Consider the following 576,716-nt stretch of genomic DNA (forward strand, 5'->3'; position numbering starts at 1 on the left):
ATTACATCATGCTTATAGGAGTCTTAGTCCGGGGGTAAAAGGTAGGATTATTATCAGAAGTGTTATCAAAGATTGAGATCTGCAGGCAGTTTCTAAAATTCTCAGTGGCAACAATTGTGAGAGGCAGATTGAAAGAGAAGTAGAGTAAAGCAGCCTATTTTTTTATCTCCCCCCACCCCATTTGCAGTTCCAGGGCAACATCTACAAGGCAGTACTGTGCTATTCCAGTCCCCAAACTACTCTGTTCCAGCTCACTCAGACCATGAAATCCAGATGACCCTGATAATCAATGAGCCTCTTCCTCAGCAACCATGGCTCTTTCACAATGAACTAATTGGTATCATTTCTCTCCAACCTGTCTCCTAATCTGTCTGGTTATTTCATAAACTTGGTTCTGTCTGAGTCTCTATGTGATGGAGAAAAACCATTCACAGAAGTTTCAGAGAAGAAAAACATTTACATAAACACAGCAAAACCCCTGTAGCTTGAGGAAATCCTCTAACCAAAAAAAAAAAAAGTACCCTTGATCATAAGAAAAATGTTCTCATGAGGATTCTCAGTTACAAACGACAGAAACTAAACTCAAACTGGTTTAGTCAAAAAAAGGTAATATTTGAGTCTATAGCCAGAAAGGTGAGGTCAATATAGCTGGAGCCAGAGAGCAAATGATGTCAGTAGACATCTTTTTCTTTCTGTCTCTCTTCCAGCTCTGCATTTCCCTCTGAAAATCAGTCTCAGACAGACTCTCCCCAGAGGACGCAAAATGGCTCCCAGTAGCAGCATCATTATGTCTTATCAGCTTAGTAACTCTAGCAGAAAGAAAGGGAGGTTGTCTTTCTCAATAGCTCCAGCAGAATTCCCATGACTGAGTATGATTATTCTGACTGAGATCAAGTGTCCATCTTTGGACCAAAGTGAATGTGATGGGAAATACCGATTGGCCAGACCCAGATCACATGGCCAAGAAATAGGGTCAGCCTCACACTGAGAATTGGGAAGGGCTGTTGTTGCCCAGAGGAAGAGCAAGTTGCTACATTAGGAGAAAGGGAAAATGAGATCTGCCCATTCCAGAAGCTGCAAGTCTTTCTGGTTTTTTTTGTTTTTGTTTTTGTTTTTTTTTTTTTTGGTGGTGCTGGGGATTGAACCCAGGGCGTTGTGCATACCAGGCAAACATTCTACCAACTGAGCTACATCCCCAGCCCCCTTTCTGCTTTTTGGAGGTATTGATTCCCGTGTCTATTTCCTTGGTTGGATATGTTGGCCCTGATTGGTTATCCCACAACAATTAAAGTAGTAGCTCACTCCTGAATTCAGTGCTGATTACTGTGTGCTGTTGACACATTTTTACCCAAATGGATACTGTCATTAGTCATATTTTGTAGATGAGGAAACAGAAGCACAGAGTAGTAGTTTGCCACGGCCACTGACTAGTAAGTGGTGAAGCAAAGGATCAAACCCAGCAGGCTGGCTACAAAATATACACAAATTTCCACCTTGCTAGTCTGACTTTATGAAATCATACTCTGAGTTTCATACAACGACATGTTTGAAGCCTGTTCTCAACAGCAGGGGTGATAACTGAAATATTTTTCTCCTTGGGCTTACGTATGTTAAATGTATAGGAGGCCATTGAGTTGGATTAGGTTCCTACACTGGCCCAACAGACTAAACCAAAATAGAGTTTAATCACAGTGGCCCAGCTTTAGTTAACTGCAAGAGGCCCTGTAACCAATTAATCAAGTAAGCTGTAACCAGTTAAGCTGTCTCTATACTTCAATTCCACTTCCTATAAATGTTATCAGATCATGTTTCTCAGAAGCTGTTCTGGCTCTGAAGGCTGCCTGAGTCACAAATCCTTTTTATTTTGTTTTGCTTTGTTTTTCTGAAGTCAAATACACTCTACTTGACATTGTTGGTCTAAGGATTTTCCCTTTTAATACATAGCATCCTAATCTCAGATTAATGACCCTGTAGTAAGTGATGGTAAATAAGAATTTTAAAGATATTTTCCCATTAATTTTTTTTCATTTGGTCAAAAACAATCCACATGGGAATAGAGGAAGTTTGGAGAATTTGCCTCCTCTGTAAAATCATTTTTCAAACTTCACATATTTATAGACCACTTCCACAAATTTTGTGATATCCATAAGTCACCTCTATTAGTTATCTGGTATTTTAATTTAATTATCTTAAATTGATTCATGTTTTAGTCTGCCCTGCAACCATGGACTTGCTATTCTAATGGTATTTTTCTAAGTGATATTAAAAATAAAACACCTGGGATATGCAAATTAACCATAATGAAAACCCACTCTCATCAACAAATTGATAAAATTAAAGACTGTGCAGGACAACTGAACCTCTCATAAATTGTTAGTGGGAATATAAAGTGATACGACTATTTTAGAAATAATTCTTTTTCTCATGAAATTAAAAAATACAAGTATCCCAAGTATCCTACAGGTAGGAAAAGAAGAAGTCAAATTACCTCTCTTTACTGACTATAATCATATATCTAGAAGACCCAAAGAATTCTACCAGAAGATTACTAGAGAAAGGAATCAGAAAAGCCACCTCTTTTATAATAACCTCAAGGGAGAAACACATTCTGGGAGTTAATCTAATCAAGAAAATGAAAGCTCTTTATAATGAAAACTATGAAACACTGAAGAAAAAAAGAAAATCTCAGAAGATGAAATTAACTAAAACCTCCCATGTTTTTGGATAGGTAGAATTAATATTGTCAAAATGGCCATACTACCAAAAGCAATATACAGATTCAATGCAATCCCCATCAAAACACCAATGACATTCTTCACAGAACTACAGAACCAGTCCTTAAAATCATTTGGAAGAATAAGAAACCCAGAATAACCAAAGCAATTCTGAGCAAGAAAAGTGATGCACAAATTATACTACAGTACTATGGTAACAAAATAGCATGGTGTTGGCATCTAAGTAGACACAATCAATGGAATAGAATAGAAGACACAAATACACACTTACAGCCACATCATACTTGACAAATGTGCCAAAAATATATGTTGAAGAAAAGACAATCTTTTCAACAAATAGTTCTGGGAAAACTGGATACCTATATGTAAAAGAATGAAATTAGATCCCTGTCTCTCACCTTGCAAGAAAATTAAATCAAGATAAATCAGAGGGCTGGGGATGTGGCTCAAGCTTTAGCGCGCTCGTCTGGCATGCGTGCGGCCCGGGTTTGATTCTCAGCACCACATACAAAGATGTTGTGTCCGCCGAAAACTAGAAAATAAATATTGAAAAATTCTCTCTCTCTCTCTCTCTCTCTCTCTCTCTCTCTCTCTCTCTGTCCCACTCTCTCTTTAAAAAAAAAAAAAAAAAAAAAAAAGATAAATCAGTTACTTAGGAATTAGACCAAAAACCTTGCAACTGCTAGGAGAAAACATAAGGTCAACTCTCTGTCATATAGGTGCAGGCACCAACTTCCTCAATGAGACCCCTAAAGGACCAGAAATAAAACAAGAACCAATAAGTGGTATGCCATCAAATTTAAAAGTTTCTGCACAGCAAAGAAAATGATCAAGAGCATGAAGACAAAGCCTACAGAATCAGAAAATATCTTTGTCAACAACTCCTTTGACAAGGGATTAATATATAAAGAACTCAAAAACTCAATGCTGGGTGGGGAAGCAAATAAAACAACCCCCCCCCCAAAAAAAATGGCCCAATCAATAAATGGGCAAAAGAACTAAACAGAAATTTCTCAAAAGAAGAAACACAAATGGCCAACAAATATATGAAAAAATTTTCAACATCTCTAGCAATCAGGGATATTGCAAATCAAAACTATACTAAGATTTCACATTATACCATCAGAGTGGCAATTATCAAGAACAAAATAATAGGGGCTGGGGTTGTAGCTCAGTGGTAGAGCACATGCCTAGAATGTGTGAGGCACTGGGTGCGATTCTTAGCACTGCATATAAATAAATAAAATAAAGGTCCATTGACAACTAAAAAAAAAATTAAAAAAGAACACAATAATAAATGCTGGCAAGGATGTGGGGGAAGGTATACTCTTACCTTGTTGTTGGGACTGAAAAGTAGTATAACCACTCCAGAAGGCAGTATGAGATTCCTCAAAAAACTATGACCCAGCTATACCACTCCCTGATATTTATCCAAAGGAACTAAAATCAGCATACTATAGCAATACAGCCAACACAACATTTATTACAACACAATTCACAATAGCCTAATTATGATATCAGCCCCAGTGCCTGCCAATATGAATGGATCAAGAAAACGTGGTATACACATACAATGGAGTTTTACTCAAGTCATATAGAAGAATGAAATAATGGCATTTACCAGTAACTGGATGGAAATAGAGAATACCAGGCTAAGTGAAATAATTCAGTCCAAGAAAATGAAGGATGGGGTATTTTCTCTCATGTGGAAACTAGAGCGAGATAAGGGAAAGAAGATCATCCAGGGGGGATCAGATATCATAAATAGATAGGGAAGACCAGTAAAATAGAAGGAGGAGAAGAGAGGGAGCCAGAGAGGAAGGAAGGGAAAGGGGAGGAAATATGGAATAAATTTAACAAAATCATTATATATAGGGGCAAGAAGGGGAGGAAAAGGTGGAATGGGGGTTGAAATCAAATGCTTTGCATGTATGATTTTGCCTAAAGGAACCCAACTACTTTGTACAATTATAATGCTCTAATAAAAATAATACTATATATAGATTTTTAGCTGAAAACGTACACATATCCTATGGCCCTACAATTACAATTCTACCTAAAGAATTAAAATGTTCACAGCAGCTCTATTAATAATAGCTTAAAACTAGAAACATATCAGATAATGAAACAAACTGTGCCATATTTACATAATGGACTATTGCTTAGCAATAAAAATGAATGCATTCTGGTGTATAGAACAATAGGGATGGAGAAAGAAATCAGATTGAGTGAAAGAAGACTTACACAACAAAGTGTATGTATTCATTTTGTCAAACTCAGTAAATTTTACTCTGAAATAAAAATTATAAACAAATATCAAACTCTTCATTAACGATCTGCATGCTGACATATTTTGGAGGCATATTATTGTCATCTGCAATTTACCATAAATTGCATTAAAACTAAGACAGACTGACAATTTAATCAAGGGGCAGAGAGGAGATATGATATAATAAAATGTTAATGGTAGGATCTAAACGATTTTATGGGTATTTACTGTAAAATTCTTTCCACTTGACTGTATTTTGAAAATTTTTATAATAAAATATTGGATGAAAAATAAACACTTACCCATTAAGATGAACTGTTCATATGGGCACCACTTGAAAGCTCTGCCCACCACCTGTGGTAGTCCATACTTGCAGCCTGCAGACCAGGCCGTTGCATTTCCTTTCCTTGATGTCTAGAGTTGCAAATGAACATTATCCCAGCTCTGTGCAAGCCCATAAAGCTGAAGGAAAAAAATTATAGTTCCTATCCTTCTCTCAGCTTTTCCTGTCAAAAATTATATATTTCCTCCAATTTGTCTCAATTCCAAGCTTTTTCTGAAACAAAGAAACAACTGACTAGAATTTGTAAATGAGCTCTATTCTTCATCACGAAAGTCGTTCTTTAGGAAAAGAGGGATTTGGCTTCTGGAGGTCTTGGTCACTGAACAAATATGTCTCCAATTTAAGAGCATGGTGGAAAAAAGCTGACAATGTAAAGTTCTGTAGAACTTTGTAAGTTTCCCAAGTGCTGCCACTTATACCATTGCCAAAGACACCAAGTCCAGTAGGAAAGGCTCAGTTGTTTGCAGTTATCATATCTTTAAATCTAGTGACAACTCAAATCGATAGTGATTTGGACCAAAATATTTTTTTCTGTTAAATTAATGACTGCTATTCACGAGATTTAAGCAGTCCTTAATGGGAACAAATTGAGCAATCTAGGAGCAGCAGAGCAAGCCATAGAAAACAAATTAGAATAGGAGATTTGGAGTACAATCTGAATAAACAAAATGAAAAAAAAAATTAGCAATGGCAATTATTGTCTTGACCAAAAACAAAAAATGCCATAAAGACAAATATTCAGCAGTCTGGAAGAGATTGAACAGCTATTATCACAGATTAAATCTGGAAGAAAAGAAAAATGGCACATGGACTTTCTATCTGCTATGTTATCCAAAAATTCAGGGCCTATAAAATGCAGAAATCTCCCTAATTAGGCAAGTATAATGCCTGTTTATTGGAACTCTAATTCAAATGCAAGCTACCATTCTACAAATTATATCATTAAAATTAATAAATTGCTGTTTTAAAAAGATCCTGCAATGTTGTCTGCATATCTGGTACTATGTATAAGCTAACAAAGAGGAGAAATCTGATCTTTGGGTGCTTTTTTGTTTTCTGTCTCAGTTGTTGCTGTTGATGTTACTTTCTTGTAACATCTACATCAGAGTTCTAGTTATTAATTACTTTTCAACAGACAAGTGATTACATTTGAATTTTAAAAAAAGGTCAGTGATTTAAAAAGAAAAAATATCAAGCAAATATTAAGACTAGAGAAATTTTATAAGCCTCCAAAACTACCCCTTAAGGGAATAGGCCTAACCTCTGTGGTTATACCAAACAAAGATTACTTATAGATGGCTTAAGAAAGAAAAACAAAACTACAGAGACACTCCTGCCAAGAAAACCAGAGTGAGCAACAACGTACTTGATCTTGATATCTACTATTTGGCAAAAATGGAAAATCCTTGTTGAACAGTGGGATGAATAGACGCACCACAAACATGGTGAGGGTCATGCATAATGCAGAGTACAGATGCTAACAGACTCACACAAGGACACTGCTATTTATTTTTCATGAGGCTTGGAAATTGATCTCTAAAGTGGTCCCAGATGAATGTCTCCTTGGCCCAACAAATCTCTGAGAGTACTTTGATTTTCTTTACATCCAGAATGAATCTATCCATTGTGGCTAGGCCTTAATTGACAAAATAAAGAGAAGAAAAAGCAGCCAAGTTTCTGATTAAATGAGTGTGCCAGAACTCTGAATTATGGAAGCCCTCTTGCAAACCCCAAATGGATCACATGATTTTTTTAGGACTAGTTGAAAAAAATAAAAGTGAATGCACAATAGGACCAACCCCAACAATCCAGGATGGAAATGAATTGCTATAGGATTTCTTCCTAAGCTCTCCAAGCAGAATCACTTTACTTTCCCTAAATGCATGCCAGAGAACTTGCCCATTATCCTGCATCATTCATCCCTGTCATTTGCTCTGCATTGCGCTCTCCTTCAAGTACTTCTCTCCTTAGAAACTACCTATGTACTTGAAATTACAAAACTTTGAAGCCAATTGGAGTCCAGAGGGGAGAGTATCTAAATCAGTGAGTAAAAGTAAAATGTTGCCCTCACTCCCAGCATACTGAGGAAGTCAGCATCCTACATGACTGGTGGGGGTGGCAGGGATGATGGAGGGTAGAGATTTTAGTATGAATGTCTCCAATGTTGCCTCATAGATGTGAAGTGCACAACTTGGAAATCACTCCATTGACTCCACAAAGGGCCATATTGGCCCTCCTGGAGAAGCTCTTGAAAAGAGTTATTTGACCATAATAATTGCAAATTTCATTTAAGTGAAGATTGGCTAGCACTGAGTTTAGGGTCTGAAACAGAGACTAAAAAAAGAATAAGAAAAGCGATATAAATTATTCCTTCTTTAGAACAGCTGATGGAGAGCAAGACTTTCCTTTACTCCAAAACCTCATTGGAATGACAGAAGAACAGAATTTTAAATATGAATATGTGTGCTGGTGCCGTGCTGTATGCCTGTGATCCCAGCAAGCCTGTGATCTCCTGAGGCAGAAGGATTGCAAGTTCCAGGCCAGCCTCAACAACTTAGCAAGAACCTGTCAAAAAATAAAACAATTAAAAGGACTGGGGATATAGTCCAGTGGCAAAGTGCTCCCGGATCCAATCTCCAAAAAGAAATAAATGAAATAAATAAAATATGAAAACCTGTCTTTCAGGGGATAATTTATAATATTTTCTTTTCTGGAATATTTTAATTTGATGGGCACAGGCAGGGTTCGCACAAACATCAGAAACAGGTTTAACTTCACAGTGTAAACAGGGTTCAAAAGCAATCAGAACCATGCCAATTATATTTAGGCTTTTCCCATCAGAAAAACTGCACAAACGTAAGATGCACAAAATTTGGTTTATGAGCCATTTACATAAAAATAATCGAGGAGTGACCCCGGTCATAGGGGTATTTTAGATTTTCAACTACTCAGTCTACCCACAGTTCTTGCCAAAAGGGCCCATCAAGGTGTCCATGTTCGTATCAGGTACCTTTTTCCCTCTGTCAATGGCTAGTTGGACCAAGAAAACAACCCAATCCAGGGTAATTCAATCCAACAGCTGGACCAAGAGAGTAAAATTGCCTCTTCCCAGGAAGTTGGCATTGGGAAGCTGGGAAAGTGAATGAGCTGCAGCCTGATTCATTTTCTATTCAGTGTGACCTGTAGACAGGCATTATCCATGTCAGCAGGGAGCTTGGTAAAAATGTTGACTTTCCCTGCACATCTGTTGAGCCATGATTTGAATTTTAACAAAATCCTCCAGGTAACTTTGTGGACATTCAAGTTGAAGACACACTAAGCAGGATGGGGATGGGGTTGAGGACATGCAAGATGAAAGGTTGTATGGAGTTTGCAGTAGGTTGGTTTCATGGCATAGTGGAACACAGGCAAACCAATGGTATAAAAAACCCATAAATGTCCTGCATGCAAAGGCGTTTTGCCTAGAGAAGAGGAGGAGCAAGACAGACCTTCAGAGAGAAGCAGAGACAAGATGACTTGGGATGAGGGAAAAAGGGAGTAGCCCCAGCTCCTTAGGATCCTCAGGCTCCTCCTCATCCCCTTGTGGTTCAGGGGTATTTCATTTAACGTCTTGGATGGATGTCTGGTGAACTGTGGTAACTTTATGATCAACACCCTTAGGGCAGCTAGCTCCAGTGGGGTCTTAATGATAATCCCTTATTATTTTTATAAGACATTTCTGTATCATATAGCTTCTACCAAAACCTAAAAAAAAAAAAAAGTAAAAGAGGAAATAATCTGCCTAGTGCTCCCCAGGATTTGGGGCTCCATCTGGAGTCTGGTGCTCAGTTTGAGCTCCTTGCTTTAGAAAGGATGCTGCTATATTGGAGCCAGGCCTCCAAAGAAGGGGCATTGGCCTAGTTTGAAACTATGTCTACAAAGTCTGAAAACATAATGGAAGGATGGGCATCAGAAGTAGTAATAGTTGACATTTAGAAGAGAAAACTTTCTGGAGACATGTCTTGAAATAAGACATTATTTTAAATATTTGAGGAATTAGTCTCCTTGAGGTTAGAGCTAACCCAGCTATGATAGCTCACCATACGAAGAAATTCCTTACAATTTAACAGCATCACAGTTGTCAAGCTCCCTGTGTCTGCAAGGGTTGAGAAACTGAAGCCAGAGATTCTCTTCAGAGAGAGGGGAAAGGACTTTCGTACATATCATCTCTCAGATTCTCCAGTTGCAGGGCCAGGATCACAAAGGCTCTTCTTTCATGTATCATGTGCAATCCCTGAGGTCCAGATTTTTCATTCCTCTTATTCTCTGAGAACTCTGCTGAGTTTTACAACAGTGTTTGAACAAGATGATGGTAACAATTGTGTGGGAATAAAAAGTCATTTGGAATCCAAGAGATGAACTGAAAGAAAACTATGATTTTGAAGTGATAAGGGAGCAAAGCTGGTTCTGAGAGTTATAATATAGTAGCGAATTGAAAAAGTTGTTAGAGGAAGAGAACTTTAAAGCCAGATTGTGGAAGGAAGCTTCTGCTTCCTGCCATTTGTTATCTTGATTTTCTATTTTAATTTCTTAAAAATTATCTTTATCCATTATTTCATAAATACAGGAAGTACAGACAGTTTCATTATAGTTCCTAGCTCAGGACAAACTTATGCATTGCATATGAACCTGCTTCATAATTTAGCAAACATAAAATAGCTTGCACACTGATTCGAAAAGCAGCATTTAAAACTGAAAGGGGAAACTCCAAACAATGGATTGTTGAAGGTCAGCTTAAACTAATAGAAGAAAATCAGAAGATCAGAGCAAAACAAAGCAACAGAGTTTGAATGCTCCTTTGCATCATAATCATGCACATTATTGTTTATTATCCTCAACCAAATAATTTCTTATGAAATTCCCAATGCCAATTTTTAAATTTTTCTGCATTGTCTCTTGGGCTAACACAGCCCTTCTTTCCTCAGATCTTCAATTATCTCATTCTTCTTTATCCCTCTATTTGTCAAGGGGTGTGGCAAATAGCATCTTCTGCCCTCCTTTTGGGCTCTTGTAATGGTAGGGGGAAATTCCCAGCTCAGAAACATGTTAATCCAGCATGTGTGCTCTGTGGCTTCAGGGAGCCAGAGTTCAGCAAACCCAGCCTCAGTGAATGTAAGGAATGTGAATAATTCTGCTTTGGAATCCATGAACTGCTCAATAGAATTCAAGGACAATTTCTTTTGTGCTCTTTCTGCTCTTCTGTTGAAATGTATCATACAAAAGAAGTGAAAATAAATGTATACCAACACTCAACAGAGAAATAATAACACCCACATGCTCAACACTGAGACTTAGAACACAACCAGGCTCAAAGTGCTGGAGTACCCATCACAAAGGCCTTCTTTCCTAGCGCCAAAGACAACTACCCTGATGAATTCTTTGCCAATAATTCACTTGCTTTGCATTGTAATTATACCACTTAAACCTGCATCTATAAACGACATGTTAATTTTTCCTGTTATGAACTTTATAAATGAATTATTTGGTTTGTAAAAGTTGCTTCTTTCTTGTTTTTCTGATTAGCTAATATTAAACACTTTTTTAAAAAAATTGTTCTACTTAGTTATACATGACAGCAGAATGCATTTCAATTCATCGTACACAAATGGAGCACTACATTTCAATTCTCTGGTTGAGAATTACACAATGTAGAGATGCACCAAGCATACAATCATACATGTACCTAGGGTCATGATGTCCATCTCATTCTACCGTCTCTCCTACCCCCATGACACCTCTCCACCCTGCCCTTTGTACAATCCAAACTTCCTCCATTCTTCCCACACATACCCCCACCCCCATCATGGATCAGCCTCCACTAACCAGAGAAAACATTTGGCCTTTATTTTTGGGGGATAGTCTTACTTTGCATAGTATAATATTTTCCAACTCCATCCATTTATCTGCATGCCATAATTTTATTCTCTTTTAATGCTGAGTAATATTCCATTGTGTATATATACCACCATTTCTTTATCCATTTATCTATTGAAGGGCTTCCACAGTTTAGCTATTGTGAATTGAGCCACTATAAACATTGATGTGGCTACATTACTATAGTATGCTGATTTTAAGTCCTTTGGATATAGACCAAGGAATGGAATAGTTGGGTCAAATGGTGGTTCCATTCCAAGTTTTCTGAAGAATCTCCATACTGCTTTCCAAAGTGGCTGCACCAATTTGCAGTCCTGTTTTTCAGATTAATCCATTTTCACATGCACAGCTGTACCTCACTTATTTTAAGTGTTATGCAGTATTCCATAATAAAACCCCATTTTAAAAATCCATGTTATCATTGATGACTTTGTATGGCTTCCATTTGTTTTTCTTTCTTTCTTTTTTTTTTTTTTTTTGGTATCATGAACTCTTCATTTGTATTTTGAGATATACATGTATATGAGTTTCTCTGGGATATCTATCTCAGATAAGAATTGGTAGCTTGTAGGATCTGAACGTGTTAGCCTATAGTGAACAATGTCAAAATGAGTGCATCAACTAACACCCCCACCAGCAGTGTGTGGGAGGATGGAGGATCCACTTTCTTGCTGACTTTAAAATGGTTTGCCCATGACTAGATATGAAATGGTATCTCCTTGTTTCATTTTACATTGTACTGGTTACTGTGATTGATCATCTTTTGCTGTGGCATTTGTGTTTCTTTTATTTTTTTTCCACCTCTACATTGTTTCCACGTTTTTATTGATGCATGATAGTTGTATACTAGGATGCACACATGTAACAATATAATTTGGACCAATATCATTCCCTACCATTCCCCTGTCTTCCCTCTTATGACCATTTTTCTATTGTATTTTTCCTATTGACTATTGGAAGTGTTTATTACTTCTAGATTTACATGCTCCTTTGTCAGTTTTATCTATTAAAAATTTATTTTCAAAGCTTAAGTCTTATACTTTTTACCTTCTTTATGGTCCACTTTTAGGAGTAGAAGTTCTTAATTTTAACAATAACTTATTAATGTTTTCCTTTTCTGGGTCTTACTTAAGAAATTCTTCTTTCCCCTAACATTATTAAAACATGCTCCAATAAATTCTTCTCAAAACTTTATAGTTTTGCCTCCCAAATTTAAATGTATATTCTACCTGAGTTGATATTTACATTCACTGTAAGATAGGAATCTGTATTACTTTGTGAATGGATAATTTATATTATTATATTTTATATTCTTAGCAGTATTTACTAATAGTCCATTTTTATGCACTGATGACATTGCCCACTCAGTCATCTTTTGAGTTTCTCTGTATAGGTCTTTATTTCATTCATCTACTTGTCTGTCCTGCAACAGTACCACATTTCTTAGTTATCATTTGCATTAAAATAATTTCCGATGTCTGATAAATCAAGTCCTCCTATTTAATTCTTCTTTACCAGTAACTTCCAATTTTTCACACAGGGTCTATATATATTTATATTTGCCTAAATATTGACCCTTTCAATTGCTCTTCATTTTTTGCCATATTTACTTGATTCTATTTGGGATCATTTTACTTCTGCCTGAAAACTTCCCTTCAAAATTTGTGTTGGTACAGGTAGGTGTTCTAGTGTCTTTAGGTGTTTGTTCTCTAAAGTCTTGGTTTAGCCTTCACTTTTGAACATTTTTGATGAATGAGGAATTCTAGGTCTTTAAATATCTTAAACATATCCATTTCCCTCTAACTTTCATTATTTCTATTGATCAGTCATCTGTTTTATTATTTTTCATTTGAAAGTAATGTTTCTTATTTCTGAGTGCTTTTAAATTTTGCCTATTTTCTTTGTTCTATTTGTTTTGTTTCTACTTGTTCTGTTTGGTTTTATAGTATTTTTAATCTGGTTTATTATTTTTCATTTTAATTTTTTATTATTTTCATTTTTAGAGTGTTTTCATACATTATCTCTTCAAATATTGCTTTACTTTCATTATCTCTCTTCTTCAGTTATTGTTTTATCATTTTGTATGTTTGTTTTGTTTTATTTTCTGAAGAACTGGAGATTGAACCCAGCCCTCTACCTCTGAGCTCAATCCCCAGCCCATTTTTAAAATTATGAGATAGGGTCTTGCTAAGTTGCTGAAGTTGGCCTCAAACTTGTGATCCTCCTGCCTTAGCCTCCCATGTCTCAGCCAACATGCTTGGATCCAGTTTATAACCTTCACAGATTCAAGTTCTTACTGAAATTCTTTTTCTTATCCTGTGTATTCTCCAATATGTAAACCTAAGTTATTTTACAAACCTTGTCTGATAAATTAAATAACTGATTCTCCCAAAGGTTTGCTTAATTGACTTTTTTTTGGTTTGTTTTATTGTTGTTTTCTTTCCCTTTTGGTTTTTGGCTAATTCTTTCACTTGTCTAGTATTATTATTGGTTTTTCTTTTATTATTGAGGGCAATTTTGTATATAAAAATTTAAAGAAATCAGAGATTCTGAATGTCATTATGTTCCTCCAGAGATGGTCCACTCTTGCTGGCACCAAAATTAAAGATTTCAATCACCTTAATTCTATTTTAGAATAACCTAATTTGAATTTATATCTCTGTGAGGATGGAATTGCTTCAGTTAGCTTTTTATTCAAAGATCTTACATGAAGGCTTTGATTAGTTATAAGGGCTACTGTTTTTCTGCAGATGCTAAATTATGAATTTTGTTTCCTAGCCCCATAAGACTATCACAGCTTTGCTCCATTTTTATAATTCTTTGCATATCCTTTCAGCCTGTTGTTTTCATATTAGCAAATAATTTTTTTAGGTGTTTTAAATTTTATTTTTAATTAACATAGTAATTATACATATTTATGGGATACAGGGTGATTTTTTAAAAATAAATGACAGCAGAATGCATTAAATTCATATTACACATATAGAGCACATTTTAAAATATATTTATCTTTTAGTTATAGTTAGACACAATATCTTAATTTTATTTATTTATTTTTATGTGGTGTTGAGGATTGAACGCAGGGTCTTGCACATACTAGGCGAGCACTCTACCACTGAGCCACAACCCCAGCCTGAGAGCACAATTTTTTATACCTCTGATAATACAACATACATAAAGTATGTTCAGACCAATTCATGTCTTCATACATGTACTTTGGATAATGATGTCCATCATATTCCACCATCATTGTTAACCCCCTGTTCCCTCTCTTCCCCTCCCACCCCTCTGTCCTATCTAGAAAATTCAACTTAAAGTGGATCAAGGACCTAGGAATTAAATCAGAGATTCTGCATCTAATAGAAGAAAAAGCAGGCCCTAACCTTCATCATGTCGGGTTAGGCCCAACTTCCTTAATAAGACGTCTGTAGTACAAGAATTAAAAGTAAGAATCAATAAATGGGATGGATTCAAACTAAAATTTTCTTCTCAGCAAAAAGAAAGAAAGAAAGAAAGAAAGAAAGAAAATCTGTGAGGTGAATAGAAAGCCTGTATCTTGGGAGTAAATTTTATCCCTCACACATTAATCTCTAGGGTATGTAAAGAATTCAAAAAGCTAAATTAAAAAAAAAAAAAAACAATCAATAAATGGGCCAAGGACTTGAACAGACATTTCTCAGAAGAGAATATACAATCAATCAACAAATATATGAAAAAATGTTCATCATCACTAGCAATAAGAGAAATACAAATCAAAACTACTCTAAGATTTCATCTTACTCCTGTCAGAATGGCAGCTATTACGAAGACAAACAACAATAAGTGTCAGCGAGGATGTGGGTAAAAAGTTACACTCATACATTGCTGGTGGGACTGCAAATTGGTGCAGCCAATTTGGAAAGCAGTATGGAGATTCCTTGGAAAACTGGGAACAGAACCACCATTTGACCCAGCTGACCCTCTCCTCAGTCTAGACCCAAAGGACTTAAAAACAGCATACTACGGGGACACAGCCATGTCAATGTTTATATCAGCACAATTCACATTAGCTAAACTGTGGCACCAACCTAGATGCCCTTAGGTAGATGAATGGATAAAAAAAAGTGACATATATACACAATAGAATATTACTCAGCAATAAAAGAGAATAAAATCATGGCATTTGTAAGTAAATGGATGGAATTGGAGAAGATAATGCTAAGTGAAGTTAGCCAATCCCCCCAAAAATAAATGCTGAATGTTTTCTCTGATATAACTGACTGACATATTAGCAAATACTTAAAGAGGAAAAGTAACACTGTCAGGTTCAGCTCTGCAGTCTTCATTTGTTCTCTCCAAGAGCGAAGCCCCTCAAATCTTTATTGCTTAGTAATCGCCTGATGTTTTTGAGTAAATTACTATTTGGATTTTATCTAGTTCTTCTTTTTATTTATTCTATTCTTCTTCACAGCATCCATTTTATTTTTTAACAGTTTTTATAGTTATTTAGCAGAAGGTTCTTGATAAATCTAAACTTACATGACCAGACCTTTCCATATGCATTTTAGAAACAATTTTTCAAGTTTGATTGAAAATAGTAACATTTTTATTAAAGTGTTATTGAGTCTATATCTTTGAGAAGTGACAACTTTATAATATTAAAACTTCCTGGGGTTGGGGTTGTGGCTCTTGTAGCATGTGCAAGGTCCTGGGTTCGATCCTCAGCACCACATAAAAATAAATAAATAAAATAAGGGTATTGTGTCTAACTACAACTAAAAAAAAAAAATATATATATATATATAAATATAATTATATATATATATATATATATATATATATATATATATATATTTTTTTTTAAAAACTTCCTATACATGAACATGGTATGTCTTCTTTTGGGTCATCTTTAAAGTTTTTCGATTTTTAATGTTCTCTGTAATGGAATCAGACACCTAATAGATTTATTCATGGTTACTTCACATTTATATTACTATAATAAACAATATATTTCAGCTACTTTTCTAGTTAGTATTACTAAGGTGTATTGAATTTGTGTTACAACTGGTAATTCAACTATAGATTATTTTGCATTTTCTGTGAAAATAATCAGAATGTAATTTCGTTATGTTCATCTTTTACATATTTTAAACATCTAATCTTACTGTTTTAGTAACATGAAAATTATATGTACTTTGAATATTTCGTTACATTTGTCTGTTTTATCAGTCAGGGTTCAATCAAGGAAGCAAATCATTAGATATTATGTAATGATTATTTATTGTAAAAATTAATTCTTACATAATTGCAAAAGGATCTGGGAAAGTAAGGTCTAGAAGGGATTTGGAATATCGGAGTATAATGACTGATCAGGAATCATAGAACATACAATGGAACCTATGGACAAGCTGGAGTTGGCAAGGAGAGCTATGAAGCCAGGCACTTCCAACTTCCCAAGTGGAGCCGCTGAGAGAAGGCTATGGAATGTGGGTGTATCTGTGTCTGGTGGTGAGTCTGGGATCACTGGTATGCCTTGGGGTCAATAGAAAAGGTAAAGAGATAATACAGAGTAAGGAATAATAAGGAAAATCTGCAGCCCAGCAGCAATCTCCATGAGAAAGAGTGAGCATTCACTGGCAACTGTGCCTCTTTCACTGCATCTAACCACGATGACCAACTAAATCACAAAAATACACAGAAATGAACTCTGGGAAAGTTACATCTTACCTACGTGATAGCACAAGGCTACCAATGTGTAAAGCCTGGTGTTTCTCTTATTCCTAGCCTATAGCTCTAGTTAGAGGAAACTGTCAAGTTCTCAGCAGGAGAGTGTTTGCTTCAGGCAGGCCTAGAGCTGAACTGCACATGAAACAATACAGATAAGGGTTTCTCATTTAAGAACTTAAAAGAAGAAGAAAGAAAACATAAAAGAAACACAGCAAAACATAAAATCTTGCCTGTCACAACTACTTAAATTGACTAGATAGTTTTTATTTCTCCCAGCCTTATTTATGTTTAAGGATTTATTCCTATCACATTTTCAATTGTTATGCAATAATCGTTTATTGGCATAGAAAGGGCATTAGTTAGAAATCAAAGCTAGTAGGTAGAACCAGAACCACATGGATTCAAAAGAACACAGTGTCCTAAGTTTTCATTAGGAGCGCCAAAAGAGGACAGAACGTTCATTTCATATGTAGAAAGTGACATTTAGTCAAATGGAATCTCAATCAGGTATTGTGTACAATGGACCATCAGAGTTAGGCAATAAAAATATTCAGTCTAGAAAAAATCAAATCAAATATCTTAGATAAAAATATTCATGGGGGCTGGGGATATAACTCAGTTGGTAGAGTGTTTGCCTAGCATGCACAAGGCCCTGGGTTTAATCCCCAGCACCACCAAAACAAAAAACCAAAAATATTCATTTTAAAACTTAGGTTATAAATAAAGGAGAATGTTTCTAGTGGAAACATGAGAATGCAAGAAAAGAAGATAAGACATCTCTTCAGGGTGATTCACTGACCAAAGTACACAAAGTACATTTTTTTCCCCCTTAAACTGACCAGATTGCAGAAGGACAGTCTGGTGAAGGACTTAAAATGGTCCCAGTTTCTAAGGTATCAGAGTCATTGAAAGCTAAATGCAAACAGGGATTTTGTGGTTCAAAGATAATGGCATATTATGTGTTAGTATGGTTTCATGTAATTTCTTTGGTTATTCACCAAAATCCTGTATGAAGTACAAAAAGGTAATCCAAACCTTCAAAAATGCTAACTTTTGGAGGAAACAACAACAGCAAGAACATTCAAATAAAGAAAGAAAAACTTGGGGGAAATTATGGCTATTCTTTTTCTGAGGTCAATTAATTCATCAGAAATAAATATGTCTCCTGATCCTCTAGAATATCAGTTATTAATTAAAGCAAAACAAAACACTGACAAAATATTAATTAGCTTGGGGGGGGCTGAGGTTGTGACTCAGAGGTAGAGCGCTCGCCTACCATGCGCAAGGCACTGGGTTTGATTCTCAGCATCATATAAAAATAAAGATGTTGTGTTCACCTATAACTTAAAAAATAAATATTTAAAGAATTAGCTGGGAAGAATGTCATACTGAATAGTTAATTAATACCCATAAACCTTAAGTCATCCTCCCCATCACCAAATCTTTACCAAAATTTCTATAAAATATCCACTTGAAAACACAAGTTTCAATTCTTTTTAATTCTGATTTTCTACTATAACCAAAATCTGGGGTTTTGAAGAGAAATGAAAGACAAAAATAGGCAAAGGTAATATGTAAAACAGTGAATGTGTAACCGATGTGATGCTGCAATCTGTATACGGGGTAAAAATGGGAGTTCATAACCCACTTGAATCAAAGTGTGAAATATGATATGTCAAGAACTATGTAATGTTTTGAACAACCAACAATAAAAATTAAAAAAAGAAATAAGCAAAGGGACTAGTTAATGCATAAACTGGATAATCCAAAGCCCCAAACAATCCAAAATTATTGCATTAGGCAAGTTGTGTTATGTGTAGTAACAATGCAGTTGCTGCAAGGAAAATAGTTAATTAGAATAATATAAAATTTTACTTTAGAAGTCAGAGTTATAGATTCAAACTTAAAAAAAAATTATAATAAGGTTGGCAAATCACTTTGGTTCAACTCTATCACCACCAACAACTATAATTAACTACTTAATCAGGAGTACAGTAAAATGTTTATGTTTTATGGTGATTTTATTTAAATAATTAGAAGAAACTGATTGCCATCCATAATGAAAATGAAAATAAATCATGGAATTTGCTTACAATCTCATATGTGAAAAATAAGACTGTGCAAACACACAAAGGAAGAATTTAACATTTTCATGGGAAAAAATGTTGTAATGCTGTAAGAATAATAATGATTGAGAAATACTGATGTCTTTGGGGAAATGCTTTAAAATTAAATGATTTCATTCAAAGATTTTAAAAATATAAAAATAAGTAATCTCATTCAGCAAAAAATCAAGTTGTAAATTCTTGTACTTTTCATTAATTTATGATAATTCATTCTGCAAAATTACTAGTATGGACCAATAGTTAATAAATTCCTTCAATGTATCTAAACAGTAATTTTATAATATTCCAGTCATTTCATGAAATTGAGTTCAGAATACTATCCAGATCAAAGAAATTACTTTGTAACTGACCAAACCTGCTTTATTCTGAGGGTGCAGGGAAGAAAAAAAATCTATCTGTATTGGCTATTAAATACACCACAGTTCATTAAGCACAATTGTCCCAATTCTCCTGGTCGCTCTTCTTTGAAAATCAGAAATGGGATTGCTTGGAGGAAAACACAAAAGCACAACTACACATCTGCCTCTAGAACCCTGATTAGGTGAGTAACATTGAGATTGTGGAACCAAAATCTTTAGTATTCTACTTTTTGAAAGAAAAATATACTGTCCATCAACATGGTTTGTTCTTGACCTCCCTTTTAACTCCAGTTGTCACTGAGTCAGTTCCATTTGGCATGGTGGATCTTTGTGGTTATAATGACTGGAGAAAGGTGGGGCATCTCAACTTCATAGGAAGGTAGAGGATAGTTTCACTCCATTACCTGGAGACCAGACTTTTTATCACTGGATGGTGGGATCCAGCAGCCTTGCTCTGTGCCTATTCCATGTATATGGGGTTCCTGTCTCCATGGCTGCACTGACCCTATAGAAAAAAAGAAAAAAAGCAAATTAAAAAAAAAGAAATTTAGTATTCAGATTATTCACAATGTCTAACAAAAGAGACCCTTAAAAACTGCGGTTTGAGAATTGGCCTGAAATACAAAAAGAACACATTCTCAAACTATTGTGGACTCAATTTCAAAAATTAAAACTGTCTTGGTTGGTTGAGAAAATCCAAAGAGCTATGCACCTGATATTGCTCTTTGGCTTTTTCTGTGTACTTCCTATCTCCACATCTGGACCATAAATTACTCTGGAACAAACTCAAGTTTTCAGTGCACTTTTATCCCATTCTCTCAGCGTGGTCTTCTGCCCCTAGCAAGTTACTCTGCACTTAACTTGTACCAGTTGATATTGGCTAAGGTCAACAAAAATGACTCTGTGAATCTACCATAAGTACTGTTTTCACGGACTTTCTAAGAACAGAGACGAGATTGGCTCAAAGCCAAAATTGAGCTTTATCTCCTTCCCCAAGCACACTTTCACCCAGGCAGCTGATCGGGGATATATTACTCATATTGGGAGATAGTTAGATGAGTGGCCCCATAAAATGGGTTAAATTGTTTGTAGCAGAGTACAAAAAAAAGTAGACATTCTAAACTATCCCTGACTACACAGCTAACTATAATGAGTCTTTAGTTTTTTTCTGAATGTAACCACATTCTTATCGTAACATTGTGCTGCTGAGTGACTTGAAAAATTATAACATGTACCTCTAAAGTAAATTACCTTCATAAGAAAGAAGTACGTGCTTTTAGGTGCTTAAAAAAAAAGTTCTATGTAACCAAATAGATGCTGTTACTTTCTAGTAGTGCTACGAATAATAACAAAAAACAAGCAGCTTTTCAAAATGCTGAATTTTTAAATTATCCAGGCAACAGTAAAATATATATTACTTATTGTGGTATTTATGGTTTTTATAGTCAAGTCTTAAGTGTAGCTTAACATCCAGGCCTTGTTCAAATTAGGCAATAAGGATTTACTGAGTTTAGTATTTTGGGTTACCTGGAAGCATGTGTACAAGAGAGGTTTTAGAGTGACTTTTTCAGAATAAGAAGCCTATGTTCTCTCTATAAGGAAATCTGAAAAGAAGGTTATGGTAATAAGCATGAAGGGCAAATATCAGAAAATAAAGTAGAACTGATATTTTATTGGCTCATTTTATTAGCAGTGGAACTGTTTTTGTTGGCACAAAGATTCTCTAAGCTTTTTCAAAGGCTTATGACACAAAAGCATGTTCAGTAATGTCCTCCAGGCTGTGAAAAAACAATAATGCTATCTAAGACACAGCCCAAGAGGTTTATCAAAATACAACTCCTGGCAAAAGTGCTATGTCAGAGGATATTTAACTCCATTTCTACATGAAGCAGACTGAGTTCTAGAGCAGTTTGAGAATCTGGGTTGATTTTATTGTCTCTCTGTGGCCTGACTGGACTTCACAGCCAGCCAGGGATCTGGCGGAGGTCTAGCCCCTGATAAGACTTGAATACTCTGAAATCCCCAGATCAACTTACATTCATAGGAATCCTTCCCACCAGAACATAAACACATTATCTTGAAGCCATTTACAATTTCATTGGATCTATACAGACAGCTACCCATACAGATTCCAAACCCAAGAACAACCTTAAAACCCTAATTCAAAATAAGAAGTCACTCATTGAGCCCTTGCTCAAAGTGACCTAGCAGACTGCTATGTGACTAGAGTTTTAATGAACATGGTCATCTCATATAAGACAAAAATACAGTCCAAATTTGTTTCTCTAAAGCTCCATGGTGTTTAACTACAACCCAGATGCTCACATAACTTATACAATTTTACTACTGTTTTTCTGGTTAGATGAGACTTTTCACTGGAAAACATGATCCAGATAAAGATAACCATTCACCAAGCTCCAGGGAGGACAACTGGACAACATCTGCTGCCTGGCCATCCTTGCCAGCAGTAGGCTGACTCCCGTTCCTGATGTCTTGATGTTCCTTTATGACCACAAACTATAGAAAAGAAAAGGAAAAGAGAAGTTAAGGTTATAATTCACAAACCATCCCATCATACATCAAAGCCTATGGCTTTATCATATTCATATACCTTATCCTACATAAGGCAACAGTTAGAAAAAAGAGTCTGTCAAATTTATTTCTCTAGCTCATGAAAGACTCCATTTTAAATTAGAAACTCTATGCTACTTTCTATTAAAGCAAGTGGACACTACCAATATCTGTACTGAAGATTCTATGTTAATTCTGGAATCCCAGTTTTGGGGCATGGATCCCTGTGGGCTAACATTTTACTATAATTAATCCAAGAATCCATAAGTATTCTAAGCATTGTTCATTGGCCAAATAATATCACATACGTTTGTTACAACTTTCCATATACACACAAATTCACTTAAATATAAGTACTAATAACTAATAGTGCAAATATTTTGCAGAGATCCATCAAATGTTTTCTTACGGTTAAACAGACTGGGAAACAGAATTATAAAGGGAGACCCAGAATACAACATTTCTCTTCAGTCAACAAAAATCATCATTCTTTTCATTATTTGGATTGTCTAACACTGATTGGGCACTTGGAATGCAGGCTGAGCAGAGTTCACTGGCTTGCTTGAAGCTAGATAGATTAGATATTAAAATAGATCAATGATAAAAGAAAAAAAAATAAAAGAAAGAAGTGACCCATGCTCTAGGATAAAGGACACAGATGGCTGAAATCCTTCTTTGTCAATCAGTAACCCAGTAGAGGGACTGCCCAAAGTTCTGACTGACCATGCTCCACTGGTTCAGAAATGGGCCTTCTACAGGAAGAAGCCCAGAACCCAGAATCAAGAGAATAGGAATTTGAAATTATAAAAGTATAGGAATGGATGATGAGTGGAGTCAATTAGGGAGAAGAGAGGAGAATATTGGTAACAAAAGGGTAAATCTCATGAACATATGTTCTCATTTTCTTATTTTCCACAACACTAATCACCCTTTGTCTTCTCCTTATTAATGGTCTCTCTGCAGAAACATATTGCAGAACCAATATGGGACCACTGTTTAGGGGCACAGGCCCATTATTTCTGGTTCAAGTCAAAATCCCCCCCTCTACACCACAAATGTTCCAACCATTTGCCTCTCTGCTGGAAGAACACAGGACCCAAATTTCTGGGCTGAGATGGGGAAGGCAGCTGATGGAAACAGATTTGTTTCTTCTGCTTCTTCTTCCAGTTTGGGTACTCAGCTCTCTCCCACTCCCTCTGGTATCTGCAGCAGCAGTTGGTGTGGATGACACTATGACAGCTGGGGAGGACAGAGCTCAGCAGCCCAGGCGTTTCCTAACAGCACTGAGACAACAAGCAAGTGACATGCAGCAAATGTTTCTGAGCTGGGAATGTAGCTCAGAACTTGCCTAGCACATGTGAAGCCCTGGGTTTAATTCAAGCACACACACACAAATTAATAATAATAATAAAATAAATAGGGCTGAGGTTGTGGCTCAGTGGTAGAGCACTTGCCTAGCACATGTGAAGCCCTGGGTTCAATCCTCAGCACCACATAAAAATAAATAAATAAAATAAAGGTATCATGTCCAACTACAACTAAAAAAATTAATATTTTTAAAAAATAATAAATAAAAATAAAGGATTGTGTTTCTCCTTATTTCCCCTGATTTAAATTAGATAAGCTAAACCTGCCATCCAAAACCTAAATGAAATACCACACAGATTGCAAAGCAATGTGGGTACTTCCAAAGTCCACAGTCAGGAGGCTCCAAGAACTGAGCAAATTCTACAGGTAAATCCTCCCAGAATCACATACTGTGGCACTTACAGAGATTTAAGGGATCTGAGAGACCATCTAATCTAAGTCCCTTGTACTGAAGAGGAAGCAAGATCCATAGAGCTTAAGGGACTTGCTGAAGATAGCCAGGTAGTAAGGGAGATCTCACATTTCTTATTTCTATACTCAAATTCTACCAAAAAAAAAAAAAACAAAAAAACAAGTAAACACTGAATGCCTATAACAGTAGGAACACATGATCACTTGTTAGTAAAGAGCTCAATCACAAGAAAGCTACCCTCTGGGATGCATGGTGAGGTCGGGTTGGGGGAGTAGAGATATGTGGAAAGAGCTCCAAACATTGCCTTTCCCCTGCAAAAATTCTTCCTAACAATTCTTCCCTAAGGTTTCAATCCTCCCTGGCCTGCTACATATTCCAAGCTTTTCTGCAACATACACCACAGATACACCAACAGGGCACACTCAATCAGTTCTCTGATTCTGGAAATGGAAATTCCCAGCATCAAGAGTTTAGCTTGTCGCAAGTCTTCCCTCTAGTGGTCTGAAATCAATACTGAAGCAGATGACCTGCCAAGTATCTTGAATTTCTGGATCTACTATGTTTTTTGGAAAACATTCAGGGTTGACAGATAACAGCCAATTGACTAACTCAAATCTGCCTTTGAATTAAACTTGAACTTTCATTATAAGTATGAATTTAAGCATCCTGTATTTTTGTTAATCGTGGAAACTATTTTGCTACTGAAGTCTAGGGACTTAAAATGTGCATGAGGAAAAAAAATGTTAAGAATGCCAGGAGCATAATCTTGAATTTTTAAGATATCCATGTGAAAGGGAACACCTAAAATTTGGGGAAAACTTCACATAACCTAATAATTTAAGTCATAAGAAAAAGATATACAAGGAAAAAAAAATCCCATACAATTTTGTGCCATTAAATTAGGATGATATTTTAACTCAAATTCCTTTATTATAGGACACAGTTCCTCCACCATCCACCCCTAACCCTCCCCAGCTGATGTAGTGTTGGCTAACACAAATACTAGTTGGAAGTTATAACAAATTCCAGTTGCTCCAAACTCAGTAAAGAAGAAGAAAAAGTGAACTGGGATGTATATCGACCCACTTCCTGGCTTCGTCTACTTTGGTCACATTACCCAAGGTTGGGGGCAAGAAGACATTCCAGCCTCTCCTTCAGCAGGCTTGCCCTGGCTCACGTCTCTGCTTGACTCTTCATAGGGATTCTTTGCATTTTTCAATAGCAGCTTCTGAGTCCTGAGATAAAGCCAAAATTTGATATAATCTCAAAACAAACCATTCATCCCACTCACTGATGGCCAGGACAACTATCTTGTCAGAACAGGTCTATCAACAGTGCACATGTGGTCAAGCACATTAATAGCCGGTAAGCAGCCACTCTTATCAGCACAGTTCAGTAAATAACCACAGATCTGTTCCCAGTGAATTTTACAATTCTGGATAGATTTCAGTGAAAAGAAAAAGAAAAGGCCCTGATGAGCCTTCTTTTTGAAGTAACAGCCCTTACCACTTTTGATTTTAGGAATAAGAGCATTGAATCTAAAGACATTCATCTTTGTAAGTAAAGTCTCTGAATTTTTCTGCTCTGCTGCTTAGAATTCCAAGCCAATGGGCTGGGGATGTAGATCAGTGGTAGAGCACTTGCATGGTATATGTGATGCCCCGGTTTCAATCCCCAGAAACACACACACACACACACACACACACAATCAAACAAACAAATCCAGCAATTTGCCTTTAGTTTTCAATCTAGATCTCTGAAAGATGTCAGTATAATGTAAGACATAATAACATCATAATACATCAAACAGAGAAAAATAATTATAGCACACATGAATTTGTTTCTTTTTTCCAACTTTTTCTACATTATTTGTCAAGATCTACCTTTGTTTTGGCATATTGTCCAGTGGAATGACCTATATAGATCATTAAATGTTCTTTTCTAAAACATCTGAGTTTAAATACCAGTTTAAAAAATGCAATTTAGAGCTGGGGTTGTAGCTGGGCTGGGGTTGTGGCTCAGTGGTAGAGCGCCTGCCTAGCATGCATGAGGCACAGGGTTCAATCCCCAGCACCACATAAAAATAAAGGTATTGTGACCATCTAAGACTAAAATATATATATATATATATATATATATATATATATATATATATATATATATATATATATATATATATATTTTAAAGTGCAATGTACTTTAGATTAGACCTAGAGGAGTGAAGGGAGGGAAGCGGGTTTGGGAGTAGGAAGGATAGAAGAATGAATCAGACATTATTACCCTATGTGCATATATGATTACATGACTGGTATGATTTTATATCATGTACAACCAGAAGAATGAAAAGTTATATTCCATTTATGTATGATATATCAAAATGAATTCTACTGTCATGCATAACTAATTAGAACAAAATTTTTAAAAAGTGTAATATTACTAGGTGGACCACTGAATTAAAATTTCAAGTTTGTGCCTGAGAATCTTGTCTCTCAGGAGTTGGCATCAAAGGTCTTAGAGTATCTGAATCTGATTGGGAAGATTATCATTCACAGATAATCACAGTAACAGCATTTATGAAACTCAATATGCCAGGCCTACACTAAACTCTTTACTTTGATTAATTCAATCTCATGATAACCCTTGAGATAAATACTATTTTTGTCCCTATTTTATAGCAGAGGAAATAAATGAATACAGGTATTAAACATGTCTGATGTCCTATTTAGGCACTAACTGGGACTAGAAGCTGTGTGACGTGATTCCAAAACCTATGCTCTTAACCACTACACTAGAATATAGCAGGATCTCAAGGAAGAGTATCTTGGCTCATATATTGAGTTTAAAAAAAAAAAAAGACATGAGTGGTTGTGTAGTGCAAGTGAATGATGTTGGATTTTTATCTTAAGATAGTAGCAGGTATTGGTACATTCTCAAAGAATTGGAACCTATGAGTTAAGTGGGTCTCAGGTTCTTAGCCATAAAATGATATTATTGAACTAGATAATCTCATAAAGTCACCATCAGCCCAAAGTCTTCTAGGTTTTTTTGTTTGTTTGTTTGTTTGTTTATGGTACTGGGGATTGAACCCAGGATCTCACACACACTAGCAAGTGCTGGCTTAGAAATTGCAATCCTCCTACCTCAGTCTCCCAAGTAATAGGGATTAACAGTCATGTGCCACCATGCCCAGCAATGTTCTACTTAAGGAAATGCAAAATGAACAGGGTGATGCCTATTTACACCTTTACTGTAGTGTGATTTTTTAAAAAATGAAAAGTGTGTTATGATTCCTTGGTTTTTAATTTTTAACTTTAAATGAATAAAAAATATAAAATTCAAGGATCAGAAACATCCTTCCAAAGTTAGAGAAGATACTGATTTTCTTTAATAAAAGGTCATATTTTGTGTGAAATTAACTCAGTGAAAGGCAGCCATGAAAAATTATAGTTACATTGGCTGGGAGCAGGGGCATAAAGAGCATGGGATGCTAAAAGAAGAAACTGGAATTCAAAAATGCACACTGCTGGGGCTGAGGCTGTGGCTCAGTGGTAGAGTGCTCACGAAGCACATGTGAGACACTGGGTTCGATTCTCGGCACCACATAAAAATAAATAAATAAAATAAAGGTATACATACATGGGGTATAACTTATTTTTAAAAATGCACATTGCCTGGGAACGTGGCTTAGTGTTAAAGCACTTGTCTAACATGTGCAAGGCCCTGGGCAGGATCCCCAGCACCACAAAAAAAAAGTAAACAGACACCTGAACTATATTTGGACAAAGACTAGAATGGAATAAGAACAATAAATGAATTCACTGATGTTTTAGAGCAGTAAAATCCTGGATTTTAAAAACCTATTACTCCTACTACTACCTATTATTACTACTTATTATTAAAATGTAGTCCATAGATAGATAAGGGGAATCCTGAGGAGGCAGGCATTCCCTTGGGAGGACTTAGAGGTTTGAAGGTACCAATGGGAAGAAAGGGTCACCTGTAGTAGTGAGCACCCCACAGCCCCAGGAGCAGCAGCAGAACCAGCACGATCACACAGACAGCCACCACGGTGATGTTCCGCTGCTGCCCATGGCCAGCATGGCGCAGTTCCCACCATCTCAGGTCTCGGTGTTGACATCGCTCCCCGACATAGCCAATAACACAGCTAGAACAACATACAAACAGAAGTCATCAGAGACCCTGGCCAAGGGCATTTGATAGTCTTCAGACTCAATAGCCAGCCATCTCTCACCTCTGCATTCCCAGACTCATCTCTTTAGAAGCACATGGAAAATCCATCAGGGGTCAGCTGAAAGCACTACGGTTTATAAGTTAATGCCACACAGACTGCCCCTTTTAGTCTGCTTGCCCTGGGATTGATGGAAAATTATTTGCATACTGCCTCTATAAGGTATTACAGAACATTGATTAAAGATCAATTTCTCTTAGGCTAAAATCCTGAGGAGCCACCTTTTAAAACCAACACAAAGCAATTCAGCCCTGAGAGCCAGGGGAGTTTGGGAAACAAATGTTTGGCCAGATTGCAATGAACAAAGGTCAAAGGAAAGAAGAATTTGAAGGCAGATTCCCTCACTTGAAAGCAAACTAAAAGGAAGAACACATTTAGCCCCTGAACAGGAAGCACAACCTAAGGTAGGAAAGAAATTTATTTCCTTTTTAATCACCCCTGGACAATGACCCACGTGATGACACAAAAATTTGCTTATTTTATTAAGGAGAAAATACCTAACAGACGAAAAAAAGGGACATTCACTCACAAATGCCTGTCTCATTAATACAATGTAACTAGAATCATCAGTGATTGATTTATAGTTGAATTTTTCAAAGTAGATGAAACAATGCTGCCATCTAGTGAGAATGCTCATTTCCAGAAACTACTGGGATCTTGGGTAAACAACTGTATTATAATATTTGTTTTAAGAGAATTAACTTTTAAAACATGGCATTACAAATTCCCCAAAGAACTGAAGGGATGAATACACAGATAACTCAAATCAGCTCCTTTGATGGGAAGCAGCAGCCTGGGGAAAAAACACTGAACTAGCTCCAGAAGATCTGTCCATTCCTAGTTCTACCCTTACGTTATCACAGGAGCTTGGCAAGTCACTTTGAGAGAAAGGAGGGAAAGCAACAAGCATTTGTTAAGCCTCTTACGTGTCTGACATCATTACTAGGCACTTCAACACATTTTAGTTTTGATGGCACGTTCTCATTTTACAGGTGAGGAAACTGAAGCTCAAAGAATTAAGTAATTTGTACATGGCTACACAGCTAATGAATGGAAGGTTTGATTCAAGTTACTCTTTAATGTCAAAGCCTGTGTCCTATTATACCACGCTACTTCCAAAAAAGGCTTCAAGCTTTATTTGTAGATGCATAAAAGACCATTAGGTTATTCTAGGCTTTCCTGGGTACTACTTTGATTCTAGCTATCTTTGGTTATAATTATTTACTATCAATGCCTATCAGCCACTTTTAAACTCTTTGATATTAATGAGCCATACCTTTGGACCTCTCAGAGACTTGAGGGTTTTAAGGATGTCCATCACACGACCAAGAATCCTGAGAGCTAAGACAGGTTGCAGTAGCAGAGCCTTTCTGTCTTACAAGGCCCAGAACAGTCCCCAGTTTACGAGGGAGAAGGACACAAATCACGAGTCCTTTAGACTATTAATTGGTTCTTGTGCTAAACCAACAAAAGATTCTCTGGCCAATTAAGTTTGAATTTCTATGGTCAAATAATTTCAAAACATTCTAGATGAAATAAAGGTAAAAAAGACTTGATAGTGTGTTGGTGGTGTGCTATGTATCAAGAATTGAAGGTTGGAATCTGAAATGTTTCTCAAATAGATTTGGTCACACAACCCTGTCTTCAAGAAACACTGCACAGACTGGTGTAGGGGATGTTCATCTAAAGAAGATGTGCAACAGTGTGTTTGGTCAAAGCTAAACCAGAACGAAGGGGGATCTTCTCTGAGCTTAAGAGCTTCGGGGCCTCCTGAGACTCTCCAAGCCAGGAAGGCTTGGAGGAGCTGTGTGGGCACAGACACCTCCAGGGCTCACTTCCTCTGCATTCAGGTCTCTGAGGGGAACTCCCACTATCTCCAGGCAAAGAAGGAAGAGCCGGCCCCTTAAAATCCCTAGAATAAAAACCTGCTCTGTGGCAAAAGATGCGGTGTTTCCAATAAAGCTGGGCTGGAAAGCACTCCCTAGAGTTTTGTTATAGAATTAATAAAATACTAGGTGAGGTCAGCATGGCAAAAGGAGGGAAGGGTTGAATACTTGACTAAACCACATTTTTTTTTTAACTAAATATACAACTCAAAAACAAAGTTATGGTCCAGATTACTATGTATACTGATAATAGTTTTAAATACTGCTTTTGACTAAAGGTACTTAAAGGTGAATGTCATCTAATTTGTCATTTTGAACAAATTCTAGTTTAAAACATTATTAGAGAAATATGATATTTTCATCAGGATTTAATGATAGGAAGAAAAGCACTGTGCTCAAGAACTCATACTAAATGCAATACTGTACCAAATGTAATACAGCAACCTTTTTTTTTTTTTTTGGTCACTGTAATGATTTTTATGACCTGAAGTACCATGGAAGAAAACAAATAAGACCTAATGAATTAGGACACTTGTTTCTGTAATTTCATTACTTGAGGGTATAAGAAATCATGAACAGGTAAAAATTGTTTATTTCTTAATATTAAAGAACATTAATTTCAAGTATACTACTATAATTTGTCAAATTATCATAGGTTTAAAAATTATAGGGGTAAATATAAAAATGAAAGCAGAATTTCATTAGAACTGAGTCATTTTGACTAATATTCATGAACATTTTTCAAATTTTTGCCATGCTGACATTATTTGTAATGCAAGGTCACACACACACATTCTGTCACAGAATATAACTTCCTCCATAAATAATTTAGACTATGTTTCTGTGCATTATTATTGATAAAATCATTAATGTCTTTAAATTTGTAGTATCTGTTCATGAGAATCAGAATATTTTATCACTCCTTCAGGCTCGGAGAAAATTATCAATGAGACAGGGGTCTAAACACAGAATACCTATTTATTTTTCTCTAGTTGGGTCCCTCATATTGCCTGAAAAATGTGAAATTCATTAAAAGTAAGATTTGATGTAGAACTAGCTATTGTGAGCTTGAGTTTTATTAAAGGCTCCACAGGAAAGGTGTTCTGAGTGAGCCCTGTGGGAATACTTCATTGTTTTATGTCTTCCTCAAATCCGCTTTCAGGGCACCATTTTGCCCATGGTGAAACTCTCATGTGGCAAAAAAAGGGAGCAGAAGACAGTACCTGCAGCTCTCAACAACTGTGACTAAATAATAAAAATGTAAGAATCAACCACTAGGAAGTGAAGAAAAATTTATTTTAGTTTTGAAAAGCAAAGGTAAAAAGTCCAATGTGAATATGTACAACATTTTTGTAAATCTAAAAACATATTGTGAATGTTCTCCATTTATTTGACAGAGAATAAATCAAAGTTTTAAGAAATTCTCCACAAACATGTTTTTCAAGCAGAATGAGAAATTTAATTCCTAGACCATATGAGCAATTATTTAAATAAAAGGAAAATCACCAATTACTTTCCTTTATGTTTATCACTGGTGACTGGGAGGAGGTGGTGATATATATGCAAGGAAAGTGCATTGAGGTGTGCACCCACACACCATAATCTATGTATTCATGTTTTCTTAAGGAAAAAAAATCTAATTATGAAAAAATCTCCTACATATAATTCTACAAATTAGTGAAATATTATGGACTAGGATAGCACCTTGGTGCTGTCAGGAAGAACTGGACTTACTTGCACGCATAGCTGTCTACTGCTTCAACATACATACATACTCCACCATGGAGGCAGTACCCATCATGTGACTCAGGACATCCTGGGTAACTATTTCTGACCAGATAGTGGCCATCTTCCCGGAGGGTAGGGGGTGGTGTATAGTCTGGAAGAATCATAGACATCACTTTTATTTTCTGTGATAAAGGTTTTTAAAGTATTAATATCAGGAATTAGTTTCTGTGAACAATTTGTGATACCATGTCTCTCAGTAATGGTAGAGCTATCAGGAGCAACAAGAGTTTCTCCTTACCAAGCAGACTTTATGCCATTCACTATGAAGTTAACTCTTATTTCTTTAGATACTCTGAAGTATATTGGAGGCAAATAAGAAAATGGCCATCCTAAATCCCCATATGGATTACATCACTGATCTCATATAAGAGCAAGTCTGTCATTCAAAAACATATAATAACCAGAAACACAAACTGATTGTGTGAAATGATAACTAGCTTTAAGGTGTCATGGAACAGCTGGTGTCTTTGTTTGTCTTTAAACTATCCCACCAATAAACAGTCCATTACCCACCAAATCCTGGGAGTCTCAAAATTTTCTCCCATACAATATTTTCTTCTAAAAACTATTAAACTTTTAGGGGAACCCTCAGAGAGAAGATTGTGGCAACTTTAGCAGGAAGGAAATGTTACTATAGCAGAGGAATACCCAAATGGTAAGATCTCTTTTTGAATGATTCACTAATCTTTAACCCATTAAATCCCAAGTTTCCAATTCTGCAAATATTTCAATAAAATTGATATAGATGCATTAAAAGAGGTGGTAAATTATAATATAGAGCTTATATACATTATAAGTATTATAATATTATGAGTATATTCTTATTACTTTAACATAATTATATTATATATTATGTACTATATTTAAGTTTTTGTAGGTGTTTCACATCTGGGATGATGGGACAAAATGGATTAAAAGAAAAACATCAGGATGTGTAGCTGACTATATAAAGAAAAGGTTTTCAATATCTTTAAGAAGAACAAATTATCTGAGAAAAATAATCTGCTAAAAAACAGAGCCCAGGCAAGTGCAGAAATTTCTTTTCTGAGGATGTTTTTTGTTTGCAGAGCTGAGAGGCAAGCAGCTAGCAGTGGGAGGAAGGACCCATCCTTCTAGGTTCTAGGTGAAATCAGCTCCCCATTTAGGGTGCTGAGGGTTAAGAAGATACTGCTATTATGGGGAAAAGTTCAGGAAACAAAAGTCCACGTAATGAATGTTTAAAAAGAAAGTGAAGAGAGTTGGAATGCTAATTTTAGATCAAGAAATAATGACTTTTTATAGTAGCATTTTAAAATCCTACCAAGTGATTATTTTCCCTATTCTCCATCCCTGCGCCACTTCACTGAAGTACTGCCAGTGGCTCTGTCACTACAGCTGTGCTGTCCAACATGGCAGCCATTGCAAATCAGGATCATTGAACTCCTGAAATACATCTGGCCTACACCAAAATGTGCTCTAAGTATAAAATACATACCAGATTTGGAAGACTTCTTACCAAAATTGAAAAGAATGTAAAATATCTCATTTTATACTGATTTCATATTAAAATGTTACTATTTGGATATATTAGAATAAATAAAATACGTTATTTAAAATCCAGGCATACTTAAAACCTGCTTTGCCCTGTAAAGTTTTTCCAGGAGCCTCAGGAATCAACATTACAAATCAGGAGATTAGTCACATAGTTAAAGGGAACCACCTGGGTACTCACCTATATTGAACTGCAAGTAATAAAAAAGGATTTATTCCAGATGCTATTAAATTAAGAAGGCCTGGACCATTTCAAGTTTTCAAGCCCAGTATCAACACAAAGAGTAAAGCCAGCTCTCCAGCCTGGTCAAACTGAATGATTTCTAGAATCTCTAATGCAAATATACTGGGGTACAGAATTTCCCTGAACCAAGTCTTTCCCCTTCCATCTAGACCACCCACCAACAACCTACCAGGGCAAGACAGTCCAGGTTCAGACAGGCGGCCAGCACACATGCAGGTATAGCCTCCCTCTGTATTTGTACAGTTGGCATTCTCTCCACAGCTATGAACCCCCAGGTGGCACTCATCAATATCTATCAGAAAAATGGGAATGGGGAAGAGTGTAGTGCAGAGGAAGGAAAGAGTGTTATGCAACTGGAAAGTCCAACATTTTAGAAGGTAGTTATATTCAAATTCATGTTTTCAGAGCCCTACACATTTTTATGGGTTCCATTATGAATGCTGGACAAAGAGATGAACTGAATCCTTGGCTGCATACCCATTCAGGTGCTCTAGGCTCCTGACAGAGGGTTTCTTTCTTCTGCTTGGAAAGAAAGGAGACTTTGCCAAATTGGAATTTGGTAAACTACTTCCAGGCAAACATTTAGAAGTTAAGATCCCAAAATTCATATTTAACTTTTGTAAACAGACATCCAGCCATTGACATAAATGTTATATCAAATTTAACATGTTTGCTTTTTTAACATAAACATGAACCATATAAATAAAGCATCCTTTCTTTCCCAACTACCCCCCCACCCCCCCCCACACACTTTTCTTTCTCAACTGCCACCACCCTAATATTCAGGTAATTTCTGGCTACAACAGTCTCACTATATTTCTGCATTCCATGTCTTCTGCAGGGCACTCCTAAACACCAATGCCAGATAATTCTTCCTAGACCAGGATGATGATAACCCATTACTGCACCTCTTCACTGAAATGCTGCCAGTGGCTCTCTATTCCTACCACTGTGCTGTCTAATATGAAAGCCATTGCAATACAGAAGCACTGAGCTCCTGAAATGCACATCTTCCACACAGATCTGCTGTAAGCATAAAGCACATACCAGATTTGGAAGACACAATGCTAAAATAAAACACAAAAATCCAATAATTTTATGTTGATTACATATTAAAACATTAATATTTTAAATGAATTAGAATAAATAAATAGTTAAAATGAATTCCAACTCTTCCTTTTTGTTTTTTTCATGCGACTACTACAAAATTTAGTATGAAATTTGGCCCAGAGAAAACACGAATGACTGGTCCTTGGGTTCTAATCTTGCACAAATGTAACCCAATCCATCTGTTAGGGACTGAATAGTGTCTCCCCACAAATTCACATGTTGAAGCCTTGACTCCCAATGTATTGTATGTGAAGATAGGGTGTATAAAGATTGAGGTAATTAAGGTTAAATGACATCAAAAGGGTGAGGCCCTAATCCAATAGGACTGGTGTCCTTAAAAGAAGGGGAAGAAGCACCAGAGTTGTTTCTCCTTCTGCACACCACAGAGGAAAAGCTGCGTGAGAATGTGGCAAGAAGGTGGACATCTGCAAGAGGGAAAGATCCTTCACCAGAACCAACCAGCCAGCTTGTTCATCTAGGAATTTCAGCCTCCAAAACTGAGAAAACAAATTTCTGTTGTATAAGCTATAGTCTATGATACTTTAATACTTTGTTATGGCAACACCACCCCACCACCCAACCCCAAACCTATTATCTACTCACCAATAAGGTATATGACTTTTTTGTGCCTAGAATACTTCCTACCTTCACATTTTTGTCTGATTAATATTTACTCATTCCCCACAGTCTCTCTAAAATGACATTCTTCCATGAAAGAGTTCCCAATACCTCAAACGTATTTCTTCCAGTTTTAAACTTCCACTATGATTTTTATATCTCTTATAATGTACATCTTTCTTAACCACTTATCACAGCTGTGTTTCTTGTAGATACTATTCTCCTTGCAAGAAGACTGGCTCCCTCATCCTGGCATTCCTCACAGTTACTAGTACTGTATCTTTGCACCTAATATGAACCAATACAATATCTATCACATTATGTTACTATTCTGAATGGTTCAAATTGACTCTTTTTTTCTAACTGGCCTCAAGTTGTAATGTCAATGAACTATCAACTTGAGACAAAGAGTGAGCTTTTCTGAAAAGCAAAAACAAAAAATGTACCCTTCGCCATGAAACACAACTATTTCCAGTAGTAAGAACAACACTTTCATATAGCACTTATGTGTCAGGCATGGCTGAAAGCAACATATTCACCTATCTACATACAGGCAGAGAGAAGATAAGGACCAAGAGAGAACAGGAGCAAGCACAAGTTTCCATGGAGTCTGAGGACTCCATGCCAACCAGGCAGGTCAGACTATGACATCCATAGCACATTTTAGATGTGGGTTAGTAACAGAGAATCAAGAGTTTAAACATTTGAGAAAGGATACCTTCTTTTCAAAGGAAATTAAATATGAAGTCTGTTTGTGTAAATTATCTGTGAGCCTGCTTAATTAGAATGGTGACATTTTCCTGACTGACAGCCAAATATGTGCTTAAAAGAGCATTTTCAAATGTCTGTGGACTCCACAGAACTAATCTGATAAAGGTTTGGTTTAAACCATCCAGATCCAGAAAACGGATAGTTATGATTGATACTTCTTTTTTAACTTAACATGTGGAAGAAAGCACTATCGTTTGAATTTCTTATCAGGGCATCTGGCATGAAAATATTTTTTATGTTTTCAGAAAAAGAAAACACTGGAAGAAAAATTTTAAAGCCCTATGAAACCTCAGATAACCACTGCAGCAGGAATGGGTGCCTTCAGGCAGGTCTCCACTTGTACAAGATACTATGCCACTGATACCTGTAAAGGTGGAAGACAGTCACAGAGTGAACTCCCAACCCGACAGGCCTCACCCAGACCTTGGCAGAGGATGGTGATTATGAAAGAGGTTTCAATCATTCTTACTTCTATCTAAATGTCAGTAGCTTGAGTCTCCTGCCTATTACACATCAAGAAACCCAAAGATCCCTTTCAGGGAACCACACCCCCTTTTCTCTGAAGTAACTGCCCCAAATCAAATTTGTAGTTCACCACATTCCAGATGCCAAATTCAATGACAAAGAAATGTCCAACTCCCCCATGACGGCTCAAGGCATGGAGCGCTGAGAGACACTGATGTTACTCAAATCCCAGAGAAAGAACAAAAAACAGAGAGGTAAATAGCCTCCAGTGTCAGAAGCTTGACACTGACTAGTGTAGATGTAATACAAAAGTGACTATCAAGGAATGAAATATGTCAGAACAGGTCATGTGACTACGCTTCTAGTCTTGACATGTGTATCACCCCAATTACAACCTGTCTTTTCTTTTTTCTTTTTTTTTTTTACAACCCATCTTTTCTTGGCCCACCACACCCATGATATTTTGTGATTCTCCAAGGCTTTCTTCCACCCTCCTGCGTCAACCACTCTCTTACCAAGACAGTGAATTCCATCTCCTTGGTAACCTTGGGAGCATCCACAGACATAACTACCTTCTGTATTGATGCACTTGGAGGAGACAGGAGGACAAACTGTGCTACCCACCTCACATTCATCTACATCTGTGGGCAAAATTGTGCATTAGATAAATATTTAGGCTTGGTATAAATAGCAACAGTAGGAAAAAATAAACAAACTTGTATTTTATCATACGGCTGTTAACATACTATATGCAAATATCATGCAAATCTGAACTTGTGAATTAATTTCTCCAGAGTTCTTACCTGTGCAAACAGTTAAATATGTGTAAGTAAACCAATTCATACCATAGTTTCAGATCATAAGGACTGATATTTTTTTCAGTAATCACTAACTTATCATTTTGATGCCATTGATATAAAATATTAACCTATCCATGACAATCTATTTATTTGATTAAAACTTTGGCTAAACTTCTGTGGGAGAAAAAAGTTCTGGGGCTGGGGTTGTGGCTCAGCAGTTGAGCACTCGCCTAGCACATGTGAAGACCTGGTTTTGATCCTCGGTACCACATAAAAATAAATAAATAAACAGTAAGTGTTGGCGAGGATGTGGGGGAAAAGGTACACTCATGCATTGCTGGTGGGACTGCAAATTGGTGCAGCCAATATGGAAAGCAGTATGGAGATTCCTTGGAAAACTGAGAATGGAATCACCATTTGACCCAGCTATCCCTCTCCTCGTTCTAGAACCAAAGGATTTAAAAACAGCATAATACAGGGACACAGCCACATCAATGTTGATAGCAGCACAATTCACAATAGCTAAACTGTGGAAACATCCTAGATGCCCTTCAGTAGATGAATGGATTAAAAAAAATGTGGCATATTACTCAGCATTAAAAGAGAATAAAATCATGGCATTTGCAGGTAAATGGATGGTGTTGGAGAAGATAATGCTAAGTGAAGTTAGCCAATCCCAAAAAACCAAATGCCAAATGTTTTCTTTGATATAAAGTGAATAACTCATAATTGGGTAGGGACAGGGAGCATGGGAGAAATAGAGGAACACTAGATAGGGCAGAGGGGTGGGAGGGGAAGGGAGGGGGCAGGGGGTTAGCAAGGATGGTGAAATGTGATGGACATCATTATCCAAAGACACGAATTGGTGTGAACATATTTGATATACAACCAGAGATATGAAAAATTGTGCTCTATATGTGTAATAAGAATTGTAATACATTCTGCTGTCATTTATTTTAGAATATTAATAAAAAAGAGAAAATAAATAAATAAATAAAAATAAAGGTACTATGTCCAACTACAACTAAAAAATAAATATTAAAAAAATCACATAAAAACGTTCTGTTTTCACTGGAATTTGTGAATTTGTAAATTTGACTTGAACTTAAATTCTTGCTTCTGAAGCTCATTATAAATTCTTCCTCTTAATGTCAACTGCATTTACTATATAATTTTAATATAAACTCATTATATGTTAACATTATATGTAAGTATATTTATATGTTTTATGTTTTCTATGTATGTCATCCATATTTTTAGATTAACATCAAATTACTATTTAAATTTGTGATTACATAACTCCTTCTGAAGATTTTGAGTCATTAAGAGCAAAAAGAATGTTTCTAATTCACAAATTTTCAAGTATGTGTATTTAGCCTTTGCTCTTACCAGAACATAGTTTTCCATCCCAGGTAAATCCTTTCAAACACTGACAGGTGGCATTCTCTCCCTCTGAAACACACTGGGCATGGCTGCCACATCCCATGGGGGAACAGTCATCTTCCTCTGCAAACAGCAAGAAACCCAGACAATTATTTCCAGATCTTAAAGGAGAAAATGGACTTTAACGTCCTGGAATCTACAAAGCGTTCTAGCACTTTCTTCCACACTTTCTGGTATAGGCTAATCACCAAATAGAAACATTCTGTTGACCTATAATTTATATCTACAGTAAAGTATCTATAAGCCATATGTTTCTGTTCACATACTCTCAACAAACTTTAGTCTTAAAGAATTATTTGGTATTCAAAGAGCCTTGTGGGAACTTGCTTATATTTTTTAAGAGAATCTGCAAGTTCAAACTATAAAATTGCTAGGAATAAATAGACTGAAATTTCAAAAGGTTTATTACTTATTTAAAAATCCCCAACCATTATGAAATATAAAGGTATCAATCTATTCTTCTCCCCAAAGATAGACAGACTAACATGTACCAAATAGATCTGTTCATCAACACAGTAAAGAGATTAAATCATAGAAAGATTTATTGTCAATTTACTAATATCATGTCTCACATATAATAGAATATGTATGTCACAAGGTGTGTTTATTATCAAGATTTATGCAGTGACTTGCAAACCTCCAGGCACTTCTACAAAGTTATGAACCATACAAGGAAATGGCTGTAAATGGATCATTTCATTTCATATTCTATTTAAGTACAAATGCCCTCAGGGGACAGTTACATGTTCAGCCATAAACATGAGCAAGTTTGTCTTCATTTTTAGCCTTTTTTGCTTTAACTGCTTATGTATATAATCATTCTCCAAATGCCACCACCACCCCCTTTTTTGGAGCTGGAGGATCTGACATGCCACAGTAAAATATAAACTATCATCTGTCTATTCACTGCTAAGTTTGCTCATCTGAGTACAGAAGAGATCAAAGAAGCCCCCCGTGCCCCTATTTCAAAGAAGGTCAAATGATCTAGGCAGGATGGGAGTGCCATGTGATTGTAGGTACAGGGCAATTTCATTTTCTTAGGTACTTGAGCTAGAAGATTTCTCTCATGGGAACACAAGTTTTCATGCTTGCTTAGTCATCTCTAGTCACTCATGATTCCTAGGATGGGTAAGTTCAGGTTAAATGAGTTAATCACTTGAATCAGCATATATTTGGAAGACTTAGCTCCCAAATTAAGGCTGCTCAGAGCATAGAGTGGAGAGTATTCAATTATGCAAGACATTTTAAATCTCTTGCAGAATTATCCTTAAATTAGAATATGATTCAGGGTTTATTTGGTAACTTGCAAACCTCAAGTCAGCTTTGCATAATGAAAAACAAAGAATAATTAGAGAAATGCAAATCAAAACTACTCTAAGATTTCCGCCGCCCCCCTCCCCCAAAAAGAAACTACTCTAAGATTTCATCTCACACTAGTCAGAATGGCAGTTATCAAGAATATAAACAACAATAAGTATTTGTGAGGATGTTGGGGAAAAGGCACACTTATACATTGCTGGTGGGATGCAAATTGGTGCAACCACTTTGGAAAGCAGTATGGAGATTCCTAAGAAAACCTGGAATGGAACCACCATTTGACCCAGGTATCCCACTCCTCAGTCTATATTCAAAGGACTTAAAATCAGCATACTACAGGGACACAGCCACATCAATGTTTATAGCAGGTCAATTCACAATAGCTAAACTATGGAAGCAACCTAGATGCCTTTCAATAGATGAATGGATGAAGAAACTGTGATATATATACACAATGGAATATTACTCAGCATTAAAAGAGAATAAAATTATGGCATTTGCAGATAAATGGATGGAGCTGGAGAATATCATGCTAAGCGAAGTAAGCCAATCCCCAAAACCAAAGGCTGAATGTTCTCTCTGATATGTGGACACTGATCCATAATGGGGAGGGGCGGGGATGGGAAAAATGGAGGAACTTTGGGCAAAGAGTAGGGTGGGGAGGGGTCACAGGGCAGAAAAGATGGTGGAATGTGATGAACATTATTACCCTAGGTACATGTATGACTGCACACATGGTGCAACGCTACATTGTGTACAACCAGAGAAATGAAAAGTTGGGCTGTAATTGTGTACCATGAATCAAAATGCATTCGGCTGTCATATATAAATAATTAAAATAAATAAATAAACAAAGAAAAGCAATGGATATGCAGTTGTGGAAGGGGGAAGCTAGAGCCAAAGTTCCTTCCATTAAAAATTAGTTCTGGACAGAATGCGTACATTCACCTTCTGCTTTAAAATACATGTGGCAATTTCTGCTAGGTCTATTTTTGTGTAAGGACCAGAATAAAAAGAGATATATTTTTAAAAAATCCTCTGAGAATTTAAAAATATTACAAATATTTAAACAAAGATGATAAAGAAGGAGGTTATCATAACAACCTGACAAAAAATTAGCTTTGTCAGGACTGAGGATGTAGTTCAGAGGTAGAGCACGTGCCTAGTGTGTGAGTTCTAGCACCACCAAAAACCAAAAAACCAACCCTCATCACAGTAGAATAGAATCTGGGGCCTGTTAGTAAAAATAAAATTCACTTAAAAGTACCTAGTATGACTCAGATATGAATGTCAAAAGTAGAGTGATAAAAATGTTGACAGGCTAAGTAAAGCAGGAGTATTACAAGTTCAAGGCTAGCTTCTGCAACTTAGTGAGACCCTATCTCAAAATAAATAAAAAAGGTTGGGAATGTGGCTCAGAGGTAAAGTATCCCAGGATTCAATCCCCAGTACCATTTAAAAAAAAAAAATAAGAATACAGGCAAGGTCTCTGCTTTCTTACATAATAATTGAAGTATTAATGTGACAAATGTGATCAAGAACTATACTGTATTCTAAGAGCTAAGAGGCAACCCCACCTGTTCAGACAGGAAGGCTTTCTAAGCAAGAGAATATTAATACTGAGACAATGCAGATAGGACTTGGAGAGGTTAAAAAGAGCACTAAAGGCCCAGGAAACAACAAGGCTATTGTAACTAAGAGGCCCTAGAAAGCTAAGGACAAAGGGCTGGTGACTGAGGACAGCTGAACAGGGCTTGATGGGCCACACTAGGAATTTCAGATTTTGTTCTTGGATTCTAGGGCTAGAATACAAGGCCCTATACTTGGAGTTTTCCTTTTTTTCCCCTAAATTATAGAAAGATACTTTGTTGACTTAAAAACTCTCACTATAAAACATAAGTAAGACCTTTAGCCTAACCCAGATGGAACTAAATTTCACAGAGCAGGACAAAACAGAACACAATCCAAGTATGGAAAGATGAGGTCTTTTCTATCAAGATAATCAATTTGTCTGTTCTGCACTAGGCATTGTGTAATCTTCAGGTACAAAGCCAAACACAGACTATTATATATGTGTACATAGATCTTTTGTCACTTGGTCACTTCCCTATTCCCACCCTATGCCTAATCTACTATCTGTCATTTATTTTCTTTGAGTCCTTCAAACATAAGTCTTTCAAATTATGCTCTATAAACTTCTAGGGATCCCTAGTGACTTTAAAAGGATATATGTCCTGCTAATATTAATTGATATGGTTTTATTCTATTTTATTGCTTATCTCTACATCAGATGTGACCTTGCACACTAGGACTATATTTAGCTCATCTTGGTATCTCTAGCACTTGGCATAGTGTATGCACAATAAGTTGTTAAATAAATAATTTTCCTAATGTGATCAAGTGTTCTAGTAATTCTTACTTTAGCATAAATTAATTATTTGGTCATAATTTCAAAAACCTTGGGTTAAGTCACTAATTAATATTACTTAGTCTCAGTTTTTGCATCTTTGAAATGATGAATTATAGTAAGAACCAAAACAGAGAATATATTTAAAGTACACATCAAATGACAATGCTCTATACAAATTTTAGTTATTATTATTACTAAAAATATGTACCTCTTTATATATTATCAAAAATCACACTGATAAGGTATGGGGCATGAAGTCCTCAGAGCTCTTTATATCTTCTAAGTAGTCTGCAGACCACAAAGTCAGGGAAATCCTTCCTTAAATATCCTAATGTAGAGTTTTCAAATTTTTTCTTTTAAGGCATAGACAGTTTGTTAAAACAAACTGCTATTTAGTAATATAAACAAATAAAATGTTTCAAAGTCAAGGTGAACTACACTGATTGAAAGACAGTAACCTAAAGAGAAGAAGGGGTGGGGTTTGCAGAAGCTCTAGGGCTCAGTGCGAAAACCACTGGCCTCACAAATAAATACAGAACACAAAATACTCAGGTTCCCTAAAGTTGTTACACACAAAACAAATTATTTGACTTTTTTTAAAGAGATAGAGAGAAGAAAGAGAGAAAAAATTTTTTGATATTTATTTTTCAGTTTTCGGTGGACACAACATCTTTATTTTATTTTATGTGATGCTGAGGATCGAACCCAGCGCCCTGAGCATGCCAGGCCAGCGCGTTACTGCTTGAGCCACATCCCCAGCCCATTATTTGACATTTTGATGATAAATGTGCAACACAGAAATAATTCTAACATTTTTTTTGTTTGTTTATGGCTTTCCTCAGGAACTGAAGCAACCGACTTACATTTGCTCATCAATTGCTCTAACTTGATACTAGTGGAAGAACAGCTAGATGATCAAACACCAACAATACTATGTATGGATGGGGATATTTAACTCTATTCTGTTCTAATTTTGGCCTTTGTTTCCAAGTTATATTTCCTCAAAAAACATTCAGCGCAAAGACTTTCAAAATGTACAGTTCATGTCCAGACTAATGCAGATCTGGACAGGCCATTCAGAAGAGGATTTGAATCCAAAGTTTGGATTCATTAGCTTTGTATAGATTTAACTAATGTTAAGCAACAGAGATAAGTCAGAGTTTCTCATTGGTAGAATGGAAATTGTTAGAATAAAGCTGTAGAGAATCCATTATTCATTACCTGACACCATTATTTCTGCCACTAGTGTATGCTGAGATTCTGTGATGTTATCTTCCGATGCTCTAGTCCTAGAGAAGGCATCCAGTGGTGTTACCTGATTACCTAGATCAGCTTCACCACCTGTTGAAGGCCAAAAGATACAATTGATTTAGCTCTTTGAAGGAATATTTAATTTATATTCATGGCTATTCCTTGGTTCCAAGTTCAGACTTGCTCTTTGAGGTAAGAGGATTCAGAAGAAAATGTCCAGGTTTGGTGGCTTAGAAAACCTCACCCACTATCCTACCCTCCCACTTTCCTTCAGTACCCTTGGTGGTTTGGTGGGGGCAGGGAGCCAGTAGAAAAGAAAGACAGGACTCATTGGCAAAAAACAATGAGTAAAATACCAGAATTCTTATGAAAATAATCAGTGCATAACCAAAGACCACCAAAACTAAAGGTAAATTGGAGAGATGATCTCCCTGACTCAACTTCCATAGTCGCCCCTTTTTCCTTTAGCCTGCTTTCATGTTTATATCAGCCTGGTTTTAAAATGTGAAAGGGCATAAAGAAGGGCATATTGAATTCAGTCATGGGATACACACACCCACCCCCTCCCCAAAGTGGCAGAAATGGATTCCCTAAGATAGCAGTTCTCTACAGTGCATTCCACAGGCCCCCGGGTCCCACTGCATGGAATCCATAAGGTCAAATCTGGTTTTAAAATAATACTAGGATATAATTTGCCTCTTCTCACTGTGTTCATACTGGTGCTGATATGGCAAAAGCAATGGTGGGCAAAACTGTTGATTACACAACCTGAATTAAGGTAATGACATCAAATTCCATCAGAAGTTGCACTAACATGCACATTAAAAATTCCTGATACTCAGGAGTCAGATGCAGGAGGATTGCAAGTTTGAAGCCAACGTGGGGAAAATTAGTGAGATCCTATCTCAAAAAATAAAAAGATGTAGTTCAGTGACAAAGCACCGCTGGGTACAACACTGACACCACAAAAAAAAAAAAAAAAAAAAAAAGTTTCACAAGAAGCTCAGGATAAAGCAATAAGAATTGTTAATTTTTAAAACTCTTGACCATTTTTTGCTCTTGAAAGTATGCTCATTTAATTGTTATAAAAAATTACTATACTAGTAGATAAGAGATTTATTGTTATAGTTTTGATAAAGTTGTAAAAAATTTTATTTTAATTTTTAATCACAAATATTAAAAGACATAATTCATACAAAAACTCTTTTGAGATTCTCAAATTTTTTTAAGTGTGTAAGATTATAGGTGTGTGCCACCTATAATCCTGAGACTAAGAGGCATAAAACTGTTGTTTTAAGGCAACAAAATAAGAGAAAATTCTGAAAATCCAAAATATTCAGCTCCAGTCCATGTATAGATAAATTCATTTATTGTCACTATGTCACTAAGTTATGTTTATATTGTACCTAACAGATACATATGAATTCTCTAAGAAATTTTAATACAATTTAAATTATCTTTGGTATATTTTTGGTAGAAAGATATCAAGAAATGACTCCAATATTCCTCGATTGTTTGGGCATTACTGAAGGGAGCCAAGTGAATTACATACCATACTTGGTTTACTCTTCCTTTTTCTTTCTCAAAATCATATTTAGTTTGTAAAAAAGGTGGTCAGGGCTGGGGATGTGGCTCAAGTGGTAGCGTGCTCACCTGGCATGCGCGTGGTGCTGGGTTCCATCCTCAGCACCACATAAAAATAAAATAAAGATGTTGTGTCCACTGAAAACTAAAAAATAAATATTAAAAAAATTCTCTCTCTCTCTCTCTCTCTTTAAAAAAAAAAAAAGGTAGTCACTGGACATGGTGGCACACACCTATAATCTTAGCAACTCAAGAGGCTGAGGCCAGGGACTGGGGATGTGGTTCAAGTGGTAGCTCGCCTGGCATGCATGCGGCCCGGGTTTGATCCTCAGCACCACATACAAACAAAGATGTTGTGTCCACCGAAAACTAAGAAATAAATATTAAAAAATTCTCTCTCTCTCTTTCTCCCCTGTCTCACTCTCTCTTTAAAAAAAAAAAAAAAGAGGCTGAGTCCAGAGAATCACCGGTTTGAGGCCAGCCTTGGGAACTTAGTGAGACCCTGTCTCAAAATAGTTTTTAAAAATGAAAAGGTCTCTGGGTTGGGGGTGTAGCACAGTGGAAGAGTGCTTGCCTAGCATGTGTGAGGCACTGGGTTTGATCCTCAGCACCATATAAAAATAAATAAATAAAATAAAGGTACTGTGTCCACCTACAACTAAAAATTTTTTAAAAATTAAAAGGTCTGGGGATATAGCTCAGTAGTTTAATTCCAAGTGCCACCAAAAGATATATAACAAACAAACAAACAAACAAAAAATAGTAGGTACCAAGCCTTTTCAGGCTAGACTTCCCATACTTATTTAATATTCTGTTATATTTTATAAAGGACTTTGTGGTTTCCTATGATCTGTCATATGATAGGGAGACTGCATATTACTCCTCTAAAATTGAGGACATAAAACTTCTAAACAAAATGTCTCAACATTTTTGTGAGATGATAAAAATGCTGTAAGGTAGGCCCCAAATGGCTGTAGTTAGGCTCCCACCTCTGGGCTTCAGGTGTTTTCTGTGTGTAGTCAAGGTCATCACCACTCTAATTCAAAGTATGTACTCAAGTACACAAACATTTGTTTGTGAGCACTGTCCAAGGTAACCTGTAGGCAGTCTGCCTTCTTTTTTTGGCCTGCATTTAAAAAAGGCCTGAGGAAATGGCTTGGAGGCAAAATGGAACTGACTAGGGGCTAAAGCTGGAGCTGGGAGCTAGGGGTTGAGGGTTATTGCCATCCCTGAATAAAGTATGTCTAGATCCCAACTGTGTCTTGCATCTTCTTCCATCTGCTGGATCCCAAATCTGTTTCTCAGGATCTGAACTTCTGTACAACAAATGCTGACTTTTATTTCCAAGCCTGTGTCCACTCCACAATAAATAGGAAAGAAAGGTGGGGAAAGCAGTTGGAGCTTAAATTTCACAGTGGAAATATTTTTAAATTGAATTTAGTTGTAATAAGGAACTCAAAACTCAACAGGGGTGGTGGGACCCAAACACACTCTTAGCATTCCTAAAAATGGGAGTTTTAATAATATAAAATATTAAAAATCAGCAAAAGCTGCAGAAGGATGGATATACAGCTATATTCCTAGGCCCAGGTAAGAAAATTTAACTATATAATCTACTACATTACCTGCCAATATCTGATGACCCATCAGAGCCAGACATGTTTTCCCATCTGGGGCTTTCTTAAAACCTTCATGACATGAGCACTGAGCGGTTCCAAACCTCTCTTGACAAATATGTTCACAGCCCCCATTCTGATGTAAGCAGGGATCTGCACCTAGTGGAGAAGAGGTTAATTCACAGATGAGTTTGTAAAGGATGCTACTGATAGAAATCACAGTCCACAGCTTTTGGGGAGAGCAGCTCAGTGTATCAATAGTGAGGGAATGTCAAGAGCCATTTCAGAAGAGTTCCCAAAAGGAGCCACTGATTCTAAGGTAAGCTCAGAATGTGATGACCTTGTGAGTATTTACTGAGTACAGCCAGTAATTTTATTCAAAAAGCTCTTTAGTCAGATGTGATTCTTATTTCCTGACTCATAATCTAGTCACACTGACAAAAGACAATTCAGAAAGAAGAGCTACAGTAAGAAGCTAGATGCTTCCTCCATTTGCTTATTCCTCTCCAACATTCACTTACTGGCATGTCAGGGGGTGGGGAAAAGCCCAAGTGTGGGTGGAAGCTTCCACTGCAAGCACCTAAAATGCCTGTCCTTGGTGCCTTTTGCCTGAGGGTCTTTGAAATCTGAAGTAAAAGCTACTGGAGAAAAGATAAGGTTGGTGATATAAAGCCCAGATTACCAACACTACCAAATTAGGGATAAGCTTAAATCACCAAACTTCAAACTGTCTTAATTAAAATGAAGTCAAAATCTTAGAAAATCTTAATATTTATACAGATTAGTGAAAAATGCAAAACCCCCTCTTCCCCACTGTTGGCTATCAATTAGAATAGTTGCAGATTCCAGCCAAGGAAAGACTGCATAACATCTCCAGTGTACCTGGTTTTGCCAATGGATGAACCACAACCAGTGAGGAGGGCTTCAGCATGCTGCCTCGGAGACGTACCCTGTTTTTGCCAGTCCTCTTGTTCACCCTTATTATCGATGGCATAGCCCAATCTGAGAACCACACGTGATCCTCAAACACAGCTACAGCAAATGGATGACCTGAAAGCAATTCAAATTTATTAAATATGCCTTCATGATCTTTTCAGTGAATATCTACAAGAAGACAAATCTTAAAATCTACATGATTCTTACACTAATCAGTTCTTAACTGCAGTTACTCAGCAAGGAGAACCCCCATGATGAGGGAACCACATTTTAGAATGGGAGCCTCGTGGTTGAGGTCCTAGAAAAATCCAGAAATGACTGTCTTAACAGAACCTAGAAGAAAGAGGTCAAGGCAGGCATATTTGATGCTGAACACACCTAACACTCTTTACAAACTAAAGCTATTTTGCTGCTCTTTGCTTCACGTTCCTTGTCTTTTGAATGGCTGTAATAAGCAGTAGGGCAAAATCACAGGTTGCTGGAAGAATTTTTACAACTTTGAGGTAACTGAGTGTTTCTTCAAATTCTGTTTCTACCAACATATCTCCCTGAGTTAGGCCCCCACCTCCTTTCCTCTCTCTCCTCTTACCTAATTCTAGACAGTGACTGTGCTCCTGGTGTCATCCTTCCCATCTTTTATAGGGTCTTATTTCATCAGCAATTACTTCTATCTCCTACACAGTCACTCTCCTCACTCCACCAGCTTCTTTCCCTCAGTCTACTCGTATCCTCTCTTCTGTTTTAATTTCCTCACCTCCCTGAACCCTCTATCTTTTGTCTCTTTCCTAAAGAAGGTTTTTTTTTTGAAAGAGTCATGTATTATCTGATGCCTCCATTTTCATGGCACCTAGTTATTGACCATTTTGTGGGCTTCCTTGACTCCTCCTCAAGCAAACTCACCTCCCATACCATTAAAACTGCTTTCACAAGGGATCCAAGTACAAGAAAAGCATTGGAACATTTTCACAAACTATCTTTAACAGTTAAACATTAAAGCTAAGGAAACCCAAGTTTGGAATCTTGAATCATGTTTATTCACACTTCCCAGGTCAATCTTTTTGCAAATGAGCAAGAGATTCTCTGGATTAGAATAAATGTCTCCCTCTATTGGCAGCACACTCAAATAACTTGTCCTGGCAACAGTGAGTCCACTCATCACTGTTGCCCAAGACGTATAAGATTCACTTCAGTCTCTAGCCCTTTGTCCCAAATTATCAGAAATACAAACAGTAAGGGAATTTTGTTTCATAGCTATAGTTTTTTGTTTTTGTTTTTGTTTTGTTTTGTACCAGGGATCAAACCCAGAGCACTTGGGGTCTTGCTAAGATGCTGAAGCTGGCTTTGCACTTTCGATCTTCCTGCCTCAGCCTCCCAAACTGCTGGGATTATAGGCATGTGCAGCCAGGCTGGGTGCTATAGCTCTTTTTATTATGGCAAAAACACCTTACACAAAATTTACCATTTTAACCATTTCTAAACATACAGTTCAGTTGTATTAAGTATATTAACAAATTGCTGTGGAAACAATCTCCATGACTTTTTCATCTTGTAAAGGTGGAACCTTATACTGATTAAACAACTCTCCATTTCTTTCTCCCTTCTAACCCCTGGTAAATACTTTTCTACTTTCTTTTTTTTTAATATTTATTTTTTAGGTGCAGATGGACACAACACAATGCCTTTATTTTTGTGTGGTGCTGAGGATCGAACCTGGGTCCCGCCCACACTAGGGAAGCGCTCTACCACTGAGTCACAATCCCAGCCCTACTTTTCCACTTTCTGTCTGTATGAATTCAACTACTCTAGATACCTCAAATAAGTGGAACTGTATACAGTATTTCTCTTTGGGGGACTGGTTTATTTCACTTAGCATGATGTCCTCAAGGTATGTCCATCTATGTAGATGCACATATTAGAATTAGCTATAGTGTTTCCACAAATAAGCCATACTAGACATAATCCTTACTTTTTATCAAAGAGCCATAATTAATTGATTTTTTAAAATTAAAAATGAATTCATTCAATCTTTATGTTAAAAATCCTGAATTGGCTGTTGTAAAACCATCAAATAAATACTAGTAGATGGCTTTATAATGATGGGGACAGTTATTTAGATAATTTAATATAAAATTATTTGATAATAGTCTTCAATAGAAAGTCTCACAATATTTTAAAAAAATATTTATTTTTTAGTTATAGGTGGACACAATATCTTTATTTTTATGTGGTGCTGAGGATTGAACCCAGTTTTTTACATTCTAATTAGGAAATTTCAAGTCCCTTTTTACCCTCTATGTCAAAGTCATGATTTTATATTTATTTGGGAAATATTTTAAAAATATTTATGTCTCCTCAACCAGATTCCATGACTTCACAGAAATCCTATTTTTTATTAAGCCCTGTATCTCCACCTTCTATGACAATTGAATAAAAACCTGTTAAGTACATGGGTGGGTAGAGCTAAAACTGTATACAAGTTTATCATTTATTATGAGGTATGTGTTTCGTTTAAAAAAAAAACACCTTAGAAATACCTAAAAAGTTTAAATCATACTTATCTTACCCTATTTCACATATAACAGAAATCTAAAACATGATTGCCTTTAAAACTAAAGAAAACAGGCAAAATAAATGTTTTATACAGATTTATAGTTTGTTAATTTCCTAAATGATAGAGACCTTGTTTTTTTTTTTTTTTTTTTTTTTATCTCTCCAACCAGTTTTCTAAATCTCCAAAACATCTTCAATACTTTCCTGGCTCTCATCTTCTATATCCTACCTGTTATTATATCCTCTCAGTTTTTTTTAAATCCACAATAATTTTTTTTAAAGAGAGAGTGAGAGATTGGGAGAGAGAGAGAGAATTTTTAATATTTATTTTTTTTTTTAGTATTTGGCGGACACAACATCTTTGTCTGTATGTGGTGCTGAGGATCGAACCCGGGCCGCACGCATGCCAGGTGAGCGCACTACCACTTGAGCCACATCCCCAGCCCCCACAATAATTTTTAATTCTCCATTCCACTTTCAAATGACAATGTTTTATACTCAGACTTTCATTAATTGTTGCCTGGAAAACTGATGTAGCCTCCTGTTTTTTTGTTTTTTTTTTTCTACCTAAATTCTAGTCCAACCCCTTACACTGTTATCTAAGTGGTCATCCAGAGATGCCAATCTTGTCTACATCTCCTGCTCAAGAACATTCAAAGCCTTCCTAGTAAATTCAGAATTAAGTTCAGTCACCATGTCCCAGCATTTATAACATACAAAGGCCAATTTTTGCCTTTTGTCACCATCTATTTACTACATGGCCCAGTTCAAAAACTGTCTTTGCAAATTCCCTGAATCATAATGAATCTCACGCTGCTTATATAGTTTCAAAGACATTTATACTTCTATTTTAAATGCTGTAGTGTTTTAAAGATATTTATGACAATAATGATACCCCATACAAAATGTGAAAACACAACAGTGGACAAACTATATTCATTAATATTTGCACATGTTATCAACTGGTATTCATCAGTGTCTGAAAATGATATCATCACTGCTGTGAAATGAAATTTTCTAAAACATGAGAAATGATAATAGATGAACCAAGTTTTTATTCCCAAGTAAGTTCAAAAAAATGGAATATTTTCATGCTGATTTTGAGAAATCTTGGAAAAGAGAAATGATTATACAACACTACCTTTTACAAAACATTTCAATGTTAAAGTGATCCTCATAGCTCATAATTCCCTGAAGAAGTGCCCCTATTCCTTTCTCACTGTATGGTTAAGAGTGTGTGTGTGTGTGTGTATGTGTGTGTAAACATGCTTTACACTGAACACTCAATCAAGATGAAGAAATCACCCACCCAAAGCCTCACCTACATCGTTCTGGGCAAGTCTTTGGCGTTTGGAACCATCCAGACTGGACATTTCAATCACAGACCGCTTGGCATCACACCAATACAATGTGTCCATTACGTAGTCAATGGTTATACCACTGGGCTCTACCAGATCTGAACTGGCTATCACCAGCCGGCCAGAGCCTTGAAGGGAAGAACTTTCAATTCGTGGATTAATCCCCATATCAGTCCAGAATAATCTCCTTTAATCAAGAAAGCACACAATAAATGAAATCTGCTTGAAAAGGTTCTTCTACTTTCTTATCATTGAGAATATCAATAAAAATGATGTTTGGACATACTAAAGTGGTACACTGAAGAATGCAGAGAGAATATAACATGGTCTCTTGAAAACAAATAATTTTCAGAAGCAAAACAAGTATCTGGTCTATGTAAAACATCTTGGACAAGAAATACTGAATTACAGATCAGATCATTAGATTTAAAAAGCAATTAGTTTAAAAATTGTAGTAATATTATCAAAGTGTGCTTGAGTGAATACTCTGAAATTACTGAAAAGTCATGAATCTTGTTAGCCTGTTGAAAGGCAAGTGACTCACCCAAGGCGGAGATTCGACCAAGAGATTTTATTGGGGGGCTGCCCGAAGGGGAAGAAAAAGAGAGGCAGAGAGCAGAGGAGAGGAGGAGGACAGAGAGAAAGAGAACAGAGAGGAATAGAGAAGAAAGAAGTGCGAGGAGAGAAAGAAGAGGAAGAGAGGAAGAGAGGAAGACGGCAGAGGGAAGAGAGCAGAGAGGGTATGCTTATAAGTTTCGGCTTAAGAAGGGTTGACTAGGGGACGTGGCAGGTGCTGATTGGCAGGGTGACTCAGGAACTGGGAGTGGACACTGTCCTGCAGGGATTGGTTGAGAAAACCTTTGAATTTGGCGCTCTTGGACTTGGCACCCTTCTGAGAGAAGGGAGAGGGGTCAGGGATTCTGTGATGTTCTCAGGAGACTAAAACATAACTGCAGCGGGGAGTCTCCCACACACCCAACATCTGTTTTCTGTTATGCATGAGTAAAAGTATAACATAAAAGGAAAAGAATATTTATCTGTTTTCCAGTTTTACAATGCACTGTTTACTCAGCTAATTTTAAGTTCCATAATCAGGTGCTGGACACCTACTTTTTTTTTTTTTTTTTAAGTCAGTATGGTTCAATATATACTTATTGGCCTGTTTAGAGTTGGTTATATTCGCACTGCTTTAATTTGGCTGACTACAAATCAATTCTCAATTACTACAATATATTATCTCCCATGGACCCCTGTGAAATTTCCATCATAAATAAAACTGGGTTGGTTTTTGTCTTTGCTTTTTAACAACCAGGAAGGAATCCTTTATTCTCCTTAATTCTCTAACCTCTAAGCTAAAATGTGATACTAATTCAATAATAAACAGCATAAAATCTTTTAAATTTTCATAATTTATATTTAATCTTGTCTAAATCTAGAAATAGCCTGTCATGTGAAATCATCTTATGGCTTCCCTAAATGAAATTCATAAGTCACACAATCCAAATTCTTTTCTGCTCAATAAATAATCATGTAGATTTTTAAAGAGTAAATTAATGGACTTAAGTCTAATTGGTTAATGATGTACAGCCTATTTTTAAAAAAAGAAATTGAATTTGCTTAAAATAAAAAGGCATGTCAACAAAATTACTACATAAGAACAGAAAATCAAAAGACATTAAAAAGATGAAGAATGCTTGCTAGCCACATCATTTCTGAACATTTATAGATCTCATGGATTTTCTTGGCTTCTGATTCCACTGACCACCTGAAGTCTTAAGATAAATTATGGACCCTGGCATAACAAATATGAACTGTCATATGACCTATGCAGAAAGGTGCCTTATTGTCTTAAATACCTACTTGGCCACTGGATGAACAGCAATTCCTCGGGGCTGAGATAGGTTCTCCTTAATGATTATTTGACGATGTTTTCCATTTAAGTCACTCCCTTCAATGAGAGATTTCCTAAAATATATATAAAATAAAGGGGTTTGTTATTTTCAACTTGATTTTTTAAACGAAAGTTCTCTGCTCCTGGTATGCAAAGATAAACATTCTGAACTATTCCCCCCATCCCCACCCTTTTTTCTCTTTCTCTAACACACACATACACACATACACACACACACACACACACACACAAACACAAAGTTAGCACCAAGAAGCCCACAAATTCTATTGTTTTGAAACATATTCTTAATTAGTATCCCAATATTTATACCAGGAAATTAAAATACAAGGGGACAAGATAAGTAAAAGGGGATTCTCCAAGACAAGAGCCCACCCAGTTTCCAGGATATGAGCTGTCCATCAAGAATCCTAAGAGTAAATTTTAATCTTATGGTAGTTTCTGTTACCCCCATAGAATGAGTAAACACATTTACCTTCTTGGCTCTTTTTTTACAGGGCAATTGGCTTTAGAAATCAGGATTCCTTAATACTAAATAATAGCCAGTGAAATTATTAATTAGTTTCCTTCCTAGGTGTAAGATGTTAATTTGAACATGCCTTTTCCTACACCAGGAGAGACTATAACCATCCCTCTTTGGTTCCCATTTGGCAAAGAGTTACTATGTAATCTAATATCACAGGATTAGAATCTCAGTATTTAAATCCAATTTCTAACTAATATCAAGGTTTTCAAACTATAAACCTCTCATTTGCAGATAAATTAAAGGTTGTCTTTTAGCAGCTGCCTTTAGAGGGGTGAGGACTTAAAAAGGACTAGTTATTACTGAAGTCAATAAAGTAGGGGATTTGAGGTCTTATTCTCCAGGATATGGAGGTTTCTATCTCTTGAAGGCATTGCCTCTGCAGTAGGTACCATGATGCTATTAATCAAACACTGTTAAAATTAGAGGTGACTTGCAAATTTGAGGAAATATGAGAAGACCAAGCATCCTTAGAAAGCCTAAGAGTGGTTGACAACTGTCATCCTGATCAACATTTACTCTTGGGGCTGGGGATGTGGCTCAAGTGGTAGCGCGCTCGCCTGGCATGCGTGCGGCCCGGGTTCAATTCTCAGCACCACATACAAAGATGTTGTGCCTGCCTAAAAACTAAAAAATAAATATTAAAAAATTCTCTCTCTCTCTCCACTCTCTCTTTAAAAAAAAAAAAATTTACTCTTACAAGAACAACTATGTTTGAGTTCTATTATTATGCATAGATGATATTTAAAATTTCTATTCAGTAGTTCAACATGGAGGAGGCTGCTATTATGATTTATAATTTTGATAACTGACTTGAATTTGTTACATGACTCTGGGTGGAGCACATTAATCAACTCTGATTGAAGGAGGCAGAACATCTCCATAATTATTCTGTGGTGCTAGAAATTGAACCATGGGGTAAGTATAATTCAGTGGTAGAGCTTCCTAGGTGTAAGATATTAATTTGAACGTGCCTATTCCTAGGCCAGTAGAGACTATAACAATCCCTCTTTGGCTCCTCTTTGGCAAAGAGTTACTATGTAATTTAATATCACAGGATATTAGTATAGCTCTACCACTGAGCTATAATCCCAGCCCATCTCTTTAATTATTAAGAGGATAAGCTTTAGAGATGGTTATTCTTGCATTCCAATTTCATATCTACTACTTATATGCTCCTTGATCTTGGGAAAGTCATTTTACCTCTTTGACTATTGATTTTCTTAACCTTTAAACTGGAGGTAAGAAAACTTACCTCTTTGGGATTTTATAGTATCATGGGTATAAGGCTCTTAGCCCAGGGTCTAATGCATTATAGTTGTTCAATAAGTAAACATACAAATAATAAAGTAATAAAGGTCTGGTTAAGTGAACAAATGAATAATGAATGTGTAAAAAATAAACTCACCCTGAAAACAGAAGGGCCATTTTATACATAACTTTACACCATACTGTACATGTGGCTTGTTTTGTAGAACCTGTTTCCTATCAGTTATCCAGACCAAATGAGATTTTCTAGGACATGGAAAACCTACACTTAAGCATATAAACCCATTCCCTGGGACTTGGCCATGTAAGAAGTGCTGTCTTCACAGAGGTGAAACACGACTGCATAGTTGCCTGATATCCAGGATGGCTACCGTTTTACTTCATGGCACTCAGTTATTTTGACAAAATATCCTAGAACACACAGCACCCTTCATATTTTCCTGTGAGGGGCTCTGGTTTAAGGTTCCTCTGGCACCATAAGGAATGCAATCCTTCTTATTGACTCTCCTCCACCCCACCCTGTTCTGTTCCCAGGCTCACACAGAGCAGCCCTGAGAGTAGGGTACCCAGAGGACAGAAATACCCCAACTTCACTATGATTCTGTGGTTACCCACCAAAAGGAAAGTGGACCATCCCTCTGTTTCCCTGAAATTTCATCAAAACTCCCTAAGCCCGACTTCATGCTGGCTCAACAGGAACGACATTTATCTCTTGAATGCTGAGAACCCTGGAATAATTCAGACTCTATGAGCTTTACATTCTTCACGTGTAAAAAGAACACACTTAGGCTAGCTGATTTCTGAAACTCCTTCCAGCAATCCCTTGGGGAGTGTACACCCTTCACTGAGCAATTATACAAGGCCTCGACATTTCTTGTACTGATATTTAATCCAAGTACTTAAGGTTTTGCTAAGGAAATATGCCTTACCTCCCCAAATAAACTAAGAGCTGACTGCAAAGACGAACACATCCCATTCTCCTTTGTATTCTCCCATGTTACCTAGGAGAGTGCCTCATCCTCAGCATTACTCAAAGAATGCTTACTAACTGTGTTCAGACAGGCCTTGGGTTTCTCACACACACAATCTGAGGGGCAAAAACAGATGGCTGCTTTCTTGGTCTTTGAAATCCTTCTGTGGATATGGATTCAGTCTTGATGAAGGGAGGAGTATCTTGCTTGATGGTGGGCAGAGGCAGGGAAGTGGACAGCAATAGGGCCTGTCTCCTCCACTGGCTGGATGCCAAGCACCCAGCAATATTTATCTGTGTTCAAAATGGAGGATAAAGCAAGTGGTATATCTCTTTCATTGCTTCCATCTCCTGTGGTTTAAAAGTGAACCAGGAAACATACCCTCTGTCTGTCCAGTAGAATCTGCGGCCAATCCAGTCCACAGCAAGACCTTCTGGCACATCTATTCCTTCCTCAATAAGTCTTTCTCTCTGGGAACCATCCATATTAGCTCTCTCTATCCATTTCAGAGCTGTGTGGGCATAATATATCTGCAATAGAGAAAACAGGTGTTTCTGATTTGTCTTTAAAAACTGAACATGGAACATAGACAAAGGGGATGAGTAAGTCTTCAGGTCACCAAGTGAAATTGTTAAGAGCCCAGTTTAAAAATTAGTTAGACACATCAGCAACTAAACCCCAACTATGCTGCTCCCAGATGTGTGTAACCAAAAGCAAGTTACTTAGTGTCTCAGAGTCTTAGTTTTCTTATTGGTAGAATAGGAATATAATATCAGCCTCATGAGGTCACATGATATGCATACATAAATTCTTAGTTCCTGGCACATAGTCTACTCATTGTTTTTTCATATTTGATCATTGGAGATTGGGGTTATGGCTCAGTGGTAAAGCACTTGCCTGGCATGTGTGAGGCACTGGGTCCAATCCTCAGCACCACATAAAATATGAATAAATAAAATAAAGGTTAAAAGAATATTTGATCATTGGTCAATAATATAGTCTTTGCACTGGAACACATCAGTGGCCTCTACAGCCTGAAAGGGAGCAATGATGTGTAATTTAATGAGGACACTAGGTAAGCTGTATCTTCTGTTCACACAGCACTGCACTTCAGGGTAACTCAAGAGACATAGGTTCCTCTCAGTTTTCTAATTTATTTGCAGGACTGCTTTGGCCAAGTCACTTAACCTCAATTTTCCAGATTACAAAAATGAGGAAGTTAGATATTTCCTAAGGTTCCTTTCATCTCTAAACTTAATATAATTTTATTTTAATTTATCTGTCTTATCCAATTTTATAGGCACAAAGTTCTTTTTCAATCTAGTATGCAGGCTATCAGACATAAGAATTTCATCAGAGTATTAAATTGTCAGATGACAATTTAATGGAATTTGTGGAATTTTAACCGGGAGCTCATGTTTACCTAATAATCTCATCAATTATAGGTTTAGGTAAACATATGTGCTCATGATTAAAATTCCACAAATTCCATTAAATTGTCTTCTGGCTCATACCATTTTTAATAGGCTATTATTTAATGAGTTCCCGTTTTGTGAATGAATTATTATTTGATGAGTTACATTTGTAAAGAAGAGATAATATTTCATAAAGACAAATATGGGTACTTCTCATGAAAAAACTCTACTCGAACTGTGTTTCTCAAACTCAAATTTGTTTATGAATCACCTGGAAATCTTGTTAAAATGTAGATTTGGATTCAGTGGACTGGAGAGGAGCCTACTAGTCTTGTAGTTGTATTTCCAGGTGAGGTTGATGCTAGTTGGGCCAAATACCAGAGTTTGAGTAGTAAAAAAATAAGAACATTAATCATTAAGTTAGTTAATGGAACTATTTTAAAAGTAAATAAACATATTCTGGATATTTAAAAAAAGAAGAAATAAAAGAGGGACTGGTCAGCCTTAATAATATATAAATTCTAAGTTACATAAAAATACTTTTATGTAAAATTGAGTATTATATAAATAATGTTGCAAGACTGCCATTCCCACAACAGTCATAAAACTGTGCTTTCAGATTTTCATAGTTCAAAGGTCATGCAATTCCCTCTCTCAATGACATGTATTAAATGCAAATTACTAATTTATACTTTGGCCCAACCTTAACCCCCTATTCTTCCCACTACTAGCAAATAGTTAAAAAACCTATTTATGGAGCTCCTTTTGCATGAACTTGTGCTAGTCTCCCATCCTCATCTCCAAAGAGGAAACTAACCTGATAATCCTGTACAATCAGCCCCAATAAAATCAGTGAATCCCATCAAGAACCCTGTATAGGGATATGATAACAGGAAAGCCTTATAATTTCCCAAATGATGTTCCACTATCTACATGTAAGTTGTTACAGGTCTAATCATTCTCAGTTTAACAGAAGATTTTCAAGTAGCCAATGTCATCTGTTAGGATAATCTCCTCTGTTCTGTCTTTATAGCACACTCACATCTGTTCAGGCAACAAACTCATACCTTATTTTCCACAGGGTCATGATCTAGTGCAAAAACTGTTCCCATCTGCTTGCTGAGCAGGGTTCCATAATCTGTTCCATCAAAGTGCATATGACGAATATCTTGAGAATTGGCAAACATCAAAAATGGTTGTGGTCCTGTTAATTAAATTTCCAATATGTCTATGTTTAAAGCATGCCTTAAAACACAAAAGGCACTTCTGACTCTTCCCTTTCATTGAACCCTCTTCTTCAATTTCTACAATGTTAGTCTTCTTAGTTTTCCACCAGTGTGATATAGGCAAAGACAGGCAGGAAGCCATTTTGTACCATGAAGTAGCACATTGCCAGAATTTCATCACTAGATTCTTCTTCTCTAGATGTCTGCTTTTAAAATGCAAATTATTTTTAAAAAGCTACACTAAATTACCAAAAGCAAAATTAAATGATGCAAATCTTAGGGCTGTAATCTCCTTGTTTCACACATATTGAATTCATATTAGAATAAATAAACTTCCTTGACCTAGGCTCTTCTGAAAGGGACATGTGATTATTTAAATTTATAATAAGACCCCTTGAGTATTCTCAGTACTCAAATTATACTATACTATTGAGGCCTTGAAAAGTTGAGAGTATTGTGCTCTAAGTCCAGCTATATAGAATCATTATTATGTTATTCCAATTATCAGCATAATTAACATTCAGGAGAGATGAAATGCATTTGGCATAAATCTAAGATTTCCAAAGCTGTTGAAGGACACAAGAGATAAATATCATAAGATGAAAAAATAGCAGAAGCATATAATTTAATATTAAATTTTAACATGAAAAGAACAGAATTTATCAAAGTATTATAATTATTGCATTCACTAGAGAGATGAAAATCAAATCAACTAACAAATATTATTAAACACTTCTTAACTATAAAGTATATAAGTATATACTTAAATACTATAAGGTATTTAAGACTATTCTGGTTATACTTTCTTTTTTTTGGTGATACTGGGGATTGAACCCAGTGCCTTGTGCATGCGAAGCAAGCACTCTACCAACTGAGCTATATCCCCAGCCCCCACAACTTTCTTATCTACTAAAAATACCATATATGACATTATGGCAAATATTTTTGCTGGATGCCAGAAATATTCTTTAAAAACATGATAATTATTTATGTTATAATTAATTATTCATATTCATAAGATTCATTTTCCATTTCCAAAAATAAAAAAATCAGATCTTCTATCAAGAAGCCAAAAGTAATTCAACTTCCCATCTTTCTAAATAAAATACTTTCATGTTATCTTTGGCAGAAACACACTTCCAAACAACCCCAGCACTAACCTGAAGCTGCACAGCTTTTTTGGTCTGGTTGTAGGTCATACCCAGGAAAGCAACTACATTCCCAAGATACTGGGCTGAGAGGAAGACAGAGCTGGCTACAGCCACCGTTATCAGGTGATGAACAGCCTACAAAAAACAGTTGCTTTGTAATGATGTTAAGTCATTCAATATATTATAATTTTCATCAAAGTATGGAATGTACCAATTACATGTTGATTTTGAAAACCACCTCCTCAATCATTCAGACAGCTGCAATCAAGTTTATTTTTCAGAATATCCTAAGTGCCCCTCTTCAGTAAACTCAACATCTTGAATGATAATGCCTCACATTCCAATGGCCCCCATCCTCTTGTTGCAACCCTGAGTTCAAGAACAAGCATGCTGACAACTGGTTGAAGAACACAGTAAGTTTTAATGGGTGTGGTAGCTGGTCTAACTCTTTCTAATGAGTAATGCATTTTTTTCTCTCTTGCATTTTCAGTCTCTTGACTTCTTTTGCATTTCCTAGGTTTTAAAAAATCTTAATTGGCTTTACTTTTAATTCTAAAAAACGGGCACACTTCCAGCAGAATAGAATAGACAATATGATTGATGTATGTACATTTCATGTATGTATTGTATGTCAAAATACATTCTGCTGTCATGTATGACTAAAAAAAATAAAAATAAATCGTATGGTATAAATTAAAAAAATGGGCACACTTCATCCCGTAAAATTAGCATTCTCTTCAATTTTTTTTAATATTTATTTTTTTGGTTTTTTTCGGTAGACACAACATCTTTATTTTTATGTGGTGCTGAGGATCGAACCCAGTGCCCTGCGCATGCCAGGCGAGCGCGCTACCGCTTGAGTCTCATCCCCAGCCCCTCTCTTTTATTTTTTTATTTAAAAATCATAAAGCGGTCCATGACTTTTCTGCTAATCTCGGGTTATATCCAGACTTCTTTAAGCATAAACCTCTATAAAGATAAAAGTAGAGAGTTCCTTATTAGGTGCAATCAACAGACTGAGGACACTCTGCCTCTGCCATCTCATTCAATCCAGGAGGCAAGTCAGTACTGTTACAGATGAGAAAGCAAAGACTAAAAGAGGTCAAGTAACTATTGTCTAAAACACACTGCTGTAACTGTAACTGGTAATACTACCTAAGGACTAACTTCAAAGCCCTTGATCAAAACCACTACACTATGCATTTTTTCTAAAAAGAAATTTAAATCTATATGTTAATCTGTTACATAAATATCTTTCAGTGTGTAATACTGGAAAATCTATTCTCCTTTGGCAATAAGATCAGTTTTGGGGTATCACTTAGAAAATGTTTATATTCAAACAAATAAGAGGCAAATAAACTCACCACTACATGTTTTTCCATCTCTCCCAAGCACTGAGCCTTCAGGACAGAAACACAGGGGCCCATCTGATGTTAGAACACATCCATGGCTGCATTTAGATGCGTTTCGTGGACAGGAAACGAATGCTAATTAATGAAGAACAAAGTTAAGATTAGGTGTTAAATCAGAGTTGTGAAACTTTATTACAATCTGTTGCTAACAAAAAGTGTTCTCCTAAAAAAAAAAAAAAGAAGTTAAAAAAAGAACAAACATTTATGAAATGCCATGGTATTTGGAGGTATAAAGAAAAAATTTCAAATCTGAAAACTGAAAGAGTTCTGATTTTGGAAAATGTATCTAGTTTCCTCTGAATTTCTATTATCTCAAATAAGATTTTTCAAGCTCTTATCAAAATTCTGAGAGTTTTGGAACCTGAAGAAGTGATTCTCAAGTTCACCTGGAAAACAGATTTCATGTACCAAAAAAAAAAAAAAAAAACCTAAGGACATTTTATGAGTGTGGTTAGGTGTAGGAAGAGAAATGAGAGACTCTTAACAGATATTAAAACATATGATAAATTATCATATATGCATAATAATGTGCAATCATTAAAATAGTGGAGAATGGGTGTAGGAATAGACAGAAGATAATACAACAGGACAGAAAGCTCAGATTAGAAAAGATTAAAGTATACATAAGAACATACTGCATGTTATTTTAAAATTAGAGAGCATGTGAAAGATCATCCAATAATGCTATAGAAATAACTGAATAATGATTCGGGAGAGAAACGTAAATCTCTACCCTATAGCAAATATTAAAATAAATTCCAAGCAAGTCAAATATGACATTGCATATGTAACATTAAACTTCTAGAAGGTTTGAGAATCAAGTGAGATTACATTTGCCACACTTGGTACACAGTGGGCCCTATGAGGAATCTATATCCTGTACTTCAGTATATTTGCCAGTGGGCAAAATTTGTGATATTAAGAGAGGGGCAAATTTCATAGACAAGCACAAGCATGCTGGGTAATTTCCAAGAAATTCATTATTGTTAGGTCCTTAGGCCAAAGTAATTCCATTTTGAAAATCAGCACCTGTCATCTTAAGAATCCCACCCAGGCATGACCTTCTCGTTAAGCCATCTCCAAAGAGTCCCTAACTACTGAAACCACAACAAAGATGCCAAGTAACAATCACAGAACCCTGGGTTATTTTGGTTTTTGATATTTTTTAGTTATACATGGACACAATATCTTTATTTTGTTTATTTATTTTTATGTGGTGCTGAGGATTGAACCCAGTGCCTCACATGTAAAAGGCAAGCTCTCTGCCACTGAGCCACAACTCCAGTCCCCTGGGTTATTTTTTAACCACTTCATTGTACATGACTATATAGTTAAATTTTTTCAGCAGGCTGTTGCTCCTTGCAGAAGGGCAGCCTGGCAGATATTCTCTGTAAATAAATCTTTGCTTGACTCAGAGATGTGTCTCTTATGGATATTTGCACCAGCTACCCTAACAATTATCATTCATCTGTTTCAATGTGCCTGCTTTCATAAGCATAGACAATATCTAGACTGGCCTATTCCACCATCTTTGAAGCAGGAATAGATAATAAACATGAGTTTAAACTCTCATTTGTACTTAGCCATACTAGTAGATTCAATAAAAAATTTATCTTAAGGTATCTGCATATTTAATCCTTTTGCACTGGGAATATCCATACACATTTAGAATGTATCTTTTTCTTTTTAATATGTATATTCCCAGCATTGATGCCCCCAAAGACCTAGAAACAATGACATCCTCAGGCACAGATTATATTTTCTATATTTAATTTCTCATTAAAAGGAAATAGTGCTCCTTAAGAAATTGCTGATTCCAGGACTAGAATATGAAATGTACATGATGAGCAGGGAAAACATGTCTTACTATTTTGATAACAAAGACTACTTGGGTCAGGAACTGTTTGAAGTGGCTTCCACTGGCAAAGAGGAAATAATATGCTCATCAATAAGGGTAATGACTCTAACAGGTTTAAAAATCTATGAGTTCATAATAATTTTTTAAAAGAGAACACTGACCATGGGGTATGGTGGAGCAAGCCTATAATCTCAGCAGCTCAGGAGGCTGAGGTAGGAAGATCCTGAGTTCAAAGCCAGTCTGGGCAAAAGCAAGACTCTAAATAGCTTAGTGAGACCCTGTCTCTAAATATAATACAAAATAGGGCTGGGGATATGACTCAGTAGTTGAGTTCATGAGTTCAAACCTTGGTACCAAAACAAAAACAAAAACAAAAAACAAACACTGGCCACTTTTACAAGGTGTCAAGGAAACAACATTCTAAATACTGGCAAATAAAGAAAAAAAGTCCAATATATATATTGATTCTACTATAAAAATTTTATCTTAGGTAAGCAAATAGTTAATGAGAGAAAGTTCTCTTCATAAAGACAGTCCAATTAATAATTTAAAAGAAATAATTAAAGTAGAATATTATCATTTGAAACTCTTGATGAAATAATGGACCTAGGAAATGACTGTTAAAAGACTCCTGAGGAACTCAGTAATGGATGAATGAACACAATGACCAATCTGAGCATAACAAAATGTGTCTCTTTTTTTTTTTAATTCAATTTTTCTTTTTAGTTATACATGACAGTAGAATGTATTTTGACATTATACATACATATGATTTCCCATTTTTGTGGTTGAATATGATGTCGACTTACACTGGTTGTGTATTCTTTAAGAACATAGGAAAGTTATATCTGATTCATTCTACTGTCTTTCCTATTCCCATCTCCCTCCCTTGCCTTCAATCCCCTTGGTCTAATTCAGTGAAGTTCTTTCTATTCGCCCCCCCAATACTTATTGTGTGTTAGTATCTGCATATCAGAGAGAAATTCGGCCTTTAAGAAATATGTGATGTGGTACAAGTATAAACACATCTATGGAGTATCTTTGCCAAAAAATACAAGTTTATAGAAAAGATAAGGACATTACAGAGGTATGAAAAGCAAAATCCAAAAAATGAGAAATTTTACAGGGAAAAAAAAAAGTCAGTTAAGTCAACAAATACCTGCAAGGGGAAAAAGGAAAATCTATATAATAAAGAGATGTATCAAGTGAATGTCTCAACTAATTAAAAAATTTAGGAGGAGAAATATAAAAACTAACTAGATATTTGATGTTATTGAGGAATCATTGATTTTTAAGACATTGATAATAGTATTGTTATGCTTAAAATGATTAAATATTAATGACAGGAAACTACAGTTAACTTTTTAGATATAATAATATATGTTGACTAAGTTTTTTTACTTGCCTACCATTTAGAGGTATAAAATGAAATATAAAGTAGCACAGATAAAGAAACAGAGCAAAAATATGTGTGTGTGTGTGTGTGTGTGTGTGTGTGTATCCCAACCCTGGTAGTTTTTATTTTACATGTCTGTAGTAAAATGTAGTTATCCATGTTTCAAAAAGCAAAACAAAATAAAACTCCAAGGTAATTCTGATGCATCCTGCTAACTGAAGACTATCAACCCATCATAGTTCACTCAAAAACAGTATTGAAAATTAAGAAGAATAATGCAATAAATACTTGTTTTTGTGACTTACGATGGCATCGTTTTCCATCAGAAAGCAGAACAAATCCTGCAGGGCATGTGCAATAATAGGATCCAGGGATGTTCTTACACCCAAGAGTACAGCCATGATTCCAAAAGGCACATTCATTGACATCTACACAATGACAAAAGCAAATCACAATCAAATGGTTGTTTCTGAAAATAAACTGCGATATTACTAATTAGTAAGCACAAAGTAGGGTGGTATATGCTGTAACTGACCACGAGAGGGAAGTTTTTCCAATTCTCAGAAAGAGAAAAAAAAGTCAGTTCGATGATCATGAAAGGCATTTCTACTGTGTTATAGTTTATACAGATTTTTCGGACTAGAATTAACTTTTGATAAACATATAGTACTATATGCCTTGAAACGATACAGCATACCATTCAAGTTAGGAACTATTGGAAATTTCTTAATCAGTTTGGACAATTCCTGTTCTGCTATTTACTTTTCTCAAGACCAAGGGGAGCCCCTCCCCTAAAAGTAGGAACACTCCTTAGCAGCTTTGCTCCAACGGAAGCGCCAGCCTTCCAGCTCACAGCTTCCGACGTCACAGCTTTCCCACTGGTTCCCTGGGCAGGGGACTATAACTAGGTGCCAGATTTACCCGCAACTGATGCCACTTAATGTGTCCTGCAGCCATTGGGTTCTTTTCATCCCTAAATCACAGCACCTTCCAGGAGAAGGGATGCAGACGTCTCGTGGGTTCATTAAATAGGGCTTGGAATTTTGAAACAGGAGGCATCCTAGAGGACGAGCCTGAGCCTCAGTTTGCGTCGTTCCAGATTAGATCTTTATGGAATACGATGTGACAGTCATATGCTCTGAGAATCCGATGGTAGCTATGGAACTGCTCTCTTAAAAAGTGCCTATCTTGAAATTTTGCACAAATTCAAACGCAAAGAGGCTCAGAGATTCCCCTCCCCCTCCTTATCAAAACCCCTGAGCAGCCTCTGTATTTCAGGTAGGAACACAGGATATTGTTTTTAAAAAAGAGACCTCGGAGTATTATAAAGACTTTAAAAAACAGAAGAAAAAAATAAATAAAAGTGCTCTCCTGGGTCAAAGCAAGCTAACTTGAAGTCGATTTCCCGGTGACGCCCTCCTTGCCCCTGAAGACAGTTCTTGACGTCTGACACTCCCCCGCCCTCCGCGGGGCGCGCTTTACCTTCACAGGACTTCCGGTCTCGGCTGAGCGCGAAGCCCTCCGCACATGCGCACAAGCGCGACTTGGAGTCCTGCCCGCACGGTCTGCCGCTGCAGTCAGCTTTCTTTAGTTTGCAAAGTTTCTTTTCTGGAACAGAAGATGGTTTATTAGGAACCTGTGGATATGTGTTTTGACAGAGGACAATGCTCCATCCCTGCACGTTCTTAAACTGGCTCCTCTTGTCGCCTCTGGCCACGGTGGCGCTGCAATCGAGTCAGCTCTAGCTGGGATTCGCCAGCGTTCCAAAGTCCTTATTTCTCTACTTGTCTTACAGTATCAGGATAGGGCGTCCTAACTAGCTGGAGGTGTCATTCCTTGGGTTGCCAATAGTACAATTTATCTGCTTTTTCATTCTAACATAAAAAGCACATAAACAAAATTCTGTTCAAGAAATTAAAAAAAAAAAACAAACTTTAAACTTAAGCACATCTTTTCCTGAGTGTACTATTTACAAGTCAGAGGTAGATGTTATTTAGCTGTTTTTATAATTATTATTTTTTTTAAAATCTTTCAGGCTTAATGTATATTGCCACATGTCTTATCCTCAAATTTCTGAGTTTATTGCTGACACATCCCATATGTTATGAACTATCCCAAGTGAATTGGAGTTTGTTCAATAAAATGGGTGCTTGGGTTGAATTAGCTACAAATTGGGTTGAGTTAGGTGTGTTTCCCTGCTTACGTTATAGTTATAGTTATCTATTTTGGGGCGCTTGAGTTAGATTAACTATACTGAACCAACTTGGTATATGACCAACTTAGTACCTCTGTTTTTCAAAGCCCAAAGTCAAGGGCTACCTAGTAGCATGTATATCCTGTTTCAAGAGGTTAACAAGATTTTTGCATCTTTTGCTTCTTATTTTTTGTCGATTTTAATGACAGAAACTTTGTAAAACGCTATGGGAAATACAGATAAGCTTAAGTGTGGGGACAGATGCCCAGAATGCAGTGATCTGGCAGAAGGTAAAGGTCAAGGAAGAGCACTGGGTCATGGAGCCTGAGGTCTGGCATGGTTAAGATCTACTACAGACTGCATAATGAGAAGAGCACAGGGTCTCAGCCAGGGCTGCGGAGAACACCAGCACTTTTGTGGGAAACACAGAAAACAAATCAGCAAGCACCTCAGTAGTTGCAGCTGGGTCCTGTTCCCCCAAGTGCGTTTATTCTCTGATCTCTTTCTTTACTTCTAGAGATGTCCCCTTCACCTGACTTGACCTATTTCCTTCTATTTCAAATCACTCTTACAAGATAAAATTTCAGCAAATTTGGTTAAATAACCTATAATTGGCTTTTTATTTTCCATCCATGAATCTAGCAGCATTTTATCTGTAAATAGAGGGGTGCTACACTGGGCATGGCAGAACAGTCTGGTTTTGTATGGCAGTTTGAGCAGAAACAAGAAAATGGCCTAATAAAAAAAAAAGTGGACTGGTTAACATCAGGTTATTCCAGGTTCCTTTCCAGGTAAAGGTTAAAACAGGGCAGACTTCCTTATCATGCTGGGGAGAACTGACTGGTTTGGGGATTTATCCATCACCTTTTCCTGATTTCTTAGGAGGTTAGATAAACAACGTGGTTTTGGTTTGGGGATCTCGAACTTCAGTATGAATAACTCCATTATGATTAGGTCTGCTGGGGCCTCATGCAGGAGCTCTGTTCAAGTCAGTGGCCTCTGATAAATTTTACCACTAAAAATGTTCTTGACCAACAGCTGCAGAATTCAATAGAAACATATTTTTGTTGCATTGAGAAAAATCCCAAGTGTACATCATTAACCAGAGAACATGTTCCCCTCTTGGGATTCTAGTTTGTTATGAAGGGAAAGCCTTCATACCAAAATCTATAATCTGCATTTTTAAAGATTCCGGAGTGACTCTGATGCTGGGAATCTTCATGCCAGACTGAGAAACAATGGCCTAATGTTCTGCTGAGACATTCCACCTTGACTGTAGTTACAGGTAACTCCATTTAGTTGGTCCATGTTCTTTCCTTAGTTATTTTAACTTGTATTTTTTTCAGTTTTCTTGACAGAAATAAATGAGAAATTAATCTTGTCAACTTTCTATACAAACTGCAGTATTGCCTACTAAATTTGTTAAGTTCTACATTGAATAGTATTTTGGAAAAAATTTTTCCTTATCTATGCTTTTTATGCCAATTATGTAGGTATATTTACATATTTTTCATGTTTCTGCATGCTACACTTAAGCTATCAAATTTTAATTAAGCAAAATTTAAAATGGCTCAAATTTTAAGTGAATGACAAAAATCAGAAACTTGTAAGATTATTGAGGACAAAATACATGCTCTTCACATTTCTTAAAAAAAAAAAAACAAGTAATTTTTAACTTTGATTTTTTTTCCTTTACAAGTGAACCAACAAAACTCTAGAAAAGTCTATATTAGCTTTTAGTAACACCAAAACACTACACTTTCTTAAGATAACAAAAACTTCACAGATTATGCTTCCTGTAATTGTACCTTATAAAAATCTTTCAAGCCCAGCATAATAGATGATTATAGGAATTAAAAAATCAGGAAAATCGAGTTTTGTATTGTTCTGTATTTCACAGCCAATTGCTTTATCTCCTTGACCTAGGTTTGCTAATCCATGGAATGAAAATATTGAATTAGATATTCTCATTCATATTGTGTCTGTCTCTCTCTCTCTAATTGGCTCTCTCTCTCTCCTACACACATGTACATGCGCTTGCTCTGCCCTCCCCCCTTTTAAAGTGCTGTGGTTCAAAACAATTAAATGTTTGTGGTAAATATTTCTAAATTTATACCTCTAAAGAGTCTCAAACCTTAATACTGCCTACAGCATGGTAACATGGATCAAACTGTCTAATGAAGAAAATGATCAATGACTAGGGTATAGAAAATGACCCAGAGAATCTTCTAGATCCTGTATTGTAACTTTTTTTTGTACCTTTCTACTATCTCTCACACCTGGCCCATGTATGTTCTACTCATCCTCATCATCACCATTATCTCCATCATGATTATGTGTATGTATTCTTTTTCCATTAATAGGTAAGGCACGTACTCTACCCACATATGTAGTCTCAGTAACACCTAGCATGGTGCCTTTCACAATATAGGTACATAGCAAACTTCTGGAATACATGCACAAGGTCCTGTGATCATGTCACCTGCTCCCTCACTTCTTTAATTCTTTTCCCCTTGGATTTCCAGTCACCTCAAACAGATGAGCAGACTGTGTCAGCTTAGAACTCTGTCCACTCTACCATGCTGCCAATGGTTTGAATGATGCTTATTAATCATTATTCTCCTCTGCATGGTTGTGTTGATGATGTGACCTGAATTCAGACACTAAACACTTTAAAAGGTCATTTTAGGAAATGGCCAAACACAGAGGATTGAGTGTTATATTTCAGTTTAATCCTCTTAATCTTCTGCTGTTCTTTAGCTTCAAAATAGGCCAAAGCTAGCACTCAGAATGTTGCTGCTGACCTCAGATAACACCCCTTCTCAGAGCCCAGCAGAGGGGCTTAATTGCCTTTGAGATCAATTAAAGTCCCTAATCGTGGAGTTTAATGTCCATGCCAACTGTGCCTTCAATCATTGCCTGACAAACACACAGGCGCTCCTGAGCTTTCCTGCAGCCCAATAAGTCTACAGATTTTACCCTGGTCCAGTTCTGAAATAGTGCACATGGGATTCCCTAGCCTGCATTTCCCACCCCATCACATAAAATCACATACCTCAGATTCTGTGTAAGACCGTGTCACAAAGCTGTTCTAATCTCTTTCATTCAAACCCATTCACTAATCATTCCTGTAACTGAATATTTGGCATCCCCAGTATTTAGCACATAACAATAAAAATTTGAATAATATATTATAAGCCATCTACATTTTCACATTTAGTTTTCAGAACAAATCCTGGGGTTTTGCAGAGCAATATTGTTTTCCATTTTATAGATTAGGAAATAGTGCCTTGTTAAGGAGCACATAGGTAATAAGGGGTAGAACTGAGGCTCAACCCCAAGCCTTCTATTTGCAGGCTCCACCTCTTTACCATGTATGTATGAGGTGTTACATATGCACATGTGTGTATACGTATATACATGGGCGTGTATGCATACATAAAATATAACTGGGCTTTGTGGAATTTCTGTAAAAACCTACAGTTATATTTTTGTTTCATTTGTTTATTGTCTTTCTCATTAGTGAGTTCTCAATAAAGGATAACCTTAACTTCCTCAAAAAACTTCCCAAAGTATACACTACAGAAGTTTTTTCTTCCCTGTTAAGAGATATACAAGGAAGAAAATACAAGAGTGGCCATTTATGTTCCTGGAATTCATAATTACCATTGGAAAAAAAAACTACCCAGAATTTAACGATTTGGTATTCATACTTACCTGAACCCTTTTAAGAATCAGAAAATAAACAAACCAGGAACCTCTAGGAAGTTAAAAAAAAAAAAACAACAAAAAAAAACTTTTTATTCTTAGAAAAGCCCCTCTGGCCCACTCAGTCTCTTAATACTATATACCTATTTTTGACAAGTTCAACCAGCCCAGAGCATAAAGGTAGAAAACATAGGTGTGGAAGCCTCCACTCCCATTGTGCCCATCCCACCCCACCTGCCTGCTGGATGGTGCATTGGTGACAGGACTCCATGGGCTCTCTTGCTGAGAGACTGAGAGCAACCTCAACCTTGCATTCCCTACACCAGTGTCAATGAGTAGGAGGCAGGAGGTGATGAGGGGAATCTATTGTTCATCTCTCCCACACAGACTAGAGGCCTCTGATCAGGCTCCTCCTGGAGAAAGATGGTTCAATTTGAATATCAAGAGGATAATAACTACCATGAATAGAAACATGTCGACTACTTGTTTAAATTCATGAGTTTATAAAGATGCTTTTGAAAAAAGGTCACCGTTAGAGGATATTGGGAAACTAACCCTTTATTCTGAAAATGGGTAAATTAAGGGATGGGAACAAGCTTTGAATTTGCCTTCCCTAGAAAAGCTCCTCCTCAAGGGAATTGTATATCTGATGTGGAAAGTTTCTTCTTTATATAAGAATTCCAGATAGTAAACGTATAAGCAATGATACAATTAGGGAAAAAAAAATGGCTCCAGGCAGCGGTAATCAATAGCCATTATGAAAAAGGCTGATGGGAAACTATAGTTGATGGACCAGGCTGGCCACCCCTGAACAGCTGATTAATCTTGAACATCACAAAAAGAATGCGAACCAGCCCCTATATGCCTCCTAAGGTGGTACAATAGGAAGCATAAACCCACAAAGCATCCTTGAAAAAATTCTGACTCTGATCAGGTTTCCAGACCTAAGCTATCAGTTTATGGGAAATACAGAAGGTAGAGAAAGATGATATCACCATGGAAATATAATTTGCAAAATTCAGAAAGTGGAAAATTTAACAGGACAAAGAATCTGGTTTCTTTCTTTTCTTTTTTTTCTTCATTTATTGCCTTCAATGTGTTGCTAATTCCACCCCAGATATAATATGTATAAATATTTAATGTGGTGCTGGGGATTAGAACCCAGGGCCTTGTGCATGCAAGCAAGCACTCAACCAACTGAGCTATATCCTTAGCCCAAGAATCTGGTTTCTTAAACAAATAAATGGCAACAGAAATCCTCTAATTAGAAAACAAACCATAGACCTACAGACAGGCATATGGGAATCAGCAAGATGTGAGAGCTGAGAGCAAGGAAGGAGACAAAAAAATGATAGAAAGCAACTCCAAGCATTTAAAAGGCATTTCAAGAGACAGCCATTTGGTGTCAGGGTAAACCTGTGTTATCAACTCAGCTTTGCCAAAACCAGTGCTGAACTTGCCCCAATGGCCTGTATCCTTGAAGATGTAACTCTAGTCACTAAGAAAATGTCAGTAATTTTAAATGATGTGAGGAAAATACTGCAATCTGTATATTACAAACATTTCTATTAAAAAAACAGCTTTGGGTATTTAAACTGATTATTTAAAAATACTCATCTTTCTGCAATGATTCATTTCCAGGGGTTTCCAAATAACCCATGTTTTACCTAAGACTCTCCAGCAGAATGAATCAGAATGAATTAGAGTCGTACCTGGGTGGTTTTAGCTACACTTATCTTCTGGAAGCAGGTACATTTCCAGATGGAGACAATCATCCTTTGTGAACTCACAGGAATAAAGACATTCAACAATATTTTTTACATGAAAAGAAGGAAAAGTCTTTTACATAGTGTTGATGATAGACACCTAGTCCCCAAAGAAATATACTTTTGAAACTCCCTTAGAAGCTTAAAACTGGAATCTACATTTAAAGAATCCAAAAAGAAAAAAAAATGGAACTTCTACAAAATAATATCTGTGAATAGTAAATTGCAAAGTGTCTAGAAGATAAGCTTGATATTTTTCCATTTGTACTAAGAAGTTCCCACATTGACTTGAGAACCTAGGTGTCAGAGCAATCAGAGGGCTGGCTAAGTTTAATCATGCCTAACCAGTGTTATTAAGCCCACAAAAATGTGAGATCAATTCTATTTCTGAGTAGTTGGGGGAGGATGTTTGAATTTCTGAAATTAACAGAAAAGAGAGAGAGAAAGAAATAAGGTTTTGGCTCCAAGGTCTGTGCAAACTGAAACATTTAACCAACGGGAGGCCACAGGTAGACAAGAATGTTCCACATTACAGGCTTTTCCTCAAAACAAATAGGTCAATCTAAGCTATGAGTGAGAGCACAGCTGTGGAGGCAGCACACTAACCACCTGGGTTCAATCCCAGGTCCACCACAGTGTGACCTTGAATGAGCTACTGTGATGAGGTGAGAGGACAAAGGGCAAATTGCTCTTCTTGGCCTAGGTTTACAGCCTGCCAGCCACTAAGAGGTCCCACGTTAACTCATGGTTCCTCAGATTCCTAGTGTGGGTCATTTATCCACCCTCAGACAGTATCAGGGGCATCATTAGAGCCAGAGTGCTTTCTCTTAACTCATCCATTACCACTGGGCACAAATGCTGAAGTGCCCCCACAGGTAGAAGTACACCTAAAGCCAATTAATACTCCTAAACCCCAGACCATTGCTGCAAGCAGACAATAAGACTCCTTTCTTTTGTTCCAGGGAACCATCCTGATGCTTTCTTGTTGGAGCTGTGTCTCCTTTCCCAAGTGGAGGCCCCAATAAAGGCTTTGCCTGTATATTCGTACTCCTGGGACTCATTTTCACTTCTACCATTGAATCAGAGTTCCCAGTGTCCAGCTTCAATGACATCCCTGAACTCCAGATTTCTTAAAACTATAAAATGATACCGATAATCACGCCAAATTCAAAAGATTGTTCTGAAGCTCAGATGACACTATACAGGGCAAACCAAGAGTGGAAAACTCTGTAATTATGGCTATTTCTGTTAGTCAGGAGGGCAATATTCTTAGATATTACATAGCTTTAAAATGGGTTCTTTAAAGTTTAGGATGAGAGTGCAAAGGATATTTTTCAGCTCTTTTTTACTGAAGACCTCTAGGCATTGGGAGTTTGATGGAGAGGTATATTGCCTGTGTTGAAGGACTAAGGAAGTTTAGGGAGACAGACAATTATGGCAAAGCACACTAAGCACCATGGGATAAGGGAAATTGTCCAAGAATATATGTTCCAAGAATACATTCTCTGAGAAGTCAGTGGTGCATCAGCTAGCTTGGGTATGCAGTGGGTAGGGGAAGGTGTTCCTGAAGGAAGTAATATCAGGACTGTTTCCTAGAAAATGAGAAGAGAGCCAGTAAAGGGAGGAAGTGTTTTGCAGGTCTGGAGCAGAGAGAAGACAGAAGCCCTTCCTTGGGGGAGGTAATCTAGTCTTTGAGACTGGCTGTGCTGTAAAGAATGTAACACAAACAATGGTGTGAAATGAAACCTAGAAAAGAGCGGAGGTTTTTGTGAGCCAGCTGAAGAGAGTGCACTTGAGTTACTGACAATTGGGAGCTGTCACAAGGTTTTAACCAAAGAAGGAGATGATTAGGTTCTCATTTTTGATGGCTTATACTCTCTGCACCATGGAAAATGAAGGCAGGGTACCAGTCAGAAGACTTGTGGAGAGGGAGAACTATGTAGAGAGGCACAAGTGGCTAGATTATCGGGGGATAATTGGTAGGATGTGGAGACTGGTTTTATGGAATGAAGGTCAGAAGGAGGGAGGAATGGGCAACTCCTGGATTTCTGCCTTGGGAGGTGGGATGGATAAGGATGCTTCTTACTGATCTAGGGACACTGCAGGGAGAAGAGGTGAGAAGGAAGAAAAGAAAGTAGGTAGATCAGTTATTTCTTTTGAGCTTAAAGTATTTGCAAGAAATCCAAGTAAAAACGTTTAGAAAGTAGATAAGTATCAGAATCTTGATAAAGATATTTTTTACTAACTTGAACTCATGCACCCACTGCAGGACCCTGAACTTGGAGGGTATAGACAGCAAGCAGGTATGACCAAGAAGAAAGACCAGGACCACTTCAGGAGATGATCAGATGGTCAGCAAAACAGCATGGTGGTGAAACTGTAACTCCACCACTTTGACTTGGGGTTCAGCAATCAGCAGTGTGAAACTTCTGGAAAATCAGCCAGTCTGAATCCATGAACCAAGGACAAATCCTTGGAAAGCTCTGGGGCTTTTCTTTGGTCAACTGCACTGGTTAGACAGTCTTCATGGGACTGCCGCTTTTCATGTAGTATGAATAAACCTCCAATGTTTTAAATCAGTTTTTCCTGTAGCTTTGCTCTGCAGCAGATCTTTGCAGCTCAACACTCATTATGCCTCAGAGTCTGATTTTTGTTTTGTTTTTTAATTTAGTCTAGAGTTCAAAAAAGAGGTCTGATCTAGAAATAATTGATTTAAGAGTCCCTTGGGCTGCTGCCTAGGAAGTAAAACAGAAAAGTGCCACAGCCTGAATTGGCCTTAGAGAGTGACATTGCACTTAACCATACGAACGGGTCTGAGAAATCCCACTTGAGAAAAAGCAACCTGTTTAAACAACTTATTGAACTTAGCATATCTAAATCACTTGATCTTCAAAATGTTTCCTTCCAAATAACCTCATTAAATCCCACAGAACTAGAGTTTTGTAGAACATGCTTTGATAAACAATAGTTTAGGTATTTCACAAGGAGAAATAAGTCTTTTGAAACTCTTATTTGTGCAATAATTGTCTTTCATAATTAAAAAAATCCAGATTACAGGACTTTTCTCAGTTACCTCCTTATTAGCAGTAGCTTCACAACTAAATGTCTTGTAAAACTAATTACTGCTGTCTGCCTCACCAGAGCAGCTGCCATTGTAGGCCAAATTCCCAGGTGGTATGTCTTTATTTTTTTGAAGGGTATCAGGCACATGGAGAACCTGATGAAAGGTCTATACTATCTCCCTAGGGGGAACAATGACATATTTTCATCAAACACATGAAATCAAGAAATTCACAGATCTTAAAAGGTAAAGAATTCCTGCTTTCTAAAACACTGAAAGAATTTAAACCTAACTAATCATGACCAAAGTAGCAATGCTCTTAAAATCAAAAGTTATTTCACTTGGAGTATGTTATTGTTTAGATGTGAGGTGTCCCCCAAAAGCTCATGTTTAAATAATGTGAGAAAGTTTAGAGATGAAATGACTAGGTTGAGACAGAATTCAGAATCTGTGTATTAATCCACCTGACTGGATTAACTGGGTGGTAACTATAGGCAAGGAGGGTATGGCTGGAAGAGATAGGTCACTGGGGATTTATATTTTGTCCATGATGAAGGGAGCAGTCTCTCTCTCTTCTATCCAGTTGTCTCGTCCTGAGCAGCTTTCCTCTGCCATACCCTACCTTGATGTTCTACCTCACCATGGGCCCAGAACAATAGAGTCAGCCATCTATGGACTGAGACCTCTGAAACCATTAGCACCAAATAAACTTCTTCTTCTTTGAAATGGTTCTCTTTAGTCTTTTGGTCATACCAACAAAAAGGCTGACTAAAACTGTATATGTGAAGTTCAGCCTTTGATGTAGAACTGAAGTCAATCTCCAATTCCAGCTGACTTCTAGATTCTAGGTTTGTCTTTGGTTCTGCAGCTAACAGTGGCTTCCAGCCAAGTTCTATTATTGGCCACTTCATTGGAGGCTGCTCTTTAGTGAATCATTATAGGTTTTCTTCTGAAATTCTTGCTTTCTTTTTTAAAAATATTTACGTTTAGTTGTAGTTGGACATAATACCTTTCTTTCTTTCCTTCTTTCCTTCCTTCCTTCCTTCCTTCCTTCCTTCCTTCCTTCCTTCCTTCTTTCTTTCTTTCTTTCTTTCTTTCTTTCTTTCTTTCTTTCTTTCTTGTGCTGAGGATCGAACCCAGGGCCTTGCATGTGCATGAGCACTCTACTGCTGAGCTACAACCCCAGCCCAAAATTCTTGCTTTCAATGAGCATATTTAAATTCCCTATCAAAGAAACTGAAGAAAAGTGAGCTCTGAAGAAAGAATGTGTTAATGATAGGTATAAAACATAAACTGAGAGATTGATGGTCAGGAATTTTTTTTCCCCAAAATTCATCACCATCTGTGTAATCCTGGAGAAGTCTCTCCATTTCTTCAGTTTCTCAACTATGAAATAAGTTATGCCTATCCTTACTGTCTCCCAATATTACTTGATGAATCAATAAGATAATGGCCATGAAAACACTTTGGAAACTTCAAGGCCATATATAAAAAAAAGAGAGAAGTTGGTGATGACTGCAGACACCTGTAACTATTATGAACAAGACTAATAACTACCTATTCAAAGTAGCTGTTGTTATGATTTTGTGATGTGTCATCACCACTCACACAATGAGTTGTATTTGAAGTCAGTTTGAGTCAAATCTCCCATAAGAGACATCTGGCAGTACATCCTGTTCATTACCTTTATGTGTGGACTATATTCACCTTCCTAAAGTGATGCTACCTGATTGTTGCAAGTTAATGCAGTACTACAACCCATAGTTCAATTATATTCCCTCAAATTGTGCTTTGTAAACCCAAGTAAATCAATTTTTTAGAATAACTTGTAATGTGTAAATAGATGCTTCATCTATTGGAATTTATTTTATTCTCTGAAGTTTCTTATTACTTGCATTGAAAGTACAGTCATTACTGATTTTAAATGATAGTTTCTAGCTGGGTTTTTTAATAAACCAGATAACAAGCATTGGCATTATTAGTTAACTGCCTAAGGATATAAGAAATAACAAGTTCAATTCCCGTTGACCCCAACCTCCCTTCCACACACTCTTGCCTGTCTTGTTCAGTCTCCAAGCTCTCTTTGGGAGCCATGTCTTGAATAGGTGTGAACAGATTTCTATACTGACTATGGCAGAAACCTTGTGGTCCCTCTAATATTGCCACACTATCACCAAACACTAATGGCCTCCAACAAGAAGCAAGCAGAGGAAACAAACAGTTCCACCTCTCTCTCTCTGTACCTCAGAGGGCTATTTGGAAATAAAATTAAGTAATTTCAAAAGCTTCTTGAAATAAAATTTTTCATAAAAGTCACATATTAGTGTGATATCATTTATGTGGCATATAAGCCATATTGAGCAACCTAACAATCATAAAAGATTTTTATAATCTTAATGATTTTTTAAAAAATTAGATTCTAAAGAATTCAAACAGATGAAACTAGGAAGCAGAAATTTGGGACTGTGACTAGGTTTAGTCTATCATTCATTCATTTGACTACATTTATTGTCCAAAATTTATTTATTTTTGAATAACCACTATACATATGATGGTTAAAGAAAAAAAAACAGGTATGATAGGGTTATAAGTACCTGTATTACACTTATAAAAAGTGGGAGAGAATAAAAAATAAAGCAAATTGATGTATAATTACACCTTGTAGTGAGTTCAGTGAAGGGTACACTGAGGAGAAAGGGCTACTATGATAGCCTGATCAGAGATGGCCTATCAGAAATGAAGAGAAGCTAGGGCCAGAAGAAAAGGGTGACTGCAAAGCCTAACTCCATGAGGAAGCTTAGCATGTATGAGGACCCATTGGACAACTTTGCTTTAGACCCTGTGGAAGAAGAGAGCCCTGAAATAGGTTGGTTAAATATTAACAGGCCTGCTAAAAATGATTTCAATGTAAATGCAAGGAAAGCTTTGAAGGGTTTTAAGCAGGGGTGTGAATAGATCAGCTCTGTTACTTAAAGGCAAGAGGGGAAAACAGAAAGATCAGTTGAGCAGCCATTATAAGGGGTCATGCACAAAGGTTGGTTGTTTTGACGATGGTGGTGGCCGTAGAGGAGAGAAGTGGAACTTCGAGATGTATTTAGGAGGTAGAATGAAATGTATTTGGTGGAAGATTGGAAATTCAGGGTGTGGGAGTAATCAATGAGACCAGAATGTGCCACCAAAAATGAAGGATTTTCTAGGTACAAACAATTAAGAAGAAGCCCAGGCAGGAAAGCACTGTCTTCCCTTTATTTGGTTTAAGCAGGACATAGATTTACAAAGACAAAAGATATCCTGTCTTGCTGTTCTACCAGAGGGAACATAGGTCACCATTGAAAACAACTTTAGATTTGGCCTGGATATGGGAGCAGAGGAATCTACATTAATAAGCTTTACTAACTGGCCTTTATCTGCCATTGATTTGTTGCCATGTTGCCACCAAAGAACTCAAGGTCCTTTCCATTTTTCTTGTCATTTTTCTCTTAAAAATGTACTGTTTGTTGTTGAAGATGCCATATAAACTAGAATTCAAAGATACTTCTTTGAGAGTTACTCATTCCCAGATTCTCCCTTGTATACATGTTAATGGATTTCTATTTGTTTTTCTCTTATCAATCTCTCTTATTACAAGAGTTTATTCCAACTAAGAACTTTTAAAAATTAATTTATTTATTTGTTCTAATATATGACAGCAAAATGCATTTTGATTCATAGTACACAAATGGAGCACAATTTTTCATTTCTCTGTACACAAACTAGAGTCACACCATTCATATCTTCATACATGTACTTAGGGTAATGATGTCCATGTCACCCCCACCATCTTTCCTACTCCCACAGCTCGTCCCCTTCCCTCCCTCCCCTTCGCCCTATCCAAAGTTAAAAATATGGAACACTTCATGAATTTGCATGTCATCCTTGTGCAGGAGCCATGTTAATATTCTCCGTATTGTTCCAATTTAGTATATGCTGCTGAAACAAGCGCCCAACTTATAACTTATAAGGATTGAATAATTTTTTTTTCTTCCCCTAAAATCCCTTGTGTGTGGCTTGAATAAGTAGACAGGTAGTGACTTTGTGCCTGGCCCTGTTTGAGGTCCAAGTTGACTTACCAGAGTCCCGGTCACCATTCTCTGCCTTGGGCTGTACAATTGGATGTACTACTTTAAGTTCACCAGCTGGTACTGATGATGGATTGAAGTGAATTCTAACCATATCCTTCCCGGTGTGTTTGTTGGCTATCCAAATTGTCTTTTTTTTCAATGTTGAATAGAAGATACGGTCAGCAAAAAGAGATATTGCAAACAAATTGTGCCTAAAAAACAACCGGGGGGTGGAGGGAGGTGTAATCATAAAAAATGGCAGAATAGTGGTTTGGATTATTAAAAATTCACCTCATTTCCATTTTTGTCAGAATTTTAATCATCTGCAGTTTCTTATTTCTTATTTAGATTTAGAAAAGTATATTGAATTTAAATTTTTTTGTTTAGTCATCATAATCTGAACTAATAGGAAATAATTTCTTTCTCCAGATTCCTTCTGGATCTGTGATGAAAATAGGGAAGGAAACAAGAACAGGATGCGAGTGAATTTCGGTTTAGTCATCTTTCTGTTTGGCTAATTTCTGCCTCTTTCAATTACTGGAGAGTCTTTCTGGCACCATAGCAAGTCAAATAAAAGATGATGCTTCACAAAATGTATGATATAATAATTCCCAAAAAAGTAACTACGAGCAACATGTGGGAACTTATTATATGCCAGATACTCTGTTATTATTTTTAATCTGTATTTATTTGTTTAATTTTCACAATGTTCCCATATCACAGAAAACTGCAGATAAGAAAAGTTATGTCACTTACCCACCCCAAGTCATTCATCTAATAATTGATAAATCTGTTTCAGACTCCAAAAATTCATGTGCTAAAACTACCACATCTATTTAGCTGACAAAAGATGAATTAATTTTTCACACAAACTTCAGCTAACAATTGTTTTATTTTAAACCATAAGAAAAACCTACCGTGTTGGAGGTTTGATCAGATGGACAGACCTTCCATCATAATCACAGGAATAAATATGAGAATTGCTTCCTTCTCTATTGTCCTGAATCCAAAAGAGGCGTTTATCAAGCACATCCAGTGACATAGCTGTTATTCTCTCTGGTGTCTCTAATAGAGTCTTCACTTTCACCCCACTGAGATCTGCTCTGTGAAGACTGCTGGCCACTTCTGAAGACCAAAATATAAACCTGGGGGCAAACACATTACATAGACCCATAACTGAATGGATAGTCACTGAAATGGCTGATTCTTTCAGTGTTTCAGCAGCCCCTCATTCCTGCACAGGACAATTTTGACTATTTTGAATGAAAATTGAATTCAATAAGTACATGTTAACTATTAAGGAAATTATATGTGATTGATTCAAGTTAGAAGAGTTATGCTTCTCTAGCAGAAAATCATGGTAGTCAACAGTGTTTATGAAAGGAGCCTGCCAAGTTCAAATGCAGGTAGGCCACTGTCCTATTGAAAATGGTGTTAGTGTACTATTAAAGAGGACCTTGGTCTCACGAAGGCCCCTTGGACTTCAAGATGTTATGATTCTAGGAATTTTTATTAGATTTGAAATGTATTTCAATGTCAGCAAAATTTACCTTTCTACTGGATCAACTGCTATATTTGCAGGATATTTTAAGGTGCTTAAAAGAACATGGGAATTGTTTCCTTTCAAATCTGTTACTGTAATGATTCCTTCCTGTCGATTTGACCAAATAATTTCTTCATTTATCCAATTTATTGCCATTCCAGAAACATTTTTCTCTATATTGCACACTTTCTGTAAAATCAAATTTCAAAACTGTTATCAATATTTCCCCATTCACAGAAAAATTGATTTTATTGCTACGTATAAAAGTCTACTCTTTTAAGTACCTTTCATTCCCCAAATTATTTAAATAATAGAATAGTCACATATAAGGTGGCTTTGTTTTGATGTAACAATATTACCCACCTCCAAGTGGATATCTCTAGGCAAAGTATGTATATCATAGCTTTGAAACTGAGAATTATCCTATGCACTATTGAAATTAGCAATCAACCATAATGTAATAATTTCAACAGTAGGATTTTGATGCAGAGTTTATTCAGTTTTACTTGTTAATGGAATGTTCGGATCCTCACCTAAACTTAATTCTAAGCTTTTCCAAACTCTGGCAAGTTCCCCTTGGAGTTTGAGCATAGAACTATTAAAAGGAAGAAGTTCTTGTTAAGGTTTCCATTTTCTTCTGGCCCCTTCTCCTCCATTGGTCCCTTCCTTTCTACAGATCTGGGTGTCTCACACCTTGACCCGTTAGCAGTGCTTGTTCTCATATGCCTTGAGCTATCCTTGCTCTTTCATGATCAAACAACCAAACTGAAACCTAATACCCACCAGTCTCTCAGTTCCAGCTACCTATCATGTGATGTTATTAAACAGAGTTGGGCAGAGGTGGCCTGGCCTCAGAGTCTGAGTTATTCTCCTCTCAAAGCAATTCAACCAACCCATTTTAACGATTACAAATGTATTCATATACTAGGTGTTCCAGGTAAGTTGTTTGCATATTGACAGTTGTCCTTTGTAAACAATGTTTTAACCCCAAAAAGGGACTACAAAAGTAGAATTTTAGGGATCAAGTCAATCCTTTTCTGATGACTTGACATAAATTCACAACTGTTTATGCCTTCTCTTGTTCTGTGACAGAAAGCCCTCCAGATTCTTAGACTCAAGATTTTGAAAACTATTCTACCAGATTGGCTGGAGAATAATGAGTAGCCATAATTGTTAAAAGTGAGATTAGAAAGTATTAGAGATGTGATAAAAACAGATTAATGCCTAATTGAAGCTTTTAGGAATAATTGGAGAGAGAAAGGTTTGGTTAAAAAAGAAAAAGACAGAGAGGACTTTGTACTGGGAATAAATGCTTAAAGTCTTTGTAATCATGTGCTTTTTGCACTCCATCTGCAAAGTATTGCGAGAACTCTCCTCCTGGGACTCATTTACCAGTTTAAAAGAAAGATTAAGGATATTTTGTATGTACTTCAGGTAAAATACTTTAATCTGTTATCTAATTCAGTTGCTTTTTCTAGAATGCACACAGCTTGAAAATAGAGAAGAAGAAAAATTGTCCTTCTAAATCTCAGGTGATTTTCCCTTCGGAAATGACAGAGATTTTGTACAGATACAATAAGGTTGATCAACCTCAGCACTATGGGCATTTAGGGCTGGATAAGTCTTATTATAGGGACTCCCCTAAGTTCAATAGCATCCCTGGCTTCTGCCCACCAGATGCCAGTATCCCTTCCCCCTTTCTCTCTCACCCAGAGTGACATCCCCCAAAATGTTTCCAGACATTGCCAAATATCCCCTGAGAGGTAGAATCCTCCACCCAGCTGAGCACTAGTGAAGTAGAAAATAATCATGCAAATAATCAATTCTAATCATAACTGACCTATAAAGTTAGATATTTTCAAAATTAAATTCATGTCCTCCGTTCTCCTTAGGGAGATTCTGTGAGTTTATTCATAATATAGTATCACAGATGCAGATTAAGTGCCTACATTTGACAGACACATATTTGAATCATAATGTACTTTTGTTTATACATGAAGAATTTAGCATATCATATTTGTCTGTATCTCAATCCCTTTAAATAAATAGCATGGGCAATGATACTTTACCTTTTTTTTTTTTTTTTTTTTGGTTCTAGGATTGAACTCAGGGACATTCAACAACTGAGCCATATCCCCAGCCCTATTTTGTATTTTATTTAGAGATAGGGTCTCATTGAGTTGCTTAGCACCTCCCCATTGCTGAGGCTGGTTTTGAACTCATGACCCTCCTGTCTCAGCCTCCAAGCTGCTGGGATTACAGGCATGCATCACCGCACTCGGTAGTACTTTACCTCTTGTCTTGACCCATTCAGGAAAACTCTTTGCAAAAGTTGTCTTTCTAAATCCACCCAATAGATTCTTTCCTTCTTGTAATGAAAATCCATGATCACCGAAATACCAGCATCTACCACCAGTCGCTCATGGTTTGTGCCTTCTGGGTCAATTCTAAAGATACTGTTTCCATGGGAGAAAATTAAGTAGGGTGCAGGACCTGAGTGGGAAGAAAGAAATCAAACTGTACATTTTCAATGGTATTTAATCTGACCTAGGCAAATTACTTCCCCATGACAACCAACACAAGCAGAATTATTATTTAATTCCTGATTTTATATTTTAAATAAATAAAAACTATTATATGGAGAATAATGAGTTCCTGTAGATGTTCACAATTAATTTTGTATATCATCTTCCTTATAAATAAATTATAAAAATGAGCATTGCCAAATTATGAAATATGAACTATTTAAAGAAAAAGGTATTTATTGTTCTTATTTGTAAAATGCCCTTTTATGTTAAAAAGGGAACCACGTATTGTATCATGTTGTGGAAAGGATCTATGTGAATGTTGATTTTAATTATGTCCTTTGGAAGTAAAATTTCAAATATTTTGGAAATGGGCCCCTTTCCTGTGGCCTAATCTGAGAACTTGGAGTCATTAAAAAAAAAAAAAAAAAAGGAAAGTCTTAAATAGGAGCAGAAAAAACTGAAAAGTCATCCTTTGCAAGTTCAGAAATATTTTCACTGATTGTCATTGTCATATAAAATACAGGCTGCTCAGTTGAATTATAATTGCTTATATAAGCTGAGGATCCCTAATCTGAAATCTATAATCCAAAATGCTCCCAAATCCCAAACTTTTTAAGTGCCCATATGATACCAAGTGGAAATTTCATGCCTGACCTCACGTGATGGATAGAGGTCAAAAAGCAGGCACACTAAAAATATTGTATAAAATTATCTTCAGGCTATGTATATGAAGCATATATGAAACATAGAGGAATTTTGTGTTTAGACTTGGGACCCAGCCCCAAGAGTTCTCATTATGTGTATGAAAATATTCAGGAATCAAAAAAATATGAAATATGAAACATTTCTGCATTTCAGATAATGGACACTCAACTAGAACATTGTGTGGGACTTGTTTATTCGCTAAATCTGGGTGGTAGACCTCGGATTTCTTGGTTTCTACAGGATGTAGCTTTGTACCTATCCCCACATATGGCATCCCGTTCTGGGTAATGTCCACCTACCTGCTCTGACTCCCCTGTTCTCAACAGCTTCATGGACACTAGTCCTTCTTAGAGACTTTGGCACTCATTCCTGGTTGACTTCAAGTAAAGCTTGTCATTGTTGCTCCAAGATTGACTCCAGGGGATGGCTTCAACCCCTGCAGCCAAGCTAGATTCCTTGGTTTCTCCTGACTAAAGGGAAGAAGGCTCTGGGCACTCTGCCTTTAGATACAATGGAACCACTGGGTGAGGGGTTGGAGGAGAATACTAACATATTCTTGCTTCCTTGCTGGGCTTTCTCCATTCTGTTTGAACATTAAACCTTAATACCTTAATGAGTCTTTTTAAAAAAGTATTTATTGTTCTAAGGATTAAACAAAATCCTTTTACACAAGGATCATGTTCTAAAATCAGAAAGCATTAACTCCACTTTAGAGGATATATCAGAATAGAGATATGAGAAGCAGGGAGAACTTTAAGATCGTTAAGAATGTGAAACAGGTGCCACTATATGTGTCTGAGAGAATGAGCTTGAATCCCTTTTCCCATTTCTTTGCATCAACACCACCCCCTCCACAATGGATGAGGTTCATTGCTACTGCAATTGTGGGAGCACAGAGTTATCTTAGAAGAAATGGAAAGGGTGTGTGATGGGGAGCCTGAGGTCTGGCTTCTATTCCTGGCTGACAAGCTTCTCTGAATATCTCACAGGATCTCCCTTGCCTGTATTATTGGAGAAAAAATGAGATTATTGATGTGAAAACATTTGATTAATCATGGAGGACCACATATGTGTAATCTGCTTTGGTTTTTTCCACAGCCAAGGACTCAAGACATAGTTTTGTTCCATTGTATTAATTTGAACCCAGGGACTAGAATGTTGGTATAACTCACTTCCAAGTCATCAATAAATCCTGAAGAAAATAAAGACAATAGGAACAGGCAGTCTGAATGCACAGCTACTAATGTGTGGGCCACAGATGACTGCAGGCTTATAGATCTATTACCAAGCGTTCTCTTTGAAATGTGCATCATGCCTTCTCTGCAAACTGAATTAATGTGTCCAATACATATTATTAATTTTCTAATGCATTGATACATTGGTGAGATTGATAAAACATTGATTTAAAAGTTTTACTACATGGGTAGTTTCCATGAAAAAAGTACTCTGACCATTTTAGTATTCTCTGTCCCAGAACATACTACAATCTTTTGTACATAATAAGTACCCAAAAATCTTTGAATAAAGCCACAAATTAATTAAGAAATAATTGTGTCATGTTTATTTGTCTGAGTTTTTACCAACAAGAACAAAGCAAAAGAGACTGGCAGGCAGATCTATCAAATTTATGAAAGCGGAATCTATCCTGGGGTACATATTTAGAAACAGAGGCAATAATAACAACAACAAATTTTAACATCATCATCTCATTTATCCACCATACATCACTATGGACTATACAGGCCAGATGTTAAAGTCAAATAAATCAAACAGAAATCTGAATACTTAAATCTGAAGAATCCTTAGATCCATACACAAATCATAGCATTAAGACACAAATCATATCATTAATTCTGTAATTTTTCAAAACTCAAATATAGAATAATTCTGAAAATACTGAATCTAGGGCTGGGGTTGTGGCTCAGTGTAGAACACTTGCCTAGCATGAGTGAGGCACTGGGTTCGATCCCTAGCACCAAATAAAAATAAACAAATAAATAAAGGTATTGTATCCATCTACAACTTAAAAAAATGTTGTTAAAAATACTAAATCTAAGAATGAGTGATCAATTTATTTTATCCTCAGATTTTGCTTATCCAGAGATAAATCAGAGCACCCAAAATTTGGCATCTTAGAACTGGCAGCCTCAAGACATTACCTGTTTCAATATTTCCCACCATTGTTCAAAAAAGTCACACTGTATAAGTGTGTGTATGTGAAAGTGTGTGTGTGAGTGTGTGAGTGTGTGAATGTGTGTGCATGGGTGTGATGCAGATTTCTTCCTTTAAGATTCTAATTCTTTCAGCAGAGCTGAGCTCAGGACTAGGAACCTTTTTTGAACAGACTCTGCAGGTGATTCTCATATCTTAGTGAATTTGGAAAACATGAACCTAGTTAAGAGGAGGAAATGTGATGATGCTTCCCAAAGCCATGCCCCTAGTGGGTGATGGAGTTAGAACTGAAAACTGGCACTGCCCTTCCAACCTGGCACCCTCCCTCCATCTTTCCCGCCTGGGTCCAGGTTGTCATATGTCAAGACCTCTCACCTTCATTTCACTTGTGCAGCTGATTCTAATTCCACTTCCCTCAAAACATTGTCCAGCTTCCTTCTACTGTCAGCATCATTTCATGTAAACCAGGACCTGGGCTGAATATTTGTGACATGAAATATGATTTAAAATAAAATTAAATACTTTAAGAATTAGGGGCAGTGGAATGTCATTATTCTGTACAGCCACTGGTAATGCTAAATAAATCAATGTGTTTTTTTTTTTTCAACCCTGTCAAGGACTCTACCAACACCAGTGTGTGGTGCGATATATGGATTTGAATGTCAGCAGAGTGTGTGTGTTTGAACAGCAAAAGCTTTCCCACGACAAAACCTATGGCGTTCATCTTGGGTGCAGTTCAGTAAGAAGGAAATGCATGGAAAATCAAACATCATATCTAAGGAACACAAACCCAAAGACAGCAAACAGGTCACAGCAAATCAGTTGGAACCTCTGGCTTCTCAACCTGGGCATTAGTAGGGGATCTTCATGAATAAGAAATAAAGGAGTCCAGAATGTTTGAAACATATTGGAGACTTTCATAAGTGACTACAAAAACTGAGGCCTCCTTGGCACAGAAGGCCAGTAACAAAAGTCAGGCTTTGATTGAAATAAGCAGGAGAAACAGAATATTGTAGAACAAGAAACTCTCTATCTTCCATGACAGAGGTTGGAGTCTGGGGAACTAGCCCACACAGGTAAGTAAAAAGATTCATTGACTGCCTTCTGCTGGCCTTGGGGGCAAAGGCTCATGGGAGCTATGACAGAAGCACATGAACAAGAAATCCAAGTCTTCTCTCAGGTCCCAAGCTGCCGCCTGCCCTCACCACCACAAGCTTCTTCCCTGAATCTGGAAATAGACTGAAGGGTCATAGAACAAAGAAAGTGAAAAGGAAACATAGAAATTTCCAGATTCAATGACACCATGAGAGAAGAATGTAGCTTTAAACTGATGGACCTGCTGCAAGAAAGCCTGTCAGCTCCTCCCACAGCTGGCTCCCACCTCCCCATTAAGCCCCTGAGAGCAGCCATTTATCACCACTCCTCAGGGAGCTGACCTGAACACTATCTTAGGTTTTATGAAGTGCAGAAAGTTTTATTTCACAACAAAAGACCCTCTCATATCTCTCTCTCTCTCTCTCTCTCTCTCTCTGTCTCTCTCTCCTCTCTCTCCCTTTTCAATTATGTTCCTTAAAAGGGCGCAAACGAATTTACTTTCTTGGACAACCACAACTTTCCTCTCAGTGTATTCGTAAATGTCAAAATTCAAGGCAGGTGAGAATGAATCAAATGACTCAAAGAACACACCCAGCCAGGGTGGCCAGGAAATTTGAATGTAAGGCTAAATTCTATAAAGAACAATGGGGATTGATTTTGATGTTGCTTCCTGAAAAATGTGAATGGGGATTGCCACCCTAGACCTTGAACAGTGGTAGACATGTGTCCTCCAGAGCAAAAAGCAACCCCTGCCCTACTCACAGCTATGTTCCTTCGATCTACAGAGGCATGTACCCAAATTCTCAGCACAGGAATTAAACCTTGCAAGTTCTGCAAAATTGTGTTGTAGGGGATAGACAAGCAGGGCACTGAAGATAGCAGGAAACAGTTTTATTTGGCTGCAGCCAGGTTCAGAGGGTAAGGCTTTTGCTGTAGTCAATTAACTCCCTGAACCCCCAGTTCAGGTAGTTTCAGAACTTTATACCCAGCATGTAAGGGAAGGGGCTTACACATTCACAGTCTTCGGAAGTTCACATAAAAGCAGCTTTTACTTTCACTGTTTTGAGCAAGTTAACCCTTCAAGGACAATACCTGAGAAGGGGAGAACTTCTTCTCCCCTTTCTTTCCTCCCCCTGCCAGCTGTTACCACGGAGCCCAATTGGTAACTTCTCTTATTTTAGAAATATAGACATCTCTGTGAAGCTTCAGCTCAAGGCCAGAGGCCTTTTTAAAGGATCTGTCTTTTTATTATCACATTTTGCATTTGCAAACACACTTTTACAAACTACTATACTGGATAGATGTTTGTAAAAAACTAGTAAAGGGGCGTTCAGCTCTTTTGTAGAGACTCTTTTACTGATAGTCCTAAAATCAATTATGGTAAAGATTTCTGGAGGAGCTTAGTTAAGATTTTCTGTGGAGGAAGAGGTGCCACTACAATTGAACTTGGATTTTTCCCCCCACTATGGGCTTATCAGAGTTTTTACCATGCTGTTACACATTTTAATACTCCAGGAAGGTGGAGTAGGGAGTGAATAGCATTGGAATAGTTAAAGCCCCAATCTGTGTGTTTTCACTGGGGTAACGCATTGGATATCATTTCATTTAATTGGGTGACACTAGGAGGTGAATGCTCTTATCTCCAATTTACAAAAGAAGAAACTAAAGTTCAGAGCAGTTAACTTGCCACAAGTCACAGGGCCAATAAGTATCTTCGAGGAGATATTAAGCTGTGACTTTCTCATCTCAGATCCTGGCTTCTAAGCATTAGGCTCAACTGCTTACCCCAAATTGGATGCACCAGGAACTCTTAGGATTTAGAGTGTTTTAGTTTGATTTTGTTGGGGGAACACACTGCAGCAAATGTTCTTCCAGGCATAGTCACTATCAGGCTGGATTCTCTACCCCTGTGTTCTAGGAACTAATTATAAAGTAGGACCCTTCAAGTAGATTCCTGTAATTACATCGCCTGGATAACTTTATATCTAATTCTGTAATGTATTGCATTCCATATGTAATGCATTCTCTGCATTCCTTGGCTCAGCACTCCTTTCTCCCTCTTCCCAGAGAGCAGTGTAACACTTCCAAATCTTTATCTGTTCCTATCACCTAAGACTCCCTCCTTTGTCATTCTTGCCTCCCTATGTAATCACCCTGGATTATCACTCAACCTCAAGATCACATCTGTAGCATCGCTTATTGTCTTCTAAGGTAACAGCCACAGATTCCAGGAATCAAGACATAGAAATATTTAGGGGCCATTTTTAGCCTCCAACAGCTAATGATGACTAAACAAATATTATGAAGCCATTGTTTTGAACTGAACTCCTTTATTAGGGCCCCAAAAGACCAGACTAAACTGCACCAATATGATGTCAATCATTCTGAATGCCTTATAATCAAACAGCTTTAAAGAAGCAGATAGATTCCCAAACAGTTTTTCCTCAAAGTAGAAGATTCCATTCTACCTGAGTCAGTAGGAGGTCCCTTCTGCTTTAATGCTTACAAAAAATTAAACTGATCCATCTGTTTATTTTTTTCCTTCCTCTTGTTGCAATTTCTTGTCCCTACCTTACAAAACCTACTATTTTGAAGAATGTAGGCTGCTCCAATTAATGACTCTCAAATAGGAGCCAATTAGAACTATAACAATTTTTTTTTTTTTGGTAATTTTTCTTCTGACATGATGTTGAACATCTTTTCCTGGGCTTATTTGCCATCTTTATATCCTTTTTGTTGAAGTTGTGGTCCTTTGTTTATTTTTTAAGTGATTTGTTTTGTTATTGTTGCACTTGAAATGTTAACAAAAATAAATTTTGGATATACATCTTTTGTTAGGTATACGATTACAAATGCTTTTTCCAACATAAGCTTGGCTTTTTATTCTTCTGTCATTGCCTTCGCTAGAATAACCTTGATTTTGATGTACAATTTATCAACTTTTTATTTTATAGATTCTGCCTTGTTATCATATCTCAGAACTCTTTTTTGTTTGTTTGTACTGGGGATTGAATTGAGGGGGCTCTCTCCTTGAATTATATCCCCAGCCCTTTTTATTTTTTATTTTGAGACAGGATCTCACTAAAATTGCCCAGGCTGACCTCAAACTTTCAACCCTCCTGCCTCAGCCTCGAAAGTAGATGGGATTACAGGTGTGCACCGCTGCACCGGGCTCAGAAATTTAATTAACCCCAGGACACAAGATATTTTTTCTGTAAGTTTCTTAGTCTTATATCTTAAAATTAGATCTGTGATGCATTTTGAGTCAATCTTTGTGTCAGGTCCACAGTTCTGGTTGAGATTCATTATTTCGTTTGTAGATGTCTAGGCACATAGACATCTAGATATCTAACTGGCCCAACACTATGTGGTGAAGGTGATCCTTTTCCCACCAAATTACTTTTGCACCTTTGTCAAAGATCAACGGGCATAGTTTTATGAGTCCATTTCTGGATTTTCTATTCTAGTTCATTAGTTAATAAGTCTATCTCTGGGCCAGTACTACAGTCAGTATAATTTTTAAAACTCTTAGAACTGGTGCAGGGAACACTGTTACAATGTTTCTGTGCTGTAGGGAATTCTTCATCTTAAGAAAGCAGTTTAAATATATCTCTGATTTTCAACATAAATTGTACTCACTTTTATTTAAAGACTACCACTGCCATTTTAATGCATTCACCAACATTAAGAATTAGGAGAGTTTTTCATATTCTCTCTCTCTCTCTCTCTCTCTCTCTCTCTCTCTCTCTCTCTCTCTCCCACACACACACACACACACACACACACACACAAACACTTCACAAGGCAAGACTCAGAGATCACTATCCTGATTTATCTACTGAGTTTTGTCCCTATGTTTTCAACTCTCTGGTGTACATCTCCAGTTGGGGATGTCCTTCAACCCCAGAAGTCCCTCTGCATATTAAAAAGTGAGATTATACAACAGTTTCTGATTTGTATTTAGTTTGAATTTGATAAAGAGGTTTAAAAATCTGATTCAATATATTTTTATATTTGGTCTTTAGCAGCTGTCATAGAGGAAAAAAAATATTTTACCATTATATGGAAAGAAAGAAATGCTTCGTTGGCTATATTCACATAATCCCAATCGCAAAATTTATCTTTTCATTATTCCATGAATTATTCACAAACTTAGTTGAGTTACACTTGCAAACTTCTGTTTTCCCAGGTTTTAATCAGTAAATATAAACAAACTAACTAGAAAGGTTGCACCTTGTGTTTTAACAAATGGATCAAAAGGAACAAAAAGTTATTTATCTGGAAGATTTTTTAAAACATTTTTAGAAACCGTTCACAGGTATTTTAAGAATGCAAATATGAGCGATTTTAATAGGTGCCATATTAGAACTGACTCTACAGCAAAATCATGTAACAATGAAAACATTTCCAATGTCTGTTTTCAAACTACTATCTTTTTGTTTAAATTTCTTACAATTAGCAGTCACTTTCTCATTCACTGTTAAGATGTCACCTTCAACTTAGATAAAGTTTTGATATTCTGGTTATTTTTTAAGTACCATATTATTGACATCTGTTTATAATTACAGAAAAAGTTGATAAATTGAAATATTTGGTTTTTTTCTTAAAAAAGAATAATATGTAATATTTGATTGTTCTTCTAAGTGCTTTGATAGTGGTATTTTCATAGTTCCTCCTCATCCAATAAAATGCATTGTAAGAATCTGGCTTAGTCTTATTTTATATGAGTGACTACATCCTTGGCACCCATAGCTCTTCGTGCAATTTCACTTTCAACTTCTTTGCTCCACCAACTTGCTATGAAGGCTGCAGTGGAATTACCAACCATTTTTTCTTTGATGTTCCAGTAAATGCAGTGGCTTTACTGCCACTGGATACACTTTTACTGTTTGTTTTCATAGAACATATTTTAATATGTAAACAAGTCATTTCTGGTTTATGAGAATTTTCACTATGAAGATTTCTTCTCTGATACATCTTTCCTTCACCTGGTTCATGAAAGAGAATCATACTTCTCTCTGCATTTCGTTGTTTAAACAGAGGAATGCACAAATGTGGCTAACTTACTGGCGTTGGAGACAGAACACTCATGTTGATTCTACTGGATCCAATACTATTAACTGAGTGATCTTCAGCTCATTACTTAACCCTCTGTGTCCTTGTTATGTCTTTTAAACAATGGAGGAAATAATACTTCAAGGGATTGTTATCAAGAATAAAAAAAATTAGTTCATTAAGGTGCTTAGAATCTTACCTGACACACAATGAGTTCTTGGTAAATATTAGCTAATATTTTTGAGAAAAAAATAAATAAAATTAAAATAAAGTATAATAAAAATACAAAAATATAATTAATCAATTTTAAATTTATTGTAAGTTTTTTGGTACCTATTTTATCAAATTTCCAGTGATACTTTCTGTGCAGTTTTGAAGTCTTACTGACAAAGGAACACATTCTCATGCATTGCCCTGTGGTTTCCCAAGTATTATTTTAGTGACATTTTACCACCACAGGAAGCAGGAGGAGCAAGTGCTTTGCCAATAGCACGAGGCTTTTCCCTTTTTCTGTAATGTAAGAAAGCTCCAAAGAGTTTTCTGACTTTTTATCAGTAAGCTTAGTAAATGTGGTCTTAAATATTAGAACATGGAACACAACAGTAAAAATTATACAAAGTTGTTTTCAGATTCTGGAAACCCATTTTTAAATATCTCACTTGTCCCGGTAGCTAAATATGACAATTAACTAACTTATTAAGCACATTTTACAATTTTTGTGAGGTACATCACTAAAAACAGCAAGAGTAAAACCATTTTTCAGTCTGTCTCCTTGTTAATTTCCCCATATTTCTTGTTTAATCTAAGAGACTGACATTGCTTTCTGTTCTTAGGTAAGCAACATAGAGCTCATTCCAGAAGTAAAAGAGACAGGGCTGCCTTTCTCTCATTATTCTCTTTGGCTTGCAATATTTGTTTTGTCGACAATCTCCAGTTTCTTTGAAGAAAAGCTTTAAACTACTTGTTGAATTTCTTAAAAGTTAGTTTTAAGAAAATCAAATAGTAATATGTGTAAGTTATTAGCTAAATCGTAGCCCACCCCACCTCTGGCCCCTGGCACTATGGAGTCCAACTGTCAGCCCAAGCACAGAGTTCATGTTGAACAAATATTGTGGCTTGATTTGAATTAATCCAGTGGTATAATGTACATAAAAGAAAATGTCAATCCTATTTTCAAAGTACTTTCAACATAGAGAACTAGTTATAGTAAGATGTGTTCCTTAAGCCAATTTAAAATTGTTAACCAATAAAATCATTTTATTGAAGGCCTTTCAACAATGCATCTTGGAAGGTGTTGTGTGCATTGTGATTTTGCAGAATAAGAATCCTGGACACCAACCTGCAGTCCTAGGAAGACCTTAAGTTGCCTCCTGGCATTTCAGTTTCTCCTCTACAGCAGAAGGTAGGTGGCTGAATGATCCTGAGAGCCCTCTCTAATTTAAATTATTAATATTTAGCAACTTAATTTCTATCCTGCCTGAATTACGAAACTTGGTAGTTTCCATATTTGTGGCATTTCTGTAAAAAGGCTTATGCTTGTGGGAAATTCCTAGATAAATGTTATTCACCTTAACCTCTACTTTCTGTGAAATGTTTCCGTGTGCTTCTCTATACTTCACATACTAAATCAATAATGTCATTAGGAGCTCTACTAAAGAAAATAAAACATAACTCAAAACAACTTCCCCCAAGAGACATTAAATGCTCATACCTTGAAAGAAGTCTAAAACATCCATCAACTGATTAAATGTCTAAAAATTTTATTGGAGGTTCAAAATTTGATTTGGCTCTTATTTTGTCACCAACACAATTACTTTATTCTTTTACTATTTTTAAGTGATGTTCCTGAAATCACAAGTTTAAGCATAAATATTTGCCTACTGATACTACACTCTGAGTGTTCCTGATAAACAAAAGAAAATTTTAAAATGTTGAAGTCTATACATTTTCTGACTCCAATATCACTGTTCTCATTAATCTCACCCAAGTCAGTGCTACGTTCTGGGTTCTAGTTATATGTATAGCTATAAAAACATAGATTAAAAATTGTTTATACAATTTTCTTGAAATGTTGAAGGCAAATGTAATAAATAGCAAGAATAACCATTTAGGAAAAAATAATTAGTTGGGGATTCTGTGCTATACCTAATCATCAAGGATAACAACAAATCAAAAAGAACACCCTGGTTCAAATGATCACTTGGACTTGACTTAACTCAAGAAATCAACTTTAGACTTCTCTAAGCATCATTGAAATTTTGAAAAAAAAAAAAGTGGGTATTAAAAAAATTACACAGGGCTGGGGATGTGGCTCAAGCGGTAGCGCGCTCGCCTGGCATGCGTGCGGCCCTGGTTCGATCCTCAGCACCGCATACAAAACCAAGATGTTGTGCCCGCCAATAACTAAAAAATAAATATTAAAATTCTCTCTCTCTCTCACTCTCTCTTTAAAAAAAAAAAAAAAATTACACAAAGCATAAGTCTCAGAGACTTTGGACTTGGACTTTTGGGCAATGCTAGAAGACTATGGGGACTCTTGGAAGTGGACTAAATATATTTTGTATTGTGAGATGGGCATGAACTTTTGAGGGCTGGGGGCAGAATATTATGATTTAGGTATAAGGTATCCCCCAAAAGCTCATGTGTGACACACTGCAAGAATTTTCAGGGGTAAAATGATTAGATTATGAAAGGTGTTACCTAATGAGTAGATAAAGATAATATGAAGCATAATAATAAGCTAAATATTATCCCCTAATTTCTTTATCTTAAAGTCTTAATTACTCTGATTTGAAATAATTCATACAACATGCTTTTATAGTATTGTTTCTTTAAAACTTATAAGTAAATAAATAATATATTGGGATGTGCTCCATATTAAATGTGGAGAAGTCTCGACACAGTGGATATGAAGTGCAAACATTTAAACTTGACCTCCAGGACTCCATAGGTTTCCCCAGTTTCTCTTTGATGCAAGTTCTTCTCTTTAGAACCTGACCTAAGGTGTGAACAATGTGCCGCCTGATGTCTTTGTACAAGGAACCATTAGTAATGGAAATCTCATGCCTTTGTTCTTACTGTTCCCGTATTCTCCTCCATCACCCTCTTCAGCCTTGTGCACACTTACTAATCCTAACTTCAGCATTTCCTCTAGGAGGCAATTCCTGATCTTACAAACTTCCCTCTGGGAAGAACTCTTCAGTTGTGGCTTACATGCAATTTCTTTCCTCTATAGATGCAGAAGAGCACCTCTAATATTTTCCAGGTTCTTTTGTGCCATTCTTTCTAAATTAAAAAATAAGGAGCCTGTCCAAAGACCTGGCGCCATCTGTGCAGGTGCCTCCCTTCTCAGGGCTGCTGGCCCCACTGCCAGGCTCCAGAGTGACCCTTCAGCAAGGTCAAAGTTGTGCCAGCCAGACTCAACTCGACAAAACTCAACTCAACAAATCTGACTGGCTGGAAGTTGGGCTGATCTTGGGTACCAACAGCTTCCTGTGGTCCTAGCTCATCAAACAACATAATCATATAATGATTATAGAAGACCTTCTGGATTCACCAATCTATTGAGTTTTGAATATCAGAGAAAATTACATGTGAATATATATGAAGTCAGAATTTGTGTTTTGCTTGACTAAATGAAAGAAATGGAAGAGGGAGAAAAGGTCCATGAAGAAAAAAGAAAGAAAGAAAAATTACACAAGGCAAAAAGGTGTTTCTAATGTCTTGGCTGATAGTATTTGGTTAATAATCAGTATTACTGGTAACTCCCTACATATCAATCAAGATTCTAAGCATTTTACATTAATTAATTTCATCTTCATAACAAGTCTATGAGATAGGAACTAGCAGCTCATAGCAGCTATGTAATCAAACTTTATCACTTTAGGAGCTGAGGCCAAACACGCCATGCCAGGTACAATACATTGACAGGGACCAGAGGACTACTTCATCCAAAGTAAGCAAGCCAACAAGCAAGTGTGACACCAGCACCACCTGCCCCAAACTACTCCATTTTGTCCTTTGCAGGACCAATTCACTTCTGGAATGCACCAACAATTCATTCTCCTTAATATGTATCCCACTTTTCAAAAATGGCATTTCATTCCATCTCAGAAACAATAAAACCTAGTAATTTCATATGCATCAACACAGTATTAAAAGAGAGATCCATGGGCTGGGGCTGTGTAGCTCAGTGGTAGAATGCCTGCCTCGCACGTGTGAGGCAGTGAGTTCGATCCTCAGTACCACATAAAAATAAATAAAGATATTGTGTTCATTTACAACTAAAAATTAAAAAAAAAATAATAATGAAAAAAGGGAGATCCAGGCATACAGCACTTCTGTTCAGCTTCACCTCAGAAGATAATGCATCAGTGTTAAAAGGATAGTCACTTATTGTGGGCCTACTTGGTGCTTTTTAAATGCATTGAGATTCTGGATGGAACTTTTCCTTCACATGCTTTATTTTTTCCCCTGATATGAAATCTTGGCTGTGATTCATTAGAAAAATCAGGAGATATAAAAGTTATAGTAGTTTTTCAATTTTATCTTCCAAAATATAATAAAGCTTTTGATCTACTTAGAGCATTTAAAATTCTCAACACTATTGCTTGGAGTCTAAAAGATACAAGTCTCCTGTACTGGGTAGATTAATTTTAATGACAGTAACCTTTGTGATTCCCCTGCACACGAAGGAGAGGCTAATTCCTTTGAGTTGATAATCCTATAGTAAACAATAATATGTGCTTCAGATGGAGGGAGGAAAACACCAGCAGCTCCTTGGTATTTTCTGCCTCTGGGCCTGTTTGTAAAACTCATAAGAGAAGGTGCCCATGTGCACAGGGTTGGTATCAGTGGGCACAGGACAATAGTGAATTTGACTGATATTCCATCTTTGACCTGTGTATACTGGAATAGTGTCTCTGGAAGAAAAACAAACTTCTTCAAGGTCTTGAATTTTTAACCAGAAAAATGTTGAAGTGGATGAAATGAAACACTCTCAATTGACACCGCACCACAATCAAGGCAGCTACCACGATGATACTAGACTCTGTATCCTAGCAAACATCTGCCCAAAGAAAGAACCATCTGAGGAATGGAACCCACTTACAGCTCACCAAACTTGTGCATGGCACACTGACAGGCTGTTCTAAAGGAGGAAAGAAGCGGTGCCTTCCTGTTAAAGACCCTTATTACTGGTAGGGGGCTTTGAAAGTCCATCAGTGCATATCACGACTCACCCTCACCATAGTTAGATGGGTCTCAAAGGCCTTCGCACTCACGGAATTCCTATAGTCTAAGCATCTTAGGACATACTTTGAAAACCCAGACATTGCGAGATGTGAGCATGCTTGGCTAGGCTTGGGAGAATCAGAAAATCAAGGTCGAAAGTAAAAACAAATACACATACCAATTCGAACTCCAGGCTTAGAAAGAAGGTCAAGAGGTGATGGGAGTAGCTCCTGCTCTCTATTTGGCTAAAACAACTGCAGTTTCTATTGATTTTCTAATTTCCAGAATTGAGAGGAAAGCTCTGGAAGACAATGTCAAAGAAAAGAGCAACTCCTAAATACAGACTCATTTATACACATTCTTTCCACCATCGCCCTGGCAGGTCAATAACACTGATCACCTAAGACAAAAAGAGAAATGCGTTTTCAGATACAGTCAGCATTCATGAAGTGTAAAGATCTTTTCTGTTTCATGTTTTTTTCTTCTTTTACACCTAGCAAAAATTTTCTTCATCCTTCCAGGCCCGATCTTAGCCACCTGCTTGTCATGGGCCCCAGCAAATGGTACAGCTGGCAAGGGACTGGAGTGATGATGGTATGGCAAGCCACCTCAGTGTCAGGAAACAACCTCTACAAAATGAGTCTGCATTCTTAGTTCACCTAATATCCAGGTAATATGTCCTTTGTGGAGAGCATTAACATTGTGGATAACAGTGTTGATCTATAGGCAAGAAGTGAACAGACAGTGGGAACAATTTCATTCCAATCATCTTGATGGGGGGGTCTCTAGTTGTGTTTCCTGTCATTCTTATTTCTTCCTCTAAGTTTATTCTAACATTAGAAACCATAGCATATCAAAACTAATATTTTGTTCCCCAATTCTAGGATTGCTCAAATTTGGTGTAAAATTAAACACTGAACTGAACTGCTTCATGGAAATCTGAAAATCTCTTGAAAAAGCTTTAGGAATTCCTTGAAAGAAAATGTATTCTTTCCATTGGTGGCTCTAATGCACAGTCAGCATCGGAAACAAACACGTTAACACAATTCTGACAATAATCCCCAGAAGAGTGTATAATTATCTTTATTTTACAGTAAGTAAAACAAGACACCGAGTTTACAAGCAGCAAGACTGGGATTTGAGCCTTGGCAGGTGATTTGTCTCCAAAATTTATCCTTTTATCAACTAAGCTCTACTACCCTTCAAAATCAAAACCCACTAGATATTTGGGATACCATTCACGTGGTGTACATAATAAATCCTTTTGCAATGTCTCAACAGTTTGATTTTTTTTTAAAAGAAACCTTTTGTATAACTCTGGCTGAAAAAACAAACAAGATTTGGATCTAGGAATTACTCTGGTTTGCACATGACTGGGAAACTGACCAAGCTTGACCCAGTTCTGAAATCAGTGATTTCACTGTTTGCCGTTAAAAGTGATCTGCCCAGCTGGTCAACTTCGTGCCACCCCTGGATTCCCTCCTGCAGCCAGCTCTCTGAGGCTGCACTTCTTCCTTGTCCTTTACCAAGAACATTCATATAAATGATTCAGGTACAGATGTCAGAAAGGAACTGCTGCTCCCTTCTCAACTGACATTTGTCCTCCAGGGCAAATGGGTTTGAAGGTTCAAAATCTACTTGTGAGCCAGAAATTACCACTGTCCTCATCTATTTTGGCTGAACTAGAAGCAAAGAAAGCACTTGATTTATATAAAGGGAGTTGGGAATGGAAAGAAAACCCATTTTTGTGTTGCTATGACTTGGTTTCTCTAGTTAGCAGTCACATGAGTAACAACCTTGCTTTTGTTTACCTGGATCTGGTTAGACCACAAGCATTCTTCTTACTGGGTCTGGTTGGCCTTAGAGGTGGTCTGTTTCAATGTCCAGAGCAAGAGATAAGGCAAGTAGAATATAAATGGGGAGAAAATAGATGATGTCACCGTATCTATTTAAAGAGGAGAAAGAAATACTATCCTCTGAAATGTGTGGGAGTTTGCAGGGTGTGACCCAGGCAGTTATCAACTAACAGGAGACACAGAGTGTAAAGTAGGGGGTTTAAAATAGTGACTTACAAGCAATGTGGGAGCAAATTGGCAGAGTCACAAAGTGATATCCTGACATTCCATCCTCCATGGGGTCTGTCACTACACTTGTTCAAAATAGGGCAACTCATGGTATGACCTGATCAAAGAAATTTAGCTAAGACATAGAGCCCAGAGGACATTTATCAGGCATACTCTGCTAGTCATAAACTAGGTGCATTTCACATGGTATCACTCTCAATCCCGGGGTTTGTACCGAGAGAGAGGGGTATAATTTCCCATTGATAATTCTGAGTTAACTGTTAGGAAGGAACACAGCATAGATTTGAAATGAGGTTTGGTTGCTTCTAAAGCCTGTGTTCTTCCACTTTGATATAGTCTTCCTAACTCACTCTCCTTGTCCTGAGCTTCATGCTCATTTGGTACAACCCGCCTCAGCGAAAGCACTTCTGAGCCATCAGCAAGGGTGGCAAGGGATGAAAGGCATGGGCTCATATGCTAATAGGAGTCCAACTGTTCCCTGAGACCCTAGAGCTGTGCATCAGTGTTTACTTCTGTAATTGTGTCCCTTCCTTGGGTTCCATTTCAGCAATCTGGGTTCTTCTTTCCTAGCCACTGGCTGCCCGTCAGCTCCTGCTGTCATCCCTCATATCTCATGTAGATCAGTCTACTAATGTAACTGTGTTCAAACGTTTTTCACTTCTGTATCTGACATCTGAGCGAGAGGTTCTTGGGGTTGTTTTTGTCTTTTGCCCCCCCTCCCTGGCTTTTCTCTGCAGCACTGGGGATTAAAACTAGGGGTGCTCTACTACTGAGCCACACCCCCAGGCCCTTTTAATTTATTTTGAGACAGGGTCTCACTAGTTGCCAGATTTGCAATGCTCTTATTATAGCCTCTTGAGTTTCTGAGATTACAGACATGTGCCACTGCACCACGCTGTCACCCTCTTTTGGATTCTATTTTCTGGGATAATGTGATTAGCTGATCAAGGAAAGACTCATTCATTCAGCAAGAATTTACTGAGTTCACAGGAAGGAAACAGAAATGTTTTAGGTGCTAGGAACAGAAATAATTAGCATTCAGTTCCTCCTTCAAATACCCTAGTGTTCTTCTCACCTGTTACAGCTGTGCCTGGTGACAGTCCTGGGACTGGGAGCACCTGATTTCCTCATGCATAACTTCCCTAATGCATGAGCCAGGAGAGCAGTCCAGCCTTGGCAGTTTGATTCAGTTCTGTTCTTGTTCTCACGATTTTGTGCTGTCTGGTAGAGCTTTCTTTTTTGGAAATGTTATTGGGTTTTCCTTGATCTATCTCTTTTTGGAAGCCAGATCTCAACTCCAAAGGGCAAATGAGAAGAAAAAAATGACAGGGCAGCTTGTACCCTTGAACAGATAGAACTGGCTGCTTCACCAGAGCCACCAGCTGGAGACCCTCCCAAGGAGTGAAAAAGCATATCAACAGTGAGAGAGAGAATGTTCCTCAGGCAAGGGTCTCAGGCAGGATTGCAATTTGCATTCAGTAAAATTTCCATTCACTCTATGTTAAAAGCCCATTTAACATAGAGTGAATGGGAAAAGCCGTGGCTTAGTTACCGAGTGTCACTTCTCAGCAGTTCTCAGAGCTACAATGCACCTGTTACTAAGAACACTGGCGCTGCGTCAGGGCTTCAGAAACAGCAACAGTGGGGAGCAACAGGAGGAGGCTGAACTTGAAACTTTGGTTAATTTTCCACAATGATAGAATTACCTTTGCTCACTGTTCCCATTGTTTACTGATTTGTAGCAGCTTCTAAATTCTTATATACAGTTATCAAAAGAAGGATTTTTTTCTTTATGGTTGAAATAGAGACAGTTTCAAGAACAACCATTACCATATGTTTCCCCAATTTCTAACATAAATCTGATCAACTAGGTTAATAACGCCTCTTGTCAGAATGAAGACTGAGGTTTACACGGGGAAAAAAAAAAAGTACTTTGCTAGTTTAAAATGAGACACACTCACTGACACACAGAACAAACAGTTGAAAACCATGACATTTTATAGCTGGCAACAGATGAACTCAAACAGTCAGTAAGGAAATAAATGTGTCAGAAAACAAAAATTAAGCAAATATACACACCTAAATGCAAAACAGAAAAAAAAAAAAAAAACCTGTCTAAATATACCAGATGGAGTGAACAGTCATCTGTGGGCAGTGTCCCCAGGGTGTGAGTTTCTTTTAATTGGATTACTTACCGACACAAGTGGAATTCCCATTTCCCAGGGGAGGGCCTTCGGAACAGCTCCAGTACTGTTGTGCTGAGATGCTAACAAAACTAAATTCTAAAACTACTGGCAATAGAAGGAGAAGTAAGAGCAGCATAATCACGATTTTGGACTTAAACTCTCAATCGCCAAGAACTTGACTTTGCTCCAGCACAGCCCAGGCAAAGTGAGTTTGTCTGACCCCCAACTCCACCCCGGTCAGCCTTCTGCCCCGGGGCATCTTTTACTCTTTGGCCAGTTTTTCTTGCTACTGCTCTCCAGCTTCTTCTTCACCTCAAGAGAGCTTCCGAGTGCAGCCTCAGAAGGATCCACGAAAGATTTCTTTATCCAAGTTTTCTTTGGAAGCCAATAAGAAATACCTGACACCCTTATGACAAATTTCACAGAGGCCACTCTCTGGAAGCCTGTGGCTGACTTTGTTGTGACAGGCAGAGCTAGGCAAAAGGCTTAGAGAGAAAAAAAGAAAAGAAAAAGAAAGAAAGAAAGGAAAGAATTGATGGAAAGTTCCAACCACGACCCCGGGATGAGGTTGAAGAAGAAATATGTAGATAGGATTCCTCCCCAAACACGGTTTCTCTTTTTGAAAAGCAGAATGACTCCCTTTTCCTTTTTAAAGCTCGGTTGGCCCCACCTCCTCTCCTTTAGTGACACTTGAGTGAGGCTCTGTTTGCAAATGCGAATGTACGGGACAGGAAAAGCAGCACTGGCTGCCAGAGAGGAGATAACTGCTACTCACCATAAATATTCTGGGCAGACCAGGGAAAAAGCAATTAGGGGGCTGTGGAGGAGCAAATGTTGTCTTGGAGGTAACTGCTGAATACTGGCTGTGTTTGAAAATCTTGAAGGATGGAGACATGATTAAACCGTGCAGTACATATAAATCAATGGTGAACAACACCGCTGATAATTCACATTTATAACAATTGATCATTCTCATGAGCAATACCAAAGATAATTCACCCTCAGCTCATTATTTGAATGAAATGTCAACACCGGCGCACATTCCCGGGGCTTAATCTTTTTTCTCTCTCCTGTATATTTTATAGCGGAATTTGAAAGATTATTCTTTCCAAATCAAAGGGAAATCCCTGAAGCCAAATGAAGAGATATAGTATGCACAGACACCTCTTCTTTCAGCGTGAGCATAATAAAACGTCACGAGGGGCCAGGAGTGCAGGGAGAGGAGCAGACTGTTATTATAGAGTCGTGTTGGAAAAATAAGTTGATAATGTAAAAACTAGGAAGCAATGGAAACCCAGCATGGCTGAATGCAATTCCTTCTCAGATAATTTGTGATCTTTCCACATGTTGGTGATAGAAAGTGAAAGCTTGACTATATCCATTAATTTTCTCCTGCACCACTCTCTACTTGGAGCCACCTTAGTAATTTCTTCAGGCGTACACCCAGGGCCCAGAAATACCCAGCTCAGGCAACTGTTTACACCAGATTTGATGAACAATGGAAATTTCTGCCCCTTTACTCCGTCCTGGAAAACAGACCTTGATTTAAGTTGCCCCAAGGTAGTGTTCCAAATGCTAGTGTAAATGTAGATAAAGCAATAATCATGAAAATAAAAGTCTCAATAGTGGCCCAAGAAAACAGAACAACTCAAAGCCCTTCGCTCATGTATAATTATGTCCTGATTATTTGTCAAGAGTTAAATCATGATTTCTCCAACTTCAACCAGCCTCTGCCAGGCAGCTCTGACCCTATGTAAGGAGAAACGGACCCTGAAGGGGCAACAGAAGTCATGTGGATGGATATACGGAATATTCCATTGCTTTCTGGACTTGCTCAGACTCAAGATTCAAACTGAGAGTCCTACAAACAACCTGCACTGACTATTCAAGTTACTAGCCTTGTTAATAAGCTTCCCGTTCTGCAAAACACATGGCCAGTATCACAGATGATAGCAATTGAAGGGGCTTAGAGGACAGTCCCACATGAAGCAGTGGGAGTGAAGACAATGATATAAACATGGTTATGAAATAATACACAATAATATCCTATTTGGATTTAGACTCTCTCATGTTGTTTTTGGTTATAAAAAGATTTGCTTTCCTGGGGCTGAGGTGACATGTCTTCAGGAGATGGCATCAATGCGGGTATAAGAAATGCTTCAACTAATGCCTGATGTTGAAGATCAATGCAGTTGATTCACAGATAATTTACAGTTGCTCCAATAGCAAAATTATAGAACAGAGCTACCTAACTAGAAAGGACTTTCAGAGACATTTAATAAGTCCATATTCTTTTTCTTAATTAACTTATTTTAATTAGTTATACATGACAGCAGAATGCATTTCGATTCATTGTACACAAACAGAGCACAATTTTTCATGTCTCCAGTAGTATACAAAACATAGTCACACCATTCATGTCTTCATACATGTACCTAGGGTAATAAGGTACATCTCATTCCACCATCTTTTCTACCCCCATGCCCCCTCCCTTCCCCTCCTTCTCCTTTGCCCTATCCAAAGTTCCTTCATTCCTCCCATGTTCCCCCAAAAACCTTCATTATGGATCAGCATCCACTTATCAGAGAAAACATTTGGCCTTTAGTTTTTTGGGATTGGCTTACTTCACTTAGCATAATATTCTCCAACTCCATCCATTTACTTGCAAATACCATGATTTTATTCTCTTTTAAGGCTGAGTAATATTCCATTGTGCATATATACCACAGTTTCTTTACCCATTCATCTGTTGAAGGGCATCTAGGTTGGTTTAGCTATTGTGAATTGTGCTGCTATAAACATTGGTGTGGCTGTATCCCTATAGCATGCTGATTTTAAATCCTTTGGGTAAAGACCTAGGAGTGGGATAGCTGAGTCAAATTCCAAGTTTTCCAAGGAATTTCCATACTGTTTTCCATATTGGTTGCACCAATTTGCAAGAGTGTGTCTTTCCCCCACATCCTAACTAATAGTAGTCCACATTCTTAGATCTAGATAAAACTGAACTTTTCCTGGGCAAACAGATCCTTATTTTAAAGCTGACCGGAAGTCTCTTATAACTTTATGAGTTTAAGCTGCCAAACATGTTTTAGTTTTTGGAATTGAGTCAAAATTAACTAATTAATCAATTAAGTAATTAAATGTGATAGGGCACTGTATGGAGTACAAGAAACAGAAGTAATGAGTTCTCTGAGGTGAATTGTCAACAACAAAGAAGACTATATAAGTATGAGCTAGTGAATGTTCAGTCACCAAATATTTTGGGGGTCTATCAGGAAAGAAAGGGGGAACTATGGATTAGGACATGTAGTAAAGTTTTGTGCAATAATTGGGAAGCCTCAGATGGGCTTGGCGAAGGAAAAAGGCCATGATGAAAACAGAATGTGGAACAAGAATGGACAAAGAAATATATATATACACACACAATGGAGTTCTACTCAGCCATTAAAGAAAATGAAATTATGGCATTTGCCAGTAAGTGAAGGGAAATGGAAACTATCATGCTGAGTGAAATTAGCCAACTTAGAAACTCAAAGGTTGAATGTTTTCTCCCATATGTGGAAGCTTATAGAGTAAAATAAAGGGAAAGGGTAGGGAAGGACAAGATTAAATAAGGAAACACTGGAATCCAAATTAATAGATTGAGCGAAAGGAAGTCTAGTAGAGCAGAGGAAGGAGTGGGATGGAGGACTGGAGGGAAAAGGGGGATCATGAACTGGAATTGATTTCCATGCATGTATGAGGTTGTCGGGAGGAACCCAGCTTCTATGTGTAAACATAAAGCTCTAATAAAAAAAAATGGACAAAGAAAGTAATTACTTATTTATTAGAGCTTTAGACATTCAGGTGACACAGCTGCATAAGAAATCCTATTGGCAGGTCATTAAGAAAATTAAACATCAGTGGCAAGAAAACAGCGCTGAATGCTTTGCAGAGTGAGTGGGCAGCACTGGCTAGAAGAAGGAAGCTACTGGGATTCATGTTTATGTGTGCTGCTCATTATGCTAATGTTTCAAAGAAAAGTTCCCCATCGAAACACAAAGCACCTCATTCTGCCGCGTTATATATTTCCTATATGCAACAGCTCTGATTTGTCATCACCACCACTCACCATCAACAGATTGCTTCCTATGTACCAGGAAACACAAAACATCTGCTTTATTCACATCACCTCTAATCCTCAACACCACCTGGCCAAAGGAATAGATATTATTAATCCCATTTCACAAATGAGGACACTGAAGATCAGAAAGACTGAGTAATTTCCCCAAGATCACACACATCTATGGAGGAGAGAAGCTCTGGAATCCTCATTCTGTCACTGACCATAAGAACAGGCTGGGCACTACCAAAAGGAAGAACAGAACCGACACTGCATGTCTGGTTGCAGGAACCAGGAGTGACAAGGCAGGATGTCTTGGGGGAAAAGGACTCTTAGCATTCACACGCACCCGCAAGAACAGTGCACTGGCTGGTTCATGGATCATCTCTGTCGATGAGTGCCAGTGTATCAGGGAAGCTCCGTCAACAGTCAAAAACATTTTCTTGTTTTTCAGCAATAAGTTGGCATGTGTCTGGCATTCTACATGACTCACTTGTGGCAGGAACTGAAAATATTAAATGGGGGTAAATTTGGAGGGGCACAGGCATAGGAGGTATGAAAAGAAATTTAATATTTTTCTACGTAAGAAAATCAGATGTGAACGTCTTAATAAAAAGAGGGGTAAGTAACTCCTTGACATTTACCCAAATGAGTTGAAAACATGTCCCCCCAAAATCCTGCTTGTGTTTATTGATAATTGCCAAGATTTGGAGGCGACCAAGATGTGGTTTTATTTGGTTTGGTTTATTTTAATTGCTTTTGGTTGGCTTTCTTAACCTGACTTTAAATTCAGATGCATTCATTTTAAAATTTTTATTTAAGTAAAATTTACATAAAGTGAACAGATCTTAAGAGTACAATCAGATCAATTTTTAAAAATTTTAATAAATTTATTAATAATTTTGAAGTGTTGGGGATTGAACTGAGGACCATGCATGCAAAGCAAATGCTCTGCCACTGAGCCACATCCCCAGTAATATGATGAGTTTAGATAAATATACATATGAACTTGACCAACACCTCCATCAATATGTGGATGAATAAACAAACTATGGTACATCTATACAACGAGATACTATTCAGCAATAAAAAGAAATGAGCCATCAAACCATGAAAAGTTCAGGAAGAACTATAAATGCATATTGATCAGTGAAAAAAAACAATGTGTAAAGCTACACACTATGATTCCAACAATAACACATTCTGGAAAAAATAAAATATAGAAAGAATAAAAAAATGAGTGATTTTTCTGAGTTTCACGGGGGAGGAAGGCAGGGATGAACAGATGGAGCACAAGCAATTTTTAAGGCAGTGAATTTGCCATGAATGATACTATAATGGTGGACATATGACATTTATCAAAACTCATAAGTATAATGAGAAGAGTGAACCCTAGGTCTATCCCTAATCATGTAGAAACGTCCTTCAGTCTAAGAGTTTAAAAGCAAGTGTGCAGAAACTGAGTATATAAAAAGAAAGGGTATAACAACCCATAATATAAAAATTTATAATTTTAGCAGGAGCACCAACATTTAAATCTAAGAAAAATAAACAAGTCATTTTAAGTTGTGTTGTATTTATTTTTTGCTATCTCAACCTGCTTCCTTTGTCATTTTCCCAGCTGTTTTAACTTATAGAAATAACAAAGTTTAGAGAAAAAAACTCTGGCTTTTTTTTATCATTCACAAGAAATTCTTTCCCTGACCTTTAATTTTTACTGAATTTATAGGAAGTATAGTAACATTAATTACAAGGCATTTGCAATTCTAAAAACAGTACTGGAGATGCTACTGTGTATGTAAACACTACTTGCTAGAAACTAATGAAAATTCATTGCTTGCAGCTCTTCATTTGGTCTTGGGTTTATAAAACTGAATCAAAATCTTTTCTCCCATCTTCTACCTCCAAAGACAGTAATTATAGGGGTAAAAATAACCATGGTTTGACACTGAAAATTGGAAAGATGAAGAGAAAAAATATTTATTAGAGAATTGTAATTAAACATAGTATTTGGGTTCATTTAGACAAAACATACATGCAAAGATTTTGATTTCAGTCCCCATTCACCTTTCCTCCCCTCCTCTCTCTTCCTATTCTTTCTTTTCTACTCCACACAATTTCCTTTCTTGTACATATACATAAAAGTGAAATGCCCTTTGGTAACTTTATATATGAATATAACATGATTTTGTTAAATTCATTCCATATTTCTTACTCTTTCCCTTCCTTACTCTTATTCTCCTTCCTCTACTCCATTGGTTTTCCATACTTTATATCTTTATGATATCTGCTCCCCTCCCCAACCACCCTCTTTTTCTTATTTTGCTCTAGTTTCCACATATGAGAGAAAACATCTGACCCTTGATTTTCTGAGTCTGGATTATTTAAATTAACATGATATTCCCATTTCAATTCATTTACCTTCCCCCCAAGCCATTATTTCATTCTTCTTTATGGCTGAGTTGAACTCAATTGTGTATATATATACCAATTTTCTTGATATATTCATCTACTGACAGGCATCTGGGTTGATTCCATAATTTGGCTATTGTGAATTGTGCTGCCGTAAACACTGAGGTGGCTGTATCGCTATAGTATGTTGATTTTAGATCTTTTGGATTGGAATAGCTGGGTCATATGGTGGTTCCAGTTGTAGTTTTCTGAGGAATCTCTACACAGTTTACCAGAGTGGTTGTACTAATTTGCATACCCACCAACAATGTAAGAGTGTACCTTTTCCCCCACATCCTTGCCAGTATTTACTATTATTTGTGTTCTTGGGAATCATCATTCTTTGTGAGATGAAATCTTAGTGTAGTTTTGATTTGCATTTTCCTAATTCCTGGAGATAGTGAACATTTTTTCATATATTTGTTGGCCATTTATGTCTCCTCTTCTGAGAAATTTCTGTTTAATTCTTTTGCCCATTTATTGATATGTAATGCTCTACACTCAACAGTTCAAAAACATTGAGAGAAATTAAAGAATACCTCAATATGTCCATAGATAGGGAGAATCAATATGGTTAAGATGTCAGTTCTTCCCAAAGTGGCCTATATATTCAATGGCATCCCAATCAAAACTCATAAAAACTTTTTTTGGTAGAAATTAACACATTAATTCTAAAGTTTATATGGAATTTCAAATAACCAAGAAGAGCCAAAAATAATGAAAAAGAAACCAAAGCTGGAGGATGTACCCTAGCAGATTTTAAGGCTTCTACCAAGCAATGAGAGTCAAGATAATGTGGTATTGATATAAAGGGATATAGACCACTTAAATGGTAAAGTTACCATTTAACTGCATAGATGGTCAAGTGATTTTACAGAAAGAGGGTCAAAACAATTCAAGATTTTAGTAGATATCTCACCAAAGAGGATCCATGAATGATCGATTAACATGTGAAAAGATGATCAACAGCATAGTCATTACAGAAAGGTCTACGAAATTCAGGAGGAAAGAAATGAGATTAAATGGTCAACACCTATAAATATTTTTATGGCTCTGAAATGTGTTACCAAATTGCTTGCTGAAAGGTATATATGAAATGCTATCTGGCTTTTAAACGTCAGACTTATTTTGATATAAGACTGAAAGACCCACCGATTCCCTGTCCAAGAAAGACGCACGAGGCACTGGCTGCAAACGCAAGAGGTTTATTCAGACACAGACGCCTGCGGGTGCTCAGCAAAACCTCAGCCGGAGCTTTGGTGAACTGGCACCCCGGGCTTTGGGGTACAGGTCTTTTATAGGATAATGGGGCAGGTTTCGTGTGCGCGGTAAGCAACAGGTTTCTTATTGGTTATTTTGAACCCAGCATATAGATTACCTAAAGGGCAAAGTTGTTCTTCACTTTATGTTATCAGTTCCTATTTGCCTAAGAATGCCCTGGGACCTGTTTTTTTTTGTTCTTTTCCAACCATCCTGTCCTTTCACAATAGACTACCCTTAACTGATTAACAGATAGACCTCTCCGGTGTTTAGTGGGTTAGCAACACGCCCTGATGGTTTCACAATGGGGCCTGGGGTTTCTGGGCTGGGGTCTTTCAAGACCAATATTGTGTTATATAAAACTAACCACTTATCAGATAGTGAGAAGCAAAATATATCATTTTTTAACTTACCAAATCAGAGTGTAGTCTAGGACTTGGGCCAAAGCCTGTCATGTTGTGAATGGGCCAGGCAGTCACAAACCTCTGTTAAGACTTTGAACCTACCAAACAAACTCTAAACATATGAAATACATAGCAAGGAAGAGAGATAAGGGCCCATGGGCAAAAGCTAATTTTATTTGTCTGGGAGACCAGCAGAAAATTAGAAAATAAAATTGATGAAAGTATTCCATTTATAAAGCATTCAAAAACATAAAATAAAATAAATTTAACAATATCCAAAGTAAAATAAAAAGTGATGGGTTGTTCTTATCAAGCTTTTTCAAACACCAGCCACTTTTCAAGAAAAGTGCATTCAGGACTCACCACCAGGAAGAATTACTCTAAAAAAGTAAGCATTAACCCCAGTTTATGGAAAGTAAATCTGAAATTTGAAAACTTAAACATCTTGCCTCACGTTCTCACAATTATTAAGTGATAGAAAATGACAAATCCAAGTCTATGTGTCTCCAGAACATGTACTTAAACCACATCCCCTGGACTTCTTTTATTTCACTAATAATGCTAAAAGCACATTTCCCCATGCCTGCTCCTGGCACCAGCCTGCCAGCAAGAAAAAGTGGGACTTCCCATCCATTCTTCTGCTTCTTACCAATTCTTTTGCTGTCTTTTCTACATTTCAAATTCTGTATCTAAGGTATCCCTGTCTGCTGGTGAGGACCTAAGTAGTGGTGTTTAACCAATGAAGTAGTCTTCAGTGATCCATAAACATGTGCCAGCAGATAACAAGAGGAAGTCATTAAATTAAATAAATAGATGTCTGGTCTTCAAGGAAGTGTCGGTCAGAATTTGAGACAGGGAAATAAAATGTGAGTGCAAGAAAACAACTCCAAGAATGAATGCAGGTAAGAGTCTTATTTCTAGAATAGCCAGTAATTAGCATTATTTTAAATTCTATACACACACAAAAAAAAATTAAGAATATTAGAGAAAGAGAGGAGAAAGGAATTTAGCCACTTTTGCTTAGACCAAAAGACATCCTGGGGCAGTTTTAAAACACTGGATCCCAGACAAATAAGTAGCACACCTATTTGAAATCTGTGTTATAGAAAGAGTCTGTCCTTTCTGAAATCACCTGAAGCTCCAGTTACTGTGGGCGCACTCACATATCCATCTTTGCCCGTCATGAAATCCATCTTGGTGTAAAGGTGAAATTTTTAAGCTGATTCTAAGCCCAGAGCCTGAGTAAAAGTGTAAAAGATCAGACATTGTGAAGTTTCTAAACTGCAAGGCTTGGGTTGTAAAGTAAAAGACCATTGTTATGTTTATTATTGTTAAATTCCTCTGCTACTCCCGGAGCCTTTGATCTCTGTAGCTGTTAAGACAATACCGGAACTGCCCAGTAAACATTCTCACTGACTCCTCTGGTGGTCTGATAACTTGGGACTTTGAGTAGCCCCGCACTAGGCACCACGGGCCCAGAACCAATCATTTAAATGTTCACCCCGCTTAAAAGTAACCAATCACCCCCGTCCAATCTGTTCCCGCCAGTAAATGTGCTAATCATGACTCAGAGTTGTTGTTCAATTTTCCCGCGGCTCCTGATGATTTGTTCTGATGTATTTAAGCTCAGCTTAACCTCTGCTCTGGGCCCTGGGCTGCTCTTCCTTTTTGTGCGAGCCAGCCTGGGGACTCAGCGCGCTGAACCGGATCCAATAAACTCCTCTTGCATATTGCATAAAGTTCTTCTCTTGGTGGTCTCTTCCTCTGACGCTTCGCTGGACCCTTACATTGGTTCTTCTAAACCAAGAAAAACAGAATAGTGCAACTCTGGTTTTATGCAGATGAGACTTCTTTTAGGTAGAACTATAATCTATATAGAACTATAACCTATATCAGATTCCTATTGCTTTTTAAAAAATATTTATTCTTAAGCTTTAGGTGGACAAGATATCTTTATTTTTTTTACATTTATGTGGTGCTGAGGATCAAACCCAGTGCCTCATGCATGCTAGGCGAGCACTCTACCACTGAGCCACAACCCCAGCCCCCCTATTGCTTTATTATGAGGAAAATTACATTGTTTTCAAGAAGTTAGAACCAGTTGTAATTCTAATTCTTAATGCCCTTAGATGCAGGAGATGATGAAATAAAATGAGGTTCAACATGTGAATGCACAAGTAAAATTATAGCCTCAGCCCTTCTAGATATACACTATGGCTGAAAGATTTGAAATTCTCATACCTAAGGCTTGGGCTACAGCTTGTCCAAAGTGTAAATTCCAAAACAAGACATTTACTTTACAATTATTACCAAAATGAACAGAACAGAGGTTTGTGACTGCCTGGCCCATTCACAACATGACAGGCTTTGGCCCAAGTCCTAGACTATACTCTGATTTGGTAAGTTAAAAAATGATATATTTTGCTTCTCACTATCTGATAAGTGGTTAGTTTTATATAACACAATATTGGTCTTATATCAAAATAAGTCTGACGTTTAAAAGCCAGCTAGCATTTCATATATACCTTTCAGCAAGCAATTTGGTAACACATTTCGGAGCCATAAAAATATTTATAGGTGTTGACCATTTAATCTCATTCCTGGAAATTTCTCTCTAAAGGAATAATCTCTACACTGAAAAAAAAAAAAGAAGTTATAACCATACAAGTATGTATTGTAATATTACTCATGGTAGCTAAAATTAGAAACAGTTTTTATTTACAATTACAGAAATGATTAATAAATTGTTACAAAACGTGATATTGTTACTAAAATGGAAATGTTTGCCACAATATTAATAGAAAATATAAAATCTTGTCTCCCCTGTGGTTATAGTATTTATTATTTATATATATGGCTAAAAACATGGAAAAATTGTAATAGTTTATTTGATTAAATAGATTATAAATTTTTCCTTTTTGATTTTTTTTATTATTTACAGTTGTAATTTTCAACGAGACTTCCTAAACCACCCACTGACCTTCCAGGAAAGAGAATTTTGCTCAGTTCTCTATTAACCTTAATACCCTGCCATCAAGTCTGCTACCCAGGACTGCGTACCTCCTGTCCTCCATTATCTGATTCAGTAGTTCTCAACTTCATCTGACTCAATTTCCTACTGATATCCTTAAATGATATTCACAGATGATTTACTTCTTACCCATATATATATTTAATGTAATTGTTAATTACATTATAAATGAGAAATTATGCAGGAAATAAAAATATTTTTATCAGTATATAAATATTTGGTCATGTTGTAGTAGTAGAGACATATTGAGGGTGTCAAAAACCTACTCACATAGGTGAATCACTGTGAATTAAAAAGTTACCAATAACAGATAAATTGAATTAGTTTCTCAAATACCTTTAAGGTATTGTCATTGTTAAAATCCAGTGGCTGGATTTTCCAAAATGGTGAACAGCTCTTAGAGCAGTTCTAAACAAATCAAAATGCTTTCTTCAACTAACATGGCGTCTCATTAAAAGAGTCATTGGGCATAACAACATGCAAAGAGTTAGGCTCTAGGTTTTAGGGATTGTAAATTATGACTGCATACTGAGACCACCTGGGAACCATTAAAGTTCCTGTTGCCCTGGTCAATAAGTGAAATCCTAGTGTGTGGAGTGAAACCCAGGCACTTGAGTCCTTGCATCACCAGGAACTTGTTAGAAATACAGACTCTCAGGCCCTACTCCAGACATACTAAATTAGAACCTGCATTACATAAAGATTCCTGAGTGATTCATGCACCTATTAAAGTTTAAAGAAGGCAGGTGTAGGTCAGATAATTACAAAGCAAGGGTTCTGTCAGCCTGAATGTCCAGCAGAGTATTCAATGGCTGTGTGAGGTTTGGAAAATTCCCTATAGTGTGTAAGACTTTCTAATACATTAGGACATCTAGCATTTTCTGTCTCCAGCCCAATAAATGCCAGTGTCTTAGTTTTCTGTTACTATAACTGAGTACCACAGACCGGATAATTTATAAAGAAAAGGAATTTCTTACAGTTCTGGAAACTGGGAACTCCATGAGCATAGCACCAGCACCAGGTGTGAGAGCCTTATTGCTGTATTATAATATAGTAGAAGGCATCACATTGAGTCAGAGCAAGTGAGCTAGTTTGGTCACTCTTCCTCTCCTTATAAAGGCACTAATGCTATCATGGAGGTCCCACCTTCATGACCTCATCTGATCCTAAATATCTCCCAAAGGTCCCACCTCCACTTATAGTTCTTATATGGGTTTGGGAATTAAATTTTCAACACATGAAATTTGGGGAGACATTCCAACCCTAGCAGGCAACTATACCTTTTCCAATCTTTTTGATCACTGAGAGCACCTCCAAATTCTCAAAGATACAAGTATTAACCCAGGAAGAATAAACCTATTATTTTAAAAGGTCAAGGTTATTCTCTTTGTTTTCACTCCCAAACTGCCTGATTCTCCCTTAACAGTAAAACCGTCACCTCAGAACTCCATAGTTACAATCTATGACCACTTCACACCCTCTTTAAACTCACAGAGATTCTTAAGACATATTCTTCAATCTATCCTTTATTTACTCAACAAACGTATTGAAAACACTTCATATGTGTTTATAGTTATTGAGTTAATGTCATTCACTCAACAAATATTAATTTGGGCATTTCACTGTTCTAGATAAAAAGATGAGCAAGACCCAGTTCATCAGTGCCTTACCCAGGGGGGAAGAAAACATGCCCCAGAGACTGCGATACAATGAGGTAAGAATGGTAATGAAAATGTATTTTTAAAGTTCTCTGGAAGAGAAGAATGAAAGGATAAAAGAACACTTATAACTACTGACATCTGGTAGCACAGAATTCATGTGTCCGAAATTTTAAGAACTTCCCTTTCTCAAAAAAGAAAAAAAATGATTGTAAGAGATAAATAGGACACGGCAAACTTTTTCATAATAATTGGGCTCAGCATAACTATTCTTCAAAAATAATATAACAGGCTGTCTCTCCTTATGGAAATAATTCATGTTCTCCCTTGAATGTGTATTCTTTGATTTCTCCCAAAAGACATCTCTCCCTTGAGAGGTCTCCCCTGTATTCTTCCTTGAATGTGCATCTGCTTTCCTAAATAAATTTGTCTAAACAAACAAGTGAACAAACATTACAACAGTAAAAACCATTCCAGGTGAGGATATGGGGAAAAGATACACTCATACATTGCTGGTAGGACTGCAAATTGGTGCAGTCAATATGGAAAGCAGTATGGAGATTCCTTGGAAAATTAGGAATGGAACAACTGTTTGACCCAGCTATCCCTCTCCTGGGTCCAAAGGACTTAAAAACAGTATATTACAGAGAAACAGCCACATCAATGTTTATAGCAGGTCAATTCACAATAGCTAAACTGTGGAACCAACCTAGATGCCCTTCAATAGATGAATGGATAAAAAAAATATGTGGCATATATATATACAATGGAATATTACTCAGCAATAAAAGAAAATAAAATTTGCAGGTAAATGGATGGAGTTGGAGAAGATAATGTTAAGTGAAGTTAGCCTAACCCCCCCCCAAAAAAAAAAAAACAAATGCTAAATGTTTTCTCTGATATAAGGAGGCTGATTCATAGTGGGGTTGGAAGGGAGGAGCATGAGAGGAATAGACGAACTCTAGATAGGGCAGAGGGGAAGGGAGGGGGCATGGGGTTATTAATGGTGGTGGAATGTGATGATCGTTATTATCCAAAATACAGGTATGAAGACACGAATTGGTGTATGTATACAACCAGAGATATGAAAAATTGTGCTCTTTATGTGTAATAAGAATTGTAATGCATTCTACTGTCATAAATAAATAAATAAATAAATAAACAAATAAATAAAAATCTTTAAAAAAATAAAAATAGAAGTTCCATTTAAAAAAAAATTCCAGTCAGAGGAAGAGTTTTACAATTTCAATAGAAACCAAACTAATAAAACTTCTTTATTCTAGCTCTTGAGCACTGATGAATAATTTCTCTTTAAATGTCAAATGCTTGGGTATTGGTAATCGTTAGTAGAAAAAAAAATTTAAAAGAAGACTTTTTAAATTATTTACCTGTCTCTAGCAATGTCACACCTACACTACTGAAAATTCCATCTGGAATTCAGGACTTCATAGGTAAGGATGCTATAACCTTGCCCAGTAGTTCAAGTCAAGAACATACACGGTTTAAAAATTGAGATATTAAGATAAATTTATTCTCCAAATGATGCATGGTTAAAAATTTGAAATATTTACTTTGCCCATTTTTGGCAAATTAAGTTTTATCCAACACACCACATATTTTCAGTAGGAAGTGAAACATGGAGCTTCAACTGGACAGTTTTTCTCAGATAATTATTAAGGAAAGAAGACATTTACTTAATATAAAGATTAAAACTAGGCATGTATTAGTGAATACCTTTGCTTAACCTGTTTTACCTGATAACTTTCTATTTCAACCTTACTTAGGTAGTTTCCCTTCAGTCTATTTTCTGAAGTATGTGTGTAGATTTATTCAAGCATTTCCTTCAAAAGTCCTTTCAAGAATATCTGGAGTTGGCTCACTACCATGAGTCGTCAAAATGAGACTTTCATCACTTCCTGTCACACTTGTTTGTTTGATAGCATTACATGTTTCTCTTTTCTTCTAATAAGTGTCCAAGTGATATCATAATGTAATTATGAATTTTTAAACAAGTCTCCATGTGGAATGCTTCATGTGTAGCAAGCATTAGATATATAAAAACACTCTTATCTATATGTGAGTCTTCAACCAGAATAGCCAGAAGAGTCCTCTTGAGTCTCCGTTCTCTGAAGAAAACATAAATGCCTAGAGTTGTAATAGCAATAGAATATGTAGGCCTCAGAGGTTGATCAAGTCTGGGTTATATTAGCATAGGAAGTAAAGGAAGAAGGCAGGGCTTTGGGCTATAAATTAAAGATTTTTACATTTCTGGAGAAAACATTTCAATTTTTCTGTTTAAGTAACACATTAATTGTGTATATTAATGGGACTTCGTGTGATATTCTGATACCTGAATACAGAGTGCACTTATCAAACCCAGCCTGCCTTTTCCAGCCCTCCCTCCCCAGTACCTTACCAACTTTTAATAACCACTATAGTGTATTCAGGTCAACTTTTCCATTTTTTAAACTTTCACATCTGAGAGAGAATAGGTAGTACTTGTCTTTCTGTGTCTGGTTTATTTTACTTAACATAATGGCCAATCCATTTTGCTGCAAATGACAAGATTTGATTTTTCTTCACGACTGAATAATATTTCATTCTGTATATACAAAAAAACATATTTTAATCCCCCATGTTTACTGAGAGTAGTATAGAATTAAGTGAAAAGCTACAAATAATTTTATCACTGATAATTCACATATCTTCTGGATTGATAAAACATTTGAATAGCCTTTGCATTTACCTGAAGGGATTCATATAGTTTGAACTGTTCTTGCAGCACTACGGGAATCAGATTCTAATTCCTGAGCCAGAGAACTTCTTTACTCTCAGGAAAAAATCAACCACATTCATTAACTCATGATCACATAACTGAGAAAGCTTGTGCTAGAAATAGAACCTGAATATTATAAATTTCCTGTTTCCTTTTTTGAGTCCCTAAAATATATTACTGCTTGATGACTGGCTTATTCTTATTTAAAGTTCATTATCTCAGAGGAAGCTTCTCCAAAATGCTCCTACCAGATTCCTAAGTCATATAACCTACCATACATCTTATTTTTTTTTTTTAAAGAAAGAGTGAGAGAGAGGGAGAGAGAGAGAGAATTTTAATATTTATTTTTTAGTATTTGGCGGATACAACATCTTTGTCTGTATGTGGTGCTGAGGATCGAACCCGGGCCGCACGCATGCCAGGCGAGCCCGCTACCGCTTGAGCCACATCCCCAGCCCCCATACATCTTATTAATACAGAGACAATGCCTGGAATGGCCTTCAGCCTATCTTAGCCAAGTAAGTAAATGAATGAATAGGAGGTTCAAGTAAAAACAAGTGGAGGAAAATATCTTGCTCTGTGTGTGTGTACAAACAAAAGTATAAATACTCTCAAAAAATTGACCCACCAGCAAATAGTTTTCAAATACCCCATAATAGCAAAATTCTCCATGAGACTGATGGTAATATAAAATACCTTTACTTCCTGGAAGTCATAGCTCCGATAGAGCATCAATCTAAAGTAAAACCCCAAACTCATATTTGGAAACTATGAGGAATCCCCCAAGGAGAATGGAGATAAATCACTTCTACCCTAGAAGGAAAGGAGGCCAATTGGAAAGGGCAGCGAGAAGCCCTGTGACCCCACATAACCTCTCAGCTGCCCAGGGCAGGAGGCCAAAGTGTGGCTCTCAACCTCAAATGTCACCATGAGAGAGAAAGATTCTAGAGTGTGGCATCTGAGCCCTGGAGCCAGAGATGCACCCTATTTTCAATCACAGCTGTCCACGCTGTTCTTGGATGGGAGGGACAAAGAGGAGGCCAACTGAGAGCAAAGTCAGAGGACTTTGGCTAAGGTCGGAGGAGTGAATTTGGTGGCTGGGCTCACCATCTGAACAGATTGATCTTTACTAGAATTAATTGATTTTAAACTGGAACTTCATTGGATGGGGCCTTGTTCCTATTTTTTTTTTTTTCCAGCATGCCACACAGCTTGGGGCAATTCACACTTAATAATTGGGTACTTAACATTCACCTGGAAGTTACTGATTATAAAGTTACCAAATCGAGAATTAGAGAACACTGAGCTTACCAAAATCCATAACCTACTGTGGCCTATAAATAAACATGTTGTTTTTGAAATGAATAAAGGAAAATTTTAGCACCTTGCAGTCTATTTTCAATGCCTTTTTATGTTCCCAAACATCCGCCTAATTGCATTCCTGAGAAGCGTGACTTTTCTAGGGCACAGAAAGAATGGTATTCACAGCTATTTCTCCAATCACATTTTCTACCTAGTGCCAAGAATGTCCAGTTGATCCACCTGAGATCCCCTTGGGTTGCATGCATTAATTTTATGCCACTAAGCAAAAATTCTGTTGGACATTTAGTCCAGCAACTCTTCAGCAATTTCTAGTTTAACTCTCAGCTTTGAGTAATTCACATGCATGAAAATGAGGAAGCTGTATGCCCACAGTGGCTCTAATGTGGGATATATTGGCTCACAAGTGGGATATGAAGAAGCAGAATGAAAAATGACTGCATCTGTGTTTAATATTTTGTTTTACAAAGTCTTAAAATAGTTACCCATTTTGACTCTGTAAGGAAATAACAATAAAAGGTGATACTTCTAAGGTAAAATAAAAAATTCACTACTGGTAAATTTCTTTGAAACTTTTAATGAGACATCAATTCTTCAATTCTCTTAAATTCATTGTATAGATCCATAAATGTACCTAGAAGTTTGTACAGATTTTATCAATCCAATACCAATGCCCTAGTGGTTTCCTCAGAACAACTGATGATGGACCAGGGAGGGGAGCGTTTTAGATCTGAAATTTAGAAAAACATTAGTTGAATCATGGTTAAATGCTAGCAAATAATATGAGATTTTATTAGGAGGCTCTAAGGGAGTGGTTCTCAGCCTTACTTGGGTACTTTGTAATCACCTGGGGAGCTTTTGAAATTCCAGACAAGCTAGGCCCTGACAAATGAAATCAGACTCTCTGGGGTCTGGCATCAACATTTTAAAAAGCCAGTGAGTCCAACATAACATGCAAGGTTAAGAACTCTGCTTTAGGGGAGAAAACTGTACCTGCAGCCAGTTATCTTATTCTCCCTAACTTTTTTTGTAAATGTATAACATTTCAAGCATGAATACCCTGATCTTTCCATAGTTACAAGAAATATTTTTAAGTTTACAAAATTGAGTTCATTTAGTTCTCCCAAATTTAGCATTATATTGGCCCTCTACTTCACACCATGCATAAATTAAAGTTGCATATACATTAAACATTTCAAGGGAAAAGCAACTATGAAAATCCCAGGACATTTGGAGAATGTATATCCAATTTTGTGATGAGGAGACCTTTTCAAGCACAGAATCATAGACATGAATGTGAACTGGGCTGCCTAAACAATTACTCAAAAACACCATGAATAAATCGAAAAGACAAAGGGAAAAGAAGACCAGAGTATTTTGAGATTATATATATATTGCAGGTGACTAGTTGATACACTTAATAGTTAAATGTTTTTATAAATTAAAAAGGCAAAGATCACCAATCTAATAGAAAAATATGTAAAGCTCAAAAGTAAGCTATTCACAAAAGAAGCATAAACTATTAAGTTACATGAAAAGATGCTTAATCTCAGCAAAAAAAAAAAAAAAAAAAAAAAATTAAAAGGAATGTTGTTTGACCACTGACTGAATTGGCAATTTTTTGTAACGTTCATTTATTTCAATGATATGAGTATACACTATTGGTGTTCAATCTTTCAGATGAGATCAGTTTAGAAATACATATCATAAATTTTGAATAGAGTTTGATTCCACAATTCTGTTTCAGGAAATTTAACCTGTGAAAAAAATTGGAAAAGTTATCAAAGATGTATAAAATGTAATATTCACTGGAGTATTTTTTATAATATAAAAGATAGAGCAACCTCATTATTCATCAGAAGAAATTTGATTAAATTAATGTGGTTTGTCCTTGTTAGAGAAAATTGTGCAGTTATTACAAGGCATGAAGTTGGTTCCTATGCATTGACATGGAACAGTGCCTTCAATATATTGCTAATTTTAAAGCTGGTTTCAAGAACAGAGCCAGTAGCAGGGAAAATCCTCTGGTAATTATCTGCACATTGACACACCAAATAGAAGCTATTCACCCAAAGAATCACCTTCACAAGAGCTAAGAAAACCAGGTAAGAAATCATAGTGCCTGCTTTTAATATAATAAAATGAAAAGACAAAAAGATGTATTGAAGAAGGCAGGAAGGAAAGAGTTGCCTGAGTCACCCCTCCCCAACCCCAAGCAGCCCAGCATGGACACTCAGGAAGGGGAGACAGTCCAGGTCTCAGACTTGAAACCCAGTATCAGGCCAACCATGGTGAAACTCAGTGCTGGGCACAGACCCATGCCATGCCAATCCCTATGGACTTAGCCTTGGACCTGGCATCCAATACTACTCCTTCTCCAACCTCCAATGGCAGGACTCCACCCACTGGGGAGCAGGGCATGCTAGCTAGCACAGGTCTTTGTCTCAGATTACAGTGCCAGGACCACTGCAGGGAGACCCAGCACTTGATAGAAACTAAAGGCCCCATATGAAGGTCAGAGCTCACAAATGAAGGTTCTAAACTGGTTCCAGCATCAGATAGAGTCTTGTTGCTGATGGGACTAACTCAAGTTTCTGCCTGCACTATTACCAATATTGGAGAGAGCTGGGGCCATACCCACCTGTCCAGGGACAGTGTAGGCCCTTGTGGCTATGAGACTCAGATGTAACCCAGTTTAACATTAGCCTTGGGAGCCAAGAGACTGTCACCACCCAGTCCCTCAACATGGGGTAGGCACAGCAATCTCCAGGCAAGTTCTTTCCAGTCTCTAGACTTGCTTGAGCACCAGGCAGACGTCTGTGCTCCTGTGGGACAGACATGTTTCATTCTGCATCGCTGTCAACTGTGGCATAGGCTGCAGTGCACCCCTGAGACTGTGCAGGTCCTCGTGGCTGTGAGAATCTGAGACTCACCTTAGTGTCAAGCCAAGGGGATGATTGCATTCACCAATACCACCCCAACCTTGAGCAGCATAACATGATGCATAGTGTAGCATGGACCTCCTTTGTTGGGAGAAAGACAGGGTAGTAAGCACAATACTTTGCTCTGGAATTGTAGTGCTGGTCTGTAAAATCTAATGGGAAAATCCTAACGGCACCCAGTCCACCTGTAGACTGAGCCTTCAGTGCCAGGGGAAGACATATCACCTCTGCTCAAATCCTATCCCAACTAGCATTGCCTGTGACTGGTTGTCTCAGTCTTGGGCCACAAGACCACTTCAGCATAGAGCAGTGTGGGATTTCGTTCTACCCCAGTGCTGTACTGGTCTTAGCAGACTGTGGTTTCAGGGTGTTAACTTGGCAGCACAACCTGGTCACCACAAGTGTAACATAGGAGTCTGGGACTGATTCATCCATGGTGATCCTGCCCACATCCGGGAAGATTCCTGCAGTGCCTGACCACAGGCTGGTAACTGTGGATGAGGCTTGTGGGGAAAGACTGTTCTTTCTAGGCACTCTTCTGGTTCTTTCCCAACAATACACCAACAGAATATTTGGGACAAACCAGACCCTGGATGGCCCTCTCTTACTGAAACAGTGACAACACACCCACAGAGCAGACTCTTGGCAAATCTGGAACGGGGCACCATCCAGTCCTAAATTAGTGGAAGTGACTATAGGCTCAGAGAAAGAAAATAAGCAGCCTGCTTACAATTTCTGGAAACACAGGCACCAAAAAGGCAGATGAAGAAGACTAGAATAAATAATGAATCCTTCAATGCCCAGATGACATCGCATGTCAACAAGCACCAAGACCTTTCAGAAAACCATGCTCTTACCTAATACTCAAAATAAGTACCAGAAACTGACCAGGTAGTAATCAGTATGAGAAGACTCTCTGAGAATTTTAAACAGCTGTTTTAAGGAAACTCAATGAGCTTGAAGAAAACACAGAGTAACGTTTCAATACTCTAACAGGGAAACTTAACAAAGGAACAATATTTTAAAATCAAATTCTTGAGCTGAAAAAATATGCTCAGCGATATTAAACATGCTATACAAGGCATGAATAGCATAAAATATCAAACAGAAGAAAGAATTACTGATATTGAAGACAGGATATTTGAAAATGCACAGTTGGAGAAGAAGAATGAAGAGGAATTAAGATAGCTTATGGGAACTTTGAGACGGTATTAGAGCAAATATTTGCGTTACAAAGGTGAAAGATAAAGAGAAGTTTCTCAAGGCTGTGAGAGCAAAGAAATAGCTTACAGGGGTGTCTCCATTTGCCTGACAGAAGACTTCTCGGCAAAACCTTCAAAGGCCAGGGGAGAGTGGCATGAAATTTTCACAGTACTGTAGGGGAAAAGCTGTCAAATGGGAATAATGTACTCGGCAAAGCTATACTTTAGAAATGAAGGAGTGATAAAGACATTTCCCAGACAAACAAAAACTGAGAGAATATATCTCCACCAGACCTGTTCTACAAGAAATGTTAAAGGAAGCTCTTCAAACTGAAAGAAAGAGACATTAATGGACGAAAAGAAAACATGGGAAGGTATAAAACTCACTGGTAGAATGATTATATAAACAAATTCAGAATGCTGTAATATTCCAAGTATGGTGTCTCCTATCTTTTGTGTGGAGACTAAAAGAACAAAACAATTAGAAGTAACAACTCCATTAAAATGTTAAGAGACGACACAGAAAGGTGTAAAAAGAGATATCGAAAATTCAAAATGAGGGGAGGAATGGAGTACAAGGGCAGAGTTCTTATTAATGAATTTTCTCGTTCTTTGTTTCTGATCTGATCTTTATGCTCATGTTGAGTTGCCATCATCACAAAATAGCTTGTTATAATAAAATGATTTTGGAAGCCTCATGGTAACCACAAAGCAATGATCTGAACTTGAGAAGCCACAAATAATAAGTAAAATCAAAACACACTACTTCAGTAATTCACTTAACTACAGAGGAAGACTAAGAGGGGGAGAAAGGAAGAAACAACAACAAAACTCAAAAACATGCTCTGTAATGGCTATTGTAAGACATTACCCATTACTAATTTCCTTGAATGTAAATGGATGAAATTCTCTAATTAAAAGACACAGAGGGACTTTATGGATGTTTTAGTCAGCTTTTTCACTGCTGTGACCCAAGGATCTGACAATAACAATTCTAGAGGAAGAAAAGTTAACTTGGGGGCTTGTGGTTTTAGATGTTGCTGTCCATAGTTAGCCAACTCCATTCCTCAGAACCTGAGGTGATGCAGAACATCATGGCAAAGGATGTGGCAGAGGAAATGACTCCAGGAAGCAGAGAGAGAGAAAGAGAGCTCTACTCTTTTATTTTTTTTCAGTTGTCACATTTTATTTTTTGTTAATTTAGTCATTTTAATATTTTTTTAGATGCAAACTATTATTTATTTATTATTTGTTTTAATTAGTTACACATGACAGAACAACGACCTTGACATTTTAATAATATTTTTAAAAATTGCATGATTCCCAATTGAGGATATCAAAATATCTACATTATAGATGTTTAAATATTTTCTATTGAATGTATCTATTAGTGTATTCTTTTTTCTTTTCCTTTTTAAATTTTAATTTGTTATATATGACAGCAGAATGTATTAAAATTCATATTACACATATAGAGGAGAGTTCTACTCTTTAGGGACAAAATATATACCCCAGAGTCATGTTCCCAATAACCCACTTCCTCCAGGCACTCCCTACCTATAATTACTAACTAGTTAATCCCTATTGGGAGATTAATGTAATGATTAGGTTAAGACTCTTATAACCAAATCATTTCATTCTAAGCTTTCTTGCATTGTCTTACACAGGAGCGTTTGTGAAACACCTAGTATCTAAACCATAACAATGGATAAAAGAAAAAAAGACCCAACTATGTATTGCATATAAGAAATCCATTTCACCTCTAAGGACGTTCTTAGACTGAAAGTGAAGGGGTAAAATAAGATATTCCATGCAAACGAAATCCAAAAGAAAGCAGGCATAGCTATATTTACATCATATGAAATAGATTTTAAATCAAAAGCAGTAAAAAGAGATAAGGCAAGTCATTATAAAATGATAAAGGAATCAATTCACCAGTAGCAAATAACAATTCTAAATATATATTCACCCTATATCAGCACATCCAAATATTGAAAGTAAAATTAATAGACTTCAATACAATCATAGTTGGTACTTTATTATTTTTTTTATTGTTTAGTTTTTGGCAGACACAACATCTTTATTTGTCTGTGGTGCTGAGGATCAAACCCAGCACCGCATGCATACCAGGCGAGCGTGCTACTGCTTGAGCCACATCCCCAGCCCCATAGTTGGTACTTTAAAACGCTACTTTCAGCACTGGACAGACCACCCAGTCAGAAAATCAACAAGAAATATCAGAGTTAAATTGCATCTTAGTCCAAATGGACCTAACAGACATATATAGAACATTCCACTAACAGTTACCAAATAAACATTTTTCTCATAGCACATGGAATAGTCTCCAGAATAGATCATATGATAGACCACACAAATTTTTAAAGATTAAAACTTCTGCCCACAGTGCAATATATCTACAAATCAATAACAAAAAATTGTAAAATATACAAATACACAGAAATTTAGTTCCTTGTTTTGAACAATAAGTGGATCAAGAAAGAAAATTTAAAATTTCTTGAAACAAATGAAAATAGAGACACCTACCAAAACCTGTGTGATATGCAAAAGTAGTAGGAAAAGGGAAACTTAGAGCAGTTGGTGCCCACATCAGAGTAGAAAAATCTCAAATAAACAACCTATCATTGCACCTCAAGGAAGTAGAAAAACAAGAACAAACCAAACCCCAAATTAGTGGGAGGAAATAAACAATAAAAATCAGAACAGAAATAAATGAAATGGAGTCTAAAAATACAAAAGATTAACAAAAGTGAACTGTTTTTTAAAGATAAATAAAATTGGCAAACTATTACCTAGACTAATAAAATAAGTGAAAAGGGAGGCATCACAACTAACATCACAGAAATACAAATGATTCTTACAGATTATGTGGCAACCACATTGCAAGAAATTTGATAATCTACAAGAGATAGACAAATTCCTAGACACATACACTTTACTAAAAAATAGAAAAGCTGAGCAGTCCAATAACAAGTAACAAGATTGTATCAGTAATTAAAAAAAATAGTCCCTATCAAAGAAAAGCCCAGTATTAGGTGGATTTACTGCTGAATTCTATGAAACATCCAAACAAAAACTAATACTTATCTTTTTAAATCATTTTTAAAAATAAAAAGGAAAGAGTTCTTCCAAATGCACATTATGAGACAGCTTTATCCTGACCCCAAAACAAGATAAGAACATATACAAAAGGCATGGAAAGCCAGAAGCCAATATCCTTTCTAAAAAAAATAAATTATAGATGGACACAATACTTTATTTTGCTTATTTATTATTTATATGTGGTGCTAAGAATTGAACCCAGTGCCTCACACATGCTAGGCAAGTGCTCTCCCACTGAGCTGCAACCCCAGACCAAGTCAATATCCTTGATGAACAAAAACATAAAAATTCTCAACAAAATACTCAGAAACTAAATCCACTGCACATTAAAAAGATTGCTCATCACGGTCAAGTGGAATTCATCCCAATAATGCAAGTAGTTCAGTAATTCAATAAGTGTAATACATCACACTTATGAAGGGCAAAAACCATATGGTCATCTCAATAGATACAAAAAAAAAAGCATCTGATAAAACTCAACATCACTTCACACTAAACAATTTAAGTAAAGAAGGAACATAATTCAACATAATAAAAATCATTTGTGTTAATCCAACAGCAGCATTATGCCAAATGAGGAAAACCTGAGAGCATTTTGCTAAGATGTGGAACAAGACAAGAATGCCCACTTTTATTTTGCCATTTTTGTTTAAGATAGTTCTGGAAGTCCTAGCCAGAGAAATCAGGCAAGAGAAAGAAATATAGGGTATACAAATTGGAAAAGAAGAAGTCAAATTGTCACTGTTTGTAGTTGAAGAGATCTTGCATATAGAAACCCCCAAAAACTTCACTAAAAAAATTACTAGAACAAATAAATAAAATCAACAAAGTTGCGGGATACAAAATCAACATCAGTAGTATTGCTGTATGCCAGTTGTGAATTCTCTGAAATAGAAATCAAGAAAGCAATTCCATTCACAATAGTTACAAAAAAATTATCTAGAAATAAATTTAACAAAAAAGGTGAAAAATTTCTACATTGAAAATTATAAAACATTGATGAAAGAAAATGAAGAGGACACAAAAAAGTTAAAATATATCCCATGTTCATGGATTAGAAGAATCAATATTGTTAAAATGTTCATACTACCAAAAGTGGTTTATAGATTCAATGCAATCCCTATTGAAATATCAATGATGATCTTTTTTTAAACCACATTTTCAAAATTTAATTCATGTCTGTTCCTGAATGATTTGGGTATATTAAGTGGTTCTATAACTGGAAATGTATGGCCAAAAATAAAAATTAAAAAATAGTGAACAAATGAATGCTACACTGTCAAATATTTAACATAGGAAGTTTTTTTTAAGTTTGTGACTAGTTATTAATAAAATCATTTAATCTAGGGCTGATTTCTAAGGCAGCATCTTGAGTTTCCATAAAAACAGAATCTTCCATCTCAGAAGAAAAGATATCAACAAAACCACCAGATTACTCTGTATCCAAGTGCACTGAATTCTCCTATTCATAGATTAGGTTTGAACTGTCTTTCATCTGAATCTCTTGCTCTTTTAACTCCAAAGGTTTATTGAAGGCTGGAGCTACAACTTCATCTTCATTTTCATGGAGAAAGCTACAAATCATGTTGGGTCTATTGGATAAATAATTGTTCTTCATTTGTAGCCATTCTACTCCACCTGTTTTCTCCTTCCTTCTTTTCTGTCAAAAGAGCTCTGGTCATGCTGAGTTTCTTAATTGCATGCCATGAAATTCTTAATATTGTGTGAGCATTAATCCTTAATTCAGTGTCCCCTGGAGCCAAATTAAAGGTACATTCAGTTTAACATGTAATGAGCTCCTGGTGCATAAAAAGTACTGGCATAGAAGCTTTGGAATAGAGAAAGGATTTGGATTTCAAGGCTGCAAGAGCATAGGATCTATGAGAGTATATAAATGGATCCATCAAATGCATCAAATTGTTATGAGATAAAGAGAACCCGTCCCCATTGAATCCAAGGCATTCAATGATAGTCTTCATGAAACAGAAAAAACAATCCTAAGATTTTTATGAAAATATACACACACAAAGACCTAGAATAACTAAAACCATCTGGAGTAACAACAACTACCTGACTTGAAAATATACTACAAAGCCACAGTAATTAAAACAGCAAGATTACATGTAGTGATCAAACAGCAATGTCATTTCGTGCAATATTATTCACATAAAAACAGATATATAGACCAATGGAACAGAACAGTAAGGTTAGAAGTAAGTCCACGTATCTATAGCCAACTGAGTTCTTACAAAGGTGCCAACAGCATGCATTAGAAAAAGGATGGATTTTTCAAAAATTCTAGAAAAACTGGACACCCACATGAAGAAGAAAAACTAGACCCCTATATCTTTTTAGTTGCAAAAATCAACTCAATATTAAATAAAGACTTACATGTAATACCTGCAACCAAGAAATTACTGGAGGAAAACAAGTGGAAAATGTTTTAGGACATTGGAGTGGGCAAGAATTTTTAAGACAAGATCTTAAAAGCACCAGAAACAAAAGCAAATATAGACAAATGGGATTACATCAAACTAAAAAGCTTTTGTACAGCAAAGGCAACAATAACCACAGTGAAAAGCCAATTTACAGAATGGGAGAACATATTTGCAAACTATCCAGCTGAAAAGGGGTTGATATCCAGAATATAGAAGGAATTTTTAAAAATAGCAGAAAAACAACTGATTGGAAAATGGGCAATAAATCTAGACATTTACCAAAAGAGGACATGAAAGTGGCCAATGGGTATGTGAAAAAGTGCTAATCATCAGGGAAATGCAAATCAAAACCACAATGAGATATCATCTCACCCCAGTAATAATGACTGTTATCAAAAAAGACTAAAGATAATAAGGGCTGGCAAGGCTATGGAGCAAAAGAAACCCTTGTACTATGTTTCCGTAATACTAGTACAACCATTATGGAAAACAACATGGAGGTTGCTCAAAAAAATTAAAAATAGAACCATCATATGACCCAACAATCACATTGCTGGGTATATATCCAAAGGAAATGAAACCAGTAAATTGAAGCAACATCTGCACTCCTACGCTCATTGAAGTACTGTTCACAACAGCCAAGAAATGGAAGCAAATTAAGTGTCCGTTACCTGACGAATGGATAAAGTGGTACATATATACAATAGATACTATTCACCCATAAAAAGAAAGAAACGTTGTTATTTGTAGCAACATGGATGGAACTGGAGTTCATAATGATAAGCAACAGGAAGACATATCACATGCTCTCACTCATACAAGGAATCTAAAAAAGTTGACCTCAGAGAAGTTGAGAGTAGAATGGTGGCTACCAGAGGCTGGCAAGAGAGGAAGAGTTTGTCAATAGGTACTAAGCTGCTGGTAGATAGGAGCAAGAAGTTCTGGTTAATATTGCATGGTATGGTGGCTATGGATAACAATAAGGTACCATCCATTTTAAAAAACTGGAAGAGATGATTTTGAAATTTTTTACCTTAAAGAAATGATAAATGTTTGAGGATATAAATATGTTTAACCTGATTTAAATATATACATATATAGAAACATTACATGGTACCCCATTAATATGTGTCATTTTTATGCTTTTTATGTATCAGTTGAAATAAATTTTAAAATATTTAAGATGGGATAAAATCTGGTTTCAAAATAATATGTTATAATTTCACTTTAATGTAATAAAAGTTGATATTTAAAATTAAAAGTCTGGAAAGCTATATATAATTTGTTAATAGTTATTGTCTTTGAGGAGGCAAATAGACAAGATGATCTTTTATTTTTGACTATAGTATATGCATTTCCAAGTTGCTTGAAAAAAAGTATGCATTACTTTTACAATTATCAAACACAATAAAGTTGTTTCCATTTTTGGGGAAAAAATCTGTAATATTCTAGCCCAAGTGCCTGCTTTTATACACTCCCAACAATCCTTGGGCCCCTTTAAAAGGAAGTGGATACTGCTAATAGCCTCACTGTGGGGCCCACAATTTCAATGACTGAGCCTGACAAAGGTTGTCAAATTTTATGGAATTAAGTCAAACACATACTTTTGAGCCCTTCTCTGTGCTCCTTTGTATTCAATGGTGAATTAATTATAAAACTTATATAATTATTCATTTTTGTACTACAAAGCAAAACTGGTATTTGTGACTGATTTTTAAAAGGAGACCAGCATTATCTGTCTTTCCTTCTGTAACCCACAGTAATGTAAATGATGAATGAACAAACCAAGTTATTCTATCTAATTATTGACTAAAAGAGGCCTTGATTCTCTTGGTGGGGGAAATAACTGATTCATTTTATTCTTTTATTATTCTTTGTAAGACTCTTTCCTGCCATTAAGTAAAAAAGATAATAATTGGCTTATACTAGTTAAATATATTAGTGAATATTTGAGCCACAAATCTGTCGTCTCTGAAAGAGTGTCCTTGGTCATCATAATAATGCATGTCAAACAACCACATGTTGTTTTGGCAAAGTGACAGAGAGGGTCACTTCTTTTGGAGAGTCTGGCCTCTAAAACATGACCACAGTCAATAAGCTTGTAACCATACATTAAGAAATCTATTTGAATCCCAAGAAAGAACTGGAGGACCAATTTATCAAGGAGCAGGCTGTCATAAATGCACACACAGATAAGTACACATATTTTAAGAAGCCAAGAAGTTGGGACACACCCCAGGAGCAATACTTTGAAAATAAAAACCCCAGGTGTCCAATTTTGCAAATGTGCAAATTGTTAGAGTGAAATACGATTCTGCTGAGGGTAAAAGGACATTAGGATTGGCAAGGGTGTGAGGGAGGGATCCAAAGGAGTTCTAAGGAAAGAGAATTCAATGAATTTGAGTTTGTAAGTATTTCCCAGGGCTAAAAAAACTACTCCATTAGTTTTGAAGAAAGAGAACCAGCTGCTATGTTTGGATGTTGACTATTAAATGACATAGATCATGTTTAAACAAATACCAAAAGTGCCTGCCTAAAGGACTCATATTCTTCACATTGTCTTCCCCCACATTAAAGTAGTCATATTCTAATAATATGTATGCCAAGTGGAATTCTATCTAAAGATGCCCTTTCATGCATTAATGTCAAAATCAGTTCTCGATTTTCACTGTTTCTTCTTCAGTGTTAGTCTTTCTTTAACAAGCTGAAGAACCCATCACTTATGTTCATTGAGGTGCCAATGTTTCCACCAGCACACACTGAATATCTGAAAAAGGATCATAAGTACAAGCTTTGCCAGTCTGAGCAAAAGTAGTTTCATAATAGATTTCTGTCTATAATCCATAGATGGGACTTTAGCCACGTTTTCATTTCCCACCTTCATTTTTTAGTTTTTCATCTACTATTTTATATATTATTTTTACTTTTCACACTTGAGAATAATTTTAGACTTACAGAAAGCTGCAAGTGAATTCCAAAATGTCCTTTATACAGATTCACGAGATTTTACTACATTTGCTTCAATAATTTCTCACTGTATATGTACATTTAGAAAATAGGTTGCATGCATCATGATACATCATGCCTATTTGTTTCTTAGAATTATGTGTACATCTCCTAAGAACAGGAACATTGACTTTAGTCTCTTACATAATCTCTGTACATTCTATTAAATTCAAGAAATTGAATATTGATATACTTTTACCTAATCAACTCTCCTTATTTCAATTTTATCAATTATTTTAATACTATCCTGTTTGCATTTTTCTACTCTAGATTGATGGTTTGTTATTTCATCCTTAGTCTCCTTTAATCTGAAACAATTCCCCAGTCTTCCTTTACCTTAAATAACAGATATTTTTGAAGAGTACACTCCAGTCATTTCATAGAATATTCTTCAACTTGCATTTGTCTATTTCCTCCTAATTAAATTCAACTATTCCATCAACAGGCAGAATACTATGAAAGTGATACTGAACCCTTCTCAGAAAATTACATCCAGAGGCACATTGTATCTATTGTCTCTTCATCTGTAATATTGATGCTGCTTTCCCATTAAAAGATTGTTTTGCTTGTCTGTTGTACAGTTGCTATTTTTTTCCTACTGCAATAATGAGCAATCTGGGGAGGTGAGCATTGGAGAAGCATGTAAATATCCTGATCCTCCTCAAACTTATCCCCCTAGATATGTCATCATTGATGGTTCTTGTCCCAACCAATCTTCACCACACTTCAGAAACCATCTCATTGATCTACTGCCATCCATTCCTCCCCCCATTTATCTTTTTACATATCTATTTGCATATTGCCTATTTTCAGTAATGACTCACAGACTCTTATTTTATTCAATGTGTTATAATCTATTGCTGTCTTATCTCTATGCTCAAATTTCCCCAGATTTAGCTAAAGGGAATCCCTTCAAGCTGGTTTCAAGAGGACTTTTGATATTGCCCACTTCACTAAGCACTTCCTTACGTTCTGTCACAACAAGATGTTTCAGGTTTAATTTCTGCCTTTCCTACCACAATCTAGAAATCAGTTATTTCTATAAGGAAAGCATGTTCCTTTTAGTGGAAAATTATATTTAGAAAGCAAAATTTAGGTGCTTGATGTGCTTATGACCATTGGAGTATAATTGCATCTAGCCCTTTCCAAAGTAGAACTAAAAGGGAGAAACACCATAGGTGACAAACAGATGATAGATAATAGAAGGGAAAAAAAAGAGTCATATCCTCAGTTCCAAGTCCCAGTACAATTTCACAGGGCTCTTCCTTGCCTTTTCCTGTCCCATACTTGTACTTCCTTCTTCCTCAGTAAAAATCCTGGTTCTGATAATACCAACACATTTATTCATTTGCTTAACCTTAAGATGGTCAGGAAATAATTTCAGAATTGTGACACGTGTGACAGTCCAAAAAACAAATCAATGAAAAATGTTCAGGATTTATTTGTGTGGTTTGTTGTTTTTGTTGTTGTTCCCTTTAGGCTGAGGGTATATCATTAAAAAAAAAAAAAAGAAGGAGGAGGAGGAGGAGGAGAAGGAGGAGAAAGAAGGAGAAGAAGAAGAAGAAAGAAAGAAAGAAAACTATATTCAAAGTTATTAACTAGTTACTTCTAGCAAGATGGATAAACTTTTTCTTACTCCCATTCAATCAAAGCCTCTGGACTTCATATATAAAATAAACCCAAGAAGAAAAGAAAGCAGAACATCCAGGGGAACTGGAGACCCAAAGAACAACATGATGGTGAGTTCCCTAGGTTTTTCTTTGTGCGGCACATGTTATAGACTCAATGCTGAACAACCCAGGAGTGCCAACATGCACAGACAACAGCAGCAGTGTGCAGGTGTAGATGTGAGGTGTCCCCCAAAACTCCTGTGTTGATGCAGCACTATTTGGAGGGGATGATTAGATTATGAGAGTTGTAACCTGTGTGGTAACTGTACATAGATGGGGCATGGCTGAAGGAGGTGGGCCACTGGGGCATGCCCTGGAAGAGTTCATCTTCCCTGCAGCCTCTTCCACTTTCTGTCTCGGCCTCCTGACCACGAGCTGAGCAGCTTTCCCCCACTGAGCCTTTTGTCCACGATGCTCCACTTCATCTCAGGCCTAAAGCAAGGGAGCAAGCAGAGTGTGGATTGAACCTCTGAAACCCTAATCCAAAATAAACTTTTCTTCCTCTAAGTCATTCTCGTTGGCTATTTTGTTCACAGTAACAAAAAGCTAACTAACACAAACAGCCAGCTTTCCCTAGCAAAGGATAGGAAAAGGGCAGCGTAGCAAGACAGTGCTTGGACAATAAGCACTTTATTCAGTGACATACCACAGAAAAACTGGGGTTCCGCCCTTAACCCAGGCCTGAAAAGTCCAAGCAGGAAGCTGAGATTTCACCCTGGCCAGGCTCTGATGAGATGCCCTAACCCTCCCCAACTAGAGCTTCAAGTGAATCCCAATGATTCTAAAATAATAATTTTCATTAAAAACAAAAACGAATTATTCATATTATTTCTTCCTTTTTCGATTTGATACAGAAATACAACTGGCGTTTATTTGTTTACATTTAGTTTTAGTTTCAATTTTCCCATGCTTGAGGTCTCAATATTAATTTTAAAATATGTAGAACTTATTCTTTTGTTGAGACCATGGGGGAATTCTTTCATATTGCTGGAAAGAATGCAAAATGGTAGGAGAATTTGATAGTATCTAACAAAATTTCATATGTACATAGCCTTTGAACCATCTATCCTACTTCTAGAATTTTACACTAAAAGTAGACCTTGAACAAATTAAAAATACATTAAATTATTTTTTCTAGCATTATTTATCATTACAAATTTTTTGATATTACCTAAATGCTCAATATGGCAAATTAGTTGAATGAAGTATGAGATACAATAGAATATCCTGATACTGAAGGAAGGTGTCCATAAATGATACCGGGTGATTTTTCAGGATATATTGTTATTATTCAGTAATTCTGAAATTTTTGTTTACATTCTGGCTTTCACTTAAAAGTTTGTTTAATGAAAGTTTTTTGTTTTGTTTAAATTTCTTTCTTTTTTTAGTTATTTTTAAAATTTATATGACAGTGGTATGCATTTCAATTCTTATTACACATATAGAGCACAATTTTTCATATCTCTGGTTGTATACAAAGTGTTTTCACACCAGTTCAGGTCTTCATACATGTACTTTGGATAATAATGACCATCACATCCCACCATCATTTCTAACCCCGTGTCCCCTTCCTTCCCCTCCCACCCCTCTGCCCTATCTAGAGTTCGTCAATTCCTCCCATGCTCCTTCTCCCTACCCCCCTATTTCCATGTGGGAGATCTACTTAGTAAATTGAAGATGGCTATACATCGATACATTGTCTACTCTTCTCCTATGGAGAGGTACCTTGAGTAAGTAGGTTAAGTTTGGAGATTGAAACTGAGATGAGGAAACATGGGGTTTGCAAGTGACATAGTGGACTAAGAATTGGTGATTTAAAATCTCTAGACCAACTGGCATTCAGTGAAGAGCCTGGAGCCCACCTAAGCCTAAACCCCATATCCAGGAGTTCCACTTATGGGATTACCTCTCACTAAAAGCAACCCCACCCTGAGGGTGGAGCAAGAATCAAACTATAGCAGACCCCACCTAACACTGCTGAGAAGACAAGCTGAGAATATTTTGAACTCCATCAGAAACAATTCTTTAACTTTTCACTGAATTTTTCTTTTCTCTGTTTAATTTTGACCTTAATGGTTCATGGACATTTATACATATTCATATCTGGCTTCTTTTCTCCCTCATTTTAAGCATTTTTGAAACCAGTTATTTTTCATGGATCAGTCTTTTGATGGATAGGATATTTCCGTTTTGTTTTATATTCTTTTATTTTTATTTTTAATATTTATGTTTTTACTTTATATATATTTTCCTCTCACTTATCAGTTTCTGATGATTCTCTTTCTCTTTTCTTATGATAACAATCTCTGTTGTTCTTTCACTCTTCTTTTTTCTTCTATCTTTTTTCCTCCTCCCTCATAATCATCACATCCTACATCAATTCTGTTCTTTCCCTGTCCACCATTTGAAATTGTAAACACATTTGCAAACTTACTCTTGTAAGCAATAACTGAGCATATCATTTCTGTTAATCGTGACAACTGACATTGTAGATGTCGTAGCAGGAGCTATTTTGTTTAATGTTGTATATTGTTTGCATTGGTTCTTTTTATTATTTTTCTCCCCTTAAATGGTGAGATGCAGGAAACCTTCAGGGACACCATAAGTCTGTAGGGCAGAAACTCTAACCACTTCAGATCCACACTGTTAGATGGGTAGACATGTAAACAGCATGAAAAAACAAGGGAAGAAATTGCTCCAAACAAACCAAGATACTTCAATAATAGAATTTATCAACACTACAGTGGAAGAAATGTCAGAAAAAGATTGTGGAATGTACATAGTTAAACTGATTTTCAAGGCAAAGGATGATGTAAGGAGTGAAATCAGATAGAAAATAAAGGAAGTGAAAGATCACTTCAATAAAGATATAGAGATTCAAGGGAGGAGGAGGAGGAGGAGGAGGAGGAGGTCATCCTCAAAATGAAGGACTAAATAAACCAAATTTAAAATTCAATAGAAAGTATCACCAATAGACTAGACAACCTGGAAGACAGAATTTCAGGCAATGAAGACAAAATATATAATCATGAAAATAAAGTTTACCATGTACAAAAGATGTTAAGAGACCATGAACAGAACTCTTAAGAAATATGGGATAACATGAAAAGACCAAATTTAAGATTTATCAGGCTAGATGAAGGCTTAGAGATACAAACCAAAGGAATGCACACTATTTTCAATGAAAAAATATCAGAAAAATTTTCAAACCTAAAGAATGAAATGGAAAATCAAATACAGAAGGCTTACAAGACCCCAAATATACAAAATTACAACAGACCCACAGTATGGCATATTATCATGAAAACACCTAACAGAGTAAATATAGAATTTTAAAGGCTGCCAGAGAAAATGACAGGTCGGATTTAGAAAGAAACCAATATGGATCTCAATTGACTTCTCAACCCAGACCCCAGACCCTCAAAGCTAAGTCTTGGAATAATATATACCAAGCTGTGAAATTGCACTCCTAAACATCAGTGATAAATCAACTGAAAGAAAAATAAAGAAGATTATCCCATTCGCAATAACCTCAAAAAAATATTTGGGAGTCCTTCTTTTTTTCTTTTTAAATATTTTTTTAACTGCAGATGGACACAATATTTTATTTATTTATTTTTATGTGGTGCTGAGTAACTAACCCAGTATCTCACACAATGGAATATTACTCAGTCTTGAAGAGGAATGAAATTATGGCATTCACCAGTAAATGGATAGAGCTGGAGAATATAATGCTAAGTGAAATAAGCCAATAACAAAAAACTAAAGGCCGAATATATTCTCTGATATGCAGATGCTAACTTACAATAAGGGTGAGGGAGCTAGGGAAGAATAGAGTTACTTTAGGTAGAAGGGAGTGAAAGGAGAGGAAGAGGTATGGGGATAGGAAGAATAGTAGAGTGAATCAGACATTAATACTCAATGTACATATATAACTACACAACGGTGGGATTCTACATCATGTACAACCAGAAAAATGAGAAATTATACTCCATTTATATATGATGTATCAGTGCATTCTACTGTCATGTATAACTAATAAAAAAGAAAGAAAGGCATACTATCATGGTGAGATGGGAATTGGTGGCCTTCTCAGAACGATCTGCTGGGACTGAACTGCATCGGCCGAGAAAGTAAAGTCCTGTGTCCAACAGACCAATTAGGGGAGATAATGAGAATGGGGTTCAGTTGTGAATCTGGGGCAGTCTCACCAATAACAAGGGGAAAGCAGTTTAGAGAGTAAGCAGGACTGGACTCTAAGGACTAGACAAGCAGCAAAGGTTGGTGAAAGCATACCTAGCAAGGGTGAAGTTTGGCTACTCATGGTGACGCTTGTCATTGACCTCAGTGCCGCGTGATCATGAATAGTCTGGAGAAGCCACAATTGGATGTGTAATGTCAGGCCACCTGGAACAATGAAAAGAAGTGAGCATGCTGGGGGCTAGGAAAAATGGTTACATGGGGACATGAAAGGTGGTAGCAGGCAGGGTGTTACTCAAATGCAGAGAAAAGGCCAGCCAGGATGGAACAGAAAGACCCAGAGAACTCAGAACAAGCAGCAAGGTCTGCGACACTGTGTGCACTGGAGATGAGGTCACAGACAAGAGTTTGAGCTTGAAGGTTAGTCCAAATAAGCTGAAGTTTCAAACCTTTTCCATCCTGGATGGCTGCTACACACCATTGAGCCTCCGAGGGTTTCCAGGAGGTACACACCATAGAAATGGTATTTACGCAGGAAGTGGCTACTGGGTAAATACACAGAAAAGGCCTTACCAGGTAGAGATGTAATCAGAGTTGGTGGGAGTCTGTGAGGCCATCCCTGGCACGGGATGGAGATGGATGTTAACAGGGAAGGTGTCTTCCAGAAGGTGGAAAAGTCAGTTTTCAACCTGGGAGGATATGAAGCATTCACCATGCACCTGACAGAGCCGCAGCCCTCGTGACACTGATAGGAGGTGCACAGGCAGCAACTGGTCCCAAGTGTGTCTGTGAGGTGAAGCCATAATAGCTCGTCTGCATGAGCAAATCCTTGCAGACTGGAAAGACTTGAACTGGAGTCAAGGGTTAAATGATTGTTGCAGAAGTCATAGCTTGTTTGGGGGCCTCCCCATGTGCCCCTGTCCTGTGGGGTTGGCAGTTGTATAAACCCACAACAGTTGCCCAGTGTCTCAGTTGCCCTCTCCCTTCTTCGGGTGTAGGTAGCCACTTTCAGCCCTTGATACAGGAGGCTCATGCTAGAGTGTGCTATTCACCAGGCCATGAGCTGCCATCGCAACAACATACAGGAACAGCTTGTGTCTGTTCCCAACTCTGTGCCCAGAGCTCCATCTGATTGTGCTTCGTGGATAAGCTTCACAGGATCTTTACCTAAGGAACTAATCTTACCAACTTTGGAGATAGTTTCTTGGCCTGTGAGCTATAGAATACTTCCTGCCAGGTACGTATGATATCGCCAGGCAACACCGCTGTATCAGGACTTAGAGTGGACTTTGACATTTCCATCCAGGTCAAGAAGCACAGGTCTTTATGGACTTCCATGCTGTCTGGGTCTATTCTTCCTTATCCAAGGCCATTGTGTAGGTGGCAGCTGCTTTCTTAACTATGGGCCAGATGGTGACTGGCAAGGCCAGAAGTATCCCAGCAAACGCAGGTTGTCATTCCACAGCCCTTGAGCCTCTGGATCCACCAGGCAGAGTGACTTGGGCAGGTAGTTCCAAACAGACATCCTAGGGGTTGTCACACGCACTGAGAAGCCACATTGTCTCATGGAGACAGTTTAAGGGGACTGCAGTGATGTGTCTTTTAATGATGTTTTTTTAACTTCACTAATGCTGTTAGTCCAGGGGCATATGGGGATACTCCTCTCATTCTCCCATTGGAGGACAAGCAACAGGCAAACTTTCTGCAGATAAGCTTTACCTTAGCCTTCTTGGTCTGTGGCGTCATGGTGCCATGATCCTTCTGAGTGAGGAGCTGGAACAGGAGACAAACCAGGTGGCCACCAGCACTTCAAGTGGGATGTCTTCCTGCACCGTCGAAGGCTGTCCTCCTCCCTGGGGCAGGGAGACAGAACAGTCTCAAGAATGATTTGGGCAGGCTCTGTCTGGTGACAACCTCCACGAGGTAGGCACAGACAAAATGTAAGGAGAAGAGCATAATAGACAGAAAGCAGAACAGACCCCCAGGCCCTCTGCAGAGCAGTCCTCAGGGGAGCACCCAGTTTCCTGACCAGAGCCAGTCCCCAGTAACCGTCTCCCAATTTTCCCACAGAAATGACTGTCCTTACTCAATCACCTCCTCAAATCCCATCCGCATTGTCAGTTTTCATGTTCAAGGGTCTCGGGTGGTCCTAGTTAGCCAGCTTCCCAGGGGCTGATTTCCCCCCTCAGGCCAATCCAAGTCAAAGATGAGTCTCAGGCACAGTCTGTTGCTCAAGCAATTTATTCCAGCAACACTCCACAAAATGGTCAGCAGGAGCAGGCCAGTGGCATGGGCCAGATACAGTCACGGGGTCAGATGGCAGACTAACTGAGAAGGTTTCTATTCAGATTGTACTCAGAGTGTGGGGGATCCTTTCCCCTTTCTTATAGCTATATTCAATTGGGACCAATTAACATGGGTTTCTTTCATAAAGGGAGTTTCAGCTACTCTTATAAGGGTCAGCTGTGTGCTAAGGTTCATAAAAGTTGCATGTGCACTGAAGTCTCCTGGACTTCCCCAGAGCAAGGGGCATCATACTGCTAAGTGACACACAGTGTCATACTTGCAAGATGCCTGAGTGAGCCTTATGACTTTCATTAATTCATATTAGCCACAATATCTCTCAGGGTATATGCTACATTATGAAAAACTTCTTAAAAAAATAAGTCAGGTACAGTGGAGCCTACCCATGATCACAGAGACTCAGGAGGCTGAGGCAGGAGGATTGCAAGTTTGGGGCCAACCTCAACAACTTAGTGAGACCCTGTGTTAAAAATAAAAAGGAGGTCAAATTGCAAAAGAGAATTACAAAAAAATAAAATAAATAAAATTAAAAGGGCTGGGGATGTGGCTCAGTGATAGAGCACTCCTGGGTTCAATCCCCTGTGCCACACACACACACACACACACACACCAAAAAAAAAGAAAAGCTTAAATCTTATTTATAAAGCCTCTTTCCTAAGTATTTATTAGCTTACTTCAATTTCCCTGATATTTTTAATCTAGGAAAAAATCTACTAAAGCTTCTTTTTCAAAATCCTAAATATCCTTTTGAGATCTAAAAAAGGAATTTCAAGAGATAGTTAATAATTTCAAAGCCCTTCCCTTTATCCAGAGAATCAGAATAAAATGTGGCAAAAGACAGAGTATGGTACTTAGCCTATCTATACATCTTCTGACAAAGCAGAAGTTAAAAAAAAAAAAAAAGGAAGGGAAGAAGAAGGGAAGAGGGGAAAGACAAAGAGAAAATAAAAGCAAATGTCCAAATATTAAACAGACTGCTTTAAATTTAGCACATTATTTTAGAACACCCATATGATCTATCAGCAGATGTGTTAAAATGCAACAGTTATCATTATTTAGAAATGGCTTAATGGTCATGATCCTCTTTTTCCATTTATTTTTTGCTGATACTAATAATTCTAAGCCCAGAGGGACTGTTTTTCACATGAAATATGAACACCTCTACAGTAGTACAGTGCATAATGATAACAACAGAAAGAACCCGCCCTCTTCATTAAGGTGGCTTTAAACCCTAGTTCTTTATGATCCCATGCTCACACACCAACTGGGTAGTGGCCACAAATGTCCACAGCAAATGCCACAAAGCACTTTGTACATGAATGAGCATTAAGGCATAGGTGGTTATACTAATCTATTTTCATTGCTCAAAAAAATTTTAAAAATGCAGAGTTCACTTGTTATAACTATTTTCACATGAATTTAAGAACTAAAACATTACCCTAAAATCATTATTAAGTACCTCCCTAAAAATTATTTCTGTGAACATTCTCCACACAACAAACGTCAATATTATTTGTGTTTTCAGTTCAGAAGTCTCGTAATATGTTTTTGAAAAACACATTGGAAAACACTTCCATTTGGGATATTTTATGTAGTATATGAAAAGCTGTCCAAATGTCACCCAAACAGAGGGTCAACTAAACTACTGGATGCTTTATTTTGTAGCTCACACATGCATGAGCTGCAAAACCTTAACAATAACACTCAGGTTTAGAATTGTCACTTTTAAGAAGTCATCTAAGATTCCACACTTGACCTAGAACACAGCAGCAACTTTTCTGAATCGTCTCTGTGCCTTCTTGTCCAGAGCTCCCCTAGACTTTGAGACCGGGGCGACAGGGTCTCAAATTGGATATAAGTCTCTTTTGCCAAATCATCTTCCCAGAAAGATTCTGACTTGCACTGCAGTTTGCAAACTTTATACAATAAAAAACAAATTAACGGCAAGACAATAACACAGGCAGTACTGGTCACCACAATGAGGAAAGACCATTGCGAATCACCTTCGTCAACATTGTCAGTGGAAAATGTGATGCACTGGTCCTTCTCGGGAGGCACTCCTTTTGGACAGACACATGCCACGTACTGTCTTCCAGGCTCCAAGCCATCTAGGGTTACTTGGTTCTTGCTGGGGTCTGCATTCAACAGCAGCAGATCCTTCTCACCATACTTGGAATATAGCACAGTCAGCCCAGAGCTATGTGTGGTGTTAATGGTGTTCCAGGTTAAGGTCACACTCTCTTTCGTCTCGATGACCACCCTAAGGTCTGCTATTGTGGCATTTGTCTCCAGGGGCATTGCTTGATCCAACAATGCCAGCTCTTCTTTCTTATTGGCACTGGCAGGAGGAAGCTTGCTCCCCCACTTCTCCACCTTTACTTTTCTTTTCCCATCTGGTCTGAGCTGGAGCGACTGCCTGCTGGCTCTGGTGGTGCTTGCTGAAATGCCAGGTGTGGTTGAAACAACGGAGACAGGAGACAAAGAGGAAGAAGCAACAGAGGCAGAAGACAAAGCAGAAGTAGAAAAAGAAGAAGAAGAGGAAGAAGAGGAGGAAGAGAGAGACCAGGGAGATGACAGTGAAGAAGGTGTGGATTTCAGTCTTCCAAATTCCGGCTGCACCTCCTCCTCAGGCTCATCTCCAGTTCTTCTTTCTGAAGTGTCTGATGCTATGGTGGTTGTGACAGTGCCAACCACTGTCACGGTAACCACAGCTTCTGACATACCAGCCAAATTTTTGGCCTTACATTTGTAATCCCCAGCATCCTTGTAAGAAATGCCTGTCAAGCTTATTATGGACCATCTGACTCCTTCCTCTGGAGACTCCTGAATTACTGGAAGAAAACAAACATATGCTCTGAGAAAAAAAGAAAAAGGAAAAATTTGTGCAGTCACGCCAGCTAAGAAGGAAACAACTACCTGTTTTATATCCATCCCTCTCATACAAGCCAAGAAGTAAATGCTACTTTACAAGTCTCTGATGGTGGCTAATGACTCTGCAGATGGTTTTTATGAACTCTAGAACCTGCCAGATGCTGTGAGATCTGTATGGGGAATGATATTTTATTTTTTAATTTAATTAAATTTAATTTTTTTGGTACTGAGGATTGAACCAGGGCTTTGAGCTGGCTAGGCAAACACTCTACCAGAAATTTGAATTTTAGTAAACTTCTGTTTACTAAATAGTATGTAATTTTAGATGTCATTAGTTTCTTTAGACCTATGTTTCTGCATTTGCGACAAAAAGGGGGTAAGATGGTGATCTAAGAGTTCCTTTCCAATTTTAAATGTGATTCTATAAAAGGTTTTTCAAAAGACCTCATTTAAATATTGCTCAACATATTTTTTAATTGTAATAAAATGCATTTATCCACATATCCAGAAGATAGTCCATCATTCAGGGGCATGGAAGAGCTGTCATTTGTATTCTAAATCCTTTATATTTAACTTAGGCAAACCAGTAAGCTATAGATGCTTTTGCTTGCAGAATAATACATAGTTTTTACAAAATTAGAATTTTGCTTTCCTAAACATTAAAATCTAAACATATTTCCATTCTGTTTTGATTTTAGAAGTTTTCTGAAATATATCAAAAGCCCAGAAGTTAGGTCACCAGTATAAACTGTGGGCTCTTTACTAGTTATTTGAGGAATTTGAAGCCTTGACTTTTGTGATCCATCAGGTTTCATTATTTAGACCTCAATTTTAATTCATTTTGAAGAGTTTCAAAATTATATACCTTTAATCATCACTTTTGCCTCATAATAAGGTTTCCATTTAATTTATTGTTTAAATAATCATTCAAAAGGATAGTCTTGTATAAAAATCATTTTTAAAAAAGTTTTGATGAGGGCTGGGGATGTGGCTCAAGTGGTAGCGCGCTCGCCTGGCATGCGTGCGGCCTGGGTTCGATCCTCAGCACCACATACAAACAAAGATGTTGTGTCCGCCAAAAACTGAAAAATAAATATTAAAATTCTCTTTAAAAAAAAAGTTTTGATGATTTACATTTTCAAGTAAGCCATATCCTAAATGATAGAGCAACAACAAGGGCCTTGTGTCCATCTACTGGATTTCTACTTAAGAAAAAAGAGATTAGGTTGTCTAACTTTATCTAGATAAAGATAATCTGAGAATATATTAATCAATAAATAGCACCTTTCAAATCCCTTGCATCCAACAATTCTCATGTGTTTTATTAGAGTTAATCTGCCAATTTCAAATTACACAGGAACATGAGATTAAATTCAGACTTTTGCAAACTCCTGGTTTCATAGGGCTAAATGAAGAAAATACCTGTATAATTAACTGGTGAGCTGTCAGATCTGGTCCACGTGAGCCGTGGGGTGGGGTAGCCAGTGGCATCACACCGCAGCAGAACATTACTTCCCAGAGCCGACATGATTTTGGTGGCCGAAGTCATTACGGATGGCTTCAGACACTGCTCCAACTCAGCCTTCTGAAACAAAATTCCTGTGAGGTGCTCAGGGTCACTACACACCAGTAGTGGGTCAAGAAGCACTATGGTCGGGTCAACAACCTTTGATAACTCAATTATTTTGGAAATGTGACAGTCACAGAACCAAGGGTTGTCCTGCAGACCTAAAACAGAAGGGAGAAAAGGGATAATAAATGTTATTCTGACAAATTCAGATATCACAGCCTCTTGAGAAAGGAGGTGTCTATAGTCTCTCTAATGATAGAAGTGCTTTGAGGGACCAAATACAGTCAACTGTATATCAGTTGTGCCCTACAATTCAGCAACTTTGAAAGAACACATCTTGTCTGTTAGTTCAGATCATTAATTATCATAGCTTATATTTACTGAGCATGGACTCTGTTCTGGGTACTGCTCTAAACACTAACCTGTATTATCTCATTTAATCCCGATAATCCTGACCAAGATAGTATTATTATTCCCATTTTAAAGATTAAGAATCTGAGTCACAAAGAGACCAAATAACTTGGTGGTTGAGGTCATCCCTACATGAGTGGTGATGAAGTGAAGGGAGATGCAGGCCAAAATCCTTGACCAAGATTATTCAGATTAGAGCCAAGATTTGAATCCAAGTATCAGAGAACGCTGTTAATACAGTGATAGAAATACTTCTAGGGTAATGTGAAAGTACTCATAGCACCATATAGGGGAGAGTCATCTAACTCAGCCTGGAATATGTCATGGTTTTGAGTGATTTGAAGACATGTTGAGGTAATCAAGTTTTGTGTAGCAAAACCAAAGTGTGAAATGCAGCCAGTGGTAGGAGATGAGACTGGAAAGGCTGGTAAGGGCAAACATATGACATGGCCTGAGTGTCAAATGGAGACTCTGTGAGGTGTTTGCTCAAATCTCTCTTCAAGAGATGCCGGGGGTGACGAACTACTTGTGTAGATTGATGCAGCAGGAATGAAAGCCATTTATTATAGGATCTGAGCGATGTTTATACATTTTACACAGCTTATCTAATTAGCATAAAATAGATACAGCAGTCAACCAATAAGGAATCTCCACACTTAATGGCTCGCTTTTGTTACTTCACAAACCACTCCCTCTGGCATTTGGCCAGGCGCCATCCAGACTTGTTTACAGACTTTAACATTTCTCTGGCAAAATAACAGGTGCCAATCTGACTTGTTTACAGACCTTAACAAAGAGAGAATCACCTACAAGGAATGCAGTTAGCTGACCATTTCCAATTGCAAACACCTTTGGGATCTGCTTCAGCCTTCAGAACTGCTAGCAGAATTCCTTTGGCCTCCCAAGAACTTGCTACTGAGATCTTAAAGGAAGTGAGGAAGAAGTTACTGGAAACGAGAAGAAAGTGGATCCTTGCTTTGGAGTGGCAAAAAGTGACACGTTTAGCAACACTGTCACCTGTGGTAAGCATGAAAAGCAGAGTACACACTCAATGAGAAGAGTGATGTACCAAAGGATAGTTCCACAAAACATGCTGAAACCGTTGCCTGGTAGCTTCTTGCTGGTAAAATGCAAAGGAAAACCACAGCTAGACAACTGTTAATGAATAAGAACCAAAACTGTTCCCCAATCCCAGCCTCTCCAGAGTACTCAAATTAAGAAATGACTACAGAGCAAAAACCAAATTCAGGGTCAGACTACAAAATTATTTACTAAAATCTGAGAAGGATCTAAGATGTGTTTCAGAGCACTACGGCAGACAAGTCTCTCTGAGGGTCTCAAGGGTGATGTCCTGGAATACCCTCACAGAAATCCCAAGACAGAAAAGGCTGCAGTGCAGAGATTAGTGATTATAACTATTTACTAATGGAATAGAATATAAACAAGAAGACAAACTGTAATTTAAAAATTTCTACCCATGGTGGAAATTTAACTGCTGATTTGTACAGTCTATATTTTTGTTTATGCCTTTTCTTATTATAGTAGCAGTTCATGACTAGATTATTTTTCCGTCAGGATTGGTAAAGGTTTTCTTTTTAAAATCTTCTTTTCTAAAAGTTTGCTTTTCTTCCATGAGCATATAACCTTGAACTTTTTCCTCTTGCAATAAGTCCTGTGAATCAATGACTAATTAATTAATAGTCATTTGAATTCTGTTCTCTTAAGTGTTGATTCTTTCACCCAGTTGCATGCCACAAGCAGACTTTCTAGTTTATTTTTATACTGAATGACTAAGTGTGGCTCTGAAACCTAATGTCTGGACTGAAATCCCAGTTCTAGAAAGTTCCACAATAGTGGAAGGTATCTAACAACCTCTTTCAGTCTCATCTATAAAATATATATAATGGCAGTAATTCTTTCATATAGGTTCATGAAATTTTAATTAATAATTCATGTAGGTTTCTTCAAATGATCATGATAAAAATCTCTGTAAACTTTAACCAATCTTGCTAAACAAAACTTAAAGCCTCATGTTAGTAGAGTTTACATTTCAAATTCTAAATAAGCAGCAAATTTCACACAGAGGAAAACATATTTTTTTACATTCTAGTCCACATTTTCTTGCTGAAAACAAACAGACCCAACTTATGCAATCCACACCTATATTAAAAAACAAAGTGAATACTTCAGTCCTGGTGATGTGACCTGATAGATATGAAGCACCTAGAATAATGAAGTCAGTTAACAGACATTCAAAAGCCCACTTCACATTGTAAAACACTAAAAAAAGAAATTGAAAAAGACCTTAGAAGATGGAAAGACCTTCCTTGTTCTTGGATAGGCAAAATTAATATTGTCAAAATAGCCATAGTACTAAAAGCAATATACAGATTCAATGTAATCCTCATCAAAATACCAATGACACTCTTCATAGAACTAGAAAAATGAACAGTTCATAAATTCATTTGGAAGAATAAGAGACCCAAATTAGCCAAAGCAATTATGAACAAGAAGAGTGATTCAGGGGTTGGGGATGTGGCTCATGCGGTAGCGCGCTCGCCTGGCATGCGTGCAGCTCAGGTTTGATCCTCAGCACCACGTACAAACAAAGATGTTGTGTCCGCCGAAAACTAAAAAAAAAATAAATAGTAAATTTTTTTTTTCTCTCTCTCTCTTTAAAAAAAAAAAAAAAGAGTGATTCAGGAGGCATCACAATATGTGATCTTAAATTGTACAACAGAGCAGTAGTAGAGCAGTAGTAACAAAACCAGCATGGTATTGAGGCAGGAAGCTAGACCATCCATAGACTGACAAGATAAGAGTCTCAGAGAATGGAAAGAAGAAAGGAGACCATGTCATCCTGGAAGGGGACATTGGGCCTAGAGAACATCTTATTGCTGCCGCTGACAGCTTCAACCACAATGGTGCCTTCTTAGCTAGAACACCTGTTACTGTTCCTAACAGCTCCAACTACAATGTCTATTCTTTAACTACCAGGACTCCGAGCCCTAGCAATGGCCAACCACAGAATCTACCCTTACCTTTTTTCAATAGACATGTCCAACCATGAGGTTGGACTCATCTTCTTAATTATGTAAATAAGGGATTGAATTTATGCACTTCTGATTGCCTTATTAAACTCAGACCTTGAAGAGCTTGATTGGTCCATGCTAAGATCCCTCATTAACATGGTCCCCACCAATCACCTACACTGGGCATCAGATATGCCTTTAGAAGCCCCCAGGCAAAGAACAGCTAGTGATACTCTCCCTTGGGATTCCTCTCCTACTGCGCGAACCTTTTTCTGCTTTAAATAAATCTTATTACTATACCTTCTGCTTCTCTGTGGATCTCATTCTTTGAATTCAGGAGATAAAGAACCCATCTGACATCTCCACGTAACAATACTGATATCAAAATAGACATGAAGAACAATGAAATATAAAACACAGAGTCAAACCTACAGACTCACAGCCATCTTTACAAAGATGTCAAAGATGTCAAGGAAACTTTACAAATATGTCAAAAATATAATGTTGGAGAAAAGATAGCCTTTTAAACATATGGTGCTAGGAAAACTTGATATTCATGTGTAAAAGAAGGAAATCAGATCCCTCTCACCCTGCACAAAGGTCAAATCAAAATTGATCAAAATTTAGGAATTAAACAAAAAATATTGCAACTGTTAGAAAAAAATATATATAGGGCCAACACCCCATCATATAGGTACAGGCAACAACTTCCTCAACAAGACCCCTAAAGTCAAGAAATAAAACCAAGAATCAGTAAGTGGGATGCCATCAAATTAAAAAACAAAACAAAAAACTTCTTCACATCAAAGAATTGATTAGGAGCATGAAGAGAGACCTAAAGAATGGGAGAAATCTTTGCCAGCTGCTCCTCTGGCAGGGGATTAATACCATAATATATAAAAAACTCAAAAAACTTTAACATCAGTCAGGTGTGATGGCACATGCCTGTAATCCTAGCAGCTCAGGAGGCTGAGGCCGGAGGATGGTGAGTTCAAAGCCAGCCTCAGCAAAAACAAGGTGAGACCCTGTCTCTAAATAAAATATAAAATAGGGCTTGGGATGTGGCTCAGTGGCCAAGTGTCTCTGAGTTCAATCCCTGGTACCCTCCTCCCCCAAAAGTTTCAAAAGGTTAAAATTTTGAGTTTTCCATCAATTGGTATTGTCAGAATTATGATGTAATTAAATTAGTAAGAAGTCAATGAAATGAAAATATGGTTCCCCTCTCACAACTGATCAGTTCTCAAAGTGAAGATCCAGTCACACACTTGCTCACTGATTTAGGAGAAATAACACTAGTGAGAAGAAGAGCACAGGGGGCAAAATGGCAAGTGCCCTTCAAGCAAAGATGTGCTATCCTTGCACTTAAGAGGATGAAAAGAAATATTTTAAGGTAGATAAAAACAAATCAAAATATTTTAGAACAAAACATGTGTATACCCACCTTAATATAGTAAAAGTTCAGAAATGCAATACAAAAAAATAGTTATATCAAAATAAAAGATGAATTAAACTTTATATGTATATATTTTTGTCAGCCTAAATATAAAATCTATGTTCACCATAGCAATTTCATTATTTGACTTTAATATTAGTTTCTAAATCTGCCAATGAATACATCAAATTTACCCTTTCAAATAAAATTAATAATAATTATGTAGAATAATAGATAATAATTACATAGAATGCCTTAAATTTTCAAGCCACCTGGACTTATTAAGATAGATTTTTTTTTCTTTGATAATACTAACAAGAAGTTAAAAAATATTATTTCCTCTGTGGAAAATATGGCACTTGTCAAGAACTGTAAAGGCTCTAAGAGATTATTTAGGTTCAGGGCTGCCAAACCCACTGCAGTTTGTCTAAGACTTCCCTGATACTAGCACTGAGAGAACCACATTGTGGGAAATCTCTCATAGAAAATAGAAGGTGGCTTGGCCAGAGTTCATAGATCATTCAGTACTGGAAGAAACCATCATCTTAGTAAGCCTGCCAACCCTTTGCTCTGGAGAGAGGCTTAGCTTTGCTTTCCAAGTCTTTTTTTTTTTAACAAAAATCCTTGCAAAGACAGTGCAGAATAAAAGGCAATGTTAGTGTCTACCTCTGCTCACGAGACATGAAACAGTCTAGAAAGACATGGAAAGTTATCTCACAACAGCACTAAACATCTAAGGAAGGCTCTAACTCAGTCCTTACAATTGTATGTTGTAAAGATGAGAAAACCAAGGTTTGGGAAGGTTAAGGAATCTGTCCAAGGTCACACAATTGGCCAACCAGGATTTGAACTTAAGTATTTTGATTTTAAAGCACCTGCCACACAATCTTGCTATGTCTTATGCACCACGTTATTTTGTAGCAACTCAGGGAGCTAGTATTATTCTTTCAATTTCAAAGTCAAAGTAGTGATCTCTTTGCAAAGAACAAAGAGATCACTACTTTGACTTTGTAAGTGGATTAAAGTCTTGAATAACTCCCAGACTTTTTTTAGCCTCCTAATCTAATTCTTCTTATATCATAACCCATCTCTGTCACCTAAAAATATGGGTGGCAGCTGTAAGTGCTATAATCTACAAATAAAAATTATCAAAGCAACAGCACCTGAAATAAAAATGTCTATATAGAGAAAGATTCAAGAGCTATAACATTAATAGTTTCATTCATACTTTGGAACTATTATAAAAATGTGTTAACAGGGCTGGTGATGTAGCACAGTGGTAGAGCACTTGCCTAACATACATGAGGACCTAGGTTCAATTTCCCAGCACTGCAAAAAATAAAAATGGCAAAAGTATGTTAACTATGAAACAAAATTCTTTTAAAAATTAATTAATGTAAGCCAGGTATAAATTTTTTAAATATTTTCAAAAATATAATATGTATATAACTATTTATCCTAATTTTAAAACATCTAAGGTATAATTTTTTAAACCTGAATAAAAAGTTACTCAGGAACTGAACACATTTATCAGTGTTTTTTTTTTTTCTTGTGGGGACAAAGGTACAGAAACTCTCTAAAGTTAAAGTGTTACTTGTTCTGCATTCCTTCAAGGTAGTACTCCAGCTACAATCAAAATAATTTGAATCAATTCATTTATTTCATATAACTGTTCTTGGATGGGACAAGTGAGCTTTGATTTATTCCCTTTCTAAAAGAGTAATTTTTCTTGGATTAAAGTGGTTGGATTGAATATGATGTGTGTGTGTGTGTGTGTGTGTGTGTGTGTGTGTGTGTGTGTTTATAAAAAGTCAGGAATAAATTCTTGTACAGACATAAGTCCTTAAAGGTGAAGACAATGCCTTACTCAGCTTTGTGGAAAGAGTTATGGTTAGCAATTGAATGGGAAAGGAAAATCTTTTCAATAGATGGTGCTGGAATAACTGAGTATCTGTTTGAAAAAATTAATAAACTTCAACTCCAACCTCCCACTAGCTTCAAAAACTATTTTGAGATGGATAATAGTCATAAGTATAATATGAATATTGATTACTAATATAAATGTACAGGTAAAAACTGAATATAAAAGCTAAAACTATAAAGAAAACAGAATATCTTCATCATCTTGAGGTAAGCAAATATTTCTTAGATGGTACACAGAAACCACTAACTGTAAAAGATAAAACTAACAAACTAGATGTCACCAAAACTTAAGACTTTGTAACCAAATGCTCCATGAAAAAGTGCATAGACAAACCAACCTTAGAGAAAATAGTTATATTCCTTTTAACTGAGAAAAGACTTGTCTTCAATAGTAAAGAAAGGTAAATAATCCTAAAAAATTAGACAAAATACATGAACAGGTATTTCATAAAAGAATATATACAGGGGCTGGGGATGTGGCTCAAGCGGTAGCGCGCTCGCCTGGCATGCGTGCGGCCCGGGTTCGATCCTCAGCACCACATACAAACAAAGATGTTGTGTCCGCCGAAAACTGAAAAATAAATATTAAAATTCTCTCTCTCTCTCTCTCTCTCTCTCTCTCTCTCTCTCTCTCTCTCTCTCTCTCTTTCTCTCTCTCTCTCTCTTTAAAAAAAAAAAAGAATATATACAAATAAGCCAGGCACAGTGGTGCACATCTGTAATCCCAGCAACTAAGGAGGCTGAGGCAGGAGGGTTGCTAGTTCAAGGCCAGCCTCAGAAACTGTCACAAAATTAAAAATAAAAAAGGACTTGGGGGGGTTCTGGGGTTGTGACTCAGTGGTAGTGCACTCGTCTGGCATGTGTAAGGCACTGGGTTCGACCCTCAGCACTACATAAAAATAGATAGATAAATAAATAAATACATTTTTTAAAGGCTAGGGTTGTGGTTCAGTGGTAAAGTGCCCCTAGAAATCCCTAGAAATATATATACTTCTAAATATATATATTGCAAACTAAAATCACAATGTGATACTGCTTCCTGAGCAACTTGCTTAGGAATTAGTGATAGAGTAACTAATATGAAAAAGACAACGTGAAGTATTCAGGAGGATATGGATCAATCAGGCTGTCCTAGGGGCTAATGGGATTGTATAAAGTTATGTAACCTTTTTGGAAACCTGGCAGTTCCTTTAAAGTTTATACCTATAGCTGTTCTATTACCCAGAAATTTCAATCTTAGAGATTTATCCAAGAGAAATGAAAACATGCCACAAAAGCCTTTGCACAAGAATGTTAACAGAAGCCTAATTCATAATAGCTCCAAACTAGAAACAGCTCATGTGTCCAACAGGGAGGAAGGCTGAACAATGGATTCATTCTCACAGTAGAATACGATTCTGCAGTAAGGAACAACTGATATGTGCAACAACACAGATGAATCTCAGAAACATGCTGCTGAGAGAAAAGAACCCCGGCCCTGGAGTGCATGCTGTATGATTGCATTTCTGTGGCATCCTAGAGCAGGCAAAATTAACCCATGGTGATGGAAATCAAAATAGTGACTGGGGTGAGAGGAGATTGACAGGGAAGGGGCTCAGGGGAAATTTCCAAGGGGATAACAATATTTTCTATCATAAGGGTGTGGGTAACACAGGGTAAAACATTTACCAGAATTTACCAAATTATACACTTTTGATCTTGCTTTTCACTGTATACAAAGTATATTTCAACCTCTTAATTAAAAATTATAGTTTTAAACATAAGAGCAATGTCTCTGGAGAGGGACTGTGAATTTGGAGCTTGACTCTATGTCCTCACCAGCTATAAAAAGAGGGTGTTGATAATTAAAGACCCACCTTGGGGAGCTCTTCTGAGGGTTCAGCAGATGCATGGGAGGAGAGCACCTAGGAAGGTGGAGACTTAACTATTTGAATTTGTCTTCTGCAGTTCTAGCAAAGATCCTAGCGAAATGCCAGCCATATGGACAGAGAGGGATAAGTGTTGCCTGAAGTAAATTAATGCCATCTTAAAAATTTCTGTGGGAATACTCAGGCTGCCACTGCCCTTCAGGCAAATTCCATCATGAGTAGAAGAAACCCAAGTTTACCACTGACAAATCTGGGCACCAGTAAAAAACACCCAATAAAGTATTTATGCCTTCTCCAAGCGCAGGTTTTTTCCTTCAAGATAAACGGTGGCAGGCCTTACAGAACATCCTTGTGTAAATATTGGCTACAACTTAAGAAAGAGACCATGGAAATTTACTTATATTACAAATCAAAAAATCAAGAATAATAAAAAAAAAGAAGTGTTCATGGTTCATTTAAATGTTTACTTGCAGGACACTCGTTTATGGTTTTTATGGATACATGAAAGAACAATTTTACTAAGTTGATATTTTCACTCATGTTGAAGAGAGCAACTGAAAAGCCTGCCCCTGAGGTTTTTTTGTTTGTTTTGTTTTTAATTAAATAAATACATGATTTAATGAGATCCTTTAAGTGATGTGTTTATGAGGACAATAACTTCAGTATTATTACATACCTTGTATTACAGAGGAGAGGGAATGGGGTGGTCCCTGGGACAGGCAGTGTTCACACCTCAGCTTCCCCACCACATGGTGCGTGAACTTGGTCACGTGGCTTACCTGTGTGCCGTTTGTCTTGATTTATAAAATGAGGAGGAAAGGGTACTTCCCATGGTGTTAATAAGGCCAGAAGAACCTACTTATGTTAAATATTAGAACTAGGCCTGCCCTGAGTAGCTCCCTCAAGACCAGCTATTACTATTATTATTACAAATAGAACCTCCATCTACTAACCATAATAAGGGTAATAAAAAATAAAAGCAGGACATAGCCCACTGGAAATTCCGCAGGGCGCCTGCAAAGATGTAATTGGTACAGGCAAATAGTGAATTCTAGAAAATCTAGAACCAGTTCTTATCACTATATTTCAATAATGCAACTGGAAGACTCAAATATTGTGGAAGTGACAAAAAAGCTAAATAGAGAAAGCTTTCTTTACAGGATCCTTCTACCCCAGTCTCTTCTGTTATGCTAATCTATAAGCATAACCTCAGAGACTGTACACTCCATCTTCCAAAGAACTGTCACATAAAATATCTCATTTCATTCTCATCACAGTCATGCGAGCAAAATGGAGTAAAGTTGAAATCCCCATTTTCCAGGTTAAAAAATGAGGCGTTTGTGTAATTCATACACATCAATTAGTCTTCTCTTGAGAGGTGACACTTCTATTCCCTGTGTAACATAGTAAACATAGCTCCGCATATTTCACATTATTTTGCTATTTATTATCATGATTATTATCATTATAAAAGTAATACACAGGTTGTGGCTCAATGGTAGAGCACTTGCATAGCATGTGCAAGATCCTGGGTTTGGTCCTCAGCATCCCATAATAATAAATAAATAAAATAAAGGTATTGTGTCTATCTACAACTAAAAAAAATTAAAAACTTAACTATATATTTTATTCCAACAAATGTGGAGCATGTGATACTGGTCAGCAAGGCTGCGTGGCACACATCTCATATCTTTGTTGACAAGACACTTCACTGACCCAGAAGTTAAATACAACCACTTCTGCAGTTATGAAGACATAAGCTGGGAATTGACAACTTATTAGGTGAAAAGTATAACAAAATTTTGGCAAATCAAACTGCTCGATCAAGGCTTCAGGCTTATGTCTCAAACAAAAATATAGAAGACTTCATTGCCCCAAAAAATACCCATGAGAAGGGTCTTTGTTCATTGTTCTCAATCAGGCTTTCGCCACGCCAATGAAACAACTGGTGTCTCCACATTTCTGGAAACTATTCTCCATAACTAATTTAAGTACTGGCTCTCTCCCACTCCTAAGAAGCCTGGAGAAGGGTTGAAAAGTTAACAAAGTAGAAGGTTGAGTGATCTCCAAGTTTGGAGATCAGTGTGTTCACAAGAGTCAGGGCAGATGGTAGATTATGCCTCTCAACTTGAAGCCCTCTCTGTTTATGAGGCTCATTCTCCCCATCACTACACACACACACACCCACGCGCCCCCCCACAATGCATCTTGCAGAGGGAAAACAGCCAGATCGAGTTTAGCTAATAGGGAACTATTCTATTAAAACTGTGGAATGGGATAGGAAAACTTAGTGGAATGAAACTGATCTAACTCTCCTATGTATATATATATGAATATATCACAATGATTCTCACCATCACGTACATCCACAAGACACTAATTTAACAAATATTAAGTAAATAGCAGAAAGATCAGTAAAGGGAAGGGAATGGGGTGGGAGGAAGGGAGGGAAAGGGGAAATACTAATTATAACAAGTTATATTTTATGCTTCTATAATTATCCATAGTATATTCTATTGCCATGTGTAACTAAAAAGAACTAATTTTTTAAAAGTGCAAATAAAGGCTGGTGATGTATCTCAGCAGTAGAGCAAGTGTTTTGTATGTATGAGGCCCCAGGGCTCTATCCCCAGTATAACACACACAAATGCAAATACAGACAAAGAAACCAAATCCAGTAGATTCTGGACCACTAAAGGAATGTGTAGCAAGGTATCTATATATGAAAATCCCAGAGACTTATGAGCTCACCAAGAATAATTCTTCTTGGTAAAAAATCTGGGCTTCTAGATGGTGATGTAGCTAAGTGAGACCAGCTCTCCAGGAAATCGGGCGGCAGTGTGGTTAGTCTGTTGCTTGATAAATCCAAGTACGTGAGGTTCTTCAGATACCTGACCGCCTCATTTGGCACACCGGTGATTCTGTTATTGTGCAAATCCAGGGTCCTCAGGTAGGGCATGTCCCGCAGAGACACCCAGGGGAAGTTGGCCAGAGAATTCCCGTCCAGGCGCAACTCATGCAGCTGCTTTAGGTTGTAAAAGCTGCTGGGGTCAATGCTGGCCACAGAATTGTAAGCCAGCCAGAGGTACTGGAGCTCCACCAGGTAATAGAAGGCCTCAGCTGGAATTGTGCGGATGACAGTTTTTTCTATGCGAAGTTTTGAGGTATCCACAGGGAGGTTCATAGGGACTTGGTTCATATCCAGGTCATTACATAGCACCAACCTAGTGTCAAAGAGTAATGCAAGATTACAATCAAAGAATGTTGTCCATGTTGTTCCTGTTTTGTAATTTAGCTATGGTTTAGGGCAATATGTGGACCTTTATTATCATTATTCCATGAATGATAGGAAACGATACTTTGTCTTTTTAGTATATGGTATTTGATTTATACTAATTAGATCTACTGAATCTATTTTCTATATTATTGTATCAATTATGTTACCTATGTCTGTGATGATCAGTTCTTCAGCACTCTGACCAAAATACCTGACTAGATCAACTTAGAAGAGGGAAAGTTTATTTTGGTTTGTTTCAGAGATTTAATCCATGGTGGGCCAACACCATACTCTGGGCCCAAGGTGAGACAAAACATCATGGTGGAAGGACGTGATGAAAAAGTGCTGCTCCAATTGTGACTGCTGGAAGCTGAGAGAGAAAGCGAAAGGGCCTCAAGGAAGGATGAAACACTTCAGGAAATAGCCCAGTGACCCACCTTCTCTAGCCATGCCCCACCTGCTTGCAAAGACCATCCCGTCAGTCCACTCAAACTTGGATGGACTGATTGGGTTACAGCTCTTATGATCTAATCATTTCAGCTCTGCATATTCCTGCATCAACACAGGATCTTTAGGGAGACACCTCATAGCCAAACCATAACAGTATCTACTTGAGATTATTTTCTTAAATTCATTCTCAGTTTTTTTCTACATCATCTTCCACAACTCATTTCTATTGTTTTTTCTATTTTTCCTGTACACTTCTTGTATTTTGACTTTATGAATATTGATGTCATGATAATTGGTACTTAATCATAAATATTACATATTTGTTATTACTTATTTTTTTAAAAATTAATACAAGGAAACCTCAATAATTCCTACTCCAAATGTATCAATTTTTCATTCTCTACTTGGTTTTCACAAAATACATGTTCATTCTGGCAAACCTGTTCATTAACAATGCAATGTCTTCTTCTTATTTACCATTATGACAGCAGCAACTATGTTACATCATATGAAATGACCATTTTTATTGTAAGTAATGATCAAATATCAGCAATTTCATGTGGTCTGACCTGATTTTTAATGGAGTTATTTCCATGCCAGGCCTGTGCAACTCTATTTAACCATCACAACAGCCTGCTCTGGGCTAATCTGGGTTCAATTCTAAGCTCTGTCATCTCCTCTATGGCCAAGGAGAGCCTCTTCATCAGACTCACAGCCTCATTTTTCCATATGGCACTGTTACAATGATTAATTTAAAGAGATCTAAAGGTGTTGAGGGTATAGTTCAGTGGTAGAGCACTTGTCTAGCATATGCAAAACCTTGGGTTTGATTCCCAGCACTGCAAAAACAAACAAACAAACAAACAAACAAATAAATAAATAAATATACAAAATTCTACATCTTCCTGGCATATAATAAGCACTCAGTAGGTATTTCTTTTCTTTTTTGTTCTTTTCTTGACAGGGTCTCACTAAGTTGCAAAGGCTGGTCTCAAATGTGCCATCATCCTGCCTTAACTTCCCGAGTTGCTGGGATAATAGGTGTGAACCACCATGCCTGTGAAGTCTGTGCTCTTAACCACAGTATCTACTACCTGTCTGTCATCAGCCTCTCCTGCCTTGAGCCACAGAGACCCACTCAGCTCACACTTTCTTTGTTGTTCTTTGAGCTCCCTCAATAGATGTTTTCTGCTATTAACGACAATCCAATTTTACATCTAAAATAACAGAGGCCCAACAACATTAGGTGACTTTCCAAGGTCACCCAGCTAGTGGGTTACAGAGCCACCTTTCACACCCACTCTTTCCACCTCCAAAGTGCACGTCTTTAGGAAATGGTCCGTGTTAAAAGAATACCCTGTTAAAATCATAAACTGACCCTATTTGAAAGGATTATTTGTGGGGGGTAGGAAGTGTTTACATAACCTGTGAATGGCTTTCCACCTAAGGAATAAACCAGAAACTGAATTATTCCCTTTGGCACTCTCGAACATAAGTGACCTTGAGCAAGTCACATTGTGGTCTTTTTTATTGGCACAAGTAAAACAGGCATAGAAAAACAAGTCTATCCCATGTGTGAGTTTAAAGTAAGAGGAATTTGAGAACCTAGATTCATTTAAGCCTGAAAATAAAGGCCATTTTTCTTCCATCATATATTCATCTGAGTTAATAATAAATAGCTTTGCAAAATGTCATCTACATTATGATATGCTATATATTTAGTAAGTCAACAATAAAATGGCCACTTAGTAAAACATATTAAATCAGTTCATTGTGAAAGCCAGCCCATAACCTAAACAGAGGTAATAAGAACAAAGCAACAATATCCTGAGCATCCTCTCCCTTCTAAAACCTTAGGAGAATAACTTGTGGAATCGTTAGAATTCTCTAGCGATGCCTGTTACTCATCTCTAGTTTATTTTATCACACATTCCAGTGTTGTTTTATTTCACAATAATAGCAGTCCTACTCAAAGAGTATTTTAGTGTGCCACAATAGAAAAAAGCCTAGACAGGAACCCACAAGGCCTAGCATCTCAATCAATCAGTCTACATCAGCAACCTAGCACAAGTCCTTTCATCTCTGTCAGTTTAATTTCTGTACTTATAAAATGACAGAGGATCTTAATTAGAATAAGTTGTATTCCATGTATGTACAATATGTCAAAATACACTGTCATGTATATCAAAAAAGAACAAATAAAAAATAAAGTAATAAAATGACAAGGGTTGAATTAGATTACTTGTATGTATCTTGCCAAGCATTATTATTATTATTATGTGTTTTTTGTAGAAGCCACTGGTAATGAGGCCATTTTGGGGAAAGAAACATTTCTATGAAAGTTTTCTAGATAGTACTCTGGTCTGATCATTAACTATTGCATATACCTGGGCAAATAGGTCTTTAACTTGTGCTCTTTTCATTGTCTTTAACCACCTTGTAAACATCTCAAAAAGATACCATGAATTAGTTAAGTAAAGCTAATATGTTAACAAGACAAACTACTCACAAATATGGTTTAATTATTCTTCTTCTTCTTTGGTTAAAATGGTGCTGTTTTTTTTCCTTTTTTCTTTCTTTTTTTAAATAGTTATAGATGGACACAATATCTTTATTTTATTTATTTATTTTTATGTGATGCTGAGGATCGAATCCAGTGCCTCACACGTACAAAGCAAACGTTCTACCACTAGGCACAACCCCAGCCCCGGTGCTGGTTTTTTTTTTGTTTTTTGTTTTTAAATAGATTACTTTGTTTAAGAGACTCACTCACTGCTTATTTCAACCACCAAATCACAAATAATCTGATTTTATTATTAAATACCATTTCCAAAACCAAAAAAGACCTACTTCATTTATCTAATAAAATGAGTTCTGTTTTGCGTTTAAGTCATATGTGAAAGTGTTTGTTGTACATAAATTCCTTTTCTTACTGCACAGGTAGATGTTAAAATAACCTTGAGATTAAATAACTTCAGTGAAGTACTATAATCATTACCTTGTCCATTTCATTAGTCAAAATGAAAAATTATAATTATGAACCTCTCTGCCTTCACATTTATGATTATTCTTTCTTTTATCCAGTTGTTGGCATGAAGAATCATCAGAGGAAACAGGGAAAACACCCTGGCAGCCAATGACATGCCCACATCCCACAGGTTTCCCAGGGCAGCCCTCTTCGACTTTCTAGAATCAAGGCCTGAGCTCTCTACACACACTTAAATGTCTCAATCTCCTGAAAGGGACATTTTATGCATACGAGTGTAGTGAATATTTTTGTAACACACTGTGTTTGGAAATTCCAAATCATGTGAGGCTTTTGAGAGTTACACTGCTCAAGATGAAAATAATAAAGCAGTGGGTGATCGGTATTAACACAATTAAACTAAAAGTGTATATAAATGAAACCTTCTCTGATATCTGAAAATAAATTTGCTTTCAAAATAAGCCTGACTTGTTTGGGCTCTTTTCCTGGAATAATTAGAACCTTTAGGAGCAAGGAGAGGAGCATACCTTGAACCTGAGTCATCATCTCTGCCACGAAGATCACAGGTGCACTGAGAAGGACACGGACACCTCACTCCTTCCAAAAAGCTGAGCACAATGCACAGACGTGCAAAAAGAAGCATGGCTTCTTCCAGAGGTAATTTGAACAAAAGGTAAAAACTAAATCCTAAACATTCAGAAACTGGTGTGCCAGGAATGCAAGCCGTCATTTAGTAACAGCAGATTACAAAGGATTAGCTGAGATCCTTAGTTACTTAACCTTCAAGTGAATCTTACAGGGAATCAATAGACCCAGACTTTGAATATAGTTTTAGCAAAACTACACATTCTAAGGAGAATAAAAATTAAACCTGCCAGGACAATTTCAATAGTTACCCATATCTAAATTTGCGAGGAAATACCCATTAAGTGTCTTTCCTATCAATACAATTGTCAGTACAATTTAACACCATTAATGCTGAAAAAAAAAATTCAGTGTTAGGTTGAAGGTATAGCTCAGTGGTACAGTATTTGCCAAGCATGTGCAATGCCCTGAGTTCCACCCCCAGCACTAATAATAATAGTAAATCAATGTCTTAGCAAAGGCTAGAAAATTCTGAGGCTTATTTACATGGGCATTATAAATATTTTTTGCATTTGCTTTTTACCATCATGTATAACATCGTTTTGCAAAATTTAGTTTTAAAGATAGAAGCACATGGCATAAAACTGATTTAAAATAGACATCAATGTTGCCACATACTAATGTTTTTTATCTGCAAAAACAAAGAATAACAAATCTTGGTCATATATATTTTTAGGGAAAGCTCTTCAATCTACCCTGATGTTTCAGGAATGAGTCTCCAGTGAAAGTGTGTCCTGAGATTCTTCCAGATCATCTCAGTGAGCATAAGGTTTCTCCCAGTATGTTTATTTTTAATGAAGGCAATAATCTCTGTTCAAGAACATATTTTATTCCAAGCTAGTTTCCCAAGTTTGGGGCATCAAAATCATATTTGAATATCACTCTTTATGTCTTTTAGTAATATTAAACTCTAGCAGAAAATAAAAATCTCATTTAATTAAAAACTGCATCCATATCCACAAAATGAAAAATCTGCAGGAACAAGCAAGGATTTAATCTTCATATCACAAGGTTCTGTCCATCACCTTTAAAGCAAAAACTTTGAAAAAAATCAATTATACAAAACAAGAATATTGTAGGAAACATTACTGAAAATTTAACTTTCCTATGTACATATAGGGAAGGGAAAGGAAAAGTTCTGGGCCTAAATTAGAACAAGATATATCCCATGCTTCTATAATTATGCCAAAATGGCTTCTACTCTCATGTATAACTAAAAAGAACTAATTAAAGGACTAGGGTTGTGGCTCAGTGGTAGAGTGCTCACCTACCATGGGTGAGGCACTGGGTTTGATCCTCAGCACCACATAAAAATAAATAAAAATAAAAGCATTGTGTCCACCTAAAACTTTATATATATATATATATATATATATATATATATATATATATATATATATATACTTTATATATATAAACATATATATTAATATATATTAAAAATTAAAAAAAGAATTTACATAGAAATAGTAAAGTCTGAAAAACTTTGCTAAATTAAACACTTTCAGATTCTGTACAATTCATTTATTAATCAAATATGACTTCCTATGTACTAAACTAAACTAAGCACTGGCACAAAGATGAGTAAGCATGGTCACTATACATTAAAGAACTCACCTGATTAAGAGAGGCAGAGTAACAAAGAAGCACAAAAGATCACCAAACCCAGCCTTTGCAGGTCAGGCAAGACTTCCTATGGTGGGTGGCACCTGAGCTGCCCTTATATGGTGACACTGAGATATTATGAGAAAATCAGGAAAGAGGCATTGCAAGTAGAGGTAATAGCAGGAGCAAAATGAGGGAAGCAAGAAACAGTATGGTGTCCTCAGAGAACTGCAAGCACTTTCTGTGGCTCAGGCCCAAGATTCTGAAGCAGGAAGTTAAAAATGAGGGAGAAAGATAAAGCTGGAGAGGTAAGACAGGACCCTGGTTATGGAGCAAGGGACTTAGATTCCCTCTGAAAGAGCTTACACTCAGCCTGTAGATAAGGCTTGGGAGTAACACATTAGATCATCATTTTAGGTGGAATTTTATGGCCACCGAGTGGAGGAAAGGTTTTGACAGCAAATGAGAAGGGAGAAGGAGGGTTCAGGTGGACAGCTGTGGTAATGTCCAGGTGAGCAACCATGTGGCTCCAACTTGGACTGCAGTGCCAGTAATGGGACAGAGCAGCTTCAGGAAACCTCAGGAAGAGAGCAATGAGTAGGTGTGGCAAGGAGAAGAGGAAGGATCCAGAGTCAAACCCATAGTGTCCCAGTGCTGGAGACACAGTAATAGTTTTTGAGGACCAAAGGAGAAAGAAATGGTGGTAGGTAGAGCTCTAATTACCAAGTGACCACATGGTTTTTGAGTCATTAATTTCAAGGATGTTATGACCTACATGGAAGCAAAATATGCCCAATTGAGAATGGAAAATCTGTTTAAATATAAAACATCAAATTATAAACTAAGAGGCTAAAGGAACTGTGTAATCAAACCCAGAGCTTCCTCATCTTATATAAGAAAATAAACTGATAGATGTAGTATTAAAATATTATCACATTGTTGAAGTCCTTTATGCTTAAGGCACCATTACTCTTTGCTTATTGCTGGAAATGAATCCAAGGTTTTGCAAATTGGAACTCGGAATCAATTTTCTAAACAAATACTGTCTCGGCTACTTAATGGTTCTGTGACTCTGGACACAGAACCTCATTGGGCTTTCTCTATAAACGGCTCAGCTATAGGAAACAAGCAAAGAACTACTGGCACAAAGCATCCTGAGCTCTCTAAGAACATTAGACATTTTAATTTGGCTATTGGAGAAAGACAAAAAGCTAAAAAGTCTCTTTGGGGCCATGTTGAAGAGGGTCCTGAAAATCTAGCTGAGAGATTTATACTCACATGGAAGCCAATAGAAAATGTTTGAGCTGAATATCTGAGGGATGGAAATTTTTCTTTTGAAAAGATTAGTTATGAAATTAATCTATGGATTGCAGTGGGGAAAGCTGAAGAGTAGGGAGATCAACTATGAGGTTGTTGTTATTTGTCTTTGCTATGCTGGGGATTCAACTCAGGACTTTGTACCTGCTAGGCTTCACTCTACCACTGAGCAACATCCCCAGCCTTTTTCTAAAATTTTATTTTGAGCCAGGATCTTACTGAATTTCCCAGACTTGCTGTCCTTGAATTTGCTGTCCTCCTGCCTCAGGCTCCCAAGTAGCCTGAGATTACAGTGTGTGCCACCACACCTGCCTCATCTAGCAGACTGTCTAGGAAGTTTACTATTCCATATACACAGAGAATTGTATATATAAAACTAATACCACGTTTTACTTAGTATGCAACCAAGGGAGCGAGACAATCTACAAAAAGAAAACCAAATCAAGATAAGAAAATACAATAAGTAAAGCTACACAGCCTCACTAGCACTTAAAGAAAGGTGAAATATAATTAAGTTAGAGTAGATAACCCATAGTTTAAAAATAAAACAATACAGCACCATCAGCATTTGGTGAAAAATGCAGTTACACACTGTCAATGCAGTGTAAATTAATTCTTTTCCAGACAGTAAGCTTGCCACAGTAATATTATTTTATGTTTGTATCCAATAAATCAAGTCTGGAGAAATACTCAAATTAAATCATCTCTGAGAGAAAAAAAGATATTTGTAATAAAATGTTCACAATAGTGCATCCATGAAAGTAAAAACTGGAAGCAATTTAGATGTCCATTATTTAAACAATGGTATATTGTGCTATTATTAATATTCATTTAAAATGACAAATTTTACAAATTCATTCAGCATTCAACAGATATTTATTGAGTGCCTACAGAATGGGTCTACATGCTAAGAATATATCAAAGAACAAATATACAAAAACTCCCACTCAGATTGAACTTAATTCTAACAGCAAACATGGAAACACATATGCAGGAAAATGGTAATTAAAAATTGCAAAATACATAACAAAATGAACAGATATCACATTGCTAGATAAACTATATATTTGCAATGATCAACATGATTTGAATATAAGAGTTTAATGTTTATTTGATTATTTTTGTTAAACAATGTTGTCAATAATTGATTCTAAGTATTTAAGTTTTGAAATGATAAAAACGGTTTCTATTTTAGATTTGAAAGTCCAACCACTCATTTCAGTAATAATTTATTGAGGATTGTAAATTATTATTATTGATTTATTATAATATTAAAAAAGTGGTTAATGGAGAACTAAGGCAAGTTGTAAGTCATCAATCTGGTGTAATGAATGCCATGATAAGAAGAAAGAAAAGAAACAGGATTTTAATCTCATGTATCTACATGCATCAAAGGAGTTGAGGAATGAGTTCACATATAAAGAAATAGAGACACATGCACTATAATCGCCAAGGCACAGACAGAACAATGAGCCAGTCTAACAGGACAATTACTATGTCTGCAGTTGATCCAAATGGGCTTGTATTTAAAATAAAATTGAAGTAGTAAACACACACACACACACACACACACACACACACACACACACAACTACAATGCTTTGCCAGTGTGATTTTCTCTTATTTCAGATTCTTCCAGAAGCCCGTGGGCTTTGAGATACATCCATTGGTAAAATGCTTGTCACAGGCATTGCTTGGTGAGTCTGACATTTGAACATGGCAAACATCGCCCTCCGAAACCTACAATAAGAAAGGGAAATCTGGCTTTATTCTATAGGGACCTGGAACTGCTGAAGCATTTTCAAACACGACTAAGGGGCACTACTGTGAATTGACATTTCCAAATATATTTTCTGCCTACGACTCTAGAATCTACTGTTGGGAGTCTTTATAAATGTATAGAGTATATGGTACAAATAAGATCAATTTTGCACTATTCATTGAAGACACTGAAGAAAAATCAACAATTATGAATATTTAAAATAACACTTCAAATGTCAAGTGCAATGGGTTATTTATTTGAACTAAAGATGTGTGTTTCATGTTCTTGAGCAAAGGCCAGTTGAATTGAGGCAGTGGGGCTTGAGTCGGGGGCTTGAGCTCCAAAAGAACTACCAGCAGATTCTGAATTTAAATGTGCTTTTTATTCTTTTGATGTGGTCTGTTTGGTCTTGACTTTTGTATGTTCTTTGACATACCTGCTGCTGCAGCTGTTCTCCCTAGCATGTGCATTAATACATGTTTTAATAGAAGCAGCACTGTCATCCCAGGATCCAATTACCTGACCTCCACTGAGATTTTCTGGCCAAATTTTTAAGCATAGTAGATTGGTCCATTGTCCAGCACTAACAGGAAATTAAGTAATAAAAACTTCACTGAGGAGTCAAGAAAGGAACTCCTTGCTAAAAGTCTCAAAAAAGGGAGGAAGGAAGAATTCACTATTACCCTTCATAACTATCCACTCCCAACGTCCTTTATGTTAGTACTGGATACTTCTCTTGCATTTGAAAATGTTTTCTGTATAGAAAGTATAAAACCATGCTGTCTACTAAAAATAAGGGCCAACATTGCCTGGTCTATTTTCTGGTACTAGAATCATTCTTTTCTTTGGAGACCACTATTCCATGTATTTGGGGGGTTAACCACCCCAAACCAAGCTGACCAATGACCAACCAGGGACTTTTCTGCCAGGAATCTCTGGGATAAAGCTTGCCTTGGAGGATACCTAGCTGGTAGAATTTGAGTCTGACATTGCCAAGATCATCTCTGCCACCAAGTGGGAAGAGTCTGTTACAAAACTGGAACTCTGGGCATTTAAGGTCATAGATGCTGCTCTGGTTCCATAAGCCAAATAACCTTACACTAGATTCTGTCAACTCTTGAAAAGTTTTAGAATATTTTCAACTGCCTTTTTTTAAATTTTCCTGGTTCTAGAGATAGAATCTAGGGGCAGTCTACAACTGAGCTACATTTCCTGCCCCCTTTTTAAATTTTATTTTGAGATAGGATCTCTCTAGATTTCACAGGCCAGCCTTGAACTTGCAGTCCTCTGGCCTGAGCCTCCTGAGTGTCTGGGATTACAGACGTGGTCACCATGTTTGACTTCCCTACTACCTTTTAAACATTATTTTTGTGTCAATTTTCTTTTATTCATAAACAATTTAGAGCTAACTTACCTTTTATTAGCAGCCACATAAATACAAGGGTTGTAGAATGTAGAAGATTTTGCAAACAATGGAGCTATGATGGCCATTGAAGGAGGAATCTTCTTTGGGTCACCAAAAGAAGCCCATAAGCACACAATGGAGTAAGGAGACCATGCCACCAGAAACATCAATATCATTATCACAGACATCTGAAAAAGAAATAGGTATTTGCTAAACCAAACATCTAAAATATTTAAATAGTTAATATATCTAAAATAGCATAAAAATCTATCTGTTGGAATTGAATAAGTTTATGTTGTTGATGACAAAGGAAATAGCTGAGTATTTGTAATCACTGTTCTTAACAAAGGTGTCTGAAGTCATCTATGATAACTAGAGCCTGAAAAATGGGTATGTTCATCAATATATGGCACTGCCTTTAAGAATGGTACAGGCATGTGAAGGATGCCCCCTTTCTTATGATGTGCTCAGGAGAATACAAAAGATGGCTTTGATGAAAGATGAAAACCCACTCCAACATACTTCAGGTAATTGTGCTATGAGCAAGAAAATGTTTTGTTTTGTTTTGTTTTTTTTTTTAAAGACATTACTTTTTCTTCTTCTCTGTCTCTCTTTTTCTCCCTCCTTGCTGAGAGCCATAGCCAAGTAGGAATGACGCATGGCATTTTGGGGTTGAAAGGTGACCCTGCTCAGGAATTAGGGTGGCTCCGGGTTTAGGGTGGATCCTGCTAGAATATTGCGGCTCCAGGTTTAGGGCGGATCCTGCTGGGATTAGGGCATATCCTGCTGCCTCAGGTGCCCACTCCTTGAGTTCCCGTTGAGTTCTCACGGGGTTCTGAGAGAATTGGTACGCAGAACCCGGTGGAGGGAGTGTATTTTTCCCAGAACGTGCGTGTAGAGTGTCGGTGAGAGTTCGAGAATAAAGAGTTGCTGTTGGAATCTACAAGTTTTTGTGGTGGCTCGGTTATTTTGTGCCCAGCCAGACTGCGGCACCTCCTTCCTTCCTTCCTTCTCTGCTATCAGTTTGGATCTGGAATGTCCCCAGAGGCTTATGTGTTGGAGGCTTGGTTCCCAGCTGGTAGCACTATTGTGAGGTGGTAGAAAACTTTTAGAGTGTAGGGCTTAATTGGAAGAGGTATGTCACTGGGGTGTGCCCTTGAATGTGTATATTTTGTCCCTGGACCCTTCCACCCTCTCTCTCTGTTTTGCTTTCTGGCTACTAAGATGTGACCAGCTCTGCCCACCAGAGGTTCCCTGCCATGATGTTCTGCCTCACCTCAAACCCACAGCAATGAGACCAAGTGACTAGGGACTCACACCTTGGAAACTATGAGCCAAAATAAATCTTTTTTTTTTCTTTATGTTGATTTTTTTTTTCAGACATTCTGTCACAGCAACAGAAGGCTGATGAAAACACTTTCTTACTGTGCTTATCAGCTAATCAAAAAAAAAAAAAAAAAGAAAGAAAGAAAGAAAAGAAACTTTCTAAACTAAATCTGGAAATTAAAAAATAAAGTCCTATCTTGAATTTAGTGGATTTTACCATAGGTCATTTGAATTGAATATATTTTACATACAGTGCAGAAAATTTTGTAAAGAAGCTCCTTTGCATTTTGTTTAAATGAAAAACATTTAATTTTTATATTGCTCCCTCCTGATTGCCTACTACAATAAAGAAACAGATTTTAAAAGACATAAACTTGTCAGGACACAAAATCAGAGATTAGATAATTGTGTGTTTGTTTGTTTGTTTTAATGGAAACAATAACTGTTGGGCATGTGGCAGACTACTTACCAGGCATGAAAATGATTAAAAAATAGGCAAGAAAATGTTGTTGTTTTTTTTAAATAGCAATGAGAGAATTCCAAATACAGACTAATCCATTCTACAGATCTATAGAAGAATTCTAAGGTACCAAAAATCTCTGAATGTAGGGGTGCACATGGAACTCAAAACAAGAGAATTGGGGGGCTGGGGTTGTGCATCAGTAGTAGAGCGCTTGCCTCACATGCATGAGGCACTGGGTTTTATCCTCAGCACTATATAAAAATAAATAAAATAAAGATATTGTGTCCATCTACAACTAAAAAAATATTAAAAAAAAAAAAAAGGAGAATTGGTTGAAATTTGCAAAAAGAAGCAGTTAGACTCCCAGATCTCCTTTGCAGGTCCATTCAGTCCACTCAGTAACTGCCTCTTCCTCTCCCTACAAGAACCCTAGGGGCTCAGCATAAAAATGGCTAATGCAGGAAAGCTCAGGATTCAGGGAGCCCAGACTCAGCTAAGCAATGCAGTACTGTCCTAAAAAGAGGGGTTTGTTTTGTTTTGTTTTTTTGCATGTTGCCTTCTCCCAGCACTGGGCTTGAGAGTACTGACAGACATGAACCTCCTACTCAGGGACATGAAAAAAATCGTCTCTTTGGAAACTGACCAGCCCAGTATGAAAAATTTGGAGGTACAGTCAGAAATCCCCTCTAATGAGCACCCTGAGCTTACTATCAGATTTTTAGTGCATCACTGGCCAGTACTGACCACCAGACAATGAGAAACTCTCACACAGGCAGAGAAAAAAATAACACAGGAATGTAGTATACCACAAAAATATGTAGTGACCAGAAGAAAAGTGTAAATATATATAGAACGTATCATAGAATAAGAGATACACCTAGACAACAAGAGGAGGTTATTAAAAGAGAACAGTGTATAAAATAATTATTTTATCTAGAAAAATTTTGCTTTATGCTATCTATAAAGGTGAGAGTAGAAACATTAAAAAATGTCATAGGAAGGTTGAATAATATTGCCAGCCTCCAGCTGGGATTGTGGCTCAGCGGTAGAGCGCTCACCTAGCATGGGTGGGACCTGGGTTTGATCCTCAGCACCACATAAAAATAAAGGCATTGTGTTGTGTCCATCTACACCTAAAAAATAAATATTTTAAAAAAAGATATTGCCAGCCTGAATTTAGAGAAAGATGGGAGAAGTAGGTTCTATAAGTACAGGTCAGCTATTTATTTAAAATTTTATATTTTGTTCAACATAATTTTTTTATGGTTCATCTTTTCCCATCTTAGAATTTTGGTTTTTTAAATTTTTTTCATTTTGTTTTTTTCCCCACATTTTTATTGTTGCATTATAGTTGATATAATGGTAGGATTTGTTATTACATATTCATATATGCACACAATATAATTGGGTCAATATCATTCTCAGCACTCCCCCCTCCCTCCCCATCTCCCACTCCCAGGATTCTCGTCCTTTACTGATCTCTCTTGAATTTTCATGAGACTTTCTTTTCCTTTTGCCTCTCTAGCTTTCACATATAAGAAAAAAACCATATGGCCATGTTTTGGCTTATTTCACTTCACATATTGGTCTGTAGTTCCATTGATTTTCCTGCAAATGACAAAATTTAATTTTTCTTTATGGCTGAATAAAATTCCATTGTGTATATATACACATTTTCTTTATCCATTCATTTGTTGATGAACACTTAGATTGGTTCTGTAGTTTGGCTATTGTGAATTGTTCAATATAATTTTTACACTAATTTTGATTTTTTAAATTATTGTATTACATTATTTTTTATATTATTTGTTTATTTATTTGATGGGAATTAAACCCAGGGGCACTTTACGACTGAGCTACCTCCCTAGTCCTTTTTATTTTTTGAGATAGGGTCTCACTATGTTGCTGAGATTGGCCTCAAATTTATGATCCTCCTTCATCAGCCTCCTGAGTTGCTGGGATTACAGGTGCACCCCCACACCCAGCACAAACATTTTTTATTATTATTGAGTATTCTGGTACACCTTTAAATTTTGCACTTAAAACTTGGGCTTCATTATTCTCACCCTCATCACAGATCTGAATATGGTTGAGGAAATCTTCAGAAACTAGAAAAAGACACAAATAACAGCTATAAAACAAACAAAACAGAGACGATCTAGCAAAGAAAATCAGAAGATAATTCCAGAAAATTAAATATCTGAATAAATGGATTTCTAGGAAAAGAGAATAAAGAAAAGAGAGAGGCAGGAATACCAAAAAATAATACAAGCAAGCTCCCAAAAGAGGCAGAGTTAAGTCTCCACATGAAAGTACTCATCAGGTACATAGTTCTGCCTGAGTAAAGACCACACCAAGGCACATCAGAATGAAATTCAGAAAACAAGATTCAAAGAGAAGAACCTATGTGCTTCCAGAGAGAACTCACAGATCACTACAAAGAATCAGTCACCAGCATGCTAGTGGCCTTTGCAATAGCAATACAGAAAGCTAGGAGACTCCATAGAGCAAGGCCCTCAAAATTCTTTGGTTTGTATTTTTGCACCTAGAATTCCAGACCAAGCAAATATAGTCCAATACAATAATAGAATAAGACATTTCAGTTATGCAAAGTCTTAGAATTTTTACCTCCCTTGAAACTTCAGCAATCTACTGAAGAATGGGCTCCATCAAAATAAATAACACCACAAAGACAAGCAATCCCCAAAACAGGCCATCTAGCCCCGGAAAAGAGAAAAAACGAAGTCCCAGGTGGTGAGGAAGACAGCGAAAGATGAAGGCTTCCTGAGCAGGGGTCTTAGAGAGCAACCACTCCAGAAAAGAGCAAGGGGCTCAAGGGAACCAGGAAGGATGCCTCCAGGAAGAAGGTGAAGTGAATCTAGTCTGTAATGTGTTTGAACACACTGACAAGAGGGAGAAAGCCTTTTAATTTCACCAAACATTGCTAACATACTGAGAGATAAGGAAAGAGAGAGATGGAGGGGAGGTGTGGAGCAGGTTGGTGGCTTAAGAGAAATAAATCCTCCTCGTCCATAATAGGAATTCCAATGATGATAACCAACAGAAATATCCAAAGAGCCAATGAGCATATCATTTGGGAATATAAAGAAAAAAAAGACCTGGGGAGTAAAATGGGAGGTAGGGGGAAGGAGACTGGGGCAAGTCATGAGACTCAATTTCAACTATGTGTTTGTAAAAGTGTGATTACAAAACAACTTTTTAAGAATGTTGACATCTTACCTTTGTTACATCTACTTGGTCTGACCAGTCTCTGTTTAGGTATGCAGTGCAGTTACTAGCAGCATGGTGTTTAATGGATCGAGTGACGTGATAGTAGCAATAAAACATCACTGTCAAGGGCACAATAAAATTTACTGCAATCACTGTCATCGTGTAAGACACAAAAGATCTGGAAATAGGAAAAGACAATGACAACTCATTTAATATCCTAATGGGAGAAGGGGGAAAGGAGATAACTTATTAGAAATAATAGTGACAGTCATCTTATTGTTAAAAAGTTTAGGAATTATATTTGACTTTCAGTTCACTTAGACCAGGAGTTGGCAAGTTATGGCCTGTGGGTCATGCCAGCTGTTCAACTATCTTTGTACATAAAGTTTTACTGGATCCAGCCATGTACATTCATTTACATACTGTCTATGACTTAATAGTATGATAACAGTTAAACAGTTAAAACAGAAACAATCTGGCCTATAAAGCTGAAATAGTTGTTTTTTGTTTTTGTTTTTGTTTTTACTCTTTTCAGAAAAAGTTGTAGATGGAGATTTAGAAATTTTCTATTTGTTTTTTGGAGTCATCTCTCATTTCTCTCAATGAACTAAATTATCCTTGTTACCCTGGAAAATATGGAGGAGCATCACCGACTCTTAGGCCCTTGTAGTGACTGCACTTTTGCTACAAAGCTCTCAGAATGTGCCTGATCGCCAGATCAACTTGGAAAGACAGCAGGAGGCAGCTTGGGCTTTTGCCAGAGGTGCCTGCTCTAGAGCTTCATTAACACTTTGCTCACAATCCTAACTCTGAGATGAGCAAACATTGGCAGGGTGATTGGTCTCCCCATGAATGCCTTAGAAAAGTACCAAAGAAGGAAGAAAAGGACAGATTGGGGTGCAAGGGGACTAGGTAAACTTAACTTTCAAAGAAACATAATTCATCCTTCTATTTTGACTCTGGCTTGGATCACATCATCATTACCAAAGAAGCACTTTGCCACACTCTGTATGAGAAAAGTGATCTGACCTTAAATCTGGAACTTGTTTATTTTTATTGCAGTGCTAGGGAGCAAACCCAGTGCTTCCTTCATTCATGCTAGCCAAGCACTCTACCACTGAGCTATATTCCCAGCCCAGTATGAGCTTAAATTTGAAGGGTGAGAAAATGTATATAATCAAAGCGTTTGATTATAAAGTATAGACTTGTTTCTTACGTATCATTTTTCCTCCAATTTATGGTACAGGTAGCTCCAGTAGGATCTGGGGCATAACTGGCCCACCCTGTGATGGGCATCATAGCCCAAAACAGGCCATTGATCCAGGCCCCCAGAATCATGCTGACATAAGTGTTGGTAGTCATTCTTCTTCCTATCAATAAGCATAAGAAATGTTAGCATCATGTGCAATGATGGGACTCACTTTGTTTTCACTGAAGATTCAAAATTTATCAAGATTTTTATAGAGCACTTTAGTTCACTCAAAGCTGTTCACATGACTCACATTCTGTGAAACATCACAGATTAGCTGAAACCTGAACAATAAAAAGGATCAGCAGACGATGAGCAAGAAGAGCTTTTCAGGCCAAGGAAAACAGCATATACAAAGACCTCAGAGAGAGAAAGGGCCTGACCAGTATCCCAGGATGAGAGTGGCCCTGGCCACAGCTGGAAAGGTAGCTGGGCTGGATCTTGCTGGGCCTCACAGGCTGTCTTAGCAAATTTGGCTTTTACTTTAAATGTAATAGGAAGACACTGAAACTTGAATACCAGAGAAACAAGAATGACCCTGATTACAACCACTACGTTTATATTTTAAAGGGAACTTAGGTTGAGTGAACATTAGATAATAAATGGCTTCACTGAGAAAGCAGAGAAAAGAAAAGGTTGTGACATACCCACATCCGGGCGACAGATGGTCAGGTATCTATCCACAGCCACCACTGTGAGCAATCCGATGCTTGCCATTCCAAAAAAGATATTCAATCCAGCATAAATCTGAAAATCAAAATGGGAAAGAATCCACCATTCTAACACCCACCCAAGAAACATTTAGATTTTTATCTCATTCTTAGAACATATTTAAAATATATTAAAGCTTTTTCATTTACTGTTTTAAAGTATATCTTCTGTTATCCAATTGTAACTGCTTTAATAAAAGCAGTTATGGAAAGTGTTTGAGATTTCATTAATTATTTCTTTTTTCATTTTAAGACTTAAGGTGAAACATTTACACAACATATTCTATAAACAAAGTGAAAAGCAAGCCATTAATTAGGGTAAAATGCATACAAACAAACAAAAACTTAGCATTCAAAAGGGTAAAACAGGGGTGAAAGGTAAACTCAATGGAAAAATGGCCAAATGAGTGGGCTACTCAAACAAGCTGATTTACATTTGAATATTGATGATATAAGATAGTTTATGCAAAAAATAAAAATTATAAGTTCACATATACAAAAATGATGAAAATTTAAAAGTCTAACAATCCCAAGTGTTGAGGAGAGAAAGAACTTCTTATGACTGGAATGACCATTTTGAAGAGCAATCTGGCCACATCTAATAAAATTGAAGGTATTCCTACAACCTAACCCTTCCTCCCCCAGGCAGGGTGTCTAGAGACACTCTCACATGTTGCAGATGGAAATATGTATAAAAATGTTTTTTGAAGCTTTGTTTGTGAAAGGAAAACATTGGGAACAAATGCTTAGTAGCAGGAAAGTGAAAAAAGTACATTGGGCTATGTTCATATGATGGAATATTGTACAGTAGTTAAAATAAGTGACTTATAGATATATTCATCAACATGGATAATCTCAAAAACATAATAGTAATTAAAGAAAAAAATCGCATAATGCCAGCAATATGATATCATTTACACAAAATTTAAACCATTTGGACAGTATCTGGTTTATGTATACAGTAAGAAATATGCTCATGGGAGAGAAAGGAATAATATTGGGAATGGTATGCAGTGGCCTTCAACAATCTCTCTGAAGTTTTATATCACCAAAAAGAATTACAACTATAAACACAGATCAAAAAGTACTAATATTTGACAAATCTAGTTGGTACATTTGTGGGCATCTAGTATTCTCTATAATTTTATGACTTTCAATAGTAAACTGTTAAAAAATAGAACATATTTCATATTTTTCTACTAACCTAATGCAAATTAATATTAGTTCATTCCTTGTCAGTAAAAATAACAGTAAATATATTTAATAACAATTCTTACAGAGGACTTTTTATAGGAAAAATATCAACATGATAGTATAACTACACTCATTGGATTGTCACCAAATATTTTGTTTCAAATGAAAGTAGAATATTTCCTTTTGAATTTGAAATTTATAAAATTTTATTTGAATATGCAAATTATCACTCCTTCTCCAGTAGAATATTAATTGCTTTGTTAGTTTTCCACTTTGAGTTGGGAGAATTTTTAATATATAATGGTGATGAGTGATTTTATTTCTCCTCTTAAAGAATGTATCTTCAGTCACTTCTGAAGCTGTTTTCCATAAAAGCACTATATCTATTATCCTGTAATTTCTTATTTGATTTAAATTCTTGGGATTTTCAAAAGACATTTAAATTTACATCTCTCTGATCTACTTTATTTTGCTTTTATTCCAAAGATCTCCAAATACCTGACAGCCTGTATATCCAAATTTCCAACTTCCATACAGATCTGAAGCAGCAGACATGGGATAGCCAATACTACTGACCCCTATATCAGTAAAAGCCAGGTTAATAATGATTGCATTCGTAGGTGTCCGAAGTTCCTTGTACTTAATGAAGATGCCCAGAACTATTAGGTTGCTGAGAATACTTATCACACCTGAGAACACAAAAATGGTCATGTTTTTTAATTTGAATGTTTAAAATAAAATCAATATTAAATATGTAAGCCTTTCAAAAAACATAATAAATTCATTTTAGTCATTGATTTCTTAATGTTCTTAAAATTGTCACATCTTCACAGCCCTGCTGAGAAATAGAAATAAGAAAGTGAAGGGCTGGGGATGTGGCTCAAGCGGTAGTGTGCTCGCCTGGCATGCGTGTGGCCCGGATTTGATCATCAGCACCACATACAAACAAAGATGTTGTGTCCGCCGAAAACTAAAATAAATTAAAAAAAAAAAAAGTGAAAACAAAGAATCTGATGATTGCATAACTGAAGGTTGGTTTATTTTTTTTCTCTTTGTAGCAGGGATTGAACCCAGGGGCACTCTACCACTGAGCCACATTCCCAGCCCTTTTTTGTATTTTATTTAGAGTCAGGGTCTCACTGAATTGCTTAGGGACTTGCTAAATTGCTGAGGCTGGCTTTGGACTCAGGATCCTCCTGCCTCAGCCTCCCTAGTCACTGGGATTACAGGCATGTGCAACTGCACCTGGCTGAAGTTTGGTTTTAATACCACCACTCTTGATCACACTGTCCTTGAAACTCTCCCTTTGCTTTCATGACGCCATCCCTGCCGATTTTTAGGATGTGGGTAGTCTTACCACCTCCTTGCTTTTGGCAGTGTAACTCCTCTCCTTTCCTGAAGTTCTTCTTTCTGAAGCCTCCACTATCATTCTATTCTAACAGCACTTTTGTCACTGTTTTCAGTCCTTTCACATTCTTCTGTTTCCACATTTTCTTTTTATTTAAAAATACTCATTAACATTAAACACTTATTAAACATCTACCATGTGTAAGTCATGTGACTTTTTCAAATGTCTTAAAACTCAGCGTGTCCAAATCTGAATTCTTCATCACACACACACACACACACACACACACACACACACACACACCTATAGACTAATGCACACTGCAAGACTTGACTGTCTGGACAGCAAGTGATCCATTGGGATCACTGGTGAAATCACTCTAACCCAGGATTCCATAATCTAAGATCTGAGTCTCAGCCTTGCAGTCTAGAACTCAATTTTTTCAGTACCCCAGAATCAACTGAACTGAGGTAGATTGATGACCAAACTTATTGATCTGAGAGCTGATGCATTCTACAATGAGATATTGTTGGATAGGCTGGATGTGCATGTTAACCTGATCAGCAACACCCATATGCTGCAAGGAATGCATGAGTTTTCCATAAGCACAGGTATGCTGCCCTGGGATATAACAGTGGAGGAGGAGCAGGAGCAGATTTCAGTGGAGAGAAGTTAGAACCATTACCCGACTCTTGGCAACTAAAGGAGGGTTATGCAACAAACAGGAAGAGTTGTTTCCCATGAAGGAAATTACTTGGTAAGCAATCCACAGCTATAACAAGAGCCAGGGAAGGTTCCAAGCACCAACACACAAAAGGATCAGCTAAGTAGGAATTCCAAGTGCATCTTGGCACTGCAGTCAAAACTTCCATCTTCAGCATTATACTCATCTTCCAGATTCCTTTTCTTTTATTGTTCCATGGTGCTGTCAGAATACGCTTGCTATAATAATCATGTCTCTTCTCCTCCTCAAAACTTCCAATAATTCCCACTGCCTGTGGGATAAAAATTCAAACTCCCCAGCATGATCTGACCCTTTGCTAAGGTCTGTTATTATCTCTTTAAGTTCCACACTTGTCAAACAAGCCCTCCATTTTAATTATTTATCAAATGTCATGTTTGTTGAAAATCCTGATTCATACCTTCCCCACTTGAAACACCCTGCTCCTTGCTTTCCCATTTCCAAATGCTAACATCCTTCTAATTTCAGATCAAGTCCAATTCTGCCCTAAAGCTGCTTTCTACCCACAGTACTGTTGTATGTGCTTCCTCCCCAAATCCCCAAAGTACTTATACTTAATCCCAATGTTATATTATCTCTTATGTATTCTGTCTTCTCATGAAGTTATCAAGCCCTTTATGAATTCTATATTCTTTGACTATGTGACATGTAGCAAAACTATTTAATAAAAAGACCACAACTAATAAATGAAGTTTAACTTCAATTATTCCTTTAATTAAGTTTAATTTCTATTGTTCCTTCAAGCTTAATTAACACAGTCAGAGTAAATTCAATAACTCTTTGACCTCATTTTTAGCATCTACTACTGTATCATGCATATAATACTGAGAAAAAAAACAGTGAATCTTTCTGGACTACCTACAAATCTGATGATTTTAAAAGTCACATAAAAAATAGTGTAGTAAATTGTTGCCTAACAAGTACACAATCAAAATAAAGTAACTATATTTTGGGGATAGTCTTAGATATAATGAGTGTATTACGTAAACAATTTGGCCTTCTATCTGTTCTTTCTATAGCTCTCTTAAACACTGTTTTTATTTTCCTAATTGGGAGTGTTTTCTAATAAGTAGGCAGCTGATCACTTCAGTTAGGTCTTGTTAGGGCCCATTTCTCAGTCAGTCTACACTGTAAGCAGCAGTGTAAACTGAGATTGATCATCCTTCCCTCTTGAAACATCCACTTTGGTTTCTGTGGCTTCCCTCCAATCTCACTGGCAGGGCCTTCTTAATCTACTTCCTTTCTTCAGCTCTACCTTATTAAATATGTGTGTACTGTCCAACTTTCTGTCCTAGACTCCTTTCTTTTCTCATTCTACACATTCTTTTGAGTGATTTCTATCCAATATCATCAGTCTCATGCTACTCAAGCTTTTAACTGGGTATCTAACTAAACCCAGGTGTCTCCTCCTGCCCCAAACCTGATCTTCCTCAGTCATGTTCCCATCTGGTGAAAAGTGCCAACATTTATTCAGCAGCCCCCAAACCTAGGAGACATCAGCTCCTGCTCTTTCTTTCCCAATCCCCACGTCTAATCAATTCCAGCTTGAGTAATCTACTTCCTTCTGCCATTAGTAACTCTTCAAAGCACTGCAGTGGTCTCCTATCAGATCATGTAATTCCTGTTTAAAACCCTTCACTGGTACCCCGTCTCCTCACAGTTTATATTCCTTCATTGCCCAGAACACACAGCCTCTGTTTCACCTTTCATTTTACAAATCACCCATAGTAATTTCAGATTCTTAAATTTACCACACCCTTCCTTAATTGGGGGAGAGTGTTCAAGTAATAAACAGAACATTGATAGCAATGAAAACTGGTAAGTTTATAGGACCAAAAATCTAAATGAAAGATTAAAGTTAAATCTAAAGTTAAAAAAAAAAAAAGCCTTGGCTCTTGGTAAAAGTAACAAATGTTTTGCACCATTTTCCTCATAGTTCTGATTTTTGATTGAGGAGTTTAAGTGGGCTTTGTTAAAGGAAGAAAATCAGGGGATCTAAAGAACAATATATGCTTGATACAGAGGCAGAACAAAATCTATTTGTAGAGATTAAATATGCTCCCTTCAGTTCATCTACCAAAAACTTGAACAACATATACTCATGGTAGTCCTTAACCAAAATGACCCTCCTAGTTGTATTTCCATGTAATTCCAATAATGAGATCGTTTTTTTGCAGCAGCAGCAGCAAAAAATTTAAATATATATATATTTTTTTTCCAGGATTTCACACATTAAAAGTATCCAAATTAATGAATTAACATTCCTGAAATTACTAAAAGTAACTAAGGAACTCGCAATTTTTAACACATATAACTCTAATTATGAATTAGAAGGGAAAACTAAACAATTATAAATTAGACAGGAATATTTGTTATGCTTTTCATTCTACTTTGGAACATGCTTGAATTTTTCATAAGTCAATTCAAAAAATAATGAACAGTTACTTCTAAAACTTGCCACTAAAGTTAGAAATTGGTCAGTATGTTACATTAAAAATATATTAAAAAGCCAATATTTAAAAGATAATCAAAGAATTTGCATTGTTATCTTCCCCAACCCTTTGTCTGCAAACAAGCCATTATATTAATCCAGTAAGTGTGTATGTGGAAAGAAACTGTTGTCCCCTCCTAGTGTAGGTGTCATTTAGGTTCACTTACATGTCATTTAATTTTACTTTTCACAATAACCATAGTAATTTATTCTTGTCCTCACTTTACAGATAAGAAAATGGAAGAGCAAAAAGTGAAGGAACATGATCTTGGTTTCATATACTAAAAGATGAATCCAAAACTCAAAAAGAGTTTTCCAGTACAGCATTCTGGAAGGAGTTGAATGTTCAAACCTTGTCCTCAATGACAATACTACCTTCTATTCTTTTCGAGACTTTTTCTTCCAGAACTTTTGTATCTTTAGCTAGATTATACTCAAGATAACTATGTCTAGGAATAGTAAATGATATAAAAATACATTTTTGTCACAGCACACATTCTCCCCCATAAGCTTAATTTGACAATGCAATAACCACATTTAATTGTTGACTTTCATTTAAAAACTATTTTACAGAAAATTTTTCAAAGCCCCACTTCACTGTCTCACATTATTTATCAAATTATCCTGGGGCATTTACTTATATCCTCATCTTTGATTCTTACAGCCAAGAAACAGAGGATAATACTTATAAGCAAGCCAATTCCATCACCTTGTTTTGAAAACTCTACTTTGCTTCCACCCATGGAAAGCAAGGTTAATGGAGAAAATATCCATACCTGCCAGAATCAAGTAAGTTGCAACAATGTTGTGTTCAGTCTGCGAAAAGACAGAGCCATCTTCATTTTTTGAGTCTGAACTGTTATCTAAATTATTCTTTAGCATTTTTGGAAGGAAGATATTGAGACAGCCTTCATAATAAGCCTTCAATAATTATGACTGTTTCAAGGGCCCAGGAGGAAAGATTTTTCAGGACCAATCATTTCCAGTGAGAGACCTCAAAGAAGGACCTTTTCATAGAGGTCTTCCCTTAACAAGTATAATTGGGCTAAAGAGGAAGGGATTTTAATTCCCAAAGCAAGGGAAAAGCTTATTAGCAAAACAAAGAAATACCAAGTACACACATTTTAACCAATTTGGGTATCCGTCTTATATTTAAGCAGATTAGCAAGCACACACATCCTTTTTCAATAATAAACTCAGAAAATCAGTGCAGGAACTGACTTAACTTTTTTGTCTGAAATCTACAAACCAGATTTAGTCCTCTGTAACTGCTCAGATTAAGGACCCTGTTTTCTCGTTGACCCTTTGAGATTTTCCATTTCAGTTCCCTGTTTTCCTTAACAATTTAAATAATCAGAGATAAAAAGTAATCTCCCCCATACTTCCAAATCTCACTCCCCTAAATTTAGCTATCAATATTGTTTGGTGTGCATTCATTCTTAAGCTTTTCTTTGCTTATATAAACATGTTTATATAAAAGAGTCTGAGGTTTCTCACACTTTTTTCCCCTTCTAAACAAAAATGTGATCTATGCATATAAATATATAAACATTGTGTATATATATATGAACACAAACATCATATATAAGTATTATGTAATTTGTTTCCATAAATGCCATATAATAAGTTCAAGGTAATAAACTTATTAATAGATACATATTCATAGCATGGATATACTACACCATCTACCTCTGTTTAATTACCCACTTTGATATGCACATGAGTAATCAATAGTATCTGGATTCAATCATTCATTTTGTAAAGGTTAATTCTAATATTCTGGATTATCATGTTATAATCTGAAAAACAAGTTGCAATATAATATGAACATGTATTGCTAAACAAAAGACAAGGTATCACTACTTTTTTTTGTATTTTATACCACTACAACATTAAAATCTGATTCTTCTTAATAGTGAACTTCAATCAAGAGAAATGCTTAGATACACCAAAATTAATAGTGTAAGTATGTAACAGAACCACTAGAGGGCTATATTTGTCCATTTACTTACTTTAATTTAATGATTAGCATAATCTTCTCACCTCAGTTCTCTCACATGAATATAAACAGAAGAACACAGGTTGATTAATCTGTTCCCAATGATTTAGCTACTAGTACTCAAAATTCTTATAAATGTAAAGTAATACTCTGCAGAGTACCTATAATAGAAAAATTATCTTCAGTATTCCAACATACCAAAATATTTTCAAATAACACTAAAAAGTAAATAATACTATGAAGAACTCTGTTAAAAGCCTGTGATCGTTGGATTTTAAGGTTGTTTCCTTGCTTAGGAAAAAGACTGAAAACCGAAGTTTGAAAATGGTCAATGACCTCAAGATATACATAAGGTAAAAGGTGAAATCTTAAGAGATTGTCTACTGCTGCATACATTACTTTCATTATTGCCATTTTAGGTTTTTTTAAATACTAGAAAGAAAAAAAAAACCTCTTTAGTAATGTAACACTATTACTTGTCCTTCGGTCAATGCTACTGCTCCTCTGGTACTAATACCATTTAAAAATCAAGAGCAAGGGGCTGGGGATGTGGCTCAAGTGGTAGCGCGCTCGCCTGGCATGCGTGCGGCCCGGGTTCGATCCTTAGCACCACATACAAACAAAGATGTTGTGTCCGCCGAGAACTAAAAAATAAATATTAAAAATTCTCTCTCTCTCTCTTTAAAAAAAAAAAAAAAAAAATCAAGAGCAAAATCTCATCCCAAAGACTCTGAATCAAAGAGCCATCTTTCCTGAGCTGTTATGCACAACCACCTCTTTGCATGAAAGAGAAATTTTCAATATATCATTTATGGCCTATCTGTTAATTAATCTTGCTGTAATTCCATTAATTAAAAAGGATAAGTAAAACCCAAAATACTGATAATAAGCAATTACATGGTACTTAAATGAACATTAAAGAGTTAATCATTCATGCTAGAAAACTTAATACAAGTATTTCCTGCTGAGAAACAACAAGTGAGAGAGAAAAAAAAAATCTCAAATGATAGTTGGTGAATGGTCCCATGTCACGGTTTTCTAACTTACTATGGTTATTTCTTGATACTACTATACTAACAACAGTGACTAAAACCAATTTCATCTGTAACATCCCTACCCAAGAATATGAACATGTGAAAGACAATTAAATCATTTATGGTGAATAACATCTTAAACCTTTACAGTCCTCTAAAAAAAAAGGAAAATTTAGAAATTTACAACTGTTAATAATGTTATCTATGTTCAATAAGAAAAGTTCAATAAGAAAAATTAAGCATTTCTTGAGAAATTTCTTTAACTAGTTCTCACTTGAACATAGCTACTCAAATTTAAATAGATTCATAGTAAGATTTTAAAATTATTAACTACAATTAGAGAAACTGCTTTACTCTATGTACTAACATACAAAAAAGGGAAATAAAAGATGCTAATGTTCTCATACACAAAAGGCAAACATTTGGAAAGGGGTACTAATTTATAAATAATCTTAAAGTATTGCTCCAGTAGCACGTTTCTTTAGAATATCAGTAATTTATATAAACAAATCCTGTTTTGTTTTTTTCTATCTGTAATTCACTGGGTTTAAGCTCTAGTTGTTCCTTCAAATTTCAAAAACTAGATTTGGTTCAATAAACACACTAAAGAATTTAAAGGAATAAAACATTTTATTTAAAAAATTCATATATGCTTCAAATGAAAACTCCTTTCCATTTATTAAGCACCCACAGAGTACCAGGCACTATACAAAATATAAAGACTTATTTCTGCTCTTTCAGAGCTAAAATGATGGTTCTGCTGCACTCATTTATGCATAACACTGACACACCAACTCCACTGTCACAAAATGACTACATCTTCCAAGACTTGCTCCAGACATCAGTTTCCAATCCAGAGCAGAAGCAGATCATGCAGTTAAAGCAGAAGTCAACTGATGAGGTCTGTCAGGTGCTACATCTAATGTCCTCTCCCTGGGCAAGAGAAAATTAAAGTGTTACTGGAACAGAAAAGAGATTTTTAATAAAAGTATTAACCAAATCTCAGATTTAAAATCAGCATTAGTCCTATAATTTTAGTAAATTTACCTTACCAAATGTAACTGTCATTCATACTATACCTTTCTTTGATTTTCAAATTAAAAATACAGCAAAATGTTAGAAATACAGGAAAAAATTAAAAAGAGGAAAAAAAAAGGATACAAAATGAAGCCAAAAATTAGTCTAAAGCAAAGAATACCACAATGTTCTATTTACTTGCTAGCAGAGAGAAAATTAAAAGAAGAAAATTGCAGATAGTATCAATCCTAAAAATTCAGTCATTAAAGACATTTTTTTCTCAAACTCACCTCGGAAACCACCACCCCCTCTTCCTCCTCTGAAGCCACCACCTCCTCTTCCACCTCTAAATCCACCTAAAAGGGGAAATTTCATTAAATAACTGTAGCTTCTCACTTGCTGATAAGCCAACAAAGATACAATTCCTATAGTTAAAAAGAATATATGCAGATTCACCTATTTTATCTTACATAAATTTTTTTTCAAAGATAAAAATGGAGAAACTGTAGTAGTTCTCCAATCAGGCAGGAGGGCAAATCCCAGATTACCAACTTTAGACAGGACACCATCTTTATGAATCAGAAAAACTTGTCAAAGTATGATTTAGCACTATTGCTAAATGTATGATTATCTCAACTTTTTTTTAATATTTTTTAACATTTTAAGTTGTTAATGGACTTTATTTATTTATTTTTATGCAATGCTGAGAATTGAACTCAGTGCCTCACACAAGCTAGGCAAGTGCTCTACCACTAAGCTACAACCCCAGTCCTTACCTTAGCTTTTGCTTATGTAAATATTTTTAATTGAACTAAGGATAGTTTGATTAAAACCATTTATTCTAAAAACAAATGGGAGCAGGTATGGGTAGTTTTGCTCTGGGGATACTATAAAAAATATCATGTGGAAGTTTAACCAAGCTGCATATGTATCATAGGTGATGCTCGGGTGCTAATAAACCTTGAAATTTCAATAGATACTGTAGGCGTACTGTGTTGCTAAGCGATGATGTATGGCAGGTTAGGTATACTAAGTGGATTTTCAACTAAATTGTGATGTACAGCAGGTTAGGTATACTAAGTGGATTTTCAACTAAATTGGAAATCTCCAATTTAGGTTGGGTTTATAGGGATGTAACCCCATTACAAGTCAAAGAGCACCAATATTACAAACAGTTCCCAGCATGACATCAAAGCCATGGGTTTTAATTCTGGGTCTGCCAACTGATTATGGCAAATGAACTTCTAAGAGACTCCATTTCCTCATACAAAAAATCAGAACATCATCTACCTCAAAAATCTTTGCTAATTATTGAAAGAATATATGTGGATAATAAGAGTAAGACCAGCTCTCAGCATACAGTCAATATACAATGACAATTATCTAGGAAACTAAACTTCAGTTAAGATAATCTTATACAGTCATATAGTGCACAATGATATTTTGGTCAACAAAGTCCATGTATAAGACAGTGGTCCCAAAAAAATACAATGGAGCTGGAAAATTCCTATTGCCCAGTGACACTGTAAACTGATGCATTATTCACATAATTATGGTGTTAATGATATAAACAAACCTACTGTGCTGCCAGTCATATAAAAGTATAGAACATACAACTTAGTATATACTTGATAATGATTATGAACATCTGTTATTAGCTTATGTGTTTACTATTCTTTTTATTGTAATTTTGTAGTGTACTCCTACTTATAAAAAAGTTTACTGTAAAACAATGCCATCTGATACCAGCATTAGCCCCATACATCTCATGTTTATCATCTCTCAACTGTGTCAAGAAGCCACGTTGGGTGACTGACCTATACTATCTAGATCTGTGTGAGCACACTTCAATATTCACACAACAATGAAACAGCTTGATGAGAAATTTTTCAGAATTTATCTGCCATTAAGTAACAAATGACTGTACTTTATGAAACTCCCTAAGAAAACCAAGAGATAAAATAACCTAAGAGTTAAACATCGCTCAAAAGTGAACTGTTAAGGTTTTTTTCTTTTTAAGTAACTGAAACAAAGCATTATTACTTGGAAAATCTGCCAATACTTGAAAGAAGTTTTACCAAAATAAATAAATACAAGGGAAGTTTGCCTACATACAAAATTAAATTGTACTACATGAATCAGCTGTGGCTATGAAGTCTCATTAGAAATTTTCTCTCATACAAACTTACCACCTCTACCGCCGCCTCTGCCGCCACCTCCTCCCCTTCCTCCTCCTCGGCCTCCCCGGCCACCACCTCGCGGAGGTCCTTTCTCACCCGGAGGTCGAGGTAAAAACCTTTGCAGTGGCAGCAACTTAAATGGGTCTATATAAAACTGGAAATTTAATACAAACAATTTGTAAGATAACCTGGGGGACAGTACAATATAATGAAAACTGCTTAGGTTCAAATCTTATTCTTACCACTTATTACTGTGTGGTTCTGAGCAAGGACTTACTTTTCTAGTACCTTGGTTTTCAGTAAAATGTAGATAATAAGGCATGACTGTGTGAGGATCAAAAAGTAATGTACATAAAGCACCTAAGAAGCATTACACACATGAAATTGAGCATAAAATTTAAAATAAAGCATTGGCGTACCAGCTTTCAAGACTATTACAAGGGATCACATCAATGTTTCCTGAACATATTGAGTAATGAATGATATACAGAAACTAACCCCATCCTTTATCTGGAGTTAAGGACGTTTTGGAGCTGATAAAATTTTAAGGAAGCATGTTCTCTCCTAGGTCTTCTACACAAAACACAATCAGAGGCTTTAAAACTGTAATATATTAGTTATAATAATATCTGTAGCCCTCTCTACATGTCCCTTTGTTACCCTTCTCTTTGTGGCCCATCATCTCAAAACTATTGTCTAGATCTACATTGTGCAGTCTGGCAGCCACTAGCCACATGTTGCTATTTGATGATTAAAATGTGAGAATAAAAATTATGTTCATGAGTCTCGTAAGTCACACTTCAGGTGCTCAATAGCTATGTTGTGGCCAGTGGCTACTGTACTGGGCAGGAACTTCCATCATCACAGAAAGCTCAACTAGGTGGCACTGGTTTCCAGACTTTATCCCAAGTTGGATAAAGAAACCCTAACTTAAAACAGATAACACTGGACTGGAAACCAAAAGAAATATAATGTGCCCAACCTAGTACCTGCGATTTAGGGGAAAACACACACACACACACACACACACACACACACACACACACATATTCGAAATACTAAATCCTCAATTAATAATACTGTAAGAAACAGCAAGGATCTGAATCAATTCAAGTGACTATAACAGGTACTTTTCTTTACCCAGGTTGCTAGATGAGAAGCCTATCTCAGCACAGTTTCTTTCTAGGCTCTTCAGCTCCAGGGACCCCCTAGCAACAAGGCATAGTTTCCATCTCATTTCCTATTTCCAATCTAGCTTCTGGGTCTACCATTCCACTGGCTACTTGAATTCCATGTTGCTAAACCCAAAGAAGACTTTACAGCATTTTGCCAGAGCTGAGCAACTCCTCTCGTAAACACTCCATTCTCCTGGGATACTACTTTTAAACATGCCTGCAGTTTGACTCCCTTTCTGCAGAAAATATTTCTTAATCTCTGCTAGGACATTTACATTTGGGAAGCACCCTAAAGCTCTTCATCCATGTTTTTTCTTCTCATTCTTTTAGACTGTTTTATAAACTGCCTGTACACTGACAACTTCCAAGTTTCATCTCTAGTTCACACCCTTCCTTTAAACTCCTGACCACTGGACTATTTCACAAGTACCTTAAATGCATTATGTCCAAAGCCCACTTCTTATTTCCCCCAATTCTCCCTTTTCCATAGTTGCTCATTTCGGTAAATGGTGCCACCATCTATAAACATGCTTAAGTTTTTTTTTCAACCTCAATAGCTAGTCAGTTACCAAGTCCTATTGATAAGATGACCTACATTTCTCTTAAATCCACCTACTCTTCTGCATTTCAACTGTCTTTCCCTCAGCCAAAAATACCTCTTGTAAGACTACTGTAACAACCTACTAGGCCCCTTCACACAAAGTACTGATTCCTTTCCAATGTGCTTTTCTATTTTTCCATAGTGACTTTTTTAAGAATAAATTTAAATGTTATTATCCTATAATTTAAAAGAAAAAGAAGGTAAAATTAACTTTGTTATTATTCTATAATTTAAAAGGAAAAAAAAAGTTAAAATCTGAACTCTTTGTGATGACCTAGAGTAATCAAGCTCCTTCCAATCTCACAATTTTACTTCACATCTTTCCCTACTCCTCCTAGAGGTTCTATGCCCACACCATAGGTCCATCTCTTTTAAATACTTACGTGGGTTACTGAGATTTTGCAGTTTACTTGGACTGTTCTTCATCCTCTTTGATTGCCCAGTGGTTTCTAAGTGCACTATCTAACTAGATCAAAATTATCCTGGAGCTTGGATCTGACCCCTACTAAGACTACTGGGTCAAATTTGTAGGAATGGAACCTAAAAGGACATCTTAAAACCTCCCCCTTAGATAACTCTTAAGTGCCATCAGTATTGAGACTCATTCCTAGTCAACTTTCAGGTCTCAACTTTGAGACCATTCTAAATCTCGTCCCACTATAAAGATTCTAATGGGAACCTATATATTTCCTGCACAACATTTATCTTGTATGAAAATACTTGTGAAATACTTTTAATATCCATCTTTTTCCAGATATTTTACAATGTAACATTTTACTTAGAATGTTTGCTCATGCAACTTTTCTTGAGGGGTAGGGGGTGGGGGAGGAAGCTGGGGATCAACTGAGGGCCTCACCCATACCAAGCAAGTATTCTACCACTGAGTTACATCCCCAGCCCTTAAACATTTTAATAATTAAAAAAAAAAAATCCTCTGGATTTTTATAGATTTTGCTAATATGAGCAAGGAGTACATTCTGAAAGGATCAGTAAGCTCAATGTTTATAATACAGAACATTTCACTTTAACCCATTTTGTCCCACTGTCCCAGATAGAGAATAGCTATAAAAACTTAAATTAAGCAACAAATATACCACTGATGGTAACTTCAAAGTAAGAGTCAAACATTTATTATGTTTGCAGAATTGAAAACTTGGGACTGATTAGGTTAAGAGCTTCACTAGTGATACAATGGGGGAGACTGAAGTGCATCAAGTAGTACTATCCAAAGGCATGTCATTCCCTTAGAAAACCAAGGATCCTAAGTATTGTAAGCTTGACTCACCTTCTGTAGTTTTTTAAAGGAAGCTGCCTTCATGTTTTCTGACAATTTAACTGAAAAATACTATTGATTTTATTAAGGAATAAAAAATTAAGATGAAGATACTAAACCTTCTGAATTCATTTATCATTCTATAAACAAAGTTACAAGGTACAAACATATATCGAAAAGAGAAAAAATAGATTCCCGGAGGAAATGGAAGTTTTCTTTAAAAAACAAAACATACCATACCATTCCAGCAGCACCATAATATGCAATGCAACCAATTTAACCCTGTAGCTCTTATCTAAAAGTCCATAATTTCTAAATTTTCCAAAAAGAAAGTCATTTTTCTAGGGCTTTATTTCAGGTCATATAAATGAATACTTTTTCCCCTCTTCATTCTCCTTATGATCCAACCTGTTGTAATACTGATTTATTCATGTATGTGTATGTATTTTACTTTGGGGGATTGAACCAAGGGATGCTCTGCCACTAAGCTACATCCCTAGTCCTTTTTTTAAAAAATTTTTGAGACAGTCTCACTAAGATACCTAGGCTGACCTTGAACTTGGGATCCTCCTGCCTCAGCCTCCCAAGATGCTAGGATTACAGGCATGGACCACCACACCTGGAAATGCTATCTTAATTAAGAAGTTAAATTTAATGATTATTTAATTGCATTAATAGGGGGAGGGAGATAATAAATTCATGGACAGTGAAATTACCAGGTTATCCAATTAAAAAGGATACAAAATCTCTAAGTTGTCCAAATATTTCATCCACTTTTCCAATTTGTTCTTTGTTTTCTAAATAAACAGGAGCATTGAAATAAGGCACCTTATTTTCATCTGTGGTACATTTACAAACTATGTCATCTTCACAAGGATGCAGGAACTCGCCTAATACTGAAATAGGACAAGAAAATATGAACATATGAAACTATACCAAAGGATACTGGCCAATGACTCTGGTTTCTTAACTGTCTGAAATTTCACTATATCTGTTCTCTTCTGAGACAGAAGAGCACAGTCATTAACAGTGTGGACATCTTGAGCTGACATGCCCACTCCACAACTTACAGCTAGTAGCCACAGCTACTAGTTAAGGTGACCTAGGGAAAGGTCTTCACTTTCTCTCTGCTTTAGTGTCCTCTTTAATATGGGGATAATATCATATAAGCTGTATCTACACACACGTGATTAATTGGAATAATTAATGTCAAGAGTTTAGAATAGTGCTTGACACACTGAAACCATTCAACTGTAAGTAATCTTATTATAACTATTCCAATTTCATCAAACACTATGCTTTATTTTCCTGATCTTTTCCTCTTTCCCCCAACCCTTAAATGTAAATCAGTCTCCATTCCTGTCTTTTTCCCCCTCCTTTTCTAGAACCCATTCCCACTACCACCTCTTTGCCAATGATTCTTAATCATTTTCAGGCAAGTATACAGCCCCAAAATATCTAACTCTATTTCTAACTATTACCCCAAATAAAACACTCATCACATGCCTGCAAAATTAACTCTCCTTCCCTATCCAAGCGGAAAACTTCATTTCTAGTATCAGTCAAGTTCTACTTACTTTTTTCCCTTCAAATCTTTTCCACCTAACCCTTCCATTTTTTCCTCACTGTTGTCATCCTAAATCAAGATCTCAATGTCTCATGTAAGGATTGTTATAACAGCCTGTGAGGTGGGACCACTGCCTTGAGCTATAGCCCCCCTTAAACCATCTTCACATAGATCCACCCATTCTTAGTCAGGCTCTGTTCACTTAAAACCCTAGCAAAGAAACTTAACTCTGAATTAATTTTCTCATCTGTAAAAAGGAGTAAGCATCCATTACTGCCTAATTAATCTTACCTTTTCAGCCTAAGCTCAAGTTCCATAGCACATTCTCTAATATCTTTTTAACTACAATACCATTTTAAGTCAGTTTCCAGCACCTCCCATCCCAAGCTGCATACTCCTTTTCAGAGCTCCTGGATCTATCCTTCAGCACCCAACTATCACTCAAACTTGCTGATAACAAACCCACAACCAAACCCCACTTCTCCAAACAGGCTAAATAAACTTCGAAGACGACATACAGACTACACGTTCCGGAGGTCCTTGATCTTGGCTTTTATTAAAGCCTCCGCGGCCACCCCCTCGTCCAAATCCTCCTCTGCCGCCGCCTCTGAAGTTGCCGCCTCCTCCACCTCGAAAGTGGTTGTTGCTACTGCCACCACGGTTGAAGCCGCCGCCGCCACCACCACCTCGGTTAAAGCCCCCACGACCTCCGCCTCGAAAAGACATGATCTTTCCTACCTGGTGGAAAAAACAGTAAGTACCTTATGATCACTGTAGTCTACGAATACACGTGATATCCCTGCGCCATAAAAAGGGACACCATAAAAAGGGACAATTATGACAGCATCCCTGACATTTCGCCCACACCGCCAATATTATCTTCCCATGGCCCCAGGAGTGCCGCGCGATCACACACCAGCCTCGCCGCCCGCGGTTACTACCTCCTTCCCAAGTAGGAAGCAAAGTCTTCACGCTGCATTCCCTTTCTTCCTCCCTCCCTCCCGCAGCTGCGTTCTGCTTCCCACATTCTCTGATCCTTTTGCTTCTCTGACCACTCACCGCCGCCACGTGCACCTTTGGCCCGGGCCTTTACGTTCACACCCACCCGCAAGATACTTCCGCCGAGCTCGAACCTCCTCGGCCACCGTACGGCATAGACTTAAAAAAAAAAAAATAGAGGCTCGAATTACTGGTTTGCAAAAAGAGCCAGTCACGGAGAGAGGCAGCGACACTGACGCCTTTCTAAACAAGCCTTCAAAGCCGGAAAAGAAACAACAATATCTAACTCCAACCAGTAGTTTACGACAGTAAGATCAATTTGCTTAGCAAGAGAAAGCGGAAGTAAAGCGAAACGGCATCCATTACGTCAGGACGTTACCGGAAGTATTGCCGTCGTGTTGCCCTAGGAGATAGCGGAGTTAGGGACCCGCCTCCTCTTCCCAGAAGTCGGGCGTTTAAGTGTCAGGTCTTCAGTCTTTGCTCTCTGGTGTGGTTCTCTTCCCACCCTCAGCCTGGGAAACCGGTCTTTAACCTCGTTCATCCGTTGGTCGCCGACTCTAGAAGTGTGGCCATGGTTCCAGGCCGCGCTCTGCCCAGCCATATCAACCTGTCACAGCTGGCGGAAGTGCTTGCATTCTTTCGAGGCTCTTGTTTGTTGCAGATCTTTTGAAATATACGCCCTTGTGGGCTGAACTGTGCCTCTCCATTTGTCCTCTGGTTTCATTAAAGAAAGAAGAGTGTTTATGTTTAAAGAAATTATTATCTGATAGGAAGCCAAACTCCCCTTTTAATCTTTTGTACAGTATAGTTGATTCATTCATCAAGTATGACGTTTTGAGCACAGATGGGATAAACAGAAGTTTCTCCTCATTTTTCCGTAAGCTTTTGGTATCTGACATAATCCCCACATTGACCAAAATTCCCTCACTAGTAAAGGTAGTGATCTCTACCTATTATATTTGGTTGACCTCCTTTTTTATGTTAAACCTCTATGATCTTTCCTTGATATTTGACACAGTCTACTGCCCCTTTGAAAGAAGGTGGAGATTGGTACCCTATTTCAGAGCGTTATTGTAAATGGAATTTTGAAAGACAGTTTGTAAACTTCATTATGGAAATATTGGGAATCCCAGTATGTCTACACTAAATATAGTGGGCACCTAATAGCCCTCAAAAGGAATTTGTTGAGTGTATTTTAATTCAGATTTGATAAATGCACTTTAAATTCTGTACATCTTACAGGTATAGAATTATTCATAATTGCCCTGCCCTGTATATATTTTTTTTCTTTTTGGTACCAGGGTCTGAACTCAGGGGCACTCGACCACTGAACCATATCCCCAGCCCTTTTTTGTATTTTATTTAGAGGCAGGGTCTCCCTGAGTTGGTTAGTGCCTCGCTATTGCTGAGGCTGGTTTTGAACTCTGATCCTCCTTTTTCAGCCTCCTGAGCCACCAGGCCCAGCTTCCCTGCTCTATTTTGTGTTGTGCAATTTAACATAAGTTTAGTGTTTCTATTTCCATTGGTGTCCGGCTATTGTCTCCAACTCCAGTATGATAAAAACTATTGAACTTGTATAAGACCTTTAAGATCACCTGTTACCTAACTACTTTATAAATACTCGACATTCAGAGAAGTGAAATACCTTCATCAGCTAGTAAGAACAACAGACTAGAACTTTGATTCTCACAATCCTCAGTCCTTTATTGTCCCTCCTACCTCCACCCTATCCTCTTCCCAAATTGTTCATCTTTCCATTTCCTATATGTCTTCATGGTAGCATCATACTCTTGGTTTCTAATCTCTGAACTCAGACCTTTGAGCACTCTCCTCCTTGCTTACCATCACTACCACCGTCCCTACCCCAGCCTGGTTGCAATCTCTTTTATCCAAAGCTATCAATTTATTTTCATTTCTTCCAAAATAGCTTTGTATTTGTCAGCAACTGATTATAGGCCTCTTGACACTCATGCTTCCTTGTCTTATTCCTGCCCTGAATAATCCAATACAATTCTACAAGAATTCAAATATTCAGAAATACTAACAGTGAGTAATGGCATCTTCTCACATTATGAACATCTTTGTTATTTTAAATATTTTCAGGCTTAACTTCTTCCTCCCATCTGTACTGCATTTGATGACATATTGAACTTAGTAAGTTTCCTTATACCATTCCCATTTCCTTTAGCAACAAATCTAAGTAAAACCTCTCTATCAATTATGCCTTCTATGTAATTAACTTCCCCCCCCCCCCCCCCGTGCCTTACACCATCCCTTTGTCCCATCAAGCCAGCATTGCTGCCTTTCTTCTCTTTCTCTGTCTTTGTCAATTGCTTCCTTTTTCTAGCTAGCATAAGTTCCATTTCCCATCTACTAGACCAATCTCTATTTTTTCACCCTGGAGGAACTCCTGAAATAATTTTCCTGACTCCAGAGCCACTTCAAAAAAAAAACACCTACACACACACACACACACGTGCACACACGTTACACAAAATAGCATGATAAGCAGTCAGAAACAATGATCAGATAATAATTGTCAATGCTTTTGTTTTAACTGTGGCAAAATACACATAAAATTTACCATCCTCATCATTCTAAAATGTATAGTTCAATGATATTCAGTACATTTACGTTCTTGTACATCTCTGCTCTTTTGAATACAGAATGATGTTTTTCTGTGAATCTGATTTATCTGCCTACTCTATAAGCTAATAAGAATAATAACTCACAAAAAATATTAACTAATGCAAAGTAAATGAGAGATAAAACTTCAGCTTTTTATTTTAATTTGGTAAAAGTTACAATTTTATTTTAATGAATGTTGATTTGTTTTTATAAGCCTGGATATGCACAAGAGTCATTTTAAAATGAAAATGTGTGAAATCTTGTCTTTTGTTGTGTTTACACCCATTCTAAGTTGAACTTGAAATTGGCACATAGATTTCATTTTCAACTGAAATGAGATAGTTTCTGTCTTTACTCATGATGCTCATTCAATAACAACAAAAAAGCTTTCTCATACAAATAAAAAGTTGAAAAGTATGGCAAAATGATCATTCCTTTCCTAATGAACAACCGAATGCTTTTCTTTCACAGAAGAACAGAGTTTAGAGAAGGGAAAATCAGTACATTTCATCTGTTCCACGGTCATAAACTTATAAAGTTCTTCCCTTTCTGTCAAAGTCAGGTGCTCAGGATGATAAGATTCAGGGAAAGGGGCAGTCATCCAGTGAAACAGTGTGTCAAAGGAGAAGGAAAATATTGTTTAACCTGTTCAATTTTGTTCTGCAATCTTCCCAAAGTGGTTTTCAGTAAGAATTGAGACTTCCTCGCTCTCAAATCCAAGCAGCAATGGAAGCATTTCAAGATTTCTATTTGTAATATGACTTTTCCAACAATTTGATTTCCATTTAAACCTAGGAATCTTATCACTGTGAGTCCAAATATTTTCTCTAGAGCTTTGAAAATACTTGTTCAACTAGTTCATTTGATGAAAGGTGTCTGCTAAGTAGCTAGTTTCTGCAGCCATTCTTCATCTTCAAAGCTGACAAAAATCTGGATTACTTTTTTTTTAATGGTACTGGGGATTGAATCCAGAGCCTTGGGCATGTGTGGCAAGCACTCTACCAACTAAGCTATATCCCCAGCCCTCACCTTCTATTTTCTGAAAAGTACTCCTACAATTCATTTTCCAACTCAAGCATCCTGTTAAGAACCAAAATCTGTATTATTACCTTTTCTTTATAATAAATTACCTAACAGTTAATTATTTAAAACAGCAAACATCACTTTGCACAATTTCTGTAGGTCAGAAATTCAGGCCAGGTGTAGTGGCTTATATCTCTGGAGGCTAAGGCAGGAGGATCATAAGTTTGTGGCCAACTTGGACAACTTAGCAAGATCCTGTCTTAGAATAAAAATATAGCTCTTGCTACAAGAAGGATCTGGGATCTGGACTCAGTCGCTGGTACATGGGAGTTGAGGGGCAGTATTTCAGATCCTAGGGGTTTGTTTTGTTGTGTTATGTTGTGGTTCCAGGGACTGAACTCAGGGCCTCTTGTATGCTAAGTATACGCTCTACCTCTGAGCTACAGCTACAGCAAAAAAGGAAATAAATCCAGGAATGTCATTAGCTGGATAGTATTTGTATATTCTCCTTTACTATGATTCGTAATTCTCCTTTACTATGATTTGTAGTTAAGTGCTTTTTCAGTTTTGCTGGAGCCATTGCTGCATTTATTAGTTGGGGGTTCTTCATCACAATTCTATGTTCTTTATCAGAATTACTGAGACTTAGAATTCTCTCCCACTTCGTCCTCACAATTCACCACATTGGAGTGTAAGCATATTTGTAAAACACAGGTGGTAATCAAGTACTGTGAACCTATAAAGCGAGTCAAAGCATACTAAATATGAAAACAGTGTATTCAAGACAATATGAAGATGATCTTCTGGTAGTAATGAATTCTAACAGCATAGCATTTCCATTTCCCCAAATGGAGTCATGTGAGGGATATTGTTTTTTACATATTATTTTTTAAGTACAAAGAAGGAGATTACAGCAAACCATTTATTAAGACTACTTTTATTGACAAGAACAGCACAGGACTTTGGTTGTCGTCCTTGGTAAAAAGTGCAATAAGAAGGAAAAAACTTTTACTAAGGTTATTTGTTACCTCCAGGTGGTCAAAAGTTTGAAGAAACCTGGGATTAGAGTTCTGTAACAAGGCCATACCATCTGCAGCAGAGAATTATACTCCATTTGAGAGTGTAATTGTGCTCTTCTGGTCCCTGATAAATGTCCATGCCCCTCTTCAGCTCACATGAACTGCTTTCTTTATTTTTTTCGTGTGTCCATGTTTTATTAACATAGGTACCATTAAAATACAATATGCCTTCAGGGTCACATTTCTATAATTAAGCATTAAATACTGATCTCTTCTCCACCCAACCGCCCACATCACTCTCCCAAAACCACACACAGCAAACTCCTTTGCAACCTCACTTTAAACCACAAGGGACACTTGCTCCTGGCCCTGCATGGCTTGCACCAGAATGCTACAGGAACTTCTTTATAGAAAATCTGATATAATTTGTGAGGGAGGAATAAAGGGAGCATGGGACACTATGTTACCATGTGGCCAGAACTGCCTTCTGTCAATTGAGTACTTGGGTCCTCACAGATTTACAAAGCATAAGGTTAAGCAGACATAGCAACAATGTATCTTTTATTTTTATGTTTTCCAGTGCTGGAGCTGGACTGAAGGGCCTGGCACATGCTCTGTAAATGCTATACCAATGAGCTACATACCCAGCTGCAAAAATGTATTATGACATCCACAACCAAACACAAACACCACCAGAGGCTACAAACAAGGTACATTTAGCAGGTATCCCAGAACCATTTGGGGAATCATCCAAATGGATGCCCATGCCCCTCCCTTTCAAGTCACACATATGGCTATATAGGGAATCTACTGAAGGAGGAGAGAAAAACCAACTGAAGGAGAGAAAAACTTGAAATTGGTTTATAAGTGGGTTTGCTTAGTATGTAGGTACAAGTCAAAAATAGGCAGCATCTGTATTACAATCACACGGGTACTTTAGAAAGACAGTGGTGAGGAAAAGTCCTCCCTAGAGGCAGAACTTAAGGGCAGCACACTTGATCATCCACTCCAAATGAAAACAAAAGTGGACTGGGGTCAGATTATATATGGAGCCTTAGACAATTGCCTGACCATCTTTGTTTTGTAGAATGAAAAATATTTGAAGATCAAGAACAAAAAGTTCTGGGATTGAAATATGGATGTATACATGGGAGTTAGCAGGAAATCTTTGTAACACATGTTAATGCTCACTGATGCATCTGCTAGAGAAAAAGTCAGTAAATAATTTTGAAAATGCCAGTTTGGTATTAACCATTCTCAGCCATCAGTTCCCCAGTGCTGACATGATGGGTACAAGAATGAAGTGATGATGGAATCAGGGATGGAGGGGACCCATGAAAACTGTAGCATGGACCTCCATGAATCATTGAGCTCTGCCATCAACAAATGCTCCACCCAACAGCAAGAATCCAGTGCTGTGCCCACAAGATGGCACAATTTTATCAAGGAGACCAACTAGCCATTTGGTGGCAAACTAACTACCTATGATCCTTTCAATCTTAGAATGGCCAATGGTGTGTTCTCGCAGGAATAGACATATATTTGAGATGGTGAAAGCAGGAGCTGTCATTAGAACCTCCATTGCAACAATTGTGTGTACAAAGCATCTGATGGGCCAAGCATATGAACAAGCTGGTGAACATCCTGATCCATGATTAGCATCCTGACTGGACAGGGGACACATGATCACTGAGTGTCTCATTCTGATTGGATGGAGAAACTCCTCAAAAGTGAACAGCCAATTGCTTTAAAGGTCTCCTTCAGCAATACCATATAAATCTAGACAGCAGCAACTCAGAGGTAGCCCATTTGGGACCCTGCCTTTATGGGAGCTGCACTTCTTATCTGTTTAAAGAAAAACTAATTTTACACTCCATTGTCCATGGGTCTTACTCAAAGAACTTACACCTTACCACTATGCATCTCAAAGTGGGTGTCCTTTTTCTTCCTGCAGGGGTTCAGTTAGTATCATGGTGACAGAGTATCTAATTTTCCAGCAAGGGATCCCAAGGATCTAAGGAGAGTATATACTTGGTAGCAAAAGAAATGCAAGAATTGGCTTATGACCATGCAATCCACCATCATATCACATATCACACTACCCTAAGTTGGGTTAACATTGGAGTGGCCTCCAGAATGCAAAGCTGGGGCGCTACTTAAAGGCAGTATCCTATAAGAACAGTGTGCTGTCCTATAGGGATATATATAAATTATTTATAGCATTGTATTACCAATAGAACGGATACATGGGTCTAGTAACATATGAGGGATAGAGGTAGGAATGACCATGTTTACCATCATTCCCAAAGACCAACTGGGGGCTCTGTGCTTCCTGACCCCAATAGTATAGACTCTGCAGGGTTAGAGGTATTGATCCCAAAAAAAACCGCACTTTCACCAGGAGCACAGTAAGAATCCTGTTGAACAAATACAACCTAAGGCTTCTGCCTGATGCACATTGGGATCCTTGTGTCTAGAGACTAGCAGGAAAAAAAAGGAGTCACTATATTGATGGGTAATTGACCCTGTTCATTCTGAGGATGAGAGCTACTGTAATTACAATTAGGGCAGGAGGAATACGTGTGAAATCTACCTGCTCTGTCGGGGCATCCCTTGTGACAATAAAGGAATAGTAACAGCAATTTGGTCTGAGAAAAGAATACCACTCAGGGACTTTGACAACTCCTAGAAGAGGTTGTGGATTATACCATCAGGTAAGCCATTAAAACCAGCAAAGGTGGAAACCAGCAAAGGTGAAGGGACTCTGGAATGGATAGGGAGGAGACAGAGGATGAATATCAATGGTAGCCCAATATCAACTGCAAGAGCAGGGCCTATAGTTTTTTTCTACTAATTCCCTCTTCTAAGTTTCCTTTCAGGAAAAGAGGGCCACAGGAATTTTGAAAGAGACACTCATGGAATATGTATGAAAAGTAGATCTAAAAGGTACAAGATTTTCAAAGATACAGAAATTAGTTTCTAGATCCCTCTTCAAAGAAAATCTTGCTACCTGGCTGTGAAGAGTATGGTAGGAATACACCTCCTCCTAGAGATGGGGATGTGGCTTAGTTGTACACCTGATTTCAAGCAAAAAGACACTTCCTAACAGCAAACAATTATCACATCCCTCGGGGTCTTCCTCAGCTACAGAGAACTGCCTCACCTTCAAGTATGCCCTTCCTGGTTCCCACATCAGGTCACCATTATACCCCAAGCAAATCAAGATATAAAGCCCCTTCCATTTCTGCCAGACCCAGGGACACTAACAGATCACACATTTGCTCTACCAGCAGGCCAAAGCTCTTTTGAAGCTGCATAGAAGTTCTTCCTCTGCTTATTATCCCACCCTTTCTTCTACAGGTATTGATCCCTAATAATATTCTTATACACCAAGCTCTGTCTCAAAAGTTTTTCAGTGCTTAGGGAATATAACTTGGTCACAACACAATAAACACATAATAAAAGAGTTGTGTTTTTGAGAATTTTGCTTGTATGTTGCATAGTTTTCAATATGATAAAACTTTTATTTTTACCATCTTCATGTCTTCAACTTTAAGGAAAAAAAAATAAAATTTTTATTTTACAAAAAAAAAAAAAAAAAAAGAAATTTGCTTCCAGTGTAGTTTCTGTCTCCCCAGAAAACAGAAGTGAGGCATTTGTTCTTTAACAAGGTGGGGCAATCACTCCCTTCTGGAGGAGGAAGTTTCTATTGGTCACCTCCTTCAGCTATTTGCTAGGAAGGCCATTTTTGTTTTCAGTTACGGTAAAACTCTGGATTTTAGCCAAATTCTTTCTGGGTTCAAAAGTACAAATCTCTTTAAGAGAATTGCTCTTTTTAAATATTTTTTCAAAGGTTAAAAATTAAATTTCAAAAGACTCTCTGGGATGGACAAGAGTCTTCAGCAGAGACATAGACCCTGGACACCTCCAACATGAAGTTTATTCATGTTGTTTTGTTACTTTTGTGCTTCCACTTAAGTTTTTGCAAGGTAAGTAACTCAGTATTTATATAATTTATTTTAAAGATTATAAAAACCGAGAAAATCTTAAGATCTGATTTGGACTTAAATATTGCATAGCTTGGTTACCAAGAATGCTAGTAGATAGTAACTAGCAAGTATTTTATGCTAATATTTTGTTAAAAATTTTAAGAAAATTATTTTTTATATGCTTGGATAAGCACGTAGACAGTGAACCAAATGAGAATTTTACTAATACAAGGCTATAATTTACTGTCATTATATTAAATCAATAAACATATACTATGCTTCTTCTATATGTTAGGCATAGTGCTAGGAAAATAGTAAGACCAACCTCTGTTCAATAGCCTTTTATCAAAGTTATAGAAAGATATAAATATGTCAACATGAGAATAATAAGAAATCTAAATTATATTTGAATATTCAAGAGAAGGGAATATCATAAGATGGAATATCCTGAATAAGTTACTCCTTACTTATGATGAAGTTAAGTCCTGATTAAACCCATCATAATTTGAAAATATAAGTAAAAAATGCATTTAATACATCTGAACACCATAGTATAACGCAGCCTACCTTAAATGTGCTGGAAACACATTAGCTTGTAGTTGGGCAAGAACATCTAATACAAAGCCTATTTTATAGTAAAGTGTTGAATATTTCATGTAATTTACTGAGTACTGTGCCAAAATGATGGACACTTTATAGACGTGATGATATGCCAAAGCACAATATCCAAAAAACACTGGCAATCCAAAAGAGCATTATGTGCCTTGTGGTTGCTTTGGCTAGCTGAGAGCTGCGGCTCACTGCCAATGCCCAGCACTGCACAAGTGTATTCTACTATATATCACCACCCCAAGGAAGAGTACTGAGTTCTCCTGAATGTGTATGGCTTTTGTAGCATCAGAAAGTCAAAAATTCATAAATTGAACCAAAATTATAAAAGACTTACTGAGAGGACAAATCACAAATGCTAAAGATCAGAAAGAGATTATGGATCATGTGGGATTTGAGTGGAACCTATAGTTCTAGATTAGATTTGATCCTTGGTGAGAAAAAAGTGATGCTTTCCAATCCTTACAGCCAGGAAAAGCACCAGGTCCAACTATAGGAAAGCAGCAAAGTACCAGGTTCTGCTAATCTACCCATCTGATTGGAGGGAAGGCTTTGTTGGCTACTAAGGAAGTTAAAACTGAAATGACATGTTGTGACAGTGTTGGGGAGTTGTCTATTAAGGTTAAAAATGTTAACACTATTTTAAATATCAATTAGTAAATGCTAGCTTTTGTGGTCAAGGCACTTTGAGATAATATTCCAAGAACATTTTTTTCTTAATACCAGCTTGTAGAAGCAACTATTTAAAGAAAACTAGTTAAGAAATCAGAATTATATAGTTTACATTTGTTGTAACTTCCAAAATGTGTTATCATCATTGCAGTGTTTCACAGAACAGAGAAATAAATACTCTTTGATAGAAATTGATTAAAATAATTGTACATCCATAAATAAACCATTATGTATCCATTGAAATGATATATATTTATTAAAATAAAAATCCCTACTACAGTCTTTCTTATTATAGAAAAATGCATACACATACATACATATGCATAGATATATAGACATACACAAGCGGACTTATAACTACTTATATATGACAATAAAAAGTTAATGTATATTATAAAATAGTTAACAGTATCTGTGGGTAACAGAATTGCTGGTGATTTTCTCTTCTAATTTCTATATTTCTAAATTTCAGAATTCAGAAATTTTTATTTATTTTATTAAAATACGTGTATTTATAATTAGAAACTTTATTTTTGAAAATAAAAAGTATTTCAGGTCCCTTTTGGATTTCTGGAACAAAAACAAGTTAAAAATAATAAGTTGTAGTAATATTCACTTAAAGAAAAAGACTTTAATATTATTAAAGAGTCTTCCAAAAATAAATCCTTTAAGAAATACAGTTTAAGAAAGGTATCAAATTTGTGAAAATTTCAGAACTTCTTAAAATATTAATTTATGAAAGAAAGTAAATTTTTTTATACCACCTTCTGGGAAGTAGACATTTTTTTAAAAGAGTGTGTATAAAGACAACCTAAATGTGTTCAAATAGTTTAAAGATATGCCTATGTTTTCAAAATGAAATAAAATCTATACATCGGGGAGAAATTTTTGTTATTCTAAGACTTGGAGGCAGGTTTCTTCCTAGAGGATTAAAAGCACCTCTCCCCTCTTTAAAAATCAAAACACCTTGATAGAGATGGATTACTTCAGTGAGTAGAGTGAACTGGCAGTGAGATAGAATTGAATTGCTCTCATATTAAAGTAAGAATGTCATCCCACCAGGTCCATTTTACCCATTATGCAGTTTGCTGATTACTGAAATAATGATTTTTACAAAAGATGAAGAGTTTACTCACAGGCAGATGAGTGTGGAGATGGAAAAGCAGGTCTCAATCTGCCTCCCTGAAATAATGTTTGGGGATATTTGGGCAAAGACATAGGGAAAGATTACTGAAAGTTAAGAAGTAACTGTTCCCCTCAGGGACTCCCAAATCTTCTCTAGAATATTAGGCTTCATTTCACAGGAGCTCAATTGGAGTGAAATTGGAGCTTACGGCTAGAGGCCACCTCATCTGAAACAAGGCAACTGATGATGCTCATTCCCAAGTTAAATTGGATTCCTGCAAATTTTAGCTAATGTCTTTTTAAGACTGTTAGCCAGTTTCCTGCCACTGTGACAAAATACCTACCGGGAGGAAAGATTTATTCTGCCTCACCAAAGCTTCAGTTCATCATTACACATAAATTTGATAAGTTTGAACATAAAGTATACATCATGATAACATTAGAACAGTATACACCAAAAGCATAGCCATCATCTGAAAGTTTTCTCTCACTCTTTTTATTTATTTGTGTGTGTGTGTGTGTGTGTGTGTGTGTGTGTGTGTATGAGAGAGAGAGAGAGAGAGAGAGAGAGAGAGAGAAGAGGGGATGGACAGAGGCAGAGAAACTCTTGACAAAAGATCTTCCTCTTAGCAAGTTTTCAAGTATACAGTACAGTATTATTAAGGTACTATGCTGTACACATCTCTAAGAATTATTCATCTTGCATAACTGAAACTTTATACCCTTTGACTGGTACTTTCCTGTTTCTCAACCTTTGGCAACCACAATTCTCTGGCTTCTAGGTGTTTGACTATTTAGATTCCTAGTGTAAGTGTTATCATGTAGTATTTATCCTTCTTTGTCTGGCTTATTTCACTTTGATTAATGTCCTCCAGATTTACACATGTTGTTGCAAATGGCAAAATTTCCTTCTTTTTCAAGGCCAGCTAATATCCCATCCTTGTATGTCTGTATCACAGTTTCTTGATTCCTCTAATGATAGACATTTAGGTTGCTTCCATGTCGTGGCTATCGTGATTAAAGCCACAGTGGATGTGCGTTTTCAAGACCTGGTTTCAATTCCTTTGGATATGCCCAGAAGCAGAATCATGAAACCATATAGTAGTTCTGTTTTTAATTTTTTGAGGAACTTTCATGCTGTTTCCCTCTTGTGGCTGTACAACATACATTCTCACAAGTGTACCAGAGTTCCCTATCTTCAGTCTTCATCACTATTTGTGATGTTTGGTTGTTTTGATAATAGCCATCCTACCTGGTGTGGTTTTGATTTTCATGTACTTAATAATTACAGATCATAAGCACCTATATCTCTGTTGGCCACATTTTGTTTTGCCTGTTTTGGAGAAATGTCTATTTAGTTTATTATCCATTTTTTAAAATCAGTTATTTGTTTTTCTTCTATTGAGTTGTATAAATTTCCTATATATTTTGGGTATTAACCCCTTATCAGATGTATGGTTTGCAAATATTTTCTCTCACGTGAAGGAGGTAGTTTTGTTGTTTTTGTTGTTTTGTTTCTGCTGTTTAGATATGTTCTTATGGTACTGGGGATTAAACCCAGGGGCATTCTACTACTGAGCTACACCCCAGCCATTTTTCGTCTTTATTTTGAGATAGGGCTCTCTAAATTGCTGAGACTGGCCTCAAACTTGGACTCCTCCAGCCTCCACATCCTGACCACCACACCAGCTTCCCATCTCGTATGCTGTCTTTCCATTTTGTTGTCTCATTTGCTGTGCAGTAGATTTTTGGTTTGATGTAGTCCCACTTCTCTATTTTGTCTTTCATTGCCTCTGCTTTTTGTTGTCATATTTAAAAAATCACAGCCAAGACCACAGTATTTCTGTGGTTTTTTTTTTTTTTTCTGGATAGTTTCTATTGATATGTCTTTAAATTAGCTAATCTTATATTCTGCGATGTCTAATCGGTTGTTATTTCCCTCCTGTGTATCATTTTAATCTCAGATATTGTAATTTTCATCCCTAAAATTTCAACTGGATATTTCATATCTCCCATGTCTCTATTTAAATTTTTGGACTATGAATATAGTTATAATAATATCATTGCCAGCTAACTCTAAAATCTCTGTTAGAATTTTGGGTATGTTTCAATTTATTGATTTTTTTCCCTTATTATAGGCCATATTTTACAGCTTCTTTGCATTTTTAGTAATTTTAATTAGATATGAGATATGAATTTCATGTTTTTGGTGCTGCATTTGTTTTTGTACCTACAAATACACTAAGCTTCATTCTGGGATGCAGTTTAGTTACTTGGATACAGGTTGATCCTTTCCCCATCTTGCTTTTTGCTTTTTTTAGGTAGCATCAAAACAGTGCTTAATCTAGACCTAATTATTTCTTACTCCTGAGGCAAGATCCCTCTGTGTACTCCTCTTGCCACTCAAATATACTAGGCTTGCCATTTGTCAATAGACAATTTTGACAACTTATATTCCAGACAAAGTTATGGTTTCCTTAATATATAAAGAATTCCTACCAAAAATAAATAAATCCAATTTATACCAACAAAAGATATAGTTAGCATGGGAGAAATAAATAAAAATCTCTTAAAATGTGAGTACTTTCATAGGGAAAAATGCAAATAGAAGTATACTCTAATAACATTTTTACATATCAAATAGGCAAAGATAAAAAAAAGTGCAATAAGGTGTACACTCTGTAGTTAATGGCACAGGAAATAGGCACTCATATATTGATGATGGGAATGTAGATTAAAACAATTTCTGTAGCCAGGTGCGGTGGTACACACCTGTAATCCCAGCTACTTGGGAGGCTGAGGCAGGAGGATCACAACTTCCAGGGCGGCCTGGGCAACTTAGTAAGAATTTGTCTCCAAATAAAATTTTTAAAAGGGCTGTGGATGTAACTCAGTGGTAGAGTACTTGCCTAACATATGCAAGGTCTTGGGTTTAATTTCCCAATACCACACTACAAACAAACATAAAATACCTCTGTAGAGAGAAATTAGGCAATACCTTTCAGTATTAAGATTGTTCATTCCTTTGCTTTAGTAACTTTACTCCCAGTTAAGTATGGGACAGATATACTTATCATATGTGGGAAATTATATGTTTGTATAAGGAAATTCATTACAGCATTATTTATAATTGAAAACAATCTAAATCCCTTTTAGTACGCTGGTACACATTGCACTGGTATTAGTGAGTGGAATTAGAGAGTAAAATATGAACTCACATATACATGACTATCTCTGGAAAGACACAGGAACTGGTAAGTGGTTGCCTCAGGTGGGAATTGATGGGTCAGTGGACAAGGAAAGAAATAAAATATAACTTTTCCAGGAACCTTTTTAAACCTGTCAGAACATTTTCTATATTCCTATTTTAAAAATCAATTAAATGTTATTAAATATAAACAAAGTTTCAGACACTACACATTTATTATGGAAAAAAAAGACCAAGAACTAGGACAATGATTTCCCGAAACAATATTTCCAGTTTTTACAGAGATTAGAGATCAGAGTACAAAAGCCCACCCTGCCTGCCAGCACATGTGTCTGTCTTCCCACAATTTCCAACAACATTCTGATCCTGGGAAAAGAGGGATACTTATTTTATCATTCCAATATAATAATAGTTTTCAAAAGGGACTCCCCTTTTCAACACGTGTGCCTTTCTGAATCTCTATTTCTATATGTTGTACTATCATTCCTCTTATAATTGCCATAGTATTTATCCTAACATTCATTCATTGTTTTACCTTGCATCTCATCTGTGTTCGGTCATTGATTCTATATGTTAAGAACATGTATTAAATACATAGCTGAGAAATAATGTTGGTGAATTAAATATAATGTGTTTATATTTCCTCAGAAAAAATTCACAAAAATAAAGAGATTTTTTTAAAATGTGGAAACATATGCCAAAAAGATAATGAGAGTAGAGACAACCACATATATATTTTAGGGGATGGAAAACATATAGATATATAGTATCTTATTTAACAATCTGGAAAATTGAATCCCTAATCGGTGACAGAAAGGCTAAGAAACAATCTAATTAATACTGAAGAATACCCCTTAAAATTAAAAATTTGTAGTGCCAGTTTTCTGTTGGATGTAAAAGCAAGGTAGACTAAAAAGAGGATGATTAGTTGAAAACTTTTAAGTACAGTTAAAACTATACACTACTTAGCAGGGATAAAATAAAATATAGATAACAACATGTATTGACAAGGATATACATTATATGTAAAAAGATATGCGCACTTTGAAAAATTGATGGGTTCTTAGGAATGCAAGCATAAACCTAGGCAAGAGAAATGGATGTACAGGCCCATACAAAAATTTATACATGAACGTTCATGACAACTTTACTGATAATGGCCAACAACCGGAAATAGCTTAAGTGTCCATCAGTAGTAAAATTGATAAAGTTGTCCCATTTACATAATGGAATACTACTCAGGAATAGAAGTAAAAAAAAATCACTGTAAATGTAACAACTTGGATGAATCGCAAAATCATCATGCTGTAAGAGCAAAGCACAAACTATTACAACTGTGTCCCATTTACATGCATTGCAAAATCACATGTGGTCACTGACTGGGGTAACGACTGAAGGAAGATTTGACAGAAAGGGACCTCAGGAATCTTGGTGGGTGGCATATATATTCTATATGGGTGGAGATTTGGTCATAGGTGACTACGGTCAAAATTCACTAGATGGTGTCCTTTAAATGTGGTTTACTTTATATATAAAAAACAATAAACACAACAAAAGAGCGTTTCTCATTTCTTATGTGGATTGAAATAATGTATTATTAGATATGGAAAGAGAAGCATTCCTTCCCTATTTTTTAATCTGAATGGTTAAGAAGTTGTGGGGGTGTCTTGGAATGGCTTTATATCGGAAGCAAGGCTGCCACACCTGTAATCCCAGCAGCTTGGAAGGCTGAGGCAGGAGGATTGCTAATTCAAAGCCAGCCTGGGCAATTTAACAAGACCCTATCTCAAAATTTAAAAATAAAAATCAAAAGGACTGAGGATGTGGCTCAGTGGTTGAGTGCTTCAAAGAAGAAGGTGGAGGAGGGATGGTGGGAGGAGGAGGAGGGGGAGGAGTAAGGAAAAGAAAGGAGGTAGAGAAATGTTGGGCTACATGCAATCTACCACAATCACCATCATATTAGAATTTATATAGAATCTTAAATATCTGTGCTTTCTCATGTATTTTCCCATTTGATCCTCACAGTAACTCTGTGAGAACATTATCTGTATTTTCCATGTTTTCTAAGAGAGAAAACAGGAACCCCATCAATGTGCCCACCAGTAATCCCAGCAATTTGTGAGGCTGAAGCTGGAGGATTGCAAATTTGAGGCCAGCTTGGGCAATTTAGCAACTGTGTCAAAATAAAATAAAAAGGGCTGGGATGTGGTGGTGTAGCACAGTGGTAAAGCGTTGTCTAGGATGTTCTGTTTCAATCCCCAGTACCTAAAAATAAAGTAACAGGACCAGAAAGGAAAAGACACTTACCCCAAATCACAGCCAGTTAGCAGTAGAACAAACTTTTTAATAACGTTCCTCAAAAAAGGGAAGGTGATGGACTTTGGTCATTGTTGATCATTTTTTCCCCATTGTTTGTAGGTTAAAGGTGAAAAAAGAAAAGGGAAAGTGACAACGACACCTTAGGTAAAGCTAAATAGCTGTACACTGGGGCTGATAAGACCTGGAGCTGGAGATAGTTTTGTTTCTTGTTTGTTTTCTAATGACTAACTATCTAAAATAATTTCACCATACTCCTGCCTAGGGAAAAAAATACAAAGTTCACACACATAAAAAAGCTACTTCATTGCAAGTACCAAAGAAAGAATTGGAAAAAAAAAAAAAAAAAAAAGCCCTCACATATAAAGCATCAGCAATTGAAGGAGATGGAACCAGATGACTAGGCTATAATAATAATTGCTAGAAATTTTTGAGCCTATACTCCCAGTATATATGAACATATTTATTTCTAAATAATAGATGCACTGCTGTACAAATAAATGTGCCTTAAAAACAAAATTTTAAACACACAAATAGTATTTTAATAATTCGACTGTTCATCTTTCGTGGGATAATATTCATCATTCTTTATTATTTTTGAAATTTTTCACTTGATTTTAATGGCATGGATACAATACTACACAAAAAACATCATGCAGAATTCATGGGGAGACATTTATCATTAAGGATATCACTTGTAAATCTAGATTTCTCATAATATTTTTAATACTGCTGATTGGAGAGAAAAGCTGATCTAGCATCAATTATTCAGTCAGCAGCACAGCTCAGGACCTACCTTCAACCCCTACATGGAGCAAAGTATAGAATCCTATTGCTCAAGGAATTTTCTGGATTATTATACACATGTTATTTCTAATTCTTACAATAAACTTTTAAAAATCAGAATTATTGCCCTTATTTACAGAGGAGGAAATTCACTTTTACAACGGTAACTTGCCCAAAGCTATTGTAAGCTCTCTTAACTGGGGCTAGAAATTAGGTTTGTCCCATCCTCATCTGTGCAGTGGGTGATCTGTTTTGTTGTTTTTCTTGACTTCTTCATCTTCAAACAGAAGCCTTTAGTTAGCTGCTTAATTAATGTTTATTTCGTGTTTTATAGCTCACTTCAACCTCAGATGCATCTCAAGAGGATCTGGTGGAGGAAAAGTGCTTACTGAAAAAATACACACATCGCTCCTGCAATAAAGTTTTCTGCCAACCATGGCAGAAGTGCATTGATGGGATCTGTGCTTGTAAACTCCCTTATCAGTGCCCAAAGAATGGCACCTCTGTGTGTTCGACTAATGGGAAAAGCTACCCGACTTACTGTCATCAAAAGAGTTTTGAATGTCTCCATCCAGCGGCAAAGTTTTTAAATAATGGAACATGCAGAGCTGAAGGTTGGAAAAGCCTAGTTGTCAAGTTATTCTGTGATATGAAGGCCACTATATACCCTTCTTTTTATTAGAAAACACTTTCCTGTGAAATATTATGACAACTCAAAATTTTCTAGACCTTCCATAGTAATTGAGGTGACTAATTCAGTAGTACCTGAGCTGCACAGTACTTTAGAGTCATCCCCATTCTTGCTTCTACTTGGTTAAAGGGATTATTCCCAGGGTGGTCCAGTTGGCTCAGAAACCAGTGCAAAACTGACATATAGTCTAGTCAGTCCTCAGCTCCTCCTTTGGACCTTCAGCCTCAATAATTTCTTCTAATATCTGACCCCCAACCCCATCCAGAATCCCACTGGCCCTGATTTTCCAGGGGAGCTTGAGACACGACTGACAAACTTGACAGGTCAGGCCAAGGAGCTTGTCTACACTCCATCAGGGGCCTAGTGCAGTGAGGAGCCTGGACCCCACCATATACAGTTGGAGGAATGTTGAAGATTAGGGCTCTCAATGCAGGTGCAGGTGCAGCAGCTCACACTTGTATTTCAGTGTTTCAGGGGCTGAGGTATGAAGATCATTAAAGTTCAAGGCCAGCCTTGACAACTTAGTAAGATTGTCTCAAAATAAAAATAAAAAGGGCTGAGAATGCAGTTAAGTGGTAGAGTACCCCTGAGTTCAGTCCCCGTTTCCCTGGGGGGGCAGGGATTAAATAAAGAAAAAAGATTAGAGATCTCACAGTTAATCAGATTGAGTTTCAAATTCCTGCAAGCCCCACCTCAGTTATTGACAAGCTGTGTGATCTCTCTGGACCCCAGTTCCCTCACTTGTAAAATGTGAATAACAGAAGTTCCTAAGTCACAAGACTTGTGGAAATTAAATAAAATGATGCATGTAAAGCTAACTCTTCAGACAGTGCTTGGTACATAAAGTGCTCATTAAATTTTAACTATAACAACAAAACTGAGGCTCATTTCCTTCTAATATCAAGTTATTACTGATGTTTCTGAACTTACAAAGGAATTTTAAAATGTTCTTCTTTTTATTTTAAGAGACAGGGTTTCTCTATATTGCCCAGGCTGGCCTTGAACTCTGGGTCTCAAGCAATCCTCCTGCCTCAGCTCCCAATAGGTGACAACAAGTGCATCCACTGCACTGGGCAAAACATTATTTTCAAAGGCACTGTGGTGTGCACCAGCTTACAGTGGCCTATATAATTTTGTGGTGCTGAGTTAAAGATAGTGAGGTACTCTGGAAAAGGAGGAAAATAATTCCCTGCTTGAGCCCATTTCTATTATCCATTGGAGAGGAAGATGGCAAATAGTCAACCATATTTTATCAGTGTCAGATTTTCTTCTCTTGAGGTATTAAATGCTTTAAGTATTTTGAGAATACATAAACCTTTTCTTTACTTTCATTAATTGTCTTCTAAGAGTGTGGACTTCAGAGTAAGAATAGAGCAATTTCTGGGGTACAGCCAATAGCTGTTTCTCTTAGATTTAGGTTCCTCATATAGAAAAATGGGGATAAATATGGGCTTAATCTTGTGTGTGTGTGTGTGTGTGATGCTAGGATACTAGAGATTGAACCCAGAGTCACTTTATCACTAAGCTACATTCACAGCCCTTTTTTAAATTTTTTTATTTTTTATTTTGAAACAAGGACTTACTAAGGTGTCTAGGCTGGCCATAAACTTGCGATCCTCCCACCTCAGTGCCCAGAATAGCAGAGTTTCCAGGTGTGGAATGAAACCCAAACTTGGCTGGGCTTCTTCTTTATAGGGCCAATGTGATGATTTAATGATCTTCTGTATAACTGGGTAGTGCAAGCACTGACACATAATAAGCACTCATAAAGTCATTGCTGATTATTTATTAAAATCTTCATGGTGTCCAAAGTCAATTTGAAATTAGGTATTTTAATATTGTAATGGCTCTTTTTCATTGAAAGGGAAAATGTGGAAGCTTAAATATTGCTCATCCTTTTGTTTTGTTTTTTTATTATAGGAAAATTTAGTATTTCCTTAAATTATGGAAGTACAGATTCAAGGGGAATTGTTGAAGTAAAGCTAATAGACCAAGATGAGAAAATGTTCCTATGTAAAAGCAGCTGGAGCTTAAGAGAAGCCAACGTGGCCTGCCTTGACCTTGGATTTCAGCAGTGAGTATTAGTAGATTTTTCTCAGGGCTGATTTGGTTGTTCCAACTATTTGCTTTTTGATGACCTAATCTTTCTGTGCCTTAGTTTCCTTATTTGTAACCTGAGAAGATTAACTACCCACCTCACCGTGTTGTGGTGAAGATTAAATGTGCTCACATTTGCCTAGCACTTGGCATCCTGCTGTGAGCACAGAGCACCTTTAGACCTACTTATCTGGATTGAACCCTTGGTGAATTTCACAGTCATTACCGCCTAATCTCTGCTCATCTAGAATTATGACCACTTTTTCTCATCCAATATTGTTCAGGTCTTTTCTCTTTCTTCTTTGATCAACTGTCTGTTTGGTCCTTTTGTAAATGGTCTCTCTCGTTTCCTTATTGTCAACTTCATCAATCTTTCCTGTTATCTTTTTTTTTAAGTATTTATTTTTTAGTTGTAGTTGGACACCATACCTTTATTTTATTTATTTTATGTGTGGTGCTGAGGATCAAACCCAGGGCCTTGACTGTGCTGGGCGAGCACTCTACCACTGAGCCATAACCCCAGCCCCCTTTGCTGTTATCTTTGACTTTTGTCCCCTTTATGTTTTTTCTAATTTCTTGAGCTGAATACTTAATTCGATCATTTGTTTTCTTGCTTTCCTAATGTAAACATTTAAGGTACAAATTTATCTCTTAGGTAATGTTTTATCTGTATGCTATAAGCTTTCATAAGTGATATTTATTATTCCGTTCAAAAGAAGTTCAATATATTTTCTTTTTTGACCCATATTCAGTTTAGAAGTTTCTTTCTCTCTCTTTTTTTAACTTTCCAAATATTCATATTAGTTTGCTTTTAGTTAACTTTTTTTTCTTGATTTCCTACTAAATTGCATTGTGGTCAGAGAATATCCCTGTATGATGATAATCTTATGTCAACATTTATTTTTACTTTTATTTTTTAGTTGTAGTTGGACACAACACCTTTATTTTGTTTATTTATTTTTATATGGTGCTGACAATCGAATCCAGGGCCCCGCACATGCTCCTCAAGCGCTCTACTGCTGAGCTATAAACCCCAGCCCCTCAACATTTTTTTTTTTTTTTAAATCTTCCACCTTGCCTCTTGTACTTGGTTTGGTATGCAATCTATTTTTATTTCTTCAGTGGTTAGCTTTGAATTTATACCATAAATCCTTGACTTAGGAATTCCTTACCTTCTTAGGAACCCCATCAAGTTGCCAATATTTAACTCCACCTTATTTTTATATGCACCTGAAATTAATCACCATCATTATACACTAAGAAATTATTATTATTGTTGCTTAGTTGATGCTCACTCAGATTTACTTCATGTTTATACCAATTTTTTTTGGTTTGTTCCATCTTATATCTCACATTTCATTCTGGACTCATTTTTTTTCTTCCTAAACTACACTTGCTAGTTCATTACGGAGAGTCTCTTATACATTGAACCATGGGATACTGCAGATTTGCAACACCTACACCCATTGTACCTACACCTGTGGGTCAACCTAATGGTAAACTCTCTCAACTTTGATTCCTCAGTATTTTGTTCTTTTCATGTTTTGTATAAGTTCATGGATAGACTTCTCTGATTTAAGCTAAGGGGGATTTCCCATACTTCCTTAAGAGCTCATTGAGAGCATTTATTATACTTTTGTAGTATTTTTAGATGTTCTTAGGTTGTGAGGTTTTTCAGGCTTTTCAGATTATTTGCTTATCAAAGTGTTTGAAATGGCTCTTCTTGTCACAGAGCAATTTCATGACTACTATTATCATTAGGGATCTGAAATAATTAAAATAACCCTCCTTGTACACTGTGCCTTTCACTCTAATTAGTCTGATGTTTAAATTGCCATTTCTGTTTTATTTTTTATTCCATTTGTCTACTGCATCTTTGCTCAACTTTTAAATTTGAACCTACTTTCCTCGTTCATTTCTAAAGAGAAGCAAGGAGCAACTGAATGTCTGGAAGAAGAGTTCACTGTAAATCATCTCTAGGATGTTGGGTAACTTAGGCGGCTTCTTCTCTGCATAAATTCTGAACAAATTCAGACATCCCAGCACTGATATATAGGTGACAGAATACCACCATAACACTGCTGAGGCTGAATGAAGATGTAGCTTAATGTAAAAGCAAATGAATCTGCTAGAATTAAACCAACTTAATTTCCAAATCTTAAGCAGTAAGGGAACCAACAAGGTAAGCCTTGCATAATTGTGACAAGCAAAGAATCTCCCAAAAGGAACAGGTGAAAAGCTGAGCTAACCAGGCCTGATTATATTTCTAAAATCCTCCAATCAGAGTACTCTACTTCCTTTCCCACAGAGAAAAATCAAACAAAAGAGAGAGTCTGGGAACAATGCATCTCAAATTGAAAGGAAACATCAGGAGTATTTCTTCCTTTATAAGAAACAGGGAAGAGGAGGCTAATGTTTGCTGAGTGCTTGTCATGTTTTGAACCCTAGCTAATCAGTTTAAATTAATAGTTTAGTTAATTTTTGTAAGACTCGCTGAAGTAGTCATATTCCCTTTCATAGGTAAAGATATTGAGGCTCAGAGAATTTAAGTGTCTTGCCCAGTCTGTAACTCATATGTTAAAAATGAGAGGAAATTACCCTAGGCCCTTATTTCCTAGTATAAGACTATATATAAACATACTAATTGTTCTACCATCCTGTTTTATTTATTCTATTTGCAGAGGTGCTTTAAGTATTGAAGAAAGGTTTTATATTCCTGAAAATCTCCACATAAACTCCACTGAATGTCTGCATGTCCATTGTCATGGATTAGAGACCAGTTTGACTGAATGCACTTTTGCCAAAAGGAAAACCAAGCGTTACCAGGGTCTCGCTGGCGTGGTGTGTTACACACAGAATTCAGGTTGGTGGAGTACTTGCCTGATACTTTACATCAAGATTGTTCATACAATGCCTAAATAAATAAGTCAATGACTGATACCAATCATTGAGGCAAATTATATGGACCGTATCATGTTTGGGGAGAGCCTAAATTGGTGATTTTCTCCTGTCATTCTTATTCCTGTCAAATATTACTTGCCTCCACTTTCCTATATGGGAAGAAAATTGCCGGACACCTCTTTGTTTCCTTGAACGTGTGGATTAAAGTTATGATAGCTATACAAGTCAGTCAAGCAAGAGAAAAAAACAAAATCTCCTTCAAGAATTCCAGCCTACCCATCATTATGTGCAACTATAATGTACCAATAAAACTATGGAAAGAGAAAAAAAATAATTCTGGCTTATATACATTCCTTTAAGATGTTTAAGTGACCATATCACTACCTCAGTTTCCAGACAGTCATTGATGCTTTGCTCCTCCATCCTGACATTGGTATATTTTGGCCATTTATGGTATTAAAAACCAAAGCTGTATCCTTTTCAGTGCTAAATAAATATATATAAATAAATACATATATTATATAAATAAATAATAATACTAAATTTATATTTATATATTTATATAAATATAAATATCCTTCCTCAATAGGGCTCTTGAAGTTCAGGAAATAATACCAAGAATTAACATATGGGATGGCATCAAATTAAAAAGCTTCTTCACAGCAAAGAAAACAATTAGGAATGTGGAGAACTTACAGAGTGGGAGAATTCTACTACAGAATGTCAGCTACACCTCTGACAGGAGATTAATATTTAGAATATATAAAGAACCCCCAAACCAGGGCCAAGATTGTGGCTCAGTGGTGGAGCAGTTGCCTACAGTGTGTAGGGCACTGGATTCCGTCCTTGACACCTCGTAAAATAAATAGATGGAGTGAAGGTGTGGTGTCCATCTACAACTAAAAAAAAAAAAAAAAAAATTAAAAACCTTACCACCAAGAAATCAAATAACCTAATCAATAAATGGGTAAAGGAACCAGACATTTCTCAAAAAGAGAAATACAAATGACCAATAAATATATGAAAAAAAATGTTCTACATCTTTAGCATTCAAGGAAATGCAAATTAAAACTACACTGAGAGTTCATCTCACTCCAGTTAGAATAGCAGTTAAAATACAAGGATGTGGGAGAAAATACTTACACACCATTGGTGGGGTTGTGAGTTAGCATAACCACTATGGAAATTCATATGGAGATTCCTCAAAAGACTGGGAACGGAGCCACTATATGTCCCAGCTATAACACTCCTCAGTATTTATCCAAAAGAATTGAAGTCATCATACTACAGTGATACATGCATACCCATGTTTATAGCAGATCAATTCACAATAGCCAAACTATGGAACCAGCCTAGATGGTTCCGCAGATCAATGGATAAATAAACTGTGATATACATACACAATGGAATTTTATTCAGCCATTAGGAAGAATGAAATTATGTCATTTGCAGAAAATAGATGCAACCTGATAGCATCATGTTAAATGAAATAATCCAGAATTAGAAAGCCATGGGTTGTATGTTTTGTCATATGTGGGAAGCTCAAGAAGAAAAAAAAAAAAAGAAAGGTGGGGGCCATGAAAATAGGAGGGAGGTCAGTAGAGCAGAAGAAGAGGACTGGGGAAGGTGGAGGGATGGGAAACAGGAGATACTGAGGAATTAAATTGACCCCAAATTATTTTGTGTACATGTACAAATATGTAACAATGGTGTCCAAAATTATGTACTGTTATAAGGCACCCATAAAAAATGAGCTAAAAAATGTAAATGGCACTGCCCATGTGTCCTGGGAGTGGAGGTGGGTTAGTGTAGTAGCAGGAGAAAAATGCAGGAGCACCAGCACTTGCCATGTCAGCTAGTGCTCCTACTCCTGAACACCCATCTCAAGACTACAGACTTCCACAGGCAACACTGGTTTTCAGAAAGGGCCACTATAAGCCAGCTTTGGCATTTATTTTCCTTATTGGTCATGTATACTAAGTTGATATTACTAATACATTTTATATCTTATTTTCTTTTTTGAGGTCTGATTTATCTTAACAACTCCATTATCCTAAAAAGGAGATGAGGATGTTATGCCACAACTCCATAACTAAATTTCACAAAAATGAAATTTACAGATTCTCCAACAGATGAGTCCTTTCAGTGTGTGAATGGGAAATACATTCCTCGGCCAAAAGCCTGCAACGGGATTAATGACTGCGGTGATCAAAGCGATGAGCTGTGCTGTAAAGGTAGACATAAATCTAGCTTTTAAATCCTCTGATTCATTCTTCTGGCTAAAAAAGGTAAAAACAATTTTATTCTTGAATTGAAAAATTGACCTCATTCATTTTATTTTTTTCATTTTTCTACATTTGTACTAGGGATCAAAACCAGGGGCACTTTACTACTGAGCTACACCCCAGCCCTTTTTATTTTGTATTTTGAGACCGGGTCTTACTAAATTGCTAAGCTTGGCTTTCAACTTGCAATCCTGCTACCTCAGCCTCCCGAGTTGCTGGAATTATACAGGTATGAACCACCTCATCCAATTTTAAGAAATGAAGGAACCTCTCCAACTTGTGTTTGTATAGGGTGCCGTGGTGACAGTTTCCTTTGTAAGTCGGGTGTTTGCATTCCAAACAAGTATAAATGCAACGGTGAGTTGGACTGCATTACAGGAGAAGATGAAGTCGGTTGTAAAGGTAATTTAGTTTTGTGATAACTTTTCTTTCATTACGGAATCCACAGATTCTGAAATTCTTTTTTAGTAACATGTTAACATTACTAAACAGTAAGAACATTAACTATTAATATTAACATTAATAGTACATCATATCAATTAGCATTATATAATAATTAACATATTAATAACATAATGGTATTTATATATTAATTAATTATATTATATTATAGTGACAATATTAGCATGATTAATTAATAATAAATCATAATAATAAACATGTTAATTAACATATTAATAGTGCATAATTAATAAAAGTAAGAACAATACTGAATGGGCATTTGAAGATCTACCTCATAAATTTCACCTAGTAAATATCTACTTGTCATTTCAGAACATTTTATTATAAAAAAAAAACTCACATACACAATAAGGATGGTCTTAAAATGGCTACCTATGGATGCATCTTTCAGCTGCAACACTGATAGTTTGAAGTCTTATTCATCTGTCTTCCAGCTTTTTGTTTGTTGGAGTATTTTAAGACTTGGTTAGATGAAGGATTTAATATTTTAGGCAAGAATTCTTGATGCCTTTTGTCTTCTTGTCTATCTTCTAGTAATGCTAAAATCAATCCCTGGATAAGTTTGAAGAAAAGCAGGATGATTTTTTTATTTCTTTTTTTTCCCCACAGTTTTTATTGGTCCATTGTAGTTGTACATAATGACGGGATCTGTGGTTATAAATTTGTACATGTACACAATATAACAGTATAATTTGGCCAATATCCCTCCCCAGCACTTCCCCCCTCCCTCCCCACCTCCCACTCCTGTCCCTTTCGTCTACTGATCTCCTTTTGAGTTTCATGAGATAAGCCCCCACCTTTCTTTACCTGTTCCCTCTTTACCTTCCACCTATATATGGAGAAAACATACACCCTTGACCTTCTGAGCTTGACTTATTTTGCTTAACATAATGGTCTCTAGTTCCCTCCATTAAAAAAAAGCAGGATAATTTTTTTTCTATTTTTTATTTGTTGTAATTAATTATACATGATAGTAGAATGCATTTTGATACATCATACATAAATGGAGTATAGCTTCTCATTCTTCTGGTTGTACCTTATGTGGGGTTACACTGGTCATATAATCATATATGCACATAGGATAATAATGTTCAATTCATTCTATTATCATTCCTACACCCATTACCCCTCCCCTACTTTCACTCCCCTCTGTCTAATCCAAAGTACCTCTATTCTTCCCTACCCTCCACTTATTGTGAATTAACATCCACATATCAGAGAAATCATTTAGCCTTTGGTTCTTTGGGATTGGCTTATTTCAAAAAGCAGGATAATTCTTAAATCTCTCCCTTTATTTATCAAGTTTCAAAGTGATGAGTTTGGACAACCTCAGGACAAACTTAGGACAACCTCCAATGATAAAAAGATCATATACTTGTTCTGTATGACGCAAACTGACTTTTATTCCCATCAATGCTTTCAGGAGGAAAAAATCTCTTTAATTGACTATGTTCATTCACTTACTCAGTGATTATTAAGTTCCTACTCTGTGTACCAGGTCCTATTCTAAATATTAGGGTTACAATAGTGAATGACATTTTAGAAATACCTGCCCCTTTATGCATCTTACCTTCCAGTGGGTGAAGCAAGACAATAAATAAGAGAAAAAGTAAAATAAAAAAGTACTAAGAAGAAAAGTAAAGCAAGGAAGGAGGGTAGAAACTATTGGGGGTAAGTTTTGAAATTTAAGGTAAGGTAGCCTGAGAAGGACTCACTGAAGTTACTGTTAGAAACCCATGTGGAGAGGGCTGAGGATATATCTCAGTTGGTAGAGTGCTTGCCTTGCGTGCACAAAGCCCCGGGTTTGAACCCCAGCACCAAAAAAAGAAAACCATGTGGAGGAAATTGTGGAGCAGCCTACAGAAGGATGTTCCAGGCACTGCAACACACAGGACAGTGTTTCCAAGCAGGAACTTTCCTAATGTGCTTGAGGAATAAGCAGCAAGGTGGCTAGTGTGACAGATGGTACAGGTGATGGTAGGGAGACATTAAGAGAGATGCTCTAGGAGAGGTGGAGAGGTGGAGTAGAGGGTATTGAACCGAGGGCTTTGAACAGAGTGAAATGATCTGATTAAATTTTAAATTAAGTTTACTCTGGCTTCTGGCTCTATAAGGAAAAGGGAAGAAATGGGGGGACCCCATTAGGAAATCATTGCAGAGAAGAGATGAGAGTGACCAGGACAGGAGGGTAGGAACAAAAATGATGAGAAGCAGTCAGATTCTGGATATATTTTAAAGATTGAGCCAATAGATTTGCCAGTTGATTGGATGAGGGTTCAAGGTAAATGAGCAGTGGAGGGTGGATGCACCCCATTTATGGAACTTATCCATGCTGTTAATGTTTAACAACTGGCTTCAGAGAAGGAGGGGGAGGGGGAAGGGGAGAGGGGGAGGGAAGAGGGGGAGGAGAGAGGGGGAGGAGAGAGGGGGAAGAGAGAGGGGGAGGGAAGAGGGGGAGGGGAGAGGGGGAGGGGAGAGGGGGAGGGAAGAGGGGGAGGGGAGAGGGGGAGGGGAGAGGGGGAGGGGAGAGGGGGAGGAGAGAGGGGGAGGGAGAGGGGAGCTTTTGTTTCCCTCTCAGTGGTGGAGTGCCTAGTTTTATATAGCTTTTGCCAATTTCTGTGGTATAATTATTCCATTATGAGGGATTTCAAGCTATTGATATGGAACATGAGCCGGGAAACCCTGGCTGGGTACAATGAGTTCTTTAGACTGGTCCAAAGCAGCATCAGCACAACACTGAAGCACTTTCCAGTGTTTCCTTCTCTCTCTCTCTCTCTCTCTTTTTAACAGTAGACATCTTGAAAATAGAATCTATTTTTACATTGCAAATGTCCCAGAACAATTGTCTTACACATAGAAATTAAGTAAATGTTGAAAATAATGTGTAAATAAATGAATTGATATTAATTACATTTGACATTACTTAGTATGCTAGTATGAGACTTACCAAGATTTTGTTTAGTTTTCCATTGAGATCAGCTCTTAAGTGAAAGAATATTCATGACACAGTGGCACAAACCTGTAGTCACAGCAACTGAGGAGGCTGAGGCAGAAGGAATGTAAATTTGAGGCCAGCCTTGGCAATTTAGCAAGATCCTGCGTCAGAATAAAAAATAAAAATATATATATAAATAAATAAAGGGCTGGGGATGTAGCTCAGGGATAGAGTACCTCAGGTTCAATCCCCAGTATTAAAAAAGAAAAGAAATATCCTTTTTAGGATTTCAAATCATATGATTTCTTTTAAAGGATATATAAGCAGTTGGGCAGAAGTGCCTTTTTGTTTGTTAAGTTCAGTTCAATCCTTAATAGAGAGAGGAAGAAAGAAAATTTTTTCAGGTAGGACAGTGAATCATGAGGCTCTACAGTGTCATCTCCCTTCTTTATTGTGAGAGTAGTTTGGGCTTTTTCTTTCTCTCTTTCTCTTCCTTCCCCTCCCCCTCCTTCAATTTAAAATGCTAAACTCTAAAGTCAAGGGACACAGTTTGTTTACTGGGAGGTGGGGGTGGGGGGTGGTGGTGGGTGGGTGGGGGGTGGTGGTGGAAATCCTCCTGCAAGAAAATAACTACAATATAAAGCTTATTGTCATAAAAAGTTCTTGAATCAAAATCAAAACTACACTTGGTCAACTGTCATTGTTAATCCTTCAGTTTATCCTCTGGGATGAGCTGTGCCTTTTGTAGTTCATTAGGGGTCATAATGTTCCCCTCTAAGAAAGAGAAGTTGAGAGCAGAGATATAAAATTAATATACACATTGACTTCCACTTCAAGTGGCCAGGTCATAATTACTAAGTCAAGGGAGGTTTGGATTATATTTTGATAGCACTTATCTTTTAAAAGCCCCTCTTTTATTAATATGTTAAAACAATTACAAATTTTATATTAAATGGTAAGTTTGCTGTCGAGTATGTGTTCAAATGGATCTTAAATTCTAATCTCTTTTTAAAATTCAAGTTAAAATGATTTCCTTGCTGGGTGAAATTGGTGAGTATTTAAATGCAAGATGAAAATTTTGTTATTCATTATTAAAATTCAAAGTAAGATGGCATATATTGTCTGGCTTTTTTTCTTAATTTTTTTATAACTAGGAATTATCAGTTGTTATCCTATTTCTGAAATAATGATTTGAGTATATTTTATTCAAATGAAACTGGTGTCTTCGATATAGTGAGTTTTTTATTTTGCTTTTAAGAGCTGAACATCCTTCAACTCAAGGTAAATCTGTTTTTATAATAGAAAATTTATATTACAGATGAATAATAAGTTGTTCCTTATACATGTTATAATATATAGAGATAGTTATATAATAATATGGTGTGGGGTTTTTTCTCAATTAAAAATTATCCTTTGCTGTGGTAAATATTTTTTATTTTGCTTTTTGTTTTTCTTCAGGCTTTGCACCCAAGGCTCAAGGTAAAAAAAAGTTTATTAAAATTTTGAGATACTAAAAAATTGAAATAAAACTAAGGATCTATTGTATCATGAGTAATCCAACTTTAACATTAGGCTGGCACAGAGGTTTTGTTCGTTTAGTGTTATAAACTTTCAGTCTCATGGACTGCTCATCAGAAAACCATTCACAGTGGACTTTCCCTGCACATTTCTCCTTTGCCAAACACCTTTTTCTCTTACTCTAATTTTTTTCTCAAAACCAAGGTATTTCTGAAGAAATTGACACCAGAGAAGATTTAATATGTTTATTTACATAAGCAGATGTCCCCAAAGCCTCCAGCTCTTTGGGGACACCCTTTTCTTAAGTATTCAGATAAAATGACTCAAGCCCCCAGCCCACATAATGCCAAAAGTTTATGGTCCTCCTCAGAATTTCTTAGGATTCCTGGGAGACAAAGTAGCTCAAGATTACCCATTTCCCTGACTATCTATTCTCAATTAGTTCCTTCTATTACTTCTCACTTTTCATTTACCGGTTTTGAAGCTGCTGTTCTTTTTTCCCCCCTGATTCATTCATTTCCTTCTTCCTCCCCATCCTCCTTTCTTTGCCACTTACCTTCCTAGTTTTGGACTTATGATTTGATGATACTCCTCAGTTCATTGAATATGATCATCATTGGTTCCAGCCAGGCCCTCTTTGGTTTTATCCCTTACTTCCATTCTCCTCCCCACATAGTCAAACATTTTAATGTGACCTAAAGTATATGTCATTTAGTTTGTAGCTTTCTTATCTAATGTGCATTGTTATTATGAGCATAACATCCCCCCCAATTTTTATTGGTGCATTATAGTTGTACACAATGATGGGATTTGTTGTTGCATATTTGCACATGCACACAACATAACAATATAATTTGGCATGAGTATACATTTTTAACTCATATAACGTTGTGTTATGGATCTCATATTTTCTTTCTTTCTTTCATTCATTCTTCCTTTCTTCTTGAAAGCATTACATTTTAGAGATCTTTCCATGATGCTATGTGTTCATTTAATCTCTTGCTCTTAAATCACTGCATAGAATACTCTGCCATGATATTAGTTTGTAAAATGTGTATAATGTTAGTAGGTGTTTTCTGCAAGGAACAATTGAATTACCTTCTGTAAAATACTTCTCATGGTATATGGAATATGAATTTTTAATTTGTTCAATTTGGGGCAAGAACATACTTAGATATGTAATAAGAATTGTCAAAATAAAATAACTGAAAAAAATTCTGACATGTTCATCTTTTACAATCTATTACCCATTTGTCTGATGATTCATGGTGAGATTTGTTGAATAGAGATCCTTGACTTTTATGTTACTAAAGATATAATTATTTTTCTTACATTTTTCCTTTTGAAATTTTGTGCTGCTTTTCTAATACCCTCAGCTACACTGGACTTTCCCTACCTTCCTTTTGAGACTTTTATAATTCATAAGGGTGCTTTTATGAATGCTCCTGAGCAGAGCCTCTCTTTCCCCAGAAAACAACTTAGTTGTGTGGCATAACAGATATATGTATGCCTGACCCAAAGAGAATGTGGACATCTAGGGAAAAGAACTGGGATTGCTGCAGGAAAGTCACATTGCTTTCTTGGGCTGTGCTGTCATGTCCTCATCCAAAGTGGAGTAATGTGTTAGATGGAATCTGCCATCTGATCCTCAGGCCAAGGAAATAATAATCCTGTGCATGGAATGTTCTAGAATGACAGAGTGAAGAGGGAAAAATCCTGAATAACTTCAAGCAAAAGTCTAAGGAAGAAAAGAAATTTTTTTTTTTCCTTTTGACTTCTGCATTCCAGATGCCTAATGCTAGCAATACCTAGTACTAAAACCAATGAGATATATTTGTGTACATTACCCCTGTAAGAAGTGCCTTCTTGCCAGTCACGGTGGCTCACATCTATAATCCCAGCAGCTTGGGAGGCTGAGGCAGAAGAATCTCGAGTTCAAAGCCAGCCTCAGCAGTTTAGTGAGGCCCTAAGCAACTCAGCTAAACCTTATCTCTAAATAAAATATTAAATAAAAGGACTGGAGATGTGGTTCAGTGGTTGAGTGACTCTGGGTTCAATCTCTGTTACCAAAAAAAAAAAAAAAAAAAGCACCTTATTCACAAAAAGAGAGGAATCTTTTTACACAGTCCTTCTTTTAAGGGAGGACAAATTTTAAGATAAAATTATTATAGAAGTTTAAATGATTTTAATGATCTGATTTTCTCTATAAAAATAACTTCAAACAAAAATAACTTTAAAACAAAATTTTTGTTTTATCATAGATGAAATAGAAATTTTGACTGCAGATATGAATGCTGGTAAGTTAACATTTTTTTTTTTTTTTTTTTTTTACTGGTGGTATAGTGGTTTAAGCTTGCAATTTAATGTCAGTTATTAGCTGGATAATCTTAGGTGAGATACTGAACCTCAAATACAATTGGGAATAATAAAATAGTCCCCTGTTTTATGGAGATTTAAAAATGAAATTCATGTAAGACTCAACTTCCAATTGCCAGGCACCAAAATTAATTAACAATATTTTAAACTAACCAATGAGTGAAAGATTTAGATCTCAAAGTCACAAATATCAATCAAGAGGAATTTTCAACAAAGCTCTTTATTTTCTACACATAATAACATTAATTTTCAGATATTTCCCAACCTCACTTCACAGTCCTTAATGGATGAGGTCTCTCTTATTCCAAAAGTCCAAGCAAAAACTTAAGATTTTCACCATCACACTATACCCCCTACCTAGATTTTAGGATCAGTAGGACCAGGTCTAGGCTTGTGGCTCAGAGGTAGAGCACTTGCATGTGCAAGGACTTAGGTTTGAGCTCAACTCTGCAAAAAAGAAAAGGAAAAAAAAAAAAAAAAGATAAGACCAAAAAAAACTATCCACATTCATTTACAACTTGTCTTCCTTGGGGGCCTATCTCCTCTTTGTATGCCCCAAATATTTAAGAGTTGGGGGCTGGGTTTGTGTCTCAGTGGTAGAGCGCTCACCTAGTATGCATGAGGCACTGGGTTCGATCCTTAGCACCACATAAAAATAAAATAAAGGTATTTTGTCCACCTACAACTAATATATATATATATAAAATATATATTATATATCATATATAATATAGATAGATATAGATAGATTTAGATATATATATATCTAAATATATAGATAGATAGATATTTTTTTAAATTTTGTTTTTTGGGAGAATACCGGGTATTGAACTCAGGGGCACTCAATCACTGAGCCACATCCCAGCCCTATTTTGTATTTCATTAGAGACAGGGTCTCACTGAGTTGCTTAGTGCCTTGCTATTGCAAAGACTGGCTTTGAACTCAGGATCCCTCTTGTCTCAGCCTACTGAGCCATTGGGATGATGGGTGTGTGCCATGGCACCTGGCTTAAAAAAATTTTAAAAAGTTTCCTTTCTCATTTGAGGCTAAGAAACAAGTTTACAAAAATTTCACAACATAGTAAATAGAATAAAGAGAGCATCTTTTACTTTCTTTCTTTGTCATGATTCTCTTACAAGCTCATGTCTTAAGCCTTGCTCTACCATGTTTCTTTCTCAGTGACACATGGGGTGTGTCTAATTGCTCACAGAGAGAATAGGGAAACATTGTCCAGTGCCAGATGTGGCCTGCTGTCCAGGGTTCCCCCAGCATATTATCTTTTAGGGTTAATATAATGAGATGAACTATATACAAAGTGCTCAGTATTGGGCCTGGCATCTACAAAGCATTCAATACTAATAATTTTCAATAACATTATATTATTGAAAAGAGTTCTGTATCATCAGCCTCTAGAAACCAAAAGCCACGAGAGTTAAGATGCAGTTCTCCATGTTGTCAGCTTATTCTGATAATTTCAGAACATGACCCCCTCCCAAGCTATCACTCTAGTAATGCCTGAACAAGTGGCATCTCTCATCTGCCAGAGACTGGCATATTTTTAACACCTTGGCCAGCTTCTTTCTACTAAACCTTTAGGAAGAATTTTAGAGAACCAAGCCAATTTTAATATTAAGCCAGAATTTTGAAACAAAGTGAATAGTACAATTTAACATCCAAAATAATCTACTAATGAATCTGCAGTGTTTCTTAATAGATGTGACCTTTCTATTTTTGTGACAGAGACAATAAAGGTAATATCAATCAATATGTCCACAAGGTAATAGATTCAAAATCATAATGATCCAATCTCTTCCTTTCTTGAAGAAAGAAAACGGATAAAGTCATTATTACCTAAACTATCCTGTGGAGTCAAAACAAACATACACACTAGAAGGAAACGAGTGGTTGGAGGAAAGATAGCAAGAATGGTAAATCTGCATAAACAGTTTACTTCCCAGGAACAGCCTGGGGGGAGGGATGGGGAGTGATGTGATTACAATGGACTGGGAATCCTCCAATGGAAATACAGTAGGACAGGACCACCTGTTTGCACCACTATCTGGTAGAATGGCAGTGACCACACAAATGTCTTTTACAGGGAGACTTCCCATGGCAAGTGGCGATTAAAGAAGGCAAAAAAATCAACTGTGGGGGAATTTATATTGGTGGCTGTTGGATTCTGACCGCTGCACATTGTGTCAGGTAAAACAAAGGTCTTCAGTATGTTTTCGATTTCTTGAAACAATGAAAATGAGTAATAGAGATGGTGGTAGATGATAAATAAAAGTATATCAGAGAAATCATGAAGTTTCCTCTATTAACTGTTAAGTGCTTTTTGGTATTTGTGATCAGTACCTCAGAGGTCAATCCCTCAGAACTCACTGTGTTCTCCCCAGATCAAATTGCTGATCCCACCGGCAAGGACAGATCAAGCCGTTACGTACAAAATTACTTTCACTTGGCTCATTGCATGGTGCTAGGTCCAAATCTCTTGAAAGAGTTTATGTCTAAAAGTTTATAAAGGGGTAATACTAACCAGATGTCTTCTCTAGTCTCACCTCAACAAAGATGTTTAAAGAACTAACTTGACTCCTACCAACACACAACATGTGTGAATCCATGTATCCTTAAATATATTTGATGTGTGTTCCTGGCAATAAAGGAACTGTTCGAAGCTCAATGCTAATTATCTCACATACTGCTCCAGCACCAGCTTGCTTGCTCTGTGAGTCTGGATAACTTGTTTACATGGGTCCATGACTCAAAGTTATTTTTGAGGCAAGGCCACTGCACTACTTCACACAGCGGCACCACTCATATTGCATTTTGTTGTTTGGAAGTTCCTTGAGCTGCAGCAGATTCTGACTGATGCATTCTGAGTTACTGAAGACCACCTTCAAGGAGGAGACTTGCTTTCTGAAGAATAAGTTATATTATTTCTCCCTTTGACAGTGTTTTAAAATTCTCAGGTTAGAGAATTGGGGTGGGCATTATGTGAATTCAGAACTGGCATGTGACAATATGTCTCATAACTACCTGCAAATGGGAAACACCAGTTGATGCAGGCCCAAGAAAGCAAGTTATAAACGGCAGTTTGCCAATGCTGCTGTAACAAAATAACATGGAGTAAGTGTCTTCAGAAACAAAGATTTCTTTTCTCACAGTTCTGGGGACTGGAAGTCTAAAATCCATGTGCCAGCAGGGCTAGTGTCTCCTGAGACCTCTGTCCTTAGCTTGCAGGTACCCTCTTCTCATTGTGTCTTTATGTGGTCTTTCCTTTGTGCATTTATATCCCTGGTATGTCTCTGTCTTTTTATAAAGACACCAGTCTTATTGGATTAAGACCCCAGCCTTATGACTTCATTTAACTTAACTTACCTCTTCCAAGACCCTATCTCCAAATAACAGTCATTAGGGCTTAGGACCTCAACATATGAAACAGATACAGTTTAGTCTATAATAATGACTGGATTGCAATACCCAAGAGGTATTGATTAATAAATAAATCAATGTCAATATGGAGAAGGGCAGAGCTCAGGGTTCTTGCCTCAGTTCTGATAGAATGAATAAAATGTTATTTATTGAGCACCTCTTACAGACCAGGTACGAAATCAGGTCCTTTCATATATTTATCTTTTTTAGTATTCTCAACAGTCCCAGAAAGTACATATTATTCTTCCCATTTTATAGATACGTGGACCAAGATTGAGAAGTTATGTAATTGCCTAAAGCTACATGACTAGTCAGTTAGCAAAGCCAGGATAATATCAGGTTCAACATGTTTGACAGTAACTTAGATGAAGGCCTGCTTAGCAAATCCTTAGGTGACCTAAAGTTGGAAGGGGTAACATACATACTGAATGATTAAACGTGCTCAAGGAAGGACCTCATAAAAATCTTCATGGATTGGAACAAATATTCTATCTTCCTTCTTAAAGACCCTTTCTTTCCTCTTGGCGTCTGGGACACAGCACTCTCCTGGGTTTTTTACCAGCTTCTCTGGCCACACTTTCTCTGCTGTCTTCGGCAGTCGCTCCTTCTGTGCTTAAGCATCATTACTCAACTGAAGCACTGAAGTTTCATTTAGCCTGATTTCCTCTCTTCTTTTTACTTCTTCTTCCTAAAGTTATCTATAGTTTAAAATACCACTCTAACCAGGTTCTGTGGCACACACCTGTAATCCCAGTAACTCAGGAGGCTGAGGCAGAAGGATTGCAAGTTTAAGGCCAGCCTGGGCAACATAGAGCAATCCTGTCTCAGTAAATAAATAAATAAATAAAATACCACTCTATACAGACTAAATGATAGCCACAGGTTGGGGCTCTCCTCCAACCACTGACCCTATAGTCACCTGCCTATCCACACTTCTTAGCTACATCAAAAGTATCAAATTCAAAATGTCCAAGACTAGGCTCATGATGTGCCATTTCCCTAAATATGGTCTTAGTAGTCCTAGTGTTTCCTGTCTCAGCAATCAGCACCATTTATCTGGTTACACAGGCAGAGATCTTATTTCATTCCCTCAGCTATACACAGCCCAAGCACAATTTCACCAACTCTAGATGGCATTTTAAATTTTTAATTATTTAATTCTCCAAACTTCTTTCCTTCTCCACATTACCCTGCTTTCACCTCTCATGGATTATAGTCTCCTCCTAATTGACTTTCCTGCACTCATTCTGTTCACCCCCCACCCCCCACCTGTCTGTTCTCTACTACGCAGCAAGGGTAATGTTTCCATACCTGGGTTCAGTCACCTACTACTTAAATTCAGTGAGCCATTGGTTTCCTCGTAGGATAAAAATCTAAACAAATGACAACATGGCCCATTAGGCCCCATGTGATTTGGCTTTGCCAATCTCATATTGCCTGGCAGCACTACCTCCTGCTCTCTGGCCCACCTGCTCTGGACTTCGAGCACTTCAACAGCACTTGCTCCCTCCTACAAAGGGATCTTTGATATATTGTTTGCTGATTTCCCTTGCTCTTTCTACCTAATTACTGCTAGTCTTTACTCAGATCTCAGGTCAACCTTTACTTCCTTGGAAAAACTTCCCTGACTCCCTTCTTCTTGGTAAGTTCCTAAAAGTCCATGTACTGTCTACTTCTCTCACTTTTATAGTAGAGTGCCTAGCTTTATCAGTGTGCTTATCCATTTAATGTTGCATCTTTCCCTAGATGCTGAGCTCCATGAAAGTAGAAATGATTCTGATTTTGTCCATTGCTACATAAAGTGCTTGGCACAGTGATGTTTATACAGTAGATACACCCTAAGTATTTGTTGAGTAAATTGAATGAATAGACAGAGTTAGCCCTTAAGGAATATCCAGGATCTCTTATCCTATAATACAACCAAAATTAACATTGCGGACAGTCTTCTTAGAATACTAGTATAAATAAAAGTTTCCAAACATCTCAGTCTATCCTAGGACACCACTGCTTAACTGTAAGGTGATTACCTGAATCATCATTATAGAAGGATAAATTCTCTTCCGTTTATGCTGTTTGAGAAAGTAGATGACATATACATAATACATTTTAGAAGATTTTCACTAAAATGTTTAAAATAAGTTTTGTTGCTTATGGGAAATTTATTTTATGAACTACTTATTTTATGGGAAACGTGAGAGTATGAGGTCATTATTCAGCACCTTATTTTTAAAAAGTATACCTAAGCTATAATATTTTGCCAAAGTGTTCTCTGTACTCTTCCCTGAGAAAATGATGGTAGGGGACCAGTTTGCTTAACTCATGCATGATTTGATAATTGGTAATGAAAATGGAGTGAGGCATAATAACAATAATTATTAATAATTAGCTCATTCACTATTTCAGGGGAATTTTTAAATAGCTACCATGTTCCAGGTACAATAATAGCCACCAGGGCTACAGTTCATCTCTGATTTCAAGCAACACAGTGTAGCAGGAAGAAAAGTGGATAAAGAGATAAATGCAATGCAATATGAGGATGAAGTCTGTCTGCAGGGTGAGGATGGAAACTACTGCAGAGGTGCCCTCCCTGAGAACCTCTGCGTTGGCAGAGTAATAAGAACCTGCAGTCCAGTTTTCCAGTTCCTCAACCACAGTTCTGACAAGATGCTATCTAATCTCTGTTGAGACCCCTGTAGGGGCACCTACTCCAGTAGCAGATAGTTCAAGTTGTTAGTGAGCTATTTTCCTGGCATTGAGCAGTCGGATGGAATATTCTGCTCTTCATTTGTCATTGACCTAATTCTGCCCTAAGTAAATTTAGTCACAATGCTTCATAATAGCAAGGATATGAGTGGGGGAGGGGAGAGGGAGAGAGGGATGGAGGGAGGGAGGGAGGGGGAGAGAGAGAGAGAGAGAGAGAGAGAGAGAGAGAGAGAGAGAGAGAGAGAATATGAATATATAAAAAGGTCCTTAAGGGCTGGGGTTGTGGCTCAGCTATAGAGTGCTTGACTTAGCATGTGTGAGCCCCTGGGTTTGATCCTCAGCACCACATAAAAAATAAATAAATAAAATCAAAGATATTGTGTCTAACTACAACTAAAAAAATTTTTAAAAATGCTTAAAAGGGAGAATATAAAGTATCAAAATTCCATATTTACATACTTTTTTCAATTTATTTTATTTCCCTTTTCCTTTCTGTTATAGAGCCAATAAAGCTCATCATTACCAAATATGGACAGCATTGCTTAACTGGATAAGACCTAACTACACTGAGTTAGCAGTTGAAAAGGTGGATAAGATTATTATCCATGAAAACTACAATGGAGCCACCTACCAAAATGACATAGCTTTGATCAAAGTGAAAAAACATGATGACCAAAAAGAATGTGAACTGTCTCACTCCATCCCTGCCTGTGTTCCCTGGTCTCCATATCTATTTCAACCTAAAGATAGATGCATCGTTTCTGGCTGGGGTCGAGAAAAAGGTATATGTTGTATGATTAATTAATCAGCATCCAGGGGTGAGAAATGAGTGAGAATAGAATTTCAAAGGAGCTAATTTCCTAGTTTTCAGAAAGAAACAGTATCATAACCAGAAAAGTAAGCATCCAGCTAGAGCTGGCTACATGTGCTTGCCACCTGGCAATTGCCCAGCACCCTGTGCTCAGAAGGTCCCCATGCATGATTTACTGCTCAGCTGTCACCATTGTGAAATTCTTAATAATATTTGAAGGGTCTCAGGAGACTGAGGCAAAAAAAATCGCAATGTCAAGGTCACCCTGAGCAACTTAGCAAGACCCTGTCTCAAAATTAAAATTTTTAAATGGGCTGAGGGTGTAACTCAGTGGTAGAGTGCTTGCCTAGCACGAGCAAGGCCCTGGATTCAATCCCTAATTATTATTATTACTGCAGAATAATAATAACAATAATAATTTTTGAAGGGGCACCATCCCACATTTCCATTTTTCACTAGATCCTGAAAATTATGTAACTAGTCCTTATCCAGATGTCTAAAGGACATATGTACTCTGTGATCCTGAAGTTAACGTGGAGGGGTGAATATAGAGATAGGGAGACACACAGCATGGACTTTTTTGATTTGTTGAAGAGGTGTGGGTAGAAGATAAAAAGGTTTACAAAATTGGAATGAAATATTGGTCCACAGAGACTGGAAGGGACAAGGGAAGAGGGAGGATGGAAAGACGTTCAATAAGGGGCACCAATACGGAGTCTCTTCTGGTTCTTCTTTAGCACATAGGGTGACTATAGGCTAAAACAATCTAGGATATATTTTAAATGACTAAAAGAAGAGTACCAAATTCCCAACACATAAAAATGATAAATGTTTGAAGAGATGGAAATGCTTATTACCTTGATTTCTTATTACACATTATATACATATATTGAATTACCACCATGTACCCCATAAAGATATATGAATATTATGTCTTAAAAAAATTAAAAAGTAGCCGGGCGCCATGGCACACACCTGTAATCCTAGTGGCTTGGGAGGCTGAGGCAGGAGGATCACAAGTTCAAAGCCAGCCTCAGCAAAAGTGAAGTGTTAAGCAACTTGGCAAGACCCTGTCTCTAAATAAAACACAAAATAGAGCTAGGGATGTGGCTCAGTGGTCTAGTGCCCCTAGGTTCAATCCCTGATACCAGAAAATAAATAATAAATAAATAGCCAGACATGGTGGCACACATCTTTAATCCTAGCTACTTAAGAGGCTGCAGCAAGAGCATCACAAATTCAAGGCCAGCCTAGGCAATTTACAGTTAGCAAGTCCTTGTCTCAAAATGAAAAATAAAAAGGGTCGGGGAGGTAGTTCTTCCTTAGCACCCTCAATACTGTGAGGAAGGAAAAAGGTAGCCCATAGATAATAGGAAAACAAAGAAAGATTTGCAAAGAGATAGTCTCCATGTTTTGAATCACTAACAGATCACTACATTCCTCCTGTCTCCTTCCCATTCACCATACCCCACTCCTTTACAAAGAGAAAGAACAGGTGAATTTTATTCTTTGAACTTCTAAGACTTTTGGTGAACACCTCCTATGAATAGGAGATGTGGACACTTGGAAAATAAATATTAGAAGAACTGCTAAATTAGAAGTTAGATGAGATGAGAATTAAACTACCTAACATGTTTCCCATCATCTGGAAGATTTTTTTTTTCATAATATTCTTTTTTTTCTAAATATACTCTATTTTATTTTATTTAAAAAATTTTTAAATTTGTTTTAATTAGTTGTATATGACAGTAGAATGCACTTATGCAGTTTGATATATCATACATAGATGGTATATAATTTCTCATTTTTCTGAGTGTACATGTTGCAGAATCATATTGATCATGCAGTCACATATATACATACAATAACAATGTCTATTTCATTTTCTACCGTCTTTCCTATCCCCACACCCCCTCCCCTACCTTCCCATCACTTCCCTCTACCTAATCTAAGGTAACGCTATTCTTCCCTAAGGCCCCCCTCCCATTGTGAATTAGTATGTGCATATTAGAGAAAACATTTAGCCTTTGGTTTTATGGAATTGAATTATTTCGCTTAGCATGATATCTCCATCTCCAACCATTTACTAGCAGATGCCATAATTTTACTCTTCTTTAAAGCTCAGTAATATTCCATTATATATATAATGGAATATTATATATATATTATATATATGATAATTATATATAATAATTATAATACACACACACACACACACACACACACACATCTCACATTTTCTTTATCCATTCATCTATTGAAGGACATCTAGGTTGGTTCCATAGTCTAGCTATTGTGAATTGAGGAGTGGGATAGCTGGGTCAAATGTTGGTTCCATTCCCAATTTTCTGTGGAATCTCCATACTGCTTTCCATAGTGGTTGACCTTAAAATTTATCTTCCCTTTCACCTTTTAACTCTTTGTTGACAGAAATCCTAAATAACTTCATAGCATTGATTTTATAGTCTCATGTTCTAACACATTCTTTAAATAATTCCCACATTGAAAATTGTAAAATATATGTATAAATTAGGCTGGATTTGTAGTGTGTGTGAATACACAAGACTTATAAAATACTGAATTTTATTAAGGAACTAATTCATCCAGAAGGAACTAATTCATCCTTATATTTGTTCTATTTTTAAATATCCCATTTATTATATACCTTTAAAAATATACACATTAGTAGAAGTTAAAGTATAATACATCCTTATTATTCATCACCGTGTTCCCACAGTTATCAACATTCTGTCATTTTGTTTTTTTGTTTGCCTGTTTGTTTTTGTACTGGAGATTGAACCCTGGGGCACTTTACCACTGAGCTACATCCTAGGTCCTTTCATTTTTTTTATTTTGGAACAGGGTCTTCTTGCTAAGTTGCTGGCTTAGCAAGAGGGTCTTGCTTGAGACGGGCTTTGAACACTTGTAATCCTCTTGCCTCCACCTCACAAATCACTGGGGTTATAGGTGTGCACCACTGCACCTGGCTATTTTATCTCCCAATATCCATCAGGGTGAAAAACAGGAGGGTGATGGGAAAAGATTCACTCCTCACCTTTGAAACATATTATCCTGAGTTCATGTGTTTTTCTGATCTTCCCTAGATATAACCTGGTCCTTCTCCTTCCATAGACCAAAGAAAACTTTCATTTAAATATAAAGGAAATTCTAAATCGGCCTTTCAATCACTTCGGAGATGTATTTCCTCACAGATACACAAAAATGCATATACACTAATAACTCCATATGTATTTTCTTTAAAATTACTCACTCCAACAAGCACTGTAAAGGAAATAGGAAACATGATAAGATAGGACATATTTGTGTGAGAAGACACTGCACTAATTCCTATCCAATTCCCCTACTGAACTCTACAACCAAAGGGGAAGACAGTATCTCATTCATCTTTGGGTATCAGCTTTGTATTAAATGAGTGGGATTTCAGGCTGTATATTCAATAATCCTCCTCCACTATCCATCCAAGTGTAGAAAGAAAGTTGTAGAAACTAGGGATATAAGAAGAGTATATTAAATATGCTAAAGAATTGTCTTCAAAATTTTATATATGTATCTGAGATCACTCATGTTCCTAATGGTTTACTAAGTTGCAAGAGTATTTATTTAGATTTTTTATTTGTGACTTCTGTTTTTTTTCTCACTCTGTTTAGATAACCAAAAGGTCTATTCACTCAAGTGGGGTGAAGTTAACCTAATAGATAACTGCTCTAGATTTTACCCAAATCGCTTCTATGAAAAAGAAATGGAATGTGCAGGTAAGTGCCAAGTGGTTAATCTGAGATACATATCATCTTAGTCTATTGTTTAGTTACTTTAATGAAATACCTGAAGCTGGTTTCTTATAAAGAAAAAAGGTTTATTTAGCTCATGTTTTGAAGGCTCAGGGCATGATGTTGACAGTAGCTCTGCTCTGGTGAGGACTTCATGGGGGAGTGGGCCCCAGAATGGCTGGGGGCATGTTCTGAAGTGATGGAAGGGAGAGATAACACCAAAAATCAGGAAGCCAAAGAGGGGGAGAGCTGGGCTTGCTCCTTTCCTAACAACCCTCTCTGGAGAACTAACTCAGGGTCCCGGGAGAACCCTTCAATCCCTTGGGAGGACACTCCCTTCTGCTCACTGACTTAAGGACCTCCCGTAGGCCCCACCTCTTAGCATCACCTCACTGATCACCAACCTCCCAGCACATGAACCCTTGGGGAACAAACTCAAAACTTATTGAAAACTGTTAGAAATTCACAAGAGTAAGAAGAAAGTGCCCTCCCATTGTGAAACGGGGTTCAGGATTACAGACAAACGGATGAGTCACACAAAATCGACCAGTCCACAGACAAGGGATGAATAGCTACAAGTTTGAAAGATGAAGGCCAAATCTCCAAGGGCTTACCATACTGAGGAGTCATCAGACACAAGGCAAGTGTCACGCTTAAAAAGAGGAGCTCTGGCTGCCTCAAGTCCAGGCTCTGCCACTTGTTTGCTGTGTCACCTTGGACAAGATAGTGACCTCTTCATGTCTTCTTTTTTTCATCTATAAAGTGGAGGAAATAATGATACTAACCATACTTACCCTGTAGGATTGTGTGAGGATTAAAATGATGAATGACTAATACCTATTAAGCAGTCAATAAGCACTAAGTGTTTTGTCACGTTCCTTGCAACAAAAACACTCAGGGTCCCTCCAGGGGAACTGGGCTGCACGAAATAACCACACAAGAGACAGAGATACCTTTTTCTTTGGGGTCCTGTGACGGCTCCTCTGACCTTAAGGGTCCACAGAAAGAGAGAGAGTGTGTGCTGACCCCTTTTATTGAGGAGAAGCCATTCAAATGAGGCAGGGGGTCAGGTTTCAGGGGGTTGAGTGATGTCTGCTGTCAGCAGGGTGACTGACATCTAGGAAGGCCACACCCAAAGGCAGAGCAAGAGAAAGGGACACACAAAGAGCGTTCCCATGGAATATTCTATCCCAAACAGGGCAAAGGGGTAATATCACAAAGGAACAGGCGAGTGTAGCTCAATCCATGGGGTAACCCGCCTATGTCTAAAGATGTGTCCAGGTCACTACAAGATGTAGTGATGGTCAAAGCCTCTCTGCTCTGGGAAGGATAAAGCCAATCATTCAGATTGACTCCAACTCTGCAAGCCCTGCAGGGACCCTTAGGGAGGGAGAATCCCCGTTACCGCCTTTTAGGAAAGCAAAAGAAAACTAGTCATGTCCTTCTCTGGTGATGGAAGTAGAGAAGTCAGATGGTGACCTTGACAAACAGGTGGCAATATGCGCTTTTCTCTTTCCCAGGTACATCCGATGGTTCCATTGATGCCTGTAAAGGAGACTCTGGAGGCCCCTTAATCTGTAAGGATGTCAATAATGTGACTTACGTTTGGGGCATTGTGAGTTGGGGTGAAAACTGTGGAAAACCAGAGTTCCCAGGTGTTTACACCAAAGTGGCTAATTATTTTGACTGGATTAGCTATCACGTAGGAAGATCTTTTATTTCTCAGTACAATATCTGAAATTGTGATCTCCTGCTCTTTTGGTGATCTTTCTGTCCTTATTCTCTGTAGAGTTTTTTTAATTGAAATGAAACTATATAATTATTAGTTCTCTAGGGGAAAATGAAGCAAATGTTATTGGATATTTTTAAAGGTCTTTTTAAAGTTTATGCCATCTTGGAATGTTGCTGTATAATTCTCAAATAAATATTTTGGTCAAGCATACTAGATTGGTTTGTTTGTTCTTTGGTTTCGGGGAATGAACACAGGAATTTGTGTGTGTTCAGCACCATGGAGCTAACTCTTCCCCATAATCCTGCCCCAACCACATGTGAAACGCTTAAAAGGAAGCCTTCCTCCTGGCTGTAGCCCGAATGCTTGGTTCACTGAGGGTGCTCAATGAATAGGCATTAGCTGGTTTTATTCTTCGGTTTTAAAGCACGTCTATCATCATGTTGAACACAAAGGTGTATTTCTCACATAAATATTACCTTTAAGATGACACTGGGTTCCAGTCTTGGATAAAGCCCAAATGTTTTAATAATAGAAATCCTCATTTCTACATATATTCTGGGCAGCTGCTGCTCAGATTTTTTTTCCTTTTTTGAAATTGTGGTAAAAAAGACATCAGGGCTGGGGTTGTGACTCAGTGGTAGAGCACTTGCCTAGCATGTGAGAGGCACTGGGTTCAATTCTCAGCACCACATATAAATAAATAAATAAATGTCCATCGACAACTAAGATAATATCTTTAAAAAATCGTTCTTAATTGTATAAAAACCTAAACCTCTTAGAAAGAAATAAAATAGTCCCTTGCTTTTGCATTTCTACTACCAATGTCAGGAAACTATTTATAAGATACAGTTTCAACCTTTATTAAGGGTTTAGAGACAGGCTTTTTTTTCACTAAAGGAAAGTAAGAAAACTTATTTTGGCGTGTGCAGTAGACCAGGAACCCAAATTATAGTAACACTTGGACATTTGCTCCCATGGACTCTTTAAAAAATTTTAATTAAATCTCAGGTTTAGGACTAGTTTTTCCTGATGCAGCTTGTACTTTTGCATATTTTGATATGATTAGACTTTGTGTAACAACTATTTAGGCCTAAGTGTATAAAAAGCTGGGACTCTGTAAATGATGTAAACGTGTGTTAAAGTCAGTTTAAAATGCATATGAAATTAATTGATTAAAACAAGGAAGAAAATTTAAATAAATAAATAAATAAATAAGACATAACATAAAATAAATAATTTTTATTATTAATTAATTTTAGTTTCTTTTTTAACGCAAATGGAGCACAACTTTTCATTTCTCTGGTTGTACATGATGTAGAGTCACACCATTCATGCAGTCACACCCATACATACAGATCATTCTACCATCTCCAGCCCCTTCTTCTCTCTGCTCAATCCAAAGTTCCTCCATTCTTTTCTTGTCCTCTCCCCTCCCTGCCCCCATTGTGGATCAGCATTCACTTATCAGAGAAAACATTCGGCCTTTGGTTTTTTGGGATTGGTTTACTTCACTTAGCATGATATTCTCCAACTCTGTCCATTTACCAGTAAATGCCATGATTTCATTCTTCTTTAAAGCTGAGTAATATTCCATTGTGTACATGTACCACAGTTTCTTTATCCATTCATCTATTGAAGGGTATCTAGGCTGTTTTAACAGTTCAGCTATTGTGAATTGAGCGGCTACAAACACGAGGTGGCTGTATCACTATAGTATGCTGATTTTAAGTCCTTTGGGTACAGACTGAGGAATGGGATAGCTGGGTCAAATGGTGGTTCCATTCCAAGTTTTCTAAGGAATCTCCAAATTGTTTTCCAAAGTGGTTGTATCATTTTTCAATTCCACCATCATCACCAGCACTTATTGTTGCTTGAATTCTTGATAGTTGCCATTCTGACTGGAATGAGATGAACTCTTAGAGTGGTTTTGATTTGCATTTCTCTAATTGCTAGAGATGTTGAACATTTGTTGATCAATTGTACATCTTTTGTTGAGTGTCTGCTCATTTCTTTAGTTCATTTATTGATTGGGCAAATAAAACCTTTTAAATCATTTTAAGGGTAAAGTTCAGTGGCACTAAATATACTCAACTTGTTATATAATTAACACCACCTGCCACCTATAGAATTTTTTCAACTTTCCAAACTGAAACTTCATACCAATTAAACAGTAACTTCCCACTCTCACCTCCCCAACGCTGCTCAGATTTTAAATTCCTTTGTCTTTGAATGCAGGAGAGTATTTGGCCATCTATTGCCATGTAAGGAGGCCCCTCCAAATGGTGCTTTAAATAAAAATTATTTATTATTTTGCTCATGAGTCTAAGGGTTATCAAGGCTTGCATGGCCAGCTTCCCTTCCAATTCTCATGCACTTGCAGTCAGACAAGGATGGAGCAGTTATTCCAAGGGTTTCTTCACTCACATGTTTGTTTGGACTGGGAGAACTGAGTCAGCTGGGGCTCCTTAGATAGCTCAATGTGGTCTCTCTCCACATGGAGTCCAAAAATGGAGTCCAACTCAGGGATGCCAGACTTCTCACACAGCAGCTGATGAGTGTCCCAAGAGAAAGTGCAGAACATGTATAATTTTTTTCTAACCTATCCTTGGAAGTTTATTTTCATCACTCTACCTAGGTTCAAGATCCCCAGGTTCAAGAGAAGGGGACATAATCCATCTCTTTCTCTTTTTTTTTCTTTAACATATTTTTAGTTGTAGATGGACACAATACCTTTATTCTATTTATTTATTCATTTATTTATATATGGTGCTGAGGATCAAACCCAGTGCCTCACACATGATAGGCAAGTGTTCTACCACGGAGCCACCATCCCAACCCCCAAAATCCATCTCTTGATGGGAGTGGTGTCAGAGTATTAAGGTTTAGATATTAGGGGTCCCCCAAAATTTCATGTATGAGAAAATGCAAGAAAGTTTAGGGATGAAATGATGGGGTTGTGAGAGCCTTAACCTATCAGTACATTAATCCACTGATAGGAATTAACTAGGTGATAGCTCTAGGCAGTAGGGTGTGGCTGGAGGAGATGAGTTACTGGGGGATGTGTCTCTGGGTTTTATATTTTGTCCCTGATGAGCCTAGCTTAGTCTCTCTCTCTGTTTCCTGATGGCCATGTCCTGACTTGCTTTCCTCCACCTCTTTCTTCTACCATGATATCCTGCCTCATTTTGGGCCCGCCTGTGGAGCCAGCCTATGGACTGAGACCTCTGAAACCCTGATCCCTAAATAAGCTTTTCCTCCTCAAAAACTGTTCTTGTCAAGTCTTTTGGTCATGGCAGCAAAAAAGCTGACTGAAGCACAAAGAATTTGAGAATATGTTTTAAAACCATCAAGTCCTGACTCAACAGTTCTGGAACCTTAGAAGATGTCTGTATATGAGACCATTAAAAAGAACTGAAGTCTGTAGACTGGGAAAGCATTGGTATCTTAGCCCCTCAACAGACCAGGTGAGTCTGTACAGGGATAGGAGGGGTGTCAAAGTGTTAAGGTTAAGCCCCCAGTACTGGGGGCTTCAAAGCAGAGTTGACTAAGGTGAGGTCCTAAAGGACAGCTCTCCAAAGTGGCTCCATGTGGCAGATATCAGGTAGAGCAGTACTGGAATGACCTGACTTCAGAGTTTTCCCAGGTTAGAGATCTGACACTCAGAACTCCTCTAATCACAGACTATAGAAGCCAATCTCATTGGTATAGTAAATAATAATAATATAAAGAATAATTTGGGGCTGGGGATATAGCTCAGTTGGTAAAGTGCTTGCCTCGCATGCACAAGGCCCTGGGTTCAATCCCCACCACCAGGAGAATGAATGAATGAATGAATAAATAAATAAATAATTTTTTTCACAAAATATCCTAGACAGCCACAGAATTGGAGTCTATGCATCTAGGAATAATGTTCAAAGACCACAGGAGGTAGCTCCATCAGAGATTTCTACTGCTGCTAAAAGGCCCATTATCCTTGCATACATTGTACTGCAGAGGCTGAGCACTGAAGGATGTTGCTATACCTTTGGCCACTGCTGCATCTCTGAGTTAACTTGGACTTCACTAAAGGTACTCAGAGAGCAGAGCTCACTGGATGTGGCATTCTACCATCACATTATGGTTAACCCTAGTCTTTGAGCTCACCATCTTAGGAGGCAGACAAGACAATAAATTCTGAAGCTGCACTTTGCCAGGAACAATAGCAAGAAAAACTCAAGAGAAATCCGCCTGAAGTGTCAGAGAGGGCCTCTGAGCTTAATCTGAATCGTGGAAGAATTTCCAGGCAGATGCAAATGCAAAGGCTTTTCAGCTTAAAGAGTCAATCACACACAGGAACAGAGAGCAGGTCAGTGTGTCTAGAGCCAAGGGTGCTGGGGAAGAGCTGGAAAAGGAGAAAAGAACATATCAAGGAGGGCAAATGCCAAAGAGTTGGGACTACTGAAGGAAACTGGAAAGTTCCAATTGAAGGCAGTGAGGAAGATGTGTGGGAGACAGGGTTAGAATGAGACGGGAAAGTCAGAAGACAACTGGGGCATCCAAATGAAAACTGATAAAGGTAGAAACTAAAGTAGGGATAGAGGATGACCCTGATTCTAGATGTTAAGGAGTGAAAAGACCACATCTAGGGACAAAGTAGATAGCAGGGTAGTAGGAGAGGGCTTTGAGTCTAGGGTAGTCACTAGATGTCTGCTTAGAGGATGAGGTGATTGGTATTGCCATTGATTGCAGAAATAAAGGGAACAGGGGAAGAGAAAAAGGTACATTTTAAATTTGTGGTGTGTCACAAGGGGACAAAATTGCAACCTATGCAGTCAAGGGGAGAAATAAAGAATGCCCACGTGCTTCTGCCCCTTTCAATACTTTATTCACTCAAATTACTCAATACAATTTCACTCTGTAGATTCTTAATCAAGAAAACGACAATCCTTGATGCTAGGCACTGGAATAAACATAATCAATTCACAGCAAGCAATTCTAGATTAATTAATTCACAGCAAACAAGTCTAGATTAATTCTAAGCATTGCAAAACACACTTAATCATAACAGGCTAATGACAGACATTCCCTCTGCAGGCTAAGTTCAAAAGTCTTAAGCCTTAGGCTTTATGTCCAGTAGATGCACACTCACTCAGACCTCGGTGACCAGTGACATCATTTACCCTGGGGTCAGAAACATATGGTCTGGTGGTCTCTACCCTGATCTTCTGGTAAGGGAGGACAGCCTGCCAGGGGCTTCACTCTGTTTATCAGGGTGAGGGGAAGTAACTTGTTTGAGGCCAACTGGAGGGGTCTGTGGGTGTGCCTGGTGAGACCGCAGGTTTCAAACTGGAGTTTTTAAAAATGGAGTTGCTTAGGCTCAGGCCTTAGGTCATCCTCACAGGTGCCTCTGGGAGCTCAGTGAGAAGATGTAGTTTTCAGTAGAAGAGGAAAAGAATGTAGTTCCATCAATCAGAGAAACTGGGGTATGAGAATTTAATCCCTAAAGAGAATTGAGACACAGAGGACTAAATCTGTGTCCTCACAAGCAGAAGCTGCTCCCCTTCTTTCTTAATGTGTTGAAAGGTACTGTCAAAAAAAAAAAAAAAAAAAAAAAAAAAAAAGATTTTTGTGCATATTGGGAGGCCTTGGTTGGTAAGTGGATATCACATGATTTCTCTTCACCTGGACTTGTTCACTGTTAAAAAAAATAAAAAAGGAGGATAATACCTCCCTGGGCACATTCCTTCCCTTCATCCAGTGTGATATGAGCTGATCACATATCAAAGAACCTGGCTTGGGAGCTGAGTGTGGACAAAAGTCTGACTGATCTTCGCTAACTCTGAGTTTGGGCTAATCTCTAGGTGGGGAAGGACCCCTTTCTTTAACTGGTCAAAGACTGTGTCCTATAAAGCGGGGTTCTAAATATGAGAGATCATGTATGTGAAATGCCCAAATGGCACAGAAGAAGCATTCAACAAAGGTATGTGCTTCATATGAACACTGCACACTGATTACAAGCTTGGAAAACTTGTAGCAAAATGCCAAACTAGAAAGACACACCTCTTCTCAACAATTGCAACATTGCCCTGGATCCTACTATACAGTTCTTGGCAACTGCTGAGATAATAAGAGAATCAGATATTTATAGCTCTGGTAAAAAGTACTGCAATCGTTATTTATGGATCCTGCACCGTGCCTAGGAAAAATACAGAGAAATGTCACTAGAACTATCAAGTTACAAAATACTTTGCCTAGGAAAACCATGGTTTCTTTAAGTTTCATTTTGCTTTACTGTATTTAAGCGTAGGCTACTGAATCTGCCCAAAAGGCAAAAAACAAACACAAAACAAAATAGAACAAAAAAACTTGTGGTTTTTACCGTCAAACCATTTTATTCTTCCAGAAAGTCCAAACCAGCATCTAACTCATCCTGGTTACATTGTTACCCCTGAGGACTTGGATTGACATCCCTAACTAAATTCAGCTTCTCCAATCGAGGGCACAGTGGTCTGGAGGTCGGGGTGAAGACTTGGGAAGACAAAGCCAGGCTTTCCCAGGTGACAACCGCACTCCCCGATACTGAGCTGGACCCTGGCATCACTCTCTGCAAGAGGTTATGGAATTTCATTTCTCTCAAGTTGTCCAGAGCCCCCCAATTTTTTCTTTGGGGGAGGGCAGAGCTGAACCCCGAGAACCCAGGAGAGTCTACGGGGGGTCATTCCCCATAGTGACCACACGGTACAACCACGCGGATGGCTTTTAAAAAGTAGTAGTGTCTATTGCTTCCCAAACCAGGATAATTTGACTACTTTCTGGGGAGAGGCCCGCTCAGGTGGTTCTCACGCCAGCCCGGGCGGAAGGTTTCGGGAGCGCGCTGGCGCTACCACGTGGGCGCAGGAGCCGCCGCCGCGCGCGCTCGCGCCTCTGACGCGCCACGCTGTGGCGCAGGCGCGCACGTGAGCCTTGGGCTCAGAGCTGGCAACTCCGGTCGCGGAGACCGCCTCCTCGCGGCAGCTGTGCGAAGGCGGCAGGAGCCAGCCAGCCAGCCAGCCGGCCGCGAAGGAGGCGTGGGCATGACGCCGGGAGCCGACGAGCCCGGAGCCCGCGCCGTCGCCTAGGGCGCCCCGGGGGCTCCGCGGACGGGTGGGGCTGGGGCTGGACGCGGCCCAGCTCTGCGCGGATGGCCGTGCTTCCGCGGACGGCACTTGTCTTCCTGCTCCTGCTGGCCGCCCCTGTCAGGTGCCAGGAGCAGGATCAGACCACTGACTGGAGGGCCACCCTGAAGACCATCCGGAACGGCATTCACAAGATAGACACGTACCTGAACGCCGCCTTGGACCTCCTGGGAGGCGAGGACGGGCTCTGCCAGTACAAGTGCAGCGACGGTGAGAGGGTACCCAGGCCCGGCGAGCCGCGTGCTTCTAGGGGAATTGGGGTGAGCTGGGTCGTGGAAGTGCCAGAGTGACAGATGCAGGGCAGACCTTGACGGAGTCCTTTGGCTGTGGAAAAGATTACCCACTGCTAGAATCTTGCCATTCTTGTAATTGAGTAACCTGGATACAAGTCCGCACCACTGTTGTTAGGATAGGAAAGAGGTCGCGGGAGTGCGTCCTGTTCCTGTGTACTCTGTTCTTTCATTGCCACTTTTTTTTTTTTTCCTCCTCGTCAATTGCACAGAATTGCCTAAGAACTTACTGACGTATGAATCCTGGGAACTGAGTGGAACAGACTGATTTTAGCTCTGAATTTTGGCGCTGATACATGAGTCAGCTGAACATGCAGGGCTAACTGAGAATTTTAAAATCATGCCCCATTCACTTTTTCTAGAGTTGGTATTAAATGGTTTTTATTTTTTTTTTCTGCAAAACTGCAGAAAATAAATTGCGACCTTTGAACAGATTTCTGGTGTATTCAGTTGTTGAGAGAGAGTTCGGATAACTTCTAGAAAATAGTCTAGTAAAACTTTGACAGCTCTCTTTCTTTGGATATCACTGATCCCTCCTAACTGTTGGTCAATATTAATATAATTTTTCACTAATTTTATTTAAAAAAACTTTATTTAATTCTGTTTGAAACTGAGGACTTGTGGCAGTGTACTAAACTCACTTTAGTCAGAGGTTTTTGGTTTTTATTTTAATCACTTGACTGCTTAAATATTTTAGTAGTTCACGTAAGCATTGGGACTTCTGTTTGGAGATTCAGAATGTTAGGATAGCACAAGAGATGGGTTTTGTTAATGCTGGTATCTGAAAAACAATAGAAAACTTCATCACTTTAATGGTAAAACTAGATTGTATGTATAGGTGAACTTAAAACCTTTATCATGTAAAACTGTGATGCCACCTGCTGCCTGTAATTCTCCAAATAATTTCTAGGTTTATGTTAATAACTAAGATAAAGAATGAGCTACATCTTATATGTGTTAAAGTGCTGAACAGGTACTGAGACATGGTTTTTTTTTGTTGTTGGTGTTGTTTTGTTTTTTAGTTGTAGATGGATACAATACCTTTATTTTATTTATTTATTTTCATGTGATGCTGAAGACTGAACCCCGCACCTCATACTTGTGAGGCAAGCTCTCTCTGCCACTGAGCCACAATCCCAGCCCCTGAGACATGTTTTATTTATTGCTTGTAAAATTTATGCCTAAATGTTACCACCAGTATGTATCAGGAAGATGTTGTAGAGCTTATTGGAATAAGTGAGTGAGTAATTTAAAGATTAAATGATAGCCATTCCTGAGGCAAAAGTTATGATTTTACTTAGTCATTTTTACTCAGTACACAAATTATTAGGGTCCTGACTGTGTCAGGTGTCATTCTACTAATTGTTGTGGTAGGGAGAGACCATCAGAAAACTGATAGGTGAAATGAGCCAGATATGGCCTGTATTATGCCAATGTTTTGAGAACAGTAAGTCTGCGAAGACAGCAGTGGCTGAATTGAGTGCAGTTTGATTTTTAAACAGGATGTTCAGGAAAGCCCCCACTGAGAAGAGAATATTTTAGAAGAAATATGAAAATGGACATGGTAACATTGAGATAATTTGAAGAAAGAGCATTCCAGGCAGAGGGAACAGCACAGAAAGACCAGTCACAGATGACTCTGAAGGTTTTGGCCCCAGCTAAAGGGAGTGTGCGGTTGCCATTTACAGAGATAGGAAAGACTTGGAAAGAGTATCTTCGTAAACTTAGTTAAAAAAATACTTAGTTAATAGTAGAGTAGTAGGGCTGGGGTGGTGGATCAGTGGTAGAGCGCTCACCTAGCATGCATAAGGCCCACTGGGTTCGATCCTCGGCACCATATAAAAACAAAAATAATGTGTCCACCTAAAACTAAAGATACATAAATAAATAAATATTTTAAAAAGAGTAGAGTAGTAGAGTTTAGTTACATTTAAAATATCTCTGAAGTTGAATAGATACTATTTCTATTAAAAGATTGTCTTCATCTTTCCTTTTACCTTTACTGTCTTCATCTTCCACCAGCCTCACAAAATTTGCCATTTGGAGTTTAGAGTAAGGTCCTTTTGTCTCTTAGTAAGTAATGTCTTTTCAGTGGACATGTGATTCAGAGCCAGCATACTGACAGTTCCAACTCAATGAAAACTATTCTTTTAATTGCCGTTACTTGAGAAATCTTCCTGGAACAATTATTCAATTTTTCATAGGTTTGGCACGAGACCAAATCAGATCCAAACAGAAAGACAAATCCCAAAGGTAGGGGAGCATAGGGAATAAGGGATGTTTTTCAGTTGCAATAAAGAGATCAAGGAAGCTTTAAGGAAAAAAAGCAGGAAGAGGGAGTTAGTGGTAGGGGGAGGGCGGTCAGATTAAAGTACACAGACTTGGTGCATTCAGCCCTGCTTGCTTTACCTATGAGACTGGCATTATGAAGACTTGCTCCTTTACTTTTGGCCATCCACCTTTGGGTGGGAAAAAGGCTTTATTGAGAGTAAAGTTATTTAGGGGAACAAATTGGTAGTTACCACCCTTTCTTAATTTTTTTCTCCTTGATACCTGAGAAGATTTGAAGAAGAAAAATTTTTAGTTTCCTTTGGAAAATAGAAAAATTGTTTTCTAAAAAGATTTTAAAATTATGAATGTCATTTTTTTCATTAAGTGAAACACAAACATATACACATATCTTTTGCACTATGAAGGATTGAAGCCAGGGGTCTTGACATCACTGGGTTTCTACCACTGAGCTACATCCCCAGACCTTTTTTTTTTGCTTTGTTTTGTTTTGTTGTTGTTTGTTTTTGAGACAGGGCCTCAGTAGGTTGCCCAGCTGGCCTTGAATTTGGATCCTTTTGCCTCAGTCTCCCCAGGTGCTAGGATTATAGACATGTATATTTTTTGTTTGTTTCATTTTACCCTCCCCTCGGGAATTATTTTAATTTTTTTTACAGATATAATTTTTACTAGTGCATTATAATTATACGTAATAGTGGAATTCATTATGCCATATTTGTATATGCACATAATTCGATCAATCTTATTCCCTAGTACCTTCCTTTTCCCTTTTCTCCTCCCTCCCATATCGGCTTGCTCTACTTTTTTTTTTTTTTTTGGTCTTAATTTTTTTTATTAGAGCATTATAATTATACATAGTATTTGGGTTCATTTTGACAAAATTACATATACAAGGTGTTTGATTTCAAACCCCATCCCCATTCTTCCCTCTGGCTTTTGCTTTGCTCTACTCTCAACTATCTATATTTTAAGAGGATCCCTCTGGCTGTTTTACTGACAATTAAAAGAGTCAAGCAGGGTGGGGACCCACAGTAGAAACTGGTTGATGCCTGCAGGGAGTCTAGATAAAAGGTAGTGGTGGTTTTGTCTTTGTTGGTAGCAACAGAGGCATGAGAAGTGGTTGGATTTTGGATATATTTTGAAGGTAGATTTTGCTGACAGCTTGGAGGTAGGGTGTGAGTAAGGTTTAAAAAAAAAAAAATGATACCACAATTTTTGGCCTGATCAACTAGTACAGAATTGCCATTAGCTGAAATGAAAAGAATGGTTTGGGGCATTAGGAAAGATAATAGGGTATTTGTGGGCTTTGAGAATAATTGAATAGAAAGTAGAAACACTTGAGAGAATCATTACAGTCTAATCTTGGATAAGTGAGAAATATGGGTTTTAGTACATAGAGGGAGTGGCCAAGAACAGATAGCAATTAATAGGATGAAGGTCGAAGATGTGGGTTTTGATGTCAAGTGGGTAGGTGTTCAAGGTCATCCACTGAGATGATGGGAACAGAGATGTTGGAATTTGAGAAAAATAGAGAAGTGAATGGACTAGAAAAACAAAGAGGCATACTGACCCTATGGAGATTAATGATGATGGGTTTAGTTTCCAGTGTTTGTGAATTCGGGTTGGGATTCTACCATTATACTTCCTACAAAACAGTGGTAAGATTTTGTGTGACCCATCTGCCTTCCCCTTCTGCTTCTGATCTGCTTCATATTCTTTCAGGTGCAAAAAGTTGATCTGTTTGGGGGTATTTATGTTAAATCTAGGAAAAAGTATGTAGAAAAGAACTAATGTCTCAGACCATGTAAATATTTAGATTTCAGTTGTCTATACATATGATAAGACATCAAAAAAGGAAATACTGCTTAAGTAAAAAATAAAATTAATGAAGTCTCCCATGACTGGTCTTTCTGTGCTTTGTTTGCTTTTAATTCCTCCCCCATGTCTTCATTTTCTTAGCTTTATGTATGTACTTATAAAGCTTAGGGTATAGTGGCTCCAGTACATTGTGATGTTTGGTTTGATTCTAATTTCCTTTCTTCTGTTATTGAGTTTTTGTTTGCTTTGTTAAAGCTAGCACTAGTAGAAATGCTAAACTTTTAAATGTTCAGCAGCTTAAAACACCACTTACAACAACATTTAAAATTAAATTGATTTATTTATAATTTTGGTGTCTAAATGAATTCTAACAAATAATGAATAATTTATTCAGAAATAATTGTTTCAACATGAAGGTGAATTTAGAACTTTAAAACAATTTAAAATGTTTCAGGAAACTAGCAATTTTGTGTTTTGCTATGGCTAAAGAATATTTTAATTTCAGCAAAGAATATTTCCCATTTTTTTATTAAGTAATTTCTTGGGTGGTCATTAGTGCTAGGAATATTCTAGGTGAGGAAGACAAAGTTCCTGTCCTGTTATTTTAATTTGTTTGATAAATGCCTGAAAGAAAAATAAAGCCAACCCCTGTATGTAAAGTGGATATGAAAGGGAGTGGGTGTTATTTTAAATGGGTGAGCTTTTGGAAGGCCTCTCTGAGGAAGTGAAATTAGCAGGATGCTTCCAAAGAAACCAAACACTAAATACACGTGCCCATTTTGCTTCTTACACTAGGGAACTGGTTTTACCAGCATTTATTTTATAGTGTTAGTGTTAGTGTTAGTCAGCTTTTGTCACCGTGACCAAAATACCTGACAAGAACAACCTTAGAAGAGGAAAAGTTTATTTTGATTTCAGAGGTTCTGTCCATAGTCTGCTGCCTCCATTGTTCTGGGCCCAAGTTGAGACAGACTGTTATGGTGGAAGGGTGTGGTGGTGGCAAGCTGCTCTATTCTTGGCAGCCAGGAAGAACAGGAGAAAATAAGATGTCAGAGACAAAAGATAACTTTCAAAGGCATGTCCCCAGTGACCTGCTTCCTCCAGCCATACCCTACTTGTCTATAGTTACCATCCAGTATAGACATCCTTTTGGTGGATTAATCCACTATTAGTTGTAGCCCTCATAATCTAATCATTTCCCTTCTGCACATTCTTGCATTATCTTACATATGAACTTTGGGGACACCTCATATCCAAATCACAACAGAGTTATTATCTAATGTTTCAAATCAGTAGATATTGAATCTTTATTACCCAGTTTTATCTTTTTTCCTCAGAACAATTATAAACACTCTGCGTTTGAGATAACAATCTCCTAAACTCCTAGCCTCCATGTTTGTTTTCACCAGTTGATACTCTGTATATCTCTGTCACTCTTTATTCCTTTAGAATGGGTGTGTTTATTTGCTTCTGATCATTCTCATATTTAAAATGAGAAATATATACAAAATGAGAACATGTCTATCTGTGTTAATATAACACGTATATGTGTATCACTATCATTACATCTCATTAAAATGTTAATGACTGTTTTTATAGAATTGAAATAGAAGAAAATTGTATGGCTTTAAATAAAATACCACGGGAAGAAAATGTAGAAGTGCTGCTATTGGTGAACGTTGAGGGAAATATCTTCCCAGTAAAAAAGGGAAAAGTAGGCACTTGAGACAGTGCCTTCAAAACTCTAGCCCAGTTTTAGTTGCTGAGGATGATGTCTTGTTTGAACAGAATAAGAAGAGGTGCCAGAAATCTGTAAACTGGTAGGAGGGGGAACTTACCAGGTGTCTGAAAAGTTGAACACATAGGCAAATCAGTATCACTTTCATAAAGTAAGCTCAATCCTTTTTTTTTTTTTTCCTCCAACTTCCAGACACCATTTTAGGGAAAACACTTCTAAATTTGAACCATTAAGTCTAATTGTGAACCTGAGAAATATGAATAGTAAACATCTTATTTTTTCTGTTTCCAGACTTTCTGAACATGCTGGGTGTTTGTTGTACTCTTCAGATTCACAGTGCGACCCATTGCTTAATGTGTATCTCTAGAAAAGTTGCTAAACATTTTGAACAGTTGGTTGTTAAAACCCCTGACAAGAGGGAGCTTTCTGATAATGTTTGAGGAACTGAAAGGATTTCCTAAGAATATGACAGCCTCTCCCTGCTATGATTTGAATGTGGTTTGTCATCTCCAAAACCCATGTTGAAATTTATTTCCCATGATGAGATCCAGTATTAAAAGGTAGAACCTTTAAGAGATGATTAGAGCTCTGCCCTTGTGAATGGGTTAATCTATTTCTGCAGTTAATGGATTAATGGACTAATGAGTTACTTAGGCTCAAAAATTCAATTGCTAAAGGACTGACTCTCTAGCAGTAGATATTAAAAGTTCATTTTAGAAAGAACTAATGTTATTTTTGTTCCTTCTTTTATGCATGTTAGTTCTGAGGCACAGCTGAAACGTGTGCTGTCTTGCTGTCTCAGGCTCTATTAATATGAGTTTTTTTTTCATAATTGTCTCAAAAGGGTAATAGGAAGATGGTGGAAGGAGATGGACATCATTATCCTAAGTACAAGTATAAAGACATGAATGGTGTGAATATACTTTGTATACAACTAGAGATGTGAAAAATTATGTGCTATATGTGTAATATGAATTGTAATGAATTCTGCTATCATATATAACAAATTAGAATAAAAAATTAAGATAAAAAGGGTAATAGAAACTGGTTGCATGGTGCATGCTTCCAACCCCAGATACTGGGAAGGCTAAGGCAGGGAGATGACAAGTTTGAGGCTAGCCTGGACAATTTAGTTTCAAAATAAGGGGAAGGGGTTGCTGGGGATGTAGCTCAGTAATAGAGCATCCCGGGGTTTAATCCTCAGAAATGCAAAATAAATAAATAATAATCCAAGGGGTGTGATAGGCCCAACATAGCTAATGATGTTCAGTTGGGGTGCCACATTTCTTTTGTTGTTGTTAAATATTTTTTAGTTGTTGATGGACCTTTATTTTATTTACTTATTTATATGTGGTGCTGAGAATCTTACCCATTGCCTCGCATTTGCTAGGCAAGTACTCTACTACTGCTGAGCTGTAACTCCGGCCTTCCGGCCTCTTTTAAAAAGATTAGAAGTCACATGTGTTACAAATGATAGTCAGGAAAGGCCTTGCTGAGAATGTAAACGTCTTAGTGTATTTGGGCTACTGTAAGAAAATGCCATCAGCTGTGTGTCTTATGAACAACAGAAATGCATTTCTCACAGTTCTGGATGTTGGAAAGTATAACTTCAAGGTATGAACAGATTCAGGGTCTTGTGTGGGACACCAATTCCTGGTTTTGAAGGATGGAATCTTCTTGCTGTGTCCTGACATGGGTGAAGGAGCAAGGCAGTTCTTGGGCCTTTTGTATAATGGGACTAATTCTATTCATGAGTATTCCTCCCTCATCTTGCGGTGATCCCACTTCCTAAGACCATCACGTTGGTTATTAGTCTTCAACATATACTAGTTTGGCAGGAGCACTACAATTTGAGACTGTAGCAATGAAGGAGCAGATTGCTAATATCAGGAGGAAGAGCATCTTTAACCAGCACTGGCTTCATGAATGAAGGTTCCAAATGTGAGGAATCTCTAGGGAGTTTTGAATTAAAGAGACAAGACTCTAATTATCTTTAGATCAGCTCCAGGACAGCTCCTCCTAGCTCCAGCCTCCTATTGGGGTAGCTAGGTTTACTGAAGAGGTGAGAGAGAGAGAGAGAGAGAGAGAGAGGGAGGGGGAGAGGGGGAGGGAGGGAGAAGGAACACGCCGGGGGAGTGGACTTTTATTGGGGAACAAAAAATTCTGGGGAAAATTCCATCATGAAGATTAAGGGGGGGCAGCGTCCCAAGGTCAGGGGCGACGATTTGGTGTTCAGGGTAGTGGCCAGGCACGCCTCCACACGGACAAGCCCTCGGACCTGAGAAGGGCAGGGAAAGCTCTAAACGCAAGATGTGCCTAAGTCTCTCTTCCCCAGCCAGGGAGGTAACTCAAATCACTTGCGAGGATAGCCTCCCACAAGCATCTGTGTAGGGCAATAGCAGGTTCAGATGTCCCCAGGCAGCAGGAGCAGACCAGGAGTGTCTGTGAAACAGCAAAGGATCAGATGTGATGGAATGGAAAGAGAAAGAGAGAGAAGTAAGGGGATGTGGTCAGAAATCATAGAAGGCCAGATTATATATAGAGTTTTTAAGGTTTTACAGATTTTGGGTTTTATTCTGAATAGGATGAGGAGCCACAGGAGGGATTTTGAGTAGAAGAAAGACTTGATCTATGTATAATTTAGTGAGATCACTCAGATTCAGTGCTAAGATTGGACCATGGTTGGGAGTGGTATGAGATGGGGAAACCAAAGTCGAGTGATTATGGCAATAATCCGTGGTGGTTTGGAGTAGGATGGCATTAGTGGAATTGGTAAGAATTAGTTAGATCATGAACATTTTGAAGGTAGAACCAACAGAGTATGTTGAATTGAATGTGGGATAAAAGAAAATAGAATCAAGCAAGAATGGCTAAGATTTTTTGCTGTAAGCATCGGAAGTATGGAGTTGCAATTAACTGAGAAGAGAGAACTGGATGGAATAGTTTTGTGGTGAATGTCAGAAAGGACATCTTTAGAGGCCCATTAGACATCCAAGTGATTAATATATCCTCTTATGTAAGACCTTTTGAATGGGAAGCCAAATCAGTTTTCTTAGAAATGAAGGTCTAAACTCAGGAGATAAGAGTTGAAGGATCATGACTGAGGTGATAGTCTAAGGCATTTACCTTCAGCTTCTGAGGGCCCTGAAACAACCCCCCTTCTTGAATGGGGCTGTAAAAACTAGAAGCCAGATCTGTCGTCAGACTCCGTTTTCTAGACTTATTTTAATCATTCCCTTTGGTACACATTGTTTCTTCAAAATGGGTAGAACAGGCTGTTGCTTTGTTTCTTTATGAGGTTATACTCTCTTGAAGCTTCTTGTGGTCATCTCAACTTAGCATGAAACTTCTTAGCAACTCAAACCATTTTTCAATCATTACTTTGAGTGAGTTACTTATTTAGATGGTTGAGTACCAAAAGAGTTGTTTTCTTTTCCCTCCTTCCTTTACTTTGGAGGGTAACCTTCTCTTTATTTTAAGTCTTCTAGCAATAAATGCTGCTTGAATGAAAATTAGTGGAATACTTTATGTCTCTCCTAAGTATTCATCTTTGAAGTATGTTGTGCTTTGGGTATGAGGTGTCCCTTGAAAAGGTAATGTTTTAGACAGTGTTCAGAGATGGTATGACCATGAAAGCTGTAATCTCATCAGTGGATTAATCCATTTAGTGGATTTATAATACCAGAAGGCAGAAGAACCAACATGTTAACAACTGGTGCCATTCATAGTGGAGTAGGTTATTTCTTGAGGTAGGAGGTCTGTGGGAAACATTCAAGGAGACAGTTGGCGACTATCTGGTATGTTAAAGTGATTTCTGTATTACATGAAGTATTTCTGTAGTACCCTTCAAAATTTAAGACTGGTTTGATAATGTCATCTTTCTCCTTTTTACTGAGCCATTGGTGCTATTAGGATTATAGCATAGCTAGAGTAATATAATTCCCCAAGTGCCTTCTTGACTTTTTCATTAGCTGTAATATTCATGAAACAGTTGGCTGGAGTGGGGGCAGTCCTGTAATACCTTATAATGGTATTAAAGTTATTAAATGATCATTGAATGACCCTGTCTTCCTTAGCTTTAGGCTCTGCCTGATTAAACCTGTTAGTGGTTATTGAGGTTTGTGTGTAGGGGAGCATTTTCTGAGAATTGAAGAAATTTTTGCCTTACAAGATTTTATCCTAAATAAGTCAAGGGTTGAAATGCATTGGAAAATAGGCTGGCTTTATCTTTTATACATATGGACCCAACCTGGAATGTACCTTTGAAATCTCTAGAAGTCCAGGATAAGTTTTTCTATGTTTTTCACAGCATGGATTTATAAACAGTAATTGAATTTTATAAACTGCTTTATTTGTGTCTGTGTATATATGTGCATCTTTGTATATGTTCCACATTCTTCACCACAGGAGAAATAACAATAATTAGTATTCTTAGTGTTTATCAAAATAAAAACATAATCACTTATGTTGCCATCCAATTAAACACTAAATATTTCCAAGAATTAAGTACATTGCAGACCTTTTAAAGTATATATTTTATTTTTGTTAATATTGAAAATTAATTATGATACCATTTATATTTTATAGGATCTAAGCCTTTTCCACGTTATGGTTATAAACCCTCCCCTCCAAATGGATGTGGCTCTCCGCTGTTTGGTGTTCATGTAAGTATTATTTTTTATTTAAAAGAGTAATACTAGGGGGAAAATATAAATAAAACATGTGTTCTATATAAAAACAAGGCTCAGTGGCAGTTGTTGGGGACACTGGACCTGAGCCCATAATTATGTGAAAAAAATGTTTATGAGAATGATTCCTACACAAAAAAGTTTTGTGAATTATTTAAAATAAATAAGAGTTGTACATTCAAAGTAGTGATGTTTGTGGGGAATGGAGAAAGCTTAGGAAACAACCAATATTTGAGTTCTAGATATTTAAAATTTTCTGAAATTTCACAAAAAGCACATTTTATTTCTTAGGAGATTAAAAAAAAAAAAAAACCACTTTGAAAATACTAAAAAATCAAACTTACCTAGCTTCTGTAGAAATCCCTTAATGTCTTTGACCTTATCTTTTTCTTTTAAAGTTATGTTTTATGTTTTGGACAGTAGGAAGTTGTGTTTGTTGCTGGTGGGAAATTGAGTATTCTAACAGGAAAAATAGAGAGCAGTGAGGCATGCCAAAGACACCATCCCATAGGTGGGTCTGGGTAAAAAGGTTTGTTACATGGGACACACCTGAAGGTAGAAATGGGTTTGTGAGTTTTCTACATAGTAGTCATTGTCATTTACTTCTATAAAGTCTATTTGAATGTAGTACTTTAGGAGAGGATGTTTGCATTTCATTAACAATAATCCACCTAAATGCCTCTTTCAGCTTAACATTGGCATCCCTTCCCTGACAAAGTGCTGCAATCAACACGACAGGTGTTATGAGACCTGTGGCAAGAGCAAAAATGACTGTGACGAGGAATTCCAGTATTGCCTCTCCAAGATCTGCCGAGATGTGCAAAAAACACTAGGATTAACTCAGCATGTTCAGGGTAAGAATGTTCTGGTGGTTTGGGGATGGAAAAAAGTAAAAAGTGCTAGGAAAACTTGGAGGAAGGTGTCTGAGGCAGAAAGAGAGAATTATTCATCCTTGTGCCCTGGAATATGACTCTAATCAAAATTGAAACCCTGAATCCAGTTGTCTTAATCCACTGGGGCTACTAACAAACAAACTTCAATAGACCCAGTAGTGTATAGACAATAGAGATTCGTTTCTCATAATTCTGGAGGCTGAGAAGTACAAGATCAAGGCACTGGCAGATTCATTGTCCTGTAAGGGCCCACTCCCTGGTTCCTAGAGGGCACCTTCTAGCTGTATCATCACATGGTGGAAGGGATTAAGCAGTTCTCTGGGGCCTCTTTTTTAAGGGGAGTTATGCCATTTTGGGGGGATTCACTCTTTTGACCTATTCATCTCCCACAGGCCTCACCACCTAATTCAACATCTTGGAGGTTAGGATTTCAACACAAAAATTTTTAGAGGAACACAAACGTTCAGATGATAGCACTAGTGAATTTGAGAGCATTAGGACACTGATTTTGGAGAAGGATATTCTAGAAGATTTGAGTCTTACCTTCTTTTTTTGTATCCATGTTGGGAGGGTCCCCCAGACCACCCCTAGGTTCAGTGATATACTAGGAGAACTCACAGGTCTCCTCGCATAGTCATGGTCACCACTGTGATTTATTGTGGTGAGGGATGCAATGCAAATCAGCAAAGGGAAAAGGAGCTTTGGTATCCTCATTTATGAAATAAAGAGAATGGTAATACACACTTATCTCAGAGTTGTCATAGGGGAAACCTGAAATATTTATGAAATGTAAATCAGTATTAAAGTAGTAGTTGTAGTGGTAGGTATAAGATTTCTCTAATGTCAAGCTGAAGAATGTGCTGTTCATTGAAATCAGAAGAGAAAGGGCAATGAGAGGGGCAGGAAAGGAAACTAATATTTTTAATCATTTACCTTAAGATACTATGCTGGATAGTATCTTCATGTTTCCATTTGATACAAAAATCCAAAGAGGGAGGGGGTGTTATCCCTGTTTTTCAAGGAAGAAAACTGAAGTTCAGAAAGTTAGACGTTAGACTATCTGACTCTGACACTTGTCCCATAAATAGTCATAGCTTTTATCCCTAAATCCTAATAACTGTACAGGATGAAATCTCTGTACCTGGTGAAGCTTGAATTTGCCACCTCTGTCCCCTTGCATGCTTTTGGCTAAGGTAAACTAGTGCACAGCTGAAGTGTAGAAGATGGATGCATTTCCTGTTCTCTAAGGAGGACATAGGAATGTGGCTAAATAATGAAATCAATTTTCTTTCAATCTCCTTAATAGTCTAGCCTTTGTATTTCCTTGGTTGGTTGTGCTCCTTAATGGTACAATCTTTTGGAGAACTTTAAAAATAAAGTATTATGATTTTAATATAAAGATTCTTCCTTATCATGAATATTTTAAACTGAAAGTCTTTGAACACCAAAGCCATCTTGTGCCACATCTCTGTAAATGTTGAATAATCTCATTTGGATGTTTCAGTTTTCTTAAATAAGAAAAGTAATGGTACTGGGGATTGATTTTAGGAGCATTCTATCACTGAGCTATACTCCCATCCCTTTTATTTTTTTTATTTTGAAAACAGGGTCTTGCTAAGTTGCCCAGGCTGGCCATTATTTTTGTGATCTTTCTGCCTCAGCCTCCCAAATTGCTGGGATTATAGGAATGTGCCACAACATCTGGCTTCCATTACCTTTTTTATAGTTTCCTTTTTTTTTTTTTTTTTCTTAACTTTAAAGAAATTTAAAAATCCTACCAAGGAAGAAACACTTTTGATTCCTGTGTCTACTGACCACTAAGCCAAATTTGGTATTAGTAAAGAAAGAGACTGGGTTCCATTTACTTTAAACATCTTTTGGTTTATTTTGTTGTGATTGTGGTATGGGGGATTGAATCCAGGAGTGCTCTACCACTAAGATACACCCCTGGCCCTTTTTATTTTTAATTTTGAGACAGAGTTTTGCTAAGTTGTCCAGGCTGTCCTCAAATTTATAATCCTCCTGTCTCGGCTTCCTGAGACTGGGATTACAGGTGTACTTTAAGTGTATTAAGTGACGTGTGATTGTTTTTAAGAATCCACTGGCCATAATGACATACTTTGAAGTTTCTGTTTAAACTTTATTTCTTCTGCACCTAATACATCTTTCCAGGGCTAGGGGAAAGATGTATTATAGTTTAGTGGTAGAGTGTATGCTTAGCATGGGTGAGGCCCTGAGTTTGATTCCCAACACTAAAATTAAAAAAAAAAAGAATCTTTTCCTTGAAATGCAAATTTAGGAGTTATCAGAAATCTCTATTAGTGATAGATAAAAAAAAAGTTAACCTTGATTGACTGATCAGTGTTTTAGTAAAGTTCATTACCTGTCTAGTACAAAAAATTGGTTTGAAAGTTAAATGCTCCCAAAAAAAGAAGAAGAAGAAAGATAGAAAAAGACATGGAAAAAAGACTAAAACTGAAAGTCTGCAGATATGTCCTGCCAGTGAGAGAGGGTTGAGGTGACTTTCACCTAAGTTGTTTGGATGCGCACTAGGAATATGAATGGCTTGTGTTTAACAAGTAACAGTTGAAAAAAGTGATGCTTTGCAATTGCCCAACAGTAATCACATTTTCCTCTTTTTCAGCATGTGAAACAACAGTAGAGCTCTTGTTTGACAGTGTAATTCATCTAGGCTGTAAACCATACCTGGACAGCCAGAGAGCTGCATGCTGGTGTCGTTATGAAGAAAAAACTGATCTTTAACTTTAAAGAAGATTCTGACATTTGGAGGCAAATGAGGATGAAAGAATATAACCTTTGCCAAAAAAAACCCTAATATTTTCACAGCATAAGCTGCCTTATTTTTGTGAAAGGGTCAGTTTAAGACCTTACAAGACTATATTATAACCTTAAAACCTCAAAGTAAAAAAAAAAAAAAATGCCTTCTCAAGTGTCTTCCTGGACATTGCTGCCTTATTGGACAAATTCTTGATCAATCTCAAAACCAGGTATGTGTTAAAGGAAAACTTTTTGAAATAAGTATGTAACTCAATTTTTACAGCTACATTTACAAAAAAAAAAAAAAAGATCAAACGTAAAATGAATTATAAGGTCTATTCAACATCATCTTATTTGAAAATATGGAAAAATCTTCATTTAAAGCATCATTTGTCATTTCATTTGTGTGTGTGTGTGTGTGTGTGTGTGTGTGTTGCTGGGGATTGAACCCAGGGATTTGTACATATGAGGCAAGTACTCTACCAACTGAACTATATCCCCAGCCCTATCATGACATTTTAAATACACATTTATTCCCTGGAAGGAACTGACCTTATTCTTTCTCTGTTTTAATTACTGAAGCTCCCTAAGCCTATAAATGAGTCACACAGTTACAAGGACAACATTTCCTTGTCTATTTCCCTTATAAAATTGAAACTATCGTCTGATAAGCTCTTAGGGAGCAAACCTAGAATATCAAAGTATTCTGTGATGCATGTGAGCAAGTTCAGAAGCACAGCCATTTCCATTTAACCAACCACCCTTACAACAAATGTCATCATTTACTATAAACTCTGCCCAAATGGAGAAAAGATGGATTTAATGAAATAAATGAAAAGTTGTTTAGCGTAACACACCAAAGCACTATATGCTGTTGTTTCAATGTTTATTACCTAGTACTTGTTTCTCCTCATAGTAGACTCTTCCATATTTTTAAAGACTATAACTTCCAAATTGTGGTCTTAATAAAAAAAATTATTCTCCATATTGTTTTTTCTTTAATTCTTTAATTGTGGAGTCAAAAGGGGCAGAAAAGGCAAGATGGAAAGAACTGTCTTTTATAGATCTCTTATTTACACTGCAAATTATTAACAGACCTTTAAGAGCAAATCTCAGAAAACTTTGGCTGCTTCTGACAATGTCTAAGAATGTTTTTTGTTGTTTTTATTTTGAGATAGGGTCTCGCTGAGTTGCTGAGGCTCATCTGAAACCTGTGATCCTCCTGCCTCAGGCTCCTAAGTTGCTGGGACTAAGGTGTGGGCCACCATGTCCAGCTATGTCTGTTGAAAACTTTTCAACGCCATGGAATGTTCAGCTGTGTTCCCATACTGGTCTTTGCTTACCACTGACCATTGACTTTCTCTCGCCCAGGACCCCAAGCCATGTATAAATTGCTTAGAAAGAAAAGGGCAGCACAGAGATGTTCCCTTGTAAGTCATTATAGACATAACTGGGCAGAAGGAAAGTTATGTTTATGTTCTGGAGAAAGGGCCACATTACTAACTTTGAATATGTGTTATTGCTGGAAATCTAATGTCTTCCCAAACTTGAGATGGTGGCAGCCATTCTGCTAAATGATATATACCCTGTTAGACAAGTCAGTTATACATCTTGTGGCTAAATGAGCAAACTGGGCTTCAATTTGAGTGCTTAGAACTCTTGATTGATACTTTATTTCAAAGTTTTGTAGAAGGTACAGTTTTGCCATCCATTATCACTTTTTAACTTTTTTTTCCCCTGGTGGTATGGGGATTGAACCCAGGCTTCACACATGCTAGGCAAGTGCAAGGACCAGCAAAGCCTATAAGCTGTTTAGTTTATGGGTCATAAAATATACAAAAAATAATAGAAACAGTTTTTGTATTTTTTAAAAGCAATTTTATCTTGGAATAACTTTGGACTTAAAGAAAAGTTACAAAGATAATTTAAAGAGTCTCTATACCCTTCCCTCAGTTCTGCCTGTTATTAACATTTTCTATAACCAAACATTTGTCAGGACTAAGAAACCAACATTGGTAATTACTGTTAACTATACTTTATTCTTCAGATTTTTTCCATTAATGTAATTTTTCTTTTACAGGTCCAATCTAGGATACCACATTGCATTAGGCACGAGTCATGATGCCAAATTAGCCTCTGGTCTGTGGTGGTTCCTCAGTCTTTTCTTGTTTTGCATAACCCTGACAGTTTTAAGGAATACTGGTCAAGTGTTTGTGGAGTGTCCCTTCCTCTGGGTTTATATGATATTTTCCTCATGATTAGACTGGGGTTATGGATTTTTAGGAAGAATACCACAGAGATAAAGGGTCCTTCACAATACATCCTATCAGGAGTTACATGCTACCAACTTATTGTATTAACTTTGGACATTCAGCTAAGGTCTAGGTAAGAAGTTGGGTTTCTCCAATGTAAGTTACTATTTTCCTCTTTTGATATTTTGTTTTTTGGGAGCCAGTCACCAAGTCCAGTCCTGTGGGCAAGTCCAGTAGCCGGTGGGCAGGGTTATGTTCAACCTCCTAGAAGGGGGACCATCTGAATGTAGTACTTGGAATTCTGTAGGAAGGATTTGTTTCCCCTCCACCTCAATTTGATTACTTATTCAATATGTGTATCAGTATAGACTCATGTATTTATTTTATACTTTGGGTGATATTTTGTTGCTCATTGTTCCATCTTGATTATTGGGAATTGTGTTAGGTTGGCTGCTTTGTCCCTTTGACAAATCCTCTTGATCTTTTAGCACTGCCTTATTCTCTGGCACTACAAGATGCCCTGAGCTCATCTTTTATATTCCTTGCCTCAGCCCTAGAATCAGCCCTTCTCTAAGGAACCTACTTCCTTTTGTTAGTACTTCAAAACCAATATCTGGGCCTACGATCTAACATGCTGACTACACCTGATCTTGCTAGCTAAACAGAATTAGATGTGGTTAGTACTGGATGAAGAAACCAAAATCTGGACACTGGAAGTGCTTCTTATTATTGGGAGATCACTACCTCTTGACATCCCAGTAGACAAAGCTAGAAAAATGTATGTATATTAATCCATGTATATGTACGTGTCTATAATTATTTGTGTGTGTGTATTAAGCTCAACACAAATTTGTGCTATATTCAACTTGAATCTAGGGCATATATTTAGATTTCAGTGTTGCTATTTTTCCTGTTCACTGACTAAATTCATAAAAAGATAAGCAAAAAAAAAAAAAAAATCAAAACCCCAACCAAATTTTAGCAGCTCTTTGCAAAAAATATAATATTGATATGTTTAAGTAATGAAACATATTGCCTCCAAATAATGTCTGTGACTTTAAAATATTTATATACACTTTTCCCAAGGACAAATAAAACATTAATTTCATAGATTGAAAAAAACGGAGCATAGAGAAGCTGCAGTGAAGACAGAATTAAGATAAATAAGGGCAAGAGCAAATTAAACACATGCAAATGGCTTTTTTTTTTTTTTTTTGGTGGTGGTGGGTCCTGGGGATTGAACCCAGGTGTGCTTAACCACTAAGCCACATTCCCAGCCTTTTTAAAAAGTATTTTATTTAGATGGACTGGGGTTGTGGCTCAGTGGTAAAGTGCTCGCCTAGCACATGTGAGGCTCTGGGTTCGATCCTTGGCACCACATAAAAATAACATAAAGGTCATTGTGTACACCTACAACTATAATAAGTTTCTTACTGAGTTGCTTAGAGACTGGCTTTGAACTTGGGATCCTCCTGTCTCAGCCTCCCAAGATGCTGGGATTACAGGAGTGTGCCACTGTACCAGTCATCAGGCATCCTTTAAAGAGGGATTTGTCTATAGACTAGTAATACTAATAAAAATTATTTGTTTTGGGGCTGGGGTTGTGACCCAAGTGGTAGAGTGCTTGCCTTGCACACATGAGGCACTGGGTTCAATCCTCGGCACCACATAAAAATAAATGAATAGTTAAAACAAAGGTATTGTGTCCATGTTAAAAAAATTATTTGTTTTATTAACTAATAACTAATTCTCCCTAAATTGAAAATATGGCTGTTTCTGCCAGTATTTATTGAAATAAGAGATTATCAGAGGTTTGATGCAAAATGATAATTTTATCCTGGTACAAAACAGATAATGTCCTAACAGTGAAGATGATGGAATCTTTGTATAAAAACAATTGTTTAGTGAACTGACTTCAGTAACTTTTTTTTTTTTTTTTTTTGATACCAGAGATTGAATCCAGGGGCGCCTAACCACCGAGCTCTATCCCCAGCCCTTTTAAAAATACTTAATTTAGAGACAGGGTCTCGCTAAATTGCTTAGGGCCTAAGTTGCCAAGGCTGGCTTTGAACTCATGATCCTCCTGCCTCAGCCTCCCAGCCCATTGGGATTACGGTCATACACAACCTCCTGTCTTCACTTGAGTAATTTTTTGAGATTCGAATGAAAATCCTTCCATATATACTATGATGCATTGTTAAGAGTTCACAGAAGGGCTGGGGATGTGGCTCAAGCGGTAGCGCGCTTGCCTGGCATGCGTGCGGCCCGGGTTCAGCACCACATACAAACAAAGATGTTGTGTCTACCAAAAGCTAAAAATAAAAATATTAAAAAGAAAAATTCTCTCTCTCTCTTTCTCAAAAAAAAAAAAAAAAAAGTTCACAGAAATTACCCACAATGTATTCATTCAAGTCTTGTAAAACAACTGGGGCTATAATTGAAGAAACACTTTTAGTTTTCTGTTTTTCCTCACTATTTAATCCTACAAACCCATTGTGGAAGAGCAAGAATGAGTTAGTGCAACAAGTATATTTTTTAAAAGTAGATAGTAACATTAACAGCATTAATAAACTAAAAACCAGTAGTGTTATCTTTGTATATTTGCCATAGTCATATTATACTTCTTGCTTCAGACTTTTTTCCCCCAGACTAGGGATTGAACTCAGGCTTCAAAATGCTTGGCAAGCACTCTGAGCTAAACCGCCAGCCCTTCAAATTTACTTATTTAATATCCATAATATCCTTCAAAATCTCCTTGCAGACAACTTTACAAACATTTCTTTGTTGCTTTCACATTTTCTTAAGTTTAGGAATCAGAATCAGAATTTTTTATGATTTATATAAGAAAAAAATTAGAATGTTAGTGAACACTAAAAACACCAAAATTTAAATTTTAGAATTATCTCAACTTAATTTTACTCCGTATATTCCCTTCCTAGGATGAATGACAAGCTCTTCAGTTTTGCTAAATTCATTAAATAATAAATAAATTCAATAAAATGTGGATATAGGAAAAATCAAGTTATCATTTAGCTTTTGGTTCTTAATCTGAATTATTTTAATAAAATGGATTTGAGTTTTTTGGGAGGGGTTCTTTTTTTAGTTTCTTTTTGTTGTCTTCTTTGATAAGGATGACAGAGCTTGGTAAGATTCTAGGCTAGTTGATTCTCAAACATGAGTATATCAGAATCACTGAAGGGCTTGCTAAAAAAACATTGCTGGCCCTCATCCCCAGTTTCTGATGCTATAGGTCTAAGGTGGACCCAGGAATGTGCATTTCTGACAAGTTCCCAGGTGATGTTAATACTGCTGGTTCAGAGGTCACAGTATGAGAAGTGGTCTAAGTACTTTTCAGTAGCTAAAAGTAACTAGCATACTGAAAACTCACTGTTGGCTAGGTGTATTAGGAGTTTGACATTTACCTTCTTAAAAACTCTTTGGAGTAGACTGGGTCTCCATTTTGCAGAGAAGAATTTGAAGCCGTGAGAGGTTAAATGTCTCAGTTAATAACATGGAGCCAGGATTAGAACCCAGTGCAGCTTGCTTTCTCATCCTAAGCACTTAACCAATTACTGTGGTTGGCTCTTGCTTTAAAAATCTAAAATCATATATTTATAATTCTGAAATAAGTACTGCTATAGTTTGGATCTTGAGTGTGCCCTAAAGGCCCCTATATTGAAGGCTTGGTCCCCAGTCCATGTCATTATTGGTATGTAATGAAGAAACAAAAAAAAAAAAACAAACAAAAAACCCAACCAACCTTCTTTCAGTGAGTATAAGGATATGGTGATACAACAATAACCTCTATTCATGAGCTTTCTACATGGTTAATACTGTTCTGAGTATTTTGCAGCCATTGAATCCAAACATCACAACCACTGTAGGAGGGAAATACTGATATCCATGTCTTCATTGTATTAGGACAATAACTTATGGAACCTAAGTTTCTTTACTACACACTCCAAACGAGCCCAATGAATCAAGGAAAAGTTGTTGGGACAAGGAAAAAAATTATTCAGTAAGCCAGTAACAAGATGAACTAACATCCTGAAAGACCATCTTGACACAAGTTTTAAACTCCTTTTACCTTTAGGAGGAAATGATTTGAAGAAACATGGTAGCTAGTAATCCGTTGATTTGCATCAGTCTTGAAATGGTAGGAGATAACTTAGAGCAATTTGGGGTGAAGCAACCTGGTGCTGCTGGTTCAAATGATTAATGAGGGCTTCCTACTCAAGGATACATTGGCTTTTCCAGCAAAGAACAACCCAAACACCACTATATGACCTCTGAAATAGTTTATGTACACAATGAAATGAACAGGAAATGACTTAGTTTGAATAAAAACCTTTCTTTATTTTCACACTCTTAAGTGCCCAAGACTTTTGAAACAAGTATGTATAGGGCAAGTTGTCATCACATTAGATTTAATTTCTCTCCCTCAAAATAGAATAACATGAGATGGATCCCTTATACTTAAGCATCCTATATGTTCATTAAATGTATAAGAAATGGTGACTTAACACATTTTAATCCCCTCCTATCTTAAATTGGTTACTTTTTAAATGACAAGGTCCACAGGAATTGCAAAACAATGAGGCCATCTTTTCATCTCACATGAAAGAATTGTTAGTTGAAGTAACTTACACAATAGCTGGCCAACCACGCAAGGAGGAGCTAAATTAAATTTGTTCTATTTACATGCCACAATATGCACATTGTTTCAATAGCACTTAATTTGTGAGGACACATACTCTGCCTTCAAATTCTGCATAGCTCTAGCCATGAAAGCCAGACTTGAAAATGTAGTTGCCTTAGTTATACTACAGAGCTACAGTAACAAAAATGGCATGCTACTAGCATTAAAACAGACATATAGAACAAGGGTACAGAAGACAGATAAACCTATGATCCTTGAAAAAGGGACCAGAAACATACACTGAAGAAAAAACAGCCTTAACGAATGGTGCTGGGAAAATTGTTTTGTCCACATGTAGAAAAGTGAAACTAGACCCTTATCTCTCATCTGGCACAAAAATCAACTCAAAATGGAACAAAGACCTAGGAATTAGACCAGAAAATTTAGAATAGAAACTATGTAGGGTCAACACTCCAGCATACAGGCATACGCAACGACTTTCTCAATAGGATCCCTGAAGCTCAGGAAATAATGCTAAGGTTCATAAATGGGATGGCATCAATTAAGTTTCTGCACAGCAAAGGAAACAATTAGGAATGTGAAGAGAGAACCCACAGAATGGGAGGAAATTTTTACTAACTTCTGACAGAAGATTAATACAATAATATTATATATTAATAAAAATATATAAAGAACTCAAGCATCACCATCAAAAGAGGGGGGGGGGGGGAAGCCCAAGCAACCCAATTAATAAGCGGGGAAATGAATTAAACAGACATGTTTCAAAAGAAGAAATACAAATGACCAACAAATATATGAAAAATATTCAAACATCACTGGTAATAAGGGAAATGCAAATCAAAATTATACTGAGATTTCATCTCCAATTAGAATGGCAGTCATCAAGAATACAAACAACAATAAATGCTGGATAGCATGTGGAGAAAAAGGAACATTTTTACTTTGTTGGTGGAATTGTGAATTAGAACAATCACTATAGAAATCAGTATGGAGGTTCCACAAAAGACTAGGCATGAAACCACCATATGACCCAGCTATACTACTCCTTGGTATCTATCCTGAATAATTAAAGTCACCGTACTGTCGCGATACACGCATACCTGTGTTTATAGCAGCACAACTCATACTAGCAAACAAAGCTTAGGCGTCCATCAATAGATGAGGGGTAAAGAAAATGTGGCATATATATACACACTGGAGTTTTATTCACCCATAAAGAAAAATGAATTCTGTCATTTATAGGAAAATGGATGATACGTGAAGACTTCATGTTAAGCGAAATAAGTCAAATTCATAAAGTCAAGAGTCATTCCACTCTTGTGGAAGCTAGAGAGGAAAAAAAGAAAAGAAAGGTTTGTTGGGGGCGGAGATCATGAAAACCAACGAGAGATCAGTAGAACAGAGGAAAGCGGGCAGGGGGAGTTCTGGGGAGTGATTTTGGCCAAATAATGTTATATGGGGTACAGGTACGAATATGTAACAACAAACGCCATCGCTATGTACAACCACGATGCACCAGTAGAAAAAAAAGTGGGCCCTCCAGAGTTGCCTCTGGTCCTATTTATCCACGTCCACTGGACAAACGACAAGCGTTAAATTGCTTATTACCAGCCCTGCACAGTCAGGCTCCGGGAAGGGCTGCTGTGTGAACGAGCGCAGAGGCCGCCCTCTACCGGGAGGGAGCCGGGGAGAGCGGTCGCTGGAGGCTGGGGGAGGGCGGGCTGAGCTCCCCGAGGTGATCTGCGGAGGCCTGGGCCTTGGCCCCCGGGGCCGTCGTGGGTCCTCAGGGTGGCAACGGGGATTTCCGCAGGGCGAGGTTCATCTCCCGCCTTAGAAGCTGGTCAGAATCTGTGGCTCACAGTTCCCCGCCCCACAGCCCCAGGAGCTCGGGACCGACGGGAAGTGGCCAGAGGGCGCTTCAACTCCGAGGGAAGCGCGGGGGGCGGCGGAGGCGGGGCCGGGCCGGGGCGGGCGAGGCGGGGCCGGCGCCGCGGCCCGGGGCTCCAGGAAGCGCGACGCTCGGCCGTCTGGCAGCGCGCTGGGCGCTATGAGCTCGCCTCTGGGGTCTTGGGGTCCCAGCCCAGCAGGTAGGTGGGGGGCGCCGAGGGGCTCCGGGTAGGTGGGGGCGCGTGTGCAGACCCGAGGGCGCACGGGCTTCTCCGGTTTTGCTGGACGGCCTCCCGTAATTGCGGGTGTGGGGGCCAAGCGCTCGGGTGCGGTGGGGCCCGCTTTGCCTTTTAGCCCAGGGAACCCCCTGGGGTCCGGGCACCGCCTTCTTGAAGCCTCTGTAGCGGCGCCCGGAGCTGGGCGTGTTGCTGCCGCCTTTGTCCTCCGCCGGGATCGCTCTCCAGGCGTCGGGGCCATTTAAACTTTAAAAGGCTGCGACCCGCACACCCGACGCCTGGCCTTGTGAAAAGTTAACTTTACAGGTCAACTTTTGATACTTGTTTGTTCACTTTGAAGTAAAAAGAAGTGGTCTTACAGGTATTGCGGGAGCACAGTTAGCCGGCGGGTGCCCGGGCAGAGGCCCCTGGGGTTGCCTGGGCTTAACCCGTGGCATCCTCCCGGTCTCCTGCTTCCAGGAAACCTGCTACTGTTGGACGGTTTGGATGGAAACCACAATTATTATTATTATTATTATTATTATTATTATTATTATTATTATTTTACAAAGTAGTCAGCTGCAAATCGTGCTTCAGGACGTTCTTCTGTCACTCATTTTATTTCTGGTAAAGTTTAGAAACTTCAAGCCTGGCCATCGTTTTTAAAAAGGTGAAAACGCTCACAGCCGGTTGCAGAGCATCCTTTTTTCGGAGCTTTCTTTGCTGCATAAAGGAAGCTTTACTCCAGGGGCAAGTTGTAAAAGTCACCGTGGTTGTGGGGTTAGTGACCTTGGACTGGTCGGACCAGCTTTTGAACGGAGGGAAGGAGCCAGGAGCTGAGTGGGAAGCCAGTAGGGGTCCAGGATGTCTGGGCTCTAGTCACTGCCACCCTTCCCCCAATCCTTTTCTTCGGATTTCTCACCTGCTTCCTTTCTCCACCCCTGCTTTTCCAGTGAGTTCTAGGCCCAGGGTGGTTTATTTAATGTAGAGTTAGCAAACAGGTGGCTGATGGAGAATATGGGTAGGTTTTTTTAGACGACAGAATGTACATCTAGTTTGGGAAGGTAGTAGTTCCATCTCTGGTGGGAGGGAGCCTGGTGATGTTGTGCAGAGACTTTGGAATCCACCTCCACCTGGCTTTCAATCCTAACTGCAGCGCTCTGACCTTGAGCAGACCAGTTCCACTTTCCCTATTCCTATGGCTATGTAGCTGGGTGAGATAAGGACCAATGGTAGCTGGTAGAATTATCTGAAGCAATTATGAAATTAGGGTGAAGGAAAAAAGGAGTGGTTAATTTGTAAAAAATTAATCTGACTTAAGAAACAAGGAGGTAGGAGTTACATTATGGTGGAACAGAAAAGGAGAAGTGAGAAGGTTTAATGATGGAAACATTTTTGATAAATAGATACAGAATAAATAGAACAGGAATTTATACATCATATAGGGCAACTCATTAAAATTTGTTCTCTTGTCAATAAAGTAATTTATAGTTTTAGGCATTTAAAAAAATTAGTGGGTAGTATAAGGATGTTAAGTGTGCCCTTCTTGGAAGCTTTGATGGCTTGTTCTTATTGCTCAGGGTGGCCAGGATAGTACTCATGATGTATTACGTTCTCTGGAATCTGTGGCTAAAGTTTATCAACTCCAGAAATGTGTTGGAACTTAGATCTTGACATATGTCTCTATGGCTGATTGGCTGCTCACTAGATTGATCATTGGCCCTGGTTATTACTTGGTATTATAGGACAGTGTGCTAATTAAATTAAAGCCATTCAGGATGGTGGCACATGCCTGTAATCCCAGTGGCTGGAGGCTGAGGCAGGATGGCAGGTTCAAAGCCAGCCTCAGCAATTTAGTGAGGCCCTAAGCAATTCAGCAAGACCCTGTCTCTAAAAAAGTACCAAAAATGGCTGGGGATGTGACTCACTCAGTGGTTGGGTACCTCTGCATTCAATTCCCAGTACCAAAAAAAAAAAAAAAAAAACAAATTTAAGCGAAGGTTGAAGTGAACCAGGATTAGAACCAAAGTTTCCAAAGCTGAGTTTCTTTTTACACCTATAGAATTAACAACATCTAATTAACTAACTTACTTTCTTTCACAGTACTGAGGATTGAATCCAGGGGTGCTCAACCACAGATTACAGAGAACATTATTACATCATGATTATTGTCCCAGCCACCTGAGCTATATCACCAGCCCTTTATTATTTATCTATTTTGGAGGTACTAGAGATTGAACTCAGGGGCACTCAACCACTAAGCCACCTCCCCAGACCTATTTTGTTTATTACTGAGTTGCTTAACCTTGCCATCCCAGAGGCTGACTTTGAATTTACAATCCTTTTGTCTCAGTCTATCAAGTCACTGGGATTACAGGGGAGCACCACTGCCCCCAATTTTTTATAATTATAATTATAATTATTATTATTATTATTATTATTATTATTAATTTTGAGATACTGTCTCACTAATTTGCCCAGATTGGTCTCAAACTTGAGATCCTCCTGCATCAGCCTCCTGAGTTGCTGGGTTACAGGTGTGCCCCACTGTACTTGGCCATAAAAAACTTTTAAAAAATCCCTTGCTGAGATTGTTTGATTTGTTAACCTTGAAATCGGATGCCATTTTAAACAGATTTTCTTGAGCACTTAAAACTGACTAGCAGTTCCTAAATCTATAGGTCTTGACTAAAAAGAGGGAAATATTCAAGACAACTGAAACCCACATCTTAAGTTATACCATTTAGGAAGAATTGTGAAGTTCCTTTTTGAAGAATTCTGAAAAAGGAGCTTTAAATAGCCAGTCAAGAATTCATCTCCCGGGCTGGGGTTGTTGCTCAGTGGTAGAGTGCTCACCTAGCATGTGTGAGGCCCTGGGTTCGATCCTCAGCACCACATAAAAATAAATAAAATAAAGATATTGTGCCCAGCTAAAGAATAAATATTAAAAAAAAAAACAACAATTCATCTTTAGAACTTTCACTCTCAGGGACTTGGGTTAGTTGATGACTGGCCATTTGGCATAGCTTCCTTCAGGTACACTTTGAGCTACCTTAGAGTCAGCACTCAGTGGCTACTTGGGCAGATGAGCTACAGGGTCTGCCACCTCCTCCACCAACACTGAGACTGGGTACTTTCCAAGCTGTGCAGAATTCTTGGGGGTGAGAAAGATGGTTGACTTTCTAACATGAATTTCATTCGCTTAGTTGATAGTGATTCAATTGAGTCTTTTTTCTTTTAATATCTTTATTTTATTTATTTTTTTTATGTAGTGCTGAGGATCGAATCCAGGGCCTCGCACATACTAGGCAAGCGCTCTACTGCTGAGCCACAACTCCAGCCCTCAATTGAGTCTTCATAGTGTAAAAGATAAGAGGTGAAGTTATCTAAAGAAAATAGGTGCAAGACAGCTTTTGAATGTGGGAGAAACAAAGTCCTATATTATTTCCACAGAGCAGTACATGGAGTAGAAAGTACCTGATTCCCTATGGTGAGATCAGATTGAAAAGCTATTTTATCTGTGGGAAACCGCTCTGAAGGACACCTTGGAAGGGTGGAGATGATAAGGTGAGGCTGCTTTTAGCTCTCTGGTGTAAAACTCACCTTGTTACAAATGCAGATTGTCATTCCATGCCTCCAAGATCCTGATTCTACAAATTCGGGTTTGGACCCAGAAACCTGCAAGTTAACATCCACACCAGGAACTCTGAGGCAGGTTGAAAAATCTGACTTAGGGACAGGGGAATGAATGCCTTTGTGAGGTCTCCTTTGGGTCTGATTACTTGGGTTAATTCCAGGAGGGATAGGCCAAAGGGAACTTGAGCCAAGTTCCCCAACTTTCACTCTCAGGGTGTTTCTTCAGGGAAAAGTGAGGTTAGTACAATTAGGTGTTGGTGAGACCCTCTAGGATGGAGGGTAGGAGGGTAGGATCTTGGGTAGGAGTCCATGCCTTAGGGTCATTCTGCTGCAGCCAAAAGGTGTGTCTTTCTACATGATAATATTTTTTGCAAATTTATTCTCTCATTATTGTAGAAGGTACTACACTTATTGTATTGAAGCCACTGCCCACAAGTGGCTATTTATATTTAAATTAATTGAGAGCTGGGTGGTTGGTGCAAGCCTGTAGTACCTACATTCTCAGCTGCTCCAGGCTGAGGTAGGTGGTTTCCTAGAGCCTGGGAGTTCCCTGCTAGTCTGGGTAACACAATGAGTCCCTGAGAAAAATACGTTTAATTTAATTGAGAGTGTTGAGTTCTTCAGTTGCAATAGCTGCATTTCACATGCTTAATAGCCACTTGTGGCCAGTGGCTACCACATGGGTCATTGCAGATGCAAAACAGTTCCATCAACAGAGAAAGTTCTATCACATAGCACTGCTCTAGTGAGCAGGAAGTAGGAAAGGATGCAGTGAAAAGCTGCCCACAGGTGGGGAAGTGGCATCAGGAGTGGAGAGGGGAGTGTGCTTGTATCCCATTTTATCAGTGCTGATGTTCATTCAGGAGAGCCAGGATCTGAGCCTTTACAGGCCTTACCTTTCCTTTCTTCCACCCAAACTTTTGCCTCTTCCACCTAGAAGGGTAATCAGCGTTGACCACAACCTGGATTTTCGTTCTCTGGTAGGATTCAGTTTGTTTCAGAAAATATTTGTAAAAACATTTTCTACACAACAAAGCAATTACATATTTCATTTGAGTCCCATCATCACAGAACTGTATGACTTTAGGCATATTTTGTGGTGCATGCATCTGGGAAAAGTTTTCTCCATTTCTATCTGTAAGATGATTGGCTATTTTGCAGGTAAGAGTTTGTGAGAAAGCATTGCACTGTTTTAGCTCCTTTGTTTATTACTAAGCAGTTTTTCTTCCCTTCTAAAGGTCTTAAAGTTTATAAGTTAGAAAGGGGATAGCAGTTCCTGCTGTGCTTTTCTGCCATAAATCAAAAAGTATAAGTAAAATAATTAACAAAAATAAACTTTTTTTTTTTTTTTAACAGGTGGGGAACAAAACATGACAGAAATAGATGCCTACTATAAAAGGTAAAAGTGTGTTCTTCTCAAATAAAGGTCTTGTTACTGGCAGCCAAGCCAAGGAATCCTGTGTGGATCCGAGTTGGCTGGATTCAACCACTTGCATAATAAATAGGCAAAGGATGGAAGAGGAAAAATGAATTTTATGCAGTTTGATCAAACTGGGGAGAAACAGTAACATTGTTTTTCTGCAGTCCCACAGAAACAGTTACGATTTATAGAAACAGGTGATATATATACTTGTCAAAGTAAGTAGGCTATGTTAATCAGAGAACATGTCAGTCTTAAATTTCCTTGGCCTCTGTCCTCAGCATGAGGAAGTTCAGAAGTTAAAACAATTTGGAGCTTTTAATTTCAAAGGGGGTCTGTTTCATTCTCTTTCTTTGTTAGTCATGGTCATCCTGCAGAGTAAAAGCAAGAATGGATTCTGGGAGCTAGAGCATACATAGAGCTGAGTATATTAAAAGTGTTAGTCTTTGAGGAGTTGATTTATAGATCTGAGGGTTAGTTGCTGCCCCTGGTTGTTAGAGGACCTTGAGTGATGTTCAAAATATTTAATAACTTATATGAGCCTAGTGTTAGAGCTTGGCCTTGAACCAGACTATTGTCCTTGGTGGCTAAAGGTGGGGGTGGGTGGGGGGAGGACATCCAAGCCAAGTGGTTGGGGTGGGTGTTCAGGATGACACATGGCTGTGGCCTACTGATGGGTCTAGAAGTAGTTCAGCACTTTTCTTGCCAGTCCAGCCTTCTTCAGGGGACACCAGTGGAATTTCAGCCTGGCAGGTGGAAGCAGCAGATATCTATCTACACATTGACCTTGGCCTTAGAAGGGCTTACGATTTGATATGACTTGAAGTGATTGCTTTCTAAATTTTTCATTAACAGTGAAATGTTTGATCCATCAGAGAAGTACAAAATGGACCACAAGAGGAGAGGACTTGCTCTAATCTTCAATCACGAGAGATTCTACTGGCAGTTGATGCTGCCAGAGAGGCGAGGCACCAGTGCAGACAGAGAGAACCTTACTCGCAGGTAGTTTGCTGTGTGTGTCCAGATGACACAATTCAATTAAGTGATAACGGAAATTGTTACCATAACTCATGAGCATTGATAACAAATCAGAGGCCTTACTTGGCCACAGTTCATGAAGCAGGAAACAAATCCCTCCCAAAAGAATACTTTCCTAAAGCGCTTGCCTGAGTTATCTTCCTTCTCCTGTTCTATTAAATGTTAGCAGACTTTGCATTGTTACCAACATTCTTGCATGGCAGGTAGCAATATTTAAAATTGAATTGGCTGTCATTATGTAAAGCCTTTGTGATAGTGGATGATCAAGGACGACCATCATTATTATTTTTTTCTTTTCCCCTTAAGAAAAGTTGATTTGCATGTCATAAAAAAATGTGTATAGACTCCTCAGAAGAAAGGGTATTTTGACAACTGAAAAATGCTCATAAGCTAATATTCAATTTAATATATCACCAGGTTTTCAGATCTAGGATTTGAAGTGAAATGCTTTAATGATCTTAAAGCAGAAGAACTGATGCTCAGAATTCAGGAGGGTAGGTAGTTTTGTTATAAAATAGCTCACCTTCCTCTGATGGGACTTTATACTATCTGTAAAGACAAATATAAATTACTGTGTGGCAAAAAAGTGCTAATAATTTAGTATCGATTATGGTATTTGGTTATGCCCCTCTATATCACCCACTAAGTCCAGACACCTTACAAATCACTTTGCCTCTGAAGCTTATATTTAGCATATCACTAGTTACAGTTTATTGTTCTAGAAATGAATGAACTCTAAATTCAGTGGTGAAAGTCTAAAATGCAAATTCTACAGATACTGGTGCTTCAGAAGGTTCATTTTTAACTGATTCCTTTCATACCCCAGATTTTCACTGCCTATGAAATATTTGCAATATGTGTTGATTTGCAAATATTATATCTCAACATCATTATTCATTGGGTATTGTAATATAACTTATAACCATCTGTATGTCATGGGTTTTCAACTTACTTGCTAGTGGGCTATTAGAATATTTGTATTATAATTATTTCAAACTTTCTTCAGACTTGTAATTAAATTGCAAATCACTTTACTGGCTGCTTACTAGGTTTTCTTTTTGCTCATTGACTCACATCTTAATTCTTCTGGAAGCCCTCAGTGGTACAGACAGAGCATGCCTGTGTTGGAGGTGCAGCCACATGTGGGCAGTTGTTGAGAGGTAGTTTCTGGATCTTTCCAGTCTGCTCTAGGAAGGTTTCTGCTGACTCAAAAAAACTTTTAATTTATTATCAGAACAATTTCAATCTTAAAGGAAGAGATGTCACCATCATTTCTTTACGTTTTATGCATCATTATTCTGTGTTTAAGAAAAGCTAATGAAATTTGGTCAATCTCTTTGAACTTCAGTAATTCACATTTTTTTTTTTTTTTTAGAGAGAGAGAGAGGAGAGAGAGATAATTTTAATATTTATTTTTTAGTTTTTGGTGGACACAACATCTTGTTTGTATGTGGTGCTGAGGATCGAACCCGGGCCGCACGCATGCCAGGCGAGCGCGCCACCGCTTGAGCCAAACACCCAGCCCAGTAATTCACATTTTTAAAATACAATTTGGTATAAATTATCCCATTTAAGTAAAGATTAAAATAAATTATTTCATTACAGATTCTTTACATTTATTAAAGAATACCAGGCTGGGCACAGTGGCACATGCTTATAATTCCAGCAACTCAGGAGGCTGAGACAGAAGAGTGGCAAGTTCAAAGTGAGCCTCAGCAATTTAGCAAAACCCTAAGCAACTTAGTGAGACCCTGTCTCAAAATATAAAAAGGGCTAAAGTTGTAGCTCTGTGGAAAGTGCCCCTGGGGTTCAATTTTTAGTATCAAAAAAAAAAAAAAAAAAGAATACCAAGTCCCCCTCATCATGACTATCTTTCTTCTACTATTGAATTTTTATGTGTAGACAACAAATATCTTGTGCTCAATTCTATATGCATTTTTGGGGTCCTGCACAGTGTCAACTTCCAGCCATGTAGATGCCGATTGCTTTTTATGTGTCTTCCTAAGCCACGGCGAAGGCAATCACATTTATGCACGTGATGACAAAATTGATATTCAGACACTGACTGGCTTGTTCAAAGGAGACAAGTGTAAGAGCCTGGTTGGAAAACCCAAGATATTTATCATTCAGGTAAGACTAATTATATTATCCTCTTAATTATAAATCTATGGTTCAGTACATGTGATTGTAAAAAAGCCAATTTTGAAAGTATCTTTCTCTGGTAATTGGTCAGTCAGAATTGCACTTTGAGCTATGATATTTCTTTCTTAATATGGTCGGTGTCTTCATTACAAATGAAATGGTATTTGGATCAACATTTGAAATGATATAAAATATACGCTCCTCTCTGGCCAAGCTTGGTATAGAGGGAGCATTGCTGGAAAAGGATCTGCTCTTTGACATGACCAGGCAAAGCAGCCTGATCAGACTCAACTTGGTCCGCAGGAGCTGGAGAGCACATAAGACAGTGGGGAGAATATGAGAATAGAGAGTGTCAGTCTAGCCTGCCTTGATCTTTTCCTATTTCCCCTAAATCCAGGATTTTTTTTTTTTTGAACTCAGGGGCACTCAATCACTGAGCCACATCTCCATCCCTATTTTGTATTTTATTTAGAGACAGTATCTCACTGTGTTGCTTAGTACCTTGTTTTTGCTGAGGTTGGCTTTGAATTCTCGATCTTCCTGAGCCACTGGGATTACAGGCATGCACCACTGTGCCCACTAAATCCAGGATTATTTCCTTCTTGCCAAATTGGATTTAAGGATAAAAATATTTGGGGGCATGAATAATATCATTTGGCACATCAGTAATTTTGAAGGAAAAAAAAGGAAACCATCCAGGTTGATGGCCCCACCTGTAATCTCAGCAACTCAGGAGGTTGAGGCAGGAGGATCACAAGTTCGAGATCAGCATCAGCAATTTAGCAAGGCCCTAAGTAACTTAGCAAGTCCCTGTCTCAAAATAAAAAATAAACAATAGAAAGGGCTGGGGCTGTAGCTTAGTGATTAAGTGTCCCTGGTTTCCATCCCCAGTATTTAAAAAAAAAAAAAAAAAAAAAAGGCAGGACTTGGGGTGATAGGATATGGAAACCTGATGGTCCAGTGCTACAATTCTGTATTTTCATGAATGGCCTAGAGGGCATGGAATCAAGTGATACTACATGTTGCCCTAAAGCCTTGAAGATGGAGGTGGCTATAAGAAAAGCTAAGGATGGTTTGGACAGTGCACTGGAGTGTGTGTCTGTCACAGAGTGGAGGACACAAGTTTAGAACCTAGAACCTAGGCAAGTGGCCTGGGCTGCAGAAGTAAACTTGGGAGTAATCAGGAAATGGTTGGTAACAGAAATCATGGAAGTAGGTGAGTTTACCAATGTTGAATGTAGCCTGGAAAATGAATGTAAAACTTGAAGGATACTGGTGGGTAATGAGCTGAGGAGGATGGCCCTGAACAGAAAAATGAAGAGAAAAAATGACTGATGAAAAGGGGAGTGGCCAACTCTAAACGAAACAGAACTGGAAATAAATAACGAGCTACTAGAGGAGGAGAGCCCTCCCACAGAAGATTTGTTTTTGTTCTTTGGGACTGGGTCTCACTATGCTGCAGTCTGGCCTTAAACTTGGCACGTGATTTCATCAAGTTATTGGTATTTAATACTACAATTTATCTCTGTAAAAATAGAATGTTAGGGATATCTTCTGTTTATCTGCCAACTCTGAAATCACTCAGGACTGTTTCTTTTGATGATTGTGGTTGTTTAGCCATTTCAAAATTAATTGATGCACTTTAAATGGTACGACAGAATCTTGTTAGGTCACTATCTAGTTTATAGGGCTGTCGTAACTAAGCACCACAGACTTTGTGGCTTAAACAACTGAACTTTTCCTTCCTGTTCTGGAGACTAGAAGACTGAGATCAAGGAGTTGGCAGGGTCGGTTTCTCCTGAGCCTTTCCCCTTGACTCATACATGGCCATCTTTTCCCTGTGTCTTCACGTGAGCTTCCTTCTGTGTGTGTCTGTATCCTCATCTCTTCTCAAAGGATGCCAATCATACTGGACTAGGGCCCCCATATAACTTCATTCTAAATCACCCCTTAAAGGCCCTGTCTCCAAATACAGGCACATTTTGAGGTACTGGGGCCAGGAATTCAGCATATGAATTTGGGGGAGTGGGACACAAGTAAGCCTATAATACTTCAGAGTAGAATTTAAGGTTAGCTTCTGAGTGAGTCAGAATTAGTAGAGGCAGATTTGTAACCTCACTTAAAAGTGAGAACAAAAGAAAGGTATGATGACAGGCTCTTCTTAGGTCAGGGGGCATCATTTTGACTACTGACAAGTTATGATGGCTGCCAACCAATAGGAAAACACCATCTGGAAATATATAACCTGATTTAAAAATTAGGTAAATATTATAACATTTAATAGAATGTGACTCTTGGTGCTATGGATGTGGTTAATGTGTAAGAAATTTTAAAACTGTAACATGCATTTTCCTTCTCTACAGTGTATACCTTTCAACAGTTTGGTGTGTACTTGGGGATACTAATTACTTTTAAAACGTCAGTTAAAGGACATGTAAGGGGAACTAAACTTGGTCAGCTTTAGTTCCCTTGGTCCCCTCTAAACCCAAATGCACAGTTTTTCAGCCATTCATAGTGTGGTTTCAGTTACAGATATGAGAGGTGCTGATTTATATACATTTGCTCTAAATGTTAAGTCCTGGGAAGGAAACAGTTGATAAAGAAGGTGGTTTCTTTCTCTGCTTTGTAGGCGTGTCGGGGAAACCAGCATGATGTGCCAGTAACTCCTTTGGATGTGGTGGATCATCAGACGGACAAACTCGACAATGTAACTGAGGTGGATGCTGCCTCCATGTACACGCTGCCTGCTGGAGCAGACTTCCTTATGTGCTACTCTGTTGCAGAAGGTGAGTGGGTGTTTTACAACATAGAGTTGGCTGTCCTAAGTCTCAGATTGGAGTTGGATCAGGGCTTTGAGGTTCAACCACCATGTCCAACAAAGACATAGAAGTGATCTAACACATGGCATAGAGTAGAAAACGAGTGAGTAAAATACTTTATAGAAGAATTGTTCCTGAGTGCTATGGCGAGCAAAACAAGTCTAATCATACCAAATACTAGCAGCCTGATCTCATTGATTGATGGTGCTAATGCCATTGTGGTAATATCCATGGAAAGCATTGCTGAAAATGTTTTATAGCAGTTCTTCTTTGCTACTATAGTTACTGATTTTAATGTCTTATTTTGCACCTTAAGATCACTAGCTACCATGTTGAGTTTTGGGTCTTTTTTTTTTTTAAGCTAATGGAGAAAATCATATAGAAATAACCTCATTTATATAAAACTAGAATTATCTGGGCCTGGTGGTACATGTCTGTCTCATAGACTGAGGCAGGAGGGTGGTAAGTTCCAGGAGAACTGGGAAAGTTAGCAAGACCCTGCCTCAAAATAAAAGGGGCAGAGGATGTACCTCTTATAGAGTGCTTACCTAGCATGTGTAAGATCTTGGGATCAATCCTCAGTACTACAAAAATGAAATAACAATAAAATAGAAATATAGAAATAATATATTTTCTTACATGAGAATAGTCAACAGAAAAAATTTCAAAACATTATCATGGACATGACTTAGTCTTTTCCAAGGATTTGGAACACACGCTTCTGTACCATTAATCATAAAAGTGCTTTTATTTTTTCCCCCCAGTACTGGGGATTAGATTCAATGGTGTTCACCACTGAGCTGCATTTGATATAGAATCTCACTAAGTTGCTCAGGCTGGTCTTGAACTTGTGATTCTCCTGCGTGGCCTTCCGAGTCTCTGGGATTATAGGTGTGCATCCAACTACAAAAGTGGGTAGTTTTCAATCACTTCAAGTTGAAAGAGAGAAAACTACAGTGTCCTTTTTCTTCATTTTTTTTTTTAAATTTTTAAAAATTTTTTTTAGGATATTATTCTCATCGAGAAACTGTGAATGGCTCATGGTACATTCAAGATCTGTGTGAGATGCTGGGAAAATATGGCTCCTCCTTAGAGTTCACGGAACTCCTCACTCTGGTGAATAGGAAGGTTTCTCAGCGCCGAGTGGACTTTTGCAAAGATCCAAATGCAATTGGCAAGAAGCAGGTTCCCTGCTTTGCCTCCATGCTAACTAAAAAGCTGCATTTCTCTCCAAAATCTAGTAAGTAGGAGCCACTTTGACTTACTATATGTATTCTGTATATATTTCCCTTTTTACATAAAATAGCATCACTAAATTGGAGAAGTTTAAAATGTTTCCAGGCTTAATGCCCAGTAGAGAACTGCCTTTTAAAATTTTTTTTAAAAATCATGTTGCACATGGTGAAAGGGTTTGAGAAGAAATCCTCAGGAATTTATTATACATAAAAAAAATATTTTTTCTTTCTTATTTTAGTAAACTGCAAGGTTACCAATAATATTTAGCTGATTTAACTTGTATTTTGTGACTTTTTTATAAAGGCTCATTGCATAATATTTTTGAAACCTAAGAATTAGGTAAATTGGTTTTCCTTGATAAGATACTTGAAATTTATGTTTTATTAAATTTTTCTGAGTCATATTCTTATTTGTGCAATTGTAGTGGACTTGTTTTTCTTGGTTATATATGTTTACTGTCTCATCTAAATAGGAATAACCACATTTTTAAATATGACTTTAACTCCCATTTAAAAAAAAAAAACCTTCAAGAACTAGTTTATGAACTTATGAGGGTGAATACAGTTCACAGTAATTCTTGGGCATGGTAGGATAAACACCTGCAAAACATGATTTGGCAGCATCTTCCACTTCCAATTACATTGTTCAACCATCACCAGACTCATTCACTGACTGTCACATTAACAGAATAACATATTACTTTTAAGGCTTAGTTCTTATTAACATATAAAATTTGAATAATACTGTTCTGATAGTAACTTGTTGGGATGAAGAAGATTAAATGTTTGGGCTTTGAGAACTGGGACATGTGAGCTGCTAGTTCAAAAGCAATACTTAGCTTCTATTTCAGTTGCAGTTCAGAAAATACCAAATGCAATTAGAGACAAAACATACCTTTTTGATAAAGGTCTTCTAATTACTGAGTGTGAAAAAAAGGAGTTAATGACAAATCAATTTCAAACAAAGCCTGAGATTGAAAGTGGATGCCAAGCACACAGACTACTTTGCCTCCACAAAGGGATGGACACAGGTCAGGGTGGTGAGGATTTTTAGCCGACTGCAGCAGCTGCTGCTTGGAAGAGGCAGACAGGCCGTCTACAATAACAAGTCACGAACATCTACACACCAAGAATGTCAAGTGAAAACTTCTACAAATACTTCTGTTTTACATGAATTTATTAACTAAAAAGATTAGACAGTAAAATTAAAATGAACTATGAGACTCAAAAACATCCAGTTTGGAAATTACAAAATCAATACAAAATGGAAAATCCAATGGTGTTTAAAAATGTGAGATTAATTCTTTTCACTGAGTTCTTCTACTTGGCATCCTCAAGTAGAGAGAATGGCGCACACGTTTCAGGGCTTCTTTAGCCTGTCATGGGAAAAAGCAGAAGCACAAGATCAGAGAAGAAGAGAAACCCGCATTAATGCCTGGAATTCTATATAGTGAATGTCTTCTTTGGGGAATGAGTATTTAAACTGTTAGCACAAATGCCATAGTTATTTCAATTTTATATGAATCCTTTTTAAAAAGATGATTTTATGGTTTCTACTTCATCCATATGCTTTAAAATATTAGTTCATTTCCCTTTGAAATGTTTTTTCCAGTTCATATTCTAAAAAAATAAACTCTTGTGACCTATAAGTTTCCCCTTTTCTCTTCACTTTATTACCTAAAAATAATAAATACTTTACAAGTATATCTTAAATGCTGTGTCCCATAAACTAGCTGGAAGAAGATTCCTTAGCCTTGGATTGTTTAAATGTTAGGGAAACTACAAAATGAAAAAAAAATTATTATATTTTCCTATATAATGATAATATGAAATATTTTTTAAAGTTTCTTTAATTTTGGCTTACAAATTCTAGTAATTTTTTTCTTTAATTTCAAGAGTGGATAGTTTAAAAGACACAGATAAAACAAAAGACAGGGAGGATATTTTTACCAAGACTTTGTTAAAAAAAATTACTAAGGAAAGTGAAAAATCCAGTTATGTGCTGAGAAGTGCATCCGAATAAAGTTAGTACATTGGGAGGCCAGAGATAAAAGCTGCCTAAGGAACAGATGGTGAAAAAAACACTTAAGAACTGACAGGCTTGAAGTTTGATAGGCTCACTTGCCCTTCTAGAAGTGTACACTTGGGTAAGTAACTTTAAGGCCCGTTTCTCCATCTGAAAGAGGGGAAGGGGTGAGAGGAGGAATACTATAATTCTTCTACTTGAAGGGAAATAAACATAAATAAATGCCTTTAGAGTTTAAAATTCTCATCAGTGTTTATCTTTCTACAGTTCTACTTTCTATTTGCTTAGAAACAGATTTCTAGTGAAAACTTTATTTTTTCTATTTCAAACTCATAAGACATTTTCACATACATTTAAAACTATCCCCATGTATAGTACAGAAGAATAAAGCTAGAATGTGAAGTTAATATCAGATATGTCAATCATTTTGTGGACCAGTCCTGCTATACACAGAAATCTCTCCAGATACTAGCCTGTGAGGAGGACCCAACAATTGCATTTCCCTCCCTCAGTCCTGGGTCCCCAACATAACCAGCCGTGAGATGTATTTTATACCGTAGCAAGGTCGTCTTTTAACTTGTTGTATTGTTCCACATCAAAATGCTGTTGCTCTGATTTCTTATGGAAGAACTGAAGCAATTGCCTTCTGCTAATCAATGTGTAAGTATAATTCTAAAGAAAAGAAAACAGCATGTGTTGAATGAACATACTGCCTCTTGAGGAAAGATATTTGACTTAGCAACACCAAAGCAAGGGGAAGGCAGAAGAATGAAAAAAAATATTTGCAGTGGCTACTAGAGCAAACATAAGCCAACACAACTAGAACATTTAGTCTTGTTTAACATCAGCTGCTCCTTTCACAAGCAAGCAAGTTGGTAAGAGAAATTAAGAATAGGAAAAAAATGCGAAGGGAGATTTTTGGCAAAACTACCATGAATTATTTGGTATTTTGCAATGCAACTTCAATTTTATTTTATGAATGAAGTCATGAAGAACACAAATAGGACAGTTATCCCAATGGAGGAATTTGTGTTATTCATTCGAGATTTTATATAGTTTATTTGTGCTGTAATTCTCCATCTAGTCTGGTGAAAATAACAAAAATTCACCAGCTCATGAAGACCCAGATAGCAGTACTCAGTAAAGGTTTTATTGCTTGGCTTGGGTAAGAAATTCCTTGCAAAATATTTGAACTTACTTCCTAACTACTCACCTGTCGAGTTAGTATAAAGTATGCAAAATAGATCATGGAATTTGTAAATGTGAGGAAGTATGTGACTGGTTCCATGATATCCCAGGAGTACACCCACCAGGTGAACCAGGCCAGTGCCCCACCCTGAACTGACAGCAGAGCTAATCCAGCCCATAGGAGTCCTCTGGTTTTGGCCTCAGAGCGAGCTTCAATTCTAGCTTTCACCTAGAAGGCATGGGCAGGGGGAAGACCATTAATTCAGTTTATAGGTGCATCAGCTTAAGGGGAAAAAGCAAGAGCAATATTTGAACCAGTGCTTGCCTGCATTACTTTATAAAGAGATCAGGTATATGGAGAGATACTTTATAAAACATCATATTAATTACTCATTTCCACATCAGTTCATTAATAGTTCTCTTTTAAATTATAAAGGTAATAAACAAAACCAAAACCCTAGTATAAAAGGGCATATGATGGAAAACCCAGAAGTCATCCTTTGAAACCTAATTAAAATTATAGGCCCATTTTCTTTGACCTAGCAACTCTGCTTCTAGGAATTCATCCAGAGGCACACTTGTACACGAGACTCAGTGCAGATTCATTTTATATCTTTAAAAAGCAAAAAATAAAAATGTGCATAAGCAATCCAGAAAAATAAAATGAAAGTTCCTCTCTCTGGCATCCTCTAAATACCCTTAAACACTATTAAACATTATATCTCAAGAAACTTTATTTGTGGACAAGATACACATATACCCTCCCATTTAAAAAAAAAATAAAAACGAGATTTTTATCCCCTGAAACAAATTGCTTCACCCTACTCTGCAAATAAGTCAGTTATTCTTTTTTTTCATCACAGATTAACCTCAAATGTCAGGAAGCCATTGCTAACTTCCCAGGCTCAATTCTGATAAGCAGAACAAGAGCCTGTGAGGTAACACTCCCAAGTAGTGCATCCTAGCTCATATACTACTTATTTACAGGGCTGATCCTCTCCAGGCAGCTCAGTGGTCAGACTGCCCAAGTTCATGTTCACACTGGACTATATACTAGTTGTCTATCGCTATTGTCCGGTTTCTTCATCTGCATATAAGGAAGAAAACTAAACTGAGACTCATGAGAATTAAAAGGAGGAAACTGAGCATATGTAAAGTATTCAGAAAAATGCTCACATGAGGGACACTTAATAATGCACAATAATGTCAGTCTGGTGTTCAAATACAGGCTATGAAGCTTCCTGACCTGCTCAAGGGGCTGCAGCTGTTCCTTCAGGTGGTCAATTTTCTCCAACAAGTGTTGTTCTCTTTTCTTCTGAGCGTCTTCTAAATGTAGGACTGTGAACAGTCTGTGAACCAAGGATTTCACACTTTCCATCTCAGTCATGTGCACATAGCTTGATTTTTCTGGGGGCGGGGGGGGGGGAGGAAATATGATGGAAGTCACTACACTATTTCCTTCTGTGTGAGTCCAAGGAGCCAATCTGAGTCCCAGTGCCTGGCTATCTGCATACCACACCTCCTAGGGAGGCATCTGGTGTTGGTCTGTTCTATTTTAGATAATTTGATTAGTCGATCCTAATAAGGCAATCTATAATGATAAATTATAAGACAGTTGATTTAAATTCATTATGTTTGTCTTTTGTAACATGACTTTTGCTATTGCTTTAAAAATATACATACAGGAAGTGTAAGATGACTACCTCACCTTTATGGGTTTATGGAGTCACGGGCTCACTTTTATACCTGAGCTCAACTTCACATCCCATATCCCACTCTCTGTCCCCATCTTTCCAATAGTTACGTCAGAATCCACAGGGGAAGGAAGCTAGGGTACAGCCAAGTAAACAAAGGTAAAAAGCAGTTCAAGTGTAAGTTCTTTTCAGCAAATGGAGTCATAATAAATGTAGAACTGAAAGGCAATTCATATATGCATTTGGGGGGGGGAAATGAGTGTAGGAGATCAAAATTAGGCCGTCCCCCAAATGTGCCACTTTGCCTTAAGGATTATTTTAAGCTGAAGGCATGTAACGAGCAGACACAATAAAAGCTCTCTGGTCTCCCTCTAAAATCAAAAGCAACTTCTTCAAACTGAGAATAAAAACTACCTCCTGCCCTGGCTTTCTGTCCCATACTCTGTGTTCTCTTAATAAAAGCTTTTCTTGACCTAGAGTTCTTTGAAGATGGTGATTTGAAACAAACAAAAAAAAGTTCCCTCTGTCTTCCTGCAAAGCTGGCTTTGAATGAAGCCCATTTTCCTGCCAACTTGACCCTTGAGTGTCTGTGGAATGGCAGCAGTAGAGCCCTGCCTCTTGCCCCTTGTACAGTAACAGTTCCTCAGGGGGACACCTCTGCCTGCCAAAATACAGGCCACAGATTTACAAAGGTCTCCCCTCCCCACTCCACCAGGCAGAACAAAGGTGGGTCACTAAAGACAAATGTAGACCCTTTTCAGCCCAGAGATGGCACTGGAGCGATCTCCCTGACAAATCTTACTAGATTTTATCTACCATTAACTAGCTTACTAGCGTTCCAAGAGACTCAGGGTCCTTTTCATTTGTCTTGGCACTTTTCTAAAACATGTTGTTCTTTGTTAAAGATGTTATATAGGCAGGAATGCTGAGCCACCTCTCTGAGAATCACTGTGTGTATGAAATGTACACATTAATAAACTACTATTTGTTTTTCCTAATCTGCCTCTTGTTACAAGGGTCTATTTTCAGATACGAAGAGAAGAGGCAAAATTATTTTTTTCAACCCCCACAGGAGTCCCAGTTTCAGAGTTTTTAACATAGTGCTCTTTTGATTATGGATTTCACATCTTTCCTCCTCTGTGGTTTTATAAATTCACATAAAATTAGGCTGTGATGATACCTTTCTGTTCACCAATGCTACTAAGAGGGAGAGCAGACAGACCTGCTACTAAGAGGGAGAGCAGACAGAGGGAGAGCGGCCAGGCAGCAGGAAACAGCTGCACATGGAGAGACAGGTGGTCCCACAATCAGTATCAGTGGCTGGTTTTCCATCATGCCAATAGTTGTGGAGTTATTTTTCTTCCATTGCCACCTAGTTCTTCAAGTTTTGATGTGTTTTTTAATTTCTTCCATGTTCCAGGCTAAAGTTGTCACAGAGGGGTGCAAACTAGCTTGTAGCCTTCTGAAATCCACACAAGACTCAAAAGTTCTTTACCATGAAAAACATTGACAATTAAAAGGTCTGAATGCAAAAGGAAGATACAGACAGGCACAATTTTGTTCAAAGCCACGGAGTATAATAAAGACCAACAGAACTGGATATTAATGAAGTAAAGATACATTTATTAACTTTTGTACTGTTGGGGATTGAACCCAGGGCCTTGCACATTTTAGGCAAGCACTCTACCACTGAGCTACATCCCCAGAAAAGATTTTTATTAAAAACTACTACAATAGGGATGGGGGCCCAGCATGAAGTGAACTGAACCCGACTTCAATTTATATAGAGGTTGCTAGATGTTTTAAAAGAAGAATAAAAGAATAGGGAGGGAGATTAGCAGGGGTCTGAGCAGTCAGGAAAGTGGAAATTTATCAAAAGAGGATGGGAGTCAATATGACTAGGCATGGGGTTTGTTCATTGCACCTATTCAGAGGAGAAACAAATTACATCTTCCTGACAGGAGGGCCTGGAGCAAATCAGAGCCAGGGCAAGAATTAAGTCCCAGAATACCTGCATTTCAAAGAAAGCTCTCAGGTCCTGAGAAGACAGGTCCAGGTGGTAGATGTACACTTCTAAGGGGCAGAGAAGGGTTTAAAACTGCAAACATCTAAAGTAACTGCTCTAAGAGGGCTTCAGGGGCCTATTGGCCTATCACCAGGTTTTGGTGGGAACAAACCAAATTCTCTTGACAGTGTTGAGCTCTTCCAACTAGGCATTTTAAGGGGGCTGGAGTTATTCTAGAGATGAAACTGTGAACTGTCAGAAACTGTGCAATGTTTGTTGAAGTCTTAGTGTAAGAGGGAGGGAATGCAGACATGTATATGTGCATCATATCATTTGTGCTGAGAATCTGCAGCAGTTTATATAGACTAAGACTAAAGCCTAATTAAACAAAGGGCTTGAAAGGGCCTGACTGGAGTTTGGTCAAGGTGTCTTTAAAATGCTTTTCTAAATAGAAAGAATAATGCAATGATTCAAAAGAAAACAAAAAATGCTTTTCTGAGTTTATGACAAGTGCCTTTGGCCCTGCTTTTCCACAGGGCCAAAGGCACTTGTTTATATGTTAAAACACCAACCTAAGCTAGTGTAACATTGTGGCATCACCTTATAAAGATCAAATATGATCCCAGCAGCTTGGGAGGCTAAGGCAGGAGGATCATGAGTTGGAGGCCAGCCTCAGCAACTTAACGAGGCCCTAAGAAACTTAGACCCTGTCTCAAAATAAAAAATAAATAATGGCTGGGGATGTGTGTATCGCTGGTTAAGTACCCCTGAGTACAATCCCCAGTACCAAAACAAAACAAAATAAAGGTCAAAAGAGATAATTATTATTTTTCTTCATGGCTGTTTATTCCTTTTATAAGTGTCTTTCATGTGGATTTCATTTTCATTTTCTGAATTTTCAAATCCAAATTTGCCAATATTTTAGGGAAAAAATCATTTAAATAATTTTTGAATTTCAAATTTATTTTATAAATTTAATTTTCAATTAATCTGGTATAATTCCTCTGTCATTTTCCTTCCAACCATGTCTGTGTTCCCATTAATTCACCCTGTGAGATGGGTCAAGTCTCTTGGTTAGTGTTAGGTGGAGCATCTTGTACATGAGAACGCTTAGACAGGGGCTCACTGGCCTCTGGGGCTCATTCCAACACACAGCAGGGAGAAGGGTCTTCTAATGAGCAGGGAGGAACTGGAGGCTGTGGATTAGCCACCTGGACTCAAGCTTATATTTCATGTTGGGATTTGGGGAAGGGGAAGGTCACAGCACAGATTTTTTGAATTATCAGATTAGCATATTAAAAAACTGTGATTAATATGTGAAGTCTCTAATGGAAAAAGAGGACAACATGCAAAAACACAAGGGATATAAATGGAGAGGTGTCAACTCTAAGAAAGAACCAAAAGGAATTGCTAGAAATAAAAACCAATATGACAAAAATGTCTTTGACAGGTATTATGAGCCATCCATGGGCTGTGTGTGAGAGCTATGCGCATTTCAGCAGTATGAGGGGACTGGTCTGACACTGCTGCTTGACTGGGCTGTGCGATGTATGTGTGCCTTTCCTCTCGCTCTGCCCCTGAGATGGGCATAACTTGCCAAGATGTCAATCAACCTGCTGACCACAAGACAACACCAAGCAAGACTCCACCCTTCGAAACCCAATCCCTTGCCTTATTTGGGTGGAACTTTCTATTGAATGTCCTTTCCCCCCAAAATAGAGGGGTTCCGGGTGTGCTTGCTCTCTTGCTTGCCTCTCTTGCCCCCTACCCCTCTTTCCAGCGTGGGAGCTGATCTTTGAGGTCGTAGAGCTGTCCCTGACCCCAGCAATTGAGAAAAAGGTATTTTCATGTTTGTGTGGTTTCTTTTGACGTTTTCTTAGTTATTAATACAGCCAGATCCTTGAACCTGGCCCATCTCGTCAGCCTGGCTAGCTGGCGACAGATAAGCTCATCTGTAGACGACATGGTGAGGAGCAAAGAACCAGTGAGCCTGACCATATATCAACAGAAAGGCCCACAGAAACTTCCCAAACTGAAAATTAAAGAGAAAAAAATGGGCAGGGGGACCTACATAGCTAAGACCTATAGAACAATTTCTAAAGGTATAAATATGCACAATGAGAATAGTACATGGAGAAGAAAGGAACAGAAGCAGTATTTGAAGTAATGATAACTGAAAAATTTCCAAAAGTATATTGCTAATGGCTACAATAATTCAGAATGACTGTCCCCTATCCAAAATGCTTGGGACGGATGACTCAAGATGGTGGATTAGAGGAAGGTTTCATTCCCAGCTGCTCTGTGGCTCAGGATTCAGGCAGCAGGAGTACTGCTTCTCCATGAGGTGGGCAGAAGAGGAATTTAACTAAAATTCAATAGTGAATAGTTAGAACTTCTTAAGAGACTAGAAATCTGGGTACATTAAACGCAAGAAGAAAGACTACATTGGAGCCAAGCCATTTGTGGCAGTGGGATCTGTTCTGGTTCACCCTGGGGTGGGAGGTGTTTGGCACACACACAAAACACAACAGACAGATTTGGTATAGAAAAACCAGATCAGAAAAGCAGACTGAACTTGGTTGGTCCAGAGGGTACACTGCGAAACGGTGTTTTTAAAGTGCTCCCTGATTCTCTGGTACTCAACTGGGCACAGAGAGCTGAGGTGGAGCCAACTTGAGATGGCCATGCTGCAGGTACTGCTGCAAAGCTGGGAAATCACAGCAGTCACTGCCCTGTCTCAGCCAGCACTCACTGTGTGGCCTAGGTTCTGCCTACCAAAATGTGAGTGAAAGGAGCACAGAAAAGATTGTACCCAGGGAGATTCAAGTCAGAAAAACAAAGGGGAGCCCAATTCACTTCTCCTTTGAGTCTGGAGTTCACATGACCAGTTGAAGTTGGTTGGGACTCTGAACAGGTGGGTGTGAGTACACCTAGGGACTAGGCCTGGGAAGGCTGTGTTCCTGGCAGCAGAGTGTGTGGAGGATTGGCTTCCCTGCTCCTTGAGCAGAATTCTTGGGGGCTCCTGAGATCCAGGCCTCCAACAGAGATAAGCACCTACCTGGTCTGGAGGTGTCTTGATCTTATCTTTCTAAGCAGAGACCACCCCAAAACAAACAAACAAACAAACAAACAAACAAACAAAAACTCCAGCATTGGGAACTCCTCCCACAGAACTCTTCATCAGCCCCACCCACTCCATCCCATCTTATACTGGTAAGAAGAGAAGTTGAGGGGTTGCGGCTTGGTGGTATAGAATTCACCTAGCATGCATGAGGCACTGGGTTTGATCCTCAACATCACATAAAAATGAAATTAAGATTAAAAAAAAAAAGAAGAAGAAGGGGATAACAACCCCAGTCATTGCTCTCTTTCTCTCAATACATAGCCCGAAAAGAAATGGGAAAGACAGTTGGGCACAGGCAGTGAACATTCATTTTCACCCACTATTTTGACCACCTCAGTGGAGAGGAATTCTTCATTTTTCATTAAGAATCCTTTTTTTTTTTTTTTGTGTGTGTGTGTGTGTGTGTGTTTGTGTGTGTGTTGGTGTTCTTGCTGTGCCGATTGGTTCATGGACATGTATACAAATATATATATTTTCTCATTTATAGCACTTTTAAAATGTTATTTTTCCTTGCTTTATATCTTTTGAGGGTTAGGGTTTGAGGTTTATTTATTTTTGTTTTCATTTGTTTCACTTTTTCTTATTTCTCTCTTTTCTTCTGCCACTAATAGCCAAATTCTCTTGTTTTCTCTATTTTGCTCCTTTTTATTTGTTTTTCCTATTTTTCCTCCTCCTTTTTAACCATCACCTACTATATATCTTCTGCATTATCTGTTAACTTTTGAAATTGTAAACTCTTTTCTACCTTCCTATCACATTTTCTTTTCTCTTAATGAACTGTATTTTTATCATCTTTTAGAATTAATTAGATTACAAAACTCCTGCCCCCACCACTCATGCTATTTCAATTATTACTGCTGTGGATGACACAGTTGACACCTGTAGTTTGCTTCTATGCCAGATCTAGTTCATGGTTACTTGGCAATCTCTGACCACAACATTCCTATTTTTTGTGGTAATTAACACTATAGATGAAATAGGAGGAAGCTGGCAATTATTTTAATGCTGTGTGTGGTTTGCATTGGTTGTTGCTAATTGTTTGTTTCCCCCTATTCTGTGAGATGCTAGGAAGCAACTGGGACACTACAAGTTCAGAGGGTGGAAACTACTACTCAGCCAAAAGACAGCACACCTTGCTCCACAAATTGACAACACTCAAACTTAAGCAATACTTTAATACAAACAATAGAAAAGACAAAAACCCAAACTAATTCCATAAGTAGAAATTGCTAGGGATGGGCCTTCAGGTCCCACTCATGTATAATCCACTGTTATAGCAAAAACAGAGAGCATCAACATAAAGGCTGTGGATACCATACCTACACAAGAATCTCAACATAGATCACTCTAGGACACTTTGGTAACTGAAGGTCGTACCCTTAAGAGGCCCACACTTACAGTGGAAGAGAAATACATTCTAATAGATGCATAAAACCCAACACAGGAATACAAGAAACATGAATAGACAAGATAACATGACACCTCCTAAAGTTCATAATTTACCAGTAAATTACCCCCAAATAAGTGGCAGATAAAGAATTCAAAAGAGGGGCTGGGGATGTGGCTCAAGCAGTAGCGCGCTCGCCTGGCATGCGTGCGGCCCGGGTTCGATCCTCAGCACCACATACAAACAAAGATGTTGTGTCCACCGAAAAACTAAAAAATAAATATTAAAAAAATTCTCTCTCTAAAAAAAAAAAAGAATTCAAAAGAATGATTATAAAAATTATAAAAATGATTAACAAATTCCAAGAAAACAGAAAAACAATTGAATGAATTAAGGAATTCAGAACAGGACATGAATTAAAAATTTAATAAGGAAACAGAGATATTGAAAACAAAATCTTGGAAATAAAACACAATAAATCAAATAGAGGGTTCAATTTAAAGTCTCTCTAATAGAGTAGAAAATGCTGAAGACAGAATCTTACAGCTTGAAGACAAAGTGGCCAGCCAAGAACATTCAGACAGGATTAAAGAAAAAAAAATAAGTAACCATGATCAGAATATACAAGAACTCTGGGACATTAAGAGACTAAACTTAAGAATCATTAAAACTGAGGAGGGTTGTGAGGGGCAGGCTAATGGATTGGACAATGTGTATTCAGAGAAATGATAACAGAAAAATTTCCAAACCTTCAGAATGAAATGGACATCCAGATACAGGAATTATTCAGAACCCCAAATAGACAAGATCAAAAATGAAACTCTCCATGACATATGCCTAACATACAGAATAAAGATAGAATTTTAAAAGCCTCAGAAAACATCAGATCATATTTAGAGATAAGCCAATAAATATCATTGTTTCTCAGCACAAACTCTAAATGCCAGGAGGGCTTGGAATGATCTGCTTCAAGTCCTAAAAGAAAATAACTGTCAATCAAGATTGCTATATCAAGCAAAGCTATCCTTTAAAATTGAAAAGAAAATAAAAGCCTTCCAAGATAAGTAGAAAGTAAAAGAATTCATGACTACTAAGCCAGCACTATAGAACTTACTTAGAGAAATACTTCACATAGAAGAAATAAAATACTAAGGTAACTCATATAGGTAAAGAGAACACTACATAGAGAAGAGATAACAATAATAAATATTTATGCCCCAAATATGGGGTGTAACAAATTACATAAAAGAGACACTACTCAAACTGAAGCCTCAGATAGACCCCAGTACAATAATACTGGGTGATTTTAGGATACCTCTCTCATCATTAAGATAGGTCATCCAGACACAAAGAGTCAATAAAGACTCTTTGGACCTGAAAAAAATATTATCAATCAAACGGACTAAAAAGACATGCATAGAATATTTTTTAAAAATATTTATTTATTTTTTTAGTTATCGGCAGACACAACATCTTTGTTGGTATGTGGTGCTGAGGATCGAACCCGGGCCGCACACATGCCAGACGAGCGCACTACCGCTTGAGCCACATCCCCAGCCCCATGCATAGAATATTTCATCTAACATCAGGTGAATCCAATTTCTTCTCAGCAGCTCATGGAAGCTTCTCCAACAGAGACCATATTATATAGTCCACAAAGCAACTTTTAGCAAACAAAGAAAAGTGATTCCTTCCATCTTATCAGATTATAATGAAGTAAAATTAGAAATCAACACAATAAAATCCTACAGAAACTACACAACCAAATGGAGATGCAACAATACACTTCTGCATGATGAGTGGATGATAAAAGAAATCAGAGAGAAATTTAAAAATTCTTAATACTCAAATGAAAATATTGATACAACATACCAGAACCTCTGGAATACTATGAAGGAAACTCTAAGGGACAAGTTTATAGCTATGAGTGCTTACATAAGAAAATCAGACATATACCAAAAAGACAACTTAATGATGCATCTCAAGGCCCTAGAAAAAGAACAAACCAATTTCAAAATTAGTAGAAGGAAGATTTTTTTAAATAATTAAGAACAGAGCTGAAATCAATGAAATGGAGAGTAAAAAATATATAAAGGATCAATGAAATGGTTCTTTGAAAAGACAGACAAGATTGATAAGTCCTTAGCCAAACTAATCAAAAGAAAAAGAGAGAAGACCCAAATTAATAAAATTAAGAGACATAAAAGGAGAAATCACTACAGGCATCACAGAAATCCAGTGGATTAGTAGGGACCAATCTGAAAACTTAACTCCAATAAATTGGAAAATGTAGAAGAAATAGATAGATTTCTAGACAAAATATGATCCACCAAAATTCCATCAAGAAGATATACAAAAGCTAAACAGACTAATAATTTGTGATGACATAGAAGGAGTAATAAAAAGTCTATACTTAAAGAATAATTAATGTAATATTCCTCAAGCTATTCCTGATATAGAAAGGGATGGAACACATCCAAGTTCATTTTTTGAATGTATCAAACACCAAAACCAGAGAAGAACACAGCAAAGAAAGACAACTCTAGTCCAATATCCCTGAGGAACTCAAATGCAAAAATTCTTTACTTTAAACCAATGTATAAACTTTACCTGATCTTGAACAAATACAGAGACCATAATTGGGGAAATTTGACCACTGACTAATTTTTTCAATGTATTAAGGACATTGATTTATATATAGATGCTTAGGATTGAACTCAGGGCCTTGGGTACACTAAACATGTGTTCTACCACTGACCTATCAGATATGAAAATTCTTAATTAAATGTTAGCAGTATACAAATTAAAAATACCAGTGATATTCTTCAAAGAACTACAAAAAACAGTCCTAAAATTCATTTGGAAGAGCCCAGAATAGCCAAAGCAATTCTAAGCCAAACCCATCCCCTTCCAAAATACTGGAAGCATCAAAAAACCTGACTTCAAATTATATTACAGAACTATAGTGTTAAAAACTGCATAGTATTAGCATAAAAATAGACACATAGACCAGTGTACAGAAGATAGAAACACAAACTCACAAAGATATAGTCATCTGATCCTTGGAAAAGGTGCCAAAAACATACATTGGAGAAAAAGACAGCCTTTTTAACAAATGGTGCTGGGAAAACTGGTTGTCCATATGTAGAAAAATGACACTAGACCCTTGTCTCTCACAAAAATCAACTCAAAACAGATCAAGGACCTAGGAAACAGATCAGAAAATATGCAATTCCTAGAAAAAAATGTAGATCCAACACTCCAACATATGGGTACAGGAAGTGACTTTCTCAATGGGACCTCTAAAGTTCAGGAAATATTGCCAACAATTCATAAATGGGATGGTATCAAATTAAAAAGCTTCCACACAGCAAAACAAACAAACAAACAAACAAAAAACCAAAAAAAAAAAAAAAACCAATTAGGAATATGAAAAGAAAACTCACAGAATGGGAGAAAACCTTTGCTAACTACTCTTCTGACCGAGGATTATACCCAGAATATAAAAAGAACTAAAAAACAAACACACACCAAAACCCTAAATTTCCCAATTAATAAATGGGCATGTGAATTAAATGGACACTGCTCAAAGAAAAATACAAACAGCTAAAAAGAAATATGAAAAAAATGTTCAAATCCTTTCCCGCATTTATTATTGTTTGTATTCTTGATGGCTTCCATTCTAATTGGAGTTACATGAAATCTCAGTATAGTTTTGATTTATATTTCCATAATTACTAATGATGTCGGACATTTTTACACTGTTGTTGGGATTGTAAATCAGTACAACAAATATGGAAATAAACAGGATCCTCAAAAGACTAGGCATGGAACTACCATATAATGTGTCTATACCACTCCTCAGTATTTATTCTAAAGAATTAAAGTTATCATACTATAGTGATACATGCATGTTTCTGACAGCACAACAGCTAAATTATGGACCATTCTACATGTCCATCAACAGATGAATGAATAAAGAAAATATGGCATTTACATACAATTGAGTTGTATTCAGCCATTAAGAAAAATGAAATTATGTCATCTGCAAGAAAATGGATGGAACTTGAAGCAAAATAAGCCAAATTCAGAAGGTCAAGGGTCATTTGTTTTCTCTCATATGTGGAAGCTAGAGAGGAAAACAGGAAAACAAAGGTCAGGGAGCAGAGATCTCATGAAATCAAAGGGAGATCAGTAAAGGACCAGGAGTTGGGAAGCAGGGAGGGAGAGGAGAACTACTGGGGAGTGATATTGGCCAAATAATATTGTACTATTGTATGCATGTATGAATATGTAAAAACAAATCCCATCACTATGTTTAACCATAATGTACCAATAAAATAATGTGGAAAGAGAAAAAAATGCTTGGGACTAAAATTATTATAAATTTGGGGTTATTTTTAAATTTTAGAATATTCACATAGATGTAATAAGATATCTTGGGTATTGGGTCCAAATTAAAATATAAAATTTTTTTCATATACACCTTATACATGGATGGAAGGTAATTTTATACTACATATGCACATACACGTGCATGTATATATGTACACACATATATATGTGTGTGTACACACACACACACACACACACACACACACTTTCTCTTTTTTAAATAGTGCTGGGGATTGAACCCAGGACCTTTAACATGCTAGGCAAGTGATTCTACCACTGAGTTACACCCCTGGCCCCTACATGGTATTTTTAGTGCACCTGCATTTTGACTACAACCTTTAGCAGGAGGTCAAGTGTGGAATTTTCAATATATGTCATATTAACCCTCAAAGTTTTACATTTTGGAAGGTTTCATATTTTCATATTAGAGATGTTCAACCTGTTGTGAGAAATGAAGAGAAAATCTCTCTTTAAAAAATTAAGACTTCCAGCTGGGCACAGTGGCACACACCTTTAATCCCAGTGATAAGGCCAAGGCAGGAAGATTATAAATTCAAGGCCAGCCTCAGCAATTTAGGGAGGTTCTGAAGGATTATGAAAAAATAATATTCCTATAAAACAGCCCTGGGGGCAAAACAGAAAGACAGTGTGGCTTGGAAGGAGGGAGGGAAATTAGCCAAACTTTAAACCTCGCCCAATAAATTCTTTCCCACTAACAATCTTCACCCCCCAGGGAAAACGCAAACTTTCATCCCTTCCTGGGTTCATCTTCAGCATCCCCACCAAAAGCAAATATTCATCCCTTCCCAGTCACAATGGGTCCTGAAGGGAAGAGGCAGATATTGACACACGGCCCTGGACTTTTACCCTTTCCCATTGCAGATGAATCCTGGAAGGAGAAAAGCAAATAGAAGCAGTGAAAAAAGTTCTGAGCTTTTCCCAATGACGATGAGTTCTGGACTTCTTACAACTTCTTTGCTGACTATCCAAACCAACATGTCTGAAGTTGCCAATGATTAAACCACTCTCATTGTAAACTATAAAACTCAGATTCCTTCTGTAACTGGCAGGCCATTTTTGTATCCAGAAAATGAGCCCCTTTTAGTACCTGATTGACTCTGCTGTGGAATAAAGGGAAGCTGCTGATATGTTTGAGGTTTTCCATCCTGGTTATTTGTATTTTCATAATGGTGCCGAAACCGTGTTGGTTATTTTTGCTTACAGATCCTATCTTAAAATAAAAAATAAAACATATGGGATGCGGTTCAGTGGTAAAGAACCCCTGGGCTCAAAAATCCATACCAAAGGGGGGAAAAATCTGTAAGGCTTCCAATTTCCAAACTGGCATTTATAGGAGCTTGAGAGTCCTCACTCCATTGTAACAGTAAATAAAAACAAATGAAAATCAACAACTCTTCTTAGATCTGTAAGAGTTACTCTGGACACCATTTGACCCAGCTATCCCACTCCTTGGTCTATAACCAAAGGACTTAAAAACAGCAGACACTCAATGTTTATAGCAGCTCAATTCACAATTGCTAACCTGTGGAAAAGCAACTTCAGTAGATGAATGGATAAAGAAACTGTGGTATATTTACACAATGGAATATTACTCAGCATTAAAAGAGAATAAAATTATGGTATTTGCAGGTAAATGGATGGAGCTAGAGAACACCATGCTAAGCTAAGTAATCTAATCCCAAAAAAATCAAAGGCTGAATATTCTCTCTGATAAGTGGATACTGATTCATAATGGGGGGCTAGGATATGGGATGAGTGGAAGAACTTTGGATGGGGTGAGCGGGGAAGGGGTAAGGAGGTAGGAAAAATGGTGGAATGAGACAGACATCATTACCCTAGGTAAATGTATGATTGCACAAATGGTATGTCTCTACTTCATATGCAACCAGAGAAGCAAAACATTCTGCTCCTTTTGTGTACAATGAATCTACTATCATGTATAACTGATTAGAACTAATTTTAAAAAAATTTTTAATTTTAAAGTTATTCTGGAGATCTGAGGAGAGAGTATCACAACTTCAATGCTTCAGTAACTCAACAAGACCCTGTCTCAAAAAATAAAAAGGGGAGGGATATGGCTCATTGGTAGAGTTCCCCTGTGTTCGATCCCCAGCACCCCGTGCCACACACTCACACAAAACTGAGAACTGAGGTTGCAAGACAAACCACTGTCCCCCAAATTGAGAAGAGAGGTAGATACAGAGAATCACAGCACGGGAGAACAGAAACTCATGAGCAGAAACCTGCAAAGAACTGATGCCAGAGTAGAAACACCTGACTGTAACTGAAAAACTTCTGGAGCCTCAGTGTAACCAACTCTTTTGAGATTTAAAAACTCAACAGGCCCAGTCTTGGAGGTCATGCCCACATTTTTGTGAATTTTACCTGTTGGAGCGTTACCAGATTCTCACAGTAAGACATCAGAGAAAAACTATGCAGCTTAAGGCAAGAGAAAAGTCACCACTGTGGAATACCTCAGGGAATTCTGGGTTTTGTTTGTTTATTTGCAGTCCTGGGGATTGAACCTGGGGCCCATGCCTGTTAGGCAAGCACTTTACCTCTGAGCTATATCACTAGCAAGAATTCTGTCTTTAACAAGTTCTGCTAAGTACCCTGTAAAAGTCAAGGCTAAAGGGAAAAGTTTAGGTAGCTGGAGAACTGTGTTTCTTACCTTTCTGAGGACACTGTACATCATATTCTGTCTTGTTAATGACTAGCTTAAAATCTTTCATTAGCAAAACATCCATCAAAGTTGAGGCTGGGATCTCATTGCCATCTGAAAGGGAAGGCATAACGCTATAAAAATAAGTTTTTGTTTTAGAACAACAAGAACCATTTCCAACACACAAAAAACAACCTGCTCAGGTTTTTACAATATAGTAGTGGACATCTGCCTTTTGGATGACACCCCTAAACTCACACTATTTTCACTGAGGGAACTTCTCCTTTGCTTCAGCTCTCATTTTATAGAACCAAAAGAAACAGGCAGGAGCTCTTCTCCCACTGTACCAGCTGGATTGGAGCCCAGGTTAATGTCCTTGGTTGAAACTGTCTCAGCAAATTCATGCAAAGATCCAGGGGAGGTTGGAACTCTCAGCAGGGCTGGGGAGGTAGAAGAGGCAATATCTAATGGGTGGGTACGGATTCAGCTTGATCTCCCTGTGGCCACCTTGAGATACAGCCTCCAGTTTGCTCCTGGGCAATATTGGTCTGTTTTCCCCACACTGTTTCCCACATGCTATAAATAGACAAAACCACTGGGTGTGGTGGCTCTTGACTATATTCCCAGCTACCTGGGAAGCTAAGACAGGAGGATGGCAAATTTGAGGCCAGCCTTAGCAGTTTAGCAAGACAGCATCTCAAAATGAAAACTAAAAAGGGCTGGGGACGTGACTCAGAGCACTCCTAGGGTTGGAGGAGCTGTTAACAGCAGCAGGTGAAACCAATGAAAGATTTTCATATTCTTGAACATATACTAAAACCTTGATTTAAATCCTATTACTGTTGAAAACCTACAACAACCACATATTATCCTACTCCCTTTTCTACAGTCAATGTTGGTACAACTTAAACAACTTAAACTTCCTTCTCCAAATTTTTATTATAAAAATATTCTTAGTTCCAGGCTCAGCAGACACTTTTCCAACCACTCTCTTAGCTTTATTGCTGGTACTTACAGAAATCTATCCTAGGATCTGGTCCTTTTTTCTGGCAAGCATCTGCATCAACTTAATAAACACTTTTATTTTAGAAATCTCTTGGTCTCAAAAGTTTTTAGTTTAGCACTAGCGACATTTCAGAAAAAAATATCTTGGAAATTTTTAACCTCAATGTGCTTTTGCACAGCTTCTCATATAGCCAATCTTTATTTTATTTTATTTATTTTTTAACTAAGCTTTAGTGCAACTCAGGCGTTAAGAAAGCAAATTCATTGAGCAATAAGCAGAAAAGTGGTGCTGGGTAGAGGCTTCTCTTTCTAGCATTTTTTTCCTACAGAACAGTTCACATATACTACATTACATAAAATAAAGTCCAGGAAAATGCTGGATGGATATTTTATCCTGGCCAGATGTTGGCTTGACTGCATTCAACCACAGCTATTTCAGCAACATTAATATGTGTAGCAGCACAAACGCTGCTAGTAAAATCAGGAGGAACCTGATTGCCTGCCTTCTATCTGACTCTCTGTGGTTCTTTTGTTCTATAAGGCAGCATGTCAAGTCTACACCTGGGTCTGTTTCTAGAATTTGGCTGTCTGGGTTCCTGTTTATCAGTTGGAGTGAGATCATTTTCATAAGAATTGCCAAATAATGCAGCCCACACAATGGGCAAAACTGTGACAGGCTCAGAACACTCTTTTCAAGCCCAAATTAAACACAAGCAAATTCCACCCACAGAGTCTCTTAAAAAAAAAAAAAAAAGTAACACACTAATTGTTTTATCTGACTTTCCAAGTGTCATTTAAAAATTTATATCTAAATTTTACATTTAAACCAGTTTCTGAAAATATTACTATAAAAAGAAATCAACTGAATATGGTTTCTCAGATGAGATACTACATTATCCTTTATGCAAATGTAAGACAGCACAAGATTGACAAGAAAGGTTTTCAAGAAGCTAATGACAGGATTGAATTTTTCATGTATTCTTGGGCACTATCCACTTAAATCTCCAATAATGTGTTTTCTCTAGATCCAAAGAGCCCCCTTTTCCTCAATCTCTTAGAGAAAAGTCTTTAAAAATTTCTGTTTTCAAAGGTATTCAAATTAATTTCTGGAACAAATCAGGGTAAACATGGTTCATTATTTTTACCTCTCATTTCATTCATTTAACAAATACTTATCAAGTACCTATCACCAGGTAAGCTGCTCAGAGCCAACCCCATCTGAATTTTAGGTGTATATCTGCCTGTCCCTGGAAGCTCAGGAAGGCAAGCCTACCCTGCAGGGAAAACACGGGGACACCCAGGGCTGGGGCTGGGTGGTTGGGGGAGTGGGTCTGTCAATATAGGAATGAAGTTCTGAGAAGTTCACTGTGGCCACAAGGCTAAAAAACTTACTTTCTGATCCATGTTCTAGCAGGCAGAAAGCTCCCCATCCACTTAAATCTAAAATCCTTACAACAACTGACAAGCCTTTCCCAACCCTTCTCCTTCCACCCAGCTCCCTCCTTAGAGCCATGGAGGAGTCTGCTCCTACCTCAAGGTCTCCCCTTCAGAACTCTCCACTCATCTGCAAGGGTCCTCATCTGCCAGTCTTCACTCAGATGTGACCTTGTGAGAGCCCCACCCTCCTGCATTCCCACCCCTTACTTTTCTCTCTCCATTACAATTATTTAGTATAATATATAATTTATTGATTTATGTTATTTCTTTCTTCTCAAATGCAAGCTCCAAAGGGCAGGAGTTTTTAATTCTCTTGTTTTCTATCTCTAACATCCAGAACAGTGCCTGGCCAACAAATATTTGTTAAATGAATAAATTCTTTAATCTCTATTTTTTTTAACTTCTGTATCTATCCTTTAATTGGTTCTAAACTTAGATAAGAAAAATGTTCATTTTCTTTTAAAAACTGCAACAGTAATCTAATTTTTAAATAAGTTTACACTAAGCATTTAATATTATAATAAAACAGCTGCAAGCTAGGAGCAGTGGTTGCATGCCTATTATCCCAGTTGCTCATGAGGCTGAGGCAGGAGGGTATTGAGTTCAAAGCCAGCCTCAGCAAAAGCAAGGCTCTAAGCAACTCAGTGAGACCCTGTCTCTAAACAAAACACAAAATAGGGCTGGGGATGTGTCTTAGAGTGCCCCTGAATTCAAGCTCTGGTAAGCCACCCCAAAATAAGTAAATAAAATAAAATAGCTGCAGATTAATTAACTCATCTATATCTATACCTCTCAAAGTTGGACAGGGCAAATTATTCTTTATTTTAGGCAGCTGGTCTAAGACCATTTCACACCATGAGAACATAACAGCCATAGCCGAAATTTAAAAAGTCTAAATAACAAATCACTTCTCCTAGTATTAGAATATATATGAATAGTTTTTTCCTCAGAATGAATTTTATCAAAAAAACATACTACGGGGCTGTGGCTGTGGCTCAGTGGTAGAGTACTCACTTCAAATATGTGAAGTACCGGGTTAGATCCTCAGCACCACATAAAGATAAATAAATAAAATAAAAGTATTCTTTCCATCTACAACAACAACAACAAATGAGGCTAAACTGGGATGTGGTAGTGCATACCTGTAATCCCAGCAACCTGGAGGCTGAGATATGAGGATCACAAGCAGGTGAATCACAAGTTCAAGGCTAGCTAACAACTTAGGGAGACCTTGTTTCAAAAAAAAGGCGGGGGGCTAAGGATGTAGGGAACTATTAAAGCATCTCTGGGTTCAATCTCAGTTCCTGAAAACAATAAAACCCCCAAACAAAACAAATACTAGGCTAAAATTGTTTTATAACAAAGATAAATATGCTATTTGTGTATTTTTTATTCACTAGCTATTTTAATCACTAAAGCTACATTTCATCCTAATTGTTCAAATTTTACTGAAAATTTGAAATTTAAAATACTAGAATTTTTTCAAGAGAAAAAAATTTCAGATTAAGTTTATGAAGTAACTAAATTTACATGAAACTTATTCCATGATTTTTTTTACATTCACTGAAGTTACATTTTAAAATAGTAAGGATATGTAACAATAAAGGACTCAGTAAACGCTAACCACCTATCATATAATGAATTAAAGAATGGAATTCTGTCTAGAAAAGTAAAGAACCAAAACAAAGCCTCAGAAGAATAGAGAGAAGCCTTTGGACAAAGCTGCAAAACAAACATGTATCTACCTGCTGTGAAGACAGCTGCAGTTTTGACACCTTTGTCTTCATTTTGTATGTCCTGAAGGAACGAACCAACTGTTGACAACATCGGCCTGACTACAAATTGACAGCGCTCTCTTCTGGACGGCAAAGTCAGTGTTATCAAGGGAAGACCGTGTCTATAATGAACTGTAATTTCTGTTGAGGAAAAAAAAAGATAGAAATAGAGGAATTGATGAAATAGACTTAAAAAGAACTTTAAAATACAAGAATTCTAAAGAGAATCCTTAAATATATAATTTGTAAGTCTCTGAATTTGGGCTGGGGATGGTGCTGAGTGGTAAGGCACTTGCTTAGCAAGTGTGAGACCCTGAGTTCCATCCCCAGTTAGGGGGTGGGTGGGTGTGGGTGTTGGGTAGAGTGGGAGAGATAAAAAATGAAAGGAAGATGGAAGAAAGTCTCTGAATTCCCATAAAATTGTGCCTTGCTGGGATAGCACCTTCAATGTCCTACAGTCTACACAGGCCCCACCATTCTGTAACACTTCGCAGTATCTTGTACCACACTGGACTGTAATGATCTGCTTAGTGTCTTCACATTACACAGGCAGAGTTAAGTTTTCAAGAGCAGAAACTTTCCCACTCATCTGTAACTCCTGATTGCTGGGGTGTCAGTCTGCCAAAAGACATCACTGGAGACATTATGGGAACAGAAAAGAGAAAAACTGAACCTAGTGGTAGTGGGACAGGTGCAGGAAAAGTCCATTTTGCTCAAACCTCTCCACTCCCACTTTATTTAAAGGAATGGAAATCAGTTAATAAATCAGAGAATGAGAGGAAAGCTTACCATCAGGTGGCTCTGCTGTGCTATAAAGGCACCATGGGTAGGAGTTCAGATTTTCATGCAGCTTCACACACAAAACCTGTAAGAAAGATTATTTTCTTTTTTGAAAAGTTGGAAAGCTGAAATAAGTGTCTTTACTAGGAAATTATTTTAATCTTATATGATAAGCACAACAAAGAATTCAATTTCGTAAATATGCCCAGGTAAAACTATTGAGAAAGCTGGGTATGGTGCACATGCCTGTAATTCCAAAGGCTCAGGAGGCTTGAGGCAGGATCACAAGTTCAAAACCAGCCTAACAACTAAGTGAGGTCCTAAGCAACTTAAAAAGGCAGTGTCTCATAATAAAAAATTAAAAAGCTGGGGCAGAGCTCAATGATAAAGCACTCTGGGTTCAATTCCTGGTACCAAAACAACAACAACAACAACAAAAACAAAAAACCTTAGAACCAAGCTCACTGCTATGGTTTAGGCAAGTACTCCCCAGAGGCCCGCGCATCCACCTAGTACCACCAGGGGGCAGTGGGACTTTAAGAGGTGAGCCCTAGTGAGAGAGGTCTTAGGCCATCAGAGGTACACCCAGGAAGGAAGGGCATTGTGGGGTCTGTCTCTTCCTCTTTCAAATCCTGGCCATAAGGTGAGCAGCTGGCTCCCCCAGACTCCTGCCATAATGTACTGTGCTCCCACAGACCCAAAAGCAACAGGTCCAACCTACAATAGACCGAAACCTCCAAACTATGAACCAAAATAAACATTTCTCCTGATAAATTTCCTTATTTTGTTACAGTAACAGAAAGCTACACTCACTAAATCTTTCTGGCATTTGTAATGCTTGCTAGTGTGTATGCTGTAGTAGGAATGCATCACAAAGGGTTCTCAAACTGGGGTGTGAGCAACCCTAAAAAATCCTAGAATTCCTAGCAATTCTTAGAAATTTGGAGTTTCCTTTTAGGTGATAATCTACAAATAAGTACAACCATATGCATTCCAGCTACCTAATTCTCAAAGTATAGTTCCATACCAGAAGCATCAGCATGCCCTTGGAACTGATTAGAAATGCATAAGAATCTTGGGACTCAATCCAGATTTAGGGAATTAGAATCTGCATTTCAACAAGATCCCTAGGCTATTCCCATGCATTTCAGGGTATGATAAATATTGCTCTAGCTTTGCTTGTCCAATACTGTATCTACAAGTCATCACATCTAGCCACATTAAATTACACTTTACATTAAAAAAAATTCAGTTCCTGGGTGACCTCTGCCACATTTCAAATGCTCAATAGCTTCATTTGCCTCCTGGCTCCCCAGTAAGCAGAGAAACAGAGCATTTCCTTCATCATAGAAAGATCTACTGGACAGCATTGATGAATCTACATCTGAATGGCCACCCTTACTATGGCACCTATATTTAGGGTTTGCACTGGTTTTTGTGTTTACAACTGTACTGGTGTTCAATGAAGGCCAACTGACATCATGGTGCACTATGTGAACAAAGACACTGTGGCAGTAGGAAGAGCACTGAAGAATTGATTCATAGGCATTTGGAACTCAAAAGAATTTAGGCCAGAGGAATTAGTGTAGTTACAACCTGGTGGCTATTTCATATCAATTCATTTTTAAAAAATGCATTGCCTTCTAATAGTTTATAAGCAGTAAACTTGTAAGAATTATGTAATAAATAATTATTTTATTAATTATATTTCTCAAATTTTCAGGATTTGAGAGTTCATTATTAAGATAATAAACCAATGGTCAGGGTATGTTATTGTTTTGATATAAGGTGTCCCCTAAAAGCTCATGTGTGAGACAATGCAAGAAGGTTTAGAGGAGAAATAATTGGGTTATGACAGCCTTAACCTACTCAGTACATTAACCTACTGATATGGATTAACTGGGTGGTAACTGTACTCAGGCAGGTTTGGCTGGAGGAGGCTGGTCATTGGGGATGTGCCTCTGGGGTGTATTTTTTGACTCAGGAGAGTAGAATACCCTATTTCCTGGTGGCCATGCCTAAGCTGCTTTCTTCTTCCACCACAATGTTCTGCCTCACCTTGGGCCCAGAGCAATAGAGCTGGCCATCTATGGACTGAGACCTCTGAAACCATGATTGTAAAATAACCTTTTTCTCCTCTAAAACTGTTTTTTCAAGTCTTTTGATCACAGCAGAAAAAAAATTTGACTAAAAACAGGGTATATACACTATTAACAAAAACAAAAAAGATAATGATACTGACTCAAATGATGTTTCATTATGTTCAAAATCAAGAGTCTGATTAGTACATCAAACAAAACATTCAAATACATATTTCTAGTATTAAACACATCATAGGCAATTAGTTGCAGCAAAACATCATCTGTCACATTAATTTAAGACTGTTCATTTGAATTTTATTTCTAAAATTATAACTCACTACCAAGATGAGAAAGAAAAAAGCTGATTACTTCTTAAAATAGATGCAGCTCCCAATAAATAAACATACATAAGAAGTCTCCAAGTTTGGATTATGAATATTGTGATAATCTTACTTTTAGTGAAACCACATAAAACAGAGAAATGTAGCTATTGAAACATATCAGATTTAATTACTGAGATTAAAAAAGTTTAATTATATAAATGATTATGCATGTATAAAAGTCAAATACAGAAACATTGGGGGGTGGTATAAAATTAAAGCCCCTCCCTTTACTTCTCCACAATCCCACAGCTTTTTCCCCAGAGGTAGTCACTTTTAGTTAGTGGTTTGTACATATCCTTTCAGACTTCTTTCTGTACATTACCACCTTTACATGTATTAAATCCTATGCTAGAGTCTGAATGATGCTAAAGACAGTGTGTATCATGTTCTTGGATGCTAATGATCTCTCTCTCCTAATCACAGTAGTACTCAGCTTTTACTGTGCTAGTGATGTTTCTTGGTTACTATTGAGGAAGTCATTTTAAAAGGCTCTACCTGACAACCAGAAAATGATGAAAGAAGGCAGAGTGGCCAGAAAAAATAGCAGGGCTTTCTCAAGCTTTTACAAGTCTTAAGAATCACATGGAGGTCTTGTTGAAGAAACAGATTCCTAGGACCCAATCTCAGGGATTTTTTTTTTCCTCTAATAGGTCTGATGTAGAGATGTGAATATCTGCAATTTTAAAAATAAGCTCCAAGGTTATACTGAAGTTTCAAGTGTAAGAACCACACTTTGAGTAGCTGGGCTGTGGTAGACCCTCCACACCCTTCAGGGCACTAAATTTCTGCGTGGATTAGAATTTTGAATTCCAGATTGCAGTGCCTGGTCAACAGCTGCTGCCTTCAAACGGTATCCAGATATCAGAGCCAAAGATGACTCAGCTTCTCTTTTATCATATATCTTTGCTAAATAAAATTCTAATCATTTCACAGTGGAACTTAAAACCCCTTAGCCTTCTTTCTACTTACATAAAGTAGAAAGAACTGTGATGTTAGAATTGACATGGCAGGTTCTAAACTCAATTCAGTCACTAAACTTATGGGAGGTCACAGATAAGTCATTTGACCTCTTTGTGATTCTGTTTTCTCAAGGCTTGAATGGGTGTTTCAGTCTATGTAGCCTACTATTTTATCATAGCATGTCATAAACTGGGTGGCTCACGTGAAACAAAAATTTATTTCTCACTGTCCTGGAGAATGGGAAGGCAAAGATCAAGATCAAGGTACTGGCAGATTCAGTGTCTGGTAAGGGCCTCTTTTCAGTTCACAGATGGTGCCTTCTGTGTCCTCCCATGGTGGAAGGCACTTGGAAACTCTCTGGGGTTCTTTTATAAGGGCCCTAATCTCATTCACAAGGGCTATGACTTCATGACCCAATCAACTCCCAAAAGTCTCAACTCCTAAGGCCACCAGTTTCACATATGAATTTTGGGGAATCAAAGATTCAGATAGCAATGGAAATAATAGTGTCTGTCTTGATGAAGATAAAATGAAACAAAGTACTAAGTATCAAGTATCAAGTACAGTTTATGAGTCCAGCAGGTACATCATGGGTCAATTACCTCCAAACCTTTGTCTGTGTCCTCAAAGGCACTTAGTGCAGGAACCTGGGCCCCAGCCAAATGAACTACTTATCCATTGACTTGTTAAAGTGACTCTCTGTCTAATCCTGCCTAACAAAATCCTGTCTTTCTTTCAAAATACAACTTTAATGTCATTTCTTCCTTCTGTATTTGATGATGGTCCTTGTAAAGAACATAGGTTTTGCAGTCAGAACCATGCTGGAATCCCGACTTCAAGATACCCCAGTGGCAGTGATCCTTGATAGGCAGAGGTGGGCTCAGGAAGATATGGGTTGTAAGAAAAAGAAGAGAATAGGTTTGGCAATGCAAAAGTGAGCCAGGGCTATCATTAGAAGAAGGTGGAAAGGAAAATATTAATGTGGAAAAAAATCTCTTTGAGCTTCACTGTAAAGGAAGACAGGTGTGAGAATTTTCAGTACCAAGTCATTTATGTCAACTCCAAACAAAATGGAGCCAGAGGCCAGGAAGGGTCGCCACACACATATGCCTATGATGAAAACTGTGTAAGGAACTCCTTGAAACTGCAGAATCCCACATGAGCTACTTTGACAAGGACACTTGCCTGACAATGGCCGTCTCTATCAATGAGCTGACCCTGATTCTTGCAACAAGCCCCTGCAACTAAAGGTCTTTGTTTCAAAATGGCCTGTGCATATTTCTCCTTTTTGTCTTTAAGAGTGCCCTTTTTGCCCCAACTCCTTTGGTCTGCCACAGCATGTGTATCCTGGATTGCCATGCCTTGCGATCCCAAATACTCTTTGCTTTGGAGAGTCAGTTGGTCTGTCATTCATTTTAGGCTGACAGAGGCATTAGTAGAGAGATGTATAATGGTCACATGTTGGGGCCAATGAATAAGATTTTGATTGGATTCTAGATCTATATCATATTCTTAAAATTTATTTATTTATGTATTTTGGGGAATGAATAAATAAATAAATAAATTTTATACTGGGGAATTGAACTCAAGGGCACTTTACCAACTATCTCCCCAGCCCTTTCTACGTTTTATTTTGAGATAGGGTCTCACTAAGTTGCCAAGGCTGGTCTCAAACTTGTTGTCCTTCTGCCTCAGCCTCCTGAGTCACCAGGAGTACAGGCATGCACCACCATGCTCTGCTCTACATTGTATTTTATATCAGACGTCTTCATTATTAATTAAAGATGCGATTTCCACTCAAGATGGTGGGTAGGTACACACATAAGAGCCTCCTCTTCTCCATGCTCTGAAAAGACATTAATGTGACCTCAAGGCCAAAAGCAAAAGAGAAGCACAATGGAAAGCAAAGGTTCAGTTGGGTTCTGGTTTCTACAGAAAAATATGTTTCAATGGAAAATTCTGCATTGTCCACAGCACAGCTTTCCAGGTTTTCAAATCCCACCCTTCTTTATTAGTTTGGAGCCATTTTGCAACTATTTGTAAACTACAGGTAACTGATAAGTTCGTAAATCCTAGACAGTCTGGTAGTGATGTAATTGACTTTCCTTCTGTGGAAACACCAATTTTATCTCTATTTGCAGTTCTCTTAACATTCCTATCTCCATATGAATTTCTATTGTTTTTAATTTTTCCTTTTAACCAGACAGATTATCTATCTGGTTTCTTCATATCATAATTGTAGAATAAATTCTTTAATCCATGTTCATTTTTATATTACTGGCATAATAAGAAATAAATATCTGATGCCTGAAATCCCAGTTACTCAGGAGTATGAGGCAGGAGGATTCCAAGTTCAAGGCCAGCGTGGGCAACTTCATGAGACCCTGTCTCGAAATAAAAAATAAAAAGGGCTGTGAAGTTCAGTGGTAGTAGTGCCCCTAGTGCATTCCTCAGTACCAGAGATAAAATAAATTTACCTTGTCCTCAGTTCCTGGCAAAGAGTCTGTAAGATGCTTGTAATTTCCTCGGTGCTTGGAGCCTCTTGTGTTCTAATAAGGCAACTCTCACTGGGATCCTAGATAGCTTTCAGGATGGGGGCTGATTGCCAGAAAAACCAAGCCTTGATTAGAAACCTCAAACTTTCAGTTCCACTCCCCCAACTTTTAAAAGGGAAAGAGGTTGGAAATTGAGTCAATATATCTCTAATACCTTTGTGACAAAACCCACATAAAAGCCCCTTAGATATCAAGGGTGAGAGGACTTCTGGGTTGAACACTCCATGTGCTAGGGAGTGGGTACCTTGCCTCACAGCACAGAGACTCCTGGGCTCGGGCCCTTCTGGACTTCATCTTAACTACCTCTTCATCTGGCTGTTCATTTGTAATTCTTCATAATATCCTTTATGACAAACCAAAAAATGTATGAGAAGTATTTTTCTGTGTCCTGTGAACTGCTGTAGCAAATGATTGAGCCTAAGAAGAGACACATGGTTCACAGCCATGGTTCTGGAGTATAAGAGACCCAGGACTTGGGATTGGCTTCTGAAATGGGGACAGCTTTGTGGCACTGAGTCTTCATCTGTGGGATCTGATGCCAGTGCCAGGACTGAATTGTAGGATCCCCAGCCACAGGCTGGGGAGCTGGGGAATTGGTTGTTGGTGTGATGGAAAACCCCACACACATCAGAAATGTTCTACAGATAGAAACAGATCATAGTCACCCCTATGGGGATTGTGATATTTCCAAAAATTATCTTTTAATCTCACAGAATAGGAGTAATAGTTTGACTCTTTGGAGACAGCAGAAACCAAAAGTGGTCCACGATGAAACCAAGCCAAACTTTCCAGCAATTCTATGGCTTGATCTGTGACATCTCCAGTCACATCGATGCAAGATCCCAGGACAGGGACCACAGGCTGTCGATCTAAGAAGTTTTTCTGCCCTCAGACCATATGGGTCCAGCTGAAGCAACATAAAATTATTGGCCAGGAACGGACAAATAGAGAATGAAAGACCAACTTACTAAAAGTCTGCAGTCCAGAATTTTAAAATATGTAATTAAATGCTAAGAAAAAACAACATATTATTTTTAAGGCCAATTCACTTTAACTAAAACAAAAATAAGAGTTATACAAAACTGGCTTTAACAAATTATATATAGGGCTTTCACAAAGATAAAAGGGAGAATTGGTTTTAAAAATGAGTGACTCTGATCAACTAAGCAGGATTTCTAGAAATGAAAAATATAAAAAAACCTGCATAAGTACTAGATAAATTCTAGACAGGATTAAGTAAGCAGAAAAGAAAACTAATATTTCAAACTAATATTTCAAAACTAATATTTCACCAGGGACAGAGAGCACAGAAGTTTGTAGCAGGAAGTTTGAGAATACAAAAAGCAACAAATTCTTTTACATTGATGGGGAAAATATAAAACGGTACAAGCATTCTGGAAAAGGTTTGGCACTTTCTCATAAATTAAACATACAGTTAGATGTGACCTAGCAGTTCTACTCCTGGGTGTTGACCCCTGAGAAATCAGCAAAAATGCTACTTCATTTCCTGCCACTAGAGTGCATGCTTCCCGGGCGCAGTCTGGGAAGCTGGAACCAAGTCGGTTAAAGAAGGAGCTCAGTAACTATACATTGAAGGAAGTAGCAAATCTTCCCTAGGAGATGCTAAGGAAAATTACTTAAGGCTGAAGGAGATGAAAGAACTTTTAGATATGCAAGATCATAGCTTCTTTCCCACAGATCTTTAGCTAATAAACTTTGTGGTTAGAAGGAAACTAAACCCAGATGTTAGCAGAATGCAAGATGACACTGTTAGGGGCCAAAGTGTGCCCTCTCCTAATTCATACAAATTTCTAAACCCCTAGTACCCGATAATATAACTGTATTTTAAGGAGGTTATTAAGTGAAGGGCAATGGTAAGGTCCCTAATGAAACATGAATGTGTTGCTCATAAGGGGTTTTGGACACAGACATGTGTATCCAAAGAGGAAGGACCATGTGCTGACAAAGGGAGAAGGCAGCCATCGATAAGCCACAAAGAGGTTCTGTGACACCTGGATCCTTGACTTCTAGTGTCTAGAACTATAAGAAAATTAATTTCTCTTGTTAAGCCACCTGGTCTGTGGTATTTTGCTAAGGCACATACAAAGTTGTAAAATATGTTGGTAAACTATATACTGTAAGAAATTTTAAATAAAATTTCTGTGTTAAAATGAAGAGTTGGGATGTAGCACAGTGGGAAGATGCTTGCCTAGCATATGTTAAGGCCTAGGTTTGATCCCCAGCATCACATTAAAAAAAAGAGGAGAGAATTAAATAAGATTTGGTATGTTATATCCAGTGGATCCCCAGAACATGTGAAGGTTCTTGCCATGTTTAGGAGAAGGGCAAAGATAATGAAAACTTGAGACTATGAAAAAAAAATTATAATTAAGTTCGTGTGTATGTTAGTATAGTATAGTATATGTATAGTTTCTAGTAGGATAGAGAAAATTAGAAGAACAAATATTTTCAAGGAAAGAAGAAAAAAAGGAGAAAAACATATGCAGCAAAAATCATTTTGGAAAACAGAGAAAATATGTATCCACAATTCCACCAGTCCCTGACTTTTTATGCCAACTTTCTACAGATGGCTAGGCTCACAGAGTCATATGGTCAAAGGAGAGCTGATCATTACATTTGGTAAGTATCTATTCACCTTGTTAAAAACTTTTCATAAAATAATAGCTCTTTCAACTCTTATTCTATGCACGTAACAGCAGTTACTGTTTACCTGTTGGACATTTCCATTACTACTCCTAACTTCACTATTTTCCTCATCAGAAAGGAATACATGCTCATTTGAGAGCATTTGTGAAAAAGACAACAAAAATGATTGACACCATCATCTAGAATTATTCATTAGCACTGATGGATATCTTCCAGTTTATTTTCTATTCATTTTATTAATTTTTTTTTTACCATTACAACAAAATTCTAACATCTTTGCATATAAATGCTTGTTTACATTTTTATCATTTTAGGTTAGATCATAGAATGATTAATAGGTCTAGAACCCTAATAATGTATCAAACTTTTTGGAGGCCAAGTGTGGTGGAGCATGCCTATAATCCTAGCAGCTCAGGAGGCTGAGGCAGGCGAACTGAAAGTTCAAAGCCAGCCTCAGCAACTTAGCAACACCCAGTCTCAAAAAATAAGGGGGGATGGGGTGGAGATGTGGCCCAGTGGTTACATGCCCCTAGGTTCAATCACTGCTACCAAAACAAAATAACTACACTTATTTTGGGAATATTTCCTTTATTTTCATGTTGTTTTTCTCAATCCTATGCCAGGTTAGTAGTAGTCTGAATTCAAACAAACAAATCTTCATAAAGTTAAAAGTCCAAAATCAAACAGTAACACACACTTGAGCATCTTTGGAGATACAAGCCTCCCTCTTGGTGCCGCCTGCCCAGACAGACCCACCAGCTGTTTCACTGGACAGTTGAAGATTCTCAACAAACACCTCCTGAACCGACTTGCTTTTCCCTCCATAGACATGATCCTCCCTTATGTCTTTGCTTGATGAACTGGAACCACTGACTGCCACTGTTATAGTAGTCTATAGAGTTGAGGATCTGATAGTTGAGATAAATTTATGTCTATCTATCTATTCAATCAGATAAAACCTATCTTTCTGGTGGTATCTATCTAGAGATTGTGAGGCCAGAGAGAATGTATTCAAGAGATTTTATTTTTAAGCGCCTTATTTTTTAGAGCAGTTTTCAGTTCACAGAAAAACTAAGCAGAAAGTACTAAGAGTTTCTATATATCACACCCCTACACTGTCCTAGCTTCAAGTACCATCAACACTCTGAACCCAAGTGGCACATTTATTACACTCAACAAACCTACATTGGGACACCATTATCACTCCAAGTCCACCGTTTATGTTAAGGTTGACCCTTGGGGTACCCATGTGTCCTTGGTGTAGTACATTTTACAGGTTTGGACAAATGTATAATGGCATGTATCCATCACTATAATATCATACAGAATAGTTTCACTGCCCTAAAAATCCTCTGTGTTCTGCCTGTTCATTCCTGCCTCTCCTGTAACCCCTGGCAACCAGTGATCTTTTTATCATTGCCATAGGTTTGCCTTTTCCAGAATGTCATATCGTTGGAATCATAAAGTGGGTAGCCTTTTCAGATTGGCATAACTTGGCAATGTACAATCGATGTTTCTTCCTTTCTTTTTTTAAAATTTTATTTGTTCTTTTTAGTTTTACATGACAGTATATTTTGACATTTTATACAAACATGAAGTATATCTTATTCTACTTAGGATCTTGTGATTGTATAGGATGTGGAGATTCGTATTCATATATATACACAGAAAAGTTATGTCAGCTTCATTCCACTGTTATTTCCTATCCCTATCCCTTCTCTCTTCCCTTTATTCCCCCTTGTCTAATCCAATGAACTTCTATTCTTCCTTCTCCTGTCCTTATTATGTGTTAGTATCCACATATCAGAGAGAATATTCGATCTGTGTTTTTGGGGATTGGTTATTTAGCTTTTAACATGATAGTCTTCAGATCCATCCATTCCCTGACAAATGTCAAAGTCATTCTTCTTCATGGCTGAGTAATATTCCACTGTGTATACACACCAAATTTTCTTTATCCATTCATCTATTGAAGGGCACCTAGGTTGCTTCCATAGCTTAGCTATTGTGAATTGAGCTGTTATAAACATTGATGTGGCTGTGTCATTGTAGTATGCTGATTTTAACACCCTTGGATATATTCCAAGTCAAATGGTGATTCAATTCCTAGTTTTTTTTTTCCAATTCCTAGTTTTTTGAGTAATCTCCATACTGCTTTCCATAGTGGCTGTACCAATTTGCAGTTCCAGCAGCAATTTATGAGTGTACTTTTTTCCTTACATCCTCACCAACATTTGTTGTTGCTTATATTCTTGATAATTGCCATTCTGACTGGAGTGAGATGAAATCTCAAGTGTAGTTTTTAATTTGCATTTCTCCAATTGATAGAGATGGTGAACATTTTTTCATATATTTGTTGACCATTCATATTTATTCTGTGAGATGCCTGTTCAGTTCCTTTGCTCATTTATTGACTGGGTTATTTGTTTTTTTGGTGTTAAGTTTTTTGAGTTCTTTCTATATCCTGGTGATTAATACTCTGAGGTGTACGTGGTAAAGATTTTCTCCCATTCTGTAGGCTCTCTCTTCATGCTCTTGGTTCCTTTGTTGTGAAGAAGCTTTTTAGTTTGAGACCATCCTATTATTGATTCTTGATTTTACTTCTTATGCTTCATGTTGGCTTAGGAATTGACTTCCTCAACAAGACTCCTCCAATTCTTTTCATTATTTGATAGCTCATTTCTTTGTAATGCTCAATAACATTCCATTGTCTGAACATACCACAATTTATTTAGCCATTCACTTACTAAAGGTATTTTGGTGGCTTCCAAGATGGCAATGGTGCATAAAGCTGCGTCCACATGCATCTTATCTCCTGTATCTTCACTGCTGGAGTACAGGAACACTGGGAGATTAATCTGATGTCTCACAGTATAAGTGGTCACAGTCAGGTACTATAGTGAGGAGCCCACACCCTTTTAACTATTCCATTGTATTGCCACCCCACAGTAAAGAGATGCAGATCTATACCTGGCCAGGTTATCTACTGTGCACCTACCCCAGTGGAGCAGTGGGATCTATAAGTCCAGGATCCTAGGTCAATAGAAATAGTAGCTTTAAAACCAGCTTCCACTCTTTCTGGAGAAAGAAAATGGTATGAAAGATGTATATAAAGAAAGGAAAAGCACTGGTGAGGCAATAAGTAAAGGCAAAATAATAAAATAAAATAAAACCAGTTAAAAACCACGTAAAAGGTAGCTTCCAGGCACAAGTGATGTGGCCCAGAGGACAAAGTACTAACTACATTTATTACAAACAGTTCTTTTTCTTTTTTTTTAACATTTATTTTTTAGTTGTGGGTACACACAATACCTTTATTTTATTTTATGAGGATCCGACCCAGTGCCTCACACATGCTAGGCAAGCGCTCTACCTCTGAGCCACAACCCCAGCCCCTACAAACAATTCTTAAGAAACCATACTGATGTAATATTGAAGCCAATTTATTAATGGTTTACTCTAACATTTCAAAATGTATTCTGGAAGGCCACAGCAGGACACGAAAATCAGTTTGCATTCTTCTCCCTTTCTCTATAATCCTTCGTTCATTTTTTTTAAAGAGAGAGAGAGAATTTTAATATTTATTTTTTAGTTTTCGGCAGACACAACATCTTTGTATGTGGTGCTGAGGATCGAACCCGGGCCGCACACATGCCAGGCGAGCACGCTACCGCTTGAGCCACATCCCCAGCCCCTGAATCACTCTTCTTGTTCAGAATTGCTTTGGCTATTTTGGGTCTCTTATTCTTCTGAATGAATTTATGGACTGTTCATTTTTCTAGTTCTATGAAGAGTGTCATTGGTATTTTGATGGGGATTACATTGAATCTGTATATTGCTTTTAGTACTATGGCGAGCGCGCTACCCCTTGAGCCACATCCCCAGCCCTATAATCCTTCATTCTTTGTGCTCAGAAATATGTCCCTGTTGAAAAGAAGGAAGGGAGGGCAGATGACATATTTATACATGAATATAATTTTGGGGGTCCTGCCAAGGTCGGTCTGAAGGAATGACCAACTTAAATGCACAGGGCTTATCGGGAGGGCTATGACAGGGGCCTGGCTGAGACGAAGTGGGCTCGACCTCTGGGGTCATTATTGGTTACCAGCAGGGTGCTGCTGTCTGCATCCCTTGTTTCTGTTCGGCTTCAATCATGTCACGGATGAACTACTATTCTTGGGCTGCCAGACCGAAAAGAGAAATTTGTTTCCACTGTGATGATTCATATGGTACCTTAAAGAGATTAAAGTATTAGTTAAGATAACTGCTTAGTGTATGCTACAAAATGCAGATTTTGTCAGGCACATTGAAAATATAAATCTGCAGGCAAGTGAGAACGGTTTATCAAGAGAGAGCTGCTCTATAGCTGTTTGATTTGTTTTTCCCTTTCTTTTGAATAGTGGAGCAAAAAGAAATCATGAAAGCTTGGAGCTTGCTGTGCAGTTCTGCAAAAAATCATGATACACCACAGGGTAGAAAATTAATGAACCCAAGGCCAAGCTCCAAAGCAGAACAATTATCTACCAAGGAGTTGACAAAGCAGATGAGTCCAAAATCTCTGCTTGGTTTGCTTCCTATATCCCACTGAAGCACTAACAGTAAGTGGCACATAAAACAGGGTTCTAAATGATTCTTATTCATTTCATGTGTATATTTTACCAGTTTCTTTGTTCGGTATTTTTTCTGTATTCTCTTTCCTCTAGGTTACCATTTTGTTCACTATGGCTATGCAAAGTGGCTGTGGATGCCTTCAACAAGAACCTGTGTCACAGTCAACAGTTTTGTTCTTTTAACTGTTGAGTATCATTGATCTGTTTACATTTATTGTGATATCAGATAAACTTGGGTATCTACCTCCTTATTTTGTGCTTTATATCCTGATTTTTCTTTCTTCTTTTCTTTCTCCTTTCTTGGCTTCCAAAAATTTGTCTTTTTCACTTGCCTTTCTATAGGTTTGCATATTTTCCTATATCATTTTAGAACTTGCCTATTAAGTTCTGAGACATTCTTGCTTGGCTTTAGAATATAAAGTTAACTTCTCTATTCTGCTGTTGAACAATTAGGATTTTAGAATGTATCAGTCAAATTTAAGAAGAAATTCTTTCTTTTTTTTTTTTTTTTAGAACTTCCAAATTGTCATCATGACTACTGATTTACATAATGACTGTTTCTTAAATTCACTTGGAAGTTTTCTAACTCTTTTGCTCTCCGTTCTTCTGACATCTTGCTTTTAATGTGTTAAAAAAGAACACATTAGGGGCTAGGGTTGTGGCTCAGTTGGTAGAGTGCTTGTCTCACAAGTGTGAGGCCCTGGGTTCCATTCTTAGCACCTCATATAAACAAATAAATAAAATAAAGGTATTGTGTCTGTCTACAACTAAAAAATATATTTTAAAAAAACATTAAGATCTTTCAGTAAGGACACTTTAGTCTCCTAGTCTTTGTTTTGCTGTAACTGACAGTTTATCTGGATAAATAATTCCAGGCTGTTATCTTCCCTCAGACCTTCGAAGATATTCCTTTGCTTTTGGCTTCTAGTAATTCATCTTCTCTATCTCTACTTGGTTTCCATTTTTATCTGGATAAATAATTCCAGGCTGATTGCTATTTTCCCTCAGACCTTTGAAGACATTCCTTTGCTTCTGGCTTCTAGTAATTCATCTTCTCTATATCTACTTGGTTTCCCGTTGCAGGCAAGTGCTCTTTGCCTTTGGGAATTTTGAGAATGCTTACTTCTGGGTTCTGCAGTTTTATCACAATGTGGCAGGTACAGATCTAACTTAGGATTTATTGTACATCTTAAATCTAAGGCTTCATTCTAAGAAGGACACTCACAGCAGGGGCTGGGCAGCTGATGAGGGCATTCTGTACCCAAGTATGGTGTGGAGGGTGTCCACCAGAGCAGCCAGCCTGGGGTTGGAGCCTATGCATGCAGAGGGTGATCCACATAGTGGAAGGGCAATTAATGTAGGCTGGAAAAGCCTAAAGGAGATAAGGAGGGCATCTGCACGGGAGACAGGCTAGAAACGGGATGTTGGGAGTCAGAGAGGGTGAGAAAATAGGGGAAGAATGGTGGCAGAGATGAGGGATGGCCACATATAGGAAAACTGACTAAGCAGATAATGTTAAGAATAAAGGGAGCCTGATTTATCCTGTCAGAGAAGGGGGCTATGCTACGGAAAGAAAGAAAAAGAGAATGAACCTGTGGTACTGGCTTGGCACTGGCAGTACTGATAAGAATTCATGGCTTTTAATACATAAAAATACAAAGAAATTGTTATGGTTTGGATGGGAGGTGTCCCCCAAAAGCTCTTATGTGAGACAATGCAAGACAGCTTATAGAGGAGAAATGATTGAGTTATGACAGTCTTAACCCAAACAGTGAATTAATCCCCTGATCAGATTAACTGAGTGGTAACTGAAGGTGGGTAGGGTGTGGCTGGAGGAGGTGGGGCATGGGGCATAGCTTTTGGATACATATTTGTGTCTGGCAAGTGGAGATCTTTCTCTCTGCTTTCTGATCATCATGTGAACTGCTTCCCTCTACCACACTCTTCTGCTATGATGATCAGCCTCACCTCAGGCCCCAAAGAATGGAGCCAGCTTTCTATAGACTGAGACCTCTGAAACTATGAGCCCCCAAATAATCTTTTCCTCTACAGTTATTCTGGCTGGGTCTTTTAGTCATAGCACCAAAAAGCTTACTAAAACATAAAGAAATGAAAATTAAACTTTTAAAAGAAGCAAATGTTTAATGTATACATGTGTATAAAGGTTTTAAATTTTACATCTTTACAAACGTGTGAGTATTATATATACATGTGTATGCACATTCTTTCTGAGAGGGTCTTTGGGCAGTAATACATCTAGTAATAAGCACATCTATCATCCATATCTTTACACATTTTTTTTTTGGATGCTGGGGATTGAACCCAGTGGTGCTCTACCACTGAGCCACATCCTCTCCCTTTTTATTTTTTAATTTTGAAAAAGGGTCTCACTAAGTTGATGAAGCCAGCATCAAACTTACAGTTCTGCATCAGCCTCCCGAGTTGCTGAGATGAACAGGTGTGCGCCACTCTGCCCTGCTCCCCAGTACATTCTCATTCAAGAGGAACCAGAACTCCTTGGAGAAATGTTAATTCTGGGGCTAAAAGGATGATTTTAGCCTGGAGCATCTTGCTATGTTAGAAAGCAAGGCAGCATTGAGTGAATGATGGGTGACACATCATGAGGATTCAGAAGTCACCTTGAAGGGGGTCTCAATGATGAAATCTGAAATAATTTATAGGATTCAAGTAAATAAATTATATATAATCCAGTGAAGAAAACAGAAAATCATAAATCTATTTTAATGTAACTGAGAGAATAAATTTAAGGTATTTATATAGTTTTAAAATGCCTTCCACAAAAGCACTAATCCCAAAGAAAAGGCAGTAACTTCAGAGGGAAGCTTGGTAGACACCACCTTAACAAGTAATTAAATTAATATCACCAGCAATGGAGCTAACTGAAATAATGCAATGAAAATACATACAACACTTTTTAAATACTCTTGACAGATGTAAAACCTGAATCAAACCACAAGGATATACTAGATAAACCCAACAGAGGCATTCTACAAAATAAGTAATCATTACAAGTCAAATTGTGAAAGTTAAGGAAAGACTGGTATTGGTCCAGGGTGAAGGAGACACGACAACTATACAACTGTGATTCTGAACTTTTTCCAATAAAAATTATCATTGGAAAAATTAGCAAAATTTAAATGGTGCCAAGAATTAGATGGTAGTAATATATCAGTGTTACATTTCAGATGTTGATGGTTGTTCTGTGGTTAAATTGGAGAATGTTCTTGTATTTGAGAGGGACTGGAATCCTGTCAACTTATTTTCAAGTAGTTCAGAAACAAAACATTCTGACTGCATTTACAACTTTTCTTTCAACTATTTCAAAATTCTAGAATATATTTAAACAAACACCAAAAATATCATATACAGAGAGAAGCAATTTATTAACAAGGAATCAAATATTAAATAAACCTTTTTTTTTTTTTGCATACCAGTAGGAAATAATGCTTCCTTAGTGGAACTGGACATAAAAATAACTTTAAAAAGCACAAAAACTCATGTATCCTTTACAAATTCCTATTTAGAAACTCCAAGAATATTGGCATCCCTCAGGTAAATTAGGTTTGCGAGAGAAACTATTACACTTTTCTTTCCTACAGCAATTCTTTTCTAGAGGTATTATTTTAAAGATCCTTCTAGAAATTGTACATGAACTCCCAGGATGTGTGAACCACTTCAAGAGTGACTCACCCAAACTCAGATATTTTCAGGGTATCCCCACCTCAGGACCCATCTTGAGAAATATGTCATTTACTGATCCAGTTAGGGGAATCATATTTCCAGGACAGCATCAGTTATTTATAAAATAAATTAACCTTCTTAGTCAAATTTGAATATTACTGCTCCCTTACACATTAAGAAATTATAAGTTGTTTTCAGTTTGGTTTGTGTGTGGTCCTAGGGACCAGGGCCTTACTCTGAGAGGCAAATGCTCTGCTACTGAGCTTCACCCCTTTGGCCCTATTTTCAGTAGTGTGATCCAACTGGGAGCCTATCAGTAACTCTGTGACATGTAACTGAAAATTTAACTGAAAATAATTTCAGAGAGTGTGATAGAAAAAAATTCATTTTTTTAAAAAAAAATCACTATTTTTATTCCTAAAGAAAGAACACTGGCTTTTCATCATCCAACCTTACTGTCTGGATGCATTAGGAAAACGTCAAATAGAGAGAAATAGTAAGTACAGCCTACAGAGAAGTCCAGCTCAAGCTGAAAATGAAAAGGATGGGGCAGTGTGAGTTTCAAAGAAACAGAACTTTTTCACCTTGGGAGGACAACAGCAGGGTTAAGCATAATTTACATAATGAAGGTAAGTCAGGAAGTTTGTGTTGAAATTTTTAGTTGAAAGGCAAGAGTGATACAGTAATATAGAAAACTAATTTATAAAACAATGTACTTCTAAATACATTCCCTTTTAGGATGACTTTAATTACTCTGCTACAAAAATACCCCATCTGGCACTAGTGTCAGTGTGAAGCTTTCGACAATAACATGGTGCTACAATTTTCCCCTTCTGCCATCCATAAGAACTCCATTATTATTGCTCTTTTCAGGGGTTGCTCAATCGTATTCTCACATATCATTAGATCATATAATTTACTTTAAAACTGAGAAATATTTCATTGAGTATATATACCACATTTTCTTTTTCCATTCATCTATTGAGGGACATCTAAGTTGCTTCCATAGTCTAGCTACTGGGAATTGAGCTGCTATCAACATTGATGTGGCTGTATCACTATAGTATGCTGATTTTCAGTTCTTTGGATATAAACCAAGGAGTGGGATAGCTGGGTCAAATGTTGTTTCCATTCCCAATTTTCTGAGGAATCTCCATACTGCTCTTCATAGTGGTTGCACCAATTTGCAGTCCCACCAGCAAAGAAGAGGTAAAAATTATAGCATTTGCCAGTAAATGGTTGGAGTTGAAGAATATCATGCTAAGTGAAATAAGCCAATCCCAAAAAACCATAGGCCAAATGTTTTCTCTAATATGCACATGCTACTTCACAATAAGGTGAGGTGCACCAGGGAAGAAACAGAATGACCTTAGATTAGGTAAAAGGAAGTAATGAGAGGGAAGTGGAGGGGATATGGGGATAGAAAAGATAGTAGAATGAAACAGACATCATTACTGTATGTATATATGTGACTTTATGACCAATATGATTCTGCAACATGTATACTCAGAAAAATGAGAAATTATATCCCATCTATGTATGATACATCGAAGTGCATAAATATATTCTACTATCATGTATAACTAATTAAAACAATTTAAAAAATCAAAAAAAAATAAGACACAGGTAAAACCAACAAGATTTAGTTTCTATAACATATGGTTGTTCAAAATTATCAAATTCCCCTTGGAAAGGGAATATACAAAATAATATAGCTCAAGGTCTGAAAACAAATCTAAAATGTAGTCGTAATATTTTTCAAGGTACAGTTATTGCATACAATCAAAACAATTATCTATTGTCTCAAACTGAAGAAAATATTAGATATGAACTTACACATATATGTTCAAAGTCTGTACACTAGGATCTAGTGTCTGAATATTATTTGTTTACATATACACATTTATTCAAATCAGTGCCCCTGTTTATAGTCACCACTTTTAAATACTGCAAAACTACTCAAAGACCTGTCCATGACAAAAGTAAGCTTCATAGTGTGAAAGAAATAAGAACTGAATGAAGGTCCCACATCTGGATTTCTTTAGCATCTATGTAATTACAATGTAATTACAATCTATTATGCATGCTGTTGTGGTGGGCTTGGAACATAACAGACCCTTCACTAGAGATCTGAACACACACAGAAATGACAAATGAAACTGCAGTGAATAATGCCTGTAGACATAAAGTCATTCAGTCAATTATTCAACTAATATTCACTAAGCACCTACTATGCTCTGACCAATCCTCAATCTGTTTAAAACTTATGCCATCAAACCAATCATCCTTCTCTGCTTGCTTATTGCTACAATGGAAGAAGTCTGTGCCCAAATCTAATACAGTTCACCTGAGCTTGGGATCCTATCCACCCCGCTAGCCACCCTGGGGACCTGACTTTCAGGATATTTTTCAATTAGACCTTTCCATGAGCAGTAAGCATGCTCAGCCTTCTACTGCCCTCACTTCATGTCCACTCCCATTTTCCTCCTTAGCTGAATGACTTGAAGAGTTGGTCACATTTGCCATCTCTACTCCCTCAGCTTTCATACATCCTTACCCACTGCAATCTGAATTCTGCCCCATCTTTTCACTAAAATTACTCTCAGAAGGCCACTGACTTCTCATCTCTAGATCAAATGGAAAATCACTGACTTTTAATCACTTTTGATCACTCTCCTCCTTGAAACGCTCTTTCTTGGTTGGATCTTGATCACACCTGCTCAGCCTCCTTTATAGATTCCTTTTTTCTTTTTTTAGTCTTTTTTTTTGGGGGGGGGTACGTACTGGTGATTGAACTCAGGGGCACTTGACCACTGAGCCACATCCCCAGCCCTATTTTGTATTTTATTTAGAGACAGGGTCTCACTGAGTTGCTTACTGCCTCACTTTTGGTGAGGCTGGCTTTGAACTCGCAATCCTCCTGCTTCAGCCTCTGGAGCCTCTGGGATTATAGGTGTGCGCTGCCGCAGTCTCTGGCTGGGCACAAATCACGAGTCTCCACACAGCTTGTAGATCCAAACAGCAATTCTTTATTCCCGAACTCACACCGGCCGTCTACAAGCACGTTCTGGGGGAATCCACGTTCTCTGCCCAAATCCACACTCTCCCAAATCCACTCCTCTGCCCAAATCCACACCGCATGGGCTTCTGTCTCCCAAAATATACTGTCTGACCCTAAGCACTCAAGAGGAACTCAGCAGCAGGATACGCCCTATTCTAAAGGGGGAACACCCTAATCTCCTATTATGCTAAACCGCCCTATTCTAAAGGGGGAACACCCTAAACACGGATCCTGCCCTGGTCCTTGAGCAAGGTCACCTTTCAGAAGTCCTTCCACTAGACAGCATGGGAGTAAGCTGGCAAGGAATTTGTCATACCTACTTGGCTGATGGCTCCCAGCAGTGCGCCTGGCTTTTTTTGGTCTTTTAAGTGTTGGTATTTTCCTATTTCACCAAAGGCTCCCTTTCTTGTCCTCCTCTACAGATTCTCCCTGGGTGACATCATCTGGTCACAGAGCTTTGACTATGTGACTTTGCTGATGACATCTAATTTGTGTGTCTGTGGTTGAAGCCTTTCACAGTATTCATCCAGCTCATACAACCCTTTATTTTTTTAAAGGTCTCTACTTTCACTAAGAGGATAACAGCTGTGGGCCCCCCAAAACGATGCCTGCACTATGTGACCTTTACCCCCTCCCTGTAACAGACCAGCCACTTGCTCCCTACTGGACCAATCATATTCCAATCCTAGGAATTTGACTAAGAATCTATGTTCAAACTGGAACTTTTGCACACTGCTGGTGAAAACGTAAACTACCTCTTTGAAAATTGGTAGTGTACTTTAAACACACAAATACCTAGTGACCTAGAAATTCTATTCCTAAGTATAAACCAAGAAAAATAATAGTACGTATCATCAAAAGATAAACATAGGAATGTTCACAGCAGCACTTTTCAGAATAAGCAAACCTGGAAATTACATGAATCTTCAGCATCAATACAATGAATAAATCATGGTATATTTATCAGATGGAACAGTATAACAATGCAACACAGATGTTTGCACAAATATAATAAGCAACAGATGGGACACAAAAGGGCATACTCTATAAGATTCCATTGAGCACACATCTGCAATCCCAGTGACTTGGAACACTAAGGTAGGAGGATCGCAAGTTCAAGGGCCAGCCTCAGCAACTCAGCAAAATCCTGTCTCGACAAATAAATAAATAAATAAATAGGAGTGGAGAGGTAGCTCAGTATGGTAAAGTGCCCCTGGATTCAATCCCCAGAGTGTGTGTGTGTGTGTGTGTGTGTGTGTGTGTGTGTGTGTGATTCCATTTAGATAAATTTCCAAAACAGAGAAAAGTGTGGTGTCAGGAGGATGGTTTATCTCAGGTATAGGCAGTGACTAAGAGGGAGAATGAGGAAGACCCTAGGGTGCTGGTAATATTTTGTTTCTTGCCCTAGGTTCTAATCTTTGTGTGTGTGTGTGTGTGTAGTACTAGGGATTGAACCCAGTAGTATTTTACAACTGAGCTATATCCACAGCCCTTTTTATTTTCTATTTTGAAACAGGGTTTCACTAAGTTGTCCAGGCTGGCCTCAAACTTGCATCCTCCTGCCTCAGCCTCTCAAGTCACATATTTCAAGTGGTTCCACTGCATCTAGCTTGCCCTAGGTTTTAATAATTATGGCAGGCTCATTTTTGGAAAGCTTGTTAAGCTAATGGATCATGCATTTCTTGTATGAATGCTATATTTCAAGAGTTTCAGCTAAATTTGGACTGGACTCTAGAGCTGAGATGTAAATTATTCTTTGTAATAATTGTTTATAGTAATAGGATTAGGACAGTTTAAAATAATTTAGGGAGGTACCTCTCAGCTAAGAACACAGACCAATTTTTTGCTCCTAACTTAAGCTGATCATAAGACTTATCTCAAAGGAAGGAATCAGCACTTTGAGGTCTAGCCAGATGGTGGTATCAAAACTGTCTTCCTTGCTTTGATGCCTGGGTGTCTGAGATGATAGAAGGCTGAGAGTCTCATGGGGAAGCACAGTTGGTAATTCTATTCAAGTCAAGCAAACCAATACATAAAATGCTTTACATTTATTCCATTGCAGGCATATCTAATGATAGTTTCTAAAAACTTCCTTATAAAATATTATATATTATTCATATAAATGTAAAACTAAGACTTCAACTAGAAGCTCGAATTATTTAAACTTTATTTTTTAAATAGGTATTCTTCATTTTGGTCATTTCTAATGTTATGTATTTATAATTTGACATTTCAATTTGGATACCTTCCTAAAATATAATGTACATATTTCTATCTTACTTGTGCCCCTTACATCTATACTTTATAACCTTATATTTTATTGTCTATAATTTGTAATTATATAATATAATTATAATAGCCATTAGTTTGAAGCTTAAGCATGAAGGCATGACATTGTCTTGGCTACCACACCCTGACACTATTAAGATGGTGTGTTTCTACTGTGGTCGCACACTGGCAATTGCAGAAACATAATAAGCAACAGATAATAGGGGCTGACAGCATAGCTCAGAGTGGTAGAGCACTTGCCTAGCATGTGTGAGGTCCTGTTTAATCCCTATCACTACAAAAAAACAACAACAAAAATAGTAATGACAGAAGATATACAGGGAATTAAAAAAATGCTAAAAAATATCAACCCTACTTAGTAACTTCTGAAAATAACTATACAAAAAAAATCTTATGGTAAGATGCTCTTTTAGGTTTACTGATGCCCAATAATTTTCTTGGGGAAAAAAAAGGAAACTGATATAAAAATCTACTTAAGCTTAGAAGAGATTTTTTTAAAGGTGGTTTGCTATCATGCAACCTAATAGCAAGTAATCCAACATATAGTGGCAGAATGAATACATGAGTATTGAGACCACAGTAGGAACACATCCAGAGCAGGACATGTGAGCCCTCAGCCAGCCAAAAAAATAATAAGACCCTGGATGCAAAAAAGATGCTAAGTTGTCTGGGGCAGATTACATATGCAACAGTCATTCAGAGGAGAAACAATTCACTGGACATGTTGAGGTCACTCTGCTGGGCCTTCAAAGTCAGGGGCAAGGTATCAGGTGGAGGATCAAAAGATGGGAAGTGGACATTCCCAACAGGGGTATGCAGAGCCTAGCACTGATGGGTCTGCTGAGGGAAAAGATGACAAAATATTAGAGACAATATGATTGAGTTCAATTTCAACCTATCACAAGGCCAAAAGAGCTCTACTTTTAGCAATATAAACTATTGTCAGTATAATAAAACTTCATTAGATTTAGATGTCATTAATTTTGAATTTAGCAAGATCAGTTTATTTTAATGAAATAAGATCAAAGAGCTTGTAAAGAATGGGAAAAATGAATTTTATTACAAGCTTTTTAATCTACTGAAGAGAAAGATCATGGTGTAGCAGAAAAACCCTGAGGGGCATCAGGTCCCTGAGGCTTTTATCCCATAGGTTCTCATAGACTCTAGCTTTGTTCTCGTGGCAAATCACACACCTTCTTCCAGTAACTGTTCAAGGGTATAATTAGGAGTTGTATAAGGTAAGTGGCTTCAAATTTATTTTTAAGTGTTGTGAAACCCTGGGATGTCCAAATGTATGCCTGTCCAGGAGGAGTACATATTCAGACTCCTAGGAAGCTGCTCTGGAAGGCCACAGCCGCAGTGGCCACCCTTAAACCTCTCTATCCACTCTAACACATTCATTCCCCCAGTATGGAAACCAGAGCTGCTTCCTCAGGAATACAGGCTATCCATCCCTTGACTACAGAATTCCAAAGACTTTTCTAGTTTAAGATTAGGACTTTATCTTATCAGGTGCAATTATGCAGTAGTCAGTTAACAAGGGGAAGCACACTGAGTAACATAAACATACTTTAAACATTTAATTTTAACCCAAAATGTATAGACATTCATTCTTTTGTCAATATCTTGTTGTAGGGCTGAAGTCTTTTCTTTGAGAGGGCATCAACTGATTGGTACTCTGCTATAATCATATCCATAAGGCACCATCTAAAATCTCCAGCCTGTTTCTTTACAGAAAGATCTTTACGACACTTGAACATCACTCTCAGTTCAGAATTCTTCCAGATTTTCAGGATTTGTGTTTCTGGTCTTTTACTGTTGGCTTGCCCACATCTAATGACACATAAATTTAAGTAACTCATATTTAACAAATGGTCTAAGTACTTGACTAACTTTCATAGAGATAACTCTTATATTTCTTTGGTTTATATGTAATACTATTTAATTAAAGTACATAATTATAATAACAAATGCAATTAATATAAATAGACTTGAAAATGAACAGTTGGTTCTTAGTGAACAATTCGACTGATGGGAACAGCCTTGAGAATTCGGCATGCCTGTGTGTTTTCCAGATGGAAAGAGGAGTATTATGTGGAATTCTGTTAAAAGGAATTTCATCAAATGAGTGGTTGAGAACATTTTTACTTTACATAATTCTATCTAACTTAAGCACTTCAGGAACTGCAATCTATAGGCAATTTTGTATAATTATAGGTTGTTTTACTAATCGAATTTCTAAAGCACTAGGCTTCCAAGGGTCTTACTTATCAACACTACCAAGCATCAATGAATACATCACAAAGTTATTATTTGTAAAAACCTTGTGGGTAGTCAGCTTCCAAAACAGTTTCCAATAACTTGTGTTTCCTAATATTCACACTTGTGGGTAACACCCTCCCACACTAAATCATGGCTCATGCATGTGGCCAACATAATTGGAGGAGTGATGGTATGTGACTTCTTTTTTATTTTATTTTATTTTATTTTTAATTAAATATTTATTTTTTGTAGTTGTAGTTGGACACAATAACTTCATTTTATTTATTTATTTATTTTTGTGAGGTGCTGAAAATCCAACCCAGGGCCTTGCACGTGCAAGGCGAGTGCTCTACTGCTGAGCCAACCCCAGCCCCCATACTTGTACACATTTTAAACATCTAGTAAGTATTAACTGAATGAAGTATAAAAATACAGGAATCACACACTGGCAAAGAATAAGGTGATTATTATTTTGAGAATATCAAAATTCAGAAGAGAAGATTAATATGAGTAGCCTACACTCTTAAGTCACCATTCTATTTTCTGTCTCAGTGAATTTTACTACTTTTTTTTTTAATTTTTATTGTTGGTTGTTCAAAACATTACATAGTTCTTGATATATCATATTTCACACTTTGATTCAAGTGGGATATGAACTCCCATTTTTACCCCGTATACAGATTGCAGAATCACATCAGTTACACATCCATTGATTTACATATTGCCATACTAGTGTCTGTTGTATTCTGCTGCCTTTCCTATCCTCTACTATCCCCCCTCCCCCCCTCCCCTCTTCTCTCTCTACCCCCCTAATATCCAGAATATACAAAGAACTCAAAAAATTAGACAATAAGATAACAAATAACCCAATCAACAAATGGGCCAAGGACCTGAACAGACACTTCTCAGAGGAGGACATATAATCAATCAACAAGTACATGAAAAAATGCTCACCATCTCTAGCAGTCAGAGAAATGCAAATCAAAACCACCCTAAGATACCATCTCACTCCAGTAAGATTGGCAGCCATTAGGAAGTCAAACAACAACAAGTGCTGGTGAGGATGTGGGGAAAAAGGTTCACTTGTACATTGCTGGTGGGACTGCAAATTGGTGCAGCCAATTTGGAAAGCAGTATGGAGATTTCTTGGAAAACTGGGAATGGAACCACCATTTGACCCAGCTATTCCCCTTCTCGGTCTATTCCCTAAAGACCTAAAAAGAGCATACTACAGGGACACTGCTACATCCATGTTCATAGCAGCACAATTCACAATAGCAAGACTGTGGAACAAACCTAGATGCCCTTCAATAGACGAATGGATAAAAAAAAAATGTGGCATTTATACACAATGAAGTATTAGTCTACATTAAAAAATGACAAAATCATAGAATTTGGAGGGAAATGGATGGCATTAGAGCAGATTATGCTAAGTGAAGCCAGCCAATCCCTTAAAAACAAATGCCAAATGTCTTCTTTGATATAAGGAGAGTAACTAAGAACAGAGTAGGGACGAAGAGCATGAGAAGAAGATTAACATTAAACAGGGATGAGAGGTGGGAGGGAAAGGGAGAGAGAAGGGAAATTGCATGGAAATGGAAGGAGACCCTCAGGGGTATACAAAATTACATACAAGAGGAAGTGAGGGGAAAGGGAAAAATATATAAGGGGGAGAAGTGACTTCTTTTTTAAAAAAAATTTTTAGTTATAGATGGCCACAACACCAGCATTTTATTTTTATGTGGTGCTGAGAATCGAACCCAGTGCCCCATACATGCGAGGCAAGCAGTCTACCACTGAGCCACAACCCCAGCCCAAAGTATGTTACTTCTGAGGCTCAATCATAGGAGGAATGGTACCTTTGGGAGGTCTCTTGGATCACACTCTCAGGGGGAAGCCAGCAGCCATATATTATTAGGATATTCAAGCAGCCCAGTAAAAAGGCCCACATGAAAAGGAGCTGAGTCTTCCAGTCAACAGCCAGCCACATGGGCCTTCATATGACTGTACTCCTAAGCAGCACCTGCAATCTATGAGACACTGAGCCAGAACCACCCAGCTAATAAGCTGCTCCCAAATTCCTGTACCACAGAATTTTCCTTCCTAAATCCTTTCGGTAAGGACCACTGGGGTTCTGCACTGACTAAAGGGAGGGAAGAGAATCAGACTGGGAAGGAAGTGCCTTCCTGCTGCTGTCACTTCCATGCTCTCCTTTTCCACCTTGGTAAAGCTGCTGCTGTGTCAGCTGGCGAAGGAGAAATGTTCACAGGGTCCAACTCGTATTTCACAAAGCTAGGCAAAGAAATGAAAATTTGAGCTGAGAGATAATAAATTGATAAGTGACACACTTCTGAAACCATACTTCCTCTTTGTTTTCTCATCTATTTTATCCTGCCTTTAAAAAATCACATAAGCACATGTTGCATCCAAAGTGTTGTGTTTTTTTAAAGCATTTTTTTAGTTGTAGGTGGACACAATGCCTTTATTTTTATTTACTTCTTTTTATGTGGTGCTGAGGATCGAACCCAGTGCATACTAGGCGAGTAATCTACCACTGAGCCACAACCTCAGCCCTGTGTTTTGTTTTTTGAATACTGGGGATTGAACCCAGAGACATTCTACCTCTGAGCCATATCCCCAGCCCATTTTTTTTATTTTGAGACAGTCTCACTAAGTTTGAGCTCAGGCTGGCCTCAAATTTGTAATCCTCCTGCCTCAGCCTCCTGAGTAACTGGGATTACATGTGTGGACACCACACCACATCTAGCTCCAAAGCATATTATGATATTCAATACTTACCACTATATTTAGTGTACATGCCACAAAAACTCAATTTCACTCTATTGTGCAATTTATTTTCTGGGTGAAAAACAGCTACAGTGAGTTAAAGGAATCGCACATTCCTAAATAGTTAACCAATATCTGGAGGAGTGAGCATGGGAAGAAGTGTGATAGCTGTGATAGAATAAAAAAACAAAAACAACCCCCCCCCCAAATTTCTAGAGTCCTAAAGCATATGAGTAGGTAATGCCTATAAACTAGAAATGTGTCATTTTTCATCAAAAACTACAGACTCTCCAGGCACAATGGTTCATGCCTGTAATCCTAGTGACTCAAGAGGCTAAGGCAAGGACTGTGAGTTTGAGCCCAGCCTGGGCAATATAGCAAGAATCTATCTCAAAAAAAAAAGGCCACAAATCAAGCACCTGTATGCAATGTGATGGTCAACTTTTCACCAAGAAGCACTATACAGGTCTGGTGTGCACTCAGGTCTTACTGAGCAGAAGTCATTTGCATAACTTGCTTCCTCTGACAGAGCATCCTCTGTGACCATTACACTAGTTCCCGTCGGAGGAGCCACTAACCTCCAAAGAACAAATATCCAGACCACCCCCGACCCAAAAAAATGGTGAAGAAGAGAATAAAATACCTATACAAAGAATTAAAAGGAATTCTATATGCTATGAAGTCTATGAAAAATGATAGTCAGGAACTCTTCACATAACAAGACAGGAGAGTCCAGGAAAGGTGATACGGACAATGCCGGGAATAACATGTGCAGCTGGAAAGTGTATCATTGGACTGAAATAGCTCCAAGAAGAAAATGTTTGGGGCATTCTGATTAAAGAAAAAAAAAAAAAAAAAGAAGCCATGTTTCTCAAATCAAATTTCCAGTGAACAGTCCAGGTTGGATGAAAGCTCTCAAACTCTTTAAAGTACTTACCAGGTGCAGTGTCACACACCCACAATCCCAGCTACTAGGAAGCTGAGGCTGGAAGACGGTAGGTACAATGGCCGCCTGGGCAATTCAGAGAGACCCTACCTGAAGATAAAATTAAAAAGGGCCTGTGGCTCAGTGGTACAATCCCTAGTACCTCTGACACACAAAGTTCTCTGAGATTATAGTAAGTAGCATTAATATGTACAATTAATAAGCGTTAATAATAATAAAAAGTTTCAGGACAGACTGAATTTTAACTTGGGGACATCTAGAAGGAAAGATGATTTTGGTTTCTCTATGACCTTTTATAAACAGGGTCCACAAATAATTTTACCCTAGCAACAAGTCCCAGTGGCTGCTCGAAATATTTCACACCTTGCTGGCTCTCCACCTTTACCCATGTCTCCTTTGCTTTGAATGTCCTTCCTCCTAGGCTCTAGTCCATTTATAATCCCAACCACAGAGTCAAATAGAAAGGGCACAGATTTCAGACTCAGATTGCTTGAATTGAGTCCTCCTCCTACCTGTAGGACCTGGGTCCATGTTTTTAATCTTTCTGAACTTCACTTTCTCTCTGTCTCCTTCAAGAAAATCTCACTTAGCAGAAGGGAAGATATCATTCTCTCCCAAATCAGTCCTTCACCCACTCTTTCACATCTTAGTAAACAGTCCCACCTATCTGATCAAGCCCCAAACCAAGGATCCCTTCTTCATTCCTCTCTTTCTTTTCAAACATACAATCCCTCAGCAAGTGCTCTCAGCTCTGCTTCCAAAATAAACTGCAAACCGTTCAAATTTCTTCCATTTTCACGGATTCCACCCTTATCTAAGTCACCAGTGCTTCTCTCTGGCTACTTTAATGACCTCCTAACTGGTTTCCTGGCTTCCACTCCTGCCCTCTACAATTCATGCACTATATAATAATAGCTAATGTAATCTTCTAAAAGCACACTTCAGATCTTGTTACTCCCTTGCTAAAAACTCAATATCCTACCATTACCACTTAGAATAAACTTCAAATAACTGCCCTGTCTGAACTCTGCTTGCCTCTCTGATTTCATTCTCTATTTTTCTTTCCTTCACTCTGTGCTCTCTAGGCACCCTGCCCTTCTAATGTGTTCCTTATACACGTTCTTAAATAAACCTCATTCCTGCTCAGGAACTCTGCACTCGCCATTTCCTCAGTGTGGAATACCCTTCCATGAAGTCACTGAATCACTAGCTCCTTATCATTCAGGCCTCACTCACATGTGGCCTCCTCAAAAGGGTCTTTCCTGACTACCCCAGCCAGTGCTCTTCCTGCCCCTGTTTTCACGTTTTCCTACTACTTCTTCTTTTTTTTTTTTTGAGAGAGAGAGAGAATTTTTTAATATTTATTTTTTAGTTCTCGGCAGACACAACATCTTTGTTGTATGTGGTGCTGAGGATCGAACCCAGGCCACACACATGCCAGGCAAGCATGCTACCGCTTGAGCCACATCCCCAGCCCACGTTTTCCTACTTCTTATCTCAATCTAAAATTAAATGGATCCTTTCCCTTTTTTATTGGGCTCTCCTCACTAAAGCTTCAAGAGAGCAGAGATTTTTGTCTCCTGTGTTTGCCACTTACCTTCAGTGCCCAGGACCACTCTTGGCACATGGTGGATACTTATCAAAGTTTCTGTTAAGTGAACGAATGACTATTAAATATCTACAATATGAAGTGACAGTTACTCTTAATAAGATTTTGAAAAAGTGCTATGAAAACACATAGAGAAAGTCATTTGTTTCCTAAACTGCTTGGTAGATTTCATGTGAGAAGTAAAGCCTGGATTCTTTAAATTCTCCTAAATCATGCAGCTTGTCATCCATGCTCAAATAATTGAGGTTATTTAATTCTTCCTTGATAAAAAAATATTAAACTACTTCTTTTATCATTCTTTCCAAAATGCTTCTGGACATATGCCAGTAAACACTGTTATCTTCTGTTACAGAATAACTTAAAAGAATTAAGACTGGAGATAAACTTAGTCATTCAGAAAATTTTTTTAAATATCAAAAAACTAAATTTAGAAATAATGGCTAGATTAGAATTGAAAACGTAGTCTTGAGCTACATTAATGTTATTTTAAAAATTACGTTCTCTAGCAAAAGCACATAATGGAAACATTCATCTTTTACTAAAACACTTAACATTAGTTTTTTTTCTTTTTAACATCAATTTCCACAGTTCTTCCTTCCTTTTTCCACTCAACCCTCAATGTTTCACAAATATCCTCAAAATTTGTTTTGTGGTAGAAGAAAAAAAAACAGCCTGTTTTAATCTTAATAAGATGCAGCAAATGCACTTCATCTTGTTCAGTACCATTCTGCAAATTCCTTAAAATAGAATTAAAATAGAATTCTCCTTGGAAACACAAATAATTAAAAATCAAACCTCTAATACTTCTGCAAATTTCCACTAACTGTATTAAAACCCAGTTGTTGTTTTTTTTAAACTTTCAACTGGTGTAGACAATAGTATCCACACTTTATTTTAGCTTACAAATGAAAATGAGTTAGGCAAAGCATTCAGACACCACTTTAAGAGTATAATTAAGTCTGAAAACCTGAACTGATAACTAACTACAAAACTGGTAAGTAACAATGTCACACAGTACAGCTATAATTTAAGAAAATATCAAGTATTAAGGTCGAGGTTTATATTAAAAATAACAAAATGGGGGTTTACCATTTAATGATAGCAGCTAAGTATAGTACAATCATCCCTGTGTATCAATAGAGGACTGGTTCCAGGACCCCTTGTACACATCAAAATGTGAGGTTGTTAAGTCCCTCCTATTGTATAAAATGATGTAGTAATTGCACATAACCTCTACATATTATTCCACATATCTGAGTCATCTCTGGATTACTTACAACATCTAGTACAATATAAATGCTATGTAAATAGCTGTTGTATTGAGGGAATAAGTCTGTAAAATATATCATTATAAATACAGTGTTTTTTCAAATGTTTTCAATCCATAGTTGGACTCCAGATGCAGAACCCAAGGATACAGAGGGCCAGTTGTACAAGCACTTTTCCACAGAAATTTACTATCTACTATTCCTTTCTATTTCAGAGCCTTTCACTTATGTATTCCATATGATTATTTCAAATTGTTTGAAAATTTTGCTGGGTATGTAGCTTAGTGGCGGAATGTTTACCTAGCATTTGCAAGGCCCTGGGTTCAATCTCCAGCACGACGTGCACGCACACACACACATTTGTTGAGAGCCACAGCCGAAGCGGCCCCAGCAAACTTCCAGCTGATTGGCTCACCACGGTCCCAGCAACCAGCTGATTAGCTCCTCTGCAGTGATCTCATTGGGCTGTTTCCCCACCCTTTCAGAACACGGAGCTGCTCATTGGGGGACTCTTTTGGCTCCACCCACGAGACCCAGCCAATTGGCCTCAAGAGCGGGAAGAGATTGGGGGAAGTGCTTGCAGGGAGTGCCTGAGGTGGCAGTTGGGCTCTGAGGGAATTCCTGAAGAGCTGTGTGGTGCGGTGTGTGTGTTCTAAAAATAAAGTTAGTTTCTGCTTTATAAGTGGCTTGTGGATTGTGCCCAGCCAGACTGTGGCATTTGGTGGCCCGGACGGGGAACACCTGAAGCTTGGTGGTAAGTGAAATTGCTCGCCCCTGAGGAAGAGCGAGAGAATGGGTGACCATTTTAAAAAACAATGTGTTCTTGTTTTTATTTATTTTGTTTTTCTTTCAAGTTGCCTGTCCCTAGAACTTTTTCAGGCAAACTGGGGAAACTGGTTGGCTCAGGGTTTGAAGTTGTTCGGCCCTAAGGAAGAGAAAAAGATAGACCACGAAAATACATTTCAAGAAAATTGATACAACGATTCTTTGTTCCATTTTTGTTTCATTCTGTTTCGGTTTTGTTTTGTGTTATCTTGTTGGGTTGTGTTATCTTTATAGTAGATTAGAAATTAGTAAAAAACAAACCGAAAGAGTGTTAAGTAAATTGTTAGAGGTTCAGACTATGGTAGAAAACATGTTAGATCAAGCAAAAGAGAAGGTCTCTCGAGCTAGTCAGACAGAGGAAGAAAATTTAAAGGAGGAAGGACTATCAGGGAAAAAGTTACAACAGGAGGCTGCTATTAACACTGTACTATCACCAGAGGGCGTAAGTGTTCAACCAACTGCTCTGCCTCCATATGCGGATAGATGGGATCCTGAGACAGGACCTCAAAGATTAGCATGCACCATATTTGAGCAGGCAGGAGGGCAGCGAATTCACCATGTTTTAGATTTCAAAACAGTGAAGCAGCTAAAAGAGGGTGTAACAACCTATGGTCCTCAAGCACCCTTCACTGTAAACATGGTCGAATTCAACACCAATTTGAGCATGACGTCAGCAGATTGGACTAGCATGTGTAAATCTGTGCTAAATGGAGGACAATATTTGTTATGGAAGGTTGCCAATCAGGAATTTTGCAAGGAGACGGCTAGGCAAAATGCAGCAGTCGGTTATCCTCAGAGAAATCTAGATATGTTGTTAGGAAAGGGACCTTATGAGGGTCAGCAGCAACAAAGTGCATATGATCCTGCCATATACTCACAAATTGCTGTAGATGCGGTTAGGGCATGGAAGACTTTACAAGGACATGGAGGTTTACAAGGTCAATTATCTAAGGTAATACAAGGAGCTAATGAACCTTATGCTGAATTTGTAGATAGGCTTATTCAAACAGCTACCAGAGTTTTTGGGGATACATAACAAGCAATGCCATTAATAAAACAACTGGCTTATGACCAAGCAAATCGTTGGTGCAAAGAGGTCATTAGACCATGGAAACATGAAGATTTAAACACATACATTAAATGTAGAGACATTAATGAACAAGGGCAAGTCTTGGCAGCTACAGTACAATAGGCTTTAGACGCCAGGCCAAAAACATGCTGCAATTGTGAACAAACAGGACATTTTAAAAGGAATTACCCCATAGAAAGAGGGTTTAACAATACTAGGTATCAAAGGGGTAGAATACTGGTTATTTGCCCACGATGCCATAGAGGAAGACATTGGACTAATGAATGCTGTTCTCAAACCACCATAGAGGGTATCCGTTATCAAAAAACAGACAAGGACCAGGAGTTTACCCACGATATCGTGGAGAAAGGCATCAGGCTCCATTGCCAAAAAACAGATGGGGGGCTCAATGCTCCGGGGCCCACAATCACGAATATACGAGGCACTGGAGGAACCCAGCAATACCATCAGGGTAGTGCCCAGGACACATTATCCATTAGATTCCTCACTAGACAAACCAGAGGAAGTGCAGGATTGGACATCTGCACCTCCGCCAGAACAGTACTAACTCCAGAGATGGGAGTTCAAATCATTCCCACAGGGGTAAAAGGGCTTCTTCCCCAAGGAACAGTAGGCTTATTATTGGGATGCAGTTCTTCTACTCTAAAAGGACATACGATAAGTTCTGGGGTAATTGATCCCGTTTATAAAGGTGAAATAAAAATTATAGCCAGTTCTCCAAAGGGTATATTAGTAATTTCACCAGGAGATAGAACAGCACAGTTATTAATAATACCCAGCCTACATGATAAATTTTCCAGTCGTACTGTGGAAAGAGGTTCCAGGGGATTAGGCTCCACAGGTGTAGATTGGGCTTGCTTTCTTTAAATTTAGATTCTCGCCCCATGCTAAAACTAATATTCAAGGACATGAATTTAATGGGCTACTGGACACAGGTGCAGACCTTAGTATCATCTCTCATCAAGAATGGCCAAAACATGGGGCTGGGGATGTGGCTCAAGCGGCTGCGCATGCCTGGCATGCGTGCGGCCCAGGTTCGATCCTCAGCACCACATACAAACAAAGATGTTGTGTCCACCGAAAACTAAAAAATAAATACTAAAAATTCTCTGTCTCTCTCTCAAAAAAAAAAAAAAAAAAAAAAAGAAAGAAAGAAAGAAAGAAAATGAAAAAAAGAAAGAAAGCAGAAGCAATAAAAAAAAAAAAAAGAATGGCCAAAATATTGGCCGTTACAACAAGCCACTAAAATGCTTCAAGGCCTAGGAGTGGCAACTAATCCCAATAGAAGTGCTATGGTATTAGATTGGAAGGATCCTGAAGGATGTAAGGGAACTATACAGGCATATGTATTGGATCATCTTCCTATAAATTTATGGGGATGAGATGTCCTAGATCAATTAGGACTAACATTAAAAAAATAACATCATTTAAAATGCACCCACTATTATGGCTAGACAAGGTTTTAGGAAAGGAAAAAGATTAGGAGAACAAGAACAAGGTATAGCAGCACCAATACAAATAGATCAAGGAACAGACAGAAATGGATTGGGTTTTCAGGAGGGGTCACTGAGACAATGAAAATTACTTGGAAATCAGAAAGACCAGTATGGGCTCCTCAGTGGCCCCTGACTAAAGAAAAGATACAAATAGCCCATGACCTGGTCAAACAACAATTAGTGGAGAGACATATACAACCTTCCGTATCTCCCCATAATACTCCCATTTTTTGTCATTAAAAAGAAATCTGGTAAATGGAGATTATTGCAAGATTTAAGAGCCATTAATAATGAGATGGTAATAATGGGGATTCCCCAATTGTCTGCTTTGCCAAAAACCTGGTATGTTTTAGTTATAGATATTAAGGATTGTCTTTTTTTTCAATTCCAATTCATCCTGAGGATAGTCCACGTTTTGCATTTACTATCCCTGCACTGAATCATGAAGGTCCTGATCAGAGGTATGAATGGAAAGTACTCCCTCAAGCGATGGCTAACAGCCCAACTATGTGTCAAATTTATGTTAACAAAGTAATCCAGCCACTAAGAAATCAAAATCCTGAACTACCAATATTTCACTATATGAATGATGTATTATTAGCACACAAAGATAAAAACACATTGCTAGAATGTTATGCCACACTTACAAACTTATTAAACAATTATAATCTAGAGATAGCAATAGATAAAGTACAATTAAATTTTCCAATTAATTATTTAGGAGTTCTATTAACCTTAACCATGGTCCGTCCACCAAAAATTCAAATACGAGTAGATCAACTCAAATCACTTAACAACTTTCAAAAGTTATTAGGAGACATAAATTGGATAAGGCCTTATCTGGGCATACCAACAGTAGAGTTGGGACCTTTATTTGATATCCTAAAAGGTCCATCAGATCCAAATTCACCCCGAATGTTAATGCCTGAAGCAAGAAAGACATTAAAAATCATTGAAACATATATAGAAAATATGCATTTGGATAGAATTGATATAAGTTTGCCTTTATTATTTATTGAACTACCAACAAAAAATCTTCCTACAGGAGTATTTTGGCAAGAAGGTCCATTATTATGGATACATTTATCTTATTCTCCTAACACTATTCTTACTACATACCCTGAGGCTGTAGGACAATTAATACTCAAAGGAATAAAAGCAGCAAAGGGAGTGTTTGGAATTTCTCCCAATAAAATTATTACTCCATATACAATGGATCAAATTAATGAGTTAGCTAATGAGTTAAATACTTGGGCAATAATCATGTGTAAATTTAATGTTTCATTTGATAACCACTTACCATCTAATCCTTTGTTATCTTTTTGTTCATCACATCCTGTAATTTTTCCAAAAATGACAAGAAAAACACCCATCATGAATGCTCCAAATATATTCACTGATGAGTCAAATAATGGTACAGCAGCAGTAGTTACACCTGATCAAACTTTTACATTTTTAATACCCAAACAATCAGCTCAAAAGGTAGAGCTTAATGTAGTATTACAAGCTTTTGTGATGTTTAAAGATTCTGTATTTAATTTATTTTCCGATGGTCAGTATATAGTTAATGCTATAGTATTCCTTAAAGATGCTGGTAGGATTTCCCCTTCCTCTACTGTTTTCTCTTTGTTTTCCACTATACAAAGTCTAATTTGGGACAGAAAAGATCCATTCTTTATAGGACATATCAGGGCACATATAGGATTGCCTGGAGCCCTTAGTTTGGGCAATGATTTAGCAGATACAACTACACATGACATACATATTTTCTCTACACTAGAAGAAGCTACAAATTTTCATAAAAGGTTCCATGTCAATGCTAATACTTTACAAAAGCATTTTAAAATAACTAAGGAACAAGCTAGACAAATAATAAAACAATGTCAAAATTGTGTGACCTTTTTACCACATGTTAATCTTGGAGTCAATTCTAGAGGACTGATACCTAACCATATTTGGCAGATGGATGTCAGACACTTGCCAGAATTTGGAAAATTAAAATATTTGCATGTTACAGTTGATACTTCTTCCGGATTTTTGATGGGCTCCCTTCATTCCAGAGAAAAAACTAAAGATATTATAGCTCATTGCTCACAAAATTTTGCCACTGCGGGCGTTCCAAAACAGTTAAAAACAGATAATGGCCCTGGTTACACTTCTACCTCTTTTAAACAATTTTGCTTATCATTTGGCATTACTCATATAACAGGAATCCCATACAATCCACAGGGACAAGGCATAGTTGAAAGAGCTCATCAAACTATTAAAATGTACTTATTAAAGCAAAAAGAGGGAATTGGAAAGGGGTATATATCCTCCAAAGATAAACTTAAAATAACCCTTTTTACTCTAAACTTTTAAAATTTGGATTCATCAGGGCTTAGTGCTGTGGAAAGGTATATGTGTCCAAAAAATGTACATAAGCCCAAGGTACTTTGGAAGGATATTCTAACAGGACAATGGAAAGGTCCTGACCCAGTGATTGTCTGGCGTCGGGGGTCTGTTTGCGTGTTTCCACAGGGAGAACAGCAGCCGATTTGGATTCCAGAGAGATTAACTAAAGCAACTTCTACATACCAAAAAGAAGATGATTTGGCTCAAATCCATAACAACTGATATCCAGAACTCCAGTTTGGCTATCCTTACATCTGTGACAGTGGTTCTCCCACACCTGCAGGCTAATGAAACCAGGATTTTTTTTTCAATATCTATTTTATTATTGCCCTTTCCCACATCATAAAGTTCTATTTTGTTTTTTGAGCTCATACAGACCTAGATTAATGTTTTGTTGATCAGTTCTATTTTTTGACTATGGAGTTTTTAAACATTGCAATGGAGATTTCACCTATAAAATGTTATAAGGCCTTTACTATTATGTTATGTGTTGTATGTATTATATTATGTGTGCACACTTGTGTTTTGTGTTGTATATTTGTATGTGCGTATGTCCATATATCATATATGAGGAGCACTCATGAAAAAATGGATCCAAATTTTTTTTCTTATTCACGTGATTTAAATGTTTTAATTTAAAATGGGTAAACAGCTGTTGAGGATTGTTTTAATATGTAACAAAAAAGGAGGTTAACAGATCTGTTTGTTTACTTTCACCTTTCCTTTTCATTATATTTAATAATTCTGTTCAGGATAATGTAAATTGTTCAGAAAATTGTTTTCTTTTAGTGCCTTCTGGAATGTTACATAATTTTTTCTTTAGCCATTATTGCCAGAATTCCTATCTTCATCCCAGTGCCGGTGAAGACAAAGATAAAACGAAACTACAGCTTCTGCAATAGCTATCACTGAACTGCTTGCAGAACTTGCATCGACTATGTATCACTTATATGCGTTATGAACTATCTGTTGGTGCAGCGACTTGTGGTAGTGCTGGGGTATTTTTGCTGATGGTGTCTTCGGTGGTACAATTTTTCCAAAAGGAGCCATCAATTGGCTTGGTGTATCCTCCTCCCTTCTGCTTGTGATGGTTGTTCAGCTAAAATTTGGGGGCCAACAGAGGTGAGGCAAAGAACCTCACACCCCCACTGGTACAAAGGCCTATCTACAGGTGTGGCTGTATGCTGGACCGGTAGTCAATGACGGGTAAGATCCAATTGCAATGGTACCAACCTAAGACAGGAGTCTCATCCGATGACAGGTAAGGACCATATGTAGTATTGGACAACCTAAGACAGGCACGGTCCCTAAGCCACATGCTTGTTGTTTAATTAAACAGAGAGGGAAAGATGTTGAGAGCCACAGCCGAAGCGGCCCCAGCAAACTTCCAGCTGATTGGCTCACTGCGGCCCCAGCAACCAGCTGATTGGCTCCTCTGCGGTGATGCTCATTGGGCTGTTTCCCCGCCCTTTCAGAACACAGAGATGCTCATTGGGGGTCTCTTTTGGCTCCACCCACGCGACCCAGCCAATTGGCCTCAAGAGCGGGAAGAGATTGGGGGAGGTGCTTGCAGGGAGTGCCCGAGGTAGTAGTTGGGCTCTGAAGGAATTCCTGAAGAGCTCATGTGGTGCGGCACATGTGTTCTAAAAATAAAGTTAGTTTCTGCTTGATAAGTGGCTCGTGTATTGTGCCCAGCCAGACTGTGGCACACATTAAATATGCATATTTGCTGAATGAATAAATGAGTGAACAAATAAATCTAAGTTTTTGCTTTCGACCTTTGAGAGCCAAAGTTTTATAAGTTAAAATAAAAACATATTCCCAAAATACTTCAATGTTATACAAAGAAGATGGAAACTGGGCAGCAGTGCTGTCTACAAGTGATTTCCCAATAGCCCCTCTCTCTGCCTGCCTTTTCAGATGGGCCAGGTTGACTGACCCAAACTGGGCCAAATTCTCCCAGCAATTTGAAAACTTGAAGAAATAAGGAGTGATCAGGGTCACTGAATCATCTTATACTGTTATCCCAGAGAGACACAAGAATCCCTGCTATTCTGGTTCCTGTCCTTCCAGAAGATGGGCATTCTACTTTTTCTTCTAAAAGTTACTTTGGTGTCCTAACAGTAGTTTTCTGGTTTAAGATGCAACAAAGTGAATTTTAATATGGGAGAGGTACAGGAAAATATAAATATGTATGTTGCATGAACCGTAAACACTAGTACTGAAGATCTTTGTAGCAGCACTTCCCTGTTACATGATTTAATTATCCAGTAGATCTCATGAGGTAGATGCTTTTCATGCTAGTTCACCAATAATGCTCCGAAGGATAAGTAGCTTGCAGGGCCCATGTCTGGGGTCCAAGTTTACACCCAGCTCAGTCTGACATGAAAGTCACCAGGCCACCCTGCCTTTGTTTAAAGCCTTTTATCAAAAGACTTTTCATAACTTTGGATATTCACCAGAACTACTCATTTGTGTAGCAACAGAGATGATACCATCTATGTACCAAAGCCAGAATTTCTGAATGTTAAATATTTAAATATTAAATCTACTAAATGTCTTCTCTGAAGCCATTTATACTATTCTTAAAAGTAAGTCAGTTATAATTATTAAAGAAGAAAATAAGAATTTTTCTTATAAATTTTGTTATAAAAATCTTCAAATTTCACTTTTCAGTAAGAATTTCTAGAAAAAATTTTGGATGGGTGAGAATTGTAAAATTGATCAAGAAGGAAGTAATGCTACTCAGAAGAGCACACAACTTAAAACTTATGAATAGCTCGTTTCTGGATTTTTCCCTTTAATATTTTTGGATGACAGTTGACAGCGTGTAACTGAAACTATGGAAAGTAGAACCTCAGATGTCGGGGGGACCACTATAATGTCACAGTTTCAGAATCTAAATTGCTTTGGGGTGTTACCTCAGAAATAGAAACCCTAAGCCAGGGCACTCTTTGTAACTGAAAGAACAATAAGAAAAGGTTAAAACTCAATCCCTAGTGAGTGTTAGTACCAAGGACCAATGCATTCTGGGAGGAGCATTGAGGAAATGACTCAGAGATCCTGAAGATTTTATTGACTATTCCCAAGTGGAAAAACTGAATTCCTCAGAGTGATGAGAGGCCTTACCTCACCCTGCATCCTCCTTCCCTTCCTCCCCATACCATTTATTGAGCACTTACTATATTTGCTGTAGGATGTACCAGACCCTGGAAATGTGCTGGTAGACACAACATAGGCCCTACTCCCTGAGACAAGTTAGTGTATAGAGACATATAGTGAGGATTAAGCACAGGGTGAAATGGGGGTCCCTGAGAGGCAAGAACATGGTTCAGTCTAGAAGTGAACACGTTTCATCAAAATTATAATCTAATTCATTTTTTAAATGACTCAGATAATCAATTTTAAATCATACTGGCATTTCTACTAGAAGTAAAATATCCTTGGAGTCACAGATCACTTTTCAAAATCCCAAAGTTCCTAAGAATCATTTTCAGTAGGCTTTATACTTTTAGTTCCCATCCACTCAAAACTCTTTGCCAACAAATTTTATATTTTATCCCAAATTTCAGAAATATCAGCTTTTATATTAAAATTTTTTGTTTGTCTAAAACAAAAACATATATTACTGGTTACAACAGGGTGTGGGAAGGGAAGGGGGAATATTGAGAAAAGACATATCTTTTACTTTCTAAAACTGTTGTAGTTTTATGGTTTGTTTTTTTCAATAAGCATACAAGCTTTTGTAAATGAGAAACACATATTAATAGTGCTATAAATCCACATATTATTTTATATTTATGTTTTCTATGGATCAATTACAGAGGACTGAGTGCACTAAAATCACTTTTTTAGGGATTTAACTATTGCTGGGTAATAACTCTGCTTGTGACATTACAATTTTGTGACATGACATTACGCAGAAACAAGTGCAAAATGATAATGCTCTATTTAATGTACTCTGCCCCTTATTTTATTACAGTGTGAAATCTTGAGGGATAAAATTGGCTTTATTTCTTCTGTGTGCAGCCACGGTTGAACATTATGTTCCTTTTCTCTCAGGGTATTATAATTCAACACTGCCAACTTAAATTCATGTGCTTTTTCTTCTAAGCATTTCCAAGTTCTATACAGCCTTTGTTTCGGTTATCTTGTAGCATATATATTAAAAATAACTAGGGCAATCACCACCTCTTCTCAAATTTGTAGGATAATCTGCAGAATGAGTAATATAAACTTTTTGTATCACTAAGCAACAGTATAACTGAGAACAGTTTATGGACCCCAATACACTATAATCTCTTCATCTTTCTCTTCATCCATTCTTCGTTTCCAACCAATTCAGCTTATTAATATTCATGTAAAAACAAAGGAAAAAAATCACCTACACTGTTAAAAATTCTCAAAGAAAAAAGGCTTTGTTAATTACAAAGCATCATAAATAAAATGTGTTACGATAAATGTTCTTTACTTGTATGGGTGATTATAATTTGTTACCAGACTGTTTTCTCATTTGCCACTGAAGTAAAGGTAAATCACATATATTTAAGAAGAAGCATAGTTAAAAAAAGAAAAAAAAATCACGATTATTACATGACTCTTAGTTTGGATTTCCAAAAGCAGAGCCGAAGATGAGAATCTGAGTGTAATTTATTTGGGAAGTGATCCTATGAAGCAGGGAAAGAACAGGAGGCACAAGACAGGGAATGAAAAAAAGCCAACAGAAGAGCATTCCTGAGGTCACTGCCATGGAAAAAGGAGACTAATTCTACCAGTACCTATGTGAAACTTTGAGACTATCTCCCAGAGTTCTCCCTCTGAAAGACAGGAGGCTGGAGGCTTATTCAGCCAGTTGAGACATGCCCACCCCTGCAGGGGAAGCTGGGGTGGCCAGTGGAGCAAGGAAGAACAGACTTGAACTCATATTCCTTCCAGGCTGCATTTGCTGCAGGGGCTCAGCAAACTCGCAGTCCTCTGTACTGTGGAGGATGCTGGTGGAGTCGAGTACAGAAAGGCTGGGCGTAGTATGAGTTTGCTGGAACACCAACAGTGGAAGGTGAGCCTGGATTTGCAAGACACTCCATCATCACAGCGACAACTGAAATCAGAAGTGGGCAGCAGGAATCGACGAGTAAAAGGGAGTCTAGCAGTTTAGAGGAAGGAGGAGGGCAAAGGGAGAATTGTGAACTGAAATTGACTTCCTTGCATGTGTAGGTTTATCATGATGAACCCAACTGCTATGTATAAGCATAAAGCTCTAGAAAAAACAAAAAACAAAGAAGTGGGCAGCATGCAAGGACTAAAGGCATCTGCTGTTCATAAAATGCCAAGAAATTACATGTGGAAACAAAAACCTCCCAGGCTTTTCCAAGAAACAACAAGTTATTCATATTCTGATCTTCCCCATTCATTTTGAGAGCATCTTTAACTAAACTATGTGTAACAATAGATCAAAACTAGAAAAAAATAAAATCTTTGTATATTCCTTATTGTGGGCCTAATACTTGATTAGATTATACCTCTACAAAGAGGTAAACGGCAACATTACTTATGACAGCAAAAAACTGGAAGCAATTCAACTGTCCATAATAGTGAAGGGGTTAAATAAATTATGAACCTATAAAATGACTTTATGCATTCACAAACATTATTTTCAAAGATCTTTGGATGTAGCTCAGTGGTAGAGCACTTGCCTAGTATGTGTGAGGTTCTGGGTTCAATTCCCAGCATCACACACAAAAAAGCTGTCTTCAAGAAAATATTAATGATATGAGGAAAGATTCATGATAATGAGACTTTATAGAATTTAGACCCCAAACTCTATACAGTATTATGGTAACTGTGTAAAAATACAAACAAGTAATCTTTCAATTCTTACACTTAAAAAAAAGTGCTTTCATAATCATACACTTTCACTTCTAACCTACTTTTCCATGAAATTTGTACTTCAGTGCATCAGCAAAACAGCTATGGTCTCCTCTCCTGCCTCAGGCAGGGTACAGGTAGAAATGTGTGGAGAGGTGTTTTTGGTTGTCATATTGACTGGTGCGTGCTACAAACGCATAGTACACAAGGCCAGAGATGTTCTGCATTCTGCAATGCACAAAATAGAATGAAAAATATTTCCTATCAAAATACCAACATTACCACAGGTAAAACCAAGTTAAGGAATAAATACTAAGATGCTATGCCAGCCACAGTTCAGTTCTGCAAGCATCTAAGCCAAAAATGAGGCAAATAAGGATTTATTTTGCATATCAGTATTATTTTATAAAACTGAGTGAAGATGGGTAAATTAAAACGCCACGTTTTACAAAGCAGAGATCACAAAAACATGGTTGAAATAAAAGAAACAGATACAAAGGGTGGTGAATATTTAATACAAAGCTGGATGTTTATACCTTGGCCAATAAAAAATTCATATGTTCAGTTATAAATAAAAAATTAAAGTCCATGAATACTGGCAATTAATAAATTATACCTAAAAAGTGAAGTATCACTTGCAATTTTATAACATGTTCCTGCTTTCACAAAGGGAAACAAATCCACATAAAGTTTATTTTATACTTTTGACTTTGGCACATGTTTTCAAGAACATATTTGTACACGTGAACATGCTTGTACAGAGCGAAAAGATTAGAAGGAAAAAAAACATCAAATATCAATATGATGATTTCTAAGTGGCAAAATTTTCAGTTTTTTATTTTCTTCTTTTCCAAAAATTCAGTGCTTTAAAAGAAAGTCAGTTCTCTCCCAAGGCCCCGCAAGGTAGGCTACATCATACATGCTTAAGGTAAGCACAGGGTCCAAACCAAAGCAAGGGAAACCTGGACTGGATGAAAGGGAAAGTAACAAGATTTACAATGGCTATTTCCTCACAGTTGGTTATTCTGCTGAATAATAAATGGCTCAGACCATGGACAATACAGTGGCACTGAATATCTACCAGAAGTGAAGTATTATGAAAAATTCTTTGTAAGACCTTCAAGACCCACAGAAGCCAGATACATTAGAATAGTGCATGTAACATAGACATAAAAGTTGGTCCCACTAACATAAAGCAGAAAAATAACATGTAGAATACTCTATAACTACCTCTGGAGGTAGTTATCATTTAAGCAAAGCTGTTTATGTTAAAGGAAATAAGTTAATTAAAATGCAATTAAGAAATATGCACCAAGAGCAAAAAAAACAAGTATTAAAATATTCATGCATTTATTCACTCCACAAATGTTCAGAGAGAACTGGAAGGCATTACAGATCTATCATTCATCATCTTCCATACCGTATCCTTTCTGGATTTATGGGTTTGGCCTATGCCTTCTCTATGGTCACCTGTTTTCTGAACTACTACTTATCATGCTGGAAGTACTTTCTTTTCTTGTCCTAAGTGGAATAGTGCACAGTTGATGACACCTGTCACTCACTTGTCACCATGAAATGGTCACCCATTCTGTCGCCTTCCCTCAGGGGCGAGCAATTTTACTCACCTCCAAGCTTCAGGCGCTCCCCGTACGGGCCACCAGTTGCCGAAGTCTGGCTGGGCACAAGATCACGAGCCACTCAAACAGGAACAAACTTTATTTGAAAAAACCGCCAATACCACGTCCGTGCCCGGGAAGCTTCCCGATCCACCCACGCGGCGTTCCGCCGGGTCCTTCCCGGAACTCCAGCGCAAGCGCCTCCCCCGGAATTCCCTCCTACTGCACTTTCCCAACCAATGGGAACTCTCCAGGAGTCCCGCAGCAGGAGTCCGGTATCCATATGAATGTAATTTTTAACATAATCATATCATCTCAATGGCTAGCTGGCATCACCTTTCAATCAAAAATGTCATGCATCATATTAATTGGCTGTGGCTCCCAGCACTTGTCCTAAGTGGAATAGTGCACAGTTGATGACACCTGTCACTCACTTGTCACCAGCACTGTTAGTACTGAAGGTGTTGCTGGTTAAGAGTCCCCTTTCCCTCAGCACTACATATGGTGACCCTTCCCAGATATGCTCTTGGAAGGAAAAGAGTCTTTCACAACAAAGGAAGATTATTTTTCTCTAAGGAGTGTACTGGTCCTAAAATCACCTTTAAATTACCTGTTTGTTTTAACTTGTTGAGACCTAACAAATAAATTCATAGCTATGACAATAATATTGTTCATCTCTTCTTTTGGGTTGGCCAGAATCCCCATAAGAGGCCTCCTATTCTGCTTGGAGGATAAAAACCTGGGGACTGGCATCTACAACATGGATAAATAAAGTCTCAGCTTCACTAGTTAACCTTCACTCTCTTCTGTTTCCCACAGAATATGCCAGTTATCAGCTGTGCCTGATGTCCCAAATCCAAAGAAATAAAATATTGGGATTCGTTCCAGCTAAACAGAAGGTACTTGTCCAGCAGTATAGAGTAAAGAGTTTGAATTCTAAAAGCTTCTTAAACAGATTTTCAACCAGTCCTCATGTTGATAACCTACAATTCACTCCATCTTTCTGGAGGTATTTATTCTATAGAATCCAAAGGTTTAATGGTATAAATTGATCAATTCTTGGCTTTTCTCACTAGTACCTAGGATTAGCTTTCTACACTATGTATCAGTTGGGTTCAACCAGAGAATCAAACTACTCTGTGTGTGTTTGTGTTTGTGTGTGTGTGTGTGTGTGTGTGTGTACTTAGAGAGACAGACAGAGAGACACACACAAAGATTATAGAGGACTGGCCTTGTGCAACTGTAGGAGCTGGCTACATAGTCTCTATGAGGCTGGTATCTTCATGTCTGATGCTGGACCTGAAGTCCACAGGAGAGGCAGGCAGGAAAGGAAGATGGATACACACCAAGCAAGATGGGAAAACCACAAGCACAACCTAGAGCTGTGAGGGTGTGTTGGGGCAGATCACTTGTCTCTTTAGTTTCACATACTGTCTAAATATGGGCTGTTAAAACAGAATACTATAGACAAGGTAGCCGATAAATACAAATTTCTCACAATTAGGGAGGTTTGGAAGTCAACATGGTGCCCATGTGGTTGGGTTTTGATGAGGGCTCTCCTCTAGGTTTGCAGATGGCCATCTCTCACTATGTCCTGAGACAGCAGAGAGGGAAAGGTAGAGAAATCTCTCCTTTCTTTTTATTAGGACACTAATTCAATCATGAAGGCTCTACCCTTATGACCCAAATACCTCTCAAAGGCTCTATCTCCAAATACCATCTCATTGAGGATTAGGGTTTCAACATATGAATTCTGTAGAGACATAAATAATCGGTCCATAGCACAAGACTGCAGATGAAAAGGGACTATACTCAAGGTGCTGTATGCAAGGCCTGGACCAGATTTGGATGACACAATGCTGGACTCTGAGCTGATACTGTAATGGGATGCACACTGGAGGGAAGTGAATCATTGGGCAGACTGCTATATATGGCTTTCAAATGGTCCTCTAAATGAAGGCTCCTTGATTGTGGTAGTGGATACAGGAACCTACACATGTGATAAAACTGTACAGAAGTAAACACACAAAAGTTAAGTAAAATTTGAAAACATCGATAATGTTGATGGATTATATCAATGTCAATATCAAAATCCTGGTTGTGATGCTATACTACAATTTGCAAAATATTACCTTCAGGGAAAATGAACAAAGTGTACATATTTGTGTTATTTCTTATATGCTGCCTATGAATCTGCAATTATTGCAATTAATATTTCAATTTAAAAAACAAAAGAATGGCTCTCCCCATTCTTGTATTCCTTCCCCTTGAGCATGGGCAGGACCCAATAATTTGCTTCTAACAAATGGGATAAGGAAAAAGTGATGTCATTTGCATGGTTTGGTAAGAAATGACTGAGTTTTGATGAACTTGCTCTGTTGTCTCAGCCCACATACTTTGGTGATGTGAGCTGCCATGTTGGGGAGGACCACATGGAAAGAAACACACAGGGCAACATCAGGCCAACAGCCAGAGAAAGGAGGCCCATGCCCATTCCCCTCTGAGGAACTGAGTCCTACCAACAACCATAGAGGACTTGGAGGCCTTGCGAGGATTATAGCTCCAGCCGACACCATGATTTCAGCCTGAGAAAACCTCAGCATGCCTGAATCCCTAGCCCACAGAAACTGTAAAATAATAAATGTGCGTTTATTTAAAGCCACTAAATTTGAATATGTTTTATTAAAGCAACAATAATGATTAGAGCTTGTTACTTACTATTTGCCTCTCTCTGCTTTCTGTTAGACAAAATGACTGAGCTGAGTGCAAACTTCATGGATCAGCAAAGCCTTTTTCAGTGGTGGAGTCATGCATCTCCTGATGGAAAATGAGCTGCTGGCCAAAGGAGGAATCTGTGTTTATATATGCTACACTGAGAGGTGATTTAATTATTGACGAATGGTGTCAGTTTGGGCACTCAGGAAACAGGCTGTGAGAATTTAAAATTTGTTTTTACTGGGCAATGTTTTTCTTGGGGAAGAATGGAGGGTCTGGGGGTCAGCATTCAGTGCTTATCTCTTTTCCTTCAGGGTCCCATTGTACTGTCACTGGGAAAGGATTTATTTGGGGAAGGATGGAGGCTTTGGCTTCCTCCCAGAGACTGCCATTTTAGGCTTGATGGATATCTCCTTCCCAGGGATTGACTTCATCACTGGGAGGGGATGTACTGGGGAAGGACCAATGTTATCAATGTTTGGCCCTCCTCACTCCCTCTTTCCAGGCCACACAATTTTGAGGTTTGTCATTTTCCATATCTTACATGTTCTACTCTAATATTCTATTGCTGTTCTTTCCCCAATCTCTTTATCTTTGTGGGCTTATATCTTTTATTTCTGTACTGCTGTTTTCTGTTAGGATTCCAAGAAGGAAACAGTGATGCCTTTGTTAAATCTGCCATCTTTTTCTAGAAATCACCTTCATATATTCTGTTATGGATAAAATGTGTTCTCCCTTCATACACAGAAGCTCTAATTCCCAGTGTGATTATATTAGGAAGTCTCTCTTTGAGATATAATTAGGTTTAGATGAGATCACAGGATAGACCCCCCAATGGGTGGATAATGTCATTAAAAGAAGAGGAAGAACTTTCACTCTCACCATGAAATGGTACAACAAGAAGGTAGCCATGCCAAGAAAGGTCTTTAGGGCCCTCACTAAGAATGAAATTGGCCAGCACATTGCCCTTGGACTTCCCAGTGTCCAGAACTGTGAGAAATAAATTTCTATTTTTAGGTCACCCAATCTTAGTACTTTGTTGTAGCAGACTAAGCAGACCAATATAATAAGACCAATGAAACTGAAGAGAGAAAAATATTATGAATGATCTCTTTTTTAAGTGAGTTATTATAAAATTTTCCTATCACAAGTACAGTTAAGGATATCAAGAGAAATTCTTTTACAAAATGTTCTTTCATTTTAATCACTTGATCAATGCAGCATAATCATAGTGCTTCATTTGTTCTTATAGTTTTAGCTAGAAGTAAAATTTAAAATGCTCCAGTTTGCCATCTGTTCCTTTTCACAAGCATGAACCAACCAATAAAAAGTAACAGTCTTCAAATCATCAGGCTCTTTTCAACAGAAAGTATAAGAAATGCAGGCTTAATGTGTGGGCTCTATTTGAATCACAGTGACCCTAATTTTGAGAAATCCTCACATCCTCACTTGTATGATATCAAAGCAATGGAATTACTCTTATAATCTCTATTAATTCACTATATCTATTTATCTAGATCTATATAAATGAATAATAGGGGCTGTCAGAATTGGGTAATATCCACGGTAGATGTGGGAAAATAAAACCTCCCTGGATTTCTCAGTATTCCTGAAAAAGTCCCTGCCTCCTGAGACATGAAATATTTATTATAAAGTAGAGAAGGTAGAGAAACCTTCCTTCACTTCCTCTAGAAGTTCTTACTTTTTGCATACTCTTGAGGATTAGATCCATAGCCAAATGTAATGATAAAACTTCTCTGATCTTTACAAGTTTGCCAAGTGGCTACAGTCTAGAACAGACCCGTAGGCTACTAGATAGGGGCAACTTGGCCTGTACCCTTGACTCATGCCCTTGAAACCTGAGGGCAATACACAAATACAGGGAACAGTGGTGTGAAATTATGTGGTTCCACCCCTAGTCCAGACCGTAGTAATGTTCCTGTATAAATATTAACACACCCATATCAATGGGTTTGGTGACAGCCCACCTTCTCTCCTGAATGTGTATTCTGGGGTTTACCCAATAAGCATCTCTCTTAAGATCCCTGAAATAGGCATCTATTTTCCTAAATAAAACACTTTGTGAAATTGAAAGAGAAAAATATTATGAATGATCTCTTTGTTTTATTTAGGAAAAACAAAGTGACAGACAAGAGCTCCCTCCCTGGTATTTACAGAAGTCCAGACCATGTAGACATCTGGTCCTCATAACCCCTTCTGGCCCTTGGAAAAATGTATTTATGCTCCAGAAGGTTAATAAAAACCCAAAATTCTTTCCATATATCTTAAAAGAACAAAGGTTTTTCTCCCTTCTTTTGATGGCTGCCTCTCTGCTGTGTATAAATGGGCAAAATACATTGTTCTCTGTCTTTTATCTGCACAGAGAAAGTCCATTGATTCTCATCACATTGCCTGTGAATCTAGGTAAGTAAACTGATGTTCATTTTTCTGCAGTACTTATATGCATGTGTACATACATACACACACACACACACACACACACACACACACCCCTCACACAACTTTACAAGTAGGGTAACATCATATCCTTCACAGGTTAAATAAAACAGTAGGGAATAGCAACATCAAACAAGTTAGAGAGGGAGCATCCACTAGGAAGCAAACAAGATTCCTCCAATATATTTACGTCAGCCTTAGAGAAAAGAGGTGAGACACACTTATAGGATTATTACATTAAAAGACAGACTAGAAACAAATCTCCTCCACTTGCCCCATGGCAGGGCTATGGGCCTCTTAATTCCAGCCCATCCTAACTAGATTCTACTCTCAAAGCTAAGCTCAGGAATCAAAGTTTTTCTCAGCTCCCATCAGATCTACTCTACCATTAGCTGACAGGAACCCAGGAATGTCTAATTGTCTAAATCAATCACATTTAAGTCAGTGTGTTTCCCCAGGCTTTCAGATGGCTGACTATGTTAGACAGGTCTTTAAAATGACTTTTAATCCACGAATCTACCATTTACCAAAACAACAAAGAAAAGCACAAAGTGGAAAATGTAGGGTACGCATAGTTTGGAGAGTTGGGGATTTGTTACAAGCATTGAGCATCAATAAGGAAAGAAAATGCTGCATCTGAGGTACAATACTCATGGACCCAGTTCTATCCCTTCTTTCTCAGATGAGGACACCACTGCCCAAAAAAAGTGAAAGAATTACAATGGTGGCACAGGTAATGCTAGAACTAAAATTAGAACTAAGATTTCTATCAATGTCATATACTTCTCTCATTTAATCCCCCAAAATATCCATCTCCTACAATGGAAATGGGTTAATCCTCAGCCTAGATGTCCTACCCACAAGAAATTTTGACTGATTTACATGTCCAAGATACTGCCATCCTAGGAAAGTAAAACCCTGCATATGACATATAACATTTAGGATACAATTCATATTAGCGAGGTGTAAGTCTGGCCAGCACAACTCAGTTTTCACTAGGGCTGAACCATAAAGGGAACTGATAAAACCAAACTTCTAAGTCCTCAAAATCACTGGCAGGATCCAGCAGAGAACATTTTAAGATAGAGTCACATACCAGGACCTTCTGGATAGCCTTCCTCCAACACTACTGCACAGAAAAGCTGTAGATGCTCCAAACCCATCCACTTCAGAGCTAAAAATATTTTTTAAAAGTGTAAAAGCTATTTTACACTTTTAAAAAATATTTTGTTTGAATATTTTGTTTGAATGTTTCACCAAAACTCAAATTAAAATCTAATCTCCATCATGAGGTATTAAAAGGGGGGACCAGGTAGGCCCTTTAAGAAGCACTGAGGTTATGATGGCTCTGCCCTCATCAATGAAACCATGAGTTAAAAGGTCATCTTGAGGGTGGATCTATTATAATAGCCAGTTTGGCTCTGTCTCTGGTATGCGTTCCTCTTGTCATGTGGTGCCCTGAGCCAGCTGGACACTCCACAGAGAGTCCACACCATCAATAAGGCCTCATAGATGCTGTCCCTCGACCTTGGACCTCCCAGCCTCTTCAGTTTTAGCTACAGAAACACACAAAGGCTACAAAGCCATCCCTGGCCATTCTGGTTATTTCCATAACTCCTCAAATGTTTTCAATTATATAAGACCTACAGGCAAAAGAGGTCGAAGAGGAGGAGCAAACAAAGATAGAAGGAATGAGATGGGAGTTTTGAATGGAAACTATGTAAAATGAGTTTCACCTGATTTGACATTCAAACTTAAGCAAAGCTCAGCACTTAATTAAACCAGGCTTCAAATTCCTCTCTGTAAGCCACGATATTTAATTCTGTTTTCATACCACAAAATTTAATTAAATATCATTAAGAATATCTTCTCCACTTTCACCTTTTCCCCCAAATGAAGTGATATTTTTTAAAAAGTATTAAGTATCAAGGACATTCAATAAGTTTTTCATATGAAATTAAAATATAAGTACCCTTCAGAGATGATTAATGCCCAGTCTATTTATCCTGACACAATGCTTGGCTGATACAAAATAGCTGACTTGATTATACTCTGAACAGCTGAATATATTTTGGCCCATTGAAGTAATTTCACAATTATTTCTTTCAATGTCAACTCAGAGAACAAAATAAAATTAAACATTTGACTATGAAAAGAAAAACTGCCTACATGTATTTTAAAAGTAAAGGAACTCATGGGATGCCTGTTTGAGGTTCCTAAACAATCCTTTTAAGCAGGCCTCACTGGCAACATGAAATATCAATGGCTCAGGTCATATTTTGACCTAATTTTCCTGAGATTAAACTCACTCCAAAAGACCCTTTCATATCTACAATTATGGTCCACTTTGTTACTAAGTATCTACTAGAGAGCTGGGGTGGGAAGTTACCAGAGTGATCATGCTTTGTGTCCTGGAGCAACCCCACCACCACCACCCCTGCCTTTGCCCCAACGTGGGAAGCCTGTCCTCCTGGTCTCTCCCTCTTCCATCCACACCTCAGGCTGAGCTGCGTGTCTTCCTTAAGTGTTCTCTCCAGGGATCATTTAGGGGCTGCCTTCCCTTTTTTAATGTAATTTGACAAAAGACTTGGGTACCCCTCATAAACTCTCTTAGAAAGGTTTGGGAATCTCATGCAAATGGCTACTAGGTTCTACTGTGACATTCCTAAAAACATGTGCAAACTGGACCCCACCAAAACCCTCAAAAGAGAGCCACACTTCTCAACAATCCACAGAGACTCTATGAGGCAATTCTTTAGACAGATAATTCTTGAGTACCAAATATCACACATGGTGAGTACGCTCTACTTCAGAAACTCCCAGGGATCTGTTGAATTTAGAAGAGTGACAACCTTCTAGGCAGCAGGCGTCATTAAATATAAATGGAAGCACTGAGCTATACCCAAAGTAAGGTTATAGCTCTTCCCTCAGGCTTTTCTTCTCCTGCGAGACTGAACAACACTTTGCCAATTACTCCTGTCTGGGAACAATTCAAGTTGACAAGAACTTTTAGAGTGCTGACATTATCCTTGGACTACAGCATTCAAAATGCAGAGAGGCAGAACCCCTGAAATTTACCCAGACTTAAATTCTTCCCTCTGATTTTGTATCTCTATAGGGTGCCAGAGAGTAATTGAGCTAAATGATCTGGGAAAAAAATATTTACTATACTATATTACTAAGGATAACAACATAAAAATTAAAAATAGCTAAAACTTTGAATGAGGCATCATTAGCTTATTTTATGACTAGATCCAAAGTAGGAGATATAAGTGTACAGTGCATTGGTAATCTTACAAAGTCAAACTGTCTGAACTATAGAGCCAATTTTCAAATTGGTTTTTAGTCTCTTCGGGAAGAAAAAAAACAGCAATATTCACTTTAGTGTTCTAAATAAATTCTGCTAAAAATAATCATTTCATATTTTGGAATTTTTACCACCTGATTGTCATATATACAGTCACAGAAAGAAGTTGGACACACCTCCCAGGGTACTTGGAGTCACCTGAAATAACCACCCAATGTTGGAATCACTCAGTCTTTTTTTTTTTTTTTAAATATTTTTAGTTGTAGATGAACACAATACCTTTATTTTATTTATTTATTTTCAGTGGTGCTGAGGATCAAACCCAGTGACTCATGTGTGCTAGACAAGCACTGTACCACTGAGCTACAACCCTAGTCCCTGAAATCACTCAGTCTCAGAGATGCCTGAAAGGCCAGAGACTGCACCAAGTGGTCTCCTGAGTTGCTTTTCCTTAGCCGATGGGAATATCAGAGATAAAGGGAAATGAGTATCTTTCCCCATACTTGCTTTACAGCAAACTTTTGGACAACAGTGTTTCTTATTATTCCAATGATTCCTTGAATACTGCCTCTAATCTTCAGGGAAAACTCCTATTTTTTTAATTATGTAGGAAATATTGATAAAAAGATTCCTAAAATACTGTTGGGTATTACAAAAACTTCCCCCTTTCACCACCCACACAAAGAAAAATGTATGTATGCATTTATATTTGTACATTCAGAGAGCCAACTTGCTCTAGTCTTGAAGTGAACATTGACACTCTCAGCAATGAAAGAAACTCTTATTATCTATAAATAAATGAAGAAAAAATAAAACATTAGTGGAGTCTCTCATCCAAATGCATAAAAAGAACAAAACATAGCTTAAAAATGTTTTCTCCTGACTCTCTTATTCTCCTAATATCCATGTACTGTGTATGTCACTACTTTCAAATTCTCCTGCAACTGCTGAGAAAAAACACAAGGGAACTTCCTACTGTAATGAAAATATTTTAGAGGGGTATGTCACACAAGTTAATGTATTTTCAAATTTATGAAAGTGTGCACAGAGGATGTATTATTTCTTTGCATGTAAATTTTATTAAAAATTAATTATATCCCATCTATGTATGATATATCAAAGTATATAAGTGCATTCTACTGTCATGCATAACTAATTAAAACAAATAAAAAATTAATAAAAAGTAATTATAAACAAATATGGAGCTCTCATGGACAGGTCTACTTTTTGCAATGACATGGAATAATGATTTTAAAACTATTTTCTGTGTATTTTGCTGGAACAAATGATCAAATGTATCGAACTCATAGCAGACAGGCTCCTCACTGTTAGAGAAGTCAGTTAAATATATATGGAAATTGGGAAGATGAGAATGTAAGCTTTGATGTTACATTAGAATTGTTGGTTTTAATAAGAACTTCTAGCATGTGTGCATCATATAAAATGTATACGGTGTGTTATAAAATACAAAGAAATAATACTTTAAATATATATTATATATTTAAATAATAATACTTTAAATATATATTATATATTTAAATAATAATAATATACATTATTTCACTTATTTCACGTGGTCTTCTGAGCTATGCTACAACTAGTAGCAAGCTGCACACCTAGCTAGCCAGATGCAAGAAACCATCACAAGAAACCTTGGCTCTTTGGAGGAAAAGCTAATTCTAAGGTTGGGGCTGGAAAAATGAAAAATGAGCTTGAAATATCCAGTTACACCAGAATATAAGGAAGTATTCAAAGAATGATAGGAAGGGGTAGTGGGTAGTTCAGTGGCAGAACAATTCCCTGGCATGTGTGAGGTCCTGAGTTTGATCCCTAGTACTGCAAATAAACAATAAAATAAAAAGTGCACATGAAGACATAAAAAAGATGAAGAGGGGCTGGGGCTGTAGCTCAGTGGCAGAACACTTGCTTCACATTTGTTCGATCCTTAGCACCACATTAAAATAAAGGCATTTAAAAAAAAAAATTCAAGAGTCAAATTGAGGGGTCCTGAGTAGCCAAATCTAGGACACTTTCAGCACCTCAATAAATAATGATAATAAATGATTGGCCATTTAATTAATAATCTGTAAATTGATACTGGCGCTCAATAGTTTAAAGTTTGGAAATGCAGCTGGGCATGGTAGCGCACACCTGTAATCCTAGAGGCTCAGGAGGCTGAGGCAGGAGAATTGTGAGCTCAAAGCCAGCCACAGCAAAAGCAAGGCACTAAGCAACTCAATGAGATCCTGTCTCTAAATAAAAAATACAAAATATGGCTGGGGATGTGGCTCAGAGGACAAGTGCCCCTGAGTTCAATCCCCGGTACAAAAAAAAAAAAAAATTTGGAAATGCAGATTAGGAAAAATGCACCTATATTTCAAAGGGTGTTGGCTGTCAGGTAAACTTCATCTAACTGTATAGTTTACAATAAGCTGTTTCAGTACCACACATCAAACATAAAGGCCGGAGCAACAAGACCAAAAAAAAAAAAAAAAAAAAAAAATCTGGAGTAAGCAAAGGATAAGGAGGCAGAATGAAACCTCTCATTAATGTCTTTAGAGCTAAGACATGGCCTCTATAGAGCAAGAACAAGATTTTTAAAATTTGTGTGTGTGTATAAAATACCTTTTTTTTCTTTTGGGGTGCAGTCTTGCTATGTTGCCCCAGTCTGGTCTTGAATCCTGGGCTGAAATACTCCTCCTTCCTCCATCTCTGAGCAGCTGGGATCACAGGTACACATCACTGCTCCAGGCCTGTGGTTCCCCACTGCCTTCTCAAGCAGGGAAGTCAAAAAATACAAGAGTTTTTGGAAATTAAAGAATTAAATAGCAGAAAGGAGAACTTCAAACAAACATTTAAGAGACTGGGTTAAGAAACTCTTCCAGAAAGTAGAAGGAAAAAACCAAGAAATACAAATTTAAGAGAAAAAAGATTAGGACAATAGAAAAGAAGAAGATGAGCCCTGGAGATCCACTATCCAAATAAAGGGGGTTCTAGGAAGCTCAATTACAGAAAAAAAGAATGGAGAAAATTATCAATTCAACAAAAACCCAAAATTCTCCCACAACTGCCAAGACATGTTTCTAAACTAAAAGGCCCAACCCAGGCCAGCACAATGATGGAGATAACACGCACAAGTTGCATCTTTAAGAACTTTCTGACCATCATGAGTAAAGATGTGACTCTACAAACTTTCAGAAATTAAATAAAAAAAGGCCTCATACTAAGGATCAAAAATCAGAAAGGCACTGGCTTTAAATAATAACAAGGAAGCTAAACTATAATGGAGGAATGCCTCCACAACACTGAGGAAAAGGCTCTCCCATCTCACACTGCGAAGTCTTCAGCATATGCTCACACCCTCTCCACTGGAAGACATGCTCTGCCAGTTTAAATGGTTTAACCAAGAAAGCTGTCTGGCATCGGAACCCAACAAGACAAAAGATGATGGTGAAGGGGTAAGCAAAGTGGCAGCTGAGCAGTGGATAGGAGGCAGGTCAGAGGCTCCAAGAAAAATTCTTAGTTGAACTAATGATGAACTCTTAGAACTTCTGATGAGTTTCAATGTACTTAAAGGAATTTATATAGCTGAAGGAATGCTTGAGATTGAATTACTGAGAAGTATGAAGAAAACTAAGCACACTAGGATATGCTGTGCACACATATCAGCAATTTCTTACTCCAGACAAGACTTACAGTGTACAGAAAAGAAAGGTAATCATTGTTTTCTGTTGCTCACCAGTGAATAGCATTTACATAGTCAAGTCGAAGTAAAGCCTGAACACTGAGCTAAGCTTTTAACACTTTAAAGAGAGAAAGGAGACTAGGCTCATGCAGAAGTGAAGATAGACAAGTCCTTATCTTCCACAGAAGTTAAGAGAAAATGTCTAAAACTGAAATACCAAGTCATAACAAGGGACACACATCATTTAGAGCCATGAAGGTAAACAAAACTTATTAGCTAAGAATAGTAAGTACTTTCTTCTAGGAAGTACATGGAGGCCTACTATTTTTCTTAGTAATTTGGACACATACTTTGGTGCTGAGGATTAAATCCTGGGACACTTTTAACCACTAAGTCACATCCTTAGCCCTTTTTATTTATTTGATACAGGGTCTTGCTAAGTTGTTTGTGGCCTTTTTAAGTTGCTGAGATAGGCCTCAAAGTTGTGATCCTTCTGCCTCATGCTCCCAAGTCATTGGAATTACAAACACATACCACCATGTCTGGCTTGTACACCTCTTTGACTCAGCATATATGCAATGTGAATCCAATAAAATAAACACTAAATTTTTAAATACTTTTTTTTTCCAGTACTGGAGATTGGATCCAGGGCTTTGCACATGCTAGACAAGTGCTCATCTACCACTGAGCTATATCTGTAGCTCAAACCTAAATATTTTTTTAGAACTTTTTTCCTTTACAGGGGTATTCTAATAAAAATGAAACTCAATTTCAAAATCCCATAAAACAGCTAGATAAGATATGGAAATTGCATTATATGTAGTTTTCACTTGTTCTAATCAAATAATATTTTTAAACTGTAGTATAAAAGACTTAAATTATAAGCAAACAAAAGTAAAAGGAAGTCAATTATACAGTAACAACAAATGAAAGCACCTTATTGTTCATTAGACACTTTCAGTGTACCTCAATTTTTCAACATCTCTGAAGGGTTTTTTATTTTTTATTTTTAGGTGGACACAGTATCTTTATTTTATTTTTTATGTGGTGTTGAGGATCGAACGCAGTGCCTCACGTGTGCTAGGCGATCGCTCTGCCACTGAGCCACAACCTCAGTCCCTTATTTTATTTTTTTAATAGGTAAAGAAACTGAGGATTAGAGAGTTACAACTTACTGTTAGAATTAAAACTAAAGACAATGATATTCTTAGCATAATTCTAATAGCCTCCCAAAAGAAAATTAATTTTTAAGAATATACTCTCCTCACAAAGTGATAATAATAAAAAAAACAGATAATCTGTATGAAGTACTCTTAATGGAGTATTTCTCCTTAGTTACAGAAAGAAAGAAAGAGAGAGAGAAAGAGAGAGAGAGAGAGAGAGAGAGAGAGAGAGAGAAAGAGAAAGAGAGCAAGCAAGAAAGAAAAGGGAGCTATGGGACAAAATGATTAATGGTAATTTTTTGGATCTATTTTAATTAGAGGGAAGAAACAAAAAGGCTCCTAACAGCTTATCTAAGATATGATAAGGCAGGTTTTTAAAAATTTTTTTTCCCATACTGGATATTGAACTCAGGGGCACTCGACCACGGAGCCACATCCTCAGCCCTATTTTGTATTTTATTTAGAGACAGGGTCTCACTGAGTTGCTTAGTGTTTCATTTTTGCTGAGGCTGGCTTTGAACTTGCAATCCTTCTGCCTCAGCCTCCCATGCCACTGGGATTACAGGTGTGCACCACCAAGCCCGGCAATAAAGCAGTGTTATAAGGCCATGGTTGAGAAACAAGTGGAAGGATTCCTCTGCAGATGGATAGGAGTCAGGTGATTGGAAATATGCACTGAGCCCCTGCTCTGTGCAGGCCCTGTACCAGACACTGGGGATACAAAAGTAAGCAGGATATAAACCCTGTCCTCATAGATCTTACTGATCAGAAGGTCCAAGAGATAAAAGCATCACATCATGTACAACCATAAGAATGGGAAGTTATACTCCATATATGTATGTCAAATATATTCTACTGTCATGTATAATAAGAAAAAAATTTAAATAAGTTATAGTTCAAAAAATTCCTTTTGAAAAAAAAAAGAAATATGCTAGGTGCAGCAAGCTGCAATTAAACCTCACCTAGGAATTCATGGGAACAACACCAGTAAAGAGACTCAATTTAATAAAACAGTCAGTATTCAGGGCACAGTGATACACACCTGTAATCCCAGCAGTTTGGGAAGCTAAGGCCGGAAGATAAATTCAAAAGGCCAACCTCAGCAACTTGGTGAAACCTTGTCTCAAAATTAAAAATAAAAAAGACTGGGATATAACAGTGGTAGGATGCCCCTGGGTTCAATCCCAGTATCATAAATAAATACATAAGTAAGTAAAAACAGTCCATAGCTGTACCTCAGTTTCCAATCATAATTCAGAAGGTGACTAACATGCAAGTTATTTGTAGGATTCTTCTCAATTGTTGCTAAACCTAAAAGCTTTCTCTACTGCTTTAAAGTAATGCAAGTAGGACGTGAGCCGAGGTATCTGGCACAGGATCCAGATTTATAGAGAGGAAGAACATTTACTATGCCCAAACATGTGCTGGGTTAGGGTGATCAAGTATTTTTCTGCAGACTTCCTTGAAAATTATTGCTGGGGGTGGGGAGTAAAGGCCACAGTGCAGTTAAGGAGCTAAACCAGCTCTGCTCTGCCCTCTGGCAGAGAGAGTTCTTTGGAAACATTCACAGTACTCATTCACACAAGGAGGAACTCCTGGGGCAGGCATAATAACCTTCATCTTGAAGTAAAAGAAGAGGACAAAGACCTTATACTTTAGGTTCTATCTTCCAAAGAAATTTATGAGCACATCAGTAGTTAATCCTTTGAGGACTATCAGAAGAACACCAACATGCTTACACAACTGCAAGAAGCACAATGTATTCATGTTAAAAAAGACTGGCATTTAAGTTCTGGGAATGTCAGTGGGTCTGTTACTCTAATGACAACACATTGCTGTTTTTTTTTTTTTCTCACATGAACAATTTTACCATCAATCAATGGTTTTCAAAGCAAGTTCCAAGAAATCTGCAGAGGGGACCTAAACCTGGTAGGGATTTCCAGAGGAAAAGCTAGACAGACCAGAGTCTGGAACCCCAACACCATTTATCACGGGTGCCTACTTTATGCTTTATGTTTTGGGTTTCATCCTAACACACACCTTGAAAACAAGATTCTACTACTTAAATCTAAAAATCTTTCCTGATGGTTTATCACAGTAAAAAAGTGGGGAGCAAATTGGTAACTACAAATAATTATAAAATGTAGTGTTATAAGTCACTTTGCAAAAAGAACAAACATAGCTGGGCATGATGGTCCACACCTATAAATCCTAGATCCTCTGGAGGCTGAGGTTGAAAGAAAAAATTCCACACCAACCCTGGCAACTTAGTGAGACCCTGTCAACTTAGTGAGACCTTGTCTCAAAATATAAAGTAAAAAGGGCTGGGATGTAGCTCAGTGGTAAAGCTCCCCTGTATTCAATCCCTAGTTCAAAAAAAAAAATGTAGAAAGGCATTTCTCAACCAAATCAGAATATTAAATGTGAAATTCCAAGAAAGAAAAGTATCTAGATCAAGAGAGTATTCTAATTTGATTATCTGAATCAGTTCAGAGTATAGGTTTATAATCTCTAATTTGAAAAACCCCAATGCTCCAAAATGCAAAATTATTTGAACATTCATGTTGGTTTTTCAGATTTGGGGTTTGGGGATTAATCATGCTCAAATGGCAAAAACTGCACAAATATTTCAAAATTCAAAACCTCAAATCTGAAACACTTTTTGTCCCAGGCATTTCAGTTAAGGAATGTTCAATCCATATCACCTTTTAAAAAACATAAATTTACTCAAGAATTTAAAGAATTTTACAGGAGAGCCTGAAATGTAACTGAAAACTATTATCTAAACAATGGTACAGTTGCATTATGAAATATTATGTAACCATGAAAATTATGTTTAGTAGGAGTTTCACAAATATGTTAATAACCACACATACCTTTAAAACTTTATGATGGGACTGCGATTGTAGCTTGGTGATAGAGTGCTTGCCTAGCACGTGGGTTCAATCCTTAGCACCCCATAAAAATAAACAAAATAAGGGCATGCTGTCTATCTACAACTACAAAGAAAACTTAACAACTTTATGATATAATTGGTATAATAAGTTTAATATAAAATTTATCGATTTTATTTTATAGTTCGTAAAGATTGTACTTTCCTATACATTCTTCTAGTAGTTCTAGGTTTTCATATCAAGTTCTTAAATCCATGTGAAATTTTGTGAATGTATGAAAGGAATTTACACTTCTCTATTTCTCCAAATGGATAATCAATTATCCCCAAACCACTGACTCTGTAATCTACCCTTTTCTTACTGATCTGAAATTTCACTTTTATAATATATTACATTCCCATTAATACATAGCTTGTTTCATCCAATTCCTGATCCATCTAGATATTCCTAGATTAATGCTACACTGTTTTAATTGTGTTTGCCTTAGATAACACCTGTAAGAGCAAGTCACTTCTAACATTGTTCCTTTTTCAAAAACTTCTATTTCTTTCCTGATAAATTAGACAATGAAAAATCCTGTTGCAATGATTTTGCAGGTTTGATTATCATTTTTTTTTTAAAAAAGAGGAAATGTTTATTTGGGCTCAGGGTTTCAGAGGTCTCAGTCCATAGCTAACTCCTTAGCTTTGGGCACAAGATGAGGCAGAACAAATAGACAGAAGGGCATGAATGAGAAAAGTAGCTTAGGATATTGCAACCAAGAATTGGATAGGGAGTGCGCTCCCCTCACCAGGGACAAAATATAGACCCCAAAGGCATGCCCCCAATAACCTACCTTCTCCAGACATACCCTACTCTGCCTACAGTTACCATCAGGTTAATCCATATCAGTAAATCAAGCCATTAATTAGGTTACAACTCTCATAATCTAATTATTTTATTTCTGAATATTCTTGCACTGTCTCACTCATGAGATTTCGGAGGGCACCGCATATCCATATCTTAACATTTCACTCCTGGCCCCAAAAGTTCATGCCCATTTTCTAATGCAAAATACATTTACTTCACTTCCAAGAATCCCATAGTCTTAAAAGTTGTAGCATTGACAAAAGTCAAAGGCAAAGTCTCCTGTGAGACTCAAGACAAACTCCCACTGTGAGCCCCTGTAAAAATAAAAAATAAGTTACATATATTCAATATATAATGGCCCAGAGTAAATATTTCTATTCCACAAGGGAGAAACAGGGATAGAAAGAAGGAATGGAACCAAAGCAAGATCAAAATTCAGCTAGGCAAACAAGTTCTGCAGTTCCACATCCAGCATCTGGGACATTTGGTATTGTGATGCTCTCTTCAAAGGGCTTATTTACCTCTGTGCTTATGGCCTTGCTAGTTGTAGCCCACATGGCCTCCCTCTTGGCTTGTATCTGCTTGATTCCTGCAGCTTTCCTCAGCAGATGTTCCAGGTTACCAGCGTCTTTTACTCTGGGGAAGGGGTTTCTCAACTGTAGCTTTGCCTTCCTCCTCAGATCTTCATGCATCACTCTATCAGGGCAGGCTGCAGGGACTCCAACCCTGCTACATTGTGCCTGTAAAATCTTGGAGGAAACCTCCATGACCCACTAACTTTAGCATCCTGTCTTCCTACAGAACCAATATCATGTGGTTGCCACCAAGGTCTTTTATCATCTTGAGCAACAGCCAAGCCTCTTTAACAATGTTTGTAGCAGCATCTGAATTCCTGGGCAGCTGAGCATGGTGGAAAAACTTCTTGGGACCCTCTGTGCAAGTAGGATGCCCCATGGCCTCTTCTCAAAGGAATTTTTACTTGTAAACCCTTGAGTCTGAGATGAGTATTGACTTGCCAACTTCTGAGAGGTCCTCAAGCCAGCTTTACTATTGTTTCTGGCTAAAGTACTTAGCATGTTTTTAGTGGCTATAATCTATTTAACAACCATAGTTTCCTTAGCCCCAGTTTTACTTGCAATTTACTGGCCAAACTTCAAGTTTTTCAAATATTTATTCTTTGCTTTCTGTTCTTGATTATCACAGTAAATTTGGCTAAAAGATGTCAGTAATATCCACCCACCATGTAAATGCTGTGTTGCCTTGAAATTTCCTCCATCAGATTAATCAGTCCATCATCTTTCAATTCAACCATACAGAAAGTCTCAGGACATGAGCAAAATGTAGACAACTTCTTTGCCAGAATGTAAAATGAATGGCCTCGAGTTCAATTTCTAATAGTCCTCCTTTTCTTCTGAAACATCATGGGCCTAGTCTTTACTGTCCACAGTCCTATCAGCATTCTGGTCTTCCCATCAGAATCACCCAATGAGCTCCATTTACAATATTCTAAAGCTTTTCCAGCTTGCATCTCTAAACTTTTCAAAAATTCCTCCACCCACAAAGCAGCCCCAAAGGTTTCTGAACCACGTGAGGTCAGAGTAGACACAGCAGTGACCCCATTTCTCAGTATCACTTTCTGTTTCAGTCAGCTTTTTGTTTCTGTGACCAAAGACTTGACAAAAAAAAAAAAAAAAAAAATCTTGGAGAAGGAAAAGTTTATTTGGTGCTCACATTTTCAGAAGTCTTAATCCATAGCTGGCTGACTCCGTAGCTCTGGGCCCCAGAGGAGGCAGAATATCATGGTGGAAAAGTATGGTGGAAGAAAGCAGCTCAGGACAACAAGAAAGCAGAGAATTCATTCTTCATATCCTACTCAATTCCGACAAAAATCTTGAGTTACAAAATGTGGAGACAACTATTTAAAGCAGGAGTTAAGGTAGGCGCAGTAGCACACATCTGTAATCCCAGCTACTTGGGAGGCTAAGGTAGGAGGGTTGCATGTTCAAGGCCAGACTCAGCAACTTATTGAGGCCCTAAGCAACCAACCTAGACCCTGTCTTGAAATGAAAAACAAAAAGGGCTGGAGATGTAGCTCACTCGTAAAGTGCCTTTGGGTTCAATCCCCAGTACCTAATAAATAAACAGAAACAGGGTTAAAATGCAAAGTCTAGGAACTAGTAGAGTGGGTGGTTGAAAGCTCTCACAGTGACACAGCCCCAGGCGCTTGTCTTTTTGACAGCCATGACAGTAAGGCCAAATGACTTACTTCACACTTACAAGCCAAGAGAAAGATGTTAATGTGTAAGGAGAGAGATTTGTGTCTGTACTGAAACTGACAAATGCAGCCCTTCATAAGAGATAAAAATAGCAGAGGACTCTTCAATGGGAATGGGATCATGGCTGTGCCCAATACCAAACTTTTCCAAAAGCTGATGGTTTTAGCTGAAGAATACAAACATCAAAGTCTCAACAGAAAACACAGAAGTGTCTGTTTGGTTGACACAAAGTAAAATGCACTGACTTTAGTGACAGACATGGTGCTCTTTCTCACTGAAGTCAAAGAAGCTTCTCAGATGCTGCCCAAGGAAATAGTTACCTGCCAATACACATCATCATAGCAAAATGAGAGACAGTTACAGGTTGCAAAATTTCATCCTGACCTCCATATGTCATCTTTTAACAGAAATATTTTTAAATACGAGAAACAGTTGATACCTTTAATATATATATATATATATTTTTGCCAGTTCATCTGCCATTAATTCTACCTTGCCCTTCTGTTAAGACACTAAAATCAAGAGGTCATCAAGAATTTGTAATTTGAATTCTACAGCTGAAAAGGTAAAGCTCCTGCTGAACTAAGCAATTAAAATTAGTCCCTTACACAAATGAACATTTTTATATCTGTTCATTAGATACCAGATGCAGCTCTAAGGTTTCTGTACTTTAGCTCATATTATAGCCATTAACCACTTGGGATTTTGCTTCTAATTATTTCAAATCAAATAAAATAGCTAACAAGTTTTTTATTTTCTTCTGTGAGATTTTTTTTTTCAGTAAAATCAAGGCAGCAAAGTCACCACTTAGGAAATATTAAAAGGTACTTCTGAGTTTAATTTTCTATAAAGCTTCTAGCAGAAGCTTGTATCTGTTTTTATATGGGCCCATTTCTTAGAAAAGGTTAAGCTTTTGATCACAGTAACTATGCAACCCTTCCACAGTGTTATAAAGGAGTCATTAAAAGGATATTTCTCATTTAAAATTTTTTTCTTTGCAGTGCTATGATTTGAACCCAGGACTTCACACATGCTGGGCAAATATTCTATCACTGTGATACACTACAGCCCTAGAATCTTGAAAGAATGTTCTTGGGCCTGGGGATATAGCTCAATGGTACAGTGTATGCTTAGCATGTGTGAGGCCCTGGGATGGAGACCCAGCACCCTGCTGCCAAAAATAAATCATTTCCCATTAACTTTTATTTCAAACTTGTTGTAAAAGTAACTTTTGAAAAAGTTTTATGTTACTTTATAGAGATTTTTCCCTCTCATTTTCACTTAGGCTTTAAGTGTCATTTTTATCTTGATCCATTCTCTGAATAAACTCAAAGTTGACTGTAATACACAAATTTTTTTTTTCTTCTTTGTTTGTTCTGTTTTGTTTGGTACTGGAGATTGAACCCAGGGTGGTTTTACCACTGACTTACGACCAGGTTCTATTTTTTAGTATTTTTTATTTTGAGACAGTATTGTCCAAATATTGAGGGTCCCGATAAATTGACCAGGCTGGCCTCAAGTTTGTGATCCTTCTGCCTTAGCCTCCCAAGTTGCTGGGATTACAGGTGTGTACCACTGTGCCTGGCTACACAAATCTTTCCTATGTGGCAGTGAGCAGAAATTTTACACTCTTATAGGGTATATAGTAAATTCAGAACTCGGTTCTCCTTCTTCAAATACATTAATCATCATTTGCCAGAAAAAGTATTATCATAAATTTACCTATCCACAATGCAAATGCCACCTCTTCCATGAATCACCCTTGAGCAAGTGCAGAACCTGCACAATTCTATGTGGTGGTCCTGATTTGCTTTACATGTTGGGTTTAATCAGGGTTTCAAATAATTATGCTGTGGAAGAAATCCAATTCACACACTTTGGATTTCAAATGCAAAACTATGAATTTTAAAGTACAAAACAAAATATCACATACAGTCCCTGACCTCAGAAAATGTTCAGTCTAAATGAATTAAAAAGTATAAATCACAGAAAAATCAGTGATCTGCATAACATAATCAATGGCAATGAAAACAGTCAAATCAAGTTTTAGATAAAGAGTTATACTGGAGGCTGGACTCTAATGGACAGGATCTGGATATGCAAACAGAAAGAAACTAGGATATGGAAATTCTGGTACCTTCAACTATCGAGATGGGTTTTCTAGTTACTTGTTTCATTCATTTTATCATCTAAGAATTAAGTAGGTTGCCTTCATGGGATTAATCGGGTTTGCCCAAGTCTAGTTTATTTTGGAGCTTTATAAAAGAGAGGAGAAAAATGGGGCAATATAATTTTATTGCCAGTAAAGGATTAATTATGAGAATCTGTATTTAAGCCCTGGCTCCACTACTTATTAATTATGTAAATGTTTTAGCATTCTTAGGTTTCAAATTTGCCCATCTATAAAAGATAAATAACTGTATGACAATGCCATGTGGCAATTGCATGAGACTCTGAGTACAGTGAGTAATTTGTAATAAGTTACTCTTAACAAGTTATCACATTTTCATACATTGGTCAACCATTCAGATTTCAAGAACTACATTACTATAAATTAGTTTATGTGAATTTCAGGGAATAACTTCAAAATGTAAGATGCTGGACTATTTTCCTTGCAGCAGCGAGGGTGGGGGCTGACTGACTGAAAGGAGATAACATCTTGCTACAAATACAATACTAACCCCAATTATTTTGAAGTTCTTTGCCCAATATTCTGATTATTTAAAGTTGCACTTGACATCTGACTTTTTGAAGAATTAAAGTATTTTAATTAATTAAAGTTAATTAATTTCCTTTTCTGTAAAACCAACTGCTTCGTTGTTGTTTCTTTAAACTAAAAAAAGTAAGCTTATTTAAATTACTAAAATAGCTTTTAGAGTCATTTACACATAAGCTGCTTCAATTATTTATCCTGAAAGACATAAAATTACTGGGGTCAGTGAAATATTTAACAAAAATATTTCTCCATATAATATGCTTGTATAAAATAAGCCTTTTCCAAAACTCCTGTTTTATAGAGGATTCTCTATAAAATAAATCAGATTATCTGATTAGTTAGCAACAAATTAAAATAAAGGGTATAGATTTATGAATAGTGACAGTCCTAATGGAAAGAAATTAGACTACTCTCTGCTACCAGTTGTGAGACCCTCAAAGAATAAATGATAAAATTAGTGACTGCCTTTAATACTCTAAAAACAATCTTTTCATTAAAGGCCTGTGGACAAAATAGGTGAGTCCAGAATTATAAGATTTTATAAAAATCAAAGACGTTAAAAGGTTTGAGAAAGCTCATTTAGATGCAAAGTTACAAGTAAAATACTACAGCACTATAAAAATACATCTAACATTCTTCACTTGTGGTAAGTTTACTATCTTTTTGGCTTGAGGCACTCTTTTTTTTCTTTTTTTTATTATTAGTTGTTCAAAACATTACAAAGCTCTTGACATATCATATTTCATACATTTGATTCAAGCAGATTATGAACTCCCATTTTTACCCGGTATACACATTGCAGATTCACATTGGTTCCACATCCACTTTTTTACATACTGCCATACTAGTGTCTGTTGTATTCTGCTGCCCTTCCTATCGTCTACTATCCCCCTTCCCCTTCCCTCCCTTCCCCTCCCATCTTCTCTCTCTACCCCATCTACTGTAATTCATTTCTCTCTCTTGTTTTTTTCCCCTTTCCCCTCACTTCCTCTTATATGTAATTTTGTATAACAATGAGGGTCTCCTTCCTTTACCATGCAATTTCCCTTCTCTCTCTTTCCCTCCCCCCTCTCGACCCTGATTAATGGTGATCTTCTTCTCATGCTCTTCCTCCCTATTCTGTTCTTAGTTGCTCTCCTTATATCAAAGATGACATTTGGCATTTGTTTTTTAGGGATTGGCTAGCTTCACTTAGCATAATCTGCTCTATTGCCATCCATTTCCTTGCAAATTCCATGATTTTGTCATTTTTTAGTGCAGAGTAATACTCCATTGTGTATAAATGCCACATTTTTTGTATCCATTCATCTATTGAAGGGCATCTAGGTTGGTTCCACAGTCTAGCTATTGTGAATTGTGCTGCTATGAACATCGATGTAGCAGTATCCCTATAGTATGCTCTTTTAAGGTCTTCAGGGAATAGTCCGAGAAGGGCAATAGCTGGGTCAAATGGTGGTTCCATTCCCAGCTTTCCCAGGAATCTCCATACCGCTTTCCAAATTGGCCGCACCAATCTGCAGTCCCACCAGCAATGTACAAGTGTACCCTTTTCCTCACATCCTAGCCAGCACTTGTTGCTGTTTGACTTCATAACGGCTGCCAATCAAGAATCAACAAATGGGACTTACTTAAACTAAAAAGTTTTTTCTCAGCAAGAGAAAAGAGAGGTAAATAGGGAGCCTATATCCTGGGAACAAACTTTTACTCCCCACACTTCAGATAGAGCCCTAATATCCAGAGTATACAAAGAACTCAAAAAATTAAACAATAAGATAACAAATAACCCAATCGACAAATGGGCCAAGGACCTGAACAGACACTTCTCAGAGGCGTACATACAATCAATCAACAAGTACATGAAAAAATGCTCACCATCTCTAGCAATCAGAGAAACGCAAATCAAAACCACCCTAAGATACCATCTTGAAGCACTCTTAATAAAATTTATCATGTGAATAGTAAATCTTTAGATTTGTGTCAGAGTGTCACAAAAGGACTTAGACTAAAAAAAAAAATGGACAAACAGAAAATTAAATCCTTCTTCAATAGCCCAGGATGGCTGGTTAACAAACTGTGTGCCAATTTCTGAAACCATATTGCTTATTAAAAAACAATAAGCAAAAATCTAAAAAAAAAAATCTGGTTAAATCTAAAATAACAGTCAAATGAGCAAATATATTAAACCTCATGGTATATAGGCTTTACAAATCCTTGGGAGAATCAAGAATTTCATCTTGAAGACTTTTTCTCTTCTGTTGCATTTTCCACAACTCCTCTCTTCTCTTTCCTCCTCCTCATCCTCCAAAAACAAAAGGGAAATACACACCCAGATGACTTCTCATTACTTTTGTTTCTACAAGCAGAAGCTAACTAGGAAACTCATACCTCAACAGTATAAAAGGAACCATAATGGGAAAGTCTGTGGTTACAATCAGAGAGCTGCCTTACTAATAACAAACATTGAGAAATCTAAGTTAAAAAGCACGGACTGTTCCTTGGAAAGGAGCCTAACTCCTCTCACTGGCACACTGCAGCAATAAAGACAGTCCAGAATCAAAACAGATCCTCTACAGGATGCATATAATTTATTCTCCTAAATACCCTAAACACAGCTCTCAATAGAAACAGAGAAATGATTTTCACAAGTCACAGATAATTAGGTTAAATAAACGATTCATATGATCCATGAACTTCCTTTAAAAAGAAACCAGTTCTTTCAAAAAGTGCTCTGAATTTTGTCTCTGGATACAAAGTATTGAAAAATTCTCAGAACCTGAGACATGATTTTCTCTTCTTTCACCCATTAGAAGCAGATTCCCCTTTCCAGGGCATTTTCTGGTTGCACAGGCAGGACTAAGTAAGAAATTCATCTTCAGAGCCCATCCAGTTTGTCTGGGTCCATGTGATTGTGAGATCTGGGTGTGTTAGAGTTGGTGAACTTGACTTTGAAGAAATCTCTCACTTTTTCTTCAATTTCCTTTAAGCCTAGACTGGTTCCAAGTGTCTCCTCCTCCAATAGGATAGTCAGAACAATGGCCACATCTTTGAAGGTTGCATTTTCATAGTCACAATATTTATAGAAGATCAAAGTAGAGTTTGCAGGCAGCAACTTGAAGCGGTGTACCAATGCGGCTTTCTGGCCATTTCGGAATCCACTGCTCAGCTGCTGATCTACCTCTAGTTTGACAACATTACTGTCTTGAGCAGCTTTGCCTTTCCCATCAATCCAGATGGCACGGGCACCATGGGAGGAAGAATAGGCATCCGCAATTTGTTCACTCAGACACTTAAGCACTTCTTGGGCATCTCAAGCAGCAGTGAGCAGCAAGACAGAAGGCTGATTCCAAGGATAGGAACTATTAAGATGTTTTTCCAGGAACGTTTGGCTCCTTTTCCACAGGTTCTCATTTTGACCTTGGTACTTAGTCATAAGTTGTTGTATCTGGTTTTGGAATTCTTGAATAGCAGTGGTTCCTACCTCAGAAGTATGAAGGAACCAAAATCTCCTGAAGGCGAGATAACTAAAACAGCCACTACCCCCGTTTCCTCTTGACAAAAGATTTGTTTGTTCAGTCATTTGTTGGCTGGCTGGATGTTGATGGAGAGTGGTTTCTAAACGCTGATTTCTGAACACTGTCATTTTGCATCCTAGTCCTCATTCTTACATTTTATTCAATACATTCCTGAGACTTTTTTTTTTATATATATCCTGAGCTCAGAACTGAAGATTGTTTTTCATAAGCTGTGAAGTTTTGACTTTGTGATAATCTCCAAAGTGATTCTGAATGTTGACCAGATGATCTCCAGATTCAAAAGAATCCCTGGATCTGACTTTAATGGAGGTGACATCACTGTAAGAGCTATCTTGATCATCATCTTTGGTTTCTCCTTCTTTGGAGAACTGACCTTCTGTAGGACACTGGCTGTTTCTAATTCACTCATTTTAGTATTTCCGTTGGTTTTGTAAGCTGAATCAGATCTTGGGTTTCTTAGAGGGAGTCTACCTAGGCTAATTACAGGATCTTCACTTGCCACTGCTGGAGACTTTTGTGTTCTCCTGTCAATTTTCTTTGAGACTGTATGGCTTTTAATGGTTTAAGACGGTTCATCCTTTTCAGACAACTGTGAGTCCTGTAACCCTCTCCTGGTCATAATCGGTGACTTGATGGCTATAGCGGAAGCTGTTTTAAGTGCTGCTGCAGAAGGTGGGTAGCTCTTCATCTCTTCATCTTCTTGGCTTCCTGGGGTCGTGGCTGACTCTGCTGTGGAGACTGAAGGTCCAACTGCTTCTTTTGACAGAAAAAGAGTACACGTGGAACTTTATTCAGCAGTTTCTTTAATTACCTGTTTCCTTGGAACCTCTAAAGTAAATTTTAAGAAATTTTATACTTTTATATCTTTAACATGAAACTAGTATGACTAGGTCATCTTTGTGGTATCTTTTAAAATTTAATTGCATAATTCTTATGGAATTCAAGCATTCATTTTCAAATGTGAATCAAGTTTTAGCAACATCTGAAGCTCTTCTTCAACTGAATCAGAATAATCAAAACCTGTAGAGATAATGCTTTGTTTGTTTTCAAAGTAAGAGACATACCTCTACAACAAAGCAGACTAGCTATTGGGGGTTCAGGTCTTACAGGAGACAGGTGGGGTTTGGGCCTTGGTTGCTTCATCAGTTGACAGAAGTACAGCGGTGATACTGGCACTTCCTCCCAGGAAAAGAGCTTTTGACAGTGTATGCATGTGCTGAATATGAGCTATCATTATATATTATTATTAATGAAATGAAGGGGGTGCTGAATTCAATAGCTGGGAATATAATATGCATATATGGGCTTGCTCATTCATTAAGCACTAAAGTCTTAGCCTGGATTCAGAATTTTACAATTTTAGTTCTAATAAATGTTAGAATGTTAATGTTTAAAGGAACGATTAATAATTTCTGAGTATCTGGCTTGGCCCTTGACTCAGGGTTATGGCGCTAACTCCTTCTGGCACCTCTTTCCCCACCTATATCAGTCCCAGGTTACTGCACCATCCCTAATGGTTCTCCTATACCCTCATCTCTGTGAATAATCCTTTGTATGGAAACTCTTTTTTAATTATCCTAATCTGAGTGAGCCATCTGTTTTCTGTAGGGACCATGAATTATGCAATCACTTGACATTCTCCCTAGCACTCTAGAGAGTTTCCATACCATGCTATTCTTTATGCTTTCACTAGTATCCCTCCTTTTTTCCCCAATTTGATAACCACTCCCCCCAAAAGAAAATGTTTTCCTTTGTCTTACTGTTTTTGCAATTTTTTGCTACCAATGAAGCTGATCTTTCTTCATATGTTTATTTATCTTTTTTCTGTTTTTAGAATCACTCATGTCCTTTGCCCACTCTCTACCAAGATCTTAGTTTTTTGTCTAATTACTTCACATATATTTATTATTTGTATCACAGGAATATACATTTACTTAGTTTAAGCAAGAATGGAAATTTACCCAAAGGACATAAGCATGTGTCTCATGGAGCCTAAATAGAAGGATTCAATGAAACCTTGGAAATTGACTGTAATTAGGGACTAGAGGCAAGGGGCAAGGGAGTCCTCTTGATCCACATTTTATTCTCTTCCACTCTGTACATCAGCATTATTCTGCATGCTACTGTGAATTGATTTTCACTGTTCTCTGGTCTGTATGATAGAAAATGGTCACTACCTAACAACTTCAGGTAAGACTCCACTATTCAAAAGGGCAGCTGGTGGAGTTAGGAATCCTAGACTCAATTCCATATTCCTGGGTCAGGTGATAAATTGAATAAAGGTCATGTTGTACTAAGATGGCAAATTCTGCTGAACCATGTAGATAAGAGTAAGGAAGTTCCCAGAAAAGCAAAGTGACGGGTGGAGACCACAAAGCTGTTTTCTAAAGTTTCAAAATCAAGAACATTACTACACAAAACATTATATCAACAATTTTAATGGTCATTATTGCACCTATGAAAGACTTTTTTATAATGCCTAAAGCTTTAAATACATAGCCATAAATATGAAGATATTTCCTCCTAACCCAGTACATTCCATTGGTAAAATTTCTCTCCCAGAAAGATTTGACTTTGATGTTTTCCCACAATTGCAGGCATTACAACCACTGTTGATTACTAGGCTTACTCACTGGCATAAATGCCAACTTCGTTAATTAAATGGCAGTACAATCTCACTAAACAGAATAAACTAATTAAATGAATCTTCTTGGATTCATTATAAAGTGAATTCATATGGAAAGAAGGCCCATAACTTGAGAGCAGAGCAGCCAAGCTTAAGTGGGCAGAGTGCTGACACTGCTTCCAGGCAAAACCTCCCCACACATATTCAAAACCCAAACCTTTCACAGAAATATTAATAATTCTATAAAAATAAAAGCCTAAAACAAAACCATCCCCACTAAGTAGTTACTGCACTGTAACAATCCAAAACTTTTTCTTGATGGGCAACGAAGGTGGCAAAGCAGGAGTGGGAAGTGCAAGGGATGGATGGCATCTGGCTAATTTTTAGCTAGGCATCTCAGTGAATCAATTTCTAAACTTTAGTAGCTTTTGACTTTGTGATGGATATCAAAGCTGGGTACCTACGGGACCTCAGAGTACACGAAAGATGAAAGGAAGTGTAGGGATCAAGATCACCTCACCTCATCTTCTTTTGATGTGGGTCAGTCCTAGGTCCCAATTTCCCTTATTCAAGTCCTCTTCTTGGCTTCTTCCTATTTTTAGCCTACTTTCCTCACACATGTGTAAGTCTCATAATTTTTTCAGATCTCCATGTCTTATGTAATCCATGTTTGATCTGGATTCTAAGTTCCTGGAATAGCCAAGTGATGCTTCCTTGATTTCTGTTCTGGTAAACTATCACTCCAATACTAGTGCCCTGACCATGGTCTAGCCTTGTCTCCTATTTCACCTTGACTTGACCATCTTGGCCATGTTCAGGTACAGCAGTCGCCACCTTCAAGTGTTGCACAGGTGCTGAGGTGCTACCTCACCCCTACAATATCACTGAAGACCATTAATGGTTATCAATGTATTGCCTGCCCGCTTTAAATTAACCCTTTTGACTGCTCTGTGAAAATGGATCTGGGCCTTTAAATACTTTTCCTTTGTGGGCTGGCATTGAAGTCTTGTCAATAGAGGGCACTGGAGGGACTGAAGAAGGAAAGGGATTTCTTCCTGGTTCTGGTGTAATCCCTTAACAGGCTCCAGTGACGCTGGACCCCACCCTCTCCATGGCTTCTGCAGCTCTAGGCTCCCACAGTACTGGTGGGTCCTCCAGTGGTTTCTAGCTTCTGCCTCTGTTCTTCTGGTAACACAGGAGTCCTGTACTTCAAGAAGTAGTCTACTGATCAACAGCCAGAAGGACAACCAGTTCCTTACACCAAGCTGAATTCTGCTGACCTATTCTACCCAATCTTAGAGTGATTTCCTTGCTCTAAAGCAACACAGAACGACTAACTTCAGAGGATACCGTCTCAGACGTCTGAGTACAAATAGCTTACTTTCCCTTTGCTTTCTTTTCACCAGATTAAAAACATGCAGCCCCTTTAATCATTTCCTATATGAATCCTCAACATCTTTTTATCGCCTTCTTGACACACCTCCCTCTTCATCGAAGTGTCAGTATCCTTTTTAAAGTACTGCCTATTAACAAAACACAACACCCCTTATGCAGTCTGACAATCCTGATATAGCGTAGTAACGGAACTATCGCCTGCTGTGACCAGGATGCTGCATTCCCTTTCAATCTGTGAGGTGCCACACCGGTGTTCTGGAACCCTACATTCATGGGTGGCACAAAGGTGAACTGAAACACAGATCCTTTGCACACAATGACCAGGTCAGGATGTGCTCATTCTTATACTTTTCTCCCCCATTAAGAGAAACTACCTTTTTCTAGCATTGCAAAGTTGGCTTTCTTTTACTATCTTTAAAGCAATATATGCTTACCAAGACCAGATTACTCCACTGCAGCGTAGGATAAGGAAAATAAGCCTATAGAGAAGGACATGTGATCTACAATGATCTTTTATGTTTTGACATTGCCAGGTCAGGTACAGTTTATATCAGTAATAATAGTATACACTTGTAGAATTACATATATATGTATGTATTACATAGCATAACCCTTTAGAAGAATGCTTTAATTGAAGCCTTGCAACATTTCACAATTATGTAGTGTCCAAGTTCAAGGATGTGTATTACAGCAATCTGTCATTTCATTGTATAAAATAATAATTATATGTAAGTACCATGAAAAGTAATAGGAAAGGAAAACATTTCTAATAATGCAAAGTAATACATTTAAGGCTGTTCAATAGCAATATCCAAGCCTGATAAATTAAAATTAAAAAGCACATGTCTAAACCTAAAAATTGTGATTAAGTAAACAATGTGGTAAGGAAACACTACACAAGGTTAAGCTAATAATTCTTTCTAATATACCCTGAATTAGTGGATTAGTTTCGGTTTCATACAACATACAAACATAACTTTTATTCTAAGACACAGTAAGTTGGCATCTTTCAAACAATGTAGGATTTCCTTTTAGACTATGACCTACAAAATGCCATTAAATTCATGCACTAAATACTCATGACACTTTTATAACTTTTACTATTGTTCATTCACCTCTTAAGCACAATTCCTGTAAAGGAAGCCCTTCCTTCAAATCTCAATGTCAGCATCTTTTCTTAGCTGTATCTTTTCTTCCTTATCAGGTATCATTACATAAACTTAAATTCTGGCTTCAAATTCTAACTGAACCATGATAGTTATTTCTCTCTCTTTCTTAGCTTAGAATGTACAAGTGAGACTATCCCCCTTCCTATTAAGTTACAGCCTGGAGGGCAGCTTATAATGAGCCCAGCAAGGTGTCAAATGCTCCTGCTCCAGCGAAAAGTAAAAATGCTGATGTTCCACCATTTCCTTTTTCCTTTTTTTTTTTTTTAGGAAGAAATGAAGTTTTTCTGTAAATATCTATTTCTAGGAACCCCTTATAATTGGGGATTAATAGTGCCTTGGAAATTTTGCAATACCAAAAAGAAAACTACCCTGTTTCTGGCTAAGAGGACAGCGGCATATACAGCTAACTGTCCACTGAAATTCATTCTTCTTCCATAAGTTTTACCGGACATGTAATACCTCTCCAAACCTATCCCATAGTACCTTGAGAGACTAAAAACTCTCTGCTTTTTTAACTTTGGAAGCCAAGTGTAGAATATGACAGAAGAATAGGTCATCTTAGGTCCCTGCATGACTAAATGTGGAGCACAGCTACTGCTTGATCCATAAAGTTCATCTCAGAACCATTTCCTAAAAGAGAAAACTTAACTGTTAATAATATAGACTTTTAATTATTATTGAGTCTTTTTGTTTCAGCACTGCAGCTTATTCTTAACAATAAAGACATAGAAAAGTCATTTTTGGTTAAAAAAATAAAGGCTTGAGGAAGTAAAACCAGGAAAAACATACATACTGACCATAGTTCTAATGTTGGGCCCAGAAGAAAGGCAAGTCACATCCCTCGCTTAATAATAATTCTAAAGAGAAATAAATCTATTAGAATAAACACCTGTGATAGTCCACAAATTTCCTCTTGAATATTCTCAAAGCCTTCACCTTTTCATCTATCATGCCACTTTTCCAATAATTAAAACTCAGCACAGGACTTTGATTCATCCCTCAACTTTAGACAGCAACTCATTCCACAGCTTAGTCTCGCCTTCTCATTCTCTTCTCTCATACATGCAGGGCACGGAGGCCTCATGGTTAGGTATAAGCCTAACTACAGAAAACTGTTGAAATCGCCACACATCTCACACTCCATTGTAACTGATTCTTATTATTCCAGCTCCATGTACAGCACCATGATTTGATGATGTATCCTTTTTAAAGTACTCACTTAACTTATCCCACTATACATACACTGGATTTCTAGACCTGAATAAATCTTCTGTCATAACATTTCTATCACTACAATTAAAATCTATAGAGTCTATAGACCAGGGGTTGGCAAACTACAGTCTATGAGCCATATCTGCTGCCATTATTTAAAATAAATTTACCGGCACACAACTATGCCCATTCACTTAAGCACCTGCTTTTATACTACAATCGCATATTTGAGTAGTTGAGACAAAGGCAGAGGCTGCAACCCTTCGAGTGTTTATCATCTGGACCTTCCCAGGACAAGTTTACCAACTCTTGGTATAGATCAACATTTCTCATGATACCACTCTTCTCGTACTTCATTCATTTAACACAACTACATGCACCTGTACTAGCAAAACAAATCCAAAAAATATATACGCCCAAAGATATAAAAGATGTGATACCTGCTCTTCAGGAGTTACAATGCATAGAGAAAGAATACACGTGGGAGAGACAGACATGTCTATATAACAGATACACAAAAAACTCTAACACAAAAGAATATTTGAGTACCAAATGAACAGTAAAAATAATAAGCACTATATGCAGAAATAAGAAGGAAAGGTTTTACTTAGGGAAGTTGTAATGTCAAAGTTGGACTGCTAACCAGAAATGAAATGGGTGTATGGAAGCCAAGTGATCACAAGGTAAATAGTTATCCTCTATAAAATAGCCCACTTCCATGTCTTGGTTATTCTTTTCTTCCAGGTTTTAACACTGGGTAACAATGCTTGGGACTTCTGCAGTATCACCTTTTGAGAGCTCCCAATAGCATCCCTCTCACCATGTCTCAATTTCTGGCCTGGTCAACTGCTGGATAAGATATAGGCAAACATGCTATAACAAACAGACCTCAAAATACAATGGGACTCAAACAAAAGGGACATTTGTTTTTTGAGTAGGTAGGCAGGTGGGGGCCACTGTGAGATCATCTATGTATCCCTTCTATCTAGTTGTTCTACCATTCTCTGGAGGGTTGTATACCACTTACATAAGGTCCAAGCTGAGTCGCCCCTTCCATATCTTTACTGTGACCCATTAGAAAGGATAAAAAGGAAGAGAGAAATCAGCTTTACAATTGAAAATGTGAACTAGAAGTCATATTTATCACTTCCATGTTATGCAGAAGATCCAGAACTTGGCCACATGCCAACATCTGGGTGCAAAGAAGGCTGAGGAATGCAGCTTTGAGGAACATTCTAATCTGCTAGAGACAGAGTGACAAGATTGGTTTTGCCTGAGGAAACAGGCTATGAAGTAACAGGATATCACATAATCCATCCCCAGCCTAATTTCTGAGTGTGGTGTTTCTCAAACTGAATTCAATGGACCAACATTCTGGGAAAAGTCACTGAGAATCCTGTGGGATAAAAGAGGTCTGTGATCAAACTATTTTCCATCCTTAGATTGTCCCAATGTGCATAAACAAAGGAAATTTTCCGAAAGTTTGCAGCAGATGAACCTATTTAGCTTAGTATGATTTAACCTAGAATTCTTCAAACTTACAAAAGGAGAGGCTTTGTTCTCCTGGAATATCCATTAACATTCTACAAAACATGTTCTGCAGCATATCAGTTTGTGACACAGAGTTTAATATAATAAGCATAGTTCCTGTACTAAAAAATTTTAATATAATATCTAAAATTCTAATGGAAGCCAAATCAAGGACTACACCTCACAGGGAATACTTCCTGCAGCCAGATCAGACTGCTCACAGACAACACTTTCAGACTCCACTCTCTACTGATGCTCGCTCACTCACTTGTTCTTTCTTTCTTTTCTTTTAGTTGTAGATGAACACAATGCCTTTATTTATCTATTTATTTGTACATGGTGCTGAGGATGGAACCCAGTGCCTCACCTGTGCTAGGCAAACGCTCTACCACTGAGCTACAACCCTAGCCCCCTGTTGCTTTTTCTGACCATTTAAAATATGCCTGCCAAAGCCTTATCCTGTTTTGTTCCTTCTCTGAATTCTTCTAGGATTTATTGTCTCTAATATTTATTTGACCCTCGTGGGCCAACTGAAGAAAGAATATATCTCTTCTTTATATGTAGGCACCTTTTTATCTTCCATGTAGATTTTAAGGGCCTGAACACAAGCCTTCAGCTTTGACACCAACCACCCAAACTCCTCCACTGAGGCCTCAGGGCATAGGCAGAAGGGAAATAGGGCAATTAAAAGGTGACAAACTTGGACTTAAAAAGCATGAGAATCTGGACCTGAAACCCACAGTAAAACACCTAGGGGACTTAGAAGCCAACTTTGAGCTAAAACAGTTTTTAGGAATTAAGGCAGAACCTAATCTTAGAGCTGGTCACAGTGGTAGCAGCACAGTGACAAAGGCTCTGGTAACAGCTGAAACCTCCATTGTCATCCTGTTTATCCATTCTGTCCTCAGAGTCTAGAAATATTGTGACCATGACTCATTCCCGAAATACACCCTTTAGATTTATAAATAAGTCCCTATTAACATTTAGAGACCTTAGATTCCAGGCAGCTTAAGTAAATGGCTGATGGCAATTACTGTGCAGGATTACCTGTTCAGTACTTGAACTATCATCTGTGTTCAAAAAACTTCCATGCACCCTGCAGGACCTCCTTTCATGGGGTCCAACATTGGAAGACCAATGCATAATACCTTACTCATGCCAACTCCACACACCAAAGGAAAATGTGTCCTCCTTCTGGAGTAGCAATCGAGGCATTGTTACGGAAAGGATCCCTACTGATTTCCTAATTTCAAAAATTATATTTTATTTTTTTACATTAACTGTATTTTCCAAAAGGTCTATTTTATATTTTGCCCAGGAGGTGTATTTTACAATAATTTCTTATAATTGATTTTTAAATTAATGTTCGAAATTAAGTTTTTTTGGACTAAACTTCTGGTACTAACATTTTGGGCAATCACAAAGTAGCACTTAATAAGTTTTTTAAAAATATGACTTAATAATCTGAGAATCCCATTAGGAAAAATTCCTTTATATGGATAAAAGTGTTGTTTCCCCCATATATAATCAATTATCTTGAATCAATACAGGACTTTTTCAGTAGCCAAGAAAATTCTTGCATTCCAGGTCATTCTTCCTTACAGAATTTATATATTGTTAAATCATGTCAATAATTTAATGTTCTTTAACAAGTTCTTTAAAAATCCTAATATAAAAGCATATCTGAAATAAAATGACCAAAATATGATTTAAGACTACTGTTTGCTTTTAACAGAAAATGCAATGTGTATAAAAATTATTTTACAAATCATCAATAACAAAAGCCTCACATCACAAGAAGTACATAAGAAAGCTTCAAGATTTCCCCCTACTAGATTAAATGGAAAAGAGGAAATTAAGTAGGTAAAACCTGAAGAGAACACATCATTAAGGCACTGTATATGCAATGTCTTTCATTCTCTATCATTCATCCTTTCATTTCTCTATCCAATAGCATTTATTACGTACCTACTGTGACACAGCAGAGGTGATCAGAGATGGAGAAAGAATAATTATGACTACAATAGTCATTGGAACCCAGGTGGGAAAACTTGTACCAACACAACTAATTGCAATGCATGGGTGAATGATGTAAGTACTGTGCGGCTGAAAAGGACAATGTAATTAATTCTGCCTGCAGAGATCTCATCAAAACTGAGGTAGGGTGGAACTCAGACTTGAAGGAAGAGTAGAATTCCAAAGAGTGAAGAGGGTTTTGGAACGGGAGGGAAACACTGCTGCCTGAAACACCAATGAGGGGTGGAAATACATGACAAGCCACAAAAAGCAGTATTTTTTAGATCAGCCATGCTGGGTTCAATCCCCAGTACTAAAAACAAAGCAAAACAAAAAACACCATTTCCAAAGCAGAGTTTAAAATTTCACCACTAATATTTTTTCTAGCAAAGGCTTAGAAAGCCAATGTTATATTGATATGTTTGTAAAACATTTTCCAAAACAAATTATTTTTCCCCAGGTTTATGATCACATTACTGGCTCTAGAAAGAGCAGTTATTCATCAACACAGTTAAAAAACCCCTCTTCAAATATCTCATTCAAACCACTAGGAAAATTCATATGCCAAAAACAAAATGTTTAACAAAGAAGAGAGCATCACATGATCACACAAAGAAAAACTACAGATAAGTTAAAAGAAATGGAACCCTCTTCCTTCCTCCAGCGGGGTTCAGGGCAGTTATTATTTACTGTTGTGCCCAAGAGGTTGAAAATAAGCTAACTCATCTTTAGGACACCAGAATGTGATTTGAGCAATGCATTCATTATTAAAGTTATACATGCAGTTGAATCTGATAGGATTACCACTTGTGTCTGCAGCAGTTCAAGAAAAATAAAAAAACAAAAAAGAGGAAAAGGAAAAAACAAACCAAACTAAGCAATCTACTTAATCTAGTCAACATCAAGAGAGCCGTAGAGAGGGCTTATATTTGCCAGCCTGCAAGACATTTTCTGCCTAAAGTTTGCCACAACAAAGCTTTGAGAACCCATCAGTTTCCTGATATGAGGTTGATGTTGCATCATTCTTATTTCTGCTTACAGGCTACAGAAATGTCAGCTCTGGTCCCATTTCTTACTAGCCTTTCATGGTTCCTATTTCTTGCCCTTAAATCTATTCCAACAAGTTCTCTTCTATGGACTTTGTTTATAGTGCAGATTTCACATATCCATTCTCCACCACTACTGTGAGTCGAAGAAAGAAATCTAATTATCCCTTGAAGAGCTGCCAAAGTGGGGGAAAATATCCTGGTTTGCAATGCTTTTTATTCACTTTGGGTAAAACTATCAAATCAAGTAACACCAGTTAAGAGTTCATGAAATTGGAAACTGCAGGATAAAGAGATCTATGGGCTTCTTTATCCACCTTAACCGAATTCTGTTTTACTTGGGGATGGTAGAGGCAACAAAGAAATAGAAAGATTTAATTCATGTGAGGGTAAGAGAAAGAAGGGAAAAAGAGGAATTCATTTCTCTGTGTGTGAAGAATGAACAGGTTCAGTATTATCACTTTTCTATGAGAGGACAACACCATCAAAAACTGGATTCAACACAAGATCTACAGAGCTAATTCTATGGGTGAAGCACCAAAGAGAGTATGTGAACAAGAAAGAGAGTGGTCTGCCACACTTTCACCATTTATACTTAGAATATATTTGGCTCCCCCAAATTCCCTCGCTTTCCCTATGCCGTTGTTCAGTCTCTGTGTTGGATTTCATGTCCCTCAAGATATAATTCTAGAAACTTCTATGTGTTTCCCAGAGGGGGAAAAAAAAATGTGTCCCCAGAATCATGCAGCTCTTAATTAAGTGCATACATGGCAATTCTCTTGATCAGGCAACAAAGGCAATCCTTTATAAGCTTTCCTCACGATCTTCTCCAGTGACAAGGGCCACCAAGATAATCTTACTGCTGTCATGGGGAATCAAGCCCAGGGCTTCATGCTCATCCTCTAAGCTACACTTTCAGCCTTCAATTGCCCAGGAAACAAAAGCAAAAATTGACAAATAAGGTTAAATGAAGTTAAAAAGCTTCTGCACAGCAAATAATCAACAGAGTGAAGAGAGAAACTAAAGAATCAAAGAAAATCCTTCCCAGCTATTCATCTGACAGAGGATTAATATCCAAAATATATAAAGAAATAAAAAATTAACAGAAGACAAATAATCCAATTAGTAAATGGGCAAGTGACTTGAATAGATGTTTCACAAACAAGGAATACAAGCAAGCAATAAATATATGACAAAATGCTCAATATCTTTAGCCATCAAGAAATACAAATCAAAACTACATTGATATTTCATCTAATCCCAGTTAGAATGACATACCAAAAAAAGCAAAAAATTAATGCTGATGAGGTTGTGGCAGAGGAAAGGAATCCTCATATATTGTTGGTGGGAATGTAAATTAGCACAGCCACTATGGAAATCAGGTTGAAGGTTTCTCAAAAAACTAAAAATGGAACTACATGATGCAATTTTCTCACTCCTGAGTATATGTCCAAAGGCAACAAAGTCAGCATACAAAAGAGGACCAGCGCATCCATGTTTATTGAGATACTATTCAAAATAGCCAAGATATGGAGTCAGCCTAGGTGTTTGTCAGCAGATGAATGGATCAAGAAAATACAGTACACGTACAAAATCAACTATTATTCGGCCATAAAGAAGGATGAAATCTTGGGCTGGGGTCAGTGGTAGAGTGCTTGCCTAGCACATGTGAAGCACTAAGTTTGATACTCAGCACCACATAACAAATAAAATAAAGGCATTCTGCCAATACACAACTACAAAAAAAATTTTTTTTAAAGGATGAAATCCTATCATTTGTAGAAAATGAATGCAGCCAGTAGGCAACATATTGCATGAAATAGGGTAGACACAGAAAGAGAAGAATCATGTGTTCTTTCATATGAAGAAACCAAAAAATGTGGCAGGAGGGAGGAAAAAGGAAAGGTGCACATGATCAAAGCTCAAAATATGTATGTATGGAAATGCCACAATGAAACCCATTAGTTTGTGCTAATTATATGTTAGTAATTGATACACATTTAAAACAAATTTTTATTCTTGTTAGATATATATAACAGTAGAGTGTATTTTGACATATTATACATATATAACTTATTCTAATTAGGATTCCAGTTCTGTGGTTGTTCATGATGTGGAGTTTTACTGGTCATATATTCATACATGAATATAAGAAAGTTATGTCAGATTCATTCTATTGTCTTTCCTATACCCATCCCCCCTCCCTTCCTTCATTTCCCTTTGTCTAATCCAATGTATTCTATTCTCTCTCACCCATATGATGTGTTAGCGTTCACATATCAGAGAGAACATCTGGCCTTTGGTTTTTTGTGCTTGGCTTATTTCACTTAGCATGATAGTCACCAGTTTCATCCATTTATTGGCAAATGCCATAATTTCATTCTTCTTGATTGCTGAGTAATATTCCATTGTGTATATAAACCACAGTTTGCTTATCCATTAATTTGTTGAAGGACACAGCTTTGCTATTGTGAATTGAGCTGCTGTGAACTTTGATGTGACTGCATCACTGTAGTATGTAGATTTTAAATCCTTTGGGTGGGTGCATACCCATAAGTGGGAAAACTGGGTCAAATGGTGGTTCCATTCCAAGTAAAACATACAATATTTTACAAGTACATATTTATTCAAAGACCAAAGTGATTTTTAAAAATTTATTTTAAAAAATTCTTATTAATGCATCACTGTTTGCCATTAAAAGATGATTATAGAAAAATGGACAATGATATGAATGGAAGAAAAAAGGAAGATAGAGAAGATAAAACTGAATACTATCAATACATAAAATACATGTTTTAAGGTCTTTCACATTGGCTAGAGATGGGTAGAAAATCCGATCAGACATTTCCTGGTAGCCAGTGCATAGAGATGACACCACTGGCTTTGGACTTTGCTGTACACAAACCTGCATCTGCTCACAAGAAACCTAACTATTCTAACACTAAGACTAGAAGACTAGACAGCAATTTCCTAAGTCTTTTTTTTTTTTTTTTTGGTACTGGGGATTTAACTCCAGGTTAATCTTGAAATCTTGACCACTGAGCCACATCCGTAGCCCTATTTTCCATTTGATTTAGAGACAGGGTATCACTGAGTTGCTTAGTGCCTCACTTTCACTGAGGCTGGCTTTGAACTTGGGGTCCTCTACCTCAGCCTCCCAAGTTGCTGGAATTACAGGCATGTACCACTGGGCCCTGCTCTTGAGACTTCTTAAATGTCACCTTTTAACTGACTACACAGCACTTGGCACAGTTGTTTCCTGAAAGATATGCCTATGTGGAAAATTGACCAAAAATGTTGGGGTGTGGCATCTCTTGCCTCAGGGTTTAAACACATAGCTCTGAGAACAGAGACTGGAATTTCTTTTAAAAACCAGGCAAGGGCTGGAGTTGCAGCTCAGTAGTAGAGCACTTGTGTGAGGCACTAGGTTCAATTTTCTCAGCAAGTAAAATAAAAGTCCACTGACAAGCAAAAACAAACAAATAAACAAACAAAAACCCCAAAACAACTTTTTTAAAAAGAGGCAATATTGATAATGGTAAATTACATGTGTTAAAAATGATTTTTCTAGAATGTGACAGACAATGCTCTTTTGTTTATTATGTACTGGTTTACAGCCTATAGATTAGCCTGAGATATCTAGTACTTAGTGCTTTTAGAGTTCTAATGCTAGATACTTTTGAATAGACATTTCATAGACAAAACTACTGATAATAGCAGAATGATATTTGAGAGATTTAATCTATTCTATCAGAACGTGCTAACCCCAAATAAATTTCAATTTCTTTTCAAAGGGAAAACAGTATCACAACTACTACATAAAACAGCTCCTCTATAAAATACATAGGCTCATAAAAAGTAATTCTTCAATCATTAAGACAACCATCTGATACCAGCAATATTTTGTTCAAAGGTATATTTACAACTCTCAATAAAATAACAAAATGGCAACTTTTGAGATGGAAAGGGCTTTTAAGATCAATTAGACAAATCCCCATGTTTGGAAAAGGGAACAAAACAAGCCCAAAGAGAGTGAATGACTTAGCTGAATTCACGGAGCTAAGTGGTAGCAGGGCCAGGCTGGCTGGTACTCAAATGTCCCAATTGCCTGTCTAGCACCAGCTAAATTCATTGTTCATTTCTATTTCATGACCTAAGCATATTTAGTTTATGTAGTAAATATTAATTATCAACCAAACTTTAGTCTTGAGTTTTCTACCTTATAGGAAACTCATTCAACAAATGAATTATCTGCTAACACACACACACACACACACACACACACACACACACAGAAAAAAGTTTCCTGGCTTACAGTATGCTATAAAATAGCATAATAAATTCCATTTAATTACAGCAAATAAAAAGCAATCTATTTTTTTTAAAATAAAAGCACTAATACCAAAGTGCAGGGAAGGTGGTAACATTTAATATGTAACAGGCAAAGTCATCTAGAATTACTTTGAGACCAAAGCATCAATGTCTTTAGTGCTAATAACAATCACCAACACAACTAATCGCCCTCCTAAGGAGAGAGCTTTGAAACCAGTATTACAGAATACAGTGCACCAACTGAAAATACAAAAGGTGGAATTGTACAAAAATGTCAAGCAAGAACGATATGTTCATTAAATTCAACAGATGAAAACAACAATTTCTAAGTTAACATCTTGTGATGGGATTTAAAACATCCATATGTTTTATTTCTGGGAGTTAAAAAAAGCACATTTCATACTTAAGATTCTCTGCAAAATACACTTGATTTTTAAAAAAATTTAAGCACAGATTGTGTGGGGACTCAAATGCTGTGTCAGGGGAATGAAATCTTCAGGGAGTTTCTCAACCTAAGCAGCAGAAAACCAAAATTAAGAAAGGCACAACTAGGCAAGAGCTTTCCATTTAGATGTAATTCACCAGACACCATCATCACTCAAACTGTGTCCCTGTGCACAGAAACAGCAGGAGCCATGGATTGCCCTGACAACCACTCAGGCAGAGTGCTGACAGCAGATGCTGCCACCTGTACATGATCATGGACGCCAGGTTATGCCTCGCCAAAGTGCAATATGCCCTACCTCTCTTATGCCTCAGACTACATGTGTTCTCTAGAAAACAAAGCTGCTACACTAAACATCTCCATGTCAACAAACTGTTTTTCTTTTTTCCCACCCACAAAACTCTCACTAGCAGACAATTATCCTCCTACCACATGAAGGATAAGAACTGTATATTTTTCAGTTATTAAGTCCTCTTACAAGACACGCTCATAATTTCAGAAAAGATCAATTATAACTGAGAATGCTCCTTTGCAATGCTACTTATGACAAGTCCTTGCAAGCTAGAATTTTATGAACTGCCAGGGTACAAACCACTTTTTTATTTCAAAGCTGCTTTCATTGGCTTTAGGGGTCTGAATGTTTGTAGAAAAAAATATAGAAATAATACTTGTCTTTAGCCACAGTCCATATCATATTAAGCACAGAACAGTGAGACCTTAGAATGAAAAATGCCCCTGTAATGAGGTAATTTGATTTGCAGAAAATGGCTTAGTAGTCCTAGCTAAACCTCCTAAGGGACCAGATATTTCTATCTGTTTCTTTACAGTAAAATTTTAAAGCTTCATATAAAGAGGCAAACTGACAGGCTTGCCTTTATTTGGGGTTGGGGGGTGTTATTTTATCAGATAGGTAAAATGATGGCAGCATTTTCGCTTCTGAAGTTCTGCAGATTGTCTTTGTAGCATGGAGACCTGATTTTAAAGTCTGCAAATTAGAAACATTGAAATACAGGACTTCTTAAGGTGATTAATTAAAACCAAAGTACTTACCAGCACCATTCCACTATTATTAGGCCTAATAAGTCCCACCATATCATTTTCTACTTCTTTTATAAAGGCATCCACATTCCTGCTGGGGCAGGCCTGCAGTGACACCCTCTAGAGAGGATCAGGTGAAAAATACAGAGAAAGGGTTTGAAGTTGATAATTTAAGAAAGGACAACCAGTCCTGGGATCCATAAAGATGCTACTCAAAGTGTTAAAGGGCTGGGATGTAGCTCAGTGGTAGAGTGCTTGTCTAGCATGTGTGAAGTACTGCAAGTGTTAAATGAGTTTAACAGAACACAATCAGTTGTTTAAATGGTGTGTGGTGAAGGGGTTATTTCAGTGTTTGGTATGTCTTTCTGAAATGCCACACTTAAAAGTATAATTTTAAAATGCCTCTCTGCTCAAGTACTTATTAAGTCTACCATTTTACATTTTAAAGAGTCTGCTCCTTTTTTTTTTTAAGTATTAGTAACAAAATGGCCTTCATTCGTTTTCAAACACTCAGGGAAAACATTTGAAAAGTGTATTTAAATATTTTCTTAATCCAGGACCCTGAAGCACCGAGATTGTGGGGGGGGGGGGCGGGGGAGGAAGTGAAAGTGACTAGAGAATCGTATTGCTTCCTTTTTGCTTTCTTTTGCATTGGACAGATAAAAGATTGTTTTTAAATTCTGCCCTTTTTAACAATCAGAAACTAATAATGGGGGGGGGGGAACTAAAACTCAAATCCACTCCCTCCCAACCACAAGCAGCCTGAAAACCCCTTTTAAAAGGTGTCTTGGGGCTGAGGCTGTGGCTCAGTGGTAGAGGGCGTGCCTAGCACAAGTGAGGTCCTGGGTTCAATCTTCAGCACTACATATAAACAAACAAATAAAGGTCCATCAATAACTAATAATTTTTTTTTAAAGGCTGTCTTTTCTTGGCGGGTTCAAGGAGGGCTCCGGGCTCCTGTCAGGCTCCATCACAGTCCCAGTTAACTCAGCACCTGCTCGGCTCTTCCTGGGTCGTTTTTAGTACACATCCATCTCCTCCCTCCTGCTGGGAGCAACGGTTCGACCCAGATCGTTCAGTGCCACTCTTTAAGGCCAACTGTTACTCACCAGCACCCTCATGATTCACCGTCTCCCGTGTCTCCGAACCAAATGGCAGTCTTTCCTTCCCTCTTCAAAAGGGAGGTGCTCTGGCGGTTCGCAAAGGGAAATGCCACTCTCCTGCCACAGTCCCTGCCCGGCTCCACCATCTCCGTAGCTCCCACTCCCACCACATCACCGTGGAACCCAGAGGAACTAGCGGACCGTAAAGCGGCTCCTGAAACTTAGTCCCGAGAATCTGCAGCCCGGGCCGCAGCCCCGCGCACCCGCAGCTGGCCAGCGTGATGTCCCCGCGTGCCACTCTGGCCTTTCTTACCCCCGGTCCCAGGGTGTGACCCCCGCCCTGGACGTCCGGACCAGCGTCGCCGGCCGGGCGACCACCTGTGGGCCTCCCCGCGCGTGGAGCCCGGGCCAGCACAACGCAGTGAACAGCCCCGCCGCTCCGCTTTCGCTCGAGCCAAAGTTGCGGGCCGGAAACTTTCCACCCACCTGCTCCGGGGCTTCCCGAGGCCGGGTACCTAGTCTTACCTGGGGCGTCGGTGTCGGTGGCCTCGTTCGAGCTCGGCCCGGGACTCCGGGGTTCGGCAGCAGCCGCCCCAGCCAGAGGCCCCTCGAGAGCATCCTCCTGCCCGGCGCCGGGAACTCTCGGCGTCAGCGGCGCATCCTCCCGCGCGGCGGGCTCCCAGCTGGCGCCCGCGGCTCCCCAGTCGGCCCCCGCGGCTCCCGGCCCCAGCCCGCTGTGGGCGCAGCACGCCCCGCGCCGCCCCGCCCCGCCTGGGGGGCGGAGTGCAGGGAGGGTGTGTCCCAGCTTCCACTTCTCGGTGGTGCGCACACCCCGCGCTAGGCTGTTTTCTTTCCTCCGACAAAAAAAGCGGGGGAGGGAATGCGAGGGCTGGAACGCGAGTGACAGTGAATCGTCCTGCGGGTCTTGGGTTTCGTAGAGCTTCTCACATCTTGAGAGCTGTGGGTTTCAAAACTCATGGCTAGTTCTGGGCACTTTGCGCCCGGACAGTAGTTTTCCTGTTCAACCCCGCGGGAGGGAGACGCGGGGTTGAGCGGCAGGCGCGTCGGGATCTGGAGCGGGCAGCTGGGTGGTGTTCTCTATGACCCAGCAGAGAGGACGAGGAGAGGGTTGCCAGGCTCCCCTAGTCAGTAGGCTGGAAGGCCGGTGCCCGAGCCCCTGGTGGCCTTGGCCCACTGGAGCGCGCGAAGCCTCATCTTTGCCAGAGTTGCATTCAGATTCTTTAGGGGAAATCTCCCCACAGGGGAACTGGCTTTCTTCCTCCTCCAGTCCTTTTTTTTTTTTTTTTTTTTTTTTTTTTTACTGTGGATTGTAGAGAGGGGCCCTTTACCACTGAGCTATTTTTTGAGACAGGGCCTCCATAAATTGCTCAGGTGGGCCTGGAACTTGAGATCCTCCTGCCTCAGCCTCCTGAGTCGCTGGGATTACAAGGGTGAGCCACTGCACTGGCTTTGGCTTCTATTTTGAAGTACCTTTTTAATTGAAGGAGCTACAAAACCGAAACTTAATTTTCCCAACAACCAGGAAATCTAATGTTTTGCCTCGAAGAGTTTATGCTCATAAAGTCAAACACAAGCCATTTAAGAATGACTTAAAACAAGCTTTCACACAGCTTACAATAGAGGACTGTTAAAAAAAATTATAGGATACTCAGTTTGAATTTTAGAAAAAAAAAATAACGTTATTGTATGTCCCAAATATCACATAGGTCACACTTATTCTTTAAAAAATGAAATATCTGGGATATAACTACACTGAATTATTTATCTGCAAGAGGCTTGAGTTAATGAACCAAAGATGGCAAACAGTGCAACAAATGGTGAATTACTCCTGATGATGCTTGTCTTTCTTAATTAAAAAAAAAAAAAAAGAACTAGGGCTTTGGAGATATAGCTCACTTGGTAGCGTGCTTGCCTTGCATGCACAAGGCCCTGGGTTCATAGCCCCAGCACCATCCAAAAAAAAAAAAAAAAGTTTCTATGATAGCAAAATATTTATCATGGAAGTGGAGGGAAACCTAAATAAACCATCTGTTCTTAGTTTCTGAACAAACCTTCTGGATGTCACCTGCTCTTATTTACTTTTAGTTGACTTTAGATAACATCTCTGACCTGTAGATCAGGATAACAGTTCATGCCTGAGTAAACCCTCTACTCAATTCCCCTGCTCCTACTTAACTTCCAATCACTTTTTCCTATGCCACAGCCCATAAATATCCCCTGGCGGATTGGAGACTGGTTTTCCAGTCTCCACATGACTAGCCACCTGGGGAATAAACTTCATTCCTTTCAGTGACTGGCTTGCTGCCTGGCAGACCAAAGGAGACTGGTTCAAGAACATCACAGGTAAAACTGACACGTTAAGTAGCATCTGTGGTTCAAAACACATCTGCATTGGGCAGGCAGTGACACGTTCAACATTAAGTTCACATGGGAAACTAAATTACTTTACCTGAGTCTTTTTTCTCTATAAATGAGTGCTCCAAATGAAAGAAAAGAGTTTTATTAGGAGGGAAGGTGAGAAATGGAGGACATGGCCATTTTGCAGCTCAAAATCTAGCCACTAAGGGAGGATCAGCAAAGTGCTGTGAGAGAACCTGGGGAGTCTGCAGACAAAAGAGGCTTATTTAAGGATGCCCTCTACAAAGCCGCCCAGCACACACAACACATTTCACCATAATGTATAGAACTCTTGGTGAAACAGAAAAATTACTCAATGTGGGATAGTTCTGAAATAATATATGCATATTACAGCCTTTTCACTTTTGTGTTATGGCGAGATTGCAATAAATCACTGAGTCAATCTTAAAGCAGGGGACGGAAACTTTATTTACCAGCTAGCGGTCCAGACCTACCGGCTGGCAGGCCAAGGGGCAGGCTGCAAGTCTACACCCTTTGACCCCCTCCCGGGGTTTGAGTACACCTTTTATACTATAAGTAAAGCATGTCGGTACATTAATCATAAATGGCTGTTGCTATGATTCGAGACCATAAACAAACATCATGGGATCTAAAATCACAAGCAGAAGGGGAAGTGGGTCAAAATGACACTAATTGAGTACAAGTTAAAAAATGGCTATTAACATATTCAAGAAAAATGGGAACCAAAAAGAGAACAATTTTATATTACATAAGAAGAACAGAAACATTTGCATTCCTAAGCAGGGTGTGCTAAGCAGGCACAGAATGGCAGAGATGGAGTTTTCTTGGGAGAAGCATTTTTTACATGACATGGAGTCTCAGGGCAAAATGGAGTCTGTTTGGTCATTGCCCATATAGCCTGGCCCATAACATTTGAATCTCTGACATTGCTTTTTTAAAAAAAGTTTCTTTAAATAGTTTTATTGAAGTATAATTTCCTCACTACAAATGTACAATCAAGTTACTTCTAGCAAATTTGCAATTATACAATAATCACCATAATCCAATTTAGAATATTTCCATCACCCCTGAAAGATTCCTTAGGTTCATCTACATTATGCCCAGACCACTTCCAGCCCCAGGTAACTAATCTACTTTCTCTCTAGATTAGCCTTTTCTGGATAGCTTATATAAAAACGAAATCACAATTTTCAATTTATTTATTTACTTATTTAGTATTGGGGATTGAACCCAGTAGTGCTTCACTATTGAGTTACATCCCAAGCCCTCTTAATTTTTTTAAGTTTTGAGACAGGGTTTTGCTAAATTACCCAAACTGGCCTCAAAATTGCAATACTCCTGTCTCAGGCTCCCAAGCCACTGGGCTTACAGGCATGCATCACTGTACCCAGCCTTTTTTTTTTTTTTTTAAAGTCCTTCCTATTTCTATTTCACATTTCTCATCAGTCTAAGAACTCCGATCACACTGCAGCACTTAACACAAGCACTTCCTGTCTTGGCATATTATTATCCTACCTCTCTGGTCCACAACTCCTGGGGATTTTCTCAGTCACACTGCTTTAAGTTTTCTTGTGATATGTCTTCTTTCTACTTAGCATGCTTTCATTTATTCATTGTTGTCTGAATCCCTAATTTGAATCAGGTACTGTGCTAGACACCATGACACAAAGATTAATAAAGCCTAGCACCTGCCTTTGCATGCATAATCTAGCTGGAAAGTTAGACAGGAGTGCAAATAAAGTGAATGTGAAAAGTGCTAGAGAGTAGGTAGATATTAAGTGCTATAGAAAACTCTGAAGTAATAAAATAGCATTCATTGAAAACTTAGCATTGAGAATTTACATGTCAGTACAGTTCATTTACTGTGACACTAATGAAACTTTCATTTCAGACCTCTGCTCTTGCCAACGCTCTTCCAAGGCAGTGAGGAGAGAGGGTCTATAGCAACATATTCACTTGGTTGTGTTTCTGTACTACTTCTAAAAAGTAAGGTATTCCAACTAGAATAGAATAGAAAAAACCACCATCACTTTCCTCTCTAAACCACCCTTCTGTCACACAAACCCCCATTAGGAAGTCCTCCCAAAATTAACTATACTAAGAATTGACACATTACTAATTATGAGTCGTTGGCTATGACCATTGTCCAGAGTCAGCAAAAAGTAAGGTGGGTTTAGTTTGGGTATAGTGGAATGCTTTTAGGTGACTCACAGTCTTTTAAAAATTTTTTTAAAGTTATTGCTAACTTAGGAATGGCTTCCATGAATACTTCTATTACCTATTGGGTCAACTTAGTATTGTGACAAAAAGTGTAGGGCCAAGGATTGTGTTGTAACATGAATGTGTCCTACAGTGGTAGGTGGCCAGATAGAGACAGTTCATGAAAAAGAAATGAACTAATCTGTGGAATATCTTCTAGATATTAAAATTCACATATCATGTGCTAAAAGTATTCTCAAATTTAAGAACAATTATAAGAAATGACACATTACTAACTGTGAATTGTAAAGTTAAGGGATACTTTCTAAACTTCAATAATATAAAGCAAAACAATTGATAGAGAAATTATTATGGAATTTTCTATTCTCTCTATAGAAATTATTATGGAATTGTTGTCATATAAAAAGGAAGTTAAAATAGCCCAAAAAGTATTCCAGTGATGTGTAGGGGCAAGTAATTGATAAAAATGTTTTATCTTTCTGGATTTTGAGCTTCAAAAATTTATTTATGATGTATTTTCTTACTCTTAATATTTACCATGTCAATTTTTCAGACCATTGGCCCAAAGCCTCATCTTTACCAGAGAGTTGCCGTTCACTATGTGGTGGCTCAAACTTGGATTTTTAGGTGAAAGCTCTTCACAGGGGAACTGTGGAAGGTACCCCAAATTATATAAGATTCAGGCTCCACAAAACCTGGTTCTGCCTCCCCAGCTCAGGCACAAGCTTTTTATCTGCATTACCTTGCTTAGTCATTACAAAAACATTATGGGTTAAGAATTATTATTATTTATAATATCCTCATTGCATATGAAAAAAATTCAAGTTTAATAGATTAAATAATTTGTGCTAAGGTCATATAGCCAGAATTCAAGTCTGAAATTACATGACTTTTAACCCCACGATTTTAACCTTGACCTTAGACTTCCTATGTCTTTTGGCATCATCTGACCATCATCTTCCCATAGCCTTAGGATTAGGGTGAGGTCAAGTGGTGAATCACCAATGTGCGGGGTCAAGTTCTATATTTATTTAAAACTTTGACATTTTGTGCATCATGGAATTTTTGCATTATTTTCTGTTTTTACAAATATTTCTTTAAAATATTATGTTCCTAAGGACTGAAATTATTTTGGTACTCCATCACACTACTTCCAAGGCTGTGTCCTTAGCTAGGGTTTCTACATTTAGATCAGGACTTTAACTTCTAATAAAAGTAGTCCCCAGATTTCATCCATCTACTTTCATTTAACCTTCCTTCACAGATGCTATTCACTTATGTCCTCAAATGACCTTCAAAATGCAGATTATCTGATGGGTAATGATGGGTAATGACATTAGATCTCTGAAGGTTGGCATGTTTGCTTGCCCTGGCAGAGGGGGTCTAACTTCAGTCCAGGAGGATGGAAAGCTTTTAAACAAGTTTTGTATTAATATCACCTGGTCTTATTTGTAAAATCATCTGAAATGAACATCCGCTCAAGCGTCCTCTGCAGATGCAAGCAGCACTGAATTTACAATCTTCTTGCCTCAACTTCCTGAGCCACTGGGATTACAGGTATGTGCCACTGCACCCAGCCCTAATCATTTCTTAATTAAGTTAAAACTCCAAAATTAACTACAAAAAGAGGCCCTAAATAGATTAATAGTCCTAGACTGAAACAGTGGTCAATGATCTATCTGGAAAAAGAACCAAAGCCCAGAAGCTTAATGGGCTAGTTCAACTCAAACTTCAAGAATAGGGAAGACCAAAATTTTTGCTATTTTATACAAACTGTTCCAGAGCATCAAAACAGAAGTAAAACAACCCAACTTATTTAATAAAACTAGCGTAATAAAAAAGCAAGTAAGCACTAGCATAACCAAAATAATCAAGTAAGAACTATAAAAGCAAACTGTAGGCCCGAATTATTTCTTCAAGTAGATAAACAGATCCTAAATAAAATATTAGTAAAGAGAACTCAGTACTACAGTAAAAATTGAAGTAAGGATTAATCTAAACTGTCAGCGTCAATTCTCAAATTTCAGGGCAGTGAAGCTTCTATTAACCCAAACATCTTCCACCTAAATTATGCCTAGGGGGAGGAATTTATTCATATACTGCTCATGGCTTCCACCTTTGCCTCCTTCAGCTACCCACAGTAGGATGACTGGACCCATCCGAAGGTCAGATCACATGACAACTCTGCTTAAAGCCCTTCAAAGGCTTTGCATCTTTCACAGCAAAAGCCCAAAGACATCACCATAGCCTGAGAGCCCTGTAATGGGTGCACCAATTCCTCCTTCCTGCCTCCAGCCCTTTTGCTGCATTCTCTTCCCAGAATTTAACATAACATGCATTTCTTTCTAATCTGTCTTCCCCAACTAGAATGTAAGGTGCAGACACAAGGGACCTACTCTGTTGTGTTCAATGGTCCATCACTACACCTAACAATGCGTGACGTGCAGTAGGCTCTCAAATATTTGATAAATGAATGAAGAATAATAAACTTGAACATCTAAGTTAAAACTGCAGCCACATTAAAGAATAATACAAACATACACACTTATGGTTGTAAGTACATGGTGGGTAGCCAGATACTGTTCCAGTCTCTGATGGTAGAGGGCTAAATAAAAAAAAAGATGAGTTTCTTGCCTACCAGACTATAGTGGCAAAGATGAACAGTGAGCAAACAAGTGGAATAAATTTATAATAGGAAAAGTAAAATGGCCTTTGGGAACATCTAGCAAGGATAAATCAAATAGGCGAGGGGTGAGGGAAGGGCTGAGTCAGTACACACTAATAACTGAAGGAAGAAAGAAGCAAGCCAAATAAAAAGGTGAAGAGGTGTTCCTAGCAGCAGGAATAGCATGTTCAAAGCTTCAGAGGCATAAAAGTTCATAACTCTCTACTAATGAAGACATAAAACCAGGTATAAAGTTTGGAACAGCTTTCTTTTTGGTTGATTTGTTTTTAAAAAAACCTGATAACAAACACAACACAACTGTGGCTCACAGGTGAGCACTGAGGTTTAAAGTCTGATGATATATGGATATAATGGCCTAAGATAACTTGTTCACATCTATATATCCACAGACGTATATAATGTCTGTTATATAGATGTTATATCTGAATGCCTGAAGCAAAACTAAATGTGGTTAATAAATTGATCATGAGAAATAGGGAGTTAAGATAGCAGTAGTCAGCATAAAACAACATTTGTTTCTCAATGTTAAGTGGGGAAGAATTTCAGCGAAGGTAGAAACTGTAGTTGATATGAGGGCAAAGAGCAGGCTCAACAAGGGAGGATTTTTTTTGAGTGGGGGCTACTGGAAATTGAACTCAGGGATGCTTAACTACTGAGCAACATCCCCAGCCTCTTTATGTTTTATTTAGAGACAGGGTCTTGCTAAGTTGGTATGGCCTCCCTAAATTGCTGAGGCTGGCTTTGAACTCATGATCCTCCACATTTTTTCCATATAATTTTCATGAACTCTTTATCAAGAGATTATTATTATCTCCAGTAGGCATAAGAGGTCTCAGAGAAATTTAAGACTTGCCCCAAGAGACAAAATCTAAGAGAGGGACTATAATTCACATTTTGTTCAGTTTGGCTACCAAACCTGTATTCTGTCAGTCTAACATACTATAACAGGTACAAAGATATAATTGATTTTTTTTTACTGTCAAATTTATTTCCATAATCTCTCAGATTATGTTCCATTTTCTATCCAGCATGGTATAAAATGTTGGCTGATGTTCTTTACCTGGTGGAAGATGCAAAATTTAATTTCTGAAAAGTCTGAATCATCAATTATTCATTCTTTCATTGGGTTGCTATATTCCATTAATTTTCAGTATCGAACATAGAAATAATAAGAAGCACTCTAGAAAATCTTCTAGGTTCTAGAACTAATCCTCCCTGCCCCATTATATGGACACAAATTGATTCCCCTTCATAATCGACATTACTCTTCTGGATGTTGATATAAGGAGCCCCAAATGAACCAATACTAGTTCTAACTCGTGGGGACATTGTGTCTGTTTGGGAACCAGGACTCTAAGATTCTGTGAAAGGGTTAAGGAGAAATGTTCTTACTTCCAAATTTTGATTCTCAGACCTGTCTTGTAGCTATAGAACAAAGTGGCTGATTCAAGGCATATGCTGCATTCTGTAAGCTAGTACCCCGAATGTCTCCAGGACTGAATCTTCAGGACATTCTACCAGGCTAGTTGTTTGGGGGATAGCAGGTTGTAGGAAGACTAGTGTACATTCCCTATCACAGTTCTTGTGATATGAACTGAGTTCTTTGATCAAAAGCAATGTTGGGGAGTCTTCGGCAATGATGAAGGCATTGTGTAAGCCCAAAGATGGTGGTGTTGGCAGAAACATTGCAGGCAGAGCAGGCAAATCCACATCCAGACTACGTGTCTATTACATTGAAGAAAAATTGCTCCATGATCAAAGGAGTGCAACATAATCAGCATGCTATCAGGTGCCTCCCTGTTTTCCCCAAGGGAAGGACTGCATCTGCCATATTGGGGAATGGTGATTTGATGCACCTCAGATTAGAAGCCTTACAGGCTATTTGGTAATGAGTTAGATAGAGCAGCCCACTGAAATGGAGTATATGTAATTCCCTAGATCCCAAAAAGCCGCCAAGCATTATGTCTGTGCAGCAACTTATCTTCCATATTGGAGGGGATCTAGCAAACCTCCAGAAATTTCAGAGGTGATAACCCCCTGAATTTTCACAGGATTTATCTTCCATCGCCCGGCACTATTCCCACACTATTGGTATTTCTTTATATTTCTATTTAGTGTAAAATAGTAACACTCTCATCCAAGAGATAATCTTTACCTTTGTCTGCAGGTCTTTAACTCATTTTCTAAATTGGAATTATTTAATAATGGTTTGGCATTTATTTAATTCCTAGCATGAGCTAGACATGGTGGGAACTAAGATAAAGAGCACAGTTTCTATGAGAATTTCACTTATAACACAATGATAGGGGATATAGGGGAGATAAGCTGAAGGTGTTATGGATACACACAGGAGGGGTATCTATCCCAGATGGGGATCAGAAAAGGCTGCCAGGAGGGAGCAATGCTTAGGCCATATTGTGAAGGAAAGGGGGGCTCAGTGCAGGAAGCTGGGAAGGAGTCCAGAAGGCTTTCTGAGGGTGCAACACGTGTGAAGCCTGAAGTGAATGAAGGCAGCACCCGTGATGCAACTGGCCTTCTTTTCCTTATAAAGTTATCCTGGATCCCAACCATTCCAATTCTCATTTCTTCTCAGATTATGACCCAAGTTACTGCCATAAACTCTATAAAAGACAATTTAGGTTCACTACATAGGGGGAGCGGAGAGAAACTTTGAGACCACTTGTTGCTTGTGAACAGAGTACCTGGGGTCTTAGTTATTAAATAGCTCAGCTTCAAGGTTTGATCTTTCTTTAAACATCCCAGTCATCAATTTCTCTCTATGTATTTTAGTTATTTCTGACCCTGTAAATAATTATTTATCAGTTTTTGATAATGGAAGACAGGCTAGAGACTGTACTTTTTCTCCCATTAAAATCTCACAGGTTCTAATTGGAAGCAATTGTAACAGGCATTTTCTGTTACTATGCAAGTCATAAATCTAAGTTCTAAAGGAGAAGAACTTGGAAGAAATTGAATACAGAGAAAAATCCATTAAAAAAGCCTTTTGTTAAAAATGGGGGAAATGTGATAAAAATGAGGAAGAGTCCTTTTAACTGGTATAGCATTTCTCAACTTTCCCAAGGGTCACTGTGAAAAGATCTGGTTATAAAAAATGTAAAAGGCTAATAAAATTATCTAGTAAATAAATAAGATTCAATAAATGTGTTCTTGCTCTGTATTCTATCTTGGGATGAGAACTTGGAGACGTAGGAAGTGGGCTAATATGCTAAAAAAGGATCCAAATGGACTGGGTAAGGGTATGGCTCAATGGTAGAGTTATTGCCTAGTATGCTCAAAGCCCTGAGTTTGATCCCCAGAATTTCAATAAATAAATAAACAAACGAAGATATGAGATACAATCCCTCCCACTAAAGCAGGTTGCTGTGTAATAAAAACTGAGAGGAACATATAAAAATTGCTTATTGTTTATTTTTTAAAAAGAACTGAAACACATGGCTTAATATTATAAAACTATATGCTATTAACTTTAAAAGAATCCAGTATTACACTACACAAGCCTTAATACTATTTATAAGTTACTTAAAGTAGCACATGTTCACTGGCTACATCATCAATACAGTGTTAAAAGCAAAGTAAAAGGTATGTAGATTATGCATATTTGTTTTAGGAATGAGTATAATTACTTAATTTCTACTGAGAATATTTAAAATCTTGCGAGAGAAAACTAGAAAAATATACTGTAAAATATGTATATATACATCATCACACATTAATCAAATTATCTATAACAGTCTAAATAGATTCCAAGTTAACATGTACCCCAAAAGCAAAAAGAGCAGCAAAACCCATGAGATCCCAATAATGATGACACACTCAAAAGAAAATGCCTGAGTGTGATACAAGGTGGTTTCTGTCAGTTATCTTGTAAACCATCTGTGAAACAGGATCTGTATATGTACTTTTGGGCACTCTTGTAAAATTATAAACTTTGTATGTACAGTTAACAAGCAGAGTCCTTAGTAAACTCTAATGGTAAATACTGATTTTCATTTTTGGATACAAATTTTCATGATCTTTAGTAACTCACTTAGTGGGTTACTAGTAATTAATACTCATTGGTCTAAAAACAATGAAAATCTACAAAGCTGTACATTATTGTTCAATAATTGAAACTAAAAAGAAAAGAAAAGAAAAAAAAAGTCTTTCATTTTTGTAACAGCTCATGTTCCATTAAAGGCAACGAAGTAACAATTTCTGAGTCTCCTGATGATGGTTACCTTCCCCACTCAAGCCATCTACACATACATCCCCTGCCTACTTCTCATACACATCAAAAGGCAGGCAGGAAGATACAGATCATGTCTCTGAATTCAGACCAAAGAGGAAATTAATTATCAAATGTCTTCCTACCATTTTATTTTTCAGGTATTTTTTGCATGTTCCAAACCAAGCTTGAGTGTTGCTTTTATTTTTCCCCTTGAATTCTCTTTTCTTTCAGTAATTTGTGATCCTATCTGGATAATTTCTGCAGGGTTCTCTTCAACTTTGTATGAGTTTTCCTCTCTTCAGAAATATTTTTGGAGGAAAACACTTTGAAAAGGAGGGCTCATGGTTTCCTTAACGTAACACTTTGCTCAGCTGTGCATTTCCTGACTTCATGAGTTTCCTGCAATAGAGTCGTATCCATAATAGCCATCAAATAGTACTTACTACATACACATAATACATAGAAACTCTTGTAAAATACAGTATGTATATATGGTCAAGCCATTTCCCAGGTGTTGAATATCAGATTTGGGGAGGAAATTCTGTTTTCATTCCCAGCACCAACACTCAGAAAGAACCAGTTTTAAATAGTGTCAACTAATTGAAAAGAGGACTCCTGGCAAGCATATCCTTTCCTCTCACCCAATATTTGTATGGCTCATGAAGCAACTGACCTAGACACTTATCCCATTAAGGGGTAATAGGAATAGCTTATCATTTTTCTTCAGGATTGATTGATTTAATCATGTCTATACCCTGGTTGTCAGTCTCTACATGTTGACTGAAACCTGACTGTCCTCTCGGGACACTATTCCTTGCAAACCTTTCAAAGAGTGGCTATTTTTTTTTTTAATTTTTTCTTAGTTATAGATGGACACAATGCCTTTACTTATATTTAGGTGGTGGTGAGGATTGAACTTAGTTCCTCACACATGCTAGGAAAGCACTCTACCACTGAGCTACAACTCTAGCTTTAGGAGTGGCTATTTTTGATCCCAAATCTCAAGAAGGTATCTCTTTGTTGCTTGTTTGTAGGCTTCTGGATTATTCTTGCTCCTTTTTCTCCCTAGGTCCTTCATGCTTATGCTATCCTGCCACATCATATGCCTTGCCACTCCTTAGTACAATCATTACAGTCCCCATATCACCACTACTTCTGACATTTTGGGGCACAATTGTAATAATCAAATAGAGAATTCATTTAAAACCCTTGTCTCCATGTCTGCCCTCTTCCCTCTTCCCTTCTAGTTATCTTTAAGAGCATCTCAATACTCACTCCCATGGACATTCTCTAGATCTTATTGCCAATATTTAACCTTCCCCTGCAATCTCAATTCCAAGTGGCCCATATCTGACTACTATTTTTTTTTCTTTACAGCTTATTCATTCTGTTATCCGTACTCTAATAACTTTTTGACCTCAGCAGAACCTCCAAACCACTGGGCTCACTGATTTTTCTCTATTACCTATTTTCTCTAGTTTGTGTTCCTTTAAGCTACTCTCTTTCTCAAAGCCCTGGCTTGTTTCTTATACCAACCCTGATTAAATCCAACTTTCCACCAAGCACTGAATGTAGCTGAAGGGAAGAGACACGCAATGTTCAAGTTCATCCCAGGATGGGCCTGCAGTATTGTCTGACAATCCTACTGAACACCACTAGTCAATATCTCACTATTATTACAGACTAATTCATGAAATCACTAACATTCCTATTTATTTGCTAATAACTCTGCAGTGTCTTTCACAGAGAAAATGGGAGTAATCTGAAGACAACTTCCACATTCACCTGCCATAAAGTCCTCCTTCTTAACCTCATCTTCCAAATATTCACAGGGCTTGAGGTCTTTGCTCCGCTCTTTTCATAAGGGACTTCTGTTACTGTGAAAAATTGTATTCTCAATCCCCTTACCCAGATTTATTTTTCTTCACAATATTCATTGCACTTGACAAATTATATAGAATTTTTTCTCTCTCAGCCTTCCACATTCCAGCACCAGAGCATTAGCATCATGGAAGTAAGGATTCTGTTTTGTGCCTGGAATGGTATCTGACAAGTATTAAGTGCTTTTAAATTATTCAATGAATGACAGAATATCCAAAGGCAAAATATTTGTTTTTCTTAAGTAGAAATACTGTAGTTTTTGTTGTAATATAAAAGCATTATTTGTCCTTGGGGGTACTGCAGTTTCTACTGCAGTTTAATAAGATTCTTTCTGGAGACAGCATGGTATGGGGACAAGTACAGTCCTGAGGTGGGGTGGGGGTGGGGGGGCGTATCACTGGGTGGGGAGAATACTTGGCATTTATTGTTGCCTCTGTCACTCTTTAGTATGTTATATCATTTAGGATGAGTCATTTAACTGCACATTTCCATTAGGGAATGTAAGAGTACTTTTATTTTTATCTACAGCAAAGGGATACACAAAACCAGTAAAGATCACTCACCAAAACACGAGTGCCTTTTTTCCTTTCAAAGTTCATCAGAGGGATGTTTGCAGTGAACAAAATAAAATTCTGTTCTTTAAGCTAATGGACCATTAACAGTTTTCTCATAAATAAGCTGAAGTAGATCAGAAATTTCTTCTTTTTACCAGGTGCTGGAGATTAAACCCAGGGCCTTACACATATTAGGCAAGCATTCTACCACTAAGATACATCCCTAGCTCAAGAAATTTCTTAATCCGAGTAAAATCACTCTCTAAGTTCCAGACAGTAATCAAGTCAATTAAATAAAAAGGACAGTCATGTTATTAAAATTTTTTTATAAATATGCATGAAAAAATGCTTAATTAAAATGACAAAGACAATTTGAGATTTATACTTTGTAATTGAATGTATTTTGGAAGTAGCACCATTTGTTTTTAAGAATACAAACAAAAAGTTAGTACTTGGAAATGTCCACAAAGTAATGAAAATTTATTGATTCACATGTATTCCTAATTGAAAAGCAGTATTGCTGCATTTCCCCCAATAATTAAATTTAGTATATCCTAGATGTTAAAACAAAAACAAAAACAGAAACAGCACACATCAAAACAAAAATAAAAGCAAAAACCCCCACAAAAAACAAAAAACAAAAACAAACAAACAAAAAACAAAAAACCACCAAACCAATTGTCAAGCAAAATACTTTTAATTAGTAGGCTGATCATAAATAAATCCACATAAAAGATTTAACAGAATTACAAAGAGTTTGTGTTTCTGTGGACTCAATTCATAATATGCATTAGTCAACCTCATTCTCCAACTGTGACAAAAAGAGCTGTCATCCAACAATGCAGCACAGTTTAAGCAATTCATATTCTGTAGTTACATTTTTACATTTTCTTTACAAATGTAACATTTATGTACATTATATATATATATATATATATATATTTTCTATAGTTTGTGTACTGAAACTCTATTGTCTTTACAGGGAAAATGTTGAATTCATTTAATGAGTACGAATCATTCCTTGTTAAAAAGTAATTCATATAAACAAATAACACGGTACCACTGCCTTTTGGCATCTCTTGTCAGAGTTCAAGTCCAGAAATGTTATATTAATTATAAGAAAAAAAAATTCATCTAATTTTACATTATGACATTCCACACAGCTACGTAAATTTGCCAGCTTGCAATGAAGAGAGCACTGAACTGCTGCACTACTGGAAATGTGTAGAAACCAATTCAAAATATACTTGTTGAAACAGCATCATCATTACCATTAATTTAGGCTGAAGAAAATCTGTCAAGTTCCTTCTTCCCATTTACGTTTTGCCAAAACCTCAGAGGGCTGTGCATTGTCTCTTATAACAACAAATGCTTTCACTTCAAATTTCCTATGTGCTTCTGTGACAGATTATGCTTTACCTCAGTTATGGATCTTTTTCTTCTTATTCAATTTTATTCTCCTTCACTTACATATTTGCTGCTGTACATGAAGCAAAAATTCATAGTAAGAGAATGCAGCTTCTGTCCGGTCTTCAATCAAATGTTGAAAAAATTCTGTTTTGGCAGGACTCTCATCTCTGACAGAGAGAAAAAAGCATTTATCTAAAAATATATAATATAAAAGAATAATTATATATTTAAGGAAGCACTAATACATGAGGACTTTTTGGAAATGTTATTAATCAGGTAACAACACTCTACCACTAGAATATATTTTTATATTAAAGCTGCGTTAAGGACAAGTAATTTCAAAGGTCACACTGGAAAAGACAGCTTCTTAATAAATTATAAAAGTACTTACTTTACCACATGAAGGACTGCACTTAACGGTCTGCCATCTTTAAGCCAAGTTATAAAGGATCTGGTCCGTTCTGATGAAAGTGTGTCTAGCTCTGGAAGATGTGTCTGGTAAAAGAAATATCATTAGGAAATTATTTCCTTTCTCATAGACTTTAGCAGTATTAGAATTAAATCATGATTTCCACTACCACTAACCTAAACTACCTATAGTCTTATCTCCAGTCCAATAATAGCAGCCACATAGATGAAATTTAAATTGCTGAAAAATCTGGTTATATTTTTCTGGATAAGTTAAAAAATGACACTTTAACCTGAATAACCAGATAAGTCTATATATAAAGCATAATTGGTATGACACTATAGATGTGACTCTGCACCATGTACAGCCAGAAGAATGAGAAGTTGTGCTCCATTTGTGTACAATGTGTCAAAATGCACTCTGTCATGTAAAACTAATTAGAACAAATTAAAAAAAAAAAAAACACAATTGGTATGTGAATAGTAGTATGTTGCACTGTTTCTTCTAATGAAAACATTCAAATGAAGGGACTTCCACTAAGTTCCAAATTCCTTTAATGATTTTTACACACACACACACACAGATTTTTCTTTTACAAAGCCAACTTAATAATATTTAATAAAATTTAAATAGAAAAGTTAGATTAATTAAATTTGTAATGTCAAAATTAAAAAAGTAAAAAAAATTCCACTTTGATGTAAAAATTTCCAGATATTTTCTAAGTGTTTATAGCTACTATTACTACAAATGGATCATATTGTGCATTCTAGTCTCTTCAGATTTTTTGTTTTTGTAATTTTTTCTAGTTGTAGATGGACACAATAACTTTGTTTATTTTTATGTGGTGCTGAGGATCAAACGCAGGGCCTCACACATGTTAGGCAAGCGCTTTACCTCTGAACTATGGCCCCAGCCCAGATTATTCTTTCATAAATACGTAGATATTCTTTAATAAATACATAGATATTACTTATTTAATGAAACAGAATGTGTGTACATACACATATTTCTATAAATACATCTATGGGATATATTTTTAGGAGTAAAGTAATTTACTGTGTCATACAGTATGTGATTTTAATTTTAACAGATAATTTTACAGGCAATAGTGCATGCCTGTAATTCCAGCGGCTGGGGAAGCTGAGACAGGAGGATCGTGAGTTCAAAGCCAGCCTCAGCAATGCTAAGCAACTCAGTGAGACCCTATCTCTAAATAAAATACAAAATAGGGCTGGGGATGTGGCTCCCTGGTCCAGTGCCCCTGAGTTCAATCCTCAGTACCAAAACTAAAAAACAGAACAAAACAAAAAAACAGATATTGTCAAATGGCTCTCCAATAAGGTTTAAAAATCTTTTGTCGATGTGGTAAAAGAAATGCTGTTATTATTTTATTTTGTTTTTCTTAATTACAATGAGGTTGAATGTTGTTTCATATGATCATTACAATAATGTTTCCCCCTCTGAGAATTGTTTGTTCAAATCTTTTACCCATTTTTCTTTTCTTTTTTTTTTTTTTTTGGTGGGAGTGGGAATCATTTCTTAAGCACTTTTCATACTAGAGAAGTTAGCCCTGTTTAGTCTTGAGTTATAGATAATCATACAATTTTATTGTCTTTTGGCTTTACTTTTAAATTACCAAATAGAAACTTCTTATTAATCTTTCAGATCACTGGCTTACAAAGGCCTTGTCCATTTTAACATTATTCAGTGGTCTCAAGATTATTTTTGCAATATTCCATTTTTTCCACAGTAGTTTTAAATGCAATCTTACCACATTTTCATGAATGAGATCCATTTCTCATCCACTACACTATGTTCCACTAATGTGCTTATTGTGCCAGTATGACAGTGTTTAAATAACTACAGCTTGAGAATAAGGCTTCCCATTTATTTAGTAGCATTTTTATTTTTCATGGTTCCTTTTCTGCTGACATTATTATTCCTTTTCAAATATTTCCTAACTATCCTCACTTGCTGAATCTCAGAAATGAGTCTGAGATTAACTTGTCAAAATAAACAAATAAAATCAATAAACAGTGGATTGTGACAACTATTACCATGAATTTATGTTAATCTGAGCAAAAATGACACATACATATATATAACATCCAAGAATAAGGTAGACCTTCCTTTTAGTTAATTACATAAACATGACGAAGGTAATTAAAATTAATACATAGAATTGCTTTCAGCATCACATTTCCTTGGTATTTGTTAACATATATATTCAGTAAAGACCTACTTAAAAATATTTGTTTATTACTAGCAAAATAACTTAAAGTTTAAATGTGTTGGGAAATAGTGTGGCAGTTCTTCATAAAGTTAAACCTGAAAGTTATCAGATAACCCAGCAATTTCACTCTTAGATATATAACCGAGAGCACAGAAAACATGTTCACACACAAAAAATGTGCACAAACATTCATGGTAGGGCTATTCACAAAAGCCCCCAAACAGAAACAACCAAAATGGCCAACAATTGATATTTTTTCAGTCATAAGAAAGAATTAGGTATTAATTTAATACACGTCAGCACACGGATGGATCTTGAATATGTAAAAGAAGTAAAAGAAACCAAACACAAAAAACCATCTATTATGTGATTCTACTTCTTTAAAATATTCAAACCAGGGAAATCCACAAATGGAAAAGAGATTCATAGTTGCCTGGGGAGAAGGGGAATGGAGAATAAAAAGTTAAAATTGGGGGGGGGGAGACAAGGGGGACTCGGGGGGTGTTGATGGAAATGTTCCAAAATAACAGAAAAAAAATTTAAAAGTTAAAAACAAAAAGTTACCCACTCACTGACCATTTTCTGTGGTATCGATGCAAAATTAGGATACCCAAGCACATCCTCAATGAAGTTATTGTCACAGCCTTTTCCAATCCAAATGTAAAAAACCTTAAAACAAAAAAAAAGCAAAATATTAAAACTCCCTAACAGTTTAAAATCCATCATAGTTAATTCTCTCAAAACTATGGTGTATTAGAGGTCAAATATACGATCTTAAATACAGTAGAAACAGACATAAAAGATAGAAATCTGTAATTGGCACATTGAAAATCTATATCCAAGAATAGGAACCTAGTTCTTATCTCCTTTGCCTAAATTTTAAGATTTCTCAAAAAATATATTTTACTTTCTTCCTCACTTATTTCCCTGGGAGGAATGTAACATTTTAATCAGGATAACTTATTATGAATATTTCCATCCACTATTTCAATTACTATCTCTGTATTTCAACCCCAGAATTTTCCCCCTCTTCGGTGGGTATCCAAATCCTTTTCTTGCTCGTAAGATACCATTTTGAAGCTTCACTGACCATTCTACATCCTTTAGCATTACCACTGTATGGTTACCTCTGCTGGACTCTTTTTTTTTTTTTTTAATATTTATTTTTTAATTGTAGTTGGATACAATACCTTTATTTCACTTATTTATTTTTATGTGGTGCTGAGGACCGAACTCGGGGTCACACATGTGAGAGACGAGTTCTCTACCGCTGGGCCACAACCCCAGCTCCTCTGCTGGACTCTTAATCATTAACAGGATTTCTGATAACGGATGTAAGTTGAACTAGATAAATTCTTGAGTTCCTTTGAATTTTATGATTCTTATAGTAAAGTCCTTGAAAACAAGAATTCATCTCTCTACTCTTCTTTACTAAGTACACATAATCCATGATAATAAAACTTATTAATCTATGATAATAATATAATGTCCAACTCGAAAGATCTAAAGTAAATTGACTTCTTGTCTCAGTCAACAATTTATTATATCATATCTCCCGATCTCCCTTTCACTGCTTGCTCTGTGATAACAGAACTAGACCCTGGTAAAAGTTTCCCCCTTTACCAGTAGAAACAGTGAGAAGTTTTGTAAGTAAAAGATGCTTACAGAGCCACAGTCCATAAGGAAAGCACCTTCTCTTGTAAGCTTCTCTGCAGACAATTTTTGAAGAGGTGGCTGAGGTACCACCCTGTCATTAACATGTATGGCACCCTGAAAAGAAAAGGAAGAATGTGAATGAGTTAATAATATTATCAACAAAGTGTGGGAACTAATGGCCACAAACTCTATAGGAAATACTAAAATATGACACTTGAGAATTTTTTTTTAAATTTTTTTTTGTCTTTGGGTTATCAGGGATTGAACTCAGGGGCACTCAACCATTGAGCCACATCCCTAGCCCTATTTTGTATTTTTTTTTTTTAGAAGCAGGGTCTCGTTTAGTTGCTTAGCCTTTCTCTAAATTGCTGAGGCTGGCTTTGAACTCACGATCTTCCTGCCTTCGCCTCACAAGCCGCTGGGATTACAGATGTCCACCACCGACCATGCTAGGGCCCACTTGAGAATTTTTTAGGATGCAAAAATATTGATCATACCAATACCACTTTGGCTACAGAATTAACACACCCCAATGTATTCAAATTTAAAAAGTAAAAACGTAAAATAAATAAAATGATCTGTCCTGTTTACTCTCCTTTTGGGGTCAAGATGTATTAATAGTACGGTTGTTGACAGGACTGCACAGCAAACTACTTCTTTACATTTGCTTAGTAACATAGTATTATTTTAGGATGAATACTAATTCCAAAGACTATAGTTTCAACACAAGGAAGAAGAAAGAGTCTACACATTTCCATATTAAAATTATTGTTGGATACTAGATTTAGTTTACTACATAATCAATACTACAATCTGATCATATCAGAAACTGCCAATGTCTACAATATATAAATAGAAATATCCATTATATAACTTTGCTTTGTAATAATAAGTTATTTCCTATACTTTTGAAAACTCCATATACACATCTGAGAGTCATATTCAGGTCCACAGCTAGTGTCCCTTATTTAATGTATTATTATTTTTTTTAAAGACTTTTTTTTAAGTTGTAGATGGGCATAATACCTTTATTTTATTTATTTATTTTGTGCTGAAGACCAAACCCAGTGCTTCATGCATGTGAGACAAGAGCTCTACCACTGAGCCACAACCCCATCCCTTAATGTATTATTACCATAGGAAAAAAAAGAAATGGAAGAAACTGCAATAATATATTATCATCTTAGCAATAAAATAGACTCTCAAATATACTCAAATTTACCAATTTCAAATGCACTAAGATGCATACCTCATCTGTCAATCTGTCTATCCTATATAGGTTGGGATGAATCATTTTCATTAGATGAACAAGAGGCTGAGACTTTATCTGACACATGGCATACACACGATCATCCAGGCGTGTGCTTGTACCCGTTCTAAATGCTTTCTACAAGAAAAAAGACAGGTTTTTAAGGAAAACATAAAGGTAGTGGACAGATACTAAAGAAAAATATACTACGAACAATGGAAGAAGTATGTTTTCAAATCAGACAGCTCTGATACTTAATAGGTATGTAAATGAATTACTTAGCTTCTCTTTCCTATACTGTCATCGTGTGAGGGTTAAAAAAATGATGTGTACACCGCACCTATTACAATGACTGAGTCAATGGAAAGATGTTCAATAAATATTAGATCCTTTCCTAAGAGTTGGCTATGACCACTTCATTCTTCAAACTATTCACATATATTAAAGAAAGAGCATATGGTTTCACAAGAGTCATAATGTATTTGTCTGCCTTCATTTTCCATTGATTTTTCCCCTATTTTTTTCGAAACACTTCCAATGCTCAAGTACATCACCCTCTAAGTATTAAAAGATTATAATCACCTAGACTTCATCTATTTACATATGTATCTGAGAATTTTTTAAAACTTCATTAAATACAACAACATATACAGAGCTACCTGTTTGAGAAGGGCTAAAACATAGAGAGGAAACAACTTGAGGGAGCCAGGTGCTATCAATGCAGAGTGCTGCAAATTTGAGACAGTAGAGCCATAGGCAGACAGTGAATCCACTACAGCATTCACTAAGGCATCTCTTGCATCTGACAGACTTGATGAAACTGATCGATCCACAGCTATAAAGCAACCCAAAAGAAAAGGTGTTTAATCATTAGATTCCATTAGTTTCCAAGAAACACTACAAAAGATAAAGTATTTATGCATTATTTAAGAAACAAACAAAATGCATTTCATCTGTTTTCTCATTTTAAGCATCTCCTCATTACACATTTTTTCTGAATTAAAACCTGAGTAAATCTGATAATCAGAACAAGTCTAGATACTTTTAGACTGTGTTTCAATCTTTTAAATCTAAAAACACTTAAACATTATTGATATTAGAGAACATATGTTCCTTTTAAGATGTTTCCATTACTCAAATGGAAAGCACATCTTAAAAACAGCATTTTTTTTCTCTATACAACCAATACAAATTTCATACTGTAAGTCATCCCTAGTGATCTCTGCAAAACATTTCAGGTCAACCAATTAAAAAAAAAAGAGGGCCAACTGAATTTGGGTTTTCATATAGATATTAAAGAGACAAATATCAATGTGAAACTTTTTCTTCTAAGAACATATTTTATTAAAATAATCTATTAAAATAAAATAATCTAAAAATGTGCCCAAATACTTAAAAAACATAAAATACAATGAAAAGCAATCAATTATGGTATAAATAATTAAAAATCTACATGTAAAATGACTCTTTAAAAATTGTGATCCCAGGGATAGGGATGGGGTTGTGGCTCAGCAGTGGAATACTTGCCTAGCATGTGTGAGGCCCTGGGTTTGATCCTCAGTACCACATAAAAAAATAAATAAGATAAAGGTATTGTGTCTGACTACAACTAAAAAATAAATATTCCAAAAAAAAATTGTGACCCCAGGCTGAGCATATATAGTTCAGTGGTAGAGTACTTGCCAGCATGCACAAGGCCTGAGTTTAATCCCCAGAACTACATAAAGAAGGAACTCTTTTAGTGCTATTATAATTAATTCTATTATAATTGTTCTCAAGTGAATAACCACTGTTTTCTCCTGGACTACATGGAAAACAGCAAGGCTCTTTTTATGTCTAAATTTATAAATAAGGAAAATTTGTTCAAACACTCAGTAGTTTATTAATTCCCTAATGGATTTTTAAAATTCACTAACAGTAAAATTTCTTTTTGACTATAGTTCTATGGTGGTTATGTGTCAAATGTATAGCCATATAATCACTACCACAATAAAATACACAAGAGTTCTATAACCCTAAAAATATCTCCCTATAGGCACCTTTGCAGTAAAACCTTCTCCCTGTCCCCAGTCCTGGTAACTATTGATCTATTCTCCACTAGATAATTTTCCCTTTTTGAATGTCACGTAAATAGAATTATATGGATGTGGTCTTTTGAGACTAGCTTCTTTCCCTCACCATAATGTCTCTGAGAATCATCATGTTATTAATCCAAGTAATGATAGTTCATTACCTTTCATACTGAGCTATACTCCATTGTAAAGATGTATCAGTTTATTCATACATTCATTAGTTGAATGGCATTTAGGTTTTTAAAGAACAGTCTTACTCTTCTTGAAAGTAAATGAAAATGCAAAATACATACTTTTTAAGTGAGAGAGTACAAAGCTTAAAAAAAAAAACAAACCCTCAGCTCCAATTTTTAGAATACAAAACTATATTTTGCCTGCTCCTCCCCTTTCTACTCACCCATGTTTGCTAGGAGGCAGATGGCAGCTTGTACATCTACTCCTGCATATACATCTGCTAGCGAACTTACCACTGGCAAACAAAGTGTATGCACTCTAATTCTGCGTTCACCTAGAGAAAATGGAGAATAACTGTCATTGTATAATTCATTAAGTTAAGAAAGAAATAAGGCAAACAGGTCAAAATCTTATTCAAATACTGGTTTGGCTATATTAAATTACCAATAGGATTCTGAAATGTAAAAATGTGTTTTAAAGAAAATTAAAAGACTCTCTAAGTCTGTAGATCATGAACATTATACTACATGTTGCACAGAGTTGAACATTAGACCTGATTTTATTTTAATGTCACTCATGCTAAATTATTCCCAATTCAAGCTGGGTGTGGTGGCACATGCCTGTAATCCCAGTAATTTGGAAGGTTGAGGTAGAAGGAACTTAAGTTCAAGACCAGCCTCAGCAAACTAGCAAGACTCTGACTCAAAATAAAAAATGAGAGGGGAAAAAAAAAAGGGTTGGGGAGTCACTCAGTGATTAAGCACCCTTGGGTTCAATTCCTGATACCAAAAATAAATAGATAAATCAACAAATTATACAAATAAAATAAAATATCAGAAAATGCAGATTGTCAAATAACAAATAAAGGCCTTAATTACTACATAGTTCATTTTATGGGGCAAAACAATACAAAGGATGGCATAACTGGATTTAGCATGAGGTGCTTATGAGAAACATATAGGATCCTACAAGTTTTCCACAAATTAAAAAAAAAAATGTATTATCTGAAGATTCAAAAGGAGAGTTAAAAAAAGGAGAGAAAATAATAGAACATATACTGGATTAATGCAAATTCCACTACTTCACAGTTTGAATTCATCTCCCCGCCATCCCCCAATCTACTGAAGAGAACATGAAAACATTTCAGATAACATTACCTTTGCTTGATGTATATAACAGGGCTGTTTGGAAGCACACTAAGGAAGTATCTGTCAAACTTTCTTCAATTGACAATTGCACTGCAAACCCAGCATCAGGATTGATATTGGCAAGGGATAACAAATCAGTGGAACGCACAAAGAAGTTTCCATGGAAAGTATGCATTGAAAGACCTAAGAAAGAAAAACCTGATATAAAAAGACGAAGTAACACCAGTATCTTCACCTCAAGCTAGTTTTGTTTTAAAGTTAAAGATGCCTCTGATTTTGAATCAAAGGTTAACTAGGCAGTAAGGTTGGAGTGCTGACAGAGGTTCTAAAATACTAATTAAAAAATCCAATGCAGGTTATATAAAAGTGAGACTATACGTTTTACTTGTATTGACACTTATCTTATTACCATGTTTCATGGGTGACCTGGAGACATAAACCTAATATATAAAACTAAATAATTCAGGATTACTGTACAACTCCTTTTAGATTTAAAATAAGGGATCATAGTCCTGTCAGTAAACAATCACATAAAATACCAATGAAACATAAATTATGTGTTAATAAAGGCAAGGATCCTTAAAGATTTCATTTAAGATCTTCCCTATTCCCCTAATTCTCCTCAAATCATTTGCAATATGGACTTTCTCTTAGGTTCTTCCTAAATAAACCAAAACATTATTTTTACCTACTTAGACAAATTATCTTAAAAAACTGCACAATGGCTACTCACAAATATATGTTGACTTAAAACAGTGTATAACCAAGTGGATCAAACACCAAGTTTTACAATGAACAATCATCATCACTGGTAGTCAATATATGAATGCTCACTCATTTTGATATATGTAATGTAAGGCAAAATTTGATATGCATACCTTTAGTACACCTTATTCTCATAACAGCTTCAAATCCAATTTTTCTTGTGAGATATCGTTTTAGGTCTTTTTGTAACTTTTCTGCCTGTGAAGGATTGTGAGTATGGTGGAAAGATGGATAATAATAGATGCACCCTGCAGAATACTTGGACATACAAGCTTTAGAGAGAAATACAGAAAGTATTTTCTTTAGAAGCAATAATATTCTACTTGTACAGTAGTACAGATGCTAATTATGAATATAAATAATAAGAAAGCTTAAGTTGTCAAAGTAAGAATAACATTTAAATCTGAGAAAACAAAAGTATTTACAAAATATACAATAAAGTTAAGCAGAATGGTACGGGAATCATATAAACAAAATACTAATGGCATTTCATATTTGTATGGGGCTTTAAAGTTTACTGATAATCTTCATATTTATCTAATTCACATGCTTTCCCCAAAAATATTGAGAAAGCTTACAAAGAGTTTGGATTTAATAATATACTAAAGTGTTTAAGTAAATAGATAACCATTACAACATATTCTTACCTAGAGAAGCAAGATCAGAATATTGTGAACTTAAAAGGAACAAATCTACCGCAGTTTGCTGTCCTGAGCAATCCAAAGCAAGTTTCTTATAAAAATCAGTTGCAGGGCCAAGATGTTGTACCACCTGAGCCAACAGATCATAAAGTAAGAGTTAGAGGGTTTTAACTATGCACATGTTTGTATGCATCTATTATAATTAAGGAAGAGGACATCTGCTGCCTCACTACCAAACTAATGAGTTTTTAAAAACAAGGTCTAGACAGGTGGCACAGATTTCCTATAACAACAGCTAATATTTATAAAAAGTTCTGTAGATACAAATAGCTAACAAATATATATATATAATGTTCAACATTATTAGCAATTAGGGAAATGCAAATCAAAACTACAATGAGATTTCATCTCACACCAGTCAGAATGGCAGTCATCACAAATAAAACCAGTAATAAATTCTGCAGGTGATGTGGGGGGAAAAAAACATTTACACTGGTGGTGGGATTGTAAATTAGTACAACCACTATGGAAATCAGTATGGAGGTTCTTAAAAAACTAGGCAAGGAACCACCATATGACCCAGTTATATATACCACTTGTCAGTATTTAATCCCTGAAGAATTTTTAAAATCATCATACTATAGTGATACATGAATACTCATGTTTATAGCACCGCAACTCTCAACAAGCAAACTATGGAACTAACCTAAGTATCCATCAGTGGATGAATGGATAAAGAAAATGTGATATATATGGAGTTTTATTCAGTCATAAAAAGGAAAAGAAAGGTGAAAGGTCAGGGTGGGGAATCTCATGAAAATCTAGGGAGAGCAGTAGAGGATGGGGGTCCAAGGGTGGGAGATGTGGAAGGAAGGAGGAAGTACTAGGGAGTGATACTGACCTAATTATATTGTTATACTGTGTGCATGAGGAATATATAACAACAAAGCTCAACATTATGTTCAACTATAATACACCATTAAAAATGTGAGGAGAAAAAAAAAGGGACTTTCTGTGCCAGAGATTTTATATAACTTAAATATATATTATACATAACACAATTCTCAAAGGGTTTTAATAATTTACCTTTAACAGATGAGAAAACTAGGGCAAAAGCCAAATAACTTTATCAGGCTTATACAGTTACTGAGTGGTGAATGCTAGATTAAAAATTCAAGAAATCTGATGAGAGTAAATGCTGTTAAATCAGTATTATGTGCTATTCTATAACACAAAAGTGTAAAAGGAAGGTCTGATTACTTGGCACCCAGCCGTTGAATAGTTAAATTAAGTACTTTCCCATTTACCAAGATGTATATATTTTTAAGAGTTTTAGGAACCTCAAATAATATTCATGAGAAAGGCCAGCTAAAAAATATAATATGTATTTATATATGATGCCCAATTATGCTTATTTGTTTGTATTAACAATGTTAATCTTGTTAGTGAGATTATTAGTTAATTATATATTCCTCTATTTTCCAGGTTTTATATAATAATAAGTATTATCTTTATAATTGCAAATGTTTTAGGATAAGCATGCTAAATTATAGCAAATCAGATTTAGTAAGTTTTCCCTTGTATAACAGAAAAGAACACAGGAGTCAGGAAATCATGCCACATCTTTACCATTAGTTATTTAACTTCTGGCAGGACACTTTAATCTGTTTCCTCATTTGTAAAATGAAAAGATTAGACTAAATGATTTCTAAATATTTTTGGCTTGCAAACAAATAAGAAGAATGCACTGCAACACAAAATAATTTGAGTTCCACTCTCTTGCTAGCTTATTACCATTACTAATGAAAAATAGAATAAAGAACAAATAATTATAGTCTGTAATAGGTAGAAAACACAAGGGGATATGACAGAGAAACTAAACATAAAATACCTTTGTACTTGACCTTTGATTAGGATCTTCTCTGGACTGCAGAAGCCCTGCACCCAAGGAAGGTAACTGTGTCTGAAATACAGACACACGGCCACCTGTTGGAGACATTAATTTAAAGGCAGCCTGAAGCGCAGGACCAAGGGCACTGTGTGTTTCTCTTGTATTGGTGAACATATTTGGTAATGCATTCAATAAGTCTTTTATAAGCTGGGAAAACAAAGATTAAACGTTGAATTACTGAGAAGGCAAGGCAATGTTCTTCTTTAAAACATTCCAGAGTATGGTATGTGTCACTACATCTCTGGGGACTATAGAAGAGTCAATAGACGTGTCACCTACCAATGCTTATTGTCTACTATTAATATATCAAGTAAACAAATATTAATATCTAGTAAACAGTGGAGATGACAAAAATACTTTGATGTTTTAAGAAAATAAATCAATCTTACCTCTTTACTTTCATAGAGATTCACAAGTAAACTATCTGGAGTAGGTAGAAAAACATCTACAGGGAAAACATAAAACAATGCATTATTAAATACATATACTCTGTACATACTATACATACATACACACATGTAAAAACGTATTTAGTAATATGTAAGAAACTTTAAAATATTTCCAAGAAAACTCTTTTTTTGTACCAGGGATTGAACCCAGGGACACTTAACCACTAAGACACATCCCAGCCTTTTTTAAATTTTTTGATTTGAGACAAGATCTTGCTAAGTTCCTTGAAGTCTCACTGAAATGCTGAGGCTGGCCTCAAACTTGTGATTCTCCTGCCTCAGCCTCCTGAGTGGCTGGGATTATAGATATGCACCACTGTACCCGGCTTCAAGAAAACATTTTAAAGCAAGTATCAAAATGGACCAAATTATCTCCATAGCATATGACAAGATGTACTGTTAAAGAAGCCTCCATTTCAAAGCCTGTAGTTAGAAACACTTTAATTTTGCTGACTGCTTACCATCAATATCAGATACAATCAACATTTGAGGCTGTGATAATCCTTCCTGTAAATTATAGAAATGAATAGTGCTGTCAAAGGTCATGAATCCTATTCTTGTCCGTGAATCTCCAGGAAGCCTAAAGATAAAATTATTGATAAAGATAAATTGACAAATGCTCAGTAACATTTTATTTTTTTAAAAAATAAAGAAATAGTAAGCCATATCTAAGGATAATTTTATAGGCAATAGAAAAATTATCTCAATCTAAACCCGTACATAAAATAGAAGAGGAAGGAGGAAATATTTTGTTTTCAGATGAAACCACTTATATGATTAGAATTTATAATTCAGAAAACTGAACTACATTAGTATTCAAATAAGGGGTAAACCAAAACTAAAAATGAATTTAATTTTAAAATGTAAAGATTTCTTGCTAACTTTTCTTTGAAACATACTCTTTTAAGTGAAAACATAATTTTTCAGTTCACATATTACAACACTGGATCCTTTTTAAGCCTTTTAAGGGTAGAACGACAAAAGAACACTTTTCAAGAAAAGGTTGAGTGCAATGCAAATTAGATCTCAATGTGCTAAATTTTAAACAAAAAACACAGTTAAGAACATTCAAACATTTATCTATCATCAATTACTAAAAATTTTTCTATTAGAACTGTTTCAAAAGGCAATGCCATGGAATAAAAAAGTAAATTACCATTTCATCATCTGTCAAGCTTCCCTTATTAATACCATGATGGATGCCTCATTTTATAGGTGCATATTTCAATAAGTACCACCAACTATGTTAACTGCAGTTATGTAATTTATTCTTTTAGCAATGCTTTAAAATACTTCTGAATATTATAATATGCCAAACTAGAATGTGCTTCAAAGCAAGAAGAATTCTTACTACTAAAGATGATCAATCAGGCTACTCAGTCTGCAAGGTAGGCTAAAAGAATTCCAGTGAACAGAAGGCACATATTTGGCTTACCAGTACTAGTCAAGATTTATGATGTCGCCAAACACCAATTTCCACTTTGAGATTTCTCTGGTCACTTATATTTAGGGTCATTTATTATCAGTTACTCGGAGATTGCTGACCCACCCCCCAAATCAAAATCAGCAGTTGAGCAGGAGCTGCTGCAGCATTAAACTCTTCTTTCTCAAAGATGTTTGCAGAACCCTTTCTAAAACTATGTTACTATACTGTTGCTGTCCTATTATCTTTACTATTCTTTTCTAATTTTCTTAAGTCTTCTATTTTCCATTGTAATCAAATGCAAATATTTTTAAAACACTTTCTATTGTCAATATTATCCTTTTGGTTTTGTAATCTTTTAATTTATAAAGTCACTCATTTTTGTCAGTGGCTCTTTCTTTTCTGAGAACAATATAGTTAAGTGGATTACTAGAACAAGAAGATGGAAGACAGCTTGTTCCATTACTCCATGAACAATTCTGGTATTGTGGTACCTCCAGAAGCATTATACCCTTGAGAGGAATTAAAATTTGGTGTTTACTAGAATGGAATCACCATTTGGACCCAGTTATCCCACTCCTCAGCATATACCCAAAGGACTTAAAATCAGCATACTACAGTGAAGCAGTCCCATCAATGTTTATAGCAGCTCATTTCACAATAGCTAAGCTAAGATGCCCTTCAACAAATGAATGGATTAAAAAAAAGTGGTGTATATACAGTAAATGAATGGAACTAGAGACCATCATGCTAGGTGAAATAAGCCAGTTACAAAAAAACCAAAGGCCAAATGTTCTCCCTGATATGTGAATCTAACACACAATGGGGGAGGGGAGCAAAGAAGAGAAGTTCATTGGATTAGACAAAGGGGAATGAAGGGAAGGTTACAGGGTTGAGAATAGGAAAGACAGTAGAATAAATAGGACATAACTTTCTTATATTCATGTATGAATACATGACCAGTGTAACTCTACATCATATACAACCACAAGAATGGGAAGTTAGCTGAGCGCGGTTCGATGGCACACACCTATGTATGAATACATGACCAGTGTAACTCTACATCATGTACAACCACAAGAATGGGAAGTTAGCTAAGCGCGGTTCGGTGGCACACACCTGCAATCCCAGTGGCTCGGGAGGCTGAGGCAGGAGGATCAAGAGTTCAAAGCCAGCCTCAGCAAAAGGGAGGCACTGAACAACTCAGTGAGACCCTGTCTCTAAATAAAATACAAAATAGGGCTGCGGATGTGGCTCAGTGGTCAAGTGCCCCTGAGTTCAATCCTGGGTACCTCCCACCTCAAAAAAAGAATGGCAAGTTATACTCCATGTATGTATGCCAAAAAACATTCTACTATCACATATATCTAAAAAGAACAAACAAACAAAAAAACAAAAAAACAAACTTCTTGTTAAAAAAGATCAAACATTTTTATTCAGTGTAGTCTTTTGCTACTTGGTGTTAAAGCTATTTCTGACATAAGCACTTGTGATTAAATAAGGTAAACATTTAAACCCATGATAAAAATATAAAAACTAAATTATTAACAAACTAAAGGCAAATCTTTCAATACATCTGAATTTTTAGAATCTTGAATATCTTAATAATGTCAGTTTCATTTACAGGTCAAGATTAGTGACATGCAGACCGTAGTGTCTACTTGTAGCATTTGAAAGACTCCCAAGTTCAAATAAAGATGGGGGAGAACTTTTTGGAATTACCCATTGTACTCCTGACAAAGTATGTATAAAGATATACTGTAGTGGGCTGGAGTTGTAACTGAGTGGTGGAGCACTTGCCTCGCATGTGTGAGGCACTGAACTAGAGGCTCAGCATCACATAAATAGATAAAATAACTAAGTAAAGGTATTGTGTCCATCTACAACTAAAAATACTAAAAATAAAACAAAACAAAACAAAAACCAACCAAAACAAAAAACAAAGAAAAAAACACCACTGTAGTAGTGTACCACTCTCATTAACAATCTTAAATCATTATCTCTTATGGATATTGGAATGAAAAAGAAATGTACAAACAACCTTGTTCCCAGAGAAATGTATAATTTTTAAAGCTAATTGAGGAAGTCCTTCACAATTAACATTGGTAGACACACAGGAAGGAATTATGAGCCACATATAAACTACTTAGCCTGTACTTTGTTCCTATTTCCACAACATGGTTGTTTACTAATGTGCTGAAACAAAAGATTGTCCTGGCTTCCTAACATATTTAGCACAAAATCAGTTCCCTCCTCCCTTTTCTTCAACTCATTCTCTCATTAGTGCAATAAAAAATAGCTTATGTGGGGCTGGGGCTATAGCTCAGTGGCAGAGTGCTTGCCTAGCATGTGTGAGGTTCTGGGTTCACTCCTCAGCACCACATACAAATAAACAAATAAATTAAAGGCATTCTGTCCATCTAAAAGTACAAAAAAAAAAAAAGTAAAATTCCATGCTCAGGCATAAATTATAGGTATATTTCTCTCATCTAGATTATTATCTTTTAAATTTTTTTGTTTGTTTAGTTATAGTTGGATATAATACCTTTGTTATTATTTACCTATTTTCATGTGGTGCTGAGGATCGAACCCAGGGCCTCACATGCCAGGCAAGCATTCTACTGCTGAGCCACAACTTCAGACCCCCTCCTCATCTAGATTCTTTGAAAAATCTTTTAAATTTATTTTTAAATTGTGAATTGACTAAACCTAGTTAATTAACATAGGTATTCCCTCATAAAGATATCATTTTTGTGGTGAGAATGTCTCAGATCTGCTCTTAAGTGTTTTTCAAGAATATATTGTTACAAATATAGACAGCATACTGTATGATAGATCTCTTGAATGTTCTCCTTCTAAGTGAAATTTTGTGTCTTTAGACCAAAATATCCCAACTCCACACCCCACTGACATCCTAGCCTCTGGTAACCACCATCCTACTCATATGAAATCAATTTTTAAATATTCCAAATATGAGTAAAATCATGTGGTATTTATTTATCTTTCAGTGCCTGCTTTATATCACTTAACATAATGTTCTTTCAGTTCAGCCATGTTTGATAATAGTCTCATATAGATTCTTGATACTCTGGCCAAGTTAGGCTTTCTGTGTTGGAATTCTATGGAATTTGACCAGAGTTCAGGTCAGCTAAGTAAGAGGGAAAACTAGACAAGATCTAAATTCTTTACTAAGTATTAAAATTTTTATGATTGAGGTTACCAAGTCATTAAATCATCATAACTGAAGTAGAAGGACCCTTATTCTATGGTAAACTCTTTTAGTTTACAGGAAAATACAAGGTTAACAAAACCAACACTTTAAATTAGTAATAAATACTTCACACTTACATATATTTACACAGACACGATATTATGAGCAAAAAAAATTCTTACTTGTCTAAGTTTTCTAATAGTGACTGGCACAAAATTGTCAAATACCCAGCTTCCACTGCATTATGAGATACATCTAAAACAAACAAGTAAACTGCAGGTTGAGGAGGACGAAGCTGAAAGAAAAAAAATAATGTAGTTTATTTAGTGGGTACAATCTATTCTTTTTTTTAATCACTATTACTGCTGAATATCTATTGAGTATATTATACCAAAAAACACCCAAATAGGATTGCTATTTATAAGCTCTTATGTGCTAATGAAAATGACATTCCTTCTTGCAAAATTCCCTGTAGATTAAGCGTGATTAGAGAGTTGTAATGGTTAAATAGATGGTTTAAATGTATTCCAGATAAGGAATGTTGGCTAAAATATAACCTGAAGACCTGCTGTTAGTACTAACTACTAGGTCACCTGGTAGTGGCCAAATTCCAGAGGTTAAGTGCTAAATATAAAGGAAATCCTTGTATATACATATTTATAAAGGCTTTCTCTTGTCATTGAGATATATACTGATGTATTTATGGGGACATAATATCTGATATTATCATTTAACATGATAAACTCTAGGGAAAGTGAAGGGGTAGGCTGGATGATAAATGAAATATATTTGGCAAAAAGTTGACAAATGTAGCTCAGTCATGGGTAAACAATAGTTCATTATACTATTTTCTCTTTTTAAAGTACGCTTAAAAATAACTGGTGTGGAAAGTTATAAAATGATAAATAACGTCTTTTTTTTTGAGGTGCTGAGGATTGACCCCAAGGCCTCATGCAAGCTAGGCAAATGCTCTACCACCAACTACACTACCAACTCGTAAAGTCTTTAAAAAAAACAAGTCAACCAAAGGTCATATGAATCATATGACAAAAATTAAAGATTTATTTCTTGCTTCACCACTTCAGTTAGATTAAAAACCTAAAACAGAGTTCAGAACATACTAAATTATAAAGGTAAAAAGCTGAAAGTAATCATAAGCAAGTTTAAATGGAAATAGACATGAGAACTATACCTAAGTCAGCACAGGCTAAATTAAAATAAAAGACTATAAAAATGACAAAAATAAAGATGGGCCAAGCACCAGGAATTTGCTGCTTATCAAGTGTTCCTGTTCACCTTCCTCCATTAGCAGACAATGAATTTGAATTTCTGCAGGCAATGAAGATTAGAAGATAGTTATTATAGATATATTAAAAACAAGAATATATTACAAAGAAGAAGAGCAAGGACTTAGGTAAAAAAATCATTTTTATAAGTGAAAATGAAGAATAAGATATAGAGTCAACATAATTAAAAAACAGAGTTTCCAATGGCATAATATATTCTTCTAGGAGCTCAAATAACATTTAGGAAGAACTTGCTAATTTTTAAGTAAAAACTTTCACCATTATTTAAAAAAATACTATGCATTAAAAACTTGGACAAAAATTCACAAAACATGGGCTGGGATTGAAGCTCAGTGGTAGAGCGACTGTCTAGCATGTGTGAGGCCCTGGATTCCAATCCTCAGTACCACATAAAAATAAATAAGTAAAATAAAGGTATTATGTCCATCTACAACTAAAAATATTTTTTTTAAAAAATTTACCTAACAGAAATCAAATGACCAATATAATTGTGTCCCATTACTAATTTTAGCCCGGAACAGTTACCATGTAATCTGAAGAAGCAATGAACTCCACAGTTGAATTCTGAACTTCTGGTCGTTTATGAGGTTCTCCATAAGATCGAGTGAGGGGGTTATACATAAATTCTTCAGGAACTAAACAAGAGATAGGAATCCAGTATGAATTCAGTAACATGTCTAGAATTAAACACCTTTATTATCACTGTCTGAGGATGTTTGCCAACAATTCTGTGAATATTTAATGATAACAATAAATTCTGTAAGCTGGCTTTAATAAAAACAACAACCAAAACCATATTTTCTGAAATCATGTGAAGAAACCAGTACACAGATAACTGGTTTCTCAGACTTGTTTCTTATTTATTATATTCTATGACATAGAAAACATCAGAAATGCAAATTTGAAAGCAATTATCATAGGGAGACCTAATATATGAGCATAGGGGGCAACAGACGTGATGCATGTGAGTGTCCACACACACTGGTAAAGGTGCCCCAGCTCACATTCTTGCCATTAAAAATAGCATCATAGTCTGGGGATGTGGCTCAAGCGGTAATGCACTTGCCTGGCATGCGCGGGGCGCTGGGTTCGATCCTCAGCACCACATAAAAATAAAATAAAGATGTTGTACCCACTGAAAACTGAAAATAAATATTAAAAAATTCTCTCTCTTTCTTTCTCTCTATTTAAAAAAATAGCATCAAAGTTGTTTTTAAAGCAATGAAAGAATTGACTAAAATGTTGAGAATAATATTAAGAAACATTTTAAGAATCTCACCATCATTAACTCTATAGCACAAGTTGCATTTCCATCTACGTTGATCAATGAAGGACACAAAGGGGTTGATGTATGTTCGACAAGATCGGCACCTCACAATGGTATTTGATGTTATTACTGGTAATTGCTGGAAAAGAAAATAAAAATGTTGTAGCAACAAAACACCTTAGGGAGAAACAGAACACCCACTGCTCTGCTCACACATAGAATAGAAACCAGAACTGTGTCTTTGTATGGTTTTATATTGAAGAGTATTATTACATTCAGTGATGAGCTGAGCAACATAAGCAATTGTCAAGTTTTCTCTCCTCTCATCACAAATCTTAATATGAAAACAAAGTCACACCAAATCTGATAAAATAACTAGCTGACAAGAAAACTTAGGCCAAGAAAATAATACAAGCTACAGTTCATCAGCTAGACTGAGGAAATAACAGTGAGAAAGAAACATATACCACGTAAGAAGGCCTTTGTCTGGCTGTTCCTGGTACTACTAGCTAGCAAGCAGTGCTTGGTGGACAGTGACAGCAGTCCTAATGAGAACTGAGGCCACAAGAATCCAAACACAATGTACATTAAATTAAAAAATGCTTAGTTTGGGAAAGGAACTTTATATTCAATGTAGAAATTAAGAAAATGGGAATAAATTAAGAGATCATAGCTTATTCTATATCTCTGAATTAACTTATTATTTCTTTTGTATTTTTCATTCAGAATTTTAAAAAATCTACACAAAAACATTATCTTTGTATTTAAGATTTTTTCACTTATACTGTTGTGTGCATATGTGTACATGCATATGAAACAGAGAGGAGAGGGGTGAAGGGGGGGAGGGAAAGACAGACCTGGGATTGAACCAAGGGGTACTCTACCACTGAGCTATATCCCCAGCCCTTTTATTTTTTATTTTGAAACTGGGTCTCTCACTATGCTACTGTGGCCGGCCTTGACCTCGTGATCCTCCTGCCTCAGTCTCCCAAGTAGTGGAGATTATACAGGTATGTACCAGCACGTTCAGCCCATATATGCTATTTTTATTACATAAGTAGCTACAGATGAGGTGTGAAAAAAAATCAGGAAATACAATTAACTGAAAGTGAGAAAATAAAAAAAGACCCATAATTCTATATACTAGAGAATATTATGTTAATATTTTAGTGCACGCACTTCCAGAAGATATCATATGTGGAATCTGTATTTAGACAACTACTCTTATCTATGGATATAGCAAATTGACTGTCTTGGCTTAGAGATAAAGGTTGTAATCATAGGTGATTAAATAGTATTTACTGAATGAATAAATTCAAGGTACTTATCACATAGAATTATTTCACTTTTTATTCACTTTGATCCATTCTGTACATCCTAGTAGAAAAGTAAGGTCCACAAGGAAGATGAGTGACCTTTGTATCTCCAGCATCTAGTATTAGATAGGCAGATAATAAGTATTTTTGTTTTTAATAACCGAGAGAAAAAGAAATCTGTAGCAATAGGAGGGGTAGAAAATCATAGTAGTAAAAAAGTGTGAGGGAGAATGCAATTTGTGAAGTAAAAATAAAATGTCTCTGGCTAATATTTTTTCTGAGGTTTTAAAAATGTAGTTTAAATACAACACATATGCATGAAATACCTGAAGCACATGTAAAAATCTAGCCAGCTATGCATTAAACCAAATGGACTGCAGAAACTTAAACAACACATAAATTTTAACTCAACACAACCTGAAGTGTTCAGATTTTCCCATTATTTGCTTAATTTAGAACAATTATATAGTTCTCTTCTCTAACTGGAAATCACTTTAATAAAGAACTCATAAGATTTAATCTGCCTTTTACTTCCAAAATGACTAATCTTTCAAAACACACTTGGGACTTTCCATCAGTTATAGAAAACTTTACTATACAAAGAGGGAATCACTTCTTATACTGTATTCACAATAAAAACATCACATAGATTTGATTAATTACATGTATTTATAGTACTACATATAACGATTTGTTTCTTCATGTGGGTAAGGTCAATGATGTGATCAGGGCTTAGCTTAGGGTATGATACAAAGCAGTTGCTCAGAAAATGTTTGTTGACTTGAATTGGCAGAAATGATTATTTCTAACTCCAAATAAACAATGATGAAAACTCTTAAGAAAATATAAAATTTGAATACCTTGTACATAAGCACTTGTCATTACTCAAAATATTTTAAAATATGTCACTTTACCGTTAGGTCTCTGAAGGGATGTAACAACAATCCTAAGGGAAGCTTAGCTTTATTCAGTATAGCCTGAGTCTGTGGAATATTTGTCAAAGTACACCGAAATGAACTGCAAAAAACAAACAACATGGAGGACATAAGCTGTTAGGAAAAAAATACGATGAAGTAGATGGGATAATTAAAAACATTTAAGGGCATATCTGAAAATCATTTGAGCATGTTATTATAACTAAAAGCAGTGTTCTGGAGATAACTTGGTGATATAGCACTTGCCTAGCATGTGTGAGGCACTGAGTTCAATTCCCAGTATAGCAAAACACTAAAATGAAGCAGGGAGGTCCCAATTACTTTAAACAGGCATATATGTAATAGATGTCAAAAGACCTAAATTAAGGAGTCAACATTTTCATGGTGGCAAAACAAAACACATTCAGGAAAAAAAAAAAAAAAAACACGAGAGCCTATTATATTAGCCAGTAGGACATGAACAAAAAGCTCTAGGAAACATGAATGAAAAGCCAGACTTTTGTCTCTAACAATGCTGTTCCTGCTTCACTGTCCCCCTTTCACCTGACTAGACCGTCACTCTTACTACAGGACTCATAAAAGTTATCACTGTTTCTGAATACTCCTTTGCCTCTTCACCCCCCATATCAGAAGCAAAGACTTCTTTCTCTGCTCTGAGACAGGCTTAAGCTTCAGTGCTATCAATTAGTCTGATTTGCCTTGGTTGGCTGTGGACTTCCTCTACCTTCTGCTATTTCCTTCACAGAATGATTGCTTACAAGTTAGTGAGTTATAAGTTAAAGTTAACAGAGAAAGAATCAATAAAGGAACAGCCAAAGAAGTAAGCAGCAGTGGAAACCAGAAAAGGTATTTAAGAAGAGCAGAAAACATTGTGTAGAAAGATCTATCTACTCCAGGCTTAGCCCTGTTCTCCAAAAATGCCAAGCTTATTCCCACTTCAGGACTTCCTTTGCTGGTTGGACACCTTGGAACAATCTTCCCAGAAGTCCTGTGGCTTGCTGTCTCACTCCATTCAGACCTGTACTCAAATGTTATCTCTTTGTGAAAACCTAATTACAGACTTCTCAGCTAAGACAAGTACCCTCTAGCACTCACATAATCCTGTGTTTCACTAATATAAGTTCTCTAATTCCATGAGGATCAGGAACTTTGCTTATTTACAACTCTATGCCAAATACATGGAAACAGTGACTTGGTATTCAGTAAATATTTATTGAATTGATGATTTATCTTAATATGTAGGTACTATTATTACAGGTTTGAAGATTTTTAACCCAAAAACATGAATTCTAAAATACTCCAAAATTTGCAACTTTGAATAAAGATGATACTTAAAAAGTTGCAGATACTGAAGAATTTAATTTTTGGATTAGGGACGCTGGAGCAGTAAAGTCTGTGCAAATACTTGGGTCCACAAGTATTTGGATAAGATATACTTAACCTGTATTCCTGTTTTATAGTTGACAATACTGAGACTTTGAGAGGTTAAAAAAGTTGTTGTACTGTATTGTAGCTACCCACGTACTAGTGGAACCTCAGTAAGAACTTAGGTTTGTCCAATTTAAAGCCTGTGCTCCCAATTACTTATTCTTATTTTGATAAGAAATATTAAAAAAACACATAACCAAGCAGGAAACATATACACCACTCCCCTACCTATGGGATCTCTTATACATATACATACTTTATTTATCTACTTAAGAAAAGCCTAACCTTTCATAATACAAGGCCATAATCAACATGATAGTAGCTTACACTCAAAAAGATGGGCAGGTGTTGTCAGTTTCTAATCCAAGATGCCCTATGCTTTTATAGAAAAGATTGTAGCACTGCTTTAGTCACTGATGGGTGTTGGTGATAGCATGAGGTATGAATGAGAGGCGAGGAAACCCTCGAAGAAATTTCACTTTGTTTTCAATATTTGAATTCAATACAAGACTTTGGTGAAAGAGGAGTTTTTTTTCCCCCCTGCAATGCTTGGAAACTACTGCTTTAAGAAAAGGAAAATAATGGTTCTAAAAGAGAGAACTCATTTTCCTAACCCAAATACAAGGAAGAAGACAATGATGTTCTGTGAATCAGAGCTTACTTTGTGAGGCAAAGAAATCCAGAGTAAGAGGATGTCTTCTAAAAATGATCTGCCCCTGCCCCCCCGAAATGATCTGGGCCAGAGGAATAACCTATTCTCAGAAGCAAGAACATCTGATCTAGGAGGTGGCCTGGGAGGCCCCGAGACAGGAGCTAGATGGACTATCCACACAGACAAATCACCAAGACTTGGAGGCTGCCACATATAGTCTGCCAGCTAAACTTCTCTAGGAGTTAAGGAAACATTGGATGAAGGAAGTTCAAGTTTAAATTCAGGCTGGATCAATAAGCCTGGTTGTTAATGGTCTTCATATTCTATATCGAGTAGGAAAAGAAAAATCAGAAATAAACCTTATCTAATCTATTCTTGGGATTTCACAAGTAAGGTCTGTTTCCTTTTCAAGCTAAGCCTGAAGAAGGGAATAAAATTTTAAATATTCCAACTTACTAAAAAATATCAGAAGTTAGTACTGACAAACAGTGGTGAAAAAGAGATTTAAGAAAAGAAAAACTCCAGTTACATTTGGATTACTGAAACCCTTCATTCAAAAACAGATAATTTGCCTCACATTAGATGATGGGGGAAAGGGATAGGTTTAAGACAGAGATGGGAAGGGGAAGAGGTAACTCAGATAATTTAAACTAAATTTTACATCTATTTCTATACAAAGTGAAATAAAAAAGTCCACATGAACTTCCAGTCAGGAAGTTAATGCCATATTACTTTTACCTTTTTTTCAGTACTGGGGATTGAACCCAAGGGTCCTCTGCCACTGAGCTACATCCCTACCCCTACTTTTATTTAAATTTTACTTTGAGACAGGATCTCACTAATTTACTCAGGCTGGCCTGGAACTTGTGATCCTCCTGCCTCAAAATTTCAAGTAGCGGGGCTGGGATTGTGGCTCAGTGGTAGAGCATTCGCCTAGTGTGGGCAGGACCCAGCACCACATAAAAATAAAGGCATTGTGTTGTGTCCACCTACACCTAAAAAAAATAAATACATATTTTTAAAAAAATTTTTTAAAAATCTCAAGTAGGTAAGATTACAGGCATGTGCCATCAGCTCAGCTATTTTTACTATTTTTAAAAGTCATACAATGTTTTCATTAAGGTATATTACATAAAGAAAGATTATAAAAGAAATGAATACCTACTCTGGGCTACAGTTTAGCTTTTTGAGTTCTAAGTTCAAGTTAGGCACAGGAGGCCAAACAGGAGTCACGGGTAAAACATTCCTCTCCTGAGTGAGGTTTATAGGTCTCAGGCTTTCTGGTTGTGGAGAACTCTGAAGACTCAATCCTCCTAGACCAGAGGACAGCTGGTTGACACCAGGATACTGCTGAAAGATCAAAATCAAAACAAAACAAAAGAACAAATGTGAGTCAAATTTCATATACCAGACATAGGAGTTCAAAAAAAAGAAAAAATCAAGAAGGTAAGAAAATTTTAATTTGTCTTGAGAACAGCAGAATGACTTAATAGAGCAGGCAACTTAAAGTATATTTTAAAAAATCTAATAGCAAAGTTAAGTCTCACAACAATATTTCAGCAAACATGCCATTCAACATCAAGAATGTGGTTTCCCTGAATACAGCTGAAATGGACAGACAGGATAAATGCTTATTAGTTTTCAAGTTTTATCAATTAACAGTTTTAAAAAACTGAGATGATGCCATAGAAATATACAATGGTGTTCAATGAGTTTTGCTTTGCTTAATTTTTCTGTTCCTGTGTCTCAAATGTATCTGATTTGATAATGTTGTTTTTAATCTTTAAGAATTGCTTTTAATCTTTCTTGACTTAATAAGTTTCAGTAAAGATATTTATATAATTTTAATGCCAAAACAACATAATCAAGTGTATCCAGAGATATTTTATTTCATTTTTAACCTCTCTACCTACAGTTAACTATTCATTATTGTTTTTTATTTAATCCTGCCATTATTTATATTTATTAATATAAAATTAATATATACTGTTCCAACTATGGCCCTATTTTTTTAATCCAAGAAAAAGTCCTGGCAATAATTCTGTGGCGGGCTGGGGATGTGGCTCAAGCGGTAGCACGCTTGCCTGGCATGCGTATGGCCCGGGTTCGATCCTCAGCACCACATACAAACAAAGATGTTGTGTCTGCTGAAAACTGAAAAATAAATATTAAAAATATTCTCTCTCTCTCTCTCTTCCCCTCTCTCTCTCACTCTCTCTAAAAAAAAAATAATAATAATAATTCTGAGGCTACATTTAGAGATCTCCCACATTTCTTTATACAGGTACCAAGTGCTCCATTATGTGAATATACTTCAGAATTCCAGCTAATACATACTGTATGATAATTTTAGAAAAGTCACTATTTACCACCCATCCTGAAATAATTCAGGTAATGGTCACCTAGAATAGATAATACCTACATATCAACAGATAACAAAGCCAACAGGTAAAAGCTTAATGTAATAAATTACGTAATACAGTGATAAAGAGGTCATCAAATGATGCTCTAATTAATCCTAGCACTACAAGTGGTAAAACCAGATATCATTATGAGGCATAAATCATTAAATATATCATATTCTCACATAAATGAATAAATACATGAAGTAATAAACCTAAATATTATGAAACTATTAAATTTAACTTCTAAAAAATATCAGAAATATGGATTAGAGGAAAAGTTAAATGATATAAGGAAGTAATGAGTCAAGTTCAAAATACGGGACATTCTATAGGACAACTGACCCAGTTTTCCCATTAGATCAAAGGCATGAAGAGAAATGTTTTAAATTACAATGAAAAGCATGACACATAAACAAGTACAAATAATAAAATAAACAAATATTGATTTGTATAAACAAAGTGTGAAAAGGTATTTTAAAAATAGCTAGGGAAATTTAAATATGCACTGAATTTTAAATGACATTTAGAAGTTATTAATTTTTATGGCTGTGACAGTGTTATTGTTATGCAAAAATGACCACCTTCCCCCAAGAGCTTCAAAGTCCTTAGGAAGAAAAGGAAGTGGGGATATAAATGAAAAGAAGTCTAGCAAAATGTTGAAAGTAACTGAAGCTGTTGAAGTCAAGGAAAAAAACAACTGGATAATAAAAAAAAGTTTTCAATAGAGCTGTAAAGGATAAAGGAAAAAAGATCACATGAGTCAGTAACAGTATATAAGGGAAAGCTCAAAAGTGGATTCAAGTTTAGCATTTAAGAGATAAATAAAGGTGGGATATTCAATCAGTAAGAGAAGATTTTCAAATAAATGACAGTGAACTAAGGGATAACCATTTGGATGGGGTAGGAAGGAATGATTGATTCTTTACATTATATACCAAAATAAAATCTTAGATGGATTAATAGTGCTTGGACAGTAAATACTGTAAACCTTTGAAAGGTGCAATCTTGGGTGCAACTACTCTGCTCTATTCACTATGGCGCCAAAGCAATCATAGACAGTTATACAAAAGACTGGGCATGGCTATATGCCAATAAAGTGTTACTACAAAAATAGGGGGCAGGTCAGATGTGGCCCAATTGTCATAGTTTGCTGAGTCTTGCCCAAGGCTATTATGGAACACCACTTACTATTTCAAAATAAGTTTTATTTGCTTGCCCAACATTTCTAAGAACCAATCCTTTCTTTAAATTTGGTTTTCTCCTCATTAAAGTGTAGAAATAAATAATAAATTATGATCCCAAATGGGAATTCACGTACAGTACAAGTCAGATGAGACTGAAATATGCAGTGTTTCATATGAACCAAAGAAAACCTAACAAAACCAAAGGCAGATAACTGTATACCAAATCAATAAAATTTTTCAATGCCTCTCCTAGTTTTCTTCTTTCCTTTTACCCTTCAACCTTAATTCTAAGATTAAATTCCAAAAACAATTGATTTTCCTATGTCAAAGTTTAATTCTTAGTTCACCATAAGATGAAATTTCTATAAGGTTAATCTACTAACAATGGTTTATTATAAGTAGAAATGCTTACACCATTTCAATCATTTCCTTATATGTCATTTCCTCTCAATAAATGTGAAATATCTACTGTTCTTATATGATTAAGATAATATGATCTTCCAGAGGTGGCTCCAGAAAAGTCAGTCCTGGCGGCAGTCAATGAGCACGTGAACTGAGGAGCTTGTGCCTGCACCAAGGTTCTCACCAGGTCAGTTCTATGCCATAAAGAGTTCTTCAACTGAAGGGTAGAGACTAGAGTAAGTTCTAAACCACATTCTCCTGTGTCATTTCCTATGAAGAATGCCAGCATAATAATGTAGAATTTTTTAAAAAAAACTTAACATTCACTTTAAATCCCTGCCTATAAAATTAACACCTGTGTATTGCAGACTGAAAACTAAAGATACAATCAAGAAAATAAAAATCAGAGCGAATGTCCTTATCTAGATTTAACCTTTTTAAAAATTTGATCATCAGGGGTTTATTAGAAGTGATAAGTTTTACAAATTTTAGAAATGCAATGTCTGTACATGAGGATTATATACATACTTGAGGATACTGCTGAAATCCAGAATACCCTTGGCTACTGGGATGTACTCCAGAATTAAGTGGTGCTGCAGCATTCTGATAACCAGGCTGAAGAATTGGGTAACCATAGCCAAAAGGCTTAGCCATTTTTGAAGGCTGAGGAGCAGCAGGAGCTGGTGCTGGCGCTGGAGCTGGAGCAGGATCAGCCTCAGGGGCTGGATCAGGAGCAGGGCTGCTGGCCGAGGAAGAATGCACATCTAGCCAAGGCAAAAAAAGGGAAAATCAGGACTCTATAAAGACCTGATTCCTGTGTGAGCCATAACCTTTGGCATTTCCCCTTTCTTTTCAGAATGTTTTACAATGAGAAATTTTAAACACAGAGAGATTAGAATCTGAACCAAAGAAAATCAAACTAAATCAAAGGCAGATAATTGTATACCAAATCAATTAAATTTTTTAATGCTTCTCCTAGTTTTCTTCTTTCCTTTTAACCTTAATTCTAAGATTAAATTCCAAAAACAAATGATTTTCCTATTAATAAAGCAGGCAACTTAAAGTATACTTTTAAAAATTTAATTAGCAAAGTTAAGTCTACAGGCCTATTGCCCAGCTTCAATCATTATCAATATTTTGCTAATCTCATTTTACATATGGTCCATCCCATATTTTAAATAATTTCACCAAGTTTTTCAGTTGGTATTTCTTTTTTAAAAATTTATTTATTCATTCTAATTTGTTATATATGACAGCAGAATGCATTTCAATTCATAGTACACATATAGAGCACAATTTGTTATGTCTGTGGTATCTTAATACATGTACTTTGGGTAATGGTGTCCATCTCATCCCACCTTTCTTACTCTCTGCCCTTTCCCTTCCCCTCTCTCTCCTTTGCCCTATCTAAAGTTCCTCCATTCCTCTCATGCTCCACTCTCCCAGCCCCATTATGGATCAGCATCCTCTTATCAGAGAAAACATTCAGTATTGGGTTTTGGGGGATTGGCTTACTTCACTTAGCATGATATTCCAACTCCATCCATTTACCTGCAAATGCCATAATTTTATTCTCTTTTAATGCTGAATGATATTCCACTGTGTATATATATCATGGTTTCTTTACCCATTCATCTACTGAAGGGCATCTAGGTTGGTTCCACAATTTTACTATTGTGAATCGTGCTACTATAAACATTGATGTGGCTACGTTATTATAGTACGCTGTTTTTTAGTCTTTTGGGTATAAACCAAGAAGTGGGATAGCTGGGTCAAATGGTGGTTCCACTCCAAGTTTTCTATGGAATCTCCATACTGCTTTCCAAGTTGGTTGCACCAATTTGCAGTCCCACCAGCAATGTATGAGTGTGCCTTTCTCCCCACATCCTCGCCATTCAGTTGGTACTTCTACCAGATAATACAAACATGGATGTTTTATATATATATATATATATATATATATAAAACATAAGATATATATATATAAAACATAAGATATTTATATATATATATATATATATATATATATATATATATATATATATATATATATATATCCTACCTTTTTGTTTTAATTCTCTTAACAGTATTAGGACTAAGAAGCAAAAAAAAAAAAAAAAAAAAAAAAAAAACAAAAACAAAAACAAAGAGCATCTACTACTCTTTTCTAAGTTGTCTTTTTATCTGACCTTGCCATTTCTATATAATGTTCATGGAAAGACTGACATATTTCCACAATCTCCTAGAAGTTTGTGTTATTTGCATAGGTGAACCATGAGTAAAGAATGAGAGTGTCTAGAATAGTGTCCAGCTCCTAGAACAATATCTGGTATGTAATAGATGCCAAATTACAAAAAAAATGTTTACTGAGTGTTCTTTTCCTCGTTAAAATTTAAAACAAAAACTAAAATTTGAATAAAACTGTTTATAATTTAAATATCATACACAGAAAAAATAACAACAACAAAAACTCTTAAAAAATTACTATATAACCATTATTAACATTTTGGTATACTGACTGGAAGTCTTATTTTAAAGTCAATTCAGTAATGTGTAATCATTTTATTTGTCAAATAAAAATGGTACTCTCCATTAGCAATCAGACTCTTTGCTAAAACATTTCCTGAAAAGCATCTGACCTAATTTGTTTTTAAAAAGTTTCTTGACGAAACACGTCTTTCTATTCACTTTGTTGATTCTAACTTTGAGGATACATTCCTTAACATTCTACTATCGTCTTTTCCTGATTATTCAAGGGTCATAACTTCAATGCACTGTAGATTCCTTAGATCACCTGCTTATGATGAGAACAGAGGTAGAAGGATCCCTTAATATGAAAACAATCATCAGTATAAGAAATAAACATTGAGTCTTAAAGACAGAAGTTTAAATATTCTCTCCTTCTTTAGGAAAGGATAATACGTCATACATACATTTCTGTACTCCTAAGATCTATCCTAGTACTGGATATATAGTAACCTTCAAGTCATTTGATACTATTAGTGTTCACAGATTTATCACATTTTAGTGCAGTATAAATAGCTAGAAAACTTGTCCAAGATCACTAACATACTGTCAAAGCACAATTCATTATAAGATTAGAATTTGTTGATTGAATTAATACAAACAAACCAATATCTGACTCTAAGGTCATGATGTTTTAACTATACCACAGGGACTTTTCCCTTCAGGTTAATTCAGAGCTCACAAAATACTAAAGAGTTGTAGTATTCACCTTTTAGTGAATGAAGTAATTCCCCTATGACTTTTGTTAATAGTGGTTGCTCTTGGAGTGGTTTATAACTTCTTACAAACACACAACTACTGATTCCCTAGCCACAAGGACTGAATAGTTTATTCAGGTATTCTTCAAAAAGTATGAGGGACTTATACTAAGCTGAGATTAAAGTTTTCTACTGATTCCTACCATAACAATAGTGGGTACTGTGTGAATTACAGAACATTCCAACTTCAGTTACGCTCTGTCCTAGATTAATCAAAGTGATAAGAAACAAAGATGTATATCAGACTTATTTGATATGTTAGTCATGAAGTCTGAAGTCATTAGGAACAAAGAGAGAGAGGGGGAGAGAGAAAGAAAAAGGTCAGGTGCTTGTTAGGTCGTCAGAAAGGAGACAGGAGACTAAGGAAAACCATAGTATAAATATAATAATAAAATGACTATTAATCATTCACTAGTTCCTTTAATACTTTCCACTATTTATGTATTCTTATGTAATGAATAGTTATTTCCAGATATGGTTGAAAATTATACACTATTAAATATCTTTGGAAAAAGGAAACTAACAAAAAATAACAGTAATAAATTTCTTCAGGTCTTCCAGAAATAATCTTCATAGCTGTCATATGAATGTCAGGAAAATGTCCCTTTTCTCTGGTAAAAATAGAATCTACTAAATATGTATAATACATGATCATGTCTGAGAGCAATTGATAGTTGATGACTAAAAATGAACATCAAGCAAGCATAAAACAAGTTACCCGGGTAGCTGCCTCCTTCCAGGGCATCATAACTGTTGGGCATTGGAGAAGCACTGCTTGTGGTAGAAGAGCTGTCAACACCTGAAAGGAAAATCAAAACACCTGCTAAGTTGAAAATGAAACTTTCACAGCAGTCACTGGCAATTTTGAAAAAGAGATTTGTGCTAAACTAGGAAAATTCCTGACTCTAGTAAAAAAGTAAAATGATTGATGTTTAAAAACATACAAGGTTTGTTAATAGGAAAAATGTGTGAAGAAGGGAGAATATGAAGCTGTTGAGTAGATATAAAATTCAGGTAAACACAGGTAACTTAGAGAACAGACATTAAACTATTAAAAGTTGTCGAACGGGGGCTGGGGTTGGGGCTTACTGGTAGAATGCGTACCTTGCATGTGTGAGGCACTGGGTTTGATCCTCAGCACCACATAAAAAATAAATAAAGGTATTGTGTCCATCTACAACTAAAAAAATATTTTTAAAAAGTTGTCAAATACACAAAAATACACTTTAGGTTGACAGAAGTATTAATATATCCACACCTTAAAGATATGTCCACTAAATCTCAAGCTATTAAATGCATATTATTAGTATTGCAATATTTTAAGATAACTAAATTTTAATGACTTTTAAAACTCAGCACAGCTGTTTGGCTTGTGTTGCTTCCTTATGTATTACTAAGCTGTTGTGTGCCTCAATTTACTCATCTGCAAAATGGGGAGTAAATAATAGCTGACATATTTAATAATGTAACATAAATGAAAGGAATTTTAATAAATATAAGAATTATACAACAAGATTTTTTATAGTTTATATTTATTCAAAACCTGTAAGGTGAGGAGGAAAGTTGAATGGCAATTTATGATGAAATCTGGAGATCAGGCACATGGACAGTAGAATGTATATTTCTTTCATTCACTCACTCAGCGAATATTTTACTGGGAACTTACAATTATTCTAAGTCAACACACCAGAATATCTAATACAGAAAATTCATATGGCCGCTCTCTTTTATTAGAAATCTTGTTATTTGAGACAAACCAAAGTCTATTTCAAAGTGACAAAATTTTGTGAAATAGAGGTTACCCTCAGCTCGAAGCACAAATATTACAAGTGGGGTTTAAACTATGCTTTAGATTGATTTTTGAACTGTGATATATATGCATAATTATCTTTCACTGAATAACTTTGGATAGCCATGAGAATTAGATGTATCAACTAATATATTTAACTTCAGCATAATAGCTGAAGTTATTAGTGTAGGAACATTTTATTCTCAGAAAAGAACAAAGGAAAAGAGGTTCAGGTCCATAGATTCTGCCATTTATTTGCAGTATAACTTTGAGTAAGTTACAATCATCAGCACTTTTGTTTGTAAAATGAGAACAATTTTCAAAATGCCCTACCTGGTGTTCTTAATGTTCCTGTAAGGTTTAAGTGAAAGAGTAGATATGAAGCCACTTATAAAGTATGAGAGCTATAAAATAAGTAATGAGTGGAGGGCTCTCATATTTACCAAGTGCCTTTTTTGTCATAAACAGAAAACTGTTGCATATGTATGCTATTCTTCTTAATAAAGAATGGAAAGAATGGCTCTTCCTTTTTGTTCATTCTATTTATGAATTTATAACTAAAGAAAAATGCTAACATATAAGGTCAAAAATCTCAAATGCCTGTAATCCCATCTACTCTGGAGGCTAAGGCAGGAGGATAGCAAGTTCAAGGCCAGTCTGGTCAACTTAGTGAGACCCTGTCTCAAAATAAAACAAAAGGGGACATGGATATAGTTCAGTGGTAAATTTCCTAACAACACCCAGTACTTGGGTGGGGGGCAGTCTTGTAGTAATAGCATTTAAAAAAAAACAACAACAACAAAAAACAAGACATTAAAATCCAAGTAGTCATCAACAGATGAATGAATAAACAAAACATGGTGTTATCTCCATAATGGGATAGTATTCATTCACAAAAGGAATGGAATACTAATACTAATACATTCATGCAATGTAATGAACCTTGAAAACATGCTGGTGAATGAAGCCAAACACAAAAGGCTACATATTGTCTGATTCCTTTTATATGAATATCCTGAATAGATAAATATATAGAGTCAAGAGAGTTGACTGGTGGCTGTTAGGGCCTGAGGGGAGGGGGAAACTGGGAATTACTATTTACTGTTTTCTTTTGGATAATGAAAATGTTTCATTCAATCTGGTTTAGTACACTCACAAAGTTAGAACTAGATAGATGTGGTGAATGCACAACACTGTAGATATACTAGATGTCACCGAATTATATACTTTTTAAAAAAAAATTTTTTAGTTGTAGATGGACACAATGCCTTTATTTTGTTTATTTATTTTTATGTGGTGCCAAGGATTGAACCCAGTGCCTCACACATGCTAGGCAAGTGCTCTACCGCTGAGCCACAACCCCAGCTCCCCTGAATTATATACTTTAAAATAATTAATTTTATGTTATGTAAATTTTACAGAAGACTAAACAATTTACCAAACATTTCAAAGAAGAAAAATTTTCTTTTCAACAAATACTGCAGAAAAATGAAGCTAGACTCCTTCTTTATACCTTATACTAGGATTAATTCAACATGAATTGCAGACTAAATATAAGTGCTAAAATCATAAATCTATAAAACTCTTATAATATAGAAATATTCATAATTTTGGCTTAAGCATTGAATTCTTAAATATGACTTCAAAGGAAAAAGCAACAAAAGAGAAAAATTGATAAACTGAATCTCAACAAAAATTTTTAAAATAGTGGAGCTCTAAAAGCTACCAAGAGACAACCTCCAGGCATGGCAACGCATGCCTGTAATACAGCAGCTCAGGAGGCCAAGACAGGAAGATCACCAGTTCAAAACCAGCCTCAGCAACTTAGTGAGGCCCTAAGTAACTCAGAGAGACCATGTCTCTAAATAAAATATTTAGAAGGGTATGGATGTGGCTCAGTGGTTAAGCACCCCTGGGTTCAAGCCTTAGTACAAGAAAAGAAAAGAAAAGAGAAGAGACAACCCACAGAATGGAAGGAAATATTTGCAATTATTTATCTAACAAGGGTCTGGTATCTAGGGGGAAAAAAAAACGTATACACACACACACACACACACGCACACACACACACACACACTATATACACTCATGTCTCAATAAAAGACAAATATCCAAAGATATTTCTGAAAAGAAGATAAACAAAAAGACAATAAGCACCTGAAAAGATGTTCAACATCCCTAGTCATTAGAGAAATGAAAATTAAAACACTGAGATAATACCTCATATCCACCAGGACAGTTATAACCAAAGAGACTGGTAAACAGCAAGTTTTGGCAAGGATGCGGAGAGACTAAACTGTTGTGCAACTGAAAAATAGTACAGCCACTTTGGGAGACAGTTTGGCAGTTTCTCAAGAGGTTAAATATGGAGTTACCACATGACTCAGAAATTTCACTCAAAGAGAAGTAGAATATAAACCTACATAAAATTTTGTTGACAAATGTTCAATAGTGGCATTATTCATGATAGTCAAAAAGTAGAAACAACCTAAATATCTAATCATTCATGAATGGATTAATAAAAGATGATACATATACCTAATGGAATATTTTATTTTTCAGCAATAAAAAGGAATGAATTACAGATACATTCCATAAAATTAAAACATTATGCTAAGGAAGCTCAGTAACAAAAAAACAAAAACAAAACAAACAAAAAACAAAGCATGTAAGAAATATTTATATCAAATGTTCAAAACAGGCAAATCTAGAAAAAAAGAAAGTAGATTAGAGGCTCCTTGGAGCTGTGTGCTAGGATGGGTAGAATGTGAAATGACTGCTAACAGTTACAGAGTTTCTATTTGGGGGTGATAAAAATGTTCAGGAATTACATGGAAGTGATGGTTGACAAACTTTGTGAAATACTAAAAACTGCTTACCTTTAAAATTTAAGCAGTTGAATTTTATGCCATATGAATTATCTCAATAAAACTTATAAAAAATACTATATCGCTCATTCTGCTCAAGAAAAACTTTTCAAGATGTAAATATCAAGAAGTGATTTAAAAAAAAAAGAAGTAATTATTCTTGGAAAAAATGTCCAAAGATAAAAGATTGCTTATATATATTAAATTATTTCAAGATCATAATACTACTTAATTATGCTACTTGGCTTCTTTCATGTCAAATAAAATGTAAACATTAAAAATACTGCCCATTTTAATTATGCTATAGCTATAAACTTTTAAAAGATATCAATTCTATGAAAATAGTAATTCTATTTATTTGTTGAATAATTTTAAATTTGCTAGTTTACTTTAAAATTCACTTTCTGAAGAAAAGACTAAGTACAAAGCTCTATCCTAGAACTTGTCAAAATGTCAAAGAAACTGTACAGATATAAACCCAGAAAAATCACTAAGTTAGACTACACAGAGTCAAAAATTATAAGATCTTATTGTTTAGATTAATGCATTCTCATTAGGCCATGCCATCACTGCCAAAACCAACCAGAACTGTAACTTTAAAAACACAAAGAGAGCACATTATGTAACTTCTATGTTAACACTCTGAATATGCTTCAAAATACTTTCACTAATTCCCACGCCCTAAAGAATAGAGTCTAACTAAATGACTCCACACTGTACTTCAGGAACTTCAAGATTTGGCTTACGCTTGTCTTTCACTTTGAATCTCTCACATACCCCTGTACCATTCTTCCTTTTACCTTATGATAAAACCATAACAAACTCCTTCCTCATAGCCCTGAATATGCCAATTTTTCCTTATTTATGCACATCACATATCCTTTCCCCACATGGCTTATTCCTATTCATCCCTTCAAATCACAAATCCTTTGTGAAACTCTTCTCATAAACCTGTGGAAAATCATTTCCTCTCATATGCAAGAGTGTTTTTTTCAATCCTGAATTATGACACATTTCAAGAAGCCAGAAACTATTTGGCCTTTGATTTTTTGGAATTATGATACCATTCAAAAATACAGGTTAATCAATCCTTACCCAAAATGCTTGGGACCCAAGGTATTTCAGATTCCTATTTTTTTTTTTTTTTTGAGTGTGGAATATTTGCATATACATGATGAGATATCTTAGGGATGGGTCCCAAGTCTAAACACATAATTCATGTATGTTTCATGTCTACCTTCTATGCAGTCTAAAGATAATTTAAATAATATTTTTAGTGGGCCTGGGTTTGAGTGTCATCGTCATGAGGTAAAGGTAGAATTTTCTACGTGTGGCATCATGTTGGTGCTGAAAATGGTCTGTGTTTTGAAGTATTGAAGATTTCAGATTTTTAGATTAGGAAAGCTCTCAACCTCTATTGCTTTCTATGTGGAAGCTGGTTTCAGATGGATGAGTACTTTTATAATTATCCCACTATTTACTCATACCCTCCCATAAACAAGGGCATTTTTTTTTTCAATCCTGACTTACAACACATTTCAAGATGTACTTAATTTCACCATGGTGACAACAAGAATTCTAAGGCCAAATGGGGGACAAGTACAAATGTAATACTTACGAGGAACTTTTTCCTCATTCTTTTAATGGCTCTATGTCATAGCTTGAAAGAAGAAAAGGGGAAGGAGAAAAAAATTTAAAACAAAAAAGCTTAAATTTGAGGAAGCAAGGAATAGAACAGATCAAAAGAAAAGTTCAGAATCCTTGAAGTTGAGGAAAAGTATAAAGAATGATTTAAACCTTTTAGAGAAGGCTTCAGTTGTTCTCCCTCTGAAAAACAACCAATGTGGGTCAACAAAAAGACCAATATATTTACTAGTTTTGCCCAACTTCAAATTAATCAGATAATTTGAGGGTTTTGTTCCTCATAATTTGCATAAAATATGGAAAAAGCATAAGCCAAATTTCATGAAGTTGAGAGAAAAAAATAAACACTTAATATCTAAGCTGCTCCTTATTAGTACCAACAGGTTTCAAAATAATAGCCACTCAACAGGGCTAACTAAGGAGTAAGCATATGCAGCAGATAATACATAATAATACTAGCATGAGACTCACAAAATGATCTTCATTTTCTCTTTACTCTCCTTATCCCAAACAGCACTACAAATATGGCAGGGAGTGAAAAAAGACAAGAACCTCTTGATTGATCAATTATCTTTGCAGAGATTTCAGTCAAGCGTTGTACATATTGCAATCAGAACTTAATTTCTAAAACACCTGTCTCCACAAATGAAATCAGGACTACTTGGAGAAAAGGCTCATTCCAGGATCACAGCAGGATAAGCACAAGATGAGTTTGGAATTCCTACTGTGGTTTTAAAGCACTTAAAGTAACTGCTCAAAGATTCATAGGAATATTTGAAAATAATATCAGGGCTACTTTGAAGAAGCCATTCCTAGCCAAATGGATACAATGACTAGGACAAATGGATACAATGACTTTTCTTTATAATACAAATCCAACTCATCAATATAAGGTCTATCAGAGTTTAAAGATCATCAGCTGAATTCCAAAACAAATGGGTGAGAATTTAATAAAGAATAGGATATTTATACTGCCTCAAAGAATCTCTCCACAAATTATTTATTAATTTCATGAGGGAAAAGTAGTTAACTTTATAGTAGAGAAACTTAGCAGATTATCACCTAAACTACATAACTGAAGATCAAGTCATCAATACAGAAGCAAATTAACATCTGATGCCTCCGACAAGATGCACAGAAAACACAACATACTTTAAAAATCCCATAAAAAATGCAATATCTAAATCTAATCATGAGGAAAGGCAAATCTAAATTGAGGAATATTTCACAAAATAATTCGCCTATATTCTTTAAATATGTCAAGGTCAAGAATAAAAATCTAAGGAACTGTTCTAGATTGTGGAAGTCTATATAGACATGACAACTAAATTCAATGCATAATCATGAACTGGATCTTGGACCATGAAAATAGCTATAAATGATCAAACTGAGACACTGTTGAGATATGACTATGGGCAGATATTATTATATTAACAGTGCTCAATTTCCTGACAACTATATTGTGCTTATGTAACACATGTCCTTATAAATAGGAAAGGCACACTTTTGTACTTAGGGGTTGTTATGGTTTAGATGTGAGGTGTCCCCCAAAAGTTCACGTGTGAGACAATGCAAAAAGGTTCAGAGGATAAATGAAATTCCTGATAGGGATTAACTGAGAGATAACTGAACTGGTAGGGTATGGCTGGAAGAGATAGGAATTGGTGCGTGGCTTAGGGGTATATATTTTGTTTCTGGAGAATGGAGTCTCTCTCTCTCTCTGCTTCCTGATCATCATGTAAGCTGCTTCCCTCTGCCACACTCTTCCCCCATGATGTTCTGCCTCACCTCTAGCCCTGAGGAATGGAGCCTGCTGTCCGTGGATTGAGACCTCTAAAACTCTGAGCCCCCAAATAAACTTTTCCTCCTAAAATTGTTCTGGTTAGGTCTTATAGTCATAGCAACAAAAACGCTAACTAAAAGAGAAGTAAAGTTCATAATGTTTTCAACAACTCACTTTCAAATGATGTAGGGAAAAAATCCTGAATTATAAACCAAGTGGTGCAAAATGATTTATCAGCATAACGTGTATATAAAGTTTCTTTTAATCTTTTTTGCAACTTTTAATTAAGTTCGAAATCACATTAAAAAAATAAAAATTTCTGAAAGATACATGAGTAATTATATATTTAAAATAAGAAAAATTACTCCCCTACTTTCTATTTTTATCCATCTCAAATCATGTAATAAGATATGAATATTTTAAAAAATACACAGAAAATAGAAATTTCTGCTTAAACAAACTGTTTATAGAGCAAAGCCTCCCATCATTTAAAAAAAATAGGAGAATCATGGTTACATATAGTAATTTGAAAGATCATCACACTTATTGGGTCAGTCTACAACTGTTAAAATTAATAGAGGGATTAACTCCTTAATTTTTAGCAATGTTCTGTCTATCAAGCAGAAAAATATATTAAACAGATTGCAACACATAACTATACTAGCACAACTACTTTATGATATGAACTACTACTTTGTGACATGAATTACTACTTCATGATCAGGAAAACAACTACCTATTGTGGACCTTCTAAATACTGGATAAAAAAGAACCTAGAGCACATCATAAAACACTGTCCTTCTTCTCTATCACTATTATAAAATCCATATGGCTCATTTTCATTAGAACAAAGTATCATGCAAAGCAGAAAACATATTCCTCTAAGGAAGCTATAGCAATATCAGCCAAGAGCTTGAGTCAGGACTCATTCCTTTGCACATGACATGGGAGGAAATGCATTTCTGAAAGAAGAAAATACTCCACAATCATGAATGATGGATTCTAACCCTATTACTTACAAAATGATAAAGATGTCCAAAGGAGGAAAAACTAAATAAACACTTTATTTCAAGTGACCCCACCTTCTATAACACAAGCCAAGTTAAGTTCATCTTGTTAAATCTTTAGACACTTTTTAAAAGGCTAAGAATATAGAAATAAAAGAAAAAAACTAGAGTAGGAAAAGATCAAAGACTGGTGTAAAGCTAAAGCAGACCTGCTTCCTCATCCTCCTCCTCCTCTTCCTCATCATCGGAAGTTGATGACAAGGGAGTTGGTGCGGAGCTAGCTTGATTATTAACATATTCACCATACTGCATGCCTGTAAAGTGGAAAGCACAAACACAAGAGTCAAACCAACAGGAAAGACGAGAAATAAAATTTTGACATTGCATTAAAAGTGAGAAAGAACTCTGACATTCCAAAGAACATCACAGCATGCATATTAACATTAGCTAATTTATTATCAAAATTAAAACTGTTAGGCAATCTCTGCAAAGCAGTTTAGTAAAAGCAGCTTTAATATGAACTAACTGATTTAAGTATGAAAAAAGTATCACATATTATACTGAAAATATTTAGGAAATTGCAATGATAGTCTCTGGAAATTTTCCTAAGCTTTATACACATTTACCTTCTTTGACCATTGGGCCCTTGTGGTATACTTCCTTTGGAACTGTGCATTCCTGGTGGGCAGTGATCATTTCTACTTAACTAAATTTGTACAGCATCCAAAACACATTCAGATATTTGGTACCTTCCTTCTGCCAATGCCAACTTGACGGTAACACAGTTCCCATTAACGGAAAAGAATGACAGTTAAAGAACTGTATTCAGCACAGTTCTCTGTAGCAGATGCTCAAAAAAGCCAAATATCTTATTAATTGTGGCCTTACAAGTGGGACAATTGCAGAAAACTGGGTTTCCTGAGATAAGGTGGTCAGTCATATCAGTGTTATTTTATTGCCTAGATGTGGGTCTGAAGTAGATAAGTAGCTCTGTGTGAGCTACACCAGGAGGCAGAGTCTAATGAAAAAGCTCGTAACTGGTACTGGTAGCTATATAGTATTTCCCTTTTAAAAAGTTGATTGGGCAGCCTCAGCAATTTAGCAAGGTCTTAAGCAACTTAGCAAGACCCTGTCTCAAAACTCAAAATAAAAAGGACTGGGGATATGGGTCATGGTAAAGCACCCTTCGGTTCAATTCCCAGTACCTCCCCACCATACCCACCCCTCCAACAAAAAAGTTGACTGGGTATTTTTATTAATTAATTTGGTAAAATCAAGAGATAAAACATTAACATCCATAAAATTTTTAAGGGGAAAATAAAATTCATCTTAATTAAAAATGAAAACACTTCATAAAAAAAGAACAAACATGCTTGTAATAAAAATCTTACAGCTCTACTTTTAAAAAACAAAACAAAAAACCCCCCAGGAACCTAGTGGGGGTTTCCAAGAATACTTCATAACACTGGGAGTACAACAAAGCCATAATCACCAAAATCACAAGGTTGTCCCCAAATACTCTCTCCACTGTTTCTTCAGGTGACCTTTGTGATTAGCATGGACAACATAACTCTTCTCTATTTTAAGAAAAAAGCTATTAACTAGTAAAACTTGAGTTTAGAAGAAAGCAAAGGTTAAACTGTATATCAGTGAAGCTTTGATCCTCCCAATATGATTAAGAGCCATGGAAAATCTGCTAGCTTTGCTGAAATATTTTTTAATACGGATAAAATAGCAGTTATCACAAATCCATCTGAGGAAATAAAACTCAATGTAAAGTATGTTCACACACTATAAGAAGCAAACTTGATACCTTCCAAATTCAGAGTTGTGTGTTCCTCTAACAAAAGCCTAGTTAAAATGAAAATGTGACTAATATTAGACTTTAGGTTAAATACACTAAAAAGTTTATTATAAACTAGATCAATAAGTTTTCTAGAAAAATCCTTCTAGAAAAGGCCTTTAAAAAAAATGAAGACCTTTCTCAAAATACTGTTAATAATGCACTGTAGGGCGGGGTTGGAAGCTCAGTGGTAGAGCGCTTGCCTCCAAGTGTGAGGCCCTGGGTTCTATCCTCAGCACCACATAAAAGTAAACAAATAAAAATGAAGATATTGTGTCCATCCACACTAAAATAATAATAATGCACTTTATTATTTTTGGATACCATTAATTAAACTCAGGGACACACAACCACTGAGCCACATCTCCAGCCCTGTTTTGTATTTTATTTAGAGACAGGGTCTCATTGAATTACTTAGAGCCTCGTTTTTGCTGAAGCTGGCTTTAAACTTGCAATCCTCCTGCCTCAGCCTCCCAAGCAGCTGGGATTACAGACATTAGCCACTGCACCTGGCCACACTGCACTTTAAAAGATAAACATGTGTGTAATTTATATAATAAGAAGAAATTCTGTTCACTATACTAAGCTAAGAAAGACCAACAACCAACAGAAAACTCAGAAGAGAATATATTCTTTTTATGACTGGCTACTGACTCTAATTAAATGTGCCAAAGTACAGGGCAGGTTTACATATGTATGATGAAATAAATATTTTCCTCCAGATTTACTGAATAAGAAAAAAATGATTAATTTTTTTTCATCAGAAAAATATCCAATGCCTAATGATTTTAAAAAATTTTACACAGCTACTACTTAACACACTGAAACAAACCTAGAATAAGATAGAGTATAGAATCAGTATAGAATCATTTTAGACTGTACCGTGGTATTAGATTAACAGACTGTCACACAACATACCCAACTTTTCCTTTCATGAAAAAAGGCAACATCTATTTTAAGAGGTGCTGGATATTAAAGCATCAAGAGTTCAGCCCATGACTCTTAACATGCTCACAATTCAGCTTACCTTTGCTTTGCTGGTTCAAGTAAACTTTGCTAACAGTTTGGGAATACTCACAGGACAAGAATATAACGCATTAGTAAACCCATAGAGGAATGACAAAAGATCCAGAATAATAATCATTTCATATTTAAGTGCCCTCCTCTAGGTTATGTGCAGCAAATGGGGAGTTGTAGCCACAAAACGGTGGACAGCCATGTCATCTACTCTATAATACATAAATGATTATGACACTTTCCTCTTACTCAGATGCTCTTTATGCATAAGATTCAGGTCAAATATATGAGGTCTTCTTCCAAGCTCAGTCTAGAACCCCCTGTAGAAAAATGCATGGAATACCTAGTATCAAAGGGATACTGAATGCACCTAGGATCAAAGGGAAAGTGAATGCTGTACCCTGATTCATTCTGTCTTAATCAGAGATTCTAAGGTATGAATCTAGTAAAATAAGAGGCAAGAAACATTTCATAGAATCTAACACAACAAAGAGCTCTGTTATTAACAGCCCCTTCTCAAAAAAAAAAAAAAAAGAAGAAGAAGAAGAAGAAGAAGAAGAAAAATTATAAACATCACACCCTCAATTATTGGGGGTTGGACTGTAGCTCAGTGGTAGAGAGCTTGCAGAATGCACAAGGCCCTGGGTTCAATCAGAGTATGGGGTATGAGGGTGTGATATTAAAAAGGACATCCAGATTAAACTACCTGCTATTAAAGCATCCTGAGGCAAAATTCTCCAGAAGACCACATCCTTTAGGACTGCTTAATAAAAAAAAGATATCTTCACTGTTCCCTAGATACAGCCACACTGGGAATAAATCAAAACTGGTCTTAAGAGAACAAATCCCTGTGGAGGCTGGTTTATTTAAGAGTCTGGAGCAACTGTTATTTTTCCTAAGCTGGTCTTCAAGCTAGGTACATATACTAGAAGGCTTTTCAAGGGTTCCCACAAAAGAATGGCTTTATAGGAATCAATTTTCAGATATCAGTATCTGTAAGCCTTCTCTTTCCTAAAATGTATCCACTTAAAAAAATGTCTGTGTGGACAATAACCTTTCTCTCACTTCACACAGAAAACTTACCTAAATCTTACTGTGACATGTTGTCCTGAGATATAAAACCTATTAAGCACTAAAAGGAAAGCCTCCTCCTTCCTTCAATAGTTGACCAAGGCATCCCAAAAACCTAATGGCTTTTTTAAAAAACTTTGAAAGACACATTTCAGTTATGGATGAAATATGTTAGAAACAGGACTGATTCTCACTAGGATATTCTTAATTCATAAATATGAAAAGTGCTGTGATAAAGAAATGATAAATCTATTTAGTTAATAATTCTGCCTTTATGCAGACCCAGACCACTACTGTCAAAGAACCCATTGTTTTTGAAAGAGTCTGGTGAGAACAAAGCATAAGACAGTAAGAAATAATGAAAAGAGAAGCAATATGAGTGGCTGGGGTTGTGGCTCGGTGGTACAGTGCTTGCCTAGCATGCATGAGGCACTGGGCTACATCCTCAGCACCACATAAAAATGAAATAAAGATATTGTGTCCACCATCTACAACTAAAAAATAAGTATACATACAAAAAAAGAATACGCGAGAAGCAACATGACAATGCAGATAAATATGGAAACTCTGGATTCAATTCCACGTTCTACTACCTATTAGATGTGTGTCCTTTGATATGTTCTAAGAAAGTCATCACCCTCTCTGTCCTTCACTTACATCATCTGTAAAATGGAATATAAGTACCCCAAATTGTTGTTGTAAGGATTAAATGAGTTAACATATTTCAAATGATTAGACATGGTACCTGGCATACACTAAATACTATGCAAGTATTAGCTATTATCATTGCTAAACCTTAACATGGTTTTGTGTATATTTAATTAAACAATTATTTTCTACTATTCTTAATACTCATCCCTAGGGCAAGTCATTAGTAAGGGGTCTTCCAACCTGAGGAGTTCACAGGGCACTTAGTAATGATAATTCTTTTAAAATAAGCAGAGAGAGCTGTTTGTGAGGCGGAGACACGAGAAATGCAAACTCATGGAAGTTTGAGCAACTTAGTGAAACCATGTCTCAAAAAAAAAACAACTACCACCACAACAAAAAGTGCTTGAAATGACACTCAGTGAGAGTACTTGCCTAGCATGCACGAAGCCCTGGGTCTAATCTCTAGTATAAAAATAAAATAGAATATTTTCTAGGACTATCATTTTTTTTTCAAAATACATGGGTAAAACTCTATAGATAAAGATCCTATGAGGGCCAAAGGTACTGTGGTACAGCACCTGCCTAGCATTTGAGAGGTCCTGGACTCAATCCCTAGCACTGCAAAGAAAAGACAGATCCCATAGGATTTCTTTCAGAGTCAATGAGAAATATACAAGAAAGTAATTCACAACCTATCTTATCATAAAATATTTGTAATATAGTATAAATAACATACTATTAGTAATACTAATAATGAACTACATTAAATAGTATTGTAAATATAATATAGTACAAATTAATAAAGTATAATTCTCACTTTAATATATTTTAAGATATTTAATACTTTTTATATCTTTTTTTTGATCTTTTCTTTTAACAGTGATCTCTTTATTGATGTAAAGCCCAAATTTGTGTACATTATAGCAAATATGTTGTAAGAGTAGGTAGCAAAACCTCTTCCTTTGTGATCCCTGAAGGTCTTTTTTTTTTTTTTAATTTTTATTGTTAGTTGTTCAAAACATTACATAGTTATTGACATATCATATTTCACACTTTGATTCAAGTGGGTTATGAACTCCCATTTTTACCCTGTATACAGATTGCAGAATCACATCGGTTACACATCCACTGATTTACATATTGCCATACTAGTGTCTGTTGTATTCTGCTGCCTTTCCTATCCTCTACTATCCCCCCTCCCCTCTTCTCTCTCTACCCCATCTACTGTAGTTCATTTCTCCCCCTTGTTTTTTTTTTTTTTCCCTTTCCCCTCACTTCCTCTTGTATGTAATTTTGTATAACCATGAGGGTCTCCTTCCATTTCCATGCAATTTCCCTTCTCTCTCCCTTTCCCTCCCACCTCTCATCCCTGTTTAATGTTAATCTTCTCATGCTCTTCCTCCCTACTCTGTTCTTAGTTACTCTCCTTATATCAAAGAAGACATTTGGCATTTGTTTTTTAGGGATTGGCTAGCTTCACTTAGCATAATCTGCTCTAGTGCCATCCAATTCCCTGCAAATTCCATGATTTTGTCATTTTTTAATGCAGAGTAATACTCCATTGTGTATAAATGCCACATTTTTTGTATCCATTCATCTATTGAAGGGCATCTAGGTTGGTTCCACAGTCTTGCTATTGTGAATTGTGCTGCTATGAACATCGATGTAGCAGTGTCCCTGTAGTAGCTCTTTTTAGGTCTTTAGGGAATAGACCGAGAAGGAGAATAGCTGGGTCAAATGGTGGTTCCATTCCCAGCTTTCCAAGAAATCTCCATACTGCTTTCCAAATTGGCTGCACGAATTTGCAGTCCAACCAGCAATGTACAAGTGTACCCTTTTCCCTACATCCTCGCCAGCACTTGTTGTTGTTTGACTTCATAACTTTCTATATCCTTTTAACAACAACAAAAAATTTACCAGAAGGTAAAACTAGCAGTATGTTTTGACACGTTTTGAGAAATGCTTTTGCCAACTAGGTTATACAGACATAGCATCCATAAAATAAATGACCTACATCACAGCTTGATTATTTTGATAAAATGTAATGAAAGAACATGGTAGGATATTACATCAGCAAAGTGTGTAAAGAAATTCTCAATATTCTGAGTATCTGCTGATAGAGGAAAAGGAACACTGGGTTTAGAGGCACAAGGTCTATGTTGAGTGTTGGCAACTTCGCAGAAAGTCTAGATGTCTTTGGGAAAGACACCTAATCTCTCTAAACTTTAGTTTCCTCATTTATAAAAGACCTGTAATCCTGGCTGCTCTGGAAGCCGAGGCAGGAGGATTCCAAATTCACAGCCAGTCTGTGCAGCATACTGAGACCCTGTCTCAAAATAAAAAATAAGAACGGCTAGGGATTTAGCTTAGTCATAGAGCACCCTGGGTTCAGGTCCAGAGTGTAACCAAAGAAAAAGTGGAAGACAAAATGTGATTTGCCTGTTTCATGTGATGAGCAAACAAAATAAAAAATATTAAAGGCATTTATAAACTTTAAATTGTTACATGAAAATAACAATAACAATAACTACTTTCTATAACTTGGAAAATAAAATCTAACAAATGACAATTTCTGACATGTAACTTAGAATTCTAAAGAGATTAAAAATATGAAAAAGTTTTCCAATACCATTCTTATTTATATGAACAAAGTTTCTCATTAATTAATTATATGTATAAAAATGTAAACTAGGAATGAAGTTAATCTGAACCCTATCTATTCTAACAACGAATCATATTAACCCAGATACAAAGCTCTGGTGGAGACTGGGGAGGGCCATTCATCTCACTGAAGGATGTATTTCCAATAAAAATATAAATAATTAATAATATCAAAACTCATGATGTTTAGACTGTTATAATCAACTATATGATAAAAATTATAATGACAGCTTAATCCAAAAGAAAAAATCATAATATTTAGAGACTTATGTTCATAGAAAATGAAGCAGATTTTTAAATTTCAATTTATATATTGTGGCAGAATGTAACAGAATGATAAAAGAGTTTCTGGCTCAATAATATATGATTATATTCAAGGAAAGGGATAAGAATTTTTTTAAAAAAGGAAAAAATATAAATGTTAAAGAAGAGTTCATTAGGGTACTTTTATAAAGATGATGGTGGATATCATTTCAGTAGATACGTTTTAAAAGTCAACAAAATTGCTTAACTGAAACTACTTACATTTTTGATAAAAAAAAAAAGATGACTATCTGAAAATTGTTCAAGTAGTTAAGTAGTTTTGCAAGATTTTTTTTAAGTGATACTCAAGTAAACCTGTGATGTCTCCCCTCTAAATAATGGTAAAAAAAAAAAATGTTTTGGGAGAACAACTCAACTAAACTAAAAGATAAAATGACTGTTTTAAGTACAGCTGTCCTTTTGTGTCTGCAGGAATTTGTTTTTAGAGCACCCCCCGTCAGTGATATAAAAATCCATGCATGCTAAAGTTCCTTATAGGAAATGGTATCTTATTTACATATAATCTATGCACAACTTCCCATATACTTTAAATTCTCTTTAGATTATGTTAATACCTAAGAATACTCAGAAATAATACTTACAAATAATAACAAAAAAGGGAAGGGGGGGGCGATAGGAACAAAAAAGACATAACTTTTGTAAGTTCATATACAAATACACGACCAATGTAACTCCACATCATGTACAATCACAAGAATGGGAAGTTACACTCCATGTATGTATGTGTCAAATACATTCTGTCTGTCATGTATATCTAAAAAGGAAAAGAAAGAATGACAAGGAAAAAAAGTATAGTATATTTAGTATAGATACATATCTTTTCTGAATAGTTTCTATCTGTGGTTGATTAAATCTGCAGATACAGAACTGAGACTATGGAGGGCAAATTATATTAATATTTTAGTAGTCAGATTAGGCCATACCCTATGCTGATGGTACACTGCACAATTCCTAGAGGCTCCATTCATGAAGACTGCAACTTGAACAATCATTCATTGTAGCTTATATATGCAGATATCCAAAGAAAAAGAGCACGCTAAGAGGCCAAGCTCCTACTTAAGAAAAAGAAAGAATAAAAGCTACAGTTCACATGTCTCCGGTATTATTTTCTCTCTTACTCAAGCAAGTATTTTAAGTAAATCAAGAGTTTTTCAAGAGCCCACAACAACAATATTCCAGCCACATTTAAAGAACACAAGATAGAGATGTTTGAGTTAAAAATCTTAGTTGTGAGTATAACTCAGGGGTAGAAGACTTGCCTAGAAATCTTTTGCTCTATTAGTTATTAAACTATAGACATGGGCATGGTACTTAAACTCTGTGAATTTTGCTTTTTTCATCTGTAAATCAGGTATATCTATGTCAAAGGATTAATATAGGGATTAATGAGATGATAATTACAAAGAATCTGGAACGTAAGTGCTCAATAAATGGTAGCTCCTTCTCCAAATCTATTTTCTACTAAAAAAAGAAATATAATTGTGACAGTTAAGTAGTAGACTGTTTTACAAAGTGATAATTATAGTAAGATGATCAGATGGCATTTAAAGTGAGATGGTCAAAAAGAAAATACAGTAAATGGAAAGAAATTGGAAGGAACAATGTAAAGAGTCAAAAGGAGAAACATTTAAGAAGTAGGAGACAGCCATCAATATTCAAAAAAGATATGGAAAAAAACATCACTCATTTACTTAGGGTTTTTATCTACCCTGAAGGTTTTTCTACTCATTATAAGCAAAATATTCATACCAGCCCTTTACTTTGAAGGCAAATGCTTATAAAAACTAGATTCTATTTCCAGTACAAGCACTGACTTTGGGAATCAATAAACATTTTTTTGTATTGCAGTTGGTTTTCCTTTAAAACCAAATAAGAAAACGTATAATGTATAATCTGATTGCTGGAAAGACCTCTTTTGACCACATAAACACTTCACAGATACAAGCAGCAAGATCAACCTACAAATTTATGATGCTTTTTCTTTTTTTGAGTTCCAGAATATAATAGAAGGGTTCTTCATAATCAAGGCTGGAAGCTGTCATTACACAAAATAGTCCTTAAAATACTATAATAGTTGCTCTAGAAATATACAGATTCCTGAAAATATCTGGTCAAAGGAAAAATAGAGCATTTGACCTTTGATCAAATGAAAAATAGAGCATATTAACCTGAAACATCAATACTCTGGAATTTTAGCTAGATAAAAAGTGACCAAAAAAACATTCCAAAAGAAAAGAGTATGTGTGGAAACAGAATCAACACATTTTATTGCCTGTCACTTATACCAACCTTAAGGGAAAAAAAAGGAAAAATATCACATGATAGAACGATGAATTAGTAAATCCTAATATATCAACATAATGGGTTATTAGTCATGAATATGGCTAAAAAAATAAATGTAAAAGCAAAACACAAAATGGTATGATTCTAATTATGTAAAATACATCATCATAAAGAGAAGCTGGAAGTTGATATGCAAAAGTTGGGCCTGGCTTGAGATTATAAATTATTTTTCTCCATGTATTCTATAAATTATGGTTATAATTTGACTTTTTAAAATCAGCCATTTGAATAACAAATTTCTCAAATACCTTTCTGCTGTAATAGCTCTGATGGCTGAGTAACTGGGACCACAGGTTCTGTTGGGTGCTTTGCAGCAGAAGGCATTCTTGTTGATGAGGGTCCTGACAATACAGTGGATACTACTGGGCTGGACTTTCGAGGCTGGACATTTTGCATAACAGCACAGGATAGAGAATCTGCAACTGAAGACAACATACTATTATCCACAGCAACAACTTGAAATATATTAAAGCAAATTTACTAACAAAATACAGTTAGTGAGTTTTTGAAGTTTTGTAGAAAATACCTTGTATTATTTAGAAAAGAAGGTGGTCCAAACAACAGCTTTTCGAAATTCACCAAATGTTTTAATAATTTTTAATGGCAATTTTCCTATAACACTGCACAAGTTTCCTTACATTCTTAAAGAAAATGAACCCCAAATACCTTTTCTTTAACTAATGAACCATTAGTACACTAAAAATTAGTGTACTCTACAGTGGTATCTCAGGTAAGAAAATGAATAAAGTTTACAGCAGTAATGTGTTCTCTGAAATCCATAAATCCTTCTAGCATTAGCTCAGATTTCATTTTGCATTGTAAACTGTCACTTCTCAGTTGTCTTTCTAACCAGATGCCTTATTTCACATGCACCAAAGTAAGGGCCTCACCATAACACTAGATTGGGCTTCTGGAATGAAGTACACTTAATTCATGGTAGCTTTTACAATAGTTCAGATTACCAAATGTCTACTAAGGGGGCAAAATTATTGTCCCTAGATGAAAAACACTGACCTTTAGGATAATCTTTAAGACAGTCCAACCAAGAGATAAATGAAAAACCCATGGTAAAAGAGTAGTGGTAAGTAGTAACTATATATTGAATAAAAGCACACATATATGTGTATCTGTATGCATAAATATAAATGCACATATGTATGTACATATAAAGATGATGTATATATGTAAACAAATTTAGGTCTGAGACTGAAACAGTATAGGAATGTGGTGACAGAACAAAATGTTTATATTTCATAAAAAATATGTAGGAGAAAGAGAAAAGGAGGTTAGAAGGTAGTCTAAATATGCAGATTGCTTCACCAATTTTAGTTAGGAAGACTGTCATTATGGGAAACTGAAAACATTGTCACAATATAGTGCAATTCCTTTCATCAAGGCGGAGTCTGTTTTCCCACCCCTTAAATTGGAGCTAACTTGTGACTGGCTTTACTTCACAGAATGTTATAGGAGTAAAACTGTGCGGTCCCAACCTTATTTCAAGAGGCCTTCCAGCTTTTCTGCTGATAAAATGCTGTACAGACCATCACATAAGGAGGATGATCTAGTCACATGGAAAAAAAAAAAATGTGAGTGTCCCAGTAAAGAGAAGGAACCAATGCTAGATTTGTAAAGGAAGCCATCTAGGATTTAGCCTAGTGAACCCTCCAGCTAAGTGAAGACACAAGAGGGAACTTAGGAAAAACCAGCAGAGGAACTGCCCAGTCAACCTGCAGAACACTGAAAAATTACATCACTGTTGTTTTAAACCAGAGATGGATAACTGGTATCATTAAAACTTTAAGTGTAACAGGCAGATTAAAATATTTAAGAGCATGCAAGATCAAACTAAGACGTAATCACGTATAATTAGATGTATGTACCTGCACGTGTAAATATATATATACACACACACATATATATTTCTACATGTCTATCAAAGCATATAAAAGAAATATTCCTAACTTAACATCCAACTTTGAAGATAAAACATTCCCAATTCTATTGAAGTTCTCAATATGCTCCTCATACAAGGAATGCCCTGTCCCCACCACCCGGAACTGGTTACTGTTCTTTGCTTTACTTTGTAAATAATTTGCCACACATACAGCTATCCCTAAACATACAGCTTTTTAACTTTATAACAATAGCATACTGTATGTATTCCTCTAAGATTTCCTATGTTATATTTCTGGGATTCATTTGAATTAATAAATATAACTCTATTTCATTATTTTCACTCGTGTTCAGAAGTCCACTGCAAAAAACATATTTATCCATTCCACTATAAAAGGCTTTTAGGTTGTTTCCAATTTTTTGTTTTCATACAGCACAGCAGTGAACCAAGTCCCTAGTGCAGATGTGCAAGTTTCTCTACCACAGTTTCTGTGTGTACACGCTGTGGCTTGAACAGGTGGAGGTGTGCAGAAGAAACACTGAATCTTTTAAGCTCTGTGGGCAACTTGTGGGAAATGAAGCTTTCATCCTAGAAAGCAGATCAGGCTCTTTAACCCCATGCACTAAGCATGTTATTTGCCATACGTGCTATACATCTAAAGTAAGAAGTATGCTCTCGGGCTTTTCTATCAAAATGTGATCTGAGGATTAGCAACACTTCACACAGAAGCTTGTTAGACATGTAGAATTTTTAGAATTTTCAGTCAGATGGTACTAGACCCAGTGAATCAAGTAAATCAACACATGCATTTTAATAAGACCTCAGGTAATTCACATGCACAAAGTTTGAAAAGGATTCCTCCTGAGTATACAGAAGAGGGACAGCTGTGTTTTAGGGTGGGGTTATTTTCCATTTCACTAATGTCAAGTGTTCCTAAAATATTGACCAATATACCCTCCTATCAACAGTGTCTAAGAGTTTGCTATTACTTCCCATCCCTTAGTATGGTCAGACTTTCAAATTCTTACCAATCTGATACCAAGTATAAGACAGCCCATGCTCGTTTTAATTTGCTTTCCTCCAATTATTAAAGTTGAGTATGTTTCATTTCATCTTCTATGAAAATAACTGTTCATGTATATTCCTATTGTTTGTTGTCTTTTCTATATTAATTTGTATGTCATTTGTATATTCCAGAAAAAAAATATAAGTTGTTTTTTCTCCCATTTCACAGCTTGTCTTTTCATTTTCTTTGTTGTTGACTTTATCATGTTTACCCTTTATGGCTATCATATTATCTAAGAAATCTTTCCCTATTCCAAGGCTCTAGCAATAATCTCCTATATTTTCTCTGAAGAATTATAAAGCTTTACCTTTTTACATTTAAGTATTATTCACCTGCAATTTATTTTATTACATGGTGAACTGAACCCTAGGATTACAGCTAAAACATTGATTCCTCAGAAAACTTCCTTAAGTTTCATGACTAACAGGCAAAATGCACCTACAGTTAGCTCTCTAAGTATGATAAACCCCTGCTTCATATCACTTAATGGCCATTTTATATTGACTTGTGCATCAAAATAATGTTTACTTCCCCAAGTGGGAAGTAAATCAAGTCTTTTTACTATTTTACCTCCCAACACTAGAACAAACCCTGGCACATAGTTGGCTTTCAAACATTTGCTGGATGGAGATAAGACCTACCAACGTTAAGGAGAAAAACATACCAACAAGAAGTTGCTCCTTTCATAAAGGGAATTTGACAGAATAACAATATATAAAACTGGCACTATGCAAAGTGAACTGCTGAAGTACTGTTTTGTTTATGGGGTATTCTGAGAAAGAAATCGTGATTTAAGAATAAATCTTGTCTTTTTCTCATAACTAAGGAGGTTCTTTACTTAGTAGCTCCTTAGTTCTTTATAAATTTACTTAGAATTCTAACCCTCATACGTAATATATATAATATGAGGATTAGATATCTGGTCAACATCTCAAAAGAATACTCCTTAACACCAGAAAATAAACTCTATTTTAAGTACTTATGATTAAAATTCTTTAGGAACTAGGAGAGATTAAATAAATTCTCAGTTAACAGTACTACCACTCATTCAAATTCTTTAAGAGAGAAATTTTAAGTCACCTTTTATTCTTCCATTTTCTTCATAAACTATATCAACAAATCTTTGAGGTCATCTCTGTGATCTGTCCTTCATCTAAACCATTCCCAGACCAAACTGTCATGCTCCACCTGAATAACTGTAGTAATTCCTTCTAGCTTGTCTTCCAGCTCTAGATTCTTCCTCCTCTACGCATCTATACCACCCTGCTCATAGAAGAAAGTTTGAAACACAAATCTGACAGTGGTATCATCTTGTTTATAAATGTTTGATGGCTGCAGACTGAACCAAGAATAAATTTTTCCTCCACTAATTCCTCCCACCTATTCACCTATTCAATGTCACAGCACAAGAGAAACTGAGAAACTGACACACCGAAGAAGGGAGAATGATAAATCCAAATTCTGCAGGAAGTGAACATGAAGATGGATCTCACTCATCATCTAAGCTTGGAGAACTATGTGTAGAAAAATTTAGAAGTGCTAGGAACCAAGTTGAGAAGACATAAGAAGGTTTAATAGTAGCTTAGAAAAACTGAAAGAATAGAACTCTGAAGGAGCAAAATTATGTTATTCCGATCTCACTCTCTACAGTCTCACCAGTTTCCAAAGCTAAAAATAACATCTTATGCTCTACTATTTCTATTTTTCATGAACATTTCCCCAATGAGCCTAATTTTTTTCCTAATTTATTTTTTTCTAATTTCTTTCTTTGACCAGATAATTATCTCCTACACAGTATTCATTTTGCTTTTCCTCAGGTATATCATCAATTAGAGATAATGAATATAATATTAACATCAATGACTGTATCTTAGTGTAATGTATATAGTGGACTTTTATACAAAGATTATAGAAATGTTTATTACTTTTAAACAAAAACTTTATGAATGTTTTCTGTGCATAGTACATTGACATCAGACATTATAAATTTTATAATTATGCTATCCATATGCAATTTTATTAAGAAAAAATTTCAAAATAATTTATTTTAATCAACATAATTTTTCTGGTAAAATTCTACATCTTGGCAACAAAATTTATCTTGTTAATTTTTTAAATTATGTGCTTTTCAAAACAAAGAGATACTAAAAGTAAATTTAAGAGAATGATATTAAATTAGTTTACGGAGTTCTGGTATTTATTTAGCTTGTCAAAAATGGGTAACATTATGAACTGGCATGCTGACACATGCCCGTAATCCCAGAAACTCAGGAGGCTAAGACAGTAGAATAATAAGTTTGTGGCTAGTGTTAGCAACTTAGCAGGACCCTATTTCAAAAAAATAAATAAAAATAAAAAAAGGAACTGAGATTGTAGCTGAGGTAGAGTGCCTCTGGTTTCAATCTGTAGTATCACAAAAAATAGGGGGGTAATCTTTATATCCTAAAGTCACACACTCAAGTATCAAGCAATTCCACCTCAAACTTTAAAAATAATTTCTGTACTAGATTATTTGATTGTACTAGAGAGTCCCATGTAGGGACAGTTGACTATTTTAAAATGGCCTAATGAAATGACACCTTTTAAACACTAGTTAAAAGTTTGGCCCAAGTTAACAACTAAACACAGCACCCAAACATATATATTTGGAGTAGACTTTTTAATAAAATAATCTGAAATTATAGTGCTGAATTACAATGCATTAATAGGCTTTCTTCAAAAGACAAGTGGGGGGACTGGGGTAGTGGGTCAGCGGTAGAGCTGACCCACTTAGCAGGTGCAAGGCGCAAGATTTGATCCTCAGTACCACATAAAAATAAATAGATAAAATAAAGATATTGTGTCCAACTACAACTTAAAAAACAAGACAAGTGGCATCACATCCCTGTAATCCCAGCTACTGGGGAGGCTGAAGCAAAAGGATCACAAATTCAAGGCTAGCCTGGGCAAATTAGTGAGCCCCTATTTCAAAATAAATATTAAAAAAGAGCTGAGCCAGACACGGTGGCACACGCCTATAATCCCAGCAGCTCAGGAGGCTGAGGCAGGAGGATCGTGAGTTCAAAGCCAGCCTCAGCAACAGCAAGGCTTTAAGCAACTGAGACCTTACCTCTAAATAAAATACAAAATAGGCCTCAGTGGTAAAGTGTCCCGGAGTTCAATCCCCAGTACCCAAAAAAAGGATCTGAGCCTATACATGTGTATGACTACACTACTAGTGTGACTCTGCACCATGTGCAGCCACAGGTATGAGAAATTGTGCTCCATTTCTGTACAATGTATCAAAATGCATTCTACTGTTATGCATAATTAATTAAAACAAATTAAAAATAAAAAAGGAGGGGCTGGAGCTGTAGCTCAGTGGTAGAGCACTTGCCTTGAACATGTGAGGCACTGAGTTCAATCCTCAACACCACAAAATAAATAAATAAATAAATAAATAAATAATAGAGAGTTCACTTTCCCCTCCAAAATATTTAAAAAAAAAAAAAAGAGCCGAGGCTGGGCACAGTGGTACACGCCTAAAATCCAAGAGGCTCAAGAGGCTGAGGCAGGAGGATCGTGAGTTCAAAGCCAACCTGAGCAACTTAGTGAGACCCTGTCTCTAGATAAAATATTAAAAGGGCTAGGGATGTGACTCAGTGGCTAAATGCTCCTGGGTTTAATTCCCAGTACCAAATAAAATAAAAAATAAAAATAAAGGAGCTCAGGGTTAGCTCAGTGGTAGGGTACTTGCTAAACAGGTAAAAGGCCCTGGGATCAGTACCTAGTATCACTGGGCGGGGCGAAGCAAATGAAATAACATTTAGTATCTCTTTTATTCCATGTTTTCAATATTATGATATCAACTGCCTGGGGGGGGGAATAATGTATCCATCACCATATTTTTGATATTTGCTTAACTCAAATGTACAGTTTAGATCTGATATTGAAGTCCTAAATTTAAATAATCTAATTGTCGGGGCTGGGGCTGTAGCTCAGTGGTAGAGTGCCTGCCTTGCATGTGTGAGGCATTGGGTTTGGTCCTCAGCACTACATAAAAACAAATGAAATAGGGGTATTGTGTCCAACTACAACTAAAAATAAATAAATACATACTTTAAAAAATAATAATAATGATCTAATTGTCCAGGGAAGAATACCTTTCCATAACACCTTTGCCATATGGCTATCTGAACACTGATAAACAACCTAAAAAAATCAGAAAACTACCACAGTTTTATGAACTGTTGTTCTTTGCATGCATTTTCATATGATTCAAGAACACTTTGTTAAATTCTAAGTTCATGAGTTGAATTAAAGTGAGAATAACCTATGAAAACACCAATTTAAAAACCATACATCTTACATATGTGATTTTAAAACCAATACATTTAACTATATCTTGATTTAGGAAGGTCAGAGAGGCGAACTAACAGGGTCCTCTTCATGCATCTCATTTCTCCCTCATTCTTCATCCAAATTTACCCATTTGAGAATGAGAAAACAACTTTTATGTGTTAACATGTATCTTCCTTGAAAGTCCCTCACAGAGATTAACTTAGGGAAGCCAGTGTAATGTCACAGGCATCATCTTTTCTATGTCAGTGGGACTCTAGATGGGAACATGCTTGCCCCACTCAAACATAGAAAAGAGAAAGTAGTGGCCAGCAAGACATCCTCAAAATATACCCTTCCAGTTTACCCCATACCCGGTTCACATTGAAGATAACTATTACAGAGGCAAATAACACATCAGCAAATACTGCCTGAGGAAGGAACCAGGCTATACAAGGAAGACAGCTGGGTGGCTAATTGTAAATGGTAAGGCAGAAAGGTTCAGGGAGATGCAGTAAAATACCACAGAAAAATAAAGCAAATGCACTGTAATGGTGAGTTTACTGCCAAAATTCTACCAAGCAGTATATCTTTATCCTTCCTATAAATAATCTGACAGAAAAAGCACTGATTTTCAACATTGTTTTGGTGAACTGTTCATTCAACCTACCAGTATTTGTCGGGTTGTTGTTGGTTGGAGCCAGGGACCCCGTGTGGTTTCGGATGAGACTGTCTGGGGTTGATGGAAGGCCCGGAGCTGACCATGATAGGGTATTATATCCTGAAAGACTTTGCTGCTGCTGTTGCTGTTGCTGTTGCTGTTGCTGCTGCTGCTGCTGCCGCTGCTGCTGTGACAGTGGAGGTGGAAGTGGTGATGGGTAGCTGATAACTGTATTTTGGCCAGGAAATGAATTATCTTTAACTGGCCTGACAGTTGGAGCATTTTGTGAGGTAAACATTTGCCCATATGGATCACCAGCAGGCAGAGAAGGATATGAAACACTAGGATACACAGCATTAGAAATAGTTGACATAGCGTAATGACCACAAGTAGAGGGAAATCCCTGAGAAGCAACAGAAGAGTTGACAGAGTACATGGCTGGACTATTGTAGTGATTCACAAAAGAGGAATATGGCTGGGAGGCACTCGTATACAAATGGGATGCTGATGATGCAGCACCTTGGAAAGATCCTGGAGTGGACCCCACAACGTGAGGGGCAGGAGGGCCCCTGCCATACATCTGCTGTGCTCCTGATTGGTTTGCTGTGCAAGGAGTCACCACATTTTGTGTTGGTACTGTATAGAGACCAGAGTAGTAATCATTATGCTGGCTCTCCAATGGCAATGAGGTCATTTTTCCAGGTCCTTGAGGGAAATGTCCTGAGGGGACAATATAGTTTGGATGATGTAATCCATACCCAGATGGAACATGCATTTGACTGTGTGCTGGACCTGAAAAAGAAAATGAAAATCAAATATTTATGGGCATAAGTAAAGAGATACCTAAATTTTAAAACAGTTCCATCTAAATGTTGACCCAATTAATTTTCTTCTCCATAATCCCAATTTATCATAAAAGATATATACTGTCACAAACCCACTGCGGTAGCTAGCCTTTGGGAAGAACCCTAATGATCATATTGCTCCTACTATTCAGATCTTGCTCGGTCCTCCCTCACAATGTATAAGGAATGGTCTGTGTGGTCAATGAGGCACAGATGGAGATATCATTTCCCAGATTAGCCCAGTCTTGACTTCTGATGTTCTTTCTCTTAGATTAGTCTTAAAGAAGCAAGCTGTCAAGCTGTGAACAGTCTTATGGAGAAGCGATGTAGTGCGGAACAAAATTGTGTGACCAACAGCCAAAGAGAAACTGAGGCCTCCCAACAACCTTGAGTGAGTTTGCAAGTATATTATTCAAACTCAGAGTGTCTTGAAATAATGAAAGCCCAACTAACAACTTGACTACAATCTCAAGAGAGACCCTAATCCAGAACAACCAAGTCAGACCACCCCCAATTTAATGTCCCTCGGAGACTGTGATGTAAACATTTGTTGTTTTAAATTGCTGTTTCAGGGGATTTTATAATGCAGCCATAGATAACTAATACCCAGTATGAAAGGAGTTCAAACCTCTTTGTATCAGTCTTGTTTTTCTTATTTATAAAATAACAAGCTAGGGGTATAGTTCAATAGAACACAAGCTTAATATACACAAGCCCTGGGTTCAATCCCAGGACCCCAAAAGAAAAAAAAGTAACAATTACATCTGTTGCTTTAAAAAAAAAAAAATACAAATAATGAAGACTATAAAGTAAAAAATCCCTTCCTCTTTTTGGTAGCTGATATTGTACCTCCAAGATACAATCTGGTAATTTTTTTTTGTATTCTTTGCATACCTATGTATGTATGCATATGTAAGCATATATGACATTTATTTTTTTAAAACTGCATAAAATCATAATAGTTCACAACTTGCTTTTTTCACTTAATATATTTTGACTATCCTTCTGTTAGTATATGTAAATCTACATTATTTTTTAAAGCCTGTGTAATATTTCATTGAATAAATATGACACTTACTAAATCCTCACTGATAAATATTTATTTCAGAGGGTGGATTAACATCTGGGATCAATATGCAGGATAAGTTATCTATAAGTAAAACTGGAAATTCAAAGTTTTTATGCTTTAAAAATTGGCCACATTGGGCTGGGCTTGTGGCTCTGGCTCAGCAGTATCACACTTGCCAGGCAACTAAAAAAAAAAAAAAAAAAAAAAGCCATGTTTAAAAATCTCTCTTAAAATGTCTACCAATTTATACCTTCCATCAATGATGCTTAAGAATGCCTCACCTTCCCAATGTAAATATATTTAAATCTTTGCCAATATGACATTTTAGCCTGCATTAATTAACTATGAGTGATGCTGAGACTCTTGTCTTTCTCTGTATTTGCCCTTTTTCTACAGTGCATACTTTCCTTAATGAAAATTAGCCCTACTTCATATGTTGTAAGTATTTTCTCTCAGAGTACTGTTTATCTTGTAACTTTGTTCACAGTATCTTTTGATATACTTTCATGATTATTATGTAATAAAATCATTCTTTATGTTTGATATTTCTTTATACTTAATAGGCCTTCCACATTCCAAGATTATAAAACTATACATGCATGTTTTCCTATAATGCTTGTAAACCTCCTTCATTAAACAGATTATATTGTAAGCCACTCACTATTCTAAATGCTTTACATAAACTCCTTCCATTCTCTGAAATAAATAGTGTTACCATATCCACTTTTTAAGTTAAGTGAGGCTCAGAAGTAATCTGTTTAACAAAGTTTCATGATTAGGAAGTAACAGACGTGAATCAAGAAAAACAGCTCAAATCCATGCTCTTAACTAACAACCTGCTGCCCCTCACTACAATTAAATCCAGCTTGCTTTCTTTAGCCAAACAAATGGACAATTATCCCAACAATGGAATTCTAGTCTTGGTCCAACCACTTTTCTTTGTGTTTGGGGCATGCCTTAATTATCTTAGGATCTAGTTTCAATCTCCCGGGGAAGAAAATAGGTATCTGTGCCATAAGAAACAGCAACAAGAACAAAATTCATAAACTGTTTAAAATTCCCTGACACAAGTAAACAAAGGAAGTACTGCTGTGCTCCTTGTCATAATAATGTATAAAAACATATGTATAAAAGAGATGAGAAGGGGGCTGGGGATGTGGCTCAAGTGCTCGCTTGCCTAGCATGCATGAGACACTAGGTTCGATTCTCAGCACCACATAAAAATAAAATAAAGATAGTGTGCCCACCTAAAACTAAAAAATAAATATTTTAAAAAATTAAAAAGTAAAATAAAAGAAATGAGAATAAAGCTTACATTTTCTGGTTGTATTCAATTTCTACTAAATAATGTGGCAGAATCTTCATTTGGGGCCATGTAATATATATTCTACAGCCAACACAAAGATAATTTATAATCAGGCATTAAAGGATAACTAATATCCACAACTGTACAATTTCAAAAAGAATACTAAGACCCAAAATTCAGATAACATTTTACTAGGTTTAAAATTTACTTTTCTTACAGGTTATTTTATACAATCACAGTTTACCTGAAATAACTTATTTACTTAAAAGGAATAGTTATTGGGAATAACTAATGAGCAATGTTCTCCTCCTCCCCCTACTTACATATATAAGATATATTTTCTTCGTTTCACTTTAACCTCAGTAAAGTACGCTATTAGCACTATAGTCTCAGAAATCAGTCTGGTAGAATGTTCTGAAGAGAATGTAATGAAGAGAAGATACAAGTCAAAATCTACTTAAATATCTACCACTTAATTATTGATTTGCCTCATCCATGCTAAATGAACTGAAAATAGAGAATGATCATCATGTCCAAACTATTCAAATGTCATTCTTCTAAAAATAGTGGAAATTTTATATCTGCTAAAATTTAATATCAGTGAATTACCCACCAGAGGAAGCTTTTTTACTTCCCAGTCCATTCAAGAAAAAAATTTACTCTGGGGGATTTGGGGACAGGAATATTTAATCATATGTAGAGGTTTACCATTTCTTACTCAATATCACAATTTAAATGTTCCAAAGGTATGAAAAAGTATCTGAAAACTGATGGCCCCTATTTAGGATTTTTTGACTTCACCATGGAGCAAAAGCACATACATTCAGTAGAAACTGAACTTCAAATTTTGATCTTGGGCTGGTAGCAAACTGTAGGATACTCTCACCGTGCAGAACAGCAGCAGGGAACCACAGGTCTGGTCAGCTACATAATCCTCCACAGTATACTGTGAGGCCAACATTCTTTGGATACTGATATCCAATAAATTACAATGAAATATTCAACACTTTATTACTACTTATGTTATGACACTTTTTATGTTTTATAGTTTTGTGTTAGATAATTTTATCTAACTACAGGCTAATAACTGTTCAACATACTTAAGGTAAACTAGGCTAAGCTATAATATTTGCAGGTAAGATGTATTAAATGTATTTTCTACTAATGGTATTTTCGACTCAAGACATGTTTATTGGAATGTAAACCCACTGTTTGTGGAGGAGCAACTGTAATTAAAATTAATCAAAAGATAAATATAATCACATTAACATGCATTCAGTATTTAAAACTTAATAATATATCTCATTTTTTTATTTTTCCTCAAACTCCATTGTGTATATTTTACACTTAAAGCATTTCTCAATTCAGATTACCCAAATTTCAAATGTGGCTAGAGGCTACCATATTGAAAAGTGCAGTTTTACAACACCTGTCTATGATTCTGTTGTTTTTGCCTCTCCTTATATACATAAAAAAAAATTCAGTCTTTGGTTTTTTTCTCTCCATTCTTTTCTAGTGTACCTGTTTCAACTGTTTTTCATAGCTTACCTAAGGCCTCCAAATATTGTTTTCTAGGAAGGAAGGAACTAAGAGTATAACAACAAGTTTTTCTAAGAGTATAACAACATAGTGCACTGTACACATTTACATACATATTATGTTAAACTTTTTTAAAGGCAATACTTTCTTTTGTAATAATTATTGAAACTGATCTTTCTTTCTATTGAAAATAATTTTGTGGTACATATTAAAAGACTACTGGTGAGATTAGGGGTGTAGCTCAGTGTAGGGTGTTTGCCTGGCATGCATAAGGCCCTGAGTTCGATTTCCAGCACCACATAAACACATACACAAAGAGTTATTTCAATATAGCAAAAATGGACAGAGACAATGGATATGGAAGAGAAAATAAATTAGCAATATGTAGTTGAGTTTTTGAAAAATAACTTTAGATATATTTTACTTATTGCAAATGTGATGGTCATTATTTTAAAAGAAAGTGACAAAAACTGTCTGTATAATCTTACTGAAAAAATTGCTATTAACAGTCACACTTTTCACCAAGATGGCATCAAAAGAGAAGGAAGCTTCTATCCCAGGCAAAGCAAAAGCTTTGAAAGCCAAGAAGGCAGGGCTCAAAGGCATCTACAACCAAAATAATAATAATTAATTAAAAATAAAAATAAAAAAGTCCACACATCACCCACATTCTGGTGGTCCCAGACACTGTGGCTCAGGAGTCAGCCCAAATGCCCTTGGAAGAGTGCCCCCAGGAGAAACAAGCTTGTTCACTCTGCCATCATTAAGCTGCCCTTGACTACTCAGTCTGCCATGTAGAAGATGGAAGACAAAAACACACTAGTGTTCATTGTGGATGTCAAGGCCAACACACTCCAGATCAAACAGGCTGTGTAGAAGCTCTATGGCACTGATGTTGGCCAGCAAAAGTCAATACCCTAGTCAATCCTGATGGGAAAAGAAGGCATGTGTTTAACTGGCTCCTGAATATTATGCTTTGATGTTGCCAAAATTTGATGTTGGGATCCTCTAAACTGAGTCCAGCTGACTAATTCTAAATATACATTTTTTTCATCATTAAAAAAGATACACAGGAGCTAGGGTTGTGGCTCAGTGGCACAGTGCTTGCAGGCAGAGGTGAGGCACTTGGTTCCATCTTTAGCACCACATAAAAATAAATACATTAAAAAGATATTGTTTTTAAAAATTTAAAAAAAAAAAAAGAGGGTTAGGGTTGTAGCTCAGAAGAGCGCTTGCCTAGCGTGTGTGAGGCACTGGGTTTGATTCTCAGAACCACATACAACAAATAAAATAAAGGTCCATCAACAACTAAAAAATGTGTTTGAAATTTTTAAAAAAATAAAAAAAGATACAGAAAGTAAGCAAATAAAATTCATCCATAATCTTACTACATGAGACAACTGCTCTTAACATTCTCATGCATAACCATTCAATATTTTCTTTTAGCATATAAATGCCCAATTCAGTAAAGAAGTGGGTATAATTTAACATGAATCCTTCATTATGATGTTCATGAATATCTTTCCATCATCATTTTTAATGTGAATAGGATTCCATTACATGGATTTATTATTATAATCCATTTATTATTATTAATCTATTATTTATTACTGACGATTTGGGTTGTTTTAAAATTTTAAAGTTAAACTATGTGACAAAAAATAAATTTGTAGGCAAATCTTTGTGTCAACTTATTTTACTTTTCTAAAAGTAACTTCTTATCAGTTACAATTGTTGGGTCAAGTGCCTTGTCGACAGCTTAACTGTGTAGACAAAGGACACAACAAAATGCCCAGTAAAAAAGCAGGCAGACCCCAGAATCGAAGAGATCCCAGAAGTTGAATTCAGTAAAACAAAAGCTTCAAAACAGTTATAAATATGTTCAAATAAAGAAAAACATATTCAAGCCTAAATTGTTTCCAAACAAGACAAGAATGTCTACTTTCACCATTGTTATTCAGCACTGTATTGGAAATCTTAGAGCAATAAAGCAAGAAAAAAGGGCATCTCAAACATTAGAAGCTTTTGTATATGCGAATTATAAAATTACTAAGAAAAATCAAGAAAGCAATCCCATTCACAATAACTTCAAAAAGTCAAAATACTGAAGAATTAATTTAAGGAAGTAAATAATCTCTACAATGAAAATTACAAAACACAATTAAAGAATCTGAAAGAACACACACAAACGTGCAGCGTGCGCGCGCGCACACACACACACACACACAGAGAGAAATGGAAGGATCCCATTTAGGGATTGGAAAAATTAATGTTCGACCAAGAATGATTTATGGATTAAGTCTAATTCCTATCAAAAAACCAATGACCTTTTTTGCAGAACTAATAAAAATATTCCCAAAATTTGTGTGGAACCACAAAATAGCAAAGCAATCCTGAGCAAAAAGAACAAAGCTGGAGGCATTACAATACCTGACTTCAAAACATACTACAAAGCTATAGTAACCAAAACAGTAAGGTACTAACATAAAAACAGACTCTTAGAACAATGGAACACAATAAAGAATCCACTTATTTACTGCCAAGTGATTTTTTTTTAAATGGGGGGAGGCTATGGGGCACTCTACTACTGAGCAACATGCCCGGTTCTTTATATTTCTTATTTTGAGGCAGGCTCTTGTTAAATTGGTGAGGCTACAAACTTGCAATCCTCCTGCCTTAAGTTTCCTAGGTTGTTGGGAACAGACTGTATGCCACCATACCTGGCCGCCAAATGATTTTTGACAAAGGAAGCAAGAATATAACATCAAGAAAGGAAAAATCACTTCAAAAAGAATCCACAGGTAAAGACTATTTCTCTAATAGAGATAAGATGTCATTTGCCTTCCACAATGTGTTAACCTTTGTACAAATTATATTAAAAAACATGATGCGGGGGCGTTGAAGTTGTGGCTCAGCAGTAGAGCCTTAACCTAGCAAGGGTGGGGCCCTGGATTTGATCCCCAGCACCACATAAAAATAAATAAATAATTAAAAGATATTGTGTCCAACTACAACTAAAAAATAAATATTAAAAAAAATACATGATGGGTAACATGCTAGACTTGTGGCATAAATTGAAGTAGTGGGACCAAGCAGTACTAGTTACTAGCATATTCTTTAACACTATGCACTGACAGGGAGAAAATGGCTGATTTCCCTTAAGAATGTTCTAAATAACACAGTAAAAATATTAATTTTATTAAATACCAACAATGGAGTATATGTTTTCTTAATATTCCCTATGATGAAAGCAGGAATAAGAACACAGCACTCTTACTGCTGTTATGGTTTGGAAGTCAGGTGTCTCCGAAAAGCTCAAGTATGAGACAATGCAAGAAGGTTCGGAGGAGAAATAATTGGGTTGCAAGAATCTTAACCCAATCAGTGAATTAATCCACTGATAGGAATTAACTGAGTAGTAACTGAAGTGGTAGGGTGTGGCTGGAGGAGGTGGGAACTGGGGGCATGACTTTGGGGTATGTGTTTATATCTGGCAAGTGAAAACCTGTCTGCTTTCTGATCATGATGTGAGCAGATTACTCTGCTACATTCTTCCACCATGTTTTTCTGCCTCACCTGGAGACCTGAAGAATAAAGTTGACTGTCTATGGATTGAGGCCTCTGAAACCCTGAGCCCCTAAATGAGCCTTTCCTCCTCTAAAGTTGTTGTGGTTGTGTCCTTGAGTCACAGCAGTGAAGTAGCTGACTAAAACAACTGCATACTGAAATATGAAGGTTATCATGTGGAAATACTGGTTAAACTTAGCTGCAAGCTTTTTTCATGAACAAAATATCAACAAATAAAATATAGTAGAATAAAAAAAGTAAAATGCATCATAATCAATCTGGTTCATATCAGGAATGAAAGGCTCCTTCAACATTTGAAATACATCCAAAGTAATTTACCATATTAAGAGATTTAAGAAGAAAAGCCATATAATACCATAGATTTAAAAAAAAATACATTAGATACAACTCAATATCCATTCATTTAAAAAACAAAAAACATGCCTACCAAGGCCCTGGGTCTTATCCCTAGTACCAGCAAAAAAAAAAAAAAAAAAAAAGAAAGAAAGGAATTCTTAGGAAAATCAGCTTTTCTTTCTTTCTTTTTGCTGTGCTTAGTATCAAACACAGGGCCTTAGGCATGCTAAGCAAGTGCTCTACCACTAAGCTACATCCCCTGGCCCTAGAAGAAAACCTTCTCAATATAATAAGGAATAGCTACTAGAATCCCATGGTAAACATCATACTTAATGGTAAAGGAAAACTTCTTCCTAAGGAAGAAAACAAGATGTCCTCTTCTACCCCTCCTGTTCAAAAATTTATAGGACCTACTAGTTACTTCAATAAAGAAATATATCAATTAAAAAGAACAAATAAAATTCTCTTCATTTGCAGAATGACATGACTGCTCAAAAAATAAAAGGATGGGGGAAATGGACACAGGAGCCAACCTGAAAAAGCTCCCAATGGCTAAAGTTGGAATAATGTGAAAAACAAAAATAAATAACAACAGTATTATAATCCAAAGGATAAGTTTACAGTAATACATATGATTGAATAAATGTTAAAATGAGATTAGCAGGGGGTTGAGGATACAGCTCAGTTGGTAGAGTGCTTGCCTTGCATGCACAAGGCTCTGGGTTCAATCCCCAGCACCACCAAAAAAATAAAAAATAAAGGATTAGCAGGGTAAATCTTCCTTACAGAAAAATTCAAATAATGAACACAGAAGAAAGAAAACTGCCATTAGAATTCCACAACAATAACTGCATCAGGAAGTCACTGATTAATGGTTAAATTATTAAAATTTTGCCAGGCTCAGTGGCACACACCTGTAATGCCAGTGGCTCAGGAGCTTCTGGCAGGAGGATCCCAAGTTCAAAGTCAGACTCAGCAATTCAGTGAGGCCCTAAGCAACTCAGTGAGACTCTCTCTCTAAATAAAACACAAAAAGGCCTGGGGATGTGACTCAGTGATTAAGTGCTCCTGTTGAATCCTTGGCACAAAAAAAATTTTTATACACACAACACACATACACACACACACACACACAATTAATATAAATTTAAAGGAAAAATAGGACAATAGAATAACTTCAAAGTATCTTCCCCAAAACATTTACTAATTACTGTGATGATTTTAACATGCAAAAAAAAAAAATCATTTAATACACCTCATTCTCAAAAGTGGAAGTTAAATTTCCTTTCTTTTGAATGTAGGCTATAGTTAAGTCAAGTCAGTCCTAATGAATACACTTGGAAAAGAAAATGATAATTTTATAGTAGAGGAATCAGGCAAACCCCTATGGACTGAATGTTTGTTCTCCCCTCCCCAATTATGTTGAATCCCTAATACTCAATTTGATGGTATTAGGGAGGTGAGTGGGTTCTGATTAGATTATGAAGGTATGACAACCATAATGGAATTAGTGAACTTATAAGAGAAATCTTCCCATGTACATACATCAAAGAAAGGCCATGTGAGCATAAAGCAACAAGATGGAAAGGTAGGCCCTTGCCAGAATGTAACCATGCAGGCACCTTGACCTTAGACTTCTAATCTCCAGAACTATAGAAAATAAATGTATCTTGTTTTTAAGGCACCCAATCCATAATATTTTGTTATAACAGCCTGAGTTATAATACTCACTTAAATAAGTATCCAAGGTTAACATGACCAGCTTAAAAGAAAAAAAGTAAAGCTGATGTGCAAAGCTGATATGATGTCACCTCCATGACATTCTTCCTAAAAATTCATAACTCACCCCTAATGTAATTACAAACATTAGCAAATCCAAAACAAAGGATTAAAAACAAAACACCTAGGCAATATTCTTCAAACTATCAAGGTCATAAAAAATAAAAGTCAGGCACAGTGGCATATACCTGTAATCCCAGCGCCTGGGGAGGCTTAATTAAGCAGGAGGATCAAAAGTTCAAAGCCAGCCTCAGCAAGAAGGAGGCACTAAGCAACTCAGTGAGACCCTCTCTCTAAATAAAATGCAAAACAGGGCAGGAGATGTGGCTTAGTGGTTGAGTACCCCCGAGTTCAATCCCCAGTACAAAAAAATAAAAAATAAAAGACCAAGAAACTGTTATAGACTAAAGGAATACAGGAGACATGACCACTAAATTCAACATGTTATCCCGAACTAGATCCCAGAACAGAAAAAAAGACATTTGTGGAAAACTTGGTGAAATTTAAAAAATAAAATAAAAAAATAAATCTAGTTTAGTTGTATTTCACAAACTTAATCTCTTAAAACAAATGACTACCCTAAACATAGAGTGATTTTCCTAAAAAGCAAATCCAATTACTGCTTCCTTGTTTAAAGCTTTCTAATGGTGCCTCTGACTATGGAGAAAAATTCAAATTCTTTAATATGGCCTGTAAAACCTAAGTCCTTTTCCTACTCTCTGAAACTTGTGAATACTTGAGGTTACTTGGCTAAGGGGAAGTAAGGCTGTAGATGTTATTAGATTCTTAATCAGCTGACTTTAAAATACTGAGATTATCCAGGTGGGCTCATATAATCACAAGACTCCTTAAAACTAGAAATGGGAGGCAGAAGAGAGTCAGAGGAATTCCCAGGGAGATGCAATGTTCCTGGCTTTAAACATGGAGAAAATGGGTTGTGTGGGCCAAGGAATGTAAGCAGCTTCTAGAAGTTGGAAAATGCAAAGACATGGATTCTTTGCTAGATCTGCAAAAGGGAATCCAGCCTTGCAGATACCTTGAGTTTAGCCCAGTTGGACTTCTAACCCACAAACTATAAATTCATGCTTTAAATCATCAATTTGTGGCAATTTGTTACAGCAGCAAATAGAAAATGAATACAATTTTGTATTCATTCACATTCACTCATATTCATCATCAGCCCTTGCTGTTTGATCTGCTTAGCTCTCCTGCTTCATAGCTCACCACTCCTTCACTTAGTTTTGCTACAACTAAGGATGCTTGCTGACATGCAGGCAAACCGCTGGTAAGCTGGTGAGAAAATGCAAGAGGTTGATCTGGGCAGAATACTGTTTTACTTTTTTAAAGGCTTAAGTGAATATGTGATACTTTCCTGAAACTTGTTTTTTTAAATATATACATACACACACACACACACACACACACACACACACACACACACAAATATTCAAAACTTAATTATTTCAGTAATGCCAATAAAAATGTTAGCACTAAAGTAGCTGCAAATATGAAAAGGCTGAGAATAATAGCTCTATATACATTCTTTTTCTTTTAGCGGAATGCATTATAATTCTTATTACACATATAGAGCACAATTTTTCATATCTGGTTGTACACAAAGTACATTCACACGAATTCATGTCTTCATACATGTACTTTGGATAATAATGTCCATGCCCCCTCCCTTATACATTCTTATTACACTAGTATTTTCAAGCCAAGCCTTCTCATCTCTGAATCTTTTCTTTTTTTTCTTTTGGTACCAGGGATCAGGGGTGCTTAACCACTGAACCACATCCTTAGCCCTTTTTAAATTACCCTTTTTAAATTATTTTATTTAGATAAAGGGTCTAAGTTGTTTGGGGTCTCACTAAGTTGGTAAGGCTGGCTTTGAACTCACAATCGTTCTGCCTCACCTCCCAAGTTGCTGGGATTACAGGCATGTACCACCACATTGGCTTCTCACCTCTGAGTATTCTTATGGGTTCTTACTCTGCAAAGACCCTTCCAAAATTCTCTCTTCCTCTTTCATCTGCCCAACTCTTAACTCACTGTTCAGATTTCAGCTCAGCTCTTCTTTTAGAAAAATATTCTCTACATTCACCCTACAAGTGAATTCTGGCTTAATACTGCTTCAAGACCTGGTTGCTGGCTCAGGAAAACAATTACTATATTTTGAAAATTATCAAGTCTAATAAAAAAAATCACCAAATATTTCTGTATCTGATACTTACCTCAATGTATCAACAATTCTTACAGAGAAAGAACATGAAACTTTACAAGCATCCGTTATGTAAAACAATTTATGTGGCAATACAAAAGCAAATATACAGATATGAATATTTTTACTTTGGCATTTTATACTTTTTACTCTGTAATAGTACAAGAATAAGAACAACATTTACAGCAAATAGAAATTTACTGTATTTCATTAAAACTAAGGTGTTTTGATTCGGCCACTGGAAAAAGAAAAGTCGTAACTATGGTGTAGTAGTCTCCTACTGCTTCTGTAAGAAATTCCAACAAATTTAGTGGCTTAAAACAACAAAAGTTTATGGGCCAGCGATGTGGCTCAGTGGTAGAGTGATTGCTTAGCATGTGTGAGGCTCTGGGTTCAGTCCCCAGCACCACATAAAAAATAAAAACAAATAAAATAAAGGTATTGTGTCCATCTACAATTGAAAAGAAAAAAAAAAAGTTTATTCTCCTAAGAGTTCTGAAGCACAGACATCCAAACTGATTTAAGTTCGGATATGATGGGGTAAAGCCAGTTTCTTCCGGAGAATTCATTCCCTCACCTTCTTCGGTTCTAGTAGTCACCTTTATTCTTTGGCATTTAGCCCCTTCCTCCATCTTCAAATCACCTCGTTCCTGTGATTATATCAGACCCATCCAGACACAGGACACTCCCCATCTCAAGTTCCTTAATTCACACAGCTGTAAAGGGTTTCAGGGATTAGGACACTGACATATTTGGGGGCCTATTATTCAGCCTACCACATCAGTGTCAATAGGACTTCTACTTCACAGAAAGCAATTTAAAAATATTTTACTAGCCTAAGGTGCACCCCAATTTCAAAAGTAAAAATGTAGAAAAAGTGTCTTAGAATCAATTAAATAATTGGACTGCATTCACCAAATAGCCTAACACTGTACAAAAAATAAAAAATAATTCAGTTTATATATAAAATCTGAATTTTGAATTTTGCATTCATAGTTTCAAATAAAATATGTCAAATAAAAGAAGCAAAGAGATTATCCTAACTCATTATCTATTCAGTGGGACCAATCTGAATTGAGAAATAAAAGGTTTTTAGCAAATAGTCTAGGTACCTTTTCCACGGAATTGTAGTTAGTCAGCCTGAGTGATAATGTCATGTACCAGCAAGACACAGCCTCTGGTTTTCTAAGCATCAGTGTCCTCCTCTGCAAAATCAAATAATCACAAAATCTACCCCAAGAATATATCTGCCTCAGTGACATAAACTCTTTTCAGAGGCTAGATTCCCACCAAAGGAATTTGATTCTATTCCTGCTTTAAGCAAATGTGACTTGAAAATTATTAAAGCATTTTATGGAATATCTAGCCATAATACAGAATTTTAAAAGTACAGAATCTCTTTAAATAAATGAGTTTCTTTAGGGCAAAGACAATATGCTACTGTTTAAAAATTTTCAAAACCCTCTAACAGACTGCCCTTTATTCCACTTTCACTTCCCTGTAACTCATGACCAATACAACCAAACTACTTGCTAACACTCCCTACCACACAATTTCTAGCAGCTTTTTTTTTTTTTGGTTCAAATGAAGTCCAAATCTCTTGGGATAATTTCCAATAACCTCCACCAACAGCCCGAACATACCTTAAAAAACTATTCTTTTGTTACTTTCTCATGAACCTTTCCACCTCTCAAAGTACATAAATTCCTTGCCTTTGATTCCTATGCATTCTTACCGCAAGGACCTCTTCCCTTAAGTTTTCCCTACTACAAATTAAGATTGCCACTGGCTAGCCAGGGCATTATTTTATTACTATTTCATCATGTTTTTCCCCGTTTCTATTACAAAGAGTTTTTGACTCACAATCTTAGAAAACTTCAGATCCACTAAAACAACCTTCCTGCAAGTTGCCTGACAAAGGTAAACAGCCTATTAGCAGAAACCTTCCAAGGGTGGTTTTGTGGGAGGAAGGGCTAGAAAATAAAGAAAGGCCCCAAAGAGGGACTGATCCTTAAATACAGTAAGAGGGTACATTCCTGTTAATGGCCAGCCTTCAAAAACAATAATGAAATATGAAGTCAAATTCACTAGTTCAACTGTACCTACTGTATGTTGCTACTTAGGTATATAAAGAAAAATCCACATCATCTCTGCCATTCCAAGACTTTATAGTGTTCTGAGGGAAATGGAATAAGGGGTACTTTCACTGCTAAATACCTATTAGTACTAGGTACCTTAAAAGAGTTTCTCATTTAATGTAATCCTGTCAACAATTTTATAAGGAATGGATCATTATACTCTGAAGCTCAGAGATATTAAGTAGTTTTCTCCCCCAAAACTTGGGCCAAATCAAAGCCTCCAGCTTTTCACTAGTCCACACCTTCTGAATAATTCTGAGAATGCTTAGCTTATTATAAATCATCTCTCTCTAGGGCTGACCATAATAGGATCTCCTCTAACATACTACAGTCTATGAAGATACCTCCCTCTAGGAAAGTCCACTGAAAACTGGCTTCAAATATGAGCATCAAACACTTCAGAGTTTACAGATGAATTAGAAAGAGGAAGTTAACTAAAGTACTATTAGTGGCAATGACTAAGGTCTAAAAAAATTATTACAGCTATAATTTCAGAAACCTGAGGGGCAGAGGATGAAAAGATGCTGCAAATAACTAAAGTAACAATATAATAAAAATAAACACAGATTTAAAAACACTTGTTTATAATGGAATGAATACTTTTTAAATATCTTTAAGATTTCTCTTAATCATTTTAGATGGGGAGAAATTATGTATTTAGATACCTCCATAACAATGTCCACACCTGTTGTCCCAGTTACTTTAGAGGCTGAGGCAGGAGTATCTCAAGTGAGTTTGAGGTCAGCCTAGGCAACACAGGGAGACCAGCATAGGCAATACAGAAATATAGTGAAAGCCTATTTTAAAAACAATTACCCCTCTCTCTGTCTCTCTCTCTCTCTCTCTCTCTCTCATACACACACAAACACACACACACACACACTCTCACATTGTATAAAACCCTGGAGGAAAATAAAATGTTCATTAATGTTGGGAAAAAAAAAAATACCATGGCAGTATCTTCATGAAGGGACCCCATGTTTCTGGTGAACTGTAAATGCTGACTGGAAACCTGAGACACAGAAGCTGCTCTGATCAAAAGGAACTTAGTTCTGATACAGTACGGAGATCTGTATCAATTTAAATTTTGCATGTGCTTTCAAAGTTGAAGGGGTTCCTATAGCTGACAGACCAGATAGTTGTTGTTGAGTGAATGGTTTATTACCTCTTATTATGCCCTTCATAACAAATTCTATTGACTCCCACAGTCTCACTTCTCTTGCATTATCAACAACTAAAATGATAAGACTGCCAGTAGTATCATGGAAAGAGCATATAGAAGACGGCACATTTTCATTTGAACAAGAGCAAATTTGCTTCCTAAAGGTGAAGTTAAGAAGCAGTAGTGTGTTGGTTCAATCTGGGTGTATCTTATCCCCCGAAAATTAGTTAAAAGACCCTTTCAATTTAAGTCAATTGAGAACAATTTTGGAATTACATCATTACCAGGTTTTTACCTCACTTAATCTTCCTATGTTTGAGGATTCATCTTTGGAAGAAATTTCACAAGGCAGAATAAAAGATGAAAAATACTCAACTAATACTTCATGTAGAAAATACAAATAATTCTAAAAGTCTGTATGCTGCTCTATGAAAAACTGACGAGTAGAAATATAAAAACCTAAGGAAGGAGGCTCAACAGAAAAGATTTCACAGACTCAATGAAGTCAAACCATGTCTTGAAACAAGTTGGGGGAAAGCATATTAGTAGTCCCACTTAGAGAAAAAGTAAAAGTGGTAATAAAGATTCAGTTTTCTGCCTCTCTGTTCCTTACCCTTCCCAAACAATGTCAAAGTTTTTAAAAACAAACTTCTTAGAATCTACTAATAGAAAGGGATCTATACTTGAAATTAAGAGAACTGGACTTCAATTTACCAATGTTTAAGGACTAACTACAACTTGCTGTTTATCAGTACTATTTCTGACCCTGAACATAAAGCAAAGAACAAGAGACAGACAAAACTGCTCCTCTCAAAGCTTACATAGGATTTGGTGAAAAATATACCTATCTTAACTTTTCTGAATCTTGATATCATCTGTAAAGTGAGGAAAGTGGACTGTTTTTCCAATTGTTCAAAAAACAACAGGACCTCCACCTCTACTTTAACCACACTCAGTTTGGTTTTTTCTAATTTCTCTCAGTGCTGCACCCACCATTTCCTTTGGAAAAACAAATTTGTTTTTTGGGTTTTTTTTAATGTTTATTAACTTCTCTTGTTTAAAAAAAAAATCACTCTGCACAGACCACCTTGTATGTTCAGATGTTTGTGGGAATATTCTCCCACCAGCAATTCTCTATTGGACATTAACCGGATGTCCTTAAATCCAACACAATTCTGACACTATCCACCTGAATTTAAGAGTTCAGATGCCACATCTGAATAGCTCAGTCCCACAAGACTGGTCACTGAACTCAAGGAAATATACTTATCGGTCTGCTATAAAGGATATTATAAAGGACAGAGATGAAGGGCTAGGGAAGAAGCTTAATAGTAAAGTACTTGCACTTGTGAAACCCTGGGTTCAAGCCCCAGCCTTGTAACAGTGGTCTACTTTATGCTTTGAATATAACCCTTGCTGCTCTGCACTACAACTTACTTTTAAAATGAACAGGTTTCTTTCTCTTCCCCTCTCCCTGCTCCTTCTTAATTTTCCCCCATCCTAATCTCCATGGAAACAGGATTATCTTTCTCCCCCACTGTAGGCAGAGTTATCAGTCCCAGAGTACACACTCACCATAATAGGAAGGAGGTAATCCATACTTTGGGGAGGTACCAGCAGGTCTCAGAAATGACCATCTCCCAAATTACAAGTGAATTACAACTCCAGCAGAGAACATGTGGAAGGTAGCCTTTGAGTCACCTATTTTAAAGCCCCCTGTTCCAGAATCACAGCCTTTGGGACAGGAATCCTCTGCTTCTCCTTCGCTAGCAAAGCGATAAGCCTTCTTTTTTCTATTTCTCAAAAAAAGGGGGCAGGGAGCGAGCTTTCGGCAACAGCATGGCAAAAAACAGCAATAAAAAAAAATTTACAACAAAACCCCAAAAGTATGAATACAGAAAAACAGCCCCATGGAAGAGAAACAGAGCAAGATATTGCGGAGGGAGTGCACTGCCACCCTGCCAGCACCTCCATTCCTTCAGCAACAGAGCTCATCAAATCTTATTAAGTTTCTATACAACTTCATCTCCAGCCAGCATCCCAGCCCCTACTCTCCCAGGGTTGGTTGGGTAGGGACCAAAAATTCCAACCCTTGGGGTTGGGGCTGGGGCTCAAGGATATAGCACTTGCCTGGCATGTGTGAGGCACTGAGTTCAATTCTCAGCACCGCATACAAATAAATAAAACAAGGGTCTATCAACAACTAAAAAGAAGAAGAAAAAAAATTCCAACACTCTAATCACTTAGTTTTTCTAGTAACCAGTCCCATCCGGAAGCTATCTGGGGCTTCACCCTAAATCACCTTATTAGGTATGACCAATGTATTCACTGTGAGAAACAAAAGATGCTCCTATTGCTCAGAAAATTCAAGGGCTTTAGCTCATGACAAGAAGCAGAGACAAAGAGAAAATATATTTCATATTATACCAAGTATTTGAAATAAATTATCTCATTCTGTCTTACATGATGTTTTCAACTCAGACTTCTGACCTATTTCTTTATCACCATGTCTGGAATTCCAGAGATATATTAAAAGGCAAAGAAGTTGATACAGGATTGAACAATAAACCAGAAACCCAAGTGACTGATGGGCACATTGGTACACATCTATAATCCCAGTGACTGGGGAGACTGAGTCAAAAGGACTGCAAATTCAAGTCCAGCCTCAGCAATTTAGGGAGACCTCTAAGCAACTTAGTAAGAACACTGTCTCAAAATTTAAAAAAACAAAAGCGAAGGCTGAGGATGTGGCTCAGTCATTGAGCATGCTTGGGTTCAATCTCCAGTACTGCCTCCCCACCCCCAATAAAAAAATAAAGAAAGAAAAAAAAAATAAAAAAAAAAAAAATAAAAAAATAAAGAAAGAAAGAAACCCAAATGACTTCATAAATTTTACCCATTTTCTCTTCCTAAAATTAGCAAACAAAACAAAAAACAGACTTGATCTTGTTGCTTCTCTACTTAAACTAACTCCTTCAACAAAAACCAAAAAGCCAGGCATGGTGGCACCCACCTGTAATCCCAGTGATTTAAGTGGTTGAGGCAGGAGGATTATTAAATAGAACATGTCTCAATAAAAAGTACTGGGAATGTGGCTCAGAGGTTAATTTCCCCTGGGCTCAATCCCCATTATAAAAACAAACAAACAAAACAAAAAAGTCTGACAATAGTCCTGTATTCCAAATTTCTTACCTAAGGCCTCTCTGTGACCTGGCCTCTTTGAACTACTCCTTTCAGCTTCTATACTTTGCTTTCCTTACCAACCCTCTCCCTTTCTCCCCTCTGTGGCTTTCATTTTCTAAATATGGCCTACACTTTCTAAGTGTCCACTTCCAGACTTTGGTTCAAGCTCTAACCTCTACCTAGAGACAGCCATTCCCTCCTGTCAAATCTCTCAAGGCCAGTCAGAACAAATGTGCATTCAGAACAAATGTACTACACCATTTGAATGTCACCAAAATACAGGTCAAGTTAGGAAAGAAGAGGGATTCTGTCTTATCTTGTGCCCTGACCTTGAGTACCTAAATAATAAGCACACAACAAATACTGAAGTGATTGTTGCAACTTCAAAGGAAAGCAAAGATCATAAAATGTAGAAAGCAAGTATCAAGCTATATTTGGCATCAAAACATTGATTTGTTCTTAAAAATCTAACATCCTATTTGGCTGAGTAAATACTTTGGCATCTGAGTGTTCATAAAATTTATAAGGCTACAATAAATATTTGCCACTTTTAAAAATTGTTCATTCAAAATGATAACGTATATTCAAAATTAAGGAAGGACACAATCATTGAATCACTATTAAAATTGCATTTACAATGTTCTAAAAGACTTGGGACTATTCCTAAATATCCTGTTCTAGTTTCTTCACAAGCAAAGTTGTCTTTAGGAAAAAAAAAAATTATATTAAGGTTGCAAGAACAAGAACTGCTTATACATAATATTTTTATATACATTCAGAACAAATGTACTACAACATTGTTCACAAATCCCTTTACAGTAAACAATAACTACTGAAAGTAAAACATGTAATCTTGACAATTATGAATGATCTGAAAAACATTAACACTAAACCATCACTTTTGATTATGAAAAATTCAACCTCCAGTTCTCAGGATGGATAAATAAATCTGTTGTTTGTAAAGCATCAGTTTTAAAACTTTGATGTTCGCTAAACTGAAAATAAGGCCTAGTAAATTTTCTTTAGCAAATTAAAGTCATCACTTGATGACTACTGATGTAGCTTTGTTCTCTTACCAACACAGAGCACACATATTTGTCCAATGCAGTCAATTACTTTCAAGGTTCTCATCTGACATACTATCAAATCTATAGTTCCCCCTCCCCCACTCCTAACCGCGAACATTCCAAATCTCAAGATTAGGGAACAGATTTCCTAGAAATTATGATTTTTCAGCTGAAATTCCTGCATATTCAAAGCCTATGATCTTAGTATGAAAGCGGCTTTCATGCTGTACCGGCTGCTCCCCTATGAAGGCCTTGCCTCAAAGCAGGACCAACCAACTCTGGCACGTTTTTTTTCCTATTTCTGAAAGTGGAGCTAGAATTTAAAAAAAAAAAAAAAAAGACAGACCGAAAAATATTCGTTTAGATCCGTTTGACACCTGCTCTCTTTCAAACACCACAAGTAAACTCCAAAAGCTTAAGCAGCAGAAGCAACATCAATGACAGATCTTGAGGCCAAACTGGGTCAGGGTTACTGTTACACTTATATAGCATATTTACGCCCTTTTGTCTACAAACTTGGGTGCAAACTTAAGTTCTCTTCAAGACAGCCCGCTCCTTGGGACTCGGAAATCAAAGCGATTTTCCTGAGACAGGAAGGGTACAATCCACCCGGCTTGATGACTGCATCAGCCTTCCACAGACCACGCACTCTGCGGCCTGGGCTGCTCGCCGGCTCTCCCAGCCAAGGGGTCGCTCAGGCCAACTCGCCCGCGCCCAGGCTGGGTAGCCCGGGTTCACTCGGTACGTGGGCTGCCCCTTTCCCAGGGCACCGACTCCCCCGCGGCGCTTTGGGGCCCGGGGTCACATTACATAAACACCCGGCCCCGGCTTTCCCAGGCCGACCCCCACCCCCACACCAGGGCGCCCCTCCCCCCGGGTCCCCACCTCTACCCCCGACCCCCACCACTCCCGCGGCGGCCCGGTCCCCGCGCGGTACCCCCAGCCCAGCGCTTGGCCCCGACCCCTCCCGGCGCAGGCTGCCCCAAAGCGGCCGCGCAGGCCGCCCCGCCGGCGCTAGGCCCCGCGCTCCGCCTGGGCCACCCGGCTCACCGTTCTGGTGGTGCGGCGCCGGGCCGGGGCCTGAGGGCGCGGCGGCTCCCGAGGCGGTGGCTCCGGCGAACTTGGGCGGGATCCGGGCGCTGGCGGCCGGGTGAGGAGACCCGGCGGGGGCCGACATGACGGCGCTGCTGGCGGTGGCGGCTCAGCTTAGGGGAGGTGGGCGGAGGGAAGGGAAGGCGGGGCCGGAGAGGCTAGAGGAAGAGGAAGGAACCCGCCCGGCGTCACCAAGGGAGTCACCCGGGACCGCGACTGGATTGCCCACGCTCCACCACGGAGCCCAGCGCCGCCGCTTGACCGCCGCGGGGCGCCGGGATCCTGGCCGGCAAGGCCCAGCCTCGCCCCGCGCCGCGCGGCGGGACTCCCACCTAAGGCCAATCCCCGCACGCGCGGGCCTCGCGCCGCCGCAGCGACCCCTGCAGGCGGGAGCCGGGCGAGTCTGGGGTTGCGGGGCCTGCCGGGGCGAGGCTGCTTCCTCGAGAGGCTAGAGCCTGGAGGCTGGGGGCTGGGGACTGGGGCTGGGTTCCACCTGGAGCTGAGGCTGGAGCGGCCGCGGTGGCGGGCCTGGGTGGGGCAGAGCCCGACAGTGGTATTCCAAGTTGCAGATTGATGTCCTGAGCTTTGAGCAACTCCAAACCCAGCGGACACACCCCGCCCTCCAAAGAGGAATCTTGGCTTCGGTTTTGTTTTTTATTATTATTATTTTAAATATTTATTTTTTAGTTTTAGGTGGACACAATATCTTTATTTTATATTTATGTGGTGCTGGGGATCGAACCCAGTGCCTCATGCATGCTAGATAGACAAGCACTCTACCACGGAGCCGCAACTCCAGCCTCTTGTTTTTTTTATTTTTGATTTTTTTCCCCTCCTTCATTCCAAAGAAAATACAGCATTCAAGATCTATGTCTGTTGGTAATGTATAATTCCTTGGCAAAGAAAAAGGAAGCATTTCTTTATGATAAACAAGACTCTGTAAGAATTGTATTATTCAAAACTTTTCCCGGTGACTGTAAAGTATCTAGGGAAGAGGAAGGCAAAAATAGAGTAAAGGACAGCTGAAAGACAAAACTTCCATTTATTTATTTACTTATTTACTTATTTATGTATTTATGTTTGCCAAGGATTGGCTGATCCTGTTGATATTCAGGGAAGCCGCGGCATTCAGAAGCTTGCTTTGTCTATATTAGTGAAATCTTTGAATCGCTCTGGTCTATCCAGCATGCAAATTGGCAAGCTGAGACTACCTTACCAAAGTCATTTTGGCATCTTGGAATCCTCAGGAGGCCACTATCATTCTGTCCTGAAAATGAAATTGCTAAGAAAGATTCCATTCAGAATGGAATCTAGCGAGGTAGTGTATCTGGACTGATGAGAAGTCTAATTTACCTCAAGATTATGCAAAACATAAAGTGTGTTTTAGTCCCTGGGTAATACAAAGCTTTTCTTTTGTTATGACGAGTTAATGATGCTGGATACTTCAATGGACCAGAAAAACCACAAATAGGATTTTAGTGGCTGTATTTATACTTTTTAGTTCTAGGATTTTCTACTACATTATTCTCCATATACCTATATTTCATAGCCTTTCCAGCTTTCCACAGAAACCTAAGCCTCATTTGAGCAAAAAAAAAAAAAGATCACACTCTTCTTCATCAAGGAGATTACACAATTGAAAACTTCAACACTACCCAGGGTCCTTTGAATTTGGATTAAAGGCTGCCATTGTGAGGGTAAGGGAATAACTAGGCTGTTGACTTTGTGCCCCTGGAATGAGAAGCCAGGTTTGAGAAGCCATAGGTATGTGGAGTTAAGCGCTGAAAGCGCTCTCCTGAAGAGGAGGAATGGGACTATATTTTCCCAGATCTTCCGCACAGTCTTTAGCACCTAAGCTGCTTCCAGTTGTCCTGTAATTCACAATAGTATTTTTCTAGCATGTTTATGCCACTGTTCAGGACATGCTATACCAAATAGCATCTACACCAATAACACTTTGGTGTATTGAATATTTTAAGCCAAAGGAATTTGGGAAATGGCTGGTGTAGGAAGGACTCTGACTTTTCCCTGAAATGGTCCAAAAGACCCTCATGTCAGAGTTGACCTCTCTTCATCTGGGGAAAAAAATGCATCTTCAGCTCTGAAGACAGGAATGCTGAGAGAAGTCTAGGTGAACAGGACTTGCTAGTTGCCCCTTTTTGTCCTCTCACGTTTTTCCACAACTCTTTACTCAAACCTAATGTAAAACACTCATGTTTCATTCTTTCTTCAGGTCTTCATTTTCTTTATGAATTTGCATTAAATAAATGTATATCCCTTTCTTTTGTTAGTCTGCCTTTTGTTACAAGGACCCCAGTAGGAACCTAGAAGGATAGAAGGAAAAGATTTTTCCTCCCTTAACATTTCCTATCACCTCTATGAAAGTATTACTTCACTGTCTTGTTAAAGTTCCATAACTGCTAGGCCAAGCGCTGTGGCCTGTAATCCCAGTGGTTTGGGAGGTTGAGACAGAAAGATTGTGATTTCAAACCCAGCCTCAGCAACTTAGTGAGACCATAAGCAACTCAAGGAGGCCCTGTCTCTAAATAAAATACAAAAAAGGGCTGGTTCCGTGGTTAAGAACCCCTGGGTTCAATCCCTAGTACCAAAAAAAAAAAAAAAAAAAAAAAAGTGCCATGACTGCTAGGGACAAAGAAAAGGATGAAGAATTGAATGAATACTTGCCATATAGCAGGCATTGGGTTTGTGTGTGTGTGTGTGGACATATATATGTGTGTGTGTGTGTGTGTGTGTGTGTGTGTATGTGTATATATATATTTAGTTCTCACAATTATCCTATGGGATATTTTTCTTACCTGCATTTGGCTGGTGAGTAAAAATCATGAACCTGTAATTAACAGAACCAGAGATCAAATCAAATTCTATTTAGCTTCAATGTTTTTGTTCTACTCACTGCAAACTAGACTGGGTTCATATTTCTCCCCATAGAGTTATGCTAATTATGATATCCTATTTTGTATCTCAAAGGATTTTCAGTTTTACATATTTAGGATTTGTTTCAATATTTTTTGGTTTGATGGATCTCAAACTGTTTGAGATGCAAATTCTCAGGCCCAACCCCAGACCTACTGAATCAGACACTCTGGAGATAGGGCACAACAACAAGCTCTCCAAGTGATTCTGAAGTACTAGAAAGTGTTGAGAATCATCGCTTCTAAAGGGCAAAGTTAAGCTGAAATTGACTCATTCATTTTGACTTTGTGAGATGATGATCCTTTTTTAAGACATCTCTCCAATCTTTTACAAACCCTTATAAGTGGTATTTTGTACATTTGTGATTACAATGCCATGAGTGCCAAATATGGTAGTTCTTTTGTCACCTTACATGGTTTGAGGTGCAGGGCTAATGGAAATGCTGATGCCAAGTCTGTTCAATGGGGAAAAATTGAAATTAATACCTGCCACATAAACAGAAGGGAAATTTTTGTTGTGTGTCAAATTGTAACACAGGACCATGCACAATGGTGCATGCCTATAACTCCAGCAATAGGAGGATCCCATTAGAAGCCAGCCTCAACAACTTAGCAAAACCCTGTCTCAAAAAAAAAAAAAAAAAAAAAAAAAAAAAGAAAGGAAAGAAAGGAAAGCTGTAACACATATATCTCTAATTATCATCCCAACTTAGGACTCACTGTCTATAACTGACGTGTGACAACCTTGGACAACTGAACACCTACCTATTTCAAGAAACAATTGTCCAGTTCTTTTTCTATGTAGCCTGGTGTTCCATATTCCTCCACCAGGTTTTATGCTCTACTTTTAAATTACACTTGGCAGTTATAGTGACATTTTCTATTAGTTATCCTCTCCAAACATGAAGAAACTTTTTTTATTTCTCGTTTATTTGAACTATTTACAAACTCACTGCAAGTTCGAGGCCAGCCTCAGCAACTGTTTTAGTCAGCTTTTGTGTAGCTGACTACACAGACGTACACAGATGAATAAGGTATATTCTGTCCCCAGAGGTATGCAGAATCTTTTAAGTATATTCCTACTCAATTGGATTTGGATTTCTTCATTTTTTTTTCCTACAAACTTACTATATTATTTTCCCTTCGGCTCATTGGAGAATCTTTGTTTCTTCTTTTCATTATGGCATTCTAATTTGAATTTTACCATTTATATTGTCATGGGAAAATTAATTTCACTAACCTTTATGTTATTTAATCATAGGTGGTTGTCATTTCACTATCATTTACGTCTCAACTAAGACCTAGGTAAGATTCCAAAAGAAGAAAAAGAAAGAATAGTCAAATAATTAACAAATAGTCAAATAATTAACACATAGTCAAACTTTGCACTTACAGGAAATTCCCTCAGACTCTCTCATTTGACTGTTCTTTTGTTTTGCTTTTTGTGGTACTGTAACAGGAAATTAAAGAGGCTGCCTTTATTGAAAGCAATGTCCTTTAGTTCTGCAGATACCCAGTGGGTAACTAAAAGCAAGATAAAGCATGGCATCTCTGCCTTCCTTTTCTGTCACCGTTAAACTTTGTGACCTGCTCTGCTCTGCACATAGACATTTTAATCATTTAAGGAGTTTTCATCTACAAACTGGTAAGACAGGTTTTTTTTTTTTTTTTTTTTTAGCCTTAAATATACCTAATCTAGCTTATCCCCTGAAGGCTGAGGCAAGATTTTGTAGGGACATTTACAATAGCTTGTTTTAGACCCCAGGAATGACACCTAGAAGTCTCTAGACACTTTCCAGGAACAGCAGAGCCTTGCAGGTACATCACACCACAATGAGACTCCCCTGCTAAGTAGGAGCAGTCATCTCCTGGGAACCCAATAATTCTTTCCAGTATCACAGGTCTGATAGATAAAAACCCTGAGCAGCAAATGGAGCTTGACCACTCAAGTAATAAGGACATCTCTAGAGCCACCATGGAACCAGAAATGAGATAATGATTAACCATACCATAATTTGATCAAATTATACATACTTCTCATTCCCTGCCTAAGTTTTTCTTCTACTGAAACCTAAAAGGTCATGTCAGCACCCAGAAGACAGGACTGAGATGCTTGATCTATCTTTCCCTTCCCAATATGACCATAGTAATTAAAGTTCCTTTCCTGCTTTTCATCATGACCTTTTCAGTTTGGTGTTTGGGTGGCCCAACCTGGTTTGGGCCCAACCTAGTTTGTTGGATCCTACAGAGTCAGGCCTCTGGCCTAATATTCCAGTAACAGTGCTGGGAATTGAACCTAGAGCTCATGCATGTTAGGCAACCCAGCCCTTTTTATTTTTTATTTTGAGACAAGGTCTTGCTAAGCTGCTCAGGCTGATCTCCTGAGTCCCTGGATTACATGTGTGTGCCAGTGCGCCTGGTCTTAGCTAATTTTTTTTCCAAGCCAAACTGAATCCAACTTTAATAAAAGATACTTTTCAAAACAATCATGGTATTTCAGGCAGGATTGGCTATTATTTTTGATATGCTCTAATTTTTATAGAAAATTATCCATCCCATATTAGGAACAATGAGTGAGTGACAAGACAGGAAGGAAATGCTATTGTTATAGGCATGGTAAGCACAACAATCCTATTAATTTCCAGACTAAGTATAGGAAAGAAAACAAAATTAGAAAAATGGAAAAATTAAAAGTTCTTCCTGCATATCTGCAATCCAAGCTGCTCAATGAGGCTGAGATAGGAGGATTGCAAGTTTGAGGCCAGCATCAGCAACTGTTTTAGTCAGCTTTTGTGTAGCTGTGACCAATATATCTTGTCTGGAACTGCCACATAGGAGCTGAGCGCCCCCTAGCTTTGAGTGATGGAAATGTGGAGACTGGCTTCTCTGACTGGGAGACAGGTGGATCCCCATTTCAGCTTAGCAAAGGAGCACAATTTTGGGAGTGGGCATTACCCAGTAGGAGTGGGCTGCCCCTTGTAAGATTACCCCTCTGCCTTATATGGATGGAATGGTCAGTCAAACAGTGTACCCCAATAAAACCGGGATTTGAGGGGTGCTCCCTCTCTTTCTTGCCTGTCTTGCTTCTTTTGTGGGAGCTGGGTCAGAGGGGTGGTCACAGAACCCAAAGAAAAAAGATATATCTCTGTCTGTGTGTGATTAATTCATGCCAGCCCAGTTCTCCTGGAGTGACTCTTACTAGTTTAGTCATGTGTCGTGGCAATATCTGATAAGAATAATTTAAAGGAGGAAAAGTTTATTTTGGCTCATGGTTTCAGAGATTCAATCCATGGTCATCATCTGACTTCATGGCTCTGGGCTTGAGGTGAGACAGAACATCTTGGCAGAAGTTAGTGGGGGTGGAAAGCAGCTCAGGACATGGCAATGAGGAAGCAAAGAGCACTCTGCTCACCAGGGACAAAATATAAACTCCCAGAACTCACCTCCTCCAGCTACACCTACCTACCTGTCTACAGTTACTATTCAGTTAATCCATATCAGTGGGTATGTTCACTGATTAGGTTAAAGCTCTCATAATCAGTTCACCTCTGAATATTCTTGAATTGTCTCAGTTGTGAGCTTTTGGGGGATACCGCCTATCTAAACCTAACAGCAACTTAGTCAGACTGTCTCAAAATAAAAAATAAAAAAGGCTAAGTGTTGTGGCTCCGTGGCAGAGCATCTCAGGGTTCAATCCCCAGTACTACAGTGGGTAGGAGAGGGGATTGACAGATCCTTTTTAGAATTTTAGAAACATTTATATATGAATGAATTAAGTTCAAAAAGCTCTATCTTTCATAAGTTCCAATATTCACAAGTCCAGAGTAAGCAGAAGAGTGAAACTCATAGGCCATAAGTATGTTTACACCAAACAGAAAGGCAAGCCAGTCCTTTGATGCTTTAGAACCAAGCGTACTCTTCTGTTTTTGATGATACAAGTTGTAAAGTGGTGCATCTCCAACTTTAATGTGTGTATGAATCACCTAAGGATAATGTTAAAATGCTTTGGATAATGATAGGATAGTTTGGATGGTCTGAGATTCTGCCTTCTTGGCAGGCTCCAAGATGATGCTGATGGTGCTGGTCCATGGACCACACTTTTAGTAGCAAGGTCCCAAAGGATATCTTTTCATTTACATTTGAAAGTCAATTAAAGGAAAAAATATCTTTCCTTGATGATAAGGGAGTTTCTTTAACTATAGTGTATTCACACCTAGTAGCACTCATATGAATGTTGTACAGATTAAAATATGCCTGTCATCCTTTCTACAGCAACAGTACTTTCTTAGACCTTTAGATACTTAAACTGTTTTGTAATGGATTAATGAATGCCCAATGTTAACACTGATCCTTTCATCACATATTCAATAGTATTTTCATATTGTCAATTACCTTTCTTCTTGCTAATTATTATATGTTGTAGAAAATGATGAATTAGTCTGCTTGGGCCGCCATAACAAAATACCACGGACTGAGTGGCTTAACCAATAGAAATGTATTTTCCTACAGTTATGGAGGCTGGGGAAGTCAAATCAGGGTTGCCAGCATGATTGGATTCTGGTGAGGGCTTCTCCTGACTTGCAGATAATCATCTTCTTGCTCTGTCTTCAGATGGTGGGAGATGGAGAGAAGAGAGCAAGCAAGTTCTCTGATGTTACTTCCCATAAGGACATCAGTTCTATTGGATCATGGCAGGTGTTCCCCCAAAACGATTGTGTTAATGTAGAAATGTTTGAAGGTGAAATAATAGGATTGTGAGAGCTATAACCCAATCAGTCAATCCTAGTGTGAAAGGACTAACTGGGAGGTAATTGTAGGTAGGCAGAGTATGCCTAGAGGAGGTGGGTCACTGGGGGTATGTCCTGGAAGAATTCCCTATGGCCCCATGCTTCCCACCCTAACTCTTTCTCTGCTCCCTGGTCACCATGAAGTGAGCAGCTTTCTTCCACCAGACCCTTCCACAATGATATTTGGCCTCACATTGGGAGACTATGCATTAAACCACTAAAATCATGAGCCTAAGTAAATTTTCCTCCTCTAATTGTTCTTGTCAGGTATTTTGGTGACAGTAATGCCATCCTGACTAATAGCTGGCTTTACCCTTATGATCTCATTTAACCTTTAATCTCTTTCTCAAAGGTCCTTTCCTCAATATAATTAGGTGGGGGGTTGCAGTTGCAACATATGAATTTGGGCGGTGCTGGGAGTCATTAGCCAAGTAGGTATGACAATTTCCTTGCCAGCGTACCCCCATGTTTCTTAGTGGAAGGACTCCTGGAAGGTGACCTTGCTCAAGGACCAGGGCAGATCCGTGTTTAGGGTGTTCCTGGTTTAGGATAATCCGAGTTTAGGGCGTTCCCGGTTTAGGAAGATTATTCCTGCCAGGAATAGGGCGTATCCTGCTGCCTGAGTTCCCCTTGAGCCACTCACAGCTTTGTAGATTCAAACAACAATTCTTTATTCCTGATCTCACACCGGCCTTCTACAAACACGTTCTGGGGAAATCCACCTTCTCTGCCTAAATCCACACCTCCACTGGGCTTCTGTCTCCCAAAAATACTGTCTGAATCCCGTGAGAACTCAAGAGGAACTCAGGCAGCAGGATACGCCCTATTCCCCCGGCAGGAATAATCTTCCTAAACCGGGGAAAGCCCTAAACTCGGATTATCCTAAACCGGGAACACCCTAAACACGGATCTGCCCTGGTCCTTGAGCAAGGTCACCTTCCACTAAGCAACATGGGGGTACGCTGGCAAGGAAATTGTCATACCTACTTGGCTAATGGCTCCCAGCAGGGGGGACACAAATTTATCCATAGCAAATGGCATTTTCACAGACAGCATGATTCACTCCATTCTTTTCAAATTCATTGCTACTTTTTTTTTTACTTTTTAAATTTAATTTTTTAATTTGTTTTAATTAGTTGTACATGACAGTATAATGCATTTATGCACTTTGATACATCATACATAAATGGGATATAATTTCTCATTTTTTCGGGAATAAAGAATTGCTGTTTGAATCTACAAGCTGTGTGGAGACTCGTGATTTGTGCCCAGCCAGAGACTGCGGCATACATGTTGCAGAATTATATTGGTCATGCAGTCACGTATATTCATAAAGTAATAATGTCTGTTTTGTTCTACTGTTCTTCCTATCCCCACATCCTCTCCCCTCCCTTCACTTCCTTCTACCTAATCTGAGGTAACTCTATTCTTCTCTAGTGCCCTTTCCACTTCATTGTAAATTAGTACCCACATATTATGGAAAACATTTGGCCTTTGGTTTTTTGGGATTGGCTTATTTCACTTAGCATGATATTCTCCAACTCCATCCATTTACTTGCAAATGCTATAGTATCATTCTTCGTTAAAGCTGAGTAATATTCCATTATATATATATATATATATATATATATATATATCTTACATTTTCTTTATCCATTCATCTATTGAAGAACACCTAAGTTGGTTTTATAATTTAGATATTGTGAATTGAGCTGCTATAAACATTGACATGGTTGCATTACTGTAGTATGCTGATTTTAAATCCTTTGGGTATAAACTGAGGAGTGGGATAGCTGGGTCAAATGGTGGTTCCATTCCAAGTGTTCTGAGGAGTCTTCATACTGCTTTCCATAGTGATTGTACCAATTTGCAGTCCCACCAGCAATGTATGAGTTATGGTTTTCCCCACATCCTTGCCAACATTTATTGTTGCCTGTATTCCTAATGATTTCCATTTGATTGGAGTGAGATGAAATCTTTGTGTAGTTTTAATTTCCATTTCTCTAATTGCTAGAGATGTTGAACACTTTTTCATATATTTGTTGATCGATTATGTTCTTCTTCTGTGAAGTGTCTGTTCAGTTCCTTAGCCCATTTAATTGATTGGGTTATTTGATTTTTTTGGTGTTAAAGTTTTTTGAGTTCTTTATATATACTAGAGATTAATGCTTTATCAGAGGTGCATGTGGTAAAGATTTTCTTCCAATCTGTAGGCTCTCTCCTCACATTATTGTTTCCTTTGTTGATAAGAAGCTTTTTAATTTTAATCCATCCCATTTATTGATTCTTGATTTTACTTCTTGCACTTTAGGGGTCTTATTAAGGAAGTCAGATCCTAGACCTACATGGTGAAGATTTGGGCCTATTTTTTCTTCTGTTAGGTGCAGGATCTCTGTTCTAGTGCCTAAGTCTTTGATCCACTTTGAGTTGATTTTTGTGCAGGGTGAGAGATAGAGGTTTAATTTTATTTTGCTACATGGATTTCCAGTTTTGCCAGCACCATTTGTTGAATAGGCCATTTTTCTTCAGTGAATGTTTTGGTACCCATGTCTAGTATGAGATAACCGCATTTATGTGGATTTATCTCTGCATCCTTCATTCTGTATCATTGGTCTAAAAGTTTATTTTGGTGCCAGTACCATGCCGTCCATTCCGGTTTTTGTTAGTATAGTTCTGTAGTATAGTTTAAGGTCTGGTATTGTGATGCCTCCTGTTTCACTTTTCTTGCTAAGGATTGCTTTGGCTATTCTGGATCTCTTACTTTTCCAAATAAATTTCATGATTGCTTTTTCTATTTCTATGAAGAATGTCATTGGGATTTTAATAGGAATTGCATTAAATCTGTATAATGCTTTTGGTAGTATGGCCATTTTGACAATATTAATTCTGCCTATCTAGGAGCTTGGGAGATCTTTCCAGCTTCTCAGGTTTTCTTCAATTTCTTTCTTTAGTGTTCTGTTTTCATTGTAGAGGTCTTTCACCTCTTTTGTTAGGTTGATTCCCAAGGTTATTTTTTGAGGCTATTGTGAATGGAGTAGTTTTCCTAATTTCTCTTTCAGTGGCTTCATCACTGCTATATAGGAATGCATTTGATTTATGGGTGTTGATTTTATATTCTGCTACTTTGCTGAATTCATTTATTAGTTCTAGAAGTTTTCTGGTAGAATTCTTTGGATCTTCTAGATACAGAATCATGTCATCAGCAAATTGTGATAGTTGCCTTCTTTACATATTTGTATCCCTTTAACTTCTTCTGTCTAATTTCTCTGGCTAGGTTTTAAGGATGCTGTTGAATAGAAGTGGTTAAAGAGGACATCCTTGTCTTGTTCCAGTTTTTAGAGGAAGTGGTTTCAATTTTTCTCCATTTAGAATGATACTGGCCTCGTGTTTAGCATAAATAGCTTTTACAAATGTTGAGATATGTTCCTACTATCCCTAGTTTTTCTAGTGTTTTGAACATGAAGGTGCTGTATTTTGTCAAATACCTTTTCTGCATCTATTGAAATGGTCATGTAATTCTAGTTTTTAAGTCTATTAATATGATGAATTACATTTATTGATTTCCATATGCTAAACCAACTGTGCATCCCTGGGATGAACCTCACTTGATCATGGTGCACTATCTTTTTAATATAATTTTGTATGCGATTTGCCACATTTTTTAAAAATATATTTTTATTTTAAATTTTTAAAAAATATATTTATTTTTTAGTTACAAGTGAACACAATATCTTTATTTTATTTACATGGGATACTGAGGATCAAACCCTGTACCTCACACATGCTAGGCAAGCGCTCTACCACTGAGCCACAACTCCAGCCCCAATTTGCCAGAATTTTACTGAGAATTTTTGCATCTATGGTCATCAGAAATTCTGGTCTGAAATCTTCTTTCCTTGATGTATCTTTGTCTGGTTTTGATATCAGGGTGATATTAACCTCATAGAATGAGTTTAGAAGGGTTTCTTCCTTTTCTATTTCATGGAATACTTTGAGGATTGTTGGTGTTAATTCTTCTTTGAAAGTCTTGTAGAACTTGGCTGAGAATCCATCTGATTCTAAGCTTTTCTTTGTTGGTAGGCTTTTTTTTTTTTTTAACCTTTATTTTATTTTTATGTGGTCCTGAGGATCAAACCCAGCACCTCCACATGTGCTAGGTGAGCATTCTACCACTGAACCACAAACCCAGCCCCTGGTTGGTAGGCTTTTGATGGTGTTTTCTATTTCATTACTTGAAATTGATCTGTTTAAATCGTGTATGACCTCCTCATTCAGTTTGGGTAGGTCATATGTCTCTAGAAATTTGTCGATGTCTTTGATATTTTCTATTTTATTGGAGCATAAATTTTCAAAATAGTTTATAATTGTTTTCTGTATTTCAAACATGTCCATTGTGATATTTTCTTCTTCATCTTGTATTTTAGTAATTTGTCTCTTCTCTCTTTTTCTCTTCATTAGCATGGCCAGAGGTTTATATGTTTTATTTATTTTTTCAAAGAACTAACTTCTTGTTTTGTCAATTTTTAAAAAAAAAATTTTGTTGTTGTTTTGATTTCATTGATTTCAGCTCTGATTTTAATTATTTCCTCTCTTCTACTGCTTTTGGTATTGACTGTTCCTATTTTTCTAGGGCTTTGAGATGTAGTGTTAGGTCATTTATTTGTTGGCTTTTTATTCTTTTAATGAATGCACTCAATGCAATAAACTTTCCTCTTAGTACTGCCTTCATAGTGTGCCAGAGATTTTGATATGTTGTATCTGTGTTTTCATTCACTGCTAAGAATTTTTTTATTTCATCCTTGATTTCTTCTACTATCCATTCATCATTCAATAGCGTATTATTTAGTCTCCATTTGTTAGAGTAGCTTCTATTTTTTATTTTATGATTTCTAATTTCATTCCATTGTGATCTGATAGAATGCAGAGTGGTATTTCTGTTTTTTTTTTTTTTAATAAGAGTTGTTTTGTGGCATAATATATGGTCTATTTCAGAGAAGAAGCCATGTGCTTCCGAGAAAAAAGTATATTGCTCATTGGTGGATGAAATAGTCTATATATGTCTGTTAAGTCTAAATTATTGATTGTATTATTTAGTTATGTAGTTTCATTATTTAGTTTTTATTTGGAACATCTGTCCAGTGGTGAGAGAGGTATGTTAATGTCACTCAGTATTATTGTGTTGTGGTCTATTTGATTTTTGAAATTGAGAAGGGTTTGTTTGATATATTTAGATGCTCCATTTTGTGGGGCATACATATTTATAATTGTTATGTCCTGCTGATATACACTTCCCTTAAGAAGTATGAAATGGGGCTGGGATGTGGATCAAGTGGTAGCGCGCTCGCCTGGCATGCGTGGAGCACTGGGTTCGATCCTCAGCACCACATAAAATAAAATAAAGATGTTGTGTCCACCAAAAACTGAAAATAAATATTAAAAAAAGAAATATGAAATGTCTTTCTTTGTCTCTTCTGGTTAACTTTGGCTTGAAGGCTACTTTATCTAAGATGAGGATGGAAACCCCTGCTTGTTTACACAATCCATATGAGTGATATGTTTTTTCCCATCCTTTCACCTTCAGCCTCTGGATGTCTTTGCTTATTAGATGAGTCTCTTGAAGAGAGACTAATTTGACTTAGTTTCTCCTTTGGTTGAATATTCCTTTGTGTAGATCCTGCCTTTGCTGGTTTTCACTATTTTTTTCACTTCATCCTCATGGAATATTTTGTTGAGAATGTTCTATATTGTAGGCTTTCTACTTGTGAATTCTTTTATTTTTTGTTTATCATGGAAGGTTTTAATTTCATCTTTAAATCTGAAATTTAATTTTGCTGGATATAAAATTCTTGATTGGCATCCATTTTCTTTCAGTGCTTAAAATATATTATTCCAGGACCTCCTAGCTTTGAGGGTCTGGGTTGAGAAATCAGGTGAGATCCAAGTTGGTTTCCCCCTATATATAATTTGATTTTTTTCCTCTCACAGAGTTTAAGATTTTATCTTTATTCTCTGCGTCAGTCATTCTTATTATAATGTGTTTGGGTGTGGGTCTGCTGTAATTTTGTACATTTGGGGTCCCATAAGCCTCTTGTATTTAATTTTCCATTTCATCCTTTAGATTTGGGAAATTTTCTGCTATTATATCATTAAAAAGATTGTGCATTCCTTTGGTTTGTTTCTCTGCTCCTTTACCGATTTTGATAACTCTTAAATTGGTCTTTTCATGTTATCCCATAATTCTTGGATGTTCTGTTCATGATTTCTTACTATCTTCTCTGCATGGTCAACTTTACTTTCTTTTTTTTTTTTTAATGTTTATTCATTTTTTGGTGTAGATAGACACAACACAATGCCTTTTCATTTTTATGTGGTGCTGAGGACCGAACCCAGGTCCCGCCCGTGCTAGGCAAGTGCTCTACAGCTGAGCCACAATCCCAGCCCCATCTACTTTACTTTCAAGATTATATACTTTGTCTTCATTGCCTGAGGTTTTGTCTTCTAGTCTGTTGGCAATGCTTTCCATTGAATTTATAATTTGGTTTATTGATTCCTTCATTTCTAGGATTTCTGCTTGTTTTTTCCCCCCACAATCTCTAACTCTTTCACTTCCTATATTTTTTTCTTTGATTTCATTCCTTACACTATCCTTACTTCACAGATAAATTTTAACTATATACATTCTGAACTCCTTCTTGGACATTTCTTCTACCGTCTTATCAGTGGCGTCTGTTGTTGGAGCCTCTTGGTTTGTTTGGGGCGCTTTAGTCCATTCTTTTTTCATGTGACTTGTGTGTTTTCCCATCTAACAGTATGGATCTAAGGCAGCATAAATTCTATCCTGTAGGCCTATAGTGTCCCTGAAGGTTTCCAGCGCCTTACCTTTAATGGTGAGACCAATATCAACAGCACCCGTATAAATAATATATAGCCTGAAACCTAATAGCTCCCACTAAGGTGTCTATTGCTTTCTTGCATTAAACCAAAATGATGAGTTCAATAACTATCTATAGTATAAACAGAAAATTTGATAAAACAGTTTACAATTTCAAATGGTGGATGAGAGAACAGAAATAGTGTAGTACGTGATATTCTTGAGGGAGGAAGAGCGGAGCTAGAAGCAAAAATTCACAGGAAGAGTGGAAGAGGAGTTGACAGAGACTGGCTGTTGGTTGGAGAAAAGTTGGAATGAAAATCCAAGAAAACAGACAAGTTAGATGAAGTATATGAACAAAGAGAAAAAAATTAAATAAAGACATAAGAATACAACAAAAATGTAAAACACCATTCATATATCATTGTCCTCCATACACTGATGTATAAAAAAAAACACCTTGTTCTAAATATGGTAGAGAGATTAGTAAATAGAAAAATAAAATAAAATAAAATAAATCTTGATGGAAAGTTGAACTGTCTCCTTTAGCATTCAAAAGTTTTTCAGCCCTGACTCTGATGTCTCATGGGATCACCAGACCCAGATCAGCCTTGGCAGACCCAGTCACTATCCCACCGATCTGGGATTCAGATACCTCAAGCTTTGCCATGCTGCAGTCCCAAGATCTCAATGCTATTCCTACTTGCAGAGAGACCACCAGGATATGCTCATGCAAAGGAGTGACCCTGAGATGCAGCAGCAAGACATAGGCCGGGAAGGAAGACCCCCCAGTGCCTCCAAATCCGCAGGCACCCCAACACTGGATCTACAGTTCCCCTCTGGAGTCTCCAGACAGGCTCTTGTGGTGGTAAACCTGCTGGTACCCTGGCTCCAGACCCTGACCAGCATCCCAAGATGGGTGTGGCTCCATGCAACCAAAATTGGAGTCTCCCCTGCAGCAGACCTGCAGGGGAATGGGTGGTGGCAGCAGGCGGTGGGTCAGCAGCAGCTGCAACTGTGCCTGTGGGGGCAGCCAGCATCATCCAAGCAAATTAATATTTGTAAAATACATTTTGAAAACAAAATTATTGGGCATCTCTGGGATACAGCAGCAGTGTTGACAATGGCTGTATTGGTGGCAGTAGAGTCTGCAGTGGCTGCCATGCATGGGCAGCAGCACCCTGAAAGAAGAACTCCGTGACCTCTGGGTGGCAGCAGTGTTGGCAGTAGCAGTGTAGGTGGCAGCAGATTGAAGAAGAGACCTCCAGGCATCAGTGGCAACGACCTCAGAGTAGCAGCAGAGGTAGTGGCAGCCCTGCCCAGAGAAAAGGCCTCCCGGCACGACATCGGGGTCTGCCACAGGTGGCGTCTGCCCTGTTTCTACTTTTAAATGGGTTGTCTCACTATAATATTTATCAGTATGAATTTTCATTTTTAAATCTTCTTTTATCAGCTTCATCAAATCACTCTTCTTACTACCCCCTTCAAAATTCTTATTGTGCCAATATAGATGTTGCAAATTAATATTTGCAAAATACATTTTGAAAACATGACCCTATGTTAGCCCCCAAATTAATAAGAAAGTAATCTCGATCAAAGCATCACATTACCAACACATATTATGTACTGCTATTCATTAAATGGTGTACCAACATGTTCTCCTTCAGAGCTTCGGATAGCTGGGGAAGTGCTGAGGTTATCCTCAGACTAGTCTTCTTTAACTGCAAGCATATTTGTCTTTTTGCCTTGTATTTTCTAGCTATGCTGTGACATGAAAGGGCTGGGAAATGCTGCACTAGACCAAAGTTATTGGGCATGATCTCCAGTGCCATCTGCTGGAATCAGGCAAAGTTGATCTACTGTTGCTGTAGAAAGCAGGGGTTTTTGTTTGGTTTGGTTTGGTTGTTGATACTGGGGATTGAACCCAGAATTTTGAGCATGTTAGGCAAGAGCTCTGCCACTGAGTTACATCACCAGCTCATCTTATTTTTCTGAGACAGGATCTCACTAATTTCCTCAAACTAGTCTTGAACTTGTGATCCTCCTATTTTTGCCTCCTGAGTAGCTGGGATGACAGCAGATTTATTTTTATTTATAAAACTGTAGACATTACAAAAGATCATTAGAAATGGTATTTTGTATTTTCGTATTGCAAAGTGGTATTTTGTAGTAAAAAAGGGCTTATTACTATTTGAAAGGATAAACTTCAATTACATGGAAAAATATGAAACTCTACTCTTTCTTCAAAAAACACCAGATTTTAAAAAATATTATTGAACATGCTAATTCACTTAGTGAGGACACTACACATTAAAAATAATATTGATAAGCTAAAGCACCAGTATTATGGGAAAGAATGTTTAAAATTTTTAATATGTGATACACCGTATTAAAAAAAATCAACTCGAGGTGGGTTGAAGACTTCACATTTTTTGAGACACAAAACTGTAAAACTACATTACAGAGGAGAACAGAGGGACATTAGTCTGGAGAGATTTCTTGGATCGGATCCCCAAAACACAGGTAAAGCTGGGTACACAGTGGCTTGTGCCTATAATCCCAGCTATTTTGGAGGCTGAGGCAGTAGGATCACAAATTCAAGGCCACACTGGGCAATGTAGTGAGACCCTGTCTCAAAAAAAAAGGAAGGGTGCTGTTTTCAGTGGTAGAGTTCTGTGCCCCTGAGTTCAATACCAGTGCCACATAAATAAATAAATAAATAAATAATAAAATAGAACTACCATATGATCCAGCAATCCTACTTCTGATTTCATATCCAAAAGAATTGAAATCAACATACTAAAGAGACAGCTGCACTTCCAAGTTAGTTGTAGCATTAATCACATTAGCTAAGATATGAAACTTATGTAGGCATTTGTCATTAATAAATAGATAAAAATATGTATACACAATGGCATACTATTCAACCTTCGATAAAGAGGGAAATATCTGTCATTTGTGACAACATGGATGAGCCTGGAGGATATTATATTGAATCGAATAAACCAGCTACTAAAAGACAAAATCCACATGATCTCACGTACGTGTAGAATCTAAAAGTCAGTCTCAGAGAAGTAGAGAGTAGAATGAGGGTTACTAGAAGATGGGGGAGGGGTGTGAATGGGCAAAGGGAAATATTGATCAAAGGTACAAATTTGTGACTAGACAGGTAGAATAAGCTTTACTGATCTAATGCACAGGGTTGAGACTGTAATGAATAATAATACATTGTATGTTTTGCAGTTGCTTTAAGAGTAGATTTTAAATGTTTTCACCAAATAAACACATGTGAGTTGATAGATTTGTTAATCAGTTTGATTTAATCAATGCATAATGTAATCTATATCAAAATGTCACATTGTACCCCATTATTATATTTAATTATTATTTGTCAACTAAAATAAAATTAAAAACAGTTTGGGATATGAGAAATGTTAAAGAATTAGGGGAGTTGGGTTAGAGAAGACAAGATCATGAAAAAATGATGCACATCTTAAAATATTAGAAAGTTGTCTAACATAACAAAACTCAACCCATTTGCCCTTATTCTACATACCAAAACTCAACCCATTTGCCCTTATTCTGCTTCATACTGCAGAATAAGGGCAAATGGGTTGAGTTTTGGTATGTTAGATGTGTTCTAGTATGAATGGATTTACTTATGCTGGGATTCCTGGAAAAGTTATTCCCACATTGGGAGGGAAGTTCCATTACATGCTTCCTCCAATTCTAGATTCTATAACCTGTGATTTTATTTGACATTTGGATTTTGTTTAGTTTGATATGTTTAGTAATTACAATTTTTTTATTAATGTCTCTAACTTGAGTATAATTTAAATATCCTTCTATTTCTCTGTATTTTATTCAAAAATGAATAATATCTTTAATTTGTTGGTTCACAATCTTGTTCAAAAAGGTTTTTTCTCTTACAACTTTCTTCTTCACTAATGAAAAGTAGAAATCAAGTACAGTCCCATATGCAATTGCTATGTAATGCACTAAAAATAATAGTCATCACATTCTAGGGAGCTCATATGGTTAATCAACATGAAACTGGGATTGAAGAGAGGGTTGTTTTTTTTTTTTTTTTAAAGACAAGCGTCATTATTTATTTGAAGCAGTGTGCTGCTGATTTGTCAAAGGTCAATGCTATCGAATATCTCAAGAAGAGTATTTCTCTCAGAGGAGAATTCAGCATGTTATTTCATTTATTACCAATGCATTCCAGCACAAATGGTTGTAAAATTATATTCTCATTACTTTATGTTATAAAAACTATAACACATTCCCAAAGGGCAGAAAAATAAATGAGCAAACCTTCACAATGTACTAAGTAAGCCAAAAAGTTTATTGTCTATGTATGTGTTTCTAAATAAGATATCATTTGTTATTATTAACTTTACAAAACTTTTTTAAAAAATTGACACATGATAATTATGCATTTTTATGAGGTACAGTGCAATCATTTGATCAGCACTGATCAAATGGGAAGAGGGTTATTTTAAAATAGCAATTTCTCCCATGGGATTCTCTCCTTTTAAACATAACAAAGTAGAGGATTTTATTCTCCATGAGAAAATTTCTCATGAGAAAAACATGCAGGAAGAAAGAAAGATGCATTCTAAAGAATGTCAAGTAGAGAGATGGAAGTGTGAGGCCTCCAGCTGCCCTCCATGTGTGGTTGGTAGGCAGGGGAATAAGAGAAGCTGCTTATTTTTCCACCTTGAAGGTAGAACACAGAGGACAGGGAGACGCAGAGCTGTGAGGGAACAACAAGGAGGGATGGGGAATTGAAGGAGGAGGAGGTGGAGGATTGTATCAGTTGTCATGAGTAGGCAACTTCAGAGAGAGGAAAGATGGAGGAAAGTATTATAGAAAGCTTTACTTACTTCTTTAAGGCAACTCATAGTTAAGATTTATACTATTTATCAAAATTAGACTCACTGCTTTTGAATGAGTCTCCCCACAGAAATATATTACATGGAACTTTAGTTGTAGATTGCACAAACTTAATCCAAAAGCCAACTCTAGGCTTGGACACTCTTCTTTTTGCATGTAGGAGATTTCTGACATGAGTGAAGTATGTCTATTTCCTAAGGTTAAAATACTGTCTTTGTTTTCTACAGAACTCCAGTGGAGCTGTAAGTTGTATAGCTGAAACCACACAATATAACCTGTATACTTTCTCCGTAACACAGGACAGGGAAGTGGTTCTGGTATCTATAAGTTTTCCCTGTGAGCTGAAGTTTGGAAAATATGTGCTTTGAAACACTCATACTTTGGGCTAAGGTAACATTTCTTTTCTGTGTGTTTATGTATTTTATATTGTTGTTGTAAAATCAGCCAATTTAACTCAAGCAACAAAAAATTGAGGTGTCTGCAAATACATGAGTTCTTTGCAGACACAAAATATAGACACTTTGATAGGAAATATGCACAAATTTATATACAAAATAGGCACAATCATAATTTTGTTACATGATGATTAGGTACAAATAATAACTACACAATCACTATAATTAATGTCACATGTCTACTTTGAGAATAGGGTAAAAATTTGAGGTAACAGTAGTAACTGTTCCCATTGTTCTATGTACATAACATGTTATTTCCATTAAGAAGTAGACATTTGAGAAATAATTCTAAGGATGAGAAAGTTGACATTCCCTAAGATCACCCATTAGTGAGTCACACAAGAGGAAAGGAAGGTTTCCCAAAAGTCTAGCTACAAAGTTCCAGTTACCAGTAGCTGATAAGGTCCATTATAGAATTTTCTCCAATATGCCTCAGTTGGGCGTGAAGAGCATGAAATATTTCAACCACAGTGAGGAATAGCAGTTTCTATTTCTTCCCTAGATTCAGTGAACAGATTACCAAGAACTAACAAAACAAAACAACAAAAGAATTCCTTAGTAAAATTTTACCAAGGCCATGGTAGTCATTACAATTTTGTTTCATTAAAGGAAGAACCAGGAAATATAAATCTCACAGGTTAATAAAAATACTTTTGTTGTTAACATTTCTTAAAAAGAACTTTTAAGGACTTATAAAGTTTTTAAAAATTTAAAAAATTAAAAAATGGGCTTATAAAAAGACCACTATCTGAAGTCCTGAAATGCAACAGACCTTTTCCACTTAACAATTAATTTAACTTTTTTTCTTTTGTTGTGCTGGGGATTGTCACAGGCCATCCATGGGTGTGTGTGTGTGAGAGAGATATGCGCATTTGAGTGTATGGGAAGACTGTGCCTGGTTTTGGATGCTCTTTGGGCCATGCAACACACATGTACACTTTACTCTCGCTCTGCGTGTGTTCTCACACAGCACCCGAGATGGGTGTGACTTGCCAAGATGTCAATCAATCTACTGACCACAAGACATCACAAAGCTAGATTCAACCCCCTGAAACTTGACCCCTTGCCTTATTTGGAAAGAACATTTTATTGAACCTCCCTTTGTGTGTCCCCCCCCCCACCCATAAAAATAAAGAATCCAGGTGCAAGCTCTTTCTTTTCAATGGACCCCTAAGGTCGAGAGCTGTCCTGGATTTTGAAAAGGTATTTCTGTGTGCTTGTGTACTTTCTTCGCCATTTTGTAAATTATTGATGTAGCCAGAATTTGTGAACCCAGCATTGGTCGCCATCCCAGCTTGTTGGTGATAGGGGATCAAACCCAGGGCTGTGGTCATGCTAGACAAACAAAACCACTGAGCAACATCCACAGACAGAAATAAATAGTTTAAAGAAAAAAGATTAGCCAGGCTCCTCAGCCCATGCCTGTAATCCCAGCTGCTCAGAGGCTGAGGCAGGAGAATTGCAAGCAAGTTCACAGCCAGTCTCAGCAATTTAGCGAGGCCCTAAGAGATTTTTATTTTGTTTCAAAATAAAAAATAAAAGAGCTGGAGCTGTGGCTCAGTGGTTAAGCACCCCTGGGTTCAATCCCCAGTGCCAAAACAACAACAACAAACACAGAAGAGAAAGTCTTACCCTCCTTTTCGCTCATTGGTGGTCTGTGGCTGGGCTTCCATCGCCATCTGGTGGTCAATATATAGATATGCTCTGATTTAAGACGATTTGGAGACACAGAGGAGTGTGATGTTTTCCATTCGTGCAATTGGTCTGAAATGAATGCACGGGATGTAAAAACTAAATGGATAAAATAGTTTATTTCTAGGTGATTAGAATGGGAACAATTTTTGCATGATGGATATTACAGAACCAAAGAAACCAAAATGTTCTTTAATTCTGCTGGAATCATTCAACTAACACTTCGTAGCATCTACGCACTGTGAACCAACTTAAGTAAAGCCCTTTGTCTGGTGGTTGAGAGGAGAGGAAAGCCTGCATCTACATCCAGTTATATATATTTTTTTAATAACTTCACTTGTCCTGCACATAAATTTTCAATATAAAGAATGTACTCCTACTAAGAGAGGCCCTGAGTAACTGAGTGAGATCCTGTCTCAAAACAAAAAATAAAAAAGGACTGGGAATATGGCTCAGTGGTTAAGCACCCCTGGATTCAATTCCTGGTACCAAAATAATAATAATAATAATATATAATAATATATTATAATAATAATAATAATAATAATAATAATAATAATAATAATATATTTCTGATAGCATTGTCCAGTTTCCTATTACTTAAGAATACATATAACTTTATATGCATTGAAGCCCTAAAGTGTTATGGTGGTGATGTGGTAGAGAAAAACATGTGGTGGAGGAAAAGCAGCTGGTAGTGCTGGTTATCAAATTGTCCCAGAATTCTACCATATGCACATGCCTGGATTGTACTTGGTGGTTAGGATGGGCCAGATGTCCAGTTCAGGTCAATGAGGTATAAGTTAAAAATTTAAATATCCCAGACGTGCATGGTGACATATACCTACAATCCCAGTTACTCACTTAGGAGGCTGAGGCAGGAGGATTGCAAGTTTGAGGCCAGCCTGGGCAACTTAGTGAAACCATGTCTCAAGATAGAGGAGTTGGGGATTTAGTTCAGTGACATTCCAGTACCCTCCATACAAGATTTTAACTATCCCTAGGATTCTAGACAGTTAGTTAACATTTGACAGTAAGGCAGCAGAGTAACTCACATAATATTCAGCAATTTTGGAGTTAATTTCCTTAGTCATTTCTCCAATAGTAGAACAAATGAGACATTCAATATACTGCAAGCTTAATATCACCTTCTCTTATAATTAATATGACAAGTGGTATGAGATGTAGTACTATATAATGAAATAATTTTTAATTCTATATAAACGCTACCTTTCAAAGCAGTCAATTTGGGTATTATTTCATCAATTCTCTGGCACTCAAAACACTGGAAATCTTAAGCCTCCATATTTTCCCAGCCACCAATGTCTTCAACTGTTAGACAGAGACTGAGATTTTTTTCCTGTCCAAACTCTTGTCAGGCTTCTGAAACTTCTCCCAGGTCATTTTAGCAAGAATTCTCTACCTATGATATCTGATTGTCTTTGGTATCTAATCAGCTTCCTCATGCTCCACCAATTCCTAGGTGTTGTCTCTGATCACCCTGGCCTGTCTTTAGCCAGATCTTCTTAGTCAGATTAGGCAGAATCCCCTTTACTCCTGATGTTCCCTTTTAGTAATTTTCCATCCACTGAGCCCCACCCTGTGCCTTGGTTACAAATTCTCAGTTGCCCATTGCTGGGAGCCATCAGCCAAGTAGGTATGACAATCTCCTTGCCAGCTTACTCCCATGCTGTCTAGTGGAAGGACTTCTGAAAGGTGACCTTGCTCAAGGACCAGGGCAGGATCCGTGTTTAGGGTGTTCCCCCTTTAGAATAGGGCGGTTTAGCATAATAGGAGATTAGGGTGTTCCCCCTTTAGAATAGGGCGTATCCTGCTGCTGAGTTCCTCTTGAGTTCTTAGGGTCAGACAGTATATTTTGGGAGACAGAAGCCCAGGAATAGTGGATTTTGGGCAGAGTAGTGGATTTGGGCAGAGTAGTGGATTTGGGCAGAAGTGGATTTGGGCAGAGAACGTGGATTCCCCCAGAACGTGTTTGTAGACGGCCGGTGTGAGTTCGGGAATAAAGAATTGCTGTTTGAATCTACAAGCTGTGTGGAGACTCGTGATTTGTGCCCAGCCAGAGACTGCGGCAGCCCATGCTCTATTGGGAATGGAACCCAATCTCCCTGCCCCCTGTCATGACCCCCACTGCAGGAATCCCTATGCTTATTTCATTGATCCTAAATAAAGCCTTCCTTACTTCCTCACTGTGCTTTAACAAGTATCACTAGATAGTTTTTAATACTGGCACCTATTAGATATGGAAAAGGACAAACCCAAAAATACTGAGGCCTGGGAAAAGGGAGTGAGAAAGAGAGCCATACATTGAGAGCATTGACCCAGTGCCAATACATTTTTTTCTTGTTAATAAACAAACCCTGGGGAGGAGGTGTCCATCAAGCCTAGAAAGGCAGTCTCTGGAAAGAGGCCAAAACATTGATCCTTCCCTAAACAAGTCCTTTCCAGATACCAACCACTGACCCCAGGCTCTCTATCCAGTTCAGTAAGATAAATCCCAGGGACTGACAACTGACCCCAGACTCCTTCTCATTTTACAATAAAATGACCCTAAATTCCTGAGTGTCCTAGCTGACATGCTTATTAATTAAGTCACCTCTCAGTTAATCTATATAGGCCCAGTCCCCTCCTTTGTTCGGCGGCTCATTTTCTACCAAGAAAGGTCCATGGGGTTCATTTTCCACCAGGAAAGTGGGTCCATCAGAGGGACGGATTCTATTCCTGAATAAAAGTTCTGCTGAGATGATCCCGTCCTTTTGTGCTAACAGCCCCAACTGATAAACTACTCGAAGAAGCTATATATATCCTCAGCCCTATAAGTGGTAGTATCTGATATAACTAGGATGAGTTCTAAGACCTTCATGTCCACAACTCACATTGAACCGGATCCTACCCTACTTCTATTGGATTGCTTAATGCTCAAATTTAGGGCCAACCCTCCAGTTATACAGGTTCCCTGAAGACCTGGTTTCTTCCACTGAACCCTTGAACAGGGTGATGTTGTGTAGTGGAAAGCTAGCTTATTGGTTAACTCCATCTCCTGCTAGTAAAGTAGTTCCCTTTCCTCCCTACTGCCCCCTGCTCCCTAACCCTCCTAGTCACAGGTGTCACTCTCAGCCACAATGATTTTGCTACGTGACCCTCCAGCTGATGGGACTATAAGGCACTTGACATGAACTTTTCTTTGAAAAAGGTAAATCAGAGCCCCTTCACTCTCAATTTAGAATCAAGGATAAAATAATTCAATTTGTTTTGAACTCTCTTTTTTTTTATTTTTTATTTTTTAATTTTTTTTTTTTTGAGAGAGAGAGAGAGGAGAGAATTTTAATATTTATTTTTTAGTTTTCAGCGGACACAACATCTTTGTTTGTATGTGGTGCTGAGGATCGAACCCGGGCCGCACGCATGCCAGGCAAGCGTGCTACCGCTTGAGCCACATCCCCAGCCCCTTGAACTCTCTTAAATGTAAATTCTGGGTCTGTGGGGGACCATGTTCAACTTGACAGTTTGAACATGAGTAGCATCTCTCTCATCTCCCGGTGATTCCGTTATTATCAGGGAAAAAAACTGGAAAAAGAGTGAAAGACTGGAAGAAGTATCACTGCAAGTGGAGGACTGGCAGAAAGGGGTGACAAAGAGCACTGCTGTCAGCCACCAAGGCCTGATCCAGCCCACTCCAGAGTCTCAGCTCCTTATGAGCCCCGGACAAGGACAGACAGTCAGCTTAGATAACGAATGATCCAGGGAAGATGGGGGATAATTCAAAGAAAAGGAAACTAAACGCTAACATCTCCAGAGCACTCCCCCCCCCCACACACAATGGTTACCAAGGTTACCATCAAATAAGTCCTCCCAATACAGGGGTTGTTAATGAGTACCCCCTGGTGGCTCTTTCCCTGCCTTTTGGTCATGGGTATGCAAGATAGGAAGAGGAGGGAACATGGGAGGGAAGGAAGCCTGAGGTCTATAAAAATGCAAGACACTCCCACTCCCAAGGGCACCAGCTCTGGGTCCCCAGCTCCTCTCTGGTGGAGTTTACCATCTCTCTCTTTTTCTGTTGTCTCTTTCTACCCTTACGTTAGTGTTTTGGTGTTTAATCTTCAACACTGGGGGAATGTGGACCTGATTCTGATTTGCAAGACTGGTATCATTTATAGTAGAAACTCTGCCTTTATATTTTAACCAGTTGAATATAGAGTTCTGTTCCTTGCAATCAAATGAGTATAAGTCAATACCCCAAGTTTCTTTTATGCCTCCTCAGGAAGTTTGAAAAGAAACAATGCACATAAATAACAATAGGTACGAACTCCCATGACAAAAGGATTAAAAGTGTGATTTGGGATAGAGAAAAGAGAGTGATTTATTCAGATTTTTAGAAATTTTATTTATCAAATGTTGAAATGCTAACAACATGCTGAGAACTGTCTTATGATCTGAAGGTGCAATGTAGAATAAAACATAATCTCTTATTTCAAGGAGCTTAAGTATCTTTTTATCACAAGGGTGAACTCAAGCACATTTGCTAGCCAAAGGAACACTAACCATGTATTGAGGCTGAGAATTAAATGAAAAATCACCTAGAAGAATGATATTGAATGATGGGTGAGAATTAAAACAACTGAAATAAAAGACAGGTTTTTAGACAATTTTTAAAAATTTTTGATTAATTAATTATTATTAATTTTAATGCATTAATTAGCTTTGTTTCATGCTACCTTTTGTCTGTATTTCAAATCTTCAAAGCCTATTTTATTTTGTAGGTTTGAGTGACAAAAATTGTTTCTCATGTTAAGTATGCTTAGAGCTGAATGTTGAAGAATGTTGTGTAGCTCTTATCAAATAAAGCCTCTGATTTAATATTTAAAAAGATGTATTAATTATACATATTAATAGAGTTCAATATGATATTTCCATACATTCATACAGTATGCACTGATTAAATCCAGTTCCCCTTTATTCTCCCCCACCCTAATCTCTAGTCATCACTACCCTATATTCAGATTGACTTTTTTCCCCACAGATGAGAAAGAATATGTGATATTGTCTTTCTGATCTGGCTTATATCACCTAACCCAATAACCGCCAATTCTACCCATTTTGCTGCAAATGATAGATTTCATTCTTATTGATGAAATAAAATTCCATTTCATATTATGCCACATTTTCTTTATCTCCATTCATCCATAGATGAACACCTAAGTTGAGTTCATATCTCAGCTATTGTGAATAGTGCCACAGTAAAAATGGGTGTGCAGGTATTTCTAATAAGCCAATTTCATTTCCTTTGTATGTATACCCAGAAGGGGTACCTGCATCACACAGCAAATCTATTATTAGTTTTTGAGGAACCTCCATACTTGGAGTGGTTTCAACTAACCAATGCAGGACTTGAGACCTGAACTGTGGCCAGTGAGTCCTGTGGACCTCCTGAGGTCTGTGCCTCTCATCAAGTTTCTCTGTTACCTGGCAATAGGTTGCTGTGACTCCCATGCTCTAATGCTTTTCCTTGTCCCCAGCAGGTTGAATGTACCTGTGGCAATCATACCTGTCCTTGGAGGTCTGAATCTCAGTCTCTGTGAGAGATGCTCCTTCTGAACTTCTAAATTTCCTTCTCTTGCACTCTCTATTGACTTGAGAGGGAGAAACTGCCATGGATTCTATACTATTCTATATTGGACATTCTGTACTCTTTCTGTATTCATCCAAGTCCTCCTTTTTGGTACTATGTCGCTTTTTAACTATGTCATTGCTTATATTAAACTTCTCTTTAGATAACTGGGATTTTTTTCCTTTTTTAATTTTTATTTCTGAGGTACTGGGGATTGAAAGCAGGGATGCTCTATCACTGAATATACCACCAGTCATTTTTATATTTTATTTTGGGACAGGGTCTTGCTAAATTGCCCAGGCTGGCCTCAACTTGCCAACCTTTTGCCTCAATCTCCTGAGTAGTTGGGATTACAGGCATGGGCCACTGTACCTGGCAAAACTGGTATAGTTTTTATCTCCATTATTGGCCCCTGGCTGATATAACAAATCAGAGGGAGGATTTGGGGAAAACACCACATAAAGTACCAATCATAATATTAAAAAAATTAAATAATTTGACTTCATAAAAATTAAAGACTTTTGTTATTTTAATGATACTGACAGGTGGCAGACAGATGTGAGTGGTGGAAACAGAACACAAGGTTAAAGGAGTAATTCTTTAAAATGGGGCCACTGTGCTCACCCCCACATGCTTTCTTTCTAAGAAGGAATTTGCATACAGCCCTGTCTGGCTTAGGACAGGATATGTCACATTCCTCAGCAAACTGCTTGTTATCTGCAAGGGAATGCAGGCAGGAAATAACATTACTTTGAAGGGAGATAATTTTGTGACCCTTTTCACAGACCAGATTTTGGTAGATAAGGATAATTCATCCTAACCAGAAAACCTGTAAGAATGTATGATTAAGAATCCAATTAGAACCGGCCAGTATGGACCAAGGTGACCTAGAGTTGTCATTACAGTGGGAATTTGAAAGTCTGATGTCATCCTATTGTCAGTCAACTGTCAAAAGGTGGACCTGGGTGGGACTCTCTGGAAAATTCTCTGGGATTTCCAATAAAACTAGAATGTAGGAGAGGCACTCTGTCCCTCTCTTCTCTGAGAAGACCTACTCTTCTTTTCCTATCTCTTCAATAAACTCATACATCTGAAATCTTTCTGGCTTGATCACTAGAATGAGGGTTTGTATCGAGGGGGTCTTCACCCTGCATCTGTTTTCTGGAAGGCCCCAGCCCTGTAACACTATCAGTTCCTTCCCATAGCTCGGGAATCCTCTCTTTTCACTTATATAAATCCTACTCTGTTCACTCTTCCCTTTTGTTATCATCTGGATTTTATTCTTCAAATTTGTGAGACAAGTGGAGTGCAGTGGCATATGCCTGTAATCCCAGTGGCTCTGGAGGCAGAGGCAGGAAGAGCGCGAGTTCAAAGCCAGCCTCAGCAACTTAGCGAGTCCCTAAGCAACTCAGTGAGACCCTGTCTCTAAATAAAATATAAAAATGGGCAGGGGGTGTGGTTCAGTGATTAAGTGCCCTTGGGTTAAATCCCCAGTACCAAAACAAAACAAAACAAAAACCAAAAACCAAAAACAACAACTACAACAAAAAAAATCTAAATTTGTGAAACAAGAACCCAGAAGGAAATTGGTGAGAACTGCAGCCTGCACAAACCCCATCTTTCAGCAGAAGCTAGGAATCTAGTTTCATCTCAAAACTCTGGTTTCAATACTATTTAAAAAGTTAAGAGACAATGCAGTCTAGTAGACAATATTTGCAATTGATTTAGCTAACAAGGGACTTGTGTGCAGAATATATAAAGTATCTAAAAAATAAGAAGATGAGGGCTCAGGGACACATGCCTGTAATCCCAGTGATTTGGAAGCTGAGGCAGGAGGATTTTGAGCTCAAAGCCAGCCTCAGCAATTTAGCGAGGTCATAAGCAGCTTAGGGAGACCCTGTCGCAAAATAAAAAATAAAAAGGGCTAAGGATGTGGCTCAGTGGTTAAGCACTGCTGGGCTCAATCCCTGGTTCCATAAATAAATACATACAAAAAAAATGAAAAATAAGAAGATTGTGTTAATTTGATAGGGTTGCCATAACAAAATACTACTGAGTTGCTTAAATAACAAAGATTTATTTTCCCACAGTCCTGGAAGCTAGAAGTCTAAGATCAAGGTGTCAGCAGGTTGTTTCCTTTCTTCTGAGGCCTCCTTGCCTTGAAGAATGCTGTTTTTTACTCTGTCCTCCCATGGTCTTCCCTATGTGTGCCTGTCTGTATACACATCTCCTCTTCTTATGAAAACAAAGGAGATACTAGCATTGTATGGCCCAAGCATTCTCCCTATTGCAATAGTTCTTCTCCTCCTGTAATGAAGCCTCTTCTTACCCAAGACTGGATTTGATTTGATTTGCCATTTCCTTCCCATTTGCCATATATTCAGAGTGGTGAAATAGAGTAGTAATTAAGCAAGTAAATACTTTAATAGCCACTTGCAACTCAGTAAGGTACACATTTTGCCCAGTGCAAAATGAAAATTCAGGCTGTCTTGTTCAAAAGACCAGGATAAAAGTGCCAATAAAAGAACTATAATAGTTTTTTTTTCTTTTCTTCCATAGTTTTCTCAACTTCTTATGTGTCTTTTACTTTTTATTAAATGTTGTTTCAAATTTAATCATTTTTAAATTTAACTATTAGCACATATTTTACCATTCATCTTTTTTATACAATAATGCTTACATCTTTTTAAATAACTTCATTTCATGTATTTTTATGAAGTACTGAGGATCGAATCCAGGGCTTCACATGTTCTAGGTGAGTGCTCAACTGCTGAGCCATAGCCCCAACCCCACCATTCATCTTTCAAATGTGCAATGCCAATTTAAATGCAAACATGTGGCGTCTCCAAAATACACAATTTGTGCTTCTTAGCTTGTGTATGCATGTGCATTTTGTTTTCATTGAAAGATTAAAAATGGTCAAGATTAACTTTCTGTGTGCATGTGGTACTGGGGATTGAACTCAGTGCCTTGCATATGATGGTAGGCAAGTGCTCTGCTACTGAGCTACAACCCCAGTCCCTTTTTTCATTTCTTGACACACTCACATTCTATTATCTGTCTCCTTCCAGCTTACTGAGGAAAAAGGAAGGACTGAAGGGAAACACAACTATGAATTCCCCTGTATTTTCCTCTCCAATGACATTTTTAGTCTAAGTGGTTTGTTTTAGTCAGCTCTTTTGCTGCTGCAACTGAAAGGCTGGACCAGAACAACTGTAGAGGAAGAAAGGTTTATTTAGGGGCTCGGAGTTTCAGAGATCTCAGTCCATAAGAGGATGGTTCCATTCCTTGGGTCTCAAGGTGAGGTAGCACATCATGGCAGAAGACTGTAACATAGGGAAGCAGCTCACATGGTGATCAGAAGAGAGGTCTCCACTTGCTAGATACAAATATATACCCCAAAGCCAAACCCCAATTCCCACCTCCTCCAGCCACACTACCAGCCTTCAGTTTCCACTCATTTAATACCTTTTTGCGGGGAGGATTAATTTACTGATTGGGTTAAGACACTCACAACCCAATAATTTCTCCCCTGAACCTTCTTGTATTGTCTCACACGTGAGTTTTTGGGAACACCACATCTAAACTATTAACAGGTTGGTTCACATGAGAGGGAGGTGTAACATGAATAAGGAAAAATTTAAGGTTCCTTGGTTATTTATGGTTTTTAGAATCCTGTTGACTTTTTTTTTTTTTTTTTTTTTTTTTTTTTTTTTTTGCATTCAAAGCAAATTCTTGTTTGGATGAAAAGTGTGGTTTCTTGAGACTGAGAACCAACATCCCAGTCACAGCCTAACATGCTCATCTGCATTCTCCTTGAGCCTCCCAGAAACTCCGTCTCTTCCACCAACTGCATCATCCTTGGGCAAACTACTATCCTCCATCACCTGGGTTACAGATACAATCTACTGAGTCATCTCTCTGTTTCCACTTCTTTTCCTGTAACCTGTTTTACACTTTGTAACCAGAGTAGTCTTTTCAATACCAACCCTGATCATGTTATCCCTAATTTTTAAGAAAAAGCCCTTTAGAGTTTTACTGTATCTTTTTGTTCCAATTTCATTTTGCAGCGTGCTCCATGTCGGGCTTTCCATTCCTGAACACTGGCTTTGCTGCTCTTTGATTACCCCATTTCTTCTCTGCTCGTCATGAACTTGCTGGGTCTTGTCTGATCACCCTACATTTTAGTCAGCTTTTTCCCTGCTGTGACCAAAAGACCTGACAAGAACAATTTTAGAGCAGGAAAAGTTTATTTGGTGCTCATGTTTTCGGAGATCCTAGTCCACAGATGGAAGACTCCACTTCTCAGGGCCTGAGGTAAGGCACCATAATGGTGGAAGGGTGTGGAGGAGGAAAGCAGCTAGAAGTGACTACCAGGAAGCAGAGACACTGCAGACCAGGGACAAAATGTATACCCCAAAGGCATGCCCCAAGGACCCACCTCCCCCAGCCACACACTATCAACCTACAGATACCACCGAAGTAATCCCATCAGGGGATTAATGTGCTGACTAGGTTAAAGTTCTCCTAACCCAAACATTTCACCTCTAAACTTTCTTGCATTGTCTCACACATGAGCTTTGGGAGGACATCTAATAGCTAATCCAAAATACCCTATTTTTTTCCTTCCTCCCCTTTTTAACAATTACCCTATTTCTTTATATTCTTTCCTGGAGAACACTTCCCTACTTTCATATAGCCTATTCAAATTAAATCTCTCTCATCCTTCAGGTTAAAATTTAAATATTCTTTCCTTGAGGAAACTCTAACAAGTTCAAATTTTCTAATTATCTTTCTTGTAGAATTGACTATCTCTCCTCATAGCACTACTCACAATTGCAATTTTAGATCTGTTTTTGTACTTATTCAATTACCTTCCTTTTCCAGAGTATAAATAAAGGAGAGAGAAGAAACCCCTTTTCTGTATACATTTTTTTTTGGTCCACATTTATTGTGGGTGGGGACTGATAATTTATTCATGAGATTTCCTGAATGATGTTTCTTCCGTAACAGACCATGTCTTTTTTATTCACTATTATTTTGTCCTACTCCTCCACACCTAGAACCTTTCCTATTACATACTAGGAGCTCAACAATTAATCAATCCTTGAATGAAATGATAGCCCAGCTGATCAGACTTCTAAATTATAAAGAATTGCTGATTTCAATGAGTGCCTAAGTAGCATTGAAAATAAACATATTAGCTATTTACAATGGCACATGCCTATAATCCCAGCGGCTCTGGAGGCTGAGGCAGAAGGATTTTGAGTTCAAAGCCAACTTGCAATTTAGCAAGGCCCTAAGCAACTTAGACCCTGTCTCAAAATAAACAAACAAAAATGGGCTGGGGATGAGGCTCAGTATTTAAGCACCCCAGGGTTAAAAAAAAATTCCCAGTATCCAAAATAAATAAATAAACCCATTGTCCAGATGTCTGAACACTCCTTTCTTTTTCCTTTGTCTTGCAAATTTACCTTAGTCTCTTTCAAAATCACAATTGTAGGTTGAGTCTAATCCTCTCGCCCTTTGAAGTAGGAATTTGGAAGGATTCACATGATCTTACTACTTTCTTCATCTCCACACATCTCTGGACCCTCTTTTCTGTCTATTCCTGATATAGTTCTTGCTAAAAATCCCCCTTTTCTCTCTTTGGGCCAGTCTTATGGTGCTTCCAACATCTGGTATGGTTTATGGGGACTCTTGCTTAGAAATAGAAGTTCTTTCCAGACCACGATATAAATGTCTAGTAAACACAAATGAATGAATATAGCACGAAGAACGATTTCATAAGGAAGTTGCCCTGGAAGAGGGCTGCTGTAGGAAAAGGAGGCATTAGCCTGTTACTTAGTCCCTGTAGCCTGTTCACTCCAGCCCAATCAGGAACTTTCCGTCACATTGTGTGGTTTGCTCTTCCAGAGCGCGGCAGACTGTGTGGATTATAGTATGTGCATTGGCACTTGTTATATAGCAAGTGCAAACAGCTGGGCTTCTTGTGTCAGTCCAGTGCCAAGATAGAATTCCTCATAAGACTTTTAAACTGCTTTTGCAGTCAGTAACATCAGTGACTGGGAAATCAAACATTTTATCTAGCGGTTTGTGAACTTATTGCTATTTTCCAGATGTTTTCTAGGGCTATTTCTCAGATGTTGATTTGTGGTGGCGTTGATATTTTCTTTCTATAGCATTTTATTATTTTTGAGCAGTGATATTTAATTTAGTTGGGGGGAAATGTCTTTTCCAAACTCCTTGTTTCTGATGACACACAGTTATTCTGTGTCTCATGTTAATCCCACAAACTATGGGATTTGGCCCGATATAGACATGACTAGACAAAGCAGCTTTAGCAGAGCTGCTGCACCAGACTTCCACTTTTATCAAGCCTTCCAGATACACTGACAGCTCATAGGTCCACAGCATGTTAGAATTGGCAGCATTCTTTATTCAGACCCCCTCTCATTCACAATAACATAATAACTGGAACTCATAGTTGCTAAGTAAGAGGACCCTGGGCCACACAGCTAACTATTGGTAAAATTGAAACTGGGACCAGATCTCCCAGATACAGCAGAGAGGAAACCATTTTTTCTTACCTTTTACCTGGAGGCATGTGTAAGGATTCACTGGTCCTCTCCAGTAACCCCAAATTCATTCATAGGCAAAGAAGTATCTTGATTGCATTTTTTTTTTTTTTTTTTTGGCCTTGCACATGCCAGGCAAGCACTATGTCATTGAGCATATTCCCCAATCCCTGTCTGGACTGTATTCTGGGGAGGCAAGATACCCTCCTGCTTCATATTTAGGGCCTATCACTGGGCCTCATGGCCAGCCCTGCTGTGTGGGGCACTGCCACCTCCTTTCCTACAGGCTCACACTGCTGAGGTGTCACCTAGTGGAATGGCTCCATGCAAAGCCACTTGGTCCTTTGTCTCCACTCTCTAGTCCCTTCTTTCTCTCCATAATTTCCTTCCCGCCACACAAACTCACAAAGGGCCTCTGAACGCTTTCTCCATCCATGATGAAAGGTCAATCAAGTTCAGTGTGCTACGAGGCAGAAAAGTTTGGCCAGTTTGACAACAGTTTATAAATAACTCAGGGTGGTTGCTGTCGACAATGGGAAGTATATATAGGAACACCAGCATTACCAAAATGTGTTCTTTGAAAATGAAGAATGACAGTGTCCAGACCAATTCCCCCAAAGCTTAACAGAAATTCTCATAAAACTGCAGGTAAGCTTACAGTATATTATATAAGTTTTAAACTCTGGAGCTGGGCCGAAAACGTCACCTGCTTTAGGTCTTCGCATAGACACTTAAGAGCTACAGAGCAATACAACTGACCAGCAAAACACTTTTAGATTTGGTCGTAATCATTGTAATCTATAGACTGTCAACTTGGGGGTAACTGGTAAAGTAATTTGTGGTCTCTTTTTGTCTGTTTTTAATTGATGATTTTTCTCTGCAGCTAGCCTTACAGGAGAAATTGAAATACAGCTGCTGCATTATAAATCCACAAAGTGAAATACGTGGTGTCCAGCAAATAATGAGAAGGCCCCCAGAATAGCTCCTTTAACAATCCTGCTGGCTTCCTTTACTGGAATCCTTCCTTGTGGGCTCAGGGATGATTCATGTGTTGAGGGCAGGGGGATGTGGAATTCAAAGCCACACTGGGGCAGAAAGGAGCCCAGAGCATATTGTTGAGAATTAGCCAGGTGAATTAACAATAGCACGAAGGACTGGAATGAGTTTGGAAATTCGAGTCAAAGCTCAGCCCTATGAGAACATACCTGATTAATCTTATTTGATTACGTTAACTCTTTTACTATTTGTCAGCATGCATATACTTAGACTTGTTGGCACCATTGTCCAGTACAGAACATATTTATGGTCAGTACTGTGGCTGTCCATTCTGGATCATATTTAAGTGGAATCTTTCCCTGGGGCATGCCGGGCCAGACTGTACCGCACATTTACTAGACAAGGCCCTCCTGTCCCAAGTGCCTGGCTCACCAGCCTACTCCCTCTACATTCCATCTTCTTCCCCTCGGCTGCTGATGTTGATGCCTCTCTGTGGTTTGGGTCCTCACCCTACTCTTCTAGCTTAATATAGCCTCTTTTGGCTTTTGAATTTGTTTTTTTTTCTCTTGTCCACATTTTCATTTCTCTGCCTTGGCTTGAAGCATGCAGAATCTCCCGATGAGAAAAACATTCTACACTTAGCTTTGGCATGGGCCCTTGGCATGGCCTTGCCACTCACCTGTCCTGGTAAGGCCCAGATGCTAATTAGGAAGCAATGGTAGTGAGTAGCTTTTTTTTTTTCTTGGTGGTGCTGGGGATTGAACCCTGGACCTTGCACAAATGGTATACAAGTGCGTTACCACCGAGCTACATTCTTAACTGGAAGGTAACATTTTAAAAGAATTTTTCTATCCAGAAGGTTGAAGTAGAGTTTGGATATGTAAGTGGGGGGATGGGGAAATGAGAAGGTGGGCAAAATCACCTGTACATATTATTCAGCTATTCAAATAAGTACATTCCTCAAGTGCCCCTAAGGAATACAATCTGATCGCATCAACATGTTGCTGTATTAAAATGTTCCCTATTCATTTGGTACATACATTCCATTTGCCAATTAAACTTAGCTTCTCCAGGGCAGAGAGTGAAACTTTATTTCTCTTATTTCCGTTGCAGAATAGGCACTCAATTTTTCAAAGTGATGAGCTGACAGATTCACCAAACCAAACTCTGCAGGTTAGAAAGTGTGAGCTGTTGATTTGGGTACAGGTGTCACAACACATTTAGAAGGCAATCCCTGTAGACCTGATAAATTGCATGATGTGGGCGTTATTCTCTCCACCTACCTGTTCAACTACACAACACTGGTATTTTATTGAAACAAAATTCTATTAAAATAAGTATCAAGTAATGACTCCAGCAACAGAACCAACACTGGAAATTTTAGTAAAACTAATATATATGCACTCGTGGCCTAAAAATGAGAGTGACAATATCATTTAAAATGCAATATTTAGGCTTTATGGGGACTTGTGGAAGCAGAGGGGCATTGTTGCTGCCAGGCCATTCAGCTTTCCCTCTTCGATTGCTTAGTGGCTTTGATAGGTGGGGACTTTAGCTCTACATTTCTTTCCCACCACTCAGTGCCTCAACAATAGTTCAGATGTTCACAATCTCAGACCTCAATTATTGATAATAGCTTCCTCATTTTACTTTCTGCCTTTAGTTCTTCCTTTTCTTGTCCATTCAATATAATCCTATGGGTTTGACCTCCCTAGAGCACAGGGTTGATTGCGTTGACTGTTTAGTCATAAGGGTTCAATCTGTCTTGGGTGTTTAGATTCTCTTTCCTTGGTTCAGCAATCAGCACCATGCCTGAGCCAGCTATAATCCACAGCTATAATCCATTCCCCTGTGTTTACCTGAACTGCCTAGTTTAGTGCTCTAGGCTAGACACCCAGATTTTAATATTAGATTTGGTCTTTTCTACCATCTTTATTATTAACTTGCTTAAGTTTTGGGTCCTTTACTGGTAAATTGTTGATAGCTGTATTTTATCTCATAGGAATATTTTTGAATATCAAACAAGGTAATGAGTAGTAATGAGTATAATACATTTAGCTCTAGATCCACAGTAAAGGTAAAAAATTATGTTATTGTGTTTAAGTCTTGCTATAATTGCTATAATTTCCTTACTAGATTCCAACTGTCTTGAGGGTTAAATCTTTTTCTCTAGAAGGGGTCAGCAAACTTTTTCTACAAGACCAGCTCAGCTAGTCAGTATTTTAAGCTTTTCAGGTGATGCATCTCTGTTGCCTTTTAAAATAAACCTTTTAAAATGTCAATTCATCCCTGGCTCATGGGTGGTAGTTTGCTAATTGCTGCTAGATAGCATCCAGATCAGTATTTCCTGTGAGGAAATTTCTTGACTGTTGTCTGATTTAACAGCTGATTCCATATTGGACCCTACAGGTATGTCTCTGCTCTTGTTTTACCCTTTGCAAATGACTCCATTTTGGTCTCACACACTCTAACATTCTTAATCCTGATTTTCCCAGCAAATCTGGTTCCAGGAACAACCTGAATGGAGGCTGGGGTGAGTTGTCCCTTCACACAGAGACTTCTCTAGGTTGTTAGTTTGTCTTTAATCCAGTCTAGCAGGGAGACATGTGCTAGGATAAAAAGTGGTGAGAATGTTAGAAAAATATTAAGTTTCATTTAGATGACAACAAACGGTTTCTCCAGGAAAGTGTAAAATCCTTGCTCCCACACTGGCTTTAATTGAATATCAGACAAATTCAGCATTACTGCTGCAAAAGAAAATGAGAATGTTGGTATTTGCATAGATTCTCTCCCCTTGTAACTACATTTACCATATCAATCCTGAAATAGCATACATTATTTTCTTTTATGCCTTGATTTTACCACAACAGCAAAAATTACATCTAGGTAATTTTACAATTACATCTAGGTAATAAGAATCTTATCATAGGTAATATGTGTTTAAGAATGAGTGGCTTACTTACTTATTTACTTACTCTGATAATTATTATTGTGGTCAGTTCAGGTGCTGGCTATGCTTTAGGAAATAATATGATATAATTAAATTTAAAGCACAAACTAAATGTGTTTCATCACCCTTAAAATACTTTCATCATGTGCAACATGATAAAGTGAGGTTCATCCCAGGGATGCAAGGTTGGTTCAACATAAGAAAATCAATAAATATCATTTAACACATCAATAGACTTAAAAACAAGAATCACATGATTATCTCAATAGATGCAGAAAATGCATTTGAGAAAATGCAACATTTATTCATATTCAAAACGTTAGAAAAACTAAGGATAATAGGAACATAACTCAACATTGTAAAAGCTATCTATGCTAAATCCAAGCCCAACATCATTCTAAATGGAGAAAAATTGAAAGCATTCCCTTTGAAAACTGGAATAAGACAGGGATTCCCTCTTTCACCACTTCTATTCAACATAGTCCTTGAAGTTTTACCCAGAGCACTTAAAAGAAAGAAATTAAAGGAATATGAAGAGGAAAAGAAGAATTCAAACTATCCCTATTTGCTGACGACATGATTCTATATGTAGAAGACCCCAAAAAACATCACCAGGAACCTTCTAGAACTCATAAATGAATTCAGCAAAGTAGCAGGATATAAAATTAACACCCATAAATCAATTGCATTCCTATACATCAGTGATGAATCAATTGAAAGTGAAATTAAGAAAAGTATACCATTCACAATATCCTTGAAAAAAAAATACTTGGGAATCAATCTAACAAAAGAGGTGAAAGACCTCTACAATGAAAACTACAAAATACTAAAGAGAGAAATTGAAGAAGACCTTAGAAGATGGAAAAATCTCCCATGGTCTTGGATGGGCAGAATTAACATTGCCAAAATGGCCAAACTATCAAAAGCTCTCTTCAGATTTAATGGATTTCCTATAAAGTTTTTGATGATAATATTTATAGAAATAGAAAAAAGCAGTCATGAAATTTGTTTGGAAAATTAAGAGGCCCAGAATAGTCAAAGCAATCCTCAGTGAGAAAAGTGAAGCAAGTGAGAAAAGTGAAGCAACAGGCATCACTATACCAGACATCAAATTATATTACAGAGTGATAATAACAAAAATGGTATGATATTGACACCAAAACAGACATGTAGACCAATGGTCCAGAATAGAAGACGCAGAGACAAATCCTCATAAATACAGTGACTTTATTCTAGATAAAGGTCCTGTAGACATATATTGGAAAAAAAGATAGCCTCTTCAACAAATGGTGTGTGGAAAACTGAAAATCCATATGTAGCAAAATGAAATTAGACCCTATCTCTCACCCTGCACAAGGCTCAAGTCAAAGTGGATCAAGGAGTTAGGCATTAGACCAGAGACCCTGTGCCTGCCAGAAGAAAAAGTAGGCCCAACTCTCCAACATGTTGACTTAGGAACTGACTTCCTCAACAAGACCCTAAAGCACAAGAGGTAAAATCAAGAATCAATAAATGGGATGGTATCAAACCAAAAAGCTTTCTTCCAGCCAAGAAAACAATCAAGAACATGAAGAGAGAGCCTACAGAATGGGAGAATATCTTTACCACATGTGCCTCAGAGCATTAATTTTTAGGATATAGAAGGAATTCAAAAAGCTTAACACGGAAAAAATAAATAATCCAATCAATGAATGGGCAAAGGAACTGAACAGGCACTTCACAGAAGAAGAAATACAATAGGTCAAAAACTTATGAAAAAATGTTTGGCATGTCTAGCAATTAAAGAAATGCATATTAAAAGTACACTAAGATTTTGGGCTGGAGTTGTGGCTCAGGGGTAGAGAGCTTGCCTAGCACATGCGAGGCACTGGGTTCAATTCTCAGCACTACATAAATATAAATAAATTGTGTCCAACTACTACTAAAATTTTTTTTAAGTACATTCTCACTCCAGTCAGAATGGCAATTATCAAGAATACAAGTAACAATAAATGTTGGTGAGGTTGTGGGGAAAAAGGTACACTCATACATTGCAGATGGGACTGCAAATTGGTGCAGCCACTATGAAAAGCAGGATGGAGATTCCTCAGAAAACTTGGAATGGAATCATCACTTGACCCAGTTATCCCACTCCTCAGTTTATACCCAAAGGACTTAAAATCAGAATAGTATAGTAACGCAGCCACATCAGTGTTTGTAGCAGCTCCATTTACAATAGCTAAACTGTGGAACCAAACTAAGTGCCCTTCAACAGATAAAGAAAATGTGGTATACATTATACAGTAGAATATTATTCAGTTATGAAGAAAAATGAAATGATGGCATTTGTCGATAAATGGATGGAACCGGAGACTATCATGCTAAGTAAAATAAATCAATCCCAAAAAACCAAAGGTGAAATGTTCTTTCTGATATGCAGATGTTAGCACACAATAAGGGTGTGGGGAGTGAGAATAGAAGTTCATTGGATTAGACAAAGGGGAAGGGGAATAGAAAAGAAAGTGGAATGATGTCCATATATGAATAAATGTCCAGTGTGGTTCCCCATCATATGCAAACACAAGAACGGGAATTTATACTCCATGTAAGCATAATATTTCAAAATACACTCTATTGTTATGTATGACTAAAAAGAACAAATAAAAAAATAAAAAAATACTTTGATCATTATTCAATAACTTTGAGTCTGATTATTATTATTTATATTATATAAACTCTATAAATTCATAGGTTTTCTTACCAAAGCAATATTAAGAAATAAATCTTAAGCAATGGCCATGCAAACTTCATTCCTCAAAACAAGCCGACATCACACTGTGAAAGTAGTGAGTTTTTCATGGAGAAGTACTAATATATCCACTAGATGTCGCTGCTGTACCCTGAATTAGCCAAAAGAGGGTAAAGGGAGAAAATGTAATAATTCTACCCATAAATTCATTATAATGATTATTTTAAACAATCATTACTGCGGAAGACATAGAAAAAATGGTACTTAACTTATTTATATATAATTTTGAATAATCTTTCATTTACAATTTTTGTTTTATATATGGAAAGAAAAATATCTTGGGAGAAAAGTTAATAAGTCAATGCCAATGTTTATTTTTTAGAAAAACAACCAAAAGGAATACATAAAAATAAAAAAAATTAAAAATAAAGTATATAAATAGACTAAAGACAATGTTATGTATTAGGAATGTTGAAAACTTGGTTAACCGTTATTAATCTGAGAATTTGGTAAAATTCTGTAGCAAAGTGAAGTCTTAAAGAGAAAATCTTAATTTTGATTCTGGCTCAAAATTCACACCCTGTTCATTTTATTTCTAGACCTATAGAGTGCCAGTAGTTGGTAACACATTAAGTGTAAACTGTAAATTTTATGAAGCATGCTTTAATTTACCTTTTAGGACTGAGATGTTGAGAGTCTATGACATTATTATTTATGACAAAATTCGAGACACAGAAGGCCAGGAGACAACAAGCTCATGCCTGCTGTTTGTAGATACTGCAGTAGTTGAATAAAGGCAAAGTGAAATGATGTGGAATTTTTTTCTTTTAACTTCAGTTTCTGTTTTCTCCAACCTGTGGGGAATGACTGTAGACTGCACTTTTCAAGCCCACAATGAGAGCATTACTGCTGTGCTGCTCCTTCCCTCTTATGGAACAAATTTGCAAGGTCTGTGGCAGTGATTCATAGTTCAGGAAAGACACACCTTCCCGAAGCAAAGAGGAAGAAAGAAGGATATTATATGTTTAGTCTTTGCTATTTTTTACCCTTTTGGTTTTCAGTTAAATTATGACTTACAATCGTTTGGTTTTGGTGACCCATTAATTCACCAAACAGAAGCTCCATTTGAGTCAACAACTCCTTTTTTTTTTTTAAGTTAAAAATGAATGTATATGCTCTTATGCTTTTCCTGAAACATGTTCTGTCAGTTTGCTAATGTTGGCAGTTTAGCCAATAGGCTTGGACACATCACAAATAAAAATTTAGAGTTTCACATGAATAGCTAAGTAATGATTAGTGTTTTCATTAAAAACGAGCAAATGAAGTCCAAGTCAGTTTTTTTCTTTTTCTGTCTGTGAGTATAATATGAATTAAAATTGCTATAATACATAGGAAGTATTTTTAAGATTGAAGTTGACTTAATGGTATTGAAATATTTGGACCTTCTGATTGTTCCTATGGTTGGGACCTCATTCCACATAAAATTTCATTTTATGTGTTTAATGTTCATCTGTTTCTTTAGCGTTCTTCTCTCCCACTGGACTACAAACTACATAAAATTTAATATAAACACTGTCTAGACAAATAAGTGCTATCTATCTATCTATCTATCTATCATCTATCTATTGGCAAGAACCAGCAAATGAATAAATGAAGAGAAAAATTGAAACATATGAAATATTAGCCAAGACTATATTCAATCTTAGTTAAATTTTGTGTGTGTGTGTAAATTATGAGTCAATCAGATTATTCCTACTACTGAGTACAGAAGTCCTTTGGTTAGGAGGATCATTGAAGATGCTAAGAAACTTGTCATCTTATTTCCTAAATTCACTTGATCCTTAATTTCTCCTCTAGAATAGTTTTCAGCACCTTGTTTTATGACTTTGCTGTTTCATGGCAATGAACCTGCCACTTGGGCAACTGATGTGCATGAATTACTTTTTGGTTTCATCTCTAACCATTGGTTACTCCAGATATTCCAGGCCCACAGAAATACTGAGCAATTTAATTTAGGCCAGTAAACACTACTGTGCACTCTCTGTGCTTGGTCCTGGGCTAGTATTGTGTATATACCGTGATGTTTATTCCTTTGTGTCTTTATTAATACTGATTATATAGCATGCTTCCCCCTCCTCCTTCACAGCAAAACCCCTGCACATTTCTTTCCCAAACCAAAGGGCAAGGGTCTCACAGGCCACCATGCATGGCTCTATTAGAAAATCAGTACATTGTTTTAGTGTTTATGTGTCCATATCCTCCATTGAACTATAAGCTCTTTAAAGGAAAGCAGTCAGAAGTAATATGAAGAGAACTACATCCTTTTTTTTTTTTTTTAATCAAGAACCTATCTATATCTGTACCCAAATACGCTGTCTTACTGCTAGAGTAGTGGATGGACAGCCACCTATTTATCTACAGCCAATCTACGAGGGCACTTCACTTGCACTGTAGTTTGTGTTGGTGTAGAATTCTAGTTCTGGAATTATTCTGAAAATTATTCTGGAAATAATTTTCTTTCAGAAATTTGAAGGCATTTTTTCTATTGACTTCTTGTTTACAACATGGCTGAGAAATCCAAACCATTCCTAACATTTGTTTCTGTCTAAAATTGTATATTACAGAAAAGTTTAAATATGTTAGGAGAGAAGAATATAATGAATCCCCATGTACCCATCAGTCTGCTTTGACAGTTGTTAACTTATAGCTGATATCATTGAATCCTTAGCTCACTCCAATTCTCCATCCAACTTTCGATTATTTTCCATCAAGATCTAAAATCATAGATTTTCATAATACATATTCAATATTTATCACTAAAAGTGATGATGGATCATATTTCTGAGCCTTTGTGTTTTTATGTGATTTGCTTTATTCTCCCAGAAAGATTTTAGGAACCTATTGGTTTTTTTTTCTAAAATAATTTCTGACATTTTTCAGTGACATGCCCTGTGCCTATTTCTGAAGGCCTTACTTTATCTGACTTTCTTTGGTTCTAAGAAATATTCATAAATGGTTTGATGATTTCTTTGTCTGATTACCCCGATTCTGGACTTCTTGGAATGTTGCTCTTCTGTTTTGTTTGTTTCCCTTTTTCCTTTGTGGTGCTGAGAATTGCATCCAGGGCCTCTTGGGTGCCAGCTGAACGCTCCATGGCTCCATCGCTGAGCTAACTCCTCAGCCTTTCCTGTCTCCCCCCCCCCACCCCGACGTTTTTTTTATTGGTGCATTATAGTTGTACATGACGTTGGGATTTGTTGTTACATATTCACACATGCACACAATACAGCAATAGAATTTGGTCCTATCTGATTTTGATCACTGACTTTTTGTTCAACTTTTCTTAAATATTTTCTCAACTTTTATCTTCCAACCCATGTCTTAGAGCTCTTTCCATGTCTTAGAGCTATTTTCTGCATTCTTTGGATGTTTCTTTTTTAACAGTATCTTGCTTTTGTTTCATAGATGGAATATATTCTCTTTTTCTTTTTGATCATTTAATTTTGAGGTTTTTCTCTCCTTCACAGTAGCCCCCTCCTCATTTTTGTTTGTTTGTTGGCTGGTTTGGTTCCTGACCAAGAAAGTGTGAGACTGCAAAATTGATTGGCATGCTGAGCTTTGCTGAAGCAGAATCTGGGTGGGCTGTTTATGGGGGAAACTCTGAGGTTAGTATCTTTAAGTCTTGCTCTTGGGCAGGTCAAATTCTGAAGAAAGAAGCTTTTCAATTTGGTTTTTGGATGGTAAACCTCTGCCTGTCAGCTCTCTGAGAGTTGTGTTGGGGGATGGGAGGAGGTGGGATAGGGGTGAGATGGGGCTGGTGGAGTCTGCATTTGGCCCTAGATGTGTGATCACCAGACATCCCTCTGGTCTCATGGCATCCCTTCTGTTTTATCTAGGTTAGGGTAAGGGATTTGGGAAATTGATCTGCTTCTCAAACAGTTTTTACCCACACTTCCTTATTTAGGAACATTTTTCTGGTGTTGCTAATTTCTGATCATTTTAAGAACTGTAGTGCACATTACGCTGGATCTGAACTTTCCTTCCTGCCAGCTAGGGATTTGCATTTCATGGAGGTGCTAAATCAATTATCACACACCCATTTGCTTTCCAACTTCCAACATTTTGTTGCTGCTGTTGTCTTTATGGTTTTCCTCACACTAGCAGTTTTGGTATTAAACAAAATACTTATTGTACTCTTTTGTGTTTATATCAACTTAAACTGGAAGAGTGCCTCCTTCCCTGTCCTTCTAAACCTTAAATCCCATAGCCACAGTTTAATATGAAGGTGAGCCTTGCTCCACCTGGTGGGCCTTTTGGTAGGATTTCTGGTAGCCTTTGTGGTACCAGAGTCTCTGAACTTCTTGGATTTGCAGTGAGGAGAGTGAGCTGTCAGCAGAGTCTGGTCCTACTTGGTGAGGATGTCTTTGGTCTTCTTAGAAGCCTCATCCAGGTATTTCTGGTAAGAGGCACCAGGGCTTTGGAGATGGACCAGCAAATTTCTTAAATCTGGGTCACATGATCACCATCTTTGACATAGCCACTATGTCCAAGCTAACCAAATACTCTTTGCTCAGAGATAGAATAGATTCTAGCAACTTGTAGTGCTGTTTGTTTGGTTCACTCATCTCCAGGAGTGACCCATTCACTTTGTTGAAGTTGTTGGCCCATTTGCAGTGCACCAAGGCTGTGACCATCTTCTATCCCACGACCTGCATAGATTGCAACCAATTCTTGGACAGCAGGGATGTGGGTGTAGACAACAGCTTATCACTGTCAAGCTCTGCACCCATAAAAGGAGATTCATATGGAAATTCAAAAGTCCCTGAACAGCCAAAATAATATTGAAAAAGAACAAAGGTGGAGGACTCAATACTTCCTGGATTCAAAACTTACTGAAAAGCTGTAGTAATCAAGAAAGACAGTATGGTATTGGCATAAGGTTAAACGTGTGCAGCAATAAAATAGAATTAGAGTCCAGAAATGAATGCTTACATTTGTGGTCATTTGACATATATATATATATATATATTTTAAAGAGAGAATGAGAGAGAGAGAGAGAGAGAGAGAGAGAGAGAGAGAGAGAATTTTTTTAATATTTATTTTTTAGTTTTCGGCAGACACAACATCTTTGTTTGTATGTAGTGTTGAGGATTGAACCTGGGCCGCACGCATGCCAGGCAAGCACGCTACCGCTTGAGCCACATCCCCAGCCCGGTCATTTGATTTTTAACAAGGTACCAAGACCATTCAATGGGAAAATAATAGTATTTTTTTTCTTTCTTTTTTCAATTTTATTGGTGCATTATAATTATACATATAATTATGTATTGTCATTAAACATAATAGTGGCATTTATTGTTGCATATTTATACATGCACAAAATAGAACAATATAACTTTATTAATTTCTTTCCCCAGTACTTCCACTTTCCCTCCTTCTCTCCCACTCCCTGGTAAGAATAGTTTTTCCAACAAATGGTGCTGGGACAACCAGATACCCATATGGAAAGGAATAAAATTGTACCTCTAATTCATGCTACAAACAACAACAACAAAAAAAATAGCTAAAATGGAGCAAAGACTCAAAATTTAAGAGGAAAATTATAAAACTTTTAGGTTAAAACACAGAAATACATTCACATAGCTTTGGATTAGGTAGTGCTCAAACAACAAAAGAAAAAGATAAATTGGATTTTATCAAAATTTAAAATCTTAGTGCTTCAAAGTACACTATTAAGAAACTGAAAAAACTGACATAACACTGGTGAAAGAAATTAAAGAAGATATATATACAAAAATGCAAAGATGACCAAATTATGTGCATGTAAGAATATGCCACAATGTATCCCACTATTATGGATAATTACAATAAAACAATTAAAAAACAATCGGAAAAAAGACATCCCATGTTCATGAATTGAGAGAATTTATACTGTGAAAATGCCCATACAGCCTAAAGTAATTAACTGATTTAATACAAGCCCCATTGAAATACCAATGGCATTCTTCACAGAACTAGAAAAATTATCTTAAAAATTATATGGAAGCAATATAAATATAAATATAAATAAATATATATACCCCATGCAGCTGAAGCAATATTGAACAAAAAGAATAAAGCTGGAGCAATGCAAGGCTCAATCGCAAGGTATATTACAGGCCTATAATAATCAAGACATCATGGTCCTGGAATAAAAATTGACACATAAACCAAAGAAAGAGAACAGAGATCTAAGAAACAAATTCACACATATATAGTCAATTGATTCTTGACAAACTTACCAAAAACATACTTTGGAGAAAAGACAGTCTTTTCAATAAACAGTGCTGAGAAAACTGAAAATCAATATGCAGAAGAATGAAAGTTGACCCTTCCCGCTCACCTTGTACAAAAGTTAACTTAAGGCCTGGGGTTGTGGCTCAGTGGTAGAGTGCTCACCTAGCACATGTGAAGCACTGGATTCGATCCTCAGCACCACATAAGAATAAATAAATAAAATAAAGGTTTATGTCCATCTACAACTAAAAAAATTTTTTTAAACAGTCAACTCAAATTAGATTAAAGACCTAAATATAAGACCTGAAACTATGAAATCCTTAGAAGAAAGCAGAGGGGAAGCCCTTCAAAATACCAGTATAGGCAATGATTTTTTGCATATGGCCCTAACAGCACAGGCAGCACAAACAAAAACTGACAAATGGGATTAAAGCAAACAAAGAAATGTCTACACAGCAAGGGAAACAAACAGTAGAATGAAAAGTCAAACTAAAGAGGAGAAAATATTTGCAAACTATCTGACAAAGGATTAATATTTAGAATGTATAAGGAATTAAAAAACATTAGCAACACTGAAAAATTCCCCAAATAATCTAATTTAAAAATGGGCAAAGATCTGAACTGACATTATTCAAAAAAAGAAATACAAATGGCTGAAAAGTATATGACAAAAACCTTAGTGTCATTAGTCATTGGGGAAATGAAAATCAAAACCATCATGAGATATCATTTTACCCTAGTCGGAATCACTAGAGTGGGGGAGGGTAGGGAAGAATGAAGGAATTTTGGATTGTGCAGAGGGGAGTGAGGGGAGGGGTGGACAGTGTTGACGGGAAGGACGGTAGAATGAGACAGACATTATTACCCTATATACATGTGTGATTACTCTACTGGTGTGACTCAGTACCACGTAGAGCCAGAGGAATGAGAAGTTGTGCTCCGTTTGTGTACAATGTGTCAAAATAAATTTTCTTGTTTATACTTTGTCATCAAGAACAGCAAAACTGAATTACAAATATGACCACTGTTTGACTCAACTAGAAAATGGAAATGGAATTAATAATTGGGTCCCCCAGACATGGTCTCTGGACCCATGTGCTATTTCTTACAGGTTATCCGTTTCTTGGGGGTGTTGGAGACCTATTCCTTACTTCTTCCTTGAATAAATGGGTTTTCTACTATTAAAAAAAAGGAAAGAGGGGCTGGGGATGTGGCTCAAGTGGTAGCGCGCTCGCCTGGCATGCGTGCAGCCCGGGTTCGATTCTCAGCACCACGTACAAACAAAGATGTTGTGTCCGCCGATAACTGAAAAATAAATATTAAAATTCTTTCTCTCTCTCTCTCTCACTCTCTCTTAAAAAAAAAAAAGGAAAGAAAAAAAGTGAAAACAACAAATATTGGTGAGGATGTGGAGACAAGAGAACTCTTATGCACTATTCATGGAAATGTCGGTCAGTATAGTCATTGTGGAGAACAGTATGGTGATTTCTCAAAAACTAAAACTAGATTTATCATATGCTACAGTTACCCACTCCTGAGTATACATCCAAAAGAAGTAAAATCAGTACATCAAAATTACCTGCATTTCCATGTTCATTGCAGCACTATTTACAACAGCCAAGATATGGAATCAATGTAGGCATCCATCAATGGATAAATGGATAAAGAAAGTGTGATACACACACACACACACACACACACACACACACACACATAATGGAATATTGTTCAGCCATAAAGAGGATAGAATTCTGTTGTTTTCAGCAACATGAGTGGAACCGAGGACAATATGTTAAGCGAAAAAGTCAGAAAAACAAATACCATATGTCCTCTCTCATATGTGGAAGTTGATCTGAAAGTAGAATAGTATTTATACCTGGCTGGGAAAAGTAGGGAGGAGGGAGAATGGAGAGGCTTGATAACAGGTACCAAAAGTATGGTTAGCTAAGAGCATTAAGTTCTAGTGTTCTGTAGCAAAATAAGGTGGTGTTTATTCACAACTTGTTTATTTTATGAAAAGCTTGAAGAGAGGAACTTGAAGGTCTCAAACATCAAGAAGTGATAAAAAGATGGAAATGCTAATTATATATGTATTCAAAAGTCACACCGTACCCCATCAATATGTACAATTATGTTTATACATAAGTAATAAAAAGGCACTTAACTTAATTAAAAATGGACATGAGGACATGTCTCTCTAAATATATCCATGTCCTAATTCCTGGAACCTGTGGACATACTAAAAAACATTGAGTTGTACACTTTGATTTTTTTCTTATTTTTATTTTTTTGATCCTGAGGATCAAACCCAGGGTCTTGTGCATGCTAGGCAAGGGCTATGCCGCTGAGCTACATCCCTGACAGTTTTACACTTGAATTGAGTGAATTCAAGGTAAGTAAATTCAATCTCAAAGAAGTTTCTTTTTTCTTTATTATTTTTTAAAAAACAGTACAAGGAACTCCCATGTATTCTTTACCTACTTTCACCAATCATTTACATTTTATCCCTCTACTTTGTCATTCTCTCTCTCTCTCTCTGAGTGTGTTTGTGTGTGTGTGTGTGTGTGTGTGTGTGTGAGAGAGAGAGAGAGAGAGAGAGAGAGAGAGAGAATGTGTCTATACATCTTTTCTGAGCCCATTGAAAAATCATTTAGGACCATTGTGACATTACAGTTAAGTAATAAAAAAAGAACTATTAATACACACAACAACATGGGTGAGAACTTTAATAATTATGAGGAGTAAAAGAAGCTGGGCAAAAGCCTATATGTTTCTATTCAGATAGAACTATGGAAATTCAAACCAATGAATAGTGGCAAAAAGCAGATCTGCTGTTGTCTGGGAAATAGGAAGAGTGGGGACTACAAAGGAGCACAAGAAAACTTGGGGATAATGAATGTGTTCATGTCTTGATTGTGGTACTAGTTTCACAGGTGGACACACAGGTAAAAACTTAATCAAGCTGTTCAGTTAAATATGTACAATTTATTGGATGTAAATTGTACTGCAGTAAAGTTCTTAAACTTTAAAGTTGTACACTTTATTTTATTTTTAATTTTTTTTTAATATTTATTTAAGTTTTGCGCGGACACAACATCTTTGTTGGTATGTGGTGCTGAGGATCGAACCCAGGCCGCACGCATGCCAGGCGAGTGCGCTACCGCTTGAGCCACATCCCCAGCCCCTAAAGTTGTTCACTTTAAATATAGGCAGCTTATTGATGTCAATTATCTCAATAAAGCGTTAGTTAAAAGTTGAAAGACAAATGAAAACTGAAAGAATACTTGTAAGTCATAGGCAAAAGGCTAATTTCTTAATATTAAATCTTCCACTAAATTAATAAGAAAAAGGCTAAAAATATATTCAAAAGTGAGAAGGGATATGAGCAGTTCACAAAAAAGGAAGTACAATTGGCTCTTAAGTCTAGAGAAAGATACTCAATTCAAAAGCTTCATTCAAAAGCTTCAAATTAAAACCAACTGACACTGTTTTTAACTCTTTTTTTTCAGTGGTACATTATAATGATACATAACAGTGGAATTCCTTAGGCCATATTTACATGTACATAATTTGATCAATCTCATTCCCTTTCCTCTCCCCTTGATTCACCTGCAATGCTCTACTGTCTTCCCTTCTATCATTATTATGGGTTTTCTAGTTAGTGCATTATAATTTGTACTTATATAAATTACATAATGTGTATTATATACGTATTTCATGTATTGGCAATTGTGAATAGTGTTGAAATATTATATATTATTATTTTATACGTAAAAATTTTATGTATAAATATATATTATAATTAAAAATATATAAAATTATGTACATATATGATGGAATATAATATGTATATAAAAAAATGAAACATTATTCATTCTTAAAAAATTGAAATTCTGTCATTTATTTACAACAACATGGATGAATCTGGGGGACATTTAAAAAATTTTTTTTATTTGTTCTAATTAGTTATAAATGACAGCAGAATGCATTTCAACTCATTGTACACAAATGGAGCACAATTTCTCATTTCTCTGGCTGTACATGGTGCAGAGTCACACTGTTCATGCAATCATACATGTACATAGGGTAATAATGTCCATCTCATTCCACCATCCTTCCCACCTCCACCACCACTTCCCTCCCCTCACTCCCCTCTGTCCAATCCAAAGTTCTTCCATTCTTCCCTAGCACCCCCACTCGTTATGGATCAGCATCTGTGTATCAGAGAAAACATTTTGATTTTGGTTTTTTTGGGGGACTGGCTTATTTCACTCAGCATGATATTCTCCAACTCCATCTATTTACCTGCAAATGCCATAATTTCATTCTTCTTTAAGGCGGAATAATATTCCATTGTGAATATGTGCCACATTTTCTTTATGTATTCATCTGTTGAAGGGCACCTAGGTTGGTTCCATAGTTTAGCTATTGTGAATTGAGCTGCTATAAACATTGATGTGGCTGTGTCACTGTACCATGCTGATTTTAAAGTCCTTTGGGGGACATTTTTAAATGAAATGTCAGGCACAGAAAGACAAATACCACACATTTTCACTTATATGTGGAAACTAAGAAAGTTGTTCTTATAGAAGTGGAGGGTAGAAATGTGGTTACCAGAGGCTGGGAAGGGTGTGGCAGTGGGAAGATGGAGATAGGTTGTTTAACTAGTACACGGGCACCATTGGATAGGTGAAATAACTTATAGTGAACAGTAACTATGGTTGACAACAATTAGTCAATTGCTTCAAAATAGCTAGCAGAGAGGATTTGGATGTTCCCAACATAGAAAATTGTAAATGTTTGAGGTGATTCACATAGCAATTATCCAGGTCTGATCATTACACATTGTGTCCAAGACTGAAATATCATGTGGTATCCTCAAAATAAAAACATTTACTATGCATCAATTAAATATTTAAAAATGTATTTTAAGAAGTGCCTTACCTTAATTCCACTCTTACATCAATGAACTCCTCTGGAACTACCAACATTTTAGTTCATAAACTTATTTATACTGTTTCATAGTTTTCTCCTCCCTCTCCCCTTTCTATTGCTCCAGCTCCTTATTATCCTTTCCCCAAGCATTTAAAAGAGAAAAAGAAAATAAAGTATATATTTTTTTGGGGTACTGAGGATTGAAAGCAGGGGCACTTGACCTCTTAGCCACATCCCCAGCCCCATTTCGTATTTTATTTAGAGACAGGGTCTCATTGAGTTGCTTAGTGTCTCACTTTTGCTGAGGCTGGCTTTGAACTCTCAATTCTCCTATCTCAACCTCCCGGGCTACTGGGATTACAGGTATATGCTACCACGCCCAGGAAGAAATATATTTTTTTATTATTTTGTTTTTTTTTTTAGATTTTTTTTGGTAGTTGTAGATGGACAGCATGCCTTTATTTTATTTGTTTATTTTTATGTGGTGCTGAGGATCAAACCTAGTGCCTCACATGTGCTAGGCAAGTGCTCTACCACTGAGCTACAGCCCCAGCCCCCCAAAAATATTTTTAATGTAAGATTTCTGGGTGTTTTTTACAGAAAGAAGATTTCTGGGTTACATAGTTCAAAATATTTCTAGATATTGAATTTCTCATTATTTAAAAAATATTTTCTAGAGGTAAAAAGATGTGAACATTTTCTAATATTTAGAAGCATTTTGCCAAATTGCTTCTGAAAAGATTATATCAATTTATATTCTTACTGTAGTTAATGGAAATGCCCTTTCCTTGATCTTTCATAGTTTTTAAATGCCAATTCAATTCCATGGGCTAAATTCCTATCATTGTTTTAATCTGCACTTTTAAATTGTAAGGAGTTTGAGCAGGGCTTGGTGGAATAGGCCTGTAATCCCAGTGGCTCAGAAGGCTGAGGCAGGAGGATCATGAATTCAAGGTCAGCCTCAGCAACCTAGTGAGGCCCTAAGCAACTCAGCAAGACTCTGTCTCTAAATAAAATATTTTTATAAAAGGGCTGGAGAGGGGCTGGGGATGTGGCTCAAGCGGTAGCGCGCTCGCCTGGCATGCGTGCAGCGCAGGTTCAATCCTCAGCACCACATACAAACAAAGATGTTGTGTCCGCTGAAAACTAAAAAATAAATATTAAAATTCTCTCTCTCTCTCTTAAAAAAAAAAAAAAAAAAAAGGCTGGAGATGTGGCACAATGGTTAAGTACTCCTGAGTTCAATCCCCAGTACCAGAAAAAGAAAAAAGTTTGATCACTTTTTCAAAGTTATATTGGCCATTTTATTTCTCTCACAAGAAATATATCGATTGCCTTAAAACCAACTGTCATTGAAATTGTACATAAATACAGCAATGCTTGATAAATATAATGTTAGTTAAGGAATCTATATTTTTTTTCAGAGTTAAAAATTTAAAGCAACTGCTTATTAAAAATCTACTCTTTTGGAGGATTGTAACCCATTCTGCTGTCATGTATTTAAAAAATAAAATCAATAAAAAAGGAAGAAGGGCTAGATAATAATAAAACAAATAGAATCTGAAGAGTGTTTTCTTACACATAATCAACTTTGTTTCATTAAAGGCTCAAACACAAGGATAAAAAAAATAAAAATGTACTCTTTTGGGCTGCAATTGCAACTCAGTGGTAGAGCGCTTGCTTCGCAAGTGTGAGGTACTGGGTTTGATCCTCAGCACCACACAAAAATAAAATAAATAAAATAAAGGTATTGTGTTCACCTCCAACTAAAAATCTTTTAAAAAATCTACTCTTTCTCTGTTGATTAAAAATAGCAATTCATTAATTTTAAATCTGCATATATTTTGGATGAGCCATTGGATTTGAAATCTGTTTCTTCAATCCTTCTAATAGCATGACAGAACTACATTGTCCAGATATTTTTGCTGAAGAACTTTAATTCCACTCTTTATTCTTTTGTTATATAATTTTGGAATCGGGATTTTTTGATGGAATTACACTTATAAATGAAATTTGGGAGTTGGGAGTTTTAAAATTTTATGTAAGTTCTTCTCATCTGAGAACAATGTATTTTGTTTCATTTATTTAGGACTTCTTTTACATTCCCCAGTAAAGTTTTGTGTTTTCCTTTATGTCAGCACTGAATATTTCTTGTTAACTTTACTCCAAGGTATTTGGAATTTATAGCCCCTTCTCCAATGGTTAGGTTACTTTCTTGTATTATATGATATCACTCAGTGTCATTGAGCCCTTGGCAGTACCCTGCTGTCAGAGCAGTGAATGTGAGCTTTGAATGCCATAGATCTTACGGACATTATTTATTCTTCTCGTGCTTGAGTGTAGCCACTTCTTATTCTCCTTTTATGGCCTGCAGAGAGTTTACAGTGACCTACGGCTGGACCAGGAAGAACCAGGACCTCTAGTAGCCCTCCTTTATTTACATAAACAGCTAACTGGTTGGCTGTCAGCTTCTATGGTGCCACCCCACAGCAAGCTCACCACTGTGCTTCTGGGTATCTGATTCCAGGTACTTCCTTCCTCACAGGGCTTATCCCCGCCCAGGGCCCCTCCAACAACCCTAGAAAAAAAGTCAGATGCTTATTTCTGTTTGAACTCAGAGACTTTCTCCTATTTTTATTACTTATCTCTATCATATCACAGGGCATATAAGAGCCTGGTTCTAAATCAGAAAATTTCAAAAAGAGAAAGATAATAGTTGTCTGTTGAAGTTGTCTATGTCATGTATGTGTTTTTTTTTTTTTTCCAAGATAAAACAAGACCTTTTTTACATTTTTGGTTTAAAAAATTTTCTGTTGTGATAAAACACATGCAATTTACCTTTGTAACCAATTATATTGGTGCATTACAATTACACATAATAGTGGACTCATTATGTAATATTCAAACACGCACATAAAATTTGCTCACTTTCCTTCCCCACTACCTCTCTTTTCCCTCCTATCATAACAATTTTTAAGTGTACAGTTCATGTTAAGTTTTCTTATTTGCATATTGTCATGCAACCAATCTCCAGAACGTTTTCATCTTGCATAATTGAAAATTTTTACTCATTAAACAATATTTCCCATTCCCTGTCCCTGCCAACCACCATTTTATTTTCTTCCTACAAGTTTCATTATTCTAGATAACTCATGTAAGTGAAATTACACAATATCTGTCTTTTTTGCAACTGGCTAAATAGGAAATGTCCTCAAATTTCACCCATGTTGCAGCATGTGTCAAAATTTCCTTCCTTTTAAAGACTGAGTAATATTCCACTGTATGTATATACCACATTTTGAGTATGTATTCTCTGTCCATGGACTTGAATATGGATTTCTCTTTAAGACCCTGTTTTCAATTACTTTCTAAGCACTTTGCTAGATTTATGTCATTCAAACCTTATTACAATTTTATGAATCAGATACAATTAATATCCTGGTTTTACAGATGTGGAAACAGGTCACTTGCTAAGTAATTGTGATTCCAGAACTCCCATGTATTTTTTATTAGTTCATTTTAGTTATGTATAATATTAGGGTTCATTTTGACATGATTATACAAGCATGGAATTGTGTAATATAATTGCTCTAATTCAGTCCTCAGGGCTTCCCCTTTCCCCTCCCTTTCTCCTTCTCCACTCTACTGTTTTTTCCTTCTATTAATTTACAGTTTTTATGTAAAATTAGTGCTTTGTAGATATGCATGAAGGTGAACTTCACAGAGGTATATTCATATATGTGCATAGGAAAGTCAGGTCAGATACATTCCACCAGAACTCCCGTGTTTAACACCAGTCCACACTGCTTTGCAGAAGAGAAATCTAAGAGTCTTGTAACAGAGAATGAAAACTTAAGATGAGAAGTGAAAATCATGTTTGCATTATCTATCGATAAAGTAAGAGGCAGGCATTCATTTTTATCACTTACCATGTTTGAAGAACAGTACAGTAACAAGGATATTCAGGTCATAGCTATTCTGAAGGAATGGATTATAAATTGACAGCTATCCAGACAATGTAGAAAATCATCCTGCTTTTGAGTTGTCTTTCGAAAATAAATTTTACTCAGATAATTGCTTTGATATGAGGGATCTAGGAAGGCTATTTTATGTTTTCAAAATTAAACAAGATCTCTATTTCCTGTGTGCCTATATGCCTAGCCATGAAGAAATAGGGAGAAAACGTAAAAAGAAAGAGAACAACTGGTCTGTGAAAGCCTCATGAAACAGAGCCCCTTGTTGAAACTGTTAGCATCTACCAGTGTGACTCTTAAGGCATTTCTTACAGAATCCTTTAAAAGATTTTGAAATATTATCCTAGGAAAGAAAAATGAGCCTGAACAATCGACTCTCCATAGTCAAACAGCCAGTGTGGGGTGGGGGAACCGCGATGGCTGTCACACTGTGGTTCAGATTCCTGTCCTATTGATTTGATTGTCTTAATGTGCATCTATTCCACATGTGCTCTTTCAGTACAAATTCCAAAATCTCATGAGAAATGTAAAAATGTGTTCTGGGAACTGTTGTTTAATGGATTGTCTATAAAGTAAGCGTGTGGGTTGCATATATCTTGATTTTTTTTTTATTTTTTTCAACTTAGCTGCACATTAAAATCATCCATCTTCCTTAGGTCTCAAAACACTGCTGTATTTTCAGGATCAGGAAATAAATATGTTTTTGTTTCCTGTTCCCCCAAAATAAATTATTTGAGTTGTTTTTCCAGGCTAAATTGTATTTTACTTCCTTTTAGATTTCTTTTGCCACTGCACTTTTTTCTCCCGTTAGTATAAGATTTATACCCAGCACAAACGCATTTCATTTAAAAAATGTAAAGTTGTTTCTAAAAATGGAAATTATTTAATGCTTTCTTTTCTACAAAATTATTCTCAAGATAAATGGAGGATGTTTTACAGAGTCTGATGAGTTTGGGTTGTACAAAGATGTACACAGCAGTGGATAAATAAATATCTGAGGCAATTTAAAAATGGTCTCTATTTAAAAATAAGCAAAGCAAAACCTGCTACTAAAGGATATGTGGAGGTTGGAGCTGAAGTTTTTGTGACTGCTGCTCTTCTGATCACATTTATGTGAGGGGCCTTTCAGAGTGACAGTATTGGAATCTCATCACAGAGATATAGATGACAATAACTTAGTAAGTATCAGATTTTTTGTTTGTTTGTTTGTTATTTGGTTTCTGGTTATGTGACATGAACCCAACTCAAATTTTTTGAGATGTAAAGGCGATTTCAATAGCTGTCAATTGTTTGCTGAACTAAGAAAAGGTTGAACCGACAAAGTTATGGCCTAGGCCTCAACAACAGTTGGAGGGCACATAGGTTGGTTCCATAGCTTAGCTCTTCTGAAATGAGCTGCTATAAACATTGATGTGGTTGTGCTGCTGTAGTGTGCTGATTTTAAGTCCTTTGGGTATAAACCGAGGAGTGAGATAACTGGGTCAAAGGGTGATTCCATTCCAAGTTTTTGGAGGAATCTCCATACTGCTTTCCGTAGTGGTTGTACCAGCAATGTGTGAGTGTGCCTTTCCCCCCACACCCTTGCCAACATTATTGTTACTTGTATTATTGATAATTGCTATTTTGACTGGAGTGAGATGGAGTGAGTTTTAATTTGCATTACTCTAATTGCTACACATGTTGAAAGTTTTCATATATTTTTTGGCCATTTGTATTTCTTCTTGTGTGAAGTGCCTGTTTAGTTCCTTTGCTCATTCAACAGATGAATAAGAAAATGTGGTATATATACACAATGGAATGTTACTCAACCATAAAGAGTGAAATTATGGCATTTGCCGGTAAATGGATGGAACTGGAGAATATCATGCTAAGTGAACTAAGCTGGTCTGGAAAAAAAAACCCAAAAAAACAAAAAAACAAAGGGCAGAATGTTCTCTCTGATATGTGGATGCTAACCCACAAAAAGGGAGGGTAGGAAGGGGAAGAATAGAAGTTCAGTGGATTAGACAAAGGAGAATGAAGGGAAGGAAGAGAGGATGGGAATAGGAAAAATAGGAGAAATGTCTGCTTAGATATTTTGCCCTTTTTAAATCGGATTTTTGTTTTTTGCTGCTGTTTGTGTGTCTTATTTGCTCTGGATATTAATTCCTTTGAATGAATAGTTTGTGAATATTTTCTCCTATTCTGTAGGTTATTTCTTCATTCTGTTGCCTATTTTGTTTGCTGTGCAGACACTCGTAAACTTGAAAGACAGTAGAATGAATCAGATATAACTTTCCTCTGTTCATATATGAATACAAGACCAGTGTACAACCACAAGAATGGGATCCTAATTAGAATGTTACACTTCCTGTATTTATAATATGTTAAAATACACTCTACTCTCATGTGTATTTAAAAAGAACAAAAGAAAAAAAAAAGAATAGTTGGGAAAAGGGCTTCAGTCACTGTCAGCATTTCTATGTAGGTCCATTTCCTTCTTGTTCCCTGTAGGGTAGATTCCTACACATTGCAGAAAGCACAGCCTACTGACGGTTCCATAAACCTTGTACCTTTAACCACCATACCAGACACTGTTGCTGCCCTGATCCTGGGCCTTCAGTCCATCCCTGAGGACACCTGCAATTGGGGACTTGTTCCCCTAGCTATCCCAGGCTTCCTACCTCAAGCACCTGTGAATTCCTGCCCGAGGACATTCTCTGGCTGGGGGAGTGTGCTGGGATGACAGGTAAGGGAGGACAAAGTGGAAGGAGGTCAGTACAGGAATAACCTTTGGCCAAAGAGGGATAGGAATTGGTGCCTAAGTAGGTTATTTTCCTCATTTCTTCAGAGAGATGATAAAGTGTGGTTCACTGGCCTCTTAGAGGGTGCCCCACAGGAATGTGTGTGTGTGTGTGTGTGTATGTGTGTATATATACACATATATATAATTGCTTTCCTCTTTTCTTTGCCTCTCTTCCCTTTTGTACCAATGCTTCCATGGACCAGTTCCCAAACAAACTACTTGTATGCAAATCTTAGCTTAAGAGTTTTCTTTTGGGAGAATCCAAACTAGGGCAATCACACAAGAAGAACTGATTTGTGTTTTCTTTACAATGCAGTGCAAAAATCATGGAGAAATTCTTTGATTGGCCCATCTTGGGTCCAGTGCTAACCCTGGGACAGTCAGTGTAGCCATGTCATGGGAGGACATGGTAGTTATCACATGGCCAGTAGAGAAGATAAGTATTCAGACCCACAGTTGGAAGGAATGTAGCAGCGGGTCAAAGACACAGAAAGATATTATTCACAAAAGATAGAATATATGTTGGGATGATGCATTTTTACGTATATAAAACACATAAAATTTGCCCATCAGGCAGGTAATAAGGTGTTCTATAAAAAGTTTATCCTGAATAAGGTGTTTTTGTAACTTTATAACAATTTCAAATTACAGAGAAGCTACAAGAATTGTCCAGAATTTCCCATGTACCTATCATACAGATTTACCAATAGTATATATGTATAAATTAATTTTTAAGTTGATGTAAAATAATTACATATATTTATGGGGTAACATGGTAGTTCAGTACACTAAACAATATGTGATAATCAGATGAGGGTAACTGGTATATCCATTACCTTAATCATTCATCATTTCTTTGTGTTGGAAACATGTCAAATCCTTCTGTTAGCTCTTTGAAATAATCAATTAATTGAAGTCAACACAGTTAGTGCTGTCAGTCACTTTATGTTTCTGTGATCAAAATGGCTGTGAGCCAACAAGTTGGGGAAGAGGAGCAAGGACAAAATACAGTCCCCAAGGTTAAACCACCTGTGACCTACTTCTGCCAACTAGGTCCCACCTTCTTTAATTTCCACCACCTCCCAATTTTCACCCAAATGATTAATCTATTAAATGAATGAATCTACTAATGACATTAGAGAGCTCATGGTCAAATTATATCCTAAAAGCATCACCTCTGAACTTTGCCACACTGGGGATCAAGTCTTTAATACATGAGTTTTTTTGGGACATTTCAGATACAAACCAAAACAGGAGTTATTTCTCCTATTATATTAAACTGCACTTCTATTCTTTTTTTTTTGTGAAAACATCAGAAATTTATTCGTTGCTCAAAACATTACATTGATGTTCACATATTCTTGTTAACCATCCTCTCTCCATCTTCCTCCCCACTTCCAAGGCCCTGGCAACTGCTATTGTACTCTCTATTTCTATGAGATCAACTATTTTATCTTCTACATATAAATGACGACACACAGTAAACTATATTTCTGTGCCACTTATTTCACTTAACATAAAAATGTCTTTCAAGTTCACCTTGTTACTGTAAATGATAGTATTTCATTCTTCCACATGGTCAAATAATATTCCATTGTGTATATATCACTACATTTTCTTGATCCATTCATCTGTCATTGGGCACATGGGTTGATTTCATATGTTGGCTATAGTACATAGGGCTGCAATAAACAAGGGAGTACAGATGTCTCTTTGACAAACTAATTTCCTTTCCCTTTGATATATACCCAATGCCGCAGTCTGTCTGGGCACAAGATCACGAGCCACTCAAACAGGAACAAACTTTATTTTTGAAAATAGCTGCCAATACCACATACGCGCCTGGGAAGATTCCCGATCCACCCACGCGGCATTTTTTCCGGTCTCCTCCTGGAACCCCAGAGCAATTTCCTCCCCCGGAATTCCCTCCTACTGCACTTTCCCAACCAATGGGAACTCTCCAGGAGTCCCGCAGCAGGCCGAGGTAAACAGCAGGAGTCCGGCATCCATATGAATGTAGTTTTTAACATAATCATATCATCTCAATGGCTAGCTGGCATCACCTTTCAATCAAAAATGCCATGCATCATATTAATTGGCTGTGGCTCTTAGCAACCCAGTAGTGAAATTATTGGATTATGTGGTAGTTTCATGTCTAGGTTTTTGTGAAACCTCCATACCTTTCTCCATGATGGTTATACTAATTTATATTCTTACTGACAGTATATTAATAATTCCCCTTTATTCATATCCTGACCATATTTGTAATTTTTTTTTGATAGTAGACATTCTAACTGAGGTAAGTTGGTGTCTCATTATGGTTTTGATTTGCATTTCCTTGATAGTGATATTGAGTATTTTGTCATATATTTGTTGGCCATTTGTGTATCTTTGTTGGAGAAATGTCTGCTTAGATATTTTGCCCTTTTTAAATCGGATTTTTGTTTTTTTGCTGCTGTTTGTTTGTCTTATTTGCTCTGGATATTAATTCCTTTGAATGAATAGTTTGAGAATATTTTCTCCTACTCTGTAGGTTATTTCTTCATTCTGTTGCTTATTTTGTTTGCTGTGCAGACACTCTTAAACTTGATATTATCTCATTCATTAGTTTTTTCTTTTGTTGCCTATACCTTTGTGGTCATATAAAAAAAAAAAACTTTCCCAGATCAATATCCTAAAGCATTTCTATATGTAGTTTTGGGTCTTTTTTTTTATTGTTGTTGTTTTGTTCTAGGTCTTAAATGTAAGTTTTTGATTCATTTTGAATTGATTTTTTTTTTTTTTTTTTTTTTTTTTGGTGCTAGGGATTGAACCCAGGGCCTTGGGCTTGCGAGACAAGCACTCTACCAACTGAGCTATACCTCCAGCCCCTGAATTGATTTTTTTATATGCTGAGAAATATGAGTTTAGTTCCATTCTTCTTGCATGCACATATCCAGTTTTCCCAGCATTATTTAATGAAGAGACTGTAATTTCCCCAGTGTATGTTTTTGGTGCCTTTATAGAAAATCAATTGGCTGTACATATATGTACTATTTCTGGGTTCTTTATTTTGTACCAATAGTTTATATTTTGCCCCATTTGTTTTTATAACTCTCCTCTTCCATATCTCTGTCTCTCTCTAACTCTATGTATGTATAAATGCAAATATTGTTATATATACAAATACGCAAAAATTTAAATATTGTCATATATGCAAATATGAATTATTTATATTTTTTCGGAATCATTTGGGAGTATGTTAAAGATGATATTCACTTTTACCTCTAAATACTTCAGTATGTATTTGCTAAGCACAAGGAATTCTCTTATATAATTTAAATACAATAATATACTTGGGAAATTTATCATTGATTTTTATATCATTATCTAATTTATAGTCTATATTTAAATGTCATCAATTATCTCAATAGGATGCTTTATGTAGCTATTCTCTTCCAGCCAGGATCCAATCCAGCAGCATACATTGGATTTAATTATCAAGTCCTTTAATGTGCAAAACTTTCGCTAACCTTTTTTTTACCTTTTTTGACCATGTAGCTTTGAAGCACATGAACCAGGTAGTTTACAGATGTTTCTCAATTATGAAACCAATGCATTTGTTACTAGTGTGTGTGTAAGAAGCTAAGAGAGAGATAGCAGCAAGTAGGGGCTCCACAGATGCCTCTGAAAGTCAGTTCATTAACTTTGAAGTGGTTAACATTGTACCTTGTATCTCGTCGTGGGTGGACCAAAACATTGATTTAATGTACACAATGCTGTATTATTGGAACATGTTGGAACATGTGGATATAATCAAAGTGTCAGTGATGAATTCTTTGAAACATTCTTTTTTTAAAAAAAATACTATTCAAAGGTGGTCTCTAACCAAAACTTCTATATGGCAAGTGAGTATGTTGAATATATTATTGAAATTTATAGCTGAGTGGAGCTAGAGATTATTTAGTGCATTTTATAGAACAAGAACTTTAGATTTACTGAGCTTAAGAAATGTGACTATGGTAGTCAGTGGAAAACCAAGGCTGGGTCCTTCATCATCCTAATTCCTTGTCCCATGTTCTTTCTACTCTGCCCCATGTGAGCAAAACTAAGCTACTCACTGTAGCTGTTATCTTGATTCCCATTAATGCTTTGGTGACAATCCAGTTTTTAAGGTATTTCATTAATCTCATTATCAAACAAATGAAGCTTTATCAGGAAAGTTATCACTATAAGTTATCAGGAAAGTTATCACTACTATACAAAAAGTGCTACTCAAATGAATCAAAACCTCAAAACATTCATTCTGCCAATAGAAATGCCTGTTTTAGTCAGCTTTGTATTACTGTAACCAAAACACCTGACAAAAACATTTCAGAGGAGGGAAAGTTTATCTGGGTTTCATGGTTTCAGAGTCTCAGTCCATAGATGGCTGAGTCCATTGCTCTGGGCCCAACATGAGACAGGACATCATGGCTGAAGGACAAGGTAGAGAAAAGCAGCTCAGCTCATGGTGATCAGAGAGGAGAGAGTGAGAGATCAAGACAGTGAGACAGTGAGACAGCAAGAAAGAGAAAGAGAAAAGAAAGAATGGGCCCCCAGGGAACTCTTCCAAGGCACATCCCCAGTAGACCATCTCCCCTAGCCATGTCGTACCTGCCTAGATTTACCATTCAGTCCACTGAAACTGGGATGGACTAATTAGGTCACAGTTCTCACAATTCAATCATTTCACCTCTGAACATTCCTGAATGAACACAGGAGATTTTGAGAAATACCTCATCCGCAAACCATAACATACTATGCCTGGTTCCCAAAAGCTCATGTCCATCTCATAATGCAAAATGCATTTAGTTTCATTTCCAAAAGTCCCATAGTCTTAATAGTTCCAGCATTGCCTCAAAGTTCAAGTCCAAAGTCTCCTTTGAGACTCAAGGCAAACTCTTGGCTATGAAACCATGTAAAAAGCAAAAGCAAGTTACATATACAGTTTCACAGAGCATCTCATTGCAAAAGGGAGGAGTGGGGTAAAGAAAGAAGGGATGGGACTGAAATAAGACTGAAACCCAGCCAGACAAACGTCCCATAACTTCACCTGTAACTCTGTGTACACCATCTTTGGACATGGCAATGACATGTTCTCTCCAAGGGGCTTTGCCTTGTTGTTGCAGTGTACATGGGCTCTCTTTTAGCCTGGAGGTCTCTGCAGCCAATGGCTTTTCTTGGCAGGCGGTCCATGTTACTGGCATCTCTTAATTACTTGAGTTTCCATTCTAGTTTCAACTTCATCTTCACAGTATCCTGCAGAGCACTATGAGGGGTAGCCTGCAGGGATGCTGACTGTGCTACTCTTTGGCTGGCCTCTCAGGCCTTCTTTGAAATCATGATGGAAGCGTCCATGACCCCTTAACTAGAGAATCCTGCAGAACTAGCATCATATGGATGATGCCAAGTTTTTCTGTCAGCTTGTACAAGGACTGGGCCCCCTGGAATCATGACTGTAGTAGCTTCTAAGTCTCTGTATGGCTGACTATGGTGAAACAACTTCTAAGGCCCCCCTGTACAACAGGGCATTTCCATGATGTCTTCTCAAAGGAATGTTCTTTTTACATCCTTGAGTCTGTGCTAGGTGTGACCTGACATGCCTTCAAGGCAACTTTCTATTGTTTCTGTGTAAAATACTTAGCATCTCTTTAGAAGCTATAATCTCTTTAACAAGCACACCACTCTTGGCCTCAGTTTTACATGTGCTCTTTAAAAAAAAATTTTTGCAAATTTTTAAAATCCTTTAGCTCTGCCTCTGTTCCTGATTCTCCTAGTAAACCTAGCTAAAAGCTGCCAGGAATATCCATGCCACTGATTGAATGCTAGACTGCCTTGAAATTTCCTTCACCAGATTAATTAGTCTATTACTTCCAATTCAACTTCAATCAAATTCTCAGGACATGGCCAAGATGTTAACAAGTTCTTTGACAGAATATAATATGAATGGCCTCTTATCCAATTCCCAGTGGAGTCCTTATTTCTGTTTGAAACCTTAGGAGCACAGTCTGCATTCCTATTGACATCCTTGTTTTTTGAGTCCCTACAGAATCATTCATTAAGCTCTGCTTACAAGACTCTAAGGTTTTTCCATCCTGCATTTTCAAAAATTTCCAAATTCCTCCCACAAACCAGCTCTAAAAAGACTTCTGAACCACATGGTCATGTTAGTCACAGCAAGTGGCCCCCTCCCAGTACCAATTTCTGATTTTGTCAGCTTTATATCACTGTGACAAAAATAGCTCACAAGAACAACTCAGAGAACCAGGCATGGTGACTTACACCTATAATCCCTGCGGCTTGGGAGGCTGAGAAAGGAGGATCAAGAGGTCAAAGCCTGCTTCATCAACTTTATGTGACTATAAGCAACTCAGTGAGACCCTGTCTCTAAATAAATTACAAAAAATGCTGAGGATGTTTCCCAGTGACTAAATGCTCCTGGGTTCAATCCTCAGTACAAAAAAAAAAAAAAAAAAAAAAAAAAAAAAAAAAGAAAGAAAGAAAGAAAGAAAAAGAAAAAACAACTCAGAGGAGGGAAAGTATTGGGGCTCATGTCTTCAGAGGTCTCAGTCCATAGATGGTTGAGTGCATTGCTATGGGCCCAAGATGAGGCAGACCATCATAGTGGAGGAGAGAAGCTCACGTATGGTGGCCAGGAAGCACAGAGAGAAGGGGGAAGGAGCCACAAAGAAGATGCAACCTTCCAGGTCACAGCTCCAGTGACCTACACCCTCCAGCGACACCCCATCTGCCTATAATTACTACCCAGTCAGTCTGTTTAAAAACTAGGATGGATTGCGTAGGTGATAGCCCTTACAATCCAGTCATTTCACCTTAGAATATTCCTGCATTAACACAGGAGCTTTGGGGGGACACCCCCAATATAAATCATAATAGCTTCCATAGCTAAATGAGCAATTGCCTTATTATATTAATTTCTAGGGTTTAGATTTTTATATTTTAGTTATTATTTTTAATTAGAAAAAAGGAACCTGCATTAATTTACTAACAATATATTCCAGGCTGTGGGTGGCTGATGCCTGTCATCTCTGCCACTCAGATGACTGAGGCAGGAGGATCACACAAGTTTAAGGTCAGTGTTCCATGTATTATTTTACTGATTCTTTTCAAGTGGGTAATTGCTCAGACCTGAGCTATGAGTGGGTAGTAAGAAGCATGAATAGAGGGTGAAGCAGCTAATCCTACCAAATATTACTAAAAATCATTCAGGACTTTGATAAATGGTCCATATAGTTACATTTTTAATTTGCTTTGTCCCAGGTTTGGGACTAGCAGTTAGCAACAGTATTCTCCTCTGCTGTCCACTTCCTGGCTGGTTAGTTTTTTTGTTTGAAAAAAAAAAAAAGACAAATAAAACTTCTTTCAAAGTTGAGCCAGATTTTCATTTTCATAGGTTTCACCTGCGTGAAAATGTTTTAGGCTAGGTGATTCTCGCGGCAGGACTTGATCCATCCTCTGTGTGGGTGGCCATTGCTGTATTTCTGTAACCCTGCTCCTTTCTTAATTGAAAACGTGACCCAAGTGTCCATAGTACATTAATGAAACATGCGCGGTAAAGAGATTTCCTGGAATGTAAAATCATCTCTATGCTTTTTGTTTTTCTATTAGTTTTCTCATCTCTAAAGCAAATTGGTAAAATAAATTTCATGGCCTTTCACAGCAATATTTCTTCCCAGGTTAAAGTCAGTAAATATCACGTTAGGCATGAATTACCAGGCTCTGAAAGTGGGACTTATAATGAAAACTGCAACTCAACCTGCAACTCATGACAGCACTGCAGATGTAAAGCCTTGATACAGCCTGGGTCACCGTCTGGATGGATTTATCTGCTTTCAAGTCCAATGAAATTTTTCCTGTCTCCTATTCCCTTTCTGTATGAATGGAAAACATACCCTTTGTATTAGCATTTATCTGTATGAATCAGCTGCTTTTGAGTACGACAATTTTCTGGGGGAAAAAAAAAAACAGAAAAAAATCAAAACATTTTAAAAGCAATTTGCCCAGCACATGATGGCCAAAGAATTGCTAAATTGGAAGGAATAGGGAAGCTCTCCAATCCAACCTCCCATTGCAGTAGGCATTTCTTCTGCAATCTCTCTGACAGATGGCCATGGGGATTCTTTATCATTCAAATGAAAAGCCATTCTAAGGAAAAAAGGTTTTTCTCTATTTTGGGTATCACAATCCTTTCTACTTTATTTTAACCATTGTCTTCCAGCAACAGAAAATATAAAATAAAAGCAAACTAAAACACCTATGTATATATACAATCAAAAATGTGGTGAGACTGCTGAGCCTGATAATGAAGACTGGACATTTACAAACGGGGACGTGGGCGAGTAGTCACAGCGCCTTGGAGCCAGGTGTGATTTGTGGGCTTTAGCAGCAAGCTCTTAATCATGAGCCACAGTGAGGTTCACTCTGCTGGTGTCTTTATTTCATAAAGAGCCCAGCAGGTGAAGGAAAATTGTAACAGCTGAAAATAGAACCCAATATGATAAAAAGTACAAGTCGATTTTTTGGAGGCATATTGCAAGCTTTATTTCTTGGTAATCTCACGTAGTAGCGAGTTTTCTTTTCTGCTTCACTTTTTATGTGTCCCCTGGGAGGGCCTGTGATGATCAGTCCTGGTCTGATATTGAGCCTTCCAGCCAAAGTCTACTGCTCACGTTGGGCTGCAGATTCCGTTAGAGCCTCATTTTACAGAGGGAGGAGGAATGATCACGGAGAGCTGGGAGGCAACAGCTGTCTGTCACATAGTAAACAGGGAGGGCTGCAGATCAAGGCCAAGTAGGAACACATGAGGAGCCAAGGGGACGGAGTAGAGTTGCTGAAAATTGAATCCTTCCTCCCAGCACCCGACCCTATCAAATCACAACAGGAGTTACTAAGGAGTTCAAGTTCTTCGTTTTTATTCTATTTTGCATGTTTGCTTCTGCTTTCACTCATAATAACCAAAGGAAGGCCTGGGGAGCAGAGAAATTAACATTGCAGGAATTTGAATGTAAACGGCCCCACTGAAACCTCACTTAGGCACTCATAGAATTCAGTTATGTTTTCCACAGCTCAAGTCTCTTAGTGCCCATGTTTAGAACAAATGCTCTTATGCCAGCCATTAATAAGTCCTAAGCCTACCTTATGGGTACTGTTTATTATAGACCAGTGGGTCATATAAGTGAAAGATTAAGGTCACTATATGTTTACTTGCTGTTGGAGATGACTTTAAGAAAACAAACTCAGTGGCTGCAGAAATGAAATGTTTAGTCATTCCTGAGAACTGATGTGGCCACAGCAGCCTGTTTACCAGGTTTTCACACACTGACTACTTTCAGGACTCTAGAAATGCTAACGATTAATGCTTGCTTAGGGTTGTTCCACCTACTTAGCAGGGCAGTGGTTCTCATCAGCCATGGTGTATTGATGATGCTTTCTGTGCCAAAACTCTCCTAGGATCTTTGGAGAATACCAGAAGCAGCAAAAGCACTCCTTAACTTGTAAACTCTCTGCAAGAGAGAAAACTCTTGGGGAGAGTTTACAATTTAATGAGAGAACCAGAGAAAAGACAAATAAATAAGTACCTGTAAACATACCAGACAAAATAAAAATAAGCTGTATCCTCTAGAGTGTACTCAATGCCCTGAGTAACTGATGTGTTAACTCCGGTGCCAAGATACCACTGGATGTTAAGGAAATAAAAGGCTTCTTAGCATTTTTCTCTCTCTTGTCCTCAAAGTGGTAACTGTCATATCGTAGTTCCACAGTTCCTAACTAATAAAGCAAGCAGCACAAATTTGAGAAATCACAATGTTCTCAAGTATCAGAAATAATGGTTGAATTTGGCAATGTAGTCAGTCCCAATCATGTAGTGAACATGTTCTGCTTTGAAACTAAGTGATCAGAAGAGCATGTGTGGTATTCTGGGGCTAGACTTTGTGATTCTGTGATGCAAATTAGGCTTGTCCATTTAGTTAATTCATTCAAGAAACACATATTGAGTGTCTACTACCTGCACGGTCCTATTCTAGATGTTGGAGATTTAAGAATGAATGACAGGGCTTTCAGTGAGTTCATAGTGTGGGTGTACGTGGGTGATGGGAGGAGTCTGGGAGGGGTGCAAGCAAGATATGGCAATCAATTTCTGTTATGATTTAAAATTTTTTTTTTTTAGTTGTTGATGGACCTTTATTTCATTAATTTATATGTGGTGCTGATAATAGAACCCAGTGCCTCCCACATGCTAGGCAAGTGCTTTACCAGCACTTTACCAGTCACAACCCCAGCCCTCTGTATTGATTTTTATTTTCCATTTTGGAGTTTATAGTGGAGTATGGGAGGTCAGTAGCTGTACTAAAGTTTCTAGGGAGGCAGATTGAGAGTAATTGTCCTATTGCTGGGTGTCAGCACTCAGGGCAGAGAATTAAGGAACAAAACAGTTATGCCATCTCCTGGAATCCTGGAATTCTGGAACAGCAAAATTCCCAGGCATGACCATAAGGTGGATGAGTCTGCAACAACTGCTGTCAGTGCCTGGCCCTTTTCCTCTCTGCCTTGTCATTCTAGGTCACCACCATGGCTGACTTCTGACAACCTAAAGGTTTATCTCTGGCTGCTTGGGTAGGCTGAATATGCCAGAGACTAAATGCCTCCTTCCAAGCCCTCTAGCCCCACCCAAACTGAAGGGATTCATTGTAGAAATGCCCTAGTCCCTTTACTCCCCCAGCAGGAGACTTGATTGGCATTAGAGCTCTCCAGAGTGGTAAGGCTCTGCTTACCTGAAGTGGTAACTGGCTTGAAAATACAACTTAATTAGCTGATTTCTTTTTCCTGTCTCACTTCTTGATTTGGTTACTGGAATGATACCCAAATAAACCATAACATTCAAAACTTTGCCTCAAGACTTGCTCTGTAGGAGCTTAGTCTTTGCAAACAACTATTCACTGATATTCTGACTACAAACTAATCAATCTGGTAATTAGTAAAAGTTTGTTTGCTTTTGTACTGAGGATTAAACCCAGGCTTGCTTTACCATTGAAATACACCCCCAGTCTATTTTATTTTTTATGTTGAGACAGAGTCTAGTTAAGTTGCTGAGAGTCTTGCTAAATTGCTGAGGCTAGTCTTGAAATTGTGATCCTCCTGCCTCAGCTGCCCCGCCCTCCATTCACTAGGATTATAGATGTGTGCCACTGTGTGCAGCTTTGTAGAAGTCTTCAGGTAATCCTAGACAGCTGTAAGGAAACTCTTTATCCACCCAACTCCTCAGCAGCCTAATTCCTTTCTTCTGCTAGAACCAAATTGAATAAGGAATGTCCATAGGTAAATTTCTTTTCTTTTTTTTTTTTTTTAGCTATTTTTAAACCTTTGTGTGGGTGCCCCCAGTTAGATTTATAATGAAAAAAAAAAACAGCACATTTTCAATCATGCATAGTACTTTAATGATTTGTGCATCATGTACTTTGAAGATCTTTATTAGAGGCATAAATATCTAGGATTCTTATATTCTCTTGAAGAATTAGTTCTTTCATCATTATGAAACAGTAGTTTTTTATTTTTTATTTTTTATTTATTTATTTATTTATTTTTTTTATTGTTGGTTGTTCAAAACATTACATAGTTCTTGATATATAATATTTCACACTTTGATTCAAGTGGGATATGAACTCCCATTTTTACCCCGTATACAGATTGCAGAATCACATCAGTTGCACAACCATTGATTTACATATTGCCATTCTGGTGTCTGTTGTATTTTGCTGCCTTTCCTATCCTCTACTATCCCCCCTCCCCCCTCCCCTCCCCTCTTCTCTACCCCCTCTACTGTAATTCATTTCTCCCCCTTATATTTTTCTCCCTTTCCCCTCACTTCCTCTTGTATGTAATTTTGTATACCCCGAGGGTCTCCTTCCATTTACATGCAATTTCCCTTCTCTCTCCCTTTCCCTCCCACCTCTCATCCCTGTTTAATGTTAATCTTCTTCTCATGCTCTTCGTCCCTACTCTGTTCTTAGTTACTCTCCTTATATCAAAGAAGACATTTGGCATTTGTTTTTAAGGGATTGGCTAGCTTCACTTAGCATAATCTGCTCTAATGCCATCCATTTCCCTCCAAATTCTATGATTTTGTCATTTTTTAATGCAGAGTAACACTCCATTGTGTATAAATGCCACATTTTTTTTATCCATTCGTCTATTGAAGGGCATCTAGGTTGGTTCCACAGTCTTGCTATTGTGAATTGTGCTGCTATGAACATGGATGTAGCAGTGTCCCTATAGTGTGCTCTTTTTAGGTCTTTAGGGAATAGACCGAGTAGGGGAATAGCTGGATCAAATGGTGGTTCCATTCCGAGCTTTCCAAAAAATCTCCATACTGCTTTCCAAATTGGCCGCACCAATTTGCAGTCCCACCAACAATGTACAAGAGTACCCTTTTCCCCACATCCTCGCCAGCACTTGTTGTTGTTTGACTTCCTAATGGCTGCCAATCTTACTGGAGTGAGATGGTATCTTAGGGTGGTTTTGATTTGCATTTCTCTGACTGCTAGAGATGGTGAGCATTTTTTCATGTACTTGTTGATTGATTGTATGTCCTCCTCTGAGAAATGTCTGTTCAGGTCCTTGGCCCATTTGTTGATTGGGTTATTTGTTATCTTATTGTCTAATTTTTTTAGTTCTTTGTATATTCTGGATATTAGGGCTCTGTCTGAAGTGTGAGGAGTGAAGATTTGTTCCCAGGACGTAGGCTCCCTATTTACCTCTCTTATTGTTTCTTTTGCTGAGAAAAAAATTTTTAGTTTGAGTAAGTCCCATTTGTTGATTCTAGTTATTAACACTTGTGCTATGGGTGTCCTATTGAGGAATTTGGAGCCAGACCCCACAGTATGTAGATCATAGCCAACTTTTTCTTCTATCAGATGCCATGTCTCTGATTTGATATCAAGTTCCTTGATCCACTTTGAGTTAACTTTTGTGCATGGCGAGAGAAAGGGATTCAGTTTCATTTTGTTGCATATGGATTTCCAGTTTTCCCAACACCATTTGTTGAAGATGCTATCCTTCCTCCATTGCATGTTTTTAGCCCCTTTATCAAATATAAGATAGTTGTAATTTTGTGGATTGGTTTCTGTGTCCTCTATTCTGTACCATTGGTCCACCCGCCTGTTTTGGTACCAGTACCATGCTGTTTTTGTTACTATTGCTCTGTAGTATAGTTTGAAGTCTGGTATAGCTATACCGCCTGATTCACACTTCCTGCTTAGCATTGTTTTTGCTATTCTGGGTCTTTTACTTTTCCATATGAATTTCATGATTGCTTTCTCTATTCCTACAAGAAATGCCATTGGGATTTTGATTGGCATTGCATTAAACCTATAGAGAACTTTTGGTAATATTGCCATTTTGATGATGTTAGTTCTACCTATCCATGAACAGGGTATATTTTTCCATCTTCTAAGATCTTCTTCTATTTCTCTCTTTAGGGTTCTGTAGTTTTCATTGTGTAAGTCTTTCACCTCTTTTGTTAGGTTGATTCCCAAGTATTTTATTTTTTTTGAGGATATTGTGAATGGGGTGGTTGTCCTCATTTCCATTTCAGAGGATTTGTCGCTGATATACAGGAATGCCTTTGATTTATGCGTGTTGATTTTATATCCAGCCACTTTGCTGAATTCATTTATTAGCTCTAATAGTTTCTTTGTAGACCCTTTTGGGTCTGCTGGGTATAGAATCATGTCATCTGCAAATAGTGATAATTTGAGTTCTTCTTTTCCTATTTTTATGCCTTTAATTTCTTTCGTCTGTCTAATTGCTCTGGCCAGTGATTCGAGAACTATGTTGAACAGAAGTGGTGAGAGAGGGCATCCCTGTCTTGTTCCAAATTTTAGAGGGAATGCCTTCAGTTTTTCTCCATTCAGAATGATGCTAGCCTGAGGCTTAGCATAGATTGCTTTTACAATATTGAGGTATGTTCCTGTTATCCCTAGTTTTTCTAGAGTTTTGAACATAAAGGGATGCTATACTTTGTCGAATGCTTTTTCCGCATCTATCGAGATGATCATATGGTTCTTATTTTTAAGCCTATTGATGTGGTGAATAACATTTATTGATTTCTGTATATTGAACCAACCTTGCATCCCGGGGATAAATCCTACCTGATCATGGTGCACAATTTTTTTGATATGTTTTTGTATCCGGTTCACCAGAAGTTTATTGAGGATTTTTGCATCTAGGTTCATTAGAGATATTGGTCTGTAGTTTTCTTTCTTTGAAGTGTCTTTGTCTGGTTTAGGAATCAGAGTGATGTTGGCCTCATATAATGAATTTGGAAGTTCTCCCTCTTTTTCTATTTCCTGAAATAGCTTGAAAAGTATTGGTATTAGTTCCTCTTTAAAGGTTTTGTAAAACTCTGCTGTATACCCATCCGGTCCTGGGCTTTTCTTAGTTGGTAGTCTTTTGATGGTTTCTTCTATTTCCTCAATTGATATTGGTCTGTTTAGGTTGTTAATATCCTCCTGACTCAATCTGGGCAGATCATATGACTTAAGAAATTTATCGATGCCTTCACTATCTTCTATTTTATTGAAGTATAAGGATTCAAAATAATTTCTGATAATCTTCTGTATTTCTGAAGTGTCTGTTGTGATATTACCTTTTTCATCCCGTATGCTAGTAATTTGAGTTCTCTCTCTTCTTCTCTTCGTTAGCGTGGCTAAGGGTCTGTCGATTTTATTTATTTTTTCAAAGAACCAACTTTTAGTTTTGTCAATTTTTTCAATTGTTTCTTTTGTTTCGATTTCATTAATTTCAGCTCTGATTTTAATTATTTCTTGTCTTCTACTTCTTTTGCTGTTGTTTTGCTCTTCTTTTTCTAGGATTTTGAGTTGAAGTATTAGATCATTTATTTGTTGGTTTTTTCTTTTTTTAAGGAATGAACTCCAAGCAATAAATTTTCCTCTTAGAACTGCTTTCAATGTGTCCCATAGATTCCGATATGTTGTGTCTGTGTTTTCATTTATCTCTAAGAATTTTTTAATTTCCTCCTTGATGTCTTCTATAACCCATTGATCACTCAGTAACCTATTGTTCATTCTCCAAGTGATGCATGATTTTTCCTTACTTCTTTTATTGTTGATTTTCAATTTCATTCCATTATGATCAGATAAGATGCATGGTATTATCTCTACTCCTTTATATTGTCTAAGAGTTGCCCTGTGACATAATATATGATCTATTTTTGAGAAGGATCCATGTGCTACTGAGAAAAAAGTGTAACTGCTTGATCTTGGGTGGTATATTCTATATATGTCAATTAAGTCTAGGTTATTAATTATGTTATTGAGTTCTATAGTTTCCTTATTCAACTTTTGTTTGGAAGATCTGTCCAGTGGTGAGAGAGGTGTGTTGAAGTCTCCCATGATTATTGTATGGTGGTCTATTAGACTCTTGAACTTGAGAAGAGTTTGTTTGATGAACATAGCTGCACCATTGTTTGGGGCATATATATTTATGATTGTTATGTCTTGTTGGTGTATGGTTCCCTTGAGCAGTATGTAGTGTCCCTCTTCATCCCTTTTGATTAACTTTGGCTTGAAATCTATTTTATTTGATATGAGTATGGACACTCCTGCTTGTTTCCGAAGTCCATATGAGTGATATGATTTTTCCCAACCTTTCACCTTCAGTCTATGTATGTCTTTTCCTATCAAATGCGTCTCCTGAAGGCAGCATATTGTTGGGTCTTGTTTTGTGATCCATTCTACTAGCCTGTGTCTCTTAATTGGTGAGTTTAAGCCATTAACATTTAGGGTTATTATTGAGATATGGGTTGTTCTTCCAGCCATATTTGTTTATTTATGTTACTAAACATGGTTTGTTTTCCTCTTTGATTATTGCCCCCCCCTTTACTGTACTATCTCCCGCTGTTGGTTTTCATTGATATTTTCCATTTCCTCTTCCTGTAATATTTTGCCGAGGATGTTTTGAAGAGATGGTTTTCTAGCTGCAAATTCTTTTAACTTTTGTTTATCATGGAAGGTTTTAATTTCATCTTCCATCCTGAAGCTTAATTTCGCTGGATACACAATTCTTGATTGGAACCCATTTTCTTTCAGTGTTTGAAATATGTTATTCCAGGATCTTCTAGCTTTCAGAGTCTGTGTTGAAAGATCAGCTGTTATCCTGATTGGTTTACCCCTAAATGTAATTTGCTTCCTTTCTCTTGTAGCTTTTAAAATTCTCTCCTTATTCTGTATGTTGGGCATCTTTATTATAATGTGTCTAGGTGTGGATCTCTTATGATTTTGCACATTCGGCGTCCTGTAGGCTTCTAGGATTTGGGATTCTATCTCATTCTTCAAGTCTGGGAAGTTTTCTCGTATTATTTCATTGAATAGATTGCTCATTCCTTTGGTTTGGACCTCTATACCTTCCTGTATGCCAATGACTCTTAAGTTTGGTCTCTTTATGTTATCCCATATTTCTTGAATGTTCTGCTCATGGTTTCTTAACAGCTTTGCTGAGCTGTCTATGTTCTTCTCCAGTTGAAATACTTTATCTTCATTGTCTGATGTTCTATCTTCTAAGTGTTCTACTCTGATGGTAGTATTCTCAATTGAGTTTTTAAGTTGGTTTATTGCTTCCTGCATTTCCAGGATTTCTGTTTGTTTTTTATAACCTCTATCTCCCTGTATAATTGATCTTTTGCTTCTTGGATTTGTTTATGTAATTCATTGTCGACATGGTCGAAGTGGTCTTTCATTGTCTGATTTTGCTGTCTAATGTCTTCCTTGAGACTCCAGATCATCTGAAGCATGTATATCCTGAATTCTTTATCTGACATTCCATCTGCTGCAGATATTACCTCTTCTAAAGTTGAGTTGATCTGCATTGCTTGTGGTCCTTTCTTTCCTTGTCTTTTCATACTGATCACGTTTCTTTCTGCTTGGTGAAACTGTTGTGTTATTGATTTTTCCCCCTATATATTTATATTGCTCTTGTATAGTTGCAAAGTCTCCCTCGCAGGCTTTGGCGGTGGTTCTGCCCCTTCTCCAATTGGGGCAATGTGCCTACCAAGCCGGCAGGCCGCTGGGCCTGTACTTTCGGTGGGCCTGTTCTTTCGGTGGTCACAGGTCCGCCTACCTTGCAGGCGTGAGCAGTGGCTCTGCCCCTCCGCTGGCCGCTAGGCCTGTTCTGTCTGTCGGTTGCAGGTCTGTCTACCTAGCAGGTGCTGGTGGCGGCTCTGCCCTTCCCCCAACCGGGGCGATGTGTCTGGCGGGCCACTGGGCCTGTTTTGTCAGTGGTCACGGTTCCGCCTACCTTGCAGGCTCGTGGGGCAGCTGTGCCCCTCCGCAGGTTGCTGGGCCTGACCTGCCGGTGGGTCGCAGGTCTGCCTACCTTGCAGGCTCGGGGGGTGGCTCTGCCGCTCTGCGGATTGCTGTGCCTGTTCTGCTGGTGGGTCGCAGGTCCGCCTACCTTACAGGCGCCCGGCGGCTCTGCCCCTTCCCCAACCGGGGCGATGTGTCTGGCGGGCCACTGGGCCTGTTTTGTCGGGACCACAGATTCCTTTTGAGCAAAGCAGCTTTTCAAATTTGTTACATACAGGGCTGGGGCTGTTGCTTAGTGGTACAGGGCACACCTCTCACGTGTGGGACACTAGGTTCGATCCTCAGCACCACATTAAAAAATAAAAAAGATATTGTGTCCATCTACAACTAAAAAATATTTAAAAAAATTGTTACATACAATTGGTCAAGTTCAATGCCATGTAACCTTTCCTTCTTGGCTGTAATATAAATAGATCTATGAGTGGGCCTATATGAGGCATTCATTCATCTCCAAAATATTACTTTGTGCTAAGCACTGTCATAGTAAAAGCAAATGTGACTCCATTTTGTTTTGTGACTCCATTCTGTAAAACAACCATGCCAAGTGGAAGGGTCTTGACTGGGGCAATGTGATCTTTTCCTTTTGCTATAGAAACCTTTAAGAACATGGAACTACCTAATGGGGCATTGTTTCTGTAACTAGGGTAACGGGGCTCAGTTTCTGTAACTGGGGTGACTGGGCTAATTGTGATTGGTTAGGCTTCCCTCTGCTTGACTGCACTGTCCCGCTTCTGTAACCTGGCTTGCTTGCATTGGCTAGATCCCTGAACATCTCTTTTGCAGTTTTCAGGCTTATAAGGAGTGCCCTTGCAATTGTTCAGGCTGATAAGGGGAACAGCTTTATGTTCTGGTCAGCCGCCACCGGTGTGCTTCAATAAAGGCTTGATTCGATTATATGTGAGTAGTCTGGAAGTCAGTTTATGAAACCCCGGGATGAAACTTCAACTATAACAGCACAATACTAGGGATTGTGGATATGGCAGTGGACAAGGCAGATCTAAACATGTCTGGAATATGACACCTCAAGAGATGGCAAGAAGGAAATGGTGGTGGAAACTGGGAGATGTTCAATGGTAATCATGGATATGCAGAAACCACTAGAGGGAGAGAAGGTATTAGAAGAGATGAGACTATTTGGCAATGGGAGGAGAAAATAAGATATAGAGGCAAAATGGGAGTCACAACATCATGATGATGTTAAAATTCTAGATTTGGGCACCACAAACCTACTGATGAGATGGCAACAAAATGAAGAGGTTGTGGAGGACATACCAAGTTCCAAGGATGACCCAGTTTCCAAATTCCATTTGGGCCCAGAGTTGGCTCTGCTGTAGGTGCCTGAGAGGCTCTGAGATCCTGGGTTCTTATTTTCTGGTACATTGTTATTGTTACTACAATAGATATTCATTGATTAAGGAAATCTGCCAGGTGTGGTGGTTCATGCCTATAATCCTAGCGGCTAGGGAGATGACGAGAGGATCGCAAGTTCAAGGCCAGCCTCAGCAACTAAGTGAGGACCTAACAACTTAGTGAGACCCTGTCTCAACATAAAAAATAAAAAGGGCTGAGGATGAGGCTCCATGGTTAAGTTCAATCCTTAATACCAAAAGAAAAAAAAAAAAAGAGAAATCTATGAGTGAATTGCTTTTCATTTTTAAATTAATTAAAATAGAGATATGGACATGGAATTCAATTCTCTTTCTCAACAGATAAAAATACCAGGGAAACAAAGTGATTTTCTTTTGAGGTGAAAATCCTGACTCCACAATCATGACATTGAAGATCTTTCAAGAGCAAACACTAGCAATCTCACTGTAAAGAGGCCTAGAAGAACAAGGTAATCTCCAGGGTAGCCAGCACCCTAAACTTACATCATATATAATTTTCAAACAAAGGCTCATAAAAATCCTGTATTTCACTACATTTGCACTGACCAGATCCATATTTGGTCTGGTCAGTTTGATCTTCCTTTCTATTCTTTCAGTTTGTTTTATGCTTCTCCACAGCAGCAGTATCACATTGCCAGGGACCTTGTTAGGGGGGCAGATTCTAGGGCCTATCCCAAACCTACTGAATCAGGAACTCAAGGGTTGACACTTGGCGATTTGTTTTGATGAGCTCTCTGGGTCATTCCCATGGCTGGCTGAAGTTAGGGGATCACTGCTTCAGGCTGAGGAAATATCTGGATCCACTTCAAAGTATTTCTTCAGATCACGAATGACAAAGTTTTTTAAAAGAAGAAATGGTATATTATTTTTTTAAAAATCAATCTCTGTTAACTTTTTGTTCCTGTGACCAAAATCCCTGACATGAACAAATTAAAGGAGGAAAACTTATTTTGGTTCATAGTTTCAGAAGTTTCAAGTCCAAGTTGTCTGGCTGCATTGTTTTGGGCCTGAGGTGAAGAAAGCTGCTTATCTTATGACAGCCAAGACACAGAGTGAAAGGGAGAAGGGTGTGTGTGTGTGTGTGTGTGTGTGTGTGTGTGTGTGAAGGGGCCAGGACCAGAAATGTCCTTCCTGGGCATGCTACCAGTGACCTACTTCCTATAACCATGAAACACCTTCCTAACAGATTCTGTCACCTCCCAGTAGTCTCTTCAACTATCAATAGATGAATCTCAGATAACAAATTTTTCAACACCTGCAATATTGCAGGACATTTCAACTCTAAACTATAACTCTTATTTGGTGTTTATGAGGCCTATTTTTTTTCTATTTGTTATTGTTGATTGTGGTAATAATGGTGACATGTTTGTATCTATGTTCTAGAAGTAGGTACACAAAATCCAGTGGTGTGTACTCTGGAACAACCAGCTCTCTGGAAAAGAGAACAAGAAAGGGTCTCATTTATAGATTTGCTAATTCCTGTGGTGTAAATACTCCGACTATGGATGATTTCAAGTTGTTAGTATGGCGTCATTGAAAATGGCGCTGGAAAGAGAAGTGGAGTTGGGAAGAAATGAACAGAATCCAACCTTGAAAGTCACTGCCAGCTCCACCCATTAATTTTAATGCTTACATTTAAACATAAAGCTCAGATCATAGTTGTCATAATTAAATGTTAATTAAATGAATTATGGCAGAGCAAAATAAGGATATGAGACCAGAATTCCATTTTCTGGGGGTAAGGAAAAATTTAATGTGAATGAAGAGTTTAACCTCTCATGCTGTCTTCCTAGCTTTTAACCACTTTCACCAAAGTAACAACAGAAAGCTTAAATGTGCATTCACTTAGAATATACTAAGTGATCTTTATGACATATTGTAACAAATGAAACTATTAAAAAAAACTATTTTCAACATGGCATTTTGTGGTAATAAAACACTTTGCAAATCAATTTTATCGTTCCTCCCTGCAACCCCAAGAGGTAGTAGATATAGTTCACTATTTTTAAAGACAAAGAAAGCAAGGCAGAAAGAGATCTTCAAACTTTCATGTGGTATGTTAATAGAAAAATTGGGATTAGCATTTGAGTCCTGGAATTTTCCAGCCATAGTTGATTAGGTTATGTTTTCTGAAAAGTGGCTAATTTAAAATGAGACCTTAATTGGCTTCAGTCTGCAGGGGTGGCTATGTTTTCTACTGGCACCATGTACCAGACCTGAGGTTCATTATGTTGCTTGCCATGTCCCTTCTGCTAGCTCTGATCTGTCCAGAGTTCCTGCTGTAAGGACTCTGATTCCTACCATATTCCTAAAGCCATCAATCCCTCAAACCACAGCTGCCTGGATTGGAGGTGTTTGCCAGACCCAGGGGTGGCCAATCAGTAGTCTGGCCTGTAGCCCAAGAATAACAGGACAATCATACTCCTTCTCTCCAGAATTTGGAATAAGAAAGGATGACTAAAATTAGTTTGGAAGCTGAAAGTTAAAAGTCATAACATGCTGGAAATGCATGGTAGACTCTGGGTAAAGTTATGAGATGGCAGAAATTACTAGTAAGAAGAAAGTTTGACTTGGAGAACAGGAATAGTGATTAAGTAAGGAAGCAACAGAAAAGAAAACTATCAGAGTACAGAAAAAATAAATACAAACCGTGGGAGACAGACCATGTAGCAAGAGAGAGGAAGAGATAGCCAGTTCCTTGGGCTGCTCTGGTGATTGGCAACTTTCCAGTTCCTACCTCTTTATATATGTACAAGTTCTGCTGCATGGAACAGGAACTCTGCACTAGTGACTGAGTCCAAAGGGAGTTTGTAGTTTATATAACAAGAGGTCTGGAGGTGGACAGTTCAGGGCTGGAGCAGCAGCTCCACAAAATCAAGGGTGTGCCCAGCCCATGGAGCTTTCCACTGTCCACCAGCCTTGACAGGTAGCATTTATCCTCATATTCCCATCTCAGGGTTTCCAGTCTCACATCTACTTCTGTGCTAGAAGAAACAGAAAATGATGTTAAAAAATGTGTTTTCCATATATAAATACCAGAAATGCAAAACGTCCTCCAAAGGATTCTGCTGTCTCATTGACCTGAACGATGACATGAACTCCTAGCACAAAAAGTTAAGAAAAACTGCTTTCTTCCTCCTCCCTTTTTCTCTAAGACTAACACATTGCTGCCCAGGATAAAATTGAGAGTCTAGTAAATAAAGAAGAGTGGAGAAATGAGTAAGCAACTAGCAATGGCTATCCAGAATACTTATATCTAAAACCTCATCACCTGGGTAACTTGAATGAATTGTGACCTTAATTAGAATAGATATGGAGATAAGAGGTGTTTGGCTCAGGGGAACTTTATCCATAGCTATCATAATCCTGCTTTTTTTCTCTTTGAGTGAATATAGCTAGCCTGCTCAGAAGACTGCTATTTTGTTCTAAAGCAATTTTAAAAACACTAATGGCTAATAGCAAATGTGGATTTGTCAAAAAGTCATGCCAAACTTGTTCATCAAAAAAAAATATTTTTTAAAATTAGGCTGAGATGTAAGGGAATGCTATAGATAGGGAGTGTATTGATTTAGGAAGGTGTTTAACAAACTCTCTTGAAGTCATTGCAAAAAGATGGGGCAGTTTAAATGAGTAGTAACAGAGAATATAAAGCTGGTTAAATATTTTTACCAAGCACATTGACAAATAGATGATGTTAACCCAACAGGAAGTCTTTTGAGGTGAATGGATAGACTCTGCCCTTGACTTTGTCCAGTTTGATATTTTTGGTAATAGTTAGGAAGAAGAGACAGAAGTTCACTGACCCAAAGTTGGAAGGATAACTGTTAATGAAGGGAATAGAATAGAAATAAATGAGCAGAATGGCTTTAGGTTGAAAGGAACCAACCATACAAATATAGAAAAGAGGATTTCTCTGCTTGTGAGAGAAAAACCAAAAAAGACTACATTCAATCCAAGTCAACTGCAAAGCTGCATGGCTTGGCTTACCTGCCTCTCTCTCCTTTTATTTTACCCACTTAGTAAATCTACAAGCCAGGTGAGATCCAGCCCTAACTCTACACCTCCCCATGTAAGTGGCTGGAGAAGAATACTACCACACAGGAAGTCCTCACTTCAAATTCATGACCAAATTGACCCATAGTGTTGCCACTCCTAGAACCATGTGAATAGCCCGAGTTATACTTGGACTTTCCTCTGTTCCACTCTAGTGAATGAATATTTTGTATTTTTCCTCTTTTCTCAAATCCTCAGCATCTTCTCCTGTTTTAGTCAGCTTTATCACTGCTGTGACTAAGACTTGACCAAACACAATTTGGGGGCTCACATTTTCAGAGTTCTCAATACATAGACAGCAGGCTCCACTCTTTGGGGCTCAAGATGAGGCTGTTATGATGGCAGAATAGTGTGGCAGAAGAAAGTGGCTCACATGATGGTCAGAAAGCTGCAAGAGAAGTCTCCACTTGCCAGACATAAAAATATACCTAAAGCCATGCCGGCCCAATGCTCCTCCTCCAGACACACCCATCCTCCTGCACAGACCACTCCACCGCATCTACCCGTCTCAGCATCTCCACCCACAATACCACCTTCCTGCCTGTGACAGAATTATCTTAGGCCACCCTTCTTGCCTCTTAGAGACATTGTTTGGACAAGTCTCCCCTTGCTCTCCTCTGCCATCAATTGTTCCCTCTCTATTGGATTATTCTCACCAGCATTGAAACATGCTATGACTATTCTGGGAACTCTTTCCAGCCCCGTGTGACTCCAGGAATTGTTCCTCTTGCAATTTTTCTGTGAGAGTTTCCTCTTCATAGGCATGTGCTCATCAGTCCTCAGCTGAGACCCCTCTAGAGGGGACCTCTACTGCCCCCAGAGCTATTCCCCTATGCAGCCCTCACTGCTCTGCTCTTCTGCTCTGTGGATTCTTGCACTGCCTTGACCTGCCCGAATTCTCAGCTGTCTCCCTTCCCCATGCTCTGGCCTGGGAACTCTCTTCAGCAATAAGCTGGATCATCCCAGGGAGCACCTCATTTGTTTCCCTGCTGTCAGAGACTACTGTCCCATGCTACCTCTTTCCAGCGTCTGAAAACTGTTGTTTTGTGTATTCTGTCTAGTTTTATAGGCATGTAAGGTGGGAGGGAAAATTCTAGTCCCTAGTGTTTCATCATGGCTGGAAGCAGAAGTCTTCCGTTGTTGTTGTTCTTCCTCTTCCTCCCCCTCCTTTGTTTCCTCTCCTTTCTTTCTTTTTCTTTTTCTTTTCTTTCTTTCTCTCTTTTTTTTTTTGTGTGTGTGGTGCTGGGGATGGAATCCAGGACTTTGCACATGCTAGGCAAGTGCTCTACCTCTGAGCCACATCTGCATCCCCTTCTGATCTTCTTAAACCCACTTCAGTGAGACTGCTGCACCCAGCACATTCTCTGAAGTCTCTCTGGTCTCTGTCATCCCTGATCTCTGGGTTGTAAAATCCAGTCTCAGTCTTCTCTGAACCAGATCTGCCAATCACATTGGGTATATATGGTGATCATCCACATGATATGTTCTTTTCCTCTGGCTTTTGAGATGACATTTATTTTCTTCCTCTTAACTGTACTGGCCACTCTTTTCAGTCTTGTTTTGTGGTTCCTTCTTACTTCCCTTAAACTCTGAATATCTGAGTGTTTTGGGACCTCGTTCTTGGGTTTTCTCTTTTCCCAATCTGTACTCACTCCTTGCCGATATCATTAGTCCAGTTGGTCTGTAGTCTGGGCTTTCCCCAACTTGAGCCATGTACACTGGGCTTCCTACTCCACACCTTCCTTCTCACAAACAGTAAAGAGCTAAAGCCACCTACTCCAAGCTGAACCCCTGTGTTCCCCTCCAAATTGCCCACACCATTAGCCTACCTCAGCTCTGTTGTTAGCAGCCCCACCCTTCCAATTGTTCAGCCCAAAGGCTTTGCAGTAATTTTTGACTCCTCCCTTTCTCTCACACACCATATCTCATCCATCAGAAATCCTCTTGACTCTACCCTGAAGATTACTGAGTCTGACCATCCTCACCCTTTTGGCTGCCACCACCCAGGTCTGAGTCCCCAGATCTTTCTCCTACAACATGGCAATAATCTCCTAAATTGCTTCTCCTCAGCTTGCAGAACAAGGGGAGAAGAATTAACTTAATCATGTGGTTTAGGTGTAGACACATTATAAATAAGATCATTTGCTTCCTGGTTCAAAAGCTTACAGGGTAAACACCCACTTTGTTCTCACTGATCTACAGTTTCCTGTAGCACTCTCCCCTCCATCACAGGACTCTGCCTACAGGGGTCTCTTCTGTTCCAGAACTTGCCACATGGGTCCCACTTTAGCATCTGTGCACTACTGGAACACTTTTTCCTCAAAATATTTATTAACCTGTACCTTCAAATCTTTTCCCAACAACACCTTCTCAATAAGGCCTACCCTGACAGATTTATTTAATCCTGCACCCTTCTTACCCCTTCAACTCACCCATCCCTCCACACACACTCACAGTAGGAACATACTTGTTGAGTGAAAGAATAATAATGCAGCCATTCTTTAGAAAGAAAGCAAATGTAAGTTTAGATTACTTTAGCAAAATCAAAATTGCCAAATAAGGACTACTCAGTCTCATTGTACTGACATAATGGTGAGAGTTCAGTTTTTGAGTGCTTACTGTGCATTTTGAATACATCATTGTGATATTAACTATTCACAACAATCTTATTGGGTGGATATTCTCTTTTGTGATAAAGAAAGTAAAAAGAAAAGTTAAAGTTCTCCATTCAGATAGCTAATCACTGATAGAACCAGGATTAAAAACCAATGGACTCCAGAAACCATACCTCAACCATCTCACTAGAGCTGGAAAGTACTGAGAGCAAAGTGACAGGTTCTAGAAGCCATGTTGTAAGACAGAAGGCTGAGGGATGGGTATTTTTCCATATAAAAGAAAACACTTGCCCAGCACGGTAGTACATGCTTGCAATCCCAGGTACTTGGGAGGCTGAGGCAGGAGGATTGCAAGTTTCTTCAGGCAAGCTTGGGCAACTTAGTGAGACCCTGTCTCAAAATAAAATAAAAAGGGCTGAGAATGTAGCTCTGTGGTAGAGTGTTTGTGCAGAATACACAAAGCCCTGAGTTCAATCCCTAGTCCCCCCCCCCCCCCCACAAACACAGAACACTTATGGAGTATTTGCATCTGCAACGTACCCCAAAGGCTCATGTGTTGAAGCTTTGTCTCCAGTTGGTGGTCCTATTGGGAGACAGTAGAAAGTATAGGAGGTGGGGCCCAGTTAGAGGAAGTAGATCACTGGTGGTGTGTCTTAAAGGGTATTTCTTATCCCCTGTCCCTTCCATTCCCTCCCTCTGCTTCCTGGCAGCTATGAGGTGAGCAGTTTGCTCTGCTCTGTGCTCCCTGCCATGGTGGTCTGCCTGGCCATGGGCCCAGATCAATGGAGGCAGGTAACCATTTACTGAAACTGCCGCAGTCTGGCTGGGCACAAAATCATGAGCCACTCACAGCCTTGTAGATTCAAACAGCAATTCTTTATTCCCGAACTCACACCGGCACTCTACACGCACGTTCTGGGGAAAATCCACCGGCCCTCTACACGCACGTTCTAGGGAAATCCACCGGCTCTGAATCCCAAATACTCTCCGAATCCCCCGAGAACTCAACGGGAACTCAAGGCGTGGGCGGGTGCCTGAGGCAGCAGGATACACCCTATTCCCAGAGGGTACACCTTAAACCTGGAACTGCCCTAAACCCAAGGAGTGGGATACCCCCTATTCCCAGCAGGATACACCCTAAACCTGGATCCGCCCTGGTCCTTGAGCAAGGTCACCTTTCATGCAAAGTTACTGCAAATGACCTGGGTCCACCATGGAAAGTCCTTCCTCTAAGCAACATGGGATAGGCTGACAAAGAAATTGCCATGCGTCATTCCTACTTGGCAATAGCTCTTAGCATGAAACCATGAGCCAAAATAAATTTTTTCTCTTTTAAGTTGTTTTTCTTGAGTATTTTGTCAAAGCAGCTGAAAGCTGCCTAACACATGAGGACATGAGAATTTTCCAGTGTGTGAAGGGATAAGGTAGAAGAAGGATGAGACTTGTGTGTTACTACAGAAAGGGGAAGCCAAAGAAACAATACAGAGAAGTAAGTTTTAGTCTACTGTTAAGAAAGAATTTTTAATAATTAGAATTGTGTAAAATTAATATAGTCTACTATTCAAAATGAATACTTCTCTGTCACAAACACTTTATGCAGAAATTGAGTGACCATCTCTTGGGCATAAGGTTCTTTGGTGGAAGTTTGGACTTGACTTTCCAGCTTGCAGATCCTGGTGACCTACTTAGATGCTGAGGACAGAACAAGGCAGGGACACTGTGAGAGCAGAACTGTACACCAGAGAGGGAAAGAGAAGCAATTCATTCCCACTCACACCCCCTCCAATCCAGAGATACCTGGAGATGGGGGAGGGACCATTTTTGTTTCCTGCATGTAAAGCTGAATTCCCAGTATGGATGCAGTGAGACACAAGTATATTTTGCCCTTAATAGCAGGGGATATTGGACTCAACAGTTCTTATTTCTCAGTCTGAAGGAAGTCTGATTAGATAAATCATGCAGTTTAATTTGAAAAAAAAATGCTCAAAGAGACTTCTGGCTAGACATTTCAAAAGCAAGCATCTCTGGAGGTGAGGGGTCAGAAAAGGATTGGAGGAATTGTGATGGGCAGCGGGGCAAGCTGAGCAAAGTAGATTCCAAATTTGCCCACTTCATTACATTGTCCAGAGCCTGGAGATTCTCTTTTCCTTATCCTTCATCTGAGTGGCTTCTTGGGAGACAGCATGGCACAGCCCACAGTTTGTTTGGGTACCGGTCTGATGTAAGTTCAAAACCTGTCTATCCCATTTGCTAGCTGTGAGACTGTGGACTAGATATTTCATTAACAGCCGAGTGTTACCTTCAGTACATCCATTAACATCTACCTCCAGGGGTTGTTTTCAGGATCCTAGTGAGAAACACAAACAAAGCCAAGTGTGATTTTTGTTGCCTAAAAATCTTATCTCCTTTCTCTCTTCTGGAGCCAGGGAAGGGAATCTTTTAGAGTTGTGCCACTCCAAGGGCAATTTGCAGAGTGTTGTTAGTCTATGGATTGTTTGTTACCAGTTGGAGATGAGATAAGCAGCTTGAGCCAGGCTGTAAATCCAGTGTGCTGTTTCTTCCATGCAGAAACTCTACCAAAAAGCCAACAAACAAGATTTCAGCTAAGACCAACGGTGTGTTCAATGGCCTAGCTGTTACAGTTCTGGTGCAAGTGCCATATGTCATTGTGGACTAGTGACAAATATTTCAGGAACTAGCACTTTGAGTAGCTATAGTACAACTTCAAGACTCTATAATAAAGATTAATGACAGAGCAAGTAGACCCTAGAGTCAGTGCTGCCTAGGTTCAAATCCTGGTTCCCCTGCTTATTAAGTCTGGGCAGTTACTTCCCTGTGCCTCATAACCTCATCTGTAAAGTGGACCTATTAATAGAACCCCCGAGTTAATAATGTATGTGAAATCTTAAGAACAGAACCTGCCACTTAGATTTTGCTGTTATTATTGGGAAAACTTTTAAAGTTTTGCTCTTATAGGGACCGAGGGAGTTTACTTTCGTTTGGTTATAGATTACTTTTGTGAGACCTTTTTTGTTTTGTTTTGTTTTTCCTCCCTCCTTCCTTTTCTTCCTTCTTCTGTTCAAGTAGATGACATCATGACCTTTTCTGCTATTCTGCTAGGGCTAAGGCTATATTAAGGCCTTAGTGAATTCACTCATCAATGTTAATAATCTTTTGGAAGCTTGACTTGTAGGGGGTTGAGAATAAAAATACAAACCCTGGGAAAGAAGCTCTTTACATCATTTTTCAGGGTAGACAGAGAGGTTCTGTGGAATCCCTAAGGGAGGCAAATTTGTTGTCCTCCCTCATCCCTGTTGCTTCGAAACACCATCTCTGTTTCATTGACACTACTCATCTTGACACTTGCTCTCTCTGTCCCATAAAAAGCATCAGGGACAATCTGCTGTGAATTAGTTCCAGGAATAATTAATATATTGGCCACATTTGTAAAATGATAGCATAAGAACAAAAAGTTAAACGCTTTTGTTGAAAAGCAAGTAATAAAAGAACAAGTTTAGTACCACAGTGTTTCAGAACAGTCAGAGCACATAGCCTTTTGTGACTGTGTATATTTATGCTAGATATTTCAACTTTCTAATTCTATATTCTACTATTGAATTTAGAATTAGAGAGAGAGAGAGAGAGAGAGAGAGAGAGAGAGAGAGTATGTGTGTGTGTGTGTTACAAAGGATTGAACCCAGAGCCTTGCACATACTGGGAAAGCATTCTACCAATGAGTTACATTTCAAGACCTACCGTCAGCTTTGAATAGTATTCATCTCTGCCACTTAGTCTGTTTCTTAGATAATCAATTCTTCTATATTGTCCTCTTGAAATAACGCTTCAACTATTTGGATTGATTTAATTTTCTTTATGAGTGTGCCATTTGGATGTCATTATTCTAAACTTGAATTGTCTCTTGTTTTCACTGAGTAAATATTTGAAACATCAGCATTGCCCTGTTTAGGGGAACTATTTGTAGAACATCTTTTTTTTCCCTTTCATACTAAGTGGTGACTTTAGGCTGGTGAGTGCCCATGAGAGGAGATTCCCCACAAGAAAGTAGATTTTATAGTAATAACTCTAGAATTGATAATAGACATCATCAGTTCATCTTAACAGTGACTTTGTGCTTATTTTTAGAGGAAATGCAGTTGTTGATGTGCTAGTTGTCACTCTTTCATTTTATTTTCTCTATGTGTGATCCGTAGGAACATCTCATCTATCCCTGAACGGGCCCACAGTCTCATTAATGAGTGTGCTTTATGGGGTTGTGTCTACTCTTCCCCTTCACACTGATCCCTTTCTGGCTTTGTAGGGCTAATTTCCAAGATTTAAAAATTGACAGATATTACTGAAATCAATTTTACTGGTTTATAAAATTGCTGGTTTTCTTCAATCTAGCTTTTTTTGATGCCATGAGTGGGATCACTAAGCAACCAAATGATTTTTGAAAGTCTGGTCATTTTACTCTAAAAATCACATTGTAATACAAAAATAAATAAATAAAAAATTTTTAAAAATATATATATATATTTAAAAAAGTAGAATGTTAGGAAAACAAATTCATTTGGAAATTGGGTCTCCATATCTATTCATGGTCCTCAAAAAAAATTCACATGTGAAATGAAGATGGTACTTGCTTATAGACTGAAAAGTGATTGGAAATCTTTCTCATTGTGATTATCCTAGGGATATATATGCATCATCAAAATGGAGAAAACTTATGACAACTGAGACATAGCAGTAAAAAAATATTAGTGTGTTCTGTACAAAATAAACTGGGTTGGCTCTCTACCATGATTATCCCTCTCAGATGATTGTTAAGAACTGTTTTTCTTTTTCTCCTACTTGTCTCCTCCACAGTTCGATCCGTGCCTAAGTCCTGATGGCAGCAGCCCATTGGTTTCTTGAAGCAGCCCATTGTTCTCTCCAGTAGCTTCTCACTGATCTGTTTCTAACTCTCTCTCCACAAGAGTCGAATCTCATGAAATAAAAATCTGATGATGTGACCAGCCTGCTCACATCCCCTTGATGCCTTCCCATTGTCTCCAAAGTCCCAGTTCCTTAATGTGCATAAAAGCCCATCCTAACCGCTGTCCATTCCTCCAGCATCTCCACCCACCATTGTCCTTCCCCTTGACTCAAACTCATTCCTGTGTTTCCCTGCCAGGACTCTTCTGACCTCACTTTCACCTATTGTCCTTTCAGTTTCCAAAGATGCTGCTTTATCAGAGACATGAAACTTTGGTTTGGTTAGATTCTTTACCATAATTAAAAAAAAAAAGTTTGTCTTCTCTACTGGACTCTAAGCTTCATGAGGACCAGGGCCATGTTTATCTTTTTATTTCCTACAAAATTAGTACCTAATCCTGTGCCTGACATATCAGAGATATTCAACAAACATCTGTTAAATAAATGAGTAGATCAATCAGCACATCGTCTGGCATATAGTAAGCATCAGTGAATGGCAGCTGTCTGCATTTGACATCTGTATCTCTATCGATTTACACGTGTGCATGCATGGCCCAGCCAACATTAATAAAATAGTCTCACTGTATGGAATGACAGACTTACAATGAAGACTGTGATAGGAAGGATACAGTCTACTTATTTATTGAAATTATTTGAAAGTGTGTGAATTGGCTGTCTACCCAAGCTGGAAAATAATCTTATAAATAAACATGTTCCAGTGCTGCTGAGACTTAAATTTGAATGAGCTTTCTGTTCAGTCAAGGTGGCAGAAAAGTACATGTGAGGTGCAATTTTAGTAGCCCATATTATTGGAACATAACACAGAAGTTATGGTGAGCACATGTTTAAGTTATTACTATTTAACACGTGCGTGTGGTACTGAGTGCTCACATTGTGCCTGGTTACAGTGCATATTTTAAAAGTCGATGTGGTTCCTTGCCAGGTGGAGCTACAGGTTTCTGATTTAGGAAGGGTTATGGCTGGCTGAAGTTTTGCTAAACCTAAGTTGTACTTCAAAGCTCTTCCTGGCTCCCTGGCATGCGTTGGAACTTCATGGCATTAAAGGTGAAGGAGATGGTGAAGTGAGAAGCGCTGAAGGGTGTGAAGTGAGGGGATAACCTTCAGCTGCTGGCTTCCAGTTGCTACTTCCTCTCCAAAGGAAATAGTGGTATGCCTGAGGGAAATCAAATTAGGGAGTTAGAAAATCACAGCCTGTGACATTTGCGTCACTTTCCATGATTGAAATGTTGAGAACTGGGAAGTGACTTTCCTGGCCAATTTTCTCATTGATAAGCTCTGTTTCGGGAATAGTTAAGCTACACGAAGTCAATGAAGGTAATTGCTTCCCCTTATTATTTTCTGATCTCAGTTTCAGCAGAGCAAAAGATATGTGGTCAGGGGCTCCATAAGTCAGCAGTAGAATTTCCCTAAGGCATGTCCACTTTTAAACCCTCCAATATAGACATAACGTGTTTTCTTTCTTCAAAGTTCAAATTAGAAAGATCTGCAGAGATGAATGTATATACAGAATCGAGTAAATACCATTATTTGTCATTCTCTTTAGCTTAATGAGAATCAGTCCACTGGACCCCATCTCAAAAATGTACTCTAAGGGAGATGGTTCACTGTATATCTGCTCCTCACTGCTCTACAGAACATCAATTCTGCATAATATTAATTATGTGTGATGCTTTAGGCTAACTAGTGGCTCTTACTGTTGTCT

At 37.2% G+C, this 576,716-nt stretch overlaps 9 protein-coding genes, 4 non-coding genes and 1 pseudogene across 22 annotated transcripts; 4 read left to right on the forward strand and 10 right to left on the reverse strand.

Moving 5' to 3' along the window:
* Positions 1-1,124: 1,124 nt before the first annotated feature.
* Trnat-ggu (transfer RNA threonine (anticodon GGU)) lies at positions 1,125-1,197 on the reverse strand. Its single transcript has one exon. It is a non-coding gene; the product is annotated as a tRNA-Thr (tRNA).
* Positions 1,198-17,570: 16,373 nt separating this feature from the next.
* Positions 17,571-17,643, forward strand: Trnaa-agc (transfer RNA alanine (anticodon AGC)). The gene has a single exon. It is a non-coding gene; the product is annotated as a tRNA-Ala (tRNA).
* Positions 17,644-18,432: 789 nt separating this feature from the next.
* Positions 18,433-102,894, reverse strand: Egf (epidermal growth factor). The gene is made up of 24 exons (XM_076864724.2): positions 102,297-102,894; positions 83,524-83,723; positions 81,238-81,419; positions 80,605-80,832; positions 79,697-79,899; positions 66,341-66,466; positions 65,164-65,286; positions 61,557-61,679; positions 60,202-60,327; positions 58,883-59,019; positions 56,782-56,930; positions 53,589-53,693; positions 51,692-51,915; positions 47,767-47,934; positions 46,894-47,043; positions 43,655-43,774; positions 38,653-38,769; positions 36,979-37,104; positions 33,669-33,791; positions 31,672-31,816; positions 27,800-27,967; positions 24,920-25,037; positions 21,863-21,968; positions 18,433-19,956 (listed from the first exon to the last, which is right to left on the reverse strand). The coding sequence occupies exons 1-24, from the start codon at positions 102,421-102,423 to the stop codon at positions 19,844-19,846; spliced, it is 3,507 nt and encodes a 1,168-aa protein (XP_076720839.2). The 5' UTR covers positions 102,424-102,894; the 3' UTR covers positions 18,433-19,843.
* On the reverse strand, positions 59,855-59,927 carry Trnaa-cgc (transfer RNA alanine (anticodon CGC)). Its single transcript has one exon. It is a non-coding gene; the product is annotated as a tRNA-Ala (tRNA).
* On the reverse strand, positions 79,466-79,567 carry LOC143406630 (U6 spliceosomal RNA). The gene has a single exon (XR_013092264.1). It is a non-coding gene; the product is annotated as a U6 spliceosomal RNA (small nuclear RNA).
* Positions 102,895-141,908: 39,014 nt separating the features above from the next.
* Positions 141,909-160,634, reverse strand: Lrit3 (leucine rich repeat, Ig-like and transmembrane domains 3). The gene is made up of 4 exons (XM_076863799.2): positions 160,519-160,634; positions 156,030-156,502; positions 144,465-144,770; positions 141,909-143,002 (listed from the first exon to the last, which is right to left on the reverse strand). Exons 1-4 carry the CDS (start codon positions 160,632-160,634, stop codon positions 141,909-141,911), a joined length of 1,989 nt encoding a protein of 662 aa, XP_076719914.2.
* Positions 160,635-165,183: 4,549 nt separating this feature from the next.
* Positions 165,184-180,361, reverse strand: Rrh (retinal pigment epithelium-derived rhodopsin homolog). Its single transcript, XM_076865052.1, has 7 exons — positions 180,256-180,361; positions 175,397-175,587; positions 173,642-173,741; positions 172,962-173,115; positions 171,755-171,923; positions 166,735-166,913; positions 165,184-165,298 (listed from the first exon to the last, which is right to left on the reverse strand). Exons 1-7 carry the CDS (start codon positions 180,359-180,361, stop codon positions 165,184-165,186), a joined length of 1,014 nt encoding a protein of 337 aa, XP_076721167.1.
* Positions 180,362-183,123: 2,762 nt separating this feature from the next.
* Gar1 (GAR1 ribonucleoprotein) lies at positions 183,124-191,647 on the reverse strand. Its single transcript, XM_076865218.1, has 7 exons — positions 191,385-191,647; positions 190,844-191,063; positions 189,500-189,654; positions 188,771-188,830; positions 185,719-185,863; positions 183,820-183,885; positions 183,124-183,445 (listed from the first exon to the last, which is right to left on the reverse strand). The coding sequence occupies exons 2-7, from the start codon at positions 191,049-191,051 to the stop codon at positions 183,432-183,434; spliced, it is 648 nt and encodes a 215-aa protein (XP_076721333.1). The 5' UTR covers positions 191,052-191,063; positions 191,385-191,647; the 3' UTR covers positions 183,124-183,431.
* Positions 191,648-199,926: 8,279 nt separating this feature from the next.
* On the forward strand, positions 199,927-236,437 carry Cfi (complement factor I). 4 transcript variants are annotated; one of them, XM_076865213.1, is made up of 15 exons: positions 199,927-199,987; positions 200,576-200,578; positions 209,050-209,313; positions 211,311-211,464; positions 214,169-214,350; positions 216,509-216,622; positions 216,965-217,075; positions 221,331-221,351; positions 221,529-221,549; positions 223,850-223,885; positions 225,790-225,893; positions 226,064-226,167; positions 230,602-230,882; positions 234,580-234,684; positions 236,220-236,437. In XM_076865213.1, the coding sequence occupies exons 1-15, from the start codon at positions 199,927-199,929 to the stop codon at positions 236,435-236,437; spliced, it is 1,779 nt and encodes a 592-aa protein (XP_076721328.1). The 4 variants fall into 4 exon arrangements, with proteins under 4 accessions (XP_076721328.1, XP_076721330.1, XP_076721331.1 ...); XM_076865215.1 differs by lacking the exon at positions 221,331-221,351; XM_076865216.1 differs by lacking the exons at positions 221,331-221,351; positions 221,529-221,549.
* A 6,944-nt stretch (positions 236,438-243,381) lies between these two features.
* On the forward strand, positions 243,382-259,066 carry Pla2g12a (phospholipase A2 group XIIA). The gene is made up of 4 exons (XM_076865219.1): positions 243,382-243,795; positions 254,308-254,384; positions 255,097-255,262; positions 257,946-259,066. The coding sequence occupies exons 1-4, from the start codon at positions 243,591-243,593 to the stop codon at positions 258,062-258,064; spliced, it is 567 nt and encodes a 188-aa protein (XP_076721334.1). The 5' UTR covers positions 243,382-243,590; the 3' UTR covers positions 258,065-259,066.
* Positions 259,067-266,981: 7,915 nt separating this feature from the next.
* On the forward strand, positions 266,982-281,032 carry Casp6 (caspase 6). Of its 3 annotated transcripts, none has more exons than XM_076864775.1 (7): positions 266,982-267,078; positions 272,086-272,128; positions 273,005-273,151; positions 273,605-273,681; positions 275,142-275,317; positions 277,959-278,115; positions 279,155-281,032. In XM_076864775.1, exons 1-7 carry the CDS (start codon positions 267,039-267,041, stop codon positions 279,394-279,396), a joined length of 882 nt encoding a protein of 293 aa, XP_076720890.1. In that variant the 5' UTR covers positions 266,982-267,038; the 3' UTR covers positions 279,397-281,032. The 3 variants fall into 3 exon arrangements, with proteins under 3 accessions (XP_076720890.1, XP_076720892.1, XP_076720891.1); XM_076864776.1 differs by having other exon boundaries at positions 267,064-267,078; positions 272,086-272,134; XM_076864777.1 differs by lacking the exon at positions 273,605-273,681 and having other exon boundaries at positions 275,194-275,317.
* On the reverse strand, positions 280,583-391,578 carry Mcub (mitochondrial calcium uniporter dominant negative subunit beta). Its single transcript, XM_076864774.1, has 8 exons — positions 391,381-391,578; positions 302,892-302,967; positions 302,073-302,243; positions 297,895-297,999; positions 283,844-284,004; positions 282,623-282,826; positions 281,965-282,081; positions 280,583-280,759 (listed from the first exon to the last, which is right to left on the reverse strand). Exons 1-8 carry the CDS (start codon positions 391,471-391,473, stop codon positions 280,691-280,693), a joined length of 996 nt encoding a protein of 331 aa, XP_076720889.1. The 5' UTR covers positions 391,474-391,578; the 3' UTR covers positions 280,583-280,690.
* On the reverse strand, positions 372,214-390,873 carry LOC143406391 (torsin-1A-interacting protein 1-like; annotated as a pseudogene).
* Positions 391,579-405,502: 13,924 nt separating the features above from the next.
* On the reverse strand, positions 405,503-486,377 carry Sec24b (SEC24 homolog B, COPII component). Of its 5 annotated transcripts, none has more exons than XM_076864292.2 (24): positions 486,017-486,377; positions 464,743-465,525; positions 457,044-457,217; positions 447,095-447,199; positions 438,514-438,594; positions 435,040-435,275; positions 431,686-431,867; positions 428,420-428,522; positions 426,202-426,328; positions 425,448-425,557; positions 423,798-423,910; positions 419,443-419,561; positions 418,922-418,977; positions 418,473-418,679; positions 416,588-416,711; positions 416,054-416,212; positions 415,185-415,358; positions 414,251-414,361; positions 412,441-412,616; positions 411,782-411,919; positions 410,542-410,646; positions 409,453-409,545; positions 406,626-406,729; positions 405,503-406,401 (listed from the first exon to the last, which is right to left on the reverse strand). In XM_076864292.2, the coding sequence occupies exons 1-24, from the start codon at positions 486,141-486,143 to the stop codon at positions 406,287-406,289; spliced, it is 3,822 nt and encodes a 1,273-aa protein (XP_076720407.1). In that variant the 5' UTR covers positions 486,144-486,377; the 3' UTR covers positions 405,503-406,286. The 5 variants fall into 5 exon arrangements, with proteins under 5 accessions (XP_076720407.1, XP_076720406.1, XP_076720410.1 ...); XM_076864291.2 differs by having other exon boundaries at positions 431,686-431,870; XM_076864295.2 differs by lacking the exon at positions 486,017-486,377 and adding an exon at positions 482,292-482,309 and having other exon boundaries at positions 431,686-431,870.
* Positions 486,378-576,716: the final 90,339 nt, after the last annotated feature.

This window comes from Callospermophilus lateralis, chromosome 8 (assembly GCF_048772815.1).
Source record: "Callospermophilus lateralis isolate mCalLat2 chromosome 8, mCalLat2.hap1, whole genome shotgun sequence".
NCBI classification, from domain to species: Eukaryota; Metazoa; Chordata; class Mammalia; order Rodentia; family Sciuridae; genus Callospermophilus; species Callospermophilus lateralis.

What these genes read in the sequence shown, in the direction of transcription:
- Egf (XM_076864724.2), bottom strand. Translation starts at nt 102,423, where the DNA reads ATGCTGCTCTTACTTCTCCTTCTATTGCCAGTAGTTTTAGAATTTAGT. An exon ending in ACTTGCCCAGAACGATGTAG is followed by an intron (nt 47,935 to 51,691) that starts GTGAGGCTTTGG and finishes AATTGCTTTCAG; the next exon opens with GTCATCCATTTGCTGTAGCT. An exon ending in GGGTCATCAGATATTGGCAG is followed by an intron (nt 43,775 to 46,893) that starts GTAATGTAGTAG and finishes GGCCTTCAACAG; the next exon opens with GTGGTGAAGCTGATCTAGGT.
- Lrit3 (XM_076863799.2), bottom strand. Translation starts at nt 160,634, where the DNA reads ATGCTTCTTTTTGCACGTCTGTGCATTGTGCTCAGCTTTTTGGAAGGA. An exon ending in GATGATGACTCAGGTTCAAG is followed by an intron (nt 156,503 to 160,518) that starts GTATGCTCCTCT and finishes CTTTGACACTAG; the next exon opens with GTTGGTGCTATGTAATGACC. An exon ending in CTCACCAGTTAATTATACAG is followed by an intron (nt 143,003 to 144,464) that starts GTATTTTCTTCA and finishes GTTTTCTTCCAG; the next exon opens with TAATTCAGGAGTCTCCAGAG.
- Rrh (XM_076865052.1), bottom strand. Translation starts at nt 180,361, where the DNA reads ATGCTAAAGAATAATTTAGATAACAGTTCAGACTCAAAAAATGAAGAT. An exon ending in CATCTGTCGCCCGGATGTGG is followed by an intron (nt 173,116 to 173,641) that starts GTATGTCACAAC and finishes GCTTATTGATAG; the next exon opens with GAAGAAGAATGACTACCAAC. An exon ending in TATGTGGCTGCTAATAAAAG is followed by an intron (nt 165,299 to 166,734) that starts GTAAGTTAGCTC and finishes TTCTTATTGTAG; the next exon opens with GTTTCGGAGGGCGATGTTTG.
- Gar1 (XM_076865218.1), bottom strand. Translation starts at nt 191,051, where the DNA reads ATGTCTTTTCGAGGCGGAGGTCGTGGGGGCTTTAACCGAGGTGGTGGT. An exon ending in TTGGACAACTTAGAGATTTT is followed by an intron (nt 188,831 to 189,499) that starts GTATCCTTTTTA and finishes TAAAATCAATAG; the next exon opens with TATTTTTCAGTTAAATTGTC. An exon ending in CAGAGGCGGCGGTAGAGGTG is followed by an intron (nt 183,886 to 185,718) that starts GTAAGTTTGTAT and finishes TTCCCCTTTTAG; the next exon opens with GTGGATTTAGAGGTGGAAGA.
- Cfi (XM_076865213.1), top strand. Translation starts at nt 199,927, where the DNA reads ATGAAGTTTATTCATGTTGTTTTGTTACTTTTGTGCTTCCACTTAAGT. An exon ending in CTTGACCTTGGATTTCAGCA is followed by an intron (nt 211,465 to 214,168) that starts GTGAGTATTAGT and finishes TTCTATTTGCAG; the next exon opens with AGGTGCTTTAAGTATTGAAG. An exon ending in GAGGAAAGATAGCAAGAATG is followed by an intron (nt 225,894 to 226,063) that starts GTAAATCTGCAT and finishes TGTCTTTTACAG; the next exon opens with GGAGACTTCCCATGGCAAGT.
- Pla2g12a (XM_076865219.1), top strand. Translation starts at nt 243,591, where the DNA reads ATGGCCGTGCTTCCGCGGACGGCACTTGTCTTCCTGCTCCTGCTGGCC. An exon ending in CCAGTACAAGTGCAGCGACG is followed by an intron (nt 243,796 to 254,307) that starts GTGAGAGGGTAC and finishes TATATTTTATAG; the next exon opens with GATCTAAGCCTTTTCCACGT. An exon ending in CTCCGCTGTTTGGTGTTCAT is followed by an intron (nt 254,385 to 255,096) that starts GTAAGTATTATT and finishes TGCCTCTTTCAG; the next exon opens with CTTAACATTGGCATCCCTTC.
- Casp6 (XM_076864775.1), top strand. Translation starts at nt 267,039, where the DNA reads ATGAGCTCGCCTCTGGGGTCTTGGGGTCCCAGCCCAGCAG. An exon ending in AGAGAGAACCTTACTCGCAG is followed by an intron (nt 273,152 to 273,604) that starts GTAGTTTGCTGT and finishes ATATATCACCAG; the next exon opens with GTTTTCAGATCTAGGATTTG. An exon ending in CCAAGATATTTATCATTCAG is followed by an intron (nt 275,318 to 277,958) that starts GTAAGACTAATT and finishes TCTGCTTTGTAG; the next exon opens with GCGTGTCGGGGAAACCAGCA.
- Mcub (XM_076864774.1), bottom strand. Translation starts at nt 391,473, where the DNA reads ATGCTCTCGAGGGGCCTCTGGCTGGGGCGGCTGCTGCCGAACCCCGGA. An exon ending in AGCTGCAGCCCCTTGAGCAG is followed by an intron (nt 282,827 to 283,843) that starts GTCAGGAAGCTT and finishes CATGCCTTCTAG; the next exon opens with GTGAAAGCTAGAATTGAAGC. An exon ending in TAAAAGACGACCTTGCTACG is followed by an intron (nt 280,760 to 281,964) that starts GTATAAAATACA and finishes TTCCCATGACAG; the next exon opens with GCTAAAGAAGCCCTGAAACG.
- Sec24b (XM_076864291.2), bottom strand. Translation starts at nt 486,143, where the DNA reads ATGTCGGCCCCCGCCGGGTCTCCTCACCCGGCCGCCAGCGCCCGGATC. An exon ending in TTCTGATCTTGCTTCTCTAG is followed by an intron (nt 416,213 to 416,587) that starts GTAAGAATATGT and finishes TTCTCTCTAAAG; the next exon opens with CTTGTATGTCCAAGTATTCT. An exon ending in CATCGATACCACAGAAAATG is followed by an intron (nt 406,730 to 409,452) that starts GTCAGTGAGTGG and finishes TTCTTTTACCAG; the next exon opens with ACACATCTTCCAGAGCTAGA.